Source organism: Astyanax mexicanus, chromosome 15, assembly GCF_023375975.1.
Source record: "Astyanax mexicanus isolate ESR-SI-001 chromosome 15, AstMex3_surface, whole genome shotgun sequence".
Taxonomy (NCBI): Eukaryota; Metazoa; Chordata; class Actinopteri; order Characiformes; family Acestrorhamphidae; genus Astyanax; species Astyanax mexicanus.
This window is the reverse complement of record NC_064422.1, coordinates 15,795,142-16,234,400: the sequence shown is the minus strand read 5'-3', so window position 1 is coordinate 16,234,400 and position 439,259 is coordinate 15,795,142. Positions and strand designations below refer to the sequence as shown.

The window sequence follows — 439,259 nt, the reverse complement described above, 5'->3', positions numbered from 1 at the left end:
ACAGTGGATCGACACCTCAATCAGCTTGAACTTTATGTATCTTCACTCTTCCTCCAGACTCTGCTCTCTTGATTTACAAATGAAATGTAAAATTTACTGATGATCAGTGATGGTTTGGAGAGACATGTCATCTGCTGGTGTTGATCCACTGTGTTTTATCAAGTCTAATGTCAGTGCAAATCAGATGGGATTTCATTTTCCAGCATGACTTGGCACACTGCCCACACTGCCAACAGTACCAATTGGTCGTATATAATATTCAAATTTTCTGAGATGCTGATTTTTGGGTTTTCTTTGGCTGTAAGGCATAATCATCAACAATAAAATAAATAAATAAACGCTTAAAATAGATCACTTTGTGTGTAATACATCTATATAACATATATAAACTGAATTAGTGAAATAAAGTAACTTTTCAATGATATTCACATTTTTTGAGATGTATTAGTACGTAAGTAAAATGAACATTGCAGTTTTATTACATAAACTGCTGAGATTTCAGGAAATGAGATGGTCAAAATATCAAAAAAATACTTTCAGGTACTTTCAGACCTCAAATAATGCAAAGACAAAAGTACATGTTCCTTTAGAAACAACATAACTAATGTTCAGATGAGTTCAGAAATGACCCTGATCATTTTAATCACAGTTTCCTAATTATGCATCTTGACACGTTCTCCACCAGTCTTTCACACTGCTTTTGGGTGACCTTATGCCACTCCTGGTGCAAAAATTCAAGCAGTTCAATCAGCTTTGTTTGATAGCTTGTGACCATCCATCTTCCTCGTAATTACATTTGGCCAGCCAGCACAGTAACATAATTCTGATATCAAAAATCTGCAATTAATTTATCTCAGAAAACAGTTAGCATCGCTAAGTTAGTAACTGAACTGGCATTCGTTCATTTATATGATTCTCAGGTAAAATTCAATTGACATGTACAGATTGAAATACTTTGATGATGAATGGATTAATTTAGATTAATTAATCAGATCATGTAATTAATACATTTTTAATTACCTGAGAGTCCTAGTCTATATATATATATATATATATATATATATATATATATATATATATATATATATATATATATATATATATATATATATATATATAAATAAATTTATGGATGTGTTTAAACCCCTTAAACCCTAAGTTCTTCACACAGACTGTTTTTTCTACGGTATCAAATCAGAAGAACCATCTAAAGCTCTTTGGAAGAAACTTCTCAAACACACGTCGGGTATTACAGTAAATCATATAAACTAACTAACACTAATATTTATCTTCTGCTAAGGTCTTCCCAGAGCCCTGACCTCAGAACTGTCAATAATATAAGAATGTCGGTGCGGAAAAACAGTGAGAGTCAGAGCTAGAAATCCTACACACTTAACACAACGCTGAACCCAGAGACAAACATCCAATCAGAATACAAACAGAAGCTTCTTGATGCTGCCAGACATGTCTGATCAAGGTACAACTTACTAAGAGACATTCCGTGATGATTTAGCTTCTGTATAATCCTCTCTTTTGTTTCATGATTCATGTCAATCTGCTTAGTGCATCCATTCTACAATGTGTGAGCAACTTTTTTAAGAAAATTGTTGTAGATCTTTGGAGCTCTGGAGGTATGTGGCTTGACTATGAATGTTCTCACCATCCTTCTCCTCTGATTATCTGAGATTTTTCTTTTCCTGCCAATTCAACTCTTAACTAGAACTGTGTGGTTCTTCCATTTCCTCACTATGTTCCTCACAGTGGAAACTTACAGCTGAAATCTCTGAGATTTGAACCATCTTTGTCTTCAGGTCATTTGAAAGTTATGTTTTGAGGCTCCCATGTTGCCACTTTTCAGAGAAAATGCAAAAAGAAAAAAAAAAAAAAAAACTTGCAATCGGCTTCTTAACCCTTTTTATAATTGGATTCACTTTTGTATGTAGGTCAATTGCTGATTCGAACAACCAATGATTTTAAAAAAAAGGAAAATCATGCAAATTATCAAGGGTGCCCAAACTTTTTCATTCTACTGTATCAGGCGATGTGCATTTGTCTGATAAAGGTGGGTGTGGCCTAAAGTGATTAACACCCTATATATCAAGCTGTGCATAATTATAAGGCAGGTTTTTTTACTCAGGCAAAATGGGCCAAGAAAAGAGATTTAACTCACTCTGAAATAATTGAATGATTAGAAAATTATCAGCCAAAGATTTGAGAATAATCAAACATGAAGTGACCAGGAACCCATTATCCTCCACCACGGTCATATTCCAGAAGTGCAACCTACCTGAAGTGCTCAGAAGCAGGTGTTAAGTGCTCAAACCCGAATAACTTTTCTTACCAAACGTGAAACCTTTTTATGTAATGCCTGAATAGAAACCCTCAAGATATAAGCATGAAATATCAGGCAAAAAACATACAAAAATGCTGGCCCGATACATTTCTCCGTACAAATTCTGTACACTTAAAAAACGAAAAGAAAAACAGATCCAAATATTAGATTTTTTTTATTATTTAATTTTGTATCATTTTTTGTTTTGTTTTCATTAGGGAATAACAGTTTGGTTATAAAATAACAGTCATAACTACATACACTGAGTTATAGTGTTCTGTATGGGATAACCCGTCTGATGCGGTTTCAGGTTTAGAGTGTGGACGCAGTTCTGCCTGCTGAAGATCCCTTTATTAACCCGTGATCTGGAGTAGAGATGGAGATGACCCCACACCATCATTAGCTGGAGAGCCCCATCCTCCCAGTCTGAAACACAGGGGGGCTGGGTCTGAGTTTACTTACTGCTCTGAGAGGAATTAATGATCCTCTGAGATCTCAGTCTGATCTCTAAATGATCTTTGAATGATCTTTGATCTATGTTTGATCTCTAAATTATCGTTGATTTTTTTTCCTGATCTCAGAATCATCTGTTTGATCTCAGTCTGATCTGTCTGGTCTCTGTATGATCTTTTTCTGATTTTTTTTCTGATCTCTGAATGATATTTCTGACCTCAATCTAATATTTGAATAATCTCTGAATGATCTCAGTCTAATCACTGAATGTTCTCAGTCTGATCTCTAAATGATCTTAGTCTGATCTCTGAATGATCTTTGATTTCAGAATGATGTGTTTGATCTCTAAACGATCTCTGAATGGTCTTGGTCTGATCTCAGATTTATCTCTGAATGATCTCAATCTGATCTCCAAATTATCTTTTTCTGATCTCTGAATGATCTCAGTTTGATCTCTGAATGATCTCAGTCTGATCTCTGGATGATCTCTGAATTCTCTCTAAATGATCTCAACCTGATCTCCAAATGATCTTTTCCTGATCTCTGAATGATCTTTGAGCTTTTTTTGATCTTTGAATGATCTGTCTGATCTCTGAATAATACCAGTATGATCTCTAAATGATCTCAGTATGATTTTAATCTGATCTCTGATCTCCTTTTTTATAATTAATTTGTATCTCAAAATAATGCATAAGTATTATTAATTATTAATATATATATTTGTTTGAGGTTGTAAATAGCGGCTATAAATTCATGTTATTTGGTCACAAATTCACATTGTTTCAAGAGCGTTAAAAGTTCTCATCTCACCAGGTTTCCTGCAGTGGTAAAGAAGTGTACGTTACCGACACAGCAGATCAGAGCAGATAAGGCTAGAGGTTACTAGATGTTATTTCTCTAATGGATTGTCAAAACTACTCAGACCCATCATCATCAACTCATCATTAACTCATCATCAACTCCAGCTTCAGAAACATGGTGATCATCTCCACTCCACTCAAATCCGGTTCTGCTGAAATGAGTGCATCTCGAGTGCATTAATCTATTTTACATACCTGTGTGTGTGTTAAACATTCACTCACGTACCTCTGACTGACTGTACAGTACCGAAAATCCTACGTATCGTTACGTTATTGCATACATTAACACGCGCAGAACTGACCCCTGCGGGAAGCACAGGAGAGTATTTTTGCCACAGTGATTATCGTTACCGACTAAACCCAGTCCTGCTACTGATACACCTGACTAATACTCCGATTATAAAACGTATAAATAAAAAAAATATAATAATAATAATAATAAACAGGACAGAGCGAAGAAGAACAAGATGCTCCTCGTACATCATTCATTTAAATAAGAAAAAACAATTAAGACAACAAGTAAAAGACATTAATTAGAATAATAGTCATTAACTGCTACAAATTGGGTTGGTTTTTTTTGTCTTAGTTTTTTTTTTTGTTTGTTTAGGTATAAAGGAAACGTTTGGCAATCCATAAAAATGTACATTTTCCCACCTTAAACCAAGTGTAGCTGATTGGTTGAGACCTGTTTGAGATACGCATCATGATTAGCTACATTTAAAGAGCAAAAGGGGGAGGGGTCTGTAACTTTAAGTACTGAATGGGGTTAAAATGTAGAATGTAAAATTTACAATGTAGACCTTGGTTTAGAAATTTACATTGTGAAACCAGCTCCAGCCCAGTTTAGAGCCCTTAATCACACTGAAGCTTGGTGTGATGGGTGCAAGTGATTTGGGACACAGCCCAAACAGAAACCATAAAATAAGAAGATGCAAGATGTAATTTGTTTTGGTACCATGAATGGTTTGATGCAGTTTGGGAGACGGCACATACAGCTCTAAAAATATAAATAAATTAAGAGACCACTTCTGTCACAAAATTATTTTTTTCTGATTTTGCTATTTATAGGAATATGTTTGAGAAAAATGAACATTGTTGTTTTATTCTATAAACTACAGACAACGTTTCTCCCAAATTTTTAATAAAAATATTGTAATTTAGAGCATTTACAATCAAAAATTGAGAAATGGCTGAAATAACAAAAAAAGATGCAGAGCTTTCAGATCTCAACAAGTACATATTCATAAAGTTTAAGCATTCAGAAATCAATATTTGGTGGAATAATCCTGGTTTTTATCACAATATTTTTATGCATTTTGGCATGTTCTCCTTCACCAGTCTTACACACTAATTTTGGATAACTTTATCCCTGCACTCCTGGTGCAAAAAGTCAAGCAGTTCAGCTTGGTTTGGTGGCTTGTGATCATCCATCTTTCTCTTGATTATATTCCAGAGGTTTTCAATTAGGTAAAATGAAAGAAACTAATTTTTTATGTGGTCTCTTAATTTTTTTCCAGAGCTGTATATTCATCAAGAATGGGCTGTGATTTGGGACGTGGGCCAGACACTGACTAGGACTGGTAACGCTAGAAGCTATTTGGGACACAGGCCAATTATTATTATTTTTTATTTTTTGGAATGAACTGGGTGTGGGTTATGATTCGGTCCAAACAGCTACCTTGCAGTAGATGCATTTTTTTGGGACACGACCAAACCGCTTGAAATGAACCAGGTTTGATTTGGGACATGGCCCACACAGTTAGCATTAACAAAACTGACGCAAACCAAAATTCTGTAATGAATCGGGTGCAACTCGGGCTGTGTCTCAAACATTAACCGTTAACTGAATGTGATTTGAGACACAGCCCTGAGGGGAAGCGAGTGGAGTAGAAGGGTAAAATAAACATTCAAGTAAAAGCGTAACGGGTTCATAAATATATAGCGTCTGTAAACAATCCAGTACAGCGTATCTAGTGTCCACTAATCTTGGCTATATTAACATTAAAAATATAAACAAAACAACAAAAATAAAGAGCAGATTAAAGAGAAATCAGAGCAGTCCTAAGTCAACGTTACCACAGTACGAACTGCAGGTGTAGTAGATGTAGTAGTGTGCTGCTATTCCCCCACACTAGCCTCCATGCTCCTTTAACTCCTCCCCCAATAGAAAGTGTGTGTGGAATCAATAATGCTTTATGTTGCTAAGAGTGAATGACACAGAATGTCTACCATTTAGTTTGCACATGCTAACTAATTACCGTGAGCTCGTCTCATAGCTAACTGGTGTTTACTGATCCGTATTCATTATTAGCTATGTTAGCATCTTTAGCTGAGCTGCTACTGTAACCGTGATGTACAGGAGTGTTTTGCATTGTAGTGCAGTTACAGCAGTGTGCTGTAGTGTATGGTTTGCAGTGGAGAGCTGTAGTAGAGCATTGTGGGAGTTGTAGTTCTTGCTGTAAGTGTAGTTTTATGCAGAAGCGTCAGGAAGCCACAGGGGTTCGTTCTGCTCCTGCTCCACGATGGCCATCACCTGAGTGCAGATAGAGGACAGAGGCCCACCCTGCACCACACCTACAATAATAACAACGACAATAAAAGAATATCTTAGAGCAATTTATAAATTAGTGTTTTTATTATAAGGGATTTAACATCACTATATGTTACAAACTGCATCTTTTGTGAGTTGTTTGTAATGTCTGTCTTGCATGAACTGCATCGCTTTATCATAGTGCTGGAGGGTATGTTCAAATATTTCTTAATCAGATTTTTATTTTTATTATGGTTTTACTGTACATCATATTTTTTGTTTGCTTGTTTTTTGGGGTTTTTTTTTAGCATGACTGGGCTTTTACATAGGATTGTCACATTCTACTGTCGGTAGTACATAAAATATAAAACATTAATCATTTCATAGTTTTTTCATACATTTTGCAGAATGAATCAGTGTAGCTGATTGGCTAAGACATGTCTGAGATATTAATCACGATTAGCTACATTTAGAGAGCAAAAAGGGAGAGGGGTCTGTAATTTTAAGTACTGAATAGGGTTAAGAACTGTGGAATGTACAATGTAGATTTAGAATTAGCTTTAGAATTTTAATATGTAAAACCAGTTCCAGCCCAGTTTAGGGCCCTTAATCACACTGAAGCTTGTTGTGATTGGTGCGAGTGATTTGGGACACAGCCCAAACTGAAACCATCAAATCGGTGAGATTTGGATTTAAATTTATTTTGGTACCATGAACGGTTTGATGCAGTTTGGGAAACAGCACATATATTTATTATGAACGATCTGCGATTTGGGACGTGGGCAAGACATTCACAAGGAATGGGTACACTAGAAGCTATTTGGGACACAGGCCATTTTTTTTTGGAATGAACTGGGTGTTATGATTCGGTCCGAACAGCTACCATGCATTAGATGCTACATTTCTAAATGTCAAAACAGTGTGTTTTGGGACGCGACCGGAACACTTGACATGAACCAGGTTTGGGATGTGGCCCACACAGTTACCATGAATAAAACAGGTGCAAACTAAAATTCTGTAAGGAATCAGGTACAATTCGGGGTGTGTCAAACATTAACCGTTAACTGAATGTGATTTGAGATTTTTAATTTTGCAGAATGAATGCTCTTTGAGCAGGTGTTTGTGCTACTGTTTCAGGCTGTTTTAGTTCTGTGTAGTTGAGTGGGCAGGGAAAAACGTCAGAATTTCAGCTCAGCTTCAGTGTGTGTGTGTGTGTGTGTGTGTTTGTGTGTATGTGTGATCAAGTGATGATAGAGGAATAATACCTGTGAAATATTTGCTGTATTCCTGCTCCATCTTCTGAGCTGCCTCAAACTGCTCCTTGGAATGTTTCTGAGACACTTTATCCCGCAGATACACCGGATCCTTCTGCTCCCTGCACACACACACACACACACACACAAAATGACAAGATTTAGGCTGGCCCAGGTGGACAATGATGCCCCTTACCCCCCTTTGTTCTGATCACTTTAATTAATTAGTATAAACCCCAGCAGCAGCAGCAGCAGGACACACTAATCACTCTCTAATCCACTCTACAGGCACTACAATACTACACACACACACACACACACACACACACACGCAGGTGTCTGAGGAGAAGGGCTTACTTGATCTGCTTTGCGTTTTTGTAGCGGATGAAGATGACGATGGGGTAAATGCTAACAGTGTGAAGTCTCTCGATGGCATGAGGAGCGATTTCAATCAAACAGTGACAATCCTGAGAGAGAGAGAGAGAGATGGGGAGGAGACATAAAAAACAGGAAATGAGAGAGAAAAAGGTGTAAGATAGAGAAAATCAAATAAAAAATAATGATAAAATAAACCCGTCATTATTGCAAAGCAATAAAATCTACTCAGGCACTAACAGAACCGCACTGTGTAGAATTCCCTTTGGTGTATTCAACTGAGTGAGTGGGACTGAGTGAGTGGGTGGGTCTGAGTGGGTGTGTCAGTATGAGGGTCTGAGTATTTGGGTTTAAGTGAGTGGGAGGGTCTGAGTGAGAGGGTGTGTCAGTATGAGGGTCTGGGTGGATGGGTCTTAGTGAGTGGGAGGGTCTGAGTGAGAGGGTGTGTCAGTATGAGGGTCTGGGTATTTGGGTCTAAGTGAGTGGAAGGGTCTGAGTGAGAGGGTGTGTCAGTATGAGGGTCTGGGTGGATGGGTCTTAGTGAGTGGGAGGGTCTGAGTGAGAGGGTGTGTCAGTATGAGGGTCTGAGTATTTGGGTCTAAGTGAGTGGGAGGGTCTGAGTGAGAGGGTGTGTCAGTATGAGGGTCTGGGTATTTGGGTCTAAGTGAGTGGAAGGGTCTGAGTGGGTGTGTCAGTATGAGGGTCTGAGTATTTGGGTCTAAGTGAGTGGGAGGGTCTGAGTGAGAGGGTGTATCAGTATGAGGGTCTGAGTATTTGGGTCTAAATGAGTGGGAGGGTCTGAGTGAGAGGGTGTGTCAGTATGAGGGTCTGGGTATTTGGGTCTAAGTGAGTGGAAGGGTCTGAGTGGGTGTGTCAGTATGAGGGTCTGAGTATTTGGGTCTAAGTGAGTGGGAGGGTCTGAGTGAGAGGGTGTATCAGTATGAGGGTCTGAGTATTTGGGTCTAAATGAGTGGGAGGGTCTGAGTGAGAGGGTGTGTCAGTATGAGGGTCTGGGTGGATGGGTCTAAGTGAGCAGGTGAAAGTGTAAAGAAGTGGGAAGGCAGGTATATGGTGTATATTTGCAGATAAAGCCACCAACCTTCTCTATGATTTCTTTAATGGAGGCCACAGTAGTGACGTCAAAGTGTCCACTCCTGCGTTTATAATCAATAAAGAGACAGTCCTTCACTCCGCGCTCTATCGCCTGCTGAGACGCCTTCATCACCTCTATAAACACAAACACACACACACACACACACACACACACACACACACACGTGTCAGTATTTTATTACTTTTAAATGGCTGTACTGAGATCAGTAAAGGGTGGTAACAGATGAGCGGTTTTACCCAGAAGGCAGCGGCAGTATTTCCCAGGAGCCTCTCTGACCAACATGTCTTTAATTGGTTCCACCAGTGGCCCTAGAACCAGCACCGGCCTACGATTGGTCGACTCCACCTTCTGGACTCGCTGATATGCTAGATTTAAACATTCTAAAAGCAAAAACACACAGCAAACCTCTCAATACAAAACATCAAAACAATATAATATTGTCATTTAAGATTTTTATGCATATTAAATGTCACTGACATAATGATAATACAATAACAAAGCAATTATACTCTTTAAAAGACAACACAATTAATCATAGATTGGTAAATATATATATATATATATATATATATATATATGATATTATTAAGGTCATTTCCATTTATTGTACAATAAGTACAATAAATACAATGATAATGTAATTATCTTGACCAGTCTAGTACAGCATATTTAGCGCATGCATACACACTTTAAACAAACAACTAAAAGTAAATACAGTAATCAGCAAAACAAATACAAAATATACTGCTTTCGTTTATTTAAAGTGTCGAAAATGTTGGCAATATTTTTTGTACGATATGATATGGCAGAAACGTAATGCCTAGCCTTAATCCCTGTCGGGAAAACTGTCCCTATATACATTAATGCTCAGAACTGAGCCATAAACCTTCTAAGTGGGAGAATGTAACTGTATTTTCCACTCTATAAGGCGGACTTAAAATGTTTTAATTTTCCCAAAAATGCCGGTGCACCTTATATATGAATTTTACCAGTCAGGTTGTAAGGAGCAGTAAAGCCACTCTGCTGAAGTGTAGTGTTAAGTGGGATGAATCGCCAGCTCACCCTCAGTGTAGGTTATAGAGTCGGTACTGATGGAGTCCGGAGCCGGGGCGTCTTTTCCATCTCGAGAGCCGCTGCGTCTGTGTTTGAGTTTCCGTCTGAAGAAAGAGCGGCGAGCTGCAGCCGACACGGTTTTACCATCGTCTTTACCTTCAGTTACACTGCAGCGCCGAGGAAACTCCTGATCCATCCTACACACACACACACACACACACACACACACACACACACACACACGGTTCCAGCATAATATGAATTTGTTCATTGTATCAATTTTCTACCCTACCATTTTTTTTCTAATTTTTATTTCTAATTTTTTTCCCCATTTTCTCCCCAATTTACACAGCCAATTACCCAACCCACTCACTAGGACTCGCCCTATCACTAGTAATGCCCCAACACAACAGGAGGGTGAAGACCAACATGTGTCCGATACATGTGAAGTCAGCCACCGCTTCTTTTCGAGCTGCAGCTGATGCAGCATTGCCGAGTAGCATCACAGCGCACTTGGAGGAAAGCGCAGCGACTCGGTTCTGATACATCAGCTCACAGACGCCCTGTGCTGTGGACATCACCCTAGGAGTGATGTGGGAAGAGAGTGCCATCTACCCACCCAGAGGAAGTGAGGCCAATTGTGCTCCCTCTGAGCGCCGGAAGCTTGATGGCAAAGCTGCATGAGCGGGGGTTAGAACCTGCGACCTCCTGCTCATAGTGGGAGCGTTCTAGACCGCTGGACCACTCAGCGCCCCTACCCTACCATTTTTGACCATATTCGAATGGATATTTCTCCAGATTCCCACTAAAGACTGTTTCTGTGTGTTCTAATGGTGAATGTGTTGGGATGACTAAGATGTGTGTAGATGACTACGGAGAGCTAGCTTGCTAGGATAAAGTACAGCTTCTAAACATGGTGGAGGGTCTTGCACCTACAACTCAGTCAGCCCTTTTCAACCAAAAGAACTCTGAATCTCATCAGGCTTATATGAACCTTGGCGTTTTAAGCGAACCAGCCTGTGTTTCCACCAGTTTTAGAGAAATCAAGAATACATCATCAGCGTTGCAAAGGCTTTAGGTTTGTGATAAAAACCTACCGTATTTTTCGCACTATAAGGCACACATAAAATCCTTTCATTTTCCCAAAAATCGTCAGTGCGCCTTATAATCCGCCAGCACTGAGACTGGAGCTGTATTAGCATTAGCTGCTAACTACACTAAGCACTTGCTCTTTTACCAGTCAAAGGTGAGTATTATCGGCCTGTAGCTTGCTGCTAACCCCGGCTAGCACTGCAGGAGCAGTATTAGCATTACCCGCTAACCGCACTAACCCTTTGGCCGTTCAGAGCTGAGCATTATCGGACTGTAGTCTGTATTTTTACAGAACCGCGAGCTAATATCGCCCTGGCTTACCGGGAAACATTCAGGGTTGTTCAGTGTAGTACTGTTGGGCATCATTAGCCACAAACCGCAGGTAGCCTTAGTGGGAATCTGCAAATCTAAACTTACTGTAAATAAACGAAAGCACTTTACTCACACAAATAAACAGTTTTTAGGAGAAAAATCTGTGTAGATTAACATCCAGCGCTAATTCGACTTTAAAAGAAAATGGTAACTTAGCTTTACAGGTCAGAAAACATGGAGACACCCCTGTTCCTTACTAGTGTTGTATAATGCGCCTTATAATCCAGTGCGCTTTGTGTATAAAAACAGACCAGAAAATAGATATTTAATGACAGTGCGCCTTACAGTGCGAAAAATACAGCATTATTCTTTGGTTTCAGCTGGGAATTAATTTTTCAGGTTCCAGAACGGTTTAAAATTAGGTGCTCAAACCGGAACAGATGTCCAAACATGGTGGAGGTAGTTTCACACACTGATACAGTAATTAAGTCTACCATAGTGAACAACAAAAGACTCCTCTTATACACTGACAACAACTGATATTTTGGATGCAGATCAGAAACGTACTGTAGATTAATGATGGTAATAAAGGACTAATACTGTCTGTCCTTCATTATGGTGTAAATAAATTATTTAGTGACTTACAGAACCACTATTATTTCAGACTCACATGTATTTGCTGGGAACTTGTCCTCGTGCCAGTTTTTGGGCGTTCTCGTCCAACTGCCACGCCAGCCAGTATCCGAAGTTTCCGCTAGGCAGTGTGTCGTCAACGTAGAGGATGTCATCCTTCTTAAAGCTCAGCTCCTGCTCCGACTCGCCCACGCGATCATACAGCGCTCTACAGGATCAATCAGTATTTATTATGTTACTTTTATAATCTATTACATAATAAATACAATATTTTTTGTTGGTCTTGATAAAAAAATAATACACTACACAAAGGCTAATGCAGTGCCACTCAAAGATTAGACCACACCTCCAAAACAACAACTTAGGAGGACAAAAGATAAATCCTTCTCAACTTTAAAAGGAAGTCATTTTTGAGCATTTCTATTGGTATTTTGATCATTTAATTATAATACAATTTAAAGAACTACTAACCAATTCAGTGCCCAGCTGCATAAAACACCTTAACTTTAAGTAAAAAAACGGAAGGAAAAAAGTGTGTTGCATAAAATTCCTAAGATGATTCACTTAACTAGGAAAAACGTTAAGGGATTTACTGCAGTCACTGAGAGTTTACGGCAGTTCCACTGTAGCCATGACAACCACTCATTAACCAAAACAGCCTTTTACAGAACACCACTCTTAAAGAGCCAGTGTTGCTAATTAAGAGATTTTGTCGCTAGATTTAGCGAGTTTTGAGAACTATTTAACGTATTATTTAAATGTGAACATGTATAAACAGTAAAGTTTCACCTTTTTTACGTTTAGTTTATTCACGTTTTTAACGGTCACTCTTTCTTGATGAATTAATAAAGGCTAAAGCTGCTCATTAATCTCAAAAACTCATAAAGTCACATTCTCAGTTATTCACGAGTTATGGTGAGGTTTTGACTACATTAAATAATTCTAAAGGAATAGACTGTTAAGAGACTTTATGAAACACTTAAGAAACTTCAGTACTTAAAGGAATTTAAGGATTTTTATGACGAGCTCTGTTAAAAAAAACCCTTAGATAACACTTAAGGCATTGTGTTTGAACTCTTGACCAGTACACACCCACACACACACTCCTGCACACACCCACACTCCTGCAGTACCTGACGTAGAACCCGTCCCCCAGTGTGTTCCTGATGCGTCTCCAGTCCTCAGGGCGGCTCTGCACTCGAAACGTAACCGTCTCCGCCGGCTTCAGCATCTCCACGTACGCCTCCTCCACCGTCCTGCCCCTCATACTGACCGAGCAGAACTGACCACACACACACACACAGCACAGCTTTAATATACCGCACACACAAGAATACACTACTGCAACAAAATTCATGTTAAAGCCTTAAGTAATACAAATATAGCAGTTTCAAAAATTCAGTAGAATCTACACTCTTGTGTCTATTTTGTAAACTGTAAACAATACTGTGATTTTTATATATAACAAAAATAATGCAACAAAAACGTAACATAAAAAATAATGTAATGAAGCAAAACAAAACTATCACAACTGTAAAGTGCATACTTAGTGCATGCATAGACCGAACTATTTTTCGGACTATAAGGTGCACTTCACCTCAATGTACTCAAAGTTTAAATAAAGGTTAATTTATAATCCAGTGCGTCTTGTGTATGAATTTTACCAGTCAAGTATTAAGGAGCAGTAAAGCCACTCCACTGAAGTACAGAGTTATACAGGAGTTTCTGTTTAGTTCTTCAGCACCGAGACTCAATACTGGAGCAGCACTAGCATTAGCCGCTAACCGTATTTAGAACTAAAAATGATTAGGTTAATAGGGGTGCCCAAACTTTTTCATATGACTGTAAGTAACATCCAGTATGCATTATATTTTCTATGCCTCCTTACGTGCATCATATTCCATTTTTTTTCTGCACCACCAGTATGAATCTTATTTTTAGCAGCTTTCCTGTAATAATCTTTACCTCCAGTATGAAGTCTCCAGGCTGCAGACCGTCAGCGCCCCCTGCAGGGCTCTTCTCTTCCAGAGTCTCCACATAGATCCCAGTCAGGTTTCCTCCACAGACCTTCACTCCCAGATCCACCTGACCTTTCCTCACAGTCACCTGCCTCGGCTCCACGTGCCTCCCGCCCTCGCTCCAGCCCCTGACCAATCACAGCCGCAGAAACCAAGAGTCACAACCAATCCCATTTCCTAGTGGGCTCTTACAGAGCTGTATGTTCTTATGAGGTGATTATTAAAACGTTAAAACATTTTACATGTGTAAACGTGTGTGTGTGTATGCGTTTGTATACAGTACCGGACGGAGCTGCCGGGGCTGGTGGCCGGGGTGGTGTTTTTGGACGGGGGCGTCATGGTTCCCTCGTCCTGCTCGCTGAGTGTGTCGATGGTGGAGCGAGCGTCAGGAGTTCCAGCACCACTACCCACAGGAGTAGAGCAGGAGCTCACAGACTCCATCCTGGAGCTGAGAACACACACACACACACACACACACACACTTAATCAGCATATGCTATAGGCACTAGGGCTGGGTATGGTTATTATAGAAATTGATACAGATCCAATACTTTGAATTTAATACCAATACCCAAACAATACTTTTTCGATATATTTTTCTCTTAATAGTAACAAAAAAAAACAAAACGCGAATATTATTCTCAGACAATGTTTTTATTTACCAGCCGATATGACTAATCTCATTCTCATACTGTCACACTGAGAGGTGACGAGCAAGAGAGAGAAAGGGATGGGATCACTGAGACAGAGTGAGTGAGTGAGTGAGAGTAAGACAACAAGAGAGAAAAAAAGAAACAGAATGAGAGGAAGAGAGACAGTGAGTGAGATAGACAAAGTAAGAGAGAGAGACCGAGCGAGTGAGAGAGAGAGACAGAGCCTAAGGGAGAGACAGTGAGCGAGACAGAGCGAATGAGAGAGACAGAGCGAGAAAGAGACACAGAGCGTGAGCGAGAGAGAGACAGAGTGAGTGAGAGAGAGACAGAGCAAGAAAGAGAGACAAAGCGAGAGAGGAACAGAGCAAGAGAGAGAAAGAGAGACAGAGCGTGAGAGAGAGAGACAGAAAGAGAGAGAGAAAGAGACAGAGCGAGTGAGAGAGAGACAGCACGAGAAAGAGAGACAGCAAGAGAGACAGAGCAGGTAAGAGACAGAGCAAGTGAGAGGGTCAGAGCGAGTCAGAGAGAGAGAGAGCGTAAAACAGAAAAAGAGAGACAGAGTGAGAAAGAGGGTCAGAGCGAGTGAGAGAGAGAGAAAGAACGTGAGAGAGAACTGAACTGAGAGAGACGGCAAAAGAGAGAGTCAGAGCATGTGAGGGAGTGAGAGAGCGAGAGAGAAAAAGAGAGACAGAACGAGAGAAAGAGTGAGAGAAACAGTGCAAGAGAGACAGACAGAGAGAAAGCGAGAGTCAGAGCGAATGAGAGACAGACTCTCTGGACTACAGAAACATATTAGGCCTATTGGCACCGTGTCTAAAGCCAGGCATTAGCTGTAGAGCAGTGGAGGAACTGTGTTTCTGAAAGGATGGAGCTCTATCCAATACTTTTGGACTATATTAGGAATAGTCCAACATCCTGACCTCACTAACACTCTTGTGGCCGAATTCAATCAAATTCTCACAGCAATGCTCCAAAAAATAGTAGAAAGAAGCAGAAAAATCTAGTACCTGCTGCGAGAGTGGTTTCCAGGCTGGTACATGTGTGGGTTGTACTGGGCCAGTATAGTGATGGTGTCGCACTGCTGACCAATAATGAGACGAGCCTGCTGCTCCGTAGCGTTCCTCAGGTTTATACCATTAACCTACAGACACAGACACAAAAACAAACACTTTTATATTACTGAAACTATAGATAAAATGTGCTAAATACATAAAAAATATATTTCAGCCTCAATAGTTAGCAAGGAAAAATTTGAAGGTGATAATCTATAGACATTAAGGCCTAATTCCATTTATTTTTTCTACCTCTATCCCTTGTTTTCAAGTGTACCCCTTCCCCTTGGAACAGAGAAAATTGTTTATCAAAAAATTTAGATTTTACCAAATTGAAAACCTCTGGAATATAATCAAGAGGAGGATGATCACAAGCCATCAAACCAAATTGAACTGCTTAATTTTGGCACCGGAAGTGGCATAAAAATCCAAAAGCGGTGTGTAAGACTGGTGGAGGAGAACATGCCAAGATGCATGAAAACTGTGATTAAAAACCAGGGTTACTGTACCAAACTAGTAAAACTTCACTACAAAGATCGTAAAGAAAAATCATAAATTATCATACATTTTTTAACAAAAAAAAAAAAATTCTAATTTGCAGGTACACAGGTCAAATGATATACAGATCAAAGATCCAGATCTACAGTACCAATCAAAAGTTTGGACATACCTCGTTCAATTCAATGTTTTTTTGTAATTTCTTTATTTAATTTATTTTTTACATTGCAGATTATATATTTAATATTTAAGAAATTAAAGCATTAAGGAGTTGGGTATTGATCTTCAGGTATGATCTATAAGTATTATTCTTCAGGTTTAGGGTGTCCTACCTCCAGCAGCTGATCTCCAAACTCCAGGTGGTGGCGCTGAGCAATGCTGCCTCCTGTAACCTTCGACACAAAAATCCCACCGTTCTCTCCACCCACAATGGAGATACCCAGTGGCTCCGCCCCTTTGGGAATGGTGACGCTACGTGGCTCCTCAATATAGGGCCTATTAACAGAAAATACACAAATGCCATTATTATTTACATAAAACCCACCTACTCTAGAACACCAATCAAGGCTAAACTGAACTTAGCAGCTGAAGCAACTTGGTGAGGGACTTTGGAAGCGAGGATAAAAAAAATGCTAAAAGCTAACACTAGCCAAACAGGTCAAGCACCATACGAAGAAGAGTAAACCAAAGGAAGTGCCATTGAGGGCATTATCAGGGTTGCCAGGGCTGGTTTAGCTTTTAGCTTAGCAGCTATTTAGCACTCACTGAGCATAGGGAAGCTGGTAAAATTAGCTGTTTCAAAGCAACTAAAAACTAACTGCAGCAAAAAAACAAAACAATAAATAAAATCATACAACATTCATGTTACAGTGTGAAAAACAAGACTGAGCTATGTTATGCAACATACAGTGGTGTGAAAAAAAATACTTATACATAAACAACAACTTAAATATGCAATGCATTTTATGACAATATCATTTAAACAGAAATGTGAGTTCAAAAGTAGTACAGATTAAGTGGTAAAGAAAGAGTAAAGGAGTGGGTTCTTGGAACAAGCACAAAAAAACCTAATAAAACCAAAATCCTTCAGAAACACACAGAACAGTGAGGGTTAACTGTGTCTCTGCTCAGACAGACAGGAGTGCATGTTCAGACTCTTTCTGTTCCGTTCTCCGTGCAGCAGAACCAACCTCAGGTTCCGTAGAGAGGAGAACCTCAGGTGTGAAGCTCGAGGCAGTCTGACGTATGATCTGTTACGGTTTTGAGGTCTGGAGGAGCGAACGGGGGGAGAGAGAGAGAGAGAAAGAGAGAGAAAGAGAGAGAGAGGAAACACAGACAGGCTGGAGAAACCAGGACAGGAGAGATGGATCAGGAGGAAACCTACAAAGCCTACAGGGAGCCTTTCCATACATACACACACACAAACACACACACACACACACACACACACTTACACAGATCATCTTTAGCATTGGTGTGTGTGTGTGGGAGGAAGATGTCGATGTATTTTTTTTTATTTTTTTATGTAATTTGTTTAGGAATAAATTTTAGCTCTCTGGTTCCCCCTAAAGAGCCAACAGGCACTTGCAGGACATAACATTATCCGTATTTTTTGCACTACATGGCACACCAGATTATAATGCGCATTATGTGTCACTAGTAAGGAACAGGGGTGTAGCCATGTTTTCCTTCTAATTCAGCAGGTCTCGCCGCTAGGTGGTGGTGTTGAGTAACTAAGTTATGTAAAGCTAAGCTAAGTAAACAAAACTGTGGGTACAGAGTGGTCCAGCGGTCTAAAGCTCTGCCACTATGAGCGGGAGGTCACAGGTTGGAACCCCCGCTCATGCAGCTTTGCCATCAAGCTGCCGGTGCTCAGAGGGAGCACAATTGGCCCTGCTCCCTCCTGGTGGGTAGATGGCGCTCTCTCCCCACATCACTCCCAAAACACAGGGCGTCAGTGAGCTGATGTACTGGAACCGAGCCGTTGCGCTTTCCTCCAGCAGCTCAAACAGAAGCGGTGGCTGACATCACATGTATCGGAGGAAGCATGCATCACTAGTGATAGAGGGAGTGCTTATGAGTGGGTTGGGTAACTGGCCATGTAAATAGGGGGGGGGGGGGGGGGGGGAGTAAACAAAACTTTAATTCTTGGAAAAAAAAATATTTTAAATTCAAACGAGTGCTGAATAATAATCTACACAGATTTCTCTTCGGAGAACTGTTTATTTGGGTGAGTAAAGCCCTTCAGATTATTTACAGTAAGCTTAGATTTCCAGATTTCCACTAAGGCTAAGTGCAGCAGCATTAGCATTACCAGCTAACAGTAAATGCCGCCTGACAGTGCTACACTGAGAAAGTGTTCTGGTAAGGCATGGCGATATTAGCTAGCGATTTGTCCCACGTAGGTTATTTTAACTTGGTAAACACGCAGACAACAGTCCAATATACCTAACTCTGACCGGCAAAAGAGCTAACGCTTAGCGCGGTTAGTGGCTAATGATAATGCTGCTCCAGCAGTGCTAGTCGGGGTTAGCAGCAGGCTGATAGCAGGCTGATAATATTCACCTCTGAACAGTGAAAGAGCTAGCGCTTAGCATGGTTAGTGGCTAATGCTAATGCCGCTCCAGCCTTAGTGCTCGAGAACTAAACAGAAACTTCTGTATAACGCTGTACTTCAGTGGAGGGGCTTTACTGCTCCTTACAACCGGACTGGTAAAATTCATACATAAAACGCACCTGATTATAAGACACACTGAAGTTTATAACTTTAATGAATCAGCAGGTCTTGATTAGGATAAACCAGCAGTGTTAAAGAGGGTTTGTGCCTAAATATATAGCATTTGTTTTATGTAAAATGCTAGGGCTGTAGTGCAACATCTACTGGCAGAAATCACACAGTGCTCCTTTAAGTTTGTGTGAACAGTAGTGAACAATAAAAATATATTTAATTTGTGTTGGTGTGCTTTATTTAGTTAGATTCAGATTTAGTTTGATTAATCTTTGCTAAGAAACACACACAAACACACTTGAAGAAACAGCAATAAAGGGATAGCAAGGGATAAAATGGACGTGTTTTGCTCTACCTCTCTTTCCGCCGGTCTCCAGTTGGTGCAGGGCTAACAGATAGCCTGGGCTGAGTGGCGAGGGAGCCGTGTGATTGGCTGCTGGTAAAGGACGCTGCGTCCAAACTGAGAGGAGAAAGAGGCGGAGTCACGAGGCTCGGACTGCTACCCTCAGACTGAGAACCTGAAAAAAGGGGGGGAAAATGAGCTGGTTAACCTGGTTTTGACTGGTCATTTCTGTCTGCATGTTTCCCTGACCAGAAGCAGAACAAAACTGCCTCGGAGTTGGACAAAAAAGTGTACACATGTAATTATATAAATTGAACTTATTTAGACAATGACTGTTTTAAAAAGTAGAATTAGATTAGAAATAAGCAATTATTTTGCATATATTAAAGTGTGTTTGGTTCCTACCTCTGTCTGAACCCTGAGTAGAGCGGGTGTAGCGAGGCGTAGAGGGGATTTTAATGCGTTCAGTCCGATACTGAGACAACCCTGCATAAAGAACAAAAAAAACTAGAGTTCATAGAGCAGAGCAGGAAACAAAGGGCCTTTTACATCACATTCAATTATGTGGACAGAAAAAATGCACAATTTAATATCAGACAAAGAAACACTGAGTAAATATAAAAAACACTTTTTAAATTATAATTTTATTTATTAAAAAACAAAAATTAACCAAACCAACACCTATCCATGTGTGAAAAAGTGTTCGCCCCCTAAACCTAATAACTTGCTTGAGCACCCTTGTCGGCAACAACTACAATCAAGCTTTACCGACAACAGCAAGTTGTCCAAGCCCTAAAGCAGCAAAGCAGCTCCAGACCATAACACTACCACCAGCATGTTTTACATTCAGTAAATGTCCTGGGAAGGTTCACTACTGTTCCATGTTTTCTCCATTTGTGAATAATAGCTCTTACTGTGATCTGCTGGAGTCCCAAAGCCTTAGAAATGACTTTGTAACCTTTTCAAGACTAATAGATGCTTCATGTTGTCAGACAGGTTCTATTTAATTGATTTATTGATTTTAAAGGTCTGGCAGTCATCAGACCTTGTTGTGGACAGTAGTGAAATTGAACTCAGCTTTCTAAAACGTGTGATTAATCACATGGGGCAAACACTTTTTCCACACAAGAGTAGATTGGTTTGGATATTTTTTTCCCTTAATAATTGAAATTATCATTTAAAAAGTGCTTTTTATATTTACTCAGGTTATCTTTGTCTGATATTAAAGTTTGTTTGATTTCTAACCCTGTTTACAAAGAATAGCGTGCAAAAAAAACATGCTTGACTTGTTGTTCTTATCCATTATTACATCCTGAATAATGACTCTTAGTGAACTGAGCAGACAAGTCAACACCCTATTGCTTTTATCGCTAATAAGTGCTTGTGCATATGAGGGTGAAGAGAGCAGAGAAACAGAAAAGAATGGACATTCATGAAAGCTGTGGAGCTTTTAGCCCAATTTACAAAAAACAGATAACTTTGAATGTTCTATGTTAAAAGTTGGTGCTACACAAAACCATCAGGGCACACACACCTTGCCTGGCACTGGATGGTAAAGAGTGTGTGTTGTGGTGAATGCGGGAGCGTGATGACTGCTCAGACGGATCAGCCGAACGCTTGTGGGTCAGATCCAAACTCAGGCGACCCTGATGCTGAGGACTGAGAGAGAGAAAAACAGAGAAAGAGAAAAAAATCTATCAATCAATTAATGAACCTTTATTTTCACTCGGAATACATTGAGGGTACCCCTCATTTTCAATGTAGCCGAGCCTTTACAAAATTAAAGGGTCTGAAAAATAACAAGCAAACAATATAAGATTTAATTAAGAAGAAATAATTCAGAATAAAATGATATACAGACAGGCTAAAGTGTAAAGCAATAAAACAAAGTGATAGATAATTAGAATAATAAAATATAATCACAATTAAAGAAAATAGAGGATTAAAATAGCACCAAAAATATAAAAAAGGTAACTGATGGAACTAAAATAAATAAATAATAGTATTAAGTTAAGAAAGTAAAAAATAACAGGACAAAATAAATAAAATAAAAAGGTAAAAGGCCAAAAGTAAAAGCATTAAATAAATAAAAAAACGAAAAGGCTTAAAAGGTAAAATAAAAAAAATTATAAATAAAAAGACAAAATAAATAAAAGAAAGAAAGAAAGAAAGAAAAAGAGACTTATACCATAAACAAACCTAATTTTGTTCACATATGTATACTGTATGTGTGTGCATACTAACAATGACTTGGCAAAAGTCATGGGACAACACTATGTACACTGATTATAAAATGTTACCACAGGTGACAGCTTGGAAACACCCACACCTTGTGAGTAACACTGAACCCAAGTACTCAAGTCAAGGTGATTTGTTGGAGGTCTGATTGGGGGTGCAGATGGATAATGGGACATTCCATTTCCAAATTGTGTGGGAATTTAACATTCCTCAATTTACAGGGTCACATGTGTACCAGGAATACATTATAGAAGGCATTATTACCACCCACAGTGCAGAGGATGGGAAAGATGGTGACCGGCAGCCTCTGACTAGAATTGTCTGTGTGAACAGACAAGCAACTCTGGCAGAAATCCCATCCAAGTTCAATGCGGGAGACCCCACACATACCAGTGTATCTCAAAAAATGAAACTATAATTGGAAAGTTACTTTATTTTATATTCGGTTCAAAATGTAAAAGTCCTATTTTATTTACAGCTCTGGAAAAAAAATAAGGAGAGTTTTTGAGTTTTTGATTTTACCAAATTGAAAAGCTTTAGAATATAATCAAGAGGAAGATGAATGATCAGAAGCCATCAAACCAAGCTGGACTGCTTGAATGGTTGCACCAGGAGTAAGGGCATAAAGTTATCCAAAAGCAGTGTGTAAGACTGGTGGAGGAGAACATGCCAAGATGCATGAAAACTGTGCTTAAAAAACAGGGTTATTCCACCAAATATTGATTTAGGAACTCTTAAAACTTTATGAATATGAACTAGTTTTCTTTGCATTATTTGAGATTTGATAGTTCTGTATCTTTTTTTGTTATTTCAGCCATTTTTCATTTTCTGCAAATAAATGCTCTAAATGTCAAAAAAATCGGGAATTTGGAAAAATGTCCGTAGTATGTACCTGGTGTGAGTGTGCTGGTGGCCCGGTGCAGGTGGGCTGTTATTAGTGACCCAGTGGCTCCAGGCAGTGTAAACTGGCTTCCTCATCACAGTGGTGAAAGCAGGGCAGGGAGAGAGGCCTCTGTGTGGAGGATCTGGATTAAACACAAAAAATATATTACTCAGAAGGTCCTGATGGTGGTCCTCAGCACAGTTTTAATGCAAAACAACAAACTGGATTAAGACACACTCCTTTAAATTAATGCCTGGCTCAACTTCAACATCTACCTTGGTCTGTCATTGGTCAGACCTTAAGACTTTATATTTTGGTGTGAACCACAATAGAAGGTGTGCAAGGTGTCCGGAGCAAAGGACCACAATTTTGTCTGACCAAAAGTGAAGAGGTGGTCTTGGTATGGATCTACTGAACTGTGGTTTTGTTTGTATTCAGTGTGAACACACTACTCTACGTGGCTCAGGCTTTTAGACCAATTACATGAAGTTAAGGCACGCTATCATCACCCATTAAAAAATAGAAGAAAAAGAAGTGGTGTTGTGCCGAAATCAAACTCCTGTTGTGGTGGAGCGTCACGCAGCAGTATGGGTACAATAGTTTAAACTGATGATTCTGTATCTACTGTAACTGTAGAATAATCCTTATTTATAAACAGAAATAAAAGCCATCAGAGGGGAATATGTTAGGCTACAATCATTCTGCTGTGAGACACGCCTGCGCTTTAAGAAAGTCTAACCATAATTAACAATAAACTAAGTGACAAGTGAACCCCAGTGTGAGCAGCGCCACCTGGTGTCTGGCTGTACTGACGTGTGGGTGAGGGTGGGTGGTGTCCCGGTGGAAAGAAGCCCATGCTGTGTCTCTGAGAGCGCTGAGAAGAGAAATCAGGACATGCCTCCTCGTGCCCCTGAAACACAAAGCAGCAATATAGTAGTCTACAATATTGCAATCTGGAGATCTGTAGTGTGTAATATCTGGTTTGCAGTATGCAGTGCACCACCTGGATTGGGGATCTACAGTGAGTAGTATGTAGTGTGTAGTATTTAGTATGCAGGGCATTTCTCTGCAGTATTTGTGTATGAACTGGTGGTGTAGTGTGTAGTATGCAGTACCTGTAGTGGTACTGGAATCTGCAGTGGTAGAGTGTGTAGCATACCGTGTGTAGTGTGCAGTACCTGTAGTGGTATTGGGATCTGTAGTGGTGTAGTGTGTAGTATACAGTGTGTAGTATGCAGTGTGCAGTACCTGTAGTGGTATTGGGATCTGTAGTGGTGTAGTGTGTAGTATACAGTGTGTAGTATGCAGTATGCAGTACCTGTAGTGGTATTGGGATCTGTAGTGGTGTAGTGTGTAGTATACAGTGTGTAGTATGCAGTATGCAGTACCTGTAGTGGTATTGGGATCTGTAGTGGTGTAGTGTGTAGTATACAGTGTGTAGTATGCAGTATGCAGTACCTGTAGTGGTATTGGGATCTGTAGTGGTGTAGTGTGTAGTATACAGTGTGTAGTATGCAGTATGCAGTACCTGTAGTGGTATTGGGATCTGTAGTGGTGTAGTGTGTAGTATACATTGTGGAGTGTGTAGTATGCAGTACCTGTAGTGGTATTGGGATCTGTAGTGGTGTAAGGGAACGCCGTTGCGTGGGCAGCGAATTAGACTTGGCTTTCCTAATTTCCAACTCATCCGCCCCATGCCGCATCACTTCCTCATCACATGACCTTGTGGGGGTGGGCTTTCCAGGCTCTGCTGAGTTCTGTCGCTGCAGCAGGTTTCCATTCCGGTCGAATCCTTCGCCCCCCTGCTCACCCCTCCCTCCGGGCGTGGCAGGAGGCGTGCTGGTGGTGATGGTAGAATCGGAGGCGGAGCTTCCTTGCTGTTTGTGTTTGAACTTAAAAGAGTCGCTGCGCTTGGGCGGCTCTGGGGGGCTCTGCAGCGCCCCCTCTGGTCTGGAGCCAGTGTGTTTTAGGGCATGAGCTAGAGAAACGTATTCCAGCTTCGAGGGCGTTTCCGGACGCTTAAAAATGTCCGCGTCAAAAATAGACTTGCGTTTCTTTGGGGTCTTGAAGATGGAAAGAGGCGGAGCGTTCTCTGGTGCTACCACGGCTCCCGCCATTACCTTCGGCCAGGTGCCGCCGCTGTGCTTCTGAGGTGCGATTCCCTTTTCCAGCACCGCTTCTACGCTGATGCCGTCACCGGCTGCTATGGGGTGAAAGGTGAGGGGGCGTTTGGAGGGGTCCGGCCGCTGGTAGCAGAGTTCATGGTAAGGTTCTGTGGGGCATGGTGGTGTTCCCCGCTGGCTGCAGTAAACATCGCTCTGGGCTGAGCTGCCACTGGTGAGTGGCTGGCTCCTGCAGTTCCGGGTGTGCACCTCCAGAGGGGTCCCTTTCCCATTAGAACCATGCTCACACTCTCGTACGCTTTCGTTCAGACTGAGACCACACACACTGTGAGGGAAGAACTGTGGATGGAAAACAACAACAAATTAATCAGTAATCAAATTCATTACATAGAAGTTTTGGGATACCTCAGTACAATAAGTGAATGTATTAATAAGGAGAGGCACATTTCTAAATCAACATATATAACATACCAACACCTTAGTAGAGTTGCACGGTGTACCGAAGGTTCGATTCTTTTTCGATACTACGTCATCGCAAACGATTCGGTTCTTTAGCGTTCGATGCTTTCGATACTGTATGTAGCCCAGTCACTAGCTTCAAATGAGTCAAATTAGTAGGCGCGATTTGATTCAGTTCATAAGAAAACTGATTCACACCGCAGCATTCGGTGTGGCAGGATTCAGATAAACTTAGTGTTCTGAACAAATGAATCGATTCAAGCGCAAGCCAGCAGAGCAGCAGCGAGTGTAGAATGGCGACGGCTAAAATAACAGATGTCTCTCGTCCGCGACTTGTGGACAAAACGGGCGCGAGGAGTGAAGTGTGGGAAAATAGTCTGAGATGTAGGCATCTGCTTTTTATTTATATTTTTATTTTTAAATAAAATAACGAAAACTGAAAGTGAAACTAAACTACTTTATTTATTAGCGCTGTTTTCACTCCCGCAGTTGTACAGCGGGGGTGTTGTGCTGATTCTGTCCGCGAAGCAGGAGTCGGATTCAGTAGCGGATTCGGCACAAGCGCGGCGGCACCTCGCGCTCCGCGGTGTTAGTTGTAAGCGCTCGCGCTAGCCGCAAAATACGACAGAAAACACTGAGGGAGCTGCAGACTAGAATGTGGGACTAGAATATGAGCATGAGGAGATAAAAGAGAACCTTTACCTGTGAGTAGCTCACATCAGAACACGCAAATCTCTCTCTCTCTCACTCTCGCTGTGTCTCTTTCTCTGTTTCTCTCTCTCTCGCACGTGAACGCCTCCGCGTTTGACCTGCAGCACTGTGTTTAGCTGTTCTTAAAAATCATTTTAATTAAATAATAGTTCTATGCTTCTATGTTACAGTGTTATTTAACATAATTCTGATCATATTTCGCTCATTCATTTAGCAGACAAGCACCCTGATCTCTACAAAGAGCTGAGAAGTCGACAGGTTAGTGGAGTTAGTCAAGATACACTCTGTCTGTAGCTTTACTAAGATTTACTAGCGGCTGCTTATTAAAAACGGTAAACGGTTGATTAATAAAACGGAGCAGTGAGTGTTAAAATTAACATAACATTGTAATGTTCTTCTGTCTCTTTATTTTCCTTATTCAGAACTTAACTTCTGCCCACCCGTCAGGTTCACATAGTCAGGCTACCATTACCTCTGGTTTTAGTTTTAGTTTTTAGGAAGTGTTGTTTCATTTTAGAATAAAAACGTTTGCACCTATTGTTCAGTGTTCAATCCAGTTCAGTCAAAAATAAACATTTTATGTTCAGATATTTTTATTGTTTTTTTTTTCTTCCAAGTATCGTTTTGGTATCGAGAATCGTGATACTACAGTTGGTATCGGTATCGAAGTCAAAATTTTGGTATCGTGACAACCCTACACCTTAGTATCCACCTAAAAAACCTTCCCAACCAACACCTATACCATAGCAACCACATAGCTACTTTTAAGAAATCAACATATATAATATACCATATTTTTTGCACTGTAAGACGCCCTTAAAATCCTTTCATTTCCATAAAAAAAATCACCAGTGTGCCTTAGTGATAGCAAGAGGTGCGTCTTATGTATTAATTCTACCATACTTGTTTTAAGGAGCAGTAAAGCCACTCCACTGAAGTACAGCGTTATACAGGAGTTTCAGTTTAGTTCTCCAGCACCGAGGCTGGAGTAGCATTAGTATTAGCTGCTAACCATGCTAGCTAAGCGCTAGCTCTTTCGCCATTCAGAGGTGAGTATTATCAGCCTGTAACCTGCTGCTAACCCCGGCTAGCACTGCTGGAGCAGCATTAGCATTAGTTGCTAAACGTGCTAGCTAAGTGCTAGCTATTTTGCTGTTACATACATAGCGACAGCCTGGTTGTTTGCTAGTGTCATATAATGCACCTTATAATCTGGTGCTCCGTATAGTGCGACAAATACGGTACCAACACCTTAGTAACCACCAAAAAACCTAAGAAACCAATAACGAAACACTTTAGCAAGCACATTTACTAATATATCAACATATATCATATATTAACACCGTAGTACACCTAAAAAACCTGTGTCATAGCAACCCTTTAGCAAGCCACTTAGCAGCATCTTAGCAACCAACACAAACAACTTTCCTGTTGTAAAGCAGTATTGCCCAAATTAAAATAATAACCGGTATAATGCAATGGCTAAATGTTGAATACTATAGCTGAATCATAGTGAAAATAAATGCAAATTCTTTCCAGGGCCCTAGAAGTTTAGCTGTCAAGATGTAGTTTTGCATTGGTTCACCAATAGGAAACACAAATGGAAGGCATAATACAAATAATCGTCAGATCAGTCAACTACTAAATTAGTCATTAGTTGCAACCATAGAAAATGAAGTCTGAATCTCCTTACAGAAAGTTATTGCACTTAATGGTAATGCATACACTGTCTACCAGATTTCTGAGAAGATTTTAAAAACTTGTTTTTTAAAGCACGTTATTAAATTAATGGAGTAATACAGTACATGAAGATCATCATCATCATTATGAAGAGACACGTGTAGGATCACTGGTGTACAGGAACAGTGGTTGTAGGTAAAGAGGACATGCTGACCTTCATGACGGAGAGAGACAAAGCCTCTCTGCAGTTCCTCAGCAGAGCCTCACACTCACTCAGAGTCTTATTATCCACAGCTATTCCATTAATCTGCACAAAAAAAGAAACATGGAGATTAATTCTCGCCCCTCAGTCCTTAAATCAGCCCATATACATGCAAATTTTAACAGCCAGAGCTGAGCTAATTAAACCTGCAGGACGTCAAACACTGAGGAGTGCAGTTCAGACAGAGATTAGGAATCCAATCAGAAAGAGCCGCAGACTGAAAACTCAAGTTTCTATTCTTAAACTCTTCAGTTTTAATACAGTTACAGTCACACACCATGCACTTAAAGAGGTGCTAGATTAAGTCTGCTATCCTGATGACAATACAAAAAGCAAGTCATGCAGAAAAAGACCAGTAAAATGGATCTAGTGTACAGAAATAGGTGTAGCGTAGCCAATGAAATCCGCAAAGCAAATTGATGTTGTAAAGTGCAGTGTAGCGGCAATAAAGGGCATAGTGGAGCTGCGATAATGGTAGAACTGTAGCCACAGTATTGTCTGCAGTATAGCTGTTGTAATAGCCACAGATTAGTCATGATAATGGATGTAGTGTAGCCATGGTATTTGCCACAAAATAGCCATGATAATGGTCGCAGTGTAGCTAAAGTAATGGCCGGAGTGTAGCCAAAGTAATGGGCGTAGTTTAACCAAGATAATGTCCGCAGTCTAGCCAAAGTAATGGGCCTAGTTTAACCAAGATAATGGCTGTAGTGTAGGCAAAGTAATGGATGTAGTGTAGCCATGATAATGGCCATAGTCTAGCCAAAGTAATGGGGGTAGTTTAACCAAGATACTGACCGTAGTCTAGCCAAAGCAATGGGGGTAGTTTTACCAAGATAATGACCATAGTGTAGCCAAAGTAATGGCCGTAGTTTAACCAAGATAATGGTCATAGTGTAGCCAAAGTAATGGGCGTAGTTGAACCAAGATACTGACCGTAGTCTAGCCAAAGTAATGGGAGTAGTTTAACCAAGATAATGGCCGAAGTCTAGCCAAAGTAATGGGGGTAGTTTAACCAAGATACTGACCGTAGTCTAGCCAAAGTAATGGGGGTAGTTTTACCAAGATAATGACTGTAGTGTAGCCAAAGTAATGGGCGTAGTTTAACCAAGATAATGGCCGTAGTCTAGCCAAAGTAATGGGGGTAGTTTAACCAAGATACTGACCGTAGTCTAGCCAAAGTAATGGGGGTAGTTTTACCAAGATAATGACTGTAGTGTAGCCAAAGTAATGGACGTAGTTTAACCAAGATAATGGCCGTAGTCTAGCCAAAGTAATGGGCGTAGTTTAACCAAGATAATGGCCGTAGCCTAGCCAAAGTAATGGGCGTAGTTTAACCAAGATACTGACTGTAGTCTAGCCAAAGTAACGGGCGCAGTGACCGTAGTGTAGCCAAAGTAATGGCCGAAGTTTAACCAAGATAATGGTCATAGTGTAGCCAAAGTAATGGACGTAGTGTAGCCATGATAATGGCTGTAGTGTAGTCAAAGTAATGGACATATTGTAGCCATGATAACGGCAGCAGAGTAGCCACGGTAATGACAGCAGAGTAGCCACGGTATTACCCATAATATAGCCATGGTAATGGCTGCAGAGCAACCACAATAACTGCTGTATTCTAGCTGCAGTAATGGCCTCAGTGTAGCCACGGTAATGGCCACAGTTTAGCCATGGCAATGACCATAGTATAGCCACAGCGATGGCCATAGTCTAGCCACAGTAACGGACATAGTGTAGCCATGGTTATGGACATAGTGTAGCCACAGTAATGAAAGAATTAGCCATGGTAATGGACGTACTTTAGCCACATGAATGGCCATAGTGTGAGTGCAGTAAAGGGCATAATTTAGCCACAAAAATGGGTTTATCCAATTAAGATCTAATACTAAGTCCTAGTTGGACCCAAATGTTCAGATAATCAGAAATTCATTCTTAACTCACAGCAAGCAGTCTGTCTCCAGGACACAGAGACGCCTCTCTCGCTGCAGGACTGCCAGGGGTGATGGAGGCCACGTACACACCACTCTCCAGCACAACTCCACTGTCTGTGATGACACACACACACACACACACACAGAAATAAAATAAACACACACACAAGAGACAATACTTCTAGATTAACGAAGCATCTGACACATTCTTTATGTAAGAGATGATCAGACGTAGTTATATTTTACTATTTTACACAGTTATTTATACATCCGTATGTAATTAAACCACTAAATTTTGATTATTTTTCATTATGCTGACCACTTTCCACACCAATACCAATCAATGTAGGAAGACAGTGGGTGTATCTCATTAATTAATAATTCTAACTCACATTTCACTATGTAGATGGTAATACAAATAAAGTGTAATGGACATTTTTATTTATAGCGCCCCCTACACTTCCTGTAGTGTACTACAGTCTGTCACAGTGACCATGTTTACCTAAATGATGTAAAAGTAAATGTAAAAGAAAGTAGGTCTGACATTATACCTTTATTCCCAGTGAGATTGAGATGGACAGGTGTGATTATTCTCCCTCCAAGAGACCGCCTCCTTCTGACCACCATGTTTATAACTCCGCCCCCACTTAACACCGCCTTCAGCACCTGCTTCTTGTCTTTATTCACCAAGTCCACATCATTTATCTTCAATAACCAATCATTCACCCTAAAATACAGAAAACATCCTGTTAATAAAGATAATAACGGTAGTTTTTATTTAGTATTTTTTTGGTTACATACTCCACGCTTTGTAGGCTATGTTTATACAGCATATAAAAATTGGCCCAAAACAGATTTTCTGACCAAACTCCGTTATTTAGTTTAAGCTGTTGACACAATCTTTTTTATGCAACCCATATCTGATGTCTGTCTGAATGACAGAGCGATGCTTCACATTAAGTTTCACTTTAATCCCAGACAAAATTGTATTAAATTAAATAAAACAACTAAAATAAAAACAACAATTAAACAAGTGAAGCCTACCGTAACCTGCCCTCTGCCACACTTCCTTTGTCCACCTTAGTAACAAAAATCCCACAATCCCCTGGTAAGTATGGATCATTCACTCCCTCGGCCACATCAAATCCCAGAGCCTTCAAATCCATGTCCTCCTGCAGAAAAAAATACAGCTTTATAAACTAAATAGATTAGTGTAGTCTTGTTCTAAAAGCCTCTCAGCGTATAACTCTGTATGACAATCTGTATATCATTGTTTGGTAAGAGATGACTGAGGTGTGATTAAATAAAGGTGGAGTTTTATACTGATGAAAGGAAAATGATAATATTTAGGAAGTGAATGTTGGGGTGCATAGGGATAACGGTGTTTTTTTATGATGTTTGGAGGGATAATGACTGTTCTTCAATTATGGTGTTTGGAGAGATAATGATTGAGTTTGGAGGGGTAATGACAGTGTTTTAAGGAATAATGATGGTAATGATTGTGTTTGGAGGGATGAGGGTGTTTGGAGGGGAAAATAATTTTTTTAAAGATGGTGTTTGGAGAGATAATGATGGTGTTTGGAAGTATGATGACGTTGTTTTTAATGATGGTGTTTAGTAAGAGAACGTTGGGGTGTGACTGAATAATGGTGGAGGTTCTATACTGATAAAAGGAAAATCACGATATTGAGGTGTGGAGGGATAATAATGTTTTTAATGATTGAGTTTGGAGGGATAATTACTGTTTTTTTTTAATTATGGTGTTTGGAGGGAAAATTAATTTTTTTACTGACTGTGTTTGGAGAAATAATGACTGTGTTTGGAGGGATAATGACGGTGCTTTTTAATGATGGTGTTTGGAGAGAACATTATGTTTTTTAATTATGGAGTTTGGAGAGATAATGATGGTGTTTGGAAAGACAATTAGAGAGTTTGGAGGGATAATTACAGTTTTTTTTAATTATGGTGTCTGGAGAGATAATGACGGTGTTTGGAGGGATAATGACAGTGCTTTTAATAATTGTGTTTAGAAAGAAAATTACTGTATTTTTTAATGATGGTGTTTGGAGGGAAATTCCCTTTTTATAGATGGTAATGGAGGGAAATTTACATTTTGTAATGACTGTGTTTGGAGGGATAAAGACAGCATGTTAATGATGGTGTTTAGTAACGTTGGGGTTTCACTGAATAATGGTGTTTTATACTGTGTTTGGATGGAAATTTTTTTTTTACTGATAATTAAAATTCGATATTTAAGAAGTGAATGTTGGGGTGTGGAGGGATAATAATGGTGTTTTTAACGGGGGCGTTTGGAGGGATATTGAGTGTTTTTTTTAATGATTGTGTTTGAGGGATAATGAGTGTTGTTAATGATGGTGTTTGGAGGGATAATGACACTGTTTTTAATGATATTATTTGGAGGGATAATGACGTTGTTTTAATGATGGTGTTTGGAGGGATAATGACGTTGTTTTAATGATGGTGTGTAGTACCAGAACGTTGTGGGTGTGACTGAATAATGGTGGTGTTTTATGCTGTGTTTGGATGGATAATGGTGTTTTATACTGATAAAAGAAAAATTGCGATATTTAGGAAGTAAATGTTGGGGTGTGGAGGGATAATAATGGTGTTTTTAATGATGGTGTTTGAAGGGATAATGACTTTTTTTAATGATGGTGTTTGGAGGAATAATGACAGTTTTTTTTAATGATGGTGTTTGGAGGAATAATGACAGTTTTTTTTAATGATGGTGTTTGGAGGCATAATGACTGTTTTTTAAAGATGAGGTTTAGTAAGAGAATGCTGGGGTGTGGTTGAATAATAGTGGTGTTTTATACTGTGTTTAGAAGGATAATGAAGGTGTTTTATACTGATGCTTTAAGGTTTAGAGTTAAACCTACCCTGTCCCTCTCAAACTCCACCACCTCCGTCTCCCACTCCAGAGAGTCTGTATCGATGGCTGAATCGTGAGAGTTGTGAGCCATCAGCTGCTGGTACCGAGCTTCCTTATCCTGTTCTTCCTCCAAACGTTCCCTAAAGAGCAGAAATTCATCAAACAAACACTCAAATACTCTCAATTTACTTTCTCTCAATTTAAACATACAGACAACAGCACATCATCTCTCTTCTGTTAATACAAATGTGTGGACAGATCTGACACCACTAGGGGGCTCCACTCGACTTCTAATCCAATCACATTCACAGTGACTACCCAGAACATCAATACTGACAACAATAATACACATAGAATATGTTTTCTGAACTAAGCATACATTTCAGCTGCACCTCAGTGTTGCTCTGAAAAGAGAAGTAAAACAATGAATAATTACAATAAAAATATAAAAAATATGAAAAGATTCAAAATGAAAGGACAAAGTATCATGATTACAGTGTGTGTATATAACGGAGAAGTATTTAATATGAATGATTATTTATATATCCATCTATTTATCCAACCACCCACTTATCAATCAATGAAAAGATATTTTTCTTGGCAATAAGTGTTTATTTCTTTAGTTAAACACTAATATGAGAATAAATATAAAATCACACTCATATAAAAAGTGAATATCTTTTATCACTGTACTCATTACATATCCAAGGCTCTCCTCATGGAGTCTAGCATTATTAACAGTTCTCATCTTATCTTACTGCTGACAGAAACCACATCTAATCATCTAAAGCATCAAAATTCTAAGGTCCAATCCCATTTCACCCCTTGGCCCTTCCCCTTAGCCCTATCCCTATGTTTTGAGTGTGCACATTTAGGGGTAGGGTGTCCCGATTATTGTTTGGCGAGATGAGGCACAAGCGACCAAAAAAAAAATTGAGTAGCTATTTTCCATGTTAAAAATTATGATATCCTCTATATTATCATAGTTTAATGTATAGCCTTTTAACAAGCATTAAAAAATCACTAGTAGTTAATCTCAGTACCTAAATAACTAGCTAACTTTCTCGTTCCACCTTAAAAAGGTGCAACAGACGGCAGAGGCTGTAGTGTTTAAGGTGGAGCAGAAAAATGAAATAAGACAAAAGATAATAAAAGCTCATTTCAGCTGCTCATTAGAGAGGAATTAAGAAATCGATAATAATAATTAATAGCAGGAACACCTGTTCTCTTTCTGAAGAGATATGATAAGTCCCTGAAGTTACCTCGTTAAGCAGCAACTAGGTTGCTGAACTTTTTGCTGAACACTGCTATAATTATATCTGTATCGGGTGCTTGTAGGGTGTCTTATTTCTTAGGGTGTAATTCTGTTCCAAGAAGAAGGATTACATTCTTAAACAAGGGGTAGGGGTACAAGAGAAAAGTGGGATTGGGCCTTAATACAAGTGTATACAGTGTGTGTGTAAGGAGCAAGGTTTTGTGTGTAGAGTGTGTGTGTGCGAGATGTTTTGGTGTTGAATCAGATCGACTCACTTCAGCTCCTTGAGTTCTCGGGATAACTCGTTCTTCCGTTTCCTCATGTCGTCCAGGTTACGCAGAGCGTCCGCCAAATCACTCACCGCCCGGTCTCTCTCTCTCCTCAGATTATCACACAACGTACTGACACACACACACACACACACACACACACACAGCTGTATATTAGTTTTACACTCATTTTTAGTTTTTTTTTTATTTAATAAAACAAACATTTAAATAACATTTTCTATAACTGTTCATAAATACTTAAAAATATATGTATAGTGTTTTATAAAGCAAGAAAATAGCAGGTATTAAATACTGTTGGGCTCTATAAAATCTGTTTTTTTTTTTTCTTTCTAAATTTTTGTTTTACTTTTTGTCTCAGAGGTGAGTATTGTCGGCCTGTAGCCTGCTGTTAACCCCGGCTAGCACTGCTGGAGCAGCATCTGCATTACCTGTTGACAATGCTAGCACTTTCGTCATTCAGAGGGGAATATATCAAACTGTAGCGTGGTGTAAACCGGGCAGGCAGCATTAGCATTACCCGCTAACCTAGCATTTCAGAGGGGAGTATTATTGGAATGTAGCCTGCACGTTTACCGTTTACTGCTAGCGGTTAGCTGCTAATGCTAATACTCCAGCCTTAGTGCTGGAGAAATTCGGGAATCTAAGCTTACTGTAAATAAACAGAAGCACTTTACTTAATAAACAGTTTTCAGGTGAGAAATCTGTGTAGATTAACATCTAGCACTCATTTGACTTTAATAAAAAGTCTTTTTTATTAAAGTTTTGTTTACTTAGCTTAGCTTTACTTAACTTAGTTAGATAAAGAAGTTCCTTATAGTGTCTTTTCAAATGCACCTTATAATACAGTGCACCTTATAATGTGAAAAATATGGTAATACACAACATGCTACTTTGCGAAGGGTTTATGGTGATTTTAAACATAGGGGAGGATGCATCTGAAAGCTACAGAGAGGGTCGTGTTGTTTTGCTGTTGAGTTCAAATATCAGAATCATATACTGCACTTTTTAAGCTGCTAATTTACTCTAAAATCAAACACCTTAAAAACAATGCGGGTTTATCTGGCCCTGGTTACTGGTTGTGTGCTTATGTTTTAATGTAAGCCGTGGTACCGAATGCTCTCTCTCTCAGCAACGATCTTGTCCCTCTCTTTAAAGGCCCAGTCTCTCCGGCACTTAGCCACCTCGGCCTCCTGCACCGCCTCCTTCAGCTCCTGAGTCACTGCCTCACACTGCTTCCTCAACACCTCGATCTCCTTCGACACTCGCTCCATATCCACAGTCGCACTGTCCTGCTTCTGCAGAGAGAACAGAGAGAAATAATTCATTACCAATTTTTAGCTGAAATTCAGACATTCAGTGATTATGTTTGGCAGGAGAACAATGGCGGTTTGTTGAATCATGATGGTGTTTGGAGAATGAAGGTAGTTTGAAAAATAATAATGGTGTTTGGAAGAATGATACATTTATCAAATTAGTTAAGAGAGTTAAGTTAAAGTGGAAAGCAAGAACTTACTGATGCACAATAGTAAAACATTTTTGGTTTCTACTTAAATGGGACATACTATACCTCCTTTTTTTCTTTTACAAAAGTTCATACAAAAATATTCGTAAAGTTCTTTGCATAAAACCTCTCTCATATAAAAAGATTTCACCAGCTTTAATCTTGTCAGTTTCAGTTCCTTTCAGAATGAGCCATTTGAGGGCTCTGTCACTTTTATGCAAATAAGCTATTGCTAATTCAACTTATTTAAAAGTATTTCCTTGTCACAAACAGTTGGTATAGATCCCTCAGTGAGACAAAGTCTGCTGGCTAATCCTGCTAATCCTGAGGTTCTCAACCAAAATGACAGACATGGCAGATTTTCAGCAGTTTTAGTGGGTGGGGCTCTGTGTGTGTGTGTGGGGGGGGGTGATGTGTGAGGGGAGGTGCCAGGATGGTTCTATGCTGGTTTCCCTTTTGTGACGTCACATTAAGGGGGCCGTCCAAACGTCTCACAGAAACATATGATTCCTGGCATCAAACTCTGTCAACTGATTCACAGAAAACAGATGGATGGATGCTTTTTTGTGCTTATAGAGGCAGTCAATACGCAAGTGGAAATACAAAAACGTGCAAAAAGTGAGTTTTGCATTTAAATTTCACACCAGTCAGCAACATCTATTAATGTGAAAGTTAACCATCACACACACACACACACACACACACACACAGCAGTGTGTACCTGTCTGGCCTGGTAGTATTCGCACAGCAGCTGGTCTCGCTGTATGATGGCCTCTGTTCTTTCCTTGCGGGCGACGTCTCGCTCCTCTCGGGCCGTCTCGATGTCTTTACAGGCCTGGGACAGCTCCTTCTGAGTCTCCGCCTTATCCTGAACTTCATGACTGTATCGCTCCAGCAGCTCCGCCCGCTCACACATCGCCCGGTCCCGGTCCAGCAGAGCCAAACCCAACTCCTATACACACACAAAAACACAGTTTACATTAGATCTATGTTTAAATTCACTATATTCTACCTTTAACTGTGATTTTTACCATCCAAATAATAATGGGATTTAGAAGCTATGTAAACGATCTCTGTCCTGATTCGCTGTCCTGTATTGTGTCTTGTTCAGCTGGAACAAAACTGAATTGAGCTAAACTATAGTATCTTAGGCGGAATGGGTGGGGCTAAACTGCTGTAGCCTGAATAGGGGGGGGGCTAAAAATAAATCAGGGAGTTTGCAATGGGAGTCTAGATAATGGGTGGAGCTATGCTGTGGCATAAATGGGTGGAGCTAAACTGCTATAGGTTAAAGAAGTGGGGCTAAACAGCTGCAGAATGAAGAACGGGTAGAGATAAACATCTGTAGGCTGAATGGGTGGGGCTAAACTTCTGTAGGCTGAATGGGTGAGGCTAAACTGCTGTAGGCTGAATGGGTGGGGCTAAACTGCCGTAGGCTGAATGGGTGGGGCTAAACTGCCGTAGGCTGAATGGGTGGGGCTAAACTGCAATAGGCTGAATGGGTGGGGCTAAACTTCTGTAGGCTGAATGGGTGGGGCTAAACTTCTGTAGGCTGAATGGGTGGGGCTAAACTGCAGTAGGCTGAACGGTGCAGGGTAAACTGCTGTAAACTGGATGGTGCAAGGTAAAATGCTGTAAGCTAAATGGGTGGGGTTAAACTGCAGTAGGCTGAATGGGTGGGGCTAAACTTCTGTAGGCTGAATGGGTGGGGCTAAACTTCTGTAGGCTGAATGGGTGGGGCTAAACTGCAGTAGGCTGAATGGTGCAGGGTAAACTGCAGTAGGCTGAATGGTGCAGGGTAAACTGCAGTAGGCTGAATGGTGCAGGGTAAACTGCTATAAACTGGATGGTGCAGGGTAAACTGCTGTAAGCTGGATGATGCAAGGTAAAATGCTGTAAGCTAAATGGGTGGGGTTAAACTGCAGTAGGCTGAATGGTGCAGAGTAAACTGCTGTAGGTAACTCACCTGTCGTAGTGCCTCCAGCTCCTCGGTAGCAACCCGCCTCTCGCTGGACGTGTTCTTCAGCTTGGCCTCGGCTGCCTCCATCCCGGTCTGCAGCCTCTCCACCTCCTTAATCACCTGATCTCTCTCACTCATGATCAGCCTGTACTCGTTCAGTACGGAGTCGCGCTCCTCCCGCAGGCGCTCCGCGTCCTGCACCGCCCTCAGCTGGATGCTCTTATAGCGGGTCACCTCCGCCTGCAGACGCTCCGCCTCCCTCTGCAGGTCACTGTTCTCCGCATTCAGCTTACCGAGGTCCTGCTGGACTACCTCCATCCTGAAAGACAGAGTAAGAAGTTAAAGGTCTCATTCCGATAAAATTCATTTTTTCTTGTTCTTGGTATAATACTTTATGTTGTATATGCATGTTGCATATGTAACTGTTTCTCAGCATCCATTTTCTGCAGTAGCACGTAAAAGAAAAGCTCAGAAAACTCAGAAATACGAGTTGATCAGAGAGATGGTAAAAAACAATCCATCAGTCACCTCGCCGGAATGGTAACCAGCCAGGCTAAGCTTAGCTAATGCTGAGCTAAATTAAGCTAAGCTAACCTAACCACAGTCCTGCAGACACAGCTAGCCTGCCAGCTAGCTAACCAACACCACCCAGCAAACAGTCTGATCGCAAACGTGCAGCTTTCACATTAAGACAACTCCGTGGAGCAGGAGAGGGGAGTTTTAGCGTTATTTCACGGTCTTAAAGTTTACCAACCTACGTAACCCACAATTTTGATTTCAAGGCAACGTTGGTGGTGTTAGCCTATATAAACCATATGCCGTTTTGTAGTTACAGTTCTGTTACAGTTCACTTGTTGTGGAACTACTTTTTGGTGGAATGCACAGTTTGTATTAAAGCATATTTATTATCAATTTTTTTGGCAAAGAAAAAAAAAAACGTGTATAAAAGCAATAGAACACTCGAGGTCATGTGTTAACATCATGCCTGTGATTTGGTCGTAGGCACTAGTGCTGTTATTCACAATAACATACAATCTTGAGTGTTTTATTATTATTTTTTTTTTTTTACAAAACTAGTACTAACAAATTCGTGTTCAATTGCTTACATATTACTACAGCTGATTGCCTGATTTGATTTAGCTGTATAAAGCTGTAATAAAGACTAAGCTTTAATAATAATAAGCATTATATCAGTACAGTACAGTGTAGTACCTCCTGACTGGGTACTGCTGTGGGTGTGTGTTGGTGTCTCTCTGTTTGAGGAGTGTATCCAGCTGTTTCTGCAGTCTGCGGTTCTCTGTCTCCAGCTGCTCCAGTCGGCCTGCGTCTGCGCTCTGGCAGGCCGTTTTCTCGCTGTAGCGTTTCTGCAGAGCGTCGTACTCCTTTCTCAGAGCCTCCAGCTTCTCCATCGCAGCGTCATACAGCTTATTTACTACATCAGATGAGCTGCTCTCCCTCAGTACCTGCAAAACAACACCCTTTATATATGAATGAATGATGCAGTGTTTTTTACAACTTAAACTTTTCACATCTTGTCACCTTACATTCACAAACTTAAACCTATTTTATTGAGAGTTTGAGTGAAAAAAATTAAAGTTTTCTTCTTGCCACTTTCCCATAAAGGACAGATTTGTGGAGTGCACAGTGTGGACAGATTGTCCCACCTGAGCTGTGGATTTCTGCAGCTCCTCCAGAGTGACCATGGGCCTCTTGGCTGTTTCTCTGCGCAGTGCTCTCCTTGCTCAATCTGTTAGTTTGGGGAATGGCCATGACTTGGTAGGTTTGCAGTTGAATAAAGAACACTTTTTCAATTGTTGGATGATGTATTGAACAGTTCTCCTTGGGATGCTCAAAGCTTGGGATATGCTTTTATAACCTAACCCTGCTTTAAACTTGTCCGCAACTTTATCTCTGACCTGTCTGGTGAGTTCTTTGGTCTTCATGATTCTGTTTGTTTAGTAGTGTTCTCTAAACAACCACTGAGGCAGAAATTGAACATTTGTATTCATACTGGGACTAAATTACACACAGTTGGATACAGTTTAAAACTGTACTTGTAAATATTTTGCCATCAAAACTGAAACGAAAAACTGTCGGCAACTGAAAAACTGGGCTAAAATCGTGTAGCGTGAACCTGGCATTAGTCTGATGCACCACTGAGCCTTGACCACGCTCACACTCTAGAACCACAGTGAGTCAGACTGTCCAATCCATAAACATCCCCAGACAATGACCTTCTCAACTTTAGACTGACCAAACATATAGAAACTATAAACACAGAACAGCCTCAATAAAACCTGCATTTGATTCACACGTTCAATGCTAGAAACCACAAACATCTCTCTCACACACACACACACACATTTGTATGATATATGATGTAGTCACCCATTCCCATAAACTCATGAGTCAGTGCAATCATTGAGGCCCGTGATTCACACACACACACACACACACACACTTACACTTCTAAGAAGGTGACAAAGCATTTACACACTGTCTAAGTTGTATTTCCAACTCACTGGCCACTTTATTAGAAACACTTACTGTATCTTGTGCTCCACACACTGGTGGCCACTTTATTAGAAACACCTTCCTACCTTGTGCTTACACTCACTGGCCAATTTATTAGAAATACCTACTCAACTGTACCTTGTGCTTTCACTTACTGGTGGCCACTTTATTAGAAACACCTACTCTACTGTATCATGTGCTTTCACTTACTGGCTTCTTTATTAGAAGCACCTACTGTACTTTGTGCTCCACTCACTGGTGGCCACTTTATTAGAAACACCTACTGTACCTTGTGCTTCCACTCACTGGTGGTCACTTTATTAGAAACAACTACTCTACTGTACCTTGTGGTTCCACTCACCGCAGGTGATCGCAGGTGTGCAGAAGCTGAGAGAAGCTGAGAGTAATCCTGCCGAACTGCATCAAGCTCCGCCCTCAAACTGGTCTGCTCCTCCAACACACGCCCATGCAGAGTACTGAGAGAGAGAGAGAGAGAGAGAAAGAGAAAGAGAGAGAGAGAGAGAGAGAGAGAGAGAGGGGGGGGGGTTGGGGGAGTTAGTTGGACCCATAGACTGTATATAATTATGGACAGGTGGGAGGCGGGGCTGTGTGACTGCTCAAACCCCGCCCTCCCCCTCAATTACTCTTAGCGTTTCACCGTCATTTTCACCAAACAAGTTACTTAACTTAGCTAGGCTGAGTAGGCTAACCTAGTTAAGTAGTTAGCTAGAATTAAGTACCTAATGCTAGGTTAAAAACCTAACCTAAATACTAAAATTAGGGAGAAGAACAAATTATGAATTGGAGGTGGGCAATATGGCTCTAAAATAATATCACGATATTTCATGGTATTTTTGCGATAACGATGTTCTTGGCGATATGACAAAACATTTAATTAAAACAAACAAAATGAAAATTAAATAATAAAAAAAAAAAAAAACATGAATTTATCAGATTGTAACGGAAGTCAATTATCCAGAATGTCGTGATACTAATACTACACTCAAAATATCTCCATATATCCAGAACTGAAGTAAAATAAATGATACCGGACAGATAAAATCTCTAGTCTCATGTGGATATTTAATGGGAAATGAGAACACTGAAGTTTCCTTTAGCTAAAAACAGTAAAAAAGTACCCTGATGTGTTAATTAGGGGTGGGTAATATGGCACGATATTTCAGGGTATAATATCGTTCACGACATTCAAAAAAGTTAGAGATATTACCGCGTACGATGCGATATGGCACACCCCTAGTATGAATACTAATGAGATGATGGAGGGAAATTATCCACTGCAGAGAACGTTTTCCTGAGGTTCTGTTACAACAGTTAACTGCTAAACAAGCCATTGCTTTACTTCAGAAATGTAATTTTTAACAGTAAAATCCAAATGTTAGAAAGATCTGACTGTGAGCTCCGCGTCTGAGCCACAGCAGCGGTGCAGGTTCGCGCTCTCAGGCGACCTGTCAATCAACTTGCCTTCAGCTGTCAATCACCCCATCGCCACAACTCCTATAAAACGTATTAACTGTAAAGAAAAACACTGGGGTTATTAACAAAGGAGGGGGGCTTGCCGAATGTACAGAACCAAACTTTCAAAAAATAAAAATCCTGGAATTTAATTTTATATTAAAGATTCCGCCATCTCTCATTCAGCAGAAAGGAAATAGGCGGGGTTAAAAGTTGTACTGGAGCCAGCCACCAGAGGGCATAAGAGATGTAGTGGCTTCACTTTTCAACCCCTGTCGTGCTGTCCATACATATATATACAGTCTATGTTTGGGCCTATATATCACTCCAGGGCCAGAACCCTGCTACTGCACTATGGAACTTTGGTGAAGCTGCACAGTTCCTATCTACAAAACAGTGTACTGATGCATAACTCAAGCCATTTCAGAGTAAAATCCTGTAATATTACTGTACAACCCCAGCAGGGCTGTGCATAGACCTTTGGAGGGGCAGGTGCTCAAAGTCAAAAGGGGGAACATGGTGCACAAATTTGAAACACTATACAAAAACATACTTTACAATATAACCAGTTGATTTGTGGTCTTACTGTGGTGTTACTGCAAACTACAAATGAATAGAAGTGTTTCTCAACCCTGTTCCTGCATACTCTCACTGTTCTCCATATTCTACAGCTTCCTCTGTTTTAAAGGCACTTAATAAAGTAAGTGATGGTATGATGTGTCTTATACACTGCTGGGTATACATAATGCTTGATTTATGATCCATAGGGGGCTAAGGGATTTCAACAGATAAACTCAATAAAGGATTGTTTATTAGATGATCAGTTGGATCAGATGGAAAAAACACAATTTTATGGCAGAGATCAGGGTTAAGAAGCTGCTTTAAACTACTAACATAAAGTATTGTACTAAATTCTTGCTATCCACATCATCCAGCTTCTAGCTAACTAGTTAGCTAAATTCATCCTGCAGTACTAAATTAATAAACACAATTTGGAAATTAAATAGTTATTGGCTGATCAGGCACATCAGAGCAAGTTAAACATTACATTAAGATTTTTTTCTCAAACCTTGACTATCTATCTAATTCTAAAGGTAAGCTTACTGACTAGACACAAGCTACATTTTATAAAAACCAAGTAGGTTTTATAACCAGCTACCAGAAACAGTTTACATGGTTAGGTACCTTTCTCTTAGAAAAATCAGCGTATATTCATATTAGTTTTAATGTCAGCGAGCTACAAATATGCTGTTAAAAGTCATAGCGAGGGGGGGTGGCCTGTCTCCTCGTTTATATATATATATATATATATATATATATATATATATATATATATATATATATAATACGGGAAATTTATGAGAAACTACTAATATGTGAAGATGGCAGAAAAAAGGGGTAAAATACGGTTGTTTCGCGGCCTTAAAAAAAGAAAAAAATTATATATATATATATATATATATATATATATATATATATATATATATATATATATATATATATATATATATATATATATAATATTTTATTTGACAAAAGGGAACCAAATGGGCAGGTGCTCCAGCCCCCTCCTGTAATGAAGAGCTTTAGTGCACTAAGTCACTAAATTGCAGTGTAAATGTACAGTTCACAGTGTAACAAACACTGATGTACTCACTGGTAGAAGTCTGCCTCCTTCATGGCCTCCTCGCACTTCTTCAGGGTCTGGGTGTGCTGGTTCTGTAGAGCCTGCAGATCAGCCATGGCCTTCATACACTGCAGCTTCAGACGCTCGTAATCATGAGCCGATTTTGCACTGGGCCTGCAGGGGTGTGTAGAGGTCAATACTTATTACAAAAACATTATACACTATGTGGACAAAAATATTAGGACAATTTTCACTTTAAAGAGAGTATATCCTGCTGATGTTGGAATTGGAGTCTCTACTGACAAGAAAAGACTTTCTACTAAGTTGAAGTTGCGCCGGGGCAGGATCCTTAAACAAGACAACGACCCTAAACACTAAACACTACTGAACGAGTACAACGTTCTGGAATGATCATCTCAGATCAGCTCAGCGCCCAGACCTGAATATTATTGTAAATCTGTGGTGTGATTTAAAGCAGGCTGTTCATGATCAGAATCCATCAAATCTGACTGAACTGGAGATGGTTTGTAAAGAAGATCCAAAATACCTTCAAACAGAAGCCAGACTCTCATTGGAAGCTATAGGAAGCGTTTAAAGGCTGTTGTTTCTGCAAAAGGAGGATCTACTAAATATTGTTGTATTTTTTCTGTTGGGGTGTCCAGATTTATGCACCTGCCTAATTTTGTTTAAAGAATTATTACACACTTTCTGTAAATCCTATAAACTTAATTTCACTTTTTAAATATCACTGTGTTCATCTGCTATATGATATATTTAAATGAAATTGATGATCTGAACAACCAAAGATTTATAAAGGAAAATCTTGAAAATTATCACTGGTGCCCAAACGTTTTCATACACTGTATTGAGTTGACCACCACTCACAAGATGTTCCTCAGACCCTGCCCTTTACTTTTTTAAAGTAAAGAGCATCTCCTACTTCAGCTACAGAAGATGCTTGGTTACCTGCAGTCGTCGAAGGTGGTTCCAGGTGATGAGAGGGCGAGTCGTTTGCGCAGATCATCTCTCTCGCGGGTCACCTGCCTCAACTGCAGAACCACAGCGTCCAGCTTCTCACTCACCATGCGCTTCTCCACATGGGCAGGAGGGGGCGATGATGCTGCATTCAGAAACAGAAAACATTCTTCAAATCATACATCAATTACTCTCCAAACAAACTTTTTCAAAAAAAAAAAAAAAAAAAAAAAAAGCTCACTCGCTGCTGGCTTGCGTGTGTGTGTGTCGCTTAACTGAGTCAAAAGAATACTTGCAAATTGATTCATTTGTTCAGAATACTAGGTTTACCTTAATCCTGCCACACCGTCCACAGTGTGAATCAGTTTTCTTATGATGTGAATCAAATCGTGCCTACTAATCTGACTCATCTGAAGCTAGTAACTGGCCCATATAGCTACAGTATTGAAAGCAGTGAATGCTAAAGAACTAATTTGTTTGGGATGAGGTAGTATTAAAAAACCATCGAACATTCAGTGCATCGTGCAACTCTAATGGGGGTATGATAAAAATAACCCCAACTAATCGACTAATCAAAAAAATAATCATTAGATTAGTCGACTATTAAAATAGCCATTATTTGCAGCTCTAAATGCAACCAGAATTCTCTATTTTAATCCAATACACTTATATAAATATAAAATTTTAAATATAAAATAATATATATATATATATATTTTACACTACTATATATATAGAATACACTACTGCAACAAAAAGAAAGTTAAGTTGTATTATTCCATACAATATGATAGTGCTGTGCGATATGACGATAAATATCATGGGGACGATAGAAAAGTGTCTATCGTGCTACTTACCTTCTTACTTTGCCTATCATTTCTACAGTAATTTCATCAATTATTCATGCACATATATAAAGTAGGTTAAGATGAAATGTATTGGCGTGGTCACTTTGCATAAACTCGGCTTATATAAGTGATAATAAAGTAACCTTCACAAAAAAGCTTCATAATGTGGTTTTGTGACATGACCCTGCTTTACGTTATTTGACGCACACTTTAAAAAATGTTAATTACGTTTATTTTGATAACTCAATTTAAATACCTGTATAATTTTGAAAAAAATAGCTACTGCATCTACCTCATTTGTTTTAATTTGATACATACATATTGCTGCACTCAAAGGTAATAATTCTCATTTGTGAAAGTTTGGTTTAATGTCACTTTGAAATAAAGTTGGAAAAAAGTAAGCAATGATATTATTTTATCATATTTTTCGAAGAATAACTGAAAATATACTTAAATGTGGTATATCATGATTTATACAACAGTTACTTCCGACCTCACAACCTGATTGGTTGAGAATTGATCTAGCCGTGCTGATATATGTGATAACATCACAGCCTTCTCACTAAACTTGTATCACTCCGCCGACGTGTTGCCGAGTAACGGCGTATACACACAGGATACCCGCAGCAGCGTTAACTTAGCACAGGCTAGCGCTCAGCCCCGGCACGGTCTCCCGCAGTGCTGACTCGTCTTTTGTGGAAAAAAAGGAAAGACAATCGCTCGGTTACTGCCATCTGACAGCCAGAACGCTAACCAGCCAGGCTAGGCTAAGCTAAGTTAATGCTGAGCTAAAGCAAGCTACGCTAACCTAACCACAGTCCAGCCGGCTAGCTAAAACCAACACCACCCAGCAAAACAAGCAGAAATGCTCAAAAAATGCACAGCGTTCACCTGAAGACGACTCCACAGAGCAGGAGAGGAGATTAATAGCGTTATTTCATGCTCCTAACATTTACCATCTTCGCTTATTCCCAATTTTGATTTCAAGCTACCTTGATGATCTAAGACCGAATCACAGCCGTAATGTTATTCGTGATAACACACTCCCTCTCGTGTTTTATTGCTTAAATATATCTTTATCGTCATATAAAAAAAATGTATATCGTGATATATTATTTTTCCCATATCGCCCAGCAATACAATATGAGATATTAACTGATATATCAAATAATACTGGAATTTAATCCGATTTGTAACAGAAGTCTCCATATATACAGGATTAAAGTCAAATAAATGATACTAGTCAGATATAATCTGTCTATAGTAGATATATAAGGGGAAATGAGAAGAGGGTGAATTTTTCTTTTGGCGATATTATTGTGTACGCTACGATATGGCACATCCCTACTTCCCAATCAAAAATCAGAGTAACAAACACTTTCATTTTACGACGTAATGGAACAACAGGAACCATATCGCCCCCTTCGTATCCTGGAGTGTACTACAACCTAAATTAGAGTAATACATTTTAACGGAAATATGTGAACCTTCAAATCAGTTTAATCAAATAATCGCTACAGTTCTAGTCACTATGTGACTTTATATGAACCCATCGAGTGATTGAGACTGAGAATAACCCTGTAGAGATGCTGACAGTGTATCTCAGACCTCTTAACTCCACTCTTCTGGTAGTTTATAGACCTGCTCTGTCCAACATCACTCTAGCCACTATTTATATTCTGCTCTCTCCTCAGAAGCTCTGATCCTAAGGCAGCAGCAGGTTTTTGAGCACTTATAAGTCACGTTCCTCTTTCAGGCGGGTTCTTCGGGTTCTGCTCTGTTCTCGTCCGTTCACTCTGAGAGTGACTTTCAGTGTTTTAGTGTCTTTTATGGACGCTATGAATAAGCAATGGCCGTTTCTGGGTCAGTGACCACCCGCCTCACTTCAGAGTGGACAAACCCACACTTTCTCTTTTTAGAGACTAATGGAGATGACGGTGAGGGCGTCAAAAACACCACTCACATCTCCCCGTCATGTTTCTCAGTCTGGGATGGGTCTGTCAGAAAAAGATTTATCTGCTTTTGAGTCACGAAGATGCTCAAGCTTGGAGTGAAGATGGCCTGACAACATAGGTACAGCAATTTGGGTCCAAATATATGAACTATATGAACGTTCCCCATAATCAAATCTCATATACAGTGGTGTAAAAAAAGTGTTAGCCCTTCATGATTTCTTATTTTGCCCCTAAATCTAATAACTGTTTTTTTATACTTAGTAGAAACAACTGCAATCAAGCATGGGTCTTTTACAGCTCTGTGGAGGAATTTTGGTTCACTCTTCTTTACAGAATTGTTGTAATTCCATGACATTGGAGGGTTTTCCAGCATAAACCACCTTTTTAAGTTCATGTCACAACAATCTCAACAAGATTTAGGTCTTTATCTAGGTTACTCCAAAGTCTTCACTTTGTTTTTCTTCAGGCATTCAGAGGTGAACTTGTTGGTGTGTTTTGGATCATTGTCCTGCTGCAGAACCAAAGTACGTTTTAGCTTGAGGAACCGATGGACGGATATTCTTCTTCAGGACGTTTTGATAGACAGCAGAATTGATGTTCCATTTATCACAGCAAGTCTTCCAGGCCCTGAAGCAGCAAAACAGCCCCAGACCATCACACTCCCACCACCATGTTTTACTGTAGGTATGATGTTCTTTTTCTAAAATGTGGTGTTACTTTTACATCAGATGTTATAGGACACACACCTTCCACAAATTTTGGTCTCATCAGCCAACAAATCAAAAAACATATTGGGGATAATCAAGATATTTACAGGCAAAAATGAGACAAGCCTTAAATGTTTTGATGTTGTTGGGTCTTTTGTGACCTCATGGATGAGTTGTCGCTGCGCTTATGGAGTAATTTTGGTCAGCCGGCCACTCCTGGAAAGATTATTAGTGGATGATAGCTCTTACTGTGGTTTGCTGGAGTCCTAAAACTTTAGAAATGCCTTTATACCCTTTTCCAGTCTGAAAGATCTCAATTACTTTCTCATTTGTTTCTGAATTTCGTTGAACATTGGCATGACGTCTAGCATTTGAGTATCTTTTGGTCTATTTCGCTTTATCAGGCAGGTCCTATTTTTGTCAGACATGCCTCTAAAATGTACAGCTGACAGACCTTGAGAGAGGAGCAACTTAATGAACTAAGAGAAGCAGAATGTTGCCACCAAGGTTTGTCCATCAGTCAGCTACTGTTGTGGATGCACTAGAATGCTCTATAAAATGTTACACAGACACACCATCTAAGGTATTTTAAAAACACTCACCGAGGCTGCTGAGGGAGCTGCTGCTCTCCGAGTCTGACGGCATGGCAGAAAGCACACTGTATGTAGACCCTAAAAGAGATAAACACACACATAAAACAATTCAGAATTATGTCTAAATTTATCATAACATAAAACACCTAAAAACCACCACCAGAGTAGGTTATCACAAAGATATTTCACAAAAACTGATATTTTGTCCCAAGTCCATTTAGCATTTAAAAAAGGTTATAAACTATTGGACAGCTGTTACACTAAAGATCTTAAATCCATTGCTACCTTAAAAGCCAAGCCATCTTAAATACTTAGATACTAGTAAAGCTGTTTAAATACTCTAAATAATGGATAAACTGGTGTAGACCAATGACTTCAATGTGTTTTGTTAAGCAGTTCAAATACTACTGTTTGAGTCCAAAGACATAAGACCTGTGTTAAAAAAAAATTGGCTAAATGGTGGAATGCAAATACTTTTGGCTAACAGAGCTGTGTCCAAAATGTTTTGGTTAAAAAATTACCGTATTTTTTTACACTATAAGGTGCATTGAATTATAAGGCGCATTATGCGACACCACTTATATAAATACAACAGCGTTTTACATTACATACATTCATTCTATTATTTACATTAAAATATCCACTATAAAAACTTGCGTCTTAGGAAGAATAATTCTGATTAATCGCAGTTAATCACAGAATAGTGTTGTGATCAATCGGATTAAATGTTTTAATCGATTGACACGACTAACCATTATATAAACATATCCCTGACACAATTACTACCACAACACTGCAATGAGTCTCATAATAACATTCTCTACTATAACCCTCACAAACATCAGCATATGAAACACAAAAATCATACAGGAACTCCTGCATCCAAAAGACAAACATAACAACAGAAACCAAGTCTATTCACACAATAATAACTGCACATTTATTCAATAAAACATAATAAAACTCCTCGTCTACTTACAGACACTGATGTGATCTGCAATGAAAGTTTATAATCTGCAGTTTCTCCACTCATTTCATTTCCGTCAGAATTGAATATTAAACCCTGCTAGTCCACAGTCCTGCTGACGTTCTAGATATCCTGGTTGTTAGACCTTTAATCTGCTCTGGTGGTTATTACAGCAGTTTCTATGTACAGAGCTCCAGAGCAAATAACCGACATTAAACCACGAGATAATAGCTGATGATCCACCATCCACCCTGCTGCTGACAGTGACATCATCCATCAAACACAGTAATATTCAGCACACAGAGTTCAGTACGAGGCACTTCATACTTGATATTATTATTACTACTGCTTAATCCTGATCTGATACTTTTGCAAGGCAGTAACAAAAAAACAAAACAATCCAAGGTGTTTTTAAATAAATGTTTAATTATTATCGAAATAACAGTTTCAAAAATGACAAGTTTTGACACAAATAAATGAGTACTAGAAATTTATGTATAACCATAAAATGATTTCCATTTAAATATGCATATTTTCCTAATTTAAAAAAGTAAAAAAATGTCACACAACAACCGTTCTGTGATTAATCATAATTAAGACCATGATTTTTTTTTTTTAAATGCTGATAGTTCTGTTTTTGGGAGAGAGAGAATAGTGTGGTTTAGGCCTGGCAGACTAGATTCACACTAATGTAATATAATATATCAGGGTAGTTTAAATGATTTTTAAAGTAAAATATTGTATTTCTCTGTGTTACTGAGTTGAACTGAGAGATTTAAGGAGAAAATAAATGCTAGTGTAACTCCATATTAAGATTAGGATTTCTTTTGCATATTGCAACTTGGAAAGAGAAAAGTTTGAGTGTGCGCGTGCGTGTTAGGGCTGCACCTAATTATTATTTTGGTAGTCGACTAATCTGACGATAATTTTTTTTGATTAGTCAACGATTATTTATGCCATCTCTAAAAACGATAGAAACAGCAGCACATGAGATTTAAATAGCATTTAAATATCTGAACGTTGTTTAAACGTGGAAAATACAGATATGTATTGATTAAATATGTAATCTGTTGTGTTTGGGCACTTTTGGAGACACAAACTAAGTTGAGTGTAAACTGTGTAAGTGAGTCATTTACCCATCTCCACAATGAAATTTGTAGTCGACAAATTTAAATAATCGACATTGTCGATTAAATCGACTAACCGTTGCAGCCCTAGTGTGTGTGTGTGTGTTTGAGAGAGAGGGAAAGAGAGGCTGAGAGTCTTCAGCACAGTGACCCTGTGTCGATAGTTTGGAGGAAAATGAAGAGTGGATGGGATGAAAGAAGAGCATGGCTCAACATCTAGCTTGCTGGATGAGCGTCTGTGCTAATCGTTCATAAATCAGTGTTGATGAACTGTGTGACAGAGCGAGCGGCCGCAAACACACTCAAAGCATGGGCATTCTCACCTCATGCATGCAGAAGACTATAGTGAACATGTGGAGTAACAACCTAACATTACATTTTTAAAACATGAGTGAGATGAATCTTTTCCACCCGATTTTGAAACTTTGAGAAATATACATGGGATGTGCCCGATCTGATCACGTGATTGGAAATCGGGGACATCCCAAGTACAGGTGCATCTAAAAAATTTGAATATCATTGAAAAGTTACTTTATTTTAGTAATTTCAGTTCAAAATATGAAACACATTATATATAGACGTATTACACACAGAGTGATCTATTTTAAGTGTTTATTTATTTTATTGTTGATGATTATGGCTTACAGCCAATGAAAACCCAAAAATTAGTGTCTCAGAAAATTTGAATATTATATTTTCCTGCTGGAAAATTAAATCCACCTCTCTATAAAGGTGGTCAGCAGAGGGAAGCGCTGTAAGATTTTGTGGGAAAACACTGCACTGACTTTGGACTTAATACAACACAGTGGATCAACACCAGCAGATGACATGTCTCTCCAATCCATCACTGATTGGTGGAAACTTCACACTAGACCTTAAGCAGCTTAAACTGTGCGTCTCTCCACTCTTCCTCCGGACTCTTCTCCCTTGATTTACAAATGAAACGCAGAATTTACTGATAGTCAAAGCAAATAAATGTTAAAACTGACTTTTCTTTGTGTAATATTGGATATCGGCATTGGCATATAATTCTCACATTAGTGCATCCTTAAAGATAAAAGCTAATAATATTAAACATCCGTTCTTTACTGCTTTATTGTAGACTGTGCTTTGAGTGATCTGATTAGGATGCTCCTCAAGAAGCACTGTATTCCGTTCACTCCTGTACTTCGTGCATCACTCAGGACTCATAACACCACCAGGTGTGAACATGGCCTTACACTGGTTTATTAAGAGAAAGCTGATGGTGATCAATTAACACTGTGGTCAGTCAGCTCCATCCCTCTGAATCCACACTCACTCTCAGAAAACCATTTACAGACAGGCATAATGAAAGAGCCCGCAGCTGTGGGACACAGCAGGGACAGTCTTTCTGTTCCACAGGTTCCTGGACATGTGATGCTCCAGATAACCACTAAACATCATCTAAATGGTTACTGATGGATGTCATTAGCACGTTTAACGTCAGCAGTATTGAATAATTCTGCTCCATTTAGCACAGCCTTTTAATTCCCATGATAGCTTTTTCCACCCAATGCCAATACACAGTACCAATCAGCCATCATCTATTTAGTTCAGCCCCTTTATTTAGTCATACCCCCAAATCAGCTCTGATCCGTTAGTGCATGGATTGGATGTTATTTTGTCCTAAAAAAAAAAGACTAAAATGTCAGCAGATCCTTTAAGATCTGTATGTTGTAAGGTGGGTAAAACCTCATTGAGCATCAATAAAAAAAGCCTTGGGTGCCCATTGACTCAAGTTGTCCATAGTTGGAGCAGTTTTAGTAGATAAAATACTGACTACTGCATACCAGGAACACCCAACAAGGCCTGATTGGGTAGAACTTCACCAAAACATCTCCAAAACATCAGTCATCCAATCACAGATGGATTTAATGTTATGGCAAAAGTGTCTCTCATTGAGGCTTACTTACAGATGGCTGTGGCATCACTTAGCTCCAATATAGGGACAAAAGTATTGGGAGACCTACTAGATTTCTGATCCTGAAGGGAGTTCATCCTGCTTTTGTGGGAGTAACTGTTTCTACTGTGCACAAAAGACTTCTTGGAGATTATAGTTTTAAATTTTAGGGATTTGATCGTATTCAGCAAAAAGAGCCAGTAAGGACTTTTTGTGAGGTCAGGATGTTGGATGATCAGATCATCACCCCTTTATGTTCACGACTGCCCAAGTCTTCCTAACTCAAAAGTATTGAACAGAGCTTCATCATTCCATAGGACACAGCTCTTAAACTGCTCCACAGCTCAATGCTGGGGGCACATTATACCCCATTATTAACATTTACATTTAAGGTATTTAGCAGACGCCCTCATGCAGAGTGACTTACAACAGTGCTTTGTTGTTTACTTCAAAATATCCTTAGCTAGTTTGTAGAGACTCGGATCAAGAGATACACAAGGCTTGATGATGTTTAAAACCCTATGAGAATTTTTTTATTATTATTAAAGATTAGTTTAAGAACTTTAAAAAAAAAAAAAAAAAAAAGATGAGTCCTCAGTCGGCGTTTGAAGACTGTGAGTGACTCTGCTGTGACTCTGACACCCAGTGGAAGTTCATTCCACCACCTTGGTCCTCTAGCACAGTCAAGAGTCGGGATGTTTGTTTTATGTTGGTTTTGAGGGATGGTGGTTCAAGCCGAGCTGTAATAGAAGCTCTAAGAGCTCTTGGTACAGATCTGGCTTTGACCATTATTGCCATCAAGTAGGAAGAAGCTGTAGGCCAGTGTTAGAGTTTTGAATTTGATGCGAGCAGCAAAAGGAAGCCAAATGGCGGGAAGGCAGCAAAGGAGCCACATGACTGAACTTCGGAAGATTGAAGAAGAGTCGTGCTGCCGCTAATTCTGAACTAGTTGCAGGGTTTTGGTGACTTGCAGTGGAAGCTCATCCAATAGAGAGTTGCGGTAGTCAAGGCTTGAGATGACAAGAGACTGCACAAGCATCTAAGTGGCTTCCTGAGAGAGAAACGGTCGAATTTTTCGGATGTTATACAAGAGAAATCTGCATGACTGAGTCAGATTTGCAACATGGCTTGAGAATGATAAATGGTCATCCATTACCTCACCAAGGCTTTATGTTTCTGCTGATAAAGTGACCAGTGAGTTCTCAAAAGGGATGGAGAGATTGTGGTGAAGACATGTTGTTCCTGTTGTTCCTGGGATGAACAGAAGGTCAGTCTTTATAACATTACTATAGCTTTATGCATAGTGCTATTAGGTTCATATTTGATTTTTTGCTCCAGATAGTTCTATTCTTTTCTGATTGATAGCTCCTGTGATGCTGGAAAAGATGAAACCGAAACTTCACGTGACAAATGGCCTGTTCAGTCCATATAGATATAGATCACACTAACAGTTTGAACAGTAGTGCTGTTCTGGAGAATCTGATGACAAGCCAAACACAATAATCTTCATCCTACTGGATGCAACCGTCCCGCTCCTGATCCTGCAGGAGGTCTTAGTGTTCAGCTCTATCATTTCTGCATGTTTAACCCCGCCCCCCCATCCCTACAACCCCCGACCCCCTCCCACTATCCCCCTCTCACTCTCGGTATGTTCAGTCGGTTGACCACAATTAATGCGCCAGATGTCGTTTCTGCAAAGCCGCAAACCAGTACATTCCTGAGCGTAAGCTCCAGTGCGGCGGTCCCCGGCACTGGTCCGGACTGGATCTCTGCAGAACCTGCGTGTGCTGTGCAGAAACACACCTCACATAACGGATTCAGAGCCAGATAACCACAACCGCTGAGCTCAGGTCAGATCAGGTGGATTAGGGGTAGAGCTGGGCAATATACCAATTTTATTATTGTATGATAAAAAAATGATACACATATTGTGAATTTCATCATAAAAATGCACTGAAGCAACTGTTTCGTTGGATAAAGAAGTGTAGAACGGCTTGAATAAAAATCACTGCACTTGAATAAATGAGCGAAACTGATATTAGAGCTGGTAACCGAAATTTGACACCGAAAGTGTCGATCAAAATGTCTTGGTACAAAAAGTCTCTTTAAAAAAAAAAAAAAAAGAAATAATAAAAAAAATCTGTGCTTATTTTTTAAACAAATATGCGAAGCAAGGAGAACACACACAGCAAGGTAAACATGTCAAAGTGCTCTAAAGTCTGACTCTACTTGTAAACATTCATTTACACTTCATTTTTCTTCAAACTGCCAACACACTGTATCTGTGCTGAAGTCACATTTTTGAATACATAAACGATATTATACCCTGAAATATCGTGCCATATCACTCACCCATAATTATCACATCAGGGTTCTACTTTTTTACTGTTTTTAGCAAAAGAAAAATTCACACTGTTCTCATTTTCTATTATATATCTAATAGAGACAGATTATATCTGTTCAGTATCATTTATTTTACTTTAATCCTGGATGGGGAGGGCGATATGGCCCTAAAATAATATCACAATATTTTATGATATTTTTGTGATAGCGATAAACACTGAATTAAAAAAATTATTTCAAGAATATACTATTGCAACTGAAAAATGAAAATTAAATTTGATTTATTGCATATGATATGCTATGGCACAAACCTAACTGACATAAATTTTTTTTTTTTTAAAATACAAGAATTTTATCAGATTTGTAACAGAAGAAGTCAATGATCCAGAGTGTCATGATACTAATAATGCTCCCCAAACATCTCCATATATCCAGGATTAAAGTAAAATAAATGATACTGGACAGATATAATCTGTCTCTAGTAGATATATAATGGGAAATGAGAACAGTTTGAATTATTCTTTTGCTAAAAAAAGTAGTACCCGATGTGATAATTAGGGGTGGGTGATATGGAATGATATTTCAGGGTATAATATCAATCACGATATTCAAAAATTTGGGCGATATTATTGCGTACGATACGATATGGCGCACCCCTAACGAAGCAAATGTTTAATTGGATGAAGTGTAGAATAGCTTGAATAAAAATTACTGCAATTGAATAATTGGAGTCAGGGCTAGACGATATTATAAAACAAATGAATCTTGATATTAGGGCTTGGGTATCAAATATCAGCCTTAAAGAATAAACATGCAAGCAACAGTGTGAAATACTCATCTCCTAACGGCAAAAGAGCTAGCACTTAGGGCGGTTAGAAGGTAATGCCAAAACTGCTCCAGCAGTGCTAGCCAGGCCGACATTGCTCACCTCTAAGGCTCACTGAATTATAAGGTGCACTGAAGATTTTTGGGAAAATTAAATCATCTTAAAGTGTGAAAAATACGTTAAGCGTATTTAAGCAGCTTCCAAATCACACACTGCTGTAAACACAAACGATCAACACATCTGCCTCGACTGCAGGGTGGAGATCTCCAGTCCTGGAGCACCGGAGTTCTCACAGTTTGGTGATTCTCCAGTTGAAGCACATCTGATTCAACTCACTAGATAATTAGCAGGGTTAGCTGTGTGCTAGAGCAGGATCATCAGCAAACTGGACAAACTGGACTCCAGTACAGAGTTCCCCACCCAGATCCACACACTGCACATCAGCAAGATAATATACACTGGTCCAGTTACTCCTTTCACAGGACACCAGTCCAGTTTCCACCAATCAGCATTCTGTAGACATCTGAGCTCCAGATTCACCTTCATCAGAACCTTTGACTCTCTTCCTATTATGGTAAATGATTATATATATATATATATATATATATATTTTTTTTTTTGTAACTATGTAACTGCAAAATTATTGATAGAAAATGGCTTTTATACCATATTATAACGTAATTAGCTTATTATAGTGTGACAGAACATAGTTGTTAATTGCTTATTATTATAAGTAGCATGTATTATTAGTATCATACATTAACTCAGTACTTTTATAAATACTATAGTATCATAACAGAACATTTCTGCTTTTTATATTCTAAATTAATATTATTATATTTCTACAGAAAACAGTATAAGCACATTAGAGTTTTAGAAATATCTTATTACAACATATAACAAAATAGTTTGATAATACTGAAACTCTCATCATTTATTATAATATTATAAATAGTTTGTTATATTTATCATATTATTTATAGAATTCCATGTATTTGTTTAGTTCAATATATGTATTTCAGTTTACTGTGTTACATGTATGGACCATGTTAGTGTATTAGTGCACTTATCCCTGACATATTATGATATACAGTACAAAAGCCAGGCTAGCTAGTACACACCCGCAAAACATGGTAGCTTCACACAGACGTACTTACTGTATGAATTTAGCTGAGATCAAAGAAGTAGCTTTATGTTCAGGAATGTTGAGGTTGGATGTTCCAAGTTGTTGAAGCTACAGCAGGAGAAACTCAAATTCTATGTAGCTATATTATAAAGAAATTTATTTAAAAATACGTAGTAAACATAGAAATAAACGCAGTGTGTTCTCTGAAAATCTTATAGCACTTCATGCTTCCCACTACTGAGAACTTTCATGAAGATGCAGATTTTATTTTGCAGCAGGAATTAGCAAACTGTCAACACCAGAAAAAGTTGTAATTTTGTTCTAATTTTCTGAGACACTGATTTTTGGGTTTTCTTTGTCTGTAAGCAAAAATAATCAACAATGAAAATAGATCACTCTGTGTGTAATACATCTATAAAATATAGGAGTTTCCCATTTTTAACTGAATTACTGAACTAAAGTAATTCACTTTTCAATGATATTCAAATTTTTGGAGATGCACAAGTATATGCATATATGTTTGTACGTAGGTATGTATGTAACTATGTAATATAAATCTATGTAAGTATATACAGCTCTGGAAAGAAATGAGACCACGTACATTGATTTTACCAAATTGAAAACCTCTGGAATATAACCAAGAGGAAGATGGATGATCATAACCCATCAAACCAAGCTGAACTGCTTAATTTTTTGCACCAGGAGTGAAGGCAAAAAGTTGATCCAAAAGCAGAGTGTAAGGAGAACATGCCAAGATACATGAAAACTGTGATTAAAAAAAGTTATTCCACCAAATATTGATTTCTGAACTCTTAAAACTTTATGAATTTGAACTTGTTTTCTTTGCATTATTTGAGGTCTGAAAGCTCTGCATCTTTTTTTGTTATTGCAGCCATTTCTCATTTTCTAAAAAAATAAATGCTGTAAATGACAATATTTTTATTTGGAATTTGGGAGAAATGTTTTCCGTAGTTTATAGAATAAAACAACAATGTTAATTTTACTCAAACATATATCTATAAATAGAAAAAGATTTTTCCAGAACTGTATATATGGATATATGTACACATGCAGTTACACACACTGAACACACAATAGCAGTTACGTGTTTGAACACAATGTTATTGCTTTCTACTATGGAAAAAATGAATTCTATAGAAATAAAAAGTCTTAGTGTAACTGAACTCACTGAAAGGCTGTGTTAAGAAAGTGTTAACCTAAGAAAACAACAAGCCACTGTCCAAATACGTATTTGTATTATGTACCAGTTCTACAACAGGATGAACTCAATACATACATACTTTATATGAACTTTAACGAACTTTTCTCCTAATTGAGTAATGACTGCATTATATTAAGACTGTTATTGGACTCAGAGTGTTGTTAACCCTTCTCCTCACCTCTATCCACGACCTGCTCTCCCTCCACCAGCCTGTGGTTCCACTCCTCCATCAGCTCCTTCTGTTTCTGATCCATATCTCCTCCAGTCTCGCCGCTCCTCGCTTCAGCCCCAAACCCTTCTCCTCCTCCTCCTCCAGAAGCTTCCTTCACCAGAGTCTAGAACACACACTGAAGCCTGGAGACCCAGAGCCCAGCAGCAGCTCTCCATCTCACAGTTCCACCAACTCCAGAGGCCATGTTTGTTCCCCAGCACTGCGCCGTATAGAAAGAAACACACGGCCGCGAAACTTCACCAAACCTTCACATTTTACCGCTTTTCCTTCTCAAAACTCCTCCCAAATCCTCCATGAAATTCTAAAGCTGCTCCCGGCGCGAAAACAGCCCCGAAAACACCGAGTTTTAACACTTTTTACACTAAACTCCCCGCACTCTCCCAAGTGTTGCCCTGAAAGCCTGTGGGCGCTCCGCCATGTCTCAGCCAATCACGGGCCAGAACCGACCGCCAATCAAAACACGGAGCCGTGACCAAGTTAGAGAAAAGGAGGCGGGACTTCGGAGTAAGCGACACATATGGGCAAAATAGGCGGAGCGAGAGATGGTTTAAAAAACTTTTAATAACATTTAAACGATTTATTTTCCGAATATGTATTTATTTTTACATTAACTCAGCATAACTATTTATTATTTTTTTTAGTTGTAGTAATTGTTTGAATAAAAGTTTCAAAAAAGAAGTAAAAATAAACATTTTATAATATAAAATATAAGAATTTATATATATATATATATATATATATATATATATATATATATATATATATATATATATATATATATATAAAAATTTTGCTATCCTACAGATTTCTTGTGTTTTTGCTTTTTTAATTATTAAACAAACTTCAAAACCAGACAAAAATAACCTGATTAAATATAAAATGCACTTTTTAAATTATGATTTTATTTATTAATGGAAAAAAACAATCATGTGTGAAAAGGTGTTTGACCCCTATAAATTAACTGTGATTCTTATTTTTTTTTTTTTTGAGTCTTCAACTTTACTACTAACCACAACCAGACTTAATTACTCTCAGACCTGTAGAATCAAGAAATTATTTAAATAGAACTTGTCTGACAACATGAAGCAACTAAAAGATCTCAAAAAACAACACATTATGAAGAAATTCAAAAACAGATCAGAAAACAAAGTCATTGACTATCTGTCAGTCTGGAAAAGGCTAAAAAGTATTTTCTAAAGTCTTGGGAACCACAGTGCGAGCTATTATTCACAAACGGAGAAAACACGTAACACCTGTAAACCTTACCAGAAGTGGCCGGCCGACCGAAATTACTCCAAAAGGGCATGGACAACTCATTTAGGAGGTCACAAAATAATCCAGAACAACATTTAAAGAACTGCAGGTCTCACTTTGCCTCAGTTATGGTCAGTGTTAATGATTCAATAAGTAGAAAGAGACTGGTTGAAAATGGTATCCATGGGAGAATTCCTGACGCGACAAAAGTGGAACTTTTGTGTCCTGTTACATGTGGTGTAAAACAGACACATAATATTAGAAAAAGAACGTCATTCTGAATGTAAAACATGGTGGTAGTGTGATGGTCTGGGGCTGCTTTACTGCTTCAGGGTCTGGACAACTTGCTGTAATAGATGGAACCTGGAATTCTGCTGTTTACCAGCCAATCCTGAAGGAGAATAACCGGTCATCTGTTCATGACCTCAAGCTCTGGCGTACTTGGGTTGTGCACCAGGACAATGACCCAAAATACACAAACATGTCCACCTCTAAATGGCTTAAAAAACTGAGTGAAAATTTTGGAGTGGCCTATTCAAATTCTGATTGAGATGCTGTGGCACGGTCTGAAACAGGAAGTTTATCTCGAAAACCCTCCAATGTATCTGAATTAAAAATTCTGTAAAGAAGACTGGAACAAAATTCCTCCACAGAGACTCGCTGCCAGTTGTCGGTAAAGCTTTATTGCAGTTGTTGCTGCCAAGGGTGACACAACCAAGTTATTAGATTTAGGAGGCAAACTCTTTTTCACACAGGGCTAGATTGGATAGTTTTTTTCTTTAATAATTAAAATTATCATTTAAAAATGCTTTTTTTAATTTAATCAGTTTATCTTTGTCTGATATTAAAGAAAAATATACAAAAAGTACAACAAAAAAGCAAAAATTAAGAAATCTGTGGTGGGCAAATAATTTTGCACACCACATATACATATAAAATATGTACTTTATATAAATATATAAATATTTATATAAATGATGGGGTCGGCTGAGACTGACCCACCACCCAAATAATACCAGGTCTGTGGTGGTCCTGAGGGGACCAGGAAGGTGAAAGGGTGAAAGGAAGACAATAAAGGATAAGTAACATTAAGTATATATAGTCAGTGTTCAGTGAAGGTCTACCAGTAATTAACTTTATTATAATACTAAACCCAAAAAAAAAACATAAAGTCAGTGTTCAGTGAGAGTGTCTACCTGCAAATTACTCTATATAACATTAGAATACTAAACCCAAATAAACATAAAGTCAGTGAGAGTGTCTACCTGTAATTAACTCTATTTAACAGATTGTTGTTGGATGGAAATTGGGAATTCTGGTCCTGCACTAGGAGGGGGTGGTTAAGGATGAATCACAACACAGGATTCAGGGTTGTGCATTTTTCATACGTAGCAGCGTCACAGTTTGTTATTATTCTGCTCTATAAAATTCACAAACACCTCCCCCAACACACACACACACACACACATTTATTTTGCACGAATCAGAACACAGCTCAACAAATCAGCGCCCACAGGAGAGATGTGTGTGCATGTGTGTGTTCATATAGGGCAAGTTTTACATGAGTGATCTCTGTTCATACAGTGTGAAATCCAAAACACACACACACACACACCTACAATTACATTTAAAAAACTGCATTTTATGTATATATATATATATATATATATATATATATATATATATATATATATATATATATATATATATATATATATATATATATATATATATATATATATTAGAATACTAAACCCAATATATATATATATATATATATATATATATATATATATATACACACACACATATACACACATATATGCAGTTTTTTATTATGAGGGGAGAAAATGACCCTGTTTTAAAAAAGTGTTTGGCCCTAAACCTAATAACTGGTTGTTCCACCCTTAGCAGCAACAACTGCAATCCAGCGTTTGCAGTAACTTGCAATGAGTCTTTTACAGCGTTGTGGATTATTTTTGGCTCCACTTTTCTTTAAAGAATTGTTGTAATTCTGTAAATAAGGGTTTTCGAGCATGAACCACCTTTTGAAGATCATACCACAGCATCTCAATACAATTCAGATCAGAACTTTGTTTTTCTTCAACCATTCAGAGGTGGACTTACTGGTGTGTTTTGGGTCATTGTCCTGCTGCAGAACCCAAATTCATTTCAGCTTGAGGTCACGAACAGATGGCCAAACATTCTCCTTCAGGACTTTGTGGTAAACAGTGGAAGTCATGGTTCCATTTATCACAGCAAGTCTCGCAGGTCCTGAAGCAGCAAAAGAGCTCCAGACCATCACACTACCAACACCATGTTTTACTGTAGGTAGGATGTTCTTTTTCTGAAATGTGGTGTTACTTTTAGGGCAGATATACTGGGCCGCACACCTTCCAAAAAGTTCAACTTTTGTCTCGTCAGTGCACAGAGTATTTTCCCAAATATCTTGGGGATCATCAAGATGTTTTCTGGCAAATTTGAGATGTTCTTTTTGCTCAGCAGTGGTTTTCGTCTTGGCACTCTGCCATGCAGTCCATGTTTGCCCAGTCTCTTTCCTATGGTGGAGTCATGAATACTGATCTTAACTGAGGCAAATGAGACCTGTAGTTCTTTGAAAGTAGTTGTGGGGTCTTTTGTGACCTCTTGGATGAGTAATCACTGCACTCTTGGGGTAGTTTTGGTTGGCCAGCCAATCCTGGGAAGGTTCACCACTCTTTTATGTTTTCAGCATTTGTGGATAATGGCTCTCACTGTGGTTGGCTGGAGCCCCCCAAAAAATAGAAAAGGCTTATAACCTTTTCCAGACTGATAGATCTCAATTCCTTTCTCATCTGTTCCTAAATTTCACTGGATATTGGCATGATGTTTAGCTTTTGAGTATCTTTTTGTCTACTTCGCTTTTTCAGGCAGGTCCTGTTTAGGTGATTTCTTAATTGATAACTATGATAAACCACGGCCATGTAGGTCCGGTTAGATTTTTTCTCCCTCAATCAAATAATAAAATAAAAACCTTAATTTAAAAGCTACCCAGCTACCTCCCTAAAATATTTTTTTTTCAAGGTTGGGATCAATTAATATATTAATTTATATTTTAAAACAGATATAATCAATCATTTATTGGGAGTTCAGATCTAATGAACATGCTAATGCTAACACTAACCCAAATACTGCATCAGTGTCAATCAATACTCAGACACTATTGATCAGAGCCAGGGCAGACGGACTCAGACAGTGAGCCTGATGCTCCAGTTTTACTACAGAAATATGTATACTATTAAAACAAATAAATACACACACACACACTTCTACACTTCTGCTCATGCAAGGATTTTCCCCTCTACAATTTCTTTTATTGTTGCATTTTTGTCCTACTGATATTTTTCTGATTATTCAATAAACTTTAATATTAAATGAAGATAACCTGAGTAAATATAAAAATCATTTTTAAATGATCATTTTATTTATTAAAGGAAAAATAACTATTCAAACCAATCTACTCCTGTGTGAAAAAGTGTTTACCCACTAAACCTAAAAACTTGGTTGTGCCACTCTTAAGAGTTTTTTTTATTTTTATTTTCTTTCACATAAACATCCTGTTTGCTAAGTGCGGACCACGCCTAAAGAAGTAGAGAAAGAAGAAGGAAAAAGGGGAGGGAACTCAGGGAAATTTGGGCTGGAGTTCTGAACTGCGTGCTTGAAGAAGCGTGCAGTTATATCCCCCCCTTTTTATTTGATGAGAAGTGGAAGAGTAGAAAAAGGGGGTTGTTGGGGAGGAGGTGGGTTGCGAACTTTCGTCACGAGAGATAGTTAGTTAGGGGAGGTATTTATAGGACGGTTGATTGATACGGGGTGGAGTTAGAACGTAGAGTTCGGGCGTGGTCCTTCTCCCAAACTTTTGTTATTACATAACATCATTTTAAGATCAGCCACAGCATCTCAATCAAACTTTGACTAGGCCACTCCAAAACCCCTTGCTTTGTGTTTGTTTTAAAGTCTTTCAGAGGTGGACTTGCTTGTGTGCTTCAGATCATTGTTCTGCTGCTGCAAAAAACGCACATTCCAAAAGGTTCTACTTTTGTCTTGTCAGTTTAAATAATATTTACCCAAAGTCCTGGGGATCAACAAGATTTTTTGGCAAATGTGAAAGTTGTTGTTCTTTTTGGTCAGCAGTAGTTTTTGCCTTGGAACTCTCCCATGCATACAATTTTCTTCTTTAAATGGTGTTCTGGGTTCTTTTGTGACCTCCTGGATGAGTTGTTCATGCCCTTTTGGAATAATCTTGGTTGCACAGCGATTACTGGGAAGGTTCACTACTGTTCCATGTTTTCTCCATTTGTGAATAATAGCTCTGACTGTGGTCTGCTGGAGTCCTAAAGCTTTAGAAATGACTTTTTAACCTTTTCCAGACTGATAGAGGTCATAGATGTTGCATTTTAAGATCTTTTAGCTGCTTCACGTTGTCAGACAGGTTCTATTTAAGTGATTTCTTGATCCTACAGGTCTGGCAGAAATCAGGCCTGGTTGTGGTTAGTAGGGAAATCGATTTTCTCTTTTTACCTTAATAAATGAAATCATCATTTAAAAAGTGCTTTTTATATTTATATGTTTTCTGATATTAAAGTTAAAATCTGAAAAAAGGTAAAAATGACAAAAATGCAAAAAACAAAGGACATTTGGAGGGGGGCAAATCCTTCTTTGTGCCACTGTGTGTTAAATGTGCAGAAAATGTTATTTTAATATTTACATATTTGTTTTATTCCCTGCTTTTCACTCAAACATACTGTTTTATCAAGGTTATTAAAACAAGTTTATCCTGATTTAAAGTCAAGATATTGGACAATACATGTTTTGACTCCCATCCAGCGCCATCCTCGACTCCCCAACTCACCCTCGAATTATTGGTTGGAGCTCCATCATAACAGAGAACACAGTTCCACTGCTCCACAGCTCAATACTGGGGATTTATACCCCTCTATCCCACACCGGAGAGTCCTATTCTATTGGAAGTTTCTCCCCTCAGGGATCAGACAAGCTGTGTTTGTGCATTTGGGGAGTTGAGGATGAGAGTGAGATGATGCTTATTCAAAATCCTGACCTCACTAATGCTTCTCTTGTTGCTGAATGCAGTCAAATCCACACTCCAATGCTGGAACACATCATGCACAAATCCCTACCTGGTCAGTAAAGACAGTTACTCCAACAAAAGCAGGACATGATACACCATACAGTACAAGAGAACACAGAAGTGTAACAGTCAATGAAGGAGTCTGTCACAGCGTTTAAGAGCGAAGAGGTTTTATTCTTCCTCACTCTCGAAACTCTTCTTCATCAGAGCCAGGTGAAAGAACACACACATACACACACACACACACAGAATTAGTACACAACCCGCTGCTTTAAGTTAACAGTGTGCAGAGCAGAGTACAGAACTACACCAGCAGGGGGCGCACACAGTGGTTATTACAGCCCTGAGACTGAGAATGAGACGGGCCTGGGAACAGAGAAGCTGGGCTGCCCTCTATTGGACAAACCAGCTACACCCCAGCAGTTCACTTAGGAAAAGAAGAATAAGCAAGTCTGAAACCAGTATCAAAATATTAATCAGTGTTATTAATTAGAAATCAATTAGTGGAATGAATGCAGAATAAAATGGAAATATGAACAAAGAGACATGCTGGCACAGTGCCATTATCAAAGGCTTTGGATGGTCTGGTCTTGTAAAAAAAATGAATCGAAGGGTTTCCAATAAAGTGGCCAGTGAGCAGAGGTACAAGATAGGTGTTTACAATAAAGTGGCCAGTGAGTGATAGTACATGCTAAATGGTTCTAATAAAGTGAAAAAAAGAAAAGCTCTTACAATCAAGAGGTTTCCAATAAAGTGGCCCGTAAGTGGTAGCATAAAGTAGGGGTTATCAATAAAGTGGCCAATTGGTGGGACAAAAAAAAAAAAAGCAGGGGTTTCCAATAAAGTGGCCAGTAAGTCAAAACACAATACAAGGCTGTTCTATGAACTACTAAGATGATAAACAGTGATAGTACATAGTAGGTGTTTCTAATAAAGCGGCCAGTGAGAGGAACTGAAGGCAGGGGTTTCCAATAAAGTGGCCAGCGAGTCGACAAACTATACAAGGCTTTTATATGAACTCTTGATATGATAAGATTTGATAGTACGTACTTGGTGTTTCTAATAAAGTGGCCGGTGATTGGTATAATAAGCTACGGGTTTACGATAAAGTGGCCAGGAAGTGGTAGCCTAAGGTAGGGGTTTCCAATAAAGTGGCCAGTGAGTGGTATAATAAGGTACTGGTTTCCGTTAAAGTGGCCAGAAAGTGGTAGTTTAAGGTATGGGTTTCCAATAAAGTGGCCACCGAGTCGACAGAACTTACAATGCTTTTCTATAAACTGGTAAGATGATAAAAAGTGATGGTCCATAGTTGGTGTTTCTAATAAAGTGGCCAGTGAGATGAAACTCAAGGCAGGGGTTTCTAATAAAGTCACCAGAGAGTGTTGAAAGTACAAAAGAAAGGGTTTCCAATAAATTGGCCAGCAAGTGTACAGACAGCAGGAATGAACAGATAGTTAAACAAATGCAAAATGATACATATTTTTATGTCTTAAAAAACTCATATGAATGTCCTCTAAGTTTGATAAAGCAATTAAAAAGGTTGATTGCATACGTAAAATGGTCCATTTTTGGTTACAAGCTGATCTAACTGGATAGAAATATAAAAATGCAAAATACGCATACATGCACCACTGTGTGTGTATATATATATAATTTCTGCAATATCTGTATATAAATCTACATATATTTACCTATATCTATATTCATGCATTGTTATGCTAACAAAAAATTAAGGGCCACTATGGTAATAGGACGCTAATGCCCATGCTAATTTGGCACCAGTGCAGCTAAAGCTAATGCGGCCCATGGATATGTGGGTGAGAGGATGATTGGCAGGCATCTGATGGTCTGACTTCCTTCCTCACTCTCTCAGTCACTTCCTCCACACAGCTTCAGCAGCAGCTTCTTATAGTCTCCTGAAGTATCACTCTGTAGGCAGAAACACACACACACACACACACACACACACACACACACACACACACACACACACACACACACACATACTTTAGTGTCAATACTCAAACAGTATGCATGTGTAAGGTCAATCTAAATGATCCAAACGATTAAGGGTGTTTTTTTACACCAGCACTTTTTGGTCCAGTTAAAAAAAGGACTGGTTCCTTTGCACCCTTGGTACGGTTTGTTAGGGCAGATGTGAAAACAGTAAAATTACACTCAAGTAAAGACCAAAACAATTGTACTGAGATCTGAGAAAGCAGGTGGTCTCTGTCTGGTTGTAAGTAAACTCTGGAGCAGTTCGTTTGCAGTGAAAACTTGATCCAACTATCGAATAAATTCATTTGATCTGAGCGGAACTGCTGTTCAGGTGCATTTTAACCTGATTTATTATCCACATAATTATTACAGTTACTAAATAAATGTGCTCGTGTGGTTTGTTAAGTCGCATTTTGGTGAGTTTAGGTTTGTGCCTGTGTGAAAACAAACCAAACGCTCCAAGTAAACAAATGTCAACTGATTTAGACCTAAGAAACAAACTACAGGTGCGACAATGCAGATAAGTGTTACTAAAAGTGCGCAAATGGGTGTGCGTGTACGTGTGTTGGGGAATATTGTATTTTTTGCAGTACAAGTCGCACCGGATTATAAGGAACACTATCGATAAAGGTTTAACTTCTGTTCTATTTTCATACATAAGGCCCATCGGATTATAAGGCGCATTTTATGAGACATGAGTAACTAGTAGTAGGAACAGGGCAGTTGCCAAGAAAACAAAACAGTAATTCTTAAAAAAAATAAATAATAAAAAAAAACAATTCAGATGAGTCAGGAAAGTCAAATGAGCGCTGGATGTTAATTTATAACTGTTTATTTGGGTGAGTAAAGTGCTTGAGATTTACAGATTTCCACTTAAGCTGGAGCATTAGCATACACGGCTAATTGCTAGGGGTTAGTGGCTAATGCTACCAGACAGCGCTACACCGAGGAACCCTGAGTGTCCAGAGTGTAAGCCAGAGTAGGGGTGTGCCATATCGTTTTGTACACAATAATCGCCAACATTTTTGAATACCGTGAACAATATTATACCATAAAATATCGTTTTCCATTACATATCTACTAGAGATAGATTATATCTGTCAAGTATCATTTAATTTACTTTAATCATGAATATATGGAGATATATGGAGTGCATTATTATTAGTATCATGACATACTGGATCATTGACTTCTGTTACAGATCTAATAAAATGATAAAAGTCTTGTATTTTTTAATATCTCAGTTAAGGGTGTGCCATATCATGCCTTATTGTATGAAATAATAAAATTATAAATCCTCGCCCACACACAGCAAGTGTTTCCCAGGAATGTCTCCACTAGATTGCAAAACTCCTTTTTTCTGCGTGGCTGCCAATTGAGCATTTATTGGACCAACTGTAATGCCAGTTTCTGCAACCCACAATGAGCGCAGGCTGCGGGTCCAGATGGCATCAGCTCAAGAGTTCTGAAGACCTGTGCCAACGAGTTGTGCACTGTGACCCAGTACATTTTTAACCTGAGCTTGAGGCTAGGGAGGGTTCCACAGCTGTGGAAAACATCCTGGGTGGTACCAATTCCAAAGACCCCGCATCCAAAAGACCTCAACAGCTACAGGCCAGTGGCACTTACATCTCACCTGATGAAGACCCTGGAGAGACTGCTCCTCGTCCACCTTTGCCCCCTGGTGAATTCATCAATGGACCCACTTCAGTTTGCCTATCAACCTGGCATTGGAGTGGAAGATGCCATCATCCACCTGCTACACAGATCTCTGTCCCACCTGGAGAATGCTGGGAGTACTGTGAGAATCATGTTCTTTGATTTCTCCAGTGCTTTCAATACCATCCAACCCATGCTCCTGAAGGACAAGCTGGAGGTCACAGCATTGGACCATCACCTCACCACCTGGATTCTGGACTATCTTACTAACAGACCGCAGTATGTGAGGATGCAGGGCTGTCAGTCTGACATGGTCATCTGCAGCACGGGGGCTCCACAGGGAACAGTTCTTGCTCCTTTCTTGTTCACCCTCTACACTGCAGACTTCAAGTACAGCTCTGCCAGCTGCCACCTGCAATAGTTCTCAGACGACTCTGCTATCGTCGGACTCATCAGTGATGGAGATGACAAGGAGTACAGAGAACTGACGCAGGACTTTGTGAAATGGTGCCAGAGGAACTGCCTGCAGATCAACGCAGGAAAAACCAAAGAGCTGGTGGTGGACTTCCGCAGGACCAAACACTCTCCTCCGGTGCCTGTGAACATCCAGGGCTCGGATATTGAGATAGTGAGGTCCTACAAGTACCTAGGTGTCCACCTTAACAACAAGCTGGACTGGACTGACAACACGGCTGCTCTCTACAGGAAAGGTCAGAGCAGACTGCATCTCCTGAGGAGACTCCGGTCCTTTGGCATGCGGGGGACACTACTGCATCAGCATCTCCACCGCTGACAGGAAGAGACTGGACAGAATCATCAGGAAATCCAGCTCTGTCCTGGGGTGTCCTCTGGACCCAGTGGAGGTAGTGGGAAACAGGAGGATGAGGACTAAGCTTAACAACATGCTGAAGAACCTGTCCCATCCCATGCACCACTCTCTGACAGCACTGAGCAGCTCCTTCAGTACCCGGCTGCTGCACCCACGCTGTATGAAGGAGAGATACCGCAGGTCCTTCCTTCCACACGCCATCAGACTTTACAACACACCACGCTCCCAGTAAACACTAGTTTACTATCTCAGGACTTCATACAAACCTACATACTACTCAGTGTAGCTGTAATGCTTACCGTGTGCAATATCCATCTCACTACGAGTACTGTGATCATCATTTGTGCAATTTATTTAATGTGCAATATTTTTTTTTCACTTTTGTTTTTATCTATTATTTATTTGATATTTATTCACTGTTACTCTTGTGCAATAATACTGGTCCACCCTACCATAATCATATCTCTATGCACTAGATGTATATATATTTTTTCTTTTACTATATATCATTTTTTAAACTATCTTTATATATTTTCCTACAATAGGTTTTCTGTATATATAGATTTATCATTATTTGTATTTACCTTTTCCTGACCTGTTTCTCTGTCCTTTACTCTGCACTGCTGTAACATGGTAAATTTCCCCATTGTGGGATTAATAAAGGATTATCTTATCTTATCTTATCTTATCTTATGCAGGATCTACGGGCCCAGCTGCAACATCTGAACCGGTATGTCTCCATGCTTAAACACATCTCAACTTGTACACAGACTAGAGGAGCCCAACAGGGTATTAGTGTTCCTTTCAAATCATACAGTTTCCTCCATTAAACTTAATATTGTAATCCAATAATCTTTTTTTTGTCAAAGAGTTTGTGTGTATATGTGTGTGTAAACTTACAGATATATCTGTGTAGAGAGATTTTCCAAAGTTACGTATGTACTCCTGCCTGATGTCCAGCATGTCCACATCAGAGCGAGTCACCATGATACGGATCAGCGTGCGGTCCTTAGTGCCTGCACCCTACAAACAAAACAAATTATAATCAGAAAAGGGTATAAAGGTAAAACTAAAACTACTTTAACTTTAACAGAGTTTTAAAGGAGAACTCCGGTGTGAAGTTGACTTGTGTAGTAAAACATAAACGATAAAGAGTACCAACCTTTGTTGCAAAGTCCACCTCTGCTCTCCCGCATTTTTCAAAGATCCAGTAATTTTGTGCAGTTTGTCTAAACAGGCTAGAATGGGTTTTAATGGGGCACATTTTGGCCCTGCCAATAAATCGTGTTACAGCGTTATCCAGGCTCTAAGTAGCTTCAGGGCTCCCTGGATTCTACCAATGAGGTATGGAGCTACTTTGAGCCTTGATAATGGTGTATAAAGCAATTTATCTGCAGGGGCAAAATATGCCCCATTAAAACCCATTCTAGCCTGTTTGCACAAACTGCACAAAATTGCTGGATCTCGGAAAGCTGCAAGGAGAACAGAGGTGGGCTATTCAACAAAGGTTACTACTCTTTATCATGTCTTACTACACGAGTCAACTTCACACCGGAGTTCTCCTTTAACAAACACACAGCGTGCGTGTGTGTGTGTGCGTGCGTGTACCTTCATGGCCTTGTTGAGTCTCTCAGCAAAGTAGCCAGGTGTGTTCTTAAGACACTTCACTGAAATAAACACACAAACAAATCAACATACCCCACATAAGATATATTGGTATCCCTGACTTACTATATATATATATATATATATATATATATATATATATATATATATATATATATATATATTACTAGGCTAATATATATAACTAGTTTATTAACCTATAATATCAACTGATATACTATCAGATTTACACTGACATACCAAATATTATCCCCTTAACAGACAAGTAAATCTGAAACTGTTAACAATAATGAATAAAAATCATAAAATTAGCACTTTCTGAGACTCCGAGTGGTCCAGTGGATTAAGACACTGCCACCATGATCATGCTGCTTGCCAATAATGAATTGTTCATTATGGAGTGGAACTCTAAAATGCTCCATAAGCTGAGATTTTGGCAATGTGTTTGATAAACGAAAACAGCTTAGAGCCCAGGAGGACTACAAGACCTGCTATTTTTCTCACAAAAAGATAAATTCTTAGCTTCAGATGTTAGTAGGGATGGGCATTTTAAGTAATTTCAACATTTGAGTCTTGAATTCATACTCAGTAGACCACCCGGAGCTGCGTTATCAAGACAAGGAGTACAAGATGGGTAAAAAGAACTAGCCAGGCTAGTGAACTACTATCAGAAGAGGAACACAGACAAGCAAAACAGAAGGTTTGACTCAATAAAGATGAACATTAGCTATGATCTGATTATGATGTTATAGTGCCATTGCAAAAGTTCTTGAACTCGTCTTGAGCTTGTTTGCTAATGTTGCGTGTCCTCAACCTGGCAACCAGTGTGAGATTTGTGTCAGGGGAGGGGGGAGGGTCAGACAACTCTCTGCAGTGTTTTGCAATTGGATCATTTAATACATACTGTTCCTTTAAGACATTTGAATTCTTAAATGATCCTAAGTGTAGAGATGGAGTTCTGGACTCACCCACAGCCAGCAGACCCCTCTCCAGATCTCCAGACATCTCCCTGCAGATACTCTTCTCTATGTCCTTCCCACACATCTGCTGGTACTCTTGGAAAACTACACACACGCACGCACGCACAAAGAAAGAGAAAACATTTATTACGATTCTTATAGCAGAGCTATTTCTGATGTGTTTCATTTGTGTGAAAATTCTAAAATAATAGGAAAATTCAAATCATTTACAGATGAGAGGTTAATATAGCACTGAGTGAGCAAACACACTCTATTTACTGTTATTTATACCATCTGTAAAAACAGAGGAAAGCACATATTTTTGCCGTTTTATAGCTCACAGCCCCCAGACCCATACTACAATAGTATGAAGGCAACTACAGACAGCACTGTTTCTAATTGGCCGAAAGGCTGAGCATGTGAATTTAATGTCGTTCACAGTTAAGAAATGCAGTAACTATATCTGGTTGCAGAAATTATTATTATAGATAATATATAGAGCAGGGGTTCTCAACTGGTCTCAGCCCGGGACCCACATTTTCTCATGGTCATTAAGTCGCGACCCACTTTTGTATAATGCAAACCAACAAATTTATTTTTGAAAAGTGAACTTCAAAAATATGTAAACATACATATGCATTCAAAGTGAATTTAAAAGTAATAAAAACGTGCGGTACCATGCAAACTGTATGTATACAAGTAACTACAATAAAATTAAACATCAAAACTGCATAAAATAAATAAGGCGACAAAATTAGATATATCACTTCTCTGCATTCAGCATTCTTTAGTAAAAAAAATAGAAGGACCATGCCAACTGCATGTGTAAAAGTTACTGCAAAAAAATAAATATCAAAACTGCATAAAATAAATAAATCTACAAAACCAGATGTTTTCACCCAACCTGTCTTTTGTGAAAATCAGTGAGACAATTGGGCATGTACTTTACTTTTGATCAGAGTTTCAAAGTCTGGGGTGACAGTAGACAGAGTTACTCTCAGATCATGCTCAGTGTTCAACCTGTTTCTCTGCTTTGATTTTAGCTGGACCAAGGTGGAAAAGCCACTTTCACAAAGGTAGGTTGTGCTGAATGGTAGGATCGTTTTGATTGCAAGAGAGGCGAGAGATGAATACTCAGCCATCACATCGCTGCACCAGAATTGGGAAAGACTTACGTCGCTGAATCTCTTTTTCAGTGTCTGGTCACATGACGGCTCCACCAGCTGATGTTCTTCGTTGCTTGGTAACATGACGCTTTCCATGTTGACGCTGAAAGGGTCGCGTATCCAGGCATTACTATTATCTCCGTGCCTCTCAGGGAAGTAGTCGTCAAACCGAGCTTGAAGTTTACTGAGATGCTCCTTGATCGTTTTTTTCAGGTAATTTTTGGCCGTGGTGTCCAGCTGCTGTACTTCCTGGCGAACGTTTGGAAACATGTCCAGTCTGTCTTTGGATAAATGATTTACCCACAGTGTGATCTTTTTCTTGAACGCAACAACTTTGTCTGACTGTTCAAAAATGTTGTGTCCTTTTCCCTGCATAGACACGTTTAACGCGTTGAGGTGCTCAAAAATATCAGCAAGATATGCAACAAGTGCGAGCCAGGTGTTATTGTCAAACAGTTCAGCATATACGGAGTTGTTCTCTGAGAGGAAGGTGGCGATTTCTGTTTTTAGTTCGTAAAAGCGTGACAAGACCTTACCCCTCGACAGCCAGCGCACTTCGGAGTGATACAACACCTGCATGTGCTCAGAGCCCAAATCTTTGCATAGATTTGAAAAGCAGCGGCTGCTCTTAGCACTCCGTTTTATGTGGTTCACCACTTTGATGACATCTTGCAAAGCTTCATTAAGATCAGGAACCATATTCTTAGCCGCCAGTGCCTCTCGGTGCAAAAAGCAGTGGTTCCAAGTCGCATTAGGTGCCCTCGTCAGAATTTGTTTCACCACACCTGAGTGTTTCCCGGTCATGGAGGCAGCGCCGTCAGTTGTGATTCCAACGCAGTATTCCCAGCTTAAACCCACTGAGCTCAAGTACAAGTCCACGGAGTTGAAAATGTCCTCTGCTTTGGTAGTGGTGGGGAGTTCTCTGCTGCAGAGAAATTGCTCCTGCAAATCACCATCCCACACATGTCTCACATAAACCAGTAAAATAGCATGGTTAGCTATGTCCGTGGATTCATCCATCTGTAATGCGAAGTATGGGCTTGTCTGGACGCGACCTGTATTCTGCTGTTTTATGTTATCAGACATGTCTTTAATACGCCGCGCTATAGTATCGTTGGACAGGGGTATTGTTTTAAGTTTGTCTGCCGCTGCACCATCCAGCACCTCTCTTACCATGTCCATTGCAGCAGGTAAAATCAGCTCTTTGGCTATTGTGTGGGGTTTCTTTGCCTTCGCAATACGGAAAGCTACGTGGTAAGACGCCCGGAGCGCTTGCTCTTGTTTGGAGCACGATGCTGTCAGACACTTCTTTGATGCCTTTAGCTCATGAAGTCGTCTTTGAAAAAACTCCACCGGCTTGTCCTTATATGCGGGATGTTTCGTTTGTAGATGTCTCATTAGTTTGGAGGGTTTCATGCTCGCATGTGCCAGCATTTCATTGCAAATGACACACTGGGGTTTCTGACCCTGTTTGTCCTCAATGAACGAAAACCCACATTTCAGATACTCCGGGCTGTATTTGCGTTTCGCCATCTTCTCACCGAACGTCATCACAAACTAACGCGTGTCTCTCTGTCTCATTTCAAGATTTTCAAGATAATGAAAATCAGACGAGCATAATCTTTTTTTTTTTTTTTTTTTGCAAAGCTGTCCGCGACCCACCCAGAACGTGTCCGCGACCCACCAGTTGAGAAACGCTGATATAGAGTATAGATACATTGTATTAACATACAATTAGTGTTTTCATTTCACACCTACCACTTAGCCCTACCCCTCTGTTTTGCATATACATATCTAGGAGTAGGGTGTCCTGATTCTTGTTAGGTTGGAGGGGTAGGTTAGTGGGAGGAGTGTTAGGGGTATATGACCCTTCAAACTGAGGCACACTCAAAACATAGGGCTGAATCACCTGCAAGATGGGGCACAAGCAACCAAAGAAACTCACAATTACCTTGATATCACCATAGTTTAATGTGTAGTTTAAATGTTTTATGGCAATTTTCTTTATAACAAGCATAAAAAATTTAAAGTAGTTACAATTTATCAGGGTCTCTTCCAGTCGGACATGCTCAAAACAGCTCACTCAGGCGTAGGGTTGTGCCATATCGTACACAATAATATCAGCAACTTTTTTAAATATCATGAATATCATGATATCATACACTTCTATTCAATGTTAAATTAATGTTTCGTCATATCGCCAAGAAAATTGCCATCACAAAACTACCATAAAATATCATGGTCTGTGGGTGCCGAGTGGTCCAGCGGTCTAAAGCGCTGCACTATGAGCGGGAGTTGGCCCTGCTTCCTCCGGGTGGGTAGATGGCGCTCTCTCCCCACATCACTCCTAGGGTGATGTTGATCAGCACAGCGTGTCTGTGAGCTGATGTACCGGAGCCGAGCCACTGTGCTTTCTTCCAAGCGCGCTGTGATGCTACTCAGCAATGCTGCATCAGCAGCAGCTTGAAAAGAAGCGGTGGCTGACTTCACATGTATCAGAGGAGGCATGTGTTAGTCTTCACCCTCCTGGTGTTTTGGGGCATTACTAGGTGATGGGGGGAGTCCTAAGGTGTGGGTTGGGTAATTGGTCGTGTAAATTGGGGAGAAAATGGGGAAAAACTTTGAAATAAAATGAATTAAAAAAAAAAATAAATAAAAAAATAAAATATCATAGTCTGTTGATCTCAAGCTTCATCCTTCTCTCCGAAGATTTTAGTAAGTAATTTTGAAGCAAAACTACAGGTCAATTCATCACTCGATATATTTCAGATAAAACGTAAATCATTGTAATGTACCATATTTGTTTGTTTGAAACAGTAAACAAATTCATGAAAGTATTTTGACTGAATTTTTTGTGAAGACCAGTTTTCAGTGTGTGTAGTGCTGTGTATTTTGAGTGTGTAGAGTGTATTTTCAGTGTGTGTAGTGTTACAGGAGTGTGTATCTGCAGTGTGTTTAGTGTGTATTTTCAGTGTGTGTAGTGTTACAGGAGTGTGTAGCTGCAGTGTGTGAGGTTGTGTTTACCTTGTCTGAGGTGTGGCTTACTGCGGGCACACAGGATGGCATTAAACTGAGACTCATCTGTTCCCAATTTATTCTCTCCCGCAGCATACAGTTTCTAACACACACACACACACACACAATTAAATGCTTGACTGTAATAAAATTAAACATTTACAGATGCTGTTGCTCAAGTTAAATGTTTTACCATTTTGTCATTGCTGATTCACCTGTCTATTATTTGTTTATGTAAAAATATGTACATATTATGTAAAGTAGAGGCTCACCTGGGCGTCCTGCTTGGCCAACGCAACATCCACAGTCTCTCTCTCATCACGGTTACCCTAAAACAAAGTGATAAGCTACATTACTCTTTTCAAAAACTACATTACACTTAGAAAACAATAAATTAAATCAGAATGCTAACCTACAGGTTTGTAGTAGTTCCAGATGGGTAACTCTTTTTATCTACTTTTTTAGTGATGAATATAAGAACAAAACTCATTAAATACACCTGAAGGGGAGAAAGGTGCTGCCAACCACAGTTTGGACCAAAGGACCAAAATTTGGAGGTGGTCTTAGATAAACTGAATTATGTTATAGTCATTCCGTTGTGTGACGCTCATGCACTCAAAGGGACACGTATTCTGGCAGGGAAGCAGATTTCACTACAAGACAACTTACCAAAGTAAAAACAATCTACAAACGATCTAGTGTAAAGTACAGAAATACTACACCAGTATAGAGGATTATGACAGTTACTAAATGTACTAAATGAGTACAGTATACAGTATAACAAACACTGAAACAATGGTGAATATGTTGCTATGTTTGGGTCATTATTCCCCACCTGTTCTGATCTTGCATTTTTCTTGTAAAGCTCTGGAAAAAATTAAGAGACCACTTTAATTTCTGAATCAGTTTCTCTGATTTTGCTATTTATAGGTATTTGTTTGAGTAAAATTAACATTGTTGTTTTATTCCATGGACTACGGAAAACATTTCTCCAAAATTCCAAAAAAGATATTGCCATTTAGAGCATTTATTTGCAAAAAAAATGTGTAATGGCTAAAATAACAAAAAAAAAAACTGGTCTTTTATCACAGTTTTCATGCATCTTGGCATGTTTTCCTCCACCAGTCTTACACACTGCTTTTGGATTACTTAATGCCACTTCTAGTGCAAAAATTCAAGCAGCACAGCTTGGTTTGATGGCTTGTGACCATCTATCTTCCTCTTGATTATATTCCAGAGGTTTTTAATTTGGTAAAATCAAAGAAATTCGTAATTTTTAAGCGGTCTCTTATTTTTTTTCCAGAGCTGTGTAAGGTATTAGAACAACCAGCAAAATACATGCAGTCTAATGAACCGCCATCTTACCTGGCAGAGAGAAACCAGCAGTCTGCGGAAATGACCTGAAGTGTCATGCTGGATGGCGTCCTCCAGTGTTTTCTTGTACTCTGAAAAACAGAAAAACACCTTTATGAACACTACACACACATATATACACACACACACAAACACACACTTTAAACCCCCCTTATTACAACACTCAATGTGTAAGTATTAGGATATTATGGAAATTGTAAAACAAAACTCAAAATCTGACTCTTCCTCCTTTAATAATGTTGGCCAGTCTTACTCACTAGCTCACACGTGTGCGCACATGCACATGCTAACTATTAGCTGTAAAGGCTATAAAATCCTTTTATTTCAACACTCAATGTGTCAGCTGGGTATACGAGACCCAGAAGTTTTCCTTACAAAGCATTTTAATTGAGAGAGTTGAAGCACAAGACTAACAGCTGTTTCTAATAAAGTGGCCAGTGAGTAGAAGCACAAGATACAGTAGGTGTTTCTAATAAAGTGGCCAGTGAGTTGTATGGAAGCTATGAAGGTATAAAAAAAATCTCACCTGTTTTATAAATCTGGTTGATCTCCCGGATCTCAGCGTTGCTCCGAGATGACAGAATCTCAATCAGACAGGCTTCGTCTGTCCCTGCACCCTTTAAACAAAAACAAAAATATAGATTTAAATAGTTCAAAAACAAAAACACTGAATATTCAGTTTTCTATTATATAATATATGATAAATGATTACAGGTGTTGTCTGATTAAACACTGTCTTGCAACAAGAGAACATAAAAGTGCTTTCCTCCTGCTGTCCTAAAAAAAGGCTCTCGGAGGCTAGCTTAAGGTAGTGTCCCTCTTGGTAAGATATCAGTGGCTGGTAGTCATGCATTTAGGAGTTGACAGACTTTGAGAGTGGGTGCATCACTAAACTGAGAGAAGCAGGATGGTTATTTTAATTAATGCCCCACCATCCAGGTCATCTAATAGCCAGCCACAGCCAGTGGAACTGTGAAAGAGAAACTGGGAATGCTTGAACCTGGAAACACATCATCTTAGTGCTGGGCGGTATGACCAAAAATGCATATCACGGTATTTTGCAAGATTCTGACTGTTTCACGGTAATATTTGTTTTTTATTATTATTATTTTTACATGACTGGGCTTTTTTTTTTTTTAATTTTTTCCCATTTTCTCCCCAATTTACACAGCCAATTACCCAACCCATTCATTAGGACTCCCCCTATCACTAGTGATACCTCAACACACCAGGAGGGTGAAGACTAGCACATGCTTCCTCCGATACATGTGAAGTCAGCCACCGCTTCTTTTCGAGCTGCTGCTGATGCAGCATTACCGAGCAGCCAGCGCGCTTGGAGGAAAGCGCAGCGGCTCGGCTCCAGTACATCAGCTCACAGACGCCCTGTGCTGCAGACATCCCCGTAGGAGTGATGTGGGGAGAGAGCGCCATCTACCCACCCAGAGGGAGCAGGGCCAATTTTGCTCCCTCTGACGCCGGCAGCTTGATGGCAAAGCTGCATGAGCTGGGGTTCGAACCGGCGACCTCCTGCTCATAGTGGCAGCGCTTTAGACCGCTGGACCACTCGGCGCCCACATGACTGGGCTTTTATATAGGTTTGTGACTTACTGTACTGTTAGGAGCATATATAATATAAAACTTTAAGGCTTTAAATCAAGGCTTTGATTACTATTGGGTTTACTTTGTCCCGCAAAATTACTCAATATATGAAGAAATCAAACTTCATTAGCAGAAAAGCGTAAACTCAAGAATGTTAACAATAGACCTTAAAAAAAGACACACCAACAACTTTAACACGGATTCCTTTACTAAAATAAATATTTTAAAAAGTTCCATAAACTCTATAAATGAACATAAAATACTCAAAATGTAAGTATTCAAAAGACATTTTTTTCAAAAGCTTTATTGCACAAATAAGACAAGTTTAATATCAATTTACACTGTGTTATTACTGAAGCCATTGGAGACATTTAAGTATTTAAAGCAGTTGTTTATTAGTTTATCACAATTCCCTTCTGTTAATAAATACATTTAGTTCAGTTTGCATTAATATTATCCTTTAAGCTACAGTACTAATATATTTAAACAGGGCTGCAGTTACTCATATTGTAAGGAATAATAGCAGAAGCTGCAGAAGTTCTGTTTTTATGTTCCACAGAGCTGCCATTAGCTTCTTTTACGGCGCTCTACACTTCCACATGGTGCTCTGCAGCGCCTCCTAGTGGTGTGGCGGTATGGGAAAAATGCATACCGGTTCAAGCTTCCCGTACGGCATACCCTATGAACCGGTATACAGCCCAGCACTACATCTACATCTTTAGCAATAAATTCAGTTCTGTTTGGAATCAGATATTATAAGAGCCAGATCACCCAATAGGGGTGGGCAATAGGAATGGCTTTAAAATAATATTACAATATTTCAGAGTATTGTGGGAGTGCACCAAGGATCGGCCCTGTCTCCGCTCCTGTTCATCCTGTGCATGGACACAGTAACTGCTGATCTCCAACACCCGCACCCGTGGACGCTACTGTATGCCGACGACGTGGATATAGCTGACGAAGCCCGAGGACAACTGGAGGCCCAAGTGCAACAATGGGACGCACGGCTGAGTGAGAATGGAATGCACCTAAACATCGCGAAGACTGAATACATGGAATTTGGCGAGCAAACTGGTGGAACCATCAGCGTCAAAGGCGTGCCCCTCAAGAAGGCCACGCAGTTCAAGTACCTCGGATCCATCCTTAGCAGCGATGGCGACACGCTCCCAGATGCCCGTGCCCGAGTCAGCGCGGCCTGGGCCAAGTGGCGCCAAGTGACGGGCGTACTCTGCGACCGCAAGATGCCAGTATGCCTCAAGGGCAAGATATACAAGACCATCGTACGCCCTGTCGCCCTCTACGGTTGCGAATGCTGGCCCGCAACCGCACGACACGAGCAAGCGCTGCACGGCATGGAGATGAGGATGCTCTGGTGGAGCCTCGGCCTGACGCTGCATGACCACATCATGAACGAGGACGTCCGAAGACGAATGGGTGTGGCCCCGATTACCGACAAGATGCGAGAAGCACGCCTGCGGTGGTACGGACATGTTGCCCGAAGCGATGAGAACTCGGTGGCCAAGACAGCGGTGCGCCTCAGCCCACGAGGGAGGAGGCCCCGAGGACGGCCAAAGAAGCGGTGGCTTGACCGGATTAAGGAGGACATGAAAAACTTTCAAAACAAATGTTGCTCCTGAGGACGCCATGGATCGCACCAAGTGGAGACTGGCATGTCGATACGCGGACCCTGCGACTTAAAGCGGGAATAACGCGAGGAAGAAGAAGAAGAAGAGAGTATTGTTCTTAGAGAAGACAAAACATTTTTCAAGAATGGACTACTGTAATAAAATAAATATTAATTCTAAATTAAAAAAAAACGCAAAAAAAGTGCAGCATATATATTGCAGTATATAAACTGTGAACAAATAATAACAGTGGTATGAAAAGGTTATTATCAGGCAGCCCTGATCATTTTCATGATTTTCCTTTATAAATCATTGGTTGTTCAGATCAGCCATTTCAGTTAAATATATCATATAGCAAATAAACACAGTGGTATTTGAGAAGTGAAATGAAGTTTATAAGTGTTACAGAAAGTGTGCAGTATATATATATTTTTTTTAAAAGTGGTGGAGGGTCGCATGGATTTCAGTCAATATCAGCAGATTCTTGAGAAAAATGTTTAAGAATCAGTGAGAAAGTTGAAGTTAAAGCGCCAGGGCTGGATACTCCAACAAGACAACGACCCTAAACACTAAACACTGCTCAAAATCTACTAAAGCATTCATGCAGAGGAACAAGTACAACGTTCTGGAATGATCATCTCAGTCCCCAGACCTGAATATTATTGAAAATAATCTGTGGTGTGATTTAAAGCGGGCTGTTCATGATCAGAAACCATCAAACCTGACTGAACTGGAGATGATTTGTAAAGAAGAATGATCCAAAATATCTTCAACCAGAAGCCAGACTCTCATTGGAAGCTATATGAATTGTTTAGAGGCTGTTATTTCTGCAAAAGGAGGATCTACTAAATACTGATATGATTGATTTGATACTGATTTGCTCAGTATCTCTTATTTAATTCAAAAGCTTCCATTTTATTGATTTCCTTTCATGTACTTTATTGCATTATGTAAATGTAGACAGTGTTTAACCCTGAGCACTGGAGAGCTGTTATAATAAAATATAAAGTACTAATATGGCAAAAATCTATATGAACAAAATTTAAAAACAGGTCAAATCTGAATAGTCTTTGATAAAACTGTGTATTACTGGTAGAGACTCACTGCTATAGAGCTATGCAGCTCATAGGCATCATACTCAGCTGGACCCTTCACCATGGCCAGAACCAGCGCCTCAAAATTCCCAGTCAACTCTGACTTCAGGTCACTGATAAGATCCTGAGGAACCAAAGGAGATGGAACAAAAGAATCAGAAACATTCAAAACACACAAAGAGAAACAATCTCCATTACTGCAGATTCACAAACTTATATAAAGAAGAAGAAGCTTTACACCACTGTACAGAGGTCATAAAAACAACATTTTATTATTAAGAATAGTGTTTTGCACATTGACCTCATTGCAAGTTGATTGCAGTAACATATGTAATTAAAAAAACAATAATAAAAACTACTTAGTACACTGAAAAATAGCATTTGTTTCCTGTCCCCACTCTCTAACTATAAACTTTACCATGAAATGTAATTATTAAAGTTCTTCAGAGATGTTTTTTTTTTTTTGCATTGTTGTGCGACTCCAAATCCCATCTATGCTTTTAAAAAACGTCATAATAAATCCATATTTCAGTTAAAATACACATTTTAGTTGTTTTCCTCGGTTTCACTCATTCCTGTTACTGTAACACATTACCCCACCTGGAACATTCTACAAATCACATCTACAACAGGAAGTTACACCAAAATTAAGTTCCCTCATTTGTGTTTCTGTATATTTGATCTTATTGAAACATGCACCCATCAAACATCCATGCATTTTTTTTTGCATAGAGCGCTAGAGGCACGCACTGCGTAGCGCCATATGCAACAGCACCGCTAGCCAATTAACGCTAGCCAGCTAGCATAACCACTTTTGTTACTTAGATTTATTCTAATATTAGAGTTTTACTAAATTACAGTACTGTATGTACATGCATCCGGTGTTAATTTTATCACTTAATCAATGAAAAATGTATGAACATGTATTATATACTGTATTATATTCAGAAGTTCACATTGGTTCAGGCCAATTCTACCATCACTAACTGCAGCTGCTGGTCTTACCTTGCCGTAAGTGGTCTTATAAGCTCTGACCAATGGCGCACGCTGCTTACCGGAACGGTTCCCCAACAGCTCGATGATCGCATTCTCATCAGTGCCTGCAAAATAAAACATCACAGACTCAACAAACCTGAATTAACAGACATGACAGAGATCTGATGTATTCAACACAAACTAAGATTCAGCCATAGAACAAATAGGAAATCAGCCATGCATGTAGTTAAACGTACAGTTATTTTTAACTTGTACAGTGTAGACCTGTAGTATTTAAAGGGTAATATCAGCTCACCAAATCCCTTCATGGCTTTGCGGAGAACCTCCACGTCTCTGAGGGGGTCAGCACCAGGATAATCCTTTATGGTGCCTCGAAAACCTCGCTAGAAAATAAACGTATGTTAATAAAAATATGTTTTACTTGCTAAAACACTATGCTAAAATATCATAAATGCAGTGTTGAGTCTTTCTCTCTAATCAAGTATTTACATTAATATTTTCATTTAATAATAAAAATCTCATTAATGAAAATAATTCTTAACAGCACCACACAAGAAGTGTTGTGTTGTCACCTCCTGTCCATTTTTTCCCTACTGAATAGAGACATGAATAGTGCCTACAACAGCAAGCATAATAATAATAATAATAATAATAATAATAATAATAATAATTCAGGATTTTAGTCGAGTGTTTAAAAAGAATGATCTTTATTCAGTCGTTTCTACTGTTCCTGTTTGCTTAGACAGCCCTGCTCATGTGATATTTCAACATTACTGCATAAACAAGCATCGCTTCCACTCTGAGTCAACACACCGACTGTAGGGGCAGGTGTTACTCTAATGCTGAGAGAGAAAAACACATCTACCAGGGGTTCAAATAATCTTCATTGTTATAAATAACTGTAAATATTGTCATTTTCTTGCCTGCATGATTTTCTTTGCCTTTGCCTGTTTTATTTATTTATTTATTTTATTTTAAATGTCAATCCTAAACTTTCGAATGGTGATGTCTACTTAAGAACCCTGGCCAATCACATGCCCGGATATGAGGACACTGGCCAATCACACGTTCGGATATTAGGACCCTGGCCAATTACACTTCTGTATACGAGAACCCTGGCCAATCACACATCGGCATATAAGGATCAGGCTTACACATATAAGGGACCCTGTCAGTCACACGTCTGAATAATCACACTTCCAGATATAAGGACTTTGGGGATTCACATGTCCGGATATAAGGCCCTGGCCAATTACTCATTAGGATATAAGGACACTGGCCAATCACACGTCAGGATATCAGAACCCTGGAAAACCACACATCTGGATATAAGGACTCTGGGCAATCATATGTCCGGATATAAGGACTCTGGGCAATCACACGCCCATATATATGGACACTGGCCAATCACACATACGAATATCAGGAACCTGACCAAACAGACTTCCGGATATCAGAACCCTGGCCAGTCACACGTGTGGATATGAGGACCCTGACCAATTAAACATGAGGATATAAGGACCCTAGCCAATCCCACATAAGAATATAATAACCCTGGACAATCATACGTCCGTATATGAGGACCCTGGTCAATAAAACATAAGGATATAAGGACCCTAGCCAATCCTACATCAGAATATAAGGACCCTGGCAAATCACACTTCCGGATATGAGAACCCTGGCCAATCACATGTCCGTATATGAGGACCCTGGCCAATCACACGTCAGGATATCAGTACCCTGGCCAATCAAACTTCCGGATATGAGAACCCTGGCCAATCACACGCCAGGATATCAGAACCCAGGCCAATCACACTTCCGGATATGGGGACTCTGTCCAAACACACATCAGGATATCAGAACACTGGCTAATCATAGGTCTATCCAATCACAGGTCAGGATGTTTTTCTTACATTAACAGCAGGTATTGCAGGTCCTGTAGGTACACCAGGTCCAGCCGGAGCTCCGCCTCCATATCCAGGCATGGTGGGCATGGAGGGGTTGGGGACAGGAGCGGCCCCTGGGTAAGCTGGCATGGGCTGCTGGCCTGGTGCCGGACCACCGGGGTAACCCTGGGGCATCCCTCCTCCTGGCTACACGCAGAAGACACACGCAGAAGACACACGCAGAAGACACACGCAGAACACACACGCAGAACACACACGCAGAACACACACGCAGAACACACACGCAGAACACACACGCAGAACAGCCATCAGAGCTAATACTAAACATGATTAAATAAATGCTGCCTACATTTAGCTTGTAAACTGTATGCAAACGTTTGGACACTCTGATTTTAAGTGATGTGTTTATTGTTTAAATGTATATAAGTAAAGAAAAATAACTTGTTCAAAACATATTGGACACAAGCTTTCAATTTATTTAAAAAATAAAACAAGACTTTTTAATATGCCATAAATCATGTACATCACAACTTTCTTTACAAAACTGAAAAATAGCATAACCTCTAGGCCCAGTCCCAATTCTTTTCATATGGAAGGGGTGAAATCCTTCCCCTAAGAATTGGGACAACCCTTCAAGCACCCAATACAGATTTAGCTACAGCAGTGCAGTGCTAAATTTCAGCAACCTAGCTGCTGCTTAACTAGGTAACTTTAGGGCTTTATTGTATGTATTCAGAAAGGGGTCGCACGGTGCAGCAATTAATAATTACTGGCCATTAATTCCTTTGTAATGGGGAGTTGAAATTAGCTTTTAATTTATATATTTTTTCTGTTCCACCTTAAATGCTGCAACCTCTGCTGTCTGTTGCACAATTTAAGGTGGAATGGAAACATTAGCTAGCTAGCTACTGAGCCAAACTACTACAGATTTTTTAATGGGTGTTATAAAGAAAACGGTCCTAAAACATTTAAACTACACATTAAACTATAAGTATTTTCCGTATTATAAATGACGATAACCAGTAAATTACCAAACATGTGCTTGGTTGCTTGTGTTGCCACTTTCCAGTGATTCTCATTGCCCTCTGTTTTTAGTGTACCCCAACACTTCCCCCTCCCCCTCAAGCCTAAGAATAATGAGGACATGCTACCCCTAGACATGCACAAGCAAATCAGAGGGGTAGGGCTAAGAGGTAGGTTCACCGGGTGAAGTGGGATTGGACCTAAAGGTGTAAAAGTTTAAACCCTTCCACCTTTAATTACAGAAGAGGGTAATACTCACCATCCCATAGCCAGGCTGGCCTGCCCATCCACCTGTTAGCGCACACAAACAAACACAAAACACACACACTTTAGTAAGGCTGTAAACATTGAGCCACCACAGCCATATGGAAATACACCAAATGAATCTAAACATATAAGTCTGTAATTTCTTTAGCTTGTTTACAATTTACAGTGGTATGAAAAAGTTTGGACACTACGACTCCTTTTCAAGATTTTCCTTTATGAATCACTGGGTGTTCGGATCAATAATTTCAGTAAAATATATCATACTAGGGATGCAACGGTACAGTGTGGCCACAGTTCAGTTCGTATTGCGGTTCTTGGGTCACGGTTTCGGTTGGGTTTCGATATAGATCAATATTATCTAGCTCCAACATGCAGTGTGTATTTAACCCTTCCTGTTTCAAATCAACAAGGTGCTCCTACTCACAAATGCAGAGCCAATATTAAATAGAAAAAGGCACAGATGAAGTAAAATCACATTTATTATTAAAAAGGAACTTATTCTTACTATTAATAAAAAACAGGCAAATTTAAATGAAGTTAAGTAATATGAAATGTAACATGCTGAGAGACAGAGAAGTATTTAAAAAAGTCTCCCCCTGGTCCTAAGCAGTCTACTACTGCCCAGTACACAGAATAACCACAAATAAAACATTAAAGTTTTATTACCAGCGAGCCAGAACCAGACAGAGACAGCTGATTAACTCAAACTTTTTATTTTCTTAACAGAGAATTAGAAATTTAGGAACTCAAATCAAAGTTTTTTTTGTAAAAAGTAAAAAAAAACAGCGGTTGGGCGGGGGGTGGGGTGGAGACGGAGGAGCAGGGTGGGGGGGAGACGAAGGGAAAAGCAGGGCGGGGGAAAGAGGAAAACACACGTGTCCGCATGCGCTTCATCAGCAGCACGTGCTCAGCAGCCCCTCCCCCACCATGTGGCCGAGTCTACTATCCTACAGTGCTCCTTTACTGTGGGGCTGTGCATTACTGAGAGCGTTCGTTCGCTCTGTTAGTGCGCGCACCAAAATATTGCGGTTCTTCCGGGCGTATGGAACTGAACTAAAATACCAAGAACCGTTGCATCCCTAGTATATAGCATTTACTTTCTGCTCTTACCTGCAGGAGGCATGCCTGGATAGCCTCCAGGTTGGCCCTGTGGATACCCCCCACCCTGGGGAGGGTACCCTGGGAATCCCCCGGGCTGGGCGGGATAGCCACCGGGCTGTTGTGGGTAACCCCCTGCTGCTGGAGGGTACCCGGGCTGGGGAGGGTAACCACCGGCCTGTGGAGGGTATCCTCCGGCTTGGGGAGGGTACATGCCCTGCTGAGGGGGGTAACCGCCACCCTGGGGTGGGTAACCACCAGGTCCAGAGGGGTATCCAGGATAACTCATCTTAGGAGAGTCTGAGGAACAGAAATTATTACTTTAGTATTAGAAGTTCAGACACTATTCTGATTCTTTAATTACATTGATGTTAGCCACATGCTAACTACCATAACATACAATGTTACTGTTACATCACCTAAAATATAAGTATACAGGCCTGTAGCTTTGGTGAAACATAATAAACATAGTAACCAAGAGCTCATATGGTAGATCATATAGAAAACATGAACTATTACTCATCAACACTATTTTGAACAGCCTACAATAATAATCCAATAATACAGATGTAAAATTCTATATTGTATAGATATAGACTAATTTGCCATTTTGTGCTGTAATTTCACTAAAAGTATCCCTATTAATGTCATACTTAATGTTCCTCTGCCAGATTGTTCTTAAATTAATGCAAATGCTACAAAATGAATAAATTGAGCTTTTATCAAAAGATACATTGGGATTAAGAGGGTTATCTAAATAATCCACAATTAGATTGGTTGCTCTCTCTAACTGAAACTTTTAATTTTTTAATTTCTAATTTGTAGGGCAACATTAAAGTGCTAAAGCATGTGATTATTTTGGAATCAGTAATTTTTTTTTTTTTTTTTACACAAATTAATTATGATAGTTCGCTTTGGGGCGGGTGAAACACGAAGCACATGGAGCAGATAGTGGACAGTGATGGGGACAGTGTACACATTACTGAATACTGGCTGACCGTTACATATTTCCCCCAGATCATTTAAATGCTCAATATTTACAGAGGTCTTCTTTTTCTTGCAACTTGTTCTGTAAGGCACGTTTAATAAATTACCTGAATGTCCCTTCTGTACAAAAAATGTTCACAGTGTGCATGCCCTTGTCTAGCAATCTTTTCTAAAAACATATTTTCTTTCTGCTTCCCAATCTTTATCCCTGAGTTAAATCAGATTGATGCTTTGTAGTAGGAAACCTTGCACATTGTATGAACCTTTGCCCACATGTCTTAAGAATGCCTAATGACTGGGTTTATGTTACTGCCTTTACATTCTAAACACTGGGATAGAATATTAATTGGCAGGAATGATTCTGTCAGATTTTTCTCAACAATAGCACACACTAAACCAGACACTGTTCCTTTCTAATGGTTGTAATAATTTTCGTATCCATCTCAAATGCCAAAATAATATAGCCTAACATCTGGAAGAACAAGCCCTGTTTTTCCTTCAGGCACATTCATTTTACTCCATTTAAACCTGGGCTTCCTCTGGGCTTTCTCATGACGTTTTCATATTGTTAAAAAATGTGATCAGACTTATTTATTGGCGTCATCAGAGATATATAGTTAAATTGTGGCACAATAACGAATAAAATAACATTTATCTTTCCCCCAAAAAGGTTTAACTTTAACCTATCCCCATTTACCCATGTTTGTTTTTATGTCTTGAAGAAGAGAACCAAAGTTCACCTAGCTCTAAGGTTATTTTAATGACCAGATCAAGTCATGCCTTTACAAATCCATCTAAAATTACTAGTGCATCTTAAAAAAGAAGAATATTATTGGAAAGTTACTTTATTTCAGTAATTCGGTTCAAAATGTGAAACTCATATTATACAGATTAGTTACACACAAATTGAACCCAGAAAATCGTATAGAACATCATTTTTCCCTCTGCTGGCAACTTTCATGGAGATCGGGATTTCATTTTCCAGCAGGATTTGGCACACTGCTAAAAGTACCAATTTTGTCTTATATAATATAATTTTTTTCTGAGATTGTTGGGTCTTCTTTGGCTTAAAGCCATAATCATTAACAATTAAAGAAACAAACACTTACAATAGGTCACTCTGTGTGTGATATATCTATGTAATAGATATCTATCTAGAATATCTATGTAATAGAGTTTCACATATTGAGCTAAATTACTTAAATAAATCAACAATATTCTAATTTTTGAGATGCACTTGTGTACTGTTTTATTATTTGCACCTATGATTTGGTCCAGTTCATTTAATAGCCAGATATTTTAGAATTTGTACATACAGGCCTACAGCTTTAGCTTTTCTCTCAATTAGGTAACACACAAGCTAACACATACTCTTCTACAAATACCTTTTTAAAGCCCTATTACAACATTAATCGGTGATTTTAAATGCTGGGAATGCTGTCAATCGAATCATTATCCGAGTTCCCAAACACATTACTGCTTAACAAACATGCACAAACAAAGACATACATTCATGGCACAGCAGTCCTCCTGACTGTCATTATATCAGAAACAATATTGCAGGTGTTAGAGAGAAAGAGTGTCAGAGAGAGGCCAGTCAATAGAAATACATTATTGACTTGTATACTTGTATATGAATATTCACTGGACACTGGAATTAGAATCTGTGGGCACCTTACATTTCAATTTGATTACGATTCAGTTCTGTGATTCAATTATAAAACAATTATCAATGAATCTTGATGCATCTTTGTCTTCTATATTTATTTTTCCTCATTAAATGACTACTTGCTTTTAGGCTTTTAGAATTAATGCTATATAAATGATATAAGGGAAGCATAATCCATATTCCAGTGTACTGTATAAACAGAGCTGGTTTTAATGTTGTGGCTGATCTGTGTATGATCTGTGTATACATAAAGTATATAATGGAGCTTTTTGTTATACTGTGTTATAAAATCTCAGGGCAGGATTGAAGCTTTATTCATGGGAATATTTGCTGGAAGCTTTAATGGAGGAAAAAACCTTAATAAAGTGTTAAAGTGTTGCTGCATATTTATGCCATCAGCTGTGCGCGTGTGCGTGCAAGTGTGCGCCTGTGTATGTGAGAGAGAGAGATGCTGAGAATCTTCAGCACAGTGACGCTGTGTTTCGACAGTTTGTAGGAAAATGAAGCGTGATTGAAGCATCGGATGGCTCCATTGGTAGTTTTCTAGATTAGCATATGTGCTAAATGGCCATAAAACAGCATGAGAGGCCACAAACACACCCACAAAGACAAACTTGGGACAATACAAGGAAAATGTGAGATCAAACGACATGCGTATTTTAGAAAATGGAATCATACAAGCAGACTAGGAGGTATGCCTGTTACACAAACCAAGCACATGTTGGCAGGTCTGAATAGATTTTTGCCATTTGTCAATCAATCCAGAAACGTCCACATCCGAGTAGAGATGTATTTAATGCCGGCCTTACACCTAACAGTTTTCAAGCGATTTCACTGTAGCAGACAAATTTCCAGAGTGAGCATAAAATCACGAGAGTCTTGCTTGAGTCAAGTTGCGGTTGCGCCATCTCAATCGTTCAGTATAAAGTGGTTAGGATTGAAAGTTTAAGTCAGTCTTTTTCTTGTCCTGGGGTCAGATAAAATCAACTATGTTCAATATTATCAAAAGTCTTGAGACTCAGCTCACGCAAATAGTGACGTGAACAATGTCAACTCGAAAAATAGGAGAACTATGTGACCATTTACAAACGATTTGAAAAAGAACACATTTTGAAGTTAATATTTTATATATGGTTCTTACTTTAATATGTACAGTATTTTAAACACAGGTCGCACTAGTCATATATATTTAATAACCATTTAATAGTCATTATATTTTTTATTTTTACTTTGTCTTATTGTGCAGTGTTATTTTTAATACAAACAAGTTTAATAAAGACATATTTTGCAAGAATTCTGTTCTTTATTGCATTAATTCTATCTAAAACAAAGGCAAATGTACAGCAGTGAAACTGTGATTCTTTGCTATATAAGGTTGTAGCAAATAATGGGATAATGAAGCTTGTAAAAATGTATATCTTAATAAAAAATAAAAAAAAACTAACTGTGGCAGAAAAATAACTGTTAACGGGGACAAAGGTTCTGAGTCTTTAATAAATTACAGTATTAATGTACACAGTATTTGTAACTTAATATGTAATGTGTTGTATGTAAACTTCACCAGAAGGGAAATAATCTCACAACGAATCTAGTAGCAGTCTTGCAAATATCAATCCTCAGTCTTTGCAAAATCGCACAGCCTGCTGGGAGTAAAAAGTCTGTGACGAGTATTTAGATGTGAGAGGGTGTCAGACTTTAGTCTGTTAAAAGTATTTTCTCTTTCCTCCTTTTCCCCCAAACGTAGTCAACATACTGGCTCATTTATGTTAAATGACTCTTCCAGCTAAAAAAATCACAATGGGAAAAGACTATGGAACTTGGTTTCATCCCAATTAGCAGGCCACGCCTCCAGTAACCCCTCCTAATCTCCTCATGATCCAACAGCTGAACTCTCCCCCACTTGTTTTTACACACACACTGATACATGGCTCCACCCACACACCCCCGTAAACCGGTTACTCTAACAAAACACCACACACACACACACACACACACATACCGGTACTCATTAACATTTCAATCCTGTCACACTCTTAACTCAGGGATTCCCGTGGCGCTCTGTAGTTAGGGCAGCCGCCTAGACAACAAATGCCCTTGGTTAAATATGTTACTGAGCTATCTATCACCTGTTGCTACATCAAAAACAGGAATCTCCAACATCAGCCTTCAACAAACGGTAAATGTTTAGCACTGCCAACACCACCCCAAACTTTTATTCCATTTTCTATTTTTTATGCCACTTTCGAGCATTTGTATTGGTTTATACACAAGGAAATTCTGATATACAATATACAACAGTAAAAAAAACAGACAAATTCAAATTATGGCAAGAAATGAACATAGCAAAAAAAAAAAAAAAAAAAAAAATTTGACATTGACATTGACAATATGTGCCCTCACATATAACAGAACAGAGATCAGAGGTATCAGAAGCCACACTAAGGGCCCTATCTTACATTCTGTGTCTACCATCTATCAAAACACACCTTGCACCTGAATGGTTTTCAATAGCAAAGAAGCTTACGAATATATCTGATGGGTGTGGTGATTCGGAAGTGAAGCGTGTTCAGGTAAATTTCTGGTGTATAGCTATCTTGGCAGCGGAAAACAAAGGTGCACCACTGACTGAATACAATCTAGACTACAGTCAACCGTCAGACTATCATGCTTCATAGCTATTTTGGCAACGCAGCAGCACCATGTGCATTTAGCGTGGATACACCGCTGCTTGTTTTATACACACACACACACACACACACACACATGCAGGCAGCGCACAAACCCAACTTTTACATCAACAATAAAGAAAATAGAAAATAAAATAACAATTATGTTTCTGTAATTGACCTGCTTGCGCAGCTATACACCGTAAACACGCAGGTTTCCTCTGCTGGGAAGCGCATAAGCACTGCACCATTACAAAACCAATCCACCAATTCAAAATGTGTCTTAAAGAGACCCTAAACAGCCAATTTGGAACTTTTTGTGGATTTTAACCTCAATTCATAATAAATGCATGCTGCAAACCAAGAAAAAAAAATAGGACGAGGACTGCAGTAGTCACATAAGGCATTGCTCTGTAGGTCTGTACATTTAGATCACATTTTTAAAAAATGAACATCAGATTTGATGAAAAAATTAGATTTGGGCCACTTTTACATGCTGTGAGAAAATGGTCAAAGATCTACAGAACAATGAATCTCTAGGGAGTGGCTGATCACTGACATTGACTGTTCTTATCAGTTTCCTTTTCTGCTGCTCTAAGAGCTACTGCTTCTTAGGAAGCTTTAAGATAACAGTAAAGTAAACCAGTTTAAGGGCCCATAACCTAACCTAGTTTTCATCAAGTGCAGTTCTAACATTTGTGCAGCTATATGATTAAAAATAGTCACTCAGTGAAGGCTTGCAACACTTTTGCAACCACATAGCGATACCCCACTAATCATGGCTATGACAAATTATTATATTGGTAGTCGATTAATCTGTTGATTATTTTATCGATTATTTGATGATTCAGCGATGATTTCTGCCTTGCCCTCTATATCTTGTGGGAACAGCACCTGTTTCTCCAAGCTTTCTCTATCACTTCAAAACGATAGAAACAGCAGAATTTCAATGTGAAATGTTTTGATATTTAGTAAGAAAACATGTAATCTGTTGTTTCTGTCACTTTTGGTGACCAAGCTGAGTATAAACTGTGTGAGTGAGCAGCCTTTAACCCTGTTTCATTGCGTTTCTTTCCAACAGCACTTCGTTTTGTGTCTTGCACTTAAATATGAAGATTAGTTTACTCTGAAATTTTTAGGAATACAAAATTTCGTAATTATATCGGTATCAACTGATCATTTATTATTATTATTATTTTTTTTTTTTTAGAATTATCAGCAGTGGCCAATTTGGCGGACATTTAAAACCGATATTCACTGACTAATTTATTGTATGTTGGAAAAGGTCAGAGCGATGTCCAACGCTGGCCGTGCTACTTTATTTATTTATTTATTTATTTTTTACTTAAATGAAAACAACATTTAAGCTTTTTTTTTAGTTTCAATAGATCTATTGATTTATGTAACATGTTAATTTAAAAAGAGGGTTTAAAACTGACCAGTCAGCTAAGTAAATCTGAAAACAAAGTAGACACAGTTCATTTTACTGTTTGTAAAATGGTTAAAAGCTAAAATGTTAGATAAATAAATGTTACATTAGTTTCTTAAGTCATACCAGGGTGTGTAATCTCTCTATAAATTAAAGCGTACCTAAAGCCCTTGCTAATAGCTGACCCCACCCTTAGCTCCAACTTTAAAAAATGCTAAAAAATGTGAGGAGTAGGGCAGAAGAGAGAGCTGATAAAGCTGAGCAGAGATCCTCTGATGGTTAGACATCACCAGGGGGATGGTATTATTGGTTGACTGACTGATTTGCACCTATAGCTGAACCTGCGAGGACGCTGCAGAGGAGAAAATAACCGCAATAAAAGGAATTGTTTCTAAAACGTTTAAGCAGGACTGGTATGTTTCACAACTTCGGAACACATTTCAGCTATAAAAATAAGATATATGGTTTAGTGCCTCTTTAAATAAATGGTCATATCAGCATCAACATCAGCAGATAGGTACTACCAGTTATTGCCATCGACCAGGAACTCCCCCATTGGTCCATCCCTACAAATTTTAGAACTGACATGTCGATTATATTGACTAATTGTTGCAGCCCTTCATCAGTTACAATAAAGCAATACGTTAGAAACCGAATAGCAACACTTCAGCAACCACACACTAACACTTTAGACACCAATGGAAACTACTTTAGCTTTGCAACTTCAGTAAAAGTACTTCAGGAAATGCACTTTTCTAGTTTTCCCGTTGAATTACTTTATCATTAATAAATAAATAAAAAAAACACTCACACACACCTGCCCTTTACTAAGTCACACAGCAACCACACACACATACACACACACCACTTAATATATCTGCATTCACATGTTAAATGCCTTTATATAAACAGTAATATCAATGTGTATCTCTGTGCAATATTGTTTGTATAGTGTAAATAAATGTGTATGTGTTTGTGTGTGTGTGTGTGTGTACTGCACTGCAGTTTTGTGTGTTTTTACTTCTGTAAAGGACTAGCGTTAGTATGCAGTCAAGTTTTAAGCTCACCTGTACACTTGTGTTAATGTGGAGTAACTCGTTATTCTATTTATTTTTATATATGTTTTATTTACAATCTCCCATAATTAACTCTGTATTGCATGAACTATATTTTTAGGAGAAAAGATATCATTTTTGGAAGCTTAAGAGTCCCTGTGGATATATCAAATATAAATACAAATAAAAAAAACACTGTTTTTAGTATAGTTACAATAAGTAAGTAAGTATGTAAGAATTTAAAAATATTTATATATACACATATATATCTGTATAAATAGACTCACTTGTACGGCTCATTCTATTGGACGTAGGTATGCCATATAACGTCATATTAAAAGTAAAATAAAACAAAATACATAAAAATAAGAACACTGGGTTACTACAAATTATGTCATTTAAAAAAGTGTACCGGTAACTTTATTAAAAAAATGTTTTCAATGTCACATGACCGTAACGTCACACGATTTACTCCGCAATCTCGTACTTTAACAACGTAAACGCGAATAAACATCTACACAAAATCTGTACAGTCTAATATAAAACATGTAATGAGTTAAACAGAGTTAAATGAGAGGTTTGGAGTCATATTGCGACCCTGTTGCTGTAAAATGGCCGTTTTTTCCACTGCACCAATCCTCACAAACCTAACCGACCTAAGACTAGAATTCCCCGTTCCACCTTAAAATCTGCATCCCTTACATTCAGGAAGCGTGCATCCATCCTATACACTAGAGCGGAACTGCTGCATCATTTAAGGTGGAACGGCGAATTCCAAGCCTAAAGCTCGTCCCTCTAACTTACATAACAAACACAGCGGAGGAAAAAGTCCTCGGAGCTTCAGGGGAAGGTGTAAAGTGATTTGTACAGATATTATCTGATCTTCATCTCAATCGCAACTATATTTAAAATCGCTAAGCTAACGCTAACTAACTAACTAGCGTAGTAAGGTTATCTACGAAGCTAAAAGCGGTTTATTTAACGCAGCTAATGCTAGCTAAACCCAGCTACCTGCAGAAACACAAACAGTATGTACAAACTGTGAAACAGTGCACGATTATGAGCCATTAAGCTGTAAAACACTAATACTGAGTTATAAAGATTAAAAAAGGAGGAACTTACTGTACTGCTGCCAAACAGTGAGATCACAGTGAAGCAGGAAGTGGAGCTACACTGATTACTACACTGAAATGGGTGTGTTTGGGGCGTTGTGTGTGATTGCTGGTCAGTTTTTGTTTCTTTTCGGGGACCTGGGTCCTCCGAAAAAATATCATTATATTGGTTGGGGCAATATTAAGTTGTCTTGCACAATGGGAAACGTGTTATAACCCCATATACTGCTTTTATAACTCAAATGTACTGTTTTCTCAAAAAGTTAGAATCATTATCTAAGCGAAACTGAGTATGGAAATTTCCACACAAACCCAGAAATACACACCTAGTGTGTGTAATCTGCATTGTTTTCCACAATTGCTGTATGGATCTTTACACAATGGATCTTAAAAAGCTCTACACAATTCACAAAAGTAGTGTTTCAAGTAAAAAATTTGTTCTGACAGTATGTTAGGTCAAAGTTAGGCCTGCCCAGTGTGTAAAGCCTTTGTAGTCATTATACAGACAGAAAAACACCGTATTTTGGCACAGTTTAGGATTAAAATGTCTGTTTTTAATTCTGCAGTAAAGGCCTGTAATTACACCCTGTGGGTGGGAGCAGACGGTTTTTTGAATGGGGAAGTCGTAAAAAAGGCAGGGTGAACGTTTTAATGATATAAAAATGTGGCTATAGTAGGCTTGACTCGTTTCACTATACCTTACCTACATAAATGTAAATCAGCTAAAGCAGAAGTGAGGGGCAGTCACAGATTTGGCCCAAATGCAGCGGACGTGTTTAAATATTCATATACACACAATATTACTAGTTTGGCCCAAAACCTAACTCTACCAGTTGTGTCTGTTTTCCCAGCATCTGCTACACCCACCTCTTTTTACGGTGCTGCTGAAAGTAATAGTGTGTGCACGTTCAGGTGGAGCAGGGGAAGTGGTGTACTCACACTAGGCCCGGTTTGGTTGAATCGTGCCCGAGCACGGTTCGGCCCCCTCCCCACTCCCCCGCAGGCCTGCACTCACACTGCGCTAAACGATCCGTGCCCGAGCACGCTTTCGTCATCAACAGGTGACTTTTGTTTTGAAGAACAGTATGCGCGCAAAACAATGGAGTTCAGGATTGTACTGTTGTTTTTGTTTCTCTGGAGTCGTTTTGGGCGTGCAAATACGCAACTGAACCAGAGATTCATTGATTGTGCAACACAGCGATTTACTGCTAATCGTGCTGCAAGTGTAAGAAGGTTTTTACACAAGCAGCAGACGTACAGGGAGAAATTTGCAGCTTTACTCGCGGACTACAATTCACGTTCATCAGTAAGGTAAGAGACGTACTTGCTATATACATAAATAGTGACCAAAGGAGCGAAACATAAAACTCAAGTAATAATAAAATGTGTTTGTTGTTTAGGACTTGTAGATAGTAGTCCTAATTTATTATGGGTAACACTAACCATTATGGTGCTCTTTAGAACCCTTTTCAAAAATATTATATGCAGAATTGTGTATAAAACGTCCTCCGTTTACAGTAGCGTCGCATCACTGACGTCATCTTGATCCGTGCCCGGGCACGGTTTGCGCTCACACTGCATCTGCATCGGGTCCAAGTGAACCGTGCTCGGGCCCACCTCTTCAGCGTACCGTGCCCGGGCACGGTTCGGAGCGATCACACTAGCCAAACGAACCGTGCTTTGGGAGGTAACCGTGCCCGGGCACGGTTCGGATTGCCTAGTGTGAGTACACCTGAAACCAGCAGCTCTGATAAACCACACTGGTGATACTGATGATACAGTGGAGATACACACACATACCCTGATCCACTGTTCAGGAGAAGGAACAGGCGCTGAAATACCACCTCCGCCCCCCAGGTGTTCCTCTTCCCCTCCACATCTTCCTACCACACACAGGACACACACTGTTTGCATTGCTGGAAAACAGCAAAACCAGTTTATCAGGTTTTCTGTTTAAAGCAGGCATGTCAAACATACGGCCCGCGGGCCGGACCAGGCCCGTTGGATGATTTAATCCGGCCCGGCATAAATTTCTGAGTATGTCAAAAAAAGAAGCGAGTTTCTAGCTCATTTCTATCAAAAGTTGTGATTTTTTTTAAATGAATACAAATTAAATGCTCTCTCCGGTCGCTAGAGGGCAGTAAATGTCCCGCATGCAGCACAGACACGGCAATCTTGCTTCACCACAGCAGCAAGTAGACTGCAGGGAGAGGCAGAGGGAGAGGCAGAGGGAGAGGCAGAGGGAGAGGCAGAGGGAGAGGCAGAGGGAGAGGCAGAGGGAGAGGCCACGAAATTTGTTTGCACTCATGAATACAGATCATTAAAAATAAGATTCATCTGGTTTCATATTAAAGACAGTTAATATTGTGCAGTATGTTCTCAGCTTCAGTAGGCCCAGCCTAGTAGTTTGATCTGATGTAGTCTAATCTTATTGCCCATGCACTGCTATAACTTTTATTTTGTATTTCTTTTTTTTATTTATTTCAAAGCAGTATGACAATTAAGGTGAAAATATTTTTTCATAGCTCCCACTTGAGTTTGTTGATGTGGTGAGTTGGTTCAGGTGTAAAACTGCATTCACTCAACTGTTAAAATAAACCAGTTGTTAACACATTCACCGCCAAACATGAAAATCATTTTTTTCCATTGTTTTATGAATAAATGTGTTGTGCTTAGAAAAGATCCCTTTTCATCCATGATTATAATATGTAGAGTAGGCTAAAAATGTAGGCTGAATAATAAAGCATAGTACTGAAAAACAAAGCTAAATATTTGGAGTTGACATTCTTTTACTGATCCGGCCCACCTGAGAACAGAAAGTCTGGATCCGGCCCCAGAGCCAAACTGAGTTTGACATGCCTGCTTTAAAGGGTAACTAAACCTCCTAGTTTTAGCTGACTCTACCTTAAGCTCAAATTTGAAAACTGATACAAAATGGGAGGCATAGTTTGATTGATGTATGGGTTTAGGGGTGGGACAGAAAGAACAGGTGATTGGGTTAAGCACTCTGCCTTTGATAGCGAGGGCACTGCAGAGGTGGAAATTACCAAAATAAAGCATTTTTTAAAGGTTAGCAAAGGTTTATAAAAATTTAAGGAGTATTGGTATGTTTTACAACTTTAAAACAACACATTTAAACTATTAATAAAAAAAATTGGTTGAGCGTTTAGTGCCCCTTTAAAGATTATCCAAAGAGTGCCAAAAACCAAGTGTCCCAAACTGTACCCAAATGGAACTAAATCTCCTATTGGCCAAAACCTCTGTTAATGACCCCAAAGTAAAGAAAAGTTAATAAATAAATAAATCTCTATTAATTCTGCCTAAAGTCCAAAAGCATTGGACTTGATGCTGATAACAGTCTAGATAGTCCCTTCTGTCTTTGGTATACAAATGATTCTTTGAGTTATCATGCATCTAGCTCATAGATCAGTTCTACAAAGTGCAGTGTCCTTCAGTGCTGGAGCAGGACAAGGACTAAAAAATACTGAACTAGATGACAGAAAACTCTTTCTGATGTGATTAGGCACTATTGTAGAGTAAACGTATGCTTATTGTATGTATGTATGTATGTATGTATGTGTGTGTGTAGGAAGCAGAGCATGTGCGTAATCATTCTTCTACACACTTAGATGGAACACTAGTGTGCACGTATTGGAACGCAGCCTGTGTTTTCTTTTCCCCTCCAGGCACTCGCTCAGAGTCTGCAGTCAGAGCCCTGCTCACTCAGTGCCTTGCTCATTCAGTGCTGGGATGACAGTGAGGGAGCAGTGAGACCCCCAGCCTGGACCAGAACCCTGCAGGACCCCAGGTGGTTGGCAGGGGGGAACAGCTGAGAATGAGCGTGCTGTCAGCGGTGGAGTCCGGGTATCCTTCTGCGGGACAGCCCCTGCTGAACTGGGTCAGTCTGTCTCTGCGGGACCATCCCAGCAGTGCCTTCACCGCGTTCCGACCCGACTGGAGCTCAGCCCTCAGATCCAGCTCCCTCAGCAGCCTGCTGAACACACAGCATCTAGAGGTGAGCCAATAACCTTCTATACCATCAGCACACCAGGCTCTGTACAGTTTACAGAACCATTTTACTTTAATGAATGAAGAATGGTTGAACTAAAGAAATGGTTCCTTGAGTTCATTTTAGGTCTATGAGTCTATGATGAGTCTATCATTGTCTTTATACAGATCCATTGAAGAACCCATTTTAAGAGATGTTAAACTGGAAACAATAGCAAAAACATTTTAAATGGTGTATATATATATATATATATATATATATATATATAACAGTGTTTTTTCTAAATGTTTTTTTTCTTTGAAATTCCGACCTCACAATCTGATTGGTTGAGAAGTGTTCTAGCCGTGCTGATATATGTGATAACATCACAGCCTTCTCACACTAAACTTGTATCACTCCGCCGACGCGTTGCCGAGTAACGGCGTATACACACAGGACACCCGCAGCGTTAGCTTAGCACAGGCTAGCGCTCAGCGCTGACTCGTCTTTTGTGGAAAAAAGGGAAAGAAAATCGCTCGGTTACTGCTGTCTGACAGCCAGAACGCCAACCAGCCAGGCTAGGCTAAGCTAAGCTAAGTTAATGCTGAGCTAAAGCAAGCTGCGCTAACCTAACCACAGTCCAGCCGGCTAGCTAAAACCAACACCACCCAGCAAAACAAGCAGAAATACTCAAAAAAAGCGCAGCTTCACCTAAAGACGACTCCACAGAGTAGGAGAGGAGAGTATTAGCGTTATTTCACGCTCTAACGTTAGCATCTTCATTTATTCCCAATTTTGCTTTCAAGCTAACTTTCGTGGTGTTAGTCTGTATGAACCATGCACGTTTTGTAGTTAAGTTTCAGTTCTGTGACAGTTGTTGTGGAACTACTTTTTGGCGGAAGGCACAGTCCATATTAAAGCATATTCATTCTGAATTTCTGAAAGTTCTTTGATTTATTTTCTTAATTCATTTTGTAAAAAAAACTGTTGTATAAAAGCAATAGAACACTCGAGGTTGTGTGTTATCACGAATAACATCATGGCTGTGATGATCTACGGCACTCGCCTTCGGCTCGTGATGTTATTCGTGATAACACACTCCCTCTCGTGTTCTATTGCTTAAATAAAACATGGTGTAAAAATTGCATAAAACATTGTGTAAAATTTGCTACCGCAACACATCAAGCCACAATATGAACATACATCAGCTAGAACTTTCTTCAGAAGATTTTTTTATTGTGTAAAGGGTAAAGGCATAAGACTAAGCTAAAACACTTGCAGTATGTGATTTGTAGCCTCCAAAACTTCCCATCAAAACTTTCCCAGTCCCATTTCCACACCCCAGATTGTCAGGTATAGAACACAACAGCATGCAAACAGTTTGCTACAACCATTGAAATATGGGCGAGCTAGCTAATTTTCTTCTACACAGGTAATCACTGAGCTTCAGTAAGGTTTGCTATCCATACCTGAGTAATTTATTACCACCACAAGCATAGTAGGGATGGAAATTTTAGGTCAATTCAACATTCAATGTTAACACCATCATGCTACAAAAGGCATGGATGGAGAATAAGAGTGTACGGAGAATTCTGAAATGAAAAATGTGATGATGACCCTATATCTGTTGTACAAGATGTGTTTACATTCAATATAACAATATCATGAAAAAACACACCTATTTATGTTTAAATCAGAACATCTGCGTCCACTTTCTACATAGCACTGTAATGCAGTCTCTCTCTCTTTCTCTCTCTCTCTCTTTTTCTTACTTCCAGTCGCTCAGTGGTGGTCAGTATAGAGACTCATCCCCCTGTGACTCCATCAGTAACATTGTAGAAGGGCTCAGCTCTCTAGCCGACCACTTCTCTGACCTCTCACTGACCTCTGAACCTCGAAAACCCTGCAAGAGGCCTCCATCCAACTACCTATGCCACCTGTGCTTCAACAAGGGCCACTACATAAAAGACTGTCCTCAGGTAAGACTTACCTGTCCTCTGATATAACCAACCGGTCCTCAGGTACAACCAACCTGTCCTTAGGTACAACTGACCTGTCCTCAGGTAAAACCAACCTGTCCTTAGGTACAACTCACCTGTCCTCAGGTACAACCAACCTGTCCTCAGGTACAGCTCACCTATCACTTGTCATCAGGTAAAACTTACCTCTCCTCAGTTATAACTTAATTGTACTGAAGTAAAATTCACCTGTTGACAGGTTTCATTTTACCTGTCCTCATTAACAAATCGCCTGTCCTCCGGTACAAATCACCTGTTCTTACTCACAACTTACCTCTCCTCAGGTACAACCAACCTCTTTTAGGTGCAATTAACCTGTCCTCAGAAATAACTCACCTGAGATGTGACCAATTTATCCATTCTCAAGTTTCATTTGACCTGTCCTCAGGTAAAACTCAACTGTCCTCATGTGCAAATCACCTGTCCTTAGTTAGAACCTAACTGTACTGAAGTACAATTTACCTGTCCTCAGGTAAAACTCATCTGTCCTCAGGTACAACCAACCTGTCCTTAGGTACAACTCTCCTGTTTTTACACACAGCTCACCTGTCCTCAGGTACTACCAACCTGTTTTCAGGTGCAACTAACCTGTCCTCAAAAATAACTCACCTGAGATGTTTACAATTCATCCAATCTCTGGATTCATTTTACCTGTTCTTAGGTACAACCAATTTGTCCACAGGTACAACTTACCTGCCCTCAGTTATACCTTAATTGTTCTGAAGTAAAATTCACCTGTTCTCAGGTAAAACCCACCTGTCATCAGGTACAAATTATCTCTCCTTATTTAGAACCTAACTGTACTGAAGTACAATTCACCTGTCCTCAGGTACAGCCAACCTGTCCTGGTAAAACTGTCCTGTTCAACCACACAGCTCACCTGTCCTTATCACCCATTTATTCCCTCAGGGTAAACATACTTTACTTTTCCTCAGGTAATACTCATCTGTTCTCAGATATAATTGTTAGTCGTCTTGGGAAATCCTGCGCCCTATTTTCCAATGTAAAATATACTGTACCTATAACCAGGCAACCCCCCACAGGAAGAAACATTGTACAGTATCTGTCTTTGGGAATGCTCCTCCTAAACTCAGGTTAATCCATCTGTTGCCAGAGTAAATGTACCAGTCCTCAGGTTAAGCCCACCTATTCTGAGGTAAAATCCACCACTCTGCAGCCAAAAACCAATTGGGCCTCTTTTAAAACTCCCTTCTCTACAGATCAGCCCCCTCAATAAACGTACCTGTCCCTAGCCTGTCTAGTCCCTGAAGAGAAATACTGCCTATAAAATAGGACTCCCTGGAGCAGATGAACCTAATGAACCAATTGGTGCCATGCCTAAAGCCAGGTGCAAGCTGGATGGGGTTTAAACCCCCCAGTACTGAGCTGAGGAGCAGTGGAACTGTGTTTAATACTTTTGGATGGGATGAGTTGGGGAGTTGGGATAAAGTGGGATGGTGATGTAAGACAGTAATGGTTTCCAGATGTTTATGTTGATGAGTGCATTTCATCTCCATGACAAAATAATGCAAAATAATCCTGCAGTTTGTGTAAAGAGCTGACAGCTGGGACAGTTTTCAACATACATCATCCAGAATGATCCCGCCCACCTTGGCAGCTGATAGGATGATATAGGATAGGACAGTAGTGGTCACCATCACTACAATACAAACATAACTATTTTATTTACCATTCAAGCCTACTCATCATCCTACACGTGTCTTCTGAGTTTATTTGGAATGATAATGATGATGATGGTATAATATTGAAGAATCTGATGAAATTGCAGCATTTATCCACCTGATTTGGCCACGACTACTTTTAAGAGTTTGTTTCTTCTGCATCTGTGATAAAATTTGAGGTGATTTCTTTTTAGAAATCTAACTAACTAACTAATATTTGTTAGCTATTTTCTCCCAGGGAGGGGCAGAGAAGCTCACTGAGAGCTGACACAAACCATTTAACTGCTCATTACACAGAACATGGCCTATAATACCAAAATTAATACAATTAAAAAAAAACAATAAAATTCTACAGGATGGTATATTATATTTGGACTACAATCAAATATTGTAAATTCCATATTTTTAATATATTTATCAATCTATTCAATACAATATGACCCAAACCAATCCCGTTCATGCAGCTTGCCATCAGCTGCCGGAGCCCTGAGAGAGCACAATTGGCCTTGTTTTATCTGGGTGGGTAGATGGTGCTTTCTCCCCTAATCACTCCTAGGGTGATGTTGATCAGCACAAGGCGTCTGTGAGCTGATGTATCGGAACCAAGTCGCTGCTCTTTTCTCCAAGCGTGCTGTGATGCTATTCGCTAATGCTGCATCACCAGCTGTTGGAAAAAAGGGGGTGGGTGACTTCGAATGTGCTAGTCTTCACCCTTCTTGTTTTGTGGCATCACTTGTGATAGGGGATATACAACTAAGTAGCAGCTGAATGGGTGGAACAATTGGCCTGGCTTAAATAGGGAGAAAAGTAGATATACAAAATATATGAAAAAAAAAACATAGTAACAAAACAAACAAAAATGTTTGCACTTGCAGCTCAAAAATATCCTAGATTATCAGTTTCCCATAATATTTCTCAAGATGTGAACTGTTTATAAACCTTACAAGCAAAAAATACAAAGAAATTGCAGGAAATTGCATTGTCAATTAATGCAAGCATCAAAAATTGGTTAATATTTACAGATCAAATGAAGACATACAGTATTTGAGTAGTGTAGGATCTCCTAAAAAACTGACATTGTTCAAACCACCAAAACATTTTAGAAAACATTTTGTTCTAAGGGTTAACTAATCATATTATACTAATAATTGTGTATGTTTATCACTATAGTTGTAATCTAAGTTAGTGGATCAGTAGTCTCACCAAAAGAAAGTGCAAACTATTTGGATATACAAAGCAAGTTCAGGTATCAGGCAGAGTATTTTATAACTATTTGGTGTAGTAACCTTCTGGTGAGCGAGCTGTGTATGTTTCTCTAGAATTAAACAAAACCTACTCTAAAAGAGTTTGATTGATTTTGTCTGAACCACATCTTCAGACTTCAGTCCCAGATGCAGTTCATCAAGACAATGTCACATAAACCACATGACCCTGACTACAGTCACTCTCACTCACCATGCCATATGTTACAGTGGGAAAAACAGAAGGATGGATTGGCTAGGGAAGAGGAAAGAGAGAAAAAGAGAGAGTAGAGTATATTCTGTAGGGTTTTTAGTTTCTTTTTCCATCATTTTATGCTTTGTTAGTCTGACTTGACGTTTGAATAGAAACACCTACTGTATTTTGTGCTTCCACTCACTGTCCACTTTATTAGAAAAACCCACTTTACCTACTTGTGCTTTCACTCATTGGCCACTTTATTAGAAACACCTAACTAATGTCAGCTTCCACTCACTGGTGGCCACTTTTTAGAAACACTGACGAAACTTCTGCTTCCACTCACTGGTGGCCACTTTATTAGAAACACCTACTGCACCTAGTTGTTCTTCCACTCACTAGTGGCCACTTTATTTGAAACACATACATTATTAGGAATACCTATTTGTTCTTACATTTACTGGCCACTTTATTAGAAACACCTACTGTACTTCGCTGCTTACACTTACTGGTGGCCACTTTATTAAAACACCGACTTTAGCTTCCACTTATTGGCATCTTTATTAGAAACACCTATCTAACTTCAGCTTCCATTCACTAGTGGCCACTTTATTAGAAATGCCAACTAAATTTCTGCTTCCACTCACTAGTGGCCACTTTATTAGAAACACAGACTAAATTTCTGCTTCCACTCACTAGTGGCCACTTTATTAGAAACACAGACTAAATTTCTGCTTCCACTCACTGGTGGCCACTAACTTAAGCTTTCACTGGTGGCCACTTTATAAGAAACACCTACTGTACTTTGCTCCCACTCACTGGCCACTTTATTAGAAACACCTACTGTACTTTGTTGCTTCCCCTCATTGGTGGCCACTTTATTAGAAAAACCCACTGTACTTACTTGTGCTTCGACTCACTGGTGGCCACTTTATTAGAAACACTTACTGTACTTTGCTTTCACTTACTGGTGGCCACTTTATTAGAAACACCTACCGTACTTTGTTGCTTCCACTCACTGCTGGCCACTTTATTAAAAAACACTGTACTTTGCTTTCACTTACTGGTGGCCTATTTATTAGAAACACCTCTTGTACCTTCTTGTTTTTACACTTAATGCCACTTTATTAGAAACACCTACTGTAGCCCCTTTGTGCTTTTACTCACTGGACATATTTACTGGGAATCAAGGAGAGGTATCGGCTCTGGCTCATGCCTCTCTCTGTCAGTATTCCATGGAAAGGGTTGCCCCGTGCCAACTCTGCAGCTTCCTGTGGAGAGAGAAAGAGGGATAGAGTGAGAGTGGAGAGAATAGAGGATGGGGCGGAGGAGATAATAGAGTGATCTGTTGTCAGCAGTGTTGGACGGTCTGGTGGCTCCAGCCTCCTGCTGAGACTTCCTGCTGCAGGAACAGTCAGAAAACTGTGCCATTTTTGAACTGTGCATTGTGGCGTTATCATACTTTGCTGTGTAGAAGTGTCACATTCCATTCCTGGCAGCCTACAGCTCTGCAGAGACTAGAGAGAGTATTCCACTCATGAAGGTGTTGCACAATAGCTTGCATGCAGTGGTGGACTCGATAAGAATTTTTACCTGGCCAATTTTTCAGTCTGGAGTGGCTGTAGAAACTTTTGGGATTCCCACCATATATTTTTCATTCACTTGAGTGAAATGTTGCCATGTAACCACGAAATGTTATGGGCAGTGTCTCCATATTATGCCAACGCCCAACAGTGAATCAGAAATGTAATGCCCAAGAGGCTAAATAGCACTGCAGCCCATTTTCTCTACTGTAGGGGACACCGTTTGGGGCACCGTGTTGTGGAAGTGGCGTAGAAGTTGCTTCATTATGATGGTGAGCAACTCACATGGAATAACTAGTGGAAAGGTCATGACTGCAGGCAGAACAGTCCAGTACCAGCGCCTTTGTAATGTCTGCAGCATGTGGTGTTGATGTTCCTGCAAAAGATGTTGTCCTAAAGACCGCACATTTTGCTCTAAGATCTTCATGTACTTCTGATTTGGGGCTTTTGCTGATAACAGTCTGGATGGTCTTCTTCATCAGCTTTTGTTGAATGATGGTTCTTGATGCAATGCCGTCTAAGCAATTCCTTGAATAATTTTATGATATTATACGCTGTATAACATTTAAATGATTTTCTCCCACATTTATTACAAACTGGAGATTTCCATGCTTTTTCCAACCTTTTCAGATTTGGGGTTGTAAATCCTGTATCACCAATACTACTACAGGAGACTCAGGGATTCCCAAACAGCTGCACTGAGTTAGACGTGTCAAAACACATCGTAAACCTAAAGTGCTCCTCAATGGAGAAACATTAATGACAGACTGGAATACTCCAACAGAGCCCCACGGCTTATAGAGCTGCTTATCATCTGATGTTTCAGGCTCTGATCTTAAAGCAGAGCGCTCTATTGAAGTCACATGTCTGAGACACTGTCCTATGGTTTTCATTTAATAGTGAAACTGAATAACACTCTCATAAACACTATTCCATTAAATAGCATCACTCTCTCTGTTCAGATTTAATATCTTTATTAATACACATCTCTCTTGTGTTAAACTCATCCAAACACCATAATCCAGAAACCAAACACCATCATCCAGACCTCAAACACCATCTACTAAACACCAAATACCATCTTCCAAACCTCAAACACCATTATCCTAACACCAACACTTTCATCCAATCCTCAAACACCATCATCCAAACACCATTATCCAAACCCCAAACATCATCCAAACCCTAAACATCATCCTCCAAACACTATCATTCAAACCCCAAACACCATCATACAAACCCTAAATAGCATCATCCAAACCTTAAACACCATCATCCAAACACCAAACACCATCTTTCGAACCTCAGGCACCATTATCCAAACCCCAAACACCATCATCCAAACCTCAAACGCCATCATCCAAACATTATCATCCAAACCTCAAACACTATAATCCAAACACCATCTTCCAAAACTCAAAAATCATCCAAACATCAAACACAATCATCCAAAAACCTAGTACTATTATCAAAAAAACAAACACCATAATCCAAACCTCAAACACCATCGACAAAACATCAAACACAATCATCCATACACCAAACACCATCATCCAAATCCCAAACATGATCATCCAAACCCTAAATTCCATCATCCAAACATTATCATCCAAACACTAAACTCCATCATCCTAACCTCAAAAACTATCATCCAAACACCATCATGCAAACCTCAAACACCTCATCCAAACCCCAAACATCATCATCCAAACATCAAATATATCATTAAAACACTAAAGCTAAGCTATCAATTGTTGGTCATTAGAAAAAAATACTGTTACAATTAAATGTTCTGTGAACATTCAATCTGACAAGTTTTCTGGATGTTCTTCCATTTGCCATTTAAAACGTTCTTGTAATGTAGATGCATAGCCACTTGTGCCAATGTTTTAATATTTAGTTTTAGAAATAAGCTAGCTAACTGGGAACTAAACACCATCAGCCAAACACCATCAACCAAACACCATTAATCAAAACACTTATGCAAACCAAACTCTGACTACTCAGAGAAATGCCCCTAATATGCTGCAGTGTGTGATTCGTACATTTCTGTGTTTATCAGTATATCTGTGTGTGTGTGTGTGTGTGGAGTTTCCCTTTCGAACAGCTGCTCTACAGTGCCATGGCCAATCCAAACACAGTGGGGAAACATGATCCACTCTGTTCTCTTATTCTCCCTTTATCTGCACTTTCTCTCACTCCCAGACCCTCAGGGCAGAGCTGTGTGTGTGCATGTGTGTGTGTGTGTGTGTGTGTGTGGGTGGAAAGGGGTTTCATATTGGAGAACTCCATTGTTTATTTCTATGAGTTCCAGATGATGAAAGCAGTCAATCGTTGCGTTGCTAACATTATTCTTAACTCTAGTGAGTATGACTGTATGAGATGTCCTCATAAAGTAAAGTACATTAACAGTATATATTATAGTTGGCTTTACTGCTACTGAGTGCTGATTTGGTAACACTACTTTTAGTGGGTGCTAATAGGTCAGTATTACTGATACTGAGTACTGATTGGTTGGCATTCCAAAATAACATGCTCTCGTGGGATTTGTATGGGTAGCCCAACTGGGTTTCATGTTGGCCCTTCATGTAGAGGTCAGTGATGGGACCAGGGGGATAAACATGGGCCCACATGGGTTGTACATTGCCCATGGGGACAAGATGAGACCCATATCAAATTAAGGTGGGCTTAAATGATGGAACCCACTTGGGAAGCGCTATAGGGCTATAGTAGCACCACAAACACTCATATCCTATAACCCACATTCCACACACCTACTGCTACTGAGTGCTGACAGGTTGGCATTCCTACTTCTGAGTGCTGATTGGTTGGCTTTACTGCTACTGAATTTTGGCATGCTGTTACTGAGTTCTGACTATTAAACACAAAGAACGTTTTGAATGCTCAGCAGTTTTTTTCTAGGTGAAAATGGTCAATATACCACCCATGAATGTTTTACTAATTGTTGTAGGTCTAAATCCATTTAACCGTTCAATGTAAAGCCTTTTTAAACTCTACACAAACGCAATTTCCCATTTCATAAAACATTTAACTGAAGGTGAGGACAAGTACATGATACATGTGAAGTCAGCCCCACCTCTTTCGGAACCGTCGCTGATACAGAGTCCCTAGTTCTGAAACATCAGCCAACAGATGCCTGTGCTGCTGGTCACACACACACACACACACACACACACACACAGTAAATAACGTTCATGTCAGTTCCTCAGATCAGTTGGAGCTAAAAGGGCAGAGGTGTGTGTGGTGTAGCAGCACATGGACTCACTCAGAACTCAGCACTCATCATATAATAGCACTCGTGTGTGTGTGTGTGTGTGTGTGTGTTACAGTTTGTATTGGACTTCATCTGGTCCTCATTTCCAGCTGTTCAGCGTGGCTCTGAGACCTGCAGCCAAACTGTTCCAGCTGTGTATGTGTGTGTGATGAAGGGAACGTGGGCCTCACTCAGGTCCTGTGGGACAGCTGAAGGGAATAGCCCTCTACTCAGAATCTCCAGCAGTCTGTCTGTACCTCATTCACAGTCAGTTACGGCCTTACTTTAACTTAATAAAATCACATTTACCTCAACTTAACTCAACTTATCACCCAAACGTACAAGGCTAATGTGTCTAAAAAATCCTGGTAGCTTATGTACACCAATTAGCTTTGTGTTAGCTCTGTGTGACGGAAACCAACACATTCATAATGGCAAAGCTGGTCAATCAACTTAGTCATGATGGTCAAACAGCATGTTGATGATGCTCTACTTAATGTACCATTCAGTGTATGCTCTTATTCCAGTCCTTCTGGTGGACCAGTTTGAGTTTTCCAGCTTGGTCATATAATTTAATTGGAGTAATTGCTTTTCAGTCAAGTTTTTACTTCTACTCCTTACATTTTATAAATAGCCTTGTTACCCCTATTTCATTTTAGCTTGTTTTCATTACGGCTTCTCATCATTCAAAAATGAAAAAAACCTATCCAGATAAATCTCTCTATCCAGATAGCATGAATCTATATGTGGTTGGATGTAGAGAAGTAGAAACATATAGCATTCCAACACCCTATTGGTTTATTCATGATCCATCACACCTGCACATCATGTCACGCCTACACTCCAGGAAGAACATAGCGGTATGTAGCCTAGTATGAAGATGATCCATGGCTCAAGAGACTCAAGAGAGCTCGAGCTCTCAAAACATTCCAAATAAGCTTCTTTAAAGCTCACCTTCCGCAAAAATCCGATTTTTCTTGTTTTTTGTGGAATACAGTAGGTCTCTCCGAGTTGAATGTGAACACCTGCACATTAAACTGTTTTACAGCCCCCATTGTCTGCAGGAGCTAAGCAAAGAAATCCCCCCTCCCCCCCTCTGAAAAACGGGTGAATTTTGAATTATCTTTCTGCCTACGTAGGCAGAAACTCACAGACCAGCCCACCTTGGCTCGAGAAACTCCCAGAGGCGGAGCTGAAGCGACGCAACATCACCGCTCATCAGTTAGGAGGTGGGAGGCAGTGAGCGGCAGAGCGGTGGAGGGGCGTCGCAGTACTCCTAGCCAATCAGAGGAGAGATATTTGCATGCTGTTTGCATGTATGAATATTCATGAGCAAAGCTGGAATCCGGTCATTTTGGACACACCCCTAAAACAGTCCATTAAAAAAGAGCTATACAGAGACACCTGAGCACTTTTTTTTTACAAAAACGGCTCACATGTCATTCATTCATACTAGAGACCACAACTAGACATTTTAAAATGAAAGAAAAAACGACGGAAGGTGACCTTTAATATATTTGCATTGTACTAAAATACATTAATTTTAATGGGTATATACACAGCCTAGTACATCCCAAATCGTTCAACATTAACATTTTAATATAAGATTATGGTCATTATGGCTTTTCCTTACAGCAATGTTCCATCTAGTACATCAAAAGCAGGATAAATTTTAATACCCTTAATTTTAGAAAAAGCAATGAAAAAGCTTGGTGTTATTCTTGATTGATCTCGGTTTGTTCCTATTGGCCGCTTTCTCTGATTTCACCTTCTGACTGTAGGATCAAAGTTCCCTCAGTACTGAATAGACAGCTGTACTGTCCAAACCATTCTGGCTGTGCTGGGTTAGAGATGCCGTCTTCTTTAGAAGCTCCAGCAGTGGAGGCCAGAGGAGAAACAAATGGAGATTGTGATCTGGTTCCCATTAGAAGCTGGACAGATGGGGGGGCTGGCATGCACGGACCATCGCTAAGAGGTTGGCAGAGTGGCAGAGAAGTGCAGATGGCTTTAATTACACATCAAACACAAACAGACAGACACACACACATACATGAACAGAGCACATGATGATAGTATCTGATGTCTGGACCTGGTTTAGGATGTAACAAACCACAAAAAACATAGTTTAACCTGTAGATCGTATAGAAGGACTGGACCATACATCACACAAGGACATGAACCTAGATGCTCTGAGACATGCAACTTTCTTTCACAACGCAACCCAGGCAACATTTTCCTTTCCTGATAGGGCCAATCACTGACGTCCACTGAATCTAGTAGGATTTGTCCTTTTCAGAGTGTTAGCCAGGCATTGGCATTGTGCTACAAACCACTAGCTAACCCCTTTACAAAACATTGGTTATCTACAGTCCCTTACCAAATGACTCTGGGGACTATCTTACACCCTGTGCAAGGCGCATCTTGATGCTCATTGCTATTTTACTCCCTGCCAAAATCTATTTTCACGCTTTGCACCCGCATCGTTTAAACAGCAACAGTGCTTATGAATATTCAAGGTATTCAAGTTCTGGCATATTGCAATCTTGGCAGCTAAAAACACAGGTGCGGCACTGACTAAATAGAACCCTGACAACAGTCAACCTTCAGTTGTCCATTGCCATCTTGGCAACACACACACAGACACATAGCACTGCACAAACCCAACTTTTACATCAACAATAAACAGAATACCAAATAAAGGAACATTGCTGTTCCCTTAAGTGCTCTGCTCGAACACCCTTACAGTGTAAATGAGCAGGTAATTTCTCTTCTTTTGTGCTGTTAAAATACCAATTCCCAAAAGAGCACACCTGGCTTTTCAAGTGACACACTGCTTGGTTTATTGCACTTTTGCCCAAAACACACCCATGATTAATTAAGAGAATTAGTACATGCCTTTTGCACATTTTGAGCCACGCAAGGTGTACTTTTCCCCTCATTATAATAGCAAAGACACACTGACACGTCTAAATCATGCTGCACGATGCATGGTTGACGGCTTGCCTGTAGATCGCTAAAATAGGTCCCCATGTGTTGCTGTTACCCAATATGGAAGTAAGGTGTACTGACTAATGGGATTCATTCATCTTACCTGATGATCCTCAAATAACTCAAGAACTAAATCTATAGTTGGCCAGCCCAAGCAGCATAGAGAGAACTTTCAAAAGGTAAGGTTAGGTAGCAAACATCTTGAATACACCCAGGCCTCTCTCTTGCATCAGCCCTCAATCCCATACTAGAGGCCTTCCTTTGAAAACTCTACCTCAAGATCTCTAGAAGAGCGAGACTCCCCAAGTGACTTGAATGTGCATTTTGGAGGTGTTGGGTCTATTTTAATGCACATAACTTATTCTTAACAATTGCATTTGAGTGCATCATTCCGATGTTTCTAGACCAAGAGTGGACAGCTTGGTCATGATGGTCAACTGGCCAGTTAATGATGGTCAAGTTGGTTAACCATCATGCTATTTATGTTGGTCAATCTGGTCCACAAGCCAACATGCATGACATCACCTCATTCACCAATGCTTTTGTTAATGAATGCAATCAAATCCTTACAGCAATGTTCCATCCAGTAGATCCAGTTATTCTGGTATAAAGTCTCTTCTCAGAAACAGTTACTCCACATAAAGCAGGATAAACTGCTTAATTGTGACTAAACTGCTTAATTCTCTGCTAAAAATGAAAAATCATTTTTTTTGTTGAGACTGTCTATTTGACCATTTGAACCCTATATTGTGAATAATTCATGATCGTGGGGTGCAAACATTCGGATATAAAACTTGCAGTGATTTTATTGCGTTAATATTGAGTTTTATCATTAAGGAAACGTGTAACATTTCTATAGAACATTTCTGCCCAGTGCTAAACCAGACCAATCCCAATTAGGTCTTAGCTAAAGTAACAGATTGTAAATGTCCACCATGATTGGAAGCTGTACTTTGGTTTAGGTTGCTCTCACTGTGAGTTGTTAATGAAACTACATCCACCATGTTTAAAAGTGTGCTTTAGCATGGCTAGCTCTCACTGTGAGTTGTTAATGAAGCTACATCCACCATGTTTAATAAATAGTGAACCAAAGTCTTTATAGGCAAGCCAGTTTACTGTGGAAATCTTGGCAACAAGGCTGAGAACTTATATCTCCTCATGCAAAAGCAGCTTCCTACCTGTTTCAAAGGGGAGAGACCAAAATACTCAAAATCGAAGTTCTAATTGTCATTCAAACAACATATTTTACATCACTGACAAAACCCTCAAGAAAAAAAGGAACTAAATGCATCAATTTTTGTGGCTTGTTCTGTCTACTGTGACTGATTGGAAATCATTCATACAACCCCATACAATGGGCTTTTGGACTTGCTGTTAATTTTTTTTTAATTTTCACCTTTGGTCCAAATATTCTTTTAGTTTAGCATTCTTACTACTGTCCCAACTTCTCCAACTTTTCGATATGGGGTTGTATATAAGAAGGACACAAAGTCTCATTGATGCAAAACACCAAAAGCTGTTTGAGTACTATCAGCACCACCTTGTGTAGAGTTTTGCTAAACTTGTTTCTGATCACTGTATTTTATATTTGTGTGTGTATTAAATCTACAGGCACGGCCTAAAGGTGAAGGCCTGACTCCGTACCAGGGGAAGAAGCGCTGTTTCGGGGAGTATAAATGCCCCAAGTGTAAGAGGAAGTGGATGAGTGGAAACTCATGGGCTAACATGGGGCAGGAGTGCATCAAATGCCACATCAACGTTTACCCACACAAACAGGTACCCACCACTCAGCACTGCTGCACTGCGTATTCAAATATCTGCTTCAGATTCATGATTGTACAATGTCATTCCCACTATGCACTATGTATCTTTGGGGGAGCCGAGTCATATTAATAAAATCCTGAAATATTCTTATGCTGCCTTAGTCTATGTGCTTTTTTCCTCTCTAAAAAATCCTAAGGTCTTAGCTCTAATTTAGCCTACGCAACTCTCACTGTGAATTATTAACGAAACTACCTCCACCATATATATTTTTTATTGGATAATAAAACTGAAACACCTGTCATTTTAATGTAGGAGGTTTAATGGATAAATTGGAGCAGCCTGGTGGCCAATCTTTAATCATTAATTGCACATTGCACCAGTAAGGGCAGAGTGTTAAGGTTCAATTAGCAGGGTAAGAGCACAGTTTTGCTCAAAATATTGCAATGCACACAAGATTATGGGTGACATACCAGAGTTCAAAAGACTACAAATTGTTGGTGCACGTCTTGCTGGTGCATCTGTGACCAAGACAGCAAGTCTTTGTGATGCATTAAGAGACACGGTATCCAGGGTAATATCAGCACACCACCAAGAAGGACCTACCACATCCAACAGGATTAACTGTGGACGCAAGAGGAAGCTGTCTGAAAGGGATGTTCGGGTGCTAACCCGGATTTATCCAAAACCACGGCTGCTCAAATCACGGCAGAATTCAATGTGCAGCTCAACTCTCCTGTTTCCAACAGAACTGTCCGTCACCACAATAAATTATTGTGGTCTAAAACCAGGTGTTTCAGTTTTATTGTCCAACCCGTGTATATAAAAATATATATATATATATATATATATATATATATATATTCACATTGATTCACCTCAACATGCCTTTTGCAATCATTTAGTCCCCCATGGACAATGATAAAGTCACTATTACAAACTGTACATAACAGTAAATAACAGTACATTTCAGGATTTTCCACCAAACTAAAGTAGGGGTGTCACGATTCTCTAAATCCTCGATTCGATTTCATTTTCGATTTGAGGGTCACGATTCGATTCGATTCTCGATTTTCTTGTTTTTTTTTCTTGTTATTATTTTATGCCTCATAAAATTTAAATAATATATTTATTATTATTATTATTATAAATATTATAAATATTATTATTATTATTATTTATTAAGATATATATGGTAATGCCATCTAGTGACTTTTTTTGGTAGCAACAGTGTGCACTATTAAAACAAGCAGTTTATCAGAGCTGTGTGTGGATGGCTGGTGAAACTGCTCACTTACATGAAGCTGCAGTTCTTTATCAAACCACTAGTCGGAGCTGCAGCAGCACAAGCCCCGCTCTCTTCACTCAGTCACTACTTCAGTACAGCCCAGCCACGGGCTACAGGGCTCAGCCAGTCCGTTTTTACTGTTTCTGTAAACAAATAAAGGTTTTAACCCCACTAACCGGATAATACAGCTCACTACAGTTCATCTTTCAGCCCAAGCAGCTAACAGCAGCAGGTTAGAACAGCCGACACGGAGTCACTGCTGGGATTACATTATAAACAGGTCAGTTAGCGCGCTGCTAACCTCAGGATGTTTATAACTACGGAGTTTAGTGGACACACCACGGCCGCCAGGTAAGTCTTTTAAAGGCTACTGAAGACTATTAAAGGCTATTAGAGGTTATTGAAAGCATTATTGGGGGGCAGAAATCAGTACAGGCTGGTTAGATAAGTGATGTGGTGAAACTGTGACTAGCGCTGTCACAGTGATGTTTATTAACATCATTAAAACAGATTTTGTCAGGTATTGTCTTATAAATATTTACACATAACTTATATCTCTCCTAAAAAGCGTTTATTTTAGTCAGAAACACGCTTGTGTTTACTTTATCTGAGAGAAAGATGTTTTTTTAATTCAATGGAAAGCAACAGGTGTAGTCAATTATAAGTTTAAGATTTTTAATCCACCTCACTGTGATCTATAGTCAGTGTTCTCAAGTCACACTGACACACGCATTTCAGCGAGTTCACACGCTCTCACCTGCGCGCACCCACCCCTCCCTCAGATACAGATACAAAACCTGCGCGCCCATCCCCCGCCCCCCCTCCCCCGTTGGACAGATAAAAAACAGTGATCACACTCCCGCCGACACTCAAAACTTGAGAGCCCTGTCTATATTTCTATAAATCCGTTTTCAGTTTCTCCTCCGTGGTTGAAAGGCAGCTGTCTCTCACACAGCAGAACTGAGGGCGGGGCTGCGCTCATGCAGCGGCTCTCTCTATTTAAATGAATAGGATGCCCTGTGTTGGTGCCGCGCCATTTGCGTAGCGCGCTGCGCTATTTGCGTAGCGCGCGCGGGAGGGATCGTCGATCCTCTTTTTGACTTCGATACTCGAGACCATGACCTCATTTCGATTCGATTTCGACAAAATATCGAGATCGTGACACCCCTATTGACCAGACTTTCCCAGTCAGAGATTTATCCTGTGTAAATATCTGCTGCTCTGGTTTACGGCTGGTGCTGAAGTTCACTGCTGGGGGTTTCCTGCACTAAGAAGCTTCACTGTGGTAGAGAGCTGACCCGGAGTGACCCGACAGGATCAGACAGAAACTTAAACACCACTAAAGATCTGCTGACCATCTGCAGAACTCTAGAAGAACGTCTAATGGCATTCCAAACCAACCACTGCATGCACTTTAATGAGCAGTCTATAAACTATAGAAATATTTGTTGTAATTAACGCTATTGGTCTGTGTCTCTAGCGCCCCCTAGAGAAGCCTGATGGTCTGGATGTGTCGGATCAGAGTAAGGAGCATCCTCAGCACCTGTGTGAAAAGTGTAAGGTGCTGGGCTACTACTGCCGCAGAGTCCAGTAGCGCCTGAACCAGAAAACCCACTCATCTGGTTGCAAAACATGAAGGACCTGAGGTTAAAACACCTGGACCCAAATCCTGCTGTTTAACACTTTAACACACCACACCTGGAACTACCTGGAACCTTACCAGCACACACTTACCCAAGTGCCTATAATCTTACCTGAACAGGTAACACCAAGGCCTGGAACACACTCACCAGGAGCAGGCCAACACCAAACCCTAGACCACCTGTGTTAATATACACACCTGAATCCAACAGATTTATCACCTGAGCCAAAAATGCTCTCACCTGGATCCTAACCTGGAGCCAGAACCTGGGTCTCATACACCTGGTTGCATATTACCTTATACTTGAACAACACAACACCCTTACCTGGACATATATTACCACCATAGTCCCCACCAAAGACACTCAAATATTTGATTGGAGCGCCTTTAGCTTTGATTGCAGCACGCATTCGCTATGGCATTGTTTCAATAAGCTTCTGTAATGTCACAAGATTTATTTAAATCCAGCGTTTCATTAAATTTTCAACAAGATTTTGCAGCAGCATTGATGATGGTAGAGTCTGACCGCTGCACAAAGCCTTCTCTATCCAGCACATCCCAAAGACTCTCAATGGTGTCTCTCAATCCATGTGTGAAAATGATGATCTCATGCTCCCTGAACCTGAAACTCTTTCACAATTCCAGCACCATGAATCCTGACATTGTCATCTTGGAATATGCTTGTGCCATCAGGGAAGAAAAAAAAAACTATTGATGGAATAGATCTAAAACATCCAGGACATTCTAGCTTAGATTTTTTATTTTTATTTTATTCTGCTTGTCACGGTTTTAGGCCTTTTGGGTTCAGTTTAACTCAGTGAAAGGATGGTAAAGATACAAAATGAGTGTCCTATATTTATTATTGATTGACAGTATTACAGTTCTGTTTTCTTCAGTAGTCTGTGTGAATGTATGCATGTGTGTGTGAGTGAGGGAGAAAGAGAGAGACAGATAAAGACGGAAACAGTTCTTTTCCTTCTCAGTTTTCCATCGTTACTGTGCCAGATGCTTTTATGATGTCTCGCAGTGCCTTATATATATATTATATTATATCATCTCAGAACCTCTCTGCTGTGAATTCAGGACAGCACATCTTATTGTTACATTCATTGCCAAAAAATTACACCAAGAAGTTGGTTGTAGGGTTGTAATGATGATATAAGTGATTGTTACAATATTAGAGTGAAATAATAAGAATGATAAGAGGTTCTAGTAGTCTGTAGAAACATTGCTGAGAAAGGCACTGCACCAAAACACTCCCTCACTCTAGCCTCTCCTACCTATGCAAGATTCACACTACACCCCTTTTTTGAGTTATCAGTTTTTGTTTCTGTTCACACTACACAACAGGTTGTTGTGTAATCGCAAGTCCTTCAGTTGAGATTTTTACACTGTAGACTGATTAGCAATACAGGGTCACAAATTACATTTTTCGCTGTGCGAAATCACAGCCTCACCTGGCTGCTTTTCAGACACACGTTCATTGCGAAAACATGCCCGAACTGAGTCCTGTGTCTGCGTACCAAAGTACAGGGAAACATCGTCCTCGCTGATAGCACAGTTGAGCCTGTAAGGGCACTGCAAAGGCAGAAATGACCGCAATAAAAGCGTTTTTAAAGTTTAGGAAAATGTTTAGAAAAATTTGAAGTGGGACTGTAACACATTTATGCTATTAATGAAAAAAATGTTTTGGGTTTAGTTACCCTTTAACAATCTCTCACCAAAAGGTACACTACCTAAAAGTATCCTCTAAACCAGAGGTCACTAATAGGCGGAACACGGTCCGGGTCCGGACCCAGACTTTATCCAATCCGGACCCAAACCGATAAACTACTGAGAAGGATTTAGTTCTGACCGTGTTCATTTAAAGCGGCGGAACGTTTATTCTCTTTATGGTTTACGTGCTTTACAGCGCAGTAAACTTACAGACCAACCACATGTGCTTTAAAATCACCAAACGCTCTCCTCTGCCAATCAGATCTGTGCAGATGCGAGCGCGAGGAGCCACACAGGCGAAGCAGGCGGTGAGAAGCAGCAGCCAGAGAATAAAGCGAGAAAGCCTAATTCAGATGGTGCGCACCAGAAAAAGAAATTAAAATACTAGTACTATGGTTACTTGGAAGAATTAAAGAGAAACGACCGAGACAATAGTGCAAAATATTCCCCCTGATCAAAACTCCTCAGCCAGAAAAAAAACTCCCTCGCTCACGGGTGCGCTCTCTTTGCTCCCAAAACAACCCTACCTCAAAACTAAGGCAGCCCCCAGGGGACAAAAAGCATTGGCAACTTCCCCCATCAGTTTTACCCACAACATAATAAAAGTCTGATACAGTAATAATATTAAATAAAATAAAACTGCTGTTTTTAAACAAAGCTGATATTCTGGCCAAGTTCAGCAAACATTTCTCCATATATTGTATCATTTGTCATTCATGTAATATTTATTATGACAGGCAGGCGCAAATCTAATATAAATAAAGTTAAATAGAATAAATGTAGGATTTTGAAACAAAGTTAACATACAGATTTACATTATAGACTCGATATGTTAAATTATTGAGGGTGTTTCCATTTATTTTATGATAGGTTGATAATGTAATTATTGTGACAGGCCTATTTAAAACAATACATATTGTTGAAATATACTAGTATGTTTAATTTGTTTTGTCTTTCAGTTGTTGATGACATAAAACACTGATAGAACTACTGGGCTTCTTCAGTACTCAGTATATAATACTGAATCATAACACAAGTTAAAAATGCCTACTCTAAACCCCTTTTCCTACAGAAGCATGGGAAACCATTGTATGCCCTCTTGTGGTAAGACCCAGTGTGTAATCAGACCACATCTGAATTCATTTACAAATTTTCTCATTTCTTTTTATTTTCTACTGGTTTCTAATAAAAAGTGTAATATGTACAGTTGTATATGTAAATTGTATGCACCAATTTAAATGAACACATGTTTTTTAACTGTTTACAGCATTAAACTTATTTACCAAGTGATGTTATGAAAGAAAAAAAGTAATTATTAAAATACTGTATTGCACATTAATAAGCTCCAAAACCTCCAGTTTAGGATGTTTTTTTAATGTGATATTCTGATGTTTACTCTCTGTATTATGAGAATTTTTTCAACAGATAATGACTTATTATGCAATGTGTATGATTCTATTATCTGTACAAATATGAAAGAAACTTGTTTTATAAATGGAAATATTATATAATCTGTATTTAGATGAAGAATATATGATCAGTATTGTTTCACTTGAGTGCCTGTGTCTATGTAAATGTTTATGTTAGAATTATATGATTTTATCAGCTGAAATAGAGGCCAGAGACAGTATTAGAGAGATGGTTTGATGGATGTTCTGGCTGATCAGTGTATAATCAGGGGGGCAGCTGGCCAATCATAACTTTGATACTAATCAAAAGCTGTCAACACTTGATTTAATCCAGCTGAATGTCTAATAGTATGTATTTTTTTATTATATAGAAAATTATGTCATTAAATAAATATGATTACATATATAGTATTTGTCTAATGTGCCTTACTGCTTAAATGTTAATGAATAAAAAAACTATTCTGTTTATTATGATGAAAGACTAACATTATAAATTGGTGTGAAAAAAAAATTGCCAACTCATGATTTCTTTTTCTTTTTTTTTTCACTTAATAATGTGCCTTTTGTGTGTGTAGGGTTGGGTTTTTTTTGCAGGTGGGATTTCTTTATTTTCTTTTTTTTGTGCATTTTTTTACTTAATTAAAATATTAGTCAAATGTTTTTGTCTTGGCACTTGACCACACAGGCCATTTTTGCCCAGTCTGTTTCTGCATGAATGCTGATGTATTGGTTTACTGTCGCTCTGGTTCCAACCCTTGTCTGTATTACGACTATGCTCTCTGATTTTGTAACTTATATTAAAGCCTCATCTAGTTCTTCCCGCATGCAGCTGACACCGCTCTGTAACGTTACAAATTCGGATCATAGAACGGATGTAAAAAACAAAACAAAAACTAAAGTAGGTATGGACGTCTGACGGGTGACTTAAGTTTTAATCAGTCAATAGTGCACCTGTGTTTTTCATTGCCAAGATAGCAACACCCCAGAAATTTACCTGAACACACCTCCCTTCCAGACCACCAAGCCCATCTTCATAGGTATATATACTGTATATTTGTAATCTTTGTTGTTATTTAAAGGGTGTGGGTGCAAGGGTGCAACATAAAAAAAGAAACAAAACACAAAATATAGTAAAAATATAGTTTATTAAAGCTTTAAAATATTACACTTATAAAAAAGTAATGGCTATAGGAAATTTAAACAAATGTACATAAATATGTAAATTATATAATAAAAAAAGTTACAACTGAATTGTTCTTATCTATATATCTTGCTTAAGTGTCTTCTTTAAGCATTATCTATCTACTTTCTTTTTTATGTTTGTCCTCTTTTGATCTATTTATCTTTATTCCCATTTAAAATATCTCTCTATTTCTTTAAAATATATATCTACTTTCTCTTTTTCATGTTTAAGTGTCTTCTTTTGATCATTATCTATCTATCTATCTCCTTTTTTTCCACGGTTGTCTTTTTTTGTTCATCTATCTATCTACTTTTTCACAGTTGTCTTTTTTGTTTATTTATCTACTTTTTCACAGTTGTCTTTTTTGTTTATTTATCTACCTTTTCACAGTTGTCTTTTTTGTTCATCTATCTATCTACTTTTATGTTTGTCTTCTATCTATATCAATCTTCTTTTGATAATCTATTTATTTTTCCTTTTCACACTTGTCTTCATTTGATCAATCATCTATCTATCTATCTTTTGATAATTTATCTACTGTTTCTTTTTCACATTTGTCTTGTTTTGATCTATCTATCTATCTCCATTTTTAAGTGTCATCTTTTTATCATGTATTTATCTATCAACCCTTTCTTATGTTTAAGTGTCTTTTTTGAGCATAATGTATCTTTTTCTTTTTTATGTTTGTCTTCTTTTGATCTATTTATGTATATTCCCTTTTTCATTATCTATCTGTTTCTTTACAATATATCTACTTTTGATCATCTATCTACTTTCTTTTTCACATTTGTCTTCTATCCATCTATTTGTACTTTTTCACATTTGTCTTCTTTTGATTATCTATCTATCTATCTATCTACTTGTTTCTTTTTCATGTTTGTCTTCTTTTGATTATCTATTTATTTACTTTTTCATGTTTTCCTTCTATCTATCCGTCTCTGTCTATCTAATAAAAAAGCCCTGCTTCCAGATGATGGACAGACCACCTCTTCACCTCCTCACCATCCTCCTAAGGAAAGGCAGGAAGCGCTGCAGTCGTCCTCTCTGCAGGAAGAACAGAATGAAGAAAGACATGGTGTAAAAACACAGACACTCAATACACATGAATGAACAATAGAATAAAACAGCATGATTGTTATATATAATATGATAATATTATCATCATTTAAACACACACTATTCCAGTAGATAATATTACCTGTGCAGCAGGCACTGGCTCCGGTTCAGGCAGTGTCCTCTGAAGGTCCAGCCTGTGACGAGGGTCTGGATGGACTCTGCGGCGTGATCTGAAACACAGAGGACTAAAGATGGTGTTAATGGTGGTGCTGAGGCGTTTCACTGATCTGCCCTGGGTGCTGGTGGATGGTGGTGGGGGCAGTCCAGGGTCTTCCTGCTGGGATGGCTCTGGGAAGGAGGTAGTGGTCAGGTCTGCCATCGATGGTTCCTGGGCCTGTCCAAGACAAAGATAAAACAACAGGAGAAGAGATAAGATTAGATAATCCTTTATTAGTGTTACAACAGCAAAAATATACCAGAATCTATCTGCAACTAAAACCCATCAAAAATACAGAGGAACATCAAAAATATAGAAATTACTAAAATCAGGGGAAAGAAAGACTAATATGAAAACAGTCAAAAACTGAAAATAGTCCCTGGTTATAAAAGGTTTTCAGGCCTTCATTCCTACAGACACACTGTATGTTCTACTGACAACGATGTTCTACTGCTGTAATGTGGACAGATCATCTATTCTTATTTATGCTGACCAACAATAAAAGTCTGATAAAGACTCACAGAAATAAGCTGGAAAATGCCTAGCCTGCTTAGGGAAAAAAACAACCCTAATCTGGTTTGGTTCACTGGTTTGTCCACATCAGTAAATCTGGCCTTTTAATATAAATAATTTAAATAAATCAAATGAATTATATGTGTCTGAAAGGGTTAAAGTAGGGTTATATTAGATGTAGGTGTAATAGTTTGATAGAGCCTTACAGAAGAAACAGACGAAGTGTGGTCTAAAATGCGAGACCTATTTTTACTTACCTCGGGTGGACGGACTCCAAAATTCTTCTGCAGGATGTCGATCACCACAACGGGTGTGGTAGCCTAAAAAAAGGAATTAATAACAGAACAACACAAATAATACAAAAATTACACCATATTTAAAAAATACAATACAGATAATAAAACGATCAATATGAAGCAAAAAGCTGCTTGGTGGTCGAATAACAATCAATAAGTCCTGTAATTAATGCAGCTCCAGCTCTGGATTTAATTATTCTGAGTTTTCTTGATTGTGAATTTGGTCTAAAATGCGAGACCAGATTTTACTAACCTGGAGTGGATCAAGTCGGAAAATCTTCTTCCGCCAGTCGCTCTCCACAACCTGAAAAAAGGAATTAGTAACAAAACAATACAGATAAAGCAACAATTACACCATAATAAAAATACAATACAGATAATACAACAATTAACAGAACAATGAAAATATAATACAGATAATATAAAAATTACACAATAATGAAAATGCAAAACAGATAATAAAACAATTAAGTTACACAATAATTAAAAAAACAATATAGATAATTAAAAAGTACTAAATAATTAAAATGCAATAACGTTACAGATAATAAAACGATCAATATGAAGCAATAAGCTGCTCAGTGGTCGAATAACAACACATACCTATTGTAATTAATCAGATCCAGCTCTAGTTTTAATTATTCTGAGTTTTTTTATCGTGAATTTGCTGTAAAATATGAGACCAGATTTTACTAACCTCGCGGGGACGAACTCTGAAGATCTTCCTCCAGTCCATGTCGGAGCGCGGGGTGCCGCTCCCCACAGCGGGTCCGATAACCTGAAAAAAACAATCAACACAGAACAAAACAGATAATAAAACAATTACAGGATAATTAAAACACAGTACAGATAATAAACAGTCAGTATAGAGGAATAATCCGCTCAGTGCTCGGTAGTTTTCCGCTCAGGTAAACCAAACTGCTGCTGCAGCTCTAAAGCCCAGAAACAGTTTAAATAAAAACAGCTGAAAACATTCCAACGCACGTGACGCCGCGCGCGCGCTGCCGCACTTCCTGCCGGCGGGGAAAAAAATAATAATAATATTGTTATTTAACATAATATTTACACAACAAATATTCTTTATGTCCTACAGTTTTCATAGTATGTTATTCACATGATCACCAGCCAGATTTTCAATGAATGTAAACGAAGTATTATAATTTAATATATATATATTTTTTCAAAATATTTAAATGTCCTCACATGCCATTATTAATTTTCCATGAATATCAGACAAATAAAAACGGCAATTTATAAATGCAATAAAAAAATGCAATTTTAACACGTCCCTCAGTTAAAAAAAAAACTGTCCCACCATATAAAACGAAACCAAATTTCATACCGTTTTTTGAAGAATTTAAAAATAATTTTCATATATATAATTTTAATATATAATGTATTTCTTAATGTAAGTAATTTATATATGAACCTCTGGTATAATTATGCACTTTTGGTTCTTAAATTGGATGTATTTACATTTGTAACTCTTGTTACTTGTTGAAGGCAAATAAATAAAAAAAAATAAAAAAAATAAAACAATATATAAAAAAAAAATCTGTTCATGTGACGTCATCACGTAAAAAACGAAACCGCAGGACAGAATCAAAGTAAAAAAAAATAAATGTTGAAATAAATGAATAAATAAATAAATGTAGAAATACATTAATCAATAAATATATTTATAAATAAATGCAGGAATGCATTTTAGTTTTATGTATTAATTACCTTATCTATACAATTATTTATGCGTTTATTTATTCATGCATTGATATATTTATTTATATATTAATTTATACATGCATTTATATATATATATATATATATATATATATATATATATATATATATATATATATATATATATATTACAGTTTTTATATATTCTGTTTTTTTAACTGAGGGACCTGTTGAAATTGATTTTTTATATAAAATTATCTATCCTTTTTGGAAAAAATACAAAAATTATACATATATATATATATATAGTATCCTTTTTATGTTTTTGCACCATCTGATTGTTTCCTGTTCAGTGTGACCAAAGGTATAAGTGTAAGGCATAATTGCCATGTTATTAGCAAATCGGTGTTGAGAATGGGCGGGCCTAAGAGTCCTGTCCTGCCTCTGTGTGTGTGTGTGTCTGGATGACCTTAACTGAGGCAAGTGAGACCTGCAGTTCTGTGGATGCTATTGTGGGGTCTTTTGTGACCTCTTGGATAAGTTGTTGCTGCACTATTGGAGTAATTTTGGTCAGCCAGTCACTCCTGAGAAGTCCCAAAACTTTAGAAACCTTTTCCAGACTGATAGATCTTAATTACCCCCCCTCCCCTCATTTGTTTCTGAATTTCTTTGGATATTGGTATGATGTCTAGCTTTTGAGTCTTTTGGTCTACTTCACTTTGTCAGGCAGGTCATATTAAAGTGATTTCTTGATTGAGAACAGGTGTGGCAGTAATCAGACCTGGGTGTTGCTAGAGAAACTGAGATAGAATGTCATTCATTTGATTAAGTGTAATAAGTATTTTATTCCAGACAACCTGCAAGAATTCTGACCACCACAGACCCATGAGGCACACAAATTAGTCCTGCACCTTTACGAAAATAGTCTGTCACAGGATGTCGGCGACAACAGTGCAAGGCTGGAATAGGCTACAAATCCATCAGGTTGCGAGAAAAACATTGTTGGCCTGATAAAGCTTCATACATGATCTTACCTCACGGGGTAGGGATGATTCTGAGAAGGGTGAGGCGTCATTCCAGAATTCCTTCTAGGAGCTTGTTAATGATCTCAAGGGAGCATTGGAGACCAGTCAACAAGAAAATTAATAGTAACACTTCAACATTTTGAACACTAAAAGTAGCTTATGGATGGGTCTTCCAGCATGACAATGACCCAAACCATACAGCCAGGGCAGAAAGAATAGATTAAGAAGAAGCACATTAAGATTCTGGAGTGGGCTTTCAATTGTCCAGACTGTAAATTCTGTGGAGTGAGCTCAAACTTCGAGTTGCCAAGTACATCCTCAAAACGTTTAGATTTTCTGTAAAGACGAGTGGGACATCCCCAGAGACGTGCAAAAACCTGGTGAGAATCTACAATAAATGTCTGAACTAAAGAGCAGGTTATTCTATTAATGGATTCTTTCTTGTCTGATGACAATGCCAAGATTCATCAGGCTAAAATTGTGTGTTAGTCAATTTTTTTCAGATTATTATTGTGTGGGAGTGTGGAATATATGCTACAGATAAATTAATTTTATTTAAACATGTATTTGACATACTGTTAGCCATAAATGCAGATGCATAGGTTTATATTAGATCTATTATTATTAATATGTTCATGTGGTGGAGTGAGTTTGAAGAAACAGAGAGAACAAAAGGAGTCAATCACATGGTCATAATTTTTTATTTATTCCTGAGGTTACAGAGTTACAGCCCAACACAAACAAGAGTCAGTTCAGATTATACACAACACTCTACACACACGCATGCTACATACACTCACACGCACAACCAACAGTGTTTCAGTATAAACATTCACATTAGATTTAATTCATATTGGAATTCTCTTGTCTTCAAGTTTGTGGAAGTTATACACAATTGCATATTTAAATCAGCTGACTCTGATTGGATGAAATGTCACTGACACAAACCAATGCACTTTCTGCAACTGGTTGTAATGTTCACATTAGAAATAAGTGCTCAGAACTGACCTCAGGCAATTCAGATTATTTTATTCCAGGTTAAAACTCCAGTGCCGCAGCCCACCAGCACCTACTATTGCTAATGGTCACACAAACTCAACTTCCTGCTTCGATCTAGATCTTACCCAAGAGTACCTTTTAGAAAAACAGAACTGACATGTATTGACACACACACACACACACACACACACACACACACACACACACACACACACACACACACACACACACACACACACACACACACACACACACACACACACACACACACACACACACACACACACACACACACACACACACACACACACACACACACACACACACACACACACACACACACACACACACACACACACGTTCCACAGCCATTGGACAGTTAATGCCTTTTAATGACCAGAACCAAGCTGTGACTTTGATATGGATACTATATTTGTATATACAGAGCTTGGTCATCATTAATAATGAACAATGATTTATTATATCAATCAGAACCAGGAAAAAGGGCAACTTCAGTTTTCCAGCACAGTCTAGGCAAGTGTCAAGCTACCTGCCAGGTACAGAAGGTGTGTTTCAACACCCAAACCACCAAAATGTGCGGGAGTCCATTGTGTACTCTAATGTGGCATCTAGAAGTGTGTGTGTGTGTGTGTGTGTATGTGCGTTGTAGAAACATGATCAGCAGGAAAAGCCAGGGTTTGTGATCTACTTGAGTTCTCCACAGTCAGTGATGGTGATCCTCTTGGAGGTTTTTCCAGAGCGAGAGCCAAAAGCCTCCACCTGCTTCACCACATCCAACCCATCCTTAACACTGCCGAACACCACGTGCCTCCCATCCAACCTGAAACACACCCACAATCACAGTAAGGTCCATTTGTAATTGGACAGTGACACAATCTCTACACATCTAAAGGAAAAGCCAAAGTGTAGAATTTCAGGTTTAATTAAATAGGGGTTGAACAAAAATATCATAAAGTGTTACATTTAGTATTAAATTTAGTATTACAACAATTTTCCTACCGTCTCCTTTCAGGGGCTCAAAAGTAACTAGACAAATGATTTCAAAAGCTATTTTATGGGCTGCATGGGCTATTTTATCCTCACGAATCAATCATTCGTTAAGCAGGTAAAATATCTGAAGCTGAAGCTTCCAGGTGTGACATTTGTATTTTGTAGCTTTTACTGTGAACCTACAACATGCAGTCAAAGGAGTTCTCAACGGATGTAAAAGATAATCATTAGCCTTAAAAAAAGAAGAAATCCATCAGAGATGGAATGGGTAAATTCTGAGGGAAAGACAGTACAGAGGTGAGCTCAGGAACAGCACAAAAGTGATGGATGATTGCAGAATCTTTTCCACAGTGAAAAAAAAAAACCCTTCACAACATTTACACAAGTAAAGAACATTCCAGGTAGCAGGTGTATCAGTATCTCAGTCCATAATAATACTACATAAGAGTAGATACAAGGGTTTACCAAAAGCTGCAAATCGTTACTAGAAAGGCCAGATTAGCATATTTTTTTAACTATAAGGCAGAGCCGATTATAAGGCGCACTACCAATGAACGTTTAGTTTATGGTCTATTTTCATACAGAAGGCGCACCTGATTATAAGGCGCATTAAGTGACACTAGTAAGGAACAAAGGTGTCACCATGTTTTCCTTTTAATTCAGCAGGTCTTGTCACTGGGTGGTGAGACTTCTAAAGCTAAGCTAAGTAAACAAAACTGTAATTCTTAAAAAACTAAAGATAAATGTGTGCTGGATGTTAATCTACACAGATGTCCCTCTTGAAAACTGTTTATTTGGATGAGTAAAGCGCTTCCGTTTATTTATATTAAGCACATTAGATTTGCAGATTTCCACTAAGGCTGCCCTCAGCAGCTTTAGCAGCTAACCGCTAGCGCTAGCCACGGTTAGCGGTTAATGCCACCTGACAGAGCTACATTGAGAAACCCTGAGTGTTCCGTTAAGCCAGGGCAATATTAGCTAGCGGTTCATCCCACGTAGCTTGATTTAACACAGTAAACGTGCACACTACAGACTGGTAATACTCACCTCTGAATGGCAAAGGGGCTAGTGCTTAGCAAGGTTGGCAGCTAATGCTAATACTGTTCCAGTCTTGAGTCACAGAGCTGGAGAACTAAACTGAATCTCCTGTATAACGCTGTACTTCAGCAGAGTGGCTTTACAGCTCCTTAATACCTGATTGGTTAAATTCATACATCGTTTTTATGGAAAATAAAGGGATTTTAAGTGTGCCTTATAGTGTGAAAAAAATATGATAGATGTTTCAATATTTATTAGATACTGACTGCATTTTACTGGTTTTCACTTTGTCATTGGCAAATAAAATATAATCTAATTTTAAAAGAATGGATTTTTTTTTTAGGAAACACAAACATTTATAACGTACCACTCTGTTTTAACTGTACAGATGAAGAACTGGGAGCCATTGGTGTTGGGTCCAGCATTTGCCATGGAGAGAATTCCTATAAAACACACAGCACAGAGATGCAGAGTCAGCATGTCAGATATGATGCAATGGACTAACATCTCGTGTGACCATTTATTAATAACTGCATAATATAAACCAATAAAGTGTTTAACTAAATCCCCCGCAGTTCCAACACGTCCCACAAGGAGGAACTATTTTACAACGTAAATTTTTTTGACTGTGCCAAAGTTCAAATTGAAAAAAAAAAATCTATTTTATCCTGATCATTGGCGCCATCTAGTAGTGGCTACATGCGCATGCATGTACTGCATTAATTAGCTTTAAAAACCTCTTCATACCATGTTATTTTTAATCCATGTTTCTGTAACACTGCCCTTAAGACAGCATATGATATATGGAAATAATGTTTGTTCTGAATGATTTTTGAATGAGACACAATGAGACAATTTATGGGTGCCAGCATGGGCTGAAACACTCCTCCTGACCTCAGTATGTAGAGCTAAACAGCTTTAGGCTGATTTTCTCTCTAGCGGTTTAAATCCTGTAATGAGTCTCTACATGAAGCTACACGTTACCGGAGCAGCTTCCACCTATGAACAGGTCCTTTAAAATCCTGAATATTGTTTTTCTAACTGAGCTCTGAAGTTCAAGATTAATACTGAATGTAATTAAATACTAAAAAAAGCAGAAAACTATAATAAAATAAAAACATCCCTGCTTAAAGAAATTGGTTAGTTAGTCGGTGGACCAGCTAAGCTCTTAACCAGTAAGACCAAGTAGGATGGCCAGCATAAACAAAAATCACACAACATACAGTTTGCTAGTCCAGAGCTATAGTTGGCTTCTAAGGTCTGAATCAGTTGACAAGTTAATTTACTTGAAGCGTTTTCTCCCTCTGTTTGGTTTGGTTTTACATAGGCATAAATCTAAAACACACCAATATGGGCCCTAAAAACCACGCAAACATGTTGTCTCCTCTGATTGGTCAGAGCTGTCTGGTGCGAAAACAAGAAAGTAAAAATAGCGAGAACATTCTGTGTTTCAGTGCGTATATCTGTGCAATGTGAAGCTGCTTTAACACAGAAAGCTGAAAATGTTCCACTGCACTTTCAAACAGTGTTTCAACGAGACATGCAGCGTCTGCGAGCAGTGAACACTGCACTTATCACGTTCATTGTGAAACAGCATGGAGCAGGAGATACAGCGTTCCCTCATAGCTGTGCTGATTAGCGTTAAATGGCTAATATATCAGATTAAAGAGCCCCTTGTCAGCCAGAGTAAAAGTTATTTTAAAAAAAAGGTATACTTGATAGATGGGTCGGATTGAGACCGGATCACGTTCTCACCACAAGTGAACCACTCCAGAGTTTGTTTGAAAACGGATTGATGGTTGTTTTGATCCGCATCCGAACCAGATTCCGTTTTAACCGGACCAAAATTGTGCCGGTGTGAAAACGCCCTTAAGCCCTATCTGGACGGGATTAGTTTCTCTGGGGGTCCTGGGGTAATTTTCTCTTTTATGGGGGTCCTCTGTGATTTTATTCCTGTCCAAAACGACCATGTATGTGTTTTGCTTTGTCCGGATCCACATCACCTCGCATTTAATAAATAGCTATTTGTCCACTGCTATGCACAATTCGGTTGCATGTTTTCACAGAGATCCATGTAAACACAACAGCGAGTGGAAATGGAGGAGCTACTGAACTAATTCCTCACGTGAAACGTGAGGTCATGTGATCAAGAAAGTCCAAAAAACTTACTGGTCCTATTTTTTTTTTTTTTTTTAAGACTTTTAGAAGTGTAAAATATTTTTCACAAATGTCCCCCTCTGACACTAATCCCGTCCGGAGAGGGCTTTAGACATTCTGAAGCTAATCACCAACAGAAACCAGTCTTAACTGGATTTATTTTACAGTAGGAATCATATTATAATAATTATTTAAACAGTGTGTGTTTGGGCCTGTCTGCCCCTAGGGGCCGGCTTTTCAAGCAGGGTCTCTTGCCAGGAATTTCAAGCTTAGACAGACTAGCAGAGCGTTTTCTCTGGACAGTAAAGACGAAAAATCGAACAAAAGCAGGATCAACTCTTTAAATACCTTTAATTTCAGAAGAAAGAAGGTTTTTAAAGGGTTCCAATACTTTTAGTTTTTCTTGTTTTAAACATGATTTATTGTGAACGCTGGTGTTCTGACCTGGTCCAGTGTGCCTCAGCTTAAAGTTCTCATCATGAAATCGGGGGCCATAGATGGATTTTCCGCCAGTGCCATTGTGGTGGGTGAAGTCTCCTCCCTGCAGATCAGATGCAGTGCGTTTACTCAACTCTAATGCACACACACACACACACACACACACGCATACAGATGCACAGACGCAAGTAACCACAAATGCAGTCAGTTAGCTGAGTCATGTCCAGTGGAGAAGTAGAGATAGGAGGCTAAATGAAGAAACACTCCACTACGATTAAATTTAGGGGTGGGTGATATGGCCCTAAAATAATATCACGATATTTCATGGTATTTTCTCAATAATAATACTCTTGGCAATATGACAAAACAATGAATTCCAAAATAATTTTAGGAATACACTAATACAAGAATAAAAATACAAGAATTTTATCATAATTGTAACAGAAGTCAATAAACCAGAATGTGATGATGCTAATAAATAATGCACTTCAAATATCTCCATTTATCCAGGATTAAAGTAAAATAAATTATACTGAACAGACACTATTGTCTATAGTAGATATATAATGGGAAATGAGAAGACTGTGATCAGGTAGTACCCTGATGTGATAATTAGGGGTGGGTGATATGGCAAAATATTGCAGGGTATAATATTGTTCACATTATTCAAAAATGTTTGCGATATTACTATGTACGATATGATAAAGCGAATTCCTAGAATCCGTTGCGATACATACTGTGAGTGGTATTGCCTTCTGTCATATATTCCGGAAACCCATGACACTGTGGCACTTGCTATCAACTCCCATAATTCACATAGCCTTGTCATGATTACAATGACCAGTATTCAACCTTACTAACAAGAAAGCACCTCACAACTTACAGTACTAGTCAAATGAGAAACCAGACAAAATATTCTCTCAGTCTCCTTTATGAGGTTGAACCTGGAATGGTTCTCAAGCTGTCTTAAAGAAGGAGCTCTAAAGGTGCTGAGCTCTTGTTAGTGCTTTTCCTTCACTGTGCGGTTAAACTCGTCACAAACCACCTGGGTTGGGTTTTTATTTCAGGTGTTTTTAGAAAGGTCAAACACTTTTTTTTTGTCTACTACCTAATTGCATGTGTGCTCCTTCATAGCTTTTAAGTCTTCAATATTAACCTACAATGTAGCAAATAATAAAAATAAATCCAATATGTGATTTATTATATTATTTTTGCATGTTCCAACACTAAATGATTCACTATAGGTCAGTTCTCCAGACAAGGGTTATGTCCAGTCCAAGACTATGTATGCTTTCCTTTCAATGAGAGATCTCTATTTAAAATGCTGTGCTGTCTAAGACTACTGGAGGCTTAATTACTGACTGTGGAAACTGACCCTGTAAGTCACTGTTCTGACTCAGGGTGAGTATTTTATCTGTAATAGGAGTGTGTTAATATCAGATTAGCTTCATCAGCCACACTTCTCCTCCCAACACAGCCCAGTCGAGTCGAGTCACACCAGACCTCAGATCCTTAAAACCGAACTCCTCCATATCTCTATAAACCCCAGCCTTACTGTCTATTCTGATCACATTCAGTACACTGTGTGAAATGAGGGAGTTCATAATGCAGAAACTGGAACTGGCACAGTGGTCTGTCTGTCTGCGTGTGTGGCACACACAGCCATAGACATGTTTGTGTGTCAAACAGGGCGAACACCCTACTGAAGTTTCACTTCCCCAAAGAGCCAACCAATCAGAAAGTGGGTTAGAGTTGGTATGGTGAGATAGTTGCTGTGTGTTTGTGTACCTGACACATGAACTGTGGGATGACTCTGTGGAAGATGGAACCTTTATAACCGTAACCATGTTCTCCTGTACACAGAGCCCTGAAGTTTTCTACAGAGAGAGACAGAGAGACAGAGACAGAAAGTGAAGAACGGAAAGAGAGACAGAAAGAAAGAAACAGACAGAGAGAGAGAGAGACACACAGACAAAAAGAAACGGACAAAAGAAGAAACACAGAAAGAGAAAGAGAGCAAGAGAGAGAGACAAAGAGAGAGTGTTATTTTAACATTGCTGCCCATTTTGCCACCTCCACTTCAACTGGTCTTTTTTTTTTTTTTTTTTTTTTACACCAATCAATTTAATGAGGTAAATTTTGCACCCATCCCTTTAACAAATCAGATTTTTGTTTTTCATCAAATTGGAAATGGAATAAAGCAAAACTAACATAAAACTGCTGTTTGTAATACTAACATTTGTGTTAATAGGTTATTCTTGCTCAGAAAAACATTCAAAATATTAAGCTAATTAAAAAAACAAAAAAAACATTTATTATAAAGTCAGTCAATATTGTGGTTATCAGGCCTAGTTACCTAGGACTTCAACTTGTCTGATTTAATTCCATAGCACTATGAGTCTGATTTTGTCAAATGCATACAGTAAAGTTCAGTTCGGTACTGTTGTAACAATACGGCAAAATTAAGAGGGCGGTACAGACGTTATAATGCTGAGAAAATGTCCCAAACAGTACCCTCAGTAGGGGTGGTAATCACAAGGCATCACACAATACGATATAATCACGATATTAATTTTGCCCACAATAAAGATAATATCACAATACTGACATACTCTCTATATCACAAAACTATTCTCTATGATAATTCACAGCATCAGTGTTACTGATGAGGATAAAATACTTCTAAATAAGCAAATACCAGGAATTATTGATTTGTTGGTGTCCCAGAATTTCACAACCGATATTCTTCAACACAGGTTTACACTATTCATTTGATTAGACTATGTTCGTTTATTCATTTGCCACCACGTGCAGTAATGAAGCAGTAACTTTGAGTCTTAGTGAGTTTAGCGAGCCTATGTTTTAATAATATTGGTATTTAATGCCAAGTACATCAAAATACAATACTATCAAAAGGATAAATGTCTGTGTCCACAAAACAACATACAGACTGACTGCTTAACAGACTGTCCCTGATATTCTGTAAATGTAAACACAGAAAAATCATTAACCATACAGTGGCCAGATGAGCTCACCTGCTGTTTTGGGAACAACATCGGCCTTCAGCTGAAACACAAACACAGAAAAATGACATCAAAAATATGAAGATGGAAGGTCACAAGCCAGCAGACAAGCTGAACTGCTTGATTTTTTTTGCACCAGGAGTGAAAAAAGGTCACCCAAAAGCTGTGTGAAAGACTAGTGGAGAGCATGGCAAGCCACATTATTAGGACACTGTGAAATAAAAATTATTAGGGTTATTCCACCAAACATTATTGTTGTTGTTTCTACATGAATATGAAGCTCAGCATCTTTTTTGTTAATTTGACCATTTCTCATTTTCTGTACATACATGCTCTAAATGACCATATTTTCAATAGTTTATAGAATAAAACACCATTTTCACTTTACCCAAACATATACCTGTGGATAGTAAAATTAGTAAAGAAACTACTCATTTTGAAATTGTCTCATTTTTTGTTCCAAAATGTTTTGCTGCTTAACACAAAGAAACATTCACCCTGTTTTTATTTTGTATCATGAAACTTAAGATAACTTTTTTTTGGAGGAAAATAAGAACCATTACAGTATGTTGTTGCCCTGAGACAACAAATAAAAACACACTGTTTTAGTACGTAAATAATATCTAGATACTAGGGCATCAAAAAAAATTGATATAATTGAAAAGCTACTTTATTTCAGTAATTCAGTTCAATGAATATATAGATGTATTATACACATAGTGTGACCTATTGTGAGCGGTTTTTTTTCTTTTATTGTTGATTACGGATTACAGCCAATAAAAAATAAAAAAAATCTCTATACATGATGTACATACCTGTCAAGTTTTGGACTTAAAAATAAGGGATTTTTCCGCCGCCCCAACAGCCCAAACGAGGGAAAAAAAAAAAAAAACAATATATATATATATATATATATATATATATATATATATATATTTTTTTTTTTTATATATATATATATTTTTTTAATTATTTTATAGATTTAAAATTGAAATTGAAGGGTGCACAAATTTACAAAAAGGACATGGATCAGATATATTCCATAAGTAAATAATAGTCCTAAGGGGCCTACACAATTAATAATCTTTCATTAATACTTCTTTCTATCGTTCAGTCCACTCCTGATCAGTTCAGTTAATTTCAGCCCTCTCCACATTTTCTCTCTCTAGCTCAACCATCTCTTCTACCCCTTCTAAATAATACATTACATTACATTATAATACATTACCACAATACTTGAGATTTAAACAAATTCTAACAAACCCTAAAACTAGCCCTGAACTAATAGAGTTTGGAAATGATAGTTATTGGCTGATCAGGCACATCAGGGCAGGGCATTATATATATATGTAGATTTTTCTCAAACCCTGAATATCTATCTAGCTAATTCTAAAGTTAAGCTAACTGAGTCACAAGCTGTATTTTATTAAACACACAGTGGGTTTAATTTATGTTTTGATTCAGAGAAGAGTCTTTTTAACCAGCTATCAGAAACAATCTCATCACAGTTTACATGGTTAATTACCTTTCTTTTAGAAAAATCTCCGTATATCCAGATTAGTTTTAACGACAGCTGCTCCGACTAGCTGCCTGAGCTCACAGCGAGGGGAGGGGCGGGGCTTCCCGCACACTAAACTGCGCTCCGCAAAACCAGCTAGCTGATTGGCTGTTTCTCCTGAAAGGCGGGACTTTCTCCTTGAACCGGCACCACGATTGGTTAAGAGACACACAGCGGTCAGTGCATTGTCGCCTGTGGCCTATGTATTTTTTTATTTAGTATAATACGGGAAATTTACGGGAAAATACTAATACGGGAGGACGGCGGGAAAGAGGAGTAAAATACGGTAGTTTCCCGGCCAAAACGGGAGACTTGACAGGTATGATACATGTTGTAAGCAAATGTTGCTGGAGTGGGTCCACTGTGTTATGTCAAGTGCAAGTTCATGCTTCTCTCTGCTGACTACTCAATTTTAAATTTAATTATATATAACGTGCAGCCCTACTAATAAAGCCTGAGTGTAAATGTTAGAAAAATAACAAATATGACATTTTCCTCTACAGAAGAGAAGTTTCTGTAGAATGACCGAATTCTAAAATGACAAAGATCTCTAACTCTAACCTTAATCATTTAACTTAGCTGTGGATCATCTCCACTCTGCAGAAACTGGGTAAGCTGATACTGGTAATTACTGGTTATTGATCAGAGTGAACTTCAGTGATCTTACCTCGAAGGTGACTCTCCCCAGAGGCTGGTTATCCGCGGCAATGTCGAAGTAAACTACCGGGTTAGCGTTCGCCTGCGCCCCGCTGGAGTACAGCCGAGCGGCGGTGAAGGCCAGCGAGCAGAACTTCACCCGGTTACTGATTATAAACATCGCCATTAATGTATTATCCGCTATAAACACCAGCAACGGCTCCCCTTCACCACCGGAAACACGGGCTGCAGCCACGGAAACGCACGCGGTCTGCACTGCTCCGAGCGCTGCTCACTGACTCCTTATAGCAGCGATCAGTCCACCTTAAAACACACCGACGCCTTCTACCGGATTTAAGGAGGAACTGAAATTCGAAATGAGAAGATGCCAAACTTAGTCTAATGAGCACTAAAATCAGGTTTAAAGTTAGTATATAGTCGCTAAAACATAAATTGTACCTTCAGTTTATACAATTACTCAACTAAATACATTTTGAAACCAATTCAATAAATTATTCCTTTGATTTAATGACGTTTTCATTTAATAAAAAATAGTGAAAAAAATAGAAAAAAAATATTTTTGTGGGGTTTCTAAATTTGTTTGGGGAGAAGGGAATAGTTTTTTTGGTGTTTAGGATTTTAAAGTGTTTTTAATATGATCTTTTTTTTGGTTGCTATATCATTTTTAAATATTGACTTATTTTTTGTGTTTATTTTTTTTTGAGGGGGAGTAGGTTTTTGATTTTTAGTCTTTTAGGTGTTTTTTAAAGTAATCTTTTTGTTGTTGTTTAACATTTAATTATTTTTGTGATTGTTTGGGTTTTTTTGGGGGCAGATGTAGTTTTTGTTTTTTAGTTTTTGTGGTTGTTTTTTTACATAATCCTTTTTTAGTTGTTTTTTATTTATTTATTTTTTAATTTATTTTTTAATATTTTATTATTGTGTGGGTTTTTTTTTTTCTTTTTTTTAGAGTTGATAGCTGTAAACAGAGCACGTTAGGATACATCTTTTATGCAATTGGTGTCTTATTGGTCGTGGTTTCTTAAGACAATTAACTACAAGGTAAGTGGCTCCCATAAACATAGGTTTTCAATTTCACCCCAACCCCACCGAAGAGTTTTGGTCTATGATGAAGTATCTATCAGTTTTTGTAGCTACTGGGCTTGGTTCTGAACAAAATAATTAGTGTAATGCAATAGTGCAGCAACAAGCATATGGAATTGGCCACAAATAGTTTGCTGGATATTTGTTTCTTTATTTATAACTTTACCAAGAGAACCTACGGATAAGGTGCAATTCAATAACTAGCCTGATTTACTACTCCTAGACAACACACATAGTCCAGAGGCTAACCAAAGGCCCAAATCCTCTTATTAAATTGGGATAATGCTTTAAAATATTGCTTTGGAGTTTATGTTTGGTCTGGGAAAACATCAAACAGCCTAGAGTTTAGATAGCAAATACTATCTTCATTGTGAACAGAGGATATACAACAAGTTCAGTAATATCTTTTAAAATCATGAGAACTTGCCATGCAGGATCATTCAATGGTATCTTCGCACCGATAATGAATGATAATAATGGTAATAATGTCCAGTTCTTATGTGTGTTCCCACCAATACTTTTTTTAGACCAATAATTTGGGGGTGATAGGTTTTATCAGTAAATCTGAATGGAAACTGAGTTATGGACTTGTTTAGTTCTGTCAAGGTGAAATACTTCTTGTGGATGAAGACATTAAGACAAAGTGCTAATTCTAATGGAATTATGCCTTCAAAAAGGTCATGTAGCACCTGGTACCCTGTTACAAAATGGAAGTAACTTAATTTCCCAGTTATGGGACATCCATTCTTCACACCACAACAATGCACTTTCTTTTGATGATAGTCAGAAGGGTCTCCGGTACAAGACCTACAGAAATAATGTCCAAAAAGCTTTCTACAAGTCCACCTAAAGAATGTGCACCTATATTGTCTGCTGACACACAAAAAACAGTACCCCTGACATTTCTCTCAATCTTTCTCTAATGTTGTGAGATCTTACAAAAGAGGCTCCAAAACGGTTTCATAGCTGTATTTTTTAACATCATTTGCTTTACAAAGGTGAGCCAAATAAATTGATGTTAGCTGTGATCTCAGTTCAGATGCTACATCACCCAGCACGAAGATCCAAGAGAATTGCAGATTTGAATGAAGTCAATAAACAGTTTACATTGTCTTCTTTACTTAATACTTGCTGTAAGTGTAACTGAACTGAACTACTCCTCTAAATCCAGAATATACACTGGTTTTATTACAGTAAAGTTGTCCTTAAAATATTTCCCTCTCTTAAATTTTGAAGAAAAGGTACCATAAGGACCAAAAGCGGCGCAAACAGGATTCGAATGTCACAGTTTGTCTACCAGTTCATTGACGACAGTGTCATTAAGAGCATGTTGATGTTGTGCAGATAAACTGAAGCTTTTCAAATCTTTCCAGAAACATGATTTGTGTGTTCTACATCTGTGTGTTTCATAAAATCACATCCATCAAAGGCACATTCTATGGTTTCATGTCTTTTCAAGTGGGCATTAATATGTTGAAAATAGTATTTTGTATTAGGATAAAAGGAGTCACAAATCTCACATCTGAAAGAATGCTCAACCTCAAACCCTTTAGTTTCTTGCAAATTGTGAGATCTTTGCAAGTGTTTGCGTAGGCCATCCTTGCTTGCTGTTCAGTGCACTTTTAGATGGCTTTGTCTGCTCATGTGAGAACAGAAGGCATGGGATGTAGAACAGAGCTTTTGCACTCTGTTGTCACTGTGGCTCAACCAGTCCCTCCTAATCTTCTCACGCCCATTGGCCTAATGAACATATTAAAGATAGTCAAGATAGACCTTACTTTTTGATACAGTGACTTAGTTAGCTAGCTTATCCAAATATCCTGTTGGAAACATATTTCTAAAAGTGTGCTTGTTTTTACGTTGAAATTACACAGTAGGGTAGCACGATTGCAGACATCCCAAGTTGCAAAAAAAAAAAAAAAAAAAAAAAAAAAAAAATATATATATATATATATATATATATATATATTGTATTATTATATATATATATATATATATTATATTATATTATTGCTGTGCTCTAATTCCAAACAAAAACAGCCTTATTTGAATTTATATATATATAAATTCAAATAAGGCTGTTTTTGTTTGGAATTAGAGCACAGCAATACGCTGCAAACAGTAACAAAAAGAGAGACGTCTTTGCTTTTGCTACTCTCCTAGCACGGAGAAATATTTTGCTAGATTGCAAATCGGCCTATCCACCCAAATTTATACACTGGCTTAGTGAGTTGACGTCGAACTATTTTTTTTAAAAATAATTTTATTTCTTCCCATTTTTCACCCAATTTAGCTAGCCAATTGTCACACCCCTTTGTGCGTCTCCATTACCAGTGGTGCCTCTTCCGACACATGTGAAGTCAGTCAGATTTTTTTTTTGTTTGTTTTCGAGCTTGCTGCAGATGCATCATTGTCTGAGCGGCTAGCGCGCTTGGAGGAAAGCACAGCCACTAGGTTTCTACATACGCTCACAGATGCCTCGTGCTGCCTGGCACCACTTTTTTGGAGCGAGATGGGGAGAGAGCGCCATCTACACACACGGAGGGAGCCGGGCCAATTGTGCTCCCTCTGGGCACCGGCACGTACATGTAGCTCTGCCATCACTTTTTTCAACATTTTTAGCAAGCTTATCCAGCTCGTTATTTGTTATTGAACTATCCTTTTTTTAGTTAAGACAAAAAACATTAAACTCCTGCGGCTCTTCTGTTGTCCAGTCTGGATGCAGATTGTGACACCGCAGCTCCTCTGTTCTCCAGTCTGAATGCAGATTGCGACACCGCGGCTCTTCTGTTCTTCAGTCTGGGTGCTGATTGTAACACCGCGGCTCTTCTGTTCTTCAGTCTGGGTGCTGATTGTAACACCGCGGCTCTTCTGTTCTTCAGTCTGGGTGCTGATTGTAACACCGCGGCTCTTCTGTTCTTCAGTCTGGGTGCTGATTGTAACACCGCGGCTCTTCTGTTCTTCAGTCTGGGTGCTGATTGTAACACCGCGGCTCTTCTGTTCTTCAGTCTGGGTGCTGATTGTAACACCGCGGCTCTTCTGTTCTTCAGTCTGGGTGCTGACTGTAACACCGCGGCTCTTCTGTTCATCAGTCTGGGTGCTGATGCTGATGCTCTGGGTTGCAGCGGAGATGCTCTCTGCAGCAATAATGTTTTCAGCAGCTTTGCTCTTGTTCATGACCTCCATCCTGTCCAGGAGCTGCTGTTTCTCTTTCTGGAGCTCAGTCTCTTCCATCGCCGCCTCTTGTTCTTTCTCCTTGGCCTCGCACTCCTTTATCCTCGCAGCCTTTGCCTTGGACAGTTCCTCCACGACTTTCAGCTGCTGTTCCAGTGATTTAATCTCTGCAGTCACTTTTCTGATCATGTGGTTCACGTCACTAGTACGCTGTTGGTGCATGTCCCATACAGTGCTGACCACACTGCTTAAGCGTTCTTCAAAGTAAAGGTTCTCCATTGTGCTCTCCTTCCACTAACTCAGACTAGGCAAGAACTTGGCTAGAGTGCTGCGCTGCTCCAGCGGCGCGCTATTTATACACCTTGTGTGATGACGTCACATATATATACGTATATATATATAAGTATAGATATACGTATATATATATATATATATACGTATATATACGTATATATATACGTATATATAAACGTATATATATACGTTATATATATATAAGTTAACAAATCAAGGGCAAGTTTAATTCTTTTTCCTGTTATTAAGATTTTGCCGTTAAAAAGAGACATATAAACATGTAAAGAGATGGCCAGTTTACAATTTTGAAAAGTTGTATTACAGAACTAATTTACATGCAAAAACAAAAACAGATTACTAATAAATTATAAAATGTTCATGAAATATTATTCTTTTAAAAGGTGTATTACAGAACGAATTTAAATGCACAAACAACTTAACAATGGATTACTAATATATGATAAAGTGTATATGAAATATTCTTTTGAAAAATTGTATTTTAGAACAAATTACTAATTAATTCTCTTACTGATTTTTCTTACTAACAAATTACTAATTAAATCTCTATTATTATTATAATTATTGGTACTTTATATATTACTGGTTACTTTATTGTTCTTTGCAGTTATTGAAAAAATATTTCAATTTGGATTTTGCCAGTTTTTGTTTTACAATGGTTCTCTTAATTCACACTATTATGCTGCTTTAGCAAACTTGCACTCTGGACTTCATGTTGCTGCCACCTGCCTACTCTCCCTATTTTTTGGGTATTTATTTTGATGTCTATTTTGTTCTATTCTATTTTATTGTGTTCTTATTTTTATTTTATTTTATTTCATCTATATTTATCTATTTTAACAATTGCTCCTGGGTGTAAACTGGATTGTGAGATCACAATTTCGATCCACCTCATCTAAAACATGTGATGCGAATGACAATAAAATCTCCTTGAATCGCAAATCTGCATTAGGCAAAGTGATGATTTTGAAACTTTTTTTTGTTGGTGCCGTTCCAATAAGCTTTATAAAGATGACTACCTGAAGAGAACATGCAAATTCCCACAGTCATTAATGATATGGGGCTGCATGTAAGGTAAAGGCACTGGGGAGATGGCTGTCATTACATCTTCAATAAATGTGTATAAGTGTATGTTGATATTTTGGACACCTTTCTTATCCCATCAGTTGAAAGGATGTTTGGGGATGATTTGGGGAAGATTATAATGCATCCTGCTATAGAACAAAAACTATGAAAACATCCCTTAAGAAAAAAAGGACACATAAAGTCAGTCATGGCCTGCAAACCGGATCTCAATCCAACTGAAAATCTTTGGTGGAAGTTGAAGAAAATGGTCTATGACAAGCTGCTCCAACCTGCAAAGCTGATCATAATTTTTTTCCCTCTGCTTGGTCTAAATAATTAACTGTTACTGACTGCCACAGTTTTTTCTTGATTTCTTAGTGTTTTTTAAAGCCAGAAAGTTGCCATTTGAAATGACTTTAGTTTTGTTTCTTGTCTGTGATCTGTTTTTTTTCTACAAAATTAAACAACTGAATAAACATCCTCAGAGGCCGGTGATTCCATAATTTTGCCAGGGGTTGTATACCTTAAACATGGTGCTTTAATGGTGACGTTATGCGTGGTAAACACATGTGACTCTCAACAATTGATTGGTCAAGACCTAAAGTAAGCAGTTTAACCATCTTCTTAAGAAGAGAATAAATCATGAGGACATAGATATATAATCTGAGTTTGTATTTACTAGATAAATGTCTCATTTTCTTCCCTACTAACAGCTTTGCATAACTGAAATTCAGAATTAGAGATTAATATTCGCTCTTCAGCACAACCGATGGGTGCCTGAATGATTGTACGCACAGAATCCAAATATACACACCCCAAGCATTGTCTGGTAAAAATACGAGGCTGAAGTTGGTTTGATATTCGCAGCTCCAGATTCGTTTGGCTCGATATTTGCAGCCTCGTATTCCCCGGCTGAAGTTGGTTTGATATTCGCAGCTGCCGCTTCACTGAACCACCGTGAACTAAAGGGAGCGTTCACAAACACCCGCTGTTTATATTAAACACCTCACAGATCAACACTGAAGGAGATAGAATGAAGAAAAGCAGTACATCTGTTTATTAACAATGTAAATATACAATATCGTATTAAATGTAATTTTGTATATTGTAAAATATTTATTTTAATTACTGAATTTATAATTATATATTACAATAAATAATTAAATATATATTTAATAAAATTATATTTTAAAAGCCATTGCGCTCAAAAAATATGAGGCAGATGTTCAAGTGTGATTTTGAAGACCTTTTTCATGTTGGGCCAGACCAAATACACATGATCTAAAGAGTACTAGTCTTCTTCTTTAAGGAAAACCTGGAATTAGCCTGGCCCGAGCTGATTTTATACTTTAAAATGAACTGGCAACATGGCATACCTATCCATAAGGCACAAAAAAGTTTAATTTAAAGCTGATGTTCTAGTGTGATTTTGAAGGACTTTTTAATCTTGGGCCAGACCAAATACACATGATCTGAAGAGTACTAGTCTTCTACTTTAAGGAAAACCTGGAATTAGCCTGGCCCGAGCTGATTTTAGACTGCACAATTAATTGGCAACATGGCAGCACAAAAAAAATATTATTTAAAGCTGATATTCCAGTATGATTTTGGACTTTTTTTTTCAGACCAAATACACATGAGATGAAGTGTTCTGGTATTCTCAGAATCAATGCTTTATATTCATTATTTCTGTGCAAAATGGCTTTCATGTCATGTTGCCAGTTCATTTTAAAGTATAAAATCAGCTCGGGCCAGGCTAATTCCAGGTTTTCCTTAAAGTAGAAGACTAGTTCTCTTCAGATCATGTGTATTTGTTCTGGCCCAAGATTAAAAAGTCTTTCAAAATCACACTAGAACATCAGCTTTATATTCAATTTTTTGTGCATTATGGATCGGTAGGCCACGTTGCCAGTTAATTTTAAAGTATAAAATCAGATCGGGCCAGGCTAATTCCAGGTTTTCCTTAAAGAAGAAGACTAGTACTCTTCAGATCATGTGTATTTGGTCTGGCCCAAGATGAAAAAGTCTTTCAAAATCACACTAGAACATCAGCTTTACATAAAAAAACTTGTGCATTATGGCTCGTTATACCATGTTGCCAGTTCATTTTAAAGTATGAAATCAGCTCGGGCCAGGCTAATTCCAGGTTTTCCTTAAAGTAGCAGACTAGTTCTCTTCAGATCATGTGTATTTGTTCTGGCCCAAGATTAAAAAGTCCTTCAAAATCACACTAGAACATAAGCTTTATATTCATTTTTTTTGTGCATTATTGATCGGTAGGCCATGTTGCCAGTTAATTTTAAAGTATAAAATCAGCTTGGGCTAGGCTAATTCCAGGTTTTTCTCAAAGTAGAAGACTAGTACTCTTCAGATCATGTGTATTCGGTCTGGCCCAAGATTAAAAAGTCCTTCAAAATCACACTAGAACATCAGCTTTATATTCAATTTTTTTGTGCATTATCTATCGTTATTCCATGTTGCCAGTTCATTTTAAAGTATAAAATCAGCTCGGGCCAGGCTAATTCCAGGTTTTCCTTAAAGAAGAAGACTAGTACTCTTCAGATCATGTGTATTTGGTCTGGCCCAAGATGAAAAAGTTCTTCAAAATCACACTTGAACATCTGCCTCATATTTTTTGAGCGCAATGGCTTTTAAAATATAATTTTATTAAATATATATTTAATTATTTATTGTAATATATAATTATAAATTCAGTAATTAAAATAAATATTTTACAATATACAAAATTATATTTAATAATATATTGTATATTTACATTGTTAATAAACAGATGTACTGCTTTTCTTCATTCTATCTCCTTCAGTGTTGATCTGTGAGGTGTTTAATATAAACAGCGGGTGTTTGTGAACGCTCCCTTTAGTTCACGGTGGTTCAGTGAAGCGGCAGCTGCGAATATCAAACCAACTTCAGCCGGGGAATACTAGGCTGCGAATATCGAGCCAAACGAATCTGGAGCTGCGAATATCAAACCAACTTCAGCCTCGTGGTAAAAATGTTGGAAAAAATGTGAAACTTCATCCAGTTTGGGTTGAAAGTGAAATATAAAAAGGTGTCTTTTGAAAGTGGTTGAAATGTTTTTTTTAAAGGGCTCACATAAATACCTTTTTAAACGCTTTTAAATTTTATCTTCAGTAGAAAGTAGAAAATACTTTCTTATATAAATGACTTAAAAATAATTTTGAATGACTTTTTTTATATAATGGAACCATTTTCAACTGAAAGGGCAGAAAGACCTCCACCTACAGGTGGGCATTTATTAGGACACATTTTTAAATGTAAATCTAAATCTAGAGGGCACATCTTTGTAATTTATTGTAAGACAGGGCTCTCTAGCAGGCACTCCATCAATTTTTTTTTAATCTTTGAGTCAAAAAAGTCAGGGCTTTTCTAACGTTTTCATTCAGTTAGTTATGTTTAAGAGCGGCATATAGGCAGGACTAACTACAATAGCACATAAATGTGTTTAAAATGTTAATGTAGTATTTTGTAAAATATTTATACACATTCAGCTTCATCGCTGTTCAGAAGTTTAAATCGCGCTACGTTTAACCGGTAGCAGCGCAGTTTCCGCCTTCTTTTGACAGATCTGTTAAGGTGATTGGCTGCAGTAAAAAATGATGGACAGCTTGGTCTGTCTGAGGATTGGCTTAATAAAAAGTGATTGACAACGAAAGTGTAGTATCTGATTGGCTGCAGTCGAAAAGGATTGACACATGCTCCGCCCTTTAGCCACGCCCACTGGGGGCTCCGGTCTGCAGCATTACCCTTCTCCCCTATCCGACTGCGGTCAAGCCAGCCCCAACTTCAAAACGCTTGGTCAAACTAGCCCCCACGCTGTTTCTTAGAGCGCGCATACACTGAACATTGCGGCAAGCGTGAGAAGGAACACATTTCAAAATAAAAGTCCCCCCCCTTAATATCACGACATTATGCTGTGGAGTGGTATTAAAAGGAATCCACACAATATCACATGTTATGTCTGATATCACATGTCAATTTCATGTAGTCCTGGTAGTACACAAAATAAAAGCCCTGTAAATTATAACAATTATGTTAATTAAATAATAATAATAATACTAATAATAATACTACTAACAATACTACTACTACTACTAATAATACTTGTATGTGTCACTCACTTAACAGCAGGGCATTATAATGTGTCATTTCAAAATAAAGGCCCTTTAAATTGTAACATTTATGTAATTTTACACAATGTTTAGACTGTTATTAAAAGAAATCTGTCTGATATCACAGTTCAATTTCAGATAGTCCTGATAGTACACTACTTGTATGTGTCACTCACTTAAAATCAGAACATTTTGATGTGTCATTTCAAAATAAGGGCCATTTAAATTGTAACATTTATGTAATTTTACACAATGTTTAGACTGTTATTAAAAGAAATCTGTCTGATATCACAGTTCAATTTCAGATAGTCCTGATAGTACACTACTTGTATGTGTCACTCACTTAATATCAGAACATTTTGATGTGTCATTTCAAAAGAAAGGCCCTTTAAATTATAACAATATTTTATTTCAACACAATGTTTAGACTGTTATTAAAAGAAATCTGTCTGATATCACGGGTCAATTTCATATAGTCCTGATAGTACACTACTTGTATGTTTCACTCACTTAATATCAGAAGATTTTGATGTGTCATTTCAAAATAAAGGCCCTTTAAATTGTAACATTTATGTAATTTTACACAATGTTTAGACTGTTATTAAAAGAAATCTGTCTGATATCACAGTTCAATTTCAGATAGTCCTGATAGTACACTACTTGTATGTGTCACTCACTTAATAACAGAACATTTTGATGTGTCATTTCAAAATAAAGGCCTTTTAAATTATAACAATATTTTTATTTTAACGCAAGTTTTGACTGTTATTAAAATGAATCTGTGTGATATCACAGGTCAATTTCATATTTCATTTCATAATTTAAAGGGCCTTTATTTTGAAATGACACATCAAAATGTTCTGATATTAAGTGAGTGAAACATACAAGTAGTGTACTATCAGGACTATATGAAATTGACCTGTGATATCAGACAGATTCCTTTTAATAACAGTCTAAACATTGTGTTGAAATAAAATATTGTTATAATTTAAATGGCCCTTATTTTGAAATAACACATAAAAATTTTTGATATTAAGTGAGTGAAACATACAAGTAGTGTACTATCAGGACTATATGAAATTCAACTGTGATATTAGACAGATTTATTTTAAGAACAGTCTAAACATTGTGTAAAATTACATAAATGTTACAATTTAAAGGGCCTTTATTTTGAAATGATACATCAAAATGTTCTGATAGTAATTGAGTGAAACATACAAGTAGTGTACTATCAGGACTATATGAAATTGAACTGTGATATCAGACAGATTTCTTTTAATAAGTCTAAACATTGTGTAAAATTACATATGTTACAATTTAAAGGGCTTTTATTTTAAAATGACACATCAAAATGTTCTGATAGTAATTGAGTGAAACATACAAGTAGTGTACTATCAGGACTATATGAAATTGAACTGTGATAGCAGACAGATTTCTTTTAATAACAGTCTAAACATTTTGTAAAATTACATAAATGTTACAATTTAAAGGGCCTTTATTTTGAAATGACACATCAAAATGTTCTGTTATTAAGTGAGTGACACATACAAGTAGTGTACTATCAGGACTATATGAAATTGAACTGTGATATCAGACAGATTTATTTTAAGAACAGTCTAAATATTGTGTAAAATTACATAAATGTTATAATTTAAAGGGCCTTTATTTTGAAATAACACATATAAATTTTTGATATTAAGTGAGTGAAACATACAAGTAGTGTACTATCAGGACTATATGAAATTCAACTGTGATATTAGACAGATTTATTTTAAGAACAGTCTAAACATTGTGTAAAATTACATAAATGTTACAATTTAAAGGGCCTTTACTTTGAAATGACACATCAAAATGTTCTGATAGTAATTGAGTGAAACATACAAGTAGTGTACTATCAGGACTATATGAAATTGAACTGTGATATCAGACAGATTCCTTTTAATAACAGTCTAAACATTGTGTAAAATTACATAAATGTTAAAATTTAAAGGGCCTTTATTTTGAAATGACACATTATAATGCCCTGCTATTAAGTGAGTGACACATACAAGTATTATTATTAGTAGTAGTAGTATTGTTAGTATTATTATTATTAGTATTATTATTATTTAATTAACATACTTGTTATAATTTACAGGGCTTTTATTTTGTGTACTACCAGGACTACATGAAATTGACATGTGATATCAGACATAACATGTGATATTGTGTGGATTCCTTTTAATACCACTCCACAGCATAATGTCGTGATATTAAGGGGGGACTTTTATTTTGAAATGTGTTCCTTCTCACGCTTGCCGCAATGTTCAGTGTATGCGCGCTCTAAGAAACAGCGTGGGGGCTAGTTTGACCAAATGTTTTGAAGTGGGGGCTGGCTTGACCGCAGTGCAAAACGCCTGCAGTGTGTGGAGCGGTAGAGCTTAGATCGGGCCCAAAAATCCAGCCCGACCCGGCCCAAATCCATGCACTTTCTGCCCGAGCCAGACCCGACCTGAGCCATAAACTGTCCTTCTGAACCCGAGCCATTTTTTAGTAATTAGAGCGTTAAAATTGAGCTATTTAAAACATTTTCGGGCTGTTTGAATTAGCGAAATCTGTTAAGAATTATGTTAAATAACCTTGCGATGCTGAAGAAGCATAGACCTATTATTATTTCTTTTTTTTTATTCGCTTCTTTCTTTCTTTATTCCTTGTCTGTTGTACAGGCAGTGTGAGGTTGGTGGATGGTGGCAGTCGCTGTGCTGGGAGAGTGGAGGTTCTTCATAGAGGGCAGTGGGGAACAGTGTGTGGTGATGACTGGGATATGAGTGATGCTGCAGTGGTGTGTAGAGAGCTGGGCTGTGGAGAAGCTGTAGATGCACTGGGCAAATCTCATTTTGGATCAGGATCAGGACCAATCTGGATGGATGATGTGGACTGTAGTGGATCAGAGTCTAGACTGAAGAACTGTAGATCACCAGTATGGGGTAAACAATTCTGGAGTCATCTGTTCAGGCAAGCTACACTATGTTCATATAATATGTGCACTGTATTGAATAGTTACATTGTGTGTCTGTGCTGTCTGACTTTCATTTATTAAATCCTGTTGTTATCTCATTGTTTATGCTCTTGTGATATTTTAGGAGCCAGGCTGGTTTTAGGTTCTCGCTGCTCTGAGAGAGTGGAGGTTCTTCATGGAGAGAGCTGGGTCACAGTGTGTGATGCTGACTTTGACCAGCAGGGTGCAGAGGTTGTGTGTCGAGAGCTCGGCTGTGGTTCTCCTGTGAAGGTTCTGGGAGCAGCTGCGTTTGGTAGAGGGGAGGGTCAGGTGTGGTCAGAGGTGCTTCAGTGTAGAGGAAACAAATCTCAGACTCACTTCTGTCCAAAATCATCTTCACTCAAACACAACTGCTCCCATGATAATGATGTGGGACTGGTGTGTGCAGGTAAGAACTGCATTCAGCACAATGAGCCTGTGACTTCATCTATTCCTACTTAGACAGCCCTCTGTCTCAGTAGGTCAGCCCTGTGCTCCATTACCTGTTTGCCATTAAGACCTGGTGAAATTAAATATTTGTGACTTATTATATTGTTTGTTTGGGGTGAGGGTGTTATGTTTGTGCAGCATTACTGTTCTGGCATTTGTTTTTTAGTGGATAATAGTGTAATAAAGTGTAGGGGATCTGTGTTTGTCTAGAATACCTTGCAGTGTGAGTTTAAAAACATTAAAAACACAGCTAGCAGAAACTTCCTGGTGGATAGCACTAATTATAAACACAATAGACTTTGGACAAATGTAATGAGTTTCTCTAGTCTAACAGACACAAGAGACTGTTGTTTTGGAGATAATTTGTGGATTTTTGGAGCTGCAGTAACACATTATACAAAATGGCTACAGCAACATGTGTCCATGTGAATCACATGTAATATTCTGGGTTGGAGTGAAACAGACTTAGAATACTTGTACTGGCAGCACATAGTTTAAAAGCAAGAATGGTGAATTAAGTATGTGTCTACTGTTCTGTTCCTCCAGTCCATTAAGCAGGTAACAAGACTGGTGGAGGTCATATAGTGTCTGGAAAATAACTGCTACAGGATTGCCAACAAATTAAAAGTCTATGTGTATCTTTTTTATTTTTGTTATTTTGAAACTGTAAAGGGAAAAAATATTAAAAATGCTAAATAGACGTGTCCACTTCAATGTTATGTGTTCTAAACATTAGGTCATTTTTATTTCCTTCTGTAGTCACAATAATATACATTTTGATTAGGGGTGTCCTATGCTGGAGTTATCTGTTCAGGTAAAACACTGTAAACAGGGACTGTACATTATCTGCCATGTAGGCAAAGTGTACAGCACATATGATTTTTCTTTTTAACCCACCCTAAATCCTTGTTGATTGCCAAGGTAAATTGGTGTAGCGGGCTCAGTGGTTTAATACCTGGTGCTAATTGAGATGTTGAAATATTTTTAATTGGGCGCCAGTTATTAAATTAATTTAATTAGATTAATTAATTAATTAATTAATTAATCAAATTAATTAATAACACAAGACATCTCAGGGTGTGGTTTCTACAGGTGACAGAAATTTTCATAACCAAGTTATCCAGAAAAACACACTGAAATTACAGGTTTTGTAAAATAAAAGTATTTTATTAAATCACACAGATATGAGTAAATAATTAATTAAAAAGTCATAATGTAGCCATTAGATATCAAATCATAGTGTAGAATAATAAATGAAAAATAAAAGAACAAACACGTTATAATACTGGTATGAAAGGAATAAAGATTAATAGAACTATTAAGTGAATATTTCTAAATAAGGGTCTTAATGTAATGAGGTCGAACTAATCAAATGAGAACACTAAAATAAGTAGATAAGTAAGATATTTTACGGCCTACAAAGATCATCCCTTTCGCCAAATAACTAAAAATTAATCTATACTACGAAGAGAGTTAAGAACAATAACCAAACTAGACTTGACCAACCAAAACACCAATTGCTGAGAGAAATACCCAAACTGCCTTACTCTGAGACGTCTACAAAGGGGGGTCCCCATCGGTTCGGTCCGCTGTTTAAACCTCTTGTTCGGCTGACATCCTGCACCCCTAGAAGGTCCAGTGTGGACCCATCCGCAGGGTAAAGATGGTGCTCTGTGGGCCAGCGGCGCACCTGGTCGACACCCACTTCTAGTCTCTGCACAGGGAAAGCCTTCCCTGGAGCTGGCTCGGCTGGCGTACCCTCTCGGTGATCCGTCGGTTGGTCTAGTTGGTTTACTGAACTATATTAACTATCTTGGCAAGCAGGAGAACTCCGTAGATCATAAAATAGCTTAGTTATTTAAACTAGGATAACTAATACCATTATGCTTGAAGAAGATTAAATGCACTAGTCTAAGAAAACTAACCTAAGATGACTAACTAACAGTTTATCCTTTCTTCATCTCTAGGCCCTCTCTAACCTCTCTCCTCTAACTTCTCTCTTCTAACTGCTTCCTTCAACCCATCTTCTTCCACTCTCCTCAACTCCAAACTGAACTGGAAACTCTAAACTCGAAACTGAACTGTGTCTGCCCAGTTTTACTATTAGTCTCTGTGGCCTGTTTGGCCCCTGAGCTATGATTGGCCCTGTGGCCCAAATGTCTGTGTTTTGATTGGTCTAGGAGCAATTTCAAACTTTGGTGGGGATTCACAAAGGGCCATAAACCCCCCCTCGCTCACATGGTCAGCATGCTTCAGCATTTTTCTAATAGATCAAACCAAAAGAAAACTCAATTAAACAGTGGATCAAAATACATTTTTCAGCATATCAGTTTGTGAGGATAAATTCAGGAAACAAACAATCTTACAATTGAATCACAATAAATGTAATATATATATATATTGCCCACAAACATGTAATATTCAAGATAATCTTAGAAATACAACGATGGATGGTACTCTGTCAGAAAGAGATCAAGAGTCATGTTATTATTTAAACCCAATTAAATCACTTAAAAGATAATACATGGTTAAACCACTGATAACCAAATAAAGCTAAATTATCAAATGCTAATTAAACCTTGTTGATTCAGACTTGAATGTGTAGGAGAATTCAATCAGGACACATCCAAACACATATACCATATACCAGACACATATACCATTATTTAGTAAACATTCTATAAAACACCTTTTTTATATAGTCAATATATATGTATTTTAAGCAAAATCTTCTGAGTGAGAAATTCCTCCCCTTTGCTGAGTTTAGATAAGCGGTTGGCATCGGAATTTACGATGGTGGGGGAAGGAGCTCTTTCTGCACCCCACAGAATTTGAGCCTGCAATGTTGAAAATGGAATCCCAAGCTTAGAACATTTCTCTTAATTTCATTAATCTTATTTCTAAGTGATTGCAGAAATAACTAGGCACAAACCCCTAAATTGGTACAACATTTGGTGAATTAACAATTTCCAAGGCATTAATTAAGTTTTGACACTCTCTTAAGTCCGCAGTCCCATCCTAGTGATGGTGTTGCAAATGTTCCAAATGTTTACATTAACTCCGAGGTTTATGACTTGGAGGAATGTAAACAGAATTTTACCCTAAACTCGCATTTAGGGCTCTTGAGCGAGGCTGAGTGAAGAAATAGTCAGTAAATGTCATTTTGAAATTTAAGGTTGTTTGAAAAAAAGATTACTCCAAGGTTTTTTTAGAGTGTTCTGGGTTCGAAGTTTCCTTATAGGCCGTAAAGTGGGGGTAGTGTGTGTTTGTGTCCAAGCAATGAAGAAATCCTCTGGTTAATCCACTACATTCCCCCCCCATCGATCGATGGGCCACTGGACGTTGGGTCATCGGTCGATGTCAACGTGGATTTCTGTAGACAGAGCACGTTAGGGTACATCTTTCATGCAATTGGTGTCTTGTTGGTCATGCTTTCTTAAGACAATCTACTACAAGGTCGCTGACAGAGTTTTTGGTCTAATGGATATACAATTTCTCTGATGATCAGTTTTTTTTTTTTTTTTTTTTTTTTTTTTGTTGTAGCTATTGGCTTTTGGTTCTGAATAAAATAGTTAATTTAATGTGATAGTGTGGCAACAAGCATAGGAAAGGGTCACAAATAGTTTGCTAGCTATTTGTTCCTTTATAACTTTATCAAGACAACCTACCCATAAGGTATGCTTCAATAATTAGCCACTACTTAGTCAACAATTGAGAACAATATAGCGGAGCAAACGTAGTCAGAAGGGAAACAAAATATGTTTTGGGCACCTGAAGAGAGGAGAGAAAAAAAAAATTGGCACCCCCCCTTCTCCACGTATTTATTATACTGCTATGCTAATGGTTTGAAATGGTGATTCAAACTCTAGGTTTAACAAAATATCCAATTTGTTGTGGGTTATGCTACTCGGATAGGTGAGTTCCAGACAATGAATGTGTGGTACGTTCTCAATTTAACAATTGCGTCAGGCCAGAAAATGGTGGACAATGAACACTCAGTGTGTGGCCCCGTATTATGATTTAACCTAGGGCATTATTGGTCCCGACTTGTCCCATGGGGCTTTTGCATAGTTTAATTGGGTTACAGTGAACTTGTTTGAGAATCGGTTTAATAAAACACTGACGATGCGGGATTTGGTTCCAGATGCGAGGCAGTTTGTCTGCCCCTGCATGAGGACCAAACCAATGAGACCTGAGCTCGCGAATTGTTTTGCCAGTGCTGTGCTGGGACCTCACCAGTAGCTTGTCAGCAGTGTAGCACAATGGTTGGTATCCAAGCGTGCTTTTTCCCAGTTTTGGGTGTTTCCGCAGTTCTCCGCTAGAACGGTGAGATATACCAACACCTGAGAAAGTGTGGTTCAGCGAAAAAGTTGTGGCCTGAGCCATTTCAATAGGGTCTGGGGGACGTCCCCTCCATCTGGCAAATGCACCTGCCACAGTGATGCGATGTTTGTTCCTTCGAACAAATTTCATGAGTCTTTCGACCCAATCCATTTGTGGAATTGGCCATATACCACACAGATCTTCTGAAGATTGGGGCTGAAAACACACTAGCCTTTTTCCAACAAGTGGCAGATATGTCAATTGTGGGAGTGCTCTGTGTGTTTTCCCCATCATTTTGTGGTCCACCCATGGGTGATCGAGGGCCTGGGCTAGGCTCTCCCCCCCATGGCACTGAGGCACCACGAATGAAGATGAAGCGTGTGTATCTGGGGCATAAACAAACAGGCCCTTGAGCATCCTGAAAGACGCACAGTAAGTGGCAAGTGGATCAAGTTGAAATGCCAGTGTTCTGAAAGAAGTGTTGTCACATGCACCAATTGTCATGTTAACTTTCCATTTGATTTGAGCATTCTGAAAAGCACATCCATCTGTGTAGATGGTGGGAATGTTTTTACATTCATAAGAATCCAAGGGACTGTGTTTGTCTGGAACCACTGGTGCAGGAACAAGAAGAGAACAATCCTTTTGGTGCACGAACAGAGGATCACAGTTAGTCCGTGGCAAGGAACCTGCAGGTGGTCTGTGAACAGCTGACTTGTCAGCCCATGGAACAAAGATTTCACCGTTGACCGTTGTGTTAAGAGTGAATGACTTTCCAGCTTTTGGGTTGTACTCATCTACAGCCATAGAGGGAGTCAATGCCCATGAACAGGTGTTTTGTTTTAGAGTCATGCTAGGGGACTCTGAAGATGGTGGTTTCAGAACCCTGACAGTGAGCTTCTCATTGATTCCCGTGGAATTTGAAGGTTCAATGAGCTTGTGTGGCTCAATGTTGCTAGCAACATGATAGCATTGAACTCTATCCTGTGCCTTAGGACAGGGCAGGGGTTCGCAAACCTGTGCCCAGATTCTACGATGCTGAAAGTCAATCAATGGTTTGAACCGGTCAAGGAGGTCTTTGCCAAAGAGCAATGGGACGTTCTCCAACGGAGAAATGTGAATTGGATGGGTGAGGCTCATTGGACCGATGGCAACGTGCACCAGGGCTGCTGAATGCAGAGTGATACCAGTGTGCGAATATGGTTGAAGGTGAAGAGCACACTTTTTCAGAGGTATCTTTTTGTTGTTTCGGCGGGCTGTCGCCCTCACCTGGTCAAAAAGTGAATTTGACATCAGAGAAATGTCTGACCCCGTGTCCAAAAGAGCTTCATACCCGAACACATCTTCCAGCCAGGTGGCTAGGTAGAATTTTGGTGTTGAACCTTTCTCGGTTAAGAAACCCAAGAATTGTTTAGGTGGTGGATCCTCCAGGCTGAGGAAAGAAGCTTCCTCAGTGTGGTTGTTTTCAGCGTCTGGCTGTACAACCAAGGCTGCATTGGAGTGGATGGATTTCGCACCCCCCCAAGCAGGTTGATCTGGAGCATGGACAATTGGCAAGAATTCAGATTCAGCATTGTCCTGCTTGCGTATTTCGTTACGAAATTGTCTGAGCAGACTGCCGTCTTTAGTGCTCAGGTTAGTTGGATATGTCTCATGCTTGTGCCCTTTAGGTGGACACCAACGTTTGTGGTGCTTTGGGCTCCTTCTCCTGAGCGGAGATTGAAGTTTGCTGGAGCTCTGTGCTCGAGCATGGTGCTGTGAGTGTTTGCCATTCCAACTGCGTTTTATCCTACCTTTCTTTCGATAGGAGGGCTTTTGGTCACTTTGCTTGGCCCAATGTAGGGACGAGCGACGCCAAGAGTGGAACACTCTCTGGTTTTTGTGGTTTAACTGGGTCTTAGGTGGCATCGGAGCCTTGTGTGCCCCTTTTTGTTTGACGTGGGAGGACTGCTCATTAATTATCAGGATGTCATTTGACTCTGATTTTTTATTAATGTTTGGTTGGAACTTAGCAAATCCTCTGAGAGCCAAATCACGCAGCTGCCGGCTTGTTAGCGTACGAGGGCAGGCTGCGACTCCAAAAGAGCGACTGGTGGAGGGATGGAGGTTTCTCACGAACAATGTTTTGAAAACTTCCTCTTCCTCCATTCCAGGCTCATTTCTATAGCCGAAATAAGCTAGCCTGAGGCGGTGATAGTACTGTAGGGGTGTTTCCTGGCGACTCTGCTTAATTGCAAGAGCTGCAGCAAGGCCGGTTTGAACAAGGTGGTTGGAGAACTCATTCTCCAAAGCCTTGCAAAGAGCAGGATAATCTCTCTTAACCTGGGGTGGTTGGCGCTCAATGAAACGTCCAACTTCCCGACTAGAGGACACCTTAATGAGGTAGATTTTATCATTTACCGTGGCCTTGGGGAAACGGCGTAAGAAGAAGTCAATGTCGCGAAGATACTGGTGGACATCATTAGAACCGTCCGGTTCTGGTTCAAAGCGTGGGATGTTACGCGCAATTTTGTCCAAATCTCTATCAGAGGGTGCTTGAGGTTGCACAGAGGTCCCATGTGGCTGGGAACGCTGAGTGAACCTTGGTTCTACTGGTGCTTCAGCACCTTTAAGGGAGGCTAGAGGGAATGTATTTGTGGATGGTTGTTGCTTAGGATCCGGAACCCCAGGGGTTCCTGATTTACCAGCTGGATTGATGGGGGAGTCTCCCTCCATCATCAGCTCAAATGTTAACTCTGTTTGGTCTCGAGTTAATTTGACTGCATTGTTAGCATGTGCTAATTCAGTTTGTAGCTCAACCTGTTTTGCAATAGCATGTTTTAGTTTTTCCTGTGACTGAGCTGCAAGTTGGGTAGCTATGTTGGCTTCCTTTTGAAGCAGCTGCACTTCGGTTTTGAGGTCTCTTTGGTTCATTTCAGACTGTACAGTTTTGTTCTCTAGGTCTGCAACTCTATCATTTAAAGTCACAATCTCTGCTTGGAGATTTTGAATGGTTTTGGAGGAAGCAGCAAGTTGATCCTGTGACAACAGCAGTTGTTTCCACAGTATTAGAGAAATCGGATCCACTTGTTGCTTGCCCTCAAGGATTTTAGATACACACTCATTGAGGCTTTTGGCAATTAGTGCATGGAGACCCCCACTGTCCGTTTGTTGGACTGGGACGGTAAGTCCTGGGGGTAAACCAGCTGTAAGCTCTAAAAGAGCTTTTTCGGTGACACACATTTTGATTTACGTAAAGCACGTGGAATCAAACAATTTTGGTGACAAACAAGTTTATTTTATGTACGAGTTGATTAGCATTGTGCCTTTTTTTAGAAGAAAATCTGTTAAAAGTGGGCGACCTAAGGTTACAATTAGTAGATTAATTTTAAAAGAATAGTTAGATTTGTTGTCAGTGATGCTAGTGAACAGTTTAATAACTGTAGGGCACTATACACAATGTCTAAATCTAAATATGGGTAGAGTTATTAACTATGTACAGGATGGGAGAATTTAACTATGTATTAAGCACAGGTGTGCTGGGTATATGGTTGAGTAACTGATAACTGGATAGATTTTTTTTTTTTTTTTTTTTTAATGGTTAATTAATTAATTAATTTCAATCAGTTATTAATAATTGATCTTAATCGATCAATAATTAAGCTTAATTTATTTGAAGATGGTTGAATTAAATTGAAAATAATTAATTAACAAAAATTTAATTAACTTTACTTAATCAAATTGATTAAAATGACCAGTTAATTATTTTATGTTGTGATTAGTTACTCAATGGAGATAGCTATTTAGCTTGGTTCAATGTAACATAAAGAGTAATGTTTGAGAGAGCAGACCTGAAACTTAAATTTAACTATTTAATATTAACCGATTAAATGAATGCAGTTATTTGTTTACTTATTTACAAACCATTTAACCCCACCACAATGCAAATTCCCTTTATTAACTTAACAAAAAGTTTGTTTGAAATTGGCACCCTCTGGCGACAGAAACTCTAAATGCACTCTACAGGATGATAGCAATTACACAAGTACAACACCAGGTGGCGACACAGCTATATGGCTAAGTGGCTCCCTCTGGTGGTCAAACAAATGAAATGCACCTTTCTGCACTGTATGCAGTTAACCAAATCAAACACCAGATGGCGATGTGGCAGTGTACCCCCCCTAGTGGTGAGGGGTAGTAAAACACCCTTTGAGTTTGAGTGTAAATAGTCAGGCTGTCCACCAGATGGTGGCAGAGGCCGACTGGTGGGAGTGGTCACGCCCACTGATGATGCCACGTTAAGGACCGCCCCTTGGGTCTGGGACCTGGTCAGCAGATTTGACTGACTCAGTCGACTGTGAATAGCAGAGGAGAAGGACTCGGCTGTCCTAAAGTTTAACACAGCAGCAACACACTTCACAAGATGAGCAAAGAGGATTTACATCCTGGCGTGGTTAGTTTAATCACGCACACAATAGACTTCCTGCCACTCAGGGTGGTGTTACGTAAAAGTTAGCTACTCTTTTACGCACGTGGAAGTGTCCAGTACTGCAGGATTTTACGGATTTCGCGCAAAAACCGGCAGTTTTAACTGGAGCGCGGAGTCAGTGAGCCGGAAATCCGCGGCTCAGAGCTGCGCGAAGGCCTTATCAGATCAACACTGGCAAAATATGTCTATTTTACCGGAAACAGTTCGAACTTTATGTAAGTACACACGTATATACACGTATATACACCCGGGTTTAAGGTTGCCCACACACGGCGGTGTGTCAACCAAGCTTATTTTACAAATAAGAGTAATGTTTTCAAGAGCGCTCACGTACCACACACACAACTGTACACGTTATACAGACACACAGGGGACCGTGCGGGCGACGCACACACAGCGGGGGACTGTGCGCGTGACACAGACAGGGGACTGGCCAGTCCTGAATTGTAAACAAAAACACGTGTGTTTCTAACACGCTGGGTTTATGCAGTTAACTCCAGCTAGGCCAGCTAGCCAGCAGCTAACGCATTTAATAATAACAACAAAATACACTTTATTCTGCAACTTACAGCGCTATTTTCTGGAACTGGTTATGAAATGTGTATATATTCTGGTCTCGCGGCGGAGAACCAATAAGAATATAATCCTGCCCCACGTTGGCGAGCCAATTATGTAGCGGGCTCAGTGGTTTAATACCTGGTGCTAATTGAGATGTTGAAATATTTTTAATTGGGCGCCAGTTATTAAATTAATTTAATTAGATTAATTAATTAATTAATTAATTAATCAAATTAATTAATAACACAAGACATCTCAGGGTGTGGTTTCTACAGGTGACAGAAATTTTCATAACCAAGTTATCCAGAAAAACACACTGAAATTACAGGTTTTGTAAAATAAAAGTATTTTATTAAATCACACAGATATGAGTAAATAATTAATTAAAAAGTCATAATGTAGCCATTAGATATCAAATCATAGTGTAGAATAATAAATGAAAAATAAAAGAACAAACACGTTATAATACTGGTATGAAAGGAATAAAGATTAATAGAACTATTAAGTGAATATTTCTAAATAAGGGTCTTAATGTAATGAGGTCGAACTAATCAAATGAGAACACTAAAATAAGTAGATAAGTAAGATATTTTACGGCCTACAAAGATCATCCCTTTCGCCAAATAACTAAAAATTAATCTATACTACGAAGAGAGTTAAGAACAATAACCAAACTAGACTTGACCAACCAAAACACCAATTGCTGAGAGAAATACCCAAACTGCCTTACTCTGAGACGTCTACAAAGGGGGGTCCCCATCGGTTCGGTCCGCTGTTTAAACCTCTTGTTCGGCTGACATCCTGCACCCCTAGAAGGTCCAGTGTGGACCCATCCGCAGGGTAAAGATGGTGCTCTGTGGGCCAGCGGCGCACCTGGTCGACACCCACTTCTAGTCTCTGCACAGGGAAAGCCTTCCCTGGAGCTGGCTCGGCTGGCGTACCCTCTCGGTGATCCGTCGGTTGGTCTAGTTGGTTTACTGAACTATATTAACTATCTTGGCAAGCAGGAGAACTCCGTAGATCATAAAATAGCTTAGTTATTTAAACTAGGATAACTAATACCATTATGCTTGAAGAAGATTAAATGCACTAGTCTAAGAAAACTAACCTAAGATGACTAACTAACAGTTTATCCTTTCTTCATCTCTAGGCCCTCTCTAACCTCTCTCCTCTAACTTCTCTCTTCTAACTGCTTCCTTCAACCCATCTTCTTCCACTCTCCTCAACTCCAAACTGAACTGGAAACTCTAAACTCGAAACTGAACTGTGTCTGCCCAGTTTTACTATTAGTCTCTGTGGCCTGTTTGGCCCCTGAGCTATGATTGGCCCTGTGGCCCAAATGTCTGTGTTTTGATTGGTCTAGGAGCAATTTCAAACTTTGGTGGGGATTCACAAAGGGCCATAAACCCCCCCTCGCTCACATGGTCAGCATGCTTCAGCATTTTTCTAATAGATCAAACCAAAAGAAAACTCAATTAAACAGTGGATCAAAATACATTTTTCAGCATATCAGTTTGTGAGGATAAATTCAGGAAACAAACAATCTTACAATTGAATCACAATAAATGTAATATATATATATATTGCCCACAAACATGTAATATTCAAGATAATCTTAGAAATACAACGATGGATGGTACTCTGTCAGAAAGAGATCAAGAGTCATGTTATTATTTAAACCCAATTAAATCACTTAAAAGATAATACATGGTTAAACCACTGATAACCAAATAAAGCTAAATTATCAAATGCTAATTAAACCTTGTTGATTCAGACTTGAATGTGTAGGAGAATTCAATCAGGACACATCCAAACACATATACCATATACCAGACACATATACCATTATTTAGTAAACATTCTATAAAACACCTTTTTTATATAGTCAATATATATGTATTTTAAGCAAAATCTTCTGAGTGAGAAATTCCTCCCCTTTGCTGAGTTTAGATAAGCGGTTGGCATCGGAATTTACGATGGTGGGGGAAGGAGCTCTTTCTGCACCCCACAGAATTTGAGCCTGCAATGTTGAAAATGGAATCCCAAGCTTAGAACATTTCTCTTAATTTCATTAATCTTATTTCTAAGTGATTGCAGAAATAACTAGGCACAAACCCCTAAATTGGTACAACATTTGGTGAATTAACAATTTCCAAGGCATTAATTAAGTTTTGACACTCTCTTAAGTCCGCAGTCCCATCCTAGTGATGGTGTTGCAAATGTTCCAAATGTTTACATTAACTCCGAGGTTTATGACTTGGAGGAATGTAAACAGAATTTTACCCTAAACTCGCATTTAGGGCTCTTGAGCGAGGCTGAGTGAAGAAATAGTCAGTAAATGTCATTTTGAAATTTAAGGTTGTTTGAAAAAAAGATTACTCCAAGGTTTTTTTAGAGTGTTCTGGGTTCGAAGTTTCCTTATAGGCCGTAAAGTGGGGGTAGTGTGTGTTTGTGTCCAAGCAATGAAGAAATCCTCTGGTTAATCCACTACATTGGTATGTTTAAACTGAGCAATCACCAAACTGTGCTGTACACTGGAATTCTCAACCAACAATTAATTTACTGATTTTTTTTTTTACTGATTTCATAATTTTGCTGATCCATATTAATTTGTTTAATGTAATTCATAGCTTTACTGAACTTATTTTGAATCCTTATACTCTCTTTAGTTTTTTCCAATGCATTTATGAATCATTCATTGTGCAATATTTAGCATCATCATGCTTAATCATTTATCATTACTGATAAATAAGCTTTCTTTTTTTCATGGTAATTTTTAGGAGTCCTGCTGGTTAATGGCTCTCGCTACTCTGGAAGAGTGGAGGTTCTTCATGGAGAGAGCTGGGTCACAGTGTGTGATGCTGACTTTAACCAGCAGGATGCAGAGGTTGTGTGTCGGGAGCTGGGCTGTGGTTCTCCTGTGGAGGTTCTGGGAGCAGCTGCTTTTGGTAGAGTGGAGGGTCAGGTGTGGTCAGAGGAGCTTCAGTGTAGAGGAAATGAATCACAGATTCACTTCTGTCCAAAATCATCTTCACTCAAACACAACTGCTCCCATGATAATGATGTGGGACTGGTGTGTTCTGGTAAGAGCTGCATGTTTGTGATTAATGTCATTAAGATTAGCTCAATGTTTATGTAAACTTTTTGTAATTCTGTCAAAAATGCAAATGTCTTGCTATTATTTCAGTTTTCAGCCACAATTCTACTTTACATCATTTATAGTGGTGAAAATACATGTTTTTTTTCCATTCTTTCTCAATGTCTTGGTCTGTCTTACTCACTGTTGTACAGGCAGTGTGAGGTTGGTAGATGGTGACAGTCGCTGTGCTGGGAGAGTGGAGGTTCTTTATAGAGGACAGTGGGGATCAGTGTGTGGTAATAACTGGGATATGAGAGATGCTGCAGTGGTGTGTAGAGAGCTGGGCTGTGGAGAAGCTGTAGATACATATCATGAGTCTTACTTTGGATCAGGATCAGGACCAATCTGGATGGATAATGTGCACTGCAGTGGCTCTGAGTCTACACTGAGGAACTGAGAATCAGCAGGATGGGGTAAACATAACTGTGATCATTCTAAAGATGCTGGAGTCATCTGTTCAGGTAAATTGTATCAGTAAATTATTTTATGTTCCCTTCTGTTAACTAGGAACAGGAAACTGTTCATAATATATCATACATGTAAAACAAAGTCTTGTAAGTGGTGAGAAAGGACCCATTTTAGAGGCTTAGGGTCCATTTAAGCATAGTAGTACTGTTTGTAAGGAAACAGATAGCGTTCATTTAGTCAACTTTTCCACTGAAGGTTAAATGCCATATCTCTTTTGACCATTCTTGCTGTGTTAATGTCAGAGATTCAATGACATGGAAAGACATTTTCATGTTGAAGCAGTGACTCACATATGTTTAAATTCAGCTTTATGTTCACAATTTTTAGGAGTCCGGGTGGTTGGTGGTTCTCACTGTTCTGGGCATACCTGTCAAGTTTTACATTTAAGAATAAGGGATATTTTCCTCTGTACTCCTAAAGCCGTCCCACCAGCCCAACGAAGGTTCAGTATCCCTTACATTTTAAGACGGGTTTACAAAAAATCTAAAATAACCACAAGTGAACCACTTACACACTACAATTAGATTATCAGAATCTGAAATGTTGTGGACATTCCTACATATGTCATTCTTTTAATACAGCCAAATTAAATACCCTTTTCTATATATTTAAAAATATATAAGATTTCATGTCTTTTTGTAATAAATGCACTCTTTTATATGATATATTTTTTATTTATTTAATGGATATAAAATTGAACAAAGGGTGCACAAATTCTGCAAAATGACTGTAGGTGAACTAAAAATAGTATCATGAGCTTTTACTAAAAGGACATGGACCAGATATGTTCCATCAGTAAAAATTAGTCCTAAGGGGCCTACACAATTCATAATTTTTAATTAATACTTCTTTCTTTTGATCACTCCACCCCTGATCAGTTCAGTTCATTTCGGTCCTCTCCACATTTCTAGTTCTAGAGTCACAAGCTGTATTTTTTTCTAAAGTCACAAGCTGTATTTTTAAGCAGCTATCAGAAAAATCTCATCACAGTTTACATGATTAGCCTACCGTTACCTTTCTTTTAGAAAAATTGCTGTATATCCATGTATGTTTTAACATCAGCTGCTCTAACTAGCTGCCTGAACTCACAGCGACGGGGGGCTTTCCCACACTGACCCTCCTTTGCAAGCTGATTGGCTGTTTCTCCTGAAAGGCGGGACTTTCTCCTTGAATCGGCTCCACGATTGGTTAAGATATCGGTCAGTGCCCTGTCTCCTCAATAATATATATATATTTTTTATTGTAGTATAATACGGGAAATTTACGGGAAAATACTAATACGGGAGGACGGCGGGAAAGAGGAGTAAAATACGGTAGTTTCCCGGCCAAAACGGGAGACTTGACAGGTATGGTTCTGGGAGAGTGGAGGTTCTTCATGGAGAGAGCTGGGTCTAGGGGTGAAACGATTACTCGAGTAAATCGAGTAACTCGATTCACAAAATTGATCGATTAATTTTCTGTGCCTCGAGTAATCGTTTATTTAATTAATAAACTCAGCGCGCGGTATTTTCGCGACTTTTATTTTGACAACGCGCTCAGCGTTACGTCACCCTCACCCGGGAAGAGAGAGACGGAGGTTTGAGCAGCGGCAAAAATGGAAGCGGCGAGAGAAAACAGCGATTTTAAAGGAATAAAAGCATTTTATGTTCGAACTGTGACCTGTACTCGGTGCAGTGCCAAAACAGCGCGTTTTAATGCTGCACCATCTGAGCCGAGGACACCCGAGACGGGAGGACGTAGAGAGAGCAGGTAATATACCTTATAATAAATCAATGAGATTAACATTAATGTGAATTAATAACAAAACGACAGCGCTTTGGAGTGTGAATTAATAGAAGCACTGTCTATAATGTGTGGTTAGTTTATTAGAACAGAGACAAGTTTATACTTGCTTTATGTAAACAGTAAACACAGCGCTGTGGAGTTCTGAATATAAACAATAACAATGTTAAAAGTTAGCGAAACTGAAGTTACTTTGGCTGAAAACTAAATGCATAATTTCTTCATCTAAGAGTACATTTGGCCGGTGAGACAAAAACTGTATGAACACTGTTGTTCATAAAAGGAAGTGTGTCTCTTATTTATTGGATAAAATATTAATTACCACTAGTGTCTAATGTGCCCCAGTGCGATAGGTTTCAATCTTAGTGTTCATAAATGCACGGCCATGAACTTATTATTAGAGTTATTAGTCTTAGTGATGTAATTAGACCCAAGTAGTCCAACCTATAAATAAAGAAAAAAGCAACATTTGTAATACTTGTGTATCACAATTATTCCACAGGTCCTGATATATTTTGGAGAAGTGGCTTGGTGGTAAAAGAATGCAGCGCACTGATCCAACACTGGCAGAACTGACAACGTCTTTGCTGTTCAGAAGCTAAGATGCACAACACAAAGACGATGTTTATGCCTTTTTTATTGATTTATACACTATATTTGATATTTACAAGGAATCCTAATGTGAAAGTAATGTAATTACTAATATTTTTTTATTGTGGTATTTATTTATTTATTGTGTTTTATTTATTTGTATTTGCAATTTGGAAATGTATGTTGTGAATTAAAAAATATAACTTATCTAAAAAAGGAAACCAATTGGTCATTCATTACTAAGTAAAATGCCTTTTTAATTGCTCTTTAACAAAAAAAAATGTTTTATCCGATTACTCGATTAATCGAATCGATTTTTCAGTAGAGTACCTGATTACAAAAATAATCGATAGCTGCAGCCCTAGCTGGGTCACAGTGTGTGATGCTGACTTTAACCAGCAGGATGCAGAGGTTGTGTGTCGAGAGCTGGGCTGTGGTTCTCTTGTGGAGGTTCTGGGAGCAGCTGCTTTTGGTAGAGGGGAGGGTCCGGTGTGGTCAGAGAAGCTTCAGTGTAGAGGAACTGAATCTCAGATTCACTTCTGTCCAAAATCATCTTCACTCAAACACAACTGCTCCCATGATAATGATGTGGGACTGGTGAGTGCAGGTAAGTGTTTTTCAAAAAAATGTTTCCCATTTTTACTCTTACTAGTTCATAATTCTGTAAATTTTTCTTGTTCTTATTTTCTCTTACACGGACAGTGTGAGGTTGGCGGATGGTGGCAGTCGCTGTGCTGGAAGAGCAGAGGTTTTTCATAGAGGACAGTGGGGAACAATTTGTGGTGCTGGTGCAAATTTCATAGCGGGTTTTGTCATGTGTAAAGAGTTGGGCTGTGGAGAGCCGTTTAGGACTGATGCAGCTGTTCCAGGATCTGCACCGATCTGGATGAGTCATGTGAAGTGTACTGGATCAGAGTCTACACTGAAACACTGTGGATCATTAGGGTGGGGTGAACACAGCTGTAATCATTATATGGATATTGAGCTTACCTGTTCAGGTATGTTTTAATTAGACAAAAACTGTAATACGTACGTATTACATGTATTACATTTGTGAACTTTCTGAGAATGTTTCGACACATCATAGACAAAATCAAATCAGAGATCATATGATGGAATGTCACTGTTTTGTATACCTATTCCGTATTAAATATTCTATTACATAGTAAATTCTGACAGTTACAGCTAATGTGAGAAGCAGTGATGTTTTTTTTTAACATTTGCTTTGACTTTTATTTAATTGCTGAAAATATTAACCCAAGATATTGTCTAGTCAGTTTCATTTTGTTTGATAAAATTTAATTTAATAAAAAAGGGTCTGCAGTACTGATTTGTTAGAGCACAACATTTGTTTTCAAAATTATAACCTGAATGAAACAAAATGCATTAGTCCTTTCCACTTCCAGACAACTTCTCAAACACTTTATGTGCCAAAACAAAACCAGTCAACACACTGTAATTAGAAACATAGTGCCATTTCCAGCTTAACAATTTAGTGCTGGACGATATGACAAAACTTATGTCACAATATATTAATTTTAGTCGATGTGTTATCGTTTTGATATAAATGTGTACATTATCACACACTGAGATTGCCAGACTATGGTATTCTATACCACTCTGCTGTTTCGCTTAAAAAAATCAGTCAGTAAAGATGCTGTAAATACTGTACATATCTTAAAAAAATGTTATAAATTGATGCTCCTTTATTCGTATGCAAATTACAAAAAATGTCACACATGCCAGATATTCTAGGCTACTCTAAAATAGTTAACATTTTTACATTTATTATTACAATAACAGCTTAAATGCTTTGCTGTGTAATAATAAAATATACCAGCCCTGCTTAAAATGATTAAAAATAATATGCAAATATGGACAGAATTAAGATATCAAATATGGACAGAATTTAGATATTTAATTATATTTTGACCAACAAAAAAAGTCAGAATAAAAAAAAAAGTTTTTTTTATTGTTTTTCTATAAATCTTTTGATATGATTTTCAAAATGGCGGATTAGCCACTATGGCTATTTGGCGATGCCAACTGTTTTCCTAGCTAAATTAATCTGTATTATTAACATGGATGAATTGGATAGATTATGTGGTTTGATGTGATCTGTGAACTGGGATCTAGCGTCGGAGGTCAGAGGACACAAAGTAGGGTAATTAATGAGCAGTATTTTTGTTATTTGTGTTCATTTTTTTTATTCATTAATGAAGTGAACATGTTAATTTGACAACTCTAGTATTTTTTCATCTCATTACTAGCCTTCTGTTTTGTTTAGCATTTGTCTATTATACAAGTCTTTATTTAATCTGATTGTGAGAGAGAGAGAGATTTAACATTTTTGCATTACACACAGATCACAGGACATCCAGACTTGCTGATGGTCCTCATGTTTGCTCTGGGAGAGTGGAGGTTTTTCATGGAGCGTCTTGGTTCACAGTCTGTGATGCTGACTTTGACCAGCAGGATGCAGAGGTTGTGTGTCGAGAGCTGGGCTGTGGTTCTCCTGTGGAGGTTCTGGGAGCAGCTGCTTTTGGTAAAGGGAAGGGTCAGGTGTGGTCAGAGGAGCTTCAGTGTAGAGGAGATGAATCTGAGATTACTCTCTGTCCAATAACCTCTTCACACAAATACAACTGCTCTCATGGTAATGATGTGGGACTTGTATGTTCTGGTACAGTATAATATGTGATATTATCGTCTAACATTTCTTTATATAATATATAGTATAGGAGAGAACTTGCTCTTTTACGAGTCTCTTGGTTGTAAATTCAGGTCATACTCAGGCTCGGCTGATGAACGGCTCAGACTCTTGTTCTGGTCGAGTGGAGCTCCAGTACCTCAGTGAGTGGGGTACAGTGTGTGATGTAAGCTGGGATATGAGAGCTTCCAGTGTCCTCTGTGCTCAGCTGAAGTGTGGGAGTGCTGTGGCTGTGTTGGGGTCAGACTGGTTTGGGGAGGGGAGTGGCCGGATCTGGGCGGATGTGTTTGATTGTCAGGGGAACGAAACACACCTGTTAAAGTGTCCCATTTCATCATGGAGTCGAACTGCATGCTCTCATAAACAGGATGTTGGACTCATCTGCAGTGGTGAGCTTTTAAGAATCTAAAACATTCTTATCAATGGGCTGTAAAGTGATTTTAGGAGGAAGTGCCCTTATAATGTTCTTATATATATATTTTTTTTTTTTTACTTCACTTCAATTCATTTACTAATGTATCTCAGTTTAGAACATGTATATACATTTCCATAGACAATTTTGATTTCTGAAAATCAATTTCTAATTTTGCTCCATATATAGCTCAGCTAATGCAGCAGTACCTGTAAAAAAACAATGTGTTTAATTTCTAAATCTGATTTATTTCAAGTGCTGTAAAAACAATCTTATTAAGCCTGTAAAATCTAAAATATATTTGTGGTACTTTCAGGTTCTTCTCTGGCGTCTCATGAGGGTGTAGTGAGATTGACTGGAGGGATGGAGTGTGAGGGGGAGGTAGAGGTTTTCTTCAGGCAGGACTGGAGGAGAGTTCTGCTGGACTCCTGGAGTGAGTCTGAGGCCTCTGTGGTCTGCAGACAGCTGGGCTGTGGTTCTGTACTCAACACCTCCAGCTCCTCTTCATCCAGTCCTGAACACAGCTACATGTGTGTGACGGGGTTCAACTGCTCTGGGAGTGAAGCTCATCTGAGGAACTGCAGCAGCTCACAAGCAGTTAACTGCAGCTCCACAGTACAGCTCTACATCACCTGCTCTGGTACATTTAATTCAAATTATTTGGAGTTGTAGTGAATAATGCCTGTTGTTAGGGGGAAATTGTTTTATTTTGTTTTATTGTAAGGGTTATTATAATTATTATGAATCTGAAATGAACCAATCATCATGTGACTACGGGTGAACTAAGAAATCATACTTTGAACTGGTTTCTCTTAATTTTAGGCTACAGCTTCATCAGGCTGGTTGGTTCTGGGGGAGACTGTGCTGGAAGGCTGGAGGTTTTCCACAGTGGATCATGGGGGACAGTGAGTGATGAATTGTGGGATATTGAGGATGCGCAGGTGGTCTGCAGACAGCTGCAGTGTGGAGTCGCCCTCAGTGCTCCAGTACCGGTACCAGCCCGGTTTGGATCTGGATCTGGACCCATATGGCTGAATGAGGTGGAGTGTGAGGGGAACGAGGCGTCTCTGTGGAACTGCAGATATCAGCTGTGTGGAGAGGATGAATGTGGACACAAGGATGATGTAGGAGTCGTCTGCTCAGGTACAGTGTGCTGATTGCTGGTGTTCTTACATTGAACACTTCACCTGTCAGACCTCTAAATTTTCTCTTCAGTGCTGAAAGTGAGACTTAGTTAAACTGTTAAAATAAGACTTGTTAAACCAATCTAAAGTTGTTGCCATGTGGGTCAGCCAGACCTCTTCCTGTACCTTTTTTTTCTTGTTTTTTTGAATGTGTCAGAATGTATCTAAAGGGCAAACTAAATTGTTTCAAATTGATCTGTATTTTGGTGTCTTTTTTTAGGTATTATGATAAAAGTGCAGTTTACTACAAAGTCAGCAGTAGAGTGCAGTAACACATTCTCTTCTAACTTTACTACAGACTAAGACTTAATTTATTCTTATTTTTGCGCCAATTTCCAAAGCTTTCTTTAAAACAAATATATTCAGGGTTTTTTTTTTTTTTTTTTTACAATATACACTTTTTTGGGATCCTTTTCTGTTTAAAGGCCCTGGCACTGCTAACTTTTGTACCATTTGAGCACACTGGATTTTGTACCATTTCAGGTTATTAACTGGGCTGGAGAGCTTAAAAAAATGGCAAAAAAATGGGGGTGTTCTAAAACTTTTAACTAATAGTGTAGATTCATTAAGTTTGTTTTAAACTACATGAAAACTCCAGGGTCTAACATAAAGCATTTTCTCTCATCAGAGTATAAAGAGATCAGACTGACTGAGGGCTGTGAGGGGAATCTGGAGGTGTTCTATAATGGACCCTGGGGGAATGTGTGTAACAATGGGATGGATGTAGAAACAATGGGTCTCATCTGTCGGGAGCTGAACTGTGGAAGATTTAAGACTGAGAGAGCTACCAAAGCACGAGTGGAATCAGCTCCTAACTGGCTGGATGATGTAAAATGTAGGAAACATGACTCTACTCTGTTTCACTGTCCATCTTCATCCTGGAGTCAGAACAATTGTGATAGAAGCAGTGAGGTGACTCACATTACCTGCTCCGGTATGTTGTTTTTCTTTGTAGTAGATGAGCATGAGTAAAACAGTTTTTCATGGAAAGTTGTGTTGAAAGAAAGTGTTGTGGTGACCGGATCACCCTCACTTTTCCTCATCCTCTTTCCCTGTGTGAGTGTATACAACCTGAGTAAATATAAAATAATTTTTTAAATAATCATTTTATTTATTAAGGGAAAAAAAATATCCAAACACCCCCTAAAAAATAAAATGTGATTAATTACACTTTTTGGATAGATGAGTATTCAATTTCACTTAACTCAACCAGGCCTGATTACTGCCAGACCTGTAGAATCAAGAAATTCTTTAAATTCCTTTATTCCTGATAATTTAAAATGAGCTTTTTTTATGTTTACTCGGGTTATCTTTGTCTGATGTTAAAGTTTTTTTTAATAATCAGAAAAATATCAGTATATCTGTAGGGGGCAAATACTTCTTCATGGCAATGTACGTGTGCAGGATTGCTTGAGATTTTTTGGGACTACAAGCTACACCTTGCTGTGCTTTTTACACTCATCTGGTCATGCTGGGAAAACATTTTAATAAAAAGTGTAAAGTGTATCAGAAAAAATTACATTTGTGAGTGAAATAATAAGATATATTACATTGAATTACATTACATTTGGCAGATGCTTTTGTCCAAAGTGACTTACAATAATGGTGTACATTTACTAATAGGAGCCTGTTCTGTCCGAAAATCGCACTGAAAATTTGTTTTTGTCATTGCTGGAATAGTTCGGTGGGGTTAGAGAAAAAGAGCAGTCTGGTGCAGCTTGAAGTTTCCTGTGCGCCCTGTTAGAATGCCTGGTGTTATTTGAAAATCAGCACAACCAGACTGACTTTTAATTCTGTGCGTTGGTGTGAAATGAGGGGGTTTGCCACTCAATTGAAACTCTCAATTGTTATTGCTGAGATCATTATTTTAGTAATGAGTTTAGTAGTATTGATTTGATTTTTGTAGTATTTATAGCATGTGTCTCCATTTCTAGGAGAGAAGAAACAGCTTGCATTTGAAAACCTTCAAAAATTCTTCTTATTTCCAAACCAGGGTCAGTGCTCAAGTACGAATATTTGACTACCACTCCATTCACTACTTGAATAAGTATACATATTAATCAGATTTGTTCGTGCCTACATTCTAACTTGTTTTGTCAAATAATTCTAAACTTCCCTTTTCATCAGTTGATCTTTGATTTGAGTGAAAACTGATTAAATAAAAACACTAATGCAGTTTGCTGTAGTTTTGTTATAAAAATGTAATATTATTCATGTGTCTGTTCATGTGTGATGTAGATTACATGCCTATTAGGTTGAGAGGAGGAGAGGAAATCTGTTCTGGGAGGTTGGAGGTGTATCATAATGCTGAGTGGGGGTCTATATGTGCTGATCTGTGGGACATCAGGGATGCTCAGGTGGTCTGCAGGCAGCTGGGTTGTGGGCCGGCGCTGAGTGCTAATAGAAGAGCTGTTGATGGTTCTGGTGGAGGAACTATCTGGATGAACAGAGTGAAGTGTAGAGGGGATGAGATTCACCTGTGGGACTGTCCTCATTCCCTGAAGATCCACACTGGCTGCTCCCACAGTGCTGGAGTCACCTGTGCAGGTGTGCGAGAACGTTTTTTAATCTAGTATTAACTTCTCTTAAGATAACTATGGTTATGTTAAGCAGTATACTCTGTATTTCAGTCAGGTTCAATATTATTATTATTGTGCTCCTCTGACCTGTAAAAGGGAGAATAGCATTTATATTATGGCTGATTTAGGCTCACAAAACTGATAAATACACTAAGTAACATTGGCAGACAATAATGCAACAATATTTTTGAAAATACCTACAATATTACCATATCAGCCATATACTTATTTTGTTTCAAAGACAATAAACACAAAAACAATAAATACCATATCTAAATAATGCTGCTCTAATCTCTTTCTCCTTCTGTAACCTCTTTTTCTTGACCATTTTTATGATATTTCTTTCAGACATATTTGTCACATTACCTTTTTCATCTGACACAACTACAACTTACACCACAGGTACTCTTTTAATTAGTTCCTTTGTGTGATTTTTTTTTTTAAGTTTAAACAACACTATGCAGTGTTCAACAGTGTTTTTATTCTGTGTTTTCAGTACCAGCACAGCTAACAGAGAAAAAGACAGTCCCTCCTTCAAAAAATCCATCATCTAATTTTCCATACATCTATCCAGTGTCTCTCCTGGTTCTGGGATCTGTGCTCTTCCTGGCCTTAGTGCTTCTGGTTGTGCTGTTTTATCAGAACAGAGTGCTCAGGAGAGGTAGGGAGATTTAGAGATCATCTAAAATCCACTTTCTGTACTTTCTATAATCATCATTAGTCCTTCAATCTGTCATCAGTCTTCTCTTCTACTGAACTGACTCCATGTTTCTTTCTTTCTCTCTCACAGTGATTTCTAAGGCGAGGAGGAAGACTCTGCTTGAGGCAGTCTATGAAGAGATTAACCATAAATGTGTCACTAACAGATATACTAAAAGAGGTAAATTATATGTAGAGAGTTTCACTGAAGGCAGTCTTCTCACAGTATGTAAAGTGGATCTAAGGTCAGATATCAAATAGCAATTCTGAGTGTTTAAATGACTATAAATGAAAAAACTACATGCAGTAAATCAATTGTAGCATTGTTACCTTATCTTACAGGTTCAAAATAATATGTGTTACTCCACTGACTATAATAGGAAGAATTACATATCTGTTACTATCAATTCAGGCCTGTACTGCTGTTAAAAAGCAGAGGAAAGGGATGGGGTTTGTTAGCCAACTTTCCCATTTCACCTTAAATGGTGCAAGAGACAGCAGAGGCTGCATCATTTAAGGCGGAACAGAACAATTAAATAAAATGAAAGCTAATCCAAGCTCCCCATAACAGGAATTAAGAAATTAGCTAGGTTACTGAACCTTAGTGCTTCTGATGACGTATCTGGTGCATGAAGTGTTGTCCCAATTCTTATGGGGAGGATTTCACCCTTTACACTCAAAGAATGGTTGGGGTAAGTGGTAGGGCCATGGGGTGAAATGGGATTGGGCTTAAAGCCTCATCTCATTTTCAGACTTACAAATAATTTTTTTTGCTGTAGATTTTGATTAAATAATTTAACTTTGGCATTCTGACTTCTGATCTCCTTTAACAGGAAGTTTTATCTCTGAAGATCAGCATTCAGGATATGAGGACGTAGATGAGGAGCTTCTCTCAGGTAAGTTGACATATACTGAATGTGTGTTAGAATTTTTAATGCAGAAGAAAAAACATATATATATATATTGTTTTATAGAAAAAAGTTCCATGCAATATGTGTAGGGTTCTGAAGTGTTTTAGCAGTTAGCATCAGGCTTCAGGCCGATAAGACTCACCCCTGAACGGGAAAATAGTGAGCGTGGTTAGCGGGTAATGCTAATGCTAAATTCAATTTATCTTTGACTACTCCAGTATATCCATGTCTGGCACAAGTTAAAAACAATGTCTTGCCTACTGTACAGTTTGTAATAGTGATTTTAGGATTGCCCAGGGGTAACTACAGGATTGCAAAAGGCATGTTGAGGTGAGTTAATATCCTTTGGTGTGTGGGAGTTTTTTTTTTTTTTTTTTTTAAAGGGACACACTTTGATTTGTCAACCAGTTCTGATTGCAGAGGGCGACAGTACCAATACATTGAAAACCCCTTAGTATTTTAAAAGTTTGAGTCTTTGAGTAACAGTGTCTTGCTGCCATCATCCTGATGCTGCTGTGCTGCAATGCATTTTTTAATTTTTACAGAAAACTATGGCGAGGTCTATGATGATATCATACCTGCTGAAGAGAGCCCACACATTACAACAGGTTTGGATATTTTAATACGTACGATTTATTGTGAACACATGGTAAACATGCAAATTATATTTGCTTTTCACCTTAATCAAAAATATATCTATATATGTCTGTGCAGCATACATTATTATGGTTTTCTATATTATGATAATAAAGTGTGATTTTTTTTTTCACACCTATAAAGAATGTGTCTTCTTTTTTTTTTTTTCATTTTTAAAAGCACACTGAGCAACATGTTTCAGTTAATTAATGCATTTCATACTGTTTTAGATAAATAAATTAATCATTACAGAGAGAATAAAGGTTTTCTCAACCACCCTCGTGGTCCCATGGGCTCACAAGTTCCTGGCAGCGCCAGAGTCGGCCCGTTTCTCATTATAGATTAAGCAAGTTCGGCTCACGAGTGCATACTCCAGAGAACAGGACTTTTATTTTGTAATTGGAACTGCTGTGATCAGTAGAGTAGTAGGTGCATCCTTAGATGCATTTCCACAAACATACCCTACACCCGCCTCACAGGGCAGACAAACCGTCTTTGTTTGGTCCATCGCTCACCAGCCTTGCTGTAGTTCACAGGGAACCCACAATATTCCCAATAAACTTAATCAGAGTTTCTGTAATCAGGATTAAAACTAGTTTTATATACTCTGTAAAAGCATGAGAAACACAAAAAAGTTGTTTGTATGTGTAGTTAAAAGAAACTGTGACTTATCTTCATGGTGGATGTTATGTGTTTGGATCTGCTGTCTGCAGGTGCAGCTTTAATGCTGTATTTTGTGTGTTTACTCTCTCTGAAGTTTGTCTCCAGAAGGTAGCTGACTTTGTACCTTCCTTTGCCCATAGACACACACACAGACACAGACACAAGGAGGTGGAGCTGTGTTAATTAGTGCTGACGCTTTTTAAAAATATGGTGAAATGAAAAAAAAGCTTCTTCTGATTTGTCACTGAAAATGTTTGATAATTTCCTCTCCTCTTTCTAATAAGGTCATAGTGAGTGTGATTGGCGGCTGTGGGGAATCTCTCTCTCTCTCTCTCTCTCTCTCTCTCTCTCTGTCTCTCAGGTTCTTGAGTCTTATCTGGCTGAGTAGAGGTAAAGCTTGTTCTGCTGCTGAGTTGAGCAGTGTGTGTGCAAGAGATGGACATCCGAGTTCTACTCATTTTTCTCAGGTTCTCCTGTGGAGGTTCTGGGAGCAGCTGCTTTTGGTAGAGGGGAGGGTCAGGTGTGGTCAGAGGAGCTTCAGTGTAGAGGCAGCGAATCACAGATTCACTTCTGTCCAAAATCATCTTCACTCAAACACAACTGCTCCCATGATAATGATGTGGGACTGGTGTGTTCTGGTAAGAGCTAAATGGCTTATGTATTAATTTTGAGATTCAGTCTGATTTTTCAGATTTCTACATCTTTTCCTCTCTCTTTCTCTCTCTGTTGTACAGACAGTGTGAGGTTGGTGGATGGTGGCCATCGCTGTGCTGGGAGAGTGGAGGTTTTTTATAACAGAACATGGAGATCAGTGTGTGGTAAAAACTGGGATATAAGATATGCTGCAGTGGTGTGTAGAGAGCTGGGCTGTGGGGAGGCTGTATTTAAAAATGTTCAGTTTGGACCAAGATCAGCCTGGATGGATGATGTGAACTGTAGTGGATCAGAGTCTTCAGTGAAGCACTGTAGATCAGCTGGATGGGTGGAACAAATTTGTAATCGACTTGCTGGAGTCATCTGTTCAGGTGAGCTCTCCTAAATCTTAAAATACTTGTCGTTGGAATGTATATCAGTTGTGCACAATTTATTTATTATAGCATTTCTTCCTAATCTGCCATAATCATGACCTACTTTCACCTATATTAACCCACTTCTATTTGGTTAAGACCACTAGATCAGTCACTGTTTGCTCAATCTCAGACCTGGTTTTGCGTTTAAAAAATAATGTGGCAAATTACTGCATAGAAGAAAACTATAAGCTGTAATAAACCTAGTTAACACTTATAATACAGCCTGTGTTTTAGAGCTTAAGTTCCCATAACTTACAGTGTGATTTCTCTGTATGAACTAGCACATACAAAATACTTTCCGGGTCTTACTAGTACTTAAATGTAGGTAATAACTTGATATACTAAGTCAAATTATTAAAAAAGCAAATTATTATATGGAGATGAAAAGTGATTTTCACTATAAGACAATACTTAATTACAGAAAGACTGTAGGCATGATGGAGAAATACATTTTTGTAATCTTTCCTTTCTGGTAGAAAATAATGGATTTCCATGCAGAAGTCCCATTCACAAAGAAACAGGCGTTAATATTTTTTAGTTAATTACAGTTACACCTTAGTTCAGTGGTACATGGCCAGAGTTTTTATCTTTATATATTTTAAGCAGTTAATTAGTACATTTGTTTGTGTTTAGTGCTTAAACTGTTAATTGACTCCATTTGTAAGCCCACACTGCAGTTTTTCACTGTCATCAGTTCTTCACTAATATTAGTTTCATCGGTCCTACAGTAGAACCCTGTGGAACTTCTTAAGGTTTCCAAGTACTTAATGCTGTGTGTTAATGTTAATGTACGTGTTCTCTTTCTCTTATAAACTAATTTAGGGGTCAGATTGGTGGGCAGATCTCGCTGCTCTGGGAGAGTGGAGGTTCTTCATGGAGAGAGCTGGGTCACAGTGTGTGATGCTGACTTTAACCAGCAGGATGCAGAGGTTGTTTGTCGAGAGCTGGGCTGTGGTTCTCCTGTGGAGGTTCTGGGAGCAGCTGCGTTTGGTAGAGGGGAGGGTCAGGTGTGGTCAGAGGAGCTTCAGTGTAGAGGAAACGAATCTCAGATTCACTTCTGTCCAAAATCATCTTCACTCAAACACAACTGCTCCCATGATGATGATGTGGGACTGGTGTGTTCTGGTGAGAGCTACATATTTTATTTATTTTTTCTTTTTAGAGTCTTGATGAAAAGATGTTCTTTTCTTAGTGGTCAGTGTATAATGTACTTCATGAAACATATGCTTCTTAATTCTTTTATTGATATAGTCCATATTTGTGCATGCTGGAATATAGCACATGTGAATAGCATTAAAATTAAGTTTTACCAGATTTTAAAAGATGCAAAATGATGTTTGAGTTGTGCATTCAATCTTTCTCTTTCTGCTCTTTAGAAAGTGGGAGGTTGGTGGATGGTGGGAGTCGCTGTGCTGGGAGAGTGGAGGTTCTTCATAAAGGACAGTGGGGAACAGTGTGTGATGATAACTGGGATATGATAGATGCTGCAGTGGTGTGTAGATAGCTGGGCTGTGGAGAAGCTGTAGATGCACTTAGTGGTGCTTACTTTGGATCAGGATCAGGACCAATCTGGATGGATAATGTGGAGTGTAGAGAATCAGAATCCATACTAAAGAACTGTAAATCAGCAGGATGGGTTACACAAGTGAGTTACACTAAAAACTTAGTATGAACTTCTGTAATCAAAAAACCTTTTAACCCACTGCATAATGTTTATTATATTTTGATCATACCTAGGAGTCAGGCTGGTTGGAGGTTCTCATTGCTCTGGGAGAGTGGAGGTTCTTCATGGAGAAAGCTGGGTCACAGTGTGTGATGCTGACTTTAACCAGCAGGGTGCAGAGGTTGTGTGTCGGGAGCTGGGCTGTGGTTCTCCTGTGGAGGTTCTGGGAGCAGCTGCTTTTGGTAGAGTGGAGGGTCAGGTGTGGTCAGAGGAGCTTCAGTGTAGAGGAAACGAATCTCAGATTCACTTCTGTCCAAAATCATCTTCACTCAAACACAACTGCTCCCATGATAATGATGTGGGACTGGCATGTTCTGGTAGGTATTTCACTTCCTTTTGTCAATTTCACACAAAACACTGACAAAAACACACATCCACCAAATTCAGATAACAGACAGGTGACGGAGACACAAATCCACCAGTTTGATTGATTTCTGTATTGCACAATATTATGAAAAAAGATATTATAACATTAAAACATTAAGAAACCTTTAATTTGATTTGTCATTTATGTCCTTGAGGGCTAACCAGACTTTTTAAGTTTACAAGGAGTGCTGCAGAGAAGTCAAAAAGCAAAAGTTTTATACATATGAAAAAATGTTTTGACTTTGACTATGTTGAATTGTTTTTGGTGACCATTTTAAAAGAAACTTACAAAGTCTTATTTTTTTATCTAAAACTACAAGTATGTTTTTTTTTTTTAATGTCTACCATTGATTTACAGGCAGTGTGAGGAATAATAAATTATTTCATTTAGACTAAGATGAGTAATATTTAAGGAACTACACATAGTGTGTAATGCAACATGTCAGATGTGTGGCATTCCTAATGTGCTTTCACTAATGTGATTTTGCGATGTGGTAGAGTGCTGATCGTGGGTCCAACAGTATCCAGCACTTTTTAGTGGATTAGTGGATTGACCTGTCAATGTGTTTAGCCATGGCATAGCACATCTTTCTTCTGACTAGCCTTGTAATCTGATGCTTTCTTCTGGGTGCAGTGTTTTTGATGATCAATGTACACAAATACTATACTGTAGGTGACAAGCGAAGACTTGTTGGTGGTCCTCACGCATGCTCTGGGAGAGTAGAGAAGCTTCATCGGAATTCTTGGCTTCCAGTGTATGATGCTGACTTTAACCAGCAGGATGCAGAGGTTGTGTGTCGAGAGCTGGGCTGTGGTTCTCCTGTGGAGGTTCTGGGAGCAGCTGCTTTTGGTAGAGCAGAGGGTCAGATGTGGTCAGAGGAGCTTCAGTGTAGAGGAAACGAATCTCATATGTACCTCTGCCAGACATCTCCTTCCTTGAAACCCAACTGCTCTCACAACAAGGATGTGGGACTAAGATGCTCTGGTATGATGAAGTATGTTTGTAAAAGATTTAGATTAGTACTAAACTGTGAGCAATTAGTTTGTAATTACTGTATTTTTTTTATTATTGTATTGTATTATTGTTGCCTACTATTTTTCCTCTGTTAATTCAGGTCACACTCAGGCTCGGCTGATGAACGGCTCAGATTCCTGTTCTGGTCGAGTGGAGCTCCAGTACCTCAGTGAGTGGGGTACAGTGTGTGATGTAAGCTGGGATATGAGAGCTGCCAGTGTCCTCTGTGCTCAGCTGAAGTGTGGGAGTTCTGTGGCTGTGTTGGGGTCAGGCTGGTTTGGGGAGGGGAGTGGCCGGATCTGGGCTGATGTGTTTGATTGTCAGGGAAACGAAACACACCTTTTAAAATGTCCCATTTCATCATGGAGTCTAACTGCATGCTCTCATGAACAGTATGCTGGAGTTATCTGTAGTGGTGAGATCTTACAGTTGCAGTATAATAAATAACTGAAAGTTTATTACTCCCTCATTTTAAGCCAAGTAATATATTTTTTTCTCTTCAGGTTCTTCTCTGGCGTCTCATGAGGGAGGAGTGCGGTTGTCTGGAGGGATGGAGTGTGAGGGGGAGGTGGAGGTGTTCTTCAGGCAGGACTGGAGGAGAGTTCTGCTGGACTCCTGGAGTGAGTTTGAGGCCTCTGTGGTCTGCAGACAGCTGGGCTGTGGTTCTGTACTCAACATCTCCAGCTCCTCTTCATCCAGTCCTGAACACAGCTACATGTGTGTGACGGGTTTCAACTGCTCTGGGAGTGAAGCTCATCTGAGGAACTGCAGCAGCTCACAAGCAGTTAACTGCAGCTCCACAGTACAGCTCTACATCACCTGCTCTGGTAAGCATTGCACAGTTAATAAATGTATAATTTTATTTGTATGTATGATAACATGCAAAAGTGCCTCTATTATCCATATTTTTGAACATTTGAGAATAATTATTTGGCAAATATGAGTACATATACACAAAACATATCTTGTGAAAGGAGTTTGAAAACATCTTTTGTATTTGTGTAAATTTTAGGTACATCTAACACAGTCCACAGCTCCATCAGGCTGGTTGGTTCTGGGGGAGACTGTGCAGGAAGGCTGGAGGTTTTCCACAGTGGATCATGGGGGACAGTGAGTGATGAATTGTGGGATATTGAGGATGCGCAGGTGGTCTGCAGACAGCTGCAGTGTGGAGTCGCCCTCAGTGCTCCAGTACCGGTACCAGCCCGGTTTGGATCTGGAACTGGACCCATTTGGCTGAATGAGGTGGAGTGTGAGGGGAACGAGGTGTCTCTGTGGAACTGCAGATATCAGCTGTGTGGAGAGGATGAATGTGGACACAAGGATGATGTAGGAGTCGTGTGCTCAGGTACTTCGTATCTTGAATTGCTCAGTTTGTAATGATCTTGTAATCAAGTACCAATGCCCTATCTATGTACAACTGGAGGTACATTTTGAATAATTAAAGAAGAAACTTTTGCACGTTTAAATCAATGTGCATAACTAGCTAGCTATCTTTCTCCCGCCAGAGTATAAAGAGATCAGACTGACTGAGGGCTGTGAGGGGAATCTGGAGGTGTTCTATAATGGAACCTGGGGGAATGTGTGTGTAAATGGGATGACTGATGAAACGGCAAAATTGATCTGTCGAGAGCTGAACTGTGGAAGAACTGGCAGTGAGTCTTGGTCTAAAGCAAGAGTGGAATCAGCTCCTAACTGGCTGGATAATGTAAAATGTAGGAAACATGACTCCACTCTGTGGCACTGTCCATCTTCTTTCTGGGGGGAGAACAGGTGTGATAATCGCAATGAGGTTGCTTGCATTACCTACTCAGGTAGGCAGATATGATGAGGTGTTAAAGACTTTAAAGAATGCTAGAACTAATGTAGTTTGTAATTGGAATTTCATAATATTTGATTTTTTGTCCTACCACAGAGAATGGAAATACACTAGATTTGACAAATTGGCTGTGTGATTCATCTCCTCATGAGAGACCGTGCTCAAGTAAGAAAACTTATCATTATCAAAATGATCATGTCTTTGATAAACTACATTTTCTTTCTTTTTGACTGCATGTTCTGCCAGCATGCTTTCACTAATAAGCAATTCTTGTCTTTGCTCGCACTGTTTTATTTGTAGTTTGCATATTTTTTTGCACTTTAACATATTTTAGATAACACTTCTACAGTGATATTTTTAACAAAGGTTTAGAGAGGGATTCTGGGTAATGGAGTCCATCAGAGTGTCTATGTAAGTCTGAGGAATTCAGGTGTAGACAGGACAGGTGTGGTGGATGGGGGTGGGTAATATGGCCCTAAAACAATATCACGATGTTTCATGGCATTTATCGCGATAACAGTACTCTTGGTGATATGACAAAACACTGAATTAAAGATATTATTTTAAAAATACACTACTGAAACAAAATAAAAATTAAATTCTGTTTTTGCATATGATATGGCACCCCCCCAAACTACGATATAAAAAAATACAAGACTTTTTATCAGATGGTAACAGACATCAGTGATCAAGAAAGTCATGATACTGTTAATGCACTCTATATAATCTATATAATTAATAATAAAGTAAAATGAATAATATTGGACAGATAAAAACAGCAACCCCAGTGGTGCCCTGCAGTGGTAATTAGGGGTGGGTGATATGGCACGATATTTCAGGGTATAGTATCGTTTTTTGCGTTTGATACGATATGGCACAGCCCTAGTGGTGGAAATAACAGGTGTAACAGACAGCTTGCTGAAGACAGACAAACTACACTCTATTAGAAGCAATATCTTATTTAAAAAAAATATTAGTTTAAAAAAATCAACTGTTTCAACTAAAACGGTAAAACAAGGTAAGTGCTTTTTTTTTTTTACTATGGCTACTTCTGTTTTTTTTTCCTCATCTTACAATGCTTTTTTGTGGTTTACCACATCTCTATAAGAACATATTTCATCATAAAGTATATACGACTGTTGTAAATGTTTGTAAGACTTTGATGGATAATCATTTTTTTTCCCTCTGTGGTGTGTTTTGTAGAGCACATTCCTCTGAGGCTGAGGGGAGGAGTAGGAAGCTGTTCTGGATGGCTGCAGGTGTATCATAATAAAACATGGGGGTCTGTATGTGGTGACCTCTGGGACATCAGGGATGCTCAGGTGATCTGCAGGCAGCTGGGTTGTGGGCCGGCGCTGAGTGCTAATAGAAGAGCTGCTGATGGTTCTGGTGGAGGAACTATCTGGATGAACAGAGTGAAGTGTAGAGGGAATGAGATTCACCTGTGGGACTGTCCTCATTCCCTGAAGAACCACACTGGCTGCTCCCACAGTGCTGGAGTCACTTGTGGAGGTCAGAGGAACAGACACAACTGAATATATTTGCCTCCTAACTGTTACAGAAACTTTACACATGCTTGAGAAAAATACTTACATCACATTGTTATTTTATGCTCACTCACTAGGCTTCCTGTATCATACTTTGCCTTTAAATAATAAAAGAGGACAGATGGGACATTTTGTCTTGCAAGGTCAGGGACCACTTTTCTCCATTGTAAACAGGCTTGATAGCAACTTTGGTAACTATTGTTGATCATAATGTTGGTCACACACATTTGGTTTCCATCATTTAATAATTGTAATGTTTTTGGGAAGGATAGAAAGTAACAATAGTGAGAGTCTGTATGTGCTTTGCACCAGTCTGTCTAGATCATTCTGTGTTTATAGACATTTCATATGTCATCTTCCATAATATTCATCACAAAATTATTCACATCCAATAAAAGGACTGTGTTCATGTATAAATTGTCTATACATTTTGTATATTTGTTTTTTAGATTCTCAACCACAGACAAGAAGAATCATACTTCCACAAACTCCTCCACCAGCTGTTCCCTCCATCTATCCAGTGTCTCTCCTGGTTCTGGGATATGTGCTCTTCCTGGCCTTAGTGCTTCTGGTTGTGCTGTTTTATCAGAACAGAGTGCTCAGGAGAGGTAGGGGGATTCAGAGATCATCTACAATCCACTTTCTGTACTTTCTCTAATCATCATTAGTACTTCAATCTGTCATCAGTCTTCTCTTCTACTGAACTGACTCCATGTTTCTCTCTGTCTCTCTCACAGTGATCTCTAAGAGGAGGAAGACTTCAGCTGAGCCTGTCTATGAGGAGATTGACACCAGGCTCATCCCTAAAAGAATTACTGTCTCAACTGAAAGTAAGAGTAAAATGTTTTTTTTTTTTTTTCTCTCAAAGCAGAAATGTCTGGTCTTTACAGAAATAATGTAGCAGTTAATCAAATACTTGTCAGATAACTCTCTTTTCATATTGTTATATTTTAGTGTTTAAATATTTAGTGTTTTTTTTTGTAGATTTTCTTCCTTTGTTAATAAATTACACCAATTTATCTATCTTTTCTTCCCACTGAATAATGTATCTTCTCATTCAATAAAATGTATTTATAAAAGCTATTGGATAAAAAAACTTTTAACAATAATTTTAGTTTTCTTTGCTTTTTATTGTTCTATGTATTGCTCTTTTATTGCAACTTTAATATTCACTATCATAGGGCACTACCAGTATTTTCAGTTTCCAGTAGAGGGCAATGTTAGACTTTTAGACCCTGTGGATGTTTAGTTTCTGTAACAGTAATGCAAGATGATTGACAGGGATTATTTTATTGTTTGTGCATGGAGTTTCTGTAGGTTCACATGTGCTGTAGGTACCAAATGTGTAGCACCTCAAACTATCAAAATATGTTACTGTGCCTGTTTACTTTTTTGAGACCAGAAAGTTATTTCTGTGGCGAGAGGTCATGAGATCTTGGGGGAAAGGGAAAAGAAAGAAGAAAAAAAGGAAGAAATAGGGAGACACTTAAATCAGGCCCTCAAACCCACATTTACATTTTTTGTAACAAATAAATAGAAAACACAGACACAAGCAATAACAATGAAAAAAAAACACTTATTTAGAAAGCAATTTACAAAGCTTTGATCTGCTCTTTACATCTTTACATCCTGGAAGCCTCCTTCTGCTGATCTTCCTCTTTCGGGTGGGGATGGAGACGGTGGAGTGGCAAGTGCTGCTGCTTGAGCTCCAGGACACTGAAGATGCTGGGTCTTCGGGGACTGGGCCTGAATTTACAGAAGAGAAAGATCTGTAGATTTACTTTCACATAGTTACTGTATTCCTGTAATAGTTTATCCAGATAAGAAGATCTACAGTTCTCCATATTTCATACATTTGTCTCATTAACATACACTGCTTTTAGCTTGTATGGGATCCTGGGCAAACCCCTGATTCAGCACTTCTCTCATACCATTTTATACACTGCCTGTATTTGTAATTAATGTACTAAACTAGAAATGTCAAAAAAGTAACCAAATAAATAACTTTACTGCAGGATACACACTATAATGATGAAATAATAGAATTAGTAAAACAACTATTTTTTTTTAAACAAGCAAGCCTGGATGAAAATGTTCAGAACAGAGAATTAAGAATGACAAGTATTTAAAATTAAGTACAGATACAGTCCAGCATTCATTCTGACAGGTGACTTTAATTTAGTTTTAGTCTTTTGTTTGTCACACTTTAGTCATTTAGTCAACAAAACATTTTAGCCTAGTCTAGTCAAATAAAAAGTATGTATTACATTTATGGTTTTACTGTTTTAGATGTGTATAATTTATTGCTAATATTTATTAAAACACCAGCTTTTAAGTTTTGTTTCATTTAAATTAAGCACAAGCTATTTAAAACAAGGTGTATGTATGGACATATTGACAATTTAAAGAACAACTCCCAGGTTCAGATGATGCAAAAATGAAAGACAACCAAAACTGAGATAAAATGGCAATACTGCTAATTGACATTCTTAAAACTACATTTCATTTTAACAGTTTCTCAACTAGAATCTCTCCTTTACTCACAGCTAAATTGGTGTACTCTCATTATATATATATGTATATGATATATATGTGTGTGTGTGTGTGTGTGTGTGTATGTGTGTGTGTGTGTATATAATAAAATAGCATTTTAAAATCTAAGAACTTGCTGACAAATATGATTCATCTTTATTCTGAAGTGCTCAGAATAGCAGAGGACTGACAGCTTAGGTACCATACTAATGCATACATAACTACATAGGTAGTTAGTTATCTATATTGTAATAAGTTGTTCACAGTCATTACATTGCAAAAAACTAAATCTTAGCAAGTGAAATTATCTAAATTTAAGGCAATAAATCTTATTTTCTTCTCTGATAAGACTTTTTGTCTTACTAAGCATGGTGTAAGTGTTAGATTATTTTGCTTATTTTAGGGATAATTATCTTAATCATTCTTACTTAGAATTTGTACCTTATTTTAAGTAATTTGAACTCAAAATAAGCACAATTAAGCAGCAATCAAGTTATTCTGATTCTTGTGTCCATAAACAGTGACTTTTTTGCTTGATTTAGGTGTTACTTCACTCATTTTGAGACTTTGCCATTGCTTTTTTGTAAGAAATCTTACTAAGAAAATTTTGCTTACCCGATTGGTAGATTTGTTTTGCTTAATACATATATTTGTCTTAATTTGCATATATTTTATGTCTAGTTTTTTTTTTTTTTTTTTTTTGCAGTGTAGTGTAAACTGCACTGTGAAGTTTTAAATTAAGGAATGAAATTAGTCCCCCTGTGTTAAAAAAAAAGCTTCTTTTACCCGGTGAAAATAGTCACACTTCCATTACATTATGCTAACATTACTTTGTTTTAAAGCAACTGACCTATAAAGATAGTGAGCCAAATTTAGGTCGAGCCAAGTTTATGAAACTACACACTTTTACTGCAGTACAGATTTACACTCTCTACTAAATAATCCATCTCAAAAGCAGAAAAAACGTACTTTATACTGGGAGGCTATATCGTTAAATATAGGGAGTATAGGGAATGTTTTCTTCTGATTTTGAGCTGGACTTTTTAGCAGGGTCAACATTACTGACTTTCAGGAGCCTAATCTTTAAATTCTTAACAAATAGATATATTGTAGCGAAGCTGCTTTTATATTCTGTTCACTGTGAATTCACTGTTCTGTTCTGTGCTGGGCTTGTGATTGGGGTAGGGGGAGGGGCAGAGCAGGAAAGCACGTGTGTGTGTGAAGGGAGGGAGAGGGAGAGGGAGAGGGAGAGAGAGAGAGAGAGAAGAGCTGCCCGTGAGTGTGTGCTGAGAGAGTGAGAGCTAGAGTTAACCAGTTAGCACTAGCCTTTTGTTATTTTTCGTAGTGATGGGCATAACAGCTCTTTTAGATGAACTGAACCATTAGAATAAGTTCACTAAAAAGATGGGAGACGGAAAGGTCTCCCGTTTTTTTTTACAAGTGTTGTAAAAATATATATAAATAACAAATATTGAAATATGTAACTAAATGTTGGGTTTATTATACGATATCGTAAACGGGAGACTTTTCTTATTATGTTATTTGTAATGTGATTTATATATATATAAATCACATTACAAATAACATAATACAAAAAATAAGTATGAACTTCTGCAACATAGATATTACATTAAGAGCAAAATTAACATAAAAAAATTACATTCAGAAGAAAGTATCAACTTCAATGTGCAATCAAATTGAAAATAAATAGCGTAACTGTAGTGCAAAACAAAAGGTCAAGAAACTAAAATAACCACAAGAACATATAATTAACACCCTGCGGAAATTAAGATTGGAACTAAATGAAATCATTGATAAAAAGACACAATTTATGTTGCAGAGGCTGCGTTTGGAAAACTTCGAACATGGAAATAAATCTGGAAAATTCCTGGCAAACCAATTAAAACTAAATAAAGAAAAAACAGCTATTTCTTCAATTAAAGACTCTGTTGGTAACATTACTCATGACCCACAAGAAATTAATAACAATTTTAAAGACTTTTATGAGGCATTATACTCATCACAGATGAATCCATCTGATGCTGACATTGAAGAATTTTTGAAAAATATAAATCTACCTAAACTACAGGAACAGGTTATGACTCTTGATTCACCTTTTTCATCTTCCGAATTCTTTAAAGCAATACAGGATCTCCCAAATAATAAAGCTCCAGGTCCAGATGGCTTTCCTGCAGAGTTATATAAAGAATTCTGGTCTGTGTTAGAACCCATTTTTTTTTAGAATGGTCACTCAAATCAAGAAGGACCGCATAATATCTCCAAACATGAACTCTGCCAACATTACCTTGCTTCTTAAACCAGGCAAAGATCCAACACTCCCATCCAGCTATCGCCCAATTTCGCTTATAAATGTAGACCTTAAAATAATTTGCAAAGTTCTTGCAAGGAGGTTAGAAAAAATCACTCCATCCATTATACATTCGGACCAAACAGGTTTTATCAAAGGCCGGCACTCAGCCGATAACACACGTCGACTAATAAATGTAATAGATTACTGTTCCATTAACAAATTAGAAACCATAGTTGTCTCTTTAGATGCAGAGAAAGCATTCGACCGGGTAAATTGGAAATTTCTGTTAGCAGTTCTAAATAAATTTGGATTTGGTCCATCCTTCATAAACTGGATTGAAACATTATATAGCTCTCCCAATGCACGGGTTAGGACAAATGATCTTATTTCACAAAGCTTTAGTCTGCAGAGAGGCACCAGACAGGGCTGCCCGCTCTCTCCCTCACTTTTTGTATTTTTTATTGAACCACTAGCAGCAAAAATACGACAAAGTGTAGATATTAAAGGAATTCAAACAGAAAATACAGACCATAAGATAAGCCTTTATGCTGATGATGTATTACTTTTCCTTAGGGACTCACAAACTTCTCTGCTAAAGACAATCACACTCATAGATAAGTTCTCATCTGTATCAGATTATTCCATTAACTGGAGTAAATCAACAGTTCTACCTCTGAATTGTACATTTCAGAGCACTACTTCACTACAGTCGGGCAACATTAAATATTTAGGTATACATTTTTCCCCCAAGCTATCAGACCTGATACGATTGAATCATACTCCTCTACTAAAAACAATAGAGGACGATCTCACACGATGGAATTCTCTACCTATATCTCTTATTGGGAGAGTTGCTACTGTAAAAATGCTGATTCTACCTAAAATCAATTATTTGTTTTCATTAATCCCTAATAAACCTCCTGCTGCTTGGTTTAAGTCATTAGACTCAAACATTTCAAAATTTTTATGGAAAAATAAAACATCGAGAATAAGTCTGAAGACTTTACAGAAGCTAAAATGCCATGGTGGTCTAGAACTACCAAACTTCTATCACTATTTTTTAGCCAATAGATTGCAATATGTTACAAGTTGGATTAAAACAAACCCTTTAGGCAGCCCTTGGCTGGACCTAGAACAAACACTCAGTGGAAAAGTGAAAATCTCTGACTTACCTTTCATTAGCTCCAGTATTAAACACTATAGCTGCTTTAAAAGCCTAAACATAAACACCACTCTGACAGCTTGGTGGGAGTTTTTAAAGATAGCTAAGTCTTCACTAATACCATGTAAAAGGACACCCATTTGGAACAACCCAGATATATGTCAGAAAAAAACAGTTATTAATTTTTCGCAATGGCAAGAGAAAGGAATTAAGAATTTAGAACATGTTATACAGGAGGGGACCTTTATGTCATTTGAAGATCTTATTTCAAAATACGAAATTAGCAGTAGCAAATTTCTGGAGTATCTACAATTAAAGTCCATTATACAAGCAAGATTTAATTTAAATAATCTAACATTAGAAATCCCAGTATTGATAAAAGAGTTCATGAATCTCTATACTCCTAAATTGTTATCAAAAATATATAAGTTATTATCCAAAATTAATGATTCAATATCCCTCCCAATTACAAAATGGGATCGAGATCTCTCCATGAACCCAGATAAGAACTTTTGGACACAGATATGTTTAAACAATTTCAAAATGACGAAAAGTCCAAATTTACAACTCATACAATACAAAATTCTCCATAGAACACATTATACAGGGCATAGAATGTTCCAAATGGGCCTTAGAGAAACAAATATATGCACTAACTGTTCGGGCAATCATATTGAGAATTATATACATGCTATATGGTTTTGCATGCCTGTTCAGAGATTCTGGAAGATGATATGTGAAGACTTATCTACCTGGTTTAATTGCAATATCCCAGCTTCACCCAAACTATGCATTTTAGGTGATGTAAGTGAACTAAACATGGAAACAAATATATTGCACATAGTTCTCACTGTCTTATGCATCGCTAAGAAAACTATCCTCATGAAGTGGAAATCAAAAAATGATTTATGCATAAATCACTATAGAAATTTACTTTTAGACCACATTAGTCTGGAAAGAATGTCTGCAACCTCAAAAAACCAATTGGCTACATTTGAATCTCTCTGGTTCCCAGTGATCAGCTCCATCACATGATGGGGGTGGGCGGCTGTAGTCGTGTCTCCTGGTGCGTCCGGCAGGTGGCTGGGGGGGAATCGGGGGATTCGGGTGTCTGATGGCCCTTGGACTGGGGACGGTGGCTGCCGCTTGGTGATTTCTGTGTGCGGGCCCTGGTTGTTGGTGGGGGGGGGGGGGGGGCTGGATGTATGCTCTTGTGGTCTTGGGGTGTGGGTCTGGGGGGCCCATGGTGGTGGGTGCTGGCCCTGTCCGGTTGGCTGGGTTCCCCTGTGGCGGTCGGGGTGCGGAGTCCGGGGCCCTGGTGCCCGTGGGCGTCTGTCGCCTGTTTGGGTCCCTCCCTGCGCTGGGGAGGGTCTATGCCTCTCTTGGGCGCGCCGTCGTGGGGGGTGGTGGTTTGGTCCGTGTTGGGGTGTCTGGTTGGCATTCCGGGATTCTGGGTGCCCTCCCTGTGGGGAGGTAGGGGCGCTCAGGTGGGGAAGCGGCAGTCTCCCACTTAAGACCGGTTGGTCCTGGGCTCAGGACCACTGTGTGTGTATGAGAAAGAGTGGGATGTTGAGTGTAAATGTGTGTGTGTGTGTGTGTGTGTGTGTGTGTGTGTGTGTGTGTGTGCGTGTGTGTGTGCGTGTGTGTAATATCTGTTGTCTTTTGTATGTGAGTGGGGTGTGTATTTATGTTGTATTGCAGTGTGGGGATGGGGGCGCTGTCTTGCAGAGCGGCGGTGTCCTGGGGCCGTAGCCGCTCTACACCCTGGACTTGCCTTCCCTGTACTGCGGTTGGGTGTATGGAACTGGGTGCCTAGTGAGCCAGCAGTAGTTGGCTCTCTTCCTCCGGGGGGTAGTCCTCTGCCCCTCGGTCCTTTCCTGGCCCTTCCCCGACTCCTACTCAGTCTAACATCGCATTACACATACAAACTCATCATACAGCTTACACACATCATATTACACATAGGGTTTTGGGGGGCAGGTGCTCCCTGCTCCTCAATTTTATTTTTGCATTTTAGACATTGAGGGCCTTTGGGGGGGCAGTGTGGTTGGGTGCTGTTATTCAGTTCTCATATTACAGCTGTCCCTCCAATTTTAATAGCACTGTAGCTTTCATTCATTCTTCTCATTATACACATTCATATCACTGCAACATGCTGGGTGGGGGGAGGAGGGGGGTCAGGTCTTCTCACACCCTGGTTTCGTGCACCCTGCCTGGGGTGTGGGTCGGGTGGTTGTTTGGGGCCGGGCTGGCTGCTTCCCTAGGTTGCCGCTGGCTCGGTACTGGTGCCCGCATGCCCGCATTAGGTGTCTATGTATGTTCTGTGTGTGTGACTGGTGTGTGTGACTGGTGTGCGTGACTGGTCTGTGAGTGAATGTGCACGTGTGCGACGGGTGTATGTGTGACGGATGTGTGTGTGACGGGTGTGTGAATGTGCATGTGTGCGTGAACAGTTGGTCCTGGGTTTGGGGCTGACTGAGCATGGACACCTGTGGGACATGGTTGCGTAGGGCGGGTTTTTGCCCTCCCTACCGCTCCACGCTGCTCTCCGCCGATCGTCACTGCCGTTCTTGGGGGGGTGGGCGTCCGTGGGTCCATGGGTGCGTGGCCGGATGCCCTAATGTGGTCTCTGGCCCGCCCCCTTGGTGGCCGTGGCCTGGGGGTGGCTTGGGCCCCCTTGGCGTGGGAGGGGGGGCCTGCCGGGTGTCGGGCTGTTCCCGGGTGCTTGGGATCTCGGGGGCTCGTGCAGGGGGTGCTGGCCTGCCGGAGGGGTGGGCTGCTCGCTTCCTTTGGCTCTCTGGACTCTTGCTCTTTGCCATGGGGGCTTCGTCTGGAGTCTCCCCCGTCCTCATCTGGGGTGTGCACATGGTTACCATCGGGATGTGTGGCCGCGGGTCTTCTGGGCTCCTAATGGGCTGTGGATGGTCTGGGTCCACTGGGTTCTTCCCTATCTGCCTCTGGATCGCAGGGGCATGGTGGCGGTTTCTTGCCTCCATTGTGGTAGGCATTTCATGACATAATCCGTAACACATGATATTATTTTTGCAAAAAACAATAGAATAGAAGTAACTGTGCGTGTGTGTGTATGTATTTATGTGTATGTATTAATATGTATGTATATTTATGTATGTGTGTATATGTATAAGCATATGTATAGTTAGATATGTGAGTATGTGTATATATGTATGTTTGTTTATTTTATGTTTATTTTATTTTATTATTATTTTTTTGTTTGTTTGTTTGTTTGTTTTTTGTTTAGTTTTTTTTTTTCTCTTTTCTTTTTCTTCTTCTTGTACCCCCTCCTGTACCTCACACTCCGATCCTTCCAACCCTGAACTCCCACAACTATATCCACACAAAATATATATATATATATAAAAAAAAAAAAAAATTAATAATAATAATAATAATAATAAATAAAATAAATAAATAAAAATAAAGTATTAATTGTCCTCCGAAGAGGGGGGGTGGTGGTTGGGCCAAAAAAAAAAAAAAAAACTAAAATAAATACATATAAATAAAACAAAGACACATCCATACGCTCACTGTTGTGGGTGCAGAACAAATTAAATCCAAACAGGATCATCATGATAAAGGTGGCCTTATGCCCTTTACTTCAGAAACTTTGTCTATTGGTTATGAATATGCTTGTTATACAACTATTATTAATATTAATAGTAATAATATTATAAAAAAATAACCATGATAACAATATACGTTATTATTACTATTACCAGGCCTCAACCTTGTTTTTCTTTCTCGAGAGCGCCAGCCCTGATAACAGTTCAGTGAGTGACCGAATCACTGAGTGAACGAGAGCGCCAGCCCTGATAACAGTTCAGTGAGTGACCGAATCACTGAGCATTGAGCAAGTTTCCTCGCAATTAGAGTCTCCGCCACCAGATTCGCCGGTGATTCAGTGATTCACAGACCACACAGCAGTTCCCCTGCCGGCCTGTGGGGTCGCTGCTGAGCTTAACTACTGAACTGAGAAATTAACGAATCAGCTGGGGAAGTGATTGGATTCAGTTCGTTCACTCAAATGATTCGTTCATTCGAACGAATCGTTCATGAACGACACAACACTAATTTTTCGGCGTGGTTGCGGCCTACAGCAACCTGTGTTCTAAGTTAAGTCAATAAAGCGACTTAAACTGCCTACTCGGTCCTTCTTTCAGAGTCCAGGCGGACGCTACAATATATTTAAAACCCCTTCAGTCCAGTAACAGCTGTGTTTATTTGTTTTTTAAAGTCACTGGTTAGCACTGGTTGATCTCAGTTCATAATATTGCAGCAAATATCCAGCACAACAAACCCAGCTTTAAACCCAAACCATCGCTGTATAAACAGAGACAGAGGAGAAGTTTTCTTTCAGAAACAGCGAGGGTTACCTGCGTGTTTACTAATCCGTTACTCGTTCGTGCTGGCGTTAAGATCATTTGCACGTTAGGTGGATTTACAGGGCTAACGTGTATTTATCTTATTAATCTTTAGTGATAGCAGGTAAAATCTTGGCAATGAAAGCTATATGAGTTTCGTGGCTCGAGTTTATGGGGCGTTTGGGGACAGTAGAACCAAAACAGCTTAGCTATGTAAGTTAGTTTGCTAACTTACGGAGCTACTTCATGACGCAGATTAGTCCATTCATCATTAAATTATCATACAGTGCAAAGAACAAATGCTGTGTTCAGATGATGTGGTAAACTATTCATCTACATGTTGTTCTTTCTTAGCTATTCATGTGATTTTCTCTATCATTAACAGGGTGGTGAGCTTCCTGAGGGCTTTGAGGATAGTTATCCTGGTGCGTGTCTTTCGTCTGGCCTCTCAGAAGAAAGATCTGGAGAAGGTCACTACAAGAAAGGTGAGGATCTAAATGGGTGCTGGCCATCATTCTTTTATTTTAATTAAATTATATCAATTATTCATATAGATTCTAATGAAATGTTAAACTTAATTACAGTTTGATTATTTCATCATGATTCAGAGAGAATTAAATAAAAAAAAATAATTATGTATTTAGAAATAGGTTGGAAAATTATTAAAATCCATCAAAACCTTTTAAAATACACCCAAGTTACTGTTTGTATGCTGATTTGTGGCATTTGTGAATCTTGCAGGTATCTCTGAGAACAAAAGGCGGTAACAAAAAGGATGGATTTGATTTGGATCTCACAGGTTGGGATGCTTTACCTAATTATGTAATCTTATTTGAATCTAGATTTTCTGCTTATGGTTTGGGATCCAATAGTAAATAATGTTTGTTGCCATGTCTTTTCCCTCACCTGGAAAGCAGGCACTCTACAGAAATCCCATAAAAGTAAGCTTAACAATTAAGAAAATAAAATAAAACTGAAAAGTCTGTAGAAGGCAATTATTTTAGCTGAATTATTGATTTAAACAGATTTTTATGTAACAATGTTACAATTTGCTGTATTTAGGAAGCTGCCATATTTCTGGACACAAAGCATCCCGATCATTACAGAGTTTACAATCTCTGCAGTAAGTTAGATCATATAATATTATATTATATTGCTGGAGACACTCAATAAATGAGTGGTGCTGAGCATAGCTTTGGTCTTGTTTCAGGTCAAAAAGGCTACGATCCACTGTTCTTCCATTACAGAGTGCAACGAGTGATGATTGACGACCATAACGTACCGTCATTAGAGTAAGTAATGAGCAGCACTTTACTCAAATGCTTCTTCTGCCGTTAACGTTGTGTTCCATTTAGCTTTTATGTTGGATGTTGGAGCTGGGAATAACTTCACACCTGAGTTGACAACGTTCTGTTAAAATAACTGTACAAAATATGTCGAAAAAATGTCTTATCCTATAAGTGAAACTTGCACCTGTACATAACTAGCTATTATTGAGGTGTATATGAAGCACTGTGGAACAGGGTCATGAAAAACCTGGAAAAGTCAAGGAACTTGAAAATAGTCATTTTCAGGCCTGGATAAGTTTTGGAAAAAAAACAAAAAAAAAAAAAACAAAGTCAAATTTACTCTTTGTGATCTTTGTGTTTCCATTTATTGACTCTGTTTATCGACTCCGTTTATCGACTCTGTTTATCGACTGAGAAAAGCTATTTAAAAAATAATTTCATAACTTGATTGGAGTTTCAGATGGAATATAACTGTAAATTCACAGAGAAAAATCTAGGTGTTTAGGCTGTAATTAAGCTCTTGCTCTCTTCCACTCTTTGGGAAGCATATTGGTTATATATGCAAGTAAATTACCAGTAATGGTGACAAGAAGGCAACATTTAAACAGATGCATTTAAAAGCTGTTAAAAAATAAAGAATCTACACAATATAGACACAACCTAAACATATTCCCTGACAGCCAGATATATGCCAAATTAGTTTATTTAAAAATTGATTCTGTTCAAAGTTTTAAACAGAAGATTCTATATCATGTTTGATGAAAGTGTGAAATACTGTTTACAGGTTAAACTAGTGCTGGACGATATGGCCAAAATTCATATCACGATATATTCCTTAGTTTGGGTCGATACGATATAATTTCGATATCGATATAAATACTTAGAAGGCCACAGAAAACTGCGAAGAATCCCTGCAATGGAAATATGTACCTACTACTGTCTGAAAATTTAATTTAAGTCTTTGAAACCTCCTTTCACGAAAACATTATAATACTTAAGAAATAAAAAATAGTCAAGATAAATCAATGCTCAATTTTATTTGCATATAGCAAAATAAAAACATGACATCCCTGTCAAACATAAGCCTATATAACTATTACCAATAAAAATAACTTTAAATTAGGACAGAAGCAGAGCTTCTTATTCTTTTGTAAACAAATTTAACAGATCAAAACAAAAGTGTTCCAACTAGGATAAAGAATAAAAGAAGCCTTTATATACATAAAAGCAACAAGATTTTCCCGTCAAATAAACAAACCTATAGGCTTTATCAACTATAAATAACTTAGTTACAATATAAGCTACAAAAGTGCTTCAGCCAAAATACAACTCTTTATAAACATAAAAGGAACATGATATCCCCGTCAAATAAACAAACCTAAAGGATTCATAAACTTTAAATAACTTAAATAACTTACAACATACGCTATAAAAGTGATTCAACCAGTATAAGGAAAATATTGTATGTAGTGAAACTGATTGAGGTGGTGGAACAGATTAGATGTTTTAACGTTACCGCTGCTAACCTGCTCCACTCTCCGGCACAATTTGCAGCAAACTGAAGTTTAGCAGACCTTCGAGAGTTGAACCAAATCCTCACCACTGAATTAGACCTCCCTCCTTCAATTGATCACTTGTGGAAGCGGCAGGGGCATTCATTTTGCATCAAAAATGTCCCGTGCTGGGAGCCAAGAGGACCCGCGACTGACCGCTGACCGAGCGGACCCGTGGGCGGACCGAGCGGACCCGAGGCTAGGCTAGGCTAGGCAAGGCTAGGCTAGGCAAGGCTAGGCTCGGCTTGGTTCCGCTCCGTTCCACTCCAGCGCGGAGCATTTCAGATGCGAACCGAGCCTACCTTAGCCTTGGATCCGCTCGTGCCGGCTCCGTTTGGCTCCAGCGCGAGGCATTTTAGATGCGTAGCGGACCCGAGCCTAGCCTAGCCTAGCCAAATCTAGCCTAGCCTATCTGGCTACGTGCCTATGTGATTGCATCATCACGCACAGAGATAGTCCAGCTACGGAGGCTGATTGTGTTCAGGTGTGCGGCGAGCTGACGCCAGTAAAACGCCTGTCCGTGACAGATTCTGTAAATAATACATATCGATATACCACAAAAATGATATCACCGTTATTGAAACATTTCTTATCGCGATAAATACCGATATCGAATTATTGTCCAGGCCTAGGTTAAACATTAGAAATGTTTATCAGTGTTTGAAATGGGCCTGAGCTGATTAATACATCAGTGCAGAGTGAAGTAATTTAGCCCTACATTATGGAGCGCTCAGAATTTGACACATTTTATTATTGAAGATTGTGTCTTAGCATTGCTTAGATAAATGTTTTTTTTATTATTATTTAAATATATTTAATGTAAATATAGGCCTACTATAATCAGTTTTGATATACATTCTTGTCTACTCTGATGTTTTAAACACGCTATGGTCATTAAAATGTGCTGCGAAAGCATAGAAAAGGCACAGAAAATAATTTAAATTTATAGGTTAACACTATTTGTAATCTACATGTGTATAAATATTTTACCCTTGTTTTCTTTTTTTCCAGAGGGAATTATAAAATAAGCTAAAGACTTTCATGTTTACTACAACTTAATTATTAATCATGTACCAGTGTTTTATAGCAAATGTAACCAAAAAATGTCCCACATTATATGTCCCAGGTTATAATTTTTTGCATTGTCAGCGATACCAGACGCACATTCACACACTCAATGGAAACATGAACAGCTAGACGTGCTAATGAAACGTAAAATACTACTGCTTTTACTGCTGTTGATGTTTGGTGCAGCCATCTTGCGTTCTGAACTTGTAGGTTTATTCCAGTTGAAATGTTCTACTTAGAACTTGGAAATTTCCAGTTCTGAATTCCTACTTCAGATGGAATGCAGTATAAGGATTCACATTAGAGCTCGACCCATCCTGCCCCATACACTGTCATTTTGAGCCAAAGCCCGAATTAAACCTGACATTTTTTGAGTAAGTAGAGCATTAAAACTGAGCTTTTAAAAAAGATTTTCGTTCTGTTTAGAATGAGTGAAGAATGAATAAGACCTATTATTTAAGAAAAATATTATTAATTATTAGGAACAGATCTCCAAAAGATTATAACATGAACAATGCAAACAATGATCCAAAGGCCTAAACATTAGGCTACAACAATGTCTGAATGACTTTCCTCTAATCTAGTATTATATAACATGGTTTAAGAAAAGAAACTACATTCTTTTATAATTTTTTTTATATTTTTTTCCCATTTTCTCCCCAATTTACACAGCCAACCCACTCGTTAGGACTCCCCCTATCACTAGTAATGCCCCAACACACCAGGAGGATGAAGACTAGCACACTCTTTCTCCGATACATGTGAAGTCAGCCACCGCTTCTTTTCGAGCTGCTGCTGATGCAGCATTGCCAAGCAGCCAGCACATTTGGAGGAAAGCGCAGCGGCAGGTGAAGTGCGTAATATGGACAGTGTGCACTTTGCACTTTTTTTTTTTTTTTAAAACAGTTTGATTTGTTTCTGCTATATTTTGATTCATAGCTTTATATAAAATGAAAATAACTTATAACTATATTATTTTCTTTAGCCCGAGGAACCTGAGGAAAGTGGTGGGAAATCTCGAGCCAGGTCAGACCTTGGGTTGGGTTTGGGCAGAGAACCTAAGCTCTTATTCACATATTGAACTTTGTGTTATTGTGTTCTCAGTGACATGTTGAACTACACTGCCAGTTTGAGGGAATGTCATTGCCATCCACTGCAAAGGAGGCAAAGGTGATGCTGAAGTTTTCACTGATTTAAAGACATCATCAATGTTTTCTATATGTATTTGATTTGATTTTTAGGTTAACCCATCACCATAGTTGTTCAGCTGAATGTCTAAAGCCATATCCAAACTGGATTCACTTATTCATTTTAGCTGAGGAGGTTTTTTTTTTTCACGGGTACGATGGTGTGTACATGGTTGATTGACAGCGTTTAGTTTGAGAGTGCGCAGGTACTGTATTTCCCCTGAGGTGAGGTGAATGTGTATGTATATATTCAGTGTGTCAGAACTGCTCCTTTAGTTTCTGCTGTGCTCAGTTGAAGACTGAGACCAAGTAGTTAAACATACAGCTCTGGGGAAAAAATGGTTTTCATGCATCTTGGCATGTTCTCCTCCACCAGTCTTACACACTGCTTTTGGATAAGTTTATGCCATTCCTGGTGCAAAAATTCAAGCAGTTCAGTTTGGTTTGATGGCTTGAGATTATCCATCTTCCTCTTGATTATATTCCAGAGGTTTTCAATGAGATTTTTAAGTGGTTTCTTTTTTTCCCAGAGCTGTATGTCTGCACTCTCCTACAAAAGTATTGAAACACTGAGGCCAATTGATTATTTTTTTCTTCTGCTCTAGTGAAAACATTTTGGTGTAACAAAAATATAATTTAAAGATGAATATTGAAGACAAATTGGTAAGTTCGGACAAAAGCTGAATTGTTGACCTTTTGTCTCCTATTCATCTTTTAATGTCAAACCCAATTTGTTTTCAGTCTAAAGCAGAAATAAAGAAATGAGACTGACTTATCAAGTACTTTTGGGGGGCAGTGTATGTTTAGGGGCTGTTTCCTGTGTAGTTCCAATTAAAATCTGCAGTCAGTCTGCTCCTTTCAGAGTGACTGCACTGTTATGTGTATTGGTTATGTAATTTAATGCTCCTGGGCATTGCTGTGTTTGTTGTGCAGGTGTGGGAAAGGGCAATGGCAGTGATCTGAAGGTGCGGATCATAGTGAAAAGAGAGCAGGTGTTCCAGTGTGTCTGTGCCACGCAGACGAACTGTAGGGTAGGCTAACTTTTAAAGGTTTTCTACAGTATAAAACTGTATTTACTTCCTCATAGTCAAATGACAAGAGTAGTTTCAGTACAAAAAAGTGAAAAACTGTGAACCTTAAACACAGTGGTTTCCTAATTAAAACAAGAGCTATATGGCATATCCAGAACAGACATGTGAAGTGGGCTAATCCCACAACCCCTAAATGATTTAGTAGTTTAGGGTGATTTCACACCTACTTTTTTTATTTGTCAAAATAAACTGTTCATATTTACGTGTAGTGCTGTTTGTTTGGACATGGATGAGTACAGTAATCACAACTGCAATGAGACTGCTGAGAACTGTTGGTCTGAACTCTGAATTGGTTGGTTTGTGATGAGAACATGATCTGACCTTGATCCAACCCATCTGTCAAGCATACTCAGTTTTAAGATGTGGAGTCAGTCAAATGAACACATGCCACCTCTGCTGTTGTTCCATGTTAAACTGCACAGAAAACTTTCTTGCTCCCAGCCAAGACAGCTCTGACCAACAACCAAAGAGATTACAAAGATTGTTGTGACTCATTTTGGTGAGCTTGAATTTTATCCTCTGTTAAAACAACAAACCATGAGGGAAATGCTCCAAGAGAATCAATTAATTACCTGACTTGGACCAGAGCAAACAAACTATAGTGTGAAAAAACAGCCTTACATACACTATTAAAATATTTTGTACATACATACACTAGTGAAAGCGTTTGTGAATCGGTATCATATTAACCCCAAATCATATTTTAAATATGTACTAAAGAACAACTTTTAAATATTCAATAAGCTCATAATATTGAACCTTTAAAGACAGTAGCAGCCCACTAAAACATAAATCACATTGTAATTGTTGGGAAAGGTCTTTCAGATGTTTGTCTTATGTTCCTTTGTGTTTATTTTACTGTTCGCTCATATACTGTGTTCTCATATTTTACCAGCTGTTCCCAGATACTGAAAACAATGCCGTGGTGATCAGCTTTCAGGAAGGGCCAGTGGTTTGTGGTGATGTTAAGGTCATGTTTGAATCCAGGGCTGTAAGTTCCCAATCTATTGTAACGTAAGAATGATTTTATGGACATCGTTTTTTCCAGTTGTTTGGCAAAATGTTTTTTCTCTATTGTTCTCTATGCCCAGGGTCTTCCAAAGGGGTATGAGGACTATCCTTTCTATTTCTGGTTCAACACTTCATTTGTAGAGAACAACAGGTGAGGTTTTTGCTGTCCATTGTCCTCAGAAGCAGACACTGGCTTTGTTTACCTACCAGACCACTCTGGTTTTAGATTTTATATATAAAAATGCCAGGCCACTTAATTCATTAATTAGAATATTTTGATATTTTGTCCCCTCTCAGTTTAGTAAACATTACTGCTTTCAATGTAAAAGGAAAAATCATATGGACTGCTGCTTGAATGCAATCTATAATGCTTTGGTCCCAAAACAGGCTCTATCTGTCAAGGGAGGAACTGGACAACCCACGTAAGTCCAAAACCTGGGACATCTACAAGGAGGACTTTGGTGTGACCGTGTCTTTCAGTGACCCTGCACTTATGTAGCAGACGACACTTGCTTGTGTATCTCAACTAAAACCCTTAAGCCCTGCACAAGGTCTAAATCTTTGCTCTAATGTAGGTTTTCACACACTTATAAAAGGTGAGTGATGTTTAGGGATTGGATTCGGGCATATTGTGCCCCTAAAGCTATAGCTATATAACCTCAACTTTATGTCCATCCCCCATCTTCACTGTAAGAGCTTTTTACTGAGCCGTGCATACATCACAATATTATGCATTTGTTTGTCAAATGTTTTTTTGTCTTTAAATGAAGACAAATGTTTGTGTCAGTTTAGCATATTATGCTTCCAAAATGTAAATCTTACTCTTTAAGCTTGAGTGTACATCAAATAAAGCAATCGAGGCTGCCACTGTGAAATGGTCAATGGTTATGTGTGCAGAAACATTTTTTTGTAGTACACATGTATTGAAATAAATACTAATGTCTCTGTAACACTTGTCTGTCTCTTTTTTGAATTAACAACTGATCTGGGTTGCTGAATTTCTGCAATTGTTTTTAAGGATAGATCTGAGTGACTTGTTTTTTTAGAAGTAAAAAGTCTGGTCTTACAGGTGGGCTTGCAACTCTAAACTCTTTAGAATCAGCAGTTTTAGAGGTGACCTTTTTCAGAAGCGCTGTCAGTGCCATTCTCATATAAAAGGCTTAAAATCAAATCTCAAATGTGCAGCTTTTATAATAGTAAATAAAATAATGTAATAATTAACTTAAGAGGTCTGTTTTGGTTATTTTTTTTAATGTTTATTTTGTACCAAAAAAATGGAATAATAATATATATACCTTTTATGATACACTCACATTTCAGTGCTTGGTTTGACTCTGTTTTTTTATTTTCCTAATGTTTTTTTAAGCCTTCACATCAGTGTATCAGCACTGGCATTCAGAGCCCCTTATTCACCATCGTACTCCATTGGACATTTCAGGGACAACAGCCTTTTTTGCCTAATTATAAACACTCTTCTTGTAAAAGTTATCCAGACATAGGTAAAAAAAAAAAAAAAAAAACAACAGTTGAACTATAAAGTATTGAAAGACTAGGATACTAAAAGCCAGTAATGTTAGCCCTGCTTTATTTGTCTCACTATCTTTATATATCAGTTGCTTTAAACATTATAATGTTAAGCATAATTTTATTTATAAATTTAAATAGAACAAAACATAAATGTTGTTTTAATAAACGTTAGCAATACATAATCTCAAAATAACACATCAAAAATACAGCAGACTAATAGTTTAAACCATTAAACCCAGCCTTTCATTGAGCTGAGAGAAAATTAAGTGTGCTGTTCAATTTCCAACGTTAAGAAATGGGTTAGACAAGCTATACTAATGCACCATCCATCATCTATCAGCAGTTCAGCTGTGACTTTTGGAAGAAACCAAAGTCAATGGAAAGGGGCGGGGGGCGGAGGAAGGATGTCTGAGATTTAATATAACAATATTATTTTAATATAACTGTTCATAGTTAATTATTATACTTACTCTGAATTACATAAGAGTGCTAGTAATATATATATATATAAATATATATATATAAACATTTCAGGCACCGTAGCCCCCACACCTAGTTTTGAATGGTCGTGTCTCCCCTGATTCAGTCAGTAAGAACAAGACGGTCGCCCTTTTCTTCGGGATCTTCAGGGAGTTTGCAGGAGGTGTAATTTATGGGGAACAATCATTAATGTTGGGTTAAATAATCTAGTGTTTTTTCATTCTGGTGCTGAAGGTCCGCTGCGCTGCTCTTTACTCTGTTTTCATTAAAAGCCCCTCAGTCTTAAAACAGCGGCAGTAAAACAGGTGGAGCGGTGGGCCTCCAGCAGCAGTAGTGATTAACCCTGCCGGCGTAGAGTGGAGCAGCGCGAAGGGAGCTCTTTCAGTCCCGGTGAGTAATTTAGCTAGCTGGCTCTCGGCGAAGCGCGGTCTTATTATAATACTTAACTACAGCGTGGTGAAACTATTTAAACTGAAGCGTGTTAATGGCGAATAACGCTGTAAGATAGCTAAGGCTAGCGAGCTACGGTGGAGCTGGCTAAGCTAATTAGCTTAGCCAGCTCCACCGTAGCTCGCTAGCCTTAGCTTCAGTTAGCCCGATTACCTGCAGCAGCTGCCCGTTCAGAAAAAAAAAACCCACAACCAGCGCTGTTTAAGAGCTGCTTTACGAGCTTCTCTCCCAGCATAGGGTGTGTTTTTCTCAATCAGCAGCTGCTTTTAAACCACGCTGTAGTTTAGTAATAAGATCGCGCTTCACCGAGAGTTGAAACAGCCAGTTAAATTACCTAACAGGGCTGAAAGAGCTACTCTCGGTTCTCCGGTCTAATTCGGTCTAAATAAACCCAAACACCTTTGGTTTATTTAGATTTAAGTTAGCAGTTTGTTCTCTCTAGACAAAAAACGAAAATAAGAATAAAAAATAAAAAAAAAAGAAAAATAAAAAACAATAAAATAAGGGGGGGGCGCAGTCTGCGCATGCGCCAGATTTTGTGGCCGCGCGTGCGCAGTAGACCGATTTTTTTTGCGGTCTTCTGCGCATGCGCGGCCGCAAAATCTGGCGCATGCGCAGAAGACCGCAAAAAAAAAAAATCGGCCCACTGCGCATGCGCCAGATTTTACGGCCGCGCATGCGCAGAAGACCGCAAAAAATCGGCCCACTGCGCATGCGCCAGATTTTGCGGCCGCGCATGCGCAGAAGACCGCAAAAAAATCGGCCCACTGCGCATGCGCGGCCGCAAAATCCGGCGCATGCGCAGTGGACCGATTTTTTGCGGTCTTCTGCGCATGCGCCAGATTTTGCGGCCGCGCATGCGCAGAAGACCGCAAAAAAATCGGTCCACTGCGCATGCGCCGGATTTTGCGGCCGCGCATGCGCAGTGGGCCGATTTTTTTGCGGTCTTCTGCGCATGCGCGGCCGCAAAATCTGGCGCATGCGCAGTGGGCCGATTTTTTGCGGTCTTCTGCGCATGCGCGGCCGTAAAATCTGGCGCATGCGCAGTGGGCCGATTTTTTTTTTTGCGGTCTTCTGCGCATGCGCCAGATTTTGCGGCCGCGCATGCGCAGAAGACCGCAAAAAAAATCGGTCTACTGCGCACGCGCGGCCACAAAATCTGGCGCATGCGCAGACTGCGCCCCCCCCTTATTTTATTGTTTTTTATTTTTCTTTTTTTTTTATTTTTTATTCTTATTTTCGTTTTTTGTCTAGAGAGAACAAACTGCTAACTTAAATCTAAATAAACCAAAGGTGTTTGGGTTTATTTAGACCGAATTAGACCGGAGAACCGAGAGTAGCTCTTTCAGCCCTGTTAGGTAATTTAACTGGCTGTTTCAACTCTCGGTGAAGCGCGATCTTATTACTAAACTACAGCGTGGTTTAAAAGCAGCTGCTGATTGAGAAAAACACACCCTATGCTGGGAGAGAAGCTCGTAAAGCAGCTCTTAAACAGCGCTGGTTGTGGGTTTTTTTTTTCTGAACGGGCAGCTGCTGCAGGTAATCGGGCTAACTGAAGCTAAGGCTAGCGAGCTACGGTGGAGCTGGCTAAGCTAATTAGCTTAGCCAGCTCCACCGTAGCTCGCTAGCCTTAGCTATCTTACAGCGTTATTCGCCATTAACACGCTTCAGTTTAAATAGTTTCACCACGCTGTAGTTAAGTATTATAATAAGACCGCGCTTCGCCGAGAGCCAGCTAGCTAAATTACTCACCGGGACTGAAAGAGCTCCCTTCGCGCTGCTCCACTCTACGCCGGCAGGGTTAATCACTACTGCTGCTGGAGGCCCACCGCTCCACCTGTTTTACTGCCGCTGTTTTAAGACTGAGGGGCTTTTAATGAAAACAGAGTAAAGAGCAGCGCAGCGGACCTTCAGCACCAGAATGAAAAAACACTAGATTATTTAACCCAACATTAATGATTGTTCCCCATAAATTACACCTCCTGCAAACTCCCTGAAGATCCCGAAGAAAAGGGCGACCGTCTTGTTCTTACTGACTGAATCAGGGGAGACACGACCATTCAAAACTAGGTGTGGGGGCTACGGTGCCTGAAATGTTTATATATATATATTTATATATATATATATTACTAGCACTCTTATGTAATTCAGAGTAAGTATAATAATTAACTATGAACAGTTATATTAAAATAATATTGTTATATTAAATCTCAGACATCCTTCCTCCGCCCCCCGCCCCTTTCCATTGACTTTGGTTTCTTCCAAAAGTCACAGCTGAACTGCTGATAGATGATGGATGGTGCATTAGTATAGCTTGTCTAACCCATTTCTTAACGTTGGAAATTGAACAGCACACTTAATTTTCTCTCAGCTCAATGAAAGGCTGGGTTTAATGGTTTAAACTATTAGTCTGCTGTATTTTTGATGTGTTATTTTGAGATTATGTATTGCTAACGTTTATTAAAACAACATTTATGTTTTGTTCTATTTAAATTTATAAATAAAATTATGCTTAACATTATAATGTTTAAAGCAACTGATATATAAAGATAGTGAGACAAATAAAGCAGGGCTAACATTACTGGCTTTTAGTATCCTAGTCTTTCAATACTTTATAGTTCAACTGTTGTTTTTTTTTTTTTTTTTTTACCTATGTCTGGATAACTTTTACAAGAAGAGTGTTTATAATTAGGCAAAAAAGGCTGTTGTCCCTGAAATGTCCAATGGAGTACGATGGTGAATAAGGGGCTCTGAATGCCAGTGCTGATACACTGATGTGAAGGCTTAAAAAAACATTAGGAAAATAAAAAAACAGAGTCAAACCAAGCACTGAAATGTGAGTGTATCATAAAAGGTATATATATTATTATTCCATTTTTTTGGTACAAAATAAACATTAAAAAAAATAACCAAAACAGACCTCTTAAGTTAATTATTACATTATTTTATTTACTATTATAAAAGCTGCACATTTGAGATTTGATTTTAAGCCTTTTATATGAGAATGGCACTGACAGCGCTTCTGAAAAAGGTCACCTCTAAAACTGCTGATTCTAAAGAGTTTAGAGTTGCAAGCCCACCTGTAAGACCAGACTTTTTACTTCTAAAAAAACAAGTCACTCAGATCTATCCTTAAAAACAATTGCAGAAATTCAGCAACCCAGATCAGTTGTTAATTCAAAAAAGAGACAGACAAGTGTTACAGAGACATTAGTATTTATTTCAATACATGTGTACTACAAAAAAATGTTTCTGCACACATAACCATTGACCATTTCACAGTGGCAGCCTCGATTGCTTTATTTGATGTACACTCAAGCTTAAAGAGTAAGATTTACATTTTGGAAGCATAATATGCTAAACTGACACAAACATTTGTCTTCATTTAAAGACAAAAAAACATTTGACAAACAAATGCATAATATTGTGATGTATGCACGGCTCAGTAAAAAGCTCTTACAGTGAAGATGGGGGATGGACATAAAGTTGAGGTTATATAGCTATAGCTTTAGGGGCACAATATGCCCGAATCCAATCCCTAAACATCACTCACCTTTTATAAGTGTGTGAAAACCTACATTAGAGCAAAGATTTAGACCTTGTGCAGGGCTTAAGGGTTTTAGTTGAGATACACAAGCAAGTGTCGTCTGCTACATAAGTGCAGGGTCACTGAAAGACACGGTCACACCAAAGTCCTCCTTGTAGATGTCCCAGGTTTTGGACTTACGTGGGTTGTCCAGTTCCTCCCTTGACAGATAGAGCCTGTTTTGGGACCAAAGCATTATAGATTGCATTCAAGCAGCAGTCCATATGATTTTTCCTTTTACATTGAAAGCAGTAATGTTTACTAAACTGAGAGGGGACAAAATATCAAAATATTCTAATTAATGAATTAAGTGGCCTGGCATTTTTATATATAAAATCTAAAACCAGAGTGGTCTGGTAGGTAAACAAAGCCAGTGTCTGCTTCTGAGGACAATGGACAGCAAAAACCTCACCTGTTGTTCTCTACAAATGAAGTGTTGAACCAGAAATAGAAAGGATAGTCCTCATACCCCTTTGGAAGACCCTGGGCATAGAGAACAATAGAGAAAAAACATTTTGCCAAACAACTGGAAAAAACGATGTCCATAAAATCATTCTTACGTTACAATAGATTGGGAACTTACAGCCCTGGATTCAAACATGACCTTAACATCACCACAAACCACTGGCCCTTCCTGAAAGCTGATCACCACGGCATTGTTTTCAGTATCTGGGAACAGCTGGTAAAATATGAGAACACAGTATATGAGCGAACAGTAAAATAAACACAAAGGAACATAAGACAAACATCTGAAAGACCTTTCCCAACAATTACAATGTGATTTATGTTTTAGTGGGCTGCTACTGTCTTTAAAGGTTCAATATTATGAGCTTATTGAATATTTAAAAGTTGTTCTTTAGTACATATTTAAAATATGATTTGGGGTTAATATGATACCGATTCACAAACGCTTTCACTAGTGTATGTATGTACAAAATATTTTAATAGTGTATGTAAGGCTGTTTTTTCACACTATAGTTTGTTTGCTCTGGTCCAAGTCAGGTAATTAATTGATTCTCTTGGAGCATTTCCCTCATGGTTTGTTGTTTTAACAGAGGATAAAATTCAAGCTCACCAAAATGAGTCACAACAATCTTTGTAATCTCTTTGGTTGTTGGTCAGAGCTGTCTTGGCTGGGAGCAAGAAAGTTTTCTGTGCAGTTTAACATGGAACAACAGCAGAGGTGGCATGTGTTCATTTGACTGACTCCACATCTTAAAACTGAGTATGCTTGACAGATGGGTTGGATCAAGGTCAGATCATGTTCTCATCACAAACCAACCAATTCAGAGTTCAGACCAACAGTTCTCAGCAGTCTCATTGCAGTTGTGATTACTGTACTCATCCATGTCCAAACAAACAGCACTACACGTAAATATGAACAGTTTATTTTGACAAATAAAAAAAGTAGGTGTGAAATCACCCTAAACTACTAAATCATTTAGGGGTTGTGGGATTAGCCCACTTCACATGTCTGTTCTGGATATGCCATATAGCTCTTGTTTTAATTAGGAAACCACTGTGTTTAAGGTTCACAGTTTTTCACTTTTTTGTACTGAAACTACTCTTGTCATTTGACTATGAGGAAGTAAATACAGTTTTATACTGTAGAAAACCTTTAAAAGTTAGCCTACCCTACAGTTCGTCTGCGTGGCACAGACACACTGGAACACCTGCTCTCTTTTCACTATGATCCGCACCTTCAGATCACTGCCATTGCCCTTTCCCACACCTGCACAACAAACACAGCAATGCCCAGGAGCATTAAATTACATAACCAATACACATAACAGTGCAGTCACTCTGAAAGGAGCAGACTGACTGCAGATTTTAATTGGAACTACACAGGAAACAGCCCCTAAACATACACTGCCCCCCAAAAGTACTTGATAAGTCAGTCTCATTTCTTTATTTCTGCTTTAGACTGAAAACAAATTGGGTTTGACATTAAAAGATGAATAGGAGACAAAAGGTCAACAATTCAGCTTTTGTCCGAACTTACCAATTTGTCTTCAATATTCATCTTTAAATTATATTTTTGTTACACCAAAATGTTTTCACTAGAGCAGAAGAAAAAAATAATCAATTGGCCTCAGTGTTTCAATACTTTTGTAGGAGAGTGCAGACATACAGCTCTGGGAAAAAAAGAAACCACTTAAAAATCTCATTGAAAACCTCTGGAATATAATCAAGAGGAAGATGGATAATCTCAAGCCATCAAACCAAACTGAACTGCTTGAATTTTTGCACCAGGAATGGCATAAACTTATCCAAAAGCAGTGTGTAAGACTGGTGGAGGAGAACATGCCAAGATGCATGAAAACCATTTTTTCCCCAGAGCTGTATGTTTAACTACTTGGTCTCAGTCTTCAACTGAGCACAGCAGAAACTAAAGGAGCAGTTCTGACACACTGAATATATACATACACATTCACCTCACCTCAGGGGAAATACAGTACCTGCGCACTCTCAAACTAAACGCTGTCAATCAACCATGTACACACCATCGTACCCGTGAAAAAAAAAAACCTCCTCAGCTAAAATGAATAAGTGAATCCAGTTTGGATATGGCTTTAGACATTCAGCTGAACAACTATGGTGATGGGTTAACCTAAAAATCAAATCAAATACATATAGAAAACATTGATGATGTCTTTAAATCAGTGAAAACTTCAGCATCACCTTTGCCTCCTTTGCAGTGGATGGCAATGACATTCCCTCAAACTGGCAGTGTAGTTCAACATGTCACTGAGAACACAATAACACAAAGTTCAATATGTGAATAAGAGCTTAGGTTCTCTGCCCAAACCCAACCCAAGGTCTGACCTGGCTCGAGATTTCCCACCACTTTCCTCAGGTTCCTCGGGCTAAAGAAAATAATATAGTTATAAGTTATTTTCATTTTATATAAAGCTATGAATCAAAATATAGCAGAAACAAATCAAACTGTTTTAAAAAAAAAAAAAAGTGCAAAGTGCACACTGTCCATATTACGCACTTCACCTGCCGCTGCGCTTTCCTCCAAATGTGCTGGCTGCTTGGCAATGCTGCATCAGCAGCAGCTCGAAAAGAAGCGGTGGCTGACTTCACATGTATCGGAGAAAGAGTGTGCTAGTCTTCATCCTCCTGGTGTGTTGGGGCATTACTAGTGATAGGGGGAGTCCTAACGAGTGGGTTGGCTGTGTAAATTGGGGAGAAAATGGGAAAAAAATATAAAAAAAATTATAAAAGAATGTATTTTCTTTTCTTAAACCATGTTATATAATACTAGATTAGAGGAAAGTCATTCAGACATTGTTGTAGCCTAATGTTTAGGCCTTTGGATCATTGTTTGCATTGTTCATGTTATAATCTTTTGGAGATCTGTTCCTAATAATTAATAATATTTTTCTTAAATAATAGGTCTTATTCATTCTTCACTCATTCTAAACAGAACGAAAATCTTTTTTAAAAGCTCAGTTTTAATGCTCTACTTACTCAAAAAATGTCAGGTTTAATTCGGGCTTTGGCTCAAAATGACAGTGTATGGGGCAGGATGGGTCGAGCTCTAATGTGAATCCTTATACTGCATTCCATCTGAAGTAGGAATTCAGAACTGGAAATTTCCAAGTTCTAAGTAGAACATTTCAACTGGAATAAACCTACAAGTTCAGAACGCAAGATGGCTGCACCAAACATCAACAGCAGTAAAAGCAGTAGTATTTTACGTTTCATTAGCACGTCTAGCTGTTCATGTTTCCATTGAGTGTGTGAATGTGCGTCTGGTATCGCTGACAATGCAAAAAATTATAACCTGGGACATATAATGTGGGACATTTTTTGGTTACATTTGCTATAAAACACTGGTACATGATTAATAATTAAGTTGTAGTAAACATGAAAGTCTTTAGCTTATTTTATAATTCCCTCTGGAAAAAAAGAAAACAAGGGTAAAATATTTATACACATGTAGATTACAAATAGTGTTAACCTATAAATTTAAATTATTTTCTGTGCCTTTTCTATGCTTTCGCAGCACATTTTAATGACCATAGCGTGTTTAAAACATCAGAGTAGACAAGAATGTATATCAAAACTGATTATAGTAGGCCTATATTTACATTAAATATATTTAAATAATAATAAAAAAAACATTTATCTAAGCAATGCTAAGACACAATCTTCAATAATAAAATGTGTCAAATTCTGAGCGCTCCATAATGTAGGGCTAAATTACTTCACTCTGCACTGATGTATTAATCAGCTCAGGCCCATTTCAAACACTGATAAACATTTCTAATGTTTAACCTGTAAACAGTATTTCACACTTTCATCAAACATGATATAGAATCTTCTGTTTAAAACTTTGAACAGAATCAATTTTTAAATAAACTAATTTGGCATATATCTGGCTGTCAGGGAATATGTTTAGGTTGTGTCTATATTGTGTAGATTCTTTATTTTTTAACAGCTTTTAAATGCATCTGTTTAAATGTTGCCTTCTTGTCACCATTACTGGTAATTTACTTGCATATATAACCAATATGCTTCCCAAAGAGTGGAAGAGAGCAAGAGCTTAATTACAGCCTAAACACCTAGATTTTTCTCTGTGAATTTACAGTTATATTCCATCTGAAACTCCAATCAAGTTATGAAATTATTTTTTAAATAGCTTTTCTCAGTCGATAAACAGAGTCGATAAACGGAGTCGATAAACAGAGTCAATAAATGGAAACACAAAGATCACAAAGAGTAAATTTGACTTTGTTTTTTTTTTTTTTGTTTTTTTTCCAAAACTTATCCAGGCCTGAAAATGACTATTTTCAAGTTCCTTGACTTTTCCAGGTTTTTCATGACCCTGTTCCACAGTGCTTCATATACACCTCAATAATAGCTAGTTATGTACAGGTGCAAGTTTCACTTATAGGATAAGACATTTTTTCGACATATTTTGTACAGTTATTTTAACAGAACGTTGTCAACTCAGGTGTGAAGTTATTCCCAGCTCCAACATCCAACATAAAAGCTAAATGGAACACAACGTTAACGGCAGAAGAAGCATTTGAGTAAAGTGCTGCTCATTACTTACTCTAATGACGGTACGTTATGGTCGTCAATCATCACTCGTTGCACTCTGTAATGGAAGAACAGTGGATCGTAGCCTTTTTGACCTGAAACAAGACCAAAGCTATGCTCAGCACCACTCATTTATTGAGTGTCTCCAGCAATATAATATAATATTATATGATCTAACTTACTGCAGAGATTGTAAACTCTGTAATGATCGGGATGCTTTGTGTCCAGAAATATGGCAGCTTCCTAAATACAGCAAATTGTAACATTGTTACATAAAAATCTGTTTAAATCAATAATTCAGCTAAAATAATTGCCTTCTACAGACTTTTCAGTTTTATTTTATTTTCTTAATTGTTAAGCTTACTTTTATGGGATTTCTGTAGAGTGCCTGCTTTCCAGGTGAGGGAAAAGACATGGCAACAAACATTATTTACTATTGGATCCCAAACCATAAGCAGAAAATCTAGATTCAAATAAGATTACATAATTAGGTAAAGCATCCCAACCTGTGAGATCCAAATCAAATCCATCCTTTTTGTTACCGCCTTTTGTTCTCAGAGATACCTGCAAGATTCACAAATGCCACAAATCAGCATACAAACAGTAACTTGGGTGTATTTTAAAAGGTTTTGATGGATTTTAATAATTTTCCAACCTATTTCTAAATACATAATTATTTTTTTTTATTTAATTCTCTCTGAATCATGATGAAATAATCAAACTGTAATTAAGTTTAACATTTCATTAGAATCTATATGAATAATTGATATAATTTAATTAAAATAAAAGAATGATGGCCAGCACCCATTTAGATCCTCACCTTTCTTGTAGTGACCTTCTCCAGATCTTTCTTCTGAGAGGCCAGACGAAAGACACGCACCAGGATAACTATCCTCAAAGCCCTCAGGAAGCTCACCACCCTGTTAATGATAGAGAAAATCACATGAATAGCTAAGAAAGAACAACATGTAGATGAATAGTTTACCACATCATCTGAACACAGCATTTGTTCTTTGCACTGTATGATAATTTAATGATGAATGGACTAATCTGCGTCATGAAGTAGCTCCGTAAGTTAGCAAACTAACTTACATAGCTAAGCTGTTTTGGTTCTACTGTCCCCAAACGCCCCATAAACTCGAGCCACGAAACTCATATAGCTTTCATTGCCAAGATTTTACCTGCTATCACTAAAGATTAATAAGATAAATACACGTTAGCCCTGTAAATCCACCTAACGTGCAAATGATCTTAACGCCAGCACGAACGAGTAACGGATTAGTAAACACGCAGGTAACCCTTGCTGTTTCTGAAAGAAAACTTCTCCTCTGTCTCTGTTTATACAGCGATGGTTTGGGTTTAAAGCTGGGTTTGTTGTGCTGGATATTTGCTGCAATATTATGAACTGAGATCAACCAGTGCTAACCAGTGACTTTAAAAAACAAATAAACACAGCTGTTACTGGACTGAAGGGGTTTTAAATATATTGTAGCGTCCGCCTGGACTCTGAAAGAAGGACCGAGTAGGCAGTTTAAGTCGCTTTATTGACTTAACTTAGAACACAGGTTGCTGTAGGCCGCAACCACGCCGAAAAATTAGTGTTGTGTCGTTCATGAACGATTCGTTCGAATGAACGAATCATTTGAGTGAACGAACTGAATCCAATCACTTCCCCAGCTGATTCGTTAATTTCTCAGTTCAGTAGTTAAGCTCAGCAGCGACCCCACAGGCCGGCAGGGGAACTGCTGTGTGGTCTGTGAATCACTGAATCACCGGCGAATCTGGTGGCGGAGACTCTAATTGCGAGGAAACTTGCTCAATGCTCAGTGATTCGGTCACTCACTGAACTGTTATCAGGGCTGGCGCTCTCGTTCACTCAGTGATTCGGTCACTCACTGAACTGTTATCAGGGCTGGCGCTCTCGAGAAAGAAAAACAAGGTTGAGGCCTGGTAATAGTAATAATAACGTATATTGTTATCATGGTTATTTTTTTATAATATTATTACTATTAATATTAATAATAGTTGTATAACAAGCATATTCATAACCAATAGACAAAGTTTCTGAAGTAAAGGGCATAAGGCCACCTTTATCATGATGATCCTGTTTGGATTTAATTTGTTCTGCACCCACAACAGTGAGCGTATGGATGTGTCTTTGTTTTATTTATATGTATTTATTTTAGTTTTTTTTTTTTTTTTTGGCCCAACCACCACCCCCCCTCTTCGGAGGACAATTAATACTTTATTTTTATTTATTTATTTTATTTATTATTATTATTATTATTATTAATTTTTTTTTTTTTTTATATATATATATATATTTTGTGTGGATATAGTTGTGGGAGTTCAGGGTTGGAAGGATCGGAGTGTGAGGTACAGGAGGGGGTACAAGAAGAAGAAAAAGAAAAGAGAAAAAAAAAAACTAAACAAAAAACAAACAAACAAACAAACAAAAAAATAATAATAAAATAAAATAAACATAAAATAAACAAACATACATATATACACATACTCACATATCTAACTATACATATGCTTATACATATACACACATACATAAATATACATACATATTAATACATACACATAAATACATACACACACACGCACAGTTACTTCTATTCTATTGTTTTTTGCAAAAATAATATCATGTGTTACGGATTATGTCATGAAATGCCTACCACAATGGAGGCAAGAAACCGCCACCATGCCCCTGCGATCCAGAGGCAGATAGGGAAGAACCCAGTGGACCCAGACCATCCACAGCCCATTAGGAGCCCAGAAGACCCGCGGCCACACATCCCGATGGTAACCATGTGCACACCCCAGATGAGGACGGGGGAGACTCCAGACGAAGCCCCCATGGCAAAGAGCAAGAGTCCAGAGAGCCAAAGGAAGCGAGCAGCCCACCCCTCCGGCAGGCCAGCACCCCCTGCACGAGCCCCCGAGATCCCAAGCACCCGGGAACAGCCCGACACCCGGCAGGCCCCCCCTCCCACGCCAAGGGGGCCCAAGCCACCCCCAGGCCACGGCCACCAAGGGGGCGGGCCAGAGACCACATTAGGGCATCCGGCCACGCACCCATGGACCCACGGACGCCCACCCCCCCAAGAACGGCAGTGACGATCGGCGGAGAGCAGCGTGGAGCGGTAGGGAGGGCAAAAACCCGCCCTACGCAACCATGTCCCACAGGTGTCCATGCTCAGTCAGCCCCAAACCCAGGACCAACTGTTCACGCACACATGCACATTCACACACCCGTCACACACACATCCGTCACACATACACCCGTCGCACACGTGCACATTCACTCACAGACCAGTCACGCACACCAGTCACACACACCAGTCACACACACAGAACATACATAGACACCTAATGCGGGCATGCGGGCACCAGTACCGAGCCAGCGGCAACCTAGGGAAGCAGCCAGCCCGGCCCCAAACAACCACCCGACCCACACCCCAGGCAGGGTGCACGAAACCAGGGTGTGAGAAGACCTGACCCCCCTCCTCCCCCCACCCAGCATGTTGCAGTGATATGAATGTGTATAATGAGAAGAATGAATGAAAGCTACAGTGCTATTAAAATTGGAGGGACAGCTGTAATATGAGAACTGAATAACAGCACCCAACCACACTGCCCCCCCAAAGGCCCTCAATGTCTAAAATGCAAAAATAAAATTGAGGAGCAGGGAGCACCTGCCCCCCAAAACCCTATGTGTAATATGATGTGTGTAAGCTGTATGATGAGTTTGTATGTGTAATGCGATGTTAGACTGAGTAGGAGTCGGGGAAGGGCCAGGAAAGGACCGAGGGGCAGAGGACTACCCCCCGGAGGAAGAGAGCCAACTACTGCTGGCTCACTAGGCACCCAGTTCCATACACCCAACCGCAGTACAGGGAAGGCAAGTCCAGGGTGTAGAGCGGCTACGGCCCCAGGACACCGCCGCTCTGCAAGACAGCGCCCCCATCCCCACACTGCAATACAACATAAATACACACCCCACTCACATACAAAAGACAACAGATATTACACACACGCACACACACACGCACACACACACACACACACACACACACACACACACACACACATTTACACTCAACATCCCACTCTTTCTCATACACACACAGTGGTCCTGAGCCCAGGACCAACCGGTCTTAAGTGGGAGACTGCCGCTTCCCCACCTGAGCGCCCCTACCTCCCCACAGGGAGGGCACCCAGAATCCCGGAATGCCAACCAGACACCCCAACACGGACCAAACCACCACCCCCCACGACGGCGCGCCCAAGAGAGGCATAGACCCTCCCCAGCGCAGGGAGGGACCCAAACAGGCGACAGACGCCCACGGGCACCAGGGCCCCGGACTCCGCACCCCGACCGCCACAGGGGAACCCAGCCAACCGGACAGGGCCAGCACCCACCACCATGGGCCCCCCAGACCCACACCCCAAGACCACAAGAGCATACATCCAGCCCCCCCCCCCCCCACCAACAACCAGGGCCCGCACACAGAAATCACCAAGCGGCAGCCACCGTCCCCAGTCCAAGGGCCATCAGACACCCGAATCCCCCGATTCCCCCCCAGCCACCTGCCGGACGCACCAGGAGACACGACTACAGCCGCCCACCCCCATCATGTGATGGAGCTGATCACTGGGAACCAGAGAGATTCAAATGTAGCCAATTGGTTTTTTGAGGTTGCAGACATTCTTTCCAGACTAATGTGGTCTAAAAGTAAATTTCTATAGTGATTTATGCATAAATCATTTTTTGATTTCCACTTCATGAGGATAGTTTTCTTAGCGATGCATAAGACAGTGAGAACTATGTGCAATATATTTGTTTCCATGTTTAGTTCACTTACATCACCTAAAATGCATAGTTTGGGTGAAGCTGGGATATTGCAATTAAACCAGGTAGATAAGTCTTCACATATCATCTTCCAGAATCTCTGAACAGGCATGCAAAACCATATAGCATGTATATAATTCTCAATATGATTGCCCGAACAGTTAGTGCATATATTTGTTTCTCTAAGGCCCATTTGGAACATTCTATGCCCTGTATAATGTGTTCTATGGAGAATTTTGTATTGTATGAGTTGTAAATTTGGACTTTTCGTCATTTTGAAATTGTTTAAACATATGTGTCCAAAAGTTCTTATCTGGGTTCATGGAGAGATCTCGATCCCATTTTGTAATTGGGAGGGATATTGAATCATTAATTTTGGATAATAACTTATATATTTTTGATAACAATTTAGGAGTATAGAGATTCATGAACTCTTTTATCAATACTGGGATTTCTAATGTTAGATTATTTAAATTAAATCTTGCTTGTATAATGGACTTTAATTGTAGATACTCCAGAAATTTGCTACTGCTAATTTCGTATTTTGAAATAAGATCTTCAAATGACATAAAGGTCCCCTCCTGTATAACATGTTCTAAATTCTTAATTCCTTTCTCTTGCCATTGCGAAAAATTAATAACTGTTTTTTTCTGACATATATCTGGGTTGTTCCAAATGGGTGTCCTTTTACATGGTATTAGTGAAGACTTAGCTATCTTTAAAAACTCCCACCAAGCTGTCAGAGTGGTGTTTATGTTTAGGCTTTTAAAGCAGCTATAGTGTTTAATACTGGAGCTAATGAAAGGTAAGTCAGAGATTTTCACTTTTCCACTGAGTGTTTGTTCTAGGTCCAGCCAAGGGCTGCCTAAAGGGTTTGTTTTAATCCAACTTGTAACATATTGCAATCTATTGGCTAAAAAATAGTGATAGAAGTTTGGTAGTTCTAGACCACCATGGCATTTTAGCTTCTGTAAAGTCTTCAGACTTATTCTCGATGTTTTATTTTTCCATAAAAATTTTGAAATGTTTGAGTCTAATGACTTAAACCAAGCAGCAGGAGGTTTATTAGGGATTAATGAAAACAAATAATTGATTTTAGGTAGAATCAGCATTTTTACAGTAGCAACTCTCCCAATAAGAGATATAGGTAGAGAATTCCATCGTGTGAGATCGTCCTCTATTGTTTTTAGTAGAGGAGTATGATTCAATCGTATCAGGTCTGATAGCTTGGGGGAAAAATGTATACCTAAATATTTAATGTTGCCCGACTGTAGTGAAGTAGTGCTCTGAAATGTACAATTCAGAGGTAGAACTGTTGATTTACTCCAGTTAATGGAATAATCTGATACAGATGAGAACTTATCTATGAGTGTGATTGTCTTTAGCAGAGAAGTTTGTGAGTCCCTAAGGAAAAGTAATACATCATCAGCATAAAGGCTTATCTTATGGTCTGTATTTTCTGTTTGAATTCCTTTAATATCTACACTTTGTCGTATTTTTGCTGCTAGTGGTTCAATAAAAAATACAAAAAGTGAGGGAGAGAGCGGGCAGCCCTGTCTGGTGCCTCTCTGCAGACTAAAGCTTTGTGAAATAAGATCATTTGTCCTAACCCGTGCATTGGGAGAGCTATATAATGTTTCAATCCAGTTTATGAAGGATGGACCAAATCCAAATTTATTTAGAACTGCTAACAGAAATTTCCAATTTACCCGGTCGAATGCTTTCTCTGCATCTAAAGAGACAACTATGGTTTCTAATTTGTTAATGGAACAGTAATCTATTACATTTATTAGTCGACGTGTGTTATCGGCTGAGTGCCGGCCTTTGATAAAACCTGTTTGGTCCGAATGTATAATGGATGGAGTGATTTTTTCTAACCTCCTTGCAAGAACTTTGCAAATTATTTTAAGGTCTACATTTATAAGCGAAATTGGGCGATAGCTGGATGGGAGTGTTGGATCTTTGCCTGGTTTAAGAAGCAAGGTAATGTTGGCAGAGTTCATGTTTGGAGATATTATGCGGTCCTTCTTGATTTGAGTGACCATTCTAAAAAAAAATGGGTTCTAACACAGACCAGAATTCTTTATATAACTCTGCAGGAAAGCCATCTGGACCTGGAGCTTTATTATTTGGGAGATCCTGTATTGCTTTAAAGAATTCGGAAGATGAAAAAGGTGAATCAAGAGTCATAACCTGTTCCTGTAGTTTAGGTAGATTTATATTTTTCAAAAATTCTTCAATGTCAGCATCAGATGGATTCATCTGTGATGAGTATAATGCCTCATAAAAGTCTTTAAAATTGTTATTAATTTCTTGTGGGTCATGAGTAATGTTACCAACAGAGTCTTTAATTGAAGAAATAGCTGTTTTTTCTTTATTTAGTTTTAATTGGTTTGCCAGGAATTTTCCAGATTTATTTCCATGTTCGAAGTTTTCCAAACGCAGCCTCTGCAACATAAATTGTGTCTTTTTATCAATGATTTCATTTAGTTCCAATCTTAATTTCCGCAGGGTGTTAATTATATGTTCTTGTGGTTATTTTAGTTTCTTGACCTTTTGTTTTGCACTACAGTTACGCTATTTATTTTCAATTTGATTGCACATTGAAGTTGATACTTTCTTCTGAATGTAATTTTTTTATGTTAATTTTGCTCTTAATGTAATATCTATGTTGCAGAAGTTCATACTTATTTTTTGTATTATGTTATTTGTAATGTGATTTATATATATATAAATCACATTACAAATAACATAATAAGAAAAGTCTCCCGTTTACGATATCGTATAATAAACCCAACATTTAGTTACATATTTCAATATTTGTTATTTATATATATATTTACAACACTTGTAAAAAAAAACGGGAGACCTTTCCGTCTCCCATCTTTTTAGTGAACTTATTCTAATGGTTCAGTTCATCTAAAAGAGCTGTTATGCCCATCACTACGAAAAATAACAAAAGGCTAGTGCTAACTGGTTAACTCTAGCTCTCACTCTCAGCACACACTCACGGGCAGCTCTTCTCTCTCTCTCTCTCTCTCTCTCCCTCTCTCTCTCTCTCTCTCCCTCTCCCTCTCCCTCTCCCTCCCTTCACACACACACGTGCTTTCCTGCTCTGCCCCTCCCCCTACCCCAATCACAAGCCCAGCACAGAACAGAACAGTGAATTCACAGTGAACAGAATATAAAAGCAGCTTCGCTACAATATATCTATTTGTTAAGAATTTAAAGATTAGGCTCCTGAAAGTCAGTAATGTTGACCCTGCTAAAAAGTCCAGCTCAAAATCAGAAGAAAACATTCCCTATACTCCCTATATTTAACGATATAGCCTCCCAGTATAAAGTACGTTTTTTCTGCTTTTGAGATGGATTATTTAGTAGAGAGTGTAAATCTGTACTGCAGTAAAAGTGTGTAGTTTCATAAATTTGGCTCGACCTAAATTTGGCTCACTATCTTTATAGGTCAGTTGCTTTAAAACAAAGTAATGTTAGCATAATGTAATGGAAGTGTGACTATTTTCACCGGGTAAAAGAAGCTTTTTTTTTTAACACAGGGGGACTAATTTCATTCCTTAATTTAAAACTTCACAGTGCAGTTTACACTACACTGCAAAAAAAAAAAAAAAAAAAAAAAAAACTAGACATAAAATATATGCAAATTAAGACAAATATATGTATTAAGCAAAACAAATCTGCCAATCGGGTAAGCAAAATTTTCTTAGTAAGATTTCTTACAAAAAAGCAATGGCAAAGTCTCAAAATGAGTGAAGTAACACCTAAATCAAGCAAAAAAAGTCACTGTTTATGGACACAAGAATCAGAATAACTTGATTGCTGCTTAATTGTGCTTATTTTGAGTTCAAATTACTTAAAATAAGGTACAAATTCTAAGTAAGAATGATTAAGATAATTATCCCTAAAATAAGCAAAATAATCTAACACTTACACCATGCTTAGTAAGACAAAAAGTCTTATCAGAGAAGAAAATAAGATTTATTGCCTTAAATTTAGATAATTTCACTTGCTAAGATTTAGTTTTTTGCAATGTAATGACTGTGAACAACTTATTACAATATAGATAACTAACTACCTATGTAGTTATGTATGCATTAGTATGGTACCTAAGCTGTCAGTCCTCTGCTATTCTGAGCACTTCAGAATAAAGATGAATCATATTTGTCAGCAAGTTCTTAGATTTTAAAATGCTATTTTATTATATACACACACACACACACACACACACACACACACACACATATATATCATATACATATATAATGAGAGTACACCAATTTAGCTGTGAGTAAAGGAGAGATTCTAGTTGAGAAACTGTTAAAATGAAATGTAGTTTTAAGAATGTCAATTAGCAGTATTGCCATTTTATCTCAGTTTTGGTTGTCTTTCATTTTTGCATCATCTGAACCTGGGAGTTGTTCTTTAAATTGTCAATATGTCCATACATACACCTTGTTTTAAATAGCTTGTGCTTAATTTAAATGAAACAAAACTTAAAAGCTGGTGTTTTAATAAATATTAGCAATAAATTATACACATCTAAAACAGTAAAACCATAAATGTAATACATACTTTTTATTTGACTAGACTAGGCTAAAATGTTTTGTTGACTAAATGACTAAAGTGTGACAAACAAAAGACTAAAACTAAATTAAAGTCACCTGTCAGAATGAATGCTGGACTGTATCTGTACTTAATTTTAAATACTTGTCATTCTTAATTCTCTGTTCTGAACATTTTCATCCAGGCTTGCTTGTTTAAAAAAAATAGTTGTTTTACTAATTCTATTATTTCATCATTATAGTGTGTATCCTGCAGTAAAGTTATTTATTTGGTTACTTTTTTGACATTTCTAGTTTAGTACATTAATTACAAATACAGGCAGTGTATAAAATGGTATGAGAGAAGTGCTGAATCAGGGGGTTGCCCAGGATCCCATACAAGCTAAAAGCAGTGTATGTTAATGAGACAAATGTATGAAATATGGAGAACTGTAGATCTTCTTATCTGGATAAACTATTACAGGAATACAGTAACTATGTGAAAGTAAATCTACAGATCTTTCTCTTCTGTAAATTCAGGCCCAGTCCCCGAAGACCCAGCATCTTCAGTGTCCTGGAGCTCAAGCAGCAGCACTTGCCACTCCACCGTCTCCATCCCCACCCGAAAGAGGAAGATCAGCAGAAGGAGGCTTCCAGGATGTAAAGATGTAAAGAGCAGATCAAAGCTTTGTAAATTGCTTTCTAAATAAGTGTTTTTTTTTCATTGTTATTGCTTGTGTCTGTGTTTTCTATTTATTTGTTACAAAAAATGTAAATGTGGGTTTGAGGGCCTGATTTAAGTGTCTCCCTATTTCTTCCTTTTTTTCTTCTTTCTTTTCCCTTTCCCCCAAGATCTCATGACCTCTCGCCACAGAAATAACTTTCTGGTCTCAAAAAAGTAAACAGGCACAGTAACATATTTTGATAGTTTGAGGTGCTACACATTTGGTACCTACAGCACATGTGAACCTACAGAAACTCCATGCACAAACAATAAAATAATCCCTGTCAATCATCTTGCATTACTGTTACAGAAACTAAACATCCACAGGGTCTAAAAGTCTAACATTGCCCTCTACTGGAAACTGAAAATACTGGTAGTGCCCTATGATAGTGAATATTAAAGTTGCAATAAAAGAGCAATACATAGAACAATAAAAAGCAAAGAAAACTAAAATTATTGTTAAAAGTTTTTTTATCCAATAGCTTTTATAAATACATTTTATTGAATGAGAAGATACATTATTCAGTGGGAAGAAAAGATAGATAAATTGGTGTAATTTATTAACAAAGGAAGAAAATCTACAAAAAAAACCACTAAATATTTAAACACTAAAATATAACAATATGAAAAGAGAGTTATCTGACAAGTATTTGATTAACTGCTACATTATTTCTGTAAAGACCAGACATTTCTGCTTTGAGAGAAAAAAAAAAAAAAACATTTTACTCTTACTTTCAGTTGAGACAGTAATTCTTTTAGGGATGAGCCTGGTGTCAATCTCCTCATAGACAGGCTCAGCTGAAGTCTTCCTCCTCTTAGAGATCACTGTGAGAGAGACAGAGAGAAACATGGAGTCAGTTCAGTAGAAGAGAAGACTGATGACAGATTGAAGTACTAATGATGATTAGAGAAAGTACAGAAAGTGGATTGTAGATGATCTCTGAATCCCCCTACCTCTCCTGAGCACTCTGTTCTGATAAAACAGCACAACCAGAAGCACTAAGGCCAGGAAGAGCACATATCCCAGAACCAGGAGAGACACTGGATAGATGGAGGGAACAGCTGGTGGAGGAGTTTGTGGAAGTATGATTCTTCTTGTCTGTGGTTGAGAATCTAAAAAACAAATATACAAAATGTATAGACAATTTATACATGAACACAGTCCTTTTATTGGATGTGAATAATTTTGTGATGAATATTATGGAAGATGACATATGAAATGTCTATAAACACAGAATGATCTAGACAGACTGGTGCAAAGCACATACAGACTCTCACTATTGTTACTTTCTATCCTTCCCAAAAACATTACAATTATTAAATGATGGAAACCAAATGTGTGTGACCAACATTATGATCAACAATAGTTACCAAAGTTGCTATCAAGCCTGTTTACAATGGAGAAAAGTGGTCCCTGACCTTGCAAGACAAAATGTCCCATCTGTCCTCTTTTATTATTTAAAGGCAAAGTATGATACAGGAAGCCTAGTGAGTGAGCATAAAATAACAATGTGATGTAAGTATTTTTCTCAAGCATGTGTAAAGTTTCTGTAACAGTTAGGAGGCAAATATATTCAGTTGTGTCTGTTCCTCTGACCTCCACAAGTGACTCCAGCACTGTGGGAGCAGCCAGTGTGGTTCTTCAGGGAATGAGGACAGTCCCACAGGTGAATCTCATTCCCTCTACACTTCACTCTGTTCATCCAGATAGTTCCTCCACCAGAACCATCAGCAGCTCTTCTATTAGCACTCAGCGCCGGCCCACAACCCAGCTGCCTGCAGATCACCTGAGCATCCCTGATGTCCCAGAGGTCACCACATACAGACCCCCATGTTTTATTATGATACACCTGCAGCCATCCAGAACAGCTTCCTACTCCTCCCCTCAGCCTCAGAGGAATGTGCTCTACAAACACACCACAGAGGGAAAAAAAATGATTATCCATCAAAGTCTTACAAACATTTACAACAGTCGTATATACTTTATGATGAAATATGTTCTTATAGAGATGTGGTAAACCACAAAAAAGCATTGTAAGATGAGGAAAAAAAAACAGAAGTAGCCATAGTAAAAAAAAAAAAGCACTTACCTTGTTTTACCGTTTTAGTTGAAACAGTTGATTTTTTTAAACTAATATTTTTTTTAAATAAGATATTGCTTCTAATAGAGTGTAGTTTGTCTGTCTTCAGCAAGCTGTCTGTTACACCTGTTATTTCCACCACTAGGGCTGTGCCATATCGTATCAAACGCAAAAAACGATACTATACCCTGAAATATCGTGCCATATCACCCACCCCTAATTACCACTGCAGGGCACCACTGGGGTTGCTGTTTTTATCTGTCCAATATTATTCATTTTACTTTATTATTAATTATATAGATTATATAGAGTGCATTAACAGTATCATGACTTTCTTGATCACTGATGTCTGTTACCATCTGATAAAAAGTCTTGTATTTTTTTATATCGTAGTTTGGGGGGGTGCCATATCATATGCAAAAACAGAATTTAATTTTTATTTTGTTTCAGTAGTGTATTTTTAAAATAATATCTTTAATTCAGTGTTTTGTCATATCACCAAGAGTACTGTTATCGCGATAAATGCCATGAAACATCGTGATATTGTTTTAGGGCCATATTACCCACCCCCATCCACCACACCTGTCCTGTCTACACCTGAATTCCTCAGACTTACATAGACACTCTGATGGACTCCATTACCCAGAATCCCTCTCTAAACCTTTGTTAAAAATATCACTGTAGAAGTGTTATCTAAAATATGTTAAAGTGCAAAAAAATATGCAAACTACAAATAAAACAGTGCGAGCAAAGACAAGAATTGCTTATTAGTGAAAGCATGCTGGCAGAACATGCAGTCAAAAAGAAAGAAAATGTAGTTTATCAAAGACATGATCATTTTGATAATGATAAGTTTTCTTACTTGAGCACGGTCTCTCATGAGGAGATGAATCACACAGCCAATTTATCAAATCTAGTGTATTTCCATTCTCTGTGGTAGGACAAAAAATCAAATATTATGAAATTCCAATTACAAACTACATTAGTTCTAGCATTCTTTAAAGTTTTTAACACCTCATCATATCTGCCTACCTGAGTAGGTAATGCAAGCAACCTCATTGCGATTATCACACCTGTTCTCCCCCCAGGAAGAAGATGGACAGTGCCACCGAGTGGAGTTATGTTTCCTACATTGTACATTATCCAGCCAGTTAGGAGCTGATTCCACTCTTGCTTTAGACCAAGACTCACTGCCAGTTCTTCCACAGTTCAGCTCTCGACAGATCAATTTTGCCGTTTCATCAGTCATCCCATTTACACACACATTCCCCCAGGTTCCATTATAGTACACCTCCAGATTCCCCTCACAGCCCTCAGTCAGTCTGATCTCTTTATACTCTGGCGGGAGAAAGATAGCTAGCTAGTTATGCACATTGATTTAAACGTGCAAAAGTTTCTTCTTTAATTATTCAAAATGTACCTCCAGTTGTACATAGATAGGGCATTGGTACTTGATTACAAGATCATTACAAACTGAGCAATTCAAGATACGAAGTACCTGAGCACACGACTCCTACATCATCCTTGTGTCCACATTCATCCTCTCCACACAGCTGATATCTGCAGTTCCACAGAGACGCCTCGTTCCCCTCACACTCCACCTCATTCAGCCAAATGGGTCCAGTTCCAGATCCAAACCGGGCTGGTACCGGTACTGGAGCACTGAGGGCGACTCCACACTGCAGCTGTCTGCAGACCACCTGCGCATCCTCAATATCCCACAATTCATCACTCACTGTCCCCCATGATCCACTGTGGAAAACCTCCGGCCTTCCTGCACAGTCTCCCCCAGAACCAACCAGCCTGATGAAGCTGTGGACTGTGTTAGCTGTACCTAAAATTTACACAAATACAAAAGATGTTTTCAAACTCCTTTCACAAGATATGTGTTGTGTATATGTACTCATATTTGCCAAATAATTATTCTCAAATGTTCAAAAATATGGATAATAGAGGCACTTTTGCATGTTATCATACATACAAATAAAATTATACATTTATTAACTGTGCAATGCTTACCAGAGCAGGTGATGTAGAGCTGTACTGTGGAGCTGCAGTTAACTGCTTGTGAGCTGCTGCAGTTCCTCAGATGAGCTTCACTCCCAGAGCAGTTGAAACCCGTCACACACATGTAGCTGTGTTCAGGACTGGATGAAGAGGAGCTGGAGATGTTGAGTACAGAACCACAGCCCAGCTGTCTGCAGACCACAGAGGCCTCAGACTCACTCCAGGAGTCCAGCAGAACTCTCCTCCAGTCCTGCCTGAAGAAAACCTCTACCTCCCCCTCACACTCCATCCCTCCAGACAACCGCACTCCTCCCTCATGAGACGCCAGAGAAGAACCTGAAGAGAAAAAAATATATTACTTGGCTTAAAATGAGGGAGTAATAAACTTTCAGTTATTTATTATACTGCAACTGTAAGATCTCACCACTACAGATCACAACTCCAGCATACTGTTCATGAGAGCATGCAGTTCAACTCCATGATGAAATGGGACATTTTAACAGGTGTGTTTCGTTTCCCTGACAATCAAACACATCAGCCCAGATCCGGCCACTCCCCTCCCCAAACCAGCCTGACCCCAACACAGCCACAGAACTCCCACACTTCAGCTGAGCACAGAGGACACTGGCAGCTCTCATATCCCAGCTTACATCACACACTGTACCCCACTCACTGAGGTACTGGAGCTCCACTCGACCAGAACAGGAATCTGAGCCGTTCATCAGCCGAGCCTGAGTGTGACCTGAATTAACAGAGGAAAAATAGTAGGCAACAATAATACAATACAATAATAAAAAAAATACAGTAATTACAAACTAATTGCTCACAGTTTAGTACTAATCTAAATCTTTTACAAACATACTTCATCATACCAGAGCATCTTAGTCCCACATCCTTGTTGTGAGAGCAGTTGGGTTTCAAGGAAGGAGATGTCTGGCAGAGGTACATATGAGATTCGTTTCCTCTACACTGAAGCTCCTCTGACCACATCTGACCCTCTGCTCTACCAAAAGCAGCTGCTCCCAGAACCTCCACAGGAGAACCACAGCCCAGCTCTCGACACACAACCTCTGCATCCTGCTGGTTAAAGTCAGCATCACACACTGGAAGCCAAGAATTCCGATGAAGCTTCTCTACTCTCCCAGAGCATGCGTGAGGACCACCAACAAGTCTTCGCTTGTCACCTACAGTATAGTATTTGTGTACATTGATCATCAAAAACACTGCACCCAGAAGAAAGCATCAGATTACAAGGCTAGTCAGAAGAAAGATGTGCTATGCCATGGCTAAACACATTGACAGGTCAATCCACTAATCCACTAAAAAGTGCTGGATACTGTTGGACCCACGATCAGCACTCTACCACATCGCAAAATCACATTAGTGAAAGCACATTAGGAATGCCACACATCTGACATGTTGCATTACACACTGTATGTGTAGTTCCTTAAATATTACTCATCTTAGTCTAAATGAAATAATTTATTATTCCTCACACTGCCTGTAAATCAATGGTTGACATTAAAAAAAAAAAACATACTTGTAGTTTTAGATAAAAAAATAAGACTTTGTAAGTTTCTTTTAAAATGGTCACCAAAAACAATTCAACATAGTCAAAGTCTAAAAATTTTTTCATATGTATAAAACTTTTGCTTTTTGACTTCTCTGCAGCACTCCTTGTAAACTTAAAAAGTCTGGTTAGCCCTCAAGGACATAAATGACAAATCAAATGAAAGGTTTCTTAATGTTTTAATGTCTTAATATCTTTTTTCATAATATTGTGCAATACAGAAATCAATCAAACTGGTGGATTTGTGTCTCCGTCACCTGTCTGTTATCTGAATTTGGTGGATGTGTGTTTTTGTCAGTGTTTTGTGTGAAATTGACAAAAGGAAGTGAAATACCTACCAGAACATGCCAGTCCCACATCATTATCATGGGAGCAGTTGTGTTTGAGTGAAGATGATTTTGGACAGAAGTGAATCTGTGATTCGCTGCCTCTACACTGAAGCTCCTCTGACCACACCTGACCCTCCACTCTACCAAAAGCAGCTGCTCCCAGAATCTCCACAGGAGAACCACAGCCCAGCTCTCGACACACAACCTCTGCATCCTGCTGGTTAAAGTCAGAATCACACACTGTGACCCAGCTCTCTCCATGAAGAACCTCCACTCTCTCAGAGCAATGAGAACCTCCAACCAGCCTGACTCCTAGGTATGATCAAAATATAATAAACATTATGCAGTGGGTTAAAAGGTTTTTTGATTACAGAAGTTCATACTAAGTTTTTAGTGTAACTCACTTGAACAGATGACTCCAGCATCTTTAGGATGATTACAGTTATGTTTACCCCATCCTGCTGATTTACAGTTCTTTAGTATGGATTCTGATTCTCTACACTCCACATTATCCATCCAGATTGGTCCTGATCCTGATCCAAAGTAAGCACCACTAAGTGCATCTACAGCCTCTCCACAGCCCAGCTCTCTACACACCACTGCAGCATCTATCATATCCCAGTTATCATCACACACTGTTCCCCACTGTCCTTTATGAAGAACCTCCACTCTCCCAGCACAGCGACTCCCACCATCCACCAACCTCACACTTTCTAAAGGGCAGAAAGAGAAAGATTGAATGCACAACTCAAACATAATTTTGCATCTTTTAAAATCTGGTAAAACTTCATTTTAATGCTATTCACATGTGCTATATTCCAACATGCACAAATATGAACTATATCAATAAAAGAATTAAGAAGCATATGTTTCATGAAGTACATTATACACTGACCACTAAGAAAAGAACATCTTTTCATCAAGACTCTAAAAAGAAAAAATAAATAAAATATGTAGCTCTCACCAGAACACACCAGTCCCACATCATCATCATGGGAGCAGTTGTGTTTGAGTGAAGATGATTTTGGACAGAAGTGAATCTGTGATTCGCTGCCTCTACACTGAAGCTCCTCTGACCACACCTGACCCTCCACTCTACCAAAAGCAGCTGCTCCCAGAACCTCCACAGGAGAACCACAGCCCAGCTCTCGACACACAACCTCTGCATCCTGCTGGTTAAAGTCAGCATCACACACTGTGACCCAGCTCTCTCCATGAAGAACCTCCACTCTCCCTGAGCAGCGAGATCTGCCCACCAATCTGACTTCTACAATGTGTTTATAAGAGCAAAGAGAACATGTACGTTAATATTAACACACAGCATTGGGAGGGCTGGGAGGTTAATTTGAATAGAAGGGAATTAAATAATATGGGGCAGTGATTTTTATATTTTGCACTTTTCTTTAACTGAAATACAAGGATTTTAAATATATATATATATTATTTCTTAGTTGCTAATTCTAAACCAAAGCATTCAAAACCACCTCTGTAATAATCCATTTATTAAGTGTATGAAAGTGAATTTAGGTTCAGGCTTAAACTTTTCATGTTACAAAGAAGTTTTTTTACAGGGGTGTATATAAAACAACTAACAGTTGTTTAATTAATTCAGTACATTCCAACACAGGCCTCATCACATTTGTTTACATCTCTGTGTAATATGTTTTATTTTTTTGCATCTTACCTGCACAAACAGCACCAGCGTCTTCATCATGATTACATCTCTGTCTACCCCAATCATACGACCTACAGTTCTTCAGTGAAGACTCTGATCCAGCACAGTTAGCATATTCCACCCAGATCGGTCCTGATCCTGATCCAAAGCGAGCTCTCCGTGGTGCATCTATGGCTTCCCCACAGCCCAGCTCTCTACACACCACTGCAGCATCTCTCATATCCCAGTAATCATCACACACTGTTCCCCAATGTCCTCTATGAAGAACTTCCACTCTCCCAGCACAGCGGTTCCCACCATCCACCAACCTCACACTGTCTGTGTGGAGAAAAAAAACAAACACACTGATAATCAGAGAATAATTACACTTATACTCAAATAATAATACTCAAACAAGGCTGAAATACATTTAAACCAAATCATGGACATCAAAAGCTCCCATTTAGAGATCATAAGAAATCAGTTCACTAATTTGTACTTCTATAGCAATACTAAAATGGGCTGACTGGATGATAGCAAAGTGTAAATCACATGAATGTAAGATCAAAAAGTAAATATATACTTTTCAATTAAATGCCACTTTATGCAACATCATTCAGCATGTCTGGTTTGGTGGGGGATCAGTGATGGTCTGGTGAGGCCTGTAGATGCCCAGGCCTCTACAGGTTAGACAACAGTACCCTGCCTGCTCTTAGGTATTGAGATGAAATCCTTGAACCCATTGTAAGACCCTACGCTGGCGCAGTGAGTCCGTGGTTTCTCACGGTGCATGACAATCCCCGGCCCGATGTGGAGAAAGTAGTTAAGTTCTTCGAGGATAAAGGAATTTATACCATTCACTGCCTTTCCAACAACATCCTAACAGAAAAAGAGGCCAGTATACATACAGTCCACAAAGTTAGTTTAAATATGCTGTATATATTATATATATATATATATAAATATTATTATTATTTTTTTTACCAGTATATTATACTTACCAGATGTGACAAGAGTGACAGTGGTCAATAGAAAAATGAGTAGAACTCGGATGTCCATCTCTTGCACACACACTGCTCAACTCAGCAGCAGAACAAGCTTTACCTCTTCTCAGCCAGATAAGACTCAAGAACCTGACAGAGAGAGAAAGAGAGAGAGAGATTCCCCACAGCCGCCAATCACACTCACTATGACCTTATTAGAAAGAGGAGAGGAAATTATCAAACATTTTCAGTGACAAATCAGAAGAAGCTTTTTTTTCATTTCGCCATATTTTTAAAAAGCGTCAGCACTAATTAACACAGCTCCACCTCCTTGTGTCTGTGTCTGTGTGTGTGTCTATGGGCAAAGGAAGGTACAAAGTCAGCTACCTTCTGGAGACAAACTTCAGAGAGAGTAAACACACAAAATACAGCATTAAAGCTGCACCTGCAGACAGCAGATCCAAACACATAACATCCACCATGAAGAGAAGTCACAGTTTCTTTTAACTACACATACAAACAACTTTTTTGTGTTTCTCATGCTTTTACAGAGTATATAAAACTAGTTTTAATCCTGATTACAGAAACTCTGATTAAGTTTATTGGGAATATTGTGGGTTCCCTGTGAACTACAGCAAGGCTGGTGAGCGATGGACCAAACAAAGACGGTTTGTCTGCCCTGTGAGGCGGGTGTAGGGTATGTTTGTGGAAATGCATCTAAGGATGCACCTACTACTCTACTGATCACAGCAGTTCCAATTACAAAATAAAAGTCCTGTTCTCTGGAGTATGCACTCGTGAGCCGAACTTAACGAATCAAGTTCGTTCTGACAAAGTACAAGAGTCCAAACTTGCTTAATCTATAATGAGAAACGGGCCGACTCTGGCGCTGCCAGGAACTTGTGAGCCCATGGGACCACAAGGGTGGTTGAGAAAACCTTTATTCTCTCTGTAATGATTAATTTATTTATCTAAAACAGTATGAAATGCATTAATTAACTGAAACATGTTGCTCAGTGAGCTTTTAAAAATGAAAAAAAAAGAAGACACATTCTTTATAGGTGTGAAAAAAAATCACACTTTATTATCATAATATAGAAAACCATAATAATGTATGCTGCACAGACATATATAGATATATTTTTGATTAAGGTGAAAAGCAAATATAATTTGCATGTTTACCATGTGTTCACAATAAATCGTACGTATTAAAATATCCAAACCTGTTGTAATGTGTGGGCTCTCTTCAGCAGGTATGATATCATCATAGACCTCGCCATAGTTTTCTGTAAAAATTAAAAAATGCATTGCAGCACAGCAGCATCAGGATGATGGCAGCAAGACACTGTTACTCAAAGACTCAAACTTTTAAAATACTAAGGGGTTTTCAATGTATTGGTACTGTCGCCCTCTGCAATCAGAACTGGTTGACAAATCAAAGTGTGTCCCTTTAAAAAAAAAAAAAAAAACTCCCACACACCAAAGGATATTAACTCACCTCAACATGCCTTTTACAATCCTGTAGTTACCCCTGGGCAATCCTAAAATCACTATTACAAACTGTACAGTAGGCAAGACATTGTTTTTAACTTGTGCCAGACATGGATATACTGGAGTAGTCAAAGATAAATTGAATTCATGAATTCATAAATGAATTCATTCATCCTCTCCACACAGCTGATATCTGCAGTTCCACAGAGACGCCTCGTTCCCCTCACACTCCACCTCATTCAGCCATATGGGTCCAGTTCCAGATCCAAACCGGGCTGGTACCGGTACTGGAGCACTGAGGGCGACTCCACACTGCAGCTGTCTGCAGACCACCTGCGCATCCTCAATATCCCACAATTCATCACTCACTGTCCCCCATGATCCACTGTGGAAAACCTCCAGCCTTCCAGCACAGTCTCCCCCAGAACCAACCAGCCTGATGAAGCTGTAGCCTAAAATTAAGAGAAACCAGTTCAAAGTATGATTTCTTAGTTCACCCGTAGTCACATGATGATTGGTTCATTTCAGATTCATAATAATTATAATAACCCTTACAATAAAACAAAATAAAACAATTCCCCCCTAACAACAGGCATTATTCACTACAACTCCAAATAATTTGAATTAAATGTACCAGAGCAGGTGATGTAGAGCTGTTCCGTGGAGCTGCAGTTAACTGCTTGTGAGCTGCTGCAGTTCCTCAGATGAGCTTCACTCCCAGAGCAGTTGAAACCCGTCACACACATGTAGCTGTGTTCAGGACTGGATGAAGAGGAGCTGGAGGTGTTGAGTACAGAACCACAGCCCAGCTGTCTGCAGACCACAGAGGCCTCAGACTCACTCCAGGAGTCCAGCAGAACTCTCCTCCAGTCCTGCCTGAAGAAAACCTCTACCTCCCCCTCACACTCCATCCCTCCAGTCAATCTCACTACACCCTCATGAGACGCCAGAGAAGAACCTGAAAGTACCACAAATATATTTTAGATTTTACAGGCTTAATAAGATTGTTTTTTACAGCACTTGAAATAAATCAGATTTAGAAATTAAACACATTGTTTTTTACAGGTACTGCTGCATTAGCTGAGCTATATATGGAGCAAAATTAGAAATTGATTTTCAGAAATCAAAATTGTCTATGGAAATGTATATACATGTTCTAAACTGAGATACATTAGTAAATGAATTGAAGTGAAGTAAAAAAAAAATATATATATAAGAACATTATAAGGGCACTTCCTCCTAAAATCACTTTACAGCCCATTGATAAGAATGTTTTAGATTCTTAAAAGCTCACCACTGCAGATGAGTCCAACATCCTGTTTATGAGAGCATGCAGTTCGACTCCATGATGAAATGGGACACTTTAACAGGTGTGTTTCGTTCCCCTGACAATCAAACACATCCGCCCAGATCCGGCCACTCCCCTCCCCAAACCAGTCTGACCACAACACAGCCACAGCACTCCCACACTTCAGCTGAGCACAGAGGACACTGGAAGCTCTCATATCCCAGCTTACATCACACACTGTACCCCACTCACTGAGGTACTGGAGCTCCACTCGACCAGAACAGGAATCTGAGCCGTTCATCAGCCGAGCCTGAGTATGACCTGAATTTACAACCAAGAGACTCGTAAAAGAGCAAGTTCTCTCCTATACTGTATATTATATAAAGAAATGTTAGACAATAATATCACATATTATACTGTACCAGAACATACAAGTCCCACATCATTACCATGAAAGCAGTTGTATTTGTGTGAAGAGGTTATTGGACAGAGAGTAATCTCAGATTCATCTCCTCTACACTGAAGCTCCTCTGAACACACCTGACCCTTCCCTTTACCAAAAGCAGCTGCTCCCAGAACCTCCACAGGAGAACCACAGCCCAGCTCTCGACACACAACCTCTGCATCCTGCTGGTCAAAGTCAGCATCACAGACTGTGAACCAAGACGCTCCATGAAAAACCTCCACTCTCCCAGAGCAAACATGAGGACCATCAGCAAGTCTGGATGTCCTGTGATCTGTGTGTAATGCAAAAATGTTAAATCTCTCTCTCTCTCTCTCTCTCTCACAATCAGATTAAATAAAGACTTGTATAATAGACAAATGCTAAACAAAACAGAAGGCTAGTAATGAGATGAAAAAATACTAGAGTTGTCAAATTAACATGTTCACTTCATTAATGAATAAAAAAAATGAACACAAATAACAAAAATACTGCTCATTAATTACCCTACTTTGTGCCCTCTGACCTCCGACGCTAGATCCCAGTTCACAGATCATATCAAACCACATAATCTATCCAATTCATCCATGTTAATAATACAGATTAATTTAGCTAGGAAAACAGTTGGCATCGCCAAATAGCCATAGTGGCTAATCCGCCATTTTGAAAATCATAACAAAAGATTTATAGAAAAACAATAAAAAAAAAGACTTTTTTTTTTTTTTATTCTGACTTTTTTTGTTGGTCAAAATATAATTAAATATCTTAATTCTGTCCATATTTGCATATTATTTTTAATCATTTTAAGCAGGGCTGGTATATTTTATTATTACACAGCAAAGCATTGAAGCTGTTATTGTAATAATAAATGTAAAAATGTTAACTATTTTAGAGTAGCCTAGAATATCTGGCATGTGTGACATTTTTTGTAATTTGCATACGAATAAAGGAGCATCAATTTATAACATTTTTTTAAGATATGTACAGTATTTACAGCATCTTTACTGACTGATTTTTTTAAGCGAAACAGCAGAGTGGTATAGAATACCATAGTCTGGCAATCTCAGTGTGTGATAATGTACACATTTATATCAAAACGATAACACATCGACTAAAATTAATATATTGTGACATAAGTTTTGTCATATCGTCCAGCACTAAATTGTTAAGCTGGAAATGGCACTACGTTTCTAATTACAGTGTGTTGACTGGTTTTGTTTTGGCACATAAAGTGTTTGAGAAGTTGTCTGGAAGTGGAAAGGACTAATGCATTTTGTTTCATTCAGGTTATAATTTTGAAAACAAATGTTGTGCTCTAACAAATCAGTACTGCAGACCCTTTTTTATTAAATTAAATTTTATCAAACAAAATGAAACTGACTAGACAATATCTTGGGTTAATATTTTCAGCAATTAAATAAAAGTCAAAGCAAATGTTAAAAAAAACATCACTGCTTCTCACATTAGCTGTAACTGTCAGAATTTAGTATGTAATAGAATATTTAATACGGAATAGGTATACAAAACAGTGACATTCCATCATATGATCTCTGATTTGATTTTGTCTATGATGTGTCGAAACATTCTCAGAAAGTTCACAAATGTAATACATGTAATACGTACGTATTACAGTTTTTGTCTAATTAAAACATACCTGAACAGGTACAGTTGTAGTCAAAAGTTTACATACACTTGTAAAAAAACATAATGTTATGGCTGTCTTGCGTTTTCAATAAGTTCTACAACTCTTATTTTTCTGTGATAGAGTGATCGGAACACATACATGTTTGTCACAAAAAACAGTCATAAAATTTGGTTCTTTCATAAATTTATTATGGGTCTGCTGAAAATGTCACCAAATCTGCTGGGTCAAAAATATACATACAGCAACATTAGTATTTGGTTACATGTCCCTTGGCCATTTTCACGGCAACTAGGCGCTTTTGGTAGCCATCCACAAGCTCCTGGCAAGCTTCAGGTCGAATGTTTGACCACTCTTCTTGACAGAATTGGTGCAGTTCAGCTAAATGTGATGGTTTTCTTGCATGAACCCGTTTCTTTAGCACTGTCCACATGTTCTCAATGGGGTTTAAGTCAGGACTTTGGGAAGGCCATTCTAAAACCTTAATTCTAGCCTGGTTTAGCCATTCCTTTACCACTTTTGATGTGTGTTTTGGGTCATTGTCTTGTTGGAACACCCAACTGCGCCCAAGACCCAACCTTCGGGCTGATGGTTTTAAGTTTTCCTGCAGAATTTGGAGGTAATCCTCCTTCTTCATTATCCCATTTACTTTCTGCAAAGAACCAGTTCCACTGGCAGCAAAACATCCCCAGAGCATAATACTACCACCACCATGCTTGACAGTAGGCATGGTGTTCCTGGGATTAAAGGCCTCACCTTTTCTCCTCCAAACATATTGCTGGGTGTTGTGGCCAAACAGCTCAATTTTTGTTTCGTCTGACCAGAGAACTTTCCTCCAGAAGGTTTTATCTTTGTCCATGTGATCAGCATCAAACTTCAGCCGAGTCTTAAGGTGCCTTTTCTGGAGCAAGGGCTTCTTTCTTGCACGGCAGCCTCTCAGTCCATGGCGATGTAAAACACGCTTGACTGTGGAGACTGACACCTGTGTTCCATCAGCTTCCAAATCCTTGCAGACCTGCTTCTTGGTGATTCTTGGTTGACTCTTGACCATCCTGACCAATCTCCTCTCGGCAGCATGTGATAGCTTGCGTTTTCTTCCTGATCGTGGCAGTGACACAACTGTTCCATGCACTTTATACTTGCGTATAATTGTCTGCACAGTTGCTCTTGGGACCTGTAGCTGCTTTGAAATGGCTCCAAGTGACTTCCCTGACTTGTTCAAGTCAATAATTCGCTTTTTCAGATCCACACTGAGTTCCTTTGACTTTCCCATTGTAGCTTTTGTAGCTGAGTCTAATCACTGGGTCAAATGAGCCCTATTTAAATGGGCTCATGAGAAGTCAACAGCTGTAGTCAATCAGAATCACTTACAAGAAGTGAAGAGGCCATGACATGAAGCTAATTTGATTGACACAACTCGCTACATCACCAAAATTGACAAATTTTGTTGCTGTATGTATATTTTTGACCCAGCAGATTTGGTGACATTTTCAGCAGACCCATAACAAATTTATGAAAGAACCAAATTTTATGACTGTTTTTTGTGACAAACATGTACAGTATGTGTTCCGATCACTCTATCACAGAAAAATAAGAGTTGTAGAACTTATTGAAAACTCAAGACAGCCATAACATTATGTTTTTTTACAAGTGTATGTAAAATTTTGACCACAACTGTAAGCTCAATATCCATATAATGATTACAGCTGTGTTCACCCCACCCTAATGATCCACAGTGTTTCAGTGTAGACTCTGATCCAGTACACTTCACATGACTCATCCAGATCGGTGCAGATCCTGGAACAGCTGCATCAGTCCTAAACGGCTCTCCACAGCCCAACTCTTTACACATGACAAAACCCGCTATGAAATTTGCACCAGCACCACAAATTGTTCCCCACTGTCCTCTGTGAAAAACCTCTGCTCTTCCAGCACAGCGACTGCCACCATCCGCCAACCTCACACTGTCTGTGTAAGAGAAAATAAGAACAAGAAAAATTTACCTCTCCATGAAGAACCTCCACTCTCCCAGAACAGTGAGAACCACCAACCACCCGGACTCCTAAAAATTGTGAACATAAAGCTGAATTTAAACATATGTGAGTCACTGCTTCAACATGAAAATGTCTTTCCATGTCATTGAATCTCTGACATTAACACAGCAAGAATGGTCAAAAGAGATATGGCATTTAACCTTCAGTGGAAAAGTTGACTAAATGAACGCTATCTGTTTCCTTACAAACAGTACTACTACGCTTAAATGGACCCTAAGCCTCTAAAATGGGTCCTTTCCCACCACTTACAAGACTTTGTTTTACATGTATGATATATTATGAACAATTTCCTGTTCCTAGTTAACAGAAGGGAACATAAAATAATTTACTGATACAATTTACCTGAACAGATGACTCCAGCATCTTTAGAATGATCACAGTTATGTTTACCCCATCCTGCTGATTCACAGTTCCTCAGTGTAGACTCAGAGCCACTGCAGTGCACATTATCCATCCAGATTGGTCCTGATCCTGATCCAAAGTAAGACTCATGATATGTATCTACAGCTTCTCCACAGCCCAGCTCTCTACACACCACTGCAGCATCTCTCATATCCCAGTTATTACCACACACTGATCCCCACTGTCCTCTATAAAGAACCTCCACTCTCCCAGCACAGCGACTGTCACCATCTACCAACCTCACACTGCCTGTACAACAGTGAGTAAGACAGACCAAGACATTGAAAAAGAATGGAAAAAAAACATGTATTTTCACCACTATAAATGATGTAAAGTAGAATTGTGGCTGAAAACTGAAATAATAGCAAGACATTTGCATTTTTGACAGAATTACAAAAAGTTTACATAAACATTGAGCTAATCTTAATGACATTAATCACAAACATGCAGCTCTTACCAGAACACACCAGTCCCACATCATTATCATGGGAGCAGTTGTGTTTGAGTGAAGATGATTTTGGACAGAAGTGAATCTGTGATTCGTTTCCTCTACACTGAAGCTCCTCTGACCACACCTGACCCTCCACTCTACCAAAAGCAGCTGCTCCCAGAACCTCCACAGGAGAACCACAGCCCAGCTCCCGACACACAACCTCTGCATCCTGCTGGTTAAAGTCAGCATCACACACTGTGACCCAGCTTTCTCCATGAAGAACCTCCACTCTTCCAGAGTAGCGAGAGCCATTAACCAGCAGGACTCCTAAAAATTACCATGAAAAAAAGAAAGCTTATTTATCAGTAATGATAAATGATTAAGCATGATGATGCTAAATATTGCACAATGAATGATTCATAAATGCATTGGAAAAAACTAAAGAGAGTATAAGGATTCAAAATAAGTTCAGTAAAGCTATGAATTACATTAAACAAATTAATATGGATCAGCAAAATTATGAAATCAGTAAAAAAAAAAAAATCAGTAAATTAATTGTTGGTTGAGAATTCCAGTGTACAGCACAGTTTGGTGATTGCTCAGTTTAAACATACCAATTTACCTTGGCAATCAACAAGGATTTAGGGTGGGTTAAAAAGAAAAATCATATGTGCTGTACACTTTGCCTACATGGCAGATAATGTACAGTCCCTGTTTACAGTGTTTTACCTGAACAGATAACTCCAGCATAGGACACCCCTAATCAAAATTTATATTATTGTGACTACAGAAGGAAATAAAAATGACCTAATGTTTAGAACACATAACATTGAAGTGGACACGTCTATTTAGCATTTTTAATATTTTTTCCCTTTACAGTTTCAAAATAACAAAAATAAAAAAGATACACATAGACTTTTAATTTGTTGGCAATCCTGTAGCAGTTATTTTCCAGACACTATATGACCTCCACCAGTCTTGTTACCTGCTTAATGGACTGGAGGAACAGAACAGTAGACACATACTTAATTCACCATTCTTGCTTTTAAACTATGTGCTGCCAGTACAAGTATTCTAAGTCTGTTCCACTCCAACCCAGAATATTACATGTGATTCACATGGACACATGTTGCTGTAGCCATTTTGTATAATGTGTTACTGCAGCTCCAAAAATCCACAAATTATCTCCAAAACAACAGTCTCTTGTGTCTGTTAGACTAGAGAAACTCATTACATTTGTCCAAAGTCTATTGTGTTTATAATTAGTGCTATCCACCAGGAAGTTTCTGCTAGCTGTGTTTTTAATGTTTTTAAACTCACACTGCAAGGTATTCTAGACAAACACAGATCCCCTACACTGAGACAGAGGGCTGTCTAAGTAGGAATAGATGAAGTCACAGGCTCATTGTGCTAAATGCAGTTCTTACCTGCACACACCAGTCCCCCTCCCCTCTACCAAACGCAGCTGCTCCCAGAACCTTCACAGGAGAACCACAGCCGAGCTCTCTCGACACACAACCTCTGCACCCTGCTGGTCAAAGTCAGCATCACACACTGTGACCCAGCTCTCTCCATGAAGAACCTCCACTCTCTCAGAGCAGTGAGAACCTAAAACCAGCCTGGCTCCTAAAATATCACAAGAGCATAAACAATGAGATAACAACAGGATTTAATAAATGAAAGTCAGACAGCACAGACACACAATGTAACTATTCAATACAGTGCACATATTATATGAACATAGTGTAGCTTGCCTGAGTCATGTTTACCCCATACTGGTGATCTACAGTTCTTCAGTCTAGACTCTGATCCACTACAGTCCACATCATCCATCCAGATTGGTCCTGATCCTGATCCAAAATGAGATTTGCCCAGTGCACAGCTTTGCACAGCTTCTCCACAGCCCAGCTCTCTACACACCACTGCAGCATCACTCATATCCCAGTCATCACCACACACTGATCCCCACTGCCCTCTATGAAGAACCTCCACTCTCCCAGCACAGCGACTGCCACCATCCACCAACCTCACACTGCCTGTACAACAGACAAGGAATAAAGAAAGAAAGAAGCGAATAAAAAAAAGAAATAATATTAGGTCTATGCTTCTTCAGCGTCGCAAGGTTATTTAACATAATTCTTAACAGATTTCGCTAATTCAAACAGCCCGAAAATGTTTTAAATAGCTCAATTTTAACGCTCTAATTACTAAAAAATGGCTCGGGTTCAGAAGGACAGTTTATGGCTCAGGTCGGGTCTGGCAGAAAGTGCATGGATTTGGGCCGGTGTTCTGTCGAATTCGGGTCGGGGTGGATTTTTGGGCCCGATCTAAGCTCTACCGCTCCACACACTGCAGGCTTTTTGCAGCGGGGGAGCCATACACTTTTACAAAAACACAGTTAACTCTGGACTGGAAATATTCCGCTGTTTTAATCTTTCCAGACCTTGTCTCACCCCTAGGCTATTTTAATTAAGTTTTTCCAATAGCAAACTATTTAAAGTTGGCTTATTTAACGTTATATAATATTTACATTCTTCATGCTGATGCTGAGCTAATGGTGGGAATACACATTCATTGAACTCTAGACGAGAAATATGTGCAGTTTTAATCTTGCAAGGTTTTTTTTTAATCGCTAGGCTTTTTTATTGAATTTTTCCAACAACAAACTATTTAAAATTGGCGTATTTACATAATATTTACATGTAAGTTACTTAACGTTACTTCTAATGCTAATATAATGCGGGGATACACTTTTAACACCTGACCAGAAATATGTGCAGTATTTTAACAAAACAATTTCAACAACAAGTTGGCTTATTTATATGAAATTTACATATAACGTTAACTTTATTCTTCACACGAACACTGAGCTAATGCTAAGCTAACAGCGCTAAGCTTACACCTGAGGAAAAATATTGTGCTGTTTTAATTTTCTCACACTTCGTCATTAAGCTATTTTATCTAGTTTTTTTCCCACAAAAAACTATTTCAAATTAGCTTATTCATAAGACAAGTTTTAAAAATCTGCTCATTTTCAAATGCAATTCATATTACATTTAAACTATGGCAATGTTTAGCTATCCTTAGACAACTAACGTTAGCTAACTACCTAGAAAGAGAGGCAAGGCCAGCACGTGCAGGTGGTGTAAGACACTACAAACACATACATGATCATAAAATAAAGGACCTGGTCGAACTTACCTTATATCTTAGTAGCACAACAAGTCCTGAGGTGAGCTGAGCTGAGCCTAAATGAGCTGTGCTTCCGCAGCAACTAAAAATGTGCTGCTTGGCGCGTTGTGGAGTTTGGGTTGTGATTATAGACTGTATAAAAGTATGGACTGGACGGTCCCCATTTACTCTCATTAAGGCGTTTTAAAGCCAAAATATGGCCGAAATGGAAGCTGCCATCTTGCCTGTGACAGAGGTGGGAGGCGGGGGGCGGGGCCGTGTGACTGCTCAAACCCCGCCCACTCCACGTAATTTTCACCAAACAAGTTTAGTTACTTTACTTAGCTAACCTGAGTTGGCTAACCTAGTTAACTATCGTTAAGTACCTAAGGCTAGGTTCAAAACCTAATGTAAATACTAAAATTATGGAGAAGAACGAAGTATGTGTAAGGGACAGTATTAGTATAACAGTAACGGCATTAGAAATGTGTGTTACCACTAGGCACCTGTAGCAGGTTAGATTCGGATAATTACAGTGTTTTTTGGGCAGGAGAAAAAAACAAGACAAGCAGTAAAAAGCCAAAGGAGCCTCACCTTTTCTGACCGCAGTTTTAGGAATTAGGAACATGAATATAAGTACCTAGTTTTCTGTTTATAAGCATTTTAATCGTTTTTTGTTCAGTTTTCTTGTGTATTATTTTGTAATAATAATATAACAATGATGTTGATATATTATAAATAAAAAATGATATGTATTCTTTAATAATGTCAATTTCCTGCACCTGTCACCATAACGTCCAAAAAAAGTTACCTAGTCCGAAGATCAAATGTTTAACTGCATATTGTCCTCCAAGTTGTGGTCATAGTTAAACGTCCAAATGTCACTAATTCCCGCTCTCTCTGCAATCTTCTGAAGGGATACGCGTGCCTCAAACCTTGCTTAAATGTACGCTCGTTTAACCCTTGTATGGTGTTCATATTTTTGTTACTCAGACAGTGTTCATGGGTCTGGTGGACCCGCTGCATTTTAATGTTTTAAATTCTGCAAAATTATGGAATAGGTCCAACTCCGTTCCATTTTTCTCTAAAAACAGGCCTTCCCTCTAAATAAGTGCAATTCAGAATAATGTTTAGGATGGAATCTGGGATAAAAAGCTAAAAAAAAAAAAAGACTTGATGTCCTGTACCGGGGAAACTGCCATCCGCCAATCCTAGTCGCATTCTTATCACACTGGGCAGCTATGCATGGTGGCTCATTTTTTGGGCAAAAGAGCATTCAATTTCTGACAGGTATCCATTTAATTCTTCAACAATATTACAAGCTGGTACAGGAACAACAGGGGCAGAAACAAAACACACACAAACTACACACCCAGACAGGAGGAGAACAGAGTAAACACCTTTATTAGCCCCGGGTCCAGTAGACCCGAACATCCTGTATGTAATTTAAATGTGTAGGGGGGGTGTTCATCAAAAATGTGTTCTGATATATGTTCTTCACAGAAAATGACCCAAAGCCAATAAGTTTGAGTTAGAAATAGTAGCTGCGTGTCCCGAACGCGCTGCCTTATAAGATCCCTTATGGGTGAAAATGCTGCCGAACGAGGGAGCTGCCTTTGAAGGGTGCGTACGCATTAAAACAGGGCTGAAATGTGCGTGCGCAACCTCTCACGCAAGAACAGTGATTTATAAAAAATATATATGGCGTAAAAAACGGGCGTACATTTAATCTAGATTTGAGACACGCGTATCCCTTCAGAAGATTGCAGAGGGAGAGGGAATCAGTGACATCATGCGTTAAAGCACGGAACTGCAGGTACATGCGTAAAAACCTTCCTCACGCATATTAATACTTAAATCAAGATTAAAAACGTATAAATGAGGCCCGCAATTCGCTGACTCATCTGGCTGCTCTCCAAAAGCATGTTTTGTCACAAGAACATAAGTATCTCTTGTGAGGAGAATAAGGTACCCACTTGAAGGTCTAAAATGAATGGGTTTATATGAAGCAATATCATAAAAATCATAGTTTATAAACGCCTTATAGTTTTTTGAAGGGAGTCGGCAGATTCTATAAACGGCTCTAGGCAGAGATGTACAGTAACCAAGTAGAACTACTTTACCTAAATGCTAAAATCTGTCTCTACTGGATTATTAACTTTCTCCTACTTCCACTTTTACTTTATTATATATTTTCAGTGAGTTTAATACTTTAACTTTAATAATTGTTTTATGTGCTGCATCGTTACAATTCTAAAAATGTTACAAACCATACTCACCAACCAAACCCACATCACATTATCACTAAAGCCAGAGCGGTAGATCGGGCGGGAGCGTTACACGTTGATTCAACCATAACATCGTTGAAACGTTGAAATGCCAGCTGGGAAAATGTTAAGACAGTTAGCCGAGCACAAGTTCCTCAGATGGGTAACTTGTGTCCTAAATGATATGAAATACTGGAATGTTTGAGCTCCGTTATCCTGCTGTGCCTGTACTGCATAATATTGGATGGGCAGATGGACACTTTGGCTCGATGTTTGAGAAAAATGAACGCTCCTTTTGGACACTGTCCCACAGGGCAGTTTGCTAAATGTGGCTTTAGCTGTTCCTTTGAATAGGGCAGAAACCTACCTCACTTACAATGAATGAGCCAATCAGTGATCAATACAGACGCCATCCTGCTGATGGAAGAAAAGCTCAGTCCAGCTCCAGCCAGATCAGATCCAGCATCCAGACTCACTTATATTTATTTACTGGGGAAATGACTGTTTCAAAATTCAAAATTCTTTGCATAATTAAAAATGCAAGGCCATGTTCACACGGCAGGTAAAAATCACAGAAAAACAATTTAGATTTTCTCACCAATTTGAATAACATATCCAAAAAATCCCATATTTACAGCTTCGTTTGTTAACACAGTGCAACTTCAAATCATACTGCACTCTGTGCAACTTCATATACGGCTCTCACTAAAAACCAGGCATTTCATGCATGACGTCTTTAAGGGGTGTGGTTTTGGGAGGGATTTCGTCGTTAGGGGAGGGGCTTAAAAAGTCAAGGAGCCTGCGCAGAGAGAGACCCGCGCAAATCAAAAAGCCAGTCGAAAGGAACTTCAGGTACAGTATTAACTCTATAAAACCCTTTTTGTGGAATAAAACGTGCACAAAACGATAGAAAATATTAAAAATATATCTGGATAAATCGATTTATATCAGTTTAATCTGTTTAAGGAACTTAAGGTATAGTATTGATTCTATAAAACCCTTTTTGTGGAATAAAACGTGCACGAAACGCTAGAAAATATTCGAAATATATCTGGATAAATCGGTTTATATCAGTTTAATCTGTTTAAGGAACTTAAGGTACAGTATTGACTCTATAAAACCTTTTTTGTGGAATAAAACGTGCACAAAACGATAGAAAATATTAAAAATATATCTGGATAAATCGATTTATATCAGTTTAATCTGTTTAAGGAACTTAAGGTACAGTATTGACTCTATAAAACCCTTTTTGTGGAATAAAACGTGCACGAAACGCTAGAAAATATTCGAAATATATCTGGATAAATCGGTTTATATCAGTTTAATGTGATTTATATATATCTGGTATCCAAATACCTGGATGCTGTGGCAGGTATTTCATGTCAATGCAGTTTAATGTGATTTATATATATCTGGTATCCAAATACCTGGATGTTGTGGCAGGTATTTCATGTCAGTGCAGTTTAATCTGATTTATATAAATCTGGTATCCAAATACCTGGATGTTGTGGCGGGTATTTCATGTCAGTGCAGTTTAATCTGATTTATATTTATCTGGTATCCAAATACCTGGATGTTGTGGCGGGTATTTCATGTCAGTGCAGTTTAATGTGATTTATATTTATCTGGTATCCAAATACCTGGATGTTGTGGCGGGTATTTCATGTCAGTGCAGTTTAATCTGATTTATATTTATCTGGTATCCAAATACCTGGATGTTGTGGCGGGTATTTCATGTCAATGCAGTTTAATGTGATTTATATAAATCTGGTATCCAAATACCTGGATGTTGTGGCGGGTATTTCATGTCAGTGCAGTTTAATCTGATTTATATAAATCTGGTATCCAAATACCTGGATGTTGTGGCGGGTATTTCATGTCAGTGCAGTTTAATGTGATTTATATAAATCTGGTATCCAAATACCTGGATGCTGTGGCGGGTATTTCATGTCAATGCAGTTTAATGTGATTTATATTTATCTGGTATCCAAATACCTGGATGTTGTGGCGGGTATTTCATGTCAGTGCAGTTTAATCTGATTTATATTTATCTGGTATCCAAATACCTGGATGTTGTGGCGGGTATTTCATGTCAATGCAGTTTAATCTGATTTATATTTATCTGGTATCCAAATACCTGGATGTTGTGGCGGGTATTTCATGTCAGTGCAGTTTAATCTGATTTATATTTATCTGGTATCCAAATACCTGGATGCTGTGGCGGGTATTTCATGTCAGTGCAGTTTAATGTGATTTATATTTATCTGGTATCCAAATACCTGGATGTTGTGGCGGGTATTTCATGTCAGTGCAGTTTAATGTGATTTATATATATCTGGTATCCAAATACCTGGATGTTGTGGCGGGTATTTCATGTCAGTGCAGTTTATATCTGTTTATATCTGTTTAATCTGATTTATATAAATCTGGTATCCAAATACCTGGATGTTGTGGCGGGTATTTCATGTCAGTGCAGTTTAATCTGATTTATATTTATCTGGTATCCAAATACCTGGATGTTGTGGCAGGTATTTCATGTCAATGCAGTTTAATGTGATTTATATATATCTGGTATCCAAATACCTGGATGTTGTGGCGGGTATTTCATGTCAGTGCAGTTTATATCTGTTTATATCTGTTTAATCTGATTTATATAAATCTGGTATCCAAATACCTGGATGTTGTGGCGGGTATTTCATGTCAGTGCAGTTTAATCTGATTTATATTTATCTGGTATCCAAATACCTGGATGTTGTGGCAGGTATTTCATGTCAGTGCAGTTTAATGTGATTTATATATATCTGGTATCCAAATACCTGGATGTTGTGGCAGGTATTTCATGTCAATGCAGTTTAATGTGATTTATATATATCTGGTATCCAAATACCTGGATGTTGTGGCGGGTATTTCATGTCAGTGCAGTTTATATCTGTTTATATCTGTTTGGTATCCAAATACCTGGATGTTGTGGCGGGTATTTCATGTCAGTGCAGTTTAATGTGATTTATATATATCTGGTATCCAAATACCTGGATGTTGTGGCGGGTATTTCATGTCAATGCAGTTTAATGTGATTTATATAAATCTGGTATCCAAATACCTGGATGTTGTGGCGGGTATTTCATGTCAGTGCAGTTTAATGTGATTTATATATACCTGGTATCCAAATACCTGGATGTTGTGGCGGGTATTTCATGTCAGTGCAGTTTATATCTGTTTATATCTGTTTGGTATCCAAATACCTGGATGTTGTGGCAGGTATTTCATGTCAATGCAGTTTAATGTGATTTATATATACCTGGTATCCAAATACCTGGATGTTGTGGCGGGTATTTCATGTCAATGCAGTTTAATGTGATTTATATAAATCTGGTATCCAAATACCTGGATGTTGTGGCGGGTATTTCATGTCAGTGCAGTTTAATCTGATTTATATGAATCTGGTATCCAAATACCTGGATGTTGTGGCAGGTATTTCATGTCAATGCAGTTTAATGTGATTTATATTTATCTGGTATCCAAATACCTGGATGTTGTGGCAGGTATTTCATGTCAATGCAGTTTAATGTGATTTATATTTATCTGGTATCCAAATACCTGGATGTTGTGGCAGGTATTTCATGTCAGTGCAGTTTATATCTGTTTATATCTGTTTGGTATCCAAATACCTGGATGTTGTGGCAGGTATTTCATGTCAGTGCAGTTTAATGTGATTTATATATATCTGGTATCCAAATACCTGGATGCTGTGGCGGGTATTTCATGTCAGTGCAGTTTATATCTGTTTATATCTGTTTAATCTGATTTATATAAATCTGGTATCCAAATACCTGGATGCTGTGGCAGGTATTTCATGTCAGTGCAGTTTATATCTGTTTATATCTGTTTGGTATCCAAATACCTGGATGTTGTGGCGGGTATTTCATGTCAGTGCAGTTTATATCTGTTTATATCTGTTTGGTATTCAAATACCTGGATGTTGTGGCGGGTATTTCATGTCAGTGCAGTTTAATGTGATTTATATATATCTGGTATCCAAATACCTGGATGTTGTGGCGGGTATTTCATGTCAGTGCAGTTTAATGTGATTTATATATATCTGGTATCCAAATACCTGGATGTTGTGGCGGGTATTTCATGTCAGTGCAGTTTAATCTGATTTATATGAATCTGGTATCCAAATACCTGGATGTTGTGGCAGGTATTTCATGTCAATGCAGTTTAATGTGATTTATATTTATCTGGTATCCAAATACCTGGATGTTGTGGTAGGTATTTCATGTCAATGCAGTTTAATGTGATTTATATATATCTGGTATCCAAATACCTGGATGCTGTGGCGGGTATTTCATGTCAGTGCAGTTTAATGTGATTTATATTTATCTGGTATCCAAATACCTGGATGTTGTGGCAGGTATTTCATGTCAGTGCAGTTTAATCGGATTTATATGAATCTGGTATCCAAATACCTGGATGTTGTGGCAGGTATTTCATGTCAGTGCAGTTTAATCTGATTTATATGAATCTGGTATCCAAATACCTGGATGTTGTGGCAGGTATTTCATGTCAATGCAGTTTAATGTGATTTATATTTATCTGGTATCCAAATACCTGGATGTTGTGGCAGGTATTTCATGTCAATGCAGTTTAATGTGATTTATATATATCTGGTATCCAAATACCTGGATGCTGTGGCGGGTATTTCATGTCAGTGCAGTTTAATGTGATTTATATTTATCTGGTATCCAAATACCTGGATGTTGTGGCAGGTATTTCATGTCAGTGCAGTTTATATCTGTTTATATCTGTTTAATCTGATTTATATAAATCTGGTATCCAAATACCTGGATGTTGTGGCGGGTATTTCATGTCAGTGCAGTTTAATGTGATTTATATATACCTGGTATCCAAATACCTGGATGTTGTGGCGGGTATTTCATGTCAGTGCAGTTTATATCTGTTTATATCTGTTTGGTATTCAAATACCTGGATGTTGTGGCGGGTATTTCATGTCAGTGCAGTTTAATGTGATTTATATATATCTGGTATCCAAATACCTGGATGTTGTGGCGGGTATTTCATGTCAGTGCAGTTTAATGTGATTTATATATATCTGGTATCCAAATACCTGGATGTTGTGGCGGGTATTTCATGTCAGTGCAGTTTAATCTGATTTATATATATCTGGTATCCAAATACCTGGATGTTGTGGCGGGTATTTCATGTCAGTGCAGTTTAATGTGATTTATATTTATCTGGTATCCAAATACCTGGATGTTGTGGCAGGTATTTCATGTCAATGCAGTTTAATGTGATTTATATTTATCTGGTATCCAAATACCTGGATGTTGTGGCAGGTATTTCATGTCAATGCAGTTTAATGTGATTTATATTTATCTGGTATCCAAATACCTGGATGTTGTGGCAGGTATTTCATGTCAATGCAGTTTAATGTGATTTATATATATCTGGTATCCAAATACCTGGATGCTGTGGCGGGTATTTCATGTCAGTGCAGTTTAATCTGATTTATATTTATCTGGTATCCAAATACCTGGATGCTGTGGCGGGTATTTCATGTCAGTGCAGTTTATATCTGTTTATATCTGTTTGGTATCCAAATACCTGGATGTTGTGGCAGGTATTTCATGTCAGTGCAGTTTAATCTGATTTATATGAATCTGGTATCCAAATACCTGGATGTTGTGGCGGGTATTTCATGTCAGTGCAGTTTATATCTGTTTATATCTGTTTGGTATCCAAATACCTGGATGTTGTGGCGGGTATTTCATGTCAGTGCAGTTTAATGTGATTTATATAAATCTGGTATCCAAATACCTGGATGTTGTGGCAGGTATTTCATGTCAATGCAGTTTAATGTGATTTATATATATCTGGTATCCAAATACCTGGATGCTGTGGCAGGTATTTCATGTCAATGCAGTTTAATGTGATTTATATATATCTGGTATCCAAATACCTGGATGCTGTGGCAGGTATTTCATGTCAATGCAGTTTATATCTGTTTATATCTGTTTAATCTGATTTATATAAATCTGGTATCCAAATACCTGGATGTTGTGGCGGGTATTTCATGTCAGTGCAGTTTAATCTGATTTATATTTATCTGGTATCCAAATACCTGGATGTTGTGGCACTGGTATGTCAGTGCAGTTTATATTTGCTTACATCTGTTTGAACACAAATACTTAATGTTACATTATTATTAGTAATTATTTATTATTGAATTATTTATTTTTTTGCTTTACTTTGTCTAACATACTTTCTTTGATGTTTTGTTTTTCAGGTTATGACAGTGTGAAGAACAGACCATCACCAAAACTAGGGACAATATGCTGTTTAAAAAATAATTAATTGGAGTCTCACTTCAGAACTATTTTATTATCAAGTCTAAAGTCTTACAGCACTTCATGCGTCCCTCTGCTGACAACTTTTATGGAGATGCAGATTTCATTTTCCAGCAAGACTTGACACACTGCCCACACTGCCAAAAGTCTTATATAATATTCAAATTATATCATCTATATATGAGTTTCACATTTTAAACTGAATAACTAAAATAAAGTAACTTCAATGATATATATATATATATATTTTTTTTTAGATGCACTAATATATTTTTAAAATTAAATATATTTCTACTCCTAGATACTCCTTAATATTGTCCATCATTTATGTTATTCCATGCTTAGTTTTCAGTTACGCAGCACAAAGTTATATGTCAAGTCTGGTCACCCGTGGTACATAAATTAAATCTTCAAAATAGTTGCACATTTTACTGCATAGTTTATTGATAAAAAAACATGTTTTCTGCACTGTTTTTTGTTTTACTTTGATAATAAATTAAATATGTCACTTGATCAAGACTGGCCAAAATCACATTTGAGTGTTTTCTAGACCTCCTGAGGTGTTTGTGAATACAAATTTAGATTTAGATCATAAACAAATTAATCATTAGCTTATGAGGTCAAACAAACAAGACTACAAAATTACAGATTGGTAACAACAGAGTAATATCATGAAACTGAAAATAAGAAGGCAGGACCAAATCAAATGTAAAACTTAATGATTTTATTTTTTTCCCCAGTTTTTTGCATCTATAACCAATATTTACATTTAATTATAAAAGGAGCAATATACAACAACTAGCTCCAACATTTTAAAGCCAAACACTTAAAAGAAACTATTCATGCACACAGTGGATCAGGGTCATGGGAAGACAGGGCAAGTCATTAACCCATTAATTAAAATTTGGTTTCTGATATTAGGCACATTTCAAGATTTGTCCATCCTCAAGCAGCAAACAACAAACACACTACTGTCAGTGTCTAACAGCAGCTAGTTTGCAAAGTAATTATTAAACAGTGCTAAAACTGAGTAACTAGTCAAACTACTATATTTTTAGCCACTAACTGTGTACAAATACAAAAAAATAACTATTTATATCCCGTCCAGATGTAAAATGTAAAACAAAGGAGGACTTCAGCATGCAAATCCTTTATCCTAAGCTAACTCAGCAGCTTCACTTACAAAATCAACCCCTTTCATTTAAAAAAATAATCAGCATCTTTTTAGTGTGAATATGTTTAAAAGTGTAAAACAGTGTCTTTCTCGTGATAAAAGGAACAATGTAAGAGTGTAAACATCTTTTCTCCCCAATTTAGTCATTTAATTTAATTTTGTCAAATTAAAATGTAATATGTTTCTCCCCATCACACATCATTATTACCATCATCAACAATCTGAGAAGGCTTAGCTGATGTGCATAAATGAGAGTTTCTAGCATTCTTTAGTCACTAACAATCTTGTAATCACTCTAAAGCTTGATTGACAAGGGCGGCACAGGGGATAGAGGGACCCTGCCAAGCGCATTTTTTTTAACACAGATTGCACATGACACAGCTGGGATTTAAATTAAAACATTTGCTATTTGAGATCACCTGTATGATGATGTTTATACTGATGATCCCAAATAGCAAATGTTTTCATTTAAATCCCAGCTGTGTCATGTGCAATCTGTGTTAAAAAAAAAAGCGCTTGGCAGGGTCCCTCTATCCCCTGTGCCGCCCTTGTCAATCAAGCTTTAGAGTGATTACAAGATTATACAATACAATACAATATGCAAACTGCATTGTTTATTTTATTAAAAAAAGGTAAGCAAGACAGCCCAGCTAATGAAGGGCCACAAAGCTGGGCAGTGGTGAGTGGGGTTCAGCTCTGAAGTAAAATAGGGTCCTCCAGCTCGTGAAAAGGTGCCAAGCTTTTAATTCAGAAAGTATTCAAGGTAGTTGGTGCTAGTAGTCTCACAGTTAGTAAAATGAAGATCAGCTGAGTGCATTATAAACACACATGACCGAAAGCTCTCAGCACTCAGCTGATCTACATTTAATTAATTGTGAGGTTACTGGGACCAACTACCTCAACTTTAATTAGTTCAGTCACTGTATAGGAAGTGCAATTTAGTGTTTGCATAACTGGCAAAAGAACTCCTCCTCTTCGGGTGGGTTCCCTACACAAGACTGGTGGAACCACTTGTCACATCCATCGCAGGCAATCTGAATAAGGTAAAAAAAAAAAAAAATTAATACAATATCAGATCGTATACAGTGGATGTAAAAGTTTGGACACCCCTAATAATTTTCATGATTTTCCTTTATAAATCACTGGTTGTTCAGCAATTTCAGTTAAATATATCATATTTTAGAAATTCAGAGGCACAGTTTTAGCCTGAAGTGACAGGCAAAGAAAAATCTTAGATAAGCAGAAGTAAAGGATGGTGAGAACAGTCATAGTCACAAGGAGAGGCTGTATGGGAGGGTAATGCAGAATAAGCCTTTTCTGAGCACATGCCACAAACAGAGTCGCTTCAGGTATGCTAAAGCACATTTGGATGAGCAGCTTCATTTTGGAATGAGGTTCTGTGGACTGATGAAGCTAAAATTGAGTTATTTGGAGGGCGGTTATTTATGCATGCAGGAAAAAGAACACAGCATTCCAACACAAACACTTTACAGCTCACTACAGTAAAATCTGGTGGTGGTTCATCATGCTGTGGGGCGGTTTGATCAGCCCAGGTACTGGGAATCTTGTTAAAGTTGAGAGTCTCATGGATTCCAGTCAATATCAGCAGATTCTTGAGAACAATGTTGAAGAATCAGTGAGAAAGTTGAAGTTGAAGCACCAGGGCTGGATACTTCAACAAGACAACGACCCTAAACACTAAACTCTGCTCAAAATCTACTAGAGCAGATCATCTCAGTCCAATATTATTGAAAATCTGTGGTGTGATTTAAAGCGGGCTGTTCATGATCAGAAATCATCAAACCTGACTGAACTGGAGATGTTTAGTAAAAAGAAGCAAGACTTTTATTGGAAGCTATAAGAAGTGTTTGGAGGCTGTTATTTCTGCAAAAGGAGGATGTTATAAAAATAGTGATGTAATTTTTCTGTTGGGCCCCAAATTTATTCACCTGCCAAATTTTTAATTATTGCACTTTCTGTAAATCCTATAATCCTCATTTCACTTCTCAAATATTACTGTGTTTGTCTGCTATATTATTTATTTAACTGAAATTGCTGATTTAAACAACCAATGATTTATAAAGGAAAGTTATGAAAATGATCAGGGGTGCCAAACTTTTTCATACCTCTGTAGGTACATTTTATCAGTGTTCTCATCATATTTTAGCAATAAAACTCTGTGACAGCCAAATAACTCAAAATATATAGTATAACTTAATGACTTCAAAATGTTTTAAAACAGAACTTCAGTTGTACCCATTTAGAAGGCAAATCAGTTTCCACAGCATGATGGGAAGTGGTTTCCCCACAGAATCTGCAGACATCAGACAAATCTTCTACAAAACAGAACAGATCATATTTGCATGCAGATCACTGAAACACTGTAAGCACTCATTTTTATCATAAGTACACTATGTGGGGAAATACAAATAGTCAAATCGTTGGTCTGGATGGACAAATCCCAATTAACTAAGACGAGTACAGCCCTACCATATTTAGACAAAGGACACAGAAATCTTTATGCGATAGTCAGCAATAAAATCATAAATAACACAAATAGAAATAATACAGTCTTATTCAAACATTTGAGCATCACTGGCAACACAATTGTGCCTAAATATTTGCACAAGATGCATGCATATCACATATAACATACACATATAATTCCACATTAATTGCGTATAATAATGTGTTCTGATAATTAAGTCACCTTAACCATACTATAAATAGCAGCACAGAGACATAAACTGTTTAGAATTTACAGCATGTGACTGTTTTACAGTTACCGGATTCCTGCAGGAGTTTCACTGCAATTTCCTTTCTGATTTTTCGGACTGCATCTTCTGTGTTTAGAAATGGGAAATGCTCGCCTTCAAGCATGCCTTCTGCAAACTGAAAAAAAAAAACACATTTGAGTAACCTATTGTTTAATATTGGTATAGGAACATTCTATAAATTAAATAAATACGTTTATGTATTTACAGTTACTATTTGCTATTTGTATACTATTTGTGTGATGAAAAATGAAAGTGTTTAATGAATAAAAATCATGTTTAAAAATTTGTAAACTCTTATGTTCGTAAATTGTATTACACACAACAATGAAAAAAAAATAGAATGCAGTATAAGAGATTCACCAGTTCGGTCTTGTTTTTTAAGTTTAAACTAAAGTTATGATTCAAAAATTGTGTTTCTTGTGTCTTTAAATCAACTAATTCACTAACATTTTGGATCTGTCACATGTACATAATGAGTGCTTACCTTGCAAACAAAAACACCACATGATGTACTGTCCCTCTGTAGTGGATGTGGCACAGTTCCACATGTCCACCTTGATACATTGCAGCCTTTACTCCTCATAAAGGCTCTGTAAAGCATGCAACATTAAAGCATTACTGTACTTCTTAGATAATGGTAAAGTGATTACATGCAGATTGTTGCATAGCCAGGGTTTCTGGGGCTTTTAGTACTACAGGGCTAACAATAAGTAACACTCAATTTTAATAGCATTACCACTTAAAAACATTTATTAAAAGGTAACAAGCCTAATAAACACCTTTAATGTATGGAGTATTATTTAATGTGTGAAGTATTGCCCTGTTCAGAAAATGTACCATTATATATTAACACATGCTTTATGTACATGTATGTGCTGTAAAATATTTGTTTTGTAATTTGTTACCTTGTTGTTTCCAAGCATTTCGTCACGTTGGTCTTTGATTCTCCGAGAGGATCCAAAAATACACTTCTTTTTTCGGATGGATAAATTACCTAAAACATTGAAACTTTACATTAGTCATAAACTAATTTCAAGAGTAATGTTTTGGCAGAGGCATGTCTATTGGTGGACTGAGAATGAGCACATACCATCCAAACAAGTCAACGTTAAAACAAAGTCTTTGTGTTTATCAAAAAGTAAAAGGTTTATGTAAAGTACAATATGTTATGATTCAAAATCAATTCCAGGTCATATAGACATCCTTCAGAGGCATGCTTACAGATACTCACAGCAAGAGTCCAGTGATGACGGTCATTTATGACACCAAGAAGGATTCCATATAGGCTTGGATCAAACTAAAAGCAAGAATTAAAATATTGATTAATAAACAAATATTTGTCTAAATTCAAAACAATTTAAAACATGGAATTAAGTTATTATACCTTTCTCAGAATGTTACAAGATCCTTGCCAAAGATTCGTCATGGCAAAACTGTCGATCAAGTAGGCTTTGCTCTCATGTGACTTATTATATTTGCTGACTAGAGTGTGAATATATGCATTTATAACCTTCAGACACAAAGAGACCTCATGTTAGTAACACAGTCAGATCTTAAGTGTAGGTTACAGATTGTTAAAGTAGGACATAAAGGTTATGTGATGTTGATCTTGTGTAATCAATAACCATGGAATGTTTTACTAACAAGAATTAATTACCAGCAATACTATCTAATACTAAGAATTTGTTTGTAGTCTGTGTGTAAAAGTGGCGAAAGTAACAGATTTTTACCCAAATAAAAGTGTGTAATTTTCTTAGAACTACTGATAAAGATCATTACAATTTACTTACACAGAGAAGAAAACACATATTAAATAAAACTCTAAAGCAAAACAAACACTGATAATGACAGTACTTTACCTCACTCTCTAATTCTCTATGGGGTGCAAGACGTGCAAAGTCCATAGTAAACAGTTTAAATGGGCCAATTTTGGACATCAGAACAGCTGCATTTTTTACAGTCCAAAGTGATTCAATGCCTGTAAAAAGTGTAAAAAATAAAACAAAAATGAACACAATTCACACAAATTCATAAAGAATTAGATACATCACTCATTTTTTTAGCAAAGCAATGGCATCTTGCAACAAAGTAGGTCATACAAACGTATATAAATATATATGATTTAAAACAGAACCTACTTTTGTCAAGCTCACTGTGATGGGCCTCAGGAGCTGTTCTTTCAACTGTTAAAAATAAGATAAAATGTTATTGCAGTTATAGAAAATGCTATGCTTGCAACAACATATAGTGCTTTACTCTTTTGTGTGTGTGTGTTGTGCTCCCATCTGCTAAGACAGGCAATCATGTGCTCCCATTTACTGGGAAAGGAAGTGCTCTGATTTCATTATGCTGGGACAGAGGGTGCTCTGAATTCATTGTGCTGGGACAGAGGGTGCTCTGAATTCATTGTGCTGGGACAGAGGGTGCTCTGAATTCATTATGCTGGGACAGAGGGTGCTCTGAATTCATCATGGTGGGACAGAGGGTGCTCTGAATTCATCATGGTGGGACAGAGGGTGCTCTGAATTCATTATGCTGGGACAGAGGGTGCTCTGAATTCATTATGCTGGGACAGAGGGTGCTCTGAATTCATTATGCTGGGACAGAGGGTGCTCTGAATTCATTATGCTGGGACAGAGGGTGCTCTGAATTCATTGTGCTGGGACAGAGGGTGCTCTGAATTCCATCTGCTGGGACACAGGGTGCTGTACTTCCATCTGCTGGGACACGGGGTGCTGTACTTCCATCTGCTGGGACACGGGGTGCTGTACTTCCATCTGCTGGGACATGGGGTGCTGTACTTCCATCTGCTGGGACACGGGGTGCTGTACTTCCATCTGCTGGGACACGGGGTGCTGTACTTCCATCTGCTGGGACACGGGGTGCTGTTCTTCCATCTGCTGGGACACGGGGTGCTGTTCTTCCATCTGCTGGGACACGGGGTGCTGTACTTCCATCTGCTGGGACACGGGGTGCTGTTCTTCCATCTGCTGGGACACGGGGTGCTGTTCTTCCATCTGCTGGGACACGGGGTGCTGTTCTTCCATCTGCTGGGACACGGGGTGCTGTACTTCCATCTGCTGGGACACGGGGTGCTGTTCTTCCATCTGCTGGGACACGGGGTGCTGTTCTTCCATCTGCTGGGACACGGGGTGCTGTACTTCCATCTGCTGGGACACGGGGTGCTGTTCTTCCATCTGCTGGGACACGGGGTGCTGTATGGTACTTAAAACAGGAGGTGAAGTGTTTATTTCTGCTGGGACAAGATATCCAAATATGTTTATTTTATGTAGAATGTGTATCACCAGTCCCACAAATGGCTTCAACTGAGATTAATTTTAGCAAAATCAAAAAACATTTTAAATCTGAGTTCAACTGTAATACATAAAAAAACACTGACAAAGAATATTCATAAATAATTTCTGAAACTTCTCTGAACGTTACTATTCCTAAACACATGTTGCTCACTGTACATATTTTTATTAAATATTATTTCAACATGAAATCCATATATCCTACTTGTTTTACCTGTTTCAAGGGTTACCGTGCAAGCTTTCTCAATCTTTTCACCTGGCTGAACAGCACTTTTTCCTAGAAACAAACAGTATTTACACATTTATTGTAATTATATATTTATGACTCAAACACACACACAACTTTCAGTGATATAAAAAAGTAGAAACGATTTCGAACAGTGTATAAAGAGCTTTGCGGAGTGGGTTTCCTTGGCAGAATAGCTCCATCCATGCCTAACATCACCAAACACAATGCAGGCAACCAGATACTTTTGTCAATATAGTGTGTGTATATGTATATATCCTACTTGTTTCATGGATTACAATGCAGTCTATCTCTGCAGCTGGCTGATCAGCACTTTTTCCTAGAAACAAACCATGTTTACTTCATTGAAATTATATATTTATTTCTCTCTCTCTGTCTCTCTCTCACACACACACACACACACACAAAACACATACCACATCTGTAGTTGTTTCCAAATCTTGTTTTTCTAGCTTGACTCTGTATCTTTTTGCGCTGTTTTGGTAATTTGCGTAGTTTTTGCTTTGCAGTCTCTTGTGTTGTGCTGATGAGTGGTAGGCTGTTTTCTTTTGGGATATAACTTTTCAAGTTGTCTGCCAAACTATGTACAACTGCAGCAGCGTCACTCAATGCTTTTGTATCTCTGCAGAGGTATGAAACATCCTGAAGAATCTTCAGCTTTTCTCGCAGGAATTGCTGAGCACTGTTAACACAGGCATTGCTTGGATTATTTTCAGTACACCTCGGGTATGTCTTTTGAATGGAGTGTTCCTTGGTGGAAAATAAAGAGATACAATCTGTGTCTTCATCCACTGCATTCTCTGCTTGGCCATTCTGGGTTTCACTTAACACAGCATCCACATCTAATGTCACATATGGACTGTTTGTGTACTTGGAACTCAACATGGTCCATGTATATTCTGAATTATTAAAAATGGCAAACAGATGTTTGCAGGGCAGAAATGTTAACTGGAAGGAGGGACACTCACAAGATGGAAATCTCTGGTCATCTCCCAGATCCACACAATACCACTGAGCTGACTGCTCACTCTTAATCTGAAAGCATCCTTTCCCAAGGTTACGAATTTGTTCTTTTCCATACCAAGAAGCTGCTTCAATAGCTTTAAGACAGTGTTTGACAAAATCTTTGGGACGGTTCCTCAAAAAATCAGGGACATAACTGCTGTATGCTTTGTAATCACTGGTATAGGAATAGTTGAGTTTTGCATAAGACAGGAGATGTTCTGGAACAAAATCACATACAACTGTTTCAGCCAATGAGGAAACTGTTCCGGTATTTGAAAGCTTCAAATAAAAGCTCTTCAGTGAGTTGTTCATGGCTTCAATGCCATTGTTTGTTGTTACAGATACGCTGAATCCATGTGGAGCAAATGCTCTACACCAAACATAGTGAAAAATATTAAAACCTACATAATAAAACAAAACAATACAAATTTAATTAACACTAACAAACTAATGTACAAACCCTGACACTAGACCTAGACAAACTTAAGAGTCTAACATTAAACCACTGAAGAAAAGGACACTTCAAAACTGTTTTTACCATTACCTCTTGTATGCTAAGCCATCTTCTCTCAACATACTGTCTTACTGAATCATTCGTCTTATAAAGACAACTGTCTCTCAACTTCTGAACCTCCCTAGCGCAGCCTACACATCCGCAGACCCCTCCCCTTTTTCTGCCAAAACCGTATCCAATACCATCCTATTTTGCACTGCCATTAGTAGGACCTAATCAATCCCTAAGGCCTTCAACCGCATCCATGGTAATGTTAGTCAGCCTTAGCACATTATACTGTACAAAGTAAATTCGATTCACATTTTTGTTTGGGAATAGGGCTGCAATAATTGGAATGTTTTTGAATCCTGCTGCTACCTGGTCTGCTAGTTTATATTAGTTAGGAAGTCCCTTACAATGCTTATGGCATCTATATTCATGAGTGAATTTTGCGACAGACCAAATAAGAATGTCATTGTGCTCCTTTTAACATAATTCAGTTCTATTCCCCCAAATTTCTTCATACATTTTGGTTGTCGTCTGAAGCGGTATACTTCTCTGCTGGGCCTAGAGCCTGGTTGGTGTTCATGAGTGGTCAATGGATTACAACTGGTCAATAAACATGTAATACAAATTGCCCCCACTTAAGTAACCAAAATCACACCCAAAACGAGCAAAGTACTCCAGCTACCCCATCTCAGAATAGGGCTATTGTTGATACTTACCAATTCCAGCGAAGACTAATATGTCCTACTTCCTGTAAAAGCAAAAAAGCAATTAAACTAAACCACCCTTGACTCCTTCTGATTTATTCACTTCAAGACATTGACTTTCCGATAAAATAGTAGAGTAAATAATGCCAGCCAAAAAATGATAATACATCAAAGGAAAATTAAACCATACAGTTGTCCAGAAGACATATTCGTCTGCTTCTTTCTTCGTACTACTCTGCTCACTCTTCCCTGAGCTGCGCTTCCCATTTGTCCCTCTGCTTTTCTCAACTCCTTCTCTTCCCTTCCTGGAACTCTTCAGACCCATCGTTCATTCATTATATATTTTTATTTATTATCATTGTAGGGTAATTTACCACAGCATGTAAAATAAAACTATATGAAAAAATAATGTGAAAAATCCCAGAACATGAAAAGATGACCATTGAGTCAGTGAAGTTTAGAATTTAAAATATTAAAGTTTATTGGAAAAAAAGTTTCAGCATTACAGATATATAAAAGTTAACATAAATTAATATATACATTAGGAAAGAGTAAAGGTTCCTAGCACTTCACTCAGATAGCTTGTTGTCTCCTAGTTCATATGCACTGGTCCCAGAACAGCAGTAATGCTTCTCTGCCACTCAGGGTCACGTTCACCTCACAGCTCCCATTGTATAAGCACAAACTAGTTTTAAATGCCATGAAAACTTCATGCTGTTTTCCAGATCTCTAAATACTAAGATCCACCATTGACAGTGTCACTAAATATATTACCTTGGCATATGGCGGTATGATAAACTCAGTTTTAAACCACACACAAATAAACCAGTCAGTAAATGCGGACAGAAGCTGGATTATTTTTATAGACCTGTTTATGAACTGTCCCCTTCCATCTACCTTTTGCTAGAACCCCAGCCCTCTCTAGTTTCTTCTGGGCCATTTCCTGTTCTGCTTTAGCCCTTCTCCACTGATTCCATATTAAAGTGGCCAACTTAACACCTTATGTCTGGCTTGTACCCTCATTCCTCCAGAATTAAGCCTTGCCCTCAATTCTCCCTTCCCATTTTGGTTGCTCTGTCCTGCTAACCATCCCATAACCCCTTTAATAAATTTTCTATCTGCTTTCTCGTGGACACCCACGTACATGCTTTATTCTCCTGTTTTCCTCTGTCAACAGTTTATCTTTCAGGTCACAAACCTTCTTTTACACCTTCTTACCTGTTTGTCCAGCTGACGCAATGACCATCACATGAATAATCTGACTCTCTAATGTTACATATTCTTTTTCATTTTCCCAACCATCATCACTGCTCTCCCTGTTAAATTCTCCCTCCATTGTTGTCACAATTGTATACTATTGTAAAACACAATACTGGTTACCACTTACTCACTCTGTCGTGCTTTACTTGGTTATATTGTTTTGGTGAACTGATTTAGGCACTAAAATTTCAAAGTAACAATGGTCTGTTTATTATGCCCAAAAACTCAAACAAGAAATGTCCTCAAAAATGGTAAAGTTTAAAGTTTCAAATAAAATAAAAAAGTGAAAAATACACTTAAAGGCAGTAAAAAAAAAATCATAAAATTGCAAAAATGGAATTAAAAATGTAAAACAATGAACTCGACTCCCCACCGGACTCGCGGGCTGGACTAGTTTTGTCTACTTATGATACTACAGCGTTCACCCACCGCAGTGGGGCTACCAAACACTTCCTCTCTTTCAAACTCAGCTCTCAGAACTTAGGTCATCCACAGCTGTCTAAGAGACTGCAACTCCTTCAAACTACGCACATTCACTGATCAGACTCACACTCGCACACAGTCTTTTTGGTACGGAAGTCGTCAACTACACACTATGTGAGCAAGCAGAAGCACATTCAAGCAATGCTCCTGAGATAATTTCTCTTCTTATCCTAGTCAGTATTTACAGGTCTCTTTTTCTCCTCGTCAATATTTACAGGACAATATGTACATTACACGGTATCTTGTCAAGAACCCTCCTAGGTGAACTAGAGAATTTCCTGCGTGTCTTTTTGCTGACAGAGTTAGATACTTCTGATCTCTGATCAGCCGGGCAAGCCGTACCTATTTTACTCTCTGGTAGCCGTCACCTGACGGAGATAAGTATCTCTAATCTCACTAGATTCATTTTCTCTCTCTCTCAAAAAAAAACAAGACATAGGATCGCTCTATATTCCTAATAGAACTTCTGTATTTACGGTGCCGTTACTTCTCAGAAGCTGCAAAACCTAACTAGACTGACGTGGTCACACCCACAGCAAATTGTGGTCCCTGACCACTCTTATTTCCTTTATTCCTTATTCTTTGCTATCCATACATTTAAGCTCATCTTTATTTAAAACTAGACATGTCAAGTCATGTTGCCTTCCATAGGTTCACACCTTTATTCAAAATGCATTTGATTATCTTTAGTCCCTTGTTTAGTATTGGGATTATAGTAAGAAGCTTTAGAGCACACTAAATAAAGCTTTAAAGCATCTTTCCATGGTACATAAAATATTTCTTTAAGCTGATTATTATTTTTGATTATAGAAAAATACTTTAAGGTATTTTTTCACAGCACCCACATTAAACACAGCGGATTTTCACTTTTTTTTATTCCTGTCCATATATGCAATATTGACTCATAAATGATTGTTAGTCAATCTGGTCAACAAGAAGCACAATCCGTGCCTGGGCATGCTTGCATTGTTGCATAGTAGTAGGTTTCTATGATATCCCAGGTGGTTGTTGGGTATTGCTACAGTGTCACCAGATGTGTGCTATGGTATCCTAGCATCCATGGGCAGTTGTTATATCTCAGGTGGTTGCTAAATGGTTGCTAGGCTATTGGTTGCTAATGTTGCTAAGTAGTTATAATGGTCTCCCAGGTGGTTGCTAACATATTAAAGTCAGGCATGTGTGTGATGTGGAGCTTGTTTGTGTGTTTGAAAAGCCAACTTAAAAAGTGACTGTATAAATAAAAGAATATCCCAAAAACATACCTTGTTATGTGGCGAACAAAAAGTTTTGCTGGACAGTTCTTCTTCTTTGTTGTCTGAATCTGTAGTCGTTTCCGTTTGCCTGTATAGGCATGCTCTTCTCCTGTACAAAGCTGTACCAAAACAAAAACAAATTATGTAACAGACATGATTTGAAATGGCCACCATAATACTGGCATCTACTCCTATAAGTCACTTGTTTAACAATTACCATTTTAACAATAAATCAGATATACACTGTAAATTATCAAAAGTGAGGACATAAACAATTATGATAATTGTCTAAGTCAAAGCAAAAAAAACAGAGATGAGTAAAATAACTTACTTCTTCAGATGTCTTTCGATTTCTTCCTTTGCCATGTTGACAGGAGTAAATCAAGCGATTTGTCACTATTAATGGCACATTGTTTGAAAAATCCTCCACCTGCCAAAGAATTCTATGTGGAGATTTTTCCTTTTTTTTCCTGTCATTGGACCTGGAAATATGAGAGACAAAATGTTTTTACTTTTAAGTCCTGACATTTCTGTGCAAAAGTTTAAGCAAGCACAATTACTAATTTGCAAACAAATTTTACATTTCATAAAATGTAAGGTATCTATACAAGCTAAACTACCTAGATAAATCAGTGTTTGTTTTTATTTACCCTTGAGAAATATATTCTTAAAAAGACTGACAAACTGGTAACTTTAAATATTGAGGTGGTGCTTTATATAAGTTTTGAAAAGCAATAGTTTTTAAATGTTTAATGAAAGGAAAAAATATAATGAAAAGTGGTGTCATCTATGATGCACACTTATAGAACATGTAATAATGATTAACAGGTCATTCCTTACAACTGCCATTTTTGTTTTTCACTTTAGCCATACAGAATGTTAGAAATTAGATTTACAACTACACCTTTGCTCAGTTCTAATGTCAGCTCAGACAATCATAAAGAGTAATGTTGAACGATATTTATAAGACATTTGATTGAAAATTTGAAAAATATGTAAGCAAAATAGTTGGCTTCCCTTTCCCTTTGGAAAATTAAAAACAACACAATGCACAACACAACTAAATTCTTACCAGATATTGAAAGAGGTCATGGTTGCCCGCTTATGGCACTCCAAAACAGTTTCCAGCTCTTGTTCGGTTGACACAAATCCTGCGATGTGTGTGTCGGTTTTTGTGAGAACCGTAAAACAGGCCGGAAGCCAGTCTGCACAATCAAAAAACAAATAATAAATTTTATTGAAGAGAATGTTGAACATGACCAACAAATTCTACAATTCACGATACAAAAATCACCAACACACCCAAAAGAGCTAATGATCTAAATTTACTGTTTTGTACATCATGCAAATAGATGTCATTAAGATTAAAATAAAAGAAACAACAAAGAAGCAACAAACAGTAAAATCAACTGATTACTGGGACATTCATTAAATCATTCAAGTGTGCAATGCAATAATGTGGGTCACCAGAAAGAGAACAAAAAAATATCGCAGGGATTAAATCCTTACCTAAATCAACACTGCCTTGCTCAGCCATCATGTAACTGCCTAATATAAGAGGAAAATGTTAAAGGTAAATAAGAAAGTTGTGGAAAAAAAATACAAAAATAACACACATATATGACCACACCATTCTAATTTGTAAATATCTGAAAATAAATTTCATTTCACTAAAATCACTCATATAACAACCTTTTTAAAAAACTGCAGCAAATTCATACACACTATATTGCCAAACATATCCACTCCCCTGCATTTTGCTTAGTGATCTAACATTTGGATGCTGCTACCATGGAACCCCATTGCCAGGTATTTGGATACCAGATTTATATAAATCAGATTAAACTGCACTGACATGAAATACCCGCCACATCATCCAGGTATTTGGATACCAGATATATATAAATCACATTAAACTGCACTGACATGAAATACCTGCCACAACATCCAGGTATTTGGATACCAGATATATATAAATCACATTAAACTGCATTGACATGAAATACCCGCCACAACATCCAGGTATTTGGATACCAGATTTATATAAATCACATTAAACTGCATTGACATGAAATACCCGCCACAACATCCAGGTATTTGGATACCAGGTATATATAAATCACATTAAACTGCACTGACATGAAATACCCGCCACAACATCCAGGTATTTGGATACCAGATTTATATAAATCACATTAAACTGCACTGACATGAAATACCCGCCACAACATCCAGGTATTTGGATACCAGATATATATAAATCACATTAAACTGCATTGACATGAAATACCTGCCACAACATCCAGGTATTTGGATACCAGATAAATATAAATCACATTAAACTGCATTGACATGAAATACCTGCCACAACATCCAGGTATTTGGATACCAGATAAATATAAATCAGATTAAACTGCACTGACATGAAATACCCGCCACAACATCCAGGTATTTGGATACCAGATTTATATAAATCAGATTAAACAGATATAAACTGCACTGACATGAAATACCCGCCACAACATCCAGGTATTTGGATACCAGATATATATAAATCACATTAAACTGCATTGACATGAAATACCCGCCACAACATCCAGGTATTTGGATACCAGATAAATATAAATCACATTAAACTGCACTGACATGAAATACCCGCCACAACATCCAGGTATTTGGATACCAGATATATATAAATCACATTAAACTGCATTGACATGAAATACCCGCCACAACATCCAGGTATTTGGATACCAGATTTATATAAATCACATTAAACTGCATTGACATGAAATACCCGCCACAACATCCAGGTATTTGGATACCAGGTATATATAAATCACATTAAACTGCATTGACATGAAATACCTGCCACAACATCCAGGTATTTGGATACCAAACAGATATAAACAGATATAAACTGCACTGACATGAAATACCCGCCACAACATCCAGGTATTTGGATACCAGGTATATATAAATCACATTAAACTGCACTGACATGAAATACCCGCCACAACATCCAGGTATTTGGATACCAGATTTATATAAATCACATTAAACTGCATTGACATGAAATACCCGCCACAACATCCAGGTATTTGGATACCAGATATATATAAATCACATTAAACTGCACTGACATGAAATACCCGCCACAACATCCAGGTATTTGGATACCAAACAGATATAAACAGATATAAACTGCACTGACATGAAATACCCGCCACAACATCCAGGTATTTGGATACCAGATATATATAAATCACATTAAACTGCATTGACATGAAATACCTGCCACAACATCCAGGTATTTGGATACCAGATATATATAAATCACATTAAACTGCATTGACATGAAATACCTGCCACAACATCCAGGTATTTGGATACCAGATAAATATAAATCAGATTAAACTGCATTGACATGAAATACCCGCCACAACATCCAGGTATTTGGATACCAGATAAATATAAATCAGATTAAACTGCACTGACATGAAATACCCGCCACAACATCCAGGTATTTGGATACCAGATAAATATAAATCACATTAAACTGCATTGACATGAAATACCTGCCACAACATCCAGGTATTTGGATACCAGATAAATATAAATCAGATTAAACTGCATTGACATGAAATACCCGCCACAACATCCAGGTATTTGGATACCAGATAAATATAAATCAGATTAAACTGCACTGACATGAAATACCCGCCACAACATCCAGGTATTTGGATACCAGATAAATATAAATCACATTAAACTGCACTGACATGAAATACCCGCCACAACATCCAGGTATTTGGATACCAGATAAATATAAATCAGATTAAACTGCACTGACATGAAATACCTGCCACAACATCCAGGTATTTGGATACCAGATTTATATAAATCACATTAAACTGCATTGACATGAAATACCCGCCACAACATCCAGGTATTTGGATACCAGATAAATATAAATCAGATTAAACTGCACTGACATGAAATACCCGCCACAACATCCAGGTATTTGGATACCAGATTTATATAAATCAGATTAAACTGCACTGACATGAAATACCTGCCACAACATCCAGGTATTTGGATACCAGATATATATAAATCACATTAAACTGCACTGACATGAAATACCCGCCACAACATCCAGGTATTTGGATACCAGATATATATAAATCACATTAAACTGCACTGACATGAAATACCTGCCACAGCATCCAGGTATTTGGATACCAGATATATATAAATCACATTAAACTGATATAAACCGATTTATCCAGATATATTTCGAATATTTTCTAGCGTTTCGTGCACGTTTTATTCCACAAAAAGGGTTTTATAGAGTCAATACTGTACCTTAAGTTCCTTAAACAGATTAAACTGATATAAATCGATTTATCCAGATATATTTCGAATATTTTCTAGCGTTTCGTGCACGTTTTATTCCACAAAAAGGGTTTTATAGAGTCAATACTGTACCTTAAGTTCCTTAAACAGATTAAACTGATATAAATCGATTTATCCAGATATATTTTTAATATTTTCTATCGTTTTGTGCACGTTTTATTCCACAAAAAGGGTTTTATAGAGTTAATACTGTACCTGAAGTTCCTTTCGACTGGCTTTTTGATTTGCGCGGGTCTCTCTCTGCGCAGGCTCCTTGACTTTTTAAGCCCCTCCCCTAACGACGAAATCCCTCCCAAAACCACACCCCTTAAAGACGTCATGCATGAAATCCCTGGTTTTTAGTGAGAGCCCTTCATATACAGTATACACACATTTGTTTTTAGGTGTTTTTATATTAAAATGTATAAATTATAAAAAAAAGGCCACTCAGAGTAACATGGCAGTACATACTTGTCTTCAACAGCTTTAAAAAAAAAAAAAAACTTTTTCTGATTTCCATAAAATTGAGAATTATTTATTTATATTTAAATTATAATCTTTCTAATCCTTAATAAAAAAAACAAAACAAAAAACAACAAGGTTTGAGCTGTGCTTTGTAAAAAAAAAAAAAAAAACATTTTTGTCGCTTGTTTTTTTTTAAATGAGAGACCTCCGATATGATATAAAATAAGTTACAATAAAAACATCAATATTTAAAACATATAATGGGATAAATGTATGAAGAATTAATTTCCTTTTAGCTTAAAAAATGATGTTGTTTCTACAGTAAAAAATACAATAAGGCTGTGGTAGACTTCTATAACTTCACATATTGACATTTTGAGAGTTCAGGTTTAAAATTCATAAAATACATCATGAAACAGGACTGCAGCCGCTGACAGAGCTGAACACATTTAGCAGATTCTAGAGTTTAAAATCCAAACAATTTAAACAACTTTATTCACACTTAAAAGCCCTTTGATCAGTTTTTAGCATTGGGGACATACAGCGCTGGACAAAATAAGAGAAACACCACATTAAACTCTGTATTTCTACTAACTGGACGATTATTAGAAACATCTAAATTGTATCTCAGAATTGAATATAAATTGTATTTATAACATTGATATACAGTACAGGCCAAAAGTTTGGACACACCTTCTCATTCAATGCGTTTTCTTTATTTTCATGATTATTTACATTGTAGATTCTCACTGAAGGCATCAAAACTATGAATGAACATGTGGAGTTTTATGTACTAAATGTTTGCCTTTAGAACTTAATTAGCTGATTATAAAAACCTCAGGAAGTGCTTGGTATTGCACACATGCTCACAATGGGGGATGACCATTTAAATGGTCTGGGGAGTGTATAGTGTAGAGAACCAGTATGTGTTGTGCTGTGCTGTATCACGGAAACCACCTGGACCGAGCTCCTTTATTTTATTTCTGTGAGTAATGCCATGAATGTGTTTTGGTGCTGCAATAGTTTATGTACGAACTAATACATGAGTAAGTGCCCCAAAACTCACTATCTGGGTCGGAGCTGGAAGTTTGAACTGAGACTGGATCCAGTGTGTTACAGCTGGACAGCACACGCTGGGGGATGTCTTCTCTGTCACAATTTTGTCCATGTTGGAGCTTTTGTTTAAGTCATTCAGCCAGACAAAAAATCTTCATGTTGGGCAGGGGCTGGGCTTAAGCATTGATAACCCTAGTTTAAATAAATATATTCCAGAGCAGAGCTGAAAGCCTGGGGAATAATGAACATTACAGACACTGTATCTAGCTGTTTTAAAGAGTTCGTCCAGGAGCATTATCATCAGTTCATGTTCCACATGAATTTTTCTCATGCTGAAGAGCACCACTCGCATGGAAGAAGAAATTAAAGAGCAGGAAAGGAGTGGAAAGAAGATAAATAAATTGAAAAGAATGGAGATTCATGAGAAATGTGGTTTGATTAGTCCCATTTACAGAGAACTGAAGGCAAAAATGCATCAGAGTTTGTGTGAAGGTTCCGCTACGTTAAGAACTGTATTTGTTTTTTTTTACGTCTGAAAAAAATTTACTTAAAGCTCCATCTGTTACACAGTTTATCAATCCCCTCTACCTTATTCATTACTGGTCAATTCAGACCACATGACCACTGACCACATGGCCAGATATTATATCGGCATTGCAATGACTCAGACAGGGCTTTTGTTTCTAATAATATGATCAATAAGTATTTGATGTGGCGTTTCAATTATTTTGTCCATGCCCTGTATTTGGAATTGTAGTAATCTGCTAGGTACTGACTCAAACATTGATACATGAAACAGTACACAAAACTTATTATTTATGATTTATAACAGTTGAATGTTTGGACACCAATTTGAACGTAGTGATTTTGTCCAACGATGGATCTATACGATATTATATAAAATTAATGCTAAAAACGATGTAACGATAAAAAAAAATTGATATTGTAAAATTGCATGGTAGCAGGTTCCCCAGTATAGTGCTTCAAATGTGTTTAGTAGGGTTGTCCAAAAACATTTAGACATACAGTTTACTTAAAACAAACTGTCGTTCTTACTCCTGTTTTTTTTGCTCTCCGACTGGATCTGGCTGTTAGACCTTCTGTCCTGTCTACAGGAATCGTAAGTTCTTCATCAAATAACAGTGTGGGATTGGGGTGCTTTTTGGAAGGAAGATAAAGGTTACCTGAAACAATCAATTTAGTCTGGTGAGGGCAATATTTATTAAGCTACACATACAGAAGCAGTGTGTAAAGTCATTTTTCACCTCCACCAAGACAAAAACAGAATGTCTTCATTGACAATCAGCTTGTGCAAACCACCTTGCACATCCCCAGGATCAATGACGGTCTGCTGTCATGCGTCACATGTTCAAAAGGCCTGGTGTCTTGGCATGGTGTACAATTTCCTACGATGCAGGATCACATTTGGTCTTCTTTACAGACAATACAACAAACCATCATGAGGCCCTGCCTTTTCTACCTTTTCTGAACATCTTCTTAAGAACTTGCCTTGAAGACACAGATGCTATTCCATGGCCAGCTATCCGCAAATGGAAATGTGTGGGAGGCTACTATTGGACGTGCTATCCCGCCACTCCATTTCTGCTGCAAAATTTACAGGAATTGCATTTGTGATTGTTTATCACAAAAAAAAATCATGAACAACCTCTACAACCCAATGCTGTATGAGTAGCTCAATAAATATTGTCCATATTAGCCTAAAGGTTCAATTATCTATTTGTTCCTACTAATCTTTATCTTCCTTCTGACTAGCTGCTGTAGCACTGCAATCCGATACCTCTACTCAACTATTCCTCAGATGATGAGTGTATAAAACCCTGTAGTTGTTCACTAAATTCTGAGGTTCTTCATTACAGAAATAAGACACGTGAGGAGAGGCTGCTTGTGGAGTGTTTTGGTGGAGTCTGGAGCTTCTCTTGAACTTGTCGAGAAACGTCCTGGAGACCCAAACAGTGCTACTGGTCTGAAAAAGATGAAGAAACGAACCCTGTGTTGGTTTTGGCTTGGGTTGGCTTGGTTTCAGCAGCATAACTGGGAATGGAGGACCTATACTGGCCAGAAGAGGCGGATTTGTGTTTGTGTGTTTCTTATTAAAAACAAAATGAATCCCAGAATTAAAAAAAAAAGAAAAATGCTTTTCCTAAAATTCATCAGTCAGACTTCTGTGCAACGTAGTAAGCTGGGCATAGCTGCACTGAAGGTGGCGCTCAGAGGCCTGGAGTTTGTACAGGAGGATAAGGGCACAGGGAGTGCATCACTGTTTTTTCTTTCTCGCTCTTTCTCTTTCACTCAGTTATTCCCGAAGAGTGAAAGCAGTTCATCACTGCTGCCGCTGGGCAGGTCTGGTGGGTCCAAGAAGGTCAGCAGGTCATCTGGGTTTGTTAAATCTGGAAGAAGCTGCAAAGAACACAAAAAAACACTAATGTCACTTTCAGAAAACTGTGTAGTGGTGTAGAACTGTGGGCAATTCTGTGCACAATCAATGCAATGAAATAGATACTATGAAAAAAGAACTATTCAAATAAAGATGCAAGGTGGCTTTATACAGAAGACCTATACTGTGAAATTACATTTATACATTTAAAATATATTGCACCTAATGTATATAGTGGCAATTACACAGACGACTAGGGAAAAGGAAACTAAAGAGATCAAATGCAGTGGACTTAATGTATATAGTGTTTTAGAGTCATAGTTCTAAGTGTTGGCAAAGTATATTTTTTTTAAATTACAAATGTATTGTTACACACATTTCTTCATACACAAACAGAAAAGTATGTTTGAGGTCATTGTCCTGCTGGATCACCCATGATCTTGGCAGCAAACCCAGCTTTCTGACACTGGTCCCTATATTGCCATCCAAAATACTTTGGTAATCTTCAGATTTTATAATGCCATGCACAGAATCAAGGCACCCAGTGCCAAAGGCAGCAAAACTCACCCGAAATTATTATTTTTTTTTTCAAATTTTCCCCATTCTCTCCCCTATTTTGCACAGCCATTTACCCAACCCACTCATTAGGACTCCCCCTATCACTAGTGATGCCCCAACACACCAGGAAGGTGAAGATTAACACATGCTTCCTCCGATACATGTGAAGCCAGCAACCGCTTCTTTTTGAGCTGCTGGTGATGCAGCATTACCGAGTAGAATCACAGCACACACGGAGGAAAGAGAAGTGACTCAGTTCCGATACATCAGCTCAAAGATGCCCTGTGCTGCGAACATCACCCGTTAGTGATGTGGGGAGAGAGCGCCATCTACCCACCCGGAGGGAACAAGGCCAATTTTGCTCCCTCTGAGCGCCGGCAGCTTGATGGCAAAGTTGCGTAAGCGGGGCCAAAACATCTTTGAACCATTTTTGTAGGCCTTCTTTTTTGGTAAACAGTACAAAGCCGTGCTTCACCAGAAAGTAATATCATGGTCTTCTCTGTCCACAAGGATTTTGGCAGTAATGTGCAGTGAGTCTCCTGACATAGCATTTCATTTTATTTTAATGTCGACGGATAGTTTGTGCGGAGACTGATGCACCCTGAGACTGCAGGACAGCTTGTATTTCTTTTGAACTTGATTGAGGCTCCTTATTCACTATCTGGACTATCCTGCATTGCAGACCTATTGCTGTAAATATTGGTCTAAGAGTACAGCATCTTCTATAGCTTTACTCACATCTAAAGAAGGTTCCGGCATGTCTGAAGAGATTCCTGGTGGACCCTCCAGGCTGTTTGTGGGGTTAAAGGTCAAGTCCGGTGGGTGCATATGGCTACTGGGGGCGGGGTTTTGCTGGTTTGGCGGTGGCCTCGAAGGCTGGCAGGGACTACTATGCTGCCCTGATTGGCTGCTGGGGTTTGGAGGCCCGTGTAAACTGTGCTGCAATGGATTCTGGGAATGATCTGAGTTGATTGGACGAGACACCTGCCAGGTAGAGAAGGTTTAATTACAACACTGAACAGAATAAAAAAGAAAAAATTATATTTTTGTATTTTAACTCACTGGCCACTTTATAAAAAACACAATAGCAAGATAATTAGCAGTAACTCACCATGTCGCCGGGGCAGTGCGTGAGTGGTTTATCTGCTGGCAGAAGGCCACTGCATGGAGGGTCTGGGGGTGGGTGGGACAGCTGAGACCCCTGCATTAACTCTGGTGCACTGCCATGGGGGTAGTCGAAGTTGCCAGGGCCTTGGTAACTGTTACCTAAGAAATCCATAACGTGAAGTTTAGAGTTAAAATATAGAACTGGCTAACTTACGCAGACTCCACCCACAAATGCATCACTCCTCAGCTACTGTTGCTAGGTTCTAAGTCCACCTCATTGTATATCACAATAACGGTATTAAAAGGACCAATCAAACTGACTACAGGACCAATGAAAGGATTGGACACACTTTTTCGCTCAACATTTTTACTTATTTACTTTCATCTACATTGTGAATGAATAAGGAACACATAAGAAATCATGTTGTAACTTAAAAGTACTAAACCAAGTAATAAACCAAAATACTCTGTGAAGCAGCATTTAGGTGCTCTTACCTAGGGTTCTGTTAACTTTTAGTTTCTGAGGCTTGGAACTCTGATTACCTTATCCTGTGCAACAGAGGGAACTACTTCTCCTCCTTTCCTGGGGCAATCCTGATGAGAGCCAGTTTCATCATAATAGTTTCATACTTTTGATGGTCTTCGCAAGATCTTGAAACTTATTTTTTTTTTTTTCCTTAGTTAAGAGATTCTTGCCATAATATGAATAAGAACGTTACTCAAATAGGGCTTTTCACTGTATATTAACACTACCTCTTCACAACTTTACATCTGATGCTCTCAAACACTTTGAGAGGCAAATAATTCAAGTTATTAACTCTTGACAAGCTCAGCACAGCTGTTAACTGAAAGCCTGAATTCCAGGTGACTCAACCTCATAAAGCTGACTGAGAAAATCCAACCAAGATACAATGCAAAGCTGTCATCTAGGCAGGATAAGACTTTGAAGAATCTAAAATATAAAGCATATTTTGGTTTGTTTAACATTTTTTGTTTACTAAATACTTCCATGCATTTATTTCCTCTTAGTTTGGATGACTAATAATATTAGATTAGACTAGTATTAGGTTAGATTAGTATTAATCTACAATGCAGAACCTTTTAAAATAACGATAAAAACTTGTCCAAACGTGGTACACGTAGTGCTGGACGATATGGCCAAAATTTATATCATGATATATTCCTTAATTCCGGTCGATACGATATAATTTCGATATCGATATAAATACTTTAAAGGGTTTAGAAAAACTGCTAAGAATCCCTGCAATGGAAATCTGTACACTACTGTCTGAAATTTTAATTTAAGTCTTTAAAGCCTCCCCTCACAAAACTGTATAATACTTTAGAAATAAAAAATGGTCAGAATAAATCAATGCTCAAGGCTGATAGTGTTCAGCTCTGCAGTGAACTGACGCCGCTAAAAAACGCCTGTCTGTGAAAGATTCTGTAAATAATACATATCGATATGCCACAAAAATGATATCACCGTTATGGAAACATTTCTTATCGCGATAAATACCGATATCGAAATATTGTCCAGGCCTAGGTACACGTGACTGGTACTGTATATATAAATATATATACACCTAAATGAGAGACTGTATCTTCACCTCAGTATAGAACACATCACAATGCCTACCTCGGCTGTGGTACTCGTGGCTGTTGCTGCTGTGCTGAGGGAGGGCGCTGGGGTTCTGCATGGGGTGTGGGTTTGCTCCGGGCCCAAGCTGTGCAATCATGTCCATGACGTTTGGTAGAACCATCTGACTGGGACTCATTATTTTAAGCCGTTTAACCAGCGGCCCGTCCGGATCCTCTTTTATATGACCCTCCGCTTTGATTGGCACTGGCCGCCAGCTACAGGATGCATCGATGGTCACCTCCTCGAAATCCAAACTGGGAGAACAGAATCCACATTTACAGTCAGATCCAGGCCGTTATGAACGGTGTATAGCTCTGAATGTGAATATGAATAAGAATAAGCAGCTTACTTCTGGACGGCGTTCAAAATACCCCACATATACTGGTCGACTTCCAGCCCCTCTAAGAGAGCAGTTTTACTGTAGAGAAAAAAGAAGTGAGAGTTTTGCAATTTGTTCCAATGTTCAGGGTTCATACACTTTTTAACCAATAAATTTCCATTATTTTTTCAGACCTTTTTCATGCCTTCAAGGCAAATTTTCATGACCATACGAATTTTAAAACACTGCAGATATGGACAATAAAACTAAAACTAAACTAAAACTGTAATTGAAATTGATAATAGTAAGCCTAAAATGAATCGGACACAGAATGTTTAATAATAAAATGTGTTTCAGATCCTGAGAGCTCCATTGTGTAGGGTTAAATCACTGAAATAATTCTGAGCTGACGTATTTGTTAGATTAAAATAGATTTTCTCCAATAAACTGATTTGTATATTAATTTGTAGACAAAATTTCAAATACTTTTCCAAACTTTCTGAGTATTTTTATTTTTCCAAAACTTATCCAGGCCTGGAATTGCTATTTTCAAATTTCTTGACTTTTCCAGGTTTTTCATGACCGTATGAACCCTGAATATTATAAAGAGCATATAAAATAACTGCGTGCAGTGTTTTTACATTTACTAAGATAAACAGTTTATTTTATATACTGTACATGCATATTGTAACTCACTTGCACACAGGACATTTCCACGTTCCTCTCTCGCAGTTCAGCTGTAGATATGATTCCAAATCGAAACACTATGAAAAGACAGGTATGAAGTCTGATTAGTGTCTGATTATAAAAATATATACATTCCAAGTACAGTTTCATACACATATATAGAGCTCTGCATTTATTCACATACACACTATTAATCCATTATACCTGAGTCTGGCCAGTATGAACTTAAAAAAACCCTTTTAAGGTTTAATATTAGTGTGAGCCTTTTTGTGTATTTCCTGACCTGTACGTGTTTGCAGTCGTGTCCTCGCGCTGGTAGCTGAATCCTCCGGAATGTGATTGGACATTTCAGAGAGACTCTGATGGCTGTCTGCTCCACACCATCTTCTGAGTTTATCCCAGCAGAGACAGCTGCACTGCTGAAATTCCTCTTCACTGCAAAGAGAGAGAGTTCAGAGAGAGATTAATAACATACAAAAGAGGGAAGGATGAGTAGACAGTGTAGACAAAAATGACTAGATTGATGCTGCATGCCCTCTAGTGGCCTATTCTGCCTACTACTATAGAACTATTGTATTTTTTGCACTATAAGGCACACCGGGTTATAAGGAGCATTATGCCACACTAGTAAAAAAACAGGGGTGTCACCATGGTGACGAGCAAGGTTTTAATAGTTTATTATAATTCTCATTATTATTATAAGACACACTGATGATTTTTGGGAAAATTAAACATTTTTAAGTGCGCCTTATAGCGTGAAGAATACAGTACAGTACCAGTGTTTACCTTTATTGATGCAGTGTTCAGCGGGCAGCAGCCGTTTCTTCAGTAAGCCCTGCAGGACCGAGCGCACAGACGGCCTGTGCACCAGCTGCAGCACAAACAGGTGAGACTGCAACAACACACACACACAGATAATTAAAAATGTGTTTTAAAATAAATAATAAGCAGTAGAATGTATAATTTACATAGGTATTGTGTAATAATATGTACTAGTTAGTGATAAGGGGAATCATAACTACGCTAATAAATACTAGCACTAATGCTAATAAGTGTTTGGACATATGCAGCTTTTCTTCCATTGACTTTTAAACTTTTAAACACAGTGCATCACAATGGAAAAATGTGCATTGTGGGAACATACGATTCCATGTCCTGTTTATGGAATGTTATGCAGTTGAATTGCTTGAACAACAGAGGTTGCAATCCTGCTAATGCAGGCCAAAGAACCAGTGGGCGTAAGCAAAGTGCGAAGAATATGTCAATCACAAGCATTTTTTTTATTTCTCTTATGTGGGAGCGGAGGAGATGTTCACTGTGGTCGCTTCACAAGTGCTGTCCTTCCAGGCTTTGACAGATGCTCCACCCAGCCTTCAGAAGCCAGAAGGACAGACAGATTTCCAATAATGTAGTGGATTGAAAATAAGATGTTTCCATTTTAAATGCAGCCAAATTAAAGTAAAAATCATATAAAAAGAAATTCTATTTCTTTTGTTACTGTCCGTTTTGACAATACTTTCACTGTAGATTACCTAAATAAACAAATAATTAATTGAGAAATAAAATAGCACAGTAGTTTGTTCATGGGTTCTTGTGCCATTTTAAAAGTCAAATTTAATGCCTTTTAAGACATTTTAAAACCTTTATAAATATAATTTAAGACCCAAAAATGTAGTCATAATTTATCTTAATTTCTTAGTTTCGGAGATCAAAACTTAACGTTTTCCATTTGTTATCTTTCTTTTTTCAGGTGCTCCACTAACTGATTAAAACGCTGACAACAGTCAACAGTCAGACGTTAATTCCTATGTTAGCTATGTGTGCGTAGCCCAGCGCATACACCGCCGTCCGTATTACACACACAAACACGCAGCAGTGCGCGAACCCAGCTTTCACATAAACAATAAACAGAATACATATTAAATATCATTGCTGTTCAAGTAAATTACCTTGCAGAAGCACTGCATCTTTAAAAAACTTCTTTCTTTCTTACTTTAAGGTTTTCTCACACATTTGTTACAACCTGAAGATCCTCTGCCCATCTTTGTTCCTTAATGTCTCCATTGATACAGCTTTTGTACCAAACCACAATCATAATTACGTGTTGAAATCACCTTTTTAAAATCACATCATTATTAAAATTGTTACCCCATTAATAGCCCTAAACTGCCCTGTCCACGTGTTTTTTGGAAGCTGTTTCAGGTCTGAAATGCAGGAATGCTTGTTTGCTAATAAATGAACTATAGTGATGGATATTGGTGATTGGTGTTTGCGGTACTCACGCAGCAGCAGGCTGTGACGGTGATCTGGATGGTATTTCGTCCAGGCTGGCACACGTGTTTGAGGAGCAGGGGTTTATGGCATGTCTTGCTGTCTCCTCTTTCGATGGTGAGGGGCGTGGCATTCACGCTCACCTGCACCGAGGCCGGCCAGTTAGTGTTCATCTGACGGTCCTCATGATGATAACACTTAAACTGCAGCTCTAGGTCAGATCTAACACACACACAAACACACACATATTACAACATTTGTGAGGTCTGTTACTGGCTCCAATTATCTGTTAAAATATAATAACTTTGCATGCAATACTAGACCAATGCTTTAATAAATGTGACTCCATACACACAGTGTGCAGTGATGGCAGTAGAGGAATAAAATGTATATATTTCCCAAACTATAATGAATTAAAATGAAGTTGTTTTTAAAAGGGTATACGTGCTTCATTATGCTACTCTATTATCATTATGTTAGTGACATTTAATAGTCTTAAAATAACAATAACATTGTTCTGGGACAATATATTTTGTCCAAAAAAAATATTGTGACTGGCCTAGCTCCACCCATTCTTTTACTAATGTCTGTTCAAGCAGACTGCAGAACTAGGGGTTGAATATTCTACTCCTGTGGCTAAATGAAAATGAATCAAACAACTTAATTGATGACTGAATAATATATTTATTCTATTTTATCCCCAATTTAGCTAGGCCAATTACCCCACCCACTTAGCATTACTGCCCCTTTCAATATCAATAATGCCCCAACACCAGGAGGGTGAAGACTAGCCCATGCCTCCTCTGATACATGTGTCAGCCACAGCCTATAGTAGCATCACCAAGTAGACCCGTGTCCCAATACTTTAGTCCATATAGTGGAAGCAGTACTGTGTGTGTACGAGTGTGTGTGTATGAGTGTGTGTAAATTGTGTGTGTATGAGGGCATTACCTCCACATGAGTGTTTGGTGAACAGATGGCCGCAGGTGGAAGATGTGGTTACTGACGGCGAGGTTGTGTTCCAGTCTGAATGGCTCCAGCACCACCCCGTCACGCACTGGGAAGGTCAACCTCAGCTCCTCTCCGCAGCTACCTGCACACACACACACACACACACACAGCAATATCTAGCTTCAGCACACCAAACAACAGCAACAAAAAATCTTTAAACACAAAACATGACTTATTTAATCGGATACTCACTAGGAGGCGGCAGAGAGCTCATGCTGGGTTTGATGTCCGGTGGGAAGTGAGGTTTAACATCGTGACCAGGTGACAGATACGGAGGAATGTTATTTCCAGGAGTCATTGGGGGGGTGGGGTTACCGGGCACTGGCGAGTGAGGGTAGCTGCCCATAGGCCTCGGAGGCTGCAACACAAATACACACAAAATACACACAAATATTTAGCTGTAAAACTATCTATCTAGAATGTCTTTATTAAATCAGTTTTGAATATTAATACACACAAATAATTAACTGTAAGATACACACTTTAGTTTTAATTATATTTATCTAGAATTCTGTTTTATTTATTTTTCTTATTTATTTAATTCATTCTAATATGAATACCAATTACATTTAAACTAATTACGATAATTGGCAACACTCCTGTGTATGATTTTTTCATGCCAGCACAAGACAAAGCAAAACAGCATCACCATGCCAATGTAGTGCTGAGAATGTCCCACCACCAAAATAACTACAAAGTGATATAATCCGTGTAGCTGAAAGAATACATACACACACACACACACACACATATATATATATATATATATGAATATAAACTAATGAATAAAGCTCCGTCATGCATTGTTTAATTTTGGGGGTGGGATTTACACCTCTCTAGCCCACCCCTGGCATTAGGCATGGTGCCAAACAGGTTATGGAATCATATTTTGTTGGCAATACTTTGCTTTTACAGGAACTAGACAAGTGTATGTGTGCATGTGTTTGTGTTAGCACAGGGGGAAACGTAAAGTAGCTGAATGCAGCATTAATCAGAAATGCGTCCACAAACATTTGAACACACATTACTGGTCAAAGGTTTTAGAACACCTCCATTGTGTCCCCTTTATCTTTACACTAAGCTACTCAACTATAGTCAATAACCGCAAATGGTACAAACTCCAGTGTACACAACTTAGCAGTGAACTGTCAGAGGCCTTTAATAAAAAAAAACAATGAACTAAAAACTAAAAAAGCATTACTGTACATTGCACAGTATTATTGTACAGATTGTATTACTGTACTCTCTACTGCAGCATTTACCCACACTTACACACAGCACATTCACATTTTTTTTTACTAAAAAAGACACAGAAACAGAGATCTCACTAATTAATATAAGTATTTTCTTTGGGAGAAATTACAGATAAAGCCAGAGAGAAGTGAGTACTGCTAAGATGAGAAAATTTAAAAGCAGATTGTCTGTGTAACACGGAGGAGGCAGGATGTAAATGCAAGTCAGGTTTATTTTCCATTATTACAAAATAAACAAAGAACAAAACACTAGGGACTAACTACTTCTAACCTCATTTCCTTCTTCCCCTCCTTCACTCCTCTATCCTATTATTCCCCTTTGACCTCCTTTTATCCCTATCCAAAGATGTTTTACCTTTAAACTTATTTTACATTGTACTTGACTATTGTAAGTTGCTTTGGACAAAAGCATCTGCCAAATGTAATGTAATGTAATGTAATGTAACTATAAAGAAAAAGGTTACTGAAACAAACACTATAAAACAAAGACTTAAACAAGCAAAATAAGCAAACAAAGAAACAAACTAAAGAAAACAAACCAGAATACTGAAGACAAAACTCGGCAGGTCTGAGGCTAAACAAAACATATAAACACAATCCGGACAGAGTAACATGACAAGATCAGACAAAAAGCGCGACAAACAACAAAGGAGCACACGGGTTATTTATATTCAGGCACACACTAGGGACACCTGTGGAGGTAATGAGGGGGGTGGAGTAACAAATGAGACAGGAGGGGTTACAGATGACAAGGCGGGGCTAAGGCGGAGACAGGACCAAAACACAGTAGCACATGGCTGGGAAACATGACAGGTAAACAAAACAAGAGAACAGAGGACAGGAGCAGGAAGGAACCAAAAAAGGAAAGACACTGGACAGACACAGGCTAAGGTGTAACAGTCTGGACCATACAGCACTGCTACTGGACTACTAAACAATAGGGGTGTCCTTTAGTTAGGACCGGTAGTGTATAGTGTGTATTGGCTGGGTGAGCTGGCTGAATAAGTTGTAATCATATACATACCCCACTCATATTACCCTGGCTGTACTGGAAGTTTCCGCTGAAGTTATTAACGGTGCTTTGAGAGTTTAAAGGCTCCTGCTGTTGAAACACATACATATACCCACACACACACAGAGACACAGACATGATCACTGTAAAGCCTTTTGTTATCTATATTATGATGTTTTTTATTAGCCAGTTCTGCTGGACAGTAAGCTGACCTTATAGAAGTGCCCCATGCCGGGGCCGCTGGGAGGGTACTGCCCGGGGTTTTGACCCTGAGGAAGCCTCTGGTTGGGGTAATTAGGGGACGGGAGGGGTCTGGAGGAGTTTAGTGTGGGGTATGGCCCCTGCTGGGGAGGAAACTGCCCACTTGGTCCACATTGCTGCCCCGCATAACTGACCTATAACAAAGCAAAATAAATATATGATTACATTTAGACCTGTTTTTATGCCCATACCCCAGAGCACGCCCAAATTTGCCCCCGGCTACTCTCACCTCTCCAGGGTAGGGCCTCTTCATGCCTTGCATGGGTACATTTGGTGGACGGTTGCCACTGTAACCCATCCTCTGTCCAGGTCCTCCATAAGGTCCCATTTGTCCCATCTGTCCCCGGGGTTGCCCCATACCCATTGGAGGGCTACCAATACCTCCCTGCATGCCTGAGGGACCTCGGGGGCCAGCAGGGCTCATGAAGTGGTCCCCGTATGGCTGGGTCCCCATTTGGAATGAAGAGCACATCTAGTGGAGGAAGACGGAGAGAAATGACTAATAATTAAACAAAGTGGGGCATTAAAAAATGCAGAATTGTAGCGCAGCAAAACTTGAAGGAAGGGCGCCGAGTGGTCCAGCGGTCTAAAGCGCTGCCACTATGAGCAGGAGGTCGCGGGTCCGAACCCCCGCTCATGCAGCTTTGCCATCAAGCTGCCGGCGCTCAGAGGGAGCAAAATTGGCCCTGCTCCCTCCGGGTGGGTAGATGGCGCTCTCTCCCCACATCACTCCTAGGGTGATGTCTGCAGCACAGGGCGTCTGTGAGCTGATGTATCTGAACCAAGTCGCTGCGCTTTACTCCAAGCATGCTGTGATGCTGCTCGGCAATGCTGCATCAGCAGAGGCTCGAAAAGAAGCGGTGGCTGACTTCACATGTATCGGAGGAAGCATGTGTTAGTCTTCACCCTCCTGGTGTGTTGGGGCATCACCAGTGAAAGGGGGAGTCCTAATGAGTGGGTTGGGTAATTGGCTGGGCAAAATTGGGGAGAAAAAAAAATTGAAATAAAATTATAATTAAAAAAGATGATAGATTACTAGAAGTTGGTAGCTGTCAGGAATCAGAAACTCTATGGTTTGTGGTGTGTGAAAATGAATGAAAGTGAATGGGAGGAATGAGGGATGGTAAAATGACAAACAGTTGAGTGCTAGTCAGCCGAACTTGGATTAGCGCTTGGAGAGCTACCCTGACAGAGTACATGCAGATTAGATGCTGTAGCACAAAGGGGAGAGTGGAAATTATAGAGGATGTAAACAAATGGGAGTTAATAGTAATAACAGGAGATACAAATAAAACAACAAATAAATATAAATGAGTGTTGATTAAAACGACAATAAATTTAGTCTGAGATATGACAATATTTAAAATAGTGCATATCATTAGTAGTTATCATCTTCCAGTAGTTTTATGTTTATTCTTCTGCTCCAGAGAGTCCTGTTTTTTGGCAATACTTCGCTTCTACAGGGAGTTGACAAGCTGTGTGTGTGCATTTGCACCTCTGTGTCAGCAGTGGGTACAACTTAATGCTGCTGAATGCATTCATTAGAAGAGGTGTCCACTGTGTGTGTCCAGTTCTCTCACCGGTCCGTACTGACTCATGTCTTTATTCTGAGTCTCCTGCAGGGCGGCGACTGTTGCTGTGGCAGTGGCTGTTGCTGTGGCAGCTGCAGCAGCAACAGCAGCAGCGGCAGCAGCAGCAGCTGGTTGGCTGAAATCAGAATGAGGGCGGGAGCTTGGAGTCATACCATTAGGACCTCCACCATAACTACAGAGAGAAATAGAGAGAGAAAGGAGAGATATCTTATTCCCTTCCATTCATCGCTGGATCCTGTTATTACATCAGTGACACAAGAGCACAAGCTATACACAATATAAACTGTTACCTTGCCGTAAAAAAGCAAACGTGCAGCCAATCAATAAATCCCTGCATTATTAAGCCCTCCAACTAAACAGTTGTGTGGCCTCAAGTACAGTTAGATAACCATGCTAAGAAAGTCAGGCTCATCCCTCGGACTTAGGCGCTGTCACTGTGTTTCGAGGAACGCTGGTTAAAATCCCAAATCATGCAGCTTGCCATCAGCAGCCGGAGTCCGAGAGAGCACAGCTGGCCTTGCTCTCTCTTGGTGGCTAGATGGCACTCTCTACTTACATCACACCCAAGGTGATGTCGATCAGCACAGGCATCTGTGAGCTGAGATATTGGAGTGAGTGCGCTGGTTACTCGGTAATGCTACAACAGTGGCAGTTGGAAAAGAGATGGTGGTTGACTTCACATGTATCGAAGGAGGCCTTTCAAATTAGGGAGAAAATGGATAAAATTCTTTAAAAAGAATCGTGGAAAAGCCACCAGCACAAATAACTTCTGTACTTAGAACTGTTCAGCCATGCAGTGGAAAGAAGGCTGTTTCCATCACTGACCTGCCCCCGTATCCTCCAGCACCGGGGTAACTGGCTCTCCCATAAATGCCCTGCTGCATGTACCCCTCACTGCCCCCAGCCTTGGAGAACTGCTGCTGCGGCCCAGGAAAAGCCCCTGGGTTCATAGGACCAGCCATGCCACTGGCCATTGGGTTACCGACAGGGTTCATATGGGGGCTGGGATTCCCCATGGGGTTCCCCAACACCTAACACACACACACACACACACACACAGTCGGTTAAGTTATTATGCGCTCACAATATTATGCACTCAATAAGCTATCACTTTAAGCAAATCACCCACATGACTCTGTGTGGTGTTAGTCACTCCCCAGACAGTAGTGACCACAGAGACAGCTCCAGGTGCCTGGTTGGCGCTCGGCTGCCACGGAACAGGGTCGTATGGATAAGAGCCGTCACTGCAGAGACAGAAAAATAACACAGGCATAAATGTCATACATGGAACTTGTGTTGCAAAAATGACCTAACAATAATTTATTTGTGTTTAAATTAAAATTGCACAGTATTTTCCTATAATTTGAATGTCCTTTAAAGGACAAGAATAGAAAATTTGTATAAAAGATCCATAATCATCTTAGTTGTGGTTGGGTCTTCCAACATGACAATGACCCAAAGCACACTGCCAGGATAACCAAGGAGTGGCTCCGTAAGAAGAATATCAAGGTTCTGGAGTGGCCTAGCAAGTCTCCAGACCTAAACCCTACAGAAAATCTTTGGCGAGAGCTCAAACATCGTGTTTCTCAGCCACAGCCCAGAAACCTGGCTGATCTGGAGAAGATCTGTGTGGAGGAATGGGCCAAAATACCTGCTGCAGTGTTTGGTGCAAACCTGGAGAAAAACTACAGGAAATGTTTGACCTCTGTAATTGCTAACAAAGGCTACTGTACCAAACATTAGCATTGATTGTCACAGGTGTTCAAATACTTATTTGCAGCAGTAACACACAAATAAATTATTTATAAATCATACATCGTGACAATTTGTTTTTTTAGATGTATTCTTTCACGGTGGACGTGCACCTAGGATAAAAATTTCAGGCCCCTCCATGATTTCTAAATGGGAGAACTTGCAAAGCCGCAGGGTGTTCAAATACTTATTTTCCTCACTGTGAGTACAAACAATGTAGAATACTTTTACTTAAGTATGGAGCTTAAGATCACTTCAGCTTCTAATTGTGTCACTTTTTTGAGTACTTTTACTCAAGTCTGGGTCTCTAGTACTTTATACATCTCTGGTCTCAACTCTTTAGTTATGAACATCGAGTTGAGTTTCTGAGCGTAAGTCCAAGTTGAGATTTGAATCGCTGGATGGTAGTCTGAGTGTCCAAGTTGCCGCTGGGTCCAAGTTGACTCCTGAGTCTCTGATAGAGTTTAGATTCTCTGCCCGAGGCCAAGCCTGACCCGAACTCAGGCAGGAGTGTGGGGCCTAGATTTCTCACCATTTTCCTCAGGCTGGGTCGGGTCAGGCTCAAAATAATGGTCAGTGACATAGGCGTATGTTTTTTTAATGCTATTTTTATTTTATTTAAAGCTATGGCGTGATAATTACAATATAGCAAAGTAACAAATCAAATTGTGTTTTAAAAAAAGTTGCACGGGTTAAAATGTTATAATCATGCAGCTCTGGGGCTCAGGCACTTGTGAGCTCTTTCACTTGTCCGCATTACATACTTGACTTGTAGAGCTGTGCGCAGCAGTTTTTCTTAAAGAATAGGTCTATGCTTCTTCAGTGTTGCAGTGTTAATTAACATCATTCTGAACAGATTTTTCTCATTCAAAAAAGATTTTAAAAAGCTTAATTTTGACGTTCTACTTACTGAACAAATGTTGGGTTTAAATCAGGCTCTGTCATATAATGACAGTTTACAGTTAATGGGGTGGGCCGGTTCGGGCTTGGGCAAAATGTGCCTGTTGAGGTGGGTTTTTTGGGTCTGATCTAAGCTTTAGTCCCTAAGTGTGAGTGACTTGAGTGTAAGTGTATCAAGTCTTTGATGCAGTCCTTAAAAGTAATTAACATTGCAGATGGATTTTCAGTGAATTTCTGCAAATGTTTTGATAGTTATTTTAAAAAGGACATCAACATCAGCATGTCAGGAGCTATTATAAGAAGGGAGGAGCTTGTAAGGAATGATCTGATCACCACCAGAGGGCAGCATATATGTTTGTCCTATCTCACACTGTTATCTGTTTAATCAGTGTTTGGCTTCTGATTTGCTGTGTGATTGAATGTGTAGGTTTGCTGTAAGTACTCTGTATGTGTGTGTGTGTGTGTAAGTGTGTGTGAGACTAACCCGTGGTTAAGTGCTGGTTTCATGCTGGTCATGCTGGGCTGTATGGGGGGTTTTCCTGATGTAGGGTCACTCTGTCTGTTCCTCTGGTGCCTCAGCAGGAGCAGCTGACCCAACTCCTCACTCCAGGAAGACAGAAGAGCTAAAGAAAAACACACACAGACACACACACACACACACACTGTAACACACAAACTCAGCACAATGAATACGGTCATCCTCCTAGACTGTGGGTGTGTCAGTGTTGTCATCAGTACAGTGTGTCTCAGTAGTGTGTGTGTGTGTGTGTGTGAGAGATCATTAGATTATCAGGGCTTATGGAAGCCAGACTGATCAGAAGACGAAGGGAGACGAGTTGCAGTAATGACCTTAATCAGACCTTAACAGACGCACACAACACAGGAGGGGGCCTACGGGTTTACACACACATAAACACATGTACACGCACACATGTTAGTTTTTAGGATGACTGATAATAACAAGATGAAACAGATAATGTAGATGTTTCTAAGAAAGTGGCCAGTGAGTGGAAGCACAAGGTTTCTTATGAAATGAACGTCAGAAAATAATTATAATATATTTATATATTGCATAACACAGAATACATAATTAAACATATGTATACTTATATAACATGCTACCTGATTTGACAGCTAGTAGTATAATGATTGTGTTTTACACTAAAAAAAAAAAAGTATTTTTTTTTTATAGTTGGGCAGTATACTTTTCATATCACCACATCATTGCGGTATACAGTCAGAGAACTATCCACTTGAGAATATGTTCTGAATTTGTCAGACACTACAAGCAGTGTTGCCAACTTAGCGATTCAGATGTAGTGACTTTTCAGATCATTCTGTAGAATTTTTTTTTTTTTTTTTTAAATAACTGACTTTTTAATTTTCATGTGGTTCATCCTATGCCAAAAGTCAGAGAACGGAAAGAAGTAATACCATATCTTAAACATTATGTTGTAAAAAAGAAAACAAGGCAACTGACTGACTACAAGGCTCAAGGCTCTCCTCATATACCCAAAAATCACTTGGTTAATATGGAGCAACTAGAGCTTGAACATATCAATACTTTATTGTATCATAAAACATTTTCTTAACATATTGACAATAATCATATCAAAGACATTTTTACTGACTCAACAATATTATTAGCGGAGTAAAGTTAGTTTGATATTCGATATTCAGCGGAGATTCGCCTTTCGGCCGTTCTCTTGCTCACAGGCAATGTCCTAAACTCTCCCAAATTACATTTTCCAAACCACAGAAGAACAGAGAACAAACTACAAACGTCAGATTTTCTGAAAACATCCAACCTTTCTGTTTCTCCGAGAATATTTACTGAAAATGGCAGGAATCGCTGCAGCGGGCGCTGAAGCTGTTAAGGGACCGTCTGCAAAGTACGGACCCTGATTAAAAACGTAAACATTCACAGCGCCGTTTAATGCATTTCTACTGTAACACGCCCATATGAAATATAGATAAAAAAAAATCATACGTAGTCTTTAGAGACACACCTGAAAAATAACTACAACTTTTACTTTTGAAAAATATGATTTGGTTGATTTTATATTAATTTTTTAATGATAAAAATTGCTACTGTACTGCACTAATATGAAATATAGATATAAAATCACTTGTAGTCTTTAGAGACACGCCTGATAAACATACTACAACTTTTATTTTTGAAAAATATGACTCGGTTGATTTTATATTAATTTTTTAATAATAAAAAATGCTACTGTACTGTACTAATATGAAATATAGATATAAAATCACTTGTAGTCTTTAGAGACACACCTGATAAACATACTACAACTTTTAGTTTTTAAAAATATGTCTCGGTTGATTTTATATTAATTTTCTAATAATAAAAATTGCTACTGTACTGTACTAATATGAAATATAGAAATAAAATCACTTGTAGTCTTTAGAGACACGCCTGATAAACATACTACAACTTTTATTTTTGAAAAATATGACTCGGCTGATTTTATATTAATTTTTAATACTAAAAATTGCTACTGTACTGTACTAATATGAAATATAGAAATAAAACCACTTGTAGTCCTCAAAGACACACCTGGTAAACATACTACAACTTTTAATTTTTAAAAATATGTCTCGGTTGATTTTATATTAATTTTCTAATAATAAAAATTGCTACTGTACTGTACTGATATGAAATATAGAAATAAAATCACTTGTAGTCTTTAGAGACACACCTGATAAACATACTACAACTTTTAGTTTTTAAAAATATGATTCGATTGATTTTTTATTAATTTTTTATACTAAAAATTGCTACTGTACTGTACTGATATGAAATATAGAAATAAAATCACTTGTAGTCCTCAAAGACACACCTGATAAACATACTACAACTTTTATTTTTGAAAAATATGACTCGGTTGATTTTATATTAATATTTTAATAATAAAAATTGCTACTGTACTGCACTAATATGAAATATAGATATAAAATCACTTGTAGTCTTTAGAGACACGCCTGATAAACATACTACAACTTTTATTTTTGAAAAATATGACTCGGTTGATTTTATATAAATTTTTTAATAATAAAAAATGCTACTGTACTGTACTAATATGAAATATAGAAATAAAATCACTTGTAGTCTTTAGAGACACACCTGATAAACATACTACAACTTTTAGTTTTTAAAAATATGTCTCGGTTGATTTTATATTAATTTTCTAATAATAAAAATTGCTACTGTACTGCACTAATATGAAATATAAAAATAAAATCACTTGTAGTCTTTAGAGACACACCCGATAAACATACTACAACTTTTGGTTTTGAAAAATATGACTCGGCTGATTTTATATTAATTTTTAATACTAAAAATTGCTACTGTACTGTACTAATATGAAAAATAGAAATGAAACCACTTGTAGTCCTCAAAGACACAGCTGGTAAACATACTACAACTTTTAATTTTGAAAAATATGACTCGGTTGATTTTATATTAATTTTTTAATAATAAAAATTGCTACTGTACTGTACTAATATGAAATATAGATATAAAATCACTTGTAGTCTTTAGAGACACACCTGATAAACATACTACAACTTTTAATTTAAAAAAATATGATTCGATTGATTTTTTATTAATTTTTTAATACTAAAAATTGCAACTGTACTGTACTAATATGAAATATTGATAAAAAATCACTTGTAGTCTTTAGAGACACGCCTGATAAACATACTACAACTTTTAGTTTTTAAAAATATGATTTGATTGATTTTTTATAAATTTTTTAATAATAAAAATTGCTACTGTACTGTACTAATATGAAATATAGAAATAAAATCACTTGTAGTCTTTAAAGACACACCTGATAAACATACTACAACTTTTAATTTTAAAAAATATGATTTGATTGATTTTTTATAAATTTTTTAATAATAAAAATTGCTACTGTACTATACTAATATGAAATATAGAAATAAAATCACTTGTAGTCTTTAGAGACACACCTGATAAACATACTACAACTTTTATTTTTGAAAAATATGACTCGGTTGATTTTATATAAATTTTTTAATAATAAAAAATGCTACTGTACTGTACTAATATGAAATATAGATATAAAATCACTTGTAGTCTTTAGAGACACACCTGATGAACATACTACAACTTTTAGTTTTTAAAAATATGTCTCGGTTGATTTTATATTAATTTTCAAATCATAAAAATTGCTACTGTACTGTACTAATATGAAATATAGAAATAAAATCACTTGTAGTCTTTAGAGACACACCTGATGAACATACTACAACTTTTAATTTAAAAAAATATGATTTGGTTGATTTTTTATAAATTTTTTAACAATAAAAATTGCTACTGTACTGTACTAATATGAAATATTGATTAAAAAATCACTTGTAGTCTTTAAAGACACACCTGATAAACATACTACAACTTTTAATTTTAAAAAATATGATTTGGTTGATTTTATATTAATTTTTTAATAATAAAAATTGCTACTGTACTGTACTAATATGAAATATAGAAATAAAATCACTTGTAGTCTTTAGAGACACACCTGGTAAACATACTACAACTTTTATTTTTGAAAAATATGACTCGGTTGATTTTATATTAATTTTTTAATAATAAAAATTGCTACTGTACTGTACTAATATGAAATATAGAAATAAAATCACTTGTAGTCTTTAGAGACACACTTGATAAACATACTACAACTTTTAATTTAAAAAAATATGATTTGGTTGATTTTTTATAAATTTTTTAACAATAAAAATTGCTACTGTACTGTACTAATATGAAATATTGATAAAAAAATCACTTGTAGTCTTTAGAGACACACCTGGTAAACATACTACAACTTTTATTTTTGAAAAATATGACTCGGTTGATTTTATATTAATTTTTTAATAATAAAAATTGCTACTGTACTGTACTAATATGAAATATAGAAATAAAATCACTTGTAGTCTTTAGAGACACACTTGATAAACATACTACAACTTTTAATTTAAAAAAATATGATTTGGTTGATTTTTTATAAATTTTTTAACAATAAAAATTGCTACTGTACTGTACTAATATGAAATATTGATAAAAAAATCACTTGTAGTCTTTAAAGACACACCTGATAAACATACTACAACTTTTAATTTTAAAAAACATGATTTGATTTTTTATAAATTTTTTAATAATAAAAATTGCTACTGTACTGTACTAATATGAAATATAGATATAAAATCACTTGTAGTCTTTAGAGACACACCTGATAAACATACTACAACTTTTAGTTTTGAAAAATATGACTCGGTTGATTTTATATTAATTTTTTAATAATAAAAATTGCTACTGTACTGTACTAATATGAAATATAGAAATAAAATCACTTGTAGTCTTTAGAGACACACCTACTGTACTGTACTAAAATGAAATATAGAAATAAAACCACTTGTAGTCTTTAAAGACACACCTGATAAACATACTACAACTTTTAATTTAAAAAAATATGTCTCGGTTGATTTTATATTAATTTTCAAATCATAAAAATTGCTACTGTACTGTACTAAAATGAAATATAGAAATAAAATCACTTGTAGTCTTTAAAGACACACCTGATAAACATACTACAACTTTTAATTTAAAAAAATATGATTTGGTTGATTTTATATTAATTTTTTAATAATAAAAATTGCTACTGTACTGTACTAATATGAAATATAGAAATAAAATCACTTGTAGTCCTCAGAGACACACCTGATAAACATACTACAACTTTTAATTTTAAAAAATATGATTTGGTTGATTTTTTATACATTTTTTAATAATAAAAATTGCTACTGTACTGTACTATGAAATATAGAAATAAAATCGCTTGTAGTCTTTAGAGACACGCCTCTAAAGACTACAAGCGATTTTATTTTTATATTTCTGTTCGAAAAGCTAAATCACAATTTTATCTAGATGAAACATCAAGAAGTTTAAATAATCCAACAAAATTCTGGAAAACGATAAAGTCATTGTCTCCTACCCCATCATGCTGTAATCTTCCTAATCAATTAGTTGTAAACAATCAACAAGTTACGGATAAAATGGAAATGGTGAATTGCTTTAACAAGCATTTCATTTCCTCTGGATCTATATTTAACTCTTGGCCAAAGCAGAACATATTGGATCATAAATGTGCAGAAGTAAAAGATAACCCTCAGTTTAATTTTAGACCAGTTATGAGAAATGAGCTCTTATCAATTCTGAAAAAGTTGGATACTAGAAAACCTGCAGGGTTTGATGAGATTGAACCATTTTTCTTGAAACTTGCAGCTGATATTATTGTTGAACCACTTACTTACATTTTAAATTTATCATTGGAGCAGAATTGTGTGCCAGAGGTTTGGAAATCTGCTATAGTTCAGCCCTTGTTCAAGGGAGGTGATCATTTTAAATTAGACAATTATCGGCCAATTTCAAAATTGTCAGTATTAGCTAAAATTCTCGAATCCTTAGTTTCAGATCAAGTAAAGCAGTTTCTATCTACTTATAATATTTTGTCTGTTTCTCAATCTGGTTTTCGGAAAAAACATAGTACCATTACAGCTACCACCAAAGTACTTAATGATGTAATTCGTGCTCTTGATTGTAGGGAATCTTGTGCTGCCCTATTCGTAGATCTATCAAAAGCATTTGATACAGTGAATCATGATGTACTATTGTTCCGTCTATCTAGTATTGGATTGGCCGATAGTGTGGTTGGTTGGTTTAATAATTACTTAAGTAATAGATGTCAGCAGGTACTCTTTGAGGGGAATCTTTCAGATAGGATGAATATCAGTGCTGGAGTGCCACAGGGTTCTATTTTAGGCCCCTTGTTGTTTACTATATATATAAATAATCTAAGTAGTAATATTTCTAATGCCAATATGCACTTTTATGCAGATGATACTATTATTTATAGCTGTGCTTCATCACCGGTACAAGCACTTTCAAAGTTACAGGAAGCATTTGTGACATTTCAGCATAATCTTAATGATCTACGATTAGCCCTTAATGATCAGAAAACAAAATATATGCTGTTTTCCAAAAATCTGATACATGACCTACATGTCCCTCAAATATGTACACTGTCTGGTAAGTCAGTAGAGTAAGTTTCATCTTATAAATACTTAGGCATTATGCTAGATGATAAGCTCTCTTTTAAATCACATATTGAGTATATCACTAAAAAGCTAAAGCTGAAACTTGGATTTTATTTTAGGAACCGTTCTTGCTTCACTCAACAGGCTAAGAAAAAATTAGTTGAAGCAACCTTTTTATCTGTTTTAGATTATGAGGATATAATTTACAGATTTGCCCCAAAGACGACACTGCAATCGCTGGACTCTGTTTATCATTCTGCATTGAGATTTATAACAAGTGCCAATTTCTTAACGCATCACTGTAAACTGTATGAAATGACAGGTTGGGCTCCACTATCAGTAAGACGCCAAATACACTGGGCAGTTTTTGTGTATAAAGGAATTATTGGTCAGCTTCCCTCATATTTGTCTGAAATTTTGATAAGAAACGGTTCCTTGTATAATTTACGCTCCAGTAGTTATATAACACTGGATATTCCTGCTGTTCGGTCTGAATTTGGAAAGAAGTCTTTCAGTTATGATGCACCTTCAACCTGGAATGATCTTCAGAAACATTTTAGATTAGATCAGTTTATTTCACTGAAGGAATTTAAATCATCTGTCTCAAATCTTTATAAATATGCTTGTTCTTGTTAAAGTATTTTGTTTGTATGTGTGTATTTACGTCTCTATGCTATAAGGGTGTAGATTAGTTGATTTGTGTTTTTTGTGATGCTGTCTTGGTCAGGGCTCACTTGTAAAAGAGATTTTTTAATCTCAATGTGACTACCCTGGTTAAATAAAGGTAAATAAATAAATAAATAAATAAAATTTCATATTAGTACAGTACAGTAGCAATTTTTATTATTAAAAAATTAATATAAAATCAACCAAATCATATTTATCAAAACTAAAAGTTGTAGTATGTTTATCAGGTGTGTCTCTAAAGACTACAAGTGATTTTATTTCTATATTTCATATTAGTACAGTACAGTAGCAATTTTTATTATTAAAAAAATTATAAAAAATCAACCAAATCATATTTTTTTTAATTAAAAGTTGTAGTGTGTTTATCAGGTGTGTCTCTGAGGACTACAAGTGATTTTATTTCTATATTTCATATTAGTACAGTACAGTAGCAATTTTTAGTATAAAAAATTAATAAAAAATCAATCGAATCATATTTTTTTTAATTAAAAGTTGTAGTATGTTTATCAGGTGTGTATTTGAGGACTACAAGTGATTTTATTTCTATATTTCATATTAGTACAGTACAGTAGCAATTTTTTGTATAAAAAATTAATAAAAAATCAATCGAATCATATTTTTCAAAACTAAAAGTTGTAGTATGTTTATCAGGTGTGTCTCTAAAGACTACATGTGATTTTTTATCAATATTTCATATTAGTACAGTACAGTAGCATTTTTTATTATTAAAAAATTAGTAAAAAATCAATCGAATCATATTTTTCAAAACTAAAGGTTGCAGTATGTTTATCGGGTGTGTCTCTAAAGACTACAAGTGATTTTATTTCTATATTTCATATTAGTACAGTACAGTAGCAATTTTTATTATTAAAAAATTTATAAAAAATCAACCAAATCATATTTTTTTTAAATTAAAAGTTGTAGTATGTTTATCAGGTGTGTCTCTGAGGACTACAAGTGATTTTATTTCTATATTTCATATTAGTACAGTACAGTAGCAATTTTTAGTATAAAAAATTAATAAAAAATCAATCGAATCATATTTTTTTTAATTAAAAGTTGTAGTATGTTTATCAGGTGTGTCTCTAAAGACTACAAGTGATTTTTTTATCAATATTTCATATTAGTACAGTACAGTAGCAATTTTTAGTATTAAAAAATTAATAAAAAATCTATCGAATCATATTTTTCAAAACTAAAGGTTGTAGTATGTTTATCAGGTGTCTCTAAAGACTACAAGTGATTTTATTTCTATATTTCATATTAGTGCAGTACAGTAGCAATTTTTATCATTAAAAAATTAATATAAAATCAACCAAATCATATTTTTCAAAAGTAAAAGTTGTAGTTATTTTTCAGGTGTGTCTCTAAAGACTACGTATGATTTTTTTTTATCTATATTTCATATGGGCGTGTTACAGTAGAAATGCATTAAACGGCGCTGTGAATGTTTACGTTTTTAGTCAGGGTCCGTACTTTGCAGACGGTCCCTTAACAGCTTCAGCGCCCGCTGCAGCGATTCCTGCCATTTTCAGTAAATATTCTCGGAGAAACAGAAAGGTTGGATGTTTTCAGAAAATCTGACGTTTGTAGTTTGTTCTCTGTTCTTCTGTGGTTTGGAAAATGTAATTTGGGAGAGTTTAGGACATTGCCTGTGAGCAAGAGAACGGCCGAAAGGCGAATCTCCGCTGAATATCGAATATCAAACTAACTTTACTCCGCTAATATTATTACAGAGATTGCAAAAATCCTGTTTAACTCGATGGCATGCAGCAAAAATTAGTAAGTAAGAAAAACAGAGTTATGCATGAAAACGCATTTGAATAGCAGAAGAGCAGAATCTGTTAAAAATGAAGAAAAATTAAAACATACAGGTACTTTTTCTTTACTTTTTAGTGAAATAATTTAGTGATCACCTTCTCTAAATCAGATAAGACAGATGCTGGAAACCATTAGCTTCTTTATTTACCATTATGGCTAATATCTTGTTCACCACAGAACACACTCAAGTCTGACTAACAGTCCACTTATATATCTTTATGTAAAACTTGGCTCAGATTCCGTGATTGATGATGGTCAGAAAGCTGCAATTAACGCTACAGTTATTTTTGTAATGTATTTGCTAAGACCAGGCCCAAAAAATCAGACCAACCCGGCCCAAATCAATGTACATTCTGCCAGAGCCCAACCTGACCAGCTCCATACACTTTTATTATGAGCCGGAGCCTGAATTAAACCCGACATTTTTGTGTAAGTAGAGCATTAAAACTGAGCTTTTTAACAAAAAACACTGAAGAAGCATTGACCTGTTCTTTAAGAAAATGTTTATTAAGAATGGGAACACACAGCACTGCAAGTCAGCGTGTAATGCAGACAAGTGGAGGATCTCAAGTGTTTGCCCCAGAGCTGCGTGATTATAAAATTCTAACCTGTGCAACTTTTATTTAAAAAACAGTATGATTTGTTATTTTACTGTGTTGTGATTATCAATCCATAGCTTTATATAAAATAAAAATTGCATAAAAAAACAGGCGACTACTTCACAGACCATTTTCTTGAGCCCATCCCAACCTAGTCTGAGGAAAATGGTGTGAAATCTCAGCCCGGCCCAAGTTTGGGTCAGACATTAGGTCAAGCTCGGGCAGAGAATCTAAACTCTAATTTGTATGGTTTTGTATTGTTTTTTGATAATTGCTAAGCTAGCCTTCACTTAGCTAGCTCAGTTTCAGATACACTGAGTGCGAAGTCAAAAGACTGGAATTAGAGTAAAAGAAAGGCGAACGCTGGCTGGGTTCTTTTATGTTTACACTCATAGCTTGGCTTAGGTAAGCTAGCTAAGTTAGCTAACAGGCTAAACACCACAACACAGACCACGTTCAAACTAACTGAAGCTAAAATCACTTATGTTTAGAAGATAAAGCTTCAAATCTAAAAGCACACAGTCAAGTTGGTTGCAGAGGAACATCTTGTAGGACGGTTCATCCAGGTTTCCTTGCTTTCTTTTTTGTTCAAACTTAAACTCAGCACGTTGCTACAGATCAGACCTGCCAAACACCTGCTAACCCTTCAACCCCATTTTCTCAATGATTTACCAAAGTTGATATTTCACCAAAAATGATACAGAATGATTGATTAAGAGAGAGAGAGAGTGCCTGAGAGTCTTTAGCACAGTGACAGTGCTTTTCTCCACTACGTGAAAAATAAAACACAGATAAAAGTAGCAGATGGTTTCAAAGGTAGCTCCAAGAGGAGTGTTGTTGAGCTCCACAAAACTTCCACTACTTTACAAATCACTTGGGGTAGAGCCGGGCGAAAAAATCGATTCTATCGATTAATTCCAATTTACAATTAAGGATGATGTGTTTTCATGAAAATCTATTTTTTCTCAGTTTAAACTTCTGCTACCTACACTCCCTTTGGGCTCCCGTAGTTCAGAGTGACCCACCTCCTGCGTGCTTACCATATACACATACACACACACACACAAACAAACACACACAAACAACACCGCAGCGATTGCATTAGTTCGGTTTTATGGTTTTAGTTTGTTAGTTCGTTTTTACTGTGAGGATCTGTGATTAATTAATTGTGGAAAAGCCTCAATAATAAGCAATTCTTTCACAGTAACTTTTTGATACTTGTTTGCTTCTTCATTTCTCAGTTTTCCGTCAGAAACACACATTCTGAAGTATAATCCACAGGGTTCATACATCTTTTACAAGGTAAAATTCAAGCACTTTTCAAGCACTTTTAAGACCCATTTTCAAGTTTTTACAGCACCTTTCAGCTGTGGTAAATTATTGATTACAGTGATAATTAATATATCGAAAAACTATTCTCCACACTTCACAGCAACTATGCTACTGAGAAAAAAATACTTCTAAGTACATAAATAGCAGGAAGTAATGGATTTATTGTTGTCAGTTTCACACAATTTAAATACCATTGTTCTTCACCACATGTTTACTCTATTCACTTGATTGAGCAGTTTCTGTAGTATGTCAGTAACTGGGGTGAGTTGAGAGCATTTCTATATACGTATACTTAAAATGATTGATTTGCTTTTTGTCACACTGCAAAAGATTGTATTATGTTTACGTAAACACATGCAGAATTGTGTTTGGTAATAGCAGAAGGAAAAGAATCCAAAAGAACCCTGAATCCAGAGTCTGGCTCTAAGTTTCACTGTAGCTGTGTATGATATTAAAGCATTGCAACATTAAGCTTGTAAAGAATGTTTTGAATTTGTGTTCATTGATTTGTGAATTGAGTCTGAATACCACAGAGATCACATGATAATTCATGAAATATTAGCTGTTCTCTGTTAAATGATCTCTATTTACAATGGTACGGTGTGCCATCTCTTCCATTTCATAGCTGTTCGGTCCAAATGTTTTCAAGTGTGTCGTAGAGGCATGTCTAACAGTCAACGATCTCTCACCAAGAGGAACACTACCCAAAAGTAGCCTCTAAGAGCCTTTTTATGAGGCAGTGGGGGAAGCATTTTAATGCCCTCTTGTGGCAAAACCCATTGTCTAATCAGACCACACCTATAATCATTTACATATCTTCCTAAGACATAACTGCATGCTGAGAATTACTGAGTATATTTACGCAGTAGTAGATAGTAAAGAGTAACAACAATACAACAAGCATGTTAGAAATTCAAACTCACAGCCAAACACCAGGAAAACAGCATCTCTTACCAAAAACAAATGCATCTTATATTTAATATTATTATTAATATTATAGCATGCTGTATTTAATTATCATTAATTCTAATGCTTAGAGGTTGGTGTGGCTGATTCATCATCTTCACATCTACTCTCTCTCTCACTTCTGTTGTCCTCCAGAAGCTCATCTATCAATCTATTTATTATTCATGCATAAGCCTTTCAGGGTAAAACAATCAAATTCAGGGTCACTGAAGAGAGAGACATAGAGAGAGAAAGAGAGAGAGAAAAAGAGAGAGACAAAGGGGGGCTGAGAAAATTAATGTAGATTTTCTCACCTGGGATGAACGCAGATGTTATTTCTCCTTGTCTGCCTAATGATCCATAGCATCACTCACACACACACACACTTACATGCACACACACTTACATGCACACACACACTCAGTCGCAAGCTAAAACATTATGATGCATTCGCTCATGTGGTCACAGCTACTTCATAGAGGAGAAAGCAGATATGAAGGAGGGGTATAGAGAGAGAGAGAGAGGGAGAGAGAGAGAGAGAGAGAGAGAGAGAGAAAGAGATGGCTCACATTACATGCCTGCAATAAGGGTGGTGCACTGTAGGACCGCGTATGTGTGTGTGTGTGTGTGTGTGTGTATGTATGTGTGTGTCTGAAAGGCCAAGAAGGCTCTCAGAGGGCACTGCCATATGCTGGTAAGACAGGCAAAGCACCACCATCTACATCAAGGCCAAATCAACTATTTTGTAGTTTATATGTGTTTATGATTAAATGTCAAATTCTGTCTGTGGTTTTAGTACACGTACGAAGAATATGCTTGTCTTGTCTTTTATTGATTAATCCGTTTGTTTATTCTGATTATTTGAATAATCTAACGGAATTATCAGTTATTTCCACTAAAATAGTAGTGTGTGCTTGATTAATATTATTTAATCAAAATAATGCAAATAGAGGATTTTTACATTTATAGCACTTATTTATGTATTTATTGTACACAATGTATTTACTATTTTACATTACATAAAGCTGTGTTGTTAATTATTAATACATTAAATGTCATATATACATATATAAACCTACACAATATTTAGTATGACAGGGCTTTTGCATACTAAGATTATTTAGAGTTGCAAACCCAGCTTTTACATCAACTAAAACACAATAAAGAATAAAATAACATTGTTCTTCCCTTAAATGAGCTGCTGAGATGCACAAAGCGCAACGCTCTTAAAATACAAACACGCTAAAATCACAGCAAAGAAAGCATTAAAGGGAATGACTACTGGCACACTGATTGGTTTATTTCATGTTACGCCCAAGAGAATTAGTACATGCCTTTTGTGTATTTCGAACTGCGCAAAGCAGACTTTTTGGGACGTCACGATACCAAAGACAGAGGACACGCCCCTAAATCAATCTGTGCAAAGTGTAAAAGACCAATGCGTTATAGAATGCTAAAATAGGGTCAAAGCTCTCATTACTGAACCTAGTATCTATCTATCTATCTATCTATCTATCTATCTATCTATCTGTCTGTCTGTCTGTCTGTCTGTCTGTCTGTCTGTCTAATCTATCTTATCTATTTAATCTATGCACAGGCAATAAGCAATGACTCACACACAAATACGGAATGTAAATGTCTTCATTGGGCAGTAGAAAAAGTTACTTTGATAGTTACTCTTTTTAATACCCTTGATTTCAGAAGAAACATTACATTAGCAGGTGTCCCAATACCTTTGACCATATAGTGTATCACTGCAATCGGAAAGTTTTAAGTTTAAAGAAACAGTTTGTTAAAAGTTTAATTTATGGTTTCCCATCTAAACCCCATATATAGTTGCTCAGTTAACAAATGTTTCCTTCGTAATTTTACACCAGAATATGAAATTAAAGTAGCTAATAAGTGATGGGAGCCTACAACCACCTCACGGGACTCACAGTGTAGGTGATATAAAACACTTTTTTCGCTGCAGTAAAATAAGTTATTCACATTGTCAAACCTTTGAGGGCTGCCTGTTCACTTTCTACTCCACTTAATAATTTCAGATCAGTAACAGCAATCAATACAATTTCTTAAATATGAAAATAGACATAAACAGTAAAGAATCGAAAAGTTCGGATGACATGAACTGTTTTATTTTAATCAATAAAATATATATTTTTTTATTTAGTAAAGCAAGAATTTTATGATTTTTATGCATTATATTTTGACAGTTGCAGATTCAAAAATATTTTCTATCACAATACAAATAGGATTTTCAGTAAAGTTTCTGATCAAACATGAACCTTTTTAATGAATGCTTGAATAGAGATCCTCAAGATATCAGGCAGAAAATTGACATGCTGACCTGAAGTACACCTATAAGCAGGCCCGTAGCCAGGGGGGATCGAAGGGTTCGTTCGATCCCCCCCCCATCCCCCACAACCCCCCCTCAGCCACCCCAATCCCCCCCCCGCCTGCCCCCAGAGAAGTGACGAGTAAGAAAAATTGTTAATGTTTCTCTTTACACATTTTGTTCAGACTGTTTTACACCAATCCAGTAGGTGGCGGTAATTCCCCCATTTCTGTTCTTAGCTTGTGGAAAGAATAAGAATCAGGGGAAAGTTACTTGAGAAAATCGGTAAAAAAGAAGACAAGGAGCGAAAACGGAAGAAAACGGCGGTAACATTGTCCCAAAATATTGGTGACTTGTTCAAAAAAAGGCCCAAAATCGGTAAGCTGCTGAGTGCAGGTCTTCTATTTCTTTACAACTCCCCTGCGTTAAAAGTGCCGGGCTCGGCTTAGCCCAATAGTATATTGTACATGTAACACCGGATTATTACTGTTATTATTGCGATAACTCCAAAGTCTGGATTTTAGTTGATTTTTAAGAAATGTAGGTTAAGTGACAATAACATTCAGTCACTCACTTTGCAATTCTGACGATCAAGCTAGGGTGTATTTTACTCTCAACATGCCTGTTGCTCCTAAGGCCATATATAAAATACAGTATAGACGTGTAAAAAGGGGGTTAACCTCTTAACACGCCCTGGCCCGCCGGCGGGCCAGAAAAATATCATATTTAATATCTGGCTGTGTTTATGAATACTTATAGGTTCAATGTAGACACCCAATATGCCATTTTAAAGCTTTTCAGTTATCTAGCCTATTTAGCCGTATCTCCTTTCAGAAAATAAACATTTAGGGCAAAATATGCCTGGTTTATGAAAGTTATGAAATATTATTTTCATATTTACGTTTTTCGTATGTCCATATTTGATTGAATGCGGACATGTTATACACCATTCGAACCGTCTGCCTCTCCGGATTACGGAACTGTGTTTAGAGTTTAAATCTGCTTGTCTTTCGCTTTGTGTTTACCTCAGGACACTCCCCAACTCCCCAACCCCCTCCAGCGCTTCCCCCACACTCTTACCTTCAAAACGCCTCCAAACTTAAGAAAATCCATCAATCCAGTCACCAGTAATTCTCACATATATCCAAACAGTGCTTGAAATAATTTGAGGCAGAAAAAAATAATATCAACTTTAACGCGTTATTAAAAGCGGATTATTGGTCGCTCCACGAATCCACGCATATCTAATGAATCAGCAGACCCTCACAGACCAGACGGTATGCAAATGAGCTCTGTCAGCCAATCAGGCGCCGAGTTCAGCGAGCTGAAGGGAGGGGGAGGGGGGGGGTGTGGGGGGCAACGAAGTCCCAGCACAGTTATAGGAAGATTTTAATGAGACAGAACACTTCAATTTATAGTATTATTAATTCATGTTTAAGTTTTAATGACCATACCGATAGTGTTCCTAATGAAGTAATTCTTATCTATTTATGTCAATAGTAGAGAGATAGACAATAAAGGACAGCAACATCAGAGACAGACAATGGAGGGCAGCAACAGAGACAATGGAACAAAGCAACAGACAACTGGGGTGAGCAACAGAGACAGACAATGAAGTCACATCACAGATGTAGGAAGTTTGAGGAACACTTACATTTATATCAAATTTATGTTAACAGTGGGGAGCAACAGACGAACAAATAAGGACAGCAACAACAGATTCACAACAAACTTATAATAAATAAAATATGTCTAAATTAAAAGGTTTGAAGTGTGCTCGTGTATTTAGGGGGCATTGGAGTAGAGAGCCAAATGAAGTCCACTTTTGGGGGAAAAAGATCCCCCCCCCCATCACAATGCTGGCTACGGGCCTGATAAGAACGGTGCTAACTGTAGGCCTACATCATCACACACTCTCCTCAAACCATGTGGATGTGCTATACATATATATATACTGCTAGCTATCTGCACATGTTAAATGTCCTGTTAATGGGATGTAATTTTTCTCCTCACTGATGTCATCAGAACTGTGATCGAATTCTGCAGGGCGTCCAGTGATCCTGGCAGACACGCTAAATGCATTAGCTGCCAGCATTATCTGAAGGAACACTGAATTTAATTACTGTCTAGAGCACAGCTCGGCCATCGGCTCCTCTAACAGACCGCAATCTCACCACAAGCTTTCTGATTCATTCATCAAAAGAGTTTCACTACTGAGAGATTCACTACTAGTCACTGAATTGCTAATTTTTCAATAAAAAGTTTTTTTATAAGGATTTTTAAAACATTAAAACTATGCCCTTGCCACAAAATGCCTGAGCCACAACCACACCTATCCCCAACCACACCTTCACTGGAACCTCCACACCTAGGCCCAACCACACTTTCACCTACACAACACCTTCACCTCAAACATGCCTTGGCCCCAACCTACAAAAATGACTTAGCCGGGAGGACACCTTCACTCCAAACACACCTTGAACTCAACAAAAGCATCACTTCTTTGCACAAACTAGGCTTAAGCCTAAACTTCACCTTTGCTTCAAACACATATTCACTCATATTCATATGTTCATCCCAACCATAGCTTCACTCCAACAACACTTTTGCATCAAACGATTGTTCGCCACAACTACACGTTCACCCCAACTGTGCCTTTGACCTATTGCTGGGCAGTATAAACAAAAAATGTATATCAATGTTTTTTTAAGATACTGATGGTTTCACAATGTTATCACAATGTTTTCATTTTCATCATTATTATTCTTATTTTTTATTTTTTAAAAGCTGGTTGCTTTTATATAGATTTGTGACAGTCTTACTGTACTCTTAGGTGTACATTTAATATAAAACACTAAGGCTTTAAATTAAGACTTTGATTAGTATTGGGTTTTACTTTGTCCCACAAAATTACACAATATATGAAGACATCTGAAGACTGAAGACTTCATTAGCAGAAAAAATGCTAAAAAATGCAAACAATAGACCTTAAAAAGAGATACGCCACCAACCTTAACACAGCTTAATATGTTATTTTTAAAGCCAAGGCATTACAGTATTAAAATCAGCCAAACTTTCCTTGGTTCTCCAGTTAACAAATTAATTTAATTCAGTGTGCATTAAAATGATCCTTCAAGCTAGAGTATTAATATATTTTTGCTGTTGTTTTTCTATTGTGCTCAGCTAAAAACACTTATACAGAATGGAACAGCAACAGGAGCTCCTCAGATAAAGTGCTGTTCTCATTTCTTTCCAGGCAGGACAGAGTGAGACGAGCATTTGACTCCACAGAGCTGAGCTACAGAAAAAATGTAGAGATTTAAAAACATGGCTTTAGTTAAAGATCTACTTTATGAGGGATATGGCCATAATGGTCCAGAGGAGAAGACAGGAGGAGCTGGAAACTCCAGGACTAGTCTCTGCAAGACTCTAATGAAGACAGAACCACACTGAACCACAGTGTTGTGCTTTAGTTCTGCTCTGAGTTAAAACACAGACGTTCCACGACACACAACAACACAAACAGTCTGGCGGTGACTTAGAACTTGCTGCTGAGGTCGGAGACATTCTCAGACGATAAGGCAGACACCTCCATCTCCACAGTAAACACAGCAATTACAGCTAATTATCCTCCGCTGGCTTAAATCAGAACAAAGATGAAATCTCTGTGACACCAATGACCTCTGTGGGAAAAGCTGTCTTCACCAGTTTAACTCTTTTAAAACAGACTGAGACGCTGAAATTTCAGGAGCTTCTGAATGGATGGAATGACTGTATAAAAGCATGGACAGCACAAAATCTGAGTGAAGCCACCACAGGTGTAGTGCCTCTGCTGGCTGGCTTTAGTATGATGAAAACTCTTTGACACTCAGTACAAAGTTCTTTGCCATCTTTTTACCGAAGTCTGAGTGTACCGAGTATAATTAGTGTTTAAAACATTATTTTTCCTTTTTTTAATCGCCACTGGTGCATGCTAACTCTCTTGCTAACACTCTGCCTTTTGTCTCTCTGCACAGAGTCTGGTTGCAAATTTGACAACATGACAAAATCCATGCTTATTTATTTTATTTTATTTTTTTCTATTTTTCACCCATTTTCTCCCCAATTTTGCTCAGCCAATTACCCAACCCACTTATTTGGGCTCCCCCCCATCACTAGTGATGCCTCAACACCAGGAGGGCGAAGACTAACATATGCCTCCTCCGATACATGCCAAGTCAGCCACCACCTCTTTTCGAGTTGCTGCTGATGCAGCATTGTCAAGTAGCATCACAGCACACTCGGAGAAAAGCACAGTGACTCGGTTCCGATACACCAGCTCACAGACGACTTGTGCTGCGGACATCACCCTTTATTGATGTGGGGAGAGAGCGCCATCTACCCACCCAGAGGGAGCAGCAGTTCTTTAGACCGCTGGGCCACTCGGCACCCCTTCATGCTTATTTTTATTTGGCAATAATCAAATGGATGAAGCAGGTGAATCTGATAAGAACAGAATCCTGCCAGAAGTTTTAGAAGTAAAAGTTTTGTGAAGTCAGAGTGTCAGGGAACCAGCTGAATCGTACCTGCTGATTTGGGGGTGAACTTGTCCCTGTTTGCAGCACAAACAGCCAGCAGCCTGTAGCCCAGATCCATATCAAACCCTCGCTGAGTAGATACCCGACTCACCACCTGTGAGAGAGAGAGAGAGAGAGAGAGAATTAAGGGTAAATTAAAATGTTCCTAACAGTGTTCCTCAAAGAAAGATTTTAAGCAATTTGAAAATTCCTCCCTCTGCAGCCCATATAACATAATGTAAAGGAGCCCTTGGTTTTTCAGTTAACAAATTAACTTAATTCAGTGTAGGGCTGCAACTAATGATTATTTTGGGAGTCGAATAATCTGATGATAATTTTTTCGATTAGTCAGCAATTATTTCTGCCGTGTCCTTCATCTCTAAAAACAATAGAAAAACAGATAAACATAAGATTTAAAAGGCATTTAAATGTCCACATGTTGTTTAAACGTGGTGATTAACTGCGATTAATCACACTTGTTCTTCTAAAGATACAAGTTTTTTTATAGTGGATATTTAAATGTAAATAAAAAAATGAATGTAAGAAATGTAAAATGCAATTATACTTATATGAGTCAATTAAAATACTATTATGTATCTGTTTATTTGAGGGGAGATAAAGCCAAAGTGGGGCACTGGAATAAAGAATGCATTTCTAAATTAGAACTTAATTTGCTTGAGTTTAAAAGGGTGCTTTCACACCTGTAGTGTTTGTTTCTATTCTCCATCTGTTTAGTTTGATTTTACACAGGCATAACCTAAACGCACAAAAACTCGCACGATTAAAACACATGAGCAGGCTGTCTCCTCTGATTGGTCAGAGCTGTCTGGCACAGGAGCAAAAATGTTTGCAATGGGGCGCGCAGTGCAAATGTGAGCAGTGAATGCTGCACAGACTGCGTGTGTAAACAGCAAGGAGCAGCAGAGACAGTGTTTGTTCATAGCAGTATATTATTTGGCTTATATATCAGATGAAACTGTGCCTTATCAGCAGTTTAGCTCAATTAAAAAGAAGTATATTTGATAGATGGGTGCAATTGAGACTAGATCACATTCTCACCACAAGCGACCTGCTGCAGAAAAAAGTCTGCATGTTGAATGGGCGGGCAGATTACAGTGGAACTTAGGGTCAAACTTGGGGGCATAATTAATTGTGTTCAAAAAATAATAATGTGTTTTTAAATTAATTGCGTGCATTAACACTTTAATGTTGACCGCCCTATGAAAAATACAGTAAGAGTGTAACTTATGCTGCTTCCAAGATTACTGCTTTACCAGGTACGTCCATGCATTTTTCAACAAGACTGCATACATTACAAAGGCATTTTAATGGCTGGCTTGCAATAGAGTCCCTAATAGAGAATGTGTGGAGAATTTTGAAATGAAAAATCTAGGAACGTGTACTGTCTCAAATCTTATGGCATGTTTGCAGGAAGAATGGGAAAAGATAAAAGTCAAAGTAAATTTAAGAAATATAACTTTTTTATTGCAAATTGCATTCTGTCCAAAGTTTGCATAATGTAGGTGTTTATTTAAAGCATCCTTGATCTTAGCAATGAATTCAGCACACTGACTTACACACACTCACACGAACAAACACTCACACTTTCTAAATTCGTCTGCTTTGTGTCTAAGTTTACACTCTGTCAAAGCTAAGTGTATTATTATCTCTCCTAAACACAGTCTCTAACACACACACACACACACACACACACAAACCCACATTAGGAAAGTGATATATACGAAAGTATGTAGTCTAATTAACTTTCTAAAACATGTTGGGAGGGGTGTGTTGGACTGTAATTGAAGGCTGTACACACACTCTCTAATTTAGCCTATAATTACTGTAGCTTTTAGAAAGTGATCAGATTTAGAGAGCAATGGGAGTGTGGAACTCTGGGGAATGTATAGTGTATAGAAACACAGGCACTAGCTGCGTTCCATTCTGAAGGAAGCTGCCTAACTAGGCAGCATTTTCAGGCAGCATAGGCACACTCCTAAGTAAAGGATGGTGCAATTTAGTAGGAAGCATATGATCCTTTATGGGCAGCATCTTTATTTTACGTCAATTTTGAAGGCAGGGTCAGATGTATGCTTTTTAGTAAAGACAATCCCATGATGCATTTCACCAGCTCAGAGTTCCGGCACAAAGCCAAGTGTATTATTATCTCTCCTAAACACAGTCTCTAACACACACACACACACACACACAAACCCACATTAAAAATGAATGTAGTTAAACATTTCATCTTAAATCTATGTACAATTATGCAGAAAGAGAAAACTCCTACCGTTAGACATCCCATAAGGCTTTGCTCGAAGGGTCTCTGAAACGCCCGCTGATCTCCACACCAGTCCAGCAGCTCAGAGGCTGCAGTCTGGAAATTGGCCGGATTCTGTAAGTGCTAGAAGACAAGACAAACAATGTATATGTCATTGTGAGGTGATTTCTTGTGAGTGAGGCTAACCACTGGCCAGCGTGCGCATAGCAAGGCCAGGGGAATTATGGGAGTTGAAGTGCAGTCTGATATGCTATTTTTGAAGTGGTAAAGTGCAGGTGTGTAACCTAACTCGACCCAAAGTGTCATGTCGGTACCAGGAATACGTCACAGGAGGCATTACCACCCACAGTGGTCAGTGCATTGCAGTACAGTATGTGGTAATGATGTCTGACCTTAATTATTCATTTGAGCACACAAGCGACTCACACCCACATTCAATGCAGGAGATCACATGGCACAAGGCAAAAGTCAAGGGACAGACATGATACTGTTCCCATGTCTTGTGACATTTGGCACAGACATTTAATATATAGTGCTGTGAAAAAGTATTTTCCCCCTACAGATTTTGTTGTTGTTTTTTTGGTCATACTATCTTTAATATCAGACAAAGATAACCAAAGTTGTAAGTGTGACAAAAATGCAAAAACACAAGAAATCTGTAAGGGGGGCAAACACATTTTCACACCACTGTATGTTTAATTATTATATATATATTTTTTCATTTTCATGCTCTGATGTAACAAAAGCTAATCCCTACGACAGTGTAACACAAGACACACACACACACACAGAGGAAGTCACTGAGGCTGGCGCCACCATCCAGCATGCTGCAATAAATCTGCCAAACGAGTTAAAGTGTGTGTGTGTGAGTGTGTGAGCAGACACGTTGTGCACTTAGTGACCTGTCGGGGGCAGCAAAGGGCAGCGTGGGAGGACAAACACATGCAGAAACATCACACCCACCCATCATGCAACTGATTACCCTCTCTCTGGCGTGTGTGTGTGTGTGTGTGCGTTATTCAGCTCTACTTTTATGCTTCAATGAAAGCCATAACAGAGTGTATGTAGACGCCTCTGGCAGATGCCAAATCCTGAGTGACTGCACTACCAGCATGCTGCAGAGGGTGTGTGTGTGTGTGTGTGTGTGTGTGTGTGCAGCATTGACATCAAACAGATGTTCCTTTGCACTAGCAAATCCCAGCCGCCATACACCAGGTATCAGCAAAACACACACACACAACTCAAATTTGTATCTGCATCCATGTACAATAGTATTTGTGGACACTGCTTCCAATAAAAGAGGTATACAAAAATACCAATATATCAAAATATTGCAATACTGTGTTGATTCTTAAAAAAATGCTATTGATTACTAATCTATTATTAAAATGTAAAGATTAGTGCTAGACCTCACATTATGAACAAAAGTATTGGGACACTTGCTTATTCTTTAACTGTCTCTACTGTCCAGGGAAGACTTTCTTCGACGTTAGTTTCGACATTGCTGTGAGGATTTGATTGCATTCAGCAACACCACCCCACCTCATCTCCAAGTCTCTAACTAATTCAATCCAAAAAAGTATGGGATTAAGCCCATTATTCCAAAAAGCATTGGTCCACTGCACCACACCTCAATACTGGGGTGCTTTATACCCCTCTAGCCCACACATGGCATTAGGCATGGTGCCAATAGGTTTGTTTATTTATATACCCTATTTTTCACACTATCATGTGCACAGGATTATAAGGTGTACTATCAATAAATGTCTATTTTCTGATCTATTTTCATACATAAGGCGCACCGGATTATGAGGCACATTATGAGACACTAGTAAGGAATAGGGGTGTCGCCATATTTCCCTTTCAATTTAGCTGTAAATCTGTAAAGCTAAGCTAATTTAAGTAAACAAAACTGTAATTCTTAAAAAAAAAAAGTTTCTTATATAGTCAAATGAGTGCTGGATTTTAATCTACACAGATATCTCTCCTGAAAACAGTTTATTTGAGTGAGTAAAGTGCTTCTGTTTATTTACAGTAAGCATACATTTACAGATTTCCAACGGGTGCAGCAGCATTAACTGCCCTACATTGAGAAAGCCTGAGTGTTCCAGTGCGATATTAGCTAGCGGTTCAGCCCTCGTAGCTTGTTTTAACACTGTAAACACGCAGAATACAGTCCGGTATTCTCACCAAAAGCTAAAGAGCTAGCGCTTAGCGCAGTTAGCGGCTAATGCTAATACTGTTACAGCAGTGCCAGCCGAGGTTAGCACTAGGCTACAGGCCGATAATGCTCACCTCTAAACGGTGAAAGAGCTAGCGCTTAGCACGGTTAGCAGCTAATGCTAATGCTGCTCCAGCAGTCTTAGCCGGGGTTAGCAGCAAGATACAGGCTGATAATACTCACCACTGAATGGCAAAAGAGCTATCACTAAGCAGCCCCCGTACTGGAGAACTAAACTGAAACTCCTGTATTAGGCTGCACTTCAGCAAAGTGGCTTTACTGCTCCTTACAACCTGACTGACTCCAAAGAGAGTCTTATTCTATTGGCAGTAGTTCTCTTCTACAGGAACTAGACAGGCTGTGTGTGCATGTTCACATTTGTGTCAGCAATGGGTGGCACCTGAAGTAGCTGAATGCATTCAGTAAGAGAGGTGTTCACAAGTAAAATACAGTATTTGGATATGTAGTGTATTAGAGTGTGATTTTACCTGTTTAATGCAGAGCAGTCTGTCATTGGTCTGCTGGATGTGTCTGTCCATAGAGTTAAAGGAGGCCATACTGCTGCTGCTGCAGCTGTTTACACTCAGGCCTTTACCGGCCTGCCATCAACACCCACCAGCCATGTACACTGCAGAGAGAGAGAGAGAGAGTACATTAAACATTACATGTAGTCTAATAAACACAACGGATAAACTGATAGCGATACAAACTCTTACCCAACTACTCAATATTGTGCCTAGAAACCCTGATATTTTGTATCTGTATATGTCTGTTATGGACCTCTAACAAGATAATACAATACACAATATTGGCAAAAGTATTTCTTTACCCGTCCAAATAATTATTTTCATATCGCCGCTGTCCAATAAAAAACATGTATCTACAAAACAGCAATTTTACAGGAGAGCAAAAACCTACTGAACTTTCAATGGAAGAGTTTATTTCAGGTCATTTTAAAGAGTTTCTATTGGTCCATTCATCAAGAAATCTTGGCACAATGTAAGGGACAGTTTGTCTGTTCAAATTATGTAGTGAACTAAAAATCGACAAAAATGAAGATGCTTGTTTTTCATTGGACAGCGACAATATGCCACTTCCATGGCTACAGGTGGAAGTTATCCACAGTCATCAACTTTCTGCAGAGTCAATCACTTCAAAATATCTCCAGAACAGTCCGTATAGAGCTCCATGAAACGGGATTTCCAATGGGTGCATCCAAGCATTTTATCACAATTAGCAATGCAAAGCCATCAATGGACTCTAGAGCAGTGGTTCCCAACCTATGGGTCGCGACCCAACCTATGGGTCGCCAAAGATCCACGATGGGTCGCGAAGCCCTCTTGATTTTAAGGGGTTTCATTTTAATACTAAATATAGTCTAGGGTAAGCAAAATTCGCCGCGCTGCGCTGCGCTCTCTCTCTCTCTCTGGCGCGCGCGGGCGCTCTCTCCGGCAGCGCGGAGCTGAATTAAGCGCGAGGCTGAATATAATAATATAATAATTTAAGAATATAAAACTCAGTTTAGTTAAATAAATGAAAATGAGTGAGGGCCTGTAAAGTTAATCAATTATTGTCCAATATTTGGACAGGTTGAGGTTTTGGTGAGCTGTTTTACTGATTTGAAACTGAAACTGATATTATTCTTTTTTTGTTTGTTTGTTTTTATTTTATATAAATTATTTTTTATTCATTTTAAATAGTTGTATTATTTTATTGATCTAATTATTTTTTTCTTCATAAGATAAAAATTCCTTATGTTTTATGTATCAATTTTTCCTTTTTTACGTGTTTATTTTATTCATCTATAGTGAATGTCAGTTTTTATTTGTCATTTCTAGTGTCACCTGCTTCATGATATCTGCAAAACTATTAAACACTATAGGTCAGGTTTAAAAAGTGCATGAGCATATTTTACACATTAATACGTCGATTTATTTATAAATGAGTTTTACCAAAGGTTTAACCAAATGTTTTACTATTTCAGAGCAAAAACACGACCACCATAGAGAGGCTGACAATCACGCTGAAAAAGCTATAAATAAAAAAAAAAACTATACACAAGCACAGATTACACAATCAGAACAAACTGATCTGGAGGTGCAGTACTGCTCAAAAAACTGTAGGCTGAGATCTGTGATGAAAATCTGACTGAAAAAAACTGAATAACAGAAAAAAATAATAACAATATCGTTATAATGTATAATAAATGTAATAGTCAGTAAATCAGCGTATATCTGCATATATGCTCACCACTACACTAGTGAGCTTAACACAACACTCTCCATTCAACCCCCACCACACACACACACATGCACACACACCGGCTGACAGCAGGGCGACCACAGCTGTGCAGGACGTGTGATGCAGTCTGATGTGACACACACACACACACACACACATATAGACCTACAGAGTGTGAGCTGTGTGAACAGACTGGAAACAACAGCTGGAAGCACATGATTAAACTGGGAATATTAAGTAGTTCAATACTGCAATCATTAACAGGCTGTGAGTGGTGGGGATAAAAGATCTAAAACCATCGTTTTAGATCATCGTTTTGTCTCTTCAGCTTAGCACTAGAAATACAAGTATAATCTCCAAGATTACAATAAACACTATAGAGTGACAAAGCACATAATAAGGACTAGAAGAGTAGACAAATGTTCTAAAGTTTGGTGACTTAACATCATCTAATGTTTTAACCATAGACATACAAATGTCTAACAACCTTGGAATTTTATGTTGTGTGAGCCTTAATTAAGTTTAGAAGAAATTGGGTTTTGGCCTCTATATTTTACAACTATACATTTTTTAACATATTTTACATCAGTATGACTTCGGTGTGTGACGTGTAATATCACAACTTACACTGATTAATTGTTGGTATTTTGCATCAATATGACATCACAATCACTATTCTACATCACTATTTATATAGGCTGGCATAGTCTACATCAAACAGATGTCGCCATTAGATGTTGTCCTGACATTAAATGTTGATCATTCAACATTACAAACTACAGATAGAACAGAATAGGGGTGAAACGATTACTCGAGTAATTCGAGTTACTCGATTTAAAAAATGTATCGATTAATTTTCTGTGCCTTGAATAATCGTTTAACTAGCTTTAAAACGCAGAGCGTGGAATTTAGCGCTGACTTTTATTGTGAAACGCGTTAAACGTTACGTCACTGGGAATCAGGAGGAGGAGGCGGAGGTTTTTAGAGCGTTGAGCAGGTAAATTTGACTTAATAATAATAATAAATCAATGAGATTAACAATGTACCATAATAACATAACGACAGCGCTGTGGAGTGCTGATTATTATTAATACTGTCTAATGTGTGTGCATGGTTAGTTTATTACAACAGAGACAAGTTCTAGACTTAATATAGGTTTTAGGTACCGTATTTTTCGGACTATAAGGCGCACCGTATTATAAGACGCACTATCAAAGAACGCCTGGGTGATTCTCACGAAATCAGACTAATGAGGTGGCATTAAGGAGTGTGATGAACAGGTAAATGCTATCAATTTGGGAAACACTGGTTTATAAACATCTCATCAAAGGCTATATTGGAAGTGATTAAAAGTAGACATTGTGATATTTTAAATTATGTATTTTTTATAATTTAGTGTGAAATTCTCAGTACCGCAACGCGTCCATTGCTGAATCTCGGCTCTTCAATTACACAATTTTAATATTTAAAATAAATAAATAATAAAAAACTTAAATGTATCTCATAAAGTAAATTGTTACAGTCAATAAAAATGTATTACTTGGAATTCATTGGTAAAAGAAAAGAAAATATTTAGAAAAATAACTTTGGTCAGAACCAATGTTCTCAGCCTCCGCAACAATTTTCAAGCACCATTTAAGACCACAAGGAACAGAAAAAAAACAGCCATTTTGAGAGGGGGGACACCTTTTAGTATGACACCCAAGATGGCTACCAGGTAAGCACCTAATTTTATACCTCTCCAGATAAATGTTAAAAACTTGGTTGTCAGCGAGCATACACAACTTTTTGTTTCTCATTACCGAAACAGCTAGTTTTTAATGTTTAAAAAAATGAAAATGTTATTGTGTTTTGGGAATTTTTAAGGTTTTTAAAGTCTAAATACAAAAAGCTAGCAAAAGTTTAGCCAGGCATCATGGTGGCCCCACAGAGATCAAAGAAGGTTAAGGTCCCTCATACTCCGCAACAGCCTTCTCATACACCGCAACAATTTAAGGCCTGTTGCGGTAGAGAGATTCACTGTTGCGGTAAAGAGAAATTAATGTTTTAAGTGACATGAACTTATATATATATATATATATATATTGTTTCATAAAAAAGCCTTTATTTACTTCTAATAAACAATATATAAAACAATACATGATATATATACACATTTTATGAAACAACCTTTATTAACAGTTTATAACAATAAAAGTTGTTTCATGAAATGTATATATTATATATATGAAATTTATATATATACACACATATATACATTTCATTAAACAACTTTCTTTAATTTTATCTTTAATTTTAATTTAGTTGCACATTGATGTTTACATTTTTCATGAGATTAATGCTTAATACAAAGATGTTTAATGAGATGTTGAATTGCTTGTTTCATACTTAAATATTTAATTTCAATTTAGTTGTACATTGATGTTTATATCTGTCATGAAATTAATACTTAATAAAAAAGTTGTTTTATGAGATGTTGAATTACTTATTTTGTATTTAAACATTCCATTTCAATTTAGTTATACAGTGATGTTTAAAGTTTTAGGGAATTTATGTCTAATGAGGTATGTTGAAATTTGTTTTATTAAAATACACAGTTCAAAATAGGATATTTTCACAGCTTGAGTCTTACTGAGAATAATTTTCAACAGCAAATACCACATTTTGTTCAATATTACTACTCCATACAAAACTCAAGAAGTACATCATTAGAATTTGTTATTTATTCACAGCATTCACACTCTGTGTTTGTTGTGTAAAGTGTTATTGTTAATTAAGTAGGAATCCTTGTAATGACTCTCTTTACCGAAACATTGACTCTCTTTACCGAAACACCATTCTCTTTACCGCAACACATATTTATTTACTAATTATTTTACTGTTATAAAACAAATTCTAGTTTATAATGGTATTTGGATAAATTGTATTTCTTCATAGGTCATCTGTACTAAATAAGAAATTATACATGTAATTTTTCAGTTAAATATCCTGAAAAGACAGGACATGAATCATGAAATCTGTTGCGGTAATGAGACAAATCATAAAATAAAAAAAAATGGGAAACTTATAAATATAATATTTTCTGGGTTATATACACATATGAGCACAACTGTTAATAATATCTATTTAAAAAGTAACAAATGTGTAACTTTTAAACCATATCTGTTCTGTGTTATCATGTTGCGGTACTGAGAATGTGTGTGCTCTGACTGACTAAAATGGTGCAAAATATACAGAAAAAAATTATAAAATTAAAAAAAAAAAGTATTTCTAAAAAGTTCAGACCCTAGTCTTGCATAACAAAAAGAAATTTTATATTTAAATGCCTTTTGAAATTTTTCAAGTGTGAACCCTTTTAAATCTGTTTTTCGTGAGAATCACCCGCCTATTTTCTGCTATTTTTCCATACATAGGACGCATCGCATTATAAGGCGCGTTAAGTGACACTAGAAAGGGTGCCTATATCAAAGTGAACAGGGGTGGCGCCATGTTTCCCTTCCCCCACCGGGGGTGGTCGCTTGCCGGTGGAGCGTCTCAGTATACAAAATCTAGCTCTTTCAAAGTCAAACGAGTGCTGGATATTAATCTACACAGATTCCTCTCCTGAAAACTGTTTATTTGGGTGAGTAACGTGCTTCAGTTTATTTACAGTAAGCTTAGATTTCCAGATGTCCACTAAGGCTTGCTGCACCAGCGTTAGCATAGCTATCCGCTAGCACGCTAGCTAGTCACCTAAACTAGTAAAGTTAACCCAAACTTAAACGACAGCGTTACACTGAGTAATCCTGCGTGTTCTGGTAAGACAGTGAGATATTAGCTAGCGATTCGTCCCCCGTAGCTTGTTTTAACACGGTAAACAAGCAGATTACAGGCTGATAAAACTCACCTCTGAGAGAGTTAGCACTTAGCATCTAGCTAATGCTAGCCAGGCAAAGCAGCACAGACTTACAGGCCGATAACTCACCTCTGAACGGTGAACGCTTAGCGATTAGCATCTAACTCTAATAATACTGCTCCAGCAGTATTAAAAGTGCTAAATTTAGAAAATACTGATCTCTGAACAGTGAAAAAGCTAGCTAGCTAAGCGGTTAGCATCTAGCTAATGCTATTGCTGCTCCAGCCTCGGAGCGGCACGGCTCTGCACGGAGTGTGTGTTTACTGCTCCTTACACCTGACGGGTAAAATTTAGATAATACTGATCTCTGAACAGTGAATAAGCTAGCTAATGCTATTTGCTGCTCCAGCCTCGGAGCTGCACGGCTCTGGACTCTGTATAGCACTGAAACTCTGTATAACGCTGCACGGAGTGTGTGTTTACTGCTCCTTACAACCTGACGAGTAAAATTTAGATAATACTGATCTCTGAACAGTGAATAAGCTAGCTAGCTTAGCGGTTAGCATCTAGCTAATGCTATTGCTGCTCCAGCCTCGGAGCTGCACGGCTCTGGACTCTGTATAGCACTGAAACTCTCTATAACGCTGCACGGAGTGTGTGTTTACTGCTCCTTACAACCTGACGAGTAAAATCCATACAAAAGGCGCACCGTAATTAAGACGCACTGTCAATTTTTGTGAAAATTAAAAGTTTTTAAGTGCGCCTTATAGTCCGAAAAATACGGTAATTAGTAAACACAGTGCTGAGGAGTTTAAAAATAAAGTTAGCTGGCCATGAACTTACTGTATTGACATTTAGCTAAGATGCACAACATAAAGCCAATGTTTACGCCTTAATTATTTATTAATTCCCTTTATTTAATACTTACAAGAAATCCTAAGATTAAATAATTTAACTTAATTTATTAAATTATTAATTATTAAAATATTACTTGTGGTATTTATGTTATGTTTTATTTATTTGTATTTGTGTTTGCAATGTGGAAATGTATGTTGTGAATTAAAAAATTAAACCAATTGGTCATTCATTATTCAATACATTTCTAAATAAATAATTTTATGAAATCTCTTATCTTATGTTTTATCCGATTACTCGAAACAATTTTTCAGTAGAGTACTCAATTACTAAAATAAAATAATCGATAGCTGCAGCCCTAGTACAGAAACAAGCAAATAACAACATCTATCAATGTTGGGGGGCAGATAAATACGCAACAGTGTGTCATACAGTGTCAGGAATCACACAGTGAGGAGAGTGTGTGAGGAATTATGCCTAAAGTTAGCACAATGCTAATTGGTGTACATATGCTTCCATTACTTGTTAGCAACATTAGCCTCGAAGCTGTAGTGCAAAAATAAATAAAACAATTTTCAGACACCAAACATGAGGCTGAGGTTGGAACTGTGTACATTAGATTTTGGTCTAAACTATCGCTTTAATTGTACTGCTTTCAGTGTTTCTGTTCATCTATTTCTCTCTACATATTTTCCATCATCAGTTTTTACCCTTCCCTCCAGCTCCTAAACCATAACACACACACACACACACTTAGCAGAGAAAAGAACGAGCTTGTTCCCTCAGTGACCTCTCAGCACAGACACTCTGACTCATTTTCCTGCTCTAATAACTGTGCGAGTGTGTGTGTGTGCGAGTGTGTGTGTGTGTGTGTGTGTGTGTGTGTGTGTGTGATTTTTCCCTGTGGGTCTGAAAAAAACAGATGAGCTACACGAGAGAGTCTTATTCCACCACACACACACACTACAGAGTGTGTCTCCTCTCTCTGAAAGTGTGTATATTGGACGTGGGGTCAGACTGCTGGCTGAGTGCCTGTGTGAGTATGTGTGCATGTGTGTGTGTGCGTGCGTGTGTTTTGGTATGAAAGCTTTTTTTCCAGCTTGAAAGAAATGAAACCAGGTCAGAGCATGGCAGCCTGTTTGCGTCACATAATTAAAGAAATATTCCGCTGTCATAATCCCTCACTCTCTCTCTCCATCCCCATCTCTCTCCCTCTCTCTCTCTCTCTCTCTCTCTGGATAACAGTATAAATAGCATATAATGAAAGCTAAACGCTGGGAACTGAGCAGTCAGCTTATACTGGTACACACACTGCATGTCCGACACTTTCTTTACATTACAAATCAATTTTACATTATTTACATTATCTACATATTTTTTTCTTGCAGTACCATCAGTAAGAGTAGTATCACAAAAAGTAAGATGGCTAAATGCTTTAAACTTCATGTGGTCTTCAGATTAGCTCAAGAACAGTAAAGCGTAGAGAGCTTCATGGAATGAGCTTCCATTGCCAAGCAGCTGCATCCAAGCCTTACATCACCAAGTGCAATGCAAAGCATTGCATGCAGTGGTTTAAAACACACAGCCACTGTACTCTAGGGCAGCGGAGATGTGTTCTCTGGAGTGACAAAGCATGCTTTTCCGTCTGGAAATCTGATGGATGAGTCTGGGTTTGGCAGTTGCCAGGAGAATGGTACTTGTCTGATTGCATTGTGCCAAATGTAAAGTTTGGTGGAGGGGGGATTATGGTATGGGGTTGTTTTAGGGCGTTTTCACACCTGTAGTTTTTTTTTTTCTGGTTGGAATCAGTTAATAAGTTTGTTTACTTGGAGCGTTTCTCCCTTTGTTTGGTTTGGTTTCACACTGGCATAAAGCTAAACACACCAAAATTGATTGGCCAGAGCTGTCTGACGTGGGAGTAAATATAAATATACGAAAAAAGTAAATATAGTGAAAAGATTCTGTGTTCCAGCGCTTATATCTGTGCTTTAACTCTCAACGCTGAAACGCTACGCTTTCAAACACAGTGTTTGGACGTGTAGCACAGATATATACACATAGTAAACCGAGTCACACGGCTGTGAGCAGTGTACGCAGCACAGACCGCGCGTGCATGGACACAGCATTTGTTTATAGCTGTGTTTATTACAGTTAAACTGCGACTTATCAGCAGTTTAGCTCAAATAAATGGACTATATTTAAAAGCTGGGTCAGATTGAGACTGGATCACATTCTCACCACAAGTTAACCGCTTCAGAATTCCTTTGGGACTGGACCGTTCTTTTGATCCGCGTTTGAGTGCGATTACAGTTTTCACTGTTTCCTGCTCAATCGAACTGCACTAAAGTTACAAATGGACCAGAGTTTGTTTTAACTGGACTAAATTTTGCTGGTGTGAAAAACGCCCTTACAGTAGTTGGACTTCGGCTCTTAGTTCCAGTGAAAGAAACTCTTGATGCTTTAGCAAACCAAGGGATTTTGGACATTTTTCTGCTCCCAACTTTGCTGGAACAGTTGGAACAGTGTACAACCAAGGCCCGTAAAGACACGGATAAGTGAGTTTGGTGGGGAAGAACTTGCTTGGCCTGCACAGAGTCCTGACCTCAAGACGATATAACAACTTTAAAATAAAGATAAATCAGCGTCTGACCTCACAAATGTGCTTCTGGAAGAAAAAAAATCCATAAACATACTTTTAAACCTCACGTAAATCCTTCTCTAAAGCTGTTATAAGCTGCAAAAGGATGAACCGACACCAAAATAAACCCTATGGGTATGTGCAATGACAGACAGATGAATACGTTTTTCGCAATATAGTGTACACTCACAATTTTTCTGTGCAAAACAGAAGATGTTTTGTTAACCATGTCCAGAAGTGATGTTGACTTTTCTGGGCTTTAAGGCATTTGGGATGAGTTGTGCAAACATTAACGGCCTTATCATACACCCGTCCACAGTCTTTTTTTCACGCCTTGCGCTCGAGCTGTTAAAATAGCATCAGAGTTTAGGAATATATCTACACTGATGAGCGTAGTGGTCTGGAAGTGAGGTGTGTTCAGGTAAATACCTAGCATGTTTCTATCTTGATGGTGGGAAATACAGTGCGCCACTGACTGATTAAAACCTTGACAACAGTCAACTTTTAGAAGCAATTCCTATCTTAGCCATGCAGTTTTTACATCAACAATAAACTGAATAAAGAATAAAATAACATTGCTGTTTAGATATCAATGCGCCAAAGTCAGAACACACCTGCTTCTTAAAGGTAAAGACGACTGGAACACTTATTGGTTTATTTCACTATTTTTTATGCCCAAAACATACTTATGACTAATTAAGAGAATTAGTATGAGCTGTGCAAGGCATATTTTTTTGGATCCTCATGATTCCAAAGAAACAGTGACATCAAATCAAGCTCAACCGGTGTGCTATAGATTGCTAAAATAAGGCCCTAAATATGAATGGGTTCATGATGTCTCAAATCAAATAAAAGTCTCTATCAAATAAAAATACTGTTCCAACATTGTCTGATAAATAAATGCTAAACTCCATAAAGAGAGCTTTGAAGAGTTTTAATAAACACTGTGGTGTAAAACTACTACTTTCCGTATGAATGTGTTTTACTTAGGAAATAAAGAGTTTCTGCCTAGATAAGGAGACTTTGGTCATTTTTTTTCTTTCCTGTGGTATGCTGTACCGTACCTCATGTATTCTTGGAAAGATACTGACACATTTCTGCAGCACACCTGCACTCGGACGAACTCCTGGTACACTGTGTACTAGAACTAAAGATTCAGATTCTCCGGCAGATATCACATTCTGTTTGTTCAGCTCAGGTTACGCTCACCAGCACTTCAAACAGAGCAAGTCACTCTCGATCCCTCTCTCTCTCTTTCACTCTCTTTCTCTTTCTGTCTGTCTCTCTCTCTCTCCCTCACACTTAATCTATGTCTCTAGTAATCTTGATATCAGCGGCAGGAGAGTAAACAGCAGAACTTACACGCACTCACACTGCTGTGCCAAACTACAACAGTGTGGAAATACACTATAGAGACAAAAGTATTGTAATGCCTGCTCATTTTAACTGTCTCTACTGTCCAGAGATGAACTTCTGTGAGGATTTGATTGATTACTTTTAGCGCCACCAGCATTAGTGAAGTCAGGTTGTTGGATAAGTGATCACCAACCACCAATCTATTGATCACCTCATCCCCAACTGCTTAAGTCTTCTCATGCCATCCCATCCAAAAGTATTAGCTGGAGCTCCATTATTTCAGAGAACAGGGGGGGTTAATACCTTTCTAGACCACGCCTGGCATTAAGCACAGTGCTGATAGGTGCATGTTTAATTATCTGCTCCAGAGAGTCCAATTCTATTGGCAGTACTTCTTACTAGAGGGCCTCGACATGTTGCGTGTGTTAAGTTGCACATCTGTGTCAACAATGGGCGCCTAAAGTAACTCAATGTAATTTTTACACTATGGGGCCCTGTTAAATTGCTTTAATTTTCCCAAAAATCATCAGTGCACCTTAAAATCTGCTGTGCCTTATGTATACATTTTATCAGTTACATTGTAAGGAGGAGTAAAGCTAAACATTATAAGGGAGTTTCTGTTTTGTTCTCCAGCACTGAGACTGGAGCAGTATTAGCATTATCTGCTTACCGCGCGAAGCGCGGAGAGCATTATCGGCCTGTAGCCTGCTCCTAACCCCGGCTAGCACTGCTGGAGCAGCCTTAACATTACCCACTAACTGGGCTAAGCGCTAGTTCTTTTGCTATTCAGAGTTGAGTATTATCAGCCTGTACCTTGCTGCGAACCCCGGTCTGTAGCTTGCTGCTAACCTTGGATAGCACAGCTGGAGCAGTTTTAGCATTACCTGGTAACCGTGCTAAGTGCTAGTTCTTTTGTTGTTCAGAGGTAAGTATGATCAGCCTGTACCCTGCTGCTAACCCCGGCTAGCACAGCTGGAGCAGTTTTAGCATTACCTGGTAACCGTGCTAAGTGCTAGTTCTTTTGTTGTTCAGAGGTAAGTATGATCAGCCTGTACCCTGCTGCTAACCCCGGCTAGCACTGCTGAAGCATTATTAGCATTACCCACTAACCGTGCTAAGCGCTAGCTCTTTTGCCATTCAGAGGTGAGTGCTGCTAACCCCGGCTAGCACTGCTGGAGCAGTGTTAGCATTACCCGCTAGGTTAAAGAGCTAGTGCAGTTAGTGGGTAATGCTAACGCTTACCAAAACACTCAGCATTCCTCAGTGTAGTGCTGCTGGCGGCATTAGCCTCTAATCGTAGCTAGCCTTAGTGGAAATCTGCAAATCTAAAAACAGTAAAGTAGTTTTCATATCACCACAGCAACACGTCACCCTGTCAACAGCCACTTACTGCTTACACACACACACACACACACATGCACAAAGCAAATATGAAAATAATGACCTCAGCTGAAACTCCTCACGCAGTCTCACTCAACACAGTTAAGTTTACAAACAGTACTGAATGTCACACACACACACACACACACACACGCATTCATTTATTTCAGCCCCCTGTATAAAGAACCTCTGTGCTTGGCCTAAGCAGACGAGGAACAGTTTATACACAGTCGAACTCCTTACACAACACACACACACACACACACTTTCCTCTGAAGCCCTGATCCACCTCAACCTCAGGAAATTAGCCCTTTCCTGTTAGAGAGAGAGAGAGAGAGAGCACCACATGTGCAATAACTACTCATATCTCACTGCTTGCTTTTTACTCAATATGTACACTCACTGTCAAAATATTAAGGCAACAAAACGATTAGATTTGATTATGAAGATCTCATGGTGAGCACTACAATCCTGCCTTTGCTTTGGAATGACAAACAGCCCAACTGCTGGTGTGATGGTCTGGGGAGCCATTGCACACAAAAGTCGGTTACCCCTAGTAGTGAAAGAAGGGACACTAACAGCTCAGTGATATGTGCAGGATATCCTGTGGCCACATGTCTCATGACTCATGGCAGGGCTTTCAACTGGCAATTTCAGCAGGACAATGCTCACCCACACACAGCGAGGGTTTCCCCAGGAATGTCTCTACCAGATTGCAACACTTCATCAGCCTTCTTTGTTGCCAGATAATTTACAATGTGTGTGTTTGTAGATTATACTGCAGCTGGGCCGGAATATGCAAATCTTCAACTTTACATGTCCATGCTGTCACTCCTGCACTGTCTCACACACACATACACTTACACACACACATCGTCAGCATTTGCCTATATCTGCATCCACTTTCAATACACTTTAAATGAAGGGTCATTTTGTTTGTTTCCACACAATTTTCACACACAAAATCACACACACCCATGGGCTGGCATTTCATCCAACACACACAGACACACACTTGATCTCTCACACTCTTGAGACACACTTATTTACAAATACTATGAGGACTGTTACTATCAAGAGATATAGCCTTATATTCTGACCTGTTCAAGAGTTACAGCCTTAAATTCTGACCCCTTCAAGAGTTACGGCCTTAAGGACTAGAACTAACAAAAGCTAGATTTTTAAAGACTGACCCTACCAAGACTTCAGCCTTAAAAACTGACCCCACCAAGAGTTACAGCCTTAAAGACCGACCCTACCAAGAGATAAAGCCTTAAAGACCAATGCTACCAAGAGTAACAGCCTTAAAGACCGCTCTACCAATAGTTACAGCCTTAAAGACGGGCATTATCAAGAGTTACAGCCTTAAGGATTGGAATTAACAAAAGCTAGAGTTTTAAAGACTGACCCTACCACGACTTCAGTCTTAAATTCTGATCCTTCCAAAAGATACAGCCTTTAAAACTGGCATTATCAAGAATAACAGCCATAAAGACTTGTATTATCAGGAGTAACAGTCTTAAAGACTGACTCTACCAAGAGATACAGCCTTAAATACAGACCCTACCAAGAGATAAAGCCTTAAAGACCAACGCCACCAAGAGTAACAGCCTTAAAGACCGCTCTACAAATAGTTACAGCCTTAAAGACTGGCATTATCAAGAGTTACAGCCTTAAGGATTGGAATTAACAAAAGCTAGTGTTTTAAAGACTGACCCTACCACGACTTCAGTCTTACATTCTGATCCTTCCAAAAGATACAGCCTTTAAGACTGGCATTATCAAGAATAACAGCCATAAAGACTTGTATTATTAGGAGTAACAGTCTTAAAGACTGACTCTACCAAGAGATACAGCCTTAAACACAGACCCTACTAAGAGATAAAGCCTTAAAGACCAACGCCACCAAGAGTAAACAGCCTTAAAGACCGATCTACCAAAAGTTACAGCTTTAAAGACTGTCGTTATCAAGAGTTACAGCCTTAAAGATTGGAATTAACAAGAGCTAGAGGTTCAAAGACTGACTCTACCAAGAGTTACAGACTTGAAAACTGACCCCACCAAGAGTTACAGCCTTAAGGAACGACCCCACCAAATATCACAGCTTTATCAAGAGCAACAGCCTTAAACGCTGGCCATACCCAGAGTTATAGTTTTAACACTGACCCTACCAAGAATTACAGTGTTAAAGCATGGGCCTAACACGAGTTACAGCCCTAAAGACTGACCCTACCAAGAGTTACAGACGTAAAGACTGACCTTACAAACAACAAAAGCCCTAAAGACTGGAATACTAAGAGTAAGAGCCCTACAACACTGACCCTACCAATAATAACACTCTAAAAGCATTTTATGTATCACCATGAAAATGTAAAAAAGAAATCGATATTGAAAATGGTACACAGTTGCCATATTGATGCATTCCTAGAAAGCACAGTGCAACGCTAATGGCTTTTATCTGCAAGCAGATATACTGTTGCCATTTTTGTCTTCACACACACACACACACACACATTTGTGCACGTGCACACACAGACACACATTATAGATAGGACATTTTGGCGCATATCACACATGAGGTGATTAGAGTGTGTGTAATGCTAATTTTTAGCTGTGTAAGTAAATGGGCCAGGTGGTGAAAACGACACACACACACACACACAGCTAGACTGTGAGGTTGCCAAAGGGCTTCAACTCAAGCAGAGCAAACATCTGTCATATTCTTAGCACTCTCTCTCTCTCTCTTTCTCTCTCTCGCTCTCTTTCACTCTTCTTTCTCTCTCTCTGCTTGGTATGGGATTTGACATCTCCCAGTCCTTTAATACATTGCCAGAGTGTGTTTCAATTTATCTAACGGCATTTCATAGAAAGATCAGAAAACACAATCTGAAACATCTGTCATTTTAGTGTGGGAGGTTTCATGGATAAATTGGAGCAGCCTGGTGGCCAATCTTTATTAATTGCCCATTGCACCAGTAAGAGCAGAGTGTGAAGGTTCAATTAGCAGGGTAAGAGCATAGTTTTGCTCAAAATATTGCAATGCACACAACATTATGGGTGACATAACAGAGTTCAAAAGAGCAAGTCTTTGTGATGCATCAAGAGCCACGGTATCCAGGGTAATGTCAGCATACCACCAAGAAGGACGAACCACATCCAACAGGATTAACTGTGGACGCAAGAGGAAGCTGTCTGAAAGGGATGTTCGGGTGATAACCTGGATTGTATCCAAAAAACATAAAACTGCAGCTGCCCAAATCACGGCAGAATTCAATATGCAATGTGCAATATAGAACCAGAACAAAAAGTTGACAGGTTAAAAAACTAGGTCAATAATTGATGGGGTACAGAACCAGGAAAATAGCTAAAAGAGTACAGAACCAGGAAAACACTTAATAGGGCATAAAACCCTGACAATAGCCCTAGTTGATGATAGGGTATAGAACTAGGGAAACATTTGATAGGGTATACAACAGGGACAATAGTCCTAGCTGTTGAGAATGAAAAGATAAAAAACATAAAAAAAGCTGAAAGGGTATAAAACAAGGTCAATAATTATTAGGGTATATATCTAGAGCAATAGTTAATAGGGTATAGAACCAAGACAATAGCTAACAGTGTATAAAACAATGCCAATGGTTGATGGAGAAACATGGCAATAATTGATTGGGTATAGAAACTAGGTTAATAGATGATGGGGTAGAGAACCAGGAAAACACTTGATAGGGCATAGAACCATGACAATAGCCCTGATTGTTGATAGTGTAAAGAACCAGAGAAACACTTAATATAGTATAAAACAAGGACAATAGTCATTGTTGTTGACAATAGAGCCATAACAAAAAGCTAAAGGGGTATTAAAACAGGCCAAAAGTTCATAGGGTATACAACCTGGGCAATACTAAATAGGGTACAGAACAAGTTCAGTACACCTAGTTGCTGATAGGGTATAGAACCAGGGCAACAGCTAAAAGGGTACAGAACCAGGGCAGTAACTGATAGAACCAAATTAATAGCTGATAGGGAATAGAACAATGCATAGGGTATAGAACAAGGACAATATACCTAGTTTTAATAGGGTATAGAACCATATCAAAAAGCTGATAGGGTACAAAGCCAGATCTATAATTCCTAGGGTATAGAACAGGGCAATATACCTAGTTGTTAATAGGGTATAGAATCATATCAAAAAGCTGATAGGGTATAAAGCCAGATCAATAATTCATAGGGTATAGAACAGGGCAATAAACCTAGTAGTTAATAGGGTATAGAACCATATCAAAAAGCTAATAGGGTATAAACCCAGGTCAATAATTCTTAGGGTATAGAACAGGGCAATATACCTAGTTGTTAATAGGGTATAGAAGCCTATCAAAAAGATGATAGGGTATAAAGCCAGATCAATAATTCATAGTGTAAAGAGCAGGGCAATATGCATAGTTGTTTGATAGGGTATAGAACCATATCAAAAAGCTTATAGGGTATACAGCCAGGTCAATAATTCATAGGGTAAAGAACAGGGCAATATACCTAGTTGTTTGATAGGGTATAGAACCATATCAAAAAGCTGATTGGGAATGAAACCAGGACAATACGCCTAGTTGTTAATAGGGTATAGAACCAGGGCAAAACTTAATAGGGTATAGAACAAGGACAATAAACCTAGTTATTGATAGGGTATAGAAACAGGACAATAGTTGATAAGAACTACAACCAAATTAATTGTAAAAAATACAAACATTATTCAAAAGCTCTGCAAAAGGATGTGAATAAACACAAACACACATTTAACACACTCAACATGAGCACTGACTGGATAATTCACCCCTCAGCACAACAGCGGCCGTGCAAGGATCATTACTAAGAACCGCAGAGAGAGAGAGAGCCTGCATATGAATAAAAATAGCATCATGTTATTGTGTTTGTGGTCCACCTGTGGTCAGCTATGTCATTTGTTGTCTACCAGACTACTCCTACACACACACTACACCAGGCACACACACACACACAGACACTCATAAACATGCTATATCTTGTACTGGGTGTGTGTTTATCAGGTCAGATGAGGTCATTTTACCTGTGATTGTGGTTTAGGGTCATCCAAAATCATTTACTCTGCCCCATCTGTTCTCACATCTCACCTGGAAACTCAACAACAACAGACATCACACACCAGCCTTATCAATACATTAATCAATTAATGTAGCACTGGACAGAGCGCAAATATTCCAGAGAACACAGTTCCACTGCTAAAACAGTGGAAGGATACATGTAAAGAATCACAAAATAGTCCCCAATGAAAACCGGTTGGTACAGATTTGCCATTTGCTAGATTTTATCATTATCATCATCATCATTCTATATAAACAGACCTTATCCGACCAATAAAACAGACTGTGATGAAAGTGAAATAGATATCTTTATTTGGTTATTATTATTTTAATCAGTATCAAACTATTGGTAAATTACTGTTAAATAGACAAAAGTTTACAGATTTTATGTTTCATGCCCTGAATGTTTGAAACTGCTATACTTGCATGAAATAAAACTTTAACATATATTCTGTTGCAGCAGTGTATTTTTGAAATGAATGATTGAACATCATTAATGCATAAATACACTGAAATATCATGATGTTATTTAGGGGCTATATTGCCCATCCACTTAGCATGCATGTGAACTGGAGAATTCACCCTTTAAAATTGTGTAATTGCATTATTTTCTATTGTGTCATTAATGGCATAACATTATTTTATGAGAATTACAGTTTATTGGAATAATTTCCGGGACAACATATTGTCCAATTAAAAAAAATGTCATGAACGGCCTATATATAAAATACATACACTCCCTTCCAAAAGTATTAACAGTGTAGTAACAGTGAGGTCAATCCTTTATTTCTGATAGAAGATGGAAAATCAATCAGATCCTTTGCAGATAAATATTGGGCATGACCAGTACAACCATTTAGAATCTCTTGAAGAAGAAAGTCCTCACTGGTGTACTAAGTAACAGATAACAATAACAGGTAGACCCCGAAAAACAACTACAGTTGATGACAGAAACATTGTGAGTGCTGTAAAGAAAGACCCTGAAATAGCTGTTAGTTGTTCAGCAACAACTTCCAGAGAGCAGAAGTGAAAAAAATCACAATCTACTCTTCACAGAAGACTTCAAAAAAAAAAGTACACAGGCTGATATTGGTCACAAGTACAGAAGTACAGAGACAAAGATCCATCTTTACAGACATGATGGAAAGGCTAAAGTTCTGAAAAAGAAAGGATCTGCTCATGATTTTAAACATATGAGCTCATCTGTGAAACACAGTGGAGGTAGTGTCATGCCCTGGACTTGCTTGGCTTCTTCTGGGGTGGGCTTATTAATCTTCATTGATGATGTCAGGCACAACGACAGCAGTACAATGAACACAGAGATCTACAGAAACATTTCATCTCTCAATTTAAAGAAAAATGCAAACAAATTGATTGAACTGTATATACATACTGTATATGATGACCTGTGTAGGTTCCCTAATAGGTTTGGATATAATCAAAATATTTGTGTTGTAGTACTGTGGATGTCTTATTCTAACATCTCTCACTCTTGGTTAATTAAGTCGCAGCCCCTGGTGGCAGTGATTAACCGTTCTCATGATGCAAACTAAATCCAATCTGCATCCAGCAGCTGACTTTTAATAAAATGTCACCGGGAGACGAACCGGCCTTTGAACTGAGGGCTGCTGTAATTGAGTATGAGGATTAGGAGTCAGTGATTGGGCGGTTTGGGTGTGAAATGTATTCGAACTTGTGCTGCGCATGCTAATGAGCCTGAGTGGAGAGGGGGGGTGTCTTGGGCTGCTGTGTCTCTGAGATTCAAATCAGCGTTTTTCTGCAGCTGTTTGAAGAAACACAGTTTATAATCAGTTTTTCATTTCAGCCTCACCCTGTTCCAGATAAAGAGCCTGCGCTGACAGATGGCATTCTGGGCATTCTGGGAAATATAAAGAGCTGAGAAAGAACAGCTTCCATTAACTTTATTAGCCTCACTGCTCCAGTGTTCCAACTGCAGACTCCCTGAAAAAGAACATGCTGATAGGGTATAGAAATAAGCAATAGGTGATGGAGTATTGATCTCAATTGAGTCAATAGTTTGATAGGCAATAGTTAATAAGGTATAGAAATGGGACCATAGTTAATATGGTATAGAACCAGTCCAGTAGTTAATAGTGTATAGAACTGGGACAATAGTTAATAGGGTATAGAACCAGTGCAGTAGTTTATAGGGTATAGAGCTGGGACAATAGTTAATAGGTTATAGAACCAGTGCAATAGTTAATATGGTATAGAATTGGGACAAGAGTTAATAGGGTATAGAACCAGTGCAGTAGTTTATAGGGTATAGAACTGGGACAATAGTTAACAGGGTATAGAATCCGTGCAATAGTTAATAAGGTATAGAACTGGGACAACAGTTGATAGGGTATTGAACCAGTGCAATAGTTAATTAGTTATAGAACTGGAACAACAGCTGATAGGGTATAGAACCCGTGAAGTAGTTAATAGGGTATAGAACTGGGACAATAGTTGATAGGGTATAGAACTAGGACAATAGTTAATAGGGTATAGAACCAGTGCAGTTGTTTATAGGGTATAGAACTGGGACAATAGTTGATAGGGTAGATAACTGGGACAATAGTTGATAGGGTATAGAACTGGGACAACATTTTATAGGGTATAGAACTGGGACAATAGTTAATAGGGTATAGAACTGGGACAATAGTTAATAGGGTATAGAACTGGTACAGCATTTGATAGGGTATAAAAAACAGTGCAATGGTTATTAAGGTATAGAAGTTGATAGGGTATAGAATCAGGGCAATAGTTTAAAGGGTGTAGAACTGGGAAAATAGTTAATGGAAACAGGGTAATAGGTTATATACCCTAAATAATGGTTTAAAGGGTATATAAGGTGTATTGGGTACATGGTTGGGGTTGGCACTATAAAAATTAATATTTTACTGTATAATGATAAATGTTCTTATTGTATCAACAATATACTTTTTAGGCATATTGTGGATATCATCAGTGCTTAATTGACACTGATAAAACTGCACATTTTAATAGAGATATTGCAAAAAATCCTGTTTAATTGAATGATTTGCAGCAAAAAATAGAAAATAACATGTATCGTAAGATTGTATTTAAATATCATGGAATAATATTTTAACTATACTGCCCAACACTTAAATATATATATAATTACAGCTCCTGGACTCAGCATTTGAGTCGTTATAATGATACAAAAATGAAACAATGGCCCTTTAAAACATGTCCACCATCTCTCTCTGTATTGCGTAACTTCACTCCTCAAGAAACATCACTTGCTCGTCATAACCGCACAGACTGGTAGCAGGAAGTGAGTGTTCCAGGTCTACTGACCGCAGACCTAATGACTAATGAACCGTCTAACTGAGGGCGAACACACTCACACACACACACACACACACACCATCAGTCCCCAGGGTAAACACAGCTGAATGTACGATGGGCTGTGGGTTCAGCACTGTAGCACAGCTTTACTTATACTACAGCTGCATAAGAACAGAATATATAATAATATATTGTCACTGTCCAAAGGAAAACACGTACCTCACGTAGAGCTGGACAATATATCTACATGTTGACAGAGCAAGTTGCTGTCATTCCCAGTCGATTCTTCCACTCATATGGTACAGTACCACTGACATTTGACTGTGGAATATTTAGTAGTGAGTAGGGCTGCACGATATTGAAAAATAAGAGCGTTTTTCTGGGATTAAAAGCGTGATTTCAGCTGTAACTGGACCATCTAAGCAAAACTGTGCTGGAATGAGGTGCACAGCTTTCCACACGTGCGTTTAGAAGCTTGTGCCCAACCATGTGGATAGAAGCCCCCACTCCCATTTCTTAGGCAGCAGCAGCCTGTCACTTACACAGACACAGAGACAACACTGTGTATCTACTTCTAGATATCAAGATGTCAAGAATCCAAACATTGCAACATGACATATTTGATTTAATTGCTTTAAGTGACATCTCACATCCTGCGCATGCTGATGAGGGTGCATGATGATGATGCTTAAATGATATATCGCACAGCCCTTGTTGTGAGGAAATTTTTCGACTTGCACAGGTGGAATTCTATCACTGAGCAATGTTCATTGCATTGGAGGTTGTGTTTAACTTTGTCTTAATCTTATATTTAATTTTAACCTTTTTGTTTCACAAACCATCCCTAAACATGATAAAGTGTTCTAAATGATATAAAATAAGTAAAATAAGCCTTACTTTGCCTCGCTGGCTCTAGTGCTACCATGCCCTAATCTGAGTTAAGTTTTTTCCAGTGCAGTGAGAGTCCTATTCTTTGTACAATTGTATGAAAGGTACATATGCATTGTAGAATGTGTATGTCTCTATGTTCAAACTATTCTATTCTATTCTATTCTATTCTGTTCTATTCTATTATGTTGCCATTATATGAGGGCACTGTTGTAGTGTCAAAGAAAAAATGTAAAAGCTTAAAAGTTTAAAGAAACCAAGAATGCAAACCAAAGAAATTAGTTTTTGTTCCAGTGCAATGGGCGGGGCTTAGTAACTTGTTCAATATGTGCAATAAAACAATTAAACATAAAAAAATACATGATGTCCATTGTAATGGACGCAGGGTCTGAGAGGGTTAAAGGGTCCTTACCAGGCTGATTTATGATAATGAGTGATAATGGTACAACATTACAAAAAAAACATTTCAACCAGATTAAGCACAGATTAGGCACACAAGTAGTTATCTGCCATTGTTCTACTGTATACATAAAACACTTTGCTTTACTAAAGAACCCTAAAAGAACCCTGTGTCATGATGTGTCATGATGCACACATCCTCTGCAAGCTGGAGCTGGAGCTAAAGCCTTGATAAGCCAAAAAAAGAGCATTTATTATTTAATTACAGAACACGACTGTAATAACTGTAGACTCAATAAAGCTTACTATTAAATGCTCAAAGCTGACATCCTGTGTGTGCTTTAGTGTGTGTGTGTGTGTGTGTGTGTGTGTGTGTGAGTGTATGTGTGTTTCAGGAAAAAGGAGAACAAGCCTGTTCCTGCCGCTGGCCTCTCTGACACAGGACTGGAGCTGATAACAGTAAAACCACACAGGAAAAGCAAGGAAACACACACACACACACACACATTATTACAAACCACTCTTGAGAGGAAACAGACAAAACCATCTGCTATGTTCCAATACAGTTGCAGATACACTATTAATACTAAAACTTAATAAATGGGAGGATTTGATTGCATTCAACAACAGGGTTCAGGTTAGTAATGATGTTGGATGATTACCTCATCATCTCATCCCTAAAATTATTAGACAGAGCTCAATAATTTCAGAGAACACAGTTTCATTCAGGGTTCTTGCACCGTTTTAAAAGTAAAATTTAATGCTTTTTAAGACCGCAATAAATATAATTTATACATTTATAATTTATAAATTTAATTTATAATATAATATTTTATTTGGTAGAAAATGATTTGTTGTATTGGAAATCAAAACTAACCAGCTAACTTTCTGCAAACATTAATATGTTGTCTAGCTCGTCACTAATGTTAGCTAGCTTCCTGCTAATCTTAGTTCTCTCTTGGGTAATGTAGCTAATTGCCGCTAATGTTACCATGTTAGCTAGCTCTCCACTAACCTTAGTTCTCTCCCTGGTAATGTAGCTAACCCGCCGCTAATGTTACTATGTAAGCTAGCTTACCGCTAGGGACCTGCAGGAATCCTGTCACTGCTCCACAGCTCAATGCTTCACGTGAAGAATGGACTGTTCAGCCTTTTCAGAATGTCAGATATAGCTCACACTAGCAGTGTAAAAATTAGGGCTGCAACTAATGCTTATTTTGGTAGTCAACTAATCTGAAGACTATTTTCCAGATTTGTTGATTAGTCAGTGATTATTTTTGCCATGCCCTCTGCATCCTAGTATTCTCTTGTGCATCAAAATGATAGAAGCAGCTGAATATGGGACTTTAATGCCTTTTAAATTCCCAGAAAATGTTAAAATATGCAATGTTCAGATTTTGTAGGCATTGTTTTCATACTTGAAAGTCCAAACCAGAGTCCACACCAAGGTTCATGGTCAAGTAAATTTAAGTCAAGTAGTTTTATTGTCAATACTGCATATGTATAGGACATACAGAGAATTTGAATTACGTTACTCTCCTTCCCAAAGTTACAGCAAGTACAGAAAATAAGATTATAAATATAGAAGAATGGGAGACACTAAATGTACAATACAACAAGGTCACAGATATAGACAAACATAAGACAAGAGACACAAGAAAATAGTGCAATAGTGATAGGGGGATTAAAGAGGAAATGATAGTACCAGTATAAACAGAACCTGTATAAACATTAGTGCAAATGAATGAATGAAGTAAAGTTCATTAAATGTCACAGTTTTATAGGGTGAATTAAAAGTTTATATGTAAGTGTAAGCAGTAGTGCAGGTGTGGGGTACATGTCAGTTCTTATGGCTTTGTTACATTGTATTCTGTATAATTAGTCTGTTTAGTTTTAGTTATACACATTATTTGTAAGTTAATATCGTCGCCGTCCTATAAAAAAAACACTTATCTCCATTTTTGTCGATTTTTAGTTTACTACATAATTTGAACAGACAAACTCCTCCACCAATAGAAACGGACCAATAGAAACTCTACAAAATGAGCTGAAATAAACTCTTTTTATGTTGACTTCCATTGAAAGTTGACAAGTTTTTTTCTCTCCTGTAAAGTTGTTGTTTTGGAGATAAGTGTTTTTATTGGACAGCGACGATATTTATAAGTATTTTATGTAAACTCCACCAGAAGCATGATGGGAAATAATCTCAGAAAGAATCTAGTTGCAGTTTTCCAGTTAGTGATGCCCAGTCTTTGCAAAATCTTAATCTGTGAGTAAACAGTCTGTGACTTTAGATTTGAGAGGGTGTAAAACTTTAGTCTATTAAAAGTCTTTTCAGAGTATTTTCAAAGTTGTGTAGTGTATACACAGCATTAGTAAGTTGCTTTGCCAGGTCTAGTGATGAATTTTAGCTCTCTGTCAGAATCTGACTCCCCTTGCATAGATACACCCCCTGCAGCAGAATAAGTGTAAAATATGACCTCAGATCTTTTACATTTTTGTTTATGAATAAGGTTTAATCTACTGTTACAGTAAATAAATGAATGCTCAGTCTAAGCCTTTGTGTTTATACTGTTGAGTGGGAATAAAATTTCTGACAATCAGATTTCAGTATGCAGAATTTCCAATTCTTTTTTTTTCTCTTGTTTGTTTGAAATTTACTAAAGTTCCTACAAGGTGATGACAGAACAGGCTCCTTCCTACCTGCACTCACTCCTGAAGGCTTACGCTACCTCCCTACACTAACTACATTTACATTTACATTTCCTTCTTCCCCTCCTTCACTTCTCTATCCCTTTATTTCCCTTCATCCTCCTTTAAGCCCTATCTAAAAATGGGTTATCTTAATTCCTATTACTTTTGTACTTCATTATTGTAAGTCGCTTTGGACAAAAGCGTCTGCCAAATGTAATGTAATAATAAAAAGTTCCTCTAACTGTGATGTGTAATTGACTGTAGTTTGCTACTTTGGTAACTGAAAAGTCTGAAAGTCTAGACCAAACAAGTTAGGTGTTAAAGCTCCCTCAGTGAATACAGATGTAATCTGTTGTGTCTGTTACTTTTGGTGACAAAACTGAGTGTGAACTGAGTGAGTGAGCACCCATTGTGTCTCTGTGCCCAGCAACTTGTGTGGTGCATTGCGTTACAAATGAACAACTAGTAAACATTGTTAATAATTGACATTGGCAATCGTTGCAGGCCTTGTGAACTGCCTAAAACAAACATGGTATTTGGTGAGGAAATGGGATCAAACAAAACACATTTGGTTCTGGGCAAATATTGACTGAAACACCTCCTGCAGATTCAGTCCCTCAGATCCAGTCTACACTAAGTGATACAGTAAAGCTAAGGTTTAAAAGCAGGACTGTAGTAAAGCTGCTGGCAGTGTGAGATTTTCTCCTGGCAGGTTCTGCTGTAATCTGGTCTCTCCGGCGCTGAAGAGGAGAGTTTTTTGTGTGTGTGTGTTTTTTTTTATTTTGGCAGCTCTGCTGTTGACAGGAACTCTTTCCTGAGCGGAATGGTCAGCAGTGGGAGGAGGGATATCCTCTGAGAAAAGCTAAAGAAGCAAAATTTCACCACTGCAGACTGAAATCACTGCAGAGATCTCAAACAGTCTTTAAACAGCCGAAAACCAAACAACAGATCTACTGATAATCAGTGATTTAGACTGTTGGATGCTTCTTTACACTTGTGGTATCTTGTGTTCTAAACTTGAACTGAAATAGCTAGGACAGTCTGACCCGGTCATTAATGGCCAATGTATACTTTTGCGTTAAACCTACGGCCCAGAATCAGAAGTAGTTTGATGTGTGTGTTGTTCACTGTGGACCTCTACCTCACTCTACCACAATCTACCTCACTCTACCACACTCTACCACAATCTACCATTATCTACCATTATCTACCACACTCTACCACAATCTACCATTATCTACCACACTCTACCACAATCTACCACACTCTACCACAATCTACCTCACTCTACCACAATCTGCCACACTCTACCACAATCTGCCACACTCTACCACAATCTACCACACTCTACCACAACCTACCACACACTTCCACCAATCTATCTCACTCTACCACAATCTGTCTCACTCTACCACAATCTATCTCACTCTACCACACTCTACTACCAATCTATATCCCTCTACCACCAATCTATCTCACTCTACCACAATCTATCTCACTCTACCACAATCTATCTCACTCTACCACACTCTACTACCAATCTATATCCCTCTACCACCAATCTCTCACTCTACCACAATCTATCTCACTCTACCACAATCTATCTCACTCTACCACACTCTACTACCAATCTATATCCCTCTACCACCAATCTATATCCCTCTACCACCAATCTATCTCACTCTACCACCAATCTAACTCACTCTACCACCAATCTATCTCACTCTACCACAATCTACCACACTCTACCACAATCTATCTCACTCTACCACAATCTACCACACTCTACCACAATCTACCACACTCTACCACAATCTACCACACTCTACCACAATCTACCACACTCTACCACAATCTACCACACTCTACCACAATCTACCACACTCTGCCACAATCTACCTCATTCTGCCACAATCTACCACACTCTACTACCAATCTATATCCCTCTACCACCAATCTATCTCACTCTACCACAATCTATCTCACTCTACCACAATCTATCTCACTCTACCACAATCTATCTCACTCTACCACAATCTATCTCACTCTACCACACTCTACTACCAATCTATATCCCTCTACAACCAATCTATCTCACTCTACCACAATCTATCTCACTCTACCACAATCTATCTCACTCTACCACAATCTATCTCACTCTACCACACTCTACTACCAATCTATATCCCTCTACCACCAATCTATCTCACTCTACCACAATCTATCTCACTCTACCACACTCTACTACCAATCTATATCCCTCTACCACCAATCTATCTCACTCTACCACCAATCTAACTCACTCTACCACCAATCTATCTCACTCTACCACAATCTACCACATTCTACCACCAATTTATCTCACTCTACCACAATCTATCTCACTCTACCACAATCTACCACACTCTACCACAATCTACCTCATTCTACCACAATCTACCACACTCTACCACACTCTACCACACTCTACCACACTCTACCACACTCTACCACACTCTACCACAATCTACCTCATTCTACCACAATCTACCACACTCTACCACAATCTACCACACTCTACCACAATCTACCTCATTCTACCACAATCTACCACACTCTACCACAATCTACCACACTCTTCCACCAATCTATCTCACTCTACCACAATCTATCTCACTCTACCACAATCTACCACAATCTACCTCAATCTACCTCAGTCTACTTCGCTCTACCTCATTTGACCAACTTGTGCCTCACTTTATATCATTCTATCTCACTTTACATTGCTCTACCTCACTCTACCACACTCTACCACAATCTACCACACTCTACCACACTCTACCACACTCTACCACACTCTACCACACTCTACCACACTCTACCACAATCTACCACACTCTACCACAATCTACCACAATCTACCACAATCTACCACACTCTACCACAATCTACCTCATTCTACCACAATCTACCACAATCTACCACAATCTACCACACTCTTCCACCAATCTATCTCACTCTACCACAATCTATCTCACTCTACCACAATCTACCACAACCTACCTCAATCTACCTCAGTCTACCTCAGTCTACTTCCAATCTTCCAATACTTCGCTCTACCTCATTTGACCAACTTGTGCCTCACTTTATATCATTCTATCTCACTTTACATTGCTCTCCCTCACTCTATCTCACTCCATATCACTTTATTTTACCTTACATCTCCCTACCTCACGCTACCTCACTCTATATTGCTCTCTCACACTATTTTACTCTGCCTCCGTCTGCCTAACTCTATCTCACACTGCTTCACTCTACCGCTACAAAACCTCGCTCAACCTCACTCTACCCCCCACCCTGCTCTATCTCATTCTACCTCGCTCTACTTCACTCTACCTCACTATATTTCACACTGCCTAACTCTCACTCAAAAGAATAGAATAAAGTACTGATGAATTGTCTTGCAATATACAGGTTAGTGCAGAATCACAGCACTGTGATATCACCGTTATCATATGTTGAGATGCCAAGCCATGTAGGGTTGATTCCCACCCTAATCTACAGCTGTCGTGTTGGGTTTATCTGAATTGTATATCTGTTTTATTTTTTACACTTATGTAAATAGTGTTACTGAGACTGGTTCTGCATTTACTGACCTACAAACACCTTCTGTGACCCACATTCTACAAGGAACTGCCTGCTACAGGTGTGTGTGTGTGTGTGTGTGTGCTCATTCATTGTCTGCTGAGCTCAGATACATTTGCATTTCAACAGCTTTAAACAAATGAGCTGCTGGAGTGGCTGGGTGTTCCACAGCTCAGCATCCGAGTGAGGAGTTTCAGAGTTCAGACTGAACTCCGGTGTGTTACAGATCTGTACCTGACTCAGGATATTGTCAATCGAATCAGATTTGGCTGTTTAATATGAGTAGTGCACAATTAGTTCCTGTTCTAGTTCAGATTCCCCCCTTATTAAGAAAGTCAGAGTCAGAAACATATGCTTGATCGTTTACAAATCAGTAAAAGAGATGCAGCATGTGATTACTTATCTTTATTACAGTCTCATTTACTGACATTACCAATTATTGACATATAATGCAGAGCTGGCACATGGATGTGTGGAATAATGAGACAGCATGCATGTATTTAGGTCAGCCGTGTTCAATGCTTTCAAATGATGAGCAGAATTTGCACAGAATTGGCATTTAACTTTGTTAGGATTCTCCTATAAAAGTTGCCTCCATTCTTTAGACATTTTCTGAGATATGCTGACTACTAGCGTAATGTATCCCCTGCTTTGCCTTAAGCTTCCCAGCTTTTTTCTATCCCAACATTGAAACAGCAGTTCATGTTAGGCAGTATGACCAACAATTTATATCACGTTTTTTTTTTTTTAAGATTCTGGCGGTTTCTCTGTATATGACAGTATTTTTTGTATGACTGGGCTTCAATAGAGGCTTGCGACTTATTTTCTATTGTTAGGAGTGTACAGAATACAAAATATTAAGGCTTTAAATTTAGGCTTTGATTTGTATGTTTTTTATGTCCCACAAAATTACACAATATATAAAGAAATCAGTCTGCATTTGCAAGAAAACTATTTTTAATTAACTGCATCAGTTTAAACATAGAACTTAAAAAAGACACATGCCAACAATTTTAACACTGCTTCCTTTTTAAAACTAAATATTTGGTTGCTATTCTATAAACAATATAAACAGTTTAAGTTTATATTTAAAAGTATTTAAAAACATATTTCTCAAATGTTCTACTGCACAATTAAGATACATTATGTAATTTACATTATGTAAAAATTAGAAAAATGTAAAAAGTGTTAATGCACTTAATTTGGTGCAACGCGTTATAATATAATATAATATAATTTTTTTTTGACCCAAACTTCTGCCATAATCTGCCCCGCCCCTGCCCAACGCAGATTTTTTTTTGGATGAATAACTGAAAAGTTCCAACATGGCCAACATAATGACAGAGGAGACATCCCCCAGTGTGGTGTCAAGCTGTAACGCTCTGGACCCAGTCTTATTTCAGACTTTCAGCTTTGACCCAGATAGTGAGCTTTGGGGCAGGAGAAACATGAAGCACATGGAGCAGATAGGACACCCGAATTCGCTCTGGCAGTATTCCAGTTGCTTATTTATAAGTTCATATATAAACTAATGCAGCATTAAATAAAAGAAAGTCCAGCTAGGTCAGTTAAGTCCAGTGGTCTCTGTGGTACAGAACAACACAAACTCTGGTTCTCTACGCTCTCATTGTAGCTACACACTACTAAATATTGACTGTTACAGTTTCACCCAGGCCATTTAAATGGTAATCCCCTATTGTGTGCATGTGTGTAATACCAAACACTTCCTAAGATTTTTATACTCAGCAATTTCTTACATTCGTTCTTTTATTTACATATAAATACACAAGTGTGATTTGCAGTTAATCAGAGAATATGTTGTGATTAATCTGATTATTTTTTTAATCAAATCACACCACTAGTTATAATTAAAGCCAATCCATTAAAGTTTTAAACTAACTGTTGTTCCGTCACAATCCCCCTGGCTTTCCAGTTAACAAATAAAACATTCCAAATTTCGAAGTGCAATAATATTATCCATCAAGGCACAGTATTAGTATATTCAAAAGGGTTATACTGGAAGCAGTATGTCATCACTAATGCCTAGCCCTAATGAATCTAGCGTTTTATGGAGTTTTCTTATTTGATTCAAATAAATGAGTCCACACCCAGGACCGATCTGGGGGAGAAGCTGACTATCACTGGTATAAACTTCCACCCAAGTCCACTTAAAGTGAAACCAATTGGCCCACCTGATCATTTCAAGGCTCAAAAGCAGCTTTACCACCCAACTATACGTAACAGACCCGTGGGGAAAACGCCCCTGTGTCCGGGAAAAAAATGAAGGAGTGTCTCCCAGCTGTTAGCTAAAACACTGTTTGTTATGCTAACCTAGCTAATGCTAGCAAGCAATCTGTTCCTCTGCTGGTGTTTGGCTGTGCTGTTCCACACAGACCTCTGCAGCAGCACTTCTAGAGGATAACAATGTTATATAATTTGCTGTCTGTTGAAGTCTAAAAACAGTTTTCTCAGCTATGCTAAGATAGGGCGGTACATAAAACGCACACTAGAAGCTAATTTAAAATCGGTGTACCGAATGAAGTGGTATACCGTCCAGCTCTTGTGTGTGTAGTTACAAGGATTTTCTTTTCAGCAAACGTGCCAGTTAGCCCCTCGATTATTGTATATTAAAAAAGAGATTTTCAATTATTTATAATTATTCCTCATTAAAATGTCATCCAGCATTTTTTACTCAGAAGCTCAGTTGACTGACTGAAGGTCCCACTCGTCAACTTTTTAAGGAGCAGCTCTAATGATATATTTACAATATTTTATTATAATACCAGATTTTGGTTTCAAAATAAACACAGAAAGCGAGTGGTGTTATGATTAGTGTTCAAAACGACAACTGTAAACAGCTCTGTGGTTTAACCATCTCTGGTGATCAGATCACCCAAGACGCATGTTAAAGCCAGGTGTGAACAGAGGCTCTGTGTGTGTGTGTGTGTGTGTGTGTGTGTGTGTGTGAGTATGTGTGTGTGTGTGTGTTTTTTGGGATAATCCCTTTCACTACAGAGGGATGAAAGAACAGGAGAGTAAACACAGGGTTTAGTCTCAGCAAACAGACACACGCCTCCCGCCTAACGTCTACAATCATAACGCCAAACGACTGTCACAACCAGTTTACCCAGCCAGACTAACACACACACACTCTCCACCCTTCTCCCAGTGAGCCTAGTGTTACTACAACCACTTCTGAACACAAGTCACTGCTTAATTTGGCCATTATTTTTGGCCCATTCATGGTCAGCTGACCATGAGATTGAGATAGGCCTGGGGATTAGAGTAGTGCTGATTAATTATTCTTGGTCAACTGGGAATACAGTAAAAGCACACTATGGATAAAAGACACACTGGATCCACAGCCTTGCTTACAGAGGATCCAGTAGGTGACACATTGCATCCCCTTCTCTAATGAGGGTCCATTATAAGCAAACTATTTGTATTCCCTGCTTAACTGAGGATCAAGTATAAGCACACCGGATCCCCAAATCCACTTAGAAAACAATAGACACACTGGACCCACAGCCTTTCTGAAGATCCAATGTGAGCACATTGGTTAGTAGGTCTACAGAGGATACAGTCGGTGATAGGCTACATTGCATCCCCATCTCCACTGAGGGTCCAGTATATCAATAAAAACTGTATTCTCTGCTCAACTGCGGATTCAGTATAAACACACTTGATCCCCAGCTCCACTACGGAATAAAAGTAGACACTGCATGCACAGCATTACTGAAGATCCAATATAAACACATTGCTGGGATCCCCAGCTCTACCCAACATCCCAAAGTAACCCACTGATCTAAAGTGATATTGAAGAGCCAGTATACTGAAGAATACTGGATCCCTAGTGCTACTACAAATCCAGTATGAAAATACTGGATCCCTAGGATCCAGTATAAGCACACAGGTATTCACTTTTAATGAGAATCCTATATAAGCACATTAATAAGCATCTAGTATAAGCAGCATGACAATAGATCCTGATACAGTGAATCCTAAGCCTTACTTGTGATTCAATAAAACCACACTGGTTCTATAGATCTCTTGAAGATCCAGTATAAACAGACTCATCCTTATCTACAATAAGGATCCAATATGAGCACATTAATTGGATAAAATAATATAGGCACATTAAAAGCACACTGGATTCCCAGATTTACTATAGAGTAAACCAGTATATGCACAATCCAAACCACTACTGAGGACCCATTATAAGTAAAACTTATTAAATCCCCAGTTCTAGTAGGCACGCAGTGTAAACACAGTAGTTCTGTAGCAGATTAGCCAAAAACAAATGGGTCTATAGCTCTGCTGAGGATCCAATATATGTACATTAATGAGGATCCTGTCTAAGCACATTGGCACCTCATCTCTATTAAGGGTCTAGTACAAGCACATTGGATCCACAAGCCAATATATTGGATCCAAAGTCCAGTATAAGCCCATTGTTGGTGAGCAGCAGTAAGCCGTGGGCTGAAATCATGCTCCTCTCTCCCAGTTCAATCAATCCTTTCAGACGCTGGAGCTTCAGGAGGGTGTTAATTAGCACGCTTCACTAACACGTAGCAATCTGCATAGCAACAAACGCCACAACATGCATATTAATGTCATTCTGATCCTCTCCAGAAGTCATCCCCACCCAGCCTGCAGATGCCGGCTCGCCCATTTCTTCACTCAACAAGAACAGCAATTATATAATAAATACAATATCCTTTAATTATCTTTAATTCACTCGTCTGCGCCCTCTCTTATACACTGCACTGTGATCATCACCGTCATTTACTGCTTCTTAGCACTATAACTGTACATCATAATTACGCTGCACATGCACAGTATAATTACCATACAGCTGCTGTGCTAGCTCTTATCTTTAGTTATATACAGGCATGCATCACACTGCACAGCATGTACTGTAGACTGTATTTTTACTAGCGATGCAAAATATGAATGTGGCTTTTTATGAGAAGAAACAAAATACATTACAACAACAGCAGGTAAGGTGAATATACCACTGATGATTTGGTACTAATGGTACCTCTCAAATTAGCCAGCATTAGCTTTTAGTCTTTCTAGCCTAGCTCTTAAGAGTGGTATAAAAACTTTTGGCACCCACCCTGATCATTTTCATGTTTTTCTTTATAAATCATTGGTTGTTTGGATCAGCAATTTTAGGTAAATATATCATATAGCAGACGTGAAATGAAGTTTATAGGATTTACAAAAAGTGTGCACTAATTCTTTAAACAAAATTAGATAGGCGCATACATTTGGGCACCAGAACAGAAAATTGACATCAATATTTAGTAGATCCTCCTTTTGCAGAAATACCAGCCGCAGAACGCTTCCTATATATGTGAAAAAGTCCGGTGTCAAACCGAATAATATGAAATGTGACCAACAGCTAATAAAACCGGGTTTCTAAGTGGTCCAAAGGGCTGCCACTATGATCAGGAGCCTCTGTGAGCTGATGTATCGGAACCGAGTCGCTGCGCTTTCCTCTGAGTGCCACAGAAAAGCATCATTACTAGGGGTGTCACGATCTCGATATTTTATCGAAATCGAATCGAAATGAGGTCACGATCTCGAGTATCGAAGTCAAAAAGAGGATCGACGATCCCTCCCGCGCGCGCTACGCAAATAGCGCAGCGCGCTACGCAAATGGCGCGGCACCAACACAGCGCATCCTATTCATTTAAATAGAGATAGCCACTGCATGAGCGCAGTCGGCGGGAGTGTGATCACTGTTTTTATCTGTCCAACGGGGGAGGGGGGGCGGGGGTTGGGCGCGCAGGTTTTGTATCTGTATCTAACGGAGGGGTGGGTGCGCGCAGGTGAGAGCGTGTGAACTCGCTGAAATGCGTGTGTCAGTGTGGTTTGAGAACACTGACTATAGATCACAGTGAGGTGGATTAAAAATCTTAAACTTATAATTGACTACACCTGTTGCTTTCCATTGAATTAAAAAAACATCTTTCTCTCAGATAAAGTAAACACAAGCGTGTTTCTGACTAAAATAAAAGCTTTTCAGGAGAGATATAAGTTATGTGTAAATATTTATAAGACAATACCCACATCACTTATCTAACCAGCCTGTACTGATTTCTGCCCCCCAATAATGCTTTCAATAACCTCTTGTAACCCCTGGGAGCCAGGGGTTACACTCTAATAGCCTTTAATAGTCTTCAGTAGCCTTTAAAAGACTTACCTGGCGGCTGTGGTGTGTCCACTAAACTCCATAGTTATAAACATCCTGAGGTTAGCAGCGCGCTAACTGACCTGTTTATAATGTAATCCGAGCAGTGCCTCCGTGTCGGCTGTTCTAACCTGCTGCTGTTAGCTGCTTGGGCTGAAAGATGAACTGTAGTGAGCTGTATTATCCGGTTAGTGGGGTTAAAACCTTTATTTGTTTACAGAAACAGTAAAAACGGACTGGCTGAGCTCTGTAGCCCGTGGCTGGGCTGTACTGAAGTAGTGACTGAGTGAAGAGAGCGGGGCTTGTGCTGCTGCTGCTAGTGGTTGGATGAAGAACTGCAGCTTCATGTAATGAGCAGTTTCACCAGCCATCCACACACAGCTCTGATAAACTGCTTGTTTTAATAGTGCACACTGTTGCTACCAAAAAAAGTCACTAGATGGCATTACCATATATATCTTAATAAATAATAATAATAATATTTATAATATTTATAATAATAATAATAATAATAATAATAATAATAAATATATTATTTAAATTTTATGAGGCATAAAATAATAACAAGAAAAAAAAACAAGAAAATCGAGAATCGAATCGAATCGTGACCCTCAAATCGAAAATGAAATCGAATCGAGGATTTAGAGAATCGTGACACCCCTAATCATTACAGATAATGATCTGCAGCTCACAGTATAGACTCAGTAGCTCCATCTCTCAGAGCTGATCTTCCTGCGTAAACCCTTCAGCTTAGCACGAAAAGAGCCTTCACTGGAAGCTCAGATCAGATTATCCACCTAAAGAAGTACGTCTAGCTACCAAACACACACACACACTCTCAGTGCACACTGCCTTACTGTGACATTCTGAAGGCGACTCCAGCATCTCTGACTCGTGACCCAGTTCCTCAGTAGCATTACAGGCTGAACATCATATTATCTTACTGTCTACTGTAATGTGGATACTTTGAGGTCAAGCCTCCAGGTCACGACGGCTCTACGGCTCACATCAGCTTTACTAAGAGGCCTGTCTTTACTGAACAATGCTACATGCTACACAAATTAGCATCATATTATAGTATATTTCCATAAAAAGTAAAGGGACAAGAATCTGACTGATATTTCAGCCAATACTAAAACAAGATAGAATTCTGAAATCTTAGGGTTCCACAGAATTATTGACACTGACTGAAATCTTGCTGATAGCATTATTATGTATATTTAAATGTATGTAAAAGAACCATTTTGGGAGAAGTGAAGCTATTTACGCTAATAACTCATATAAACTTGAGGTTGATTAACACTATTAGCCTATTTAATGCTATTTATTTACCACCCTGTTATTTTACCTCAGAAAGAATGACAGTAATATTCCTTTTATAGAGGATGCTAAGCTCTGTTTTTATAGGTTTTGTTTTTAAGTAGTACAGTATATCCTAGCTTAGCCTAGCCTAGCATTTTTTGACTTAACCAAGAACTTGACATTAGTTTACCCATTTTCCATCTCTTCACAAACTGGTTGTTTTCCAGCTGAAAGAGACAATCTGTACAGGGCTAGCATATTAACATTAGCTGAGCTAATGTAGCAGCCTTAGCATATGTTTGTTTACCAAAGTCTGGCTGCCTTTCTCTGTGTAAATTTTGTTTATATCTGATCTAATATGGCTTTTTGTGTAGGTTATTTGTAGTATTGTCAGAATTGCGATCTTGTAGCATTTAATAATGTTCTAAAACTGAAGCAATATTTAAATTGTTTGTAGCAGAAACACTGAACTAGCTGAATAAAGCACATTCAGGTATTTTAAATTGTACTTATTGCTCACACAGATGTTTAAATTCCAGGGCTGGAAATTGTTTAAAAAATTGCGTTCCCTACATGACACTTTGAATTCGATACCAATACCCAAATTATATTTTTTTCACTACCTTTTTTTCTTTTTATAACAAAATAAATACAAAAAGGGATAATTATTCTCACACAACATATTTATTTAACATCCAACATGACCAATCTTATTCTCATATTGTCAACATAAGAGGCTACTATCATTTTATTTGGATCTTGTTGGAACAAACAAACAATAAGCATGTGCATGTGGTGCTTTATTAAGAACAAAACATTTAGAAATAGAGTTGGTTTAAAAAACATAAGCATGTACATACACACACAGCAGTACTGCCAATAGAATAGGACCCTGGAATATGGAGTAGATAAACCTGATGAACCTATTGACACAATGTCTAATGTCAGGCATGTGCTGTAGAGTGGTATAAAGCCCCTGAATATTAAGCTGTCAAGCAGTGGAACTGTGATCTCTTGAATGATGGTGCTCCCTCCAATACTTAGAATGTACAAAAAATAGAATGAGTTAAGGAATTGGGGATGAGGTGGGGTGGTGATCATTCAACATCCTGAACTTACTAAGGCTATGTTCACATTACCAGGCTGAAGTGACTCAAATCAGATTTTTTGCTCAATTTGGCTCAAATTTGATTTTTTCATGGCTGTGTGTACATTCCAAATACAAATGATTTTTTCAAATCAGATCTGAGCCACTTCCATATGTGGTCCTAAATCGGATGTGTATCCGATCCATGGATATGCGACATGAATGTGATTGGTCAAATCGGAATTCATTCATCCTTTTTTTTTTTTTACACATGTGCTATTTGCTTCTCTCTCCTACCCACACGTCTCTTGATGTAGCTGTGCAGCTATAGCTGCAAACAGCAAAAGCAAACCGTCTATCCTTTTTTCTCCTCCTCAACCTGAACATGAACATTCAGACCAGCTGTTTTCATCTCCACTCCAGCAAAAGATGCTCCACATATGAGCTGTTAACAAACGCATCCACAAATCCGATCTGAGCAAAAAATCTGATTTGAGCAATGTGGCTTGTAATGTGACTGTAGCCTGATGCTCTTATAGCTGAGTATAGTCAAATCCTTACAGCAGTGTTACAAAATCAAGTAGAAAGCATTCTCTAGACATAAGAGACAGTTAGCCAAACAGAAGCATCATAAACTCATTTTAATACCCTTGATAAAAAAAAATCCCAATACTTTTGTCTATAGGGTGTAAATCTCTGTGAGTGCATGAGAGAGCAGTAGAGCTAATGAGCCTTAGAGTGGAAGCTCTCAGCTCCCGCCTCCCCCCTTACCCTCAGAGAGCTTAATCACTGCCTTTCAGCATGAATTACACACAGCTCTCAGCACCAGAGACACCAGAACAGACACATCTACACCAAACCGGAGTGTACCTATGCACCCTACAGTACAAACTGACCTAAAGTTCCACATTTCTCAAAAGTGAAAATTCCCAACCATCTTAAATTCCTTTCAGTCCAAACTTACAGTCCCAATTCCCAAGTCTCCTACATGCCCAACACTCTCATCTGCCCAACAATGTCACCTACCTAACACCACTACCTGACCAAAACACCTACCGTATTTTTCGGACTATAAGGCGCACCGTATTATAAGACGCACTATCAAAGAACGCCTATTTTCTGCTATTTTTCCATACATAGGGCGCATCGTATTATAAGGCGCGTTAAGTGACACTAGAAAGGGTGCCTATATCAAAGTGAACAGGGGTGGCGCCATGTTTCCCTTCCCCCACCGGGGGTGGTCGCTTGCCGGTGGAGCGTCTCAGTATACAAATCTAGCTATTTCAAAGTCAAACGAGTGCTGGATATTAATCTACACAGATTCCTCTCCTGAAAACTGTTTATTTGGGTGAGTAACGTGCTTCAGTTTATTTACAGTAAGCTTAGATTTCCAGATGTCCACTAAGGCTTGCTGCACCAGCGTTAGCATAGCTATCCGCTAGCACGCTAGCTAGTCACCTAAACTAGTAAAGTTAACCCAAACTTAAACGACAGCGTTACACTGAGTAATCCTGCGTGTTCTGGTAAGACAGTGAGATATTAGCTAGCGATTCGTCCCCCGTAGCTTGTTTTAACACGGTAAACAAGCAGATTACAGGCTGATAAAACTCACCTCTGAGAGAGTTAGCGCTTAGCATCTAGCTAATGCTAGCCAGGCAAAGCAGCACAGACTTACAGGCCGATAACTCACCTCTGAACGGTGAACGCTTAGCGATTAGCATCTAACTCTAATAATACTGCTCCAGCAGTATTAAAAGTGCTAAATTTAGAAAATACTGATCTCTGAACAGTGAAAAAGCTAGCTAGCTAAGCGGTTAGCATCTAGCTATTGCTGCTCCAGCCTCGGAGCAGCACGGCTCTGCACGGAGTGTGTGTTTACTGCTCCTTACACCTGACGGGTAAAATTTAGATAATACTGATCTCTGAACAGTGAATAAGCTAGCTAATGCTATTTGCTGCTCCAGCCTCGGAGCTGCACGGCTCTGGACTCTGTATAGCACTGAAACTCTGTATAACGCTGCACAGAGTGTGTGTTTACTGCTCCTTACAACCTGACGAGTAAAATTTAGATAATACTGATCTCAGTGAATAAGCTAGCTAGCTTAGCGGTTAGCATCTAGCTAATGCTATTGCTGCTCAGCCTCGGAGCTGCACGGCTCTGGACTCTGTATAGCACTGAAACTCTCTATAACGCTGCACGGAGTGTGTGTTTACTGCTCCTTACAACCTGACGAGTAAAATCCATACAAAAGGCGCACCGTATTATAAGACGCACTGTCAATTTTTGTGAAAATTAAAAGTTTTTAAGTGCGCCTTATAGTCCGAAAAATACGGTAAATGCCTTCTAGTCCAAACAGTCCCTATTCCCATCACTCCTACCTGCTCAGCCCTCTCAAACTGCCCAACAATGTCACCTAACACTGCCACTTACCCAACACCTCTAAATGCCTTCTAATACAAACTTACAGTCCCAATTCCTATCATTCCTACCTGCCCAACACTCTCAAACTGCCCAACAATGCCACCTACCTAACACCGCCGCAACCCGACCAACACCCTAAATGCCTTCTAGTACAAAACTACAGTCCCTAGTCCCATCACTCCTACCTGCCCAACACTCTCAACTGCCCAACAATCTCACCTACCTAATACCCCCACCTGCCCAACACCTCTAAATGCCTTCTAGTACAAACTTACAGTCCCAATTCCCATCACTCCTACCTGCCCAACACTCTCAAACTGCGTGACAATGCAAACTAATTAACACTGATGCCACCTGCCCAACACCTAAATGCCTTTAAGTCTAAACTTAGTCCCAATTCCCAACATTCCTACTTACTCAACCCTCTCAAACTGCCCGACAATGCCATCTACCTAACATCGCCGCCACCTGATCAACACACCTAAATGCCTTGTAGTCCAAACTTACAATCCTTATTCTCATCACTCCTACCTGCCCAACACTCTCAAACTGTCCGACAATACCACCTACCTAACACCGCTGCCACCTGCCCAACACCTAAATGCCTTTTAGTCTAAACTTAGTCCCAATTCCCAACATTCCTACTTACTCAACCCTCTCAAACTGCCCGACAATGCCACCTACCTAACATCGCCGCCACCTGACCAACACACCTAAATGCCTTGTAATCCAAACTTACAATCCCTATTCCCAAGTCTCCTACCTACTTAACACTCCTACCTACTCAACACTCAAAAATGTCAAACTGCCCAACAATGTCACCTAACACCGCCACTTACCCAACACTTCTAAATGCCTTACTATCCTAACTGCCCAACACTTCCACTTATCCAAAACTGTTGGTAATGGTAGTGAGCTGGCTGTGTGAGAGCGAGTGACAGTTAGGGATGGACATGATACAGGATCAGCAGCTTCTTCCTTTGTCAGGCAGAGAGGCTGAGAATAAAACACTAAACCCTGCACCTCTAATACACCTCCATAACACACACACACACAGATTAGCTATTCCAGCACTCTGTATGTTGTGACAATAAGGAGATCAGAAGCTCCGAGAAAAACAAACACGCTCTACTTTCTAAATCCTCTCCTCTTTTATTCTTTCTTTCTTTCTCTTCTTATCTTCATACTCCTCTATTTTCCTTCTTGTTCCTTCTTATGTCTCATATCTATTCACTTCATTTTTCCTTTTATTTTCATCTTTCTCTGGTGATTTTTTTTTACCATTTCTGCCTTGACTTTCTTCTTTTTCCTTTCTGTGTCTTCATACTATTTCCAATTATTTTCCTCTGTTTCTAAGAATAGGCAGAAAAAAAGTATGAACCAATATTGATGTGCTTGTTACATTGTATTCTCATTTACATGGGTGGAGTTTCTTTTTTTACCTGATACTGTTGTCAATTCTGTGAGTTGCCTTTTTTCAGGTTTTGTGATGAATTCAGGTGTTTCGCTGCCAGTATCTGACTCCATCTACATGTAGGCATATCCTGCTAGAGGATGAGTGTAACAGATTCACCTCAGATTTCTGTTTATATGTGAGGGTTACTCTACAGTAACAGTAGATACAGGAGTCACCAGCGTAATCAGTTGTACCTATACTGCACACAAAGGGAAATCAAATTTCAGCACAGCACATTTTGCTTACCATACAACAGTGCTCTATTGTCTGTATTATTTCTTATGTATCTTCTGTTCTGTTTCATCTTTTTTCTTTTCTTTCCTCCTACATTCTTTTTCTGAATCTACCTCTGTTTTTCTTGTTAATTTTCTTGTATATTTTGTCTTTGTCTTTACTCATCTATTCTCCTCTTTCACTGCTTTCCCTCTCCTCTTTTCTCTCACTGTATCTCCTCTGTTCTCTTTTTTCTTTCATTTACTCCTCTATCCTCCCTATTCTCTCTATTTCTTCTCTCTCCTTCTCTTTTTTCCTCCTCCATCCACCTCTCCTCTGTGCTGGGTAATCTGGTGGATATGTATTTTGGCCATGTGTCTGATTATGACTAAGAGGAGAAATCACCAGGGTTAGGAACTCAAAACAGACACACCCTCACCGCACAGACCCACACACACACACACACACACACACACACATACACACACACACATGCATATGCTTGGAAAGGCGTTCTGTAAAAATAAGAAATCATAAACCGCTCTGTTTACACACCGAGACCAGAGTGATCTCTCACTGTGTACACACACTGTCTCTATGTAAGCATGTGTGTGTGTGTGTGTGTGTGTGTTAGACATAAAATCTGATCTCTTATTGTCTAATCATCTAATGATTACGTATCATCTGATCAAAGTCACTTTAGTCTCGGGCCTACGAATCATCCGAGTCACAATATAGAGTCACTCTGGTCTCAGGCCTCTGAATCATCCCAGTTGCAATGCAGAATCACCACAGTCTCAGGACTAGGGTTCGATCAAGTCACAATATAGAGTCACTCTGGTCTCAGATATGGGCTTCAATCGAGTCACAATACAGAGTCAGTCTGGTCTCAGGCCTGGGAATTATCAGAGGAACAAAATAAGAGTCACTTTGGTTTCAGGCCTGGGAATTATGAAAAGGAACTAAATAAAGTCACTTTGGTTTCAGGCCGGGAAATTATGAGAGGAACTAAATAGAGCCACTTTTGTTTCAGGCCTGGGAATTATCAGAGGAACAAATAAGAGTCATTTTGGTCTCAGGCCTGGGAATTATCAGAGGAACAAAATAAGAGTCACTTTGGTTTCAGGCCTGGGAATTATCAGAGGAACAAAATAAGAGTCACTTTGGTTTCAGGCCTGGGAATTATCCGACTCGCAATACAGAGTCAGTCTGGTCTCAGGCCTAGGAATTATCTGAATTGCAATGTAGAATCCCTCTGGTCTCAGACCTTGGAATAATTCAACACATTGACTGATTTCGGTCTCAGACCTGGGAGTCATTCGAGTCACAGCACAGGATCACTTTAGTCTCAGGCCTGGAAATCATCCGAGTCACAGTACAGAGTCACTCTGGTCTCAGGCATGGTAAAGAGCCAAATCACACATTTTCATAGCACAACGCTAATTGGTGTCCCTGACCTTCTATTACTTGTTAGTTACATTAGACTGTGTCTTCATACTCCATTTCTCCATTTCCATTTCTTTTCTAAGAATAGGCAGAACAAAAGTCCTATTTTTACAGTGCAGTTTTCTGTAATTATCATTTACGTGGGCAAAGTTGCTCTTTACCTGATTCTGTTGTCAGTTTTGCAAATTGCCTTTCCAGGTTGTGACGAGTTACCTTAGACTCATAGCTCCATGTGTAAATTTAAAAATGCCAAACTTCAGACACTTAACATAACTCGCTAATTAGAGGTCTGAATACTGAGAGAAAAATAAAGAGATCTAAAGCGAGTATTTTGTAGTGTGATATCATTGAGCAGATGTTGGAAGAGTCTTGTTTTGTCAGTGTCTAAGCACACACACACACACACAGTGTGTTAGCTACAGAGAAAGAGAGATAGAGAGTCACTGGGTCAATATTGACTCAGGGCTGTCCATCATGTAGTGATAGCAGCCTTATCAGTGTGCTTACTGTAGTGCTGCTGGATGCATCCTGCAGAAAACCATACCCTGCAGAAAACCATACCCTGCATGTTAAAATCACCTTCAGTTTTATAAATATGTACATACACATTTTTATTATGTATTATATATAATTTTAATGTAGAATTTGACTTGTATAATGGCTCCTATTTGTTTCTAATTAAGTGGTTGGAAAATGGAAGGACAACTTAGATAGGTGTTTCTAATAAAGTGAACAGTGAGTAGAAGCCCATGGTAATAAGGTGTTTCTAATAAAGTGACCAGAGTGTGGATGCACAAGTTAGTTAGGCGTTTCTAATAAAGTGATCATAGTGTGGATGCACAAGTTAGGTAGAGGTTTCTAATCAAGTAGCCAGCGAGAACAAGCACAAGATAGGTAGGCATTTCTAATAAAGTGGCCAGTGAGCAAAAGCAGATGGTTGTACATGGTAGGCAAGTGTTTCTAATAAAGTGACCAGAGAGTGGAAGAATACTTTAGGTAGATGTTTCTAATAAAATGGCCAGTGAGCAAAAACACTAGTTAGGTTGGTGTTTCTATAAACTGGCCAGAGAGTGCAAGGACAAACACACACACACACACACACACACAGGGAAATAGAGTTGAAGGCCCGGTCAGTTTAGCATTAAAACAACAACAACACACACTCTCTCACCACTCTGCTAGTGCTCATGCATGGTTTCTTACATACACACACACACACACACACACACACACATTGGGGTTTGATCCAGGCACATTTTTTCCATATTTTTTTTACACACACACACATAGACAAACACATTCCATGAACAAAATCAAGCCTAAATGTGATATTATTATCTGAAAAAATATATATACTGCTGATAACACATCAATAATTATTCTAAGGCCCGCTATTCAAATCACTGCCTCCTGTCTGTGATTGGTCCTAATCACCATCTTATTTGCTCCGAGACTCCTCCAACTTACCCTGATTAGCCCAAACAATTGCCTTATTAATTCTTAATTCTAAAACTCATCTTAACTATATCCTTCCTAATTCAAATTATCATACCTAAACACAACACTGTTATAACATGTTATAACACACATAAAACCACTGAGGTATAACATTCAAATATATAATAATAACATATATTTAAAAAAAGCAGTTTGTTTAAAAAAAATTAACTATGCAAGGGTTCTCAGAAGGTCTCAGACATTGTGTGGTCTGCAGTATTCAGGACAATACATGGCACATTAAAAGAACCATCAGGGAGCCACAATGTAGAGTTACTCCAGCTTCAGGTCTTGGAAACATTGGAGAGACTCTCCAGTAACAGAGTAACTCCAGAGTCAGGCCTGCAGAACATCTAATTGCAATGTAGAGTAACTCCAGAGTCAGGCCCTAAAAAACATCCAAGTCGCTATGTAGAGTCACTCCAACATCATGTTGTTATTAGTTATGTAGAGTAACTTTAGCTTTATGTCTGAAAAAAAATCTATGTCACAATGAGGAGTCATTCCAATGCCAAGTTGTGATGAAGATTCGCTTCATCATCAGACCTAGAAAATATCTGTAACAATGACTCAATTTCACTCAGGCAGTAGACCCAAAAAACATCAGTTGCAATGTAGAGCTACTTTAGCTTTTTTTTTTTCCAACTAAAGTCTGGAAAACATTCAAGCCTTAATGGACAGTCACTTCAGTGTCAGGCCTGAAAACTTATAAGTCGCAATGTCAGGTTACTGCAGCAAGTCTTGAAAACATCTGAGCAGCAATGTAGAGTCACTTAGGCTTCAAGGATGGAACACATCACAGTTGTAATGTAGAGTCACTCCAGCGTCAAGCCTGGGGAACATCCCAATTGTGATGTAGAGTCACTCCAACTCCAAGGTAAGAAACAACCGCAAGTTGCATTGTTGGGTTACTGCAGCATCAGTCAGGTGTCCAGGCACCATCCAATTCACAACACAATGTCATTCCATCTTCCAGCCTAGAAAACATCCAAATTATGATGCAGAGTCACTCGACCATCAGTCAGTAAAACACCATCTGAGTCAGGATGATGTAGAGGCACTCAAAGCCAGGAAAACACCCAATTCACAGTAAATAGTGACTCCAGCTTCAGGCCTGGAAGGTTCCATAGCTGCAAAGTTCAGGCTCATGTAAATAACGTTACCATCTTAGCTGCGTGAGAATAATGCTTACTCTACCATCTACAAAGTAACGTTAGATGTTTTTACTCTACCATCTACAAGGTGGGTGTTTTCAAACAAAGAGGCCAGAGAGTAGAATTACCAGAGAGATGTTTCTAATAAAGTGGCCAATAAGTAGAATCATACGGAATGTGTTTCTAATAAAGTGGTCAGTTAGTGGAGGCACAAGGTAAGCAGGTGTTCTTAATGAAGTGATCAGTGAATGGAAGCACAATGGAGGTGTTTCTTATAAAGTGGCCAGTTAACACATCCAAGCACACAAACTGCAAACGCTACAACCAGTAATCCCTAAATAAACAAAAAAAACAACTCCACCCACATTTCTGGCTCGAGCCTTTCTTCACCACAGCCAATCAGATCAGTTTATTACCTGCAGAATGAGCTGCTGCAACTCTGTGCAACAACGTGCACGGTATACAATCATACACACACACGCGCAAGCACGCGCGCTCGCTCGCTACGCTGTGCTGAATGCGCGCTCCTACCGCTCTCTGTTTTTTGGATCACACACCAGAACCCGCCCGAACCTGAGGCAAAAGCACGTGCAATACACACAGCCCGACAGCGTGTGAACCCCAAAACTCACCGTTTACTGTATAATCCCTCATGCCGTGCAGCTCGTGAGTAAATCCGCAGAGTGTGTCTCGCGCGTTTAAATCTCTCTCTCTCTCTCTCTCTCTCTCTCTCTCTCTCTCTCTCTCTCTCTCTCTCTCTCTCTGTCCTTTCAGCAGGAGCTCTGAACGTCAGACTGAAGCAGCTTCACCCAGCGCGCCTTGTGCTCCACCCATATTGCAGAAGACCACGCCCCCAGCGTCTTGATTGGCTCACACTCTTACACACACAAACAGCCAGCCCAATTACATCCCAGAACAGTTGATTAAATTCATATTATTAAATGTATCATATTATTAGATCTGTTTATATTATTCGTTTATGTTTATTTATTTTTTATTTAACCTCAATTATTATTTGCATTATTTTTTATATTATTTATTATTGTTTGTACAAACATTGCACTTTCTATTGTACATTCTACACTACACAATCTCATCTCACACAGAGCAAATAGTTAGTTATTGAGTCTATCAATGTTATGGCTTTTCCTACATTGTTATTTTCACGCAAACAGGATGTTATAACTTGTTTCATATTATTCCATGTTTCTATAAACCTGTTGTACATCATGTTGTGAAAACAGTTGTTATGAATGAATAATTATACAAAAAAAAACAGTAATTATCATATAAACACCTTCCTAAAATAAACGCCTAACTAATTTTTTAAGGAAACACAAAAAACATATTTAAGTTGTTATGGCTACTTAAAAATGAGCAACGGTTTAAAGGATAGTTTATCATACAGCCGAGCAGTAGAACCAGCCAGAAAGACAGAAAACAGTTAGCAGTTTAGCTTTTTAACAGCCACAACATGTAGAGAATTTCTATCGAGCTTTATGAATTTTTGCAGACTAAAAATGCAGACTAAAACCTTAATAAAACTCAATAATAAGAATAAACAACTAAGCAACATTTATAGCCTATTAATGAGAAGCAAATTTTATACTATAGTAAAAATCTCATTACTTACCAACTGGGTACGAGCCCTGAATCATGGAGGTTAGATCAGTGAAGGTAGCGCCGTCTTGGAAAGCTAATAAAATTGCAAAAGTCGCTTTTTATTTTTATTTTGGCACAATAAATAAATTTGCTTAAGTTGCATTCTTGATATAGGCCATTATATTAAAGGGGTGCAATTAAATGATCTAATTAGCTGAAAGTGTAGGTAATTTTACAAGTGGCCATGTAGCATCATGAGGAGATGTTTAAGATGAAAAAAAAGCATATTTGTGCTTATTTTACAATTTTATGACATCCAAAACTTTGCATTGACTCATTACATTAAAAAATTATTTTTAGATATCATGTTAAGAACTATCTAAAGTCATATAAACTAATGTAACTTCTGGATGTCAGGCTGATCCAAGCATGTTTTAAAGGATTGGATATTGCTACTTTAATCCCAGGCCCCTCCATAGTCTTGTTGTAACCACAGTGTTCAAACCACCATCTGCTGTCCTCAAGAAGCCAGAATCCAACACTACAGAGGAGAGTTTTCAGAAAGCAAACAAAAGAGTTTAGTAAGAGTCTGTGGTGTGGAACTATTTTACATAAAAAATAAATGAAATCATCCCATTATATCTATAACTGTATACAACTATCACAGAAGCGTTCTGTTTTTCTGATAGGAGAACCACACAGCTTTAGTATTGAACCAGCACTAACTGAGTGGGAGCTAACGCTAATGCTAATACTCATATGCTATAGAAATCACAGCGCAATCTCCAACCATAAAACAGTTATTACACATCAGTAGCTCAATAAAAACACAATATATCAGCCCAGAGGGTGTACCATTACTCTCTCACACACACACACAGTGCAGTGCATGATAAAATAATAAACACACTATTTTAAAAACTTCTGCTGTATTATACAAACCAGTTTAAAATATCTCATTATATAAACTCTTACTAAAATCGATACTTCCGTAATAAGCAGCAACTCATCTAAACTGTGGCGCTGCATAATTTATAAAAACACAAAGATCACAGGAAGATAGAGCATTTATTATTTTTTAGTATGAACTAAAGTGCACAAAAGGACAGGGATTGGCTGATGACTTACTTACTGCTGCCACTGGATCCTGAGTTTAGGGTAAACCCAAATCCTTGGTACAAAACAGTTCTGACAACACTGACCAATAAGAGCAGTCCATGAAAGAGACATAACAATCTCACATTTTATTCTTTACTGTGTCTCTGTTACACAAAAACCTTATATCTCCAAAAATGGAGAAAAACATTTGATCATTTAATGGAAGTCAGTATAAAATATTTGAATCCAAGTCTTTTTTTTATGAGTTTCTTACATTTTTTAACAACTGAAAAAATCCAGTCCAGCTGTGTGTAATTTAGTCTCAGTACACCTACACCTGTTCTGTGAAGACTTCAGTGGTTTGTTAGAGAAGACTAGTGAACAAACAGCATTATGAAGATCAAGAAACTCACCAGACAGGTCAAAGATAAAGTTGTGGAGAAGTTTAAAGCAGCTATAGGTCCCAAAAACATATTCCAAACTTTGAGCATCCCAGGGAGCACTGTTCAATCCATCATCCAAAAATAGAAAAAAGTATTCTTTATTCAACTGCAAACCTACCAAGACATGACCAATCACCTGAACTGACAGATCAAGAAGCAAGGAGAGCACTGATCAGAGAAGCAGCCATGAGGCCCATGGTCACTCTGGAGGAACTGCAGAAATCCACTCGGCTCAGGTGGCAGAATCTGTCAATAAGTCACTGTAAATCATGCACTCCACAAATATAGTCTTAATAAAAGAGTGGCAAAAAGAAAATTAAAGACATAAGAAGCGCCATTTGTAGTTTAAACTGTTTGCCCTAAATTCAAAGCGCTATGTGTGGTGAAAAAGTAACACTGAGCTAAATACAGGGCAATCCTTAAAGAAATCTGTTAAAGGCTGCGAAAAACTTGAGACTGGGAAGGAGATTCACCTTCCAGCAAGACGATGACCCTAAACATACAGCCAGAGCTACAGTGGAATGATTTAGATCAAAGGTTATTAATTTCTTATAATGACCCAGTCAAAGTCCAGACCTAAATCCCTTTGAGCTTCTTTGAAAAGACACTCTCCATCCAACCTGACTGAACTTGAGCTATTTTGCAAAGAAGAATGGGCAAAAATCTCAGTCTCTAGATGTGCACAGCTGGTAAATACAAACACCCCCAAAATTGGTGTAATCGCACCAAAAGAGACTCTACTTAGTATTAATATACTTGAAATAATTTTTTTTTTGGATTTTTATTTGATTAAAATTTTGCAACCATGCATCATTTTCGTTCTAATTCAAAATGATGTACTACTTTGTGTTGGTCTATTACTTAGAAAAAGTTTGTTTATGGTTTATCGTGACAAGTTGTAAATTATTATTATTATTATTATTATTAATAAACAACTTTAAACTCACATTTCCATAAGGATTTGATTGCATTCGGCAACAAAATAAGCATTTGTGAGATAATGATATTGGATAAGCACCACCCCACCTAATTTTAATCTCCCCAACTCATCCCATCCAAAAGTATTCCATCAAGAGTTCCATCATTCTAGAGAACACAGTTCCTCTGCTCCACAGCTCAGTGCTGGGGGCTTTTTACCCCTCTAGCCCATGTCTATTGTATTTGCCTTCCTTTCTACAGAGACATGCTTTGTGTACACCACCAATAATTTTATTTTCTTTTTAAATTTGATATATAGTTTTATTTATTTTAAAGTTATAATCTACTCCTACTAGATGTGTATATAGATGTGTTTTTCACGGTCTGTAGCGTATTTTTATGTATTTTTATACCTGTGGTAGCAACAGGAAGCAGATGTTGTGGACTCTGTGCTGCTGGAAGCAGAAGAGCAGTAGTTCCTGTATTGCTAAATCCAGAACATCTACACTGGAGGCATATGGCTCTGTCTGACCCCTCGCTGACCCTAATCTGGACAAATCGGATTGAAGGCCGCTGTGGGTGCAGGTGTGTGTGCTGAACCGTTCAGATCATGACTGCTGCTCTTCTCCTTCATCCAGATCCAGCAACACACCATCTGCTCACACTGCTCCTGCTGACGGGTTTAGTTGGCCTCCTCAGATTGTTTCAGTCTTCCTGTAATGGATTATCTGTGTCATATTACACCATATCATTAATAACCCTTAATAATCATTTTCAGATAATTTTTCACAATTTTCCCCATCACCAAAGAATCTCCCAGGTCATTATCTTGAAGGATCCAGAGATTACTATACAAATTTAGTAAACCGTAATAATTAAAACACATATTTAAGTTACTTTGAGTTAGGTGAACAATTGCTGCCACACATTAGAGCTTATATTCTCTGCCCGAACCCGACCCGAGGCCTGACCCGAACTCGGGCCAAGATTTCCCACAACATTCCTTAGGCCATGTCGGGTCGGGTTCTAGAAAATAGTCCGAGATGTGGGCATCTGTTTTTTAATTATATTTTTATTTTATATAAAGCTCTGGCTTGATAATCAGAATGTAGCTAAGTAACCAATTATTATTGTTATCGAAAACGAACGAAATAATGAAAACTGAAAGTGAAAAAAACATTTTTGTTAACTGAAACTAATAAAAACGGTAATAAAAAAAAACATAACTAACTGGAACTGTATTGTGTGTTTATAAAACTAACTAAAACTAATTGAAATTACAGATAGAATACTCTCATTTTTGTGTTTGTTAAATTATATATAAGCGCTGTTTTCACTCCCACAGCAGGTGGTGTTGTGCCTATTCTGCTCGCGAGGCAGAGTTGGATTTTGCAGGGAGTCAGATTCAGCACAACAGCGGCAGCACATTGCACCTATGTGTTTCTCAGATTGATCTCTCTGATGTGATGTTTAAAAACTAATAAAAACTAGCAAACCCACTCTAAAAACGAATTAAAATTTAAATATAATGAAAAATTAAATACTATTATAACCTTGTAAGTTACAAATTTAACTGTTAAAAAAAGTTGCACCAGTTAGAATCTTATAATCACGCAGCTCTGGGGCTCACGCACACGTGAGCTTCTCCACTTGTTCGCGTTTGACTTGCAGCACTTTGTGTAGCAGTGCTTAAAAAACATTTTTATTAAATAATAGGTCTATGCTTCTTCAGTGTTGCAATATTAATTAACATCATTCTGAACATCATTCGCTTATTTAAACAGCCCGAAAACAGCCAGTTTATGTGTCGGGCCGGGTCGGGCTCAGGCAGAGGGGTCAGTAGGAGACAACTGGAATCTTGAACTTGAACATGAACAACACCACCTCTCACAGAGCAGCATACTCAACCTATGAGCCACAGGTGCTCACAGAACTTCAACGGTGGTTTTGGAATATTTGTCCTGAACACTGCAGATGCCCAGTCTCGAACAGGTGACCTCCAAAACACAAGCATCTTCACCCGCAACAGAGCTCCTGGCTCTGCCAGTGAGAGCACATAAAAGCACAGTGTGTTTCAGCTGATTTTAGATCGGTTGTATCTCGTTTGGTTTTGGGCCCCCAGCCAATATGATTAAAAAATAAGAAAACACATCTCTAAGACCACTGAGGCCCGGTCTTGAAGTGGTGACCTTCAAAACAGGAGCCACTTTAACTGTTACAAAAAGCAGTGAGCTATATAAAACAGGGTGACCAAACGTCCGTATTTTCCAGGACATGTCCGTATTTCACGTCCTGTCCTGGGCGTCCCGTTTTTTTTTTTCAGAAAGTGAGGAAATGTCCTGGTTTTTAAATTACCTCCCTTCCGGTGCAGTCTCACAGTAAGAGCACACACACAACGCTCCACCCCTCAAATTCATAGTTAAACGGATTATAATGCTGTAGAAAAACTTTACAGCAAAAAAAAACATTTAATGGTATCATTCAATTTTTTTTTACAAACTCCTGACAAAAATTGGAAATACAATTAGAAATTGTGTGAGTTCTGTATGTGTTCTGTAATTTGTCCACAAAATCTAAAACTCATAAAATCTTCACACTGGTCCAGTTATTTATCAGTGACATCAGTTTATTTTCATACTTTATATTTTAGTCATCCGATGAACCTCAGCTACAGACAAAGAGAAGACTCCTACTGTTGTACAGCTTTGCTGGACAGTTATCAAAATGATTGGACATGATGTTTGTCAGTAAAATAAGCTTGTTGAATAATTTAATCATATTACGTCATATAACTCAATAACGTAGCAGTATTAATCTGACACTCTCCCTGCCTAAAAAATACAGCTGGTCATCATGGGAAAACATACCCTATGCTAGTTAAGAGCTAGTTAACAAGAAAGGATATGTTTTTTTTTTGTTGATCACCTGGCCTTAAAATTGATTTTTGTAGCAGGGCTATTATTAATGTTACTAATACTGCTAATGTAAAAATGATAAATACCTGAATTAGTTCTGTGTTCTGACCCCCCTTTTTTCTAAATATCTCATTTTGTGTGCAGTGTACACAGGAAAATGGGCTACAAAGAGGAATAAGTGCCAAATTAAAAGCTAACACTACCGTGGAAAAATGTAAATGCAATCTACAAGATGCATTGCTTTTCCTCTAACATGCAGAAAACGGGCCAAAATGAAATGCAAAACCACTATTACACTACATTTCACCGCACTTGATCTCATACAAAAGACATTTACATTTTTAAAACCAAACACTGAAATTGTGTCAGAATTGCACACATAGCATCTTAAAATGCAATCAGCTCAATTGCAAATGTTCAAAAGGAAACCACAATGCACAGGTTTCTTCTAGGAGAAGCACCGTATTCGCACCATATTATGCTTGTTTATTATAGCTGAAATGTGTTCCTTTAAAGTAATAAAACATACAGTCCTGCGTTTTTTTTTTAAACCGTTCCTAACCTCTTCAGCACCCTCACAGGTTCAACTGTGTATTTTGTATTTTGGTATGCTGTTACTCACAATATGCAAATCAATCTATAAATCAATAATACCGCCTGGTGAAGTATGCATCTGCATCTCACCACTATCAGAGGCACGGTGCTCGGCCCAATCAGCTCTTCCTTCTGCCCCACACCTAAACCCATACATCACCCAGCGCCCCAAATTACTCCTATTTTTTCAAATTTGAGCTGAGGGTGAAGTCAGCTAAAATCAGGGGGTTTAATTACCCTGTCGTCTGTTGCAACATTTAAGGTGGATCAGGAAAGTTAGCTTGCTAGTTTGCTAGAAACTATTGGCGCTCTTTTTTATACTTTTTATGAAGAAAATGTCCATATGACATTAACATGACATAGTACACTACAGGTTTATAGTGGTTATAGTTATTTTTAACAGGGAAAATGCTCAAATATGTGGGTTTATTTGGTCACTTGTGTCCCATCTTGCCAGTGATACTCATAGCCCCATAGTCTAAAGTTGGCCTCTCAAAAATCCCTGTTTGCAGGGCTGTATGCAAATAACACTCACCCATACCTACCCCTCCAACCTAACAAGTATCAGGCCACCCTACCTCTACCACTTACCCGCAATTTAGAGGAGTAGGGATAAGTGGTAGGCCTAATGCGTGAAATGGGATTGGGCCCAAATCTGCTCCACGTATTACTAGTGTTAAATCTGTGTATTCATGGCTAAATGTCTCCCTCTACAGGGAAAACTATATATCACACGTTAATCCAGGCTCAACCCAGCTTGTTTAGTGTTTAATTTTATTCACAATGTACATATCTATATCATATATATTTTCCTTATTCCTATTGTTAAAAATAAACAAACAAACCCTACTCAAACACAACACTACATTCATGTTTCCTTTTAATAAAACATTGGTCAGTGCATTGAGCTTTTATTTTGAAAAAAATCTTGACCACTGTTTTATTTAACGAAAGTTAATTTAATACATTTTAACACGGATCCCCATTTAAAAAAAAATAATTTCTGTTCTTTCACTACTAGGTTGTAATATATTTCGATTGCGTAATAAATATATTGTGGGTGGATCCTTATTCTATTTTGTAAAATTATTTTAACATAACATTGTTGTTTATTTTTTTACGCTTAGAAAAACATAAATCTAAAAAAACTGAACGTAATGTTGTCCCTCTATGGCATAAATGATCTTTTTAGGAAAAAAAACTTTCATTTTTTCAGACCATTTTTTCTTTTTGATTTAACAGAATCTTCACAATGTTCATCTTCACAAAGGCAACAAATAATAAAAAAAAGGTCAAATATGTAAACTTCTTTACATATTATAGCAAATAAACATATTTTTATTCATGACCCAGGTGTGTGCCTCATTTTATATAGATATGTCTTGTAACACTATATTAAAATAAAAATAAATGTGGCATGTTATGAATTGGTGTAATAACCAAAATATGGCATCAGGCCATGGAGCGTTAAAATTTGTAAAAACAAACAAACAAACAAACAAACAAAACAAACAAACAAACAAACAAAGGTTAATATATTTCATGTGTTAGCGGTAGGGGTCTTTTATTTTGAAGTGCGGCCGCTCTGATGTGAAGTGCAGTGTGGCGGATCGCTCCGCGTGTTTCTCATGTTTGGTTTGGCATATTGAGATTTTTTAATCTGAGTTAGCGCTTTAAAATCTGCAGAAATGGTGAAGGAGCAGTTCAGGGAGACGGATGTGGCCAAAAAGATGTAAGTCACTCATGTTTTGTTGGTGAAATACGAGGTAATAATTAGAATTTCATTGCGTTCCACCTTAAGAAGTGCTTCAGTTACATGTAACTTCTGTCCCGTTTAAGGTGGAACTGGGAACTTTGAACGAAAGTCATATTCCAACAGCGTAGCGGCTTTTTCACGCTATTCTTTCTTTTTGTATTAAAATAAAACTATCAATAATTAACACGATATTATTATAATCATTAGTACACTACTAATTTAGTTGTTCTACTACCTTTAGTAGTTCAAAACAGCCTACAAACGAGTGCTCTCTTAGGATTGTAAACTAGCTTAAATCACCTAGCTTAGGTTATATCTGTTAACCTGCGTTCACGAGGCTAATATATGTAGCTAATTTAGTTTTTTAGTTCTTAGCATAGCTAACCAATTATAACTAAATCTGTGTGATTTATTTGACTGATTTAAGCTTATGTTTACCCTGTACTCGAGGCCTAATGCACCACATGTAGCTACAATATCTCCTAAAACTAAGTACACCTTTCACATTTCTCCAAATCTTTTCATAAATATAAATGAAATTTAGGTTTTAACTTACTGTAGTCAATTTTTGTCTTATTTAACAGTATATGTTTACTCTCCTCAGTACTATTCTAATACCTCAGTACACAGAAATGCATGTCTAAATAGCTGGCACACACCACAGTAAACATATTTTGTGTGACCTCTTTTATTGTTTAGTTCTGCCATAAGACTCTTGGGCATGATATTTGCCAGAGCTGCACAGGTTGTTACAGGTTGAAATCCTCTTTCACTCTTGCACCATGACATCACAGAGCTGGTGGATGTTTAACAACATTGTGCTCCTCCACCTACTGCTTGAGGATGCCCCACAGGTGCTCAAATGCGGTTCAGGTGTGGATATATACTTGGCCAGTCCATCATATTTACCTTCAGCTTACTCAGTAAAGCTTTTCTCATCTTGGAGATGTGTTTGGGATCATTATTGTGGAACTACAGCCGATTTCAAACGTAACCCTTCTCCTTGAAAAATAGTTTTAAAGGGGAAGGTGTGAAATCCTCCCTGCTAACAAAATAATTGAGACAACCCTTAAAGCACCTGAAAAAGATATAGCTGTAGTAGTGGGGCGTTGAAGTTCAGTAACCTTGCTGCTGTTTTTTTAGTGTTAAATTTTAGGGCTTTATCATATTGTTTTATCTTCAGAAAAGGTGCAGGTGGTGCTGCAAATCATTGTTATTATACATTCCTTAATTCCTCTGTGATGTGCATCTGAAATTAGCATCTGAAAGGTGGAAAATCTCTTATCCTTCCAGCCTTACAAGAATCAGGGAACCCTACTCCTAGGCATGCCTGTGCAAAACAGAGGGGTAGGGCTAAGTGATAGGGCCAAGGGAATTAATGCGATTGGGCCTAAATGTTGGAATTCAGCTTCCCAGTGCAGAAGTGCTCACACATCCCTAGACTGTGATGCCACCCCCACCATGTTCGACTGTAGGCAAAAGTGGCATTTTTCTTGGAACTCCACACCAGGGTGCCATAACCATCCTAGCCTGCAGCATGCGGTTCCATTAATCCAGGTTCTTGGGCATATTTTCTTCTACAAACCATTTGCAGGCTTTCTTGTAGCTAAGTACACATGGGTTAGAGGTCATTCTCTGCTATTCACCCGAAAATCTCTCAAAATGTGTTATTTTGGAATTAAATTGTTTGTTGTCCATCATATGAAGTTAATTAGCTTGAATGGTCCAATTCTTAAGACTACTATTGATGACAGCACCACACACCCACACATTGATTTAAGAAAGTAATAATAAAGCAGTAAGAGCAAGTGTAGTGGAGTATACAGTATTTGTGGACATAAAGATCGTACAGGGTTCCCGCGCGTCCTTAAAAAGTCTTAAAATGTCTTAAATTAATATCCTGGTAATTAAGATCTTAAACTGTCTTAAATCTACTGGAAATTTGCTGTATACAATTTTCAGACAGAGCGTTTAATGCCAGTGGGAAAACATAGTGGCTCACTGTGAACATCTAATCCAGGGAGAAAACCAATGTCAGCGGAGAACTAGCTAACATTAGCAGCAAGCTAGCTAGCATACTAATGTTAGCGGCAAGCTAGCTACATTACTGAGGAAAGAACTAAGGTTAGCAGAGAGCTAACTAGCATTAGCGCCAAGCTAGCTACGTTACAGAGGAGAGAACTAAAGTTAGCAGCGAGCTAGCTAGTTACCTAGGAGAGAAGTAAGGTTAACGACAAGCTAGCTAACATTAGCGGCGAGCTAGCTATGTTACCAAGGAGAGAACTAAGGTTAAGAGGAGAGCTAGCTAACATGCTGACCTTACCAGCGACCTTACCGGGAATAGAGCTAAGGTTAGCGGAGGTTTCCAATACAATACAATAAATCCTTATGACTACAGTTTGGGGTCTTAAATTATATTTATTGAGGTCTTAAAAAGGTTATAAAAATGGTGCAGGAACCCTGTCATATATGCAAGTGTTAACAACATTAGTGAAAGGATAAGTTTATTGGGCAGACCAAGCATGTGCTGCAGTCTGTAGAGTGGAGACATTCTTGGGAAACCCGTGGCCTCAAGATGTCCTGCACATATTACTGAACTGTTCTGTCATGGACTCCTTTCTTCTTGTATCTTTTCAGAAGCCACATCTGTTTTGGTATGAAGTCTGCAGAGCAGATGCGTCAGCAGGCTCATATCCAGGTGGTCAGTAAGAACCTGTACAGTCAGGACACCAGCCACACGCCACTGTCCTATGGAGTGCTGGACCACCGCATGGTATGATCAAAACACCTGACCTCACACACCTTACCACACCAAAGCATGTCCCCCGTGGTTTACCTAAATAAGTGTCTGCCTATTTCCCTCCCATTCAGGGCACTAGCGAGAAGGACCGCCCATGTGAGACCTGTGGAAAGAATCTGGCTGACTGTCTCGGCCACTATGGGTACCTGGATCTAGAGCTGCCCTGCTTCCATATCGGATATTTTAAAGCCACAATAGGGATCCTGCAGGTGAGCTCACTGATCCATGTTGATTTGTATAGCCACAATCCAAATGGGTCTTTTCCTAAATACAGTGATATTTGCTTTAGTAGAAAAACCTACTGTAGCTAATTATATGTAGGGCCAAAACCCTTCCACTGTTGTGCTTTAAAAGAGCTACTGAACTGCAGAAAGGAGGAGTGCAAGAGGTAGAGGACGCAGGACATTAAAATAGAGAGAGAGTGAGATACAGCTGGAGGAAATGTATGAATGAGTTAATGAACATCTCCTCGTCTCCATTAGATGATCTGTAAGACGTGTTCTCGGATCATGCTGAGTAAGGAGGAGAGGCAGCAGTTTTTGGATTATCTGCGCCGGCCTGGACTCGCCTATCTGCAGAAACGAGGTCTGAAGAAGAAGATCTCTGACAAGTGCAGGAAGAAAAATGTCTGCTTATACTGCAGCGCCTTCAATGGTACACACACACACTCATCTTATACAAATGTAGATTAAAAAAAAAAAAAAAAAAAAAAACGTTTTATGTTGTGAAATATTTTTTTTTTTTTTACATGAACTTACAAATATTTTGTATATATTGTAGGGGTGCATCAATGTGGGAATTCTGTATGTCACATGTATATATCTGCTAAAGCCAATGTCGATATACACATTTATATCTTAGAGAGACTACACACCCTGGTTTAAATTTAAATTTAAATCAATTTAAACTAACTATTAAAAAGAACTTAAAATTAGCTTTAATCAATGCATATTAAAGTAGTTGCGTGGTCAGCATTGCTAGGTCCTTTTCTGGCATACGATAAATACGTTAGCATGTATCTGTTTGAAATATTGCCAATAGTTCAATATTATCGTGCATCCCTAAGAGATATATATATATATATATATATATATATATATATATATATATATACATTTATATATATATATATATATATATATATATATATATATATATATATATATATATACACAGTTGTGGTCAAAAGTTTACATACACTTGTAAAAAAAACATAATGTTATGGCTGTCTTGAGTTTTCAATAAGTTCTACAACTCTTATTCTTATTCTTATTCTTTTCTGTGATAGAGTGATCGGAACACATACATGTTTGTCACAAAAAACAGTCATAAAATTTGGTTCTTTCATAAATTTATTATGGGTCTGCTGAAAATGTCACCAAATCTGCTGGGTCAAAAATATACATACAGCAACAAAATTTGTCAATTTTGGTGATGTAGAGAGTTGTGTCAATCAAATTAGCTTCATGTCATGGCCTCTTCACTTCTTGTAAGTGATTCTGATTGACTACAGCTGTTGACTTCTCATGAGCCCATTTAAATAGGGCTCATTTGACCCAGTGATTAGACTCAGCTACAAAAGCTACAATGGGAAAGTCAAAGGAACTCAGTGTGGATCTGAAAAAGCGAATTATTGACTTGAACAAGGCAGGGAAGTCACTTGGAGCCATTTCAAAGCAGCTACAGGTCCCAAGAGCAACTGTGCAGACAATTATACGCAAGTATAAAGTGCATGGAACAGTTGTGTCACTGCCACGATCAGGAAGAAAACGCAAGCTATCACATGCTGCCGAGAGGAGATTGGTCAGGATGGTCAAGAGTCAACCAAGAATCACCAAGAAGCAGGTCTGCAAGGATTTGGAAGCTGATGGAACACAGGTGTCAGTCTCCACAGTCAAGCGTGTTTTACATCGCCATGGACTGAGAGGCTGCCGTGCAAGAAAGAAGCCCTTGCTCCAGAAAAGGCACCTTAAGACTCGGCTGAAGTTTGCTGCTGATCACATGGACAAAGATAAAACCTTCTGGAGGAAAGTTCTCTGGTCAGACGAAACAAAATTTGAGCTGTTTGGCCACAACACCCAGCAATATGTTTGGAGGAGAAAAGGTGAGGCCTTTAATCCCAGGAACACCATGCCTACTGTCAAGCATGGTGGTGGTAGTATTATGCTCTGGGGATGTTTTGCTGCCAGTGGAACTGGTTCTTTGCAGAAAGTAAATGGGATAATGAAGAAGGAGGATTACCTCCAAATTCTGCAGGAAAACTTAAAACCATCAGCCCGAAGGTTGGGTCTTGGGCGCAGTTGGGTGTTCCAACAAGACAATGACCCAAAACACACATCAAAAGTGGTAAAGGAATGGCTAAACCAGGCTAGAATTAAGGTTTTAGAATGGCCTTCCCAAAGTCCTGACTTAAACCCCATTGAGAACATGTGGACAGTGCTAAAGAAACGGGTTCATGCAAGAAAACCATCACATTTAGCTGAACTGCACCAATTCTGTCAAGAAGAGTGGTCAAACATTCGACCTGAAGCTTGCCAGGAGCTTGTGGATGGCTACCAAAAGCGCCTAGTTGCCGTGAAAATGGCCAAGGGACATGTAACCAAATACTAATGTTGCTGTATGTATATTTTTGACCCAGCAGATTTGGTGACATTTTCAGCAGACCCATAATAAATTTATGAAAGAACCAAATTTTATGACTGTTTTTTGTGACAAACATGTATGTGTTCCGATCACTCTATCACAGAAAAATAAGAGTTGTAGAACTTATTGAAAACTCAAGACAGCCATAACATTATGTTTTTTTACAAGTGTATGTAAACTTTTGACCACAACTGTATATATATATATATATATATATATATATATATATATATATATATATATATATATATATATATATATATATATATACACACATACACACAGAACCTCTCTAGGATCTTTAATTCAACATAACATTCATTCTTCATTCTGCAGGTCCGGTAAAGAAGTGTGGTCTACTGAAGATCATCCATGAGAAGTATAAGACCACCAAGAAGGTGGTGGACCCCATCGTCTCTGATTTCCTTCAGTCTTTTGACATTGCTATTGAACACAACAAGGAGGTGGAGTCACTCCTGAGCAGGGCACAGGTGAGAAGCTCTTTCCTTATCTGATTTAACTTGAATTTACTGTTATATAATCCGGTTTAGCTGCTGCTGACTAGGATTTATTAAGATTTATTTGGGGTAACCACAGTTTACCTCATCTGGCTTCAGCTGTGTTTACCTGTATTGCTGTAAGCACATGTGTTTGTTGTGAGCTTAAGTTCCTGGGTTCACCTATTTACACCTACGTTGATGTTAGCACACCTAAGTTTACCTCTGTTAAATTTGCTTCACCTGGGTTTATCTTGGTTTATTTAACCTCACATTGGTTTGGTGATCATTTGGACTAACATGAGCTCATTTGGTTTTCCCTGTGTTCAACTGAGTTGTATAATAGTATACCCATTTAAATTTACCTGTGTTCTTATGGGTTGACGTGACCTGCACTGGGTGGACATAAGCTCACCTGATTTAAATGATGTTATCATGTGTAGATATTATTAGCAATGCAGCTATAGAATATTTTAGTAATCAAGTATTCCTTAGATTAACCAAGCAAAAACGTTTTATCCAATTACTTGATTAAAGAAAAAATAAGAAATTTTATTTAATAAATGACTTATTGGTTTCCTTTTCTCAACAAAGTGTAACAATTATGATATTTGATACGATATCTTCCTAAATATCTTGAAACTGAAACAGTATTGTTCAAAAAATGAAAACATCACAAGTTAATGGCAAAAAAGTAATTAAAAAAAACCTGAGTCTTTGTTCTGGTTTTGATTCACTAAATCGCAGTAAAGCAGAGGAAACAGAAAAATAAGGCATTTAAAATCTGGGAGGCATTTAACTTTTAAAATCTGTAGATATTCTGTGAATTATCATGTGATCTTTGTGGTGTTTGTGAACGCTTTGAGGAACTAACACAATGGATTGAGTATACAGTCGACTCTACATATCTGTGTGTGTATAATATATATTAATTCTTCTTACTCATGTTCTTTCAGGAGAATCTCAACCCACTGGTGGTTCTGAATCTGTTCCGGAGGATTCCTAATGAAGACGTTCCTCTGCTGCTGATGAACCCTGAGGCGGGTAAACCTGCTGACCTCATTCTGACCCGCCTCCTTGTCCCACCCCTCTGTATCCGGCCTTCAGTCGTCAGTGACCTCAAATCAGGCACTAATGAGGACGACCTCACGATGAAGCTCACAGAGATCATCTTCCTCAATGACGTCATCAAGAAGGTGCGTCATCTGTGTGTCTAAGTAAATGAATACTTGGCCCTTAAAGGTACAGTTCACTGAAAAAAACTAAGTACAAGTACATTTATTATTATTTCTCAGTCAGTGATGGATTATGTTTGACTGCTGTTCTTAGTAGCTGGGCAATAAATTGACAAATGATTTGAAACCAACTTTCAAAACCTTTTAATTGAATTAATTATGTCCATATCTGTTATTTATTCTCGCTGTGTGTGTAGCTGTACTATTCCTTTTAAATATATGCTACTGCTTATGTTAAATGACATAGCAACCGCTAAGCACTACCAGGTCAACCACCTGTACCTGTATCAAAAACCATGGCATCTGCTTAGCAAGATGGGTGATACTACAGCAGCTCTCTAGCAACTCCCTAGCAACCACTATAGCAGTCACTATAACAACCATCCGGTAACAATTTTTACATTATAACACCATGGTAATGCCATAATAGCAACCACCTAGCAACATCACATCAACTAACTGGAATGCCATATTGTAGCTGTCTATTAAAAAACAAGTATCTCCATTTTTGTTACTTTTAAATTTACTACATATTTGAACTCACAAACCGTTCCTTACACTGTCAAAATTTCCTGATGAATAAATCGATAGAAATTGCCCCAAATGACATTGTTACATGAAATATTACATTGACTTCCATTCAAAGTAAAGAATGTTTTATCCCTCTCCTGTAAAGTTGCTGTTTTGTAGATGCATGGTTTTCATTGGATTGTAATATTAACCATATTGACCGTATGAATCCGTGTCTCTCCCTCTCAGCACCGTATGTCGGGGGCTAAGACACAGATGATAATGGAGGACTGGGATTTCCTGCAGCTGCAGTGCGCTCTCTACATCAACAGCGAACTGTCCGGCATCCCCCTCAACATGGCCCCCAAGAAATGGACGCGAGGCTTCGTACAGAGGCTGAAGGGAAAACAAGGTAAAGCAGCAGATTTCTACAGATTTCTACCTTTTCTACAGAGGAACACAGTAAATCTTTGGGGTCTAAACTGGCTGTAGCCACTGAAGCCAATCAATGAGGCAACTGCTTTTTGATGTCAGTCACAAAAAAAAGCAAACAAAAGTAGAGTTAGCTGTGCGTCATTGTTTGGAGCCGACAAATTGCGTGTGTCTGATCCGAATTTCAGTGTCGTGAGCGGCAAAGGTCCGTGTAGTGTGACATAGTCAAAGATCAGTCATTTGACATGAGCGACGCCGTCAGAGCGTCCGACAGAAAAACTAGCATTTTAGAATTTTTGGTGTTTTATCTCATTGTTTGACATTGACCAATAGGAAGACGTAAACACGAGAAAAGGAAGCGGGACAGTGCTCCTGCAGTTCGCTGGACCAGAGAAACCAAAGAAAAGTTTGTTGAGCTGTGGCATCAATGCCCATGGTTTTATTCTGTTTATTCTTTATTTATGTATTCTGTTTATTCCTTTATTCTGTTTACAGGCACTGAAACTTAGTTAAAGTAGCATAATTTTTACCTTACCTCAAGTTCTCTCTGGAGTACACAAAGCTTGTGATGTCCTCTTTGGCTCTTCTTTTTACGTTTTCTGAACACAAACGAGCTACCATCACTCAAAGCGCTTCTGTAGCCGTGATTGTCAGATTCTATGCTCCTCCCCCACAATGACCTACGAACTCACGCAGGGAAGTCGGTGATGATTGGTCGGCGACTAACGTGTAGTGTTGCCAGTACCCCTAGAACAACACAAAACGAAGATAACTGCTTAATCTCACATAGTGAACATTGTGAGGGACAAAAATGTTGTGTATTCTGAGCTTGGCATAAGACTCTACACTCTGTCTTTACTATTACACTTGTACAGTTTAAACACTGACTTGTACATTACCCATGGGGGTAAATTACTCCAGAGAGCTGCTGAGATGAGTTTAAACAGGCTTCACTCCTTCATTAACGTTACTAACATTAGTTAAACTAATGTTAGCTGACTAAGTGTTGGAGAGATACTGTACTCTGTCCACTCCATTAAAATTAATTTATATGTAATAGTACCTACAGACTTTAATAAAAAAAAATACATCCTTGATTCTCCTGAAAATAACATCCAGACTGTGTGAATGTTTTTTACAATATGCATTGTATTATCTTTGTGCTCTTCATCAGGTCGGTTTCGTGGCAATCTGTCTGGAAAGAGAGTGGATTTCTCTGGACGAACGGTCATCTCTCCAGACCCGAATCTGAGGATTGATGAAGTGGCTGTACCAGTTCATGTGGCCAAAATCCTCACATACCCGGAGAAGGTGAGTTAAATGATAAGGGGTTTGTGTAATTTCAAACTGTACCAAATGTCTTTCTAAATACTTAACAAATATTAGCATGCAAACATTATAAATCATTATAGAGCACCTCCTACACTTCCTGTAGTGTATTACAGTCTGTCAGAACACTCTGTGGATTATATAACCAATATAGAGCATTAGAGTGTTTTTGTTCCCTTTTGTGGATTTGGGTCTGTTTGAGAATTCTTTAACCCCTTCCTCTCTTTGCTGTTCCTGTAGGTAAATAAAGCTAATATTGAGCTGATGAGGAAGCTGGTGAAGAACGGTCCAGATGTTCATCCTGGCGCTAACTTCATCCAGCAGAGACACATGCAGATGAAGAGGTGAGGGCAACACACAATCACACCCACACACACACCTGTCTAGCTCTGTCACAGTAAAAGTTTTTGATTAGATGATGTACAGTACAGACTAGGGGTGTGCCATATCGTATCGTACGCGATAATATCGCCAACATTTTTTAAATATCGTGAACACTGTCCACATCTGTCCAGTATCATTTATTTTTCTATAGTCCTGGATATATGGAGATATATTTGTGTGCATTATTAGTACATTAACATTCTGGATCATTGACTTCTGTTACATATTTGATAAAATTCTCAGTTAAAATATATGCATTAATACATTTTTAGTTTGTTTCAGTTGAGTATTCTTGAAATGTTTTTTTTTTTTTTTTTTTTTACTCAGTGTTTTGACATATCGCCAGGAGTATCGTTATCATGAAAATACCATGAAATATCATGATATTATTTTAGGGCCATATCACTCACCCCTAGTACAGACACAGATTCATATTAATATTTGTTCTTTATTTGTGCAATTTACTACATTGTAAATTAATAAATAATTATAAACTATGAAAAAACACACTTCAATTAGTATATAAACAAAAAAGAGTTTAGCCGTCATAAACACTTGACATACAAACCCAACCCAGAGTGAAGGAAAAGCAGTAAACAAGAGCTCAGCACCTCTAGAACTCCTTTAAAACTATGTTCACATTATAAGCCACATTGCTCAAATCTGATTTTGATTCTTCAAATTCATAAATGTAAGTGATTTGCAATAATTGTATATGCAACTGAAATTGGGAGCCTAGTGCATCCCAAATTTTTAACATTAACGTTTTAATTTAACATTATAGTCATTATGGCTTAGGGCACTATAGGCTAAAGGTGGTGCAGCCTACGCTTTTGTTCTTATTGGCATTACTTTTATACTTGTAAGTAGTTTTGAAACCAGTACTTTTTATACTTTTACTTGACTGAAAAGCTTGTATACATTTCCATATATTTTCTGCTGATTTGATATTGACGTTCTGTGTGCATCTAAACCAACATAACTCTCCTAAACTGACTTGTTTAAACCAAAATGGTTCATTTTTATTTAGGATTTACTGCTCTAAAAATAGAAATAAATGATTTGTCTTTTTTTCCCCTAGTAGTCTTTAGATATATTTTTGTCAATTTGGTCAGAATGGTAAAGTGAAGAATCACAGTCACTGTGTTCTGTGTTATTTGGCTGTAAGTAGATATTGGTCTAATTTTGTTCGTTTGGTTGTTGGCTGTAAGGTTTCTGAAGTACGGGAACCGGGAGAAGATGGCTCAGGAGCTGAAGCTGGGCGATGTGGTGGAGAGGCACATGATCGACGGAGACATCGTCCTCTTCAACCGACAACCCTCCCTGCACAAACTCAGCATCATGGCCCACATTGTGAGTTCAAACCCCTACATACAGAATAACCCAAAAGCTGCTTCAGGGTTCAGTTATGCTGAGTGCTGATGAGGGCTGGCAAACTATTCAGAGATTTATACAAATAAATATTGTGTGGATTAAATTTGATTTTATTAACTTATTGTTGTGATTACTTTAGGGATGCACTGATCTGCTATTAGGAGAACAGTCTCCATGTTAACAAAATTAGCTGGATCAACATTTGGATAAATAGGCCTTGGTTGGTTCTTTTGTTTAACTACTATGCGTTTCTTTCTTTTATTAAGAAAAACATGCTCTGTTTTTTCTCCTCCAGGCTCGTGTGAAGCCCCACAGGACGTTCCGCTTTAATGAATGTGTGTGTACGCCATATAATGCTGACTTTGATGGAGATGAGATGAACCTTCACCTGCCGCAGACTGAGGAGGCCAAGGCTGAGGCGCTCGTCCTCATGGGGGTGAGAGACGAGAAAAAGCTGAGATGCGGTGGAGAGAATTGGCTACTTGGCACCATTGTTGTTTTATCTAACATGTATATTTTAATATTAATTTGATTTTAGTAATAACTAGGGATGTCTTCGATCCAATAATGTGATCAAAAATCGGGCCAGTCACATCATTTTAAAGCATCAGAAACTGGTGAAAAAGATCTGAATCAATGATTTATCAAAAATGTACATTACGTTGTTACCCCACGAGTTCACTATAGACAATGCTGCTTGCATGCAATGAAAATGCTTGCGCTACAAACACACACACAGTGGTTTTCTCTTTCGCAAAAAAAGGAAATATATGCAGCTACATTAGTGTTTATTTCTTCAATTATTACTGTTAACACAATAACTAAGTTACAAGTTAAAATATTCTTGTTTAAAAAGATATTATAATACAGTAAAAAAAAGTGTAGTCTAAATCTAGTCTGCCAGGCCTAAACCACACAACACTTTCAGTACTTTCTCCCTCCCAAAAATACAGGAAAATCCAGCATTTAAAAAAAGATTTATCAAGAGCTTAATTATGATTATGACAGAATTGTGGTTTGTTTGTTAAAGAAAAGGTGCTTATTTAAATGGAAATCATTTCTATGGCTTTTTAGTTCTTGTTTAGTTTGGGATAAAAAATTGGCTGTTTTGATACCGTAAAAAACTTATATATATAGATATATATATATATATTTTTTTTATATATAATATAACTGCTTTGCCAAGTTATTGAATCTGGACTCTGCACTGACAATTAAGTGACTTGGACTCTGACTTGAGAGCAAAAAAAATGAGCTCAGGACATACCTAATACTAACATCCCTCTCTCTCACAGACGAAGGCTAACCTGGTGACCCCAAGAAACGGTGAACCTCTGATCGCTGCTATTCAGGATTTTCTGACAGGTGTGTGTCTATCTACCTTGTATTTCCACTCACTGGCCAATTTATTAGAAACACCTACCTGTGATTTCACTGACTGCCCACTTTATTAACCTTATGTTTCCACACTGCTAAAATCATAGTTCGCTGATCTCTGTTGTAATTAGTGACTAGAGTTTACCCTCACATCCCACACACATTAAATGTGCTTTAAACATCATCGTGATGCACCTTTATTCTTTTAGTGGTTGAAAAAGGAAGGACTGTTATGAGTTTGAGTGAAATCTGAATGTGATCAGATTACTATTACCCCCATTTTGATTGACAGAATAAACAGATTCTTAAAGAGGCGTAGAATTCATATGTAGCAGAGGATTCATGGGCTCATCTAAGGTGGGGATTGCCTTTTCTGCAGGAGCTTTATGGGAGAGATTTTAAAGTTTTTGGAGGTGGAGTTGTTTCTGAGTGACATTATTAATGAAATCCTGTGTTCTAAAACGTTTATTGTTGCTGAGAGTGCTCATCCCGGTACAGTGCAGCACCGCCAGCATTTAGCCCAGCATTGTGTTCTTGTGTTCTGTGGATTTAGAGCTGAATCAGCAGAACATGTCTCAGATTAATTGGTTACAGTTGCCACAAGCATTGTAAGAAAACTGCAGTTTCATTCATCACCCTGGATGTGTGTTACTGTCTGAAGAATGTTAAAAACTCCAGTTTAGAAGTGTTCAAAAGAGTTTGAACGTGAAATACGACAACAAGAACCTGACAATATGATGTACAGATTTTATGAATTAATATACAGTGGCTTTCAAGTATTCATACACCTTGAACTTTTACAATTTTTTATCAAGGAGAAATGATGCGTGGTTTTCAAAATGGTAATAAAAAAGAAAACTGAAGTGTGATCTGCAAAAGTATTCAGCCCCCTGTATCAAAACTGCAAGTCTTTTGGGCTATGTCTCTACCAGCTTTGCACATCTAGAGATTTTTGTCCGATTCAGTTCAAGCTCAGCCAGGTCAGGACTATGAATGGGCCTTTCTTCCACATGTTTGCTGTGTCCCCTACATGGCTTTTGGTAAACTGCAAACTAGGGGTGTGACGAGACACTAATATCACGAGACGAGACGAGACACGATACTGGGTTCACGAGAACGAGACGAGATTTAAAAAATAAATTTTTAAAGAAAACTTCAAAAATGAAAAATGGCTTGAAAACTAGAGTTTTATTTGACAATCATAAAACGCAAACTTAACAGACTGGTTTCTCTCACACATTTTATAAGAAATAGGAATAAGAATAAGAATAAAAAAATTAAATAAAACATTTCTAGGTCTTATATAGTGCAAACAATAAGTGCAAACAACAACCAGTCATATTAAGCCTATGGTTTGTGTTTTTGTCTCCTAAATCTCTATGCATAACCATAACCAGTCATATTAGGACTATGCTTGAAGTGCATAGGGGCACTGCACTACAGGGGGCGCCAAATGAAAGCCCCAAATAAATTTTCTCTCAGGAGAAACAGCCAATCAGCTTGCTGGTTTTGCGGAGCGTGGTGGGCTAGTAATGACAGAAGTGTCTCCTCCACCCCTCCCCCCCCTGTGTTTCCAGATCCCGCTAAAAAAAGTCCACACTAAACTATTTTTTTCCCAACAAGACAGATTAAAGTTTGACGAGAAATATCGTCACATTTTAATCTCGCGAGATCTCATGCCACGAGATCTCGTCACCCCCACACGTGTCTTTGTTTCAACAATGGTTTTCTTCTTGCCACTCTTCCATAAATGTCAGATTTGTGGAGTGCATTTTCCCACCTGAGCTGTGGATTTCTGCAGCTCTTCCAGAGTGACTGTGAGCCTTTTGGCTGCTTTTCTAACCATTTTTTGCTTGATCTGTCAGTTTGGGTGCACGGCCATGTTGTAGTAGGTTTGCAGTAGTATAAATAGTTTGTGGTTGTAAGGTGACAAAATGTGGAAAAGTTCAAGTGGTATGAATACATTTGCAAGCCTCTGTAATCTTCATAGAAAAACATTGACGAACTAGCGCATGACTTTCTTCTTGAGGCTAAATATAATCAAACCCTACATCTACTGTGAAGCGCTCCCAGAAGAAGAGTAGAGGATGCCATTGCAGTGAATAGTGGCAACAACAGTGGCTTACATGCATGGTTTTGAAAGAAACAGTGGTGCAGCATCTGTCTAAATCTGGCTATTATATCGAGAACTTCTGTTCTGTTATAGCATTGGTTTTATGAATTGAATTGATTGTGTGTGATTCATTTGCTTGGTCAGTTCAAATTAGAACTTTGTAGATAGTGTGTGTCAGCAGATGGCGCTCTTTCACTGTGTTTCTGAATGTGTGCGCTTGTGTGTGTGTGTGTGCTGGCAGGTGCGTATCTGCTCACTCTGAAGGACACTTTCTTCGACCGAGCGAAGGCCTGCCAGATTGTTGCATCAATTTTGGTGGGAAAAGATGAAAAAATCAAAGTAACTCTTCCTCGCCCAGCCATCATCAAGGTATTTTCTCTCTCTCTCTCTCTCTCTCTCTCTCTCTCTCTCTCTCATATTGCTGTATTTTCCTCACTCTCTTTCTCAACTCAATTCAATTCCATGAGCTTAATTGCCATGATTAAATACATTCAAGGATTGCCAAAAACGTCACAAGCCAATTAAACTGTTGATAATAATTATAAATCCCAAATTTGCTAATATTGAAACAACAATATTGTTAAAAGTAGCATATAGACAATTGAGAAACATTCTGAATTGTAGAGTAATACTAAAGTCATCCAAACTATGAATAGAAATATGGGTTTATTTATTAAACAACAAATTGTTACAGACTATGTTTTATATTTTAGATTCTTCAAAGTAGCACCTCTTGCTTAGATGACAGTTTTGCACATCTTGGCTGGATTTTCTCAGTCTCAGCTTTAGGAAGTAGACTCACCTGGAGTTCAACCTTTCAGTTAACAGCTGTGTTGAACTTGTCAAAAGTTAATTACTTGAATTTCTTGTCCCTTAATGTTAGTTTGAGAGCATCAGTTGTAAAGTTGTGAAGAGGTAGAGTTGGTATACAGTGAATAGCTCTATTTGAATAATCTTCTAATCCATATTATGGATACAAGAACTACTCAACTAAGTAAGGAAAAAAAATACTTAAAGAAATGAAAGTCAGTCAATCCCCCAAAAAATCCAGAAATTTGAAAGTATCCTCAAATGCAGTCACAAAGACAATCATGTTACCAAATGTTATGATGGAACTGGCACTCATCAGGACCACCCCAGGAAAGGAAGACCAGAAGTTCATCAGAGTTACCAGCTTTAGAAACCGCAGCACCTCAGATAAGAGAACCTAAATGCTCCACAGAGTAGTTTGGTTTGTTTAACACTTAAGTTACTACATGATTACGTACGTGTTCCTTCATAGTCTGGACGTCAGTATTCATTTCCAATGTAGGGAAAAATATAACATTGATTGTGAAGGTGTGTCCAAACCTTTGACTGGTACTGTATGTAATTATATGAAAGGTATGAGATAAAAATGAAATTGTGTGTGTGTGTTTTAGCCGATGCGTTTATGGACGGGGAAACAGATCTTCAGTCTGATCCTGAAGCCCAGCCAGAGCTGCCCTGTTAAAGCCAACCTGCGGACCAAAGGAAAACAGTACTGTGGTAAAGGAGAGGACCTGTGTTCCAATGACTCCTGTAAGTACACGCACACACACACCAACACAAACACACACACTACGTCTTTCACATTTTGTTCATAATTACTTTGTATGCATCTCCCACAATTTTCGGTTTAAAATGCTTTATTTAATTATTTAAACAAATTTAATTGTTAATGCCATTCACTCACACAGAGCTTTATTCAATCAGAATGAGTTTTACTTTAATTGTTACTTTTAAAACTTAAACAATTAAGCCGTTAATGGAAAAATAATCAGCAGATTAATTCATAATGAAAACAAGCATTAGCTGGTTATAGGCCTGTCATAATAACCATTTTTATTATGATATATTGTCCCAGAAATAATTGTGAAACAATTGTGATTAACAGCACTTTAATAATATTGGCATAATGATTATTTTACAAGTTATTTATTTAAAAGGGTATCATCATTTATTATAATAATAATAATAATAATAATAACAAGAAGAAGAAGAAAAAGTTGACACAATCTTCATAATTTGGGCTCTGCATGCCACCACACTGGATTCGAAATGAAACAAATAAGAAACAAAGAGTAGACTTTCAAGTTTAATTTAAGGGGTTGAACAAAAATATCCTATAAAATATTTAGGAATTACAAACATAGTTGTACAAAGCCTCCTTATTTTTAAACACAATTGGACATGTGTTTATTTTATTCAGGTTATTTTATGGGGTCCATGGGCTATTCTGTCATTAATGCATTATCCAGGTGTGGCATTAGCATTTTGAAGTTGTTGCTGTGAACCCACCAACATACAGTCAAATGGGTTCTCAATGGAAGTGAAACAAATTAGGCTGAAATGAAGAAAAAATCCACCTGAGAGATATCAGAAATGTAAGGAGTGGCCACATAAACTGTTCGGTACATTCTGATTAAAAAGAGCGCAGTGGGAAGCTCCCAAATTCCACAGTGGGGGATGGTCACAGAAATCTGTTTCTTCTATGTTAGAGAAAAATCCGTTTACACCATCCACTCAAGTGAAGAACACACTCCAGAAAGAAGGTTTATCAGTATCGCAGTCTATATTAAGGACAAGACTTCATGAGAGTGAATACAGAGCATTCACCACAAGCTGCAAACCATTAATAGAAAGACCAGATTAGATTTACCCAAAACCATCTAGCCAAGAAGCCAGCCCAGTTCTGGAACAGTGTTCTTTGGAGAAATGAAACTAAGATCAACCAGAATGCTGGGAAGAAGAGAGTATGGAGAATGCTTGAAAACAGCTCAACACAAAGCTTACTCACCACATCCTCTGTAAAACATGGTGGTGGGGGCATGGCTGTGCATGACTTCCAGTGGCACTGAGTCATTAGTGTTTATTAAAGATGTGACAGAAGCAGAAAGATGGTTTAGAAAAAAAATACAGATGAAGTTTACAGAAATTTAATTTCTGATCAGATTCACCCAAATGCAGCAAGGGTGATTGGATGGCGATTCAATTCAATTCAATTCAATTTTATTTATATAGCGCTTTTTACAACAAAGGTTGTCACAAAGCAGCTTTACAGGAAAAACAGGTCCACGCCTCTTATGAGCAGCACCACAGAGATGCCAATTTTATGGTGACACAGTGGCAAGGAAAAACTCCCTTTAAGAGGAAGAAACCTTGGAAGGAACCAAGACTCAGTCCGAGGAACCCATCCTACTCGGGTTGACCCGCTCAGTACAAACAAACAACAAACAAATAACAGAACAAAAACAGTACAGAGAATTAATGTGAACTATGGCTAATATAACAGGTACTAATTTATGAATATAAGAATGTGATGGGCACAAACTATAGAGCTATGGCTAATACAGAAACAGATACTGAGTGTGTTAATGGTAATCAGTGCAGGGCTGCAGAGCCGGAGAACAACACAGCGGGCAGTGGAGAGCCAGGCTGGGAACATCAGGAACAGGGCATCTCCATGCATGTAAAAGAGATAGATAGAGAAAACAGAAAGGAAAGGAAGAGAAAAAAAAAGCAGAAGTTAGAAGGGCTGTGTAATAATTCTGAGTAGAAGGACAGGGCTGATTCCTGAAAGCTGGAACCACAGACGGACACATCCAGGCAGACCGGCCGTCCAGGGGTCTCAGCACATGTGAGAAAGACAGAGAGAGAGAACAGAGAGGGGAGGGAAGAAAAAGGGGTTAGAATGGTTTTATAAAACTCTGCTGGAGTGGGATGGGCACTGGTAGCAGCAGCTCAGGACATGGGGAGAGAAAGAGAAAGCAGATGATTAGGACAGGGTTTATATTTGCTGGATAAGCTGTAAGAGGAAGAAAATTGTAATGAGACATTACTCAAAAGCTTGAGCAAATAGAAATGTTTTGAGTCTAGATTTAAAGATTGAGAGTGTGTCTGAGTCCCGTATATTAATAGGGAGGCTATTCCAAAGTTGGGGAGCTTTATAAAAGAACGCTCTTCCTCCTGCATAGTTTTTTCTAATACGCGGGACTAATAACAGGCCAGCGTCTTGGGAGCGGAGTGAACGCGGCGGATTGTAAGGAGTAAGGAGTTCCTGTAGATAATGCGGGGCCAGACCATTGAGGGATTTATACGTCAGGAGAAGTATTTTATAATCTATACGAAATCTAACAGGTAGCCAATGTAGGGATGAAAGAATAGGTGTAATGTGATCGAACTTTCTAGCTCTGGTAAGCACTCTTGCGGCTGCATTCTGAACTAGCTGGAGTTTATGGAGTAATTTATGTGGACTTCCAGCCAACAACGCGTTGCAGTAGTCCAGCCTGGAGGTTATGAATGCATGTACCAGCTTCTCAGCATCTTCCAGAGAGAGTATACTGCGGATTTTAGCTATATTTCTTAAGTGGAAGAATGCAGTTTTGACTATGCTACATATGTGAGCATCAAACGAAAGAATTGGGTCAAAGATGACCCCAAGGTTTCTCACAGTTTTACCAGGTATAATTAAGTGACCGTCTATGTCTACAGTATTAACATTTATGTTTTTATCAATATTAGGACCTAATAGAAGGACCTCAGTTTTATCAGAATTAAGTAAGAGAAAGTTGTGTGTCATCCAATTTTTAATGTCTTTAATACAGTCTGTTATTTGATTTATACAGAGCTCCTCGTTGGGTTTAGCAGATATGTAAAGTTGCGTGTCATCAGCATAGCAGTGAAAGTTAATACCATGCCTACGGATAATTTTACCCAGTGGTAGCATATAAAGTGTAAAGAGTAATGGACCCAGTATTGATCCTTGAGGGACACCATATTTTACTCTAGACTGATAAGAGCATTCGTTATTTAAGTAAACACACTGGAATCGATCTCTCAGATAAGATCTGAACCAGGTGAGGGCTGATCCTTTAATTCCTATAAGATTTTCTAACCTATCAAGTAGAATAGCGTGATCTATGGTGTCAAAGGCAGCACTTAGATCTAGCAGTACAAGGATGGCATTACTGCCCCTATCAAGAGCTGAAAGTAAATCATTAGTTACTCTAAGTAGAGCTGTTTCAGTACTATGGTTTTGTCTAAATCCAGATTGAAAAACCTCATGCATACTATTACTTTGTAGATACAAGCGCAGCTGGTTAAACACAATTTTTTCTAGGATTTTGGCTATAAAGGAAAGATTAGAAATTGGTCTATAATTAGCAAGCTCGCGGGGGTCCAGATTTGGCTTTTTGATAATGGGCTTAATGACCGCCAATTTAAGAGAATTGGGTACGTAGCCCATGCTAAGGGATGAATTTACTATTTCTAGTAATGATTTTCCCACCTTTGGCAGTGCCTGTTTCAATAATTGTGTGGGTACTGGATCTAATATACATGATGTTGATTTTGATGAGTTAATTACACTAAGTAAATCTTTTTCTGTAACCGGGCTGAAACACTCTAGGTGTGTCTCAGAGCTGGAGCAGCATTCATCGATATCTATAAGTAAATTTTGGGGGTGATACTGAATTTTTTGTCTAATGCTATTAATTTTATCATCAAAGAACTTCATGAAATCATTACTATTAATGTCGACAGGGATAACGGAGCTAGTTTGTTTTTGACTGCCGGTGAGTTTAGCCACAGTAGTGAAAAGGAATCTAGGATTGTCTCTATTTTTCTCAATAAGCGATGAAATATACTGGGATTTTGTTTTAATTAGGGCTTTTTTGTAGTCTGTGAGACTATGCTGCCATGCTAGCCGGAAAAATTCTAGTTTTGTGTGTCGCCATTTACGTTCAAAGTTACGAGCGGTTTGTTTTAATGTACGTGTGTGGTCATTATACCACGGTGCTAGCTTTTTATCCCTGATTTGTTTTATTTTTGTCGGCGCTACGCGGTCAAGGTTAGAGCGGAGCACAGTTTGTAGATTTTCTGTTTTGTGCTCGAGATCATGCTCATAGGACGGAAGGGAGATGGTTAAGTCGGGGAGTTTATTTACAAATTCATTAGCAATTGCGGTTGTTATTTTACGCTTGCTGATATAGTGGGGCGGGAGGAGGATATTTTGATTAAAAACTATTTCAAACATAATTAGATAATGATCGGATATTGAGTCATGTTGAGAAAGAGTAACTATATTCTCAGCCTCAATACCCAGTGTCAAAACTAAGTCTAATGTATGACTACATCGGTGAGTGGGGCCAATTACATTTTGTTTAAAGCCTAGAGCATCTAAAACTGATTTAAATGCAATTTTTAGTGGATCCTGGTCCTTTTCAAAGTGGATATTAAAGTCTCCGACAATTATGATCTTATCAGAAAGAAGAATTACTGCTGCTAGAAAGTCAGCAAATTCACTAATAAAATTTGAGTATGGTCCAGGAGGACGATACAGTGTTATAAGCAGGAACGAATGCTGCGTTTTGGAAGCAGGAGACGGGCCTGCTACTTTAAGACTAAGAACTTCAAACGACTTAGCATCCAATTGTGAGTTTTGAGATATACCTAACATTGAGTCATAGATTGTGGCAACACCACCGCCACGACCAGAGCTGCGTGGGTAACTGAAATAGCTAAAACCTGGGGGGGTAGACTCATTTAAAGCGATATATTCATCAGGTTTAATCCAGGTTTCACACAGACATAGTGCAGTAAGGTGATTATCAGTAATAATATCATTAACAATAACTGATTTTGGTGCTAGCGATCTTATATTTAATAGCCCTAGTTTCATACGGACGCTGCTGGTACTCTGAGAGACGGATGCTGTTGTTTTAATTTTAATAAGATTATTAAAACAGATTTTCTGAGTTTTTCGGTTTCGAGCGACACGGGGGACAGACACAGTCTCAATCCTACAAGGTAAAAATGCACTTGTATCTGAAAAAGGCACATAATTAAAACTCACAGCCTTATGCACAGGAAAGTGGCAAGATAACTCATTAGAACAATGTATATTACTAAACTGCCCATTACTTAGACCACTAACCTGGCCGGTATGACTGGTTAGAGCCAGTCAGTCCCGGCGTAGCACCGCCTCAATGTTACCAGAGAGGACGGTGGATCCCAGGCGGCTGGGGTGAAGCCCGTCTCGGTGGAAGAGGGCTGGACGTTCCCGAAAACTCTCCCAGTTGTCCACGTAGCCAACTCCACTAGCAGAGCACCAGTCCCGCAGCCAGCAGTGGAGAGCGTAGAGGCGGCTGAACGGCTGGCTCCCGCGGCGGTAGGTGGGCATCGGACCAGAGATGAGGAGGCGGGCGCGGGTCAGTCTGCGAGCGGTGTCCAGAAGAGTGCGAAAGTGCTCCTTCAGGACCTCACTGCGCCGGGCGGACGTGTCGTTGGTACCCACATGCAGGATGACGGTGCCGGGGTCCCCGCGATGCCGAAGCACCGTAGGAAGCCGCCGGGCGACGTCCAGGACCCGAGCTCCTGGAAAACACGACACTGCAGCATTACACTTAGCGTTAGACACCTTTAAATGCCTAACAATGGAATCTCCGACAATGAGGGTACTGCCCTTATCTGTTTTCCTCGGGGCTGGGGGAGGTGAAGGAGGCGACGGCGACGAGCTGAGGACCTCAAACCGGTTTGCGGAGGCAAAATCCGGCTGAGAAGGTAGGGGGGAAACCCGCTTTCCTCGGCCGCGCTGCCGCTCCCAGGCCCCTCCCGGAGCGGGGGTGAAGCAAACGACCGCCGGGGTCCGCCGCGCCGGCAGCACCGGGGTGGAGACGGCCGCGAAGGCGGCGTCGCGGGATTCCTCCAGCCTCGTCCTCTGCCTGTGGAGCTCCGACTGCCTCTCGAGCAGGCGGTGGATCTGCTGATCCAGACGGACGAGCTCCTCGCTGAGTGTCAGGAGAGCACGATCCTCCGCACACGCCATTACCTCGAAGTAAGCACAAAACACACACAAAAAAAAAAAAAACGGCAAAAATCGATAAATAACACAAAAATAATGGCTACCTGAGGGATTTTATAAGTTTAGGAGGGTTATAAGACGGTTAAAAGTTAATAAGTAGTAGAAAACGTAAACAAATAGCTAAAACAGAGAGGAGCTAAACAAACAGCAAGCAGGTTCGCAGGCCGGAAGTTGCGTCACTCACCGCGTCTGAGTGACTCTGAGATCGAGACCAATTCCAAACAACAGAGATTCCGATTAACAGTACAGATGGACAGTAATCCAAAATTGGCAAAGCAACCAAGGATTTTTTTTAAGGTAAAGTAGTGAAATATTCTACAGTGACCAAGTCAATCACCAGATCTAAACCTGATTGAGCAGCATTTCAAATTTCACTTAAGACAAAACTAAAGGTAGAAAGACCCACAAACCAGCAAAACCTGAAGACAGCTGCAGCAAAGGCCTAGAAATGCATTATAATTAAGGATATCGACTGTTTAGTGATGTCCATGAATTCCAGACTTCAGGCAGTCATCGTCTGCCAAGATTTCTTAAAGTATTAAAAATGAACATTTTATCTATGGTAAAGTTAATTTGTCTCATTAATTTTGAGCCCCTGAAAGGAGGTTCCTGAGGAGGCTTTGTAGAAAAATGGTTATAATTTCTAAACACTTTATAGGATGTTTTTACTGTATATACTTGAGAAATAAAACTAAAATGATAATTTTGTTTAAAATTCCTTCTTGCTACAGTGATCTTTCTGTCTCAGGGTTGAGTGTATTGATGTGGCTGTTTGAGATGCTGTAAACCTCTGCATTTACGCAAGTGCTGACATAGAGGTCAGAGTGCACGAGAGAGAGAGCTTATAGAAAGTGCTAATTACAAAAGGTAATTTTTAACCTGTTATTTCCAACAGTCACTTTTAGCCTTTAAATGGTTGATTTAATGACTATTAATGATTACTAATCACTAGCTTTTAGAAGATGAATCACTTGCGCAGTTAGTACGTCATTTGTTATTCACTTTATTATGTAGGTAGGAATATTAAAACATAGACAAAATAAAAGATTTATAAATAATTTGTTCACTTCTGAAAATAATGCATCAAGAAGTTGATAGTTAAAATTTAATGATTTTTTTGTATGTGAATGTAATGTACCATATTTTTTGCACTATAAGGCACACCGTATTATAAGGTGCACTATCAAGAATGTAAGTGGCGAGACCTGTAATGCTGAGTTAAGTAAACAAAACTGTAGTTCTAAAAAAAATAAAATAAATAAATAAATAAATCGGACGAGTCAGACAGGTCCAACAAGCACTGCATGTTAATCTACACGGATTTCTTTCCTGAAAACTAGAATTTCAGATTTCCGCTAAAGCTTGAGCATTAGCATTAACAGCTAACCGCTAAGAGTTAACTTGCCTGACAACGCTACACTGAGTAACCCTGGGTTTTCCAGAAATCCAGAAACAATAGGATTTCAGCTCTTGCTCATAAATATTCATACATACAAACATATCACCTCTGATTGACTAACAGCACTGCGAGGCAGCGAGACGGACAACAGTTAAAAACATTTTTTTTAAGTCTCTTTTACACTAAAAACAGTCTTTGCAGTGTCATGTTATTTTACAACGTGTGTAATGCCCTGCTAAGTGCAGTTCAGCCACTGATCTAGTCTTAGAGTCTCTGTAAAACACAAAATCCACCGGAGATCCTTTATAAACCTATAGTTACACACAGAGGTGAGTTGCCTCTCCCAGCCTCTCGCTGACTCGTCCCCTCCTCTCGCTGACTCTACCCTTATCCACACTACACTATTATTACTGTCCCCCCTCTTAAAAATTCAGCAGCATTAAAATAATTAATCTTTTAAGTGATTGTCACCACTATAATATACTTTTATTTAATTTTGTCAATGTAATGCTGATATTTTTAGAAAATAACTAATAAAGCAAAATGTGCAGAAAAAATATTTGACGTATGACCTTGAGATTACTCATGTCTGCTGTTAATTCTTCTCACACCGTGCATTTATTTATTATTGTTTTGTATTTTTGGGTTACAAATTCAGAAAAAGGTATCGAAAAAAGTATCGTTTGGGTATCGGTATTGAATTCCAAGTATTGTATTTGTACCGGTATCGAAAATATTAAAACGATACCCAGCCCTTCTCACCATAGAGCCTCAATCAAACCTGCATATCCCAGACAGTACCTGCATTTGCTGCTAAAGACAATGTGATTCCAGTTAGTAGCAGCACAGGTTTCTAGTTTACTGCACCACTGCACACAGAGGACATCTGATGGTGGGCGGCCTACATTGCAGGCAAGCTTAATAATAGCGGCCAGTTAATCAAAACAACCACTGAGTAATCAGACCACCTCTGTGATCATTTACATATTACATATCTGCCTGAGACTGAACTGCATGCAGAGTTTTGCTGCAGTCCAGGGAATTATTCAGCCTGAATTATGACTGAATGTTCTATAAATGTATAAATTGCAGTGATGATTAGTGTGTGTCTCTCTTGTGTGTTTGTGTAGTTGTGGTGATCCAGAACAGTGAGCTGCTCTGTGGCAGTTTGGATAAAGGCACTCTGGGTTCTGGATCCAAGAACAATATCTTCTACATCCTGCTGAGGGACTGGGGACAGCTGGAGGCTGCCAACGCCATGAGCCGCCTTGCCAGGCTCGCACCTGTTTACCTGTGTAAGTTATTGTGTGCGCAAGAGAAAGAGAGAGAGAAAGGGAGAATGTTGTTGTGTTTAATTTCCTCAATTGCTCTACTGTTTAGTAGAAGAATTGAGGCATATACATCTAATGTTGGATATCAACACTGATTTGTTGCGTTAAACTATTATCATTATTATTATTATTATTATTATTATTATTATTATTATTATTTTTAATATTTGGTAAAAAAATATGTATATATATAAAAATTTCCTCCCAATTTAATTTAATCCCGATTTAGCTAGGCCATTTGTCTCACCTATTCAGCTGCTTCTCAGCTGTATGTCCCCCATCACTGGTGATGCTGCACTGCAACACAAGGAGGGTAAAGACGAGCACATCCCTTCTCTGATACACGTGAAGTCAGCCACCACCTCATTTCGAACTGCTGCTGATGTAGCATTTCCAAGTAGCATCACAGAGCACTCGGAGGAAAGCGCAGCGACTCTGTTCCGATACAGCAGCTCACAGACGCCTTGTGCTGATCGACATTGCCTTCTGATGGCAAGTTGCATGGCCAGGATTTGAACCCGCGATCTCCCAATCATAGTGGCAGCACTCAGAGCCAACTATAGAACAATTAACATTGTTTCAACATACTTTTATTATCTGAATAAGGAGTCATGTATTGTGTATAATATTCAACAATCAAAATGAATAGGCTGAAAAAATTAAGAGTAACACTTTCAGCATGTGGCGGAAACACTAAGAAGGCCAGAAATTGTGCAATAAAATAAAATCTTGAATCGAATTGTAAACATGGTGTATCGTTACACCCCTCAAAGCAATACAATATACAAAACGTATATTCAATTAATTCAATAAAGGAAAAAGTGGCATAGTGAATGAAAAAATCTTATTCAGTGTTAGGCCAAATTTTTCTTTTTTTTTCCATTTTTTGTTTTCAGCAAATTTTCATTTTGGTGCATCCCTAGTTAGAATTTTTATACACTTGTATAATGTGTGTGGGGCCGGGTAATGAAATTCGATACCAAAAAGGCAGAGACTGAAATGATTCAGTACTATCGAATACTAACGTCTAAAAAAATAGTTGGTGCCTGTTTCGATGGCTTTCACACCGTCTCCCTCTCACTTGCTCGCTTGGTCTCATTCATGCTGTCTCTTGCACATCTCTCTCTCTCTCTCTCTCTCTCTCTCGCAAATATAAATATAATTACATTTTGCATAGCTTTTTGTAATTTTTGGAGTTTAGAAAAAGGTATCAAAAAAGTATTGTTTGATTATTCGTATTAAATTCAAATTACTGTACCGGCATTAGTATTGAAAAATAAAAACCCAGCCCTAAATGTGTGTGTGTGTGTCTGTGTGTGTTTTAGCTAATCGTGGGTTCTCCATTGGTATTGGTGATGTGACTCCCGGTCAGGGTCTGCTGAAGGCCAAGCAGGAGCTGCTGGATGCTGGATATAAGAAGTGTGACGAGTACATTGAGGCTTTAAACACAGGGAAGCTGCAGCAGCAGCCGGGCTGCACTGCTGAGGAAACTCTGGAGGTAACTAACACACACACACACACACACACACACACACACACACACACACACTTTTGGCCTATTTCCAGCTGGGTACCAAAGTAAATCCAGACATTTCCATACTGTAGTGAAGTATCTGTATCTGCTCTACACTTTAAAACAGAGCTGAACCCGGGAAACTCGGATCTCGTTCTCTCTCTCTCTCTCTCTCTCTCTCTCTCTCTCTCTCTCACTCTCTCACTCGCAGCTCTCGCGTTTGGTCTCTTTCGCGCTTTGTCACTTGCTCTCTTCCACACATACTCTTTCTTTCTCTTGCGCACTCTCTCTGTCTCTCTCTCTCTCTCTCTCTCACTTGCACTCTTACTGTCTCTTTTGCTTGCTTCTTCACCATCTCTCGTGTTTGGTCTCTTTCGCGCTTTCTCACTTGCTCTCTTCCTCAAATAAACTCTCTATCTCTCTCGCCCTCTCACACTCACTTTCTCTCTCTCTCTGTAACCAGCTGTTCCACATCTTTTTATTCACAGATATTGCTTTTATGTGTACTGTACCTTGTGTAAATGGAGCATTAATTAATGAGAACACACACATCTGATGCACCAATCCAACGCAGGATACATGAGGCTGGCTTCATGCACACGCAACTGCATAGTTAGCAGCTAGTAAGCATCATAAGCTTTACCTGGTAATGAAGAGGTTACATGCAAGGTTCCTTTCTCTACGGAACTGTGTAACTCTGTGTTATCGTAATATCCTGTAATATTACTGTACTGCCTCAGTCCACAAAGACATATGTTCATCTCGCCCGTCGTTCCATTGCTGGTGACCAAAGAAAAAAAGTCTATGTGAGACCTTCAGTGCAGGAAGATACAGCTTTATTCAGTATTATGTCTCAAGCTCAGAGACAGACAGCAGGGTCCGACTCCCCGACCAGGTCTCAACCAGTCATGGCATAGTTACTTAAAGTGGCAGACCATATTATTTTGTTTCTGAACTGAAAGCAGAAGCATTTTTATTGGAGAAGGGACAACATATTGTGTTTAATGGTACCAGTGTGCTGGAACTACCATCTACCTGCTAATCCTAATATATTAATTCTGAAAACTGGGTTGTAGGTCGAGTTCTTCTGGCCACGTCACGCGTCTTTACGTACTTACATCACATGTACAGCCTCTAAAAGAGGATCCGGTTCAGTTTTACTGAATGCGAGCTGCTGGTGGAGCAATGGAGACTTCAGAAGGGGCAACTTAGAGCTCAGAGTATGTTCTTCATCAGTGCTAACCTCCGTCCCTCACCACAGCCAGCCGTCAGCACTAATTCACTGACTGATCACATCTATTCATATCTGATTGTGCTTGCCTGTCTGCGTGTATTTCTGTGTCTGCATGCGTCTGTCTGTCTGTCTCTGTGTGTGTGCCTGTCTCTGTGTGTGTGTGTGCCTGTCTCTGTGTGTGTGTGTGCCTGTCTCTGTGTGTGTGTGTGCCTGTCTCTGTGTGTGTGTGTGCCTGTCTCTGTGTGTGTGTGTGCCTGTCTCTGTGTGTGTGTGTGCCTGTCTCTGTGTGTGTCTGTGTCTGTGTGTGTCTGTCTGTCTGTCTGTCTGTCTGTCTCTGTGTGTGTGTCTGTCTCTGTGTGTGTCTGTCTCTCTGCGTGTGTGTGTGTGTCTGTCTCTGTGTGTGTGTCTGTCTCTGTGTGTGTGTCTGTCTGTCTCTCTGCGTGTGTGTCTGTCTTTCTGTGTGTCTGTCTGTCTGTCAGTCTGTGTATCTGTCTGTCTTTTTTTGTGTGTCTGTCTTTTTCTGTATGACTTCTGTCTGGCTGTGTTTCTGTCTGTCTGTCTGTCTGTGTATCTGTCTGCCTCTTTCTGTGTGTTTGTCTTTTTCTGTGGCTGTCTGTCTGTGTTTCTGTCTGTCTTTTTCTGTGTGACTATCTGTCTGTGTGTCTGGGTTGCTGTCTGCCTGTCTGTGCCCCTGTGTCTGTGCCCCTGTCTGCTCATGTGTCTCTTTGTGTAACTGTGTCTGCGTGTGTCTCTGCGTGACTGACTGTGCGTGTGTCTCTTTGTATAACTCTGTGTCTGTGTGTGTAGGCACTGATCCTGAGGGAGCTGTCGGTGATCAGAGATCATGCTGGCAGTGCGTGTCTGAGGGAGCTGGATAAGAGTAACAGTCCACTGATCATGGCGCTGTGTGGATCTAAAGGTACACACACACACACACACACACACACAAATTCATTGTAACTGGTATTTTTACTAATAGCTGTTTTATTTATTTGATCTACAAGTATTTTCACATTTCTACTGCTTGTAGCATTTAGTTCTGCTCTTTAATGGTAGAAGTGCTCACTGCACTGTTCTGGAGCTCCTGGCGTCAGAAGTTTAGAGTTTTGATGATTCAGCTAAAGTTGAGATGGTTGCAGGACTTTTTGATTCTACTAGAATTTATAAAGTGTCTGAGCCTGAAATCTGAGAGTTACAGTGGCAGCAGTTTTATCTGGAGTCACCAGAGTGTTTTATCCCAACTTCTGTTCCTCATCCAAAAAACCTGATGGGTTCCTGCTTTTGCTCCAAAACACGCACTCTCTTTCTCTCTCTCTCTCTCTCTCTCTCTCTCTCAATCACTCACTCACTCACTCTCCTTTTCTCTTTCTCTCTTTCACACTCTTCTCTTTCCTTCGCTCTCTCATGCTTCTTCCCTCTTTTTCGCTCTCCTTCTCTTTCAATCTCTCTCCTCTATCCTCCTCTCTCTCCCTTTTTCTCTCATTCTTTCTCTCTTTCTCACTCTTCTCTTTCCTTCGCTCTCTCATGCTTCTTCCCTCTTTTTCGCTCTCCTTCTCTTTCAGTCTCTCTCTCCTCTATCCTCCTCTCTCCCTTTCTCTCTTTCTTTCTCACTTTCTCACTCTTCTCTTTCCTTCTTTCTCTCACACTCCTTCTCTCTCTCTCACACACACTCCTTCCCTTTTTCTCCTTTCTCTCCTTCTTTCTTCACTCTTTGCTTTCTCTCCTCACTCTTCTTCTCTTTCCTTCTTTCTCTTTCTCTCTCTCTTTCTCACTCTTCTCTTTCCTTCTCTCTCTCGTGCATCTTACCTTTTTTTCGCTCTCCTTCTCTTTCCATCTCTCTCTCCTCTATCCTCCCCTCTCTCCCTTTCATCTCTTTCTTTCTCACTTTCTCACTCTTCTCTTTACTTCTCTCACGCTCCTTCTCTCTTTCTCTCCCCCTCCTTCCCTTTTTCTCCTCTCTCCTTCTGTCTCTCTCTCTCTCTCTCTCTCTCTCTTCTCTCCTTCTTTCTCCACTTTTTCTTTCTCTCTCTCCTTCTCACTCTCTTCTTCTCTTTCCGTCTCTCACCCTCCTTCTCTCTTTCTCCTTCCCGCTCTCCCCCCCCCCTCTCTCTCTCTCTCACTCACTTATCTTTACTTTACTGAAGTATTTTCTTTCTGGGTGTGTCTAGGCTGCATAAACGATGGAAAATATGAAATATTTGGATGCAATATAGCAAAGTTATGAACAGATATTTACAATTAAATTACAAATAACTTTTTGTTAATGTAAAAAAATAGTTAAGAGTTTTGTACTTTAGTAATTTTAATAGACATTAGTATGTAAATAGTTATTGTCTTTAATTATTGATTAAATGATTGGTGAAACAAGAGTGATACCTAGAGCTACATATTGGCAATTTATTACTGTAAATAAGACGAAATATTAAGATTTTGGAGAATATAAAATATCATTTTTTTTTATTCAATCAGAACACTGAGATTTAAAAATAAAGTTCACCACTGCCCTCTAGCGGTCATCAGTACTATATTTATTAATACAGTATTGCAAAAGGTGATATTACAGTACTAAAATACCTTAATATTTGGTTACACCCGAAAGTGACAGTCTTTCTTCGTGGACATAAATCATGGTACTTAAAATTTCACTGTATATACGTACATTTAAAGGTAGATGCTCTTGTATTTTTTACTCAAGGGAAGATCTGAAAGGATTTCTTTTTTACTGCATTTTTATTTGACCTTTATTATCGCTACTTGTTTAATAACATGGTCTGTCAACATAGCCCATCACTGCATCTCTCTCTCTCTCTCTCTCTCTCTGCAGGTTCTTTCATTAATATCTCTCAGATGATCGCGTGTGTGGGTCAGCAGGCCATCAGTGGGTCTCGTGTTCCGGACGGGTTTGAGAATCGCTCGCTGCCACACTTTGAGAAGCACTCCAAAGTAAGTGGCTACAAATTTAACAACATGGTGGACATTTTTAACAGGATGGACGAACAGAATGTTTTCTACAATCACTGGTTTACTTCTCACTTGTCCCTTTTCTGTACACACACACACACACACACACACACACACACACACACATTTGCTTTGTTCTCTGTAGGAAGAAATTGCTTGAGGATGTTACTGGGGGGGCAATAGAGATGGTTTTGATTAGTGTGTGTGTGTGTCTGTGTTCGTTAGTGTGTGTCTGCAGGTCACCTTGTTTGTGCATGTCATTTAGAACCCAGTTTTCTTACAATAATGATGTCCTTTTTGTTCAGTCAAACAATATCCAGCACTTTTCCACTGAATTGTATTGAAAATTCTAAATATTGACCAAGTGATTTAAAGTAGAGCAGAGTGTGGTGCTGCCTCTTATACAGGGTTTGTTGCTTTGAATTCCAGGAGATGCATCAGCAGTCAGAGTCAGAGAGAGCACAGTTGGCTAGGCTATCTCTTTGCGGTGCTGCAGATTATATATTCTAATTAATTTAAGTGAACGATTCTTTTGGAATATGGAATAATGTTTAGGATCAACATAATCAGAAAAATCATGTTCGCCACCTGAAAATCCAAGATCCATATTAAATGTGAAATAAAGGGTTTCAGTGTAGAAATCTAAAGGCTAGACATATTGTGGTGATCTGGACATTTAAATTCTGTGTAATGGGACATGACAAAGTTAATCGGGCCCCAAAAATGTGCAACTATGCTGTTTTAACTGATTTATGGATTTATGGTCCAATGGTGCAATGCGTGCTTACACACACAGATTTTTGAAACAGATGCACGATTTTTGCTAAAACTTCGTTATTTCCGTTTATTTGCATAATTAGGAAGAATGAACAGGAAGCAAAAATGAACACCCATCTACTGTCCTTCTGCTTGACCAGTTCGTACTGATTCGAATACACTATCTCAGGGCGGAACCCCGAGCACAAATTCGCTGTGGTTTTGGCCAGCTCTCGTTTATTTGTCGTTTTATTTCCATCCCTCATTCCTCCCACTGACTTGCATTTATTTTTTTCCTCATATCAAATCCCATTCTTTCGTTTGCCCGACAGCTATCAAACTGCGTGCCACTTCAGGGCAGGTCCCCAAGCTATGATCCACAGTCATACTGACCCACACTCATCTATTTGTCTTTTTTTATCCCTCGTTCCTCCCATTCAGTCCCATGCATATAAACGTGCGCTCAAGATGAAGAGTTTCTGTTTCCCACAGAACTCTATTAGGGCAGCTAACTGCAAACATCTGGAAACCACTTAACACCACCACAGCAACCAACATGGATGCCATAGCAACAGCTTACCCACCACCTAGCAACACCTTAGCATTTTCTAATCCCACCCCCACTCTCTCTCAATGTCCTATCTTATTAAATGTTATAAGCCCCAAAAAATACTTAAAACGTAACTCCCAGAACTAGCTGCTTTAAATTCAGTGCAAAAACACAGTATTTGTTTAATAAATTGTCTTATAACTTCATAACATTCCACTGTTTCTAAATGCAAAATTCAATTTCCCATATTCAGAAACATATATTTAGACAGATCATTTAAAAATTAATCATCTAGCCCTGCCACTATGATCAGAATATTGCTGGTTCAAATCCTGTTCATGTAGCTTGCCTTCAGCTGCTGAAGCCCTGAGAGAGAACAATTGGCCTTGCTCTCTCTGGGTGGGTAGATGGCGCTCTCTCTCTCTCTCCCCACATCACTCCAAAGGATGATGTAGATCAGCACGAGGCGCCTGTGAGCTGATGTATCGCTGCGCTTTCCTGCGCTGTGTGCGCTGTGATGCTACTCGGCAATGATGCAGCAGCACTTAGAAAAGAGGCCGAGTCTGACTTCACATGTATCGGAGAAGGCATGTGCTTGTCTTTACACTCCTGGTGTTAAGGTATCACTAGTGATGGGGGAGTTCTAATGAGAGCGTTGGGTAATTGGTCTTGCAAATTGGGGAAAAAATGGGATAAAAATCTGAAATAAAAAAGGATCATTTAATCACACTCAGTGGAAATGGTGGCCATATTGTTGTTTGTGTGGCTAATAGGCTTTTTGTGGAAAAGGGAAGTCTAGAAGATTATTTGTGCCAACTTTAATGCTTATTTTACTACTCTGCAGCACTAGTGTGAGTAGAGGTGATCAATTATAAATTGTATAATGATGAATAAAAATAAATAAAACAGTAATAAATACCAATGAGACTATTACGGTAAATAGTAGGGCTGGCCCGAATAGCGTTTTTTGAGCTCCGGATATTCGGCACTGATTCGAAGCGAATATTCGAATATTCGTTTTTAAAAAAAGAGGTAAAAAAAAATTTTAAAAAAAAGCAAATCACGGCCCCTTTAATCCACTGAAAAATGTTCAATTTGCTCTGACCGACGAGACATATTCACCCCGGATTTTTGGTGTTTTTATCCCGGATTTTTGTGTTTTCACCCCATATTTTTTCTGTGTTTTTAGCCCAGATTTCTTTGTGTTTTCATCCCGGAATTTCTGCTGCCCCACACCGAGGCTGCTGCTGCACGGTTTCTCCGCTGCGCAAGCCAGCCCAGTAAATTGCTGTTTGTGTTTTCACACTTAGGCTATTTGCTTAAAAAAACAAACAAAAAAAAACGTTTGTTCAGGAAGTATTTTATATTCTTAAACATTGTTGATTATATTAGAGGACAGTCATTGTAAACTGTACTTGGTCTATTTCGGTTAAAGGATTGTGCAGGGCATATTACTGATTTTGTATTTTTGCACTTGGGCTATAAGCTCAATATTAAATATTTCGTTTGTTTAGAAATTATTTTATATTTTTAAACCATGTTAAATTATATTAGAGTAGAGGAAAGTCATTGTTAATGACGTTATTGTACTTGGTCTATTTCGGTTAAAGGATTGTGCAGGGCATAGCCGTATTACTGATTTTGTATTTTTGCACTTGGGCTATAAGCTCAATATTAAATATTTCGTTTGCTTAGAAATTATTTTATATTTTTAAACCATTTTAAATTATATTAGATAAGAGGAAATTCGTTCAGACATCATTTTTGTAGGCCAGGCTTTTGTAACAGATTTAGCCCCTACTGTTGCCACATTACCCCTTACGTTTTATTATATAAATCAGTTTCGAAGAGCCTGCATTTTTTTTTATCATGTATAATAGAGGTCTGCGCGAGACTGATTTTTAAACCCACTCTTCCACGCTCCCGCGTTTCTGTCTCGTTACGGCGCCGCAAAAAAATTGCTTCTTTTAATCTCGCGCCCGCCCGCCACATACACATTTCTGCCGCTCCCGCCCCACGTTCCTAATATAAATTAAATAAACTACATTTAATGCTTCAAATTTACTTATATATTTATTAAAACAGCAGCGCTGAATAGTGTGGTCCCGTTCCTTACCCCAGTCCAAACACCATCGGTGTGTGCGTGTGTGTGTCGGTCCATCCTGCGCGTTGAGAGTTTTCTTTAGTTTTTTTTTTTTACAATTATTACAGTTTTCTTAACTATTTATTAATTTGCTCTCGCATCGTCTGGATTAAACTCCCGCTCCAGCCAATAACAGTTCAGTTCTGTCCCGCGCGCAAGATATTCTGACGGGACCCGCGAGAACAGAAGTGGTTAGAGTGAGGTGGAACTCTGGAAAGGAGAAAAAAAACGAATATCCGAATACCAAAATTAAAAACCGAATACCTACTCAACGAACGAATATCCGAATACCCGAATATTCGGGTCCAGCCCTATTAAATAGTCATAAAACTTTCTTTATAAATAAAAAATATTGATGGAAATAATAAAATTGAATCCGGAATGTTATCATTAAGCTCTTCTTAAAGTGCATGAAGTGCCTAGTGGGATTAAAAACATAAATATAGAAAAAAAATCATACATTTAGATAAGACATTTTGATGAATGTAAAAGTAAGAAAGTTAAAATATATATTATAATATGTCTCTGCTCTCTCTAAGGAAAGGGTCGTATCCAGGTGTAGAGTGTGAAGCTGAAGAGTACATTAGCTCCTCTCAGAGCATCAGCACGTCTCCTGTCCTCACCCCACTCTTTCCACCTCACTCTGCATACACTCCCATACTAAAACTGTGAAGTACTGAGGTCCCAAAGAATCAACCTGCCTTATTCTGACTTATTCAGCTCCTCTGCATGAAAAAAAAAAAGTTAGGCCATGCCTACATTTATTACCGTCAGGGTTCGTGCAGTCATGAAAAACCTGGAAAAGTCATTGAATTTCATAATAGCAATTTCCAGGCCTGGATAAGTTAAAATAAAAGGAAAAATAAAAATACACAATGTTTTGGAAAAATCGTGGAAATTTGCAATCTACAAATCTGTTTTTATCTATCGATGGAGAAAAGATATTTTTAGCTAACAAATACATAAGCACAGGGTTAGCTCAGTAATTTACTCATACACAATGGAGCTCTCGGAATCTGACATACATTTTAATTTTAAAGATCGTGTCAACATTGCTTAAATAAATGTTTTTTTTTATCAAACTACTGTATTAAATTTTGTTTATAGGTTTAGTTGATTTTTTAATTTCTTGGTTTAAGAACCGATGAAGCCTGTACTATTTAAGCTGTGTAAAATTAGAATCAGATGCATATTTGTGTAGTAAAGTTAGTAGCTTAAGCTAAAATGTGTCTCAGACCACACTTCTGTTTTAAATGCGTCTCAGACCATTTTCTAAAGTGGTTTCAGTATTTGGATTTTGTATCAGTTTTAAATGCGTCTCAGACCACAATGCAAAGTGGTTTGCATAATCAGATTTGTAGCTGGTTTAAATGTGTCCCAGACACCCTCCTTAAGTGGTTTAAGTATTCAGATTTTTATCCAATTTAAATGAGTCTCGGACCACCTCATGAAGTGATTTCAGTATTCAGATTTGGCATCTGTTTTAAATATGTCTCAGACCACCTCCTAAGCTGGTTTGAGTATTTGGATTTGTGTTGGTTTGAAATGCATCTCAGACCACCTCCTGATGTGGTTTGAGTAATCATAATTGAAGCTGGTTAAAATGCGTCTCAGACAACCTCCTGAAGTGGTTTCACTGTTCAGATTTGTCGGTGGTTTAAATGTGTCTTAGACCACCTCCAGAAGTGCTTTAAATTATCGGATTTTTAGCTGCTTAAAATGTGTCTCAGACCAGTTCAGGAGGTGATCTGAAATGCATTTAAAAGTGATACAAATCTAATATCACAAATTATTTGAGGATCTGGTCTGAGTGATCAGATTTGTATCTGATTTTAATATATCTCAGACCACCTCCAGAAGTAGTTTGTGTAATTCCATTTGATCTTTTTTTATCCCATTTTTTTCCCCCTATTTACAAGGCCAATTGCTAATTACCCAACCCACTCGTTAAAACACCCCTGTCACCAATGATGCCCCAACACCAGGAGGGTGAAGACTAGCACATGCCTCCTCCAATACATGTACAGTCAGACTCCGCTTCTTTTCAGACTGTTGCTGATGCAGTATTGACGAGTAGCATCACAGCACACTTAGAGGAAACGCAGCGACTTGGTTCCGATACATCAGCTCACAGACCCTTTGTGCTGATCAACATCATCCTATTAGAGTGATGAGGGGAAAAGGGCCATCTACCCACCCAGAGAGAGCAAGGCCAGTTGTGCTCTGTCAGGGCTCTGGCATCTGTTGGCAAGCTGCATAAACGGGATTTCAACAGGTTTTAAATGCGTTTCAAACCACCACCTGAAGTAGTTTGAGTGATCGGATATGTGTCTATTTTAAATGTTCCTCAGACCATCTCCTATAGTGGTTTGAGTTGTCAAAATTGTGTCTGTTTCAAATGCGTCTCAAACCACCTCCTAAAGTGGTTTTGTGTGTTCAGATTTGTAGCCTTTTTTAAATAGCATTTTCTGTAGCCAGTGACGTGAGGTGGTGAATCAGACCACCTCCTGAAAAGGTTTAAGTATTCATATTTGTATATTTTCTAAATGTGTCTCAGACCACATACTGAAATGGTTTGAGTAATCAGATTTGTAGCTGGTTTAAATGTGTCTCAGACCACCTCCTGAAGTGAGGTGGTGAATCTGAGACGAATTTAAAATGGATACAAATCTGATGGTCTATATCTGATATGAATGTGTCTCAGACGACCTTCTAAAGTGGTTTGAATGATTGGATTTGTATACATTTTAAATGTGCCTTAGACCACCTCCTGAAGTGGTTTGTGTATTTGGTTTTATATCTGTTTTAAATGTGTCTCAGACCATCTTCTGAAATTATTTGAGGGATGGGATTCGTATCTATTTCAAATGTGTCTCAGACCATGTTCTGAAGTGGTTTGTGAAATTAAAATAGTTTTAGGTGTGTTTACACTTGTTTTTTATGTGGCTTGGTCTTCCTCCTGATATTATCATGGTAAATTGAATGGAATAAAAGACGCGTTTTAGCAACCAGAATTTCTTCCATTACAACAGAGTAATTATAAACAAGTCTAACTAGTCTAATTTTAAATATGGAGAAACAAGGGTTTTTGTGCGACATAAATGATGTACAGTTTTCTGTGTGTGTTTTTGATTGTGTGTATGATGATGCTTCTGTATGTATATGAGGCCGTCAGTGACCTTCACAGCTGAGTGAATGACAGATGTGATTTGATGTGTGAATAAATAAATAAATTGTACTTAAAGCTACTTTAGTAGAGGCTGTTCTGGAGGAGACTGAGGACTATATAGGACTATATATACAATGCTAATGCTGTCAGAGGTAGTTATACGGTGTTTGTGTGTGTGTGTGTGTTCCAGCTTCCTGCAGCGAAGGGTTTTGTAGCAGACAGTTTCTATTCCGGTTTGACCCCCACTGAGTTTTTCTTCCACACCATGGCCGGCAGAGAAGGGCTGGTGGACACAGCCGTCAAAACAGCCGAGACTGGATACATGCAGGTACAGTACACACAAAGCCACACACACACACACACACACACGTGACCTCACATACACAGTAGGGTCCCTGGCTACCTGTGGACATAGCCTGAGCTGTTTATTGTCAGGTAAAAATCTCTCTCTCTCTTTCTTCCCTTCTGTTCTGTCTTCTCCTACACTGTTCTCTCTTTTTCTGTATTTTATTTCATTTATTTAACCTTTAATTTATTTAGATGTTCCATTAAGAACAAATTCATATATCGTCGCTGTCCAATAAAAAAAAAAAAAACACTTCATTTTTGTCGATTTTTAGTTTACTACATAATTTAAACACACAAACTGTCCCTTACACTGTGCCCAAATTTCTTGATGAACGGACCAATAGAAACTCTACAGGTCCTTCTTAAAAAATTAGCATATTGTAATAAAGTTCATTCTTTTCCATGATGAAATGATAAAAATTTAACTTTCATATATTTTAGATTCATTGCACACCAACTGAAATATTTCAGGTCTTTCATTGTTTTAATTCTGATGATTTTGGCATACAGCTCATGAAAACCCAAAATTCCTATCTCACAAAATTAGCATATCTTGAAAAGGTTCTCTAAATAAGCTATTAACCTAATCATCTGAATCAACGAATTAACTCTAAACACCTGCAAAAGATTCCTAAGGCTTTTAAAAACTTCCAGCCTGGTTCATTACTCAAAACCGCAATCATGGGTAAGACTGCCGACCTGACTGCTGTCCAGAAGGCCATCATTGAAACAACCCTCAAGTAAGAGGGTAAGACACAGAAAGAAATTTCTGAACGAATAGGCTGTTCCCAGAGTGCTGAATCAAGTGGGAGGTCTGTGGGAAGGAAAAATTATGCAGAAAACGTTGCACAACGAGAAGAGGTGACCGAACCCTGAGGAAGATTGTGGAGAAGGGCCGATTCCAGACCTTGGGGGGACCTGCGGAAGCAGTGGACTGAGTCTGGAGGAGAAACATCCAGAGCAACTGTGCACAGGCGTGTGCAGGAAATGGGCTACAGGTGCCGCATTCCCCAGGTCAAGCCACTTTTGAACCAGAAACAGCGGCAGAAGTGCCTGATCTGGGCTACAGGGAAGCAGCACTGGACCGTTGGTTAATTATTGCATGTCATTCGGAAATCAAGGTGCCAGAGTCTGGAGGAAGACTGGGGAGAAGGAAATGCCAAAATGCCTGAAGTCCAGTGTCAAGTACCCACAGTCAGTGATGGTCTGGGGTGCCATGTCAGCTGCTGGTGTTGGTCCACTGTGTTTTATCAAGGGCAGGATCAATGCAGCTAGCTATCAGGAGATTTTGGAGCACTTCATGCTTCCATCTGCTGAAAAGCTTTATGGAGATGAAGATTTCATTTTTCAGCACGACCTGGCACCTGCTCACAGTGCCAAAACCACTGGGAAATGGTTTACTGACCATGGTATTACTGTGCTCAATTGGCTTGCCAACTCTCCTGACCTGAACCCCATAGAGAATCTGCGGGATATTGTGAAGAGAAAGTTTAGAGGCGCAAGACCCAACACTCTGGATGAGCTTAAGGCCACTATCGAAGCATCCTGGGCCTCCAGAACATCTCAGCAGTGCCACAGGCTGATTGCCTCTATGCCACACCACATTGAAGCAGTCATTTCTGCAAAAGGATTCCCGACCAAGTATTGAGTGCATAACTGAACAGAATTATTTGAAGGTTGACTTTTTTGTATTAAAAACACTTTTCTTTTATTGGTCGGATGAAATATGCTAATTTTTTGAGATTTTAGTTTTTTTCTTTATTTTTTTGCTAAAATCATCAATATTTAAACAATAAAAGGCTTGAACTACTTCAGCTGTGTGTATAATGAATCTAAAATATATGAAAGTCTAACGTTTATCAGTACATTAGAAAATAATGAACTTTATCACAATATGCTCATTTTTTGAGAAGGACCTGTATTTTCCTGTTTTTTCCTCGTTACTCGCTCTCATTCACATTCTCCTTCACTCTTCCTCTTCCTCTTTGACTTTCTCTTTTTTGTTTTACTGTTTCAGGGTTATATCTTTCTGTGATATCTATTCAGCATGTGTAAATCTCAGAAGGAAGAAACAATGAGAAAAAATAACTCACTACAAATCACAAACACAAACCAGATAAGCCCTAACAGCACTGATGCAATCTCCGTTAATTCACACAAACACAATCTGCTGAAGTAAACACACATCTGAGATGATGAAACGTGATATAAACTATGCATTAATTTGATAAATTGTCAGCTCTGCCCGCTAAATTACAGTCTGTGCGAGCTGAGTGTGCTGGAAGGTTCCAGAGTAGATCTTTAGCTCACTTTCTCACTGAGGTCATACTGTGCTTTAGGCAAAAATCAACTGCTATGATTTAAACTGTACTTCAGCTTACCGACCACCAGCAATCAGCTTCCAGTGACTAACAGTGTTTGTTTGTGGGGTTTTGTGTTAAGGTGTGTGTTTGTTTCTTCCTGTACAGAGGCGTCTGGTGAAGTCTCTGGAGGACCTGTGCTCCCAGTATGACCTCACGGTCCGCAGCTCCACTGGAGATATCATCCAGTTCATCTACGGTGGGGACGGCCTGGACCCTGCAGCCATGGAGGGCAAAGACGAACCACTGGAGTTCAAGAGAGTGCTGGATAATATCAGAGTAAGAACACGTACACCTTCTACCTTCTCTCTTTCTATATACAAAGCTGGTTCATACACCAGTTTGTGTCATTTAAGCACTTGACGTCAAGTTCCTAACTTGAATAATGTAAATTGTGAAGACAATTGACAACGGATCAGAGGCAGCAGTGCTGCTTGAGTTTTTAAACATTTAAGTAATAGTCCACCAACAGCATGATGTGGGCATATGATGACCAGCACAAACTGTGCAGCAACAGATGAGCTTCTTTCACTGACGTCACATCTACATGGTGGAACAGCAATGTAGGAGTGTCTAATAGAGTGCAGAGTGAGTAAACACGTTGTTTAAAGGTCTCCTTCTGCTAAAATCAACTGGTTCTTGTTCTTTGTGAAATACAGTAGGTCTCTGAGTTGTATATTATGCTGCACATGAAACTCTTCCTCAGCCTTCATTGTCTGCAGTAGCTAGTAAAAGAAAATCCTCAGAAATACGAGTTGATTAGGAAAGGCTCTGTGTCAGACAGCTGAAGCCGGGCTGCAGTAGAGCCAACACTGTCTCGTTAGCTAAGGAGGAGCTTACAGCTTCTGTTTACACAGCTAGTTAACGTTAGCTATCTTGTGTAAGTAACTATAGGTTTAAATCTGATCTCCGTTTGATTCTGTGTTTTACTGAGACCTCAAATATACATTAGGGAAGCATGGTTTGACAAGGCAGTACAGCTCGATAGAAACCCTGTCAAAATTGGTGCCGTTCACGTCAGATTTTACGATGTAAAGCTGACCCTGCGGAATCGATCAATGTGGGGAAACTTCCAAAGCATCAAATCACCAAGGGAATCGATCGATGTGGGGAAACTTCCAAAGCATCAAATCACCAAGTCTGAGGTACGTTTTGACTGTGGGGGAACGCAGGTAGGCGTTCTCTGCTGCAGTGCCGTTAGCCAATCAGACGCGATATGTTTGCATGTATGTATGTTCATAAGCAAGAGCCCGAATCCTGTCTTTCTTCAGAGACCTCAAATTCAGTGAACTAAAGCAGGGCTAAATAAAAACACCAGAACATTTTTTTTTTCACAAAAACAGCTCACATGGCATTCATTCATACTAGAGACCACAGCTAGACATTTTAAAATGAATGAAAAAGCGATGGAATGAGACCTTTACATTTCCAGCAGCACAGCTGTTTCTTAAAAACGAATACCAACACAGCTCCACTTATTTTAGTTCCTCGGACGGGGGTCACCTTCAACACTCTAAAAAGCTGGAGAAAGTGTAGACCATGGCGGCAACTTCAGGAGAATTTGGAAGTAGTGTAGAGGAAAGCAAAAAGCTAATGCTAGCCGACGAGATGAAGCCCTGCTAAGAAAAGGTCAGACCAGAGGAACCACTGATGTGGGTTTATCTTGTGTTTTGGTTGAGTGTGTATTTTCGACAGTGTTGAAGGTGACCCCAGTCTCAGGAACTGACAGAACTGGAGTTCTGCTGACGCTGGCGGTTCTCTGCGTGAGAATGAGTTTGGCCTTTTTGGCTCCTTTCCTGAACTAAGATATAAAGGCTTATCTTCAGCCAGAGGAAGTTTTAATAGACTTAATAAAGAGCACGCTTGCTCAAAGTGCTAATATATGTGCTAACAGAGGCTAGAGGGTACAATAATACCACAGTGGGAAACCTGTTCCGAGATGTTTAATTACACTCATAATATCCCATTGATTTTTAAATATAGGAGACTTTTAAGTGCAGAACACTGCTCTTTCCTACTGTGAAGTAAAATCCCTTTGGCTTTTTATCCATTGGGATTAAGTTTATTATAGGTATAAAAGATTTGTACTGTGGAACAGCGTGAATAATGACTTTTTTATGGATTTAATTTGGTGTAATTTCATTGCTCAGTTCTTTAGTTAGACTTTTTAAAGCTTTAATTATGTTTTATATAATAAGTCAGATTTGTTCAGTGAAGCTTTGGCTCTGCAACTCAGCTCAAACTTCTTCAGTAAAGCTTTAAACTGCAACTCAACTCAGACTTGTTCAATGAAGCTTTGGCACCACAGTTTTACTCAAACTTGTTCAATGAAGCTTTGGCCCTGCAGCTCAACTCAAACTTGTTCAGTAAAGCTTTGGCCCTGCAGCTCATCTCAAACTTGATTAGTGAAGCTTTGAAACTGCAACTCAACTCAAACTTGTTCAGTGAAGCTTTGGCACTGCAACTCATTTCACATGTGTTCCATAGAGCTTTGACACTCAAACTCACCCCAGATTTGTTTAGTGAAGCTTTGGCACTCCAGCTCTTCCCAAAGGTGTTTAGTGGATCTGCTAATGCATGCAGGCTTTTAATGCTGTAATTCCTCAAACACATCCCAGAGGTCTTCACATTAGGTGTGTCACTCCAGCTCTCCCCAAAGGTGATCCATGGAGCTGCTTAGGGAGGCAAGTGGGATGCTGTGTTTTAATTGCTTCAACTTATTCTGCTCAGTGATGCAGCTCCCCTGATGCGTGGTGGCACAGCCCGGTTCAGGGGGCTTTTTAAAGCACTCTGTTGAGGTTTAAAGTAGTTTAGTGCACTAATTAGAAGATGCTTTGACACACTTTTAGAAGCTCTGAATTTGTTGAACAGGGGTTCCCTACATTTTGCAAATGCTGGGGTCTTTATCCCACCTCAAAACATCCCATAGCCCAGAAAACAAAAAAATATTCAACCATTTAAATCAGAAGTCTTTAAGTCTTTTAAGATTGTTTCTTTTAAATTGAAAGAATTAGTATTCTTGAGTTTATTTATTTTCTAATAAATAGCTTCAGTGAGGTGAGGTGATTTGGAAGATAGAGGGTACAGTGTATTGGAAATACAGCATTATGCTAAAGTTTGCATTTAGATGGCAAAAAAGTTTTTACACAGCAGAGCGTTTCTTCAGGATAATCTCTGAACTACAGAATATAATAACACTTACTGAGCTTCAATCTGGAGGAGAAACAGGGAATCAGGTTCCTCCTACTACTAGTCCTCACTGACGATAATCTAAATAAATACTAAATTATTTAATGTTGATTGTGTTGTGTTTAGTGTTTTTAATCACTGTTTTAATATTAATTTAATTTTAAACTAGTCCGGAGTAAATGCTGGGTTCTCGTTTATTGATTTTCTTATTTAAAGATTTTCAGTTGGAGTTAAACAGTTTAATTCTGATGGAGTATAAACTCTGGTTAGTTTGTTTAACTGAATTGTTGGTGTGTTCAGAAACGGGCAGTAGCCTCAGCCATTGGTTACAACACACTTTTTTTTTTTTGTTCATGCCCTTTAGTAAATGCTACCAATTAAATCCCGGTTTATTTTGGAGTATTATAAATACCTTCTACTGACCTTTCTTGGTATGTAGGATCTGTAGTCTCAGTTTGCTATATAAGCAATAAGTAGACTGGTAAATTACCAGTTAAAAGCAGGGATGGATTACTGAACAGGACTACCTGGTCCAGGGTCCCAAGAGCTCTGGTGCTCTACATAAAGATGCTACTGTAATATAGACTTAATATAGACAATTGGGTTTATTAATCTCAGGTCTGAAGGTTGTATTCCATTTATGGGGCTTTTAAATAAAATTTTCTCCCAGGGGAGCATAGCCATGACACCCGCTTGACAATGTTGATGAGCATATATATATATATATATATATATAAATATATATAAATATATATATATATATATATATATATATATATATATATATATATATATATATATATACAGGGTGTGTGTGTGTGTGTGTGTGTGTGTGTGTGTATGTGTGTGTATATATATATATATATATATATATATATATATATATATATATATATATATATATATATATATATATATATATATAATATTAATATATATATATATATATATATATATATATATATATATATATATATATATATATTTGGGCCCAAATGCCAACAAGTAATGTGCACCCCCCCCCCCCCCCCCCCCATATCACCCCCACATTTTTCCATGATCAGCCCTGCTGACCACTCAATTAATACAGCTCTGGAAATAAAATTAAGAAATCACTTTGAACCACTCTGATTTTGCTATTTATAGGTGTATGTTTGAATAAAATGAACATTGTTTTATTCTATAAACTACGGACAACATTTCTCCCACATTCCAAATAAAAAATATTTAGAGCATTTATTTGCAGAAAATGAGAAATGGCTGAAATAACAAAAAAGATACAGAGCTTTCAGACCTCAAATAATGCAAAGAAAACAAGTTCATATTCATAAAGTTTGTAAGAGTTCAGAAATCAATATGTGGTGGTATAACCCTGGTTTTTAATTAGTTTTCATGCATCTTGGCATGTTCTCCTCCACCAGTCTTACACACTGCTTTTGGATAACTCTATGACACTCCTGGTTTGATTGCTTGTGATCATCCATCTTCCTCTTAATTATATTCCAGGTTTTCAATTTGGTTTAAGCGGTTTCCCCAGAGCTGTATATTAGACCCTTAGCAATCCTATTGTTTCTGCTGTAAAACTGAAAATATGAGCACATTTTTTGACCAGTGGTCCACATTGAAAACTGCAGCTGTAGAATCTTTATAGTTGATTCTGGTGTTCACTGTACTGAGCTGTTTTGAACTCTACACTGTGTCGGTGTTAAAAGAGTGGAGAGAAACTAGGCCTCAGTCCAGTTGGAATGTTTCCAGTCCTGTTAAAGCTGTATTAGCATAAGTCTTGGCTCTTCTGTCTTGAGTGAGAATCTAACCGTAACTCCTCTGCTCTGCTCAATTCGTGATGCGAATCTCTACCAGCTGTCGCTGATTATTATTCTCCACTTATCTCCATGCTAATCACCTCTGGCAGGCTGGAGCAGAGGGAGTGACTGGGAGGACTGGTGCAGTAACTGATAAGAGTTAGAAGCTCTGCTGTGTCACTGCTGCTCATCATGCACCGCTGGCTGAACTTGGCTTTGAAGACGAAACGTGCTCGGACAAATTATTGGCTGTCTGAGGATCAGAGATGCACTTAAAAGAGCCTTCCACTCAGAATCGATAACAAGAGCTCAGATCTTTAGTTAAGCCTCGTTGTGTCGGGTTTAAGTGAATAGATCGGCCAGAATTCTAAGAAACATCCCAAATGTATCCAAAAGTAATTAAACTGTCAATACATGTTCACTATTTAAAGTTATAGTCCCTTCAGTAGAGAGGGGAAAAGTCAGTGTGTTAAGATTTAGCGCACTCAAGTTATTTTGCAGCTCAATGAAGCTGTATGAAAGGATTATATAAATAGTAGCTGCCAGATTCACATTGTCAGGAACTAAACTGGCTTTAATATATGTACTAATTGTTCCTCATTGTTCTGTTTGTCAGGCGGTCTACACGTGTCCTAATGAACCGGCTCTGAGTAAGAATGAGTTGGTTCTGACTACGGATTCCATCATGAAGAGGACCGACTTCGCCTGCTGCAGAGACACCTTTCTCCAGGTCAGTCCAGTTCTCACACACACCTTTCTCCAGATGAATCAATTTAGATCAGACACTGCTTACTACAGGTGAGTTCGACTTTTCCCGAGGTGAATCAACTTAAATCAGATGACCTTTTCTCCAAGTGAATCAATTTAGATCAGACACTGCTTGCTACAGGTGAGCTTGGTTGATTCAGATTAACTTTCTCCAGGTGAATCAATTTAGATCAGACATTGCTACTACAGGTGAGCTCAGTTGATTCTGGTTTACTTGTTTCCAGGTGAATCAATTTAGGTCAGACACTGCTGATTACTACAGGTGAATCAGTTTAGATCAGATGAACTTTCTCCAGGTGAATCAATTTAGATCAGACACTGCTTACTACAGGTGAGCTTGGTTGATTCAGATTAACTTTTTTCCAGGTTATTCAATTTAGGTCGGACACTGCTGATTACTACAGGTGAATCAATTTAGATCAGATGCACCTTTCTCCAGGTGAATCAATATAGATCAGACGCTGCTTACTACAGGTAGGCTCGGATGATTCAGATATACTTTTCTCCAGGTGAATCAGTTTAGTTTTGACTCAAGATAATCAAGATAAGACCATATTGTTTTCTATTGAATCACGCTCACTAGGAAAGTAACAAAGCCTGAAGTGCAGAGTTGCAATGAATCACGATGAAAAAAAATGACTGTGCATTGTGGGGACTTGCGATTCATAGGTCAGCGATGCAGGTATAAAATGGTTAGTGATGCTTCTTGATGCATCTTTTTCTTGAATAAATCCCCCCTAATTAATAGTCTCTTTGACACTATTTCTATTTGCTTTACAAAAATATATATTTTAATTAATCAAATGATTAATACAAAATGCTAGGATTAATGTTGTTTTGGCTGACCAGGGTAATGTATATATGGAGCTGTATTGTACTGTATTAAAAAAAATCTCAGGGTAGTTTTGGTTCTTTTTAAATAAGAATATTTTAATGTGCTGAGTTACTGAGTTTATTTAGTTCACTTCCTCCATTGAATTTAAAGTGTAACTCCATATTCTAGCCTACCTTAGAAAGAGGGCACAGCTGTTTGACCCTTGTGAGCTGGGAGACACGACAGATCCTTCACCCAGCCCTCACAAGGGAAAAACAGATTTCAGATTTTTTTTAAATGTTTCTTAAGTGGAGCTCACCTGGAGTAAGGCATGTCTGATCTAAATCAATTTTTTTTTTCTTGCTCTATCCATAAAAACCATGTCTCCAAGTTCATTCTCATCAATGGGCCACTAGAGCTAACTGTGTAACGGAACACATGATGTTTATATATATATATATATATATATATATATATATATATATATATATATATATATATATGTATGTGTGTATATTGTTTTTCATAAGCATGTTTAAAAGTTCTCACTACTAGAAAGCTAGAAAGAGACCTTGATCTTCAGAAGAGGAAGAACAAAAGACACTTTGAAGAAGCGATGTAAAGACAGATTAAAGATGTTCTATAAGAGCTGCATTACTGAAGGTGACTGAGGAGTCGGTGGTGTTCAAGCTGATTCACTGTAATGGATAATGTTCCCATCAATCTGCTGCACTTCCTGACAGTGTCCTTGTTCACCCCGTCAGTCTGCAAGCACAAAAAAAAAAAAAAATCTTAAGCCAGACTTTTTTTTTATTTTTTTATTGTGTAACTATGAGGTAGAATATCTGTGCTGTAGACATATTTCAATTAGATCATACAGTTAGATATAATATGTTTATATTCCTTTTAAATATAGATAAAAATACACTGTCTAAATGTTTATCGAATTTACAGGGGCTTTACGGTCAATTACGGTCCCTTCTGCCCGCCCCTAAACCCATACATCACCCAGTGTCCCTCCTAAACTATCCCCTACCATGTCTTATTTTATTCGAGCTGAGGGTGGGTTCAGCAAAAATCAGGGGGTTTAGTTACTCTTTAAGTTGCACCCACTGCTGACACAGATGTGCAGTTACACACATACAGCTTGTCTAGACCATGTCTAATGCCATGCATGGTATGTAAAGAGGTATAAAGCCCAGCATTGAGCTGTGAAGCATTGGAACTGTGATCTCTAGAATAATGGCGCTTCGTTAAGTACTTTTTGAATTCCTCTTATCAAGTCACTGAATGCAATCAAATCCTCACAGCAATGCTCAAACATCACCAGGAAAAACTTTCTTTAAAGGTGTCATTCCATCATTGCTTTATTCATTTTAAAATGTCTAGTTGTGGTTTCTAGAGTGAATGAATGCTATGTGAGCTGATTTTTGATGGAAAAAAAAGTGTTCTGGTGATCCGGTATAACGCTGCTTTATTCTGGTGGAGGAGTGGGAGAGAAAAAAAAGCAATAGTATTTCCGCTCCTGCTCATGAATATTCAAACATGCAAACATATCGCCTCTGATTGGCTAACAGCAATGCGACACCAGGAGGCAGCGAGACGTACAACAGTTTTAAAATAAAGACATTTTTACACCAATACCAGTCTTTGCAATGTCATGTTTACAACATGATGTTAACATGATGACAAATGTTACTTTACAACATGCTGTGTGCAGGTCAGCCACTAGCCTAGTCTTACCGAGTCTCTGTGAAATGCAAAATCCACCAGAGATCCTATGTAAAACCGTAATTCCTTACACAGAGGTTGGGTAGTCCAGGTCCAGAAAGTATTTTGTTGGATGAGCCTTGGGTGGATTTTTATTTTCTTGACCTGCACTCCCCGACTCTGCCCACAACTACCAATCTAAATTGTACTTCAAATTCTAACCATTTGTTCCCTAGCTCTGAATTAATGGGCAAAGCATATAACACTAATGTTTTATTTGCACAAATAACACAGGAACGAACTGCCATGTAGTTCCTAAAGCTGTTAGCTCCAATTTGACGAGAAGTGACTGGCTGCATGGCTTCAGCTCTGCCTGTGGGCCGTCGCGAGCCAAGGTGGGCAAGGCCATGAATACTAATTCACAAGTTGACGTAGACGTAGGTGCTTTTTCTGATCGATTGTTCATTTTTCTGAATATTTTCTTTTACTAGCTACTGGAGACAATGGAGGTTGAGGAACAGTTTAATGTGCAGCATTATAAACAACTCCCACTCCAACCAATTGTAACAAGAAAAAGTTGCTGTAGCGTTGGCACTCTTGTTAGTCATGTTGATTGTGGGCCTCCTAACCCGTCGCTACCAGCCTCTGCTTGCATCACTACTGCAGCATTAGTATGCTGGACATCAGCCAGTCAGTGGAGATTGCTAAGAGAACCAGACTGAGCAAAACCAGACTCACACTGGTTCTGTGTCTATGTAGAAAAGCCACTGGAACGGTTACCCTCTATACTCAGAACAGTTTGGCCTTGAGTGGAAAAAAAAGAGTCCTATAGGTGTGTGTTGAAGTGTCTAGGTCCTCTTCTGACCTTAATGACCTCCTCACACCTTTTAGATCTAAATCAACTGCTTCCACACTTTCCTCACCTCACCACTGTCCAACCACCTCCTAGTTGGATATTTCTTCTTCACACATTTTCCAGCAAACAGTCACAGTGACCTTTTTCACCTCTCTGCCCACTCAATTACCGGATGGTCTTTGGGTGGTCTGGCCTGGTCTTGTTCATTGTTTGTTTGTGGTTCTTCAAATATAAACAGTTATGTTCTCTGAAATGATGGTGCTCCATCCAGTATGTTTGGTTGGGGAGTTAAGGATGAGGTGGGGTTGAGAAAATCATGCAACATCCCACCCCACTAATGGTGTTGTTGCCATCATTCAATCAGTTGTTCACAGCAAACCTGAAAACCATCAAGTAGAAAGTCCCTTGACAGAAGAGAACTTGTAGTAGATGACCTCCTCACACCTCTTGGATCTAAATCAGCTGCTTCCACACCTTCCCCACTGCTGTCCAACCACCTCCTGTAGTAGTTGGATTGTTTCCTCCACATGTTTTCCGTCAAATTTCCTCGCGTCTCAGTGTGGGGGGGTTAAACATGTTGTGACTGTACTGCCATGACAATCACAATGACCTTGCCCACTCAATCACGGGATGGTCTCTGGGGAGTCTAGCATGGTCTTATTCGTTGGGTGAGGTCATTGTGGGTCTTCTAGGAAATAAGAGAGCTTTCATTCATTCATTTAAATAAGAAGCTGTTTAACAACTGTGTTCTCTGAATAATGGCACTCCGTCCAACACATTTTGATAGTACAGACGTTGGACAATGAAACTGAAACACCTGTCATTTTAGTGTGGGAGGTTTCATGGCTAAATTGGAGCAGCCTGGTGGCCAATCTTTATTGATTGCACATTGCACCAGTAAGAGCAGAGTGTGAAGCTTCAATTAGGAGGGTAAGAGGGATTCTCTCTCATCCTCTCACTCACTATATATCTCTCTACATCTCTCTCTCTCTCTCTTTCTCTCTTTCTTTCTTTCATTCTCTTTCTAGTTATATTCTTCAGAAAATATATTTGTAGTTTAATCAGTTAAAGTAATGCTGTTGTTTTTGTTTTTAATAAAACACCACAATCAGTCTCATTATTTGTTTATTCCAACAAAATCCTAAAGATGTATTCTCTCATGATGACCGTAGGAGAGAACCCTGGTTTCAAGCATTTAATAATAAGAGCTTGAGCCCTGTTACAACATTCCACCCCCCCCAAATAGAACACATGATTATAATGAAGATTCATATTTATTATGAAGTTAATAAAGGTGTGGCTATAGAGAATACCCAGCCTCTTTATTTTTTCCACCAAACGTACCGAAAACATACCGAACTGTGGGGTTTATACAGAGGTGTGAACTGAAATGGGAATTTTCTGTACAGTTGCACCCCTAACATGCTTCCTAAATGAACCTCAGTGTATTAAAAATAAATACAGGAAATGTGGGGTAAATATGGATACATGGGCTCTTCAGTGCTAAAGTCCTATTCCTCATCACTGCTTATTTCTTATGTTGAAGACTCTGACTGACACTGGCTCGCAGAACTATTTGAAGGTATATGGTTAGCATGAGTGTGTTTGTGTGTGTGTGTGACTTTGTGTACTCAGGTGCATGAGTGTGTGAGTGTGTGAGTGTTTGTAAGCTCAGGTAAGCTTAAGCATGCACTAATGCTGCAGAGGCTGACCTGAAGTTTATAATCGTGTTTGTCACTGAAATAATCTTGCAATGAATGCTCCTAACGTGTGGGTGGGTGTATGGATGGATGGATGGATGCTCGGATGGATGGATGGATGCTCGGATGGATGCTCGGATAGATGGATGGATGCTCGGATGGACAGATGGATGCTCGAATGGATGGATAGATGTTCGGATGGATGCTTGGATGGATGGATGGATGGATGGATGGATGGATGTTTGGGTAGGTGGGTGTGGATGGATGCTTGGATGGATGGATGGATGCTCGGATGGATGTATGAATGGATTCTCGGGTGGATGGATGGATGAATGGATGCTCGGATGGATGGATGGATGGATGGATGGATGCTCCGGTGGATGGATGTTTGTATAGATAGATGGATGGATGCTCGGATGGATGGATGGATGCTTGGATGGATTGATGCTTGGATGGATGGCTGCTCGGATGGATGGATGGATGCTCAGGTGGATGGATGGATGCTCTCATGGATGGAGGATGCTCGGATGGATGGATGGATGCATGCTTGGATGGATGAATGTTTGGATGGATGGAGGGATGGATGCTCGCATGGATGGATGGATGGATGCTCGAATGAATGGATGCTCAAATGAATGGATGGATCGATGCTCGGATGAATGGATGGATCGATGCTCGGATGGATGGATGGATGCACGGATGGATGCTCGGATGAATGGATGGATCGATGCTCGGATGGATGGATGGATGCACGGATGGATGCTCGGATGAATGGATGGATGGATGCTCGGATGGATGGATGCTCGGCTGGATGCTCCTGAACAAGTTTGACCATAAAAGTCACCTAGATCTTTTTCAGGTTAATTAAGTAATTAAAACTAGGATGAGTCAATTATCTCTCTAATTGGCCTCTTTCTGCTAAACCCAGAATAACCCCTCTAACAGGACTGCAGGACGTCCACGTCTCTGTTTCTCTAGATCTCTGAATCCCTGCCTTTTTGATGCCACTGTGTAATTGATCATCACCACCTCAAATCTTGTGACCGGGTCTCTGCACGAGTCTGTCCTCAGCTCCGACAGTCGTTTAATGAGACGATTCAGCAGCAACAGAGAGTCTGCTCAGCCTGGACGAGTGTGACCACAGGAGGAGAGCGGTGGAGGGCTGGTGGATGGTCAGAATGTGTTTTGGTTGAATGACAGAACTGGTTTTAGTGTGGTTTGAAACTGGCATGTTCAGCATGGGGTTCCTGACAGGTCTGAGTACTGGTGTTTTATGGTTATTAACATGTCTTTCTTTTTTCCTTCCCAGGAGATTAAGAAGTTCATCAGTGGCGTCTCAGAGAAAATCAAAAAGACCAGAGATAAATATGGAATAAATGACAACGGATCAACAGAGGTGATGATGCATGCATGACACACGCATAAAGGCATGCAGAAACTTAATGCAATGCAAATACACACACCGTTTGTTGCTGACACAGGAGTTTAGATGCACACACAGATCTGGTTTGACCTTGGTAGGGAAAATGCTGATGAACAAAACAACTTGAAGCTGACTTTTAAATTAATGCATGAATTTAGGGAGTAGAGAAGTAGCGTCAGAAGCTGCAGAACTGTGTTCTCTGGAACAATGGTGCTCTTTCTCCAATATTTCACCAAGTTTTTCTTATATGAGCCCCGAATTTGTCCATACAAAGTTCTATACATATCCATAACTGTTCATACTAATATCTAACTAAATCCATCTGTCCCTCTTTCCTTACCCACCCATATCCGTTCATAACATCCTCATACCCCTCAGTACCCAACTATAACATCCCCATATTCAGCTATACCCATCCCTATTTAATTTATATCTATTCCTAACTTGTCGTATTTTTCTCACTGTAAGACGCACCGGATTATAAAGCACACTATCAATAAACAACAATATGTTCTGGTCTATTTCTAAACGTAAGACAATTCTGTGATACTCTATTAAACACATCTTAGTAGACTGCCCTGCACTTTTAACCACCAGAAATAACTATAGGGTTACAAATATGAAAGAACTTTAATGCACCAGATTAAAAGGTGCATTACGTGACACTAGTAAGGAACAAGGGTGTCACCATGTTTTCGCCATGGGTGGAAATAACTGGGAAGCAAAGTAAAACTGTAATTCCTAAAAAATAAAAATGAAATTAAAGTCAGACCAGCACTGGATCTTAATCTACACAGATTTCTCTCCTTAAAACTGTTTATTGGGGTGAGTAAAGTGCTTCTGTTTATGTACAGTAAGCTTAGATTTCCACTAAGGATAAGCCAAACAGCGCTACGCTGAGGAACTATGAGTGTTTTGGTAAGCCAGGGCGATATTAGCTAGCAGTTCGCCCCAAGTAGCTTGTTTTAAAACGGTAAACACGTAAACTACAGACCGATATACTCGCCTCTGAACGGTGAAAGAGCTAGTGCTGAGTAGCTAATGCTAATGTTGCTCCAGCAGTGCTAGCCAGGGTAAGCAACAGGTTACAGGCTGAAAATACTTCTCTGAACGGTGAAAGAGCTAGCACTGAGCGTGATTAGAGGCTGATGATAATACTGCTTCAATCTTCATTCAAACCCTCCATACGTCTCCCCATACCCATCTGTACCCTTTCCCATTTCCATCCCTATCTATCAATACATCCCTAAAACCGTCTATACCCTCCATTAATTGATAGACCAACAAAAAGTAGCACATAATTGTGAAGCTTTATTAAGTATTTATATAGAGGGGATGAACACTTTTTGATGTCACACTTGGCAGATTTATATTTGGTAAAAATTTTGTTTTTTCATTCCCATACATATCAGTATTCATCTCATATTTAACTATTAATAAATCCAATTTCCCAATACACATCTATGCCCATTCATACCATCCCCACATCCAATTATAGCATCTATATTCTTCCCCTTCCATCCTCATATCCATCCATACCTATTTCCATCTTAACTTTACCAATGCCCATATCAATTCATAACTTAGCATAATAAACCATTCCTCTAGCCCTCCATATACATACCTATCCTTTTGTTCATTATCACCCATCTCTGTCTGTACCAACCTTTAGTTGTCAGTCGGTTGCAGGGATGGGCAATTCATTTTCATGACATTGCAATGTTTTAGAGAGTCAGACTAATGTAGTTAGCTCGGTTTTGCCCAATACATATTAGGGCTGGGGCGGTATTGATTTTGTATAACCGCGGTAAAAAACTAACGCATCACCGCGATATTGCGGTTAACCGCGAGACCCCCCCCCCCCCCCCCCAAAAAAAAAAAAAAAAAACACCGCAAATTTATTGGTAACAAATCTTTATTCTTCAAACCATACAGCCTACATACAACCTCTACATAAACCATAAATACAGCATAACAAGTGAACATATGCTGCCTGTATAATTCGTCATTGTACAGCTAACCTGTCTTTTTCCGTGCAGACTTTTTGAAGGAGGAGCTTGTCCGCCTCCCCCTTCTCCATCCATAGATCTATTTTAGGGCTGGCCCGAATAGCGGTTTTGAGCTCAGGATATTCGGCAGTAATTGGTAGCGAATATTCTAATATTCGTTTAAAAAAAAAAGACGAATTAATCCACAGCAAAATTTTCCACTGACCCCCGGCCCCGAAAAAAATATATTTCTCACCCCTTTCCTCGGGCCGTTCGGGCTCAAGGCTCAAGAAGTCTGTGATAGGCGTCTGTTTTTTTTTTTTATTCACACTCTTCTTATTTCTCATTAAATATCTACTAGATACAGATTATATCTGTACAGTATCATTTATTTCACTTCCCTCCTGAATATTTGGAGTGTATTATGTCTCCTTATGTTGTGTAGTTATGTAGTTTTCACCCCAGAATTTCTGCTGCCTCACACCAGGCTTCGGCTGCATCGCAGGGCAGGAGCGCAGCTGCGTTACGGCTATTTCGTTTGAATTGTGCAGTGCAGAGTATTACAGATTTTGTATTTTTGCACTTGGGCTATTAGCTCAATATTAAATATTTCGTTTGTTTATAAATTATTTTATATTCTTAAACCATGTTAAATTATATTCGATTGGAGGAAATTAATTCAGACATCATTTCTTTTTTGTCCCGTTACCGTTCCGCAAAAAAAATCCTTCTTTTAATCCCGCATCAGCCCGCCACATACACAGTTTTGCCGCACCTGCCCCGCGGTCCTAAATAAATTTAATAAATTACATTTAGTGCTTAAAATAAAAAAAAATATTTATTAAAACCGCGCTGAATAGTGCGGTCACGTTTCTTACCACATTACAAAAAAAAAAAATCGGTGTGTGTGTGCGCGTGTCGGTCCATTCTCCGCTCCTTTTTTGTGCTTAGGGTTTTTTTTGTTGCGTGCATGAGAATCACTGCGTGATTATTACAATTTTCTTAACTATTTATTAATGTGCTCCCACATCCTCTGGATTGATTAAACTCCTGTTCCCGCCAATAACAATTCAGTTCTGTCTGTGCCGCAAGATATCCTGACGGGACCCGCGTCATATAATATGTTGATTAAAATGTCGTGACGTTAAGAAATCGGCTCGCAAGAGACAACCGACCAAAAAAAAGACATTAGTTCCATTTTAAAATAATAGAAACCTGTCCTTTATGTTTGACAATTTTTGTTTCACTTTACGTGTCCTTACTCATCTGAAGTTTATTTATCTGAACTGAGTTTCATATGGTTATATTTGTAGCGGTTCTGAACTCAGTTCCGCGTGCTGTGAAAGAGACAAGGCGCAGCGCATTTTACCTCAGACTTGGTCAGATAACAACATTTCAGTAAAGATGGTGGTTATAGTTTTATATCATTGCTTTGCTGTTTGAACTACACTTCAACCAACCTTACTATTTTTACCAAGACTGAGGCGCAATGCCGCGCGTTCTCCGCGGTGCTCACGCAGAACAGCCAGCAGCCAGACAATGAATTAATATATTTTACTTTCTCAAAATGTGACCACGGAACACCTTACATGGCTCTATGGTTTACCTTGAGGTGGGTGAATTAGTTTGATGTGTTGGCGAGAGGTGCAGACACCACTTTCCGGCAAATCTTGCAGATGATTCTCTTCTGTTCTGAGTCTTTTTCTTCCTTTTTTCTCAACTTACTGAGCCTGCCCTGTAGCTTCCATTTCCGAGCCAATATTAGTGCTGCTAATCTTCACTCTCTTCAGCAGCCTCAATGGAGACGAAGTGAGCAGGAGACTCCAGAGCTGTTCTGACCTCAATGAGTACCACGCACCGCGTTTTGCTTAACCCATTCGCTGCCGCGCCAGTGCACCAATATCTATCGCGATCAAAATATATTTGATATATTGCACAGCCCTATAGTATAGGACTTACACTTGACATATTAATACTGAATTCACCACAGTTGTGCTTATATGGAGCATTTTACCGCTCAAAACGCAGTCAATCAGATTTGACAGCCATAAAAAAATGCGGTAATGACTGTAATGAGCTCATCACCGCGGTGACGTCCCATAACCGCGGTATTGCGGTAATAAAATTATCGTCACAGCCCTAATACATATATACTGTAGGCCTGTACAGCATTTTTATTAACATTTTAACAGTAAATTAAACATTAGAATGATCAAATAAAATGTGGTGGATTATACAATAATTTAAACATGTGATGATTCAGTTTTGAAAACTGTAAACATTTTGCATTGTTTTGACTAGCACCACAGCCTGACATAAAATAACACAAATAACAGCATCGCTTTAATTTAATAAGGAAAAGTAAATGAAACATTGCAGTGATGCAGTGAACATGTTGAGCACATAATTATATACATTTTTTAATGAATGATGTTTAAATTATATAGCACATTTCTAGAAACCAAAGGACACTTTACAATTTACATGTTTTACACACAACCATTCATACTCATCACTCATCCACACACCAGGGAAAAGCGGCAGCCAATAGCACACAGCGTACTCTCAACCGGAAACAACCATCCACCTGAGTGCCAATCCATATCTGGGCACAGTCATACATATACACTTACATACATACATGTACATATACATATACACATCTGATTAATTTAGAGTATTCAATATTTCTGGGCAATTTGGTGTATTCAATTTACCAGATCAATTTTAGAGTATTAAATCTTTCTGGGCAATTTAGAGTATCCAATTTACATAATATTTACATAAATAAAGTTTTTGGACTGTGGGAGGAAACCGGAGTCCCCAGAGGAAACCCATGCAGACACAATAAAAAATGCAATAAATGCAATTGGATGTTTGTTCTACCTCAGTTTTTCTTTGTGTTCAGTGAGAAGAATCTGGCCTGTTTTGGGCTTGGACAAGTGGATTGAAGTCAGGTTGAATATCTGATGTGGAAATGCAGTGGACAGCACAAATCTGTTTTATGAACAACTGGATATTATTTTTTCCTAAGTTTGGTGTTCTATTACTCCAAATGATTCAGTGATATCACTCGGAGCATATATCTTTAATACATGAATAAGAAAACTTTAAGAATTTGGTGGTGAATAATTGCTTGTATGTGAATGTATGAGGCTAACTAACTGTTTGCTGTTGTTTTTCAGCCTAAAGTTTTGTACCAGCTGGACAGGATCACTCCGACCCAGCTGGAGAAGTTTCTGGAAACGTGCAGAGACAAGTACATGAGGTGTGTTTATCTGTCAACTACGAGCCAATTATCCTGTAATAACACCACCATGTCTGCCCTGCAGGAATGTTATCCTGACAAGTGAAAAAATGTTAAATCTAATCAGCATTTCTTATGTCTCTCATGACTAAACTGCTGATGGTTTGTGGCATTGGGTTCACACAAACACATAAATGTAACTGCCGTAAGGTTGTGTTGAGATGCTGTTCAGGTGTACAGAGAGATCTGTAGGCAGAAGTGTTGCTGCTCAGTGCGGAGGATTAAATAAATCTGTACAGGTAATACTTAAATCCAGCTCTGACTCAAGTGTGACAAAAGACACCACTTTTAAATAGAACTCTACCTGAAGTTTAACATTTCACTGGCAAGGCAGTGACAGGGATTAAAAGTTATGTTTGTAAATGACTGTGGTGTTGGTTTCAGTAGAACTGATGATGTGGTTTGTGTTATTGTTCTTTTTATAGATGTAAATGTTGATTGTGTTTATGCTGGGCATGTCCCAATCACATTTTTGCCCCTGTAGTCATTTGCGTATATGTACATGGTGGTAGTGTTGATGTAAATGGTGGTGTAGTCATTGGTGTAGCTATAGATGATGGTTGTGTTGATGTAAACGGTGGTGCAGTCATTGGTGTAAATTTAAATGGTGGTAAAGTTGATGTAAATGGTGGTATAGTCCTTGGAGTAGATGTAAATAGTGGTTTAGTCATTGGCGTAGATGTAAATGGTGGCAATGTTGGTATAAATGGTGGTGTAATCATTGGTGCATATGTTAATGGTGGTAGTGTTGATGTAAATGGTGGTATAATCATTGGTGTAGATGTAAATGGTGGTAGTGTAGATGTAAATGGTGGTGAAGTCACTGGTGTAGATGTGGATGAAGGTAGTGTTGATGTACATGGTGTAGCCATTGGTGTATATGTTAATGGTGTAGATGTTGATGTAAATGTTGGTATAGTCATTGGTGTAGATGTAAATGGTGATAAAGTTGATGTAAGTGGTGGTGAAGTCATTGGTGTAGATGTAAATAGTGGTGAAGTCACTGGTGTAGATGGAAATGGTGAAAATGTTGATGGAAATGTTAGTGTAGTCATTGGTGTTGTCAATTACAGTAGTGTTGATCTAAATGGTGGTATAGTCCTTGGTGTACCGTATTTTTCGGGCTATAAGGCGCACTTAAAATACTTATTTTTTCCCAAAAATCGTCATTGCGCCTTATAATGCAGTGCGCCTTGTGTATGGATTTTGCTTGTGTTTACTGACCTCGATTTTATGTGGTACACGGCGCTCTGTTGTGCAGAATTCCTCACCCACGCCAGAAAAAGATCCCCCTCTTGGGCTAGCGCGCGGTTACCTTTGACTGCCGTACTGCCTCTCGGCTGTGGCTCAGGGTAGCTAGTTTCCACTGTAGCTCCGTGGCCAGAACAAGGTGCCGGTAAACTTTCCTTTCCACCCGTTCTGGGGTAATAGCACAAACTGTTTCTTTTTAGCGCCCACTTCTAAGTAAAGTTAACCTCTTAACACGCGCTGGCCCACCGGCGGGCCAGAAATATTTAATATTTCATAACTGGCTGTGTTTCTGAATAGTTATGAACAGTTACAGGTTCAATATAGACATCCAATATACCATTTTAAAGCTTAGAATCTCTGCTTTTGAGCTATTTAGCCTATTTAGCGGAATATCCTTTCAGAAAATAAACATTTAGGGCGAAATATGCCTTGGTTATGATTTTAATAATTCATAACTCTCATATTTGCGTTTATCGTTCGTCCATATTTCATCGAATGCGGTCATGTCATACACCATTCGAACCGTCTGGCTCTCCGGATTCCAGAACTGTGCTTTTACTGTAGGATGTATGTTTCATGAATTAGAGCTGCGTCAGAGCGCATGTTTCCAGTAATAAAAGGCTCTCCTTTTGTCCTGGGGTAACCTCCGGTCACTGCCGCCACCCCCCGAACACACACCCGCGCTCAGCCACAGGTCCTACCTTCAAAACGCGTCCAGACTAAAGAGAATCCATCAATCCAGTCTCCTGTAATCCACAGTTATATCCAAACAGCGCTGGAAATCACTTCATCCAGAAATGAAACTTATCCAATCTTTATCTCTGTTTTAAAACCGTTTTATTCACCGAATTCGGCACAACACGCTATTATAGTCAGAAGCCTCGCGGAGTAATGCGGTACTTGCTGTGCTTCAACATAATATTATGGTCTGTCGGAGCGTTGCGGCTACCGTTGTCAGGAGCGTCGCGGAGTAATACGGTACTTGCTGTGCTTCAACATAGTAATATTATGGTCTGTCGGAGCGTTGCGGCTACCGTTGTCAGGAGCGTCGCGGAGTAATACGGTACTTGCTGTGCTTCAACATAGTAATATTATGGTCTGTCGGAGCGTTACGGCTACCGTTGTCAGGAGCGTAGCGGAGTAATACTAACTGTGCTTCAACATAGTCTTACGGTGTGTGTGTAAGGACCGTGAAATGGCTCCAGTTAAGAGACATGCTTAAGAGACATTTAGTGCGCCTTATAATCCAGTGCGCCTTGTGTATGGACTAACACTAAAAATAGACCGTTCACTCATCGTGCGCCTTATAATACGGTGCGCCTTATAGTCCGAAAAATACGGTAGATGGAAATGGTGGTGTAGCCATTGGTGTAGATGTAAATGTTAGTAATAAGGCATTCATGTAAATGCAGTATATGTAGATGTATTTAAAATGATGCTACAGGTGTTGGAATTGGTGAAAATAATGGTATAGCCATTGCTCTTTGTGTAAATAATGGTATAGATGTGGGCTAGGTGTAAATTGCGGTATATACAAATTGGTATAGGTGTAAATATTAATGGTGCTATATTGGTGTAAAACTTGTCATCGTCACTGACGTTTTGATGTGGTGATTGTGTTGTATTGATCAGGGCCCAGATGGAGCCGGGTTCAGCTGTAGGTGCTCTGTGTGCTCAGAGTATTGGAGAACCAGGCACTCAGATGACCCTGAAAACGTTCCACTTCGCTGGTGTCGCTTCCATGAACATCACTCTGGGAGTTCCTCGCATTAAGGAGATCATCAACGCGTCCAAAAACATCAGGTAAGAGTCTGAACTGTTGTTTTGAGACTGGGCCACTCTGAAAACTCCCAGTACCCCCACAGCCTCCCTGCAGTCTCATCAGCTTATTAGAACCTCAGGCCGAGGGTTAAGGGCTGCGTTAGGCTGATGGCGTCATGCTAATTAGCCTCCATTCACTGTAATTTACTCTCAGCCACATTAGTGCTTTGGGTTTAATTGTTGGGTTTTAATCTTGTGAAAGTGGCTGCGGGTCACTGTGCATCTGCAGCCGGATCACGTCTGGATCTGACCGCGGATAATGCCCTGCTTTTCTCACCCTCTCAGAGAGAGGCCAAACATTTAGCAGCAGCTCTGGAGGGCAGCAGAGGGGGCAGGACTGAGAGGTTAGCTTCTACTTAACTTTGCTGAACAAGGGCGAAAACACACAACCTTACAAACGTCATCCAGGGACATGGATAAAATATGTGCAGTAGAGTGGAACACAGGAAAAAGCCTTGAGGGTAAGACCCCCCTGCATATTTTGCCACATTAACTAAACGGCTGTGGGCTAATTAATTTCATAATTTAATCTGCATCACAGCATTCCTGCTATTTATACTCCTACATAGCTTCTAAGCTAAAATAAAATAAATGTTTTTTAAATGAATGATAATTGATGGTCCAAAGGGGCGGCATTATACTTTTTTTCCAGGAACGTTATTGTCAGAGTGCCTGCCAGTGCCACCTAATTTCTCAATATTGCAACCTTCATTTTTTTTTTGTCACAACAGTGTGACCAGCAGTCTGTGTGTTTCAAGGCTCATATTCCTGTCTAAATCAATCAGAGCGAGTGAAGGGAGGAACCCCACTGTGATATAATTATATTTCAGATTCATCACTCAGAATCCAACGGAGGCGTGTTTTCAACATAATTATTTAAGAAAACAGCGATTAATTTAGCTCGCAAATACAGTTAGCTAGCATGGCCAGTTAGCCGCTAGCAATCTCCATTAACAATAGCAGCCTGTTAACCTAGCTAGCATTGGACTGACTAGTGTTGTAAAGGTATTGTGGTGTTGTAAAGGTATTAACTACAGACTGGAGTAAACTATAGTCATAATCCACATATCCTATAAAACACAGGATCTACAACCACTAACCAGCACAAACACACCAATCTGTTCTTACAAACAGTTATTAATTTAGCTCGGAAATACAGTTAGCATCGCCAGTTAGCCGTTAGCCATCTTAAGTAAAATTTGCAGTCTGTTGGCCTAAATAACTAATAAATAACTAATTTAAGTGAAATAGAACCTTAATCCACATCTAATATCAAACCACATATCTTACCAGCTCTAACCAGCACTAAGAAAACAATCTCTTATTAAAAAACAGTGACTCATTTAGCTCGGAAATACAGTTAGCGTCGCCACTACGTGTCATAATAAAAGTCATCAGCTCAGCTTGTAAACCAAGAACAAAAAAGAAAATCAATTTTATTCATTTTGACTTTACTGAGTACACTTTTAATCAAAATATGGTAAAATGTATAAATTCTTTTAATATCTGCATCTAATTTTTATGTGTTTTAAGCAGGGCTGGTGTAGATTATTACTGCAGTGCAACACATTTCAACTATTAATGTAAAAATGCCCTAGAGTGTATTTACTCTTTAAAACATTTAATTAGCCGTTGGCATGTGTGACTTTTTTCCTAAAAACATTTTGTAATTTTAGTGAATAAAGGCTGTGCGTGTCATGGCGTGGGGCAGACCCACAGTTCACCCCGCCTCCTCATTTCACATCATTTTAATGATGAAGGCAAAATTAAAGTACACAGTCATCATTACCAGTCACATCAATTGCATAAATGTAATATAATGTAAACCTTCCATATAATGATGAAAGGTATTAAAATTATTTGGCAAAAATTATGTGCTCTTTATTATACATGTATCTCTTTCTCTGTCTCTCTCTCTTTCTCTCTCTTTCTCTCTCAGCACCCCTATTATTACTGCTCACCTTGATACGGAGGATGATGCAGACTTTGCTCGGCTGGTGAAGGGCAGGATTGAGAAGACACTGCTTGGGGAGGTACACACACACACACACACTCCACAACCGCTGTAAAGTCTAGTTGAAACGTCCTGCAGTTCAGCACATTTCCTTCATTTGCCTGTACACAGTAAATGCAGTGTTTCAGTAATAGGAATCTGTAGCGGTTCAGTGTGTCCTGCTGCTGCAGAGCTACAAAAAAAGTGCTTCATGCTGCTGTGATTTATTTGGTTTTACAGTTCTTAAAAAACTGATGCCGTTGGAACTCTCGTTTAATAAGGAAATTACCCATGAAAAGGTTACATATAGATGTAAAGGACCAATATGTAACTTATTTTCAGTAGTTAAAAAATCCCACTTGTCATTTACCCCTGTTATTAAACAAGTGCTGCTTAAAATGTGCCTTATATTTCAGTGTGTCTTGTGTTTGAAAATATACCAGAAAATTTACGTTTATTGATAGTGCCCCTTATAATCATGTGCGCCTTATAGTTAAAACTGTGTCATTCTAAATAGGAGCATGATCCCCTACCTCCAGGAAGTGGGACACAAAGCACTTTTCCAATGTAATAACGACCCCAAACACACAAGTCTCCAAGATGACAACTTCCTTGCAGGGGAAGCTAAATGTAAAGGTGTGGGACTAGGCAAGTATGTGGGGCATTCTCAAGCAGAAGGTAGTGCATGACAAGGATTCTAACATCATCCAGCTCATTGATGTCATCATGGGGGGGATGAAAGTGGATTCCAGTAGCAACCTTTGCAGCCTTGGTGATTTTCATACTTAAGAGGGTTAAGGCAGTACTCGAGTTTGTTGTCAGCTATTTAATCATTAATAGCTGATTTAATCATTAATTTTTGCACTGAAAGGCACACTTAAAATTCTTTCTTTCTTTTTTTTTAATTGTCAATGCGCCTTAGTTATGAATTTTACCAGTCAAGTTGTAAGTAGCAGTAAAGCCACTCAGCTAAAATCCAGCATTATAAAGGAGTTTCAGTTTAGTTCTCTAGCACCAACGCTGGAGCATTATTAGCAGTAGCTGCCAACCCGGCAAAGCGCTAGTTTTTATCTGTTCAGAGAAGAGTACTATCGGCCTGTAGCCTGCTGCTAACCCCAGATAGCACTGCTGGAGCAGCATTAGCAACTAACCACAGCACTAGTTTTTTGGCTGTTCAGAGGCAATTATATCAGACAGTAGCCTGCTGGTAACCCCGGCTAGCAGTGCTGGAGCAGTATTAGCATAAGCCGCTAACCGTGCCAAGCGCTAGCTCTTTCGCCACTCAGAGGTGAGTATATTGGACTCTAGTCTAGTGTTTACTACGTTGGACAAACCGCTAGCTAATATCACCTTGGCTTACCGGAACATTTAAGGTTCCTCAGTGTAGCGCTGTCTGCTGGCAAGACCTGCTAAATTTAGAAGGAAAACTTGGCGACACCCCCATTCCGACATCTAGTTACTAGTGTTGCATGAAATACGCTTTATAATCTGGTGTTTTATGTATGAAAACAGACCTGAAAATAAAAGTTTATTGATAGTGTGCCTTATAATCCGGTGTGCCTTATATGTGAAACATATGGTAGCAACTATTGACTATCAACCCTCTGAGAAATCTATTCCAGGTGACCTCATAAAGGCACTAAGATTAAAATACAGAGAGTGTGCAGATCTGTTCTCAAAGCTCCTATAAAACATACTTTTTTAACGCTTTTAATGTTGAATATTAAATTTACAATGTAAAAGAAGGAAATCATAAAAGAAACAAATTGAATGAGAAGAGGTGTGTCCAAACTTTTGACTGGTACTGTTTGAGTTCATGTGGTGCAGTTGGTGTAGCGCTTACTGATTGTGTGTGTTTGTGTGTGTGTGTGTTAGATTTCAGAGTATATAGATGAAGTGTTTCTGCCGGATGACTGCTTTATACTGGTGAAGCTTTCACTCGAGAGGATCCGCCTCCTTCGACTAGAGGTACAGAATACACAGAACATACTCTCGCTCACTCACTCGCCTGCTCTGTCTCTCTCTCTCTCTGCTGTACTGTGTGCTCTCCTCTCTCTGGATCTATTATCTGTGTTATATGTACTCTCTGATTATCTTGTCTGAGAAGAGAATGGTGTGTGGGTGTGTGTGATTGATTTATTATAGTTTATCTTAAAGCTGATCTGTACTCTGTGTTTTACAGCCAATACAGCCATTTACTCGAACCACCACTCTCTCTGCATATTTCCATTTCTCTTTATTAATTAACACCTGTAGAAACCTATGCTTTTGAATACATGTAATCTTCATTTGGACGATAACAATCTACCAGTTTCAGACATTGACTGACATGTTGATTCCACATTTTTCCTACTCCGCCATGCAGAATTCTTTCAGACATATTATGTTGGAGTGGTTTCTTGGTGCACAGCCTGTTTCACATCACCCACATCACACATCATTGTTTTTTTTTATTTATTTATTTATTTTTTTTATATATAAAGCCATTCCTTGAGTAATTTTCTGGAATGTTTTGTGTCTGTTTCAGTCAGTCCACCTCTGCAATGGTCTCACTTTTTTAGCTTAAGGACTGTTTGATACAGTGAAGAATTCATAGTGGTCTATGATGGAGAGCTTGCGAGGCCCTGCTGCAGCAAAGCAGCTCCAAACCATGACATTTTCCACTCCGTTCTTTAAAGTTAATGAGGTTATTGTGCTGAAATGCTGTTTGTTTTGGGCCAAATACAGCTCTGGAAATAAATAAAAGAAAAATGATGAATAATTAAAAAGAATTTAATTTTACCTCTGGTATATAATCAAGAGGAAGATGGATGATCACAAGTCATCAAAACAAGCTGAACTGCTTGAATTTTTGCACCAGGAGTGGCATAAAGTTATCCAAAAGCAGTGTGTAAGACTGGTGGAGGAGAACATGCCAATATGCATGAAAACTGTGATTTAAAAACCCGGGTTATTCCACTAAATATTGATTTCTGAGGTCTTAAAACTTTATGAATATGAACTTGTTTTCTTTGCATTATTTGAGGTCTAAAAGCTCTGCATCTTTTTTGTTATTTCAGCCATTTCTCATTTTCTGCTAATAAATGCTCTAAATAACTATTTTTATATTTATCAAATGTTGTCCGTAGTTTATAGAATAAAACAACATTCATTTTATTGAAACATATACCTATGAATAGCAAAACCAGAGACACTGATTCAGAAACTGAAGTGGTCTCTTAATTCTTTATAGAGCTGTATGTTACTGAACACAAATAATTAGGCTTTGGAATCATCTGTCCAAAGCACACTGTTCCAGATGTCCTAATCTACGTGTTGTTTGGTAAACTTAGGTCTCGCCCTGTTTTTTTTTTTATTTTATTTTTTTTATTATTATTATTATTTATTTTTTTACAGTAAGTATTTCCTACTTGTTTTTTTTTTTGTCGTGAAACATTAGATTAGGGCTGCAATGTTTAGTTGGCATAATCGACAACGGAATTGTCAATGCAGAATTTTAATACTTTTTACACACACCCACCCACCCACACCCACCTTGAGGTCTGATCTTGGGCTTGGGTTGCTAGGACATTTCTAAATTAACCACGTTGGCCAGTTAGTTTAAATATTTTCCACTTGTTAATGAATTAGGCCACAGTGGACCTTCTGATTTCTAAGATCTGATTTCTAAGGGTCTGTTTAAACCTCTTTCCAGTGTTCTCTGCATCTACGCTCTTCTTTCTGAAGATCTCAGAGAGCTCTTTTAATCTGGTCATCATGATCCACTCACATCAACAATCAAGATCAATCCAAACTAATGTCTGAGGTTTAAATAAGATACTCGGACACTCCGTCCACATTTAACTTTTTCCTCACAAAAAAAATAATTTCACGTTATGATTAAGACAAAGGTTTTCATAATATTTTCATATTACTGCATCTATCCATCCATCTGTGCATTTCCCCATGTATTGATCTCTCTCTTGCTCTGTATCAGGTGAATGCGGAGACGGTGCGGTACTCCATCTGTATGTCGAAGCTGAGGGTGAAGCCGGGGGATATAGCGGTTCATGGTGAAGCGGTGGTCTGTGTGTCTCCCAGAGAGAACAGCAAGAGCTCCATGTACTACGTCCTTCAGTGGCTCAAACAGGAACTGCCCAAGGTGAACACAAACACACAGGGAGACACACACACGGACACAAACACACAGGGACCCACACACAGGGATACAGAGACACACACAGGAATCCATCATTTACTGACTTCATGGTTTGAACTAAACTAACTCTCACACAAACTACTGTCCAGCTGAATTGCACAATGCTGAATAAATAAGGTCGCAATATAACAAAATAATCGTAATGATCCATATCAACCATCATACATAATCATTCATCATCCATGTAATCCTTATCGCCCATCATACATTAATCATTACTTATCCATATTATTCATCATCCATATAATCCATATTATCAATCATGCATAAATCATTTATAAACCATATCATCTATATAATCAATCATCCATAAATCATCATTCATCATCCATATAATCCATATCATCCATCATGCATAAATCATAATTCATAAGACATATTATCCATCATCCATATATTCAATCATACATAAATCATTCATCATCCATATACTTCATCATCCATATATTTCATCAGCCATGTCTTCAATCATCCCTCATACATATCATCCCTCATACATATCATCCCTCATACATATCATCCCTCATACATATCATCCCTCATACATATCATCCCTCATACATATCATCCCTCATACATATCATCCCTCATACATATCATCCCTCATACATATCATCCCTCATACATATCATCCCTCATACATATCATCCCTCATACATATCATCCCTCATACATATCATCCCTCATACATATCATCCCTCATATGTATAATCCATAGCATACATATAATCTATATCATACACAAATCATTCATATCATCTATTATCCATATAATCCATATCATGTCATGCATAAATCATCCATATCTTCCATCATACATATCTTTCATCATTCATACAATCCATATGATCAATCATAATTAAGCATTCCTCATCTATATAATCCATATTATCCATAAATCGTTAACATCTTTCATTATCCATAAATCATTATTAATAATTCATATAATCAATCATCCATATCAGTCATCCATATCATCCATCATACTATATAGAACAGCATCAAAAATGGATAAATAAGATATTTTGTAGTGGCTATATACTAATTAAGATACACACTATATATGTTTGTGTATATACTTAATGTACAGTGGTAATTACATTTGTAAAAAAAACAAAAAAAGTGATTAAAACAGTAATTCAGTTAATCAAATTGATTTGTTTAATCTCAGAACCCTGTGTACAATATATGGACATAACCTCAGTAATTATTGTTGATCTCAAAGATACCCTTTGTTTTAATTTTATTAAAAAGAGCCTATAAATGTGAATCTGCAGGTGTATAAACTTGGTTTTAATGATTATTTTTTAAGGGTATTTGTTATATTCTAATTTTAAACGCCTGAAATTGGATTAATGAAAGGATTAAAATATAATTGCTGTTTAAAAGGTGTAATTGTGATATGCTTTTATTTTATTTTATTAATTGGTCATAAATTGACTTCATGTATTGCGGTTATTTCTAGGACAGTAAAAAACATTAGATATTATTACAGGCGCAGCAGTATCCATATTCTGGGATGGAGTGGGAATATACTGTTACTGTCAGTGTGCTTTCAGTAGTCATTATTCTGATTTGAACTCTTGAATATATAGGTTATTACTGAATACAGTAATTGCAGTTATTAACATGACAGATTATCTATAATTATTGGACGGTAGCTTTGTGGCAGGTTAGTTAAGTGAAGCATGCTTTTAACCGTGTGCAGTGTCAACTGTTTAATGATCGCGATCATCAGACCTGAGTAATGTGCATTATTGTATAGGTGTGATAGGGGTTTTTATTTATTTTTTTAATGCTTTTTTTTTTTTTTTTTTTTTTTTAGAAATCTTTATTGCTTTTTAAATTTGTGTGTGTGTGTGTGTGTAGGTGGTTGTGCAGGGTATCCCTGAGGTTGCCCGAGCCGTGATTCACATTGATGACCAGAGCGGCAGGCAGAAGTTCAAACTGCTGGTGGAGGGGGATAACCTGCGTGCGGTCATGGCAACCCACGGCGTCAATGGCAGCCGAACTACATCCAATAACACATACGAGGTGAGTGTTACTTCAGCCGGTAAGCCTGCTTTCCATGTAAATAATCATCCATGTTCTGCAACTATGCTCACATTATTATGAATTAATATGTAAATATATTAATATAAATAGGTGTCTAATATGTTCTTTTAATGTTTAGATTTAATAACAGTTTATTTATATAAAGCTTTTGATATTACTGTTTTCTGATACACACAATAATACCATACTTTTTGCACTATAAGGCACATATAAAATCCATTAATTTTCCAAAAAAAAAAATCAGTATGTATGAATTTTACCAGTCAGGTTGTAAAGAAGCAGTAAAGCCTCTCCGCTAAAGTGCAGCATTTAAGTTTAGTTCTATAGTTTAGTTATAGTATAGTTTAGAGTCTTGAGGCTGGAGTATTAGCATTAGCTGCTAACTGCACTAAGCGCTAGCTCTTTTGCTGTTCAGTAGTGAGAATTATCAGCATGTAACCTGCTGCTAACCCCGACTAGCACTACTGGACCAGTATTGGCATTACCCGCTAACTGCACTAAGTGCTAGTTAGCTCTTTCGCCGCTCAGAGGCGAGTATGTCGGACTGTAGTCTGCTGCTAACCCTGGCTAGCACTGCTGGAGCATCATTAACATTACCCGCTAAGCACTAGTTGGCTCTTTCGCTGTTCAGAGGTGAGTATATCGGACTGTAACCTGTGCGTTTACCATGTTAAAACAAGCCACGTAGGGGACCCAACAAACTTGAAGATGCAGCCTGTAGGTGTAACTGGAGTGAAAGGTTCTGATGTAGGGGGTATTGATGTAGGGGGATGAATACTTTTGCACGTCACACTTTTCAGATATTTAATGATTACATTTTTGAAAAACATTATTTTGTTGGTCTTTCACTTAAAATCTCAATAAAAAGTTACAATCGACCTTTTATTTCTTATTTCTTCTTTTTTTTTTTTAGGTGGAGAAAACTTTAGGTATCGAGGCTGCTCGGACCACCATCATCAATGAGATCCAGTACACCATGGTGAATCACGGCATGAGCATCGATCGCAGACACGTCATGCTGCTGGCCGACCTCATGTCCTACAAAGTAAGTGACTGGGAGTTTTTAAAATGAGAACTACCACCACTATGTTTGGCAGACAAAGTATTTTTTGTCATTTAAATGTAGTCTTAGTAATAGATTATGAATGTTTAAGTGTAGAGTTAGATTTATTTATTTATTTTTTGTTTACTAGGCAGTAATGTGTATTTTAATCAATTGAATCCATATTTTTAATGTTAGTGGAGTATAAATTCAGTTATAGGCTTTTGCATTTGAAAAAAGTTTTTTTTTTCTTCTAACTTTTCCTTGTAGTTTTTTGCAAACTGTCCTAACTCTGTGTGATTATGTAATGTCTGGATTTTATTATTTTTAAAATGTCAAAATATAAGCATAACATATAGAGAAACATGTAATATTTAGCATTTATGTTGTTAAATTAAATGCTCTTTGTATGAATATTAACCAATGACATGAATAATAATACAGTAATACAATAAGGTTTTTCAATTCAGCTGATGCTAAAAGTTCAGCCTGAAATCAGTTTTTTCACTACACAGCAGCATGTTTTTAATAAATTACCTGTCTGGTGAGTTTGGAGACACATTCAGTGTTTTTCATTATTTCTTTAATATTAATTTGCAATGTACAATAAAAAAATAATAATAAAGACATGAAAACAATTAAGGGACACATATGGAATCAGGTAGTAAACCGTAAAAGAAAAAAAAGAAAAATAAATAAAATTGATCCTCCACAATCTCCTGATCTAAACCTGATCAATTGAAATGGTGATTCGGAAAACTATTCCAGGTGACTCTCCCTCATTAAGACACAGATTAAAATACCAAGAGTGTGCAGATCGGTCCTCAAAACTAAATATGCTACTTAAAAGAATCTTAAGTATAAAACATATTCTGGTTTGTTTAACACTTTTTGTTACAGAATAATTCTGCATGTGTTCCTGTATAGCTAAATTTACAATGTTAAAAATCATAAAACAAAAAACATTGAAAAAAAAGAGGTATCTAAAGAGTGTCCACACTTTTGATTGGTAGTGTATGTCACTGGTGCTGGTGTTATCAGATACTATAGGCCAGATTTAAAAATTCAGACCATAACTTTTCTATTAGAAAGTAAGTTTAAATATAGCTATGCCTCATATTGATCGTAATAATCTGTATGTTTTTCTGGTCATTAGGGGGAGATCCTGGGCATCACGCGTTTTGGCCTGGCGAAGATGAAGGAGAGCGTTCTGATGTTGGCGTCGTTTGAGAAGACGGCTGATCATCTGTTCGACGCAGCGTATTTCGGGCAGAAGGACTCAGTGTGTGGTGAGTTTAATAAACGCCCAGCTGGGAGTTTTTGTGGATGATCATTTGTTTCAGGCTGTCAGGATGTCACATTTGATCTTTTTACGGTTAAGGTCATTTGTCACATTAGAGAATCCTGAGTCTGTGAGTCTGTGGACTGTCTTTAATAGAAAGGTCACTTTAGAGTGACAGCTTAAGGCCCGAAATCTAATTTCCCCCTGCACCAAAAGTGATCAATCAGCCAAGTCATGTTTAAAGGAGGACTCTGGTGTAAAATTGACTTTTGGTGTAGTATAACATGATAAAAAGTACTTACCTTTGATGAATAGCACAACTCTGTTCTTCCACAGCGTTCCGAGTTCCAAAAATTTCAAGTTTTTCCAAACACCCTTCAGACTGGGTGACACGGGGCATATGGTGCCCAGATAAATCGCTTTTCCATCGTTATTCAGGCTCAAAGTAGCTCCACACCTCATTGATAGAATCCAGAGAGCCCTGACATTTAAAACGAGGCAATTATAACTTAAAAAGTGCACAAGAAGCTAGACTGATTTGAGTTTTCATTGGCTGTAAGCCATAATCATCAACAATAAAATAACTTAAAATAGATCATTCTGTGTGTAATACATCTATATAATACAGATAAATAAATAAGAGACCACTTAAAATGATGAGTCTCTTTGATTTTACCAATTTGAAAACCTCTAGAATATAATCAAGAGAAAGATGGATGATCACAAGCCATCAAACCAAACTGAACTGCCTGAATTTTTTATATATTTGAGGTCTGAAAGCTCTGCATCTTTTTTTGTTATTTTAGCCATTTCTCATTTTCTGCAAATAAATGCTCTAAATGACAATATTTTTATTTGGAATTTGGGAGAAATGTTGTCTGAAGTTTATAGAATAAAACAACAATGTTCATTTTACTCAAACATATATTTATAAATAGCTAAATCAGAGAAACTGAAGTACTTTCTTAATATTTTCCAGAACTGTATGTATTGATAATAATTGTGCTGTTAATAGATTAATAGATAGGATTATTAATGTGTGGATATTGGGAATTATGAGTCTTTAATATTTCTCTCTCTCTCTCTCTCTCTCTCTCTCTCTCTCTCTCTCTCTCTCCAGGTGTGTCGGAGTGTATTATAATGGGCATTCCAATGAACATTGGCACAGGGCTGTTTAAATTATTACACAGAGCAGATAAAGACCCCACACCCCCTCGGAGACCCCTGCTGTTCGACAGCCCAGACTTTCACATCTCACTGGCCTCGTAACACACACACACACACACACACACACACACACACACTGTGATGCTCTTCAGTGGGTTGGTGGAGCATTGTGCGGCTGCAGAGTGTGTGCTACAGTGTGAGCACTGATGCGGTTTACAGCAGCTTTGAGTTTTTTGTTTTTATATATATATATATATATATTATTATGAAAAGAACCTCACAGTTCAAAGTTTACAGAGAGCACAGGGACTAGTGTATGTATTGAATACGTATGTACTGAGAGTTTTGGTTGGCACTGTTTTGGGGGTTTAATCTGAGTGTATTGAAGAATTCCTGTGAAAATGCTTCAGTTCTCTTTGCTGGAAGGAATCTCCACCCACTGTTCTGAGTTCAGTGAATGGCTTCTGCTTTATTCACCCCTGTTGGGCTGAAGTGATTGAACTCAAACCCGAGGAGGTTTAATATATTCTTTAATATCATTTATTGAACGGTTTTGTTCTGATTTGCCTTAAAATACACTCTAAAAAACAAAGTTTCCTAAAGGGTTCTTGAGAGCGAAGTCACTGAAAAGCCAATACAAAGAACTGCTTAACCAGCCAACCTTTCTCTGAAAAAAAGATCGGAAGAATCGGTTTTAAAGAACCTTCACATGCTGTAAAGATTCTATACCTTAAATGGAAGTTCTTTAAAAATGTTATATATGAGTAATCTTTTCACATAAAGGTTTCTTAGCAAGCTTCGTTTAATACAGTCTTCACATCGTATTTACAGAAGTGGTTCTGGAAAAAATGTCACTTTAGAACCACTATTGGGTCTGTTGGATAAGTTGAGTGTGAATAACCTTTTTTAAAAGAAGTTCCATATACCTTAAATATTCCATACCAAAGGTTTTTCTAGAACCTTTATTTAGGAAAATAGAACTTTCTGAACTTAAAAAAATAAAAACGGACTTTTGTTGGGTGCACTCGAAAGACGAGAGTAAAAGAAAATTAGGAACCTCTACATGCTGTAAAGATTCTGTATGAATTCTAAAGCATCTTTTTTTAGAACCTGTATGCTCTGCTATTTGAAGGGTTTAAATGGTTATTTGCATTCATATCTCATTCACAGAACAGGTTCCTAAAGGGACACTAGAGAAGAGCTGCTGTTTGCTAAATTAATTGTGCCATGGATGAGATGTGGAGGGTCTTTTTAAATGGCCTTCATGTTCTCGGTGTAGGTTTTGCAGCAAATACAATACAGGGGTTACGATACATTATATCAGTATAATACATTGATGCTGTAACCCAGGCAAAATATTGCTACTTAGTAAATTTCAAATGTAGTATATAATATAAAAAACAAGACAAAAAGTTGACACTTTATCCAGTCAGAACAGTGAGATCTAATGGCATAGTATAACACTGCAGTCTAGGGGGCGGAGTTTAATCACAGCAAAAAACGAAATACTGTATTTTTCGCACTATAAGGCACACCGGATCTGTTTATTTGGGTAAGTAAAGCGCTTCAATGTATTTACAGTAATGCTAATGCTGCTCCAGCAATGCTAGCCAGGGTTAGCAGCAGGGTACAAGCCGATAATACTAACCTCTGAACGGCAAAATAGTGGTCAGCGGCTAATGCTAATCTTGCTCTAGTCTCGGTGCTGGAGAACTAAACTAAAACTCCTGTATAAAACTGTACTTCAGCAGAGTGGCTTTACTGCTCCTTACAACCTGACTGGCAAAATTCATACATAAAACGCACTGGATTAAAAGGCGCATTGACGATATTTTAAAAAATTTAAGGATTTAGGTGCACCTTTATAGGGCGAAAAATGCGATAAACTGACAAAATATTATTTACATTTAATCTAATAATTACAAATCGATACTCTGTTTTCTACCCCTCTATTTTAGATACCATACCATAGCATCCATCCAGTTAACCATTGCAATGCCATCATAGCCACCCAGCAACTCCAAAGTAAGCACTAAGAATACCATAGCAACCACCTAGAGCAACCTAACAACTAGCATCTGGCAAATACAGTGGTTCATTTTAAAGAACCTACACATCTCACATCATCTGTATGTGTTCTATATATGCTTTTTCCTGGACCTTCTATAAAAGAGCAGTCCGTTAAAAAAAAATTCTTCTCTAGAGAACCCTTTAAGCTCTTTTGTGTTTGAGTGTACAGTGCTGTAAGTGTACGTTTTATGTACTGTATATATGTATTAAACATAAATAAACGTATGTATTGAACTCTGCCGGGAGATCTATTTATTTATTCATCTGTTTTATTGGGTCACAGTGCTCAATTTCGTTCCAAAAAGTTGCAATAACTAGGTTGTTACTAGCATTGACTAACAGGTATGTAGCTCAAATAAACAGTAGCCACCTGTTTTGTTGCTAGCCTACCTGCTACTAAATTGCACCATTTGTACGCAGAGTCACGTAGGCCTAATTTATCCTGTGTAAATCCTTCCTTTCTCACCCTTCTGTTCGAGCTTCCTGATGAAGTTGCTGAAGCTTCGTATTTTGCCAGCTGCAGGAATCACTAACCAGACTGTCTGGCTGGCTACTGTCCGCAATTAGTAGAAGGGGCTATCTTAAGGGGTATTCAGATAACTGTCATTGGGCTTTGCTGTATTGACCCTCACAGAATGTAAAGAGGCGTTCACACATTTTATTACATTAAATTCAAGATAAGAGCCCTATAGGCAATTGATTGGTTTG

At 38.5% G+C, this 439,259-nt stretch overlaps 10 protein-coding genes and 1 long non-coding RNA gene across 36 annotated transcripts; 4 read left to right on the top strand and 7 right to left on the bottom strand.

Annotated features, from left to right (window-relative positions):
• Positions 1-2,904: 2,904 nt before the first annotated feature.
• LOC103044799 (disks large homolog 5) lies at positions 2,905-58,379 on the bottom strand. Of its 2 annotated transcripts, XM_049464505.1 has the most exons (34): positions 57,888-58,379; positions 48,187-48,255; positions 44,066-44,219; positions 43,130-43,273; positions 40,361-40,475; positions 38,698-38,948; positions 37,492-37,804; positions 36,247-36,477; positions 35,135-35,319; positions 34,010-34,135; positions 32,487-32,619; positions 30,631-30,758; positions 30,138-30,313; positions 29,597-29,700; positions 27,608-27,700; positions 24,019-24,882; positions 23,234-23,330; positions 22,430-22,562; positions 20,834-20,958; positions 19,705-19,785; positions 19,312-19,474; positions 17,419-17,496; positions 16,561-16,723; positions 15,686-15,819; positions 14,309-14,473; positions 13,973-14,153; positions 13,141-13,289; positions 12,045-12,215; positions 9,980-10,167; positions 9,154-9,297; positions 8,903-9,030; positions 7,786-7,895; positions 7,441-7,550; positions 2,905-6,219 (listed from the first exon to the last, which is right to left on the bottom strand). In XM_049464505.1, exons 1-34 carry the CDS (start codon positions 57,961-57,963, stop codon positions 6,116-6,118), a joined length of 5,586 nt encoding a protein of 1,861 aa, XP_049320462.1. In that variant the 5' UTR covers positions 57,964-58,379; the 3' UTR covers positions 2,905-6,115. The 2 variants fall into 2 exon arrangements, with proteins under 2 accessions (XP_049320462.1, XP_049320463.1); XM_049464506.1 differs by lacking the exon at positions 17,419-17,496.
• Positions 58,380-64,476: 6,097 nt separating this feature from the next.
• On the bottom strand, positions 64,477-95,586 carry anxa11b (annexin A11b). Its single transcript, XM_022686657.2, has 15 exons — positions 95,487-95,586; positions 86,571-86,858; positions 85,453-85,484; positions 84,177-84,356; positions 82,559-82,646; positions 82,273-82,367; positions 81,278-81,391; positions 77,476-77,566; positions 76,941-77,020; positions 75,848-75,904; positions 75,585-75,678; positions 71,404-71,499; positions 70,418-70,476; positions 69,710-69,832; positions 64,477-66,252 (listed from the first exon to the last, which is right to left on the bottom strand). Exons 2-15 carry the CDS (start codon positions 86,845-86,847, stop codon positions 66,193-66,195), a joined length of 1,446 nt encoding a protein of 481 aa, XP_022542378.2. The 5' UTR covers positions 86,848-86,858; positions 95,487-95,586; the 3' UTR covers positions 64,477-66,192.
• A 751-nt stretch (positions 95,587-96,337) lies between these two features.
• On the top strand, positions 96,338-120,671 carry LOC103045105 (zinc finger CCHC domain-containing protein 24). 2 transcript variants are annotated; one of them, XM_022686661.2, is made up of 5 exons: positions 96,340-96,787; positions 99,163-99,491; positions 101,243-101,443; positions 114,058-114,222; positions 116,976-120,671. In XM_022686661.2, exons 2-5 carry the CDS (start codon positions 99,312-99,314, stop codon positions 117,087-117,089), a joined length of 660 nt encoding a protein of 219 aa, XP_022542382.1. In that variant the 5' UTR covers positions 96,340-96,787; positions 99,163-99,311; the 3' UTR covers positions 117,090-120,671. The 2 variants fall into 2 exon arrangements, with proteins under 2 accessions (XP_022542380.1, XP_022542382.1); XM_022686659.2 differs by lacking the exon at positions 116,976-120,671 and having other exon boundaries at positions 96,338-96,787; positions 114,058-114,360.
• A 7,015-nt stretch (positions 120,672-127,686) lies between these two features.
• ppifb (peptidylprolyl isomerase Fb) lies at positions 127,687-137,401 on the bottom strand. Its single transcript, XM_007260959.4, has 6 exons — positions 137,121-137,401; positions 134,908-134,938; positions 133,661-133,749; positions 131,879-131,975; positions 129,645-129,720; positions 127,687-128,069 (listed from the first exon to the last, which is right to left on the bottom strand). The coding sequence occupies exons 1-6, from the start codon at positions 137,274-137,276 to the stop codon at positions 127,934-127,936; spliced, it is 585 nt and encodes a 194-aa protein (XP_007261021.2). The 5' UTR covers positions 137,277-137,401; the 3' UTR covers positions 127,687-127,933.
• A 12,440-nt stretch (positions 137,402-149,841) lies between these two features.
• LOC125781184 (scavenger receptor cysteine-rich type 1 protein M130-like) lies at positions 149,842-185,040 on the top strand. The gene is made up of 28 exons (XM_049464507.1): positions 149,842-149,889; positions 150,018-150,320; positions 162,491-162,597; positions 168,175-168,370; positions 168,472-168,786; positions 169,126-169,449; positions 169,632-169,952; positions 170,622-170,927; positions 171,928-171,999; positions 172,232-172,540; positions 172,921-172,974; positions 173,069-173,233; positions 173,363-173,452; positions 174,105-174,167; positions 174,728-174,790; positions 175,949-176,119; positions 176,216-176,506; positions 177,374-177,676; positions 179,756-179,824; positions 180,159-180,482; positions 180,668-181,003; positions 181,164-181,469; positions 181,571-181,639; positions 182,678-182,986; positions 183,099-183,164; positions 183,471-183,629; positions 183,759-183,851; positions 184,658-185,040. Exons 5-28 carry the CDS (start codon positions 168,492-168,494, stop codon positions 184,669-184,671), a joined length of 4,572 nt encoding a protein of 1,523 aa, XP_049320464.1. The 5' UTR covers positions 149,842-149,889; positions 150,018-150,320; positions 162,491-162,597; positions 168,175-168,370; positions 168,472-168,491; the 3' UTR covers positions 184,672-185,040.
• Positions 185,041-194,703: 9,663 nt separating this feature from the next.
• Positions 194,704-201,554, top strand: LOC125781185 (uncharacterized). Its single transcript, XR_007424322.1, has 8 exons — positions 194,704-195,478; positions 196,880-197,689; positions 197,988-198,168; positions 198,301-198,485; positions 199,436-199,533; positions 200,489-200,584; positions 200,685-200,755; positions 200,992-201,554. It is a non-coding gene; the product is annotated as an uncharacterized LOC125781185 (long non-coding RNA).
• Positions 201,555-206,260: 4,706 nt separating this feature from the next.
• Positions 206,261-241,654, bottom strand: LOC111189788 (scavenger receptor cysteine-rich type 1 protein M130). 22 transcript variants are annotated; one of them, XR_007424320.1, is made up of 30 exons: positions 238,244-238,472; positions 237,334-237,392; positions 232,593-232,916; positions 231,691-232,410; positions 229,515-229,823; positions 228,795-229,097; positions 228,235-228,543; positions 227,840-228,142; positions 226,804-227,115; positions 226,605-226,673; positions 225,944-226,267; positions 225,423-225,758; positions 224,957-225,262; positions 224,787-224,855; positions 223,441-223,749; positions 223,263-223,328; positions 222,798-222,956; positions 222,576-222,668; positions 212,523-212,622; positions 212,209-212,266; positions 212,067-212,090; positions 211,885-211,945; positions 211,716-211,797; positions 209,646-209,826; positions 209,474-209,514; positions 209,330-209,395; positions 208,282-208,379; positions 207,231-207,326; positions 207,060-207,130; positions 206,261-206,823 (listed from the first exon to the last, which is right to left on the bottom strand). XR_007424320.1 is itself a non-coding variant. In XM_049464492.1 (21 exons), the coding sequence occupies exons 6-21, from the start codon at positions 230,541-230,543 to the stop codon at positions 221,756-221,758; spliced, it is 3,339 nt and encodes a 1,112-aa protein (XP_049320449.1). In that variant the 5' UTR covers positions 230,544-230,617; positions 231,691-231,753; positions 231,966-232,410; positions 232,593-232,916; positions 237,334-237,392; positions 238,244-238,471; the 3' UTR covers positions 221,139-221,755. The 22 variants fall into 22 exon arrangements, 17 of the variants coding, with proteins under 17 accessions (XP_049320449.1, XP_049320446.1, XP_049320457.1 ...); XR_007424319.1 differs by having other exon boundaries at positions 209,651-209,826; XR_007424321.1 differs by having other exon boundaries at positions 209,330-209,514; positions 212,067-212,093.
• Positions 241,655-251,738: 10,084 nt separating this feature from the next.
• LOC111196589 (uncharacterized) lies at positions 251,739-267,394 on the bottom strand. Its single transcript, XM_049464487.1, has 9 exons — positions 267,359-267,394; positions 264,254-264,292; positions 263,817-263,949; positions 263,076-263,226; positions 262,754-262,863; positions 254,461-254,566; positions 253,986-254,091; positions 253,456-253,535; positions 251,739-252,233 (listed from the first exon to the last, which is right to left on the bottom strand). The coding sequence occupies exons 2-9, from the start codon at positions 264,282-264,284 to the stop codon at positions 252,138-252,140; spliced, it is 813 nt and encodes a 270-aa protein (XP_049320444.1). The 5' UTR covers positions 264,285-264,292; positions 267,359-267,394; the 3' UTR covers positions 251,739-252,137.
• LOC125781182 (uncharacterized) lies at positions 257,113-260,167 on the bottom strand. Its single transcript, XM_049464486.1, has 3 exons — positions 257,954-260,167; positions 257,505-257,856; positions 257,113-257,201 (listed from the first exon to the last, which is right to left on the bottom strand). Exons 1-2 carry the CDS (start codon positions 258,852-258,854, stop codon positions 257,732-257,734), a joined length of 1,026 nt encoding a protein of 341 aa, XP_049320443.1. The 5' UTR covers positions 258,855-260,167; the 3' UTR covers positions 257,113-257,201; positions 257,505-257,731.
• A 558-nt stretch (positions 267,395-267,952) lies between the features above and the next one.
• LOC103022911 (zinc finger MIZ domain-containing protein 1) lies at positions 267,953-355,238 on the bottom strand. 3 transcript variants are annotated; one of them, XM_049464485.1, is made up of 22 exons: positions 355,082-355,238; positions 309,823-309,962; positions 307,123-307,236; positions 304,842-304,947; positions 285,908-286,046; positions 283,901-284,015; positions 283,597-283,802; positions 282,760-282,943; positions 281,409-281,651; positions 281,131-281,313; positions 280,931-281,005; positions 278,846-279,011; positions 278,594-278,735; positions 277,654-277,864; positions 276,158-276,263; positions 275,655-275,806; positions 275,381-275,448; positions 274,715-274,783; positions 274,363-274,619; positions 272,728-272,882; positions 272,355-272,600; positions 267,953-271,081 (listed from the first exon to the last, which is right to left on the bottom strand). In XM_049464485.1, the coding sequence occupies exons 2-22, from the start codon at positions 309,889-309,891 to the stop codon at positions 270,974-270,976; spliced, it is 3,114 nt and encodes a 1,037-aa protein (XP_049320442.1). In that variant the 5' UTR covers positions 309,892-309,962; positions 355,082-355,238; the 3' UTR covers positions 267,953-270,973. The 3 variants fall into 3 exon arrangements, with proteins under 3 accessions (XP_049320442.1, XP_049320440.1, XP_049320441.1); XM_049464483.1 differs by having other exon boundaries at positions 280,931-281,008; positions 355,082-355,237; XM_049464484.1 differs by lacking the exon at positions 355,082-355,238 and adding an exon at positions 326,717-326,760 and having other exon boundaries at positions 280,931-281,008.
• An 8,368-nt stretch (positions 355,239-363,606) lies between these two features.
• On the top strand, positions 363,607-438,785 carry polr3a (polymerase (RNA) III (DNA directed) polypeptide A). The gene is made up of 31 exons (XM_022669061.2): positions 363,607-363,751; positions 366,413-366,548; positions 366,647-366,784; positions 367,058-367,229; positions 369,555-369,709; positions 370,672-370,911; positions 371,710-371,872; positions 373,067-373,203; positions 373,462-373,565; positions 374,817-374,958; positions 375,275-375,415; positions 376,275-376,344; positions 378,711-378,838; positions 379,891-380,029; positions 388,881-389,045; positions 390,407-390,579; positions 392,636-392,747; positions 394,653-394,771; positions 401,598-401,735; positions 404,224-404,394; positions 409,723-409,836; positions 416,264-416,350; positions 421,551-421,633; positions 424,556-424,726; positions 426,684-426,777; positions 428,613-428,705; positions 430,714-430,878; positions 432,805-432,969; positions 433,904-434,035; positions 435,189-435,321; positions 436,435-438,785. The coding sequence occupies exons 1-31, from the start codon at positions 363,708-363,710 to the stop codon at positions 436,581-436,583; spliced, it is 4,173 nt and encodes a 1,390-aa protein (XP_022524782.1). The 5' UTR covers positions 363,607-363,707; the 3' UTR covers positions 436,584-438,785.
• The last annotated feature ends 474 nt before the right edge of the window (positions 438,786-439,259 follow it).

Coding starts and splice junctions, on each gene's coding strand:
- LOC125781182 (XM_049464486.1), bottom strand. CDS start 258,854: ATGAACAACTCACTGAAGAGCTTTTATTTGAAGCTTTCAAATACCGGA. Junction 257,857..257,953: donor TGGAAACAACTACAGATGTG/GTATGTGTTTTG, acceptor GTTTGTTTCTAG/GAAAAAGTGCTGATCAGCCA.
- LOC103045105 (XM_022686659.2), top strand. CDS start 99,312: ATGAGCGTGCTGTCAGCGGTGGAGTCCGGGTATCCTTCTGCGGGACAG. Junction 99,492..101,242: donor TGAACACACAGCATCTAGAG/GTGAGCCAATAA, acceptor TCTTACTTCCAG/TCGCTCAGTGGTGGTCAGTA. Junction 101,444..114,057: donor ACATAAAAGACTGTCCTCAG/GTAAGACTTACC, acceptor TTAAATCTACAG/GCACGGCCTAAAGGTGAAGG.
- LOC111196589 (XM_049464487.1), bottom strand. CDS start 264,284: ATGATGGCTGAGCAAGGCAGTGTTGATTTAG. Junction 263,950..264,253: donor GCAAGGCAGTGTTGATTTAG/GTAAGGATTTAA, acceptor TTGATTGTGCAG/ACTGGCTTCCGGCCTGTTTT. Junction 252,234..253,455: donor CTGATTTGCCTTCTAAATGG/GTACAACTGAAG, acceptor TACCTTATTCAG/ATTGCCTGCGATGGATGTGA.
- anxa11b (XM_022686657.2), bottom strand. CDS start 86,847: ATGAGTTATCCTGGATACCCCTCTGGACCTGGTGGTTACCCACCCCAG. Junction 77,567..81,277: donor AGCTGCATAGCTCTATAGCA/GTGAGTCTCTAC, acceptor TTTTGTTTAAAG/GGTGCAGGGACAGACGAAGC. Junction 71,500..75,584: donor TAAGCCACACCTCAGACAAG/GTAAACACAACC, acceptor GCGTGTGTGTAG/TTTTCCAAGAGTACCAGCAG.
- LOC103044799 (XM_049464505.1), bottom strand. CDS start 57,963: ATGGATCAGAAACAGAAGGAGCTGATGGAGGAGTGGAACCACAGGCTG. Junction 20,959..22,429: donor CACCAGCACACTCACACCAG/GTACATACTACG, acceptor TCTCTCTCTCAG/TCCTCAGCATCAGGGTCGCC. Junction 16,724..17,418: donor TCCTCTCTACGGAACCTGAG/GTTGGTTCTGCT, acceptor TTCTGTTAATAG/GCCCTATATTGAGGAGCCAC.
- polr3a (XM_022669061.2), top strand. CDS start 363,708: ATGGTGAAGGAGCAGTTCAGGGAGACGGATGTGGCCAAAAAGAT. Junction 363,752..366,412: donor ACGGATGTGGCCAAAAAGAT/GTAAGTCACTCA, acceptor GTATCTTTTCAG/AAGCCACATCTGTTTTGGTA. Junction 392,748..394,652: donor GGCGCTGTGTGGATCTAAAG/GTACACACACAC, acceptor CTCTCTCTGCAG/GTTCTTTCATTAATATCTCT.
- LOC103022911 (XM_049464483.1), bottom strand. CDS start 309,891: ATGGCCTCCTTTAACTCTATGGACAGACACATCCAGCAGACCAATGAC. Junction 275,449..275,654: donor ACGACTGCAAACACGTACAG/GTCAGGAAATAC, acceptor GTCTTTTCATAG/TGTTTCGATTTGGAATCATA. Junction 272,601..272,727: donor CGCACTGCCCCGGCGACATG/GTGAGTTACTGC, acceptor TCTACCTGGCAG/GTGTCTCGTCCAATCAACTC.
- ppifb (XM_007260959.4), bottom strand. CDS start 137,276: ATGGCGATGTTTATAATCAGTAACCGGGTGAAGTTCTGCTCGCTGGCC. Junction 133,750..134,907: donor TGTTGTTCCCAAAACAGCAG/GTGAGCTCATCT, acceptor CTCTCTCTGTAG/AAAACTTCAGGGCTCTGTGT. Junction 131,976..133,660: donor TCCCACAGTTCATGTGTCAG/GTACACAAACAC, acceptor TCTGATCTGCAG/GGAGGAGACTTCACCCACCA.
- LOC111189788 (XM_049464489.1), bottom strand. CDS start 231,775: ATGCATTTTTTAATTTTTACAGAAAACTATGGCGAGGTCTATGATGAT. Junction 229,098..229,514: donor CGCTGGTGCTGTTTGTGCAG/GTAAGATGCAAA, acceptor AACACATTGTAG/AAGTCAGATTGGTGGGCAGA. Junction 222,669..222,797: donor GAACAGAGTGCTCAGGAGAG/GTAGGGGGATTC, acceptor TCTCTCTCACAG/TGATCTCTAAGAGGAGGAAG.
- LOC125781184 (XM_049464507.1), top strand. CDS start 168,492: ATGAACGGCTCAGACTCTTGTTCTGGTCGAGTGGAGCTCCAGTACCTC. Junction 174,791..175,948: donor GAGCCCACACATTACAACAG/GTTTGGATATTT, acceptor CATTTTTCTCAG/GTTCTCCTGTGGAGGTTCTG. Junction 176,507..177,373: donor TGCTGGAGTCATCTGTTCAG/GTGAGCTCTCCT, acceptor AAACTAATTTAG/GGGTCAGATTGGTGGGCAGA.